This window comes from Notamacropus eugenii, chromosome 1 (assembly GCF_028372415.1).
Source record: "Notamacropus eugenii isolate mMacEug1 chromosome 1, mMacEug1.pri_v2, whole genome shotgun sequence".
In the NCBI taxonomy this organism is placed as follows: domain Eukaryota; kingdom Metazoa; phylum Chordata; class Mammalia; order Diprotodontia; family Macropodidae; genus Notamacropus; species Notamacropus eugenii.
The window spans coordinates 374,071,313-374,646,839 of NC_092872.1; the positions used below are offsets into that span (position 1 = coordinate 374,071,313).

The following is a 575,527-nucleotide window of genomic DNA, read 5'->3' on the forward strand; positions in this document are numbered from 1 at the left end:
AGAACCAATCAGCAACTTCATTCAACAGAATAAGAATAATGAGACAACCTACCAAATCTTATGGGATACTGCAAAAGCAGTTCTTAGGAGAAACTTTATATCTTTGAATGCCTACATGAATAAAATAGAGAAAGAGAAGATCAATAAATTGGGCATGCAGTTGAAAAAGCTTGAAAAATAATTGAAAATTCTCAAGTAAATAACAAATTGGAAATATCAAAAACTAAAGGAGAGATTAATAAAATTGAAATGACTATTGAAATTGAAATAAAATTGAAATGACTATTGAAATAAAATTGAGATGACTATTGAACTAATAAATAAAACTAAGATGTTGGTTTTATGAAAAAGCCAATAAAATTGATATATATTTGGTCAATTTGATTAAAAAAAGAAAGAAGAAAACTAAATTACCAATTTCAAAAATGAAAAGGGTGAAGAGGAAATTAAACAATAATTAGAAATTACTATATCCAACTGTATGCTCATAAATTCGACAATCTAAATGAGATGGACGATTACTTTAAAAAACACAAATTGCCCAGATTAACAGAATAGGAAGTTGAATAATTAAACAACCCAGTCTCAGAAAGAGAAATTGAACAAACCGTCAATGAACTCCCTAGGAAAAAATCTCCAGGACCAGATGGATTTATAAGTGAATTCCATCAAACATTTAAAGAAGAATTAATTCCAATACTACATAGATGATCTGGGGAAATTGCAGAAAAAGGAGTCTTACCAAATCCTTTTTATGATTCAAATATGGTTTTGATATCTAAACCAGGGAGAGACAAAACAGAGAAAGAAAAATAGGGACCAATTTTTCTAGTGAATGTAGATGCCAAAATTTTAAATAAGATTTTAGCAAACAGAATACAGCAACCTATCATGAGAATAATACATTAGAATCAGGTAGGATTCATACCAGGAATGTAGGGCTGGTTCAATGTTAGGAAAACTATTAGCATTATTGGCCATATCAACAACAAAACTAACAGAAACAACATGATTATCTCAATAGATGCAGAAAAAGCTTTTTACAAAATACAACACCCACTGTAGAGCATAGGAATAAAGAGAACTTTCCATAAAACAATAAGTAGTATCTCCCTAAAACCTTCAACAAGCATTATTGCAATGGAAATAAGCTAGATGCATTTCTACTAAGATCAAGGGTGGAGAAGGATGTCCATTATCATCATTATTATTCAATATGGTACTAGAAATGTTATCTGTAGCAATAAGAGAAGCAAAAGAAATTGAAAGAATTGGAATAGACAAAGAAGAAACTAAGTTATCACTCTTTGCAGATGATTTGATGATATACTTAGAGAATCCCAGAGATTCCAGTGAAAAATTACTTGAAATAATACACAACTTTGGCAAAGTTGCAGGTTACAAAAAAAAACCCACACAAATCATCTGCATTTCTATATATTACTAACAAAGCCCAGCAGTAAGAGATAGAAAGAGAAATCCATTTAAAACTAGGATAGACACTATAAAATATTTGGGAGTCTACCTGCCAAAACAAATCCAGGGACAATTTGAACACAATTTGCAAGAAACTATTTGCACAAATAAAGTCAGGTCTAGGTAAGTGGGAAAACATCAGTTGTTTGGGGTAGGCCAAGCCATTATAATAAAAATGACAATTCTACCTAAATTAATTTGCTTATTTAGTGCCATACCAATCAAATTATCTGATAATTATTTTCTAGAGGTGGAAAACATAATATCAAAATTTATCTGGAAGAACAAAAGGTTCAGAATATCAAGGGAACTAATGAAAAGAAATGCTAGGGAGGGTGACCTACCTCTATAGGATCTCAAATTACATTATAAACCTGCAATTATCAAAACCACTTGGTACTGGCTAAGAAACAGAAGGGTACACAAGTGGAATAAGCTTGGTGCTCAAGACACAGCAGGCAATGAACACAGCAATCTGTTGTTTGATTAAACCCAAAGACCCCAGCTTCTGGGATAAGACCTCACTGAGTGACAAAAATTGCTGAGCACTGGATAACAATGTGGCAGAAACTAGGCATACACCAATGCCTGACACAATACACAAGAATAAACTCCAAATGGGTGCATGATCTAGGTATAAAGATTGATACTATAAACAGTGTATTTAACAGATTTATGGAGAAGAGAAGAATTTTTGACTAAAGAAGAGATAGAAAGCATGAAGTGCAAGAACGATAATTTTGATTACTTTAAACTGAAAAGTTTTTGCACAACCAAATCCAAAGCAACCAAGATTCCAGAAAACTAGAGAAGAATTTTTGCAACTAGTGTCTCTGATAAAGGCCTAATTTCTAAAATATGTAGAGAACTGAGTCAAATGTACACTAATAGAAATCATTCCCCAATTGACAAATGGTCAGAGGATATGAACAGGCAGTTTTCAGAGGAAGAAATTAAAGATATCTATAGTCATATTAAAAAATGCTGTAAATCACTACTGATTAGAGAGATGCCAATCAAAACAACTCTGAGATACCACATCAAACCTATCAGATTGGCTAGCATGACAGAACAGGAAGATGATAAACACTGGAGAAGATGTGGGAGAGTTGGAACACTAATTCATTGCTGGTGGAGCTGTGAGTTGATGCAAGCATTCTGGAGAGCAATTTGAAACTATGCCCAAAGGGCTAGAAAAATGTACATACCCTTTGACACAACAATACTGCTTCTAGGACTGTATCCCCAAGATATCATAATAATGGGAAAGAGTACCCCATATACAAAAATATTTATAGCAGCTCTCTTTGTGGTGACCAAAAACTGGAAATCAAGGGGATGTCCATCAGTTGGGGAATGGTTGAATAAATTATGGTATATGAATTGAATGGAATACTATTGCACTATGAGAAATGATGAACAGGAAGACTTCACAGAGGCCTGAAGAGACTTATATGAACTGATGCTGAGTGAAAGGAGCAGAACCAGTAGAACTTTGTACACAGCAACAACCGCAGTGTGCGAGTTTTTCTGGGAGGCTTAGAACTTCATTACAATGCAAGGACTTAAAAAGTTCCCAGTGGTCTTTTAAGGCAAAATGCCTTCCACATCCAGAGAAAGAACAGTGGAATTCAATTGCAGATTCTAGCAGATCATTTTCTTTTGTATTACGTTTTGATTTGTTATGTGACTTCTCCCATTCATTTAAATTCTTCTAAACAACATGACTATGATGAAAAGGTATTTAATAGGAATGTATGTGTAGAACATATATAAAATTGTATGTGTCTCTTGGAGGAAGGGGAGGAGATGGGGGAAGGAGGGGGAGGGAGGGAAAGAAAAGATCTAGGTTATATGGTAGTGATTGTGGAACACTGAAAATAGATAAATAAATAATTTTTTAAAAGACAGACCAAATCAAATGGCAAAAGTAGTTCACAAAGCCAATAAGGGGATGAATGCCTTAAAAAGGAGAATTGGTCAAGTGGAAAAGGAGATCCAAAAGCTCACTGAAGTTAAAAAGCTCTTCAAAATTAGAATGAAGCAAATAGAAGCTAATGACTTTAGGAGAAATCAAGAAATTATCAAACAGAACCAAAATAATAAAAAAAAAATAGAAAGCATGAAAACTCTCAGGGGAAAAACCACTGACCTGGAAAATAGATGAAGGAGAGATAATTTTGAAATTATTGGACTACCTGAAAATCATTATTAAAAATAAAGCTTAAAAATCATCTTTCAAGAAATTATCAAGAAATACTGCCTAGATATTTTAAAATTAGTGGGTAAAACAGAAATTGAAAGATTCTGCCAATCACCTCTGGAAAGAGATCCCAAAAGCAAAACTCCTGGGAATATTGTAGTCAAATTTCAGAGTTCTCAGGTCAAGCAAAAATATTGCAAGCAGGCAGAAAGAATTCGAGTATTGTCAAAATGTCATTAGAATATTAAAAGATCTAGTGGCTTCTACATTAAGGAATAGAAGGACTTAGAATATGTTATTTTATTGATTAGAGGAGCTAGGATTAAAACCAAGAATCACCTACTCAGCAAAAATGAGTATCATACTTTAGGGAGAAAAGTGGACATTAAATGAAATAGAGGACTTTCAAGCACTCTTCATGAAAAGACAAGAGCTGAATAGAAAATTTGACTTTCAAATACAAGAATCAAGAGAAGCATGAAAAGATTGACAGGAGAGAGAAATCATAAGGGATTTATTAAGGTGGAAATGTTTGCATTCCTACATGGAAATATGATATTCATAACTCATGAGACCTTTCTCAGTATTAGGGTAGTTTGAAGAAAGAAAGGAAGGAAGGAAGGAAGGAAGGAAGGAAGGAAGGAAGGATGGAAGGAAGGAAGGAAGGAAGGAAGGAAGGAAGGAAGGAAGGAAGGAAGGAAGAAAGAAAGACAGGAAGAAAGAAAGACAGGAAGAAAGAAAGAAAGAGACAAAGAAAGAAAGAAAGAGAGAGAGAGAGAGAAAGACAGAAAGAAAGAAGAGAAGAAAGAAAGAAAGAGAAAGAGAGAGACAAAGAAAGAAAGAGAGAGAGAGAGAGAAAGAAAGAAAGAAGGAAAGGAAGGAAGAAAGAAAGAAAGAAAGAAAGAAAGAAAGAAAGAAAGAAAGAAAGAAAGAAAGAAGGAAGGAAGGAAGGAAGGAAGGAAGGAAGGAAGGAAGGAAGGAAGGAAGGAAGGAAGGAAGGAAGGAAGGAAGGAAGGAAGGAAAGAAAGAAAGAAAGAAAAAGAAAGAAAGAAAGAAAGAAAGGAAGAGACAGACAGACAGACAGACAGACAGATAGATAGATGATAGATAGATATATAGATAGATAGATAGATAGATAGATAGATAGATAGATAGATAGATAGATAGATGGCACAAGATGAGTTGGACATGAAGGGATAATGTAAAAAAAGATTAAGGATGAGAGAGGAATATGTTGGGAGAAAGAAAAAGGGAGAGATAGACTGGGTCAAATTGTTTCACATAAAAAAGGCAAGAAAAAGATTTCACACACAAAAAAATTTGAGGGGTGAGAGAGGAATATACTGGGAGGAAAAAGGCAGAAATGGAATAGGGCAAATTATCACTCATAAAGGAGACAAGAAAAATCTATTTCAGTGGAGAAGAAAAGAGAGGAGGTGAGAGAGAAAAGGGAAGCTTAATCTCTTCACATTTAGCTTCAGGAAGGAATGACATACTCACTCAGTTTCGTATGAAAATATATCTTCCACTACAGAAGGATAAGAGAGAAGAGGACAAGTAAGGTGAAGGAGATGATAGAAGGGAGGGCAAATAGGAGAAGGGAGTAATCAGAAGTAAATACTTTTGAGGAGGGACAAGGTCAAAAGAGAGAATAGAATAAATGGGGGACAGGAGAGGTTGGAGGGAAATACAGTTACTCTTATGCAACATGACTATTATGGAAATCTTTTGCAAAACTACACATATACACCCTATATTGAATTGCTAGCCTTCTCAGTGGAGATGGGTGGGGAGGGAGGAAAGGAGAAAAATGGGAATTCAAATTATTAGGAATGAATTTTGAGAATTATTTTTGCATACAACTGGAAATAATAAATACAGGTAATGGGATATAGAAATCTATCTTGCCCTACAAGAAAAGAGAGAGGAAGGATATAAGGGAAGGGAGCGGTGTGATAGAAGGGAGGGCATATTGAGGGAAGGGGTAATCAGAACACAAGGCTTTATGGGGAGAGGAGAGATGGGGAAAAAATTTGGAACTCAAAATTTTGTGGAAATGTATGTTGAAAACTAAAAATAAATAATTTAACATTTAAAAAATGAAAAAAGAAAAAGATTTCACAATGGAGGTGAAGATGGGGCAGGAGAGAGGGAATAAATGAAGCTTACTCTCATAGTATTTGTCTTAAGGAGGGAACAGCATACACATTCAATAGGCTATCCTACTGTACATGAAAGTAAAGGGGAAGGAGATGGGGGGGTGATAAAAGGGACAGTAGATTAGAAGAAACGTTAGTCAGAAACAAACACATTTGTAAAGGGACAGGGTCAAAGGTGAAAATAGAATAATTCAGGTGGGATAGGATGGAGGGAAATATAGTCTTTCCAACATGACAAATATGGAAGTGTTCTGTATAACTACACACATAAAACCTTAATTGAATTGCTTGCCTTCTTAAAGAGGTTTGGGGCGGGGCGGAAGAAGAGAGAGAATTTGAAACTCAATGTTTTAAAAACAAAAATAAAAAATTGTTTTTATATGAAAAAAGAAAATAAAATAACCTCTTTTTTGTAGCAAGGGAAGATGAATTTATTTATTTATTTTAAAGATTTATTTATTTTTAGATTATGGCATTCATTTCCACAAAATTTTGAGTTACAGTTTTCCTCCCCATCTCTCCTCTCCCTCCACCCCATAACACCTTGCATTCTGAGCACCCCTTCCCTCACTGTGTCCTCTCTTCTATCACACTCCACTTATCCCCATCTTCTCTCTTTTCTTGAAGGGGAAGACAGATTTCTATACCCCATTATCTGTATTTCTTATTTCCCAGTTATATGGAATAACAATTCTCAACATTCTTTCTAATACTTTGAATTCCAGCTTCTCTCCCTTCCTCCCTCCTCACCCACTCCCACTGAGAAGGCAAGCAATGCAATACTGACTATACATGTGTCCCTTTGCAAAAGACTTCCATAATAGTCATGTTGTATAAGACTAACAACATTTCCCTCCATCCTACCCTGTTCCCCCTTTATTTTATTCTCTCATTTGACCTTGTCCCTTCCTCAAAGTGTTTACTTCTAGTTAGTCCTTTCTCCCATTTGCCCTCCTTTTTATCATCCCCCTCATCCCACTTGTCCCCTTCCCTACTTTACTGTAGCGTAAGATAGATTTTCATACAAAAGTTAGTGAGCATGTTATTCCCTCCTTAAGCCATATGTGAAGAAAGCAAGCTTCACTTTTCCCCTCTCACCTCTTCCCTTTTCTCCTCCATTGAAAAGGATTTTTCTTATCTTTTTTATGAGTGATCATTTGCCCCATCTCTTTTCTCCCTTTCTCCACCAAATATTTTCCTCTCTCATCCCTTAATTTTATTTTTTTATAGATATCATCCCTTCTGATTCAACTCAACCTGTACTCTCTGTCTGTATATGTGTATGTGTATGTATGTGTGTGTATAATTCTTCCACATATCCAAATACTGAGAAATGTCTCAAGAGTTACAAATATTATCTTTCCATGTACCAATGTAATCAGTTCAGCTTTAGAAAGTCCTTTATGATTTCTCTTTACTGTTTACCTTTTCATACTTCATTTGACTCTTGTGTTTGAAAGTCAAATTTTCCCTTCACTTCTGGTGTTTTCATCAAAAATGCTTGAAGGTCCTCCATATACATCACTGAATGACCATTTTTTAAAATTGAAGTATTATACTCAGTTTTGCTGGGTAAGTGATTCTTGGTTTTAATCCTAGTTCCTTCTACTTCTGGAATATCCTATTCCAAGCCCTTTGATCCCTTAATGTAGAAACTGCCAGATTCTGTGTTATCTTGATTGTATTTCCACAATACTCGAATTATTTCTTTCTAGCTGCTTGCAATATTTTCTCCTTGACCTGAGAACTCTGAAATTTGGCCACAATATTTCTAGGAGTTTTCCTTTTGGGATCTCTTTCTGGAAGTGATTGGTGGATTCTACCAACATCTATTTTACCCTTTGGGTCTAGAATATCAGGACAGTTTTCCTTGCCAATTTCTTGAAAGATGATATCTAGGCTTTTTATTTGATCGTGGCTATCAGATAGTCTACTTATTTTTAAATTGTCTCTTCTGCATCTATTTCTAAGTCAGTTGTTTATCCAATGATATTTTTTTTTCATTACTTTGGTTTTGTTTCATAATTTCTTAATTCTTCATAAAGTCATTAGCTTCCATATGCTTCATCCTAATATTTAAGGAGTTGTTTTCTTCACTGAGTTTCTGGATCTCCTTTTCCATCTGGCCAAGTCTGCTTTCTAAGGCATTCTTTTCATTGGCTTTTTGTATCTCTTTTGTCATTGGGATAGTCTACTTTTTAATTGTTATTTTCTTCATCATTTTTTGAGAACTCTTTAGCAAGCAGTTGAGTTGGTTTTCATGATTTTCTTGCATCACTCTCATTTCTCTTCTCATTTTTCCTATACTTCTCTTACTTGATTTTCAAAATCCTTTTTGAGCTCTTCCATGACCTGAGAACAATTCATATTTTTCTTGGAGGCTTTGGATGTAGGAGCTTTGGTTTTGTTGTCCTCTTCTGTTTGTATACTTTGGTCTTCCTTGTCACCAAAGTAATTTTCTATAGTCTGCTTGTTTTCCTGGGTTTTGCTCATTTCCCCAGCCATTTATTTGACTTTTGAACACTTTGTCAATGTAGTTCTCTGCTTTTAGTCTTGTCAACTGGTCAATACCCCCACAATCTGTGAGCCTAGATCTCCAGAAACATCTGCTGCTGCCATCCTTGATGATGCTGTGGCTGCCCCAGTTTTCCCTACCCCTTCCACCTTCCTGGGATTGGGGCTGGACCATTCTACTCTCTCACACAGTTATGACAGGGTTTTCTTCTGACCTTGCAATTTTTCCTCAGCATTTTGAGGTTGTGAAGTCTGGAAATCACCACAAGTGCCAGAGATTCAATCCCCAGAGGTCTGCTCACGTCCATTCTGTGCCAGCATGGCCCATACTGGAATGTGCTCTGCTCCTAGCATGGCATGATAGACACTTTGCATTGACCTTCTAGATTGTCTTCTACTGGAGATTTGCTTCACACCATCATTCTGTAGGTTTTGCAACTCCAGAATTTGATTAGATTCATTCTTACAGGTATTTGACTGAGCTTGGTGGTAGAGCCCTAGCAAGTACCTGCTTCTACTATGGTTCTACTCTACTACTTCTTGGTTCTGCCCCCCCATTCAGTATTTTTGTGTCTCTTTTGCCAAGCTATTAAGTGCCTTTTTATAATTTTCTTCCTTTGCCTTTTTTTTTATCAATTTTTTCCTCTATCACTCTTATCTGTTTTGAAATTGTTTTTGAATTTGCACTCTTTTAGGAATTTTGCTTGGGCTTGTTTTCAACTCTCCAGGCTTTGCATAAAGCTGTTTTCACTTTGTCGTCTTCTGAGTTTGTGTCTTGATCTTCCCTGTCACCACAGTAGCTTTTTATGATCAGATTCTTTTTTGTTTCTTCATTTTTGAAATTTATTTCTTGATTGGAAAATCTCTTTCTGGTATTGAAGTTTGATGTGGTGAGAGATACTGTCTCAACCTTCAGGCTTTTTAGCAGTGATGTTTTCCGGGAGTTTGAAAGCTTTTAGTGCTTCCAAGTTTATGTGATCTGGGGAGTGGTATCGTCACTGCTCTCCATGTCCATACTGTAGTCTTTACCCAGGAAGTGTCCCATATCCAGTCTCTGGCTTGAGAACTTCTGAAGCTGGCATTGCATCTGTCACTCTCAGTGCCATCTTTGCTGCTTCATCCATGTGGTCAGCCTCCTCCTCCTTGTTACAGATCTCTCTTTCTGACTTCCTATACTGTCTTGGATTAGAAAAAATGTCTCACTCTTACATTTTCTTATCTCTACCCCTCCAGAATTCAATTTCAGCCATTATTTTAAAGTTGCTAGAAGGGGAATGTTGAGAAAACTTCTTTCTCTATTCTATCATCTTGGCTCCACCACCCCTACCTCCCCAAATCCTTTCTTTGAATTTTGATGATGAACTGAAGATTCTCCTGAATGTGTAAATAAAGATGTAAATGTAAGAAATAAAGATTTCTTTTCTGTCTTAACTCTCAATCAAAAGTTAAACAAATGTTGGTTATCGTATTTGTATTTGATCAGAGAAAGTCTAAGGAAGCTCAAAATCTTTAGAAGAGTAATAGGTAATAGCTATGTTAAATTCAAGTCTCTAACAATATGCTAAATGACTCCTTTGAGAAATGTATATTGATCATGAACATTTTGTATTACCCAAAATAGAGATTGTCTCCCCAATCAAAAATTATAGTACTAAAAATATTACCAAAAGTAAAATATAGAGGTGTAGAATTTATCTATGCAGAGAACTTAGTCTTTATATTAATAGTCAATGCACTACTCATAGATGGATTTTAGAACTTCCTAGGTGATACTACAATTCAACCTCAAAAATAAAATTCCTGACAAAAGTTAAGAGAAGTTTTCAAAAGTGGTGCATGCTGGCACACAGAAACCATTGGCTTATTTCATCACTTTGCAGTATGAGCACCTGGAATCTGCCTGGAGAGGTTTGTCTAAATGTAATCAGACCCAAGAACACCATGGTGATGATGACATAAATTGAAGCTGTGTCAGCATGAGCTGTGAAACAATATATAATCACCAGTTCAAAATGGGCATTCATGTTGTCTGAATGCTGCAAATGTGCAAGTCACTGAATTTTTAGTCTTGAAAAGTCCTGTAGAAACATTAATGTAGAAGTTAAGGGACTTGGATCTTTTGAAGTTCTATGTAAATGTACTATCTGCTTAGAGCTTTAGTTATGAAATCTGGCACCTGGAATTCTGAGATGTGGCCACTCTTTTTCATGGTTAAGGTAGATTAGAACCAAGAGTTCAGAGATTTGTGGAGGCCAGCATGTTCTAAGGGGATAGTGTTTAGTGTGAAAAAAAGTATCTTTTCTCAAATGTCCCCAAGGGCTGCCTAAGAGAAAGGTATTAGGGACACAGTCTACTCAAACTGGTAAGAAGTTATGACTAAGAGACAGAGCCATTAACAGTACTGGGGGGTCAGGAAAAAGGTAGTGCGGGAGGATTAGGACATAAAATGCATCGAGGAAGCTCCTTGTGTGGTAACTAATTCTGGGAAGGGATAGGGCTAACAGAAGAGAATCGTATCTCCTGGGATGTTGTCATTTGTGTTATTCCCCTACCAGCCCCAAAATACCACTTCATTTTTCTATTTCTCCCAATATTTACAGACTCTGTTTACTGCAATTATTATGTTTAGTTCTTGAAACATTATATGTCCATATTCTTAATGTGAAACACAAAAATTTGAATAAGACCAACTATCTAATTTTTGTGAGCTTTAAAAAAAGATGACAAAGTAAATAAGATATCTATTTTTCACAAGGCCTATAACCTATGTAAATGTGGATAAAAAGATGTGAAATGCTAAGCTTTGGGGATTTTTGTGACTACAATGTTTCACAAAATGATAGCTAATGACTTTTTTGGGTAGAATCACAGAGTATTTATTAGAGTTGGAAGGGAACTTAAATATAAGCTAGTTCAAAATCAGCATTTACGGGTGAAAAATGGAGATACTGAAGTAGAGACCCTTTTCTATTCCAAAGAATAACATTAAATGGTCACCTACTGAAAGGGAATTCGTAGAAGATCTTTAAAAAGACTTTAAAAATCCAATGAGAGAGATAGAGGAAAAACTAAAAAAAACAAAGAATAATCAAAGAAAAACAAAAACATCATGAAAGAAAAGTCAAGCAATTAAAAAAGGAGATCCAGAATGTTAAGGAAAAAATTACACCTTGAAATTGAGAATTCAGAAAGGTAATGCCAGAGAAATTATAAGAGGTCAAGAAATAATTAAACAAAATATAAATGCTGAAAAATCTAAGAGAAAGTGAAACATCTTATAAGAAAAACAATAGATTGGAAAATAGATCAAGAAGAGAAAACAAGAATAATCAGAGTAACTAAAAGCTATGACCAGGAAAGGGATCTTGATAACACTAATGCAAGAAATAACTAAAGAAAATTATCTTGAAGTATTAGAATGTGGGGGGGAGGGATAGAAATAGAAAAATATCTATCAATCACCACTTCAAAGAGACCTATGAAGAAAACTCATAGAAATATTATAACCAATTTCTAAAACCCCAAGTTCAGGGATGAAATATTAAAAGCAACAAGAATAAAACAATTTAATTATGATGAGGCCACAATTAGAATCACACAAGACTTAGCAGTGGAAGCATTAAATGATCGCAGGTCTTTGAACACTATATATCAAAGAGCAAAAGAGCTGGTTCTCTGGCCAAAAATATCACTTGCAGCAAAGTTAAGCATATTCCTGAATGAATAAAATAATGAACTTATGATCAACAGGCAGACTTTCAAGACTTTGATGAAAAAAATCAAACCTGGACTTAATATATTTGGCATGCAAAAGTCAAGAGAAATATAAAGTACATACCAAAGACTGATTACAAGGAATTCAATAAGGACAATAAGATGTTTTATATATGTAAATGCAAAACATATGTTTAAAATTCTTATTTATGATTGGGTAGCCCATAAGAAAGATTGACATAAACCTAAATATGATATGGATTTAAGAAGTAAAACCATTTAGGAACAGCGAAAAAGAATAATTATTTTATACAAATGAGGTTCAAGAGGAAGAATCAATACAGAGAAATCAGATGGGGGAGAAGGACTGGTAGTTCTTGTAACCTGTGTTCATCAGAAATGGGTTTAAGCCCTCTTAATATATGTACCTAGTATATGTACCTAGAAGAGTATAAAAGTCTTCTAAATTCAGAAGAAATAAAATGATAATGGGATAAAGGACAAGGGAGGAATCTTTAGAGGGCTGAGTGAAGGAATAGTGTTCAGATCAATGGGAATGGGAGGATAAGGGAGTTATCCTTGGGGGAGTAGGCAATAGGAGAGCAAGGTAATGGGCAGAAGTAAAGTGGAGGAGGCAAGAAGGATAGGAAACCAGAGATATGAACAGACATAAAAACAAGCATCAGGAGTAGAATGTGTTTGGGAAAGTATGTATGTATGTATGTATGTGTGTGTGTATGTGTATTGTTAGTGTATTTTTGCCTAATTTGAAGATTTATCACCAATTAATAGACCCATATGACCTGCTTAAATCGCATGGAAGGCTAAGTCACATGTAGTGAGTTGAGTTTGCTGAACAGGTAGAACAAGAAAGGTGGAGCAGAGCTGGGAGGAAGTTGGTAAGAACAGCTAAGGTGGAGGAGAGAGAGGACACAGGTAGGCACATATAGTTTTGTGAGTGTTTCTTTGTGGGAAGATCTCACCAGGGGAGGGGTAAGGCTTGGGAATGGCACTGTCCCTGCAGTGCTAATGTGTACTGATGTCTTGGTTACTATGATGGATTTGACTTTCTGGTGTTGGGATTTGGCTTAATGATGTTTCAAAAATGTTTTTTCTTCTCCATCTATATGGAGAGTCTGTTATACTTTGTGATTCAGAAATACACCAGCATATTCATATTTGCCATCAATCCTGTAAATATTGCCTTGGTGATACTGCACACACACACACACACATACAAAGGCATATGTCTATGTGTATGTATATATATGTGTGTGTGTAGGTATATGTATGTATAAAATGTACTTGTGTGTATATGTGTATATATGTTTGTATATATATATATGTGTGTGTGTGTGTATACATATATCTATAGTTATAGAGAAATATATTCACATTTAATTTTAGCCTTCTAGGGGGGAGAGAAAAAAAAAGGTAAAATAGTGAACAGTAGAGAACAAAAGAAAGCTTACAAGGAAGCAAAGAAAAGATGGACAGTTCTCAGCATAATGAGGAGTATTAATCATACAGGTTTTCTTGAAATAAAAATTTATTGTTATATATTTTGAATCATCTCTTATGTTCCACTATACACATGACATGCTTTTTACCCTCCTTTCTTACTTTGTATTTAAGTTTATGATATGTTTTTTGTTTCTTTTCTCTATTCACTGTTTCTGTTCTGGTGTTTAAGTATAAAATATTTTTTTTAAAAAAAAGGCTTGAGCTCAAATCTCACCTCAGGTACTTACTAGATTTTGGCCTTGGAAAAGTCACTTAATTGCTGTCTGCTTCAGTTTCCTCATCTGTAAAACACAGATGAAAATAGCACCTACTTCCTAGGGTTATTGAGAAGATGAAATAATATTTATAAAGGACTTTGCAAACTTCCAAGTACTATATAAGTTTTAGTCATAATTATATATATGCATATGTGATTGTATACATAAGTATAATTATACTTATGGAGATTTAGTCATGCAGACTGCAAACAAATGTAGAACTCTGAATTGAGCTCTAGTTTACATAGGCATATTAAAGACAAGTGATGGAGCAAGAACACAGCTGGTATTTTCCAGCTGTTTAATAAAAGGGACAGATGGGCCAAGTCCATCTGTCCCCTTTATATTACATCTTTCCATTATTCAAGAAGTCTTAATGTGATACTAAAAGGGATGTTAACAATGGTTTGTTCAGCTCCAGTGAAGGCAAGAATTCAATTAATACATATGACAAAATATTCAAGAATTGATGTCTGTGTAGTGTAAAAGGGATGGGATAACTGATGTATTACATTCTATTTCTAGGAGGAAATGAAGTAATGGTCAGATATACATAGCTATAGAAAATCTTATCCACAATAATGATAATGGCAGATTCTATTTTTAGCCCATGTTATGGTAATATAATGCTTAAAATCCACTATTTTGTTTGATCCTAACAACAAACCCATGAATATTGTAGTTAACATTGCCCCAATTTTATAAATGAGGGAACTAAGGTTCATAAAATTTAAAGAAGGTATTGGTAAGCCTGATCTCCATCAGGAAGAGAATATTAAAATATTGAGAGAACATATGCTGATTGGTTAAAGGTATTGAGAACATTTGGCTTGTTCAAGAGAAAACTTAGGACATGATAGCTGTCTCCAAATATTTTAAGGACCATTATTTTCTATTTGGGTTCTGGGGCAAGAGCTAAAAGAAGTGGTTTCCAGTTATAAAGAAGCAATTTTGGCTTGAGGTAAGAAGAGCTACCCACAATTAGAACTGTCCCAATGTGAAATATACTTCATTAGGAAATATCAGGTTGCCCCTTACTTAGAAACCTTCAAGCAAAGATTTGATTTGTTATTAGGATTTGTAGAAAAGATTCTTCAGATATGGGTTGAACTTCATAGCTTCAAAGATCCATTCTAACTTTGATGATGTTAAATCACTACAGAGTAACTTATTCAAGGCCATATGACTAGTAAATTTCAGGGTCAAAACTCTAATTCAATTCTAGAAATCCCTAGTTTCTTTATTCTGTACTAGGTTCCCCTTGGGATGATGGTTTCTCGACCATAAGTCTTAACATTGTTCTGATTCTCTCCAGTCAATTGTTGGGTAACTGGTACTATTGCAGTTATATTTACAATCTGTATGTCATTTATTTCAACTGGCAAAAACAAATCTGCATAAAACCCACCTTGGTTCAGAAGAAATTAGAAATCTTGATATTTTCGAGCACTACTACCTTTATGGTTCAATGATGCATCAGAGAAAGGAGAGGACCTTGAAAAATATAGACATCATTCCTAGAATTGAAAATTCATCCTATGTCACAAAGAAGTAGAATGACCAATGAAAGATCACTTTAAGTTTTATCTTAATCCAGATTTTCTTAGCACGTGTAGAAGTATTTTAAAGGAAAAGTTTCTGTCTTGAAGGGTTTGGTTTTAAATTTGATTTTCTATGGGATTTTAGTTGCATCAAAATTGATTGATTTTTTCAATCATTCATTCCTTAATGAAAATGTTTGGAAACACAGATTTTCCCCTAAAGAATTATTTGTCGATATCCCATAAATGTTGGCGTATTGACTCATTGTTGACATTATCTTTACTATATATACTATAGTATATGACAAAGAATCTGCATTGTGCAGAGAGGAATCGTAGACAACAAACCAGTATTTGTAAATATATATATATTCCTAATGCCTTATCATCCAAATTCATAAAATTAATTTAAAAATCTAATTTCAAAATTCACAAACATCTGAGCTGCAAGAAGAAAGCAACATGATAATAATGGGAGGTTTCAATATCTCTTTCTCAGTTTCTGGATAAGACTAACAGAAAGATGAACATAAGGGAAAATATGGAACTGATCAAATTCCTTAAGAAACTAAAGTTACAAGACTTATGGTATTTCCTAAGCAGTATAGCAAAAAGAATATATATGTATTTTTTTTGGTACCACAGGGAACTCTTACATCTGAACATACACTAGGACACAGATGTTTCAACAAATTTTAGAAGACAGATATAGTTAACAAATCCTTTACAGACCATAAGGCAATTGAAATAGTAATTAGTTCATGGAGCACAAGCAAAAGATAGAGATCCAAATGGAGACTTAACAATGAAATTTTAAATAATAATGAGTCAAAGAGCAAATCATAAAAAATAATTAGCCACTATGTAAAAGGAAATATAATGATGAAACCGTATACCAAAATTATTGGAATACAGCTAAAGCAACATTTTTTTCCACAGAGGAAAATTGTGTCCTTCCAAATATACATTAACAAAACAAAAAAGAGGGGACTAATGATCTAAACATACATTTTGAATTGCAAAGTCAAAAATAACAAATTTAAATAACAACTAGAAAAAATACTAAAAATTGAGAGTAAATAGATGAATTGGAGATAAAAACTGAAACAAATAACGAATAAAACTAAAAACTCGTTCCTTGAAAAGACTGACAAAATTGATAAACCTTTAGTTAATCTGATTTTAAAGGAACGAAAAAATCAAATCAGTAAAATAGTAAATGTGCCAGGTGAAATTACAGTAAAAGCAAAAGAAATAAAACAATCAGAACATATTATATCCTAATCAAATTGGGATTAATTCTTTAAATTTTGGAGTCAAGGGCCAAAATACAAATACAGAATAGAGAAAAGAAAAAAATATATCACAAACTTAAATGTTGGACTGTAAATACAAAGCAAGAAAGGAAAAAAAACATGTCGTGTGCATAGCAGAACATAAGAGAGGATTCAAAATATGTAACTATAAATTCTGATTTCAAGAAAGCCTGTATGATGAATAATACACAGTGTCGAGAATTGTCCATCCTTTCTTTGCTTCCTTCTGAATTTTCTTTTGTTCTCTGCTGTGCACTTTTTTTTACTTTGCTCTTTTTTGTTCCTTCCCCCCACTACCCCAGAAGGCTACAATAGACTTTAGCCATGTTTCTTTGTAGTCATAGATATATACATACACATATACACATATATGTATATTAATATCTTTAGAAATATAAAATACTCAAACTATCAGAAGACTGGACAGAGATATTCAGTAACTAAGAGATTTTAAATAACTCAATCTCAAAATAAGAAACAAACTTGGCTGTAAAGGGAACTACCAAAGAAAAGAAAAACTTTGTTTCTGATAAATTCATAAGAAAACTCTATCAAACTTTTTTAAGAACTCTCAATACCCATATTCCACAAATCATCTCAAATATTGAGAAAAGATGCACTTTTACAAGAATTCTTTCATTGAACTAATACAGAACTAATAACTAAACTGGGGAAATATAAAACATAGAAAAAAATCTAGAAGTCAAAGCATTAAAGAACATTGACCCAAAAATTATAAATAAAATTCTATCAAAATGACTACAGTGATTTATCTAAGAAATCACTTGTTATGACCAGGTGGGATTTATACAGCAATAAAAAAGATAGTTCAAAACTAAGACAAAAATCAACATAATTAACTAAATAAAAACCACAATAACTAAGTCCACATGTTCATCTCAGTAGATGCAGACAAAGCCTTTGAAAAATATAGTACTTGGGGGCAGAGCCAAAATGGAAGAGTAGAAGGATGGACCTGTAGAAGATCCCCTCCCATAGCCCATAAAATGGCTTTAAAAAATGACTCTAAAAAAATTCTAGAGCAGCAGAAGCCACAAAATGACAGAGTGAAAGATTTCCAGCCAAAGACAGTCTGAAAGGCTGACAGGAAAGGTCTCTTACACCAGATGTGAAGCAGAGCACAGCCCAGCTTTGGTCCCATGGCATGGCAGGGACAGTATCAGAGCAAACTTCAGGATGCCACCAGCTGTAACAGCAAATCCCAGATTGCTCAACCACAAAAACCAAAGATAGCTTCAAAGGTCAGTGAGAAATCTCTTTCATCTGGGTGAAAAGGGAACGTGGTCTGGCCCAGCCAACAGAAGCCACAGCAGCAGAAGAATCAATTTTGGAGCCCTTGGATTAAGGACTCTGGGGGAATTAAGCAACTGATCTGGATCTCAGTCTTGAGTGGCAGTCCTGGGGTGAGGAGGAGCACTGGCGGGTGGAGCTGGTGGAGGTTCTGGACAGAGAATTCTACTCACAGATCCTGGGCAGAAGATTATTTGTGGGAAATGTACACAGAGCAGCCTAGGAAGCTCAAAGAGTACATGCAGTGCAACCCAGGAAGCACAGAGCACACCCAGCACAGGCCAGGAAGTGTGGAGTGCAGCCCTACATGGCAGGGACAGGACCCTGAACAGACTTCAGGGAGCCACTGGTAGCAGCAGTTCCCAGATTGCTCAACCCACAAACACAAGAGCTTCAAAAGTCAGTGGGAGGGCTCCTCCATCCAGGACAGGGGAAGGCAGTCTGGACCCCCAACCCCTGCAGCAGCCACTGCAGCAGCAGCTTCCATTTTTGGAGCTCTCCACCTAGAGCCCCTGGGGAAACTGAGCAGCTCATCTGGATCTCAACCCTGAGTGGCAGCCCTGGGAGACTTCTGCCTAAAGCCCCTGGGGAAATTAAGCAGTTGATCTGAAGCTTGACCCTGAGCTAGGCCCTGACAAAGAATTAAAAAGTCGAGTAACTGACTGGGAAAATGCCCCCAAAAAGGAAAAAGAATAAGACAATAGAAGGTTACTTTCTTGGTGGGCAGGTACTTTCATCCATCCTTTTGGATGAGGAGGAACAATTTAGGTCTTCAGAAGAAGACCTAAAAGTCAAGGCTTCTGCATGAAAAACCTAAAAAATAAATATGCAATGGCCTCAGGCCATGGAAGAGCTCAAAAAGAATTTTGAAAATCAAGTAAGAGAGGTAGAGGAAAAATTGGGAAGAGAAATTAGAGCTATGCAAAAAAACCAGGAAAACCAAGTCAACAGCTTGCTAAAGGAGGTCCAAAAAATGCTGAAGAAATGAACACCCTAAAAGATATACTAAATCAAATGGCAAAAGATATCCAAAAGCAAATGAGGAGAAGAATGTTTTAAAGAGCAGAATCAGCAAAATGGAAAAAGAGGTTTAAAAGTTCACTGAAGAAAATAATTCTTTAAAAATTAGAATGGAACAGATGGAAACTAAAGACTTTGTGAGAAACTAAGAAATTACAAAGTAAAACCAAATAAATGAAAAAACAGAAGACAATGTCAAATATCTAATTGGAAAAACAACATACCTGGAAAACAGATCCAGGAGAGACAGTTTAAAAACTATGGGACTACCTGAAAGCCATGACCAAAAAATGAGCCTAGACATCATCTTTCATGAAATTATCAAGGAAAACTGCCCTGAGATTCTAGAACCAGAGGGTAAAATAAATATTGAAAGAATCCACTGATCACCTCCTTTAACAGATCCAAAAAGAGAAACTCCTAGGAATATTGTAGCCAAATTCCAGAGTTCCCAAGTCAAGGAAAAATATTCCAAGCAGCTAGAAAGAAACAATTTGAGTATTGTGGAAATACAATCAGGATAACACAAGATCTAGCAGCTTCTATATTAAGGGATCAAAGGGCTTAGAATATGATATTCCAGAAGCCAAAGGTACTAGAATTAAAACCAAGAATCACCTACCCAACAAAACTGAGTATAATACTTTAGGAGAAGAAAATTTTGATCATTCAATGAAATAGAGGACTTTCAAACACCCTTGATGAAAAGACCAGAGTCGAATAGAATATTTGACTTTCAAACACAAGAATCAAGAGAAGCATAAAATGGTAAAAAAAAACTCTCTAGTAGAAAAAAAATACAAAAAACACTGGGAAATCTGGAAAGCAGTCTGGAAAAAATTAAATATAGACTAACACCTTAAATCAAAATTTACAATGCATTTTAAATAAATAAGTGATCTTATTATTTAAAAAAACATAATATAAAAATTAAGGGTAAAATAAATAATATATGAAAACATATTTCCACATTTGCCATGTTGTGAAAGAAAACAGAAACAAAATAAAATAATGAAAATAAAAATTTTAAAATGTTTTCCTCAGTCTGCTTCCAGAGTTCATTACTTTTCTCTCTCTGGAGGTGAATAACATTTTTCATCAAGGGTTCTTTGGAATTTTCTTGGATCACTATATTGATAAGAGTAGCAACAAGAAAGGTATGATATGCAATGCTAATACACTAAAATCTAGAGATGATTTATGCCTTTTCTCATTTGCTCCTGTGATTTCAGAGTTGTAGAGAACTGATAGTAAGTGAGCTCCCCCTACTAATTCCGAACGGCTACTCTTTTGAAACTTATGGTTGTAAATAGCTACCTGGGGTTCTCATATGATAAGTGACATTCCCCAATAGACAAATGCTCAAAAGACATGAACAATTTTCAAAAGAATAAATGTAAATCATATGAAAAAATAGCCCAAATCAATAATAGTAAAAAATAAATACAAATTCAAATAATCCAGGTAGTTTGCTTCAGAATTTTAGTGGTGGTAAAGTTGAGAAAAGATAAAATTAATCAATCTTGTATAGGCTTTGGGAAAATATACACATTCATCCACTATTGATGAAGCTTTCTTGATTTATCTCTTTTAGAAAACAATTTGGAGGAGGCAGAGCCAAGATGGTACAGTGCTCAAACTCTCTCCCCCAAAGCACTTAAAATATCTGTAAAAAAAATGACTCCAAAAAATTCTAGAGCAGCAGAAGTCATAAAATGGCAGAGTGAAACAAATTTTTAACACAAGTCAACCTAGAAAGCCTACAGGAAGGTTCTATTGTATCAGTCTCAGAGCAGAATACAGCCCAGAGTAGACCACGGCCAGCACAGATGGAGCTGCAGCAAGCTTCAGGTCACCGAATCATGGACAGCTGCTACGGTTTCCAGATTCCTCCAAATGCCAAATACACTTCAAAAGTCAATGAGAAAGCTGTCTCACTTGGGTAAGAGGGGAACATAATCCAGCCCCAGGGCAGGAACAGCCACTGCCATACCAGGAGATGCTTCTGGAGCTGCCAGCCTACAGAAGATGGGAAAATTGAGTGGCTGATCTGGGTCTCAGTCCTGAATGTCATTTCCAGGAGGAGGAGGAGTGCTGGCATGATGGAACAGGTGGCGTCTGTGGAGAGACAATCCTACTTGCAGCTCCAAGGCAGAAAAGAGTGTTTGTGGTTGCTCACAGACCAGAGCGCAGGCCAGGAGAAGAGTAAACACCTCTCCCTTGATTATTTCACTTTGATGGAATTGAGAACTTACAGGTGCCTGGAGGTATTTCAGGGAAGAACTGCACAAACTCTCTGAAGCCTGGGGCACTATACGCTCCACTTGATAGAGGGTTCAAAAGTAAAGTAATTGGCTGGGGAAACGTCCAAAAAAGAGGAAAAAATAAGACAGTAAGAGGTTACTTTCTTGGTGAAAAGGTATTTTTTCCATCCTTTCAGATGAGTAAGATAAAAAGCATACAGTTGAAAGAAGATGAAAGCATACAGTAAGGTCAAGGCTCCTAAATCCAAAGTCTCAAAAAAATATGCAAATGTCTTAGGCCATGGGATTTTGAAAATCAAGTAAGATGGTTGGAGAAAAATTTGGGAAGAGAAATGAGAGCAATGCAAGAAAATCATGAAAAATGAGTGAAGAGCTTTCTAAAGGAAACCCAAAAACAAATGCTGAAGAAAATAACACCTTTAAAAACAGACTAACCCAAATGGCAAAACAGGTCCAAAAAGCCAATAAGTAGAAAAATGCCTTAAAAAGAAGAATAGGTGAAATGGAAAAAGAGGTCCAAGAGCTCACTCATGAAAATAATATTTTAAAAATTATAATGGACCAGATGGAAACTAATGACCCTATGAGAAATCAAGAAATTATAAAACAAAACCAAAAGAATGGAAAAATAGTAGACAATGTGATATATATCATTGGGAAAACAATTGACCTGGAAAATAGATCCAGGTGAGATAATTTAAAATTATTGGTCTACATGAAAACCATGATCAAAAAAAGAGCTTCAACATCATCTTTTGAGAAATTATCAAGGAAAACTGCCCTGATATTCTGGAACCAGAGAGTGAAATAGAAATCTACTGATCACTTCCTGCAAGAGATACCAAAATGAAAACTAGGAATATTGTAGTAAAATTCAGAGTTCCCAGGAAAAAGAGAAAATATTAAAGGCAGTCAGAAAGAAACAGTTCAAGTACTGTGGAAATAGAATCAAGGTAACATAGAATTTAGAAGCTTCTACACTAAGAGATTGGAGGACTTGGAATATATTCCAGAGGTCATTAGAATTAAAACCAAGAATCACCTACCCAACAAAACTGAGTATAATACTTCAGGGGAAAAAATTGAATTTCAATGAAATAGAGGACTTCCAAGTATTCTTGTTAAAAAGACTAGAATTGCATAGAATATTTGACTTTCAAATACAAGAATCAAGAGGAACATGCAAAGGTAAACAGGAAAGGGAAGTAATAAGGAATTCATTAAAGATGAACTGTTTAAATTTCTACACAGAAATATGACATCTGAACCTCATGAGACTTTTCTCAGTATTAGGGTAGTTAGGGGGAATACACATACATACACACATGTACACACATATACATATACATATGTGGGTAAGGGTGTGTATATGTATGTATGTATGTGTGCATTATATATGTGTATGTATATGTACATATGTTTATATCTATATGTGTAAATATATACATACACACATTATATACACATATGTTCGCATGTATGTATATACTCATATAGACAGAGGGCACAGGGTGAACTTAATATGAAAGAGGAATACCTAAAAAATCAAATGTACTGTTGAGTGGAATGTACTAGGTGTAAGAGAAAGGGAGAGGTAGAGATGTAGCAAATCATGTAGCATAAAAAATGCAAGAAAGAGCTTTTACAATGGAGAGGAAAGGCAGGGATATGAAAGGGAATAAATCAGCCTTCGTCTCATGGGATTTAGCATAAAGTGGGAACTACACATACTCAGCTGGGTATAGAAATCTATTTTACCCTGCAAGAAGGCAGGGGGTAAGGGGATAGGAGAGGGAAGAAAATAGAAAGAACTACAAATTGGGGAAAGGCATAATCAGAAGCAAACACCATTGTGGGGGAACAGATCAATATAAAGAATGGAATAAATAGGGGGCAGGGCAAGACAGAGGGAAAAGTGGTTAGTCTTTCACAACATAACTGTTATGAAAGTGTTTTGAATGGCTGCACATATGTGATCTATATTGAATTGCTTGTTTTCTCAATGATAGTGGTTTGGGAGGGAGAAGGGGAGACAATATGAAACTCAAAGCTTTAAAAATGAATGTTAAAAACTGTTATTGCCAGCAACTGGGAAATAAGATATACAGGCAGTGGAGTATAGAAATCTATTTTACCCTAAAGGATAATAGAGGGGAGGAGGGTGGGAGAAGGCCGTGATAGAAGGGAGGACAGACTGGCAGAAAGGGTGAATGGGGAGCATGCTCTCCTGAGATGGGGTGACGGGAGAGATGGGGAGAAAATTTGGAATTCAAATTCTTGTGGAAGTGAATGATGACAACTGAAAAATAAATAAGTGGTATATTAGAATAAAAAAAAGAAAACAATTTAGAAGCATCAATTAAGCAATAAGCATTTTAAAGCATCGATTATATGTTAAACACTGACCTAGGCAAAAAGGATATTAAAGATACAAAGACAAATATTAAACAGTCTCTGCTCTCAAGGAACTTACTTTCTGTCAAGACAAACATATACATATATAAATGCATACAAAATATACAAAGTTAATTGGGCTATGGAACAAGAGCAAGTAGAATTATCAGAAAAGGCCTCCTTTGCAAGATGGCACTTGAGTTAAATTTTAAAGGATGATAGATGAGATTTATACATAAGGAGGAAGTACATCCCAGTTGTGGGGGACACCTTTCAAAAGCATGGAGAGAAGAGATGTAATGTCACGTTAAAGGAACACTAAGAGGACCATTTTGACTGAATCATAGCATTTGTGAATACCAGTAGTATGTGAAAAGCCTGGAAAGGTAATTTGGAAACAGATTATAAAGAACTTTAAATGACATACAGAGGAATTTATTGAGAAGTGTGATGTCAGAATTATGCTTTAAGAAAATAATTTGGCAGCTTTATGGAAGCTCAGTTGGAGAGAGATTTGAGGATGGTAAATCAATTAATAGAATGATAGAATCATAGATTCCAAATTACAAGGACCATAAAGGGCATTTATTTTCCCCCCTTCATTTTACACAGAAGAATATGAGCCCCAAAGGCTTATTGACTTTTTGAAGTTCATAAAAGGTAATAATTGACAGAAATTGTATTTGAAAAGACAAATCCTCTGACTCCACAACTCTTATCTCCTTTCTTCAGTGTACTATGCTACCTCTAAATCCAGAAGTATTAGAAATATTCTAAGGAAAAGGTAATGAAGCCCTGAACTAAAATGGCTACTGTCTGCGTTAGTGGAGAGAAATAACTGGACACAGGAGGTATTGTGGGTATAGAACTGACCACATTTAGCAATTGATTTGGATATCTTGGATGAGAAAAAATGAAGAAGTGAGAATGAATTCACTGTTGTGACTCTTGAAGGCTATGCAATCATTCCTTCAGCAGAAATAGGAAAGTTGGGGAAAGAGAAAGATTGAGGGAAAGATGGGTTCTGTTCTATATATTTTGAATGTGAGATGACTATGGGATATTAATTTTGGAATGTCAAAAAAATGGGAGGATCTCAGAAAGAGCTAAGTTTAAATACAGATATTTGTACAGATATAATAATTGAAGCCAGGAAACTGATGAAATCACCAAGAAAGAAGAGAACTCTTCAAAGACAGAAACTTTGAATGGACTCACAGTCGCCAAGTGGATAGAGAAGGATAGTGGAGGACGTGGATATTAATCCAGTAAAGGAATCAGGGTGACTAGATAAGTAGAAGTACCTAAAGACATAAGAACAATGAAAATTCAAAGGAAGAGAGTATACAAAATGAAATGGTGAGAAATAGTTTGGTATTTTAAAGGGATTAAAAAGGATACAAGAGATTTGAGGGAGGGAAGCCTTCCTCAGAGGTCAAGAAGGATGATTATTGAAGAAATCATGCAAGGAAATTTAATAAGCTGTTCATATCCTTTGATTCAGTGGTCTCATTATTGAGAATATGTTCCAAGGATGTCAGAGATACTAATAAAAGCTCAAGGAGATTGCTATCAGTAGAAATATTCACACTTATGAATGCATACAGGCCAATATAATCCAAACTGAATAGTGCTTTTTGATTTTCCACAGAACTAGGACAAATGGATACCTGTTCATTGGAGAAGAACTGAATAAACTCTTATAAATGGATATTTATAAATATAATTTGGATAAATATAATTGGAAATTACAAATATGAGGAATTCAAGAAATATGGGAAGATCTGTGTGACTTGATGCAGAACCAAAATAAAACCAAAAGAAAAATATACACAATCATTTAAATGAAAAGATCATTAAAATGAAATTCCAAACTGAGTATCTGGAACACAAATAATTGCCCCATGAACTGATGAAGAAAAATACCTCCTTCCAGAAAGTTTCTAGTTCAGAGTGTTGGTGTCAGGGTTGCAACTCTGGGTGTTTTTGCTCAATTATTCTCTCTTCCAAGGGAAAGTTCAATTTTTCAAGGAATGTAGTAATTATGAAAAGAAAGAAGTCAATAAAGAAATTAAGGAAAATGTCTATAACGTCTATTTTATCAAGGAATTCATTCAGGAGATTAAAAGTTTCAAAGAATCTAAATATAAACCATCAACAATTATTTACTGAATGATTTCTATGTGCAAGTATTTTTATTAGGCAGGGCAAGATTGTTTTTATTTCTGAATAAGGATTATGCAATTTCTCTTGATAGTAAAAAAAAATGGAAGAAATAGTCCTTTCCTTTAAAATATTGCAATCAACTGATGATAAGGTAAAAAGTCATAAAAGTTTGTAATTATATGTAATTTTGCTATAAAATTATTTTATGTTAAATTTAATATAAAATTAAATATAAGTGCTATAATTTCATTTGGATAAATTAATTTTGATACATGGTACTATATTGATCTCATGAATCTTAATTAAGAAATGTGCTATCATGGCTAAAGCTCATCAAAAGTGGACATATAAGCAAGCTTACTTCTTTAAAGTTACACATGTCTGAGATTAAGTATATCACTTTCCATGCTTCTCCCTCAAATCAGACTCCCAGATAAAGCTGAAAAATGCTAAAATAGCATACAAAACTTAGAGTTCTGTAGAACTCAATATTCCAATTACTCCATAACCTTATTAGTCCCAATGCCTATTCCTCTAGTACAGAGTTTAAACTATTTATACCTTTCTATCCAATTTAAGATTATCATTTCTTTGGTGGACACACACACTGTCAGATGCACACAGACACACTGAGACCTCCTCTGAGATTTTTTGTTTGTTTGTTTTTTTATGGTTAATGGTACAACACTGACATTTGTTATCTTCTACTCTTGATACTTAATTGAGCCACCTCTTTTTCTGGTCATATTCTAGATGATGTCACTTCAAATCTCAAGGCCTCAGCATCTTCATCTATAAAAGCAGAAGTCTGGGCTACCTCAAAGGACATTTCCAGCTCTAAAATCAATGACTTTGTTTATGACACACAAACCATTCATGGCTACGTGTTCATTTAACATTTCCATCAAGTTGCCTCTATGAAGCTATGAAAATGACTCTCAGAATTATATATGCTGCAATAGTCTCTCCCCTAAGATTCAGTTCTAAATTGATGGATGCATATACACACACAAATATATATGTAAATATATGTATGAATGTCTATGTACACATATTGATATCTAAATGTATATCTATCTATAATAAGTGTCCTCATCATATAATTTGAACATAATCACCTGGCTAATACATGTCAGAAAGAATACTTGCACCCAGGTCTTCCTTACCTCAACGCCAGTCCTCTGTGATGCCATTCTGCTTTTGTGTACTTATACTACCAATGGCATAATTGTAACTGAATAATAGAAATTCTGGAGAAATTATCAAATTGGCACTCATGAGATTATATTCCTAAAGGTGTTTTAAGTTCTGAAACAGTTACTATCTCTCTGTAACATGTACAGATGTATTTTAAAATAAATGTGGACATAATCTTTCCAGTACTCATACATGTTAAACATTTGAATTTTATTGTTGAAGTGAATATATGAAATTTGTATCTGATATATAAAATCACTAGCTAAATAAATGTCATGCTGTTAGTCAAACAAATTTATTTTGAAAAGGGAAAGCATGATTCATATTAATTTTTTGTAACTTTTACAGGTGCTCTCCAATAAATAAACATCTAATACATGTTAATCAGCTAAAGCAAATGTAACAAATTTCACCAGCAAATAAATCTAAAACCTGTAAGGATAAATTATTTTTATTATGCTCAGTGAGTAACTTGTACATATAGTTGCATCTAACATAAATCAATACATCATTAAAATCAGGAATATGCACAGAATAAACTTCCACATATGACTGATTGTTTTTATAATGGTCTTTTGGCTGGAGTCCTCTTCCTTCTTAATTTAGAGCACAGCCATATTAATGAGAGGTAGAGAAAGTCGTCTAGAGAGAGATTCATTTTTAGGGACCTTTTGCTATATATGACTAGAAAAATCTTGGAACCAGGAATGAGGCAACTAGAGTACAAGTCCACATTATTTCCTACTGAACAAGTTACACTCTACTTTTCACATTATTATATCACAGAATATCAGAGTTAGAAGAGATCATAGAGTTCATGTAGTTCAATCTTCCACTTGAATATGTTCAGTAAAGATGAACTCACTACCTCTCAAGACAATACATTCACTTTTTGACAGATCTTTTAAGTTTTCCCCTTCTATCTGGCTAAAAATGTTTGTCTGTAATTTCCAAACATTGATTAGATCTTTTTTATTATCTTTTCTATGTTCAAAATTTTTGTCATTCTTATCTTTGTGTCACATGAAAATGATCTAATGAATGTATATCAATATACCTTCATCCAAGTCATTAAAAAAAAAGTTGATCAACAAAAGATCAAGGATAGATCCCTGAGGTATTTTGTTAGAGACCTCCATTCAAGTTCTCATCAATACATTAATGAAAATTTTGGGGGTCTGATCATTCAGTCAGTTTGAAATTCATCTACATTGAAAGGCCAGATAAACTGTGGCTGCTATAAAATATTACATAGTGTGTAATTTGTTGCTTCTAGAATCTTTTCATATTATGTAGGTAAGGATGTACTTGCTTCCTAAAGTTTGGCAACTATTAAATGCTATCTTTCCTCATTCTGAAGAATATGAGTGAATAGATTTTACTGGCTATTGAGTATGTGCATGAATAGTATATATATATATATATATATATATGTATATATATGTGTAATATATATATTAATAACTGTTTCTTTTTCTACATGTTAGGATTTTTCTGTTTTGAAAATTTATTCCCCCTCCTTTATGGAATCTGAACTAGCATTCATACGGGATTAATAATTCATTGTAATTCTTCCCAAGGAGAAAAGCCTTAAGGACCTCCATGAAGTAACTGATTCTCACTCTTAAGAGAACTTTCAGAAATCGTCCACATAGCACTTACCAGGTGATTTAAGAAGAATAGCTCCCTGGGAAGATTCATGCACATATCAATTGGCTACTATCCAGTTAAATGTTCATTATTTCCCTTTCTTTTTTTCTTTTGCTACTAAACCATCTAGGAATATCCTCTCCTCTTTCACTAATTAGAGCTATATAAATAAGTATTTTTCTGGTTGCAAATGAGTCTATAGCATGTTTCATCATAGATGAGGTCCTCTACATCTCCCTAATTAGTTGACCTTGAGTAAATCAGAAAATATTCTAATCTCATACTCTTATTCTTCTTAACCAATTACCATACTCAAAGATAATACCTTATTCTCTATCAATAACCACCAAAGAATCCCTGAAAAGTAAGGAACATAGATCCAACATGAGACTTTTTTTCTATATAAAAAGGGAAAACTGGAAAACCATCTTTATGGATGCTACACAAGCACTCCAATCTGGGAAACTGCACCCACATCACTGTAATCTGAATACACATTTAGAAACTCACAGCATATAACTCTTGTCTCTAGACAACCATAAAGAATATCTTTGAATAAATCTCTTTTGAAATGCAATTTGTATGTGTTAAATATACTCCTTTTCCCCTTTTCCTAGTACAGAATGGATCATCACATAATTATTCATTTGGAAAGACACATGCCACCAAATGAAGGAATTAAAATGAGTAGAAAAACTTTACTTTGATGAAGACTGACATTTACATAGAGCTTTAAGAAGTAAAAATGTTTGACACATATTAACTCATCCTATTTTCATAACTACTCTGGGAGGTAAGTGCTCTTATTAATTTGCAGATGGGGAAACTGAAAAAGAAACTGATCAAGTAAGTGACTTGATCAGGATGACACAGTTTTTTAATACCTGAGATTGGTTTTAAATTCAGATTTTCCTGATCCCAGTGCTCCTTCTACTGTTACCACCTGGCTGTGATCAACCACCACCTTCCTCATCTTTACACTCCTTAGACTTAGAGAGCCCTCATTCCAGTTGTATGCACAAGTGGTTCCAATTCAACCTCACTACACAAACATCTGGTTCACATCTCTTCAGCTTGTTCACAAGGAAAATAAGAAAGATTTTTGTCAAATGTTTTGCTGAAGTGTAAGTATATCAATAGCATTCACCTACTCTACCATTCACATGAGGAAGGGAGGGGGAAATAGAGGGAACAAGCACTATGCTAAGCTCTTTATTAGTATGTCTTATTTGATCCTCACAAGAACCCTAGAAGAAGGTGTTGTTATTATGTCCATTTTACAGTCAAGGAAGGTGAGGCAAATAGAGGTCAAGTGACTTGCTCAGGGTCGCACATCTGGTAAGTGTCTGAGACTATTTTTGACCTCAATCTTTCCTGACTCCACGCCTACCATATTACTGTGCCACCACGCAGCCAGAGTAGGATAGAGTTCATTGCCAGACAGTGTGAAGACTCTACTACCCTCTCTCTCTCTCTTTCTTCCCCCAAAATGAGAACATTTGCTTATTTACATTTGTGGCATCTCTTCTGTTCTCTACAGTTTTTCAAAGATCATTAACAGTAACTTAACAGAATATTTTTGAAAATTTTGTCACATTGGAAAAGAACGCTTGTTTTTGGAGTCAGGTCTAGCTTTAAGTCCAGCTTTTATCACTGACTTCCCATGTCATCTTGGTCAAGTCACAACTCTAGGTCTCAGTTTCCTCATCCTTACTTTGATTTCTAAGGCCCTTAGCAATTAATTATCTATGGTTCTATATAGTTTATCCAGGTCTAGGGGACATTGAAGAATCTAAATACAATCTTATTTTTGCATGTATTTTACACACACACACACACCCCTCTGTAAGTTCCTTAAAGGCAGGGACTATGCTTTATTCATATTTATATCCCCTCCCCACTCTCAACCTCCAACATTTATTTCAGGAGTCAATAAAAGTCTGATGACATTTTTGAATGACATCAGCTGAATGACCCAGAGGCAAAGGAATCATTGGAGGAGAGAATTAGGACAAAATCTAATTACCTAGGAAAATGCTGAATTCTACAGACACATTCAACAATATGGGCTCAATCTTAGTGATGTTTCCATTTAGCACATAACGTTATCATCAACCTACTCTATTAAGACCATACACTAATTCATGCTTTTTGAGTAGCAAAATTAATCAAATCAACGTTCTGTTCTTTCAGTGACTGACCATTTTGTAGGAAGTAGGCTGCTAACAAATGAGAGTGCCATTATTACTCTGTAAGGCTTACCTAATGTTTTTATGTAGCTCTGGAAATGCTGACCATTGCAGATATAATTCCTAGCTACTCTTAAATACCCAGGGGAGCTGACAATTTTACCACTTATTTGTTGAAACTGTCCTTTCTCACGTTATTCATTGTCCAGGTAGTGTTCGTAGGAGTAGAGGGGAAAAAAAGAGGGGAATTTCTACGTAAAAGAAAAATACTCCTCAAATAGCTTGTTGCACCAGTTTCTACATGGACAACCTAAGTAGCAATCAATTCACAAGAAAAAATGTTATTTGGACTATGTTAAATCAGAATTTGTGCTTATGTTGTGGCTTTCAGGCTATAGTAAACTTCATATCACCTTTGAAAGAAAGGACTTGCTAAGCAAATTAATAATACCGGTGAGACACAGGGGACAAGGAGAGAGCACAAAACCACAAAAACCATATTCCTATACATACATATGTCATGTACAATATGTATATGCATGAATGTATATATGTATACACACATATTTTAAGGGTTGTGTGGAAGTATCATGTAATGGGAGAGGAGAAGGAATGGGACTGGGCAGTAGAAGAGCCTAATTTTCATTCCTAACGTTGTCAGTGATTTGCTAGTTGACCCCATGAAAATCACTTCACCTAAATGAGTCTTTTTTTCATCAGAAAAATAAGAAAATAGTAATTGAAGGTCTATAAGGGAGGAATGAAGTAGAAAGGACAATAATTGGAAAAAAATGAACTGCATCTAAATATTGAATTTGCTCTATACCACCTATGTTTTCTTATTACTTATTATTGATATGACGTTTTACATACCTTCCCTAGGCATCAGTTTCATCACCTATTAAATGAGAAAGGTAATAAAAGACCTACAAAATCTCTTCTACCTCTAAAGAATGTTGTGATCTGATGATCTTATGAGTTCTGGACCATACTACAATTTCAAAACAAAGAAAATGAAGTTGATACTACAAATCACAAGTATATTTTATCAAAATCTTTCAAAAGAGCCCTGAATGCCCTTTTCATGGTTGATTATTCTGCCTTGTATTAATTTGCTAAAATTGCTCTTCTTAAAAAAATATTCAGAAGATGCTTTAGATTTTTCACTAATTCAGTATGTCTTCCTCTTCTTACATCTAAATTAGAGGCTTGTTGGGTTTCTTGTTTGTTTGTTTGTTTTCTCTGTGCCACTTATTGTATTGGTTATACCAGGAGAGTCCAATCATGAGTTAGTTTGAAAACAAAAACACAAAAATCAGGCACTCTGCAGCTGTTAATAATCTACTGCCTCTGATGCCAAGATGGTGGAGTAAGTAAGGAACTCTCTGCACCCCTCCCAAATTGCCCTCTAAATAACTTTTAAAAGTATCTCATAACCAATTTAGTAGTGTAGAAGCAACTGACCAGCAGAAGAGGCAAGGTATGCCTCACTGGGGTGGGAGGAAAGCCTGATAAACAAGCCCCTACACATCAGGGGGCCTGAGACCTGGGGCAAGACACTAGCAAGGCCCCAACCCCAGTACAAGCAATCAGGGAGACCCTCCCTCCAACACAAGTCAGTAGTTAGGCCCTGATGCCCAGTAAAAGCCAACAGCAAAGCCCCAGGACCAGGCACAAGAAGCTTAGGAAAATGAAGGAATAGAGTCCAATTCTCACATAAAAGTACAGGTACAAAATAAACAGAAAAATGACCAAAAATATTTTAAAAAGAACTTGTCTATACAAAGTTACTATGGTGAGAGGGAGGATCAAAGCACAAACTTAAGAGGACAACAGTGTCAAAATGGCTACATGAGAAATCACAAAGAAAATATACATTGATCTTAGGCCCAAAAAGAACTCCTAGAAGACTAAAGAAAAATAAAAAAGCAAATTAGAGAATCAGAAGAAAAATTGGGAAAAGAAATGAGAGTAATGCAAGAGAATCATAAAGAAGAGTTAATAGTTGGTAAAAGAAACATAACAAAATGGAAAAAGACAAAAATTAACCAAAGAAAATAATACCATAAAAATCGAATTGATCCAATGAAAAAGTAGGTACAAAAACTCACTGAAGAAAAAATTCTTTAAAAATTAGAATTGGGCAAATTGAGACTAATAACTCCATGAGACATAAAGATACAATAAAATAAATTAATTTTAAAATAGAAAAAAACGTGAAATTGCTCATTGGAAAAACAACTGACTTGGAAAATAGATCCAGGAGAGATAATTTAAGAAACATTGGACTACTTGAAAGCCATGATCAAAAAAAGAGCCTAGATATCATCTTTCAAGAAATTATCAAGCTGTATGAATGTAATGGAATACTACTGTTCTGTAAGCAATGATGAGCAGGAAGATTACAGAAAAAATTGGAAAAATTTACATGAAATGATGCTGAGTGAAGTGAGCAGAACCAGAACATTGTGGATATATCAATTAATTGTGGGATGACCAACTTTAATAGACTCAACCTTTCTCAGCAATACATTGCTCTAAGAAAATTGCAAAAACTTCAGAGAAAGAACTGTGGAGTCTGAATGCAGATCAACACATAGTATTGTCTTTTGGGGGGTTATTTTTTCTTTCTCATGGTTTTTCCCTTTTGTTCTGATTCTCCTTTCACAACATGACTAATGTGGAAATGTGTTTAATATGATCGCATATGCATAGCCTATAGAAAATTGTATGCTGTTTTGGGGAAGGGGGAAGAGAAAGAAGGGGGAAAATTTGAAACACACAATCTTACAAAAATGAATGTTAAAAACAAAATATAAATAAACCTTTTTAAAAAAATCAGAAACCATGGCTTCTTTAAATTCTTAGAGCACTGTGCTCTGAGAATAGTAGCTGTATAATAAATATTTGCAGAATCAAATTTTTAAAATATTGTATATATTGGTGGTTTTGTCATTTTAAAAGCCATCATGCTGGTTTAAGAAGAAACAATAGCAATATTCTCATGTTAGACACCCAAGAGTTTAATCTTCTTGCTCGCCTTTTAATGCACTCCATGTTTAAGGTCCTACCATCTCACAGCTAAGCAGAAATCAATATATTGGCATCTCGGTAGAAATGGAACAATCTACAAGTTAAGCTCCTCACAGAAGAAAAGCCTGAAGTGTGTCTTTTTCAATTTTTAAAAATTATTTATTAATTTAACCTTTTTCTTATTTTGAGTTTCAGATTTACTTTTTACAGTCCCTCTCACACCCACTGAGAATAAAAAATATTATAACCATTATATATGTGGTCATGCAAAACATACTTCCTTATTTGCCATCTTACATAAAAAGCAAGCAAGGAAAAAATAAAGAGAAAAACTATTATGCTTTAATTTGCTCCCAGAGTTCCTCTGTTCTTTCTCTGGATGTAAATATCATTTTTCACTATGACTTCTTCAAAATTGTCTTGCATTATTGTATTAGCAAACAAAGTTGTCTTTCACAGTTGATCATCATTATAATATTGCTGTTACAATGTATAGCGTTCTCCTGGTTCTGCTCAGTTCTCTTTGCATCAACTCGTATGAGTTTTCCCAGGTTTTTCTAAAACCATTGTGTTTGTTATTTTTTATAGTAGTATTCTATCACAATGATATAACACAAGTTGTTCAGTCATTCCCCATTTGGCTTTCCCTCAATTTTCAAATCTTTGCCAACACAAAAGGAACTGGTATAAACAGTTTTGCATAAATATGACTTTTTCTTTTTTCTTTGATCTCTTTGGGATAGAGATGTAGTATTGGTATTGCTGAATCAAAGATTATGCATAGCTTTTTTTTGCCCTTTGGGCATAGTTGCAAATTGTTCTCCAGAATGGCTGGACAATTTACAACTCCACCAACAGTGCATTAGTGTTGCTATTCTTCCACATCATCTCTAATATCTGTTCCTTTCCTTTTCTGTCTTTTTAGTCAAACTGGAGGATGTAAAAAAGTACTCCATAGATTTTTAATCTGTGTTTCTCTAGCTGATAGTGATTTAGAGCATTTTCATATAATTATTGATAGCTTTGATGTCTTCTTCTGGAAACTGCTATTCATATTCTTTAACCATTTACCAGGTGGTGAATGGTTTTTATTTTTATAATTCTGAATCATCTCCTTATATATTTAAAAAATGAGATTTTTATTAGAGAAACTTGCTAAAATACTCCCCTCTCCAGTTTCCTATTTCCTTCGAGTTTTGACTGAATTAATTTTATTTGAACATTTTTTTTTTGAAAATGTTTTATGATTTTATCAGTTTTCATGTTGGGATCTCTTTCAAGAGGTGATTGGTGGATTCCTTCAATTTTTAACTAATCCTCTGATTCTAAGATATCAAAGCAGCTTTTCTTGATAATTTCTTGAAATTAGAAATTTAGATTTTATATATCTATATCTATATTTTATATATATATATACACACACATATACATATACATACATGAATATATATTTATATGTACATACATATGTATGCATATATATGTATATATGTTATATATATGCATATTATTTCTGGTAGTTCAGGAATTCTTCAACATATTCAATCTATTTTCCATATCAGCTGTTCTTCTGATAAGACATTCCAAATTTCTATTTTTTCCATTATTTTTACTTTGTTTTATTGAAGACTTTGGCTTTGTTGTTGTTTTGTTTTGTTTTGTTTTATTTGTTGCTATCTCAAGGAATCATTAGTTTTCAATTGCCTAGTTTAATTTTTAAGCAATTATTTTCTTTGTTGTGCTTTCATGCCTCTTTTTCTTTTTCTCCAATTCTGCTTCTTAAGGAATTATTTTCATCAGTGGCATTTTGTGCATCCTTTATCATTTAGCTAATCTCCTTTTGAGCTTTTTTTCCCAGTATTTTTGTTCCTCTTTTACTAAGCTTTTAAATTTCTCTTCATAATTTTCTTTCATCTCTCCCTTTTTTTCCCCAATTTTCCATCTAACACTCTTATTTGATTTTTGAAATCATGGTTTTTGTTCTTTGTTTAGTTCTTCAAGGAGTTTTTTTTGGGGGGGGGGTCTTGTTTCCATTTGACACTTTTCTTTGAGGCTTTGCTTGTAACTGTTTTCATGTCATTATCTCCTTTTAATTTGTTGATTTTTCCAGTAATTATAGTATATTTTTTATGGTCCAGTTTTTTGTTGGTTTTGTTGCTGTTTTCTCATTTTTGTGGCTTATTTATTGACTTTAAACTTTATTTTAAAGTTGGAATCTGTTCACCTTCTTAGGGTGAGGGGATAGGGGTGATCAGGAATTGTCCCAGTCTGCAGGCTTTTTGACCTGTTGCTTTCACAGCTCATTCTAGGGGATTTGAGATTTTTTGGTGCTCCCAAGGTGGTATGATCCATACAGAGGTGCAGTCATTGTTCTTTTTGTCCTTGCTCTGATCTTTACATGGAAGAGGTCCCTGTTCCCTTTTATTCATAAGTGCGAGCTCTCCTCCATGCCCTGAAAATGCATGCATATTTCTCCATTGTGAATGCAAGCACTTCTCCGTGCCTTAAAACTGCACCCCCAGAATTGGAGTTGCCAAAGAATGCTTGGTCCCATGCACAGTATCAAGACATGAGTCCCTTTTTTTCTCACCAATTGTCCAATTTCCTGACCATCTCTAAGCTTAGAGTCCCTGATATGCTGCTGCTGCTGTCCTGTCCTTTTCCATTAAGGGGGCCAGCCTCCAAAGCTCAAGTCCCCTGTAGAACCACCACTGTAGAGTAAGAGGACAAGAGTTATCATATAGATTGAATTCTGGGTGCTACATTGAATTCTGTGTAGCAGGATATCTCAGGCAAAGAGAAGCAAAGCTTAACCTTCTTAAAGAGACAGAACAAAACAGGGTCCTCTCAATGATCTCCTGGATGACCCTTACCCAGAAAAGTGGTTTCTCAGGTCAGGGGACACATTTTCTCTCTATGATAGCTTCCATTGCTGTACCTAGAAGAGCCCCTTGGTGGTACATGATGCAATTACCTCCAACAGCAACACTCTCAGGGTTTTGTGGCAATAAATGTGTCTGCTGAACTCTACTCCCCTGTTTAGAAAAATACAAACTAACAATAAATAATTTTTAAAAACATAGGAGCAATGTTCCTCTAGTCTATTCTATAATGAAAAGGAAAATGTTTCCTGATAATGCATAGGTAGTTGAAAGATGAATTATCTCTCCATACTCAATCAAGATTTTGCTTACCTTGATCTTTAATGCCATTTTGCAAAGGAAATATTAAAAGGGAAAATTAGGGTAGGGTATCTGACATTGGGCTAAATATGACAGTGTGATTGGGAAGACATAGAGGCAGCAAAGTGTTGGTGGAAGGAGAACTAGATTTGGCATTACAGGACCTGGATTCATATAATGATGAAATTAGTCATTGAAATAAGAACCATGTGCTAAGTGCTTACATTGTGCTGTGTGTGTGTTCATCCTTCATTGCCCAAAGAAGACCATGCTCTCAGAGAAATGATGATATGACTTGCATTTGACTTTGTTTTGAGTGAGGGAGAGCTGTGCAGGTCACCAGCCTCACTTCTCCTCCAGAGCCATCTGAATCCAGTGACCAGATATTCATCAGGATGACTGGAGATGAAACAGGATGAGGCAACTAGGGTTAAGTGATGTCCAAGGTCACACAGCTAGTGAGTGTCAAGTGTCTGAGCTGAGATTTGAACTCAGGTCCTCCTGACTCCTGCACTGGTGCTCTATCCACTGCACCACCTAGGTGCCCCTTATATTATGCTAATATTGTGCTGAGTAATGAAGGCATAAAGATGAAAATAAAACAGGCCCTATCTTTGAGAAGCCAACATGATAATAAAAAGTTGTGTAAAAATGACATACAAATGAGATGGAAAGGAATCTTAAATGAGAAAGTCTCTATCAAGTTTGTGGTGCAGGAAAGGCCTCCATTGAAAAGTAGCACTTGACCTGAGTCATAAAAAAAAACAAGAGATGGTTTCAAGAAGAAATGAGGAAAGAGAGTACTCCAGAAGGAGAACAGTCATTGCAAAAGCACAGAGATGTTGCCTAGGCTGCTATGTTCAAGATACATCAAGCAAATCAATACACTGGCTAGTGAATGTTGTGAAGAGAATTAAAAGTGTATGAAGACTAGAAAGGAACAAAGTCATAAGGTCCTAAATGCCAAGAAAGTTTATATTTAATACACATTTATATAATGCTTTATATTTGATCCTTTATCTTTATTATTGCCCCTGGGAAATAATGAGTAGGGATGGGCAATGATGTAGTAAGATCTACACTTCTGAAAAATCACTTTAGCAACAATATAAAGAATATATTTGAATGGGGAGAGAAGAGTTGAAGAGGTGGGGGATAATGAGGGCCTTAACTATAAGGGAGAGAGAGAGAGAGAGAGAGAGAGAGAGAGAGAGAGAGAGAGAGAGAGAGAGAGAGAGAGAGAGAGAGAGAGAGATAGGCTACGGAAAAAAGAAATGGTGAGATTTAGCAACTGACTGAATATGTAGGGTGAGAGCAGGTAGTCTAACATGACACCAAAATTACAAACCTGGATGACTGAGAGATTGGTGACTTTGCTATTTAATAATTATGTGACATTGAACAAATCGACCATTCTGAGTCTCAGATTTTTATTTTATCTGTAAAATGAGGGGGTTGAACCAAAAGTTCTCCAAGTTCTCTTCCACGTCCTTGGTGTTTTGGGATTGTGAAGTCTGGAAACTGCCACAGGTGCCCGAAATTCTGTCCCCCAAGGCCTCCTCAAGTCCAGTCTGTGCCAGCATGGCCTATGCTGAACTGTGCTCTGCTCCTAGAATGTTGGGATAGATGTTTCCCCTCAACCTTCCAGCCTGTGTTGGGCTGGAGATTTGCTTGACCCCATTATTCTGTGGGTTCTGCAGCTCCAAAATTTATTTAGAGTTAATTTTTTAGATATTTGGCTAGGTTTGGGGGGAGAGTTGTAGCAAGTCCCTGCTTTTAGTCTGCTGTCTTGGCCTCAAGCATTCTTTAAGTTCAGGTGGCAAAGGTTTATTGTGATACTGATTTGGTGGTCTGAGCTCCTTAAGGAGCTTGCACTTCCTAAGGAACTTGCAACTTAACAGGAGTGATGCCACAGATTACATAGGAACATTAGTGGATTTTCTACTAGACATGACCATTAGGTGATAACTTACAGCCTTGGTCACTGGTGTCAGTCACTACTGGAAATCAGGGGAAAGCGTTTCTCAGGATGTGTATTTTTGGCTTATTCATCTGTAGCAAGATAGCTTTGGGAGTTGAAGTGTATAGCTTGACCTCTGGATCATATGCAATAACTTTGAGAATCAATACATGATAATTCTGTGGTTATAAAATATTCCTGTTTTTACAAGAGAATTTCTTCAGAGGTCAGCTTGTTCTTGTGATATAGAAAGATAGTTTGTTTTACTAGTGCCCACTCACGAGTAATTTTTGGGAAAGGTAGTTTGTCTTACTGGAGCCCACTCATGAGTTACTGCTAAGTACAGTGTCCTTGGGCTGGAGAGAAAATGATAAGGGATAATGCTTTGAAGCTAGGGAGAAGCGTGATTTTTAAAACTGGGGTCCAAGTACAAGCACCCAAGCACCCCTTAAGTAGGAGGTGTTTTGTTTTATAATTTCTTGATTTTTCATGTAGTCATTAATTTCCATCTAATCTTTAAGAAATTATTTTCTTCAGTGAGCTTTTGGACCTCCTTTTCCATCTGGCCAGTTCTGCTTTTTAAGGCTTTCTTCTCTTCATTGGCTTTCTGGGTCTCTTTTTCCATTTGATTTAGTCTATTTTTAAGGTGTTATTTTCTTCAGTATTTTGGGGGTCACCTTTAGTTGGGGAGGGGAGGGAGGCTGAGAGATAGTGAGGAATACAGGATGACTGCTAGGTTGCCAATATGAAGGACTAAGAAAATGTCATTGCCCTCTACAGTTCCTGGGGAACAATGGGAACAGTTTAAAGGAAAAGACAATGAACTTCACTTTGAATTACTGAAGTTAAGATATCTACTAGACATATCTGAGATGTCTGAAAGGCAGTTGGAGTTGCTAAATTGGAAGTCAACATTTAGCAGCAGGATCCTAGATTTGAGAATCAACAGCATAAAGATGGTAATTAAATCCATGGGAGTTGATGAGATCATCAAGTGAAATAGTATGGAAGGAGAAGAGAAATGGCCCCAGGACAAAACCTTGAAAGACACATGCCTAGGGTTAGAGGATGTGGTCTGGATGAAGATCCAGAAAAGGGAGAGAACTAGCCAGAGAACTTGCTCTTTCCCACCCCTCACACACAAACACAGAGGTCTGCAAGTTGTTGCTTTGCCCCTCTCTTTCTTTCCATTTCTGAAATGCAAATCATACTCCTGTCTCTTTCTGCTACTTTTCCCAAGAAGTTAGTCAGTCATACTGAATTCACATTTTGAAATCAACCATCATCTAAAACAGTACATTAAGAAAGACAGGCAACTTTGTAAAACTGAGCCAAGGGTATCCTCAACAAAATCCCAAGCCCGACAACATTCCTGTCTTTCAAAGTTATAATCCAAGAAGGGATAACCAATTGAACTAAGTCAAGATAGGGACTCATAGGTGGTAGGACACATAGGTGTGTGACCAGGGCTACAGTCTTGTAGTAAAGGTGCCTCATTGCTGAACTCAAGCCATATTAGTCTAGCATACCATCGTCATACACAATCATTATTAAATTATAGGAATGCCATCTCAAAGTCTCTATAATAAGCACAATATACTGATAAGAACAGGACAGTATGGACAAACAAAGGCCACAGAAAACCCAAACACCTAATTTTTAGATTGTTTTAAGCTCCCAGATCAAATTTTGTTCCCAAGGAAGTTTGGGTTTTGTTTTGTTTTATTTTTTTTTAGGTCACAACACTTGATCTTGCTTTCAGCCAAATTGTTCTAATGAGAGCCTTGTTTGCCACCCATCCCCCATCTTAGGTGGAGTGGAAAAAATATGGAGGGTGGATCAAGGAGGATGGGCTTTCAGTCTGATTTGCCATTTAATAGCTGTGGGATCTTGGCCCAGCTGCTTGCACTTCTGATCATAATGGAAGGACTTTGCTATCAGACTCACTGTGTTTCTTTGAGGAAAGTGTTTTGTAAAATATCATGTTTCTATATAAGTCAGCTGCAAAAGCCCTATTTTCACCCTTTTGTGACCCTCTTCCTTCCTAATAATTCTCTGCTCTGACTTTCTCCTTTCCATGGATTTTCTTGAAAAACTTTAGTCAACTCCACTCTCATACTCTGCCTCCCTCACACATCAATGGATTCCTTGTGCATTACAAGTATATCTCACTTTATGCAACAGATATGCTCCAGAAAAATCAACTGATTTTCTTGTGGTTTAATAATATTTGAAAGAAATCAAAAGTAGCTCAGTACATTGAAAAGAGTCATGGTTCTAGAATCAATAGCCCTGAACTGATATTATTATTCTCTCATTTAGTACCTATTTGATCTTAGGCAAATAATTAATTTCTCTGTGTCTCAGTTTCCTCATGGGTGAAGTGAGAATAGACTAAAGGACTTGTAAGATCCCTTCTACCTCTAAATATATAAACCTCAGATGCTTGGTTTTCAAAAATCATTCTATAGTGAATCCTTTTGGAAAACAGAGCTATTTAGTATTGGTGATGACTACCCCCTTCATTTTACTGCATTATATTTTAGATTTTTCATTCATTGGCTTTTAATGACTGAAGAAACAACTATTTACCATATAAACACTGTTCAAAAATGTCCTTGCATATTTTCTATAAGTATGTAGAATAAAATTATAGTGGATTTTCCCCCCATTCCAATAAGAGAAGTCCTTTGAGGACACTTACGCTTTTTATGACTCCTTTGGTACTTCATAGTGTCTAATACATACATGTATATATGCCCATATATAAATGCTTATTTTTTCAGCTTGATGTTCACTACTCTTTATTTTTTTATTTTTTTAACTTTTTTATTTGTTTTCAGTGTTTTACAATCACTTCCATATAACTTAGATTTTTTTCCTTCCTTCACCATCCTTACCCCTTCCTTCCCTCCTCCCTCCCCAACTCTGCATATAATTTTATATAGGTTCTACACATACATTCCTACTAAATACATTTTCATCTTAGTCATGTTGCATAGAAGAAATAAAATGAATGGGAGAAATCATAAAACAAACCAAAATGTAATACAAAAGAAAATGATCTGCTACATTCTGCGATTGAATTCCAAACTTTTTTCTATGGATGGGGAAGACATTTTGCCTTAAGAGACCACTGGAAATATTTTAAGTCCTTGCATTGCAATGAAGTTCTGAGTCTACCAGAAAAAAAATCCTCGCACACTATGATTGTTGCTGCGTATAAGGTTCTCCTGGTTCTGCTCCTTTCACTCAGCATCAGTTCATATAAGTCTTTCCAGGCCTCTCTGAAGTGTTGCTGCTCATGATTTCTTGCAGCACAATAATATTCCATCACATTCATATATGACAATTTATTTAGCCATTCCCCAATTGATATCCATCCCCTTGATTTCCAGTTTTTGTCCACCATAAAGAGTGATGCTATAAATATTTGTGTACATATGGAACCTTTTCCTGTTTTTATGATCTCTTGGAGATACAGTCCTAGAAGCAGTATTGCTGGATCAAAGGGTATGCACATTTTTCTAGCGGACATAATTCCAAATTGCTCTCCAGAATGACTGGATCACCTCGGAACTCCACCAACAATGAATTAGTGTTCCAACTCTCCCATATCTTCTCCAACACTTATCATCATCCTGTTTCAACATGTGAGCCAATCTGATAGGTGTGATGTGATATCTCAGAGTTGTTTTGATTTGCATCGCTCTAATCAATAGTGATTTAGAGCATTTTTTCATATGACTATAGATAGCTTTGATTTTTTCCTCTGAAAACTGCCTGTTCATATCCTTTGACCTTCTATCAATTGGGTAATGACTTATATTCTTATACATTTGACTCAGTTCTCTATATATTTTAGAAATGAGGCCTTTATCATAGACAGTAGTTGCAAAAATTCTTTCCCAGTTTTCTCGTTCCCTCCTGTTCTTGGTTGCATTGGATTTGTTTGTGCAAAAACTTTTCAATTTAATGTAATCAAAATTACCAATTTTGCACATCATAATGTTTTATATCTCTTGTTTTGTCAAAAATTCTTCTCTTCTCCACAAATCTGATAAATACACTATTCCTTGCTCCACTAATTTGTTTATAATATCAGTATTTATACCTAGATCATGTACCCATTTGGACTTTATTCTTGTGTATAGTGTCAAGCATTGGTCTATGTCTAGTTTCTGTCATATTGTTATCCAGTTTTCTCAGCAATTTTTGTCGAACAGTGAATTCTTATCCTAGAAGCTGAGGTCCATGGGTTTATTGAACAGTAGATTGCTATATTCATTGACTACTGTGTCTTGAGTACCCAACTTACTCCACTGGTCTACCCTTCTGTTTCTTAGTCAGTACCAAGTGGTTTTGATAATTGCTGCTTTATAATCCAATTTGAGATCTGGTAGAGGCAGGTTACCTTCCCTAGCATTTTTTTTCATTAATTCCCTTGATATTCTGGACCTTTTGTTCTTCCAGATGAATTTTGATATTACTTTTTCTAGCTCTAGAAAAAAATTATTTCATAATTTGGTATGGTATTGAATAAGTAAGTTAATTTAGGTAGAATTGTCATTTTTATTATATTAGCTCAGCTCACTCACAAGTAACTGATGCTTTTCCACTTACTTAGATCTGACTTTATTTGTGTGAAAAGTGTTTTGTAATTGTGTTCATATGGTCCTTGGGTTTGTTTGGGCACATAAACTCTCAAATATTTTATAGTGTCTACCCTAGTTTGAAATGGGATTTCTCTTTCTATCTCTTGCTGTTGGGCTTTGTTAGTAATGTATAGAAATGCAGAAGGTTTATGTGGGTTTATTTTGTAACCTGAAACTTTGCCAAAATTGTTTATTATTTCACTTAGTTTTTTACTTGATTCTCTGGGATTATCTAAGTATATCATCATATCACCTGCAAAGAGTAATAACTTAGTTTCTTCTTTGCCTATTCTAATTCCTTCAATTTCTTTTTCTTCTCTTATTGCTACAGCTAACATTTCTAGTACAATATTGAATAACAGTGGTGAAAATGGGCATTCTTGTTTCACCCTGATCTTATTTGAAATGCATCTAGCTTATCCCCATTGCATATAATGCTTGCTGAAGGTTTTAGGTAGATACTGCTTATCATTTTCTGGAAAGTTCCATTTATTCCTATGTTATTCAGTGTTTTCAATAGGAATAGGTGTTGTATTTTGTAAAAAGCTTTTTCTACATCTATTGAGATAATCATGAGGTTTCTGTTAGTTTTGTTGTTGATATGATAAATAATGTTAATAGTTTTCCTAATATTGAACCATCCCTGCTTTCCTAGTATAAATTCTATCTGATCATAATGTATTATTCTCATGATTCATTGCTGTATTCTCTTTACTGAACTCTTATTTAAAAATTTTGCATCTATATTCATTAGAGAAATTGGTCTATAATATTCTTTCTCTGTTTTGTCTCTTCCTGGTTTAGGTATCAAAACCATATTTGTATCATGAAAAGAATTTGGTAGGACTCCCTCTTCTCCAATTTTCCCAAATAGTCTATATAGTATTGGAATTTATTGTTCTTTAAATATTTGATAGAATTCACTTATGAATCCATATGACCCTAGAGATTTTTTCCTGAGGAGTTCATCAATGGCTTGTTCAATTTCTTTTCCCCAGATGGGATTTTTAAAGTATTCAACTTCATCCTCTGTTATTTTGGGCAATTTGTACCTTGTAAAATAATGATCCATGTTATTTAGATTGTTGAATTTATGGGCATACAGTTGGGCAAAGTAATTTCTTATTATTGCTTTAATTTCCTCCTCATTGGAGGTGAGTTCACCCTTTTCATGTTTGGTATTGGTAATTTGGTTTTCTTTTCCCTTTTTATTCAAATTGACCAAAGGTATTTCAGTTTTATTGGCTTTTTCATAAAATCAATTATTCATTTTATTTATTAGTTCAACAGTTTTCTTAATTTCAGTTTTGTAAATCTCTCCTTTGGTTTTCAGTATTTCTAATTTAGTATTTATTGTAGATTTTCCCTTTGTTCTTTTTCAGGTTTTTTCAGCTGCAAGCCCAATTTATTGATCTCCTCTTTCTCCATTTTATTCCTGTATGTACTCAAAAATATAAAACTTCCCCTGAGAACTGCTTTTGCAGTATCCCATAAAATTTGGCAGGTTGTCTCATTATTGTCATTCTCTTAAATGAAGTTGTTGATTGTTTCTATAATTTGTTGTTTAACCCACTCATTCTTCATGATTATATTGTTTAGTTTCCATTAATTTTTGGTTTATGTTTCCATGGCCTTTGATTACATATGTTTTATTACATTATGATCTGAGAACGATGTTATGACTATCTCTGCCTTTTTGCACGGGATTGTGAGGTTTCTAGGGCCTAGGACATGGTCGATATTTGTATATGTGCCACGTACCACTGAGAAAAAGGTATACTCTCTTCTATCCCCATTCAATTTTCTCCAGAGATCTATCATATCTATATTATATAAGGTTTATTCACCTCCTTTACTTCTTTCTTGTTTATTTTGAAGTTAGATTTATCAAGTTCTGAGAGAGAGAGATTCTTTCTCTCTTCCCCTCATATTGCTTATAGAGGTAGTTGTATTTCTCTACCTTACTGAGTTTATTGTACCCTCCTTGAATCCAATCAGATGAGAGTACCTCTCAGATAAAACTCATCTCCCTCCCCTCTTTTCCTCTACTATAATATATTTTTGTGCCTCTTCTTGGGATGGGTTTATTTTTATTTTTGCCTCCTCCTTTCCACATTTCCCATTACAATCCCTTCACACCCTTAAATCACATTTTTTATCATCACATCATTTAATTTATACCCACACCTTCTATCTCTGTAAATCCCTTTTGCATTTCATAATAAATATACAATCCTCAAGATTAACAGGTATTGTCTTCCCTTATAGGTATGTAAACAATTTGCCCATATTGTGTAATAAGTTTTTTTTTCCCCTGTTTACCTTTTTATGCCTCTCTTGAGACTTGCATTTGAAGATCAAATTTTCTGTTAAGTTCTGGCCTTTTCATCAGGAAGGTCTGGAAATCCCTTACTTCACTGAATGTCCATCTCCTTGCCTGAAATATTATGCTCAAATTTGCTGTGTAATTAATCCTTGGTTGTAGTCTCAGCTCATTTGCCTTACAGAATATCATATTCCAATTCCTTCAGCCTTTTAATATAGAAGCTACAAGGTCCTGTGTGATCCTGACTGTAGCTCCTTGATATTTGAATGGTTTCTTTCTGGCTGTCTGTAGTATTTTTTCCTTTACTTGATCTGGAATTTGGCAACGATATCCCTTGGTGATTTTAGTTTGGGATCCCTTTCAGGAAGTGAACGGTGGATTCTTTCAATGATTATTTTGCCCTCTGGATCTAGGACTTCTGGGCAATTTTCTTTGATGGTTTCTTGGATGATATTGCCCAGGCTCTTTTTTTCATCATGGCTTTCTGGTAGACCAATAATCCTTAGATTTTTGTCTCCTGGATCTCTTTTCCAGGGCAGTTGTTTTTCCAATTATATATTTTACATGGTCTTCTCTCTTTTCATTTCTTAGATTCTGTTTGATTCTTGATGTCTCATAGATTCATTAGCTTCTACTTGCCCAATTCTATTTTTTATCAAATTGTTTTCTTCAGTTAACTTTCATACCTCCTTTTTCATCTGTCCAATTGTTCCTTTTAAGCAGTTATTTTCACTAGTTAGGTTTTATATTTCCTTTTCCATTTGCCCAATTTTCCTTTTTAAGGAACTGTTCTCTTCAGTGAATCCTTTCTTCATTTTTTAAAATCATTGGTCAGTTATTCTTCTGTTTCTCTAATTTGGGTTTTATAATCCTTCCACAGCTCTTCCAGGAAGGGTCTTTGTTATTTGGATCAGTTCATATTCCCTTCTGAAGTTTCAGATGGGAGTAAAATCTCAATACTGACCTCTCTGGTATTTGTATTTTGGTCCTTGTCCTCATAGAAAGATTTTATGGTCTTTTCTTTTCTGCTTTGCTTTTTACTCATGATAATAACCCTTTTTCTGACTTTTAAGTTAGATGTCTGCATCTGTGGCACAGGGAGCTCTATCCAACAATTCTTGTGCCTAAAACTTGAGGCTTTTTGTGTTATGGCCTCTGGTTCTTTCAGCTAGAAATTAAATGTGCAGCTTCCCTGGTGCTGAGCTGGCTAGTGTTTGAAAGCAGCAGCTGGTTAGGTCTTTTTGTGTTTCCCTGCAGTTACCCTGGAGGTAGTTTGTTAAATATGGAGGAAGAATGGTCTGGACATAGGAGGCTCCTCTGCTGAGCTAGAGCATAGGCAATCTCAGCTTTCTGCTCTGTTTTCTTCCTGATTCCACTTACAGGCTGAGACACACCTGCAGTCCTGGTGTTGGCATTTGCTAGATTCACCCACTCTGGGGTTCAGGATCTTCACCAGTTTTGTTGAAGTGGGACTGTCTAGGACAGCTCTGATCCTGCACTGGTCACCTTTGGTCACAGCAAGAGGAACCCTCCTTAGCAATCTTTCTATCTGAGAGTCTGTTTACCCCTCTGCTGCTCCCACTGTTCTAAAGATTTTCTCTAGAGAAACAATCTCTGAGCTGGTCACGGTCAACAAGGAGAGGGAGATAACAGTTAGCAATCACGCTGCCATCTTGGCCCCCGAAACCAGATATAATTAGTGCTTATTTTTTGGCCCACTTTATTTCTTTAGAAATCCAAAATTTGGGGAACATACATTAGTTTTTTTTTAATTTTTTCCAATTATATATAAAGATAATTTTAACATTTTTTATACATATTTTTATAAAATTTTAGTTCCAAATTTTCTCTCTCTTTTCCCTCTTCCTTCCATAAGACAGTAAGTAATTTCATTATTATGTTTGTACAATCATACTAAACATATTTCCATATTAGTCATACTGTGAAAGGAGAAACAATTTTCAAAAAAAATTACAGTTTGCAAAAGGAAAAAGCACAAATTAAGGATAATTTTGATGTGCATTCAGACTCCATCAGTTCTTAATTTGGATATGGATAGCATTTTTCAGCATGAGTCTTTTGGAATGTCTTGGATCAGTGTATTGCTAAGAAGCACTAAGTCAATTATAGTTGACCATCATACCATGTTGCTGTTACCGTGTACACTGTTCTCCTTCTTCTACTCACTTAACTTTGCATCAGTTCATGTAAGTCATTCCAAGTGTTTCTGAAATCCACCTGTTCATCAGTTCTTATAGCACAAAAGAATTACATTTGGAAATGAACATGATGTTAAAAAATGCATTGATAAAATGTCTTTTAATAAAAAACATAAAAGAGAAAGTAATGCACATATTGAATTCAAATTCCAAAAATAACAATATTTTCTCTAAGAGCCAACAAGGAATTCTATCACAGAATCTTACAATTGGATGATTACAAAGTTTCAATCTGTTTCCTTCTAATGCTAAAACCATGATCCTGATTGCAGTATTTGTTTTAGCCAGTGAAAATCTCTAATTAAAAAAATTTCTTTTAAAACGATCCTGAAAAACTACCCATACTATATGAAAATTAACCTATGTAAGTAACAATATTTATTCATGTATATAAAGCATATACAAAGAAAACAAGCAAAAGGAATCAGCAATCCAAACAAAAGCTGGCCAGTATGGCCTCATAAATATAACTGTGATTACAAAAATGTAAAGTAATTCCAGAAGGAGGGGGTAGAGCTCTAACTTTGATTAACTTCAAAATATCTAAGCAATAGGCACATCAAGTGGGCTTCACTATAGCTTGATGATCACCCTCCACACTCCCCTGCCCTGCCCCCAGTATCCATTTTGAATTTCTTGTTATATAAGGTAAGGGCATTTTAAGATACTGATTATAAAACAATAAATTTCTTATCTAATAAAAGTAGCAGGAGAATGGTGGTATGGATAGTCATAAACCCATCTATATTTGACTTTGCAATACAATATGTAATTAGGAAGTGAGTAAATTTACCATTTTAGTTATATTTGGCTTAGGTGAATATTAAAATATGTTTTGGTCACTGCTTGGGACAAGAAAGGAAGTATGCTCAAAGAGTGCTAAGACTCAGGAAGACACAGGCCCAAATTTTAAATTGTTATAGATAATCCACAGACTATATCATCCACATAAGGATAATGGAGATTTGACTAAACTAAGAAGGACTATACGTGTTTTTGTTCTTGTTCTCTAAAAGCCTGGCAGGGCTTTAGAAGTTATAGTCAATAAAGCTCAATGCATTTATTCAACTTTAAAATGCAGGTTCCTCATGTTCCATTTTTGCTCTTAACACTGAGTATTGTTTTCCTGCATTTACTGAAACACTTAGGTAATAAATACCAAAGCATTGGTTGGGAAAATTCAGAGGGGAACATTCTTCCAGATAAAGAGAGATGTTCAAAAGAAAGGCTACAACATTAAAGAGATCTTGTAATGGTTCTGAAATGCATGAAACAATGTCATACCCAACAGGAATATATTTCCAAGTTTTTCTCTTGAGAATCATACGTATAAAACAAAAATGCTTAATTTGGGTTATTGTTTATTTAAAAAGAATTACTTGTTCAAAAAGAGCAGGGGAAAAAGGACAAAGAGAAGAGGCAATTATTTGAGCCATGTTTTGTGAGAAAAGAGGCTGAATTTAAAGTTTAATGGAAACCTAGGCCGTGAGGAATTGGCAAAAATCCTGATAGTCATTCACTTGGCAAAAAAAAATAATTAAAAGAAACGAAATTCAGTGCTCATGGAATTGTGGAGAACCAGATATTGCACATTTACTTAGTGATAGTAGGATTATATACCAATGGAAAACTTTTGATAAGCAATGTGTCGATAAAAAATAAAATTTACAGATACAGATATAACTATTAATCCAGTAACTCTGTTTAGAATATACATTGTTTTAGAAAAGGAATAAACAAACAAAAAACCTCATTTGTGCAAAGACATTCACAGCAGCATTACTTCTAATTGGAAAGAAAACTAGAAACAACCTAAGGATTCAGCAGTAGAAGAATTGTTAAGTAAATTTCAATACTTTAAAGTAATGTAATGTTTTTGAAGATTAGACCTATGATTTCATTAGTATAAAGACCTGCCAGTGCTGACACTCCCTCTATCAATGCAATTCATACGTTTGTTGTAGGACTTTCAGGGTTGCTTAATAGAGTATAATAATGCATTTAAAATCTGTAAGCAGAAGAACCATGAAGTATTGAATGAGTCCCTTCTAACACTGCCACTTGTCTAGTGCAGGTCCTCATCACTTCATGCTTGTATTATTGCAATAGTCTGGTGGTGGGTCTGCCTGCCTCAAAACATCTCCTCACTTCAACCCATCCTCCATTCATCCACTAAAGTGATTTTTGTACAGTACAGGTCTGATCAGGTCACATGCACCTCTGCTCCATAAACTCCAGTGGCTTCCTATTGCTTCCAAGATCAAATACAAATTACTCTTTTTGGCATTTAAAGTCCTTCATAACCTAGATTCCTCCTACTTTTCCAGTCTCCTTTACCTTACTGCTTGACAAGTACTCTTTGATCCAGTGACACTGGCCTTCTGGCTTTTCCACAAACAAGACACTCCAGGCTATCAGTTCTAGACATATTTTCTAACTGTCCCCCATACCTGGAATGCCCTCCTTCTTTTCTTTTACCTATTGACTACCACAGCTTCCTTTCAGTTCTAACTAAAATCTCATCTTTAGCTGAATACCTGCCCCAGATCCTCTTAATTCTAGTGCTTCTCCTCATGCTGATTGTTTCCTATTTATTCAATATAGTGTTGGCTTTATGCACATTTGTTTGCCTTTTGTCTTCTTCATTTGATTGTAATAATGTTCTTGTGGGCAGGGACAATGTTTTGCCTTTTCTCATATCCCCACGGCTCATTACAGTACCTGAGATGCTTAATAAATGTTTATCAGTTGATTAATTAATTGAATTTGGGTTCAGAAAAATCTGAACTCAAGACTCACCTCTTCTACAACTCATGTGAACATGAGCAACCTCATTTTCTATATCTGCAAAATGAGAATAGCACTTGAAGTTGTAGCTGAAAAGGTTGTTAAGAGGATCAAGTGGGATAATGGAGATAAAGTGCTTTTCAAACTCTAACATGCTTTAGAAAAGGAGCCAGCCATTCCTTCTGCCACTCACAAAGCAGACATGTCAGCCTAGCTGAAGCAACAAGATGTCATTAGGGACAGATTGGAGCTGCCATATACCAGGAAAAACATATCCAACTAACACTACCAAATCCCCTTAAACTCAGATGAAGACCACTTAAGACACTGAACTCAAGAACCTGAGGAAGAGGTGGTATCATAGATTCTCATAATTTTTAAGCCATCATCCAGGGAAAGAACACATGAGGAATATATGATGTGGCAACTATTTCTGCAGGTATTGTAGCTCCCACCATCTCAGCAACCAAAGCCACTGATGCCCAGAAAAGATATTTCTAATCCAAGTAATTGGCATTGTGAAATGTGTCAACACCCTAACTGACTATGATTTTATCAAAAGAAATAGCATCTAAAAGATATTACTACTTGCTTTGCCACTGCATCCTAAGGACCATGGAATCTTTTTATCCGTCTTGCTGCTTAAACATCTTTGATGTATTGCCTCTTCCTATTAGAGTGTGATTTGAACTTCTTGAGAGAAAGGATTTTCTTCCTTTTCCATTTGCATCTCCAGCATTTGGCAAAATACTTTGCAAATCATAAGTGCTTAATAATTACTTTTTCATTCATTCATATTCACTGGTTATTATTATGAAAAATGACAAAGTGAAAATGTAGATACAGAAGAACAGAATGCATATTAAGTATAATTATAGAAGACAAAAGTAAATGTGATTGAATGGTCCAGCTGTAAATTTTCATTCCAGATGAAAATTTAAAGACAATAACTGAAAAGTTGGTAGATATTAAAATTCACTTATATGTATGTAAATAGTTCCAAATAAAGTTTTATTGGGTTTATTCCTATTCAAAATAGTTTAGAAAAAAATCAATTTTTAAAAATTAATAATAAGCAAAGTGATTTCTCATAAGCCATGGAGTTTCTATTAAGGGAGTTATGAAAATAACTCCAGAAATTTTAACTTTTAGAAGATTATAAGAAACTCAATTGGATTCATTCTTTGATCAATGTTCCAATAAATTTTGTTATGATGAAAATTTCTTTTAAAAACATTTCCTGAGCTCCTCTGCATATAAGTATATATATATAATATATATGTATGTATGTATGTATGTATGTATGTATGTATATTAGAGCAGTATTAATATATAACAAAAATATTTGGACAGTTCTGTGAAGTTTATGATATATTCCAATATATACTTTGAAAAAGCAATAGAGAAAACAAATTTATTTTATCGATCATCATTTTATGATTAATTGTCCCTCTTAAATAAGAAACTTGATTCTCTAGAAAATTAATCAACCATGAAACATTTTCCCCAAATAACAAGTTATTTCCCTGAGAAGGTAATTCAAAGTTTTTCCCTTGACATTTTTGTTTGGCACAATGATACAAAGATATAAGAGAAGAATCATATTCACAGTTAAACTGAATAAAACACCTAAAACTGAGATGTCCCTACATATCTGAACCTTTTGGCCACAATATTCTGCAGAGGAAAGTATGATTCTCTGTTGGCTTGGTCACATTTCGTTTCTTAGCCCTTCTGACTTCCAACAATGACCAGAGTTATCTAGGATGAAGGACAATAGGACTATTAAAAACTAGCAGAGGTAGGGATTCCAAATGTAGCAGTAAATGTGCACTTGGGGTAGACACATTAATAAGAATTCACATGAAACACACAACTCATTGTTTAGGTTTAAACTATTAAACCGGTATAAATCATACAACAGTAAGCAACACCACCTATAGAGGTGCAAAGGGAAGGAAACATTTACTGAAGCATGCCACCAAGATCTCAATGTTACCTTAAGTGAGTCTTCACTCAAAATTGTTTGTTCTCTAACAGGGAATTCTAATGTAACAAGTTCCTATATGGTGGAATAGAGCACAAGTGGGATTTAGATTTATAAACTCAATATGTTACTCAAATTTGTGAAATCTGGATTTCTATTGTCGCTTTTCATCTTTACTCTTATTCTCCTAGAATATACTCACATCAGAAAAGATCATAGTCCAGTTTTCATTAGGATATAAATCCAATCCATTTCCCCTGAATAATATTTGTTCCTTGCAACTGTGCCTTCCAGGTAGTTCATTCCAGAAAAGAGAAGGGAAAACTCTGTAAAGTAAATGTTTTCCTCATTTCAATGATAAGCTCACAGGAATTAGAGGGAAAATGGAACATTAGTAATCATCTAACTCACAGATGAGAAAATTGAGGCCTAAAGAGGAAAGAATTACTTCTTGAAGGTCACAAGTACTAATGAACCAAGCTGGGATTTGAACTTATGACCTCCAACTCCAGAACTAGTGCTCTTTCCATTAAAACTTTCCCTAGAGTCCCCCCCAAAGACCAGAAACATCATGTCTTATTCCTGACTATTTCTATTTTCTGTCACAATGTTATTTGAAATTTATAATAAACATACTCCACTGATGCCTGTCCTAAAGGAAAGGTTAAGTGGAAATGTTCCTCTAAACCAAATATCCCTTCACTTCACTAGGAATCTTTTAAAACTAGACACCAATATGTCCTGTATTTACAGAATAGTGATTTTCTGAAATGATTTCTTTCCATAGATTTAGTGACAGTGCTGGGGACACATAGTTTAGATTGTCACAATCTTCCAATGGTTAAAAAAAAGCTAATAAATTGAGAGTGATTTTAATAAACTTTTGTATTGTAGGAATAAAAAATATTGAATGAATGTATTCTTTCACGATTCCTTGAAAAAGCTGGAAAACAGTTAAGCACATGGTGTTAACATGATAAAATTATGCTGGTATTATTATTTTCAGAACTGGGAATCTTTTATGCAAAATATTACTTTCAGGAAGAGATCTATCTGCCTGCATGGAACTTGGCTTATTCAAAGGTTGTTGGTTTTGATGTTTCCAAGTGCTCAATAGACTTCCAAACACAAACACTAATTTAAGTAAAATTAGCCAAACTGGAGTAATAAGGAAATCAACATACCATTGCAGAGAGACTAGAGTTCCTTGGAATTAGATCCTGTGAAGATGAGAAAATTTAGAAAGACATTTTGAAGAGGTATGTTGGCCTTGGTCACACCATAGCAAGTGCCTGGGTCAGAGCAAGGCTGTCATTGTGTTCTCCCTGCTGAAAACCTTGGACAGTCTCCCATTACCCAACAGATAAAGCCTAAATTACTCAACCCCTTGAAGCCCCTCTACAATCTGATCCAAATCTTTCCCATTCTGTTTCTTGATACTTCTATATATAAACCCCTCGTTTCAGGTGAAATTCTCCATGATCACTTGAAACTATTTGTAGCTACCTTTTTGGTCACATCATTCCCTATGCCTAGAATGCCTTCTAAAATGTCTTGCCATACCACTTCTCATAACATATCCTTCAATGCCCAACTCAAGTATTTCTTCCTTCATGAAGCCTTCCTTGGCTACTGTATCTCACATATTTAAAAGAATTATTTTCTAAAAGTGGCTACAATGAATAAATTAATATTTACTGCTCTATGCTACATGCAAATAAGTTAATTCCCTAAACCTGTGGGGACTTTGAGTGGAAACAAAAAAAATATGATACAGATAAACAACCTCCCCCCCCCCCCCCCCCAGTAATTACCCTTAGTCCAAATGAATTTGACCAGGTGTTAAAATTTTCACTGGTGCCTGTGACTACTCAGACACTTATATCTAGCTAAAATCTAGCTGGAGGCCTTACTAATTTTATCTTGACAGTGTTAAAGTAATAGAGAAACATTTTAGATGTCCCTGTGTCATTGCTCATTCTTTCCTTGTGACCATTTTATCTTATTTTCCAATCATACAATTCCTTGGTGATAGCTTTTCTTCTATTTTCTGCTATTCTTCTCAGTTCCTACTTGGTTATATGCTACATCTAACTTACACCCACTATATATCTCCTCTTTCTTTTCTCTTTGACCTCAAGCTGCTTGGAATTAAATTAGAGAGATAAGGCATGAGTACACAGGGAAAGCTATACAAACATACTGCAAAGATTTGTGATTTCATCAGTGTGAATCAACATATTTTGCAATTCTTTGAATCATTAGTAGGTAACTTTTTCAAAAACAGTTGCGCAAACAGTACTTTACCCAGTGGCCAGTCTCTATATGCTGAGCTTTTCTGAATTTAGGATTTTTCTACCACAGATATGTTAAGTATGGGCCTCATGCTGACAGGTTGTTTGGTTTGTAGGAGTTAGTAGCTCCTTTTTACACTAGCATAGACTTTGAGTATCTAAAACCACCCACTAAGATAGAGTATCTGCAGTGGAGGAAATGGCCTGCTACTAACAGGCCTAAGAGTGAATTAACATGGCCAGGGTCAACACTTCCAATATGCAATAGTGAATCTACACACACCTGGTTTTGAGAAGGAAAAAGCACTTCATTTATCTTTGCACTGCTTTCAGTGTGAATGGGGCCTGAGTAGATCAGGCTATATTTTGTGACATTCACAATGTGGGGAATGGTGAAGTGTTCTTGCCTATAACCTGACTTTCTCTATCTCCAAAGAATTTTGTTAAGGAACAGAATCACAAAGTAAAAGGGAGAAGGGTATAACAGAATCATTACCATATTCCTCACCATATACAAATGAAAATAGTCTTCCGCAGACACATGCTTGTGAAGATGAGCTTCAGGCCTTTTTTGCTTCTCCCCTGCCACCCAGAAAAGCCATGCCAAAGGCAAAGAATGGCTTAGGCTTTAGCAGAGTCGTAACTAGCAATCATCACACATGGGACAAATACTACACAGTATTCCCTAGAGTCATTGGCACAAAAGATACCTTCAAACAAATTTTAAGAAGTAAATTCAGTCAGTATAAAAAAGGCAAAATACCAAGTAGACAGACTCTGAACCTTGGGATACAAAGTCCTATGCAGGAAGAAATAATAGAACACAGCCCCATTGAAGCAAGGGTAGAGATAAAACACCATGAGGCTTCGAACATGAAAGCCAAGAGGAGTAGGGGTAGGGGCAGTTCACATGAGATAGAATTGGTGGTGATAAAAGTACGCTGTCTGCTAGTTCTGTATTGTAACTAACTATTCTTAGCATTTGTCTGTCATTAGATCTGTGCTTGGAGCCTTTCCATTTTAGTGGACATGCTAGGGCTCAGATTCCACTGCAATATTCTTTATGCTGTAAGATTCTTGAGAAATGAGGTTTCTCTTACATTTCTTTGTATGCATAGCACTTAACATAGGATCTGACACATAGTAGGTACTTAATAAACATTTATTGACTGACTGATATAAACTCAAGTTCAACTCCACCTCCTGATGAGATATTAAAGAAGGGATTTCGTGGGTGGTATAACATTGCAAGCAGAGCTGAAACTAGCATGACCTGACTTCTGATGCTGACTTCTTAGTGGCTGTGATTTCTCACTGCTGGGAAAGTTTTCATTCATATCCCCCATGCCCTCCCAGAGTTATCTATTCAATCAGTTCACTACTTTGCTCCATCAGGCTGCCACTTTTCATCCTTCAGGAGCTCCTAATCATTATGTTCTTCTTCCATGATGTCCTTCCATTATATCTTTCATTCAGGATCAAGGTGAAGAATACAGGACTCCCATCAAGTCTTCTATAAAACTACCTGGCCTTGAAACTTGGTGAGATGTGGTGTCAGAGATCATTGCAGGATGACCTTGGGGAGCAGAATGCAAAATAGTTAATTTTTATACCTCAATAGTAAATTCAGCACTAGCCCTCCCCAAGTCACTTTTCATCTCCCTTGTCTATCCGCTTCTTCTACTATGCCCTCTTTTTTCCTTTTATTGTGATGCACTGGAGAGAAGGAATGAAGTAAGGAGACAAGCATCTAAGACATGTCAGTCACTGTGCTAAGTGTTGTACAAATATTATTTTATTTGACACTTACAGTACTGAGAGATAAGTATTATTATTATCCTCATTTTAGAGTTAGGATAACTGAGACAGAAGTTAAGTGACAGAGCTAGTAAGTGTCTGAATCTGAATCTGAAATCAAGTTTTCCTGACTCTAGGCCCATTACTCTGCCCACTACACTATCATCCACTCCTTTAAAAGAGAAAAGGTGGTTTGCAATAACTTAGGTCACTTCCTCACCCCTTAGGGCAACTGAATTTGCTGCAGGTTGATGGAATTGCTAAGTAAAGTTCTGACTACTCAAATACTCAAATGGCAAGAACTGAGGAATTTCCCCTAGCTATCCTCCTAGCTGCTAGACAGAGCAGATAGAAAGAGATTGCTGGATTTAGAAAAAAATGACATAAATTCAAGTGTATCTTTGTTCTGATATTTCCTACTTATATTTCTCATGTAGGTCACTTCCTTCTGCATCTCATCTTCTTCATCTATAAAATGACTGTGTTGAGCTACTAACCTGCAAAACCTTCTTCAGATCTGAATCTATCTAAACCTCTGTCACATTTCTTCCATCTCCTGGAACTCACTGAAATGTAACTTTCCTCTTGGCATCCTCTCAAAGGCTAGTTGTTTTGTCTTTAACATCCCTGACATAGTGAGCAAGGAAGAAGAGTTGGCACATTTCTGCCCCACTGCCACTCTGAAAACCTCCCTTTGTCATTGTAATTCAGCAAGCACCTTTCCTTTCTTAATGTTCACTCCATCTTACAGTTCATTTCCCTCCTTCTTCACCAGTCTCAGTGCCAGGCCCATAGTCTTCTCTGTCAAAACTTCTCCCACTCATCCCGTGCTTTGAATACCATAGCATTCTAGATCCTCAATTCTTACATTCAGTTTACCTCAGCCACACACAGTCATGGTCATAAGATCACTCCCCTCATGCAATCTCATCCCTCAGATCAACTAAATTTGCTCCAGATTGAAATTTCTAATTATAGATCTGAGTACTCAAATACTCAAATGGATTTAAGTTGACACTAATTCAGGAGTTCACCAACAATAGAAATAATAAGAGATCTTTTCTTGTCATTCCCATGCAATTTTTATGAATGACCTGCCAGTAGTGTCCACAAGGGAATCCACCTAACATGCTGGAATTCTCTCTCATCTTCTCCTGACACAGTAGGAATTTTGGTTAAGCATTCTAGTTGCCTACCTGTCATCTATTATTTTTGTCAAGTGGCCAGTCCATCTTCTTTTTCTATTGTATTACTCCTATTACATTTTTTATTCCTATTCTTTAGAGTTCTTCATTGGTTATATATCACATCCTAGTCACATTAGTCATGTACTGCTTCATTGCCACAGTAGTACACTTCTTATTCTTCAGAAATAGTTATTTTCCATGTCTGAACCATATAAAAACAATAACTGGTAGACTACTATTAACCTTTTAAAAATGGTCCTTTATTTTCTTTGAAATCTTGGAGTCCATAAAGAAATTCTGCAATTTCACAATTCAATTTAGTCCATTTTCCTTCTCCTAAAAAATTCTAGGTCTTTCCCATTATCTAATTTTACTGTGTATCACAGCTACACATATTGATGAGCAAATTCTTTAGGGTATTCATCCAAATGCATGCTGACATCTGGCAATAGATATGCTTTGTCCGCATTGTCTTTTCTATGTGGATGGATAGGTGAGACTTGTTTTAGTGATTCCAGTTGTCTGCAGTACTCTGGGGCTTGATGATGTCAATTAATGCTATCCACAAACTGAATCATCTATAAAACCTTACTAATGTCTCTAAATAGAAAAACAATTATGAAAATAGTTCACAAGACAATTCAAGAAATCATTAATTTTGAGCTGGAGAGGATGGTAGAGCCCCTTCACTTTCCATTTAAGGATACTTGGACCCAGAATTACCTGAAATTACCTAGGTAGTAAATAACAGAGAAGTGATTTGAAACCATATCTTCTGACTCCAGACCCATTGATCTTTCTATTGCACTGCATTTGATAATCAAAATAAAGACAACTTGCCAAATAAATGGTTCAGCTAGTAAGTGCAATGCTTTTAGAGAAGGAAGACATCATTGTGGCTTAGCATGGTCAGGTAAGACTTCATAAAGAAAGAAGGACATTAGCTGAATGTGGATTGAGGAAAAGAAATCACAGGATTTGAGAATTAGAAGGGACCATGATGGCTATCTGACCCAATCCATATCCCAAAAGAAGTCCTATTCCAACCAAAGTTGTGATCCAGTCTCTTCTGGAAGACTTCCAATTAATGAAAGGAGGAGATTATTTTCTGTGTAAAAGTTAAGCTTCCCAATTTACATAGCTAAGTCCTCTAAGTTACTGAGGACCTCTCTAACTACCAATAACTTATGATGTCATGCCCCCTTCTAGATAATTATCTTTCTAAGACCCAAATATCTCTCTAGTCTTCCTGTTGAAATCTAAGTTGCAGAAAGAAAATTGCCTCATAAAACGATATGAAACTTTCCCAGTGACAACATATTATTATAACCTATCACGCTTTGTTACTTAAGCCCAATAAATATTATTCTGATGCCTATTCTGTTCCGGATCCTTTTATTTGAGGCTGTCAGCACATTTCATGCATATTAATTAAGCATCACAACAGTTCATATTGAATATAGAATTAGCTTCATTTTTAAATGGATAAAATGAGCTCCAAAAAGTTAACAATTGACTTTTCTAGTCATATTGTGAATTGGTAATTTGACTAGAAATAGAGGGGTTGAACATTCTCTTGCCTTAAAATAGCCTTAAAATAGACTCAACTGATTAAGATTACTATTCCTCCCTGAGCCACAAGCCCACATTTGTCAGGAAACAACATTTTAGCATCTCTCCAGCTCTTCCTGAATTTCTCAGCCTTTCAACACATTAATAAATATTAGTTGGTGGTGGTATCTACAAGCACTATCTATACTGTCTCAATCTAATGCTCAATTTTAAATAGAATGAATAAGTAAATTCTATTCTATAATTACCTTCCAAAACTCTCTGGGGATATGGACAATGGACTCTTGAATTTCCAAAATCCATTTTTTCTAGCTGTGAAGCTCAAAACCCTCTTTCCTTTTTTTCTCACAGAGTTTTGTCCATTTCAGATAGAGGGATTATATTTATTTCTTCTCTACACACAATTCAAGTAATGTTTGCACTGTTGCCAAGAGAAATAAATTACAATGTTAAGCTGCAAATCTGTAAGTTTAAGGTTCACTTTCCTTCGACATTATTTAAAAAGAAAAATAAATGTATTCCAGCTAAGCAAAGATGCCAAGTCCTGGATCTTCTTCCTACTATTAAATTCAGCAACTTGTTTGTGGAAAGCATAGAGGAGACTTGATGCTTCTCTTCAGGGAGAGAATAAGATTTTGAATCTGAGGGGATGGGCCACTCACGTTAGTGAGTGGTCTGAAGGTAGGGATCTCCATTTTCTTTTCTGAAAAATATTTTTAATTATGTCATGAGATGACCATTTTGTTGTGTGTGGGGCAATTGGGGTACATAGAGTTTGGTTTTAGAATTTTGTTTGAAAGTGTGAGGTTTTAATTTTCTTCATTAAATTACAAAGTTCAGTTATTTCTCAGGAATAAAGAGCAATATTTTTTTCTTCAACAATTCAACAACTTTCAACACATTTTGTCACCAAATTATAAAGAAATATCTTTTTAATATTTATTGTTCACAATGTACAAATTTTGGGTCAAATATTCTTTATCTGACACATCTGATTTTTTTAAAATGCTGTTTGTCATCTAAGAAATTAAACAGATTTGGTAACAATGTTTTCCATGTTTGTGACCCAAGGTTTGCAACAGGATTCAAAATGCAAAAGGTAGAGATAATGAGATAGAGAATATACAAATGTTGGCAAGAGAGAGAGAAGGCCCTCTCATTAAAGAATCAAGCCATCAGCTTGAGGATAAATCAGAGTAAGTCAAGGATAAAACTATAAATAGTCAATCAACAAGCATTTGTCAAACCCATACTCGGTCGAAATGACTATTCTAAGCTGTAAGGAAACAAAAGCAAGCATGTAGGTCCTCACTGCATCCACGCCCTCAAGAGTTTACATTATCTCTAGGAAGGTAACCAGGCTATTAACTATTAATATCCCTTGTAAAGACAGTGGAAGTTCTATTTCTTCCTAACTCGAGAAGAGAGAAAGTTAACAGAAGAAAATTGGAGGATAAGATTTCTTCTAGTACAGAGGAAGTTTTGAGAATCTCTTGGAAGAAAAAATAAGAAGAGACAGAGATGGGAAAGGGGAAAAAGTAGAGAAGGGAGAGATGGTAAAGTGAGTCCCCTAAAACATGAAGGAGTTGTTACTACAGGGATTAATGGTAGCATCATCTGTGATTTAATTTTTCAAACTCTAAACATCTGCTGGAGACCATGAGAGGTGGCCTCTAACATGTGAAATGCAAAGTAACATGGAAGGTATTTTGTTATTATTTTGTTTGGTTTTGTTCTTTGGTTTTTATTGTGAGCACTTGCTTTTTTATCTAGACTCTTGATTAAAAAAATATGAAGAACTGGAAGCTCTTTTTGCAACTGGCCTCTTCTAATTGTGTCCTTTTTAAATAAATGATGTTAAAGATTGAATTTGATGGATCTAATCACAATTTCCATAAACACCTGTGGTTAATCCTGTCCTTATGTTTTCTACTGTCTCTTTATTCCCATTATGGGTACATGGGAAAGCTCTGGGAGTCATATAGGAGAGAGTAATCTTTTCTTGCAGAAGATTGGGTTTCATCACTCTCCTTCACACAAATGTACACATACACACATGCCCCGACACATAATTAGAAAGTTTTTGCTCTCTTACAGGGGAATAATAACAAAATTTTCAGACTTATTCTCTCAAGGACAGAACTCAGAACTGGTATGAACTGGTGTTTTTCTTTTTTCAAAATCTGCCTCATTAGACATGAACCTAATGGTGACTTAGGCTTATATAAATATATAAAATATAAATAAAAGAAATGAAAGACAATTTGGGGGAAAGTATCTTTATGGGGGCAAATCGTTTGAAGGCGTCCCTGGAGTATAACCTAGTATAACTTCATAGAGGTAGACGTGAAGTCAAAATACTTTCTGCTTATAAAGGATGGCCAGTGAAGGCAAAGGCACAGAGGGGCAGAAAATAGTGTTTGAGGTTCATTGGGAAAGTCATTTTTGCAGGAAGGAAGGAAGGAAATAAGTATTTATCAAACCCCTACTATGTGCCAGGTATTGTGTCAAGTACTTTAGAAATGTTATCTCATTAATTCTATTTTCCATCAGCAGCTCTACTTGTACTGGACTCCATGGAAAAGAGACCACATGGTGCCCCAAGCTCCTCTCATTCTCTGTGAGCCAATAGTGTATTGTCTTCATTCAATTGTAAGCTCCTTTGTCTCTCTTCATCATATTTGTATCACCAGGTACTTGAGGATGTACCTGACACATCTTAGACATTGAATAAATGTTTATTGAATTGAATTGATTTTCAAAGCAAATCCAGGAAGTAGCCGATATTATTTCTTTCATTTGACAGTTGAGGAAAATGGGAGAAAGAGAGGTTAAATGACATGCTATGCATCCCATAAATGTCTGAAGCCTGATTTGAAACCAGGTCTTCCTAGTTCCTGGACACATACTCTATCCACCTCAGCAAAAGTGTCATTTACTCCTCAGGTCACACATTCTTGAGCAAAACCAAATTAGGTTAAATTGTAATTGGAAAAGATTTAAGAAAATCAATACAAATGAAATATAGATAACATTACTTACTCAGTACAGGGCCTATGGAGATTCTATGGATTACATACACAGGAGGGCTTGCTATCACAGTTCTTTGATCTGTTTTTCTAAAAGGAAAGCAACTTTTGAGGAGTCAACAATCACTTCAGAGAAAATACAAATAGAGAAACAAAGACCAACCAACAGACAAGGTTTCCAACTGTCTGATAGATCAACAAGTAGATAACTGTCTGATCACACACACATAGTTACCAGAGAGAGAAGCACCAACATTTGGGTTTTCAAAGGGATTGGGAAGGGGGGACCCCTTACCAACTGCCCAGAGTCTTCTGGCCCAAATAAACATTTTCAATGAGTAAGCTCCAAAGTTAAACCTCACCTCAGAGTATTTATACATTTTTCAGAGCCAGAAGGCATCATAACACTTGAGAACCAGTGCCTCATTAACAAAATTCATGGGCACAGTGATCACTCCTTGATAAACCATTTCAACAGATGGGCTAAACCAGTTGAGAGTAACAGACAGGATTCAGGTGATTTAGGGAATGTCTACCCCAAGCATGTGAAGATTTGCTCCAGCAGAATGAGAGAGATGAGAATATTTTTTTCCAACAGCCATGAAGAAGACTGAAGTAGGAGGTGTGGAGTGTTTAGAGTTTGGCCAGACACCAAAGATGAGAAGGTGATTCACTGCATCCAGAGCCATCATCAGTTGCCTTGACTTTTTTCTTGATACTGGGCTTCCATGACTCTGGAAGAGAGAGTGAGACTGATGACTTCACATAATCCTTCCTCGTATAAATCCTATTTATTACTATTACATTATTTTATTACTTTGTGATTCAATAACTTTATAACAATTACAATAATTTTTATCATTTTATTATTTTACTACTTAACTATGTTATTATTCTACTATGTTACATTTTAGTATCTTACTACTTTACCTACTCTGAAGTCTTGTATTACCAGGTTAGTGATGAAGCAGCAGGTATGGATATACTGGGAATGGTAGTCACAACCATGCACATAGGTGACCCTGACCATAGGATCATCTTCTCATTGACCTAAAGCAGCAATGGAATTTGGCAACCCCTTCAGTGTCTGAGCATCCTTCTTAAAGACAGTACTGCTTAATGACCATAACTGCTGGTATTAGAAAGGGGATGGAAAACCTACCCAAAATTGTCTACTTCACCTAACCCTGACCTACTTACGAGAGTAGATGGGGATCCAACCCTGCATATAAACACAAAAAAAGAACAAAAATTTTTAAAGATGATTCCACTCACCATTGGTACATGGAATATGTTCATGTTTATAGACAACAAGAAATCCGGTACACCTAAAAGACAAACAGCCCTTGTTGCAAGAGAACTCAGCAAATATCACATACAATTAGCAGCCCTTAGTGGAATGACTGGCAAATGAAGGCCAGCTTAGCAAAGTTTGAGTGGTTGCGTGTTTTCTCTGGAGTAGACACAGTGATCAAGAGTTTTGTAAAGCTAGTGTAGATTTTACAGTCAAATCTAGTCAACAAACTTGTAGTTGGAGTGAATGACAGACTAATGACAATGTAATTGCCCCTTGTAGGGAAGTGTCATGACACCATCCTCATGATATGCATATGCTGACACCATGACAAATCCTGTTGAGAAAATCAAAGAAAATTAAATCAAAGAAAAGAATCAAAGAAGAAAAGTTTTATCAAGACCTGGAGATTCTTAAGATCAATGTGCCAAAAGAGAACAAACTTGTAATTCTGGGTGTCTTTAACATCAGAATAGACACACACTATCAGACAAGGCAGAGACTTTGGGAAGAATGGAGTTGGAAACAGCAAAGCAATGGTCACTTACTATTGTAGACCTGTAAGTCTTATTACCTTCTCTTCACCAACATTGTCTTCCATTTACCCAAATGCAACAAAGCTTCATGGATGCACCTTCACAGTGAATATTGGCATTTAATAGACTGTGTTATTTTAAGGAGAGGAGACAATCAGGGATGTGAGAGTGACTAAGGCAATATGAGATGCAGAGTGCTGGAGAAATGCAGAAGCAGAATAGAGATCCATATTCAACATTCATCAATCTAACCTAGGCCCTTATTACTATCAGTTATGAGTTTCTGTGAAAGATCATAGTGAAACTGGGTTTCCCAGGGAATTTTGTCAATATTTTATGCCAGTTTTATGATGGTATGCTTGTGTGGGTTCTGGATAATGGATAATATTCTTATGCTTTCTCAGTCACCAACTGAGTGAAGCAAGTCTGTGTGCTTGCTCCCAATTTTTTAGCATGCTTTCAGTGATGTTTTCAGATGCCTTCAGTGAGGATGAAAATGTCTTTGAGGTCAATTATAGCACTGACAGTAAATTATTTAACTTGAAAAGTCTACAAGCCAAACATAAAGTGGAAGGAGAGTTGCTGTGTGACTTTTTGTTCTCAGATGATACAGCTTCTGTAAACTTAGATGCAAGAAAATATGGATCAATTCTCCACCACTTGTGCTTATTTTGGCCTAATAAGACTACAAAAACAGAAGTTCTGCACCAGCCAGCACTGCACCACCCATATGTGGAACAATTAGTTACAGCAAATAGAGAACTTTTGAACATTATAGATAACTTCACTAACTTTGGCAGCACACTTTCCATGGACGTACATACAGATGATGAGATCTATGCATACATTGCCAGAATTAGCTCAGTATAAGGGAGGTTCCAAAGGAATGTGTGAGAAAGAAGAGGTATTAGGCTACCTGAGAAACTGAAAGTCTATAGGGCTGCTGTGTTGACCTCTTTGATGTATGCCTAAGAGACGTAGATAGTCTATCAGTCATACTAGGAAAGTGAACTACTTACATTTGAATTGTCTGAGGAAGATTCTGAAAATCACTTGGCAAGATAAGGTACCGTGGTCCTTTCTCAAGCTGAACTTCCAAGCATTCAAACTCTACTGCAGAGTGTAACTCTGATGTGCTGGCCACATTGCTTAAAGATCAAACACACATTTACCTAAAAGATTATTTTATGGTGAGTTTACACAAGGCAGGCACTCACATGGAGGTCAAAAAAAGCAATACAATGACACTTTCAAGGTCTCTCTGAAGACCATCGGTATTGATTGTGAGACATAGTAGATACTGGTACAGGATCACCCAGTATGATACACCTGCATCAAAAAAAAGTTCTAAACTCTTTGAGCAAAGTAGAATTGTTGTAGCTCAAAAGAACTTTGAGATGTGCAAATTTAGAGAAATTTCCCTTCCAAATGGTCATATGGACTATTTGTGCCTGACTTGTGTAGAGCCTTCCCCAGCTTGTACTGGCATGATCAGTCACAACCAGACACCCTGCACATTGACTTTGATGTCATGATGTCATTTTGGTCCTCTTCAAGAACAAAAGACAAGAGATCAGACCAGTGTGGCAAGTGCAGACCAGTGCAGAGCAGAAAGAACAGAACCCAGAAGAGGACTCAGGGCACCACTGGCAGAAGTTCCCAGATTTCTCCACCCACAAATGCGACAGACAGTTTCAGATGTCAGTGGGAGGGCTCTTTCAACTAGAATATGGGAGTTCTATCTGGACTTCAAGCAGCAGGCACTGCAGCAGCAGTTGCCATTTTTGGAACTCTCCACCTAGAGCCCTTGAGGGGAATTGAGCCACTAATCTGATTCTCAGCCCTGAGATCCACCCAGGAGTGAGGAGAAGCACTGTCAGTGGAGCTGGTGGAGGCTCTTGAGAGGGCAGATTCTGGGCAGAAAAGTTTTTGGTTGCTCCCAGACCAGCATACAGGTCAGGGGAGGAAGAAATACCTCTTCCTTGATTGTGCCATCTTGGAGGAACTGAGAACTTACAGGTCCCCAGAACATACCCTCCTCTAGACAAAGATCTCAAAAGTCAAGTAACTGACCGGGAAAATGCTCAAAAAAGGGAGAAAAAATTAAGACTATAGAAGGTTTTCTTGGTGAAAAGGCATTTTCTTTCAGATGAGGAAGAACAAAGCATAACATCAGAAGAAGGCAAGGATTCTGTGTCCAAAACCTCCAAATAAATATGCAATGATCTCAGACCATGGAAGAGTTCAAAAAGGATTTTGAAAACCAAGTAAGAGAGGTGGAGGAAAAATTGGGAAGAGAAATGAGAGAGATGGAAGAAAATCATGAAAAACAAGTCAACAGCTTGCTAAAGGTGACCCAAAAAATGCTGAAGAAAATAACACCTTTAAAAAAAAGGCTAAATCAATTGGTGAAAGAAGTGCTAAAAACCAATGAGGAGAAGGTTGCTTTAAAAAACAGAATTAGCCAAATGAAAAAGAAGGTTCAAAAGGTCACTGAAGAAAATAGTTCTTTAAAAATAGTATGGAAGCTAATGACTTCATGAGAAACCAAGAAATTACAAAACAAAACCAAAAGAATGAAAAAAAAGAAGATGATGTGAAATATCTCATTGGAAATACAACTGACTTGGAAAATAAATCCAGGAGAGAAAATTTAAAAATTGTAGGACTACCTGAAAAGCCATGATCAAAAACAGAGCCTAGACAGCATCTTTCATGAAATTATCGAGGAAAACTGCTCTGATATTCTAGAACCAGAGGGCAAAATAAATATTGAAGAATCCACAGATAACCTCCTGAAAGAGATCTGAGAAGAGAATCTTCTAGGAATACTGTAGCCAAATTTCAGACTTCCCAAGTCAAGGAGAAAATATTGCAAGCAGACAGAAAGAAACAGTTTGAAAACTGTGGAAATACAATCAGGATAACATAGGATCTGGCAGCTTCTACATTAAGGGATTGAAGGGCTGGCAATATGATATTCCAGAAGTCAAAGGAACTGGGATTAAAACCATGAATCACCTACCCAGCAAAACTGAGTATAATGCTTCTGGGAAAAAATGGTCATTCAATGCAATAGAGAACTTTGAAGAATTCTTGATCAAAAGACCAGAACTGAATAGAAAATTTGACTTTCAAACACAAGAAGCATGGAAATGTAAAGAGGAAAGAGAAAACATAAAGGACGTTCTAAAGTTGGACTGTTTACATTCCTACATGAAAGAATAATATTTGTAACTCTTGAGACTTTTCTCAGTATTTGAGTAGTTAGAGGGATTATACACACACAAACACACATACACACAGACACACAGAACACAGGGTGAGTTGAATAAGAAGGGATGATACCTAAAAAAATAAAATAAAATTGAGGGGCGAGAGAGGAATATATTGGGAGGAGAAAGGGAGAAATGCAATGGGGTAAATTATCACTCATCAAGGAGGCTAATAATAAAAGAAATACAAAAATAAAAAATAATAAAAGCTTCTTCAATGGAGAAGAAAAGGGAGGATGTGAGAGGGAAAAGGGAAGGTTACTCTCTTCATATTTGGCTTGAGGGAATAACATGCTCAGTCAGTTTGGTATGAAAATATATCTTGCACTACAGAAGGGTAGGGGAGAAGGGGACAAGTGGGGTGAAGGGGATGATAGAAGACAGGGCCAATGGGAGAAAGGAGTAATCAGAAGCAAACACTTTTAGGGAAGGACAAGGTCAAAAGAGAGAACAGAATAAATGAGAAGCAGGATGGGATGGAGGGAAATATAGTTAGTCTTATACAACATGACCATTATGGAAGTCTTTTGCAAAACTACGTATATACAGCCCATATTGAATTGCCTGCCTTCTAAGTGGGAATGGGTGGGAAGAGAGGAAGGGGGAGAAGTTGGAATTCAAAGTATTTGGAATGAATGCTGAGAATTGATTTTGCATACAACTGCAAAATAAGAAATACCGGTAATGGAGTATAGAAACCTATCTTGCCCTACAAGAAAAGAGAGAAGAAGGGGATGAGGGAAGGGAGGGGTGTAATAGAAGGGAGGGCATATTGAGGGAAGGGGTAATCAGAATGCAAGACATTACGGGGTGAGGGAGGGAGAGATGGGGAGAAAATTTGGAACTCAAAATTTTGTGGAGATGAATGTTGAAAACTAAAAATAAATGAACATTAAAAAAAATAAAACAGCACATTATGCATGTAAAAAAAAAAAGAACAAAAGACAAACAATCTGCTTATGAGTCTGCCTTCCTCAACTCTCTCCTGACTTCAATTCATTCTTCATTCAGCCACTCAGGCAATTTTACCAAAGCACAGGTCCAAACATATCATCCTGCCTCCTCTCTGCCTTTCATAAACTCCACTGACTTCCTCTTACCTCCAGGATCAAATACAAAATGCTCTGTTTGGCAATCAAAGCCTTTCATAACCTAGTCCCTTCCTACCTTTCCAATCTTTTTTTACCCTTTCCATGTACCCTTTGATCCAGTAACACTTGCCTCCTGATTGTTCTTCCAAAATATATTCCATCTCTTAGTTTCAGTCATTTTTTTCTGTTTGACCCCTATGCCTAGAATGCTCTCTCTCTTCCTTTCTGCCTATTTACTTCCCTGGCTTACATTAAGTCCCAATTAAATTCTCATCTTCTACAAGATTTCCCTGATTCTTCTTAATTCTAGTGTCTTCCTCCTGTTAATTATTTCCTTTTTATCCTATATACATAGCTTGATTTATGTGTGTGTGTTTGTGTATTTGTGTATATATTTACTAATTGTTTCCCCAATTAGATTGTAAGATCCCTGAATGCAAGGATCATCCTTTGACTCTTTTTGTATCCCTAGCACTTAGCATAGTGCCTGACACCTAGTAAATGTTGATTGATCGTTGGTTGATTTGAAGGGTTATCATTAGAAAGAATAGGTAGCCTTGTTCTGCTTGGCTCTTTTAGACCTGGGAGTGGAGGGTAGAAGTTGCAACAAGACAGACTTTGGTTTTATGTAAGCCAAAAAAATTCCTAAGAATTAAATTGTCTTCAATTGGAATATGTCTCTTGAGAAACAGAGCATTCCTCCTCATGAGAAATCTTCAGATAGAGCCTGGGTTACCAATTATGAAAGTTATTTTAATAAGGGTTCCCATCCAGTTGTGCGTTGGACTATATACAATCTGACGCCCTGCTGCCTTTGAAATCCTGTAATTCTATGATCTTCCAAGTGCCAAAATCTATCAAATCATCCATGGAGTCAACTTTATTCAGCCACAACAATGCACCCAAAATACAAAATTGTAGAATATTAGAGCTAGAAGGAACCTCAGAGACAAAGGAATTTAGTGCTTTCATCTTATAGAGTGACCTGCAAAACAAGAAAGCTGAGATCCAAAGAAATGACTTATCCAAAGTCACAGTATCCATTCTTTCTAATGATAACCCTTCAAATTAAGTGATTTGATTAAAACATAAGATTCTACTTTCTCAGGATACTTCATCTTGTTCTACAAAACCACTATGGAGAATTTTATTATTTTTGTGCCTTTCAGCTAATTTATTTCACTAATTGCTTTTTTGCTTTGCTTTGGGTTTTCTTTATGTGCCCAGACTGGAGGTGGAGTGAACACTCACAAAGTTCAATCTTACAGTTGATTAGCATACAAGCTTTTATGTTGTTTCCTACATGGGCTGGTTTACCTCTGTCCCTAGTCCTTTCAGGGGCCCCAGCTTTCAGAGATTTACCATATTGGTGCTAAACTTAGTGATGATACCCAGTTAGCTTTAGCCCTACTATATGTAGTTCAGAACTCTGAAACATGTATGATACATGTCTCAACCTTTTTCACTGCAAAGATTACAGGCATATATGACTATCCTGAATTGTTTTCTTAAGTAAATGTAAAACTGATGTTATATTTCTAGGATATGCATTTTCATTACAACTAGCCCTAGATGTTTTTCAAATAGGTATGTGTTCTTTTTGTCCCTCTCCCCAGCCTCTCTTCCCCCTTACCAACATCCTTCTCCTCCAATATTCTTACTGTTGTTAACCATTCACTTAATGAGGGATATAGTAGAACTGGGCAGCAAAAGTCCACATTTTCATTTTTTTCAAATTAATGTAATTATTCCAATCTCATAAAACAGCTTCAAATTAACAGTAAGACTTAGGGAGGCTTTCTGTCCAGCAGCAGATATTTCTGAAGATCTATATCTCTATTCCATGTCAATTTGTGTCCAAAGAATGTGTACAAAACAACAGTGAACAGAGACAAAAAAATTTCTTTACATATTCCAGTGTCTCCATTTCCCCTTTCTTACCCACTCCAGGCTTCTTTTTGTCCAGGAGTTATCTGATTCTTTGTCTATATTAACTTGTGCTCCTATCAAACTCTTTCTGCCATTCTGCAATGCAGAATGACAGAATGATGTCACTGGCTCCAACACACTCCTGCTGCCTCTCACAGTGTCTTCTCACTGACCTCCCTATGGTGACACTGTATTGAGCTCTCATGTCTGACTTCTTAGGTCAGGGTCTCTCATCTCTCTGGCCTTGTGGCTCAGAGAAACTGCTTCTCAGAATTGTGACCCTGGAATCTTGTCCCATCAGTGCTCCTGCATCTGCCAGTATCTTTGCTATCCAGGAAAAAAGACACATGTGTAACTCTCAGATGTCATGCACTACTGGATAGCATCATCTGGGAATAACCTATAGGCTCTTTATAAACTGGGCTTTTCCTCTCCATCAGGAAATTACACATAACTTGCTATTATTTCCTAGGTTCTCTGTTAACCTCCCTTCTGAATACATAATTGCTTATGATCTTCTATATTGCTTGGAAATATAGTCAACTCTCAATTTTCTGTGACTGCATCATCCATCGTAACTCAAGACTATTCTTTCTATTTTGTACAGCACGGTCCCAAATCTCCCAAAATATAACTGTTCTGGGGAAAAATCAAAGCCTAATATAGGGTCACTGTTTATATGTGTGGATGAAACTAAATGTTCCCTAGTGTCTCTAAATGTAAAAGAGAAATAGAAACTTCATCGATTTCTTGTACTTACCCATCACCTAGAAGAAACATTATGGCATAGTAGATAAACTATTGGATTGACACTGGTAAGACCTAGATTTGAATGCCACTTTAGACAATTATTAGCTGGACAATTCTTTAAACTCTATCAAACTTTGATTATTCATCTGTAAAAGAGTAGTAATAGTACCTACCTCACAGGGTTGTTGTGAGGATTGAATGAGAAAATGCATATAAAGTATTTTGTAAAATGTTGATTCACTTTATAAATGTCAGTTACTATTATTTGTTCATACTCTTAACTACGCCTATGAGATGTTTCCCTCTCCCTCATGGCTTTCCATTGTGTCCCTACCTATCCTTTAAAGCTACCTCAAATGCTCTCTCCTCCCTTAAATCCTCTTTAATGCCTACCTCAGCATACTCAAGCAATAGTGAACTTGATGGATAATGAACTGGTCCCAGAAATTAGTAGAATAGATTTAATCATAATTAGGAAATGAAATATAGGACAACATTGTCAGATACATAGACTTTGGGTCTCACAATACCCATGAGTCAGACTAAATTGTAACTAGAAAATACCAAAATTAATAAAAATACAACAAAACATAGATAATATATTTTAAAATTAAATCAATATCTAACCTACAGAGATCCTTATGGGAAATTAGTGGCCCTCATTTCTACATGGGTCTAACATCATTGGAGTGGTGGCATCAATGACTGTAAGCTGTTTCCTGCTACAGGCCCTTTTTTCCACAGTGTTAGCTCATCCTAGGGAAACTTAAAGTAAGTATATCATTTACAGACTTCAGAAGATCAATTTGCAGCATGCCCTCTCTGTGATTTCCTTACCTGACAGCAATAAGTTTCATATTCAAACTATTTCCTGAATCTGAAGCTTAAGTGTTGGAGTTACTCCCAAGTGTCCCATGCAAACCAGCAGATATAGTTACCAGAGATTGAGTATCTACTCTTTTTATGAGGATTCTGGAGACACCATATAAAGGTTCAGCCTGTCTTTCTAATTCTGTATCTCATATACACCAACAGGAAGGAAGTCCCAACTGATTGTCAATATAGATCAATTAATCTACTAGGAATAATTATCTTTTACAAAGGGCTATTCCTAAATTGATACAATAACTATTGATAGAAATAGTGTGCATTCTCCAAAGAGTCTGGAATACACTTTACCACAAAGACATACAGAGTGCAGGGGAAAATGAACTGAAGATTAGAATACATATATGGTAAAAATATAAGTCACAAATCCTGGTTGCTAGAAGTACTTTTCTCCTTTTCTGGAATCCTCTTAAGTATAGAATTGATTTCTGTCATGTGTCTTAAGGAGGCTGGAAGCTGCCTTTCATCTGTCTAGTTTGTCTTTAAAGGAGGACTACAGAATTTGCAACTGATCTGCAGACCCCTAAAAATGTAGGGTTGCCACTGTGCACTCTTCTTCTCTGAATTGTGACCTGTGGCAAAAAACAATTGTCTGTCTCTAATCTAACATATTTGCAGCACAAAGAAGTTTGGCCTATTTTAATCTTGGTCCCTACCTACCACCAAGTTGAGCAGATCTGCTTTATACCTTGATATAGATTTCACTGCTAGCCACTGCTTTTCCAGGGAGACTACTAAGCCAAAATTTTCCAGAACATTTCAAAGTTTGCAGAGTCTTTTGTTGGTAAAGGGTTGGAAAAGAGATAGAACTTCTTCTGCTGCTCCCTACTACAGCTCTCTACCAATGGATTTGATTGGACCTCCTCTCTCTTCTATGTTGCCCACTCACTGAAATGCTCAGGTTTCCAACTGACTTGCTATTTTATATAAAACCCACATGTTGTGGTCGTCTCTTAAGCCAATCCCAACACACTTCCTGTGTAGCATCACTATTTCATCTATGGTTTTCACTTCTTTAAAACTGATCAGACTTCTTGAGCCTATTCTAGAATCATTGACAAATTGACTTACTAAATAGAGGTGTTCCCACTTGATTAAGATAGTTGCTTTAAGTGGAGTAGGTTAATTGAATGATTGATACAAATGACTTCTCCTATGTCTTCTCTTTCCTATCTATTATATATATATATGTATATACCAGAGTTCTTCAGAGGGATAGGGGCTATAGCTCATGTTTTATGGCTTCTAATTCAGGGCTTTTTATCTTTCACTACATTACAGCTACTACTTTCAAAATAATAAAGTGATATAAGCCCAGATCTCAATTGTCTGCCTTGTTTGAAAGCTACTGATGGTGGAACAAAGAGCATTTCTCCAATGTAAAGAGACCTGGGTGGTTATAAGAGCAGAAAGGGAAAGAAAGACTAGTTACCATCTCAGCTCTGACTTTCTCTGCCATCTATCTTCTCTCTATTCTCAAAGACACAAAAAGTGGAATCAAGATATTGTGAGAAGAGACCTTTTCCCCAGGGTTATAACTGATATAATTGACTTCCATTCTCCTATTTCCTTGAAGTATGTTCCTATAGATTGGAAACCAAGTGCAAAGGGGATGGAGAACTGGGCCTGGAGTTAGAAAAAACTGAATTCAAATCTGGCCTCAGATGCTTACTAGCTGTGTGACCCTGGGCAAGTCACTTATCCCTATTTGTCTCATTTTCCTCATCCATAAAATAAGCTACAGAAGGAAATGGTAAACTTATCTTTGCCAAGCAGACGCAAAATGGGGTCAAGAAGATTCAGCCACAAGACAATGGAGTGAGAGCAACTACTCACCTAAACTCTTAGACGAACTCCTCCAGCTATCTCTAAAAAGAGAATATGGATGGATTTTGGAGGGGCAGAATCCAATAGAAGACAGACTGTGGCACATTCACAGCCCAGGACAGACTGGAAGGTCAACGGGAAGGATATTTTGTGGGAGAACGGAGGAGTGCACAATGCACAGGCTGTACCAGTGCTGTTCCTGCCACTATAGGGATGAGAAAGAAGCCCTGGGCAGTCTGAGGCAGTGTGAAATCTTGGTCATATCAGCTCAGGACAGAAGTCCAGCAGAACCAAGCAAGTGACAGCTGTGGAGCCCCAGGTATCTGCAGCGACTGCTCCTGAGACTATCAGTCCGCAGATTAAATGTCAGTAAATCAACTACTTGAACTTCTGGAAGCCAAGATGGCAGAGAGATTGGTAAATGCTCTCCCCCTCCCTTTGTTGACCTTGAAAGACCCGTAAAATATTTCCCCAGGAAAATTTCTGAAACAATGGAAACAGCTGAAGGGGTAAACAGTCTCTTAGCATGTGAGGTTAGGAAAATTGCTAAGGAGGGCCCTTCTTGCTGTGGCTGAAGGGGACCAATGCAGAACAGGAACTGCCCCAGACAGTCCCACCTCAGGACACTGGGAGGAGACCTTGAGCCCCAGGGGGGGTGGAGCCTTGCAACCACTAACACCAGCATCCCAGGCATAACTCAGCATCACAGGGGAAGCAAGAAGACACTAGAGCAGACCAGATCACCAACCACTGAGCTTGCCTATACTCCAGCTCAGCAGACGAGATCTGCTGTAGCCAGACCATAGCTCCCCCACATTTAACACAGCTAACTCCAGGGCAGCTCTGGAGAAACCCAGAAAGACTTCGCCTGGCCTCTGCTTTCTCTCACCAGCCTGTTCAGCACCAGGTAGGATGCAGTATTTTAGCTTCTAGCTGAAATAAACAGAGGCTACAACACACAAAGCATCATGTTCAAAACACAAGAACTATGGGACACAGCCCCTTGTGCCCCAAAAGCAGAGATCTGCTTTAAAAGTCAGGAAAACAGTGATCATCATGAATAAGAAGCAAAGCAGTAAAGAAAAGACCATAGAATCTCTCTATGGGGACAAAGACCAAAATATAAATACCAAAAAGGTCAGCATTGAGGCTGTACTTCCATCTGAAACTTCAGAAGGGAATATGAACCGGTTGCAAGCCCAAAGAGCATTCTTGGAAGAACTGAAGGATTTTAAAAATTAAGTTAGAGAAACAGAAGAAAAACTGACCAATTATTTTAAAAATATGAAACAGGAAATCACAGAACACTTTAAAAGAAAAATTGGTGCTTCTACCTTCTTTCCATTGTTCAGTCAGGCAGAGACAGAGATGTTTCTGGAAGAGCCATGGCAATGGTCACCCAAGGAGAACTCCAAGTGCAGTTTAAACTTGGATGAGTTGGAGATGGAGGTACTGGGAAAGTCACATTTGTAAAATGTCACTTGACAGGTGAATTTGAGAAGAAGTGTGTAGCCACCCTGGGTGTTGAGATCCATCCTCTCATGTTCCATACTAACAGAGGTCTGATTAAATTCAATGTATAGGATACAGCTGGCCAAGAGAAATTTGGTGGTCTGAGAGATGGTTATTACATCCAAGCTCCAATATAACATCAAGAGATACTTACAAGAATGTACCTAATTGGCATTGAAATCTGGTATGAGTATGTGAAAATATCCCTATAGTGTTGTGTGGCAACAAAGTGAATATTAAGGGCAGAAAAGTCAAAGCAAAATCAACTGTGTGTCATAAGAAGAAAAATCTACAGTACTATGACATCTTAGCCAAAAGTAACTACAACTTTGAGAAACCCTTCCTTTGGCTTGCTAGAAAACTTATTAGAGATCTTAATTTGGAGTTTATTGCCATGCCTGCGCTTGCACCTCCAGAGGCTGTCATGGATCCAGCACTGGCTGTACACAGAACAAGCAGGAGTTAGAGATTGCTCAGACAACTGCGCTCCCTGATGAAGATGATGACCTGTAAGAGAATGAAGTCCAGCATGACAGATTTAGTTTTATAGCCAACTGTCCTGTGATGTCAGTGGTGCAGCATGATTGCCACTTAATTATATAGCTGAGCAGAACATGGGCTTAATCTTTGGGATGCTGAAGGAAATGAATGAGCTTCAGAGTGAATGTGGCAGTTCAAAAAATATATGTCATATTTTGGACCTGCATATTTAAATGTTTTGAATCACAATTACATCCACTTGAGTTTCAAATATAAGGTAGCTGCAGTCCCATCACAGTATTCAGTGGTGAATATGCTTGTTACTGTCATTTCCATTCCTTTTACATTTAGATTATAATAAAGTTGTATTTCAAATAAAAAAGAAAAAAAAATTGGACACATGGAAAAGGAATTACAAAACCTAACTCAGAAAATTGGACAAATGGAAAAGGAAGTACAAAAACTAACTGGAGAAAATAACTCCTTAAAAGAAACAGTTGGTCAGATGGAAAAGGAGATGCAAAAGTTAATGGAAGAAAACAATCTCATAAAAATTAGAATCGGGCAAGTAGAAGCTAATGAACCTATGAGACATCAAGAAATAGTCAAACAGAATCTAAAGAATGAAAAGATAGAAGAAAATGTAAAATACCTAGATGGAAAAAAACTGATCTGGAGAATATATCCAGGAGAGAAAATCTAAGAATGATTGGTCTACCAGAAAGACATAATTAAAATTGAGCTTGGACAATATCTTCCAAGAAATCATCAAGGAAAACAGCCCAGATCTGCTAGATCCAGAGGGCAAAATAGTCACAAAAGAATCCACCATTCACCTCCTGAAAGGGATCCCAAACTGAAAACACCAAGGAACATCATTGCCAAATTCCAGAACTATCAAGTAAAGGAGAAAATGCAGGCAGCCAGAAAGAAACCATTCAAATATCAAGGAGCTACAGTAAGGATCACACAAGACCTTGCAGCTTCTACATTAATAGACTGAAGCTATTGAAATATCATATTCTGTAAGGCAAAGGAGCTGGGATCACAACCAATTACCCAGCTAAGTTGAGCATAATATTTCAGGAAAGAAGATAGACATTCAATGAAATAAGGGATATGCAGATGAAATTTCCTGACGAAAAGGCTAGAACTCAATAGCAAATGTGATCTTCAAACACACATCCCAAGAGAGACATAAAAAGGTAAACAGGGGGGAAAAAACTTGTTATTCAATATGGGCAATTTGTTTACATCCCTTTAAGGGAAGATGATACTTGCTAGTCTTGAGAATTGTATATCTATCATGATATATAAAAAGGATATACATAGACAGAGGGAGGGGTACAAAGTAAATTATATGTTAAAAATGTGATTTAAAGGTGCAAAGAGACTGTAACAGGAGATGTGAAAGGGAGGAGGCATAAAAATGGTAAACTATATCACAGGAAGAGTCACAAAAATATATTACAGTAGAGGGAAAGAGAGGAGGGAGATGAGCATTATTTGAAATTTACTCTCATCTGATTTGTTTCAAGGAGGGAACAAAAAACTCAGTTAAGTATAGAAATCTAAATAGCTCTATAGGCAGGAGGAGGGGAAGAGGGAAAGAAAATGGAGGGGAGGCTAAAAGGGAGAGAACAAGTAGTAAGGGAAAGGGGGAGTAAAAGGGAGGGGAGGCTGAAAGAAAGAAGGCCAGACTGAGGGAGGCAGTGACCAAAAATTTAAACTCTATTGTGGAGGGGAAGGGAAAGGGGAAAATTAAAAGCACAAAAGAGGGGAAAGAGGATGGAGGGAAAGACACAGATAGTAATCATAACTGTGAATGTGAATGGGATGAGCTCTCCCATAAAATGGAGATGGATTGCAGATTGGTTTAAAAACCATAATCCAGCAATATGTTGCTTACCAGAAACACATTTGAAACAGAGAGATACACACAGGGTAAAGGTAAAAGGTTGGAGCAGAAAATACTGTGCGTCAGCTGACGTAAAAATAACAGGGGTAGTAATCTTAATCTCAGACAAAGCAAAATCGCAAATAGATCTAATCAAAAGAGATAAAGAAAGAAACTATGCCTGGCTAAAAGGCACCATAGACAACAAAGCGATATCATTTTTAAACATCTATGCTCCAAGTGGTACAGTATCTAAATACTTAGAGGAGAAATGAAGGAAGAAATACACAGAAAAACTATACTAGTGGGGAACCTCAAACTCTCCCTCTCTGAACATGAAAAATCTAATCTCAAAATAAACAAGAAAGAAGGTAAGGATGTGAATAAAACTCTGGATAAGGTAGATATGATAGATTTTGAAGAAAATTGAAAGGGGATAGAAAGGAATATACATTTTTCTGAGCGTTACATGGTCCATATACAAAAATTGACCATGTACTAGGGCATAAGAACCTCACAAACCAGTGCAGAAAGGCAAGGATAATGAATGCATCCTTCTCAGATCATAATGCAATAAAAATTTTGTGTAATAAAAGGCCATGAAAAGATAGACTAATAATTAATTGGAAAATAAATAATCTAATCCTAAGGAAGGAGTGGGTTAAAAAACAAATCATAGAAACAATCAACAACTACATTCAAATGAATGAAAAATAAAGAGACAAGCTACCAAATCTTATAGGATACTGCAAAAGCAGCTCTTAGGGGAAGTTTTATGTCTTTGAATAGCTACAAATAAAATAGAGAAAGAGGAGATCAATGAATTGAGCATGAAGATGAAAAAGCTAGAAAAGTAACAAATTGAAAATTCCCAAGTAAATACCAAATTAGAAGTACTGAAAAACCAAAGAAGAGTTTAATAAAATTGAAATTAAGTAAACTATTGAATTAATAAATAAAACTAAGAGCTGGTTTTATGAAAAAAATCAATAAAATTGATAAACCTTTGGTCTATTTGAATAAAAGAAAAGAAAGAAAAAAATTGCCAAAATCAAAAATGAAAAGGGTGAACTCACCTCCAATGAGGAGGAAATTAAAACAATGATTAGAAATTACTTTGCCCAATTGCATGTCCATAAATTTGACAATCTAAATGAGATGGATGATTATTTAAAAAAAAAATTGCCCAGATTTAACAGAAGAGGAAGTTGAATACTTAAACAACCCCATCTCAGAAAAAGAAATTGAACAAGCCATCAATGAACTCCTCAGGAAAAAATCTCCAGGACCAGATGGATTCACAAGTGAATTCTATTAAACATGTAAAGAACAGTTAATTCCAAAACTATATAGACCATTTGGGAAAATTGGTGAAGAAAGAGTCCTACCAAATTCTTTTTTATGATACAAATATGTTTCTGATACCTAAACCAGGAAGAGTCAAAACAGAGAAAAAAAATTATAGACCAATTTCTCTAATGAATATAGATGCAAAAATTTTAAATAAGATATTAGCAAAAAAGAATACAGCAACTTATCACAAGAATAATACGTTATGATCAGGTAAGATGCATACCAGGAATATAGGGCTGGCTCAGTATTAGGAAAACTGTTAGCATTATTAATCATATCAACAACAAAACTAACAGAAACCACATGATTATCTCAATAGATGCAGAAAAGGCTTTTGACAAAATGCAACACCCGTTCCTATTGAAAACACTGGAGAGAATAGGAATAAATGGAACTTTCCATAAAATAATGAGTATCTACCTAAAACCTTCAGCAAGCATTGTGTGCAATGGGGATAAGCTAGATGCGTTTCCAATAAGATCAGGGGTGAAACAAAGATGTCCATTATTACCACTACTATTCAATATGACACTAGCTGCAGCAATAAAAGAAGAAAAAGAAATTGAAGGAATTAGAACAGGCAAAGACAAAACTAAGTTATCACTCTTTGCAGATGATCTGATGTTATACTCAGAGAATCCCAGAGAATCAAGGAAAAAGCTACTTGAAATAATAAACAACTTTGGCAAAATTGCAGGCTCCAAAATAAACCAACAAAAATCATCTGCATTTCTATATATTACCAACAAAGCCCAACAGGAAGAGATAAAAAGAGAAATCACATTTAAAGTTAAGATAGACCCTATAAAATATCTGGGAGTCTACATGCCAAAACAAACCAAAGGACTATATGAACACAATTAAAAAATACTTTTCACACAAATAAAGCCAGATCTAAGTAAGCGGGAAAACATCAGTTGCTCCTGGGTAGGCTGAGCCAATATAATAAAAATGACAATTCTACCTAAATTAATTTACTTATTCAGTGCCATGCCAATCAAACTATTGGATAATTATTTTCTAGAGCTAGAAAAAATAATACCAAATTCATCTGGAAGAACAAAAGTTCCAGAATATCAAGGGAACTAATGAAATAACATGCTAGGGAAGGTGGCCTAGCCCTACCAGATCTCAAATTGCATTATGAAGCAGCCATTGTCAAAACCACTTGGTACTGGCTAACAAACAGAGGGGTAGACCAGCAGAATTGGTTAGGTGCTCAAGACACAGAAGTCAAAGAATGTAGTAATCTACTGTTTGATAAACCCAAGGATACCAGTTTCTAGGATAAGGACTCACTGTCTGACAAAAATTGCTGGGAAAACTGGATGAGTGTGGTGGAAACTGGGCATAGATCAACGCATGACACCATACACAAGAATAACGTTCAAATGGGTACATGATCTAGGTATAAAGACTAATACTATAAACATATTAGTGGAGCAAGGAATAGTGTTTGTCACATTTATGGAGAATGGAGAAATTTTTGACTCATCAAGAGATAGAAAACAGTATAAAGTACAAACTGGATAATTTTGATTACATTAATTTGAAAAGGTTTTGCACAAACAAACCCAATTCAACCATGATTAGGAGGGAACCAGAAAACTGGGAAAGAATATTTGCAACTAGTGTCTGTGATAAAGGCCTTATTTCTAAAATATATAGAGAAGTGAGTGAAATGTATATGAATACAAGTCATTCCACAATTGATAAATGGTCAAAAGATATGAACAGGCAGTTTTCAGATGAAGAATTTAAAGCTGTCTATAGCCATATAAAAAAATACTCTCACGATTGATTAGAGAGATGTAAATCAAAACAACCCTGAGGTACCATATCACACCTATCAGACTGGTTAACTTGACAAAGCAGGAAGATGATAAATGTTGAAGAAGATGGTGGGAGTTGCAACATTAATTCATTGTTGGTGGAGGTGTAAGCTGATCCAACCATTCTGGAGAGCAATTTGGAACTACACCCAAGGGCTACAAAAATGTGTGTACCCTTTGACCTAGCAATACTGCTTCTAGGACTGTATCCCAAAGAGATCATAAAAATTGGAAAGGGTCCCACATGTATAAAAATATTTATAGTGGCTCTCCTTGCGGTGGCCAAGAACTAGAAATCAAGGGGATGTCCACCAATTGGGGAATGGCTGAATAAACTGTGGTGCATGAATGTAATGGAATACTATTGTGCTATGAGAAATGATGAACAGGATGACTTCAGAAAGGCCTGGAAGGACTTGTATGAACCAATGCTGAGTGAAAGCAGCAGAACCAGAAGAACTTTGTATACAGCAACAACCACAGTGTGCAAGGAATTTTTTGGTAGACTTGGTACCTCATTGCAATGCAAGGACTGAAAAAATTTCCAGTGGACTCGAGACAAAATAACTTCCGTATCCAGAGAAAAAACTATGGACTTCGATCACATAATGAAGCAGACCATTTTCTTTCATATTATGTTTTGTTTTTGTTTTGTTTTATGATTTCTCCCAATCATTTTAGTTCTTCTATGAAACATGACTAAGATCAAAATGTATTTAATAAGAATGTATTGTAGAACTTATATAAAATTGAATGTTGTCTCAGGGTAGGAGTGGGGTTTGGGGCGGGGAATGAGGAAGAAGGAGGAGAAAAAAACTCAAATATATGGAAATGATTGTAGAACATTGAAAACAAATAAAATAATTTAATTTAAATAAAAGAAAAAAAAATTCAACCACAATTGAAATGACTAAACAACACATAGATAAAGGTAGCAATAATTAAGGCCAGAGCCAGTTTAACAGCTATTTGGGAAAGAAATATATGTATTGAACACTTTTAAGCTGAATCTGCATTATTAACATTTTTTCCATTATCTTCTTAAGTCTAGACAAACAACAAAACAATAAATAAAGCCTTGATTTGTAGCATTTACCATTTTCTAAGATGCAAGTGATCAAGCTGAAAATTTAAGAATTAGATCTCCTGATTAGAATGTGTTGGCTTTAGCATGCTCCTGGTCAGGGCCTAAAATGGATTGGGTAAAATGTTTTTAAAACTCTATTGATCTCTGCTAGTTTTTTGTGTTTGTCCTTAATTCTCTAAGAGGACCATAATATCAAGATGATGACATGACTTGCAGCTGACTTTTATTTGAGTGAGGGAGGTCACCAACCCCACCTTCTTCTCCTAAGCCATCTGGGTTCAGTGGTCAGATGTTCATCAGGACATCTGGAGATGACCCAGGATGTAATGTGAGACCCTGGCCCTTTCAGGCTTAGGTCTTACCACAATCTTACTTTGAGTGAGATATACCCATTCAAAGAATAGACTTCTTTAACTAACTTAAAGGATAGCCCCTTTAATTAAAAAAAGAAATCAAACTGGGAGGGGAAGACCCTCAGGGTTCCTGGGTAAAAGAGAAACAATTACTATTTAGTTATTGTATTTTCCAATGACTACATATGCAAAACAGCTTTGTGTCTGGACTCAGAGGAGCCCAGTTCAAATCCCAATTCTGCCAATTGCTGTATGGATTGCTTTAGGTTAAGTACTTCAATTCTTTAAGTGCAGTAATTGCTTTTTTCTTTCTTTATATCCCTGGTACTATGCACAGTACCAGGTACATAGGCACTTAACAAATGTCTTCACTGATTGATTGAAACTTAATTTCATTATCTATAAAATGAGGCAACTAGACTCAGCAGCAACATGGCATAGGGGCTGTGGATTTGGTGTCAGTAGCTGTGTGAACCTAGGCAAGTCCCTTAACTCTGCCTCATTTTTCTCCTCTATGAAATGAACTGGAGAAGGAAATGGCAAACCACTCCAATACCTTTGTCAAGAAAACCCCAAATGGGGTCACAAAGTATTGGACACAACTGACATGACTGAATAACAACAACAACAACAACAAAAAAAAAACAAAAACAGCACCATAGGTTCAGATCCTGCCTCAAAAACTAACCAGCTGTGTGATCCTTTGCAAGTCACTTATTCTCTCAGAGCCTCAGTATCTCATCTGTAAAATAAAGAAATTAATTCTACATAGGTAATCCTGATTTTATGACTTGAGGACTTCTGGATCCCCTTCCAATTCCAAATCAAGGCTCCAGATAATTCATGTTGCCCACTTTAGTGATTGCAGGGTTATTTCCTAAACTCTGTGCTTGAGTTTCTTGGTATTCATAAAATTACTTTTTCTTTTCAGTTTAAGCATAGCTTATAATTTGTTTGCACAAACAGAAGAGACCATACATTGTTCAGTAGATGAATGGGGGTAAAATCTCATTTTGTGCTCAATTTAGAAGTTGAGATTTTTATCTGCATTGCTAAAGACTTGTTCTTTTTACTAGGGAGAGTATAGGCAGCACAGCAGAAATATGAGAGTCTTTACTACTGAGTAAATGATAATTTTCTGAAGGGATACTTTGCATCAAAAAAGAAAATAATGAGTTCATTGAATTTATCGACCCAGCAACATCTGGGAAAAATTCTCTCATGCTCTTCAACAGCTTCTAAGGTGAGCACTTCCTATATAACACTCAGTGATCTCGCAATAGGCACTGAATAAGAGGTTAAAAAATGGGCAACCTTAGATTGCAAGCAAACACAATTTGTAATAAGACTACTGAAAATGATAAAGCAGTTCATGCCAGTAAACACTAATTTGCATATGCTACCTATATCATCAGTTTCTTTGGCAAATAGTGAATGAAGATGTAACCCAATGGAGAGTATACAGTATTTATTAGTAGAGAAAAATGCTAGTCCTTAATACAAAGTGTCTCAACTAGCAAACCTTTAGTCAAGCCTAAGACAATGCTAGGTTTCTAGAAATGGTTACCATTGGTTTTATGCACAATTATATTTTTTCCTATTCTACTGTGTTATGGAAATGCTTATTTTATTTCTTGAATTCAGAATAAAATAAATAAAATTAAGAAAAAAGATAATGCTAGGTTTCCAAACAAGTAATATAGATATCATGAAAGGCAAAATAGACACTTTCTTTCATATAAAATGAAAACACTTCTCAGCAAACAAAAACAGTGTAGAAGAATAAAAAGGTTTTGAGTTAGAAAAAAACAGCTCAGTACCATAAATCACCGAGAAATGTACAATGTTTGAGATATATAAGGAGTGGACATAAAAATATAAGACCATTGTGGATCATAAGAGCACTCTACCAAAAGACAAATGGACAATGGAATCCCAGAGATTCAAGTAAAAAATTACTTGAATTAATAAACAACTTTGGCAAAGTTGCAGGGTACAAAATAAACCCACACAAATCTTCTGCATTCCTATATATTAGCAACAAAGTCCAACAGCAAGAGATAGAAAGAGAAATCCCATTTAAAGTTAGGGTAGACAGTATAAAATACTTAGGAGTCTACCTGCCAAAACAAACCCAGGGACTATATGAACACAATTACAAGACACTTTTTGCACAAATAAAGTCAGATTTAAGTAAGTGGAAAAACATTAGTTGCTCATGGGTAGGCCGTGCTAATATAATAAAAATGACAATTCTACCCAAATTAATATACTTATTTAGTGCCATACTAATTAAACTATCAGACAATTACTTTCTAGAGCTGGATAAAATAATATCAAAATTCATTTGGAAAAACAAAAGGTCCAGAATATCAAAGGGACTAATGAAAAGAAATGCTTGGGAAGGTGGCCTAGCGCTACCAGACCTCAAACTGTACTATAAAGCAGCAATTATCAAAACCACTTGGTATTGGCTAAGAAACAGAGAGGTAGACAAGTGGAATAGACTTGGCACTCAAGATGCAGTAGGCAAGGAATATAGCAACCTTCTGTTTGATAAACCCAAAGACCCCAGCTTCTGGGATAAGAACTCATTGTTTGACAAAAATTGCTGGGAAAACTGAATAACAGTGTGGCGGAAATTAGGTATAGACCCATACCTGACACCATACACAAGAATAAAGTCCAAATGGGTACATGATTTAGGTATAAAGATTGATACCATGAATAAACTGGAGAAGCAAGGAATAGTGTATTTATCAGATCTATGGAGAAGGGAAGAATTCTTTACTAAAGGAGAGATAGAATGCATTATGAAATGCAAAATGGATAACTTTGATTACATTAAACTGAGAAGTTTTTGCACAACCAAACCCAATGCAACCAAAATTCGGAGGGATGTAGTAAATTGGGAAAAAATTTTTACAGCTAAGCTCGGGGATAAAGGCCTCATTTCTAGAATATATAGAGAACTGATCCAAATGTATAATCATACAAGTCATTCCCCAATTGATAAATGGTCAAAGGATATGAACAGGCAATTTTCAGAGGAAGAAATTAAAGCTATCTATAATCATATGAAAAAATGCTCTAAATCACTATTGGTTAGAGAGATGCAAATCAAAACAACTCTGAGGTACCACATCACACCTATAAGATTGGCAAACATGACAGAACAAGAAAATGATAAATGCTGGAGAGGATGTGGGAGAGTTGGAACACTAATTCATTGTTGGTGGAGCTGTGAGCGCATCCAACCATTCTGGAGAGCAATTTGGAACTATGCCCAAAGGGCTACAAAAATGTGCATACCCTTTGACCCAGCAATATCGCTACTAGGACTATATCCCCAAGAGATCATAAAAATGGGAAAGGGTCCCACATGTACAAAAATATTTATAGCAGCACTCTATGTAGTTGCCAAAAACTGGAAGTCAAGGGGATGTCCATCAATTGGGGAATGGCTGAATAAATTATGGTATATGAATGTAATGGAGTACTATTGTGCCATAAGAAATGATGAACAAGAAGACTTCAGAGAGGCCTGGAAGGACTTATATGACCTGATGCTGAGTGAAAGGAGCAGAACCAGGAGAACTTTATGCACAGCAACAACCACAGTGTGTGAGAGTTTTTTCTGGTAGACTTAGATTTTTGTAATAACACAAGAACTTCTGAAAAAAAAAAAATCCCAATGGTGGACCTCAAGGCAAAATGCCTTCCACACTCAGAGAGAGAAATATGGAAGTCACTCACATAATGTAGCAGATCATGTTTGTGTATGTGTATCTGTTTGTGTATCATGTTCTGATTTGTTATACGGATTCTTTCATTTATCTTAGTCTGACTACATAGCATGACTATAGTGAAAATATACTCAATAGGAAAGTATATGTAGAATCTATACAGAATTGTATGCAGTCGTGGGGAGGGAGGGAGGTAGTGGGGGGTGGGTGGGGAGGGATAAAATCGCAATTGTATGGCAGTGATTGTTAAACATTAAAAAAATAAAAAAAAATAAAATAAAAAATAAAAAAAAAAGACAAATGGACAATGAATAAGAAAAAAACTTTCATAAAGAACTACAAATTATGAATTATCATAGAAAAACATGCTCCCAAATGTGATATAATACATAATAATAGGAAAAATAGAAATTATCAAACTCTGGGGTTCACCTCATTCTTTGCAAATAGAGAAAAAGTAGACATAAATGAGTACGAACACAGCTAAAGGAAGACAAGCATACTGATAAATTGTTGGTAGATTTGTATACTTACCCAACAATTCCAGATTTTAGTTTAATAGAAATATGTAAGGAAAAAATGATTAATATATACATGCCCCTTGACCAAGTAATTCCATTTTTGGATATAGATCCCAAAGAAGTAAAAAAAAAAAATAATTAAACCAGATAGAAAGGTCCAATATTTGCCAAAATATTTCTAGTAGCTCTTTTTTTTATGCTAGAAAAGAATTGGAAACACAGTGGCTGTCCATAACAAAATAACTCAACAACAATGATAATAATGACCATAAAGTGATATTCAAATGTAATTGAATATTATCGGTACACATTAAGTAATGACAAATAGAAGGAATTGAGAAAAAACATAGAATGATTTTCATTAACTGATGTATAGTGAAATAAACAGAACTAGAACAAATTATGAAGAAAATTAGCCCAACAATATCACTGATCACTGAAAGGAAGGCAAGAAAGATGGCTGCCTGAACACAATGCATACCACCTATTATCCATATACCTAATTCAGCAAAACTCAGAATCTTCTCCAGCTTATTGCCTTTCTGTTATCTCCAATCTCTCACTAATCTTCAATGTCTCCCTATCGATTACCTACTTCCCTGCTTTCTTCACTCCTTTCTATATTCCCCCCCATCCTTAAAAAAGTCCATTCCCACTGGGTTCCATCCTGTATCTCTACTTCCCTCATGCCTAAATGCCTTGAAAACAATATCCCTAAATTGATGCCTATACTACCTATTTTATTATTGTTTAAATCTTTTACCATCTGACTTCAAACTCTATCAACTGACTGAAACTATTCTCTCCAAAATTATAAATGATCTCTTAACTACTTATTATATAACTGGCACTTCAGCAGAGTCTATAAGATCACAAGATTTCTATCCCTGTCTTTGAGATACCTACAATGTAGCTGGCACTATGAAATGTGAATTGGTAATTAATTTATGGTATTATGCAATGGGGCAGACAGTTCCAGTTCCATAGGTACTTGCTGGGAAAGACCATGATGGCAGCAGAGAGTAAGATTTCAATCACACTTTAATAAGGCACTGAGGGAGCAAGGCCAAACGGCAAAGAAAGTATAGAGACAATCAGTGAAAGAAGGAGTATAGAAACAGATGACTTGGAATTAGGCATAATGAAGGCAGGCACTGTGGGGAACAGAATGAGGAGGGGAAAGTCATAGAATCACTCATATAACCATGGATCAACTGGTAACATAAATGCAGAAGGAGATTAATCATTATTTTAATACGTTCTCTGGTCCACTAATATGTCATTTCATTTTATGTCCAGCATGAACCTTTGGACTAATCTGAGTTAGGATTTGCCCAGAAAATAAGACTACAGAAGCTATGGAAATAAAAATAACATAATTTATGAATAAGTGTTTATCATTTCTCACTAGGGCAACTGAAGTCAATTCAAGCTTTGAACAAAGTTTGAAGAGAAGAGGGAGGGTTTCAATTGGTATCTACTGTTTAAGTCAGAAAGCATGCATCTCATGGCTACCTTATTAGACTATATAAGTCTCTGACTACATCACTGAAGTATCTAAAAAAAGTTGGAGAAAGAAAAACAAGTGGTGGTTTACCATAATGATGAGTATTGCTAGGGTCCTTGATAAATGTCTCCTTCCCATTCCTGCCTGTGGATATGGTCCAATGAGTTCCATCTATTTTCAGCTGTTTGAAAAATCTCCTTTCTCATTAGTCTCTTTTGTGCATGTCCCACATTTCCAAAGAGACTATATTTAATGTAAGAAACCTTTAAAATGGAAAGTGTAAAACCTGCTGAAGGGAAGGATGAAGCTCAGAGAATCATTTACATTTCTGTCACTTTCTTAAAGATATCAAGATCTACAAAATGCAATATGTAAAATTCTGCTTACTAAAGATAAGTATGTATTTCAACCTCTTCCTCTGTCTTAGGTAATTAGAAAGCAGTCTTAAAAATCATATCTTTCAAATAAAAATAGCTAGACTCTTCATTCTCACTTTTTTCCAAAGTATTATTTGACTCCTGCCCTTCCACCATTGCTTTCCTCCCCAATCCCCATCTGGGTTAGTCGACCAGACGAGTTCCATCTTGCCAGTTTGACAAGAAATAAGAATTGTAGTTCTACCATGAAATTAGACCTTCTGAAATAGTGGATTTAATGTACCTGACATGTGCCACTGTGATAGCAGTGAATATATCTACAAAAATACTAATGACTGATTCTTTCTAGGATTCTGACATTTGGGGAATGTGAAATTCTGATCCTGATAAGACTCAGTGTAATACTGAGTAAACAAGGGCTTTTCAATACTTAAATTTTTAATTGTGCCCATAGAGGGGATTTTATTGCTGAAAGGGACTTCTGAAAATGAAAATCCTTCTGTCAATATAGAGCAGCAACTTTTCTGCAATTTATATTCTTGGAAAGGAGGGGCTAAGTAACTTGCCCAGAGTGCCATCATAAGCAAACATGTAGAGGGATAGGACTTGAACACAGGTCTTACTAAGTCTAAGAGCAGTTTGCTTTGCACTATGACTCACTCTCTCTTTTTTCTATATGAATGTGCATATTGGTCCACCAGAATATAGGGAGTAAAGGGTTGGTGTTCAATCATTTCAGCACATCTGACTCTTTGTTGCCCCATTTGGGGATTTCTTGGGAAAGACAATAGAGTGGTTTACTATTTCCTTCTAAATGACAGTAAAAATGAGTAGGTTTTTGTTGTGAAAACTAAGCAATAACTAACTTTTTGCTGATTTTTTTTCAAATGGTTAACTCTTCCTTTGGATGTTCTCCAAATTCTGAATGCCTTCTCCTACCTCCACATGTTAAATTTCTACAGACTATAATTTTTTGTTCTTGAAAATTCACTCCTTTCTTATTTTTGATCTTCAGAATTATACTCTTCCTTCAAGGATCAACTTGGCTGTCAGCATCTCACTGAATCCTTTCCTGAATCCCACCATTTATTTGTAATTGTCCTCTCCTAAAGTTTTCCTAAAATATTTTGTCTGAATTTCTGTTTTAATTTTTGGCACACTCTACCTTGTACTATGTTTATCTGTATATATTATATATTACACTCCTCAGCAGCATATAAGCATCTTGAGGACAAAGACTGTTATCTTCATTTTTGTACCTCCAGTGCCATGCACAATGTAGCTGCCTCTTGAACATAGCAGGTGCCAAATATATTTGCTGGATTGAATTCAAGAGAATCAGTAAATATAACTATAGCTTCCAAGAACTGGCTCAACATAATCAGGATGAAGAAATGTGCTTTCTGCCTAAAATATGCTGTTCATATGTCAGAGACCCTCTAAACATTACCCACTAAACTATTCCATGTTTCTCACCATCTATGCAACTTTTCACTCTCCGATTAGAAGATGAGTGTACTTATTCTGACCTCAGAGTTACACCAAGCCAAACACAGAACTCTAGAAAATGCCTCATTCCATCCAGCCACCCACAAGGACCATACAGCTTTAACAACACAGACATATAATTGTACTTATCCCTCATTCCCATTACTTTTCACCTCTTGCTCAGGGAACATTAATAAAATTAATATTACTATTGCTCCAAGAAATGGCATAAAAACCAACCATCCTATAGCCTTCTTACAAGCCCTCTAACTGTTTAGTCCAGTTCGTAGACCTCATCCTTGCACATATACCAATAAGTAGATTTCAGGAATTGTACAAATTTGGATGGGGAAAAAAATACATCTCTATTTTCACTAACCTCTCTTCCCCTCCTGTTTTGTTTTGTTTTGTTTTGTTTTGAATTAAAAAGTACCATTCCTTGAATAACTACTTAAAGAAACCTATTCATTGAATGGGTGTGTCTCACTCAAAGTGAGAATCTGATTAAGACCCTAGTCTAAAACAGCCAGGGTCCCACACTGCATCCTGGGTCATCTCCAGTGGTCCTGATGAATATCAGGCCACTGGACTCAGATTGTTCTGAAGGAGAAAAGTGAGGCTGGTGATCTAGCACAGCCCTCCCTCACTCAAATCAAAGTCAACTGCAAGTCATGTCATCATCTGATGTCATGGTCCTCTTCAAGAATATAGGACAAACACCCAACAACCTCTAAATGAAATTTAGTATTTCCTTCAACTATTTAAAAAATGTTACCTGGAAAATGAGTCCAAATTAAACAATAACAACAATATAAAATCAAACAATTTTGAAAAAAGTTTTAAAAAAAATGTGATCCATACTGACAACTCTTGATTATAGAGAACTGATGATGAAACATGTTGTCCATGACCGAGCTGATAAATTTAGGGTTCAGATATACATATGTATAGATATATACACATATTTATAAAGCCACTGAGACAATTTATTTTGTCTTTCTATAAAAAGAGAAAAAAAGGCGTCCATAGGTTTGATCAGACTGTCAAAGGTGAATTGTAAAAGTTAATCCCCAGCTTAGAACAAATCTCCTCTTCCTTATCACCAATGTCTGATATGCATGGCATCTCCAAAACAAGGATTCTTAGCTGGAATCTGTAAAGTTTTTGTTTTTTTTTCAATATATATCATTAAGTGAATTTCAATATAATTTGTTTCCTCTGTAATCCCATGAACTGTATTTTATACATCTAAAATATTATTTGGAGAGGGTCTCCGTAGGCTTCATCAAATTACCAAAAGGGTCCACAAAACAAAAATGGTGCTAGAAGAAATGTTTCTTGATTGAATTAATTAATTAATTAAAAAAACATTTATTAAGTGCTTATTATGTGCCAAATACTCTGCTAGGTGTTGGGGAAACAAATTTAAAAGTAAGACCATCCCTGCCTTTAAGGAACTTACATTCATTTTAAAATATATTTATATAGTTTATTTTCATGTCTCCTACCTTGCATCTTTCTACCTACTCCTCCCAGACAGCCAGGAAGAATTATCCCCTATAATAAAGATTATTTTTTTTAAAACATGAAGAAAAGAAAAAAGTTAAATTGATTATTATAGCAAACAAATCTGACATGATATGCAATGTTACACAACCATGGATCCCAACTTCTACAAAAGAACATGCGAAGTTGTGTCAATATTCAGCTTTGGGGTTTTTTATGGATTTGTATATTCCATTTACATTGTGATAATTATGCCTATTTCCTGACTCTATTTCACTGACATGAATTCATGTCTTTCTGTTCTTCTCTATATGCAACATGCTCATCATTTCTTACAGCATAATAATATCCATTTCATTTATATTCCAAAACTTAGACTTTTCTCAACTGATGGCCATCTACTTTATTTCCAAGCCTTTACTATCCCAATCTGTATTACACCTTTTTTTGTATGTCTAGTAATGAAATCTCCAGGTCAGAGGATATGGACATTTTTAGTCACTTTATGTTCATAATTTGAAATTGCTTTTCAAAACTGTTGTGCCATTTCACATAATGCATTATTGGAGTGCCTAACTCTCAAAAACCCCTCCAATGTTAAATATCCCTGTTTTTCATCTTCTTTAGCAATTTGTTGAGGGTAAGGTGAAAGCTGGGTTGTTCCACTTTTAATATTAGTAAATTTGAGCCTCCTTTCATATGGTTTTTAATCACTTCCAATTCTTTGAAGAATTGTTTATGCATATCCTTTGACCACATTTCTATTGGAGAATGACTTTTATTCTTATATAATTTTTGCCTGTCTATATATCTTAATTACCAAACCCATGTCAAAGATATTTGATTCGAATTTTTTTATTTGACTTTCTTATTCTGTATATGTCAATTTTGTTTATGCAAAAGCCTTTCAGCTGCATGCAATTGAAAATATTTGTTTTACATTTTGTAATTGTCTCTGTCCCTGATTTGGTTAGGAATGTATTCATTACTGTTACAAGATTGGGCCTGATCATCTTCACACAAATATGACAATCTCACCTTAATGAAGGTTGCAGCTTATGGAATCTATGAATGGAAATCCTGTTAGAAGACTAGGCCTTATGATTTTGAGGACATAATGACAGTCTCTTCTTAAGAGAGGCTATAAGCTTATAGAATACACTCAGGGAAAAACACTAACAATAATATTTTTCAAAGGTGGGTACATCTGAGTCCCTCAAATAATATTTAATATACCACAAACATATATTTCTCCCTAATATACAACTGACCCCCCAAAATAATAGTTTGTCTATCATCAGTTTTTTCTTCTTCTTCCTGATAACAAACCCCAAAATAACATTTTGCCCTAAATCCTATTATGCAATTTGGCCAGCTCCAGAAAGGCCATCCAAAACAATAGTATAAGAGCTCCACACTCAGAAGGGTACTTTGGAGTACACCTTCCCCTCCAACAGGAACACACCTTCTTGCTGAGACACCTCCTTCCCCAATACATAAGTTATACTCCATGTTAATATAAATTCCTGAGTTGTATGTAAGGCCCCCTTTTCCTCACTTTTCTTCCCCATTGTCCCCATTGCTTGCTATATAGCATTTCAGTGAACTAATTCCCATTGTTTTACATGTTATTCTCAGCACTTACACTCAATAAGAATGTTTTCCCTGACATTTCTGAGTGACCCACGGACCTCTCCTTAGACTCAAACTGGTTACCTGGACAAGAACTTAACAGCCACATCTCTCCTAGGGGAGTAGGGGATTATGAGCCTGGTTGTAGAAAGTAAGGATAAATAGGGGAACCCTATATCCTCTTAGGAGGGATTTATTTGTTCCTGAACAATGTAGCAAATCACTCATAACTGTGAGAAGTATATGACTGACTTCTCTTCTACTTATTTTACAATACGATATGATATTTAAAATTTAGGTCACAATTCCTTTTTGAACTTATCTGCCACACTGCTTTTCAATCTTCTGGAAGCTCTCATCAAATAAGAAATTCTTCACTAAATTATGTTTTCATGTTTATTCAACACTGGGTTATTGACTTGTATTACATTTGACTCTTCCATATATAGTTGGTTCCACTAATCTATTTTCCTATTCTTTAAGCAATATGGAATGATTTTGTTGACTGCTACCTCTTGCATACCATATAGTGGTACCACATAGCAGTCTATTGCTATGTCTTGATTTGATTGCTTTGTCAGGAATGAATGAAATACATGTCATTGAGCAGGGCAAATGGTATGTGACCAAAAGAGCTGTGCTGATTTGTTCCAGTTTCATGACTTTCGTTTATACCTTCACTGTCCCTTAAAATGGCACTCTAGGCAAGTACCTGGACTACCTTATAGATGCTATTGCTCCCTAGCCTACTGACATTTCTCAGCAATATGTTGATATTACATTTCACTGTGTTCTGAAAAGAGTACTTAGGTTGATGAGCAATTCTTTTTCATGAAATTGAATTGGGTTTCTTTCTTAATTCTCAATATAATTTTTAATATTGCCAAGAAATATATTCAGAGAATATTCAGATAATCTTGTCTTTCCTTGGGCATCCCTGGCATTATCTTCCTCACATAGGGCTTCAGAAAGGTTAAATAAACAAACCCAGAGTAAGACCCCAGGAGTTAATGAAAGCAAAGGACCTATCATCTATTTCTCTCCTTTATGTTCCTTACTAAACTCATAACTAAATTAGAGTTCTTGGTGTTTGTAAGTAACAATGGATCTGTGCACTCAAGGAAAAATACTGACACTAACATTTTTTGAAGATTGGTATGTCTGAGAATGATTTGGAGCACACCCTTCCTTCCAAGCAGATTATCTCATACTACTAGAGCATAATTTCACCTCTAGCAGGAGCATACCTTCTTATACATGAGATTGTTTGGGTTTCAAGAAGGTACTTTTGCTGTACACCTGAAATTTGGGGTGTCTTTAAACCTAGAAATTATTGGATAAAAATTAAGGAAATGCAATTTCGTTACTAGCTTCTCTCCTACAGTTTCTTCCAAAGCTCCCTTGTTTCTATTTCCTTTATGTCATGTTTCCCATGCTAAATTCTCGTGCTTATATTTATTCTTCAGTATTATTTCAATTCATGCCCTAGGGACATCCTTTAACTTGCACTCACATATTGGGTCCCTATGTTCAAGGTGCTCTGTGATTTCACAGCCATAAAGCAATAACTTAATAATTCCCACAAATTTGGTTACCTTTATTGGTCAGCTAGAATACACAATTAGCTGAAAACAAAGGCATTTATTAAAATGGCATTGCAAAAAACAAAACATGGGCCATACTCCCCTGTAAATACATTCAGCATCAATAAGGAGAGTGTACAGAGTTTGCATACAGAGTCATGTGTGGCCAAGGTATATACCTATAAGGAGGGACAATTTACACTTATGATGTTGTAAAGCCTCTCAATTCCCATTGCAATGTCCTAAATTCCTCCTCACTGGGCACTGCTGGGTTCCCTGGATCTGCTTTCTGCTGGGAGAATTTCTCCATTAGATTAACATGGCTTGCTTTCTAAAAGATATACTCAAATTGTTGATTTTAGTCTTCTCTACCTCCAGCTTTTGACAGCTAAAATCATTGATAAGATCACTTCTAGGGTCTTTCAAGAAAAACTATAAACTCTACTCCTAGGGTAGGGTAGGAAGCCTCAATAGTTCTTTTTCCCATTACTTCAGGGGCTAAAGTCTGTCATTTCCTGAACAGGAGGATCCTGACTCCAGGCATCAAGCTCTTTTTCCCCTCACTGACTTCCATCAATCAAGAACATGGGAGATCTGGAGGCAATGTCATTAAAATCTTCTTTCAGGTTATGTGCAAGTACATTTCCTATGGAGTTATACGCTTCTACTGAAAGATACCATTGATGATGAAGGGAGGGAAGAAAGCAAAATACCCTGCCCTGCCCCCAACCTTGCTCCTCTGTGAATGGTGGAAGTCTTCAAGAGCTAAGAGTATTGGTTCACGAAAGCAGAGTTTTATCCATCTATTTAAATCACAACTCAGAACTGATTAAGTTCTCCACCAATTCTCCAGTCAGTTTCCTCATTTTAAAAGTCTTGATCTCTCTCATTTGGTCATTTGCATAAATGGGGTAGAAAGAAACCAAAATAAGCCATGTCCTGTGCCAAGTCCATTGTTTCTGTTGATTCTTAACAGTTTCTTGACTCTTTCCACTGAAAATTACCCTCTCTAAAGCTAATATTCTCACAAATTGTGAATAGAATACTCAAAATTCAACATGATTTCTTTTATCAAGTCAATTGAGGGAATTCATTTGATCTAGAGTCCTCCCTACTATATTAGTATTCCCAGATATGCTATTCCTGTGGTGACATGTGTCCTTACCTGCCAGTGATAGTCAAAGTAGAGTACAAGATATTAGATTAGAAAATAGAGAAGCATCACCAGTTCAGGAACTTCTCAGGTTGATTAGACTGAGATTTATTTCCTCAAGCAGAATCATAAAATGCTAGGACTGGAGGGAATCTTGGAGGTGATCTTTAAGGAACTGTTTCTGTTTGGTTTCTTTCATGAGAGGTACTACAAGATCACATGTTATTTCTGACTCATGCAGAAAGCTTACCTTTTGTGGACCAGAGGATCAGTTATTGAAAACATTGCACAAGAAAACCCTCTATAACATAGTTCATACATCCATCTTCTAGGGCTTACCTGAAGAACTCTGGCAAGTAGGTCCTTCCTTGGTTCTTTTATTTGAAAGGTTAGTAGGATTATGAAATTGAAAAGAAAAAGTACCAGGGCTTAAGATACCTAGGTCCTAGTTCTAATTCTGCTACTAACTGTGTGACCATTAACTGGTTAAAGAACTTGTCTGGAACTCAGTTAACTCTTGTACAGTGAAGGGAAGTGGTGAACTAGCTGGCATCTAATGTACCATTCATATCTAAAATTTTGATAAATTCAAAAGAGGAAACATCATATGTTACCTTGCTATATCCTTCCAACTGGCTAGCAATATTCACGATATTCACCTGTCTTTCATCATTTGGCTCAAATAGCTATCAACAACACAGGTCCATTGTATCATATGCTACTGACCCAAAAGGTCAGAGCCACCACATCCCATTACGCAAAGGGCAGGGTATTACAGTGAGTCTAATTGACCTCTTGTGATTCAATCACTGAGAAATGGATTGTCTCAACCCATAGTCAATACAGTTTGTTCATTAAGACACCTAAAAATAAGACTGTTGTCTGGCAGGTTATTTTGGCTGACTTAGTAATAGCCAACTGCAATCAAACAAGGTGTCAAACTGATGGATGTTCAATAATTGACTGTTGTAATTAGTGTGGAGTGGAGGTAGGGAGCAGGAAACACATCTGGAAGGTTCATAAAACTAACACTCTACAAAAATCCAAAGTGGGATCTGTGATGAGTGAATCAATGAATGTCATCCTCTGTTGAGTCAGGGTCATGACTGAGGTGACCATGTGAAGTTCATTTTGTCACTATTTGGTGAATGTCATGGAAAAGAATAACTACCACATTGGCCCTGAAATAAGCCTGCACTGTTTTTGAAAGGGCAAGACAAGCAATTTTTTGCATATTAATGATTTCAGTGACTAGTATTAACTCATGATCAGTGCTATAGGATGACTTAGGTATTCATGCCATTCTGAAAGATGCTTTCAGGAGTCACTATTTCCTTCATAGTATGTACCATACTCTCCCTTGGCTTAGGAGTATAGTGCAGTGGGAAAAGGTATCGGATCTGGAATTGATAAGATCAGGATTCTAATTCTGTTTCCGTATTACCCATGTTAAGGAAACTTAGGGTGAAGAGGACTCATTTTACATATGAATATTCAAGACAAAGTCTACCCAGATTTTTGTTCAGGTAATGACCATAATGACTGAATAACAATCAGAAAATGACTTTTGGAAAGACCACTTCTACCCTAGCCTCATAAAAAGATGAGGACAGAAGTAATGATTATGAGGAAGAAAAGGAAGAAGACAATACTGAGGATGAGGAGGAGGAAGAGGAGAACACGTCAGTAGATCTCTAGTCTCATTGCCATTGGTACTTCATCCATTCCTTCTCATATTTACCAAATAGTGTTTATCTATTTCTACAAATCCTTCATAGATAACCTACTCAACACACTGGAAAAGAAGCACATGCTTTAAATACAGAAATAATTCTCCAATGTTTCTGATAAATTATACTTGATTGGGACAGAAGATAAAAGTCACAATTGAGACCAATTTAGTTTTTTTTTAGCAACTGGAGCTAATTCCTTTGCACACAGTTGTTAGAAAGAAATGCATTCCCACACTGTAAACTTAAATAGTAGAATGACAGAGGGCATACACAGGCTGAGTTGTCTCCCAGGTTCATATGCTAGTTTATTTACACTTCCACCTGATCTCCTCCTAGTAAAACAAAAAATCCAAATGATTTTTAAATCCAAGAAATAATGCTTCTTCATCTACAATTAGCATTCAGAAATTTTATTGGAGAAGGAAGAGGAGTAGGTGCTCCCACTGGTGACTTTAAGTACTATGCACTCCACCCATCCAATAATCAACCGCAAGATATTTTTTAATAAAGAGGGATAGGTACATTTAAGCTCACATTTCTGCTAATATTTATTCAATTTCTGTCTGTGTAAAAGGTCATTTTAAATCCTACTCACCTAATACACAGGTTCAGAAATGGCAAGGTCTAGTCTAATGTTACCTCACTTAGGGTGAGGTAACACCCATTCATTGAATAGGCCTATTTAAGAGGTAGCCAGGATATGGCCCCTTTAATGAGCCTAAAGGGGCCAAGGTTTCCCAGTGCATCCTGGGTCATCTCCAATGATCCTGAGGAATATCAGGTCACTGGATTCAGATGACTCTGGAGGAGAAGTGAGGCTGGTGACCTTGCATAGCCCTCCCTCACTCAAAACAAAGTCAAATGCAAGTCATGTCATCATTTCTCTGATGGCATGGTCTTCTTTGGCTATGAAAGGCAAACACAATGATTTGACTGATTAGTATTAACTCATGATAAGTACTATAGGATGATTTAGGCATGTATGCCATTTTGGGAGTCCAATAATTTTCTGACCACCCTCCAATCCATAAATAAGACAGGCTCTTTGCATGGGTCAGAACTGACAGCTTATCTTATAGTATCTCCATTGAAGGAAAAGATAAAAGAAACTGTTCTACAGGTGCACTGTGTTGTGGAGTATCTGTACTGCTATTGGATAGTTCCTAAATACCCTGGGGGGAGGGGGTGGAAGATTCTGTTTAGAAATGGCCTGGGTCTGCCCTTTCTCACTTTCCATTATCAGGACCTTTCTCTTGGTGTCCTCTTCCTGGACCAAAATTGTCATGTCATAGTCACTGCTTGTTCATCTAGAACAGACTGGAAAACAAAGCAGCCTTATGATGTGGAAATCAAAAGTAAGCATTGAAGGTAGTCTTACTTTAAGTAAGCCTGCTCTCAGTATCATTTCCTTTGTTAATGCCACACATGAAAAATGTGTTCTAGGAAACCTTTTAAGACAGGAAAAAACCATGATTACATTAAAAAGTCTTCTGTTACCATGTCCATGGGTTGAGGATGCCATGTAATACAGTTGAAAGGATGCTAGAGTTTGGAGTCAAATCCTTATTCTATTACATACGACCCATGTGGTTATAGTCAAATCACTTAACATTCTTGGGACACAGTTTCCTCTTCTATAAAAGAAGAGGATGAATTAAATCACCTGCAAGATTCTTTTCAGATTTAAATCCATGATTCTATGTTTGTTTTTCTCTGCTAAAATATCTCCTTCTCCTGATTCCTTTTTTTCTTTTGTATTAACAATACCACAGTTCTCTAAGCTATCCTTCAAACCTTGATTCAGTTATAACCTCATTGGAGATGACTCCTAAATCTACATATTTAGTCCTTGTATCCAGTCACAAACTGCCTATTACTTGCTTAATCATTCCACCTGGGTGCCTCATCAGTATTTTAAACTCAACATATCATAAATGGAATTCATCTTTTTCCTTAAAACTCTGCCTTCTCCTAATTTGATTTTTAAGGCACCACCCTCTTTCCAGTCACCCAGTTTCAAAACTACAAAGTTATGAAAAACTTCACACTTTTACTAACTGCCCTTATATTCAATAGCCAATTCTATCTCCTTAACATTATTTACATGAATTGTTTTCTCTTTACTCACATCACACTGTACCTTCCCTGTCTCCTTAAATGGTCTCCCTTTTTCCATTCTTTATCCTCACCAATTTATCCTCCACTTTCTGCCAAAATAATCATTCTAAAATATAGCTTTGATCTGCTTAAAAACCTGTGGTAGCTACCCATTACTTCTGGAATATGATATAAACTCTCTTATTTGGTACTTAAACCTTTCACACTCTGGCTCTAATATACCTTCTGGGACTGATGTTACATGACTCTCTCTTAATCTACTTTCCAGCTAAATTATTCTACTCATTGTCATCTGAACTTGACAATGCTTCTTCCACCTCCAGGCTTTTAGTAAAAGCTATTGCCCTTTTCCTTATAATTAAGTTTCCCTCCTCACACCTGCCTCTTAGAATCTCTAGAGTTTTGCTTTCTTTAAGTCTCAGTGATGGTACTACCTGAGAACCATTCTGATCTCCACAGTTGTTAGTACTCTCTCCTTTCTGAAATTATCAATTAATAAGCATTCATTAATGACCTGCTATATGACAAGTACTGTGCTAGACACTGAAGAAACAAAGGCAAAAATGAAACATAACCTCTAAGATATCAAACTTAAAAAAAGAGTTGAATGATGGCAAATGAAGAAGGAAATTAGAAGCTATGGGTTTATGGAAAAAGATAATGAGATGTTGAGTTGAAGATGCTAATGGGGCCATGCAAATAAAACTGTTCATATTATTTTATATACCTCATATTTGCTTATTTTGTTTGTGTTTTATCTCTCAGTTAAAGAAAGGAACTGTTTTATTTTATTCCTTGTAGATATAGAACTTAACATTATGCCTTAGTAAATGGTCACTAAATTTATCTAAAACAGAATTATGCTTAATTCATATTCAACTCTGCATGTCTCTAGCTCCATCTCTCAGTCTTTGTCTCCTTGTCCCTGTCTATCACTGTTTCCCTCTCTGTCTGCATCTGTGTGTCTGTCTCTCACTGTGTGTGTGTGTGCGTGTGTGTGTGTGTGTGTGTTGTCACATAGAAGGGAGATTAAGTTTTGTTATTCTTGATTTCAGAGAGTCAAGAGATCAGTGAGAATGGGTAGAGAAACAGGTTTCAACTTGGTAAAAAAGTAACTTTCCCAAAATTTATAACTGTACAAAGATGGACACTTCCTCATGAGGCAGAGGTTTAATCCTTCAATAAAACAAATACTATACAGCAATTTGTTAAGAATGTTGAAGAGATTCTTGGTTAAATATATTTTGGACAAGATGTTCTTTTAGGTCCCTTCTATTTCTGATATTCTGTGTCTGCATGCAAGAGAAAACAATTCACGTAAATCTACTGCATCATGAGGAAGTGTCCATCTTTGTGCAGTTGTAATTTTGGGGAATGTTGTTCTTTTATCAAGCTGAAATCTATTTTTCTACTTATACTCACTTACTTATTGGCCCTTTGACGTCAAGAATAACAAAGTGAATCCCCCTTCTGTGTTTCAACACCACAAGACACTAAAATCAAAGCTATCTCTTCATCTAAATGCAACCTGCTCCTTTCATTGAATCATTATATGAGATGTTTTACAGTCTTCTTATCATCCTCTTTACTCTTCTGTGGATATATGCCAACTTGTCAATATTATTTCTAAAATATGATGTCTAGAACTCAATTTATTACTCTAGATATAATCTGACCAAAGTAGAATGTAATAGAAATCTCATCTCCCTTGTTCTACACTTGCAGGGTTAATGGAACATAAGATCCTCATTGTCCATTAATAGGCTTATGTGACCACGTGTTCCTTTTTCCCTTGGAACATGGACCATGTTCCCAGGTCTGATAGTTCACAGGTATTCTGATCACAGATGTCTTGCTGCTTTGAGCTCTGACCAAGTTCACAGCTGTGACACGTCCTGATTTACAAATAGCCCATTAAGTGATTCAGGGGATTTATATTACCTTGGAGGAACAACTTGCCTTTCATACTTTTTGGTACTAGGCCACAGGGGTTGTGATGCCCTCTGACTCTGAGCCTATTAGTTGAAAACTATATAAATTGGGAGATTGGTATTTACTTTGAGGATCACCCGTGGGAAGAATGCTACTTTGTGATTTGGCCAGATGAGACTCTGGGTAGCCATTATTAAGGCTGTGTGGACCCAGATGTTGGTGCTTCCTGGTCTGGTGATTATGTATCTATTGCTTTGTTTAGACCGTTGGAGCCCTGCCTATTGGATTCCTTCTTGGATACTCACTTCTCTCTACTTATCTTTCTCATTGTTTAATTAAGGTATGATTATTAACCTCTTTGAAGCTGTCTTTCCTTTAGAGAAGCAAATCAAAAACTTGTGTTAGCAGGCCTATGGTGTGCTAGTCTTATTGGTTTTATACCTCCATAGCAGCTGTTAGTAGCATTCCTGATACAATACTATGTCTCCTTCAATACTACCTGGGATCACATGAACTTTTCTGATTACCATGTTGAGTCATTTATGATTACCATGTTAACTTAGGTTGATTCATTTTTAGTTTGTTGACTGCCAACCCTGAAGATTTTTCACAAGAGCTGTGGACTCTGCAAACTGTCCCTATCTTTTGATTATTTTTTCTCAAGTATTGGACTTTATATTTATGAAGTTTTATCATAAAGAATTGATTCATTTCATTCTTCCAACTTCTGAAATATTTTGGGGCTCTGTCATCCACTGTATTAATTAATTATTCTCTTCAGCTTTCATCTAAATCATTGATTTTAAAAAAACTATGAATTGAATAAAAACAAGGAGAAATCTCTCTAGATTCTCTATCTCACATGTGTTATATCGTCTCCTCATTTACCATCACTAATTCAGGACATCATTATTTCAATCATTATTATTGCCCTGGTTACTATCATTTTATTTGGTTCATGGTTAATATTTGAAATGTTAGAAATACAAAAACTTATAGGGGTATGGAAGTAGGTGCTATATGTACTATAAAGAAACAATCAAGGGCATGTATTAAAAGAAAGAGATTGTCCATTCAATAGAGTGAGGAACAAGTGGACCACACTGTACTAGTACCCAGAGAATGTTAAAAAAAAAAAAAACAGGACAAAGGCTTTCAGTCAGTTGACAAGCACTTAAGTTCCTGCTATGAGCCAGGCACTGTTTTAAGCACTCAAGGTATAAAAAGAGGCAAAAGACAGACCCTGTTTTCACAGAAGTTACACATTAATGGGAGGAGACAACAAATATGTACAAACTATACACAGCATAGATAGGGAATATTTAACAGGGAGAGGATACTAAAATTAAGAGGGGTTGGTTGAGAAAGGCTTCCTATAGAATATCTTATTTTAGTTGGCACTTAAAGGAAGCCAGGGAAGGTAGAGATAAGAAGGAAGACCATTACAGGCATGGGGATCAACCAGAGAAAATACCCAGAACTGAGAGATGGAGAATTTTGTTCGTGTAACAGCAAGAGGCCAGTTTCACTGAATCAAAAAGTGTATCACAGGCAGTAAGGTGTAAGACTGGAAAGTTGGGAAGGGGATAGATTTTATGAAGGACTTTGAATGACAAAAAGAGTGTTTTGTAATTGATTCTAGAGGTAATAGGGAGTTACTGGTGTTTACTTAGTGGGAGGAGAGTGGGAGAAAGGGAATTGACAAGGTGGGACCTGAGCTTTAGAAAAATCAATTTAGGGACTAAATGGAGAATGGATTGGAGTGAGAAGAGACTTAAGGCAGGCAGATTCCCCAGCAAGCTATCACAATAATCCAGGAATAACATGATCAGGACCTATCAAAGGAGAGAAGGAAATGTATCTGAGAGATATTGCAAGGTTGAAACCTACAGGTGCTGACAAAAGATTGGATATGGGGGAGTGGGAGGGGTGAAAGAAAATGACAAGTTGAGAATGACATCTAGATTGTGAGCCTGAGGGACTGGGAAGATAGTTTTGTACTTGACTGCATAACTCTAGCATATTGGGTAGATGTCTTCTGAGGAATTTATGAAAGAACAGAGAAGAATCACACAAGATGAGAAGTCTTGAATAAGATGGAATCTGCATAAGAAGTAGTGTCATTGAAGTGCTTATTATCATTTCATTACTTTTGTTGTCATCTAAACTGAAAACTGATTAAGCTTTTTCTTGGCTCTTGTTATGATAAATTAACCCTCTTTATCATTTTCACCCACTCATTTACCACTGGGAAGGGAGCAAGCATTTATTAAGCACCTACTATGTGTGCAAAGTTCTCTGCAAATATTATTTCATTTAATTATCACAGCAACCTTGGGAGGCCGATGCTATTATGATTGCCTTATTAATGCTCTCATTTCAAAACATAAATGTCATGCAACTATTCTCTGGAAATACATGTAATTTGAATGACAAATACAAAATTACACATATGTGGGAAGAGATTGTCAAGCTAGAACATAGAAAGTAATGATTCATTTCAGAAAATAAAATCTGCAAAGGAACATCAGGGAACTTGTTTTCAGCTACAGTTAACTTAATGAAATGGTTCTCTAAGTGGATGTTTATTGGAAATCTGTGTTTGGAAGGCAGAAAATAAATCTCATTTTTAAGTTATGCTTTTTGTCTCTCTGCACTTAGAGGACCATTTTATTCAAAGTTGAGCACCAAATATAAATAAGGATTTTTGAACTGCTTTTAAATTTCTGGCATCTGTTAAGTCAGGAAGAAGTCTGACTTAGAAAAAGCCTAGACCAGGATAGAACAAATGCCAACAACAGGGAATCTTTTATTTATGTTGTACAACAAAGTTATGTAACCAGGCAGGTTGTTCATCTTCATTCTTTATGATGAGTCTACCAGGCAATATCGTTCGACACTTGGGTAGTCTACAGCCCATTAGATGGTACTGCATTATTTATATGTTAAGTTGATTTGAGAGCAAATTAATTATGTATGTTCAACTAAAACCTATCACAGCATCCAGTAAGCTGTCATTATGTAAGTCCCCTACCCCCTTTTTCCTTTGGCCCTTTCTCACTAGGTGCCAGGATTCAAGTCAATAATCCAACGTGCAATGGACAAGAGATCTATTTTTATTCTACCTTCACAGCTCCCATCAGGAAAGTACTGGATGAATAATTTCAGATACTTAGGTAAAAGATTTATCTGAAAAACAGTTACTTGAGAAAAGCATGGTACAATGGGAAGATAGCCTGAATAGAAACCAGAAGGACTACATTTAGACGTTGAGCTCTGCCACCTACTACCTTGGTGGCTTTGGGCAAAGTTGCTAACACCTCCAGACCTCATATTCCTCACCCATAATGTGAGAGGATTGGACTACATGACCTCTAAGGTTCCTTCCAGCTACAGATCTATAAGCAAAGAACTTCTTAAATACTACTATCAATGGATCCATGATCTTGTCGGTGCACATATTTCTTGCACTGGTGCCTAGGGTCACTTATTCATCATTTTATCTTCATCTGTTTCTTTCACACCAACCCGCAGAAGACTTTCCTTTAGTTCTTATGTTCCATGGGTAACAAGAGGCAGCTTGGAATAAAGGAGAGAGGGCTGACTTTGGAGTCAGGAAGACTAGAGAGTAAGTTGAACCTCAAACATACATAAATTTGTGGGATCATAGACAAGTCATATGACTTCTCAGTTCCCCTACCCACGGCCTAGCTCCCAGGAACTATAGAAGATTATAAGTTACAAAGGAGTCGCAGAGTCACTTCATTAAAGGGAGTTTCCACAAAAGGAGTTGCCTACACTGATGAAATAATTTCTGGAGAAAGAAAATAAAAGAGTAAACTAGAAAATAAGCAGCATTCAGGATGGTCATCTGTTATTTCTCACTCATATGACTAGACCACCATCTTTTCCAGTCAAATATATACTTGACAGTTTCTTTAAAAAAAAAAATTGTCTCACACCATTAGCAATATGCTACAGTTTACTTACATATTGATTTCTTTTTTACTTTGATTGTCATTTGGGTCACCTAAGATTGTGATTATTTTTTGAGAGCAAAAGAAGTAATCTATGATTTATAGCCATATAGAATCACCAATGAAACATGTGTTGGAAAAAAATGAAATTTTATGACAACAAAAATCATGAGATGACATTTTAACATAATCCAGAAACTGATTTTATCTACAATTATGCATTAAAACTTAAAGAACAAATATTAGAGAATGTTCACCTTGAAGAATCAGTAGCAAATAAATGAATAGTGTTTCTATATAACTTTCTCTCATCAAAGCTTGGTATTTTCAGATTAAGTACAAGTGTCTGCTTTGATTATAGCAATCAATAAGAGAAGAATATATTGGATTTCATAAGTCTTTTGCACCAAGAAGCAACATACAGTTTGCGATGCTAAAGGTATATAATTCCAACATGTTTCAGAGTTACTGTTGCAAATGTGGATAAAATTAACCACTGGCAACCTCCTCCCAAGGAAGCTCCAAGTACATGAAATATACTTGGCCCATTTCTTGTCTAGCTCCCTTTCTCAAGAAGTCAATTTAAACTAGGTAGATGATATCTCAAATCCCAACAGAGTTCCATGATATAGGACTGGAAATAGATCAAAATCTGGTATCTATCTTGGAGGATGATTAGCCAGTTGAAGGCCATAAGAAGTCCTGAAAATTGGGAAAGGAGTGGGCAGGGAGTGAGTCAATAAGCATTTATTAAGCACCTATTATAGGCTAAGCACTAGAGATACAAAGAAAGGCAAAAAATAGTTCCAGTTCACAAACAGCCCACAGTTTAATGGGGGAGACAACCTGAAAACGGTGTACAAAAAAGATACATCTAATATATATGTATATATATATATATGTGTGTGTGTGTGTATGTATGTGTGTATATATACAGAGAGAGAGGGGGGCGGGGCTAGGACAAATAATATAGCCCACAAACTAATAGGTCTGAAAATGCTTAGATGAAGAAGCAGTACCAGTATTTTTTCTCAAAAACATTCCAGTTGTCCAAAACAAAAGCTAATTTTTGAGCCTTTTGTTCAAACTGGGCCTATATCAGCTTCAAAGTGGTTTATAACTTAGATTGTTTCTGCATGCCTAAATTGTTTATTTGTTTGTTTTAAACAAGTTGAACCTTTAAAACCCCACCCTTTTCATTGTTTTCTAAGAAATGTGTAAAGTCTTGTAGATCTGGAAAAAGAATTCTGAAATCCACTTTCTTCAAAAAGTGATAACAATTTGTCTTTAAAGAAAAGGCATTGGGGGCGGAGACAAGATGGCGGAGTGAAAGCAACGACTCACCTAAGCTCCTGGAAAAACTCCTCTGGATATCTCTGGGGGGAGAGTCTGACCAGACTTTGGAGGTGTAAAATCCAGTGGGTGACGGACTTTGACGGATTCGGAGCCCAGGCTGGACTGGAGGGTCCACGGGAGGGATCTGTTCCGCGGGGGTAAGACCCCGGCGCACAGCGTAGCGTGGTCGGCGCGGCAGGGCGGAGGGGACCAGAGGAGCCCGAGAGTGGCGGGCGAGACCAGCGGAGCAGGAGATAAGCCAGGCCGAGCCGGTGAGAGCCGCTGAGTGCCAGACATCACCGCAGCAGCCCTTGAAATATTCAGCCTGAAGACGGACTTCGGTGGGTCATTACTTGAACTTCCAGGAACTGGGATGGCAGAGTGATCAGTAAGTGCTCTCTCCTCCCCCCTGATGACCGTGAGGGAACCATAAAATTCTTCCCCAGATTAATCCTGGATCAGCGGGAACAGCAGAAGGGGGCGGGTGGTCTCATAACACCAGAGGCTGGAAAAGTGGCAAAGGGGGATTCTTCCTACTGTGGCGCAGGTGATCTGGAGGGACAGACAACCCAGGGCAGAGAAAATTCGCACTGAGACCCAGGCAAGCCTCAGAGCCAGGAGACGAGCCCCAGGAGGGGCGGGAACACGAGTTAGCTTCTAGGCGTGCCCCAGCCCTCCAGGGGAAAAGGGAAGACAATAGGGAAGCTGGGATTACCATCCCCTGACCTTGCCTTTGCCTCAAGTCAGCTGAGGAGATAGCCTGAGACCAGACCACACCTCCCACACACCTAACAAGCTAACCCCAGGGTTGATCGGGGAAACAAAAAACAAAAGCCTGCTTTTAGCCCAGACACACATCAGCTCAACTTAAAGATCTGTACCTTCTGACTGAAAGAACCAAAAGCTACAACACTCAGCCAACATCATGAATCGGAAAAAGCAGACGAAAAGTGAAAAAACCATAGAATCTTTCTATGGGGATAAGGACCAAAACACAAACACCAAAGAGGTTAGGGCTGAGACTGTACTTCCATCTGAAACCTCAGATGGGACTATGAATTTCTCGCAAGCACAACTAGATTACTTGGAACGTCTGAAGAAGGATATAAAAGAAAAACTGGCCAATGATTTTAAAACTATAAAAAAAGAATTCACTGATGAGAACATCACCCTGAAAAAGAAAATTGAAGAAATGGAAAAGGAAGTTCAAAATTTAACTGGAGAGAATAATTCCCTAAAAGGAAGAGCTAATCAAATGGAAAAGGAAACCCAAAACCTAATTGGGAAAATTGATCAGATGGAAAAGGAAACCCAAAACCTAACTGGGAAAATTGGTCGATTGGAAAAAGAAGTACAAAAATTAAATGGAGAAAATAGCTCCCTAAAGGGAAAAATTGGTCAGATGGAAAAGGAGATGGAAAAGCTAACTGAAGAAAACACTATGATGAAGATTAGAATTGGGCAAGTAGAAACTAATGACTCAATGAGACAACAAGAATCAGTCAAACAAAATCTAAAGAATGAAAAGATAGAAGAAAATGTAAAATATTTAATTGGAAAAACAACTGACCTGGAAAATAGATGCAGGAGAGAAAATCTAAGAATTATTGGCCTGCCAGAAACCCATGATGAAGAAAAGAGTCTGGACAATATCTTCCAGGAAATCATCAAGGAAAACTGTCCAGAAGTACTAGACTCAGAGGGCAAAATAGTCATCAAAAGAATCCACCGTTCCCCTCCGGAAAGGGATCCCAAACTCAAAACCCCAAGAAATATAGTTGCCAAATTCTAGAGCTATCAAGTGAAGGAGAAAATACTACAAGCAGCCAGAAAGAAACAATTCAAATATCAAGGACACACAGTCAGGATCACACAGGACCTTGCAGCTTCTACATTAAAAGATCGAAAGAATTGGAACCCAATATTCCATAAGGCAAAGGAGTTGGGACTTCAGCCAAGGATCAACTACCCAGCAAAGTTCAGCATAACATTTCAGGCAAGGAGAAAGTTATTCAATGAAATAAGGGATTTCCAGAGCTTCCTGACCAAAACACCAGAACTCAATAGACAATTTGATCTTCAAATGCAGGTCTCCAGAGAATCATAAAAAGGTAAACAGAGGGGAAAAAACAAAAACAAAAACTTGCAACTCAATTAGGGCAATCTGTTTACCTCCCTATAAGGGAAGATGATACCTGTTAATCTTGAGAACTGTGCAGCTATTATGATAAAAGGGATATATGTAGAGGGAACGGGCATAAAGTAAATGATGTCATGTCAAAAATATGATTTAAGTATGAGAAGGGAATGTAATAGGAGGTGTGGAAAGGGGGAAGCAGAAAATGGCAAATTATATCACAGGAAGTAGTACAAAACTATAGTAGAGGGAAGGAGGGGAGGGAGATGAGCATTGTTTGAGAGGTACTCTCATCTGATTTGTTCAAAGGAGGGAACAATAATCTTAAGTAGATAAGCCTAACTAGCTCTATAGGTAGTAGGAGGGGAAGGGGGAAGAAAGGGGAGGGTGGCTAAAAGGGAGGAAAGAAGCAATAAGAGTAAAGGGAACTAAAAGGGAGGGGGGTCAAAAGAAGGAGGGGAAGGCTGCAGGAGGAGGGGGAGAAAAGTGAATACTATTGAGGAGGGGAAGGGAGACGGGAGAGCTAAAAGCACAAATGGTGGGAAAGAGGTTGGAGGGAAATACACAGATTGTAATCATAACTGTGAATGTGAATGGAATGAACTCTCCCATAAAACGGAGACGGATAGCAAAATGGATTAAAAGCCATAATCCAACAATATGCTGCTTACAAGAAACACATTTGAAACGGGGGGATACACATAGGATAAAGGTCAAAGGATGGAGCAGAATATATTGTGCTTCAGCTCATGTAAGAAAGGCAGGAGTAGAAATCCTAATCTCAGACAAAGCAAAAGCAGAAATAGATCTAATCAAAAGGGATAAGGATGGAAACTATATCCTGGTAAAAGGCACCATAGACAATGAAGCAATATCATTACTAAACATGTATGCTCCAAGTGGTATAGCATCCAGATTCTTAGAGGAGAGGTTGGGGGAGTTGAAGGAAGAAATTGATAGCAAAACTATACTAGTGGGGGACCTCAACCTCCCCCTCTCTGAACTCGATAAATCCAACCTCAAAATAAACAAGAAAGAGGTTAAGGAGGTAAATAAAACTCTGGATAAGGTAGATATGATAGATCTTTGGAGAAAATTAAATGGGAATAGAAAGGAATATACTTTTTTCTCAGCGGTACATGTAACATTTACAAAAATTGACCATGTACTAGGACATAAAAATCTCACAATCCAGTGCAGAAAGGTAGAGATAATCAATGCATCCTTTACAGATCATAATGCATTAAAAATTACATGTAATAAAAGGCCATGGAAAGAGAAACCAAAAATCAATTGGAAACTAAATAATCTAATTCTAAAGAAGGGTTGGGTTAAAGAAGAAATCATAGAAACAATCAACAATTTCATTCGAGAGAATGACAATAGTGAGACAACATACCAAAACTTATGGGATACTGCAAAAGCAGTTATTAGGGGAAGTTTTATATCTCTGAATGCTTACATAAATAAAATAGAGAAAGAGGAGATCAATGACTTAGGCTTGCAGTTGAAAAAGCTAGAAAAAGAACAAATTGAAAATCCCCAAGTAAATACCAAATTAGAAATACTGAAAACCAAAGGAGAGATTAATAAAATTGAAATAAAGAAAACTATTGAATTAATAAATAAAACCAATAGTTGGTTTTATGAAAAAACTAATAAAATTGATAAACCTTTGGTCAATCTGATTAAAAAAAAGAAAGAAGAAAACCAAATTACTAATATTAAAAATGAAAGGGGTGAACTCACCTCCAATGAGGAGGAAATTAAAACAATAATTAGAAACTACTTTGCCCAACTTTATGCCCACAAATTCGATAATCTAAATGAGATGGATGAATATTTTACAAAATACAAATTGCCCAGATTAACAGAAGACGAAGTTGAATACTTAAACAACCCCATCTCAGAAAAAGAAATTGAACAAGCCATCAATGAACTCCCTAGGAAAAAATCTCCAGGGCCAGATGGATTCACAAGTGAATTCTATCAAACATTTAAAGAACAGTTAATTCCAATACTACATACACTATTCTTGAAAATTGGGGAAGAAGGAGTCCTCCCAAATTCTTTCTATGATACAAATATGGTTTTGATACCCAAACCAGGAAGAGACAAAACAGAGAAAGAAAATTATAGACCAATTTCCCTAATGAATATAGATGCAAAAATTTTAAATAAGATTCTAGCAAAATGAATACAGCATCTTATCACGAGATTAATACATTATGATCAGGTAGGATTCATACCAGGACTACAGGGCTGGTTCAATATTAGGAAAACTATTAGCATTATCGATCACATCAACAACAAAGCTAACAAAAACCACATGATTATCTCAATAGATGCAGAAAAAGCTTTTGACAAAATACAACATCCATTCCTACTAAAAACATTGGAGAATGTAGGAATAAAGGGAACTTTCCATAAAATAATAAGCAGTATCTATCTAAAACCTTCAGCAAGCATTATATGCAATGGGGATAAGCTAGATGCATTCCCAATAAGATCAGGGGTGAAACAAGGCTGTCCATTATCACCACTATTATTTAATATGGTACTAGAAATGTTAGCTGTAGCAATTAGACAAGATAAAGATATCCAAGGAATTAAAATAGCCAAAGAAGAAACTAAGTTATCACTCTTTGCAGATGATATGATGATTTACCTAGAGAATCCCAGAGATTCAAGTAAAAAATTACTAGAATTAATAAACAACTTTGGCAAAGTTGCAGGGTACAAAATAAACCCACACAAATCTTCTGCATTCCTATATATTAGCAACAAAGTCCAACAGCAAGAGATAGAAAGAGAAATCCCATTTAAAGTTAAGGTAGACAGTATAAAATACTTAGGAGTCTACCTGCCAAAACAAACCCAGGGATTATATGAACACAATTACAAGACACTTTTTGCACAAATAAAGTCAGATTTAAGTAAGTGGAAAAACATTAGTTGCTCATGGGTAGGCCGGGCTAATATAATAAAAATGACAATTCTACCCAAATTAATATACCTATTTAGTGCCATACCAATTAAACTATCGGACAATTACTTTCTAGAGCTGGACAAAATAATATCAAAATTCATTTGGAAAAACAAAAGGTCCAGAATATCAAAGGGACTAATGAAAAGAAATGCTTGGGAAGGTGGCCTAGTGCTACCAGACCTCAAACTGTACTATAAAGCAGCAATTATCAAAACCACTTGGTATTGGCTAAGAAACAGAGAGGTAGACAAGTGGAATAGACTTGGCACTCAAGATGCAGTAGGCAAGGAATATAGCAACCTTCTGTTTGATAAACCCAAGGACCCCAGCTTCTGGGATAAGAACTCATTGTTTGACAAAAATTGCTGGGAAAACTGGATAACAGTGTGGCGGAAATTAGGCATAGACCCATACCTGACACCATACACAAGAATAAAGTCCAAATGGGTACATGATTTAGGTATAAAGATTGATACCATGAATAAACTGGAGAAGCAAGGAATAGTGTATTTATCAGATCTATGGAGAAGGGAAGAATTCTTTACTAAAGGAGAGATAGAATGCATTATGAAATGCAAAATGGATAACTTTGATTACATTAAACTGAGAAGTTTTTGCACAACCAAACCCAATGCAACCAAAATCCGGAGGGATGTAGTAAATTGGGAAAGAATTTTTACAGCTAAGCTCGGGGATAAAGGCCTCATTTCTAGAATATATAGAGAACTGATCCAAATGTATAATCATACAAGTCATTCCCCAATTGATAAATGGTCAAAGGATATGAACAGGCAATTTTCAGAGGAAGAAATTAAAGCTATCTATAATCATATGAAAAAATGCTCTAAATCACTATTGATTAGAGAGATGCAAATCAAAACAACTCTGAGGTACCACATCACACCTATAAGATTGGCAAACATGACAGAACAAGAAAATGATAAATGCTGGAGAGGATGTGGGAAAGTTGGAACACTAATTCATTGTTGGTGGAGCTGCGAGCGCATCCAACCATTCTGGAGAGCAATTTGGAACTATGCCCAAAGGGCTACAAAAATGTGCATACCCTTTGACCCAGCAATATCGCTACTAGGACTATATCCCCAAGAGATCATAAAAATGGGAAAGGGTCCCACATGTACAAAAATATTTATAGCAGCACTCTATGTAGTTGCCAAAAACTGGAAGTCAAGGGGATGTCCATCAATTGGGGAATGGCTGAATAAATTATGGTATATGAATGTAATGGAGTACTATTGTGCCATAAGAAATGATGAACAAGAAGACTTCAGAGAGGCCTGGAAGGACTTATATGACCTGATGCTGAGTGAAAGGAGCAGAACCAGGAGAACTTTATGCACAGCAACAACCACAGTGTGTGAGAGTTTTTTCTGGTAGACTTAGATTTGTGTAATAACACAAGAACTTCTTACCAAAAAAAAAAAAAATCCCAATGGAGGATCTCAAGGCAAAATGCCTGCCACACTCAGAGAGAGAAATATGGAAGTCACTCACATATTGTAGCAGATCATGTTTGTGTATGTGTATGTGTTTGTGTATCATGTTCTGATTTGTTATACGATTTCTTTCATTTATCTTAGTCTGACTACATAGCATGACTATAGTGAAAATATACTCAGTAGGAAAGTATTTGTAGAATCTATACAGAATTGTATGCAGTCGTGGGGAGGGAGGTGGGGAGTGCGGGGTAGGTGGGGCGGATAAAATCACAATTGTATGGCAGTGATTGTTAAACATTACAAAATAAAAAAAAAATAAAAAAAATAAAAAAAAAAAAGTCATTAAAGCTTTCTCCCAGACAAAATGATTATAGATAGTTAAGGAAGGAAACTTCCAGCACTCAAGTCTTACTATTTTGTTTGCCAGTTTCCAAGGTTACCACGCATAAGAGGAGAACCTTCTATGCTATGAATGGTAGAGCTAATACTCCACTGGTAGGGCTACAATCAAGAAGACATGATTAAATGTGTACCTGAAAGATATCTGGAAATTAATCCATTCCATAGGTCTCCAGATGAGGCACAAGGGATCCCAAACTGAATTTCGTGTTACTACTCTTAATTCCATTCAGAAAAGTCTAGTTGTTTGTTAACTTTCTAGCCTTCTAGGTGTATAGTATTGGTGTGACTTATGTCATTCAATACAGTATTCCTATGCTTTGAACGTCTGGACATTTCTTTTAGCTTAAATATATAAAGTGAATGGGGTTACATTTCCAGGATTGCGCTTTTTTTTTTTTTTTTTTTTAATTAAATTTATTTATTTAACTTTTAACATTCATTTTCACAAAATTTTGGGTTACAAATTTTCTCCCCTTTTATCCCCTCCCCCCCCAAACACCAAGCATTCTAATTGCCCCTATGACCAATCTGCTCTCTCTTCTATCATCTCTCTCTGCCCTTGTCTCCATCTTCTCTTTTGTCCTGTAGGGGCAGATAGCTTTCTATACCCCTTTACCTGTTTTTCTTATTTCCTAGTGGCAAGCACATTACTCGACAGTTGATCCTAACACTTTGAGTTCCAACTTCTCTTCCTCCCTCCCTCCCCACCCCTTCCCTTTGGAAGGCAAGCAATTCAATATAGGCCATATCTGTGTAGTTTTGCAAATGACTTCCATAATAGTTGTGTTGTATAGGACTAACTATATTTCCCTCCATCCTATCCTGTCCCCCATTACTTCTATTCTCTTTTGATCCTATCCCTCCCCATGAGTGTCGACCTCGAATTGCACTCTCCTCCTCATGCCCTGCCTTCTATCATCCCCCCGACCCTGCTTGTCCCCTTATCCCCCACTTTCCTGTATTGTAAGATAGGTTTTCCTACCAAAATGAGTGTGCACTTTATTCTTTTCTTTAGTGGAATGTGATGAGAGTAGACTTCATGTTTTTCTCTCACCTCCCCTCTTTATCCCTCCACTAATGAGTCTTTTGAGTGCCTCTTTTATGAGAGATAATTTGCCCCATTCAATTTCTCCCTTTCTCTTCCCAATATATTTCTCTCTCACTGCTTGATTTCATTTTGTTTTAAAGATATGATCCCAACCTATTCAATTCACTCTGTGCACTCTGTCTCTATGTATGTGAGCGTGTGTGCATGTGTAATCCCACCCAGTACCCAGATACTGAAATGTTTCAAGAGTTACAAATATTGTCTTTCCATGTAGGAATGTAAACAGTTCAGCTTTAGTAAGTCCCTTATGACTTCACTTTGCTGTTCACCTTTTCATGGTTCTCTTCATTCTTGTGTTTGAAAGTCAAATTTTCTTTTCAGCTCTGGTCTTTTCATCAAGAATACTTGAAAATCCTCTATTTCATTGAAAGACCATTTTTTCCCCTGAAGTATTATAGTCAGTTTTGCTGGGTAGGTGATTCTTGGTTTTAGTCCTAGTTCCTTTGACTTCTGGAATATACTGCTCCATGCCCTTCGATCCCTTAATGTAGAGGCTGCTAGATCTTGTGTTATCCTGATTGTATTTCCACAATACTTGAATTGTTTCTTTCTAGCTGCCTGCAGTATTTTCTCCTTGACCTGGGAACTCTGGAATTTGGCCACAATGTTCCTAGGAGTTTCTCTTTTTGGATCTCTTTCAGGCGGTGTTCTGTGGATTCCTTGAATATTTATTTTGCCCTCTGGTTCTAGAATCTCAGGGCAGTTTTCCTTAATAATTTCATGAAGGATGATGTCTAGGCTCTTCTTTTGATCATGGCTTTCAGGTAGTCCCATAATTTTTAAATTGTCTCTCCTGGATCTATTTTCCAGGTCTGTTGTTTTTCCAATGAGATATTTCACATTATCTTCCATTTTTCCATTCTTCTCTCTTTGTTCTGTGATTTCTTGGTTTTGCATAAAGTCATTAGCCTCCATCTGTGCCATTCTAATTTTGAGAGAACTGTTTTCTTCAGTGAGCTTTTGAATCTCCTTTTCCATTTGGCTAATTCTGCTTTTGAAAGCATTCTTCTCCTCATTGGCTTTTTGAACCTCTTTTGCCAATTGAGTTAGGCTAGTTTTTAAGGTGGTAATTTCTTCAACATTTTTTTGGGTCTCCCTTAGCAGGGAGCTGATCTGCTGTTCATGCTTTGACTTCATGTCTCTCATTTCTCTTCCCAGCTTTTCCTCTACCTCTCTAACTTGATTTTCAAAATTCTTTTTGAGCTCTTCCATGGCCTGAGCCCATTGGGTGGGCTGGGACACAGAAGCCTTGATTTCTGTGTCTTTGCCTGATGGTAAGCATTGTTCTTTCTCATCAGAAAGGAAGGGAGGAAATGCCTGTTCGCCAAGAAAGTAACCTTCTATAGTCTTATTTCTTTTCCCTTTTCTGGGCATTTTCCCAGCCAGTGACTTGACCTCTGAATATTTTCCTCACACCCACCTCACCTCCTGATCCTCCCAGCCCGTGTTTGTGGTCTGAGATTCAAATGCTGCTTCCAGCCTCAGGGCTTTTGGCGGGGGCAGGGCTGCTATTCAGTATGAGATTATGATCTGGTGCTGAGATCGGGGCAGGGCCACCTCTCAGGCTCAGTTCCCTCAGGGGGTTTATGCGCAGACCTTCCGCAATGGATTCAGGCTCCCGCCCGCTTGGGGAGCCCCTGTCTGCAGCCGCCTCTCAGCTTCTACCTCCCGGGGGGGGGCCTGAATTATGGGGGCACCCCACTCCCCTCTCGACCCGCCAAAGAGACTCTCTCACCCACCCCTGTCACCTGTGGGTGGAGGGACTTGTGCGGCCGCTGGAGATCCCATCCCTGAAGCCTGCTCGGATCTGTTTCTCTCGGTGCCGCAGCCGTGGCCGCAGCAGGTCTCGGCTGAGCTTTGTGTCTGCAGCGCGACGGACCTTTTGCGAGAGGTTTGCAGATCCCTCTGTGGGTGGAGGGACCCGTGTGGCCGCTGGAGATCCTGTCTGTGAAGCCTGCTCGGATCTTTTCCTCTCGGTGCCGTGGCCGCGGCAGGGCTGCGCTCAGCTCCCAGTCCCGGCGCCCAGTCCGCAGCGCGAAGGACCTCCCGGCGAGAGGTTTGCAGGTCTCTCTGGAACAGAAATCTCCCTCGCTCCAATATTCCGTGGCCTCTGGGTGCGGAATTCGCCGTGAGTTACTTCCCTGTAGCCATTCTATGGGTTGTGGGTTCCGATTGCGCTTTTTTTTTTTTTTTTTAGAGAACTGCCTTTATTCTTCTAGCAACTGGAAAAAATTAACTGATGCAGAAAAAAGTTTAGTCACCTGGAGAGGAAGGAGAAGTTCCAAGGGGGACTTTGGCCACCAATAAAGAGAATAGGCAGCAAGCTCCCCGGGGAGATTAAGGGGAGTCACCACTGCAAGAGTAAGAAATACAGAAACATTGTATAGACCAAGCTGCTGCAACTTGAGTTCAGACCTGGCATTGCCTTGGAGTAGAACCAATTGCCCATCCACTGACTCCAGCTACAGGAGACATGGGTGGACACATTGTGCAACAAAGGGACTTCTAATGGCTGTCATTCACTGGAGAAAATGACAAAAAGGAATTTCAAATGTTTCTCCATCTGACTTTATGTTCAAATGTACTTTCTTAAAAACAAAAAAACAACAAAACAACAAAACCCAAAGAAACCTTCTGTAAAGATAACAAATATCAGTACTAGGAAATGCAATCAGACAAAAAATACTACATCTAAGCTGGGGTAGACATATTTATTTTTTGGTAACATACATTAAGTGGCACTAATTACACAGTAACTCTAGGTAACTAACATGAAACCACAGAACTGTAGCTTTGCCACAACTGTATGGGAACTTGCCCTATCTGGCTGGGTCCCATTTTCAAACAATTGAATAATACCCCAGAGCTATACCAATGAAAGCCTTATAAGAGGTCCTTCTCTGAAATGACTTTGTATTTATTCCCCCGAGGGTCCTGAAGCTGACAGCAACAGGATATGTTAGGTATAAAAGTAGTTAAAGCCCAATTCACAAAAGCATTACCTTTTCTTTTTCTAGAAAGAAGTAAGAAGTTACGAATTCCCTTGAATTAGTGCCAGATGTGCTGGTTGGGAGAATAAAGAAGATTATTAAGAATAATGTCAGAGGGACCCTGGTGTGCATAGATGTGTTGGACACAGACTGTCATTAAACAATCGTGGTTGGCTTCTAAATACTGGTAGCGAGATGATTTCTGATTTGTAAATCTCTTAAAGTAAATTACAGATAAATGAAAAAGGCCAGTAATCATACACTAAGATTAATAAACAGCACTTCAAAAATGAACCGAGTGAGGGCTTGGGCTTTCCACGGTGCTTACAAGACAAGGCACCCGGATGTTTTCTTTCCACGTCTGGCTTGCAAAGCCGATCTTGTGGCCATTTCAAAAACCTCCCTCACACCATCTTTGGTCTTTGCTGAACACTCCATGTAACCAAATGCACCAATCCGATTTGCCATATCTCTGCCTTCTTCAGGTTTCACTGGCTCCTGCTTTATCTTGGCAAGCTCTCGTCTCGTGCGCTCATCATTTAGAAGATCCTTCTTGTTCCCAACCAGGATAATGGGCACACTGGGACAGAAATGCTTCACCTCCAGGGTCCACTTCTCTGGGATGTTTTCTAAACTATCAGGGCTATCGAAAGAAAAACATATAAGCATAACATCGGTATCTGGGTAGGAAAGAGGTCTAAGGCAATCGTAATCTGAGACACCAGCTGTGTCCCACAAAGCCAGCTCCACCTGTTTTCCATCCATTTCGATACCTGCTACATAATTTCCAAACACTGTGGGCACAGCCTGAGGGAACTGGTCTTTGCTAAATACAATCAGCAAGCATGTCTTCCCACATCCAGCATCACCAACTATCACCAACTTTTTCCTGATGGCTGCCATAGCTCACAGGAAAGCTGTGAGAAATACGATTTGTACAGCAGTTAGATTCTGTAAAGCACCTTGAACTTCTCAGAGGAAGGGCACACAGGCGGTTCTTCAGTCCGCCTGTGCCGGGTAAGCTGCTCCGCGAGCCGCGCGTTCTAAGACTCAGGCAGTTTCTACACAAGAAACCGGCAGCGCACGGGGGACCTAGAGCGCGGGCAGGCGTTAGCCGTGGCGGTTGGAGAGCGGGTCGCGACGTGTACGCTCCCGGGCTCAGGACGGGTTCGAGCCATGGCTGGCTGCGGCCACGCTCTCAGAGCCTGGCCAGGGTTGTGCGTTTCCATTAAGGATGCGCATTGTTCATTCCTGTAAGCTGAATCTTTGAACGTTCAGTTATTATCCATATATTACATAATCCATTAAATCCTTTCATAATTTTTTTATGGTTGCAACAGCAGATTTTATTACTCTTCCCTCCTTCTAGATCATTCATCAAAAACTGCAATTTCTGTATGCATTCCAAGAAAAAAAATGGTGATATAAATTTCGAACATCAACTGAAAATGATTCATAATCATTTTCTTATTTGTACCTCCAGGCATAGAAGAAGATAAAATATCCTTCAGATTCACAGATAGATAGATAGATAGATAGATAGATAGATAGATAGATAGATAGATAGATAGATAGATAGATAAATAAATATTAATATAGACACAGACAGATATATATCTATATATCTGTAGATAGATATATAGATATATATTCCAGCTAAAATGCTGTTATCCTTTTTCTTCACAAGGAAATCCCAGAGTTAAGAATACATGGCTCCAGATGACATAGTGAGGAATGAATTGTAAAGTTGTTGTGTTCCTCTTTCATTGCAGAGGAAGACCATGCCATTGGAGAAGTGATGATATGACTTGCACTTGACTTTATTTTGAGTGAGGAAAAGCTGTGCAAGGTCACCAGCCTCACTTTTCCTCCAGAGCCATCTGAATCTAGTGACCTGATACTTCTCAGGATGACTGGAGATGTCCCAGGATACACTAAGAGACCTTGACCTCTTTAGGCCAAGGTCTATGCAAGTACAGTGAGGTAACACTCATTCATTTAATAGGCCCCTTTAAGAATTATCCAGGGGAGGGCCCCTTTAATGAGGCAAGGAAGAGAAAGACCTCAGGCTGGGAGAGAAAGAGCAACAGTTACTATTGATAACCCCTCTGAAGGCAGGAGGATCCAGAAGAGAGCCTTTAGAAGGGGGGGGGAGGGGGGAGCAGGGGCCCTATGGTGTCTGACCTTCAGAGTGCAGTAGGCTGAAGGGGAAGGGAAAGGGAAAAGGAAAGAAAAAGGGAAAGGGAAGGGAAGGGAAGGGAAGGGAAGGGAAGGAAAGGGAAGGGAAGGGAAGGGAAGGGAAGGGAAGGGAAGGGAAGGGAAGGGAAGGGAAGGGAAGAGAGACTACCCAGGAAAACCCAAGTCATCTGGGCATCTTTTGGCCAAGCAAATTTACCTTCCTTTGGAGAGAAGAAGGAAGGGGAGGGGGAGACAGGTTACAGATCATATCTTAATTATCCTTGTATTTCCCCCATCTCCTAGCACAGTACTTCCTACACTGTAGATGCTTAATAAATGATTGTTGAGTGAAAATGAACGGATGACAATGATTCAGTGCACAATTATGTAGAAGGGGCCAGGGGAGTGGTCTACTCCCTTTCCCCTGCCCCCATCAAAAAAAAAAAAAAACCTTTTAAATAGAGACTTTTTTTCATTTTTATCCTTATATTTCCAGCACCTGAACTTCATATAATAAGTATTAAATAAAATTTTGTCAAACTAAAATGAATTAATGAAAGGGAAAAGGAAGGAAAATAAATACTTATATAGCATTTATGTGTCAGGTACTATACCAATTGGCTTACAACTATTATCTCATTTGATCCTCACAACAACCCTGGGAACTAAGTGCTATTATTATCCCCACTTGGGCAGACAGAGGTTAAGTGAGTTTTCCAGGGTGAATGGCTAGTAAATGTCTGAGTCCTAATTTGAGCTCAGGTTTTCCTGACTCCAGGCCCAGCCCTCTATTCAGTGTGCTACCAGCTTCCTCAAGGAATTACTCACCTCATTACTATTACTACTGCAAATACCTACATGGGGGGGAGGGGGAGGAATTGTCAGAAAAACAGCTATTCCATTCTACATGATTTCTTAGGCGCTAATCACACTATTAAAACAAGCAATTGAAAAGTAATTCATCCAGTAAGATATTTAGTCTATCCTATGTCCAACAATGATAATTTTTCTTTGAATTAGATGTTCCTAAACCATGTAAAAATTACTCATGTAATTTATCCCTTTAATATTTTCTATCGAGTTTAAACAGACTACAACAGAAGATATAAATCAATGTTCTGTTACATTTATCAAGACTAATAGAGAAAATCATGAGAATTTAGAGAAAAGACTATTAAGGAGTATGAGGAGGTCAACAATAGCAAAAGCTAGAAGGATCAACATTAAGAAAAGACTTAGATTAATGATTAAGAAAGCATTGGTAATTTTAAGGAAAGCAGTTTCTTTGATGTCAGAAGCCAGATTGCAGTGAGTTAAAAAAAAGTCCAGAAGCCAAGATGGTGGAGTGATCAGTAATTGCTCTCTCTCTCCCTTTGTTGATCTTGATGAACTCAGAGGATATCTCCCCCGGAAAATCCCTGGAATAGTGGGATCAGCAGAAAGGGTAAACAGTCTCTTAGCCCATGAGGCTAAGAAAATTGCTGAGGAGGGTCTCTCTTGCTGTGGCTGAAGGGGACTACTAGTGCAGGACCAGAGCTGTACCAGACAGCCCCACCTCAACAAACCAGGAGAAGATCCTGAGTCCCAGAGGGGTGAAGTACACATCTGCCAACACTTAGACCCCAGGCGTGTCTTAGCACACCAGGGAAATCCAGAAGACACTAGTTCAGAGAGGCTCACAAACCACTGTGCTTGCCTATGCCCTAGCTCAGCAGAAGAGACCTCCTCTGTCTAGACCACCCCTCCCCCAGACTTACTGAGCTAGCTTGAGGGTAACTGAGGGGAAACACAAAAGGACCTCACCCGGCCTCTGCTTTACAACACCAGCCAGCTCAGCACCAGGTAAGCTGCAGCATTTTAGCTTCTCTTTGAAAGAACCAGAGGCCACAACACAAAAAGCCTTAGGTTTTAGGCACAAGAATGGTAGGACAGTGTCCCCTGTGCCCCAGATGCAGAGATCTACTTTAAAAGCCAGGAAAAGGGTAATTATCATGAGTAAGTAGCAAAGCAGAAAAAAAAAAAAAGACCATAGAATCTTTCTATGGGGACAAGGACCAAAACACAAATACCAAAGAGGTCAGCATTGAGACTGTACTCCCATCTGAAACTTCAGAAGGGAACATGAACTAGTCTAAAGCACAAAGAGCCTTCTTGGAAAAGTTCAGGAAAGATTTTAAAAGCCAAATTACAGAAATAGAAGAAAAACTGACCAATGACTTTAAAACATGAAAAAAGAAATCACAGAAAAATTCAAAAGGACAATTAGACAAATGGAAAAGGAAGTACAGAATCTAACTGGAGAAAATAACTCCTTAAAAGGAACAGATAGACAGATGGAAAAGGAGATACAAAAGTTAACTGAAGAAAACAATTTGATAAAAATTAGAATCAAGCAAGTAGAAGCTAATGAATCTATGAGACATCAAAAATCAATCAAACAGAATTTAAGAATGAAAAGGTAGAAGAAAATGGAAAATATCTAATTGGAAAAACAACTGACCTGAAAAATTTATCCAGGAGAGAAAAATCTAAGGATTATTGGTCTACCTGAAATCCATGATGAAAAAAGAGCCTGGACAATATCATCCAAGAAATCATCAAGGAAAACTGCCCAGAAGTCCTAGATCCAGAGGACAAAATAGTCATCGAAAGAATCCACTGCTCACCTCCTGAAAGGGATCTCAAACTAAAAACACCAAGGAACATCGTTGCCAAATTCCAGAACTGTCAAGTGAAGGAAAAAATACAGTAGGCCACCAGAAAGAAACAATTCAAATATCTAGGAACTACAATCAAGATCACACAGGACCTTGTAGCTTCTACATTAAAAGATCGAAGGAACTGGAATACAATATTCCATAAGACAAAGGATCTGAGGCTATAACCAAGGATTAATTACCCAGCAAAGCTGACCATAATATTTCAGGCAAGGAGATGGACATTCAGTGAAATAAGGGATTTCCAGACCTTCCTGATGAAAAAGTCAGAACTCAATAGAAAATCTGATCTTCAAATGCAGGTCTCAAGAGAGGCATAAAAAGGTAAACAAGGGGAAAGAAACCTAGTTACCCAGTAGGGGCAAATTGTTTACATCCCTATAAGGGAAGATGATACTTGTTAATCTTTAGAATTGTATATTTATTATGATATATGAAAGGGATATATGTAGATAGAAGGAGGAATATAAAGTAAAGGATGTCATGATAAAAATGTGATTTAAGAATGGGAAGGGATTGTAATGGGAGATGTGAAAAGGAGGAGTCAGAAAAAAGGTAAATTACATCACAGGAAGAGGCACAAAATCATTAGAGGGAAAGAGGGGAGGGAGATAAGCATTATTTGAGAGGTCCTCTGATCTGGTTGGATTCAAGGAGGGAACAACAAACTCAGTTAAGTATAGAAATACAACTAGCTCTATAGGCAGTAGGAGGGGAAGGTAGAAAGAAAAGGGAGGGGAGGCTGGGAGGGAAGAAGTAGTAAGGGAAAAGGGGATTAAAAGGGAGGGGCCTGAAAGAAGGGAGGGAAGACTGAGGAAGGACATGATCAAAAATTAAAGACTGATAGCATATCTAGCTATTGTTTTTGACTCACTTAACTTTCATAAGAGTTGAATTCATTGGATATTAGGTGCTTTGTTTTTATGAATACATATTGAGCATTTTTAAGCATTCAAATGACCAGTGGCATAGCATGTGGTGGTTATGAGAATAAATTACAAATGAAGACTTGTACAGTAGACATGGTACAAAGCACTGATGCCAAAGTCAAACAGAAAGGATCCCTGCTGTTGCATATTGACTTAGACAGCCACAAACAGACATCATCTACCCTATCATGTACTTTTAATAATTTTGTTGAATATTTTTATAATTACAATCTAATCTGTTTTGGGCTATGTGTTTGTGGCCCCCTAGTGAATTCCTCTAGATTGTAAAGAGTTTCATCAGAGGAATGTAGAATTAATTTTAAAAAAAGAAACAATTCTAGTGATGTAGTGAGAGTGACAGTTTGGAGAGCTTTCCATATTGCAGGTCTTGCTCATAGGCAGTGTAGGCATGCTCTTCATGGGATAGGTGCACCAAATTGGTGTCTAAGAGCTCAAAGGGACATACTCAGAGCCTCAGATTTGAGCTCAATCCATATGATTTCCTATGTGACCTTTGGAAAATCATGATTTGATGAGTTAGAATAAATGATGTCTAAGGCCTTTTCGGCTATAATCTGATCATGTACTGTGCTAGGGGCTTGCAAGAGATACAAAGATGAATTAGACATTGTCCTATTAACAAGGGACATACAGTGCACATATGGTGCACATATGTATGGGTTTTTATTTGGACAGGATGTTGGATGAGCACAGGACTCTGCCAACATGAATCAGCACCAACTCTGCAACTTTTAGTCCTAAAGGTCTTCTTGTGGCACAGAGAGGTTGAATGACTTAACCAGGATCACATACCCAATGAATGTCAGGTAGGACTTGAACTCAGACCTTCCTGACTCTAAAGCTAACTCATTATGTAGTAGGCTACACCATCTCTTTTAAGAGCGTACAGACAAGGGGAGGAGCCAAGATGGCGGAGTAGAAAGATACACATATGCTAGCTCCTAACCCACAGCTCATAAAGTACCTGTAAAGAAGAACTCCCAACAAATTCTGGAGCAGCAGAAGCCATAGAACAATGGAGTGGAGGAGATTTCTGTTCCAGAGAGAACTGAAAACCTGACATGAATGGTCTGTCGCGCACAGGACACAGAGCAGAGCCCAGTCCTGCCTTGGCCATGCAGCAATGAGAGGAGCAGATCCGAGCAGGTTTCAGGTACAGAATCTCCAGCAGCAGCACAGGTCCCTCCACCCACAGGCGCAAAACGTCAGTGAGAGGGTCTTTTCAGCTTGCCGAGAGGGGTGCAAGGTGTCTCCATAACTCAGGCCCCCTCGGGAGGCAGCAGCGGGAGCAAGAAGCACACAGGGGCTCCCAAAGCAGGCAGGAGACCAGATCCATTGTTAAAGGTCTCTGCATAAACCCCCTGAGGGAACTGAGCCCCTTGTGGAGGCCCTGCCCCCACCTGAGCACCTGAACTTAATCTCACACTGAATAGCAGCCCTGCCCCCACCAAAGCCCTAAGGCTGGGAAGCAGCATTTGAATCTCAGCCTCCAAGCACTAGCTGGGCAGATCTGGAGGTGAGATGGGTGTGGAGAAGAAACTCAGAAGTCAAGTCACTAGCTGGGAAAATGCCCAGAAAAGGGAAAAAAAGTAAGACCATAGAAGGTTACTTTCTTGGTGAATAGATATCTCCTCCCATCCTTTCCGATGAGGAAGAACAATGCTTACCCTCAGGGAAAGACATAGAAGTCAAGACTTCTGTATCCCAAACATCCAAAAGAAATATTTAATGGGCTCAGGCCATGGAAGAGCTCAAAAAGGATTTTGAAAATCAAGTTAGAGAGGTGGAGGAAAAAGTGGGAAGAGAAATGAGAGAGATGCAAGAAAAGTATGAAAAGCAGGTCAACACCTTGCTAAAGAAGACCCAAAAAAATGCTGAAGAAAATAACACCTTGAAAATAGTCTAATTCAATTGGCAAAAGAGGTTCAAAAAGCCAATGAGGAGAAGAATGCTTTCAAAAGCAGAATTAGCCAAATGGAAAAGGAGGTTCAAAAGCTCACTTAAGAAAATAGTTCTTTCAAAATTAGAATGGAACAGATGGAGGCCAATGACTTTATGAGAAACCAAGAAATCACAAGACAAAACCAAAAGAATGAAAAAATGGAAGATAATGTGAAATATCTCATTGGAAAAACAACTGACCTAGGAAATAGATCCAGGAGAGACAATTTAAAAATTATGGGACTACCTGAAAGCCATGATCAAAAAAAGAGCCTAGATGAAATTGTCAAGGAAAACTGCCCTGATATTCTGGAACCAGAGGGCAAAATAAGTATTCAAGGAATCCACCAATCACTGCCTGAAAGAGATCTAAAAAGAGAAACTCCTAGGAACATTGTGGCCAAATTCCAGAGTTCCCTGGTCAAGGAGAAAATATTGCAAGCAGCTAGAAAGAAACAATTCAAGTACTGTGGAAATACAATCAGGATAACACAAGATCTAGCAGCTTCTACATTAAGGGATCAAAAGGTGTGGAATATGATATTCCAGAAGTCAAAGGAACTAGGGCTAAAACCAAGAATCACCTACCCAGCAAAACTGAGTATAATACTTCAGGGGAAAAAATGGTCTTTCAATGAAATTGAGGACTTTCAAGTGTTCTTGATGAAAAGACCGGAGCTGAAAAGAAAATTTGACTTTCAAACAGAAGAATGAAGAGAAACATAAAAAGGTAAACAGCAAAGAGAAGTCATAAGGGACTTATAAAGTTGAACTGTTTACATTCCTACATGGAAAGACAGTATTTGTAATTCTTGAAACTTTTCAGTATCTGGGTAGTTGGTGGGATTACACATACACACATACACACACACACACACACACACACACACAGAGTGCACAGAGTGAATTGAAGAGGATGGGATCATATCTTAAAAAAATGAAATTAAGCAGTGAGAGAGAAATATATTGGGAGGAGAAAGGGAGAAATGGAGTGGGGCAAAGTATCTCTCATAAAAGAGGCAAGCAAAAGACTTTTTAGTGGAGAGGAAAAGAGGGGAGGTGAGAGAAAAACATGAAGTTTACTCTCATCACGTTCAGCTAAAGGAAGGAATAAAGTGCACACTCATTTTGGTATGAAAACTTATCTTACAATATAGGAAAGAGGGGGAGAAAGGGATAAGCAGGGTGGAGTGGATGAGGGAAGGGAGGGAAATGGGAGGAGGGAGCCATCTGAATTCAGCACTCTTGGGGAGGGACAGGATCAAAAGAGAGAATAGAAGCAATGTGGGGCAGGATAGGATGGAGGGAAATATAGTTAGTCATACCCAACACAACTATCATAGAAGTCATTTGCAAAATTACACAGATATGGCCTATATTGAATTGCTTGCCTTCCCAAAGGGAATAGGTGGGGAGGGAGGGATGAAGAGAAGTTGGAACTCAAAGTTTTAGGAACAACTGTCAAGTACTGTTCTTGCTACTAGGAAATAAGAAATACAGGTAATGGGGTATAGAAAGTTATCTGGCCCTACAGGACAAAAGAGAAGATGGGGACAAGGGAAGGGAGGGATGACAGAAGAGAGGGCAGATTGGTGATGGGGCAATTAGAATGCTTGGTGTTTTGGGGTGGGGGGAGGGGACAAATGGGGAGAAAATTTGGAACCCAAAACTTTGTGAAAATGAATGTTAAAAGTTAAATAATTTTTTTTTAAAAGAGTGTACAGACAAGGGCTGTAGTGTATATATGAAATGTGTACATATTTATTAATAAAACATGTCTTATATATGAAAATAATTGCCATATTTTTCTCTTTGATTTCAAAATGTATTTTTTGGATTATCCATAATATATACTACTTAATTGTGAATCTGTAGAGATATACTATATTTTCATCTACCTGAATATTATACTGGTTTATTGCTTGGATTTTGTCATCTTCATGATGACTTCATGTTTGTTCTTGTTAGGAGCACCTGTCTTAGATGAAAAATCACTCAAGGGTAGACATAATATCTTTATCTACATACACCAATTATTTCAACCAGTTTGACAATTCTGTCAAACAAATCAAGTTTTTCTTAAGAAATATATCCTTGGTTCATTTAATAAATTTTTTTTAAGGGCTTGGAATGTGTAAGATATGCTAGGTATGGAAGGAGATAACAGGTAACTATAGCATAATCCTTGACTTTAAAGAGCTTAGTAAATGCTAAGGAGTATAAGATAGGTATCCACATGAGTATTCTATGGAGTACAAGATTATAAGTGCTATGAAAAAAGATGTAAAGTCCTATGAGAATTCAGAGGAAGGACAGATTACTTCTAACTGGGAGGATTCAGGGAGGGATTATAAATACTTTCTGGTAATGATAAAGACAATGATGATAATATCCATTGCCTCCCTTCACCAGGGTATTGAAGATGAACTCAAAACAGCATGAGACATTAGGATGCAATTTCTCTTTATTCCGAGAGAATTTTCTGCATGCCTAAAGAATCACTCCACCCATTGAGCAATCTCATTTCTTTAAAAGCAAAGAGTAAACAATTCACATTGAGCACCTACCTTTAGAGCTTCTGTGTATTAACTTTCTGCCTCTGGGAGAAGACAGTAAAAACATAACCTTTATCTGAATGTTGACTGATCATTTGAATTGGTGTGCACAAGTATTCTTAAACAGGAACCATAGAGTAATAAAGGTGCTATGGAAAAAAATTCTCACTATATGAATTTTGGTCAGAATACATTCTGACCAAGGTAGGGACATAGAAATTTAACTACATAAGGAAATACTGTACTTAGCAGTAATCAAGTTGACTCAAGTCGTTCCTTTCCACCCTTAGGGAGATCCACATCTCAGTGTTTCAATTGTCTTGCTATAGAATATGCTAAAGGCTTTGAGACCTTCTCAGCAGTTACCATGCGACATTTTGAATGTACACATATGATATCAGAGATGTAATAAACTTTAGTCAACACTTCTTGATGTTTCAGTGAAAATTATATTTGCTTATTGACTGAATTTTGGAATTTCAGAAGATGTGGACTCATAACTAGTATGGATGTCAGTTGATAGATAGGCTGAAGGAGGCTTAGTGACTAGTTGTCTCAGCCTAGAAATAGATCTGACAGCTACAAGTAGCAAAATGATGTATGAATTCATTGTCAAGATCATTATCCAAGTGATAGAGGTCTGCTGAAATATCTTGGAGTTCAGGAAATACACTAGAGAGCATATTTAAAGGAAGAATACCCCTTACCAACTTGAAAACTTACCAGACAATCTGCCCACGTACAAAATATCTGAAGAGTAATGTGAGGGTCCTGCAAAAGCAATGGATGAATGAGTGAATGAGTGAATGAATGAATGAACGAATGAGTGAGTGAATGAGTTCAAGCACTGAAACCACCTATTGCTGTTGGGAAATTGGTTAGACTATCTGACAAGCTAAATAGACTTTGAGAAGAGTTCAGTTACCTGTTATGGAGAGACTACTAGAAGTAGAAAACAGCTCAGAATATGATGACATTGGAAATAGGTGTTGGTACCTGCCAGGAATGAAGTGAATTCAAGCAAGTACATCCCAACACTACGGAGACCTCTGAACAAAGAGAAAAGGCTGAATAAACCCAGAGGTAGCTCATGTTCAGTCTAATACTCTTCTTTTGTGGAAGGTCCTAGAGAAAAGAGGGTAGACATAGAAATGTGTACCAGCCAGCTTGAGCTATCTCCAAGTTCAAGATTGTGATGGCAAGCCAGCTGATGTGGAAATTAGGAAACAGAAAGAGTAAGTCATTTCACTCTATCTATACAACTATGATCAGAGGTGGGATTTGACCCCAGGCCTCTCTAATTCCAAGTTCTACACTCTTTCTCTTAAACTCTGCTTCCTCTGAAGTGATATTTAAGAACCTAAAAACGTTATTCTACCACCTGTACACATTTTGCATATAGACGCAGGAATGCAATTCTATATCTAGTTCTATATATATGAGATTCCATCTCTTATGCAGTATCAAAACATTAGGAGTCCCACGTATTATGTCCACATTCTTAACCTCCTCCTCCTCTTTTAACAGGCAGCTTCTGTGGTTTTGGTATTGTTTGCAAATACTGCACAATGTTTGAACATCATTCTGTAATTATCAATGTATTTGCCACTTGGGTAAATAATTTGTTTACTTAGAATAAATTCAAACCTAATTGGAGTTTTACTGGTACAACTTTCATTCCCCTCTGCAAGGATTTCCTACCAACGACGAAGAATCTGATTCACCTGATGACACAGGGACACTGGGTAGAGGTGGAGAATGAGATATGCACTTTTGATCATAGTGAATCCGAGGATTTGTGTTTTCTTGTGTGTATTTCTTTTGGGCAGCTGGGCAACGGTGGGTCTGAAATCAGAGACTGTCCTCTGTGAGTTCAAATCTAGCCTCAGATGCTGACTCTGGGTCAGCAACTTAACCCTGTTTTCCTCAGTGCTTCATCTATAAAATGAGCTGGAAAAGCAAATGGAAAAACCACTCCATTGTCTTTGCCAAGAAGACTCTAATGCGATCATTAAATCATCGGACATGAATGAAAAAAAAACACATGACAACATATATTTGTTGCTAGGGTTTGGTTTTTATCTTAGTTTTGAAATGGAGAGATGATCTAAGAAAGTAAACATAAATGATTTCAGTTTAAAAAAATGAAGTGAATGGCCTATTCAGAAAAAAGAAGGGTGGATAATATCAACTAAAACTATCTACAGAGAAGACCAATCACAGACAAAGCTTTTGCAAAAAGGTTTTCTGAGGAAGCTCTATTTATCAACATTTTTCTTCCATGGAATTAGTGTCATGGGTGGATTTGGATTGAGAGTCTAAAGATTTGGATGTGAATTCTGATTTTGCTACTCAGTACTTACAGGATCTTAAGCAAAGTACATAAGCTTTCAGGTCCTTGTTTCCTCATCTGTAAAATGAAGTTGTTACATTAAATAGCAGGAAAATAAGGGAAGAACTGTGTAATGCTTTAAGATATTTAGCACACTTTCCTTTCAACAACACTGTATCATAATCTTCATTTTTACACACAGGGAACCTGAGGGATAGGGAGATAGAGTGACTTACCTATATTAAGCATAGGCATCTAGAGCCAAACGGGTCCACTGATTCCAAATCTAATGTTATTTCTACTGTATCTGGGGCCTTATGATAGTGGAAAAAATATAGGTTCAGAAGTCAAAAGACTTACATAAAAAATACTATTTCTGACATTTGCTACCTGTTTAAGCTTAGGCATGTCAATTAACTTCTCTAGGCCTCAGTTTCCTCATATGAAAAATGAAGGATTGGATTAGATGAACTTTTGATTCCCTTCTGGCTGTCAATCTATGATCCTGCTACTTTTCTCAGAATAGCTTCAATATACACAAACATATGTGTAACATACTCAACATAGGTATGTGTATAACACATATTCTTTCACAAAACATTTTACACATATTATCTCTTCTTCTGCACAGCAATTTTATGAAGAAGGTAGTATAAACATCTTAACCCCATTTTACAGATGAGTTAAAAGTCTTTTCTCAGAACTTTTAGGATCAGATACTATGACTATGAAATTTCAACACCAAGTCAAAGAAGTATGTTTAGCGTCAATCACCAACAAATCACCAAAGCTGACTTTTGTTGGAAATCAGACCACTTCCTAAATGGCCCCTTTCCAGACCTTCTCTTCCTCTCCCTTTCCTTCTCTTCCAGGATATATCTATTCCTCCAACAAAATCCATAAAAAAAAAAAAAACTACTACAGATCTCAATGGAGAATATTCTATGAGGCCACACATCTTTCTAATGGAAATCATAAGAGAACACTGTCTGGATTTATCAATATTAAATTAACTGAATTCCATCTGTTTTGCAGATGATAGTACCTAATGGGAATAAGTCTTATATTGTTCCAACATTATGCCCCATTTCCACTCACATTTCCACTAACATTCTAAAGTTTTATTCCAGATCAAGTAAATCAATTCAAACTAGCCAACTCAGGTGCAATTCACTTCTCTTCTGTCTTGGTGTTTCATGGTCTGGTCTTTGGAATGGATTTGGAACATTTGAGGTAGCATGGTATATGGGAAAAACCACTTGATCCGAAGCCAGATGACTTACCTCCAATTCTTTACTGATTATTCCATACCGATCAGATCACTTAACTTCTGTGACCCACAGCTTCTTTGAAAATAATAACACTTTCACCATTGTGTAGAGGAAAATTTTTTGCCATATTGTAAAATGGTATAGAAATGGGGGCTATTTCTATAGGTTTTTAGGGTTTAGTGACATGGTCCTTTGAACACAAGAAAGTAATAAAACTATTTTAGTCAATGTCAAATGGGAAAGGGCAAAGACAGAGAAATGTGGTATTCTTAATGGAACATAAGCACCACGAAGGCAAGAACTTTCCTGGTTTTTTTCATAGTATCTCCAGCACTTAGTTTATGTTGGTACTTAATGAATTATCATTAATTGATTAATTGATTGACTGAAATTAGAATAATTTTATAACACAATACTATAGCTCCCCAGAATAATGATGACCTGCAGGGGACTAGGGGGAGAGGAGTGATACAGGAGAGAGTAAAGAATTAGGTACAATCACCAAGGACATAAGATCACAGATTTAGAGATCTTCTAGGACATCTAGATTTAGAGACAAATCAACCAAGTGTCTGAGAAAGACAGTGAGTTGCTTTATATCACAAAACATCAAAAACCAGTTTTCCTTCCACCAACCCCTGCTGATTTGGCTGCCAACATAAACAAGTTTGGAGGTCATGGAATAGAGTGAATAGCAAGTCAACCTCAGAATCAGGAAGAATTTGATGCAAATTTGTTTTTGACTTATATAAGCTATGTAACCTGGGACAAATCTTCAGTGACTCCCAGCAATTTTCTAAGGCTATAAATTGCAGAACAGTTGAAAATCTGCATTGGTAGGGAAAGGTTCCTCAGAAAGAACTGTCCACAGGTCACCTAATCTCTCTCTTCTTTAGTTTCCTTATCTATTAAATGGGAATAATAACAACACCTACCTCCCAAGGTTCTTGTAAGGATAAAATGATAAAATATTTGTAAAGTGCTTCAAAAACTTTAATAAAGTGCTATACGAATGCTCGCTATCATACATCATCATCACCTCATCATCACCATTATTCCTATTTTAGGAATCTATAGTACAGTAATTTCAAAAGCTGGGTATGCACGTCATTTGGAGTGTGCAAGATGATATTTGGGGAAAGTGAAGCAAATATAATTTTTATTTACTTTTATCTAAAATGATACTAAAAATACTAATATGTAATATACAGGTTTACAATAGGGCCCTCTCTCAGTTCATGTGTCATACAGTCATCTCTCATGTAGCCTATTCAAGGTTTCTGTTGAGAAGACTGAGATTTTTAGAATGAAAGTGACTTCTGAGTAGCTCCCTCACATACTATAATTGGCATGTATGTGGTTAAGTGTTTTTAAGAGTTAGGTTGGAAAGTGGTAAGATTGCCACTTGTATTGCTAGTATGAAATGTTCACCAGCAAGTCTACAAGGTGAAAACAGATATGACAAGTAAGATCCTCCCAAAAGCAGAAGTTATAAAAAATACTTTTGAAAATATGAATTCCTTTGTTGTTTAGTCACTCAGTAGTGTCCAACTTTTCATGACCCCAATGTCCATCCTGTCCATGAGGTATGCCCTTTCCTTCTCGAGAAGATTAAAGCAAACAGAAGTTAAGTGACCATATCACCAGAACAATTATCATAGCATTGGTGGTGACTATGAATATGCCAGCATAGTTCTCAGTAACAAAGTATAACAGATTCTCCATACAGAAGGCAGAAGAAAAACATTTATTTAGATACCAGTAAACCAAACCCCAGAACCAGAAAACAAAATACATCATAGCAACCAAGAAGTCAATCTAGCCTATCACCACAGTGGGAAAAGCCATCCCCAAGCCTCCCCACTCTGGGTTGGGACCTTCTCACAAATAAACAAACACTCAGGAGCATAAGTTGTGACTGCCTGCCTGTGTCTTTCTCAACTCTGACTAGCCTGATCTTTTAGCTCTGCTCCACCCTTTCTGTTCCACTTTTCAGCAAACTCCTCCCACCACTTGTGACTTAGGCTTCCATGTGATCCAAGCAGGTCACATGGACCTATTAATGAATGAGAAAGATTTTTCCATTTCCATTACCATTACAATGACTTGCTCAGGGTCACACAGATGTTAAATGTCTGAGGTCATATTTGAATTCAGGTCTTCCTGACTCCAGTTCCTGCATTCTATCCACTGAGTCACCTAGCTACCTCCTATGAATGTCTTTACATTCTTTTTAATGATGTATCTAAATATATGCAATGTCTTGAGATGATAGTTGATGGGATGAATAAATCATCACAGTTATCAAAACAGTATTTGTTGCTGAAAAACCAAATATGGCATCAATAAAATCTCTCCTACCTTATAGTTTTAAAAGTTGTAAATGAAATTTTCTAACCCCTGTTTAAAAATCTCCCTGAAATGTGTTTGTTTATTAACCCTTATAATGAAAAATAAAAATACAATACCTTTTGAAGATTTTGCCAGAATAACTGATTGACAGCAGAGAAGATAGAAATATGCTATCTTAATCTCAACATAATTGACAAATGGGATTGAAAAAAGAATGTCGTTACTTAGCAAGCTAAGCTATTTAGATCTACACATCTTGTATAGTATCTTTTCCACCTATGACAACCATTAAAACAAAGTATTAAAATAAATTCAATTTGGAACCTGACCAAGTATTTTTTAGAAATAGGCCAATATTTCCAAAAAGTATGAAACATATTCAATCATGTGGCTCTTCATTACTTATAATAATAATTTATTTAGGGCAAGAAAGATATTAGTACCATTAATTACACTTAATTTAAAATCACTGAAAACATGGAGATGGTTGCTATTACTTCCTTCATGCTTGTGTGTATTTTAATACAGAAGTAATATATTAGTACAGCATGTCATGTATATAATTTAGAAATGAATATACAGAGACAGCTAAGTGGTAAGTTATTGAACAAGTGACTTAACTTGATTGCCAATAAAGAAAGAAAGAAAAAAGAAAGGAAGGAAGGAAGGAAGGAAGGAAGGAAGGAAGGAAGGAAGGAAGGAAGGAAGGAAGGAAGGAAGAAAGGATAAAAAAGAAAACAGGTACATATAGTGGGTTACATGCTCAAAATTTTTTACTTCAGGGGTTTTGGTGGGATTTTTTTTTTTGTTTATTTGTTGTTACTGCTGAGGATGCTCATGAAAAAATATAGAAAACACTGTTGTACATAGTCAGTAGGAGCTCAGCTTAAATCCTGACTCAAACACTTAATAACTATGTGACTGAGCAATGTATTTAACCTTTCTGGGCCTCAGTTTCCTTCTTTGCAAAATAAAATAATAACTGAACCTCTCTCACAGGACTATTGCAGGGATTAAATGAGATAATATATGTAAAGCATTTTGCAAATCTTAAAGTGTTGCCTAAATGCAAGCTACTACCATTAAATCCAGGAAAGCAGAGTTCCAAACCTATATTAATAATAACTGAGTGAGTCATTGCTATGGTGAAGCAATTTTATAATAGGATTTGTAATGCACACAGAAACTGAAAATAATGTTATTTTCTATCCTCAAAATTTTAAATGTTACACTCCTTAGAATGAGTCTTTAACCAAATCATCTTCCCCTTTTCACAGATCCACATCCTATCACCTCAACTTAAGAAAGCATGCAATCGTTCCATCCCTTTCTTCTATCCTGAATTCTCTTCCCCATTTCTGCTGATTATATAAATGTGAGACTGTAAACAGAAAATTGCTCCAATTGACTTACTTGTGATGCTACTGAGACATTCTAATCCATTTCCTGAGGATGAATTGGGTTGTCACCATTGGGGAGAGGGGTGTGTGGTGGCATAACTAGGAGCACAGAGGAGGAAAAGGAAGAAACTTATTAGAAAAGAAATACTTGGGATGCCCATGAGTCAAGTAGAGAATGATCTTGATGAGATCAGATGATTGGGAAGTATTTCAAATCCTTTTCCTAGAAACAAGTACAAATCCAGGTGCTAGCTCAAGTTGAAAAGGAAGGGACACAAGAAAAGGGGAAGCAGCATTAAACATTTGGGCAGGCCCAAGATATAGGAATATTTGGGGTAAAAGAGATATAGTTCTGCGTCAATAATTATTGACCCATTAGTCATCAAAGACCTTTTTATAGTACAAGAAATATATCTTAAAAGGGTGTGCAGACAATAGTTCCTATGATGGATATTTTTAAATCAATAAATCAGTAAATATTGATTAAGAATCTTCAATATGAGAGGTACTGTGCTAAACACTGGGGACACAGACTGGTGAAAGAGGCCCTACCCTTAGAGAGCTAGCATTCCAATATAGGAAACAACAGACACAAATATAGGCATATTATACATGGTATTCCCTTCAGCTATTAAAGAAAATGGAAACATGCCAAAGATCAACTCATGGAAAATGCACAGAGTTGGCCTTTCTTACTTCTAGTTTAAAACATGTTTCCTTCAGAATTTGGGCTCCTTGAAAACAATGCACTCTGTGACTATTGATTCAGGTAAGCATGAAGAGGGAAGACTCTTGAAGAATTGGCAGCTAGTTGATATCCAAAGTCCACATGAGTGTGAAAGGGCACTTGATGTTATTTTATGCTGTTTTCATTTTGAAAAGGTGAGTCAATTCCCTGTCAGGGGCTTTTGAGGTTTCCCAGGGCTTCTTCCTTTAATAGGGAAAGGATGCTACTTTTGTCCTTGCACAAGGAAATATTCAAAACTGGTAGTTCTTAAAAAGCACACTTCAATGTCAGAGATATTGCAAGAGCCATTGATGTGGGTAAGTCAAATGTGTCAGGGACCTTTCAAGTCCAAAGTGATACAGGATCAATTGCGTTAAAGTCAAAGGAAGTGGGATAAAAAAAAAACAACTCCAAGAAATGACAAACTATTGCTACTATGAAGCATAATTAAGGCTGAAAAACACACAAAGATATTCAGAAGGACCTTTCAGCTATGGAGGTTGTTTACTGATTCTTCTACAGTGTGGTGAAGGCTTCAAAATAGGAAGAACAGCAATAAGTTAGAAATTATTGTTGTGGGGAGGGAAAGACTTGCCATAGTCAAAACAATACAAAAATGTTCATACTGAAGATTGGGAAAAGGTCGTTTTTACCAGCAAAACTTTTTTTTTTCAATTCAAGGCTATATACCTCCACTGTAGTTTAGAAGAAGTCCAAGCAGGCCTTTAAGATTTGATTTACTTCACCAGAAAATAAAACATCCAACTCCCGAGAAAATGATTTGGGGATTTTTTTTACTTCAAGTAGATATCTTAAACCCCTTAAGGGAATGATAAACTCTTCTACATATAACTACATAGGAAGAAAGATAATTTATCTGGAATCTCAGAGATTTCCAAACGGAGACAATATTGAAAAATGACTTTATGTTCTCATGCCACAAGTCACAAAAGCTTAGCAAGTTTACTGAAGAGATGTAGTGAAACATGTTTCAGTGGCCTGGGAACTCACTTTATTTAAATCCTATTCATAACTTATGGATTATAATCAAAGCTAGACATTGAAAGAGGACTTTGCAGCAGAGGAACACTCAATAATTGATGCGACAAAAGTATGGCTTCATAATTAATGTGCTGAAATCTTGCGAACCTAATACCAAATCATGAAAAACAAATGTTTTCAGAAAAAACAGGCCGTGTTGTTTACTAAGAATATTCTTAAAAGATAAAAAGTTGTTTATAGTAGTATAGTAGCAGCAGCAGTTGTAATAGTGTAGTAATATTAGCAATGTAGCAGCAGCAGCAGCAGAAGTAGTAGTAGTAGTAGTAGTAGTAGTAGTAGTAGTAATAGTAGTAGTAGTAGTAATAGTAGTAGTAGTAGTAGTAGTAATAGTAGTAGTAGTAGTAGTAATAGTAGTAGTAGTAGTAGTAATAGTAGTAGTAGTAGTAGTAGTAGTAGTAGTAGTAGTGGTAGTAGTAGTAGTAGTAGTAGTGGTAGTAGTAGTAGTAGTAGTAGTGGTAGTAGTAGTAGTAGTAGTAGTAGTAGTAGTAATAGAAGAAGAACAAGAATACGAAGTAATCTATATGGCCACTGGCAATGTAGCTTTCCTCAGCTATTTTAAAAGCTAACAGGTTTCCTAGAAATGATATTACTTGTAGTCAGGATTATCTGATTCCAAAATCTGTCTCTATCTCTTAAACTTTTTACCTGTATGACTCTGGACAAGTCAATTAACTTTTCTGAGCCTCAGGTTTTTTTTCATCTGTAAAACTGAGATAATAATAACATCTAACTCAGAGGGTTACTTTAAGAATGAAAGGAGACAAAGTATAAAAGACATTTTGTGAACCATAAAGTACTACGTATAACATACATGACTAATTATTTTTCATTATTTTAGCACTCTAAGCTAAACAGTAAATGAGGGATATGATCCATTCAAAATCAGAATCAGAGTTAAAGGAACTTCCCCCAAGCCATAACTGAAAATTATAACATACCCAACTAGTGGTCATTCAGCTTCTACTTAAAGACTTCCAAAGAGTGAGACATTTAGATAATCATTGAGACTATTTTTTTCTTGACAGGAACACTAAATTTGAATCTTCACATCTTCCACTCATCTTTATTGGTTCTGCATCCTAAGGTCAAACATAACAAGCCAAATTCCCCTGTTATCAATTCCTATCCCCACGCCCCTCCATTCTCCTACTCTTCTCATCTGCAGGTGAAGCATCCTCAACCCTTCATCATTTTGGTTGTCCTTCTTTGCATGCTCTACATCTTATACCCTTTTTAAACTTTGGAGTTCAGAAATAAAGACAGTATTTCAAATTTAATCTCACCAGAGCAAAACATGGAAGGACTACCAACCACATCCTTATTCCTAGATGCTGTACCTTTCTTAATGCAACCCGTGGATCACATTAGCTCTTTGACTAACTCAGTTTCCAATTAGGTAGATACAATTTATCTCAGTTCAATCAAATGCCTCCTATGTGTCTAGCACTGCACTGGGCTCTCTGAGAAACACAGGAGTTCATTATGTAGTTTTTAATCTCAAATAGCTCCCACTTTAAATGAGGAAGGAGAATTAAAACATGTCACATACCTAGTAAGCAAGAAGAGGCAACAGTAGTAGAACTTCTTCTAAATATTATTGTATAAACAGAGGGGAAGAATCACTCTTGGTTTAAATAAATTCATCTCTGAACATTTACTCTTCATTAAATATACATAAACACATTTCAAGGAAAGGATGTGTTCCTATGCATACTTGCATTATTCAACATGGCAAGAGGGAAGGAGAGGGGAGGCCAGTATACCATTTAGCCCTTGGTTTACTCCTGATTCCCTTAATCATGGACAGCACCAATGAACTGTGATGAATGTTCTACTTCCAAATGAGCAATTTCGTCAAATCCTCACTAGCATCTGTGCTACAAATAACCCTTTGTCTTCTGCACAGTCAGATGCCACCAGTGATTGCAGGGCAGCATGAGTGAGCATTTGCAGAACTTGAGCAAGAAGGTGGGGAAGTTTGGAGTGTTATTCTTTTACAACTGTTTGCATAGGCTACAGAGAAGGTAGAATGCCCAAAGGATAGGAATGTATAACTTGGCTCTCACCTTGACTTCCTGAATAGCAGAAGAAAACAAATCACTCAGGCTTGTTTTTTGAACTAAGGACAAATGCGTCCATTGACCCTTGTTCAATCAATTAAGTACCAGCATAGCGACAGAATTTAAATAAAGTTCCATAGCCCTTACATGAGCTTACACAGAATAAATGATGGTGATAGTGGTAGTGGTGATGATGATGATGATGATAACAATGATGACGATGATGATGAAGATTAGGAAAGTGAACTGCTTGTAGTAGATTAGACTTTGATACTGATCAAGGAGAGATAACAGGATTCAACTATTTGCTTCTATTTTCTCTGTCAAAGTGAATCATATCTACATTGGAAAGAAAATAAAACTAACTTACAAGAAATTGAGACCCAAGTTAAGTAGGAGAAACAATAATAGGGTACCCAGTTGCCCTTGATGAGTTCTTGGCATCAGACCCAGATCAAAGGGTAAAGAAAGTCATGGTAGATATCACCAACAAGACTATGACAATGAACTTTGAAAGATACTGGGGAACAGGAGGGGTCCTGTAGGACTGTGTGGGACAAATGCTTCAAACTCTACAATAAGGAAAAGAACTGATTCTGCAAAATATAGCCAAATGAATTTGACTGCTATCTCTAGAAAAGCTCTAGAATGCCTCTTTAAAGGTATATTAAGTAAACATCTAGAAAAGGAAGTAAAGAGATAACATGAATGGCTTCATCAAAGAGAAAAACATCATGCTGACCTTGCCTTATTTCCATTCACAACAGTATCACTAAAGGAGCATATCAGGGACATATTGTTACAAGTGTTGTACCTAGATGTTAGTAAAGTGCTTGATAGTCTCTCAAGTTAATGTGGTGTAATAGTAATTAAAAATAGAAAGATCTTTCTCATTAATTAATAGGCCCATATGATCTGTTTAAATTATCTGGAAGCCTGGGTAACACGTGGTGAGAGGAGCTTGCTAAAGAGACAGAACAGGAAGGATGAAGCAGAAACTGTAGGAAGTGAGTAAGGTCAGATCAGAGAGGACAGAAGGCAGGTCAATTGGCATAGAATGACAGATGGCAGTAAAAAGGCCCTGGCTGAGGGAGGGGAGGTTTGAGAATGGCTTTGTCCCCTGCTGTGATCATGTTTATTAAATTCTTGTTCACCATGACAGATTTTGCTTTCTGGTTCTGGAATTTGGCTTTCTGGTGTTAAAACAAATGTTTTTCTTCTGCCTTCTGTATGGAGAGTCTTTTATACTTGGCAATCAAGAACTATGCAGGCATACTCATAGGCACCACCAGTGCTGTGAATATTGCCTTGGCGATACATTTGACATCATGAACAGGATCCCAGGGTATAAAATCTCCATTGGGAGGCAGAAAGAATTTAGAGGAAGACATTAATATCCCAGGATGGGAGAATTTATCATATTCCACACTAGCAAGGGAATGGGCTAAAAGTACTGGACCCTGTGAAAACTGAGAAGAGAGATTACAGGAGTGAGAACTTGTAGATTTGGAAAGGTGTTTTCAAGGAATAACAATAAAACCAGGGAAGGAGCTGGCAGAGGTAAGTAGGAGAGGCTGGGTTTTACTAACAGCTTACTGTATTATGTGTAGAAATAGAGATGAGCTGTTTAAGGAAAAAAATTCAGATGGAAAAAGAGTACAACAGCAGTCTGAGGGGGTCTCAAGTGGAAGGAAAGACTGTTCATTTAGCTGAGAAGAAGCTGAAGGCTAACAAAAGAACTGTGCATCTGACTTTTGTGCAGATCCAGCCTAGTTGCTATAGTAACAAAGGAAGTGAAATAATTTTAGAGGAAAAAGTTTCTCAGTCAAAAGAACACCCAAAAGTGAGGCAGAAACAGAAGAACCCAGGAGGTAACTCAGCATTTAAGGAAATAACTGAGGAATTTATTCAGCAGGAGGTCACAGAAATTTTGAGCAAATTCACCCAAAGGATGGGAGACTCATTAATATCTTGGATGATGAGAATCAGTGATGATGGAGCTGGAGGAATAGCTATTGATTGTGTAGACTGAAATTTATAGTTATTAGACAGAACCCTTTTGTACAACAAACTTTTAGAGATTACAACATGCAAGGAGGTAACAATACAACTAATATATTAGCTTTGGCTGCAGAAGGCTGCAGTAGGCAGAATCCTAATGACTCTACATGGCCTAGTAGAGACAGACCCTGGTATCCATTTCAGAACTGTATAAGAAAGTTAAAGAAGAGGTAATGAAGATTACCATAATGATAAGAAATGCAGATGCATACTATGATACCCCATTGCAGTGGCCATAGGAATATCATAGTGAAGACGGCTCCTCCTACCTCTCAGCAGTTGATTTTGACTCTAATAATTGGGGAAACAGGGCACCCTCTTTCAGAAACGCTGGACAAGATTTCACAGTTAGGTGACTTAGGAGACTAGGGAAAAGACAACATTGCTTGAGAGAGAAGAGTAAATAACCAACAAATTCAAAATCAGAATAAATTGACAGGAAGAGAATTATTTACTGCTCTATTTAGATCAGGGGTAGATTTTAGAAGGATAGATGATATTCCAACTAATGAACTATAAAGAATGTAGCAAGAAAAGGAACTTGAAACAGAGAAGTATGAACTGCCCCTACAGATCCTACTGAACTCTTGTATCTAAGTTTGTTACTCCTTCAGGAAAAATAGGAAGTTGGCCAAGCCCCAGCTCAGATTGAAGAAATGCATAGATGGGACTATAGACCCCATTTCAATTTGACCATATATTGGAAAAATGGATCAAGTACTGTAACTAGTGCATTAATATATACTGGAATGGAGGCCTTCCTTATATATGGAAGCCCTGATAAGTTTAAACATGGAACTCCTATCACAATCACAGGATTGGGAAGAGCTGAAATATCATTCAGACAAGTTAATCTAACAATTAAAATTGGATAATTACCCAAGAAATAATGTTCCATGGTAATTGTACCCATTCTTGAATACATAATTGGAAGAGATATATTGAGAGGTATGACTTTAAATTCACCTGAGGGGAGATACCAGTTTGCAGTAAGAATGATAAGAATTAATACAGTTTTAGTGGGTAAAATAAAAGTGGATCCAATCACTTTACCTGAACCTTCTGAAGTGATTACTTTAAAGCAGTATTGTGTGCCAGGTGGACAGGATGAGATTGCCAATACTATAAAGGAATATGTTGAAGCAGGAGTGTTAGTTCCTACAACCACTTGATGGAATAATCCTGTCTGGCCAGTATGAAAGTGAGATGGGACACAGAAGATGACAGAGGATTAAAGACAATTGAATAAAATCACTCCTCTCTTGTATGTTGCTGTTCCAGATACCATTACTTTAGTAGAAAAGATTCAGAAATATGATGGGACTTGGTACACAATTGTTGATTTAGCCAATGCTTTCTTTACTATCCCAATAGATTTGAAGTAGTGGGACCAATTTGCTTTCACTTGGAAGGGCCGACAATATACTTTTACTCATTTGTCCCAAGGATATCTGTATAGCCCCACTATTTGTCATAGAATTGTGGCTGAATATTTGGATGAATTACAGCTGCCTGGTGCATAGTTTATTCAATACATAGATGATATTATGATACAGGGTAAAACTGTAGAAGAAGTGGAGAAGAGTTTGACACTTTTAATTGAGCATATGAAAAGCAAAGAGTGGGAGATTAACCGTGCAAAGATTCAAAGGCCAATTCAAAAGGGGAAAGTTTTTGGGCATACAATGGAATCAGGAGCTGCGAGATATTCTCCCACAAGCCTGACAAAGGATTCAGAATTTTCTTATCCCCACTAATAAGAAAGAAACTTAAAAGTTTATAGGATTATTTGGATATTGGAGACATCACATACCACATCTAGGACAAATTTTGAAACCTTTACATAAAATTACAAGGAAAAAAATATGAATTTGACTGGGGACTTGAGCAGAACCAAGCTTTTGATGAAGCTAAGGTGGCTATTCAATTGGTGCTAGAATTATGGCCTATTCAGTTACGGCCCAATGAAATTACAAGTGACTGTATGGGATGAATACACAAACTGGAGTTTATGGCAAAAACAACAAAGCCTAAATGTACCCTTAGGATTGTGGTCTAGGAATCTCCTTTCATTTGGAATTCAATACACCCTTTTGAAAAGCAGTTGTTAGCGGCATATTGGGCTTTGGTAGAGACTGAACAACTGACTTTAGGCTCTGAGGTAATACTAAGGCCTGGAATCCCAATTATGGCCTGGGTAATGAGTAGTCCAGCTTCTCATAGAATTGGACATGCACAGGAAGCTAGCATAATTAAATGGAAATGGTATATTCAAAATAGATCTGAAACTGGCAAAAGTGGACTTTCTGCTTTACATGAATCTATAGCAAACATGGATACTGAGGGAAATGGTACACCCTCTGAACCAAAGCAACAGTTCCTACAGTCCTTGGTAAAATGAAATGAGGGGTTTGATGCATTAACTGAAGAACAAAAGAGACATGCATGGTTTACTGATGGGGCAGCAAAATATTTGGGCCACACAAGACATTGGAAAGCAGTAGCCTATAACCCATGTACTAGGTGGACTTTGGAAAGCATTGGGATAGGTGGAAGTAGTCAATATGCTCAACTTATGGCAGTACACCAAGCTATCAAAACAGAACAAAGTGGATGGTGTCATATATTCACTGATTCATGGGCAATAGCTAATGGGTTAACTACACTTGAAAAATCAAAATTGGGAAATTCATGACAAACAAGTCTGAGGCAAAGAATTATGAGAAGATATACGGGACATGTCTTTGATTACTAATTTGTCAGTTTTTCATGTAGATGCTCACATGGCCTTCACCATTCCAGAACATGAGTACAATGCACATGTTGATCGATTAGCAAAGATTGTTACTCAATAGACACCAACTGATGGTCCAGTACTAGCAAAATGGGTCTATCAAACAACTGGCCATTTAGAGGTCCAGACCACACACCACTGGGCACAAGACTGAGGTATTAGTATCTCTCATTCATTATTAAAATAAGTAGCTGAAGAGTGTTATATATGTCATTTGGAAAGTGAACAAACTGTTCCTCAGATTAGTAACTGGAGAGATAGCAAGGGGGAAAGTATCAGTCCAAATCTGACGAAGAAACTATATTGAACCCCTACCCCAAGATAAGGTATGCAAATTTATATGTACTCATGTTGACACCTATTCAGGTATACTAGTGGCTTGTCCCTATAATATGTGACCCAGAAAAACACCTTTAAAACTTTAGATGTCATAAATCTATATTTTGGAACCCTAATACAGATTCAAAGTGACAATATATTGACAAGCATCTTGGTTAATTGAAAGAATGAATGGATTATTTACAGAATAGTTAAGAAAATTAGTTCTAATAGTTCTTATCAAGATTGTAAAGATAATTTGTTCATTGCCTTATGGAATTTGAATAATAGACCATAGGGAGGGAGCACACCTCTAGCCAGAATGATGACCCCAAATCTGCAAATTAGAAAACAACAAACACAAATGTTGAGTATTGGACTGTGAGGTCAGTTGTTCCAGCACCGTATCCAGGCACACCTAGTTTGGCAGGATACGATTTACATCGTTTAGAGGACTTTTGGTTGGATAGGAAAGAAATAAGCACAATCTCTCCTGGAACATGTATGAGAATCCCAAAAGATATTACCTAACTCAGGATTAGCAGCTAGGGGAATACATGTATTGACTACAGTGATAGATTCTAAGTGTCAAGGAGGAATTATTGTAACATTCCAAAATTTAGGATCAACCAATACGGTTTTGTAAAAATGATAGAATAGTTCAAGTGATTATTATTCTTGTGAAACAAGACCACTTGTGAAAACTTACCCTCCTTCTAAAATAACTAACAGAGGGACTAAAGGATTGGATTCTACTGATAGAATAAAATTGGGAGCTGAAGTATGAGTAAAATGGAAGCCAGACAACATTCCAAAGGCTGCAAAAATTTTAGCACATATGAAAGATAATACTGTAACTGTTGTTTATTCAGGAGAGGATGGTTACCAAATTGTACCCTTAACTCATATATTCTACTGTGAATGAGGCTGTGATAGCAGATTTATGGACTCCAGAACCACAGCTGACCCTATATCTACCCTGCTTCTGGTTGTTGTTTCCTTGTTTTGTTTGCTTGTTTTTTGCCTTTTCATCTGTTAAACTTGTTTGCTAGATTTATTTGCTATAGGCTTAGTACCTTCCACCTGCACATGCCTGATCACTTAAGCCAGATGTCACCTCCTATCCATGATGGTGATGTGTCTTCTTTGGACCTGAAGTTGACCAAACTCCAGATGCTAGGTAAAGAAAGGAGCGATCTCTCAAATGGGACCTGTTGGGGCAGGGACAGCTCTGCATCCTAACTCAGCAGAAAGTAGTTGTGGAAGAAGAGACATTCGCTCCTTGCCCCAAGATTTTGGGCCCCATTTATTTAGGAGGAATGATGGGGTGCTTGTAATACAGTTGCCCCAACGACTTATATAATGAATATGAAAGATCTTGGGTCCGAATGTAATAGTAATTTAAAATAGAAAGATCTTTCTCATTAATTAGCAGGCCCATATGATCTACTTAAATCACCTGGAAGCCTGGGTCACATGTAGTAGGAGGAGCTTGTTGAAGAGGCAAAATAAGAAGAGTGGAGTAGAACCTGGAGTAAGTGAGTGAGTGAGGTCAGGTCAGAGAGGACAGAATGCAGGCCAACTGACATAGGCCAACTAACACAGAGTGACAATTGATAGTTGAGAATGCCCTGGCTGGGGGAGAGGAGGTTTGAGGATGGCTTTGCCCTCTGCTGTGATCATGTTTATTAACTTCTTGGTCACCATGATGTATTTTGCTTTCCAGTTCTGGAATTTGGCTTTCTGGTGCTTAAATCCATGTTTTTCTTCTGCCTTCTATACGAAGAGTCTTCCATATTTTGTGACTGAGATCTACGCTGGCATATTCATAGTCACTATCAGTGCTGTGAATATTGCCTTGGTGATACATGTGATGAGGCCATTACACTCTGTGAAACATGTTCAAAGTTGCAATTTCTGGTTCCCATAACCACATGGATGCTTGGGAGTCTATTCCCAGTCATATGACAACCTTAGTGATAAAAGAATTTTGTATTTTAGTATGATATGGTAAACATCAATATGATGAGGTCCCTTGCTCCTCTCCCAATCCCATGACACTGTCAGGATGATGTGTGTTTGGTCTTTTGGATTCTTTTTGGCTGTTATACCGTTGTGTTTTTCATTCATGTCTGACTCTTTGAGACCCCATTTGTGGTTTGGCAAACCAGTCTAGTACCCTTGTCAAGAAAACCCCAAATGGTGTCACAAAGAGTTGGACACAACTGAAATGATTCAACAACAATAACTCTTGTGTGACAAATAGTTTTCACTTTGCAAATAGTTTTGATTTTGCTTTTATCCTTTCTAAAGAGAGTACATAATGAATAGAGCCCACCTCAGTCCCCATACAGAGCATGGACTTAATTAGGTGAGCTTAAGCCTGGACTATTGATGACCAGAAACAGGCCACAAGGCATCTTCCTGGACACCAGAACCAGGAATGGGAACTCAGACCATGCTGGGAGGGGAGGGGAGAATGACTCTCTCTATGCTCATAATATAGAAACCATGGATAAACATGATCTAAATGACAACATAATTAGCAAGATTCAGAAATCCCTAAATGACTGGATCATTGAGTGATAATCACTAATGGGTCAATGTAGATATAGAACAAAGTCTCTAATGGAGTGTCCCAGAAATCTATACTTTGTACTGTGCTTTTAATATTTTTTATGAATGACTTGGATCAAGGTATACATGGTGTGTTTATCCAATTAACAAGCAAGTCACTAAGAGAGATTCTGGATTAAGATCACATTCCAAAAACAATTCAGCAGACTAGAATGTTTGGCCAAAAAAAAATGAGGAAATTTAATAGAGAGAAATATAAAGTCTTAGACATAGATTCAGAAGACCAATTTCATAAAAAGAAGATATTAGTTAATCTATGTATTAGTTAATCTGTTAGGCTTGATGAACTACAAACTCAATATTTGTCAAATGTGTGATGTAAAATTAAAAAAAATAACCACAAATTAATATGAACTTTAGCTACTTTAGGACTAAGGAGGTGATAGTTCTACTGTACTCAACTGTTATGTTAAGTTTGGGGCACCATGTTTTTAGGACACCAGTAATCTCAAAAGTATTCATAGTAGAACAATCAGGTCATTAAAGGGTCTTGAGGCCATTATTCCTTATGAGAAACTGGGGATGTTTATCTAGAATAAGTTGGGGTGGCAAGAACATTATTGCTTCCTTTTTTTCTACCTTCCAAGTAGAAGGTACAAGGAAGTATATTCTCTACAACAGTGGTTGAGACAAACTCAAATAGATATGGGCACCATCAATCCATACCTATGGATCTTTGTGGGCCATCAGTTGACTTAATTATAGAATTTAATATGCAAATATGTTTTATTGTATTTTTATTTATTTTCATAAGTTTTTTCCAATTACATTTTTAATCTGGTCCAGGTCACACTTGGAAAGTTGTGAGTAGCATGCAGCTACTGGTCAAGTATTTGATGCCTCTGTTCTATAGTTCTTTGTCAAAATATTTGAAGAGATGTTATATAGAAGGGAATGAGTTCTGTCCTTCTTGTTCCTACAGGGCAGAACTAAGAGTAATATCTCAAGGTTATAAAGAGACAAATTCAGTCTATTATAAGGGAAATCTTCCCTAACAAATAAAATGACTTAAAAATAGAATGGGGTAATATGGAAGGTGATGATGTCCCTCTCACTGGAAATCCCACAAAACCTGGAGCACTTGGTAGGCACATTAAAGAGGGGATCCTTGTTCAGATAGATGCTAGATTTAATTGCCTCTGAAGTCCTTTCAGCTTCTGTAATTTTATGGATATATGAATAGATCTAGAAAGGACCTAGAGAACTCATGTACCTTTCGATTGCTGGGGTTCCCTCCCCAAATTTGTTCCTACTCTAGCAGCTTATGTCCCCTGACACAAAGTTCCAGAGGGTAAGGCTATTAGGATACACTGCCTTTAACAAAATGAGCAGTCAACTCTTAACTGAGACATTTACTTAAAAGAAACAACAGTGAGAACGGTAATAAAAAAATATTTTATGTATAAACCTGGGGCTCCCTCTTCCCAAACACACATGGTTTATATAAGGAGAAGGCACACAGATTTCAAATACCATAATAATAAGGGACACATGAAGGGAATACCATATGTAAAGGAAGGGAGAGGGAGAGAATAAGCATTTATCAAGTGCCCATTATATGTCAGGTACTATGCTAAACCCTTTAAAAATATTATCTAATTTGATCCTCACCACAATTCCTCATATGTATATATATATATTGAATTCTTGGTATGGCTCTAACCCACCCATATGGGCAATGTAACTTATAGATTTGGTACCTGAGGGTACCCAAATTCTCCTTTTATCTTCTTAGGCTTGCTCACTTATCCAAACTTTCTTTCATGTCAACAAGTCTAGAGATTGTACTCAGAGAGCAATTGTCCATGACCCCAGCCACTTACCAGCTAATACTCTCAGTTTCCCAGGAGCAACCCTGACATGAGGTGGGGGGTTCACTATTACTATTCCACTCTCTAGTTTCTGAACTCCTACAAGTATGCTTCCAATTTATAAAAAATCAGATAATACATAGATAGACAGAAAAACAAATAACAAGGGGAACAAAGTATTACTTAGGCACTTACTTTGTGCCAAAACGTACTAAACACTGGGTGGTATAAAAGCAAGAAAACAAGACACTACTTTCAAGAAGCTAACATCCTAACTGGAAAAGGTAAAATCTAAAGGGGAACTGGAGAGTGGTTGGGGTGGGAAGCAAGTAGGGGAAGAGCCTAGTGTGAAGGTACAGCCGGTTAAGAGGTGAGGTAATAAATGAGAACAGAGAGACTGGGTCTTCTCACAAATACGGAGCTTCCAAGCAGTGACTTACCAATCATTGAATCATGGCTAAAGATAGCATAAAATATTTACTAATAATTTACATAAGGAAAAGCAAAAATAATCATAAATGTTTTCATCAGAAAGGGAAAAAACAGAATTATCATAACATTTATTCAACAGAAGGCAAGAGCAGGATTTATCAGCCCATAAACCTGGATCCCACTTTCCTGGTAATGCACGGAGTGGTTGTAGGAGAAAGTAGACACAAACTTTCAGAAACCTAACAGGGAAGTATGTGAGTAAGAAACCCATGTGCCTGAGGCAACTTACAACTCTAAACATGATGTCATGGATCTCTTTGGAAAACAGTTGGCACCACTTGGCACCATCATCTGGGCAAAGCTGCTTTTCTGCTATATGCATCCCTTCTGTTTCTCAGGGCTCATTGCCTTGGCAAAGTCAGGGACTTCTGCTACTCTCAGGCTAGTGAAGTAGTGATAAACTTTTATCATAAAGCTATCCTTGGCAGTATAGTCTTTCAGCAACAAGCAGCTACCTTAATTTTAAGAAATTCCAAGCTCCTCAAATCTATTATGGGGTTCAAAAGAGCTTCTTCCTCCCAAGCTATAGATAGCAATTAGGTCATGCAAACGTTCCCCAGCTGGCTTTTTAAAAGCAGGGTGTTCTCTTTTTTTTCTGATCAGTTTTCAACATAGCCAAGCCTCTTTTCACAGAAAAGTAGCTGCAAAGTTTGTTGTTTTGTTTTATTTCTTTTTTACCTTCTCTCTGCCTCTCAAATCAGTGGTTGGTAGAAGGCAACATGGGCACCCCTGAGAGGTGTCCCCTATCTCAAGTTGAAGTTGTCACTAGATAGCAATAAGCCTAGTCAGCTCTCCACACAGCTGACTATTAGCTTTTGGTGAGCTCTCACAGATGGCTCATTCCCTGTCAGTTGGCTCAATTCTGCGTTCTAAAAGCAGCTCCTTCTCTTGTTTCCTGTGCCTTCTGTCCCCAACTCCTCCTACACTCAATTTTCTCTTCTACTTCTATCTTCATCTAGTCATCTCCTTCCTCTTCTCCTCTTTCTCTTCTAATATTTCAAATTAATGTCTCTTCACAGTGACACTTATCTAACTTATGTGAAACTCAACAGTTCTAACTCTGTTAAGATACAATAACATAATATTCCATAGTTCCCAGAGAATTATTTGATTTATAATTTTTGTCATATCCTTCAGAACCATAAAGACAGTCAGATGAAAATGAGATTAAGGGTCCCAATGTCATGCAGCCATCATTACCTTAGTCATTTGTTCTGCCTTCACAAAGGTCCTATCGTTACACTCTCAGAATTGTCTGGGTCTCTCCTTATCATTCTTTATAAGACACTTTTTTCCTTTCCAAGATGATTTTATCAGTTTTTCTTACACAAATGTTCTTTTTCTTTTTCCTTCTTTAGGCAACCAAAATGTTCACATTGGAATGAGATAATGCCTGATGGAGCCAACATGCCCTTAGAACTCTTCCTTTGGTTCTATTTAATGTGCTTGTCCTTTATCTGTTGTAATATATTCTTGCTACATGACCTACCCAATGCCTTTTCTTGTCATAGTTATATGTAAGAAATTGATAGTCTTTTATTCCAGTTCTTATGTGCAAGTCATTGATAGTTATATATACCACATCCACTTTCTGAGTCACTTGCAATCTTGACTCTGAGATAATGATGTTTCATGGTCCACAGCCATACAGCAACACTGGGAGATTATTGGCATTAAAAAGATGGTCCTGTTTGCTATGGCCATTGAAAAAACACTGAATTTTTAAAAAATATTTTTATTTGTTTTATTCAGTCATGATCTTCCTTATCCCCCTCCTACCACCCACCCACCAACCCACAATTGAGAAAACAAGAAAAATAAAGCCCATTACAAATATTTATATTCAATCAAAGAAACTTTCTTCATTGGCCATTTAAACAAAGTGTCTCATTCCATTTTCTAAGTCCTTCACTTCTCTATCAGGAGGTGAATAGCATGTTCCTTTATTAATCCTCTATATTCCATCTGGTCATTATACTGATAATAGTCATTTATATACTATAACATGTTCATCCATTCCTCCGTTTATGGACATGCACTCAAATTCTCATTCTTTGTCACCTCTGAAAGACCTATAGTTTTATACATCCTCAGAATTTATTTTGCCTAGGATTAATCCCTCCCTTAATCCATGCTGCCTCTTATTCCCCCTTCCCATTTCTCCTCTTTTCCTCTTATTTCTCTGTAAAGTGAAATGTATTTCTGTAGCCAAATGCCTTTGTGTGTGTTCCTTCTTGTAACTGATTCAAATGAGAGTGAGGTTCATCAGCTACCCACTTTCACCCCTCCTCCTTGCCTATATAGATGTCTCCTTGTGCACCCCTGATTATGTAATATAATTTTATCTAATCTTCCCTTCCCTCCCTCAGCCTCAGTGTCTTCTTATCCCCCTATCATTTCATTCTTTTGTTAAGATCATCATGACATACCAAAATAACTCCTAGTATTTTTCCAATTGGACTTCTTCTATGTACTCCTATGATGACAGAATTGAGAAGGGACATAAGTATTATGTTCCCATATTTAAATATAAGCAATTATCCTTAGGGGAGCTGGGAGCCACAGTAGATAGAGCACCAGACCTGGAGTCAGGAAGACTTGAGTTCAAATTTGGCCTCAGAGACTTACTAGCTGTGTGACCCTGGGCAAGTCACTTAACTTCTATGACGTGGTTTCCTCCTCTGCACTCCAGTATCTTTGCCAAGAAAACCTCAAATTTGTCATGAAGAGTCAAACATGACTGAACAATAGTTCATACTTTCACGGTCTTCTTGTTGTTTACTGTTTAATGATTCTCTTCATTGCGGTGTTTGAACTTCAAAGTTTCTTTGTAGTTCTGGTCTTTTCCTCAGGAATGCTGGGAAGTCATCTATTTCATTAAAGGACAATTTTCTACCTTGTAGTGTAGTATAGATTTTCTGGGTAAATTATTCTTGTTTGTAAGCCAATATCCTTTGCCTTCTGGAATATTGTATTCCAAGTTTTCCACTCCTTTATGCTGGTGGTTGCTAAACTGTGTGTGATCTTAACTGTGACAACTCAATATGTGAATTCCTTTTTTCTTGTATTTTGCAGTATTTTTACTTCGAACTGTGAGTTCTGGATTTTAACTATGACTTACCTGGGAATTTTGATTTGGGAGTTTCTTTTAGGATGTGACCAGTGGATTCTTTCTATTTCTTCTGGGCAGTTTTCTTTTAAGATTTCTTGAAGTAGCATGGTTAAGCTAATTTTTCATCATGGAGTTCAGATAGTCCAAAGATTCTTAACTGTTTTTCTTCTCAGTTTTTTCCCGGTCAGTTGCAGTTGCTATAGGATACTTTGAATTTTCTTCCATTGTTCAGTCACTTGATCTGGTTTAATATTTCTTATCTCCTGATAGAATCACTGACTTCCAACAGGTCTATTCCAATTTTCAGAAAATTTACAGCTTTCACATCTTGTGCCAAACTGTTAATTCTCTTTCCAATTATTTCTTCCATAGTTTTCATTTCTTTTCTGTTTTTCTTCAGTGCTCTCATCCCATTTATAAAAAAGACTTTAACTCTTTTTTTAAGTTCTTGCCTCATCATTTCCAAGAATTCTAATTGATTTGGTGCTCAAGCTATGTTTTTCTCTGAAAAACATTGCTTATAGACTTTTGGAGTCATTATCTCTTTCTGGTTTTGTAGCTTGATCATCCTTCTCACTATAAAAGTCCATTATGTTGAGGTTCTTTTTGTTTACCCATTCTTCCAGCCTACTTCTTAGCTTTGGAATTGATATTAGAGTTGAGATCTGCCATTCTTTGGAGGAAAAGTCTGGATTTATCCTGTTGCTTCTTTCTTGGCATATTGAATGTTATGTTATTCTGGGATCTCAGGGACATTCTGGTGACCTATAACTTTTCTGTGCTGCCAAAATGGTCTGTCAGAACAATTTCTGTTTGCTCCCCCACTGGTCTGAGCTCTGCAGGTTCCTGACCTGAGTTTATATCCCTGAAAGAGCAGACTGATTCCTGACTTGCCCCCATCAATCAACTGGAAAGAAAACTGGTTCAGAGCAACAGAACTGTAACCTCCGTTTTGTTCTGAAATTCCTGACTTGTTGATTCCTCTGCAGTCTGGGTTACATGATGGAAGTGAGACCCTGATCTGAGCTTAGGGTCTGAGCTACATCACTGCTGCTGTCTTTGAACTTTCTCCTTTCTCAGTACACAGTCCAGGACCTCCCAATCCTGGAACACCACTCTCTTTTCCATTCTCTGGATCTGAGAACAGTAACTGGGTAATCGGTGTCAAAGTTGTCGTTTTTTCACCTGCTCCTTTTAAAGTGCTCAGCTATGGGCATGAAGGGGTACCAGTAGAAGTCTGAGATATTCACTTGCCCTGGTGCATAGCCTCTCCTAGGCATTGGAGTTGTCTGCTCACAGTATGCACTTGACCCAATCTTGTCCCTTCTTTCTACAGACCTCCCTTCTATCTCCCTCTGTCAAGGTAGGCAGGACAATGGATTCACTGTGACTTTTTCTGTATTTCCCCCACCAAGATTCAGTTTGGTGCATTTTGTAAATCTCTTTGGAGTATTTTCTGGATAAAAGGTTCCCATACGGCTTCCTAATCCTCTGCCATTTTGTCTATTCCCCTCCTGAATTATTATCAAATACTATCCAGGTTGATTTTTATATTCCTCAAACTTGTCTTTCTTTATGGTCCAGAATAATCCATTTTTTATATCTGCATTGAAGAAGCAAGCTTTTAAAAGCAATATTCAACAATGTACAACATTTTTTACCATTTATATAGAGCTTATTATGTGCCAAGTACTTTGTTAACTAATTTATAGATATTATGTCATCGATTCTTGCAACAATACTTAGAGATACATGTGATTATCCCCATTTTAAAGATGAAGAAAATGAGATAAATAGAGGTTAAATGACTTGCCAATTGTCACACAGCTAGAAGTTGTCAGAGGTCATATTTGAGCTCAAGTCTTCCTGACTCCAGGCCTGGGATTCTATCCACTGAGTCCTTGAGCTATCCCATATGGCACATCTTTTCCTTCTCATATGTAACTGAAATATATAGAGAATATAAAATTTCATTTTTTCTTATATATTGTTCATTGATTATGAAAAAGCATTTGATTTGGTAGAACAAAATACCACCTTACAACCTCTTTTCTAGCATGATATCCTTCAGCCATATATCAAGCCCTATCGGAATTGCTTGGAAGATGTCACAAAAGAAATAATACTCTTCAACCACTTTCTGAAAATAAACACCAGCAAAGGCCTAAAATAGAAAGACTTATCCTGACCAAAGGTATTTATTACCATGATAAGAGGTTCACTTCATATTCAAGACCAAAAAGGCATCTCCTGCGGATGGTGAGGTCCTTCAAATATCCATTGTTGAGGATAGCATGATACGTATATCAATTCTCAGACCAATGCAGAACTTTCTGGAAGAAATCTATCATGAATCAATGGAGTTTAGCCTGCCCAGCTATACCAAAAAGACCAACTAGATGAAGAATATCAATTGGTCAGAATTCATTTTGCATACAGGTGGATACTGTATAAAGTTTTTTCTAATTTATTTGTTTATTTGTTTCCAATTTTCATCAGTCACTTCATATGTTCTAAGTTTTCTCCTCCTCCCTCCCCAAGATGGTATAAAATCTTATATGGGCTCTATACATACATTCTTATTAAGCACATTCTCATATTGGTCATGTTGCATAGAGGAATTAAAATGAATGAGAGAAAGCATGAGTAAAACCAAACAAAACCAAACATAACAAAAGAGAAAATAATCAGCTTCATTCTGTTTTCTGATTCCATAGTTCTTTCTCTGGAGGTGGATGGAATTTTTCTCATGACTCCTTTGGAAATGTTTTAGGTCCTTGCATTGCTGTGAAGGGCTAAGCCTGTCAGACACAGTCATCACACACTGTGACTGTTACTGTATGTAATGTTCTCCTGGTTCTGTTCATTTCACACAGCATCACTTCATGTAAGTTCAGGTATTTCTGAAGTTTGCCTGTTCATCATTTCTTATAGCACAATAATATTCCATTACATTCATATACCACAACTTCTTTAGCCATTTCCCACTTGAGAGACATTCCCTCAATTTCCAGTTCTTGGCCACCACAAAAAGAGTTGCTATAAATAGTTTTATACATGTGCGTCCTTTTCCCATTTTTACAATCTCTTTGGTATACAATCCTAAAAACGGTTCACTGGGTCAAAGGATATGCACATTTTTTATAACCCTTTGGGCATAGTTCAAAATTGTTCTCCAGAATGGTTGGATCAGCTCCCTGCTCCATTAACAATGAATTAGTGTTCCAACTCTCCCACATTTCTCCAACATTTATCATTTTCCTGTTTTGTCATGTTGACCAATCTGATAAGTGTGATGTGGTACCTCAGAGCTGTTTTGATTTGCGTCTTTCTAATCAATAATGATTTAGAGAATTTTGTCATATGACTATAAATATCTTTAATTTCTTCTTCTGAAAACTGCCTGTTCATATCCTTTGACCATTTATCAATTGGGGAAGCACTTGTATTCTTGTAAATTTGAATCAGTTCTCTATATATTTTAGAAATGAGGCCTTATCACAGACACTAGTTGTAAAAACTCTTTCCCAGTTTTCTGATTCCCTCCTAATCTTGGTTGCATTGGCTTTGCTTACACAAAAAATTTTTAATTTAATCAGAATTATCCATTTTGTATTTCATAATGTTCTCTATCTCTTTATAAAGTTTTAATGTGTGTCTGTCTGGACATAGACAGTCTGTCCAGAACAGACAGTACAGATGGAAAATGAGCTGGGTCCAGAAGTTAAAAAAGAACAGACTACATAGTTTTGGGAAAATCTAAGAGTTCCTTTCCTGTTCCCCAAGTTTCCCATGAAAGTAGAGGTCCATCTTTTAAATATTGCCAGTGATGTTATATGATGCCACAAGACACTAAGACAAGGAACACACACTCCTATCTCCACAGATCTAAAGGATCATACATAAATAAGAAAATGAAGAGATATGTGGAGGTAAGCAGGTTATGACACAAAACCAAGAAGGAACACCATGAAAGAACAAGAGTTAAGAACATCATCAAAAATTTGTATTATAGAATGCAGGCTGATCAAGTGAAGGCTGATGAGTATGCTCCACTGGTACTTTCAAAATGTCAGGGAAATACAGAAAGTACTCCAAGATGCTGAAAAGACTCCCTCAGGTGAACATCTGGGAGAACGTAGTTAAGAGTAAAATGGAAAGAGTATGTAATGAATAAGTTGCAAAAAGCATATCTGGGAGAATCTCTCAAATTGAATAGATCCCTGATCCATTTTATTCAATTCTTCCTCCATTATTGGAAGTGCAAGTTGATTCTATGATGATGATGATGATGATGATGATGATGATGATGATGATGATGATGATGACTACAGTGTTGTTCCACAATCAAAAAGCAATAAAAAAAAGTTTCAAAATTATAATCTTGCTTCCAAAAAACTAATAGAAGATACATTCTTCTCACTTCTTTGTAAAGGTGGAGGGTTCAACAAGTGTACAAAATTGCAAATAATGTCAGATTTTTCAATGTTTTAATTAGTCTTGATGATTTTTTTTCTTTTTTTCTTCTTTTTAAATTTCTTATTATAGGGGATAGGTTTTGGAGTGAGGAGAGACAAGATGAAATCTAGGTGTCATAAAAACAAAATATTTCATTTAAAATATATTGTAAAAGAAAAACAATGTTGAAAATAGTACAAACTCTATCTTAAAATAGAGATACTTTAATGTCTTTTTTGTCAATGTTTATTTTTTCAGTTACTTTTTGTCTCTCATTACTATGACTAATGTGTCTAAAAATACGCTAAGTAGTAATGTTTAAAGTAGACTTGTTCTTGTTTTAATGGTGGTTTCTATTTCTTTATTACATACTAAACTATGTCTTCTTTCATACAAACACTTTTTTTATGATGCTAAGCCAAACTCCATTTATTCTTGTGATTGGTAATGTTTTCAGCATGCATTAATGCTGTGCTTATTTAAAAATTTGAGTATATCTATTATGTACTTGAATGTTGATATAATCTTATGAGATTTTCATTATTTGATTGTGATCATTTTTAGATATTAAATCACCATATCATTCCTAGCAAAAATTTACTTGACAATAATCTATAACTTTCTTAATATTGTCTATTTACCAGAATTGCTTTAAAATTTTGCACTAGTATTTATGAATCATATTGTCCTGCAAGTCTTTTTTTTTTTGTCTTTTCCTCAAGTTTTAACCTTAATGGTTCTCAGTAAAATGAAGGAAAGGGGACATCTAGATAAATTCTGTTGTCCTTTTCACTTCTGTATCTATGATATTATGATCCTAAAATTGGGAAGATCAAGACTACATTTACTTCATAAAAGGAATTAGGTAGAGTGCCATCTTTATTCTTAAAAACAACTTGAACAATTTAGAGATTATCTGTTCTTTAAAAGTTTGACAGAATTCATTTTAAAATCCATATTGTTCTAATGCCAGAGACATGGACATTGAAGGAGTTTTTCAAATACTACAGAGCCAAGACAAACATGAAATATCTATTCAAAGTCTCAGTAAATGTCTCATGACTTTTAGCAAGCCAGGATAAGGCTTGGGTTCATCTCTTTCTCAGTGTTTATCTCCTCTAAGAAGTATTAGAGTAGTTGTAGAGAGCATCTACCACAGTGCATACTAGCCTAGTATGGGACCTAGGAAATCCCCGATTGGACATGTAGCTTATGGAAAGAAATACAAAGCAGAAGAAACAAACAAGAGCCTGCTCTGGCTTAGGCTGGACTAGCAACACAGTCTCCAGTTTCTATATGTAAGAAACTACTGTAAGTGCTGATTTTATGGTTAAGGGGAATGACAACCCATTTATTCCTCTTACCTCACTTCCCCCAGGAATTCAAAAAGAAAGGAAGACAGAAACAGTCAGAGACAGAAAAAATGGAGGTAAAGAAAGAGAGACAGAGAGAGAGAGAGAGAGAGATCCACATCACATATTCTGGACACAAAGGATGAAGAGAGGAAGAGTAGAATCTTTTAGCCTTTAAAGTACGTTAAGTGAATGACTCTTCCTTGATCAGATGTCAGTCAGTTCTCTTTTAAGAAATCCTCCTCTCCTGGCTACTCCCACAGAGATCAAAGAATTGCTATGGAATTGCTAAGTGTCTTCAGCACTTTTATTATTGGAAGTGGTCAGGAACTCAACATATGCTCCATTGTATGGCCCCACATGTCCACCATGATGAACATGCGCCATGAGTGTGTCCTACTGCACACAAAAATGTAAGTGTTTTACAAACCTTAAAGTACTAATTCGGTGTCAGCTATCATAATTGTTTACCATTTGAAAATCTTCTTTTGAATGCTCCCTGTTCATAGCAAATTTGGTCAAAACTGGTGGAACTGAGTAGCTCATTACTATAGCAAAGGAAGTCTGGGTTTATAAGCTAAGGAAGGCAAGTTCAAGATTCTAGTTTGTTGATGAAACGAAGAAGTGTAATAAATTTGGATAAAATAACTTGGAATTCATTCTTGAATAACTAAATTTGACCCTTAACAGATGAAAATATTGCACATTTAAGCTCTAACCCAATCTCAAAGTTCATCAGAGAAACAAGCATATGGCTATACAGAATAAATAGAATGTATAATGCCAAAAAAACCTGTTTAATAATAAAGGAAGGAGAATACCAATATTAATTAGGCTTTATTCATATTTATTCCTATCCCATTTCATTTCATCCATGGTATAAGAAGAGTTAGACCATAAGGTTCATTTTGTGTCCATTGATATGTGTTGGGAGAGATTTGTTATATCAAATAAGAGAGAAAACAGAAATTAATGTCTTGAAGAAGAGATCTAAGAGAAAAGAAAAATCCTTTCCTTACTCAATATGGCAGTGCTGACTACAGAGTGAAAAAAAAAAAAACATGGAATATATTGTGGGGAAATAGAATATTCTAGGACACTTAGATAGTCTGAATATCGCTCTAGCTGCTTTGGTCACCATGAAATGAAGATAAAGCATTTCTCTAGTCTTCATTTCACATATATTACCTAGTAATCCTTGCTGGTTTTTGTTTTGGCTTCTCTGATTAATTGAACTGTGTGCATTATATGTGTGTGCAAATATATATGTGTGTGTGTGTGTGTGTGTGTGTGTAGTTTTACTAATATATTAACAAGAAAAAGCACAATATTCATAACAAAAGAGAGGCTGTACTTTTAGCAGTGTGTCCTGGGCATTAGTACCTATCCCCTTTGCTGGCATTTATTTTCTTTAGAGATAGGTCAAAGCCAATCTTTCTTAATGGGTCTACTCAATCTGCAATGGGAAAAAAATGTTGCTGCACTCAACTCAAGAACAGGAAAAAGAGACTGAAAGTAAACTCTAATTCTTTTTTTCTTAGTTCTCAATAATTAACTGCATTTCTATTAATGAGCATAACTCTTCATACACTTAAGTGGATAACAACAACAATGTTAGTCAATAGATAATTCTAAATAGCCCTAGCAATGAATAGAAATCCCCTCAAATCTCCCTGGAGTACTTGTCTGTAATGGCATGCCCTATGACCTTCATTCTAATATATCTTATATTACAATTGTTTACATGCTGTAGTGAATGAAGGAATGAGTAAGGCTTTGTGAAATGCTAACTCGGTAAATCATTGTCTCTGGAGACACAAAAAGCAAAAGCAAACAGGCCTTGATTTTATGGAACTCATATTCTAACATGGGGAAGCAGTAGAAATAGGGAGATTTCAGTGTCAAGGAAGAAGGAAAGGGCCATTGCTCATTGGGGTGCAAGTGGTAATGCAGGTGGTAATGCATCTTTTGTTATTTCTTTTGATATAATCCTATCTATTTCTGATAATAAACCATTTGACAGCACCAAGGACTTTGGTGGCAAGAACTTTTGGGGGAGGATCTGTAGCAGCTGTTGATACCGAGGAGGCAGGAATACAGAACCTATAGTTCATGTTTCCTCAGTAGTTAATCCTCCAAATGGTGGCTTTGGACCAGGCTAGAAGCTGAACCAATGGTCTATTTCTTGGTTTCTCAGGGTTATCTGGCCCCCTAAATTAGAATTTTCTGAGAGGCAATAATAAGTACGTGTATATACATACATATATACATGTGTATAGATATCTACACAGATATACAGAGAACACATGTGGATGTATTTAAGGGAAAGCAAAGTGCCTTGAAAAAAATAAGCATTAATAACTGTTGAAATGAGATAAATATGAAAGATATTAAAGTGAATTGAATTATGAAGAAGGATATGATATTATAAGAATAAGAACTAGGATTTGGCACAAATGATTTCATCAAGGAAACTCATGATAAAATTAATTTGCCAGTGAGTGGGGACCACTCATGCAAGTAGAGTGACCAGTCCATTGAATGTGCAAATAAGAGCACTGACAGAAATTTTCAGTGGCTTAAGCAACTCCTCTCAATTTCCTTCTAGAAACATCTGTCATTAAATACAAATGTCTGGCTGAGACCACAATTAGTGGTTCATTTTACATTCAGAAATATCATGTACAAGCCCTAAGTGAGAAAAGTGTTTGATATGTCCTGTATTGTTTGCCTGATATATTACTAGCAGAAGTTATGGCATCTGAAAATAACTGATAAATTATCTAGATTTATTAATTAATTAATAAGAAAAACAGAATAGAAAAACCCAAGGGCCACTAGGTAAAATATGTGAAATTAAGCACGGAGAAATACTTCATCTTCATTTCATGGTCCCTAAAGTAACTGGAGCTAAATGCAGACTATTGAGCTGGCTTAGATATTCTATTTCCCCCTACATATTCCATATTTTATTTTTCACTCTCTGACATACTAGGTGTGAAAATTATTTCTTTCCTTTATATCTGCAAGATACTCATTTCTGCCTTTTTCTCTTTTTTAGGTTTAGCAAACCTGTATCAATATATAGCCAAAGGTCACAAAATGAACTCAGTGATCTGACTCTGCACACTGTGGATAAACTGAGATGGAATAGGACGTAACAGAGCTAAGACCTGATTAAGTTTGGTGTTCTCCTTGCCTTTACTCTTAAATGGGATTTTTTAACCTCACATTCTATTTATTTTGTATCCTAAGTTCCTTTGTCTTTGACTAACTTTTCAAATTATCTTGAAGCTTGGACATATAGAATTTTCATGCATTAAAACAATTAATTTAGCTATTCTAAAATGGATTCCACTTATTGCCTTTTTCCATTTCATCAAGAAACTGGAAACCTGCACTTCTCTTGCTTTCACTGGCCCCTATGAGACCTTTTCCACTTGATAAGGACTGCCAGAACATGAGCTCCCCTGGCCTAGATTCTTATAACTCCAGAATGCCTCCACACATAATCAAGCGTTAGAGACTGATTTATTAAGAGCCTAGAAACTAAGTGGGAAAAGGGGTGAGGTGGGATAGACAACAAGATGATAGTTCCTATGTAAAGAGGCTTGAAAAATTTTGATATATATTGTTTTTATGTCACCTTCATTTTCAAATAGATCCTTTTCCTCACCTACCTAAAGAGACATAATCTGTACCAAAGAGTGAAAAACAGAGGGGGAGAGTGTTTCACCCAACCAACCAATACATCAAATAAGTCTGATAAGGTATGCAATGTTCTGTACCTACATCATCCCACATTTCTGCAAATGAGGAGAAAATTGCATTTTCTCATCTCCACTTTAAGACCAAGCTTGGTAGTGATAATTACACAGCATTTAGTTTTTATTTTTATTGTTGTAGTTGCTGATCTTTCCAAAAAGATCCAAATTTAAGAGTTAGACTTTGATCTACTGCAAATAAGGGTACTTATATATATATATATATATATATATATTTTACTAAAGATTACTGGATGGGGAAATAGCATCTTTACCAAACAGACTGGGTTGATTCCACTTGTATTTAGGTTTCCATAGTCATTTCTTATTAAAGAGGGCCTCTTGTCAAACTACCAATCCCATTTGGTTTACTGCTTCATTATGAATTCTCACGAATGTAAATGATGTTTCATTTAGTTCTTTTCCCCTCATTTACCACAAATCCCTTCTAACTTTTGCAGAATTTAGTGACAGAATGTGTATTGATCTCACTTTTGAAAGATCATTTTGCCAGAGACCAAATTGGGCCTGTCTTAATTCTCCCACTTTCCCCTAATCTTTGGGGATCCATAAAACAGCAGAGAGTAATGGAATAGAATATCTTCTTTGACACAAATGAATCAACGGAAAAGTATTCATTAAGTTCTTAGTAAGTGCTAGAAACTTTAATACATGCTGAAGTTACAAACACAAAAGTGATATAAACCATCTAGGTACTTAACATTCTAATGAGGGGATCCAGCATTTATAGAGAATAGTTGCTGGGGAAATTTTAGTTTATTAAAGTGAATCCAAACTTCACAGGACAAATCCATTTGTCCTGTGAAGTTTGGATTCAATAAAAGGGCCTCGCTTGAAAACTTAGAGGGCCATATGTGACCTTGAGGTCATAGGTTCTCTACCTCTGATTTAGACCCTGGAGAGGAACTGTGAGTAGATCCATAGGGCAGTCAATTGTCAGGTGTTTTCTAATAACAATGGTAGCATTGACCTGATTAGTATTTGTTTAAAAGGAACACCCTATGGAAAAGGAAGAAGAATATACTTGTCAGTGGGGCAGATGGCAAAATACCTGCCCTGAGTAGGCCCTGGCTTCCTGATAGGTGGAGGGATGGGATGATAAAAAATCAGACTCTAAAGAGAAACTTCTTCAGCTGCAGAGCTGTGGATGTTACTCTCCAGTACTTTAAAATCTAGAAATAGTCTATAAAATTAATTTTGAAATCATAGAAATTAGGGTTGATAAAGAACAACTTTTTACAAAAAAAGAAAGCTGACACATTCAATGATCAATACAGTTCAATTAAAAAATACACACCACTCTCCAGTTTTAAGCTATTGAAATACTACTCATCCATCAAAGTGTAGCCCAAATTTCATCTTTTTCATAAAGGCTTGCCTAACCCCCCAAACTGGCAATGATTATTTCCTTCTTCTGAATTTCCTTAGCCTTTTATTGATGCTTTATGGTGCTTACTACATTCTATCTTGCAGTATAATTATATATGCACATGTCTTACCTACCCTGCTAACTCGTATGATTTTTTTTCATGTCAGGGACTGTTGTTTATTCATTTTAAAAATTCTGTCCTGGTCCTTTGCAATTGATTTTGTAGATTTAGAGAAGCAAAACAATTAATGATACTAAAAACACCAGGCCTTTATTGGGAATATAGTTTAACTTAGCCAAGGGAAGTGCTTAATTTGGAATACTTGATGGAAATTAAAAAGATAGATAAGACAATTTACAAATATTTTTAAGCACGTTATGTACCAGAATTGAGGAATTCTAAAGAAGGCAAAAATATGGCCCTTACCCTCAAGGAGCTCACAATATAATGAAGGGGACAATATATGAAGTGTTGGATACATAGAGTATAAGTAAGAGTTAATCTCAGAGAAAAGTCACTAGGAGTAGGGGTGAAAGGGACTAGGATTAGACTCCTGAAAAAATAGGGATTTGAACTGAGTCTTGAAGGAAATCAGGAGCAGAGGGGAAAAGGGAAAGCATTCTAGTCATGAGAAACAACCAATGGAAAATGAAGGTAAGATCAATTCTCAATTCCAAGAGCAAGGGTAATTTTGCTGGATAAGAGTATATAGAGAGGGGTAAAGTACAAGAATATTAGAAAGTGTGAAGGGTACAGTTTTTGAAGGTTTTAAAAGCCAAAAGATTTTGATTCTGAAGATAATAGGAAGTCCTGGAGTTTATTGAGTAGAGAATGTGACATCATCAGGACTATCAAATGAGGAGTCAAGTCATTAAGGTTGTGAACTTGAGTAATAGGGAAAACCATGGTTTGTTTGAAAATACAAAAGATTATTCAGAAGAGAGGAAGGATTGAGAGAAAAGACAATTATTTCTGTTTTGGACATGCTGGATTTGAAATGTGCTTTAAAAACATGACTTTGGCAGTCTAATGGAGCATGAATTGCAGTAAAGAGAGACCTGAGGTAGAAAAACCAATCAGAAAGTTATGTTGTCTCTGCTTCCTCATCTTATAATATATATGCATCTTTTTACATCATCTCCTTTTTCACATAAAGAGGTGGCCCTTCTCCTTGCTAAGGAAAACTCATTCCTTAATCCCTTAAATTCATTTCAATACAAATTCTCTAGTAAATTGCCCCCTCTATCACTCCTGCTCTCATTAATCTCTATGTCCTTATCTACTGGTTGCTTCACTGCTGTTTACAAATGTGCCCATGTCTTCTTCATCTTTTAAAATGAAACTTTCATATGATCTCTCTATCCCTGCTAGCTACTATCCTATATCTCTTTTCCATTCTCCTTGAGAAAGTAAAATGTACCAGGTGCCTCTACTTCTCTATAGTTTAAAAAAAAACTAAATTCTAGTTTTCAACATTCATTTCCATAATGTCTCGAGTTTCAAATTTTCTCCCTTTCTCTCTCCTCCTTCTTCCCCAAGATGGCATACAATCTGATATAGGCTCTATTGATGCATTCATATTAAACATATTTTCACATTATTCATTATACAAAGAAAAATTAGAACTAATGGGAGGAAGCATAAGAAAGAAGAAAAGTCACTTTTTCACAAAAAAAAAAGTCACAAAAGAAAAGGAGAGCAAATAGTATGCTTCCATCTTCATTCAGACTACAAAGTTCTTTCTCTGGATGTGGACAATATTTTTCATCATGAGTCTTTTAGTTGTTTTCCATCCTTACATTGCTGAGAAGAGCTAAGTCTATCAAAGCCAATCATCACACAATATGGCTGTTACTGTTTTGATGTTCTGCTGATTCTGCTCGTTTCACTCAGCATTAGTTCATATAAGTCATTTCAGTTTTTTCTGAAATCTGTCTGCTCTTCATTTCTTATAGCACAATAGTATTCATTGTATTCATATACCACAGCTTATTCAGCCACTCCCCAATTGATGGGCATCCTCTCAGTTTCCAATTTTGACATCACAAAAGAGTTGCTATAAATATTTTTGTACATCTGGGTCTTTTTATGATCTCTTTGGGATACAGCCTTAGAAGTGATATTGCTGAGTCAAAGGGTATGCACAGTTCTGTAACCCTTTGAGCATAATTCCAAATTGCTCTCCAAAATGGTTGGATCAGTTCACAATGCCACCAACAATGCACTAGTGTTCCAATTTTCCCACATCTTCTCCAGCATTTATCATTTTCCTTTGTTGTCATGTTAGCCAATCTGATAGGTGTGATCTCTCTTTATGTTTTAAGTCTTCTGCAGTTTGTCTTTTGACCTCATCATTCAAATAAAACTGCTCTCTCCAAAACTACCATGGATTCACAAATCTAATGGTTTTTTTCTCAATTTTTTATCCATCATCACCTATCTACGACCTTTGACACTGCTGGTAACCTTTTCTCTTCTTCTCGATGTGCTCTCTTAGTTCTCTTTCCATCTACCTGGCCAGTTCTTTTCAGTCTTCTATCTTGGATCTTCACTGAGGTCATGCTCATTAACTGTAAGTGTCTCCCAACCATCTATCCTGATCCCTCTTCTCATCTCCATCTCTTTTTCATGATCTTTTCAATTCCTGTGGCTTCAGTTATTATCTTTAAACAATGATTCTTAGATTTATTTATCCATCTTTAGTCTCTCTTTAGAGTTCTGATCTAATATCACCAATTTCCTCTTGGTCCTCCTGACCTGAATATTCTGTATACATTTCAAATTCAACATGTCCAAAGTGGAAATCATCTTTCCTCTCAAATTCTCTTCTCTTCTGAGTACCACTTTTACTGTCAAAGTACCACTATTTTTCCAGGTACCTAAGCTCACAACCTCACTGACTTGCCTCCTAACTTCAGTTCACCTCACATATCCAATGTATTTTCAAGTTCTATGATTTCTACTTTCATACCATCTCTTTTACAAGTCTTATTACCTCCACATCTTCTCTTCCATGCCTAGAGAGAATGATCAAAAATTATGATCAGGCAAAGGAATTTCATTGTTAATGAATATGAAAGTGGAACACTTGGGGCTGCTGACAAGATCAACATCATTTCCATATGTAACTGAGGAGGAATGGAGGATTAGAAAATGAGATTGAGTACATTATGGAAATGGAAAGTTAGAGTATGTTGGGCAGTATCAATATGCATGTTGTTTCCTTAGTACGAGGGCAGAAATTGGGGTGAAGAGAAAGATGCCCTTTCTTCCTTCTTTAACTTATAATCTATGCTCTAGTAATGGTCTAATTGTACACATCTGATCAATAAATACCTATCCATCAGTATTAAGTTGTTTCCCATGCATCAAATTATAATCAATTTCATTTTTTTTCACATCATTTGGAATTCATCATATTCACTTCTTTCTCATTCTTTTCTGGAAGAAAGCATTCATGGCATTTAGATCTGAGACCTTTTTCATTCTTGATTGTTGACCTACGTTTTTCATCATTATCACCTTTACCCCACTTTTGCATTAAAGTCACCAAGTATCAGAATATGTGTTGATTTACTCTAAAGAAATTCACATTATCTCTTTATCTTTTCATATTCTATAGTGTGTTGATTCATGAGCCACAATGGTTTTCTTGGCAATCTTTCTGAAAGATGAGTACTATGAATTCTAAAATATGAGAAAACTAACAAGATCAATGAATAGTACCACTTTTACTGATTCCATTGAAAGAGTAAAATATGACATCCATGTATGTCTGTCCATTTACTTATGTAAACTCATTTCTATATGGTCATGTGACTAGGGATCTAAGAAATATAGCATTTTTAATAAAGAAATAGGCTTTTTTAGTAGATAGGGTCTCAAAAGCTATTTTTGACTGGCAAATCCACACTAACCATACCTTTAAACCAACACAATAATCAATACCACCTAGAGGGAACTTTAAAGAACTTATTATATCCCCAGGACTCCCCTAGAGAAGAGTGGAATATATCACCATTATGTCCAGTAGGAAATTTCTTCAAGTCAAGTTGTTTCGATGAATATGATCAAGGTAGAAGTGGGGAGACCAATCATCTTTGTTCCTCTGCATAATGCTTGTGAGGTAAGTGCTATTATTATTCCCATTTAACAGGTGAAGAAACTAAAGCAGACAGAGATTAGGTGAATTGTTCAGGGTCACATAACTAGTAAGTGTCTAAGGCTGGATTTAAACTCAGCTCTTCCTGATTCCAGGTCCAGATCTCTATCTACTATGCCACCCAGCTGTTACAAAGGTTCCCAAAATGGGTAATACCACCCCCTGTGAGGCACTGGAATGATCCAGGGGGCTGGTAGTAGCCTTGGAGCAACTGGGAGGCGTTGAATAAAAATAAAGGGGTAGTGAAAGCATAAGGAAAGAGAAGAAGAAAATTTTGAAAAACTGTTCACATACATTTCTTCTGTTGTATAACAGTTAAAGTCATAGTGCTTAGATTATTTTTCAAATAAACACACAAAATACAAGTTATAACCAATTAGTGGTCAAGTCTGCCAACAGGTCTTAACAAGCAAGTATTGACCAGCAAGCATGTCGCACATTGTCAGGAAATCCAGCATGCATGTAATATGTGCAGAAATATGTGCACATAATGACTTGTTTATAATACGATACTATATTCCATATAGTATACAGTTACATGATGAAACATAGCATCATCAAATTTCAAAGCAGGAAAAATCCATGAATTTGCAATAAATTATTAATTTAAGATGTCATCTAAAAATTATTTTCCATATTTTTTGAAGTGATGTGAATTTTAAAAAAAATTAAAGGGTTAAAGAAAGTAGATTTCCAGGGGATCTCTGAGTATTTTTTTCAAGGGGTCAGTAGGCCAAATAAGTTTGAGAACATCTGTATTAGTCACTACTAATAATGCGATTAAATTTGAAATCAGGTTACAATTCAGAAATGCAATTGCATTCATCTTGCAGGCATGGAAGGGATGATCTCTATATCATCAGACGGAATGCCTACATTTGTAAGAACACAGTTCCACCTAAATATCCTTGAGTAAAGGAGATATCAGAAAACCTTAGTTTCCATTAGAAAGATGCTAAAAATTTTGTGCCTCTGGCCAAGGCCCCTGGAGTCCTCAGTGCTAGCCTAAGAAAGTTATTAGTATTTTGGCAAGGTGCTCACAAGGAAGAGAGTGTCAATTATTCTCTACAATCTTAAACCCTGCATCAAATGATTTGGAGTTGTATTAAGCTTTAAAACAGCTTCAGTGATTAAATTTGTGAAAGTTTCACTAGCTCTCATTCTCACAATTAACAAGCATGTTGTTCAGGATATAACTTTGGACTCCTGAACTGAGCTCCACTTTGGATGGTGAGTTTCTGAGCAGGGACCTGGTATCAGAATAAAAAGTATCCTATCTTTTTTTCCAGAGAAGTGCTTTATGTTCATTACTGTAGCAAATGTGTATGAAATATACTCCCCACCTTTTCATCAATAGTGTTTTCATCACACCAAAAGTCAATTTAATGAGCTCAGTTCATTAACTTGGTACCTATAACTACTTCCTCTTCCTAAAGTATACATCATTCATTTTAACCATTCAGATGTTTAAAAGGTTCTTTTGTGTGCAGTCCCAGTTATTTATGAATAAAATATATTTTATTTTACTATTTCATTGACTCTGGTTATATGCTGGAGATACAATGTCTCATTACATTATCACTCAGAAAGTAGTCATTCTGAGAATTTATGAAGCTACTTGTACTCTGCATTTCCCTGCTGCAGATGACATGCATCAAAACCAAACTAGACACATGGCTCAACAAAACAGTTAAATTGCAGAAGTTTAGGTAAAGCAAAGGCCCAGAGCATTGGAACATTATTTTAAGCTAGAGCAATGCCAACCAGAAAACAGACATTTTGTATAGGAAATTCTTGAAATGCTTACTCCACTGTTTCATCATGGTTTAGAGGTGACTTTTATCTCTCAAAGGCTATGTGAGTGAAGTCCAAGATCTGGCAGACTCCACCAAAATGTAAAAGGCCTTGAGTGTTAGAATGATGACAGACTACATGATAATCATTTCAGAAAAGATCGATTTAGTTGAGAGATGTTTTCAGTCATATCGCAACTCCCAAAAATCAGCTTAAAACATGGCAGATATGTTTCAGATATGTGTTAACAGAGGAAGTGTGCATACTAAAGAAAGTAAGAATTCTACAAGGATTGAAATAATATGTAATTCAAATTATCTACAGATTTTGTGTTCACATTCAAATGGGCTTGTATCTAGTTGACTTTGAATCCAAAGCCAACACAACCATTGTAACCAAATCAGAAATGGTGTTTCATATTATATGCTAAAGAAACAGTCTTTGAAAAAGTTTGGTTCAAAGTTTTACCCAACATACATGGAGAACAATGAGATATCATACCGTAGGAAAACTGTGACCTGCTGAATCCATTAGAAAATATATGGACTGGAAAGAGAGACAAGAAGTAAGAATGGAGTGATTTCTTGCATTCTGTCTTTGGTTTCAAATCTGTGCCTACGTAAGGAATTAAAGATAATAATTTCAAATGGTTTTATGTTGTTTTAGCAAAAAAAAAGTTATAATTATTAGATATTAGCTATAACTTGTCAGTGACAACCAAAAGCATTCTAAAATGGAATTTAGTGTATGTATACAGACAGAGCTTAAAAACTGTTTTGCTCCACCACTGGACTTTGATGACTCTGAAAGAGGGAGTAAGGGTGACTACTCTGCACCAGTCTGTCACACTCAATCCAATTCACACACAAGTCAAGACATCATCTGTGATGTCACTGGTCTTCATTGAAAATGGAGTATGAACAACAGAAACTTAGGAATTATTCATAAATATCCCTTGATGAATATAGCTTCTGTATGGAATAATCCTTTCCCCTGTAAGAACATTTCAGTAAAATTATTTGATGCACTGAGTGATTTTTTCTGATTCTTTGCTTCTAAACTCTTCCTCTCCTCATCCCAGCTCACACAGTTCTGAAATCTGCCTTTTCATTCTTTCTCTCTTCTCTTTCAGTTCATACCATAGATTCTCTCTGCAAGTTATCTAAGTTTATGATTAGTAATCAAAATCTCATTTTCTTTCTATAACCAAATGAATTATATTCTTCTCATGATTACCCCACAGTTCTGATGTCCATATCTTTCTACTTTGCTAGAGCTTGTTACATTCAAAACTTAGCATCTCAGTCTGAAAATAATTATTTCTCAGAATAACTATAACTTAGAATTCTTAGCAGACTTAACTCAGGAACAAAACCAGATCTTGTGTTATATCTGTTTTTGAAGATATGAATTTTCAAGTGATTTTGTGTGATTCTTTCTCTCATTGAAATAACAGAATTGATTTCCCCTTTTTATCTGCTGTTATTTATGAGATAAAATTTATATTTCATAATTATTCCATGTCTCAGAAAGATGTTTTAGGACCATGTTCTGAAACAACTCATTCTCCATATTTTTAAGAAACATGTCATCTTTCCTGATAATCTAGAATGTTTTGAGGTATCCCTTGAGCACCTTTAATCTCTGTTCTAGGACAAATACTCAGCTTACCATGCACATAAATAACATCCATTTTTCTATGACAAGAACACAAAACATAGTTTGCTCTTTTCAGGTCACTGAAAATTTCTTACTGCTCTCCATGATCTTTGAAAGTGAAATATTCACTTCTTCTTTTGTTCATACTAGCAATGCTTCTAGCCAACTTCCTTGAAGAATCCTTTTCTCTTTTCCTTCCTCCAAAGACTGGTAGATTGCAAAGGAGAGGGAGGGGTGAGAACTGAACCATTAGAAGCTAGTTTGAATTCATCAAGCTTTCACAATTTTCCCCTTGGTAAAACTAAACCTTTCAAAGCCTATAATTTGCCAAGTTCCTTTTTTTTGCAAATGGAAAATACAAAACTACTTCTCTGCTGAGAATAACTCTCTGAGTACATGAGCTGATTTGTGCTGCTCTACCTTCCTCATGTAAATAAATTAAAAGAAAGAAATACAATTTTAAAAGAATTGGCCCATATAATAAAAGAAATGACACACAAGCTAATAATTTGGTTGGGTGGCTAGTCATGTTGCTGCTTCTGATTTAACCTTCCTAAATATGAAAAATAGACTCTGACTTACTTAGATGGATTTTTTTGTTTGTAAACAATTGGTTTTTTGGTGTGGGGTAAATCAGGAAGACATATTTATTCTAATTTCTTTCAGCTTGTCCTAAATAATTCTGATTGAAGTGGAAAAGGTTATGGATCACCCTACTTATATTCCTGCAGTGTTTTGGAATGGGTCAACACTACATTGAAACAAAAATATTGCTCAGAATAATATTAACTATAATCATTTTTCTCAATCTTCTTCAGTTGATTTTTAAAGTACTTTGCCACAGACATTTCATTAACAATATAATCTCATAAAACAATTTTCCCTGTTTTTTCAGGGAGGAAATTTGGACAGAAAATTGGTAAAGCCATTGTAACTAAAATTGAATTAGGGATTCAGCTTTTTAGAACTGAAATTCTGTTATTAGGAGTACCTACCTCACAGTGTTGTGAAGACGATCAAATGAAATAATGTGTAAAATATTTTGCAAAACTGAAACCACTTTACAAGTGTTTGTTATTGCTGTTGTTGTTGTTTCATCTAGCTATTTAAACTACTTAAATCTAAAACAATAAGATTTCTACTACTTTGTAAGTTCTGTAAGTGTGGGAGACTATCTCTTGTACTTTTTTTTCTCTCATATCTCCTAACAGATTATTTTGCATACAGTAAGTACTGCTGTAGAAAGAACAATGATTTTGCTTTTTTTAATTAGAAAAATGGAGGTCTAGTCCTACTCCTCATGTGTACTATTTTGGCAGGTCATTTACATAATCTCTGCCTCAGTTGTCTCATCTATAAAATGAGGCTTTTATTGACAAATTCACAAAGTGGCCAAGACTGTTATTGACTTGCCCAAAGTCATACAATCTGCCTTCCTTGGTACCTATTGGAACTATATGATGAATTCCTAATGGCGGTGTAGAGACTATGTTATGGGATTTCAAGAATATGGTTAGTCTTGAATCAGGATCTCCTGAGAATGATGGTGTCCCAATTAGGATGTGTAGAAGCTAACCAATGTCACTTCTACCAGTAGGTATCTCATCATCCATAATTAAGTCTATAAACTTCATTATCATTTTTCATGAATGATAATTTCATTTATAAAACATGAATTAAACAACTTGACCTGATTCTCACTCACAGTTAGTGGTATAGTGGAAATAATGGGAACTATAGGGGGAGATGACCATACTCTCATAGAGTTTGTTAAAGAAAAAAAGAAACCAAAGCAAAGTCTAACATGCACCCTAATTGTTAGGAGAAAAAGTTTCAAAGGGAAAATTTAAGGGTAGGTGGGATCCTGTGAACTATAATTATTCAGGGAACTGAAGCCAAAGGATAGGAGAATCGAGTATGAAATTCTGAAGACGCAAAAGGAAACAGTAACAATGAGGAGAAAGGTAGGAGCTGTTTGAAAAGATCAATATACATGTTAGGCACCAAGCAGCTTAGATTTTTAAAAGACTCACAGAAGTTAGAAGCAAATGTAGTAACAGAAGATAAATATATGGATATGTCATGGTCCCATAAAACTAGTGTCAAAAGTACTAAAACTCAGAATAAGCTAAGTCTGGAAAGAGACAGGTAGGCAGTAAAAATTGTTTTGTTTGATTTTGGTTTTGGGAAAGAAGAAACATCAAAGACGGAATGATAGGACCACTGTTTGGGGTAGAGGATAGAATAATAACTGTCAAGAGAAAGCAGAACTAATCAATTCTTAATTTGCTTCTGTTTTCTCCACCAAGGAGAATAACCTTTGCATTATTCACTCAAATCATTCAAATTCACTCAAAATCAAAAATCTTGAGCATCTACTGCTGTGTTTAGTTTTACAAAGCCATAGGATACGTTGGATGAAATAATCAACTTTTAATCAAACAGCAAAGCAAATTATGTAACAAAAGAAAATCCTAAATGAATACATGAAAAATACTTTACTATAGATAAGCACACTGCTGGCAGGGGAAGGCACACTCACAGATATAAAACATGACATGCATATAGGGCAATCACATAGGGACATAAGTATTCAGAAAAGACTTGTAGCTGAAGCATGAATCTGAGACTGATGAAACAATGATATTCTCTAGTGATGTCATCATAGCGAACATTACAGCTTTGACCCCCATTACACATTGCATCATCACTCTTCTCTTCCTGTAGTCATTGAGCTCATTTCTGCTACCATCCACTAAGACTTAGTAGTTAACAAAAATTTCCCTGGCAAAAGAGACTTAAAGTTATTTTAGAATTTAGAGTATGATAGTGGTTTTTGAAGGGTGTGCTGCAAATTTCCCTAGATATGCTGTGCAATTTTGAATGCAATGATATTGCAGATTTAAAGGAAGGGAGATGTGCTTTAGCCCTCAGCTTAGTTGATGTAGTGAAACCACAGATTATGAAGGTATTAAACTGATGATAAAAATAGAAGCTACACTCCATGATCACATTACAATTTGGGAACAATTTATGATTGAATCAGAAGGCAACAATATAATTGACTGAGCAAGCAAAATATCCAAATCCCTGGATGCTTTAAATAAACTAAGCAGGAGAGTGTGCAGATTTGGGGATATTTTGTGGAGAACAAACCATGGAGAAGGTGAAAGTAAAGGGAATTTATTTCTGTTCCTCAGCCCCACTCTTTATGTATCTAGCAGCAACTTGCCCAGAAGTTTGAAAGTTTATCAGTTCTGATGCAAAATTTGTAATTTTGATTATAGTAAATTCAAAAGGGTTTTACAAATAAAATAAAAGAAGTCAAGATTAGAAGTAAAACAGAAAATTAGGAGGAAATTTTATAGACAATTGCTCAGACAAAGGTCTCATATTTCAAATATACAAAGAACTTTGTCAAAGTTATAAGAACACAAGCCATTCCCCAGTTAGTAATTGATCAAAAGATATGAAGAGGCAGTTTTTGGATGAACATATATATGTGTTTGTATACACATACACATACATACATATACACACATACATTCATAAGAAAGATGGTCAGAAGAATTATTGATTAGAGAAATGCAAATTAAAACAACTTTAAGATATTTCACACCTATCCGATTGGTTAAAATGATGGAATGGGAAAATGATAAATGGAGGGGATGTGGAAAAATTGGTACACTAATACACTGTTGGTAGAATTGTGAACTGTTTCAACCATTTTGGAGAACAATCTAGAATCATATCAAAGAAGTCATAAAACTGTGATCCTTTGACCCAGAAATACCACTATTAGATCTCTTTCCCAAAAGTGATCAGGGAAAAAGAAAAAGAACCACCTATACATTCTAAAACATTTATATCAGCTCTCTTTGGGGTGGGTGGCAAGGAATGGAAATTGAGGGAATACCCACCAGCTGGGGAATGACTAAATGAGCTGTGGTAGATGATTGTGAAAGAACACTAACATGTTGTAAGAAACAATGAGAAAGTTGATTCTAGAAAAATATGGAAAGACTTGCATGAATAAATGAAGTGAAATAAATACAACCAAGAGAACGTGGTATATAGTAATAGCAATATCATTTGAAGGATATCTGTGAATGACTAAACTATTCTAAGTATTTTAAATATTCAAATCAACTACAAAGGACCTATGAAGGAAGATACTATCCATCTCCAGAGGAAGAATTGATAAATAGAAATGTGCATTATATGGTTCTACACACACACACACACACACACATACGTCAAATGGTAGCCTTCTCTAAAGGAGGGTGGGAAAAGAAGTAGACAGTTTGGAAATGTAACAAATGTAACAAAAAATAAATTAAATCTAAAAAGAAAGAAAGAACAGGAGAAAATTTTTAACAATTAGAAAAGGACTAGAGTAGAAACCTGGTTTATGAATTTAATTCATTCCAAAATTCTTTTTGTCATACAATTTGTTCATATCACAAAGTGAATTTTCCCATAGGAGATAATGTAAAGTTGGATTATCAGTACCACATTCTCAAAAATATTCATATGAAATAATTATTTATAATTTTAAGTAAGATTTTTGTCCCTAATGTGCCCAAAATACAATAGCCAGGATTAGTACACAATATAAACTGATATAAAATAAATTAACTTGCACTTTACCTTTAAGAAGAGTCGTGGCTAGTGTGAGGGAGATGAGAGGAAGGAAGAAGAGGAAGGCTTATTGCTTGGAAGGAGAATCTCCTTCTATGTGAACATTGGGGATTTCAGTCTCAGGAGTGTTCTCTCTTATGCTACTTTTACCAAACGTAAGACTAACACTACTGTCTTCACTTATTTTTCATTTTTTAGAATCACTTTCATGTTTTGAATCACTGATTTTTTTCCTTACGTTGGCTTCTGACTATGAATCTAACAACACTAGTGTTTTAGTGTTTCTTTAGGGGGGTGGAACTTTTAAAAGATAACCGCTTTGATTTAGAATTGTACTTCTAAGAAGTGATTAAAGCAAAAAGAAAACATCATTGCCATAGTTGAATGCCATCCCTTTGTGAGCTGTTCAAATCCGAAATGATGTTGTACTGTGATTTTTTTGTTCATCCTGCAAGACAAATTTTGTGAAAAAATTTTCCTCATCCAGCAAAGCATATGTAAACCAGGTTATTTGTAAACCGAGGGTCTACTGTATATAACTATAAGGTATAAACCAGGTCACTTGTAAATTGAGGTTCTACTGTACATGACTATAAGGCATTATGATGTTAAAAAAAGATGTATCAGTTCAAGAGATATTAAGGTGCATTTGAGGGACAGACATAGCTACCCCAGCTAGACACAGATACATAAAGGCAGTCAGTCAAGCTTCATCAAGAAAGGGAATGTCTGGCTATAGAGGAGAACCAGCTATTGACTCAAGAGAGAGTTAGCCCTGGCAATCAAGGGTAGAGCAGATGTTCTGAATCTAATTAAACAACTTTCCCAGGAGAGAGGTAGCTAGATGAGGGGAACCAGATGAGGACTCTGGGTGAGCATAATGAGAAAATTGACTTCTAAACCTATAACATCAATAGTCATCAGTTACCACATGTAGATCCTATACCTAATGCCTCACTATCTTTATATTACAAATTTGATATCACTTTTCCCATGGACACTGTGTATTTGAAAGAGAATGAGCCCATAGTTTTAACAACTGGTGGAATATTTTGTAGCTACTGTTTTTCTTTGCTATCTTTTCAAAGCCCTTCTCCAGTTCCTCACAAAGGCATGAAAGTATTCATTGATTCTTGAAGGCTATGCCAGTGAAAAACAAGCTTTGGAAGTTTCTGCCATGCTAGAAAGGTTAAAGTATGGCTCCATAGACAGTTTCTTTTCTGAGGACTACCTTTGCTAATCATGAAAAGATACATCACCAGTAAAGTTATCATGTGGCAATGAAACATTTGGACAACGTTAAATCTGTGAAACAAAGAATTTTTTTATGTGTATGGAACAGGTGCCAATATGTATTAGTAGAACACATTTCCTCACTGGAGGATCACAGGTCTGATGTGAAAAAGTAAAATTCCCAGTACCTAATTTATTTCCATGGACAAGGGCTCAACAACTGTTTCTTTAATTTGTTGTATTTCGTCCATACAGCTCTTCTGAATGTTCATCTCCCCATCACAACCTACTTGCTAGACACTTCCATTTGTACACACCATTGACATCTGAAACTCAAGATGCCAATAAGCCCAGGCACTATCTAAGTTCCAGGAATTCAATGATAAAAGTGAAACAGTCCCTGCCTTCAAGGAGCTTACATTCTTCCATAATATAAGGACATAGCAAATAAATTCAAAGTATTTTGGAGAGGAGGTACAAATAACTAGGAGATAAGAAAAAAACGTAAACACTTACTAATTGATCTTCCTGTTTCAGATTTCTCAATTTTTTACCACACCCTTATCACAAAATTGATATTTCTACATCAAACACCTGACTAAATCACTCCTTTAACTAAATATTGCCAGCAGGATCGATGATGAAATATAAAAACTACACCCTTTTATTTACAACCCTTTATAATTTGGGTTCCACTTCTTTTTCCATACTTCCCTTCCTAGCCCAACAATATTATTCCCTTTTACTTACCCTGTGCTTCACCCAGACTAGTCTACTGATATTTCTCCTAACTCACCCTTCTATCTCTTATTTCTCTACTTGATTATTCATGTTTGGAGTGTACTCCTTTCTCATCTATATCTCCTAGAATCTTGAGGGTTTTTTCTTTTTTTTTAAATTAATTTATTTTTAGTTTTCAACATTCATTTCCACAAGATTTTGAGTTCCAAATTTTCTCCCCATCTCTCCCCTCCTCCGCACCCAATATGGCAAGAATTCTGATTATCCCTTCCCCAGTCTGCCCCCACCCTTTTTTTCATACCCCCCCCCCACCTTCCCTTTTCCTTTCTTGTAGGGCAATACAGATTTCTCTACCCCACTGCTTATACATCTTATTACCTAGCTGCATATAAAAACAATGTTTAACATTTGTTTTGAAAACTTTGATTTCCAAATTCTCTTCCTTCTTCCCTCCCCACCCACCTTCATTGAGAAGGCAAGCAATTCAATATAGGTTATACATGTATAGTTATGCAAAAACCTTCTATAATAGTCGTGTTGTGAAAAACTAACTATATTTCTTTCCATCCTATCCCACTTCTACTTATTCTATTTTCACCTTTGACCTTCTCCCTTTTCAAAAGTGGTTGCTTCTGACTATCCCCTTCTCCAACCTGCCCTCCCTCCTATCATCCCTACCCCTGTTATTCCCTTCCCCCTTACTTTCCTGTAGGGTAAGATATCTAATTTAGTGTGTATGTTATTCCCTCCTTAAACTAAATCCAATGAGAGTAAGGTTCGATCATTTCCTTTCACCTACTCCCTCTTTCCCTCCATTGTGAAACTTTTTTGTTACCTCTTTTATGTGAGATAATATACTCCAGTCTATCATATTCTCCTACTCCCAATATAAAGCTCTCTCATCCCTTTATTTTATTTTTTCGATATCATCCCAGTACATTCCACTCACCCTGTGCCATCTATCTATCTATCTACCAATCTATCTATCTATCTATCTATCTATCTATCTATCTATCTATCTATCTATCACTCCACATTTTCTCTAACTATCCTAATAATAAGCAAGGTCTCCTGAGTTATCATCATTGATATCATTATATGATATCAAATATCATCTTTCCATGTAGGAGTGTTAGCAGTTTAACTTTAAGAAGTCCTTCAAGATTTCTCATTCCTGTTTACCTTTCCATGCTTCTCTTGATTCTTGTATCTGAAAGTCAAATTTTCTATTCAACTCTGGTATTTTTCATCAAGAATGCTTGAAAATCCTCTATTTTATTGAAATTCAATTTTCTCCCTGAAGTATTATACTAGTTTTGCTGGGTAAGTGATTCTTGGTTTTAATCCTGCCTCCTCTGACCTCCAGAATATCATATTCCAAATCCTTCTATCCCTTAGAATAGAGGCTGCTAGATCTTGTGTTATCCTGATTGGATTTCCAAAGTATTTGAATTGTTTATTTCTGGCTGCTTGCAATACTTTTTCCTTCACGTGGGAACTCTAGAATTTGGCTACAATATTTCTAGGAATTTTCCTTTTGAGATCTCTTTCAGGGGGTGATCATTGGATTCTTTCAATTTCCAATTTAACCTCTGGTTCTAGAATTTCTAGTCAGTTTTCCTTGATAATTACTTGAAAGGTGATGTCTAGGGTCTTTTTTTTGTCATGGCTTTCAGATAGTTCAATAATTTTTAAATTATTTCTCCTGAATTTATTTTCCACATCAGTAGTTTTTCCAGTTAGATATTTCAAATTGTCTTCTATTTTTTTATTCTTTTGGTTCTGTTTTAAAATCTCTTGATTTCTCATAAAGCCCTTAGCTTTCATTTGCTCCATTCTAATTCTGAAAAAATTATTTTCTTCAGTGAGCTTTTGGACTTCCTTTTCTGTTTCATCAATTCTGCTTTTTAAGGCACTCTTCTCCCCATTAGCTTTTTGGACCTCTTTTACTATTTGGGTTAATCTATTTTTAAGATGCTATTTTCTTCAGCATTTTGGGGGTCTCCTTTAACAAGTTACTGACTCATTTTTCATGATTTTCTTGCTTTCCTCTCATTTCTCTTCTCAATTTTCCCTCTACTTCTCTTACTTGACTTTCAAAATCATTTTTGAGCTCTTTCATAGCCTGAGACCAATTCATATTTTTCTTGGAGGCTTTTGATATAGGAGCTCTGACTTTGTGGTCTTCTTCTTGTATGTTTTGATCTTCTTTGTCACCAAAGTAAGATTCTGTAGTCTGAGATTTTTTGTTATGTTTGTTCATGTTCTCAGTCAACTACTTGACTTTCTAACTCTTTGCCAATACTTGATTCTAATTCTTTGCCAAAGTAGAATTCTGTTCCAGTGGGGATGGGGGTAGTATACTGTCCCAGGCTTTATTGATTTTTTTTATCAGCCACTCCATCCCCCACCATCAGGGGCCCAGAAGCTCTGGAAGCACCACTACTGCTTCTACTGCTGTCACTGTCCATGGCTGCTGGTGCCGCTACTTCCTCCTCTGCCCCATGGCTGGGGCCAGACTCCAGCCAGACCAGGTCCCACTGTTTTCCCACTGATATTCTATGCTGTCTTTGCTGTTGGTGGGTTGAGAAGTCTAGAAACTACCACAGCTGTCAGTGATTCAGTTTTCTGAGGCCTTCTCTGACCCTGTCTGTGCTGCCATGGCCCATGCTAGATTGTGCTCTGCTCCCAGCCCAGAGCAACAGACATTTTCTGTTTACCTTCTAGCCTGCCTTATGCTGGAGATTTGTTTCACTCTGTCATTTTGTGTGTTCTGCCCCTCTAGAATTTGTTTAGAGTCATTTTTGCAAGTATTTAGAGGGCTTTTTGGGGGAAAACTCAAACACTTCCCTGCATCTACATCTTGGTTCCACCCAACAACAAAGACATTTTTTTTTGTATTTTCTCCAGAACTCTGTGGCCCTTCTGTGTCTGAAATAATGTTACCATGGTGGTGAAAAATGGGACAGTGGGTGCTGAAATCCACAGGTTTTAATCCATCAATAAATCTTTTATTTAACTATTGGCATGATAAATCAAAGATCATTCTCTAAATATCAAAAATCAAAAAATTAAAAACCTTAACATTGTTGCTATAAATGAGATTTAAAAAAAAAGAAAGAAGCTTTTGCTAAATAGAAGAATGGCTTACAAGTATTCCTTGGAAAGGAAAAGACAAGAGTTAGCAGAGTAGGTTTTATCATATATCCCAAAGCTTCAAGAACTGTTATTTAGAGGGATATATGGTTATTATATAATGTAGCCCTAATGAAAAGTGTTTTCAAAAAAAAATGAAAATATCCTAGTTCATTTACCAACATTGTTTGCTGAGGAAATAACTGTTAAAGTTCTACGAAGAACTTGTTAAGACCCTCCTAATCTAATCATCATGCATTCTGTTGCTGGGTTACTTCTAAGCAAGGGTGGCAAAAGGCATGGATGATGAGAAATATAGGGAAAATAATGCTTTAGTAGGAAGACTAGAGAGAGACCAAAGACAAGGAAATAATAAAGAAGTCTAATGCCTTTAAATCATGAGCAATTTTTTAATAGATAAGAACTGGTAGGCAACAAACTTGACAAGCACCAAATAACATCACAAAAAATTAAAATGACTACATTTTTAAAGATAGGAAAAGAGTTATAGTGGACTTGGAAGTTATCCTTGAATCAGCTTTCTGTGCAACAATTTTTGTCTCATCAGAGTTAAGATCAGAATTAGTAAAAATGCAGTAAAAATTAAGAAAGTAAAAATGATAAGATATGACATAAGATAAAGAAGATTTAAGTTTGAATTATATAAACAAGCTATTGAAAATAAAAAATGGGAAATGGACAACAGAAATGATATTACCTGCTATAAAAATTTCATCTAGAAGTTAAACCAATGTAAATTAATCACTACAAAAAGGACCTTATTCAGAAAACATTTGTCTTATTTGTCAAATAGAAAGAGAAACTGCCAAAAAGAAGACAGGGTAAGAATGTAAAGTCAGGAGAGACCAGCAAAGATGTTAGAGCAGAGAAAGCAATGCAGCCTAGCTTTCCCTTATAACTAACCTAATAAAATTTACAGAGGAAAAGGTAAGAGTGGACAGGGGAAAAATTCAAGGGAGAAAAAAATTTCATATATATATATATATATATACATACATATATATACATATATACACACATATATATATGCACACACACACATACATACATAAATCTACACACATATATGTGTATAAACATAGGTATATGTAATTATGTCTATGTATATTATGTATATGTATGCACACACACACACACAGACACACACACACACACGCACATACTAAGTCCCTTTTTTTAAGCCCAGGTCAATATAGGGAGTCAGAGGTCAACAGGTAGAGGAGATAGAGTATCTCTAGGAAAATATTAAAAACAACACTTCCAGTTCTAGGAGTATGTTGCATGAGACTGATTCTCCCTCCAAAGTTACCAATGTTATCTTAATTGCCAAATCTAGTGATCTTGTTCTCGATCTTCATCTTTTTTTTTCCCTTCCTACAGACTTTGGCATGGTTAATTACCCTCTTTTTCTTGTTATTCTGTTCTCTCTAGGTTTTCATGATACTATTCTTTTGACTGTTGAACTACCTATCTGATCATTTCTCAGTTTCCTTTGCTGGAACTTCATCCAGATCACATAGCTTAACCGTAGGTGTCCTCTAATTCTCTATTCTTTCTTCTCCATCTGTACTATTTTCCTTGATGATCTCATTAGTCCTCAGGAATTCAATTTTCTTCTTTTGAAGATAATTATCAGATATATTTATATGTTGATACACTCTCTTCTTAACTCCAGGCTCATATTTCCAATTGAGTTTTGGCATATGTCACAGCAAATGTACCTTAGATATTTAAAGACATGTCCAAAACTAAACTCATTAGTCTTTTACCTAAACTCTCTCCTCATCTTAACTTTCTGTTACCATCTGCCTACTCATCCAGGATCACAACCTACTTGTCATTTTGACATTGTACTTTCAATTTGTCTCACCTCTCATATTCAATCACTTTCTAAGTCCTATAAAATCTACTTTCATAACATCTTCTATTATAAAAGGGAACCCCCTTCTCTCCTCTGACACACTGACCACCCTGGTGTAAGTCCTCATCAGTTCACACCTAAACTTTTGAAATATCCTTCTTGTTGGGCTCCTTTCCTCAAATTTCTCCCTGTTCCAGTTTATCCATCACTCAGTTATCAAGGCACTTCATTTCCTTTAAAAATAAAATTTGTTTATTTTTTAGTTGTCAACATTCACTTCCACAAGAATTTGAATTCAAAACTTTCTTCCCATCTCTCCCCACTCCCTACCCAAGGACAGTGTGCACCCCACCCACTTCTTCCTCCAGTCTGTCCTCCCTTCTATTGCCCACCCTTTTTCCATTCCCCTTCCCCTCTATTTTCCTATAGGACAAAATAGATTTCTATTTTCCTTTGCTGCACGTCTCAATTTCCAGTTGCATGCTAAAATAATTTTTAGCATTCATTATTAATCTTTGAGTTCCATATTCTCTACCTCCCTCTCCATCCATCCTAATTAATATAACAAGCAAGTCAATGTAGGTCATATATGTATAACAATGCAAAGCACTTTCATAATAGTTATGTTATAAAAGACTAAGCACATTACCCTCTGTCCTATCCTGCCCTCCATTTATTCCATTCTTCCCTTGACCTGTCCTCCCACAAGAGTGTTTGCTTCTGATTATCCCTTTCCCCAATTTGCTCTCCCCTCTATTATCTTCCCTCTCCTATCCCCTTCCTCCTTGCCTTCCTGCAAAGTAAAATAGATTTTCATATTCAATAGAGTGTGTGTTATTCCCTCCTTAAGCCAAATGCCACAAGAGTAAGGTTCAGGGCAGTTTTACTCGGTAATGTCTTGGAAGATGATGTCTAGGTTTGTTTTTGTTTTTGTTTTTTTTTTATCATGGTTTTCATGTAGACCGATAATTTTTAAATTATCTCTCCTGGATCTCTTTTCCAGGTCAGTTGTTTTTCCAATGAGATATTTCACATTGTCTTCTGTTTTTTTTTTTTTCATTCTTTTGGCTTTGTTTTAGAATTTCTTGATTTCTCATAAAGTCATTAGCTTCCATCTGCTCCATTCTAATTTTTAAAGGACTATTTTCTTCAGTGAGCTTTTGAACCTCCTTTTCCATTTGACTAATTATGTTTTTTTAAAGCATTCTTCTTCTCATTGGCTTTTTGGACTTCTTTTGTCATTTGGATTAGTATAATTTTAAAGATGTTATTTTCTTCAACATTTTTTGTAGTTTCCTTTAGCAAGCTGTTGACTTGCTTTTCATGATTTTCTTGCATCACTCTCATTTCTATTCCCAATTTTTTCTCCCCCTTTCTTACTTAATTTTCAAAATCCTTTTTGAGCTCTTCCATGACCTGAGACCACTGCATATATTTTTGGAGGCTTTGGATGTAGAAGCCTTGATTTTTATGCCTTCCTCTGATGGTATGCTTTATTTTTCCTTATCTGAAAGGATGGAAGAAAATACCTTTACACCAAGAAAGTAACCTTCTATAGTCATATTTCCCCATTTTTTGGACATTTTCCCAGTTAGTTACTTGACTTTTGAATCTTTGATCAAGTGGAGGGTATACTCTAGGGACCTTTAAGTTGTCAGTTCTTCCAAGCTGACACAATCAAGGGAGAGGAATTTATCCTCCAGAGCCTCCACCAATTCCACCATGCCATTTCTCTTCCTCACCCCAGGACCACCACCCAGGACTGAGATGCAAATTGTCTGCTCAATTCCCCCAAGGTCTTTTGACCAAGGGATCCAAAAGTGGGCCCTGCTGCTTCAGTGGTTACTGCTGCTCTGGAGCCAAGGCTTGGGCCAGACCATGCTCCCTTCTCACTCAGGTGAAAGAGTTTTCTCACTGACCTTTGAAGCTGTCTTTGGTCTTTATAGGCTGAGAAATCCGGGAACTGCAACTGTCACTTGTGATTCCACACCCTGAAACTTGATCCAGTCCTGTCCCTGCCACGTGGCCTAGGCTGGGCTGTGCTCTCTTCCAAACTCAATGTGATAGACCTTCCCTATCGTTCTTCCAGGGTGTCTTGAGCTGGAAATCTCTTTCACTCTGTCATTTTGTGGTTTCTGCTGCTCTAGAATTTGTTTAGAGTCATTTTTACAGGTATTTTATGGGCCATGGTAGGGAGAGCTAGAGCAAGTCAATCTTTGTATTGCATCATCTTGGCTCCACAACCCTGAAGGCACTTCTTAAAGCACAGTCTGATCATCCTCCCTTCCCCAGTTCAATGAAGTTCACTGGTTCCCAATTACTTCCAGAATAAAATATAAAACTGTTAGGCTTTTAAAGTTTTTAATAACTTAGAATGGGATATTATTGTGCTCTAAGAAATGATGAAACAGATAGTTTCAGAGAAACACAGTTTGACTTATATGAGATGATAAAGAATATAATGAGCAGAATCAGGAATATATATATATATATACACACACACAAGAGTTACAGCATTAAAAAGGCAAATAACATTGAATGACTTAATTCTAACAAATGCAATGGTCAGTCATGATTCCAGAGGACTGAAGATAAAGGACACTTGGGCCCTAATATCAGAGTCCTAGGAATGTTTACATTAGAAAAAGAAATGAAACTAAAAGATAAAAATAGAAAAACAACCAGTTTGGGTCAAATAGACAGCTGAGATATGTGCTGGAGATGATACAATAGGGAAAGGATTAATGGAGTGAGTTATAAAGTATCTAAAGGAAAAAAAAAGATTTCAAAGACATGAGAAAGTTATCTGATGTTATGGATGCCAAAAGAAAAGGTGGCCAAAAAAAACTCCAACTCACCAATAACTACCAACCTATATACCTATTCTCATGCATAGACACACACTTATGTATGTGTATATATATATATATATATATATATATATTTATATATTTATATAACAGCTATGTGTGTATACATATATAAATAAATTAATGGGGTGTGTGTATACAATACAAAACATTTATGAGGGTCATCTATATCCTATGTGAGCCCATGATATTAGTAGTGGAAAACAAGGAGATTTTCACAAATGATGTTCAATGAGCCACTTAGGTTTCTCCTCATTATTGAAATATATAGAAAATATAAGCTCCTATTTTGCTTATTGTTTGTTGTTTACAAGAGAATAGGACAAAATGCCATTTTATAGGATCTTTTACAATAAAGTGTCTCTTATTCATAATTCAAAATCATCCAAAAATCCTTGGAAGATGAAATAGAGACAAGCCTAATTCAATAACACTATGATAATAAATATTAAGTGAAAAATAAAGCAGGGAGACAGATATCTGACAGTATGATGCAAGTATGATGGAAGAGGTCAAGCATAAGACCCTATGTCTAGGAAGGATTCCTAGTAAATAATGAGGTCCTCCAGATATTCCTGTTTCTGTTTGATTTTATGTTGATTGCATAAAACTCCTAGATGTTGCAGAATCTCCTGGAAGAGATCTTCAATAATCCAAATAAATTTCCTTTCTCTATTCACACAGGAAAGACTAAACATAGAAAGAATATTTGCTAGCTAGATTTCAAAATGCAACTAAATGGATATCCTATACAGTTTGTCCAATAATGTGTATATCTGCAATATACAATACAGATAGATGAACTGATCCAGAGAGGAAAAGAAAGAAGACAATAGGTTAGATTAGTTTTAGGAAATTGCAAAGCATTTTTTTTACTGAACTCAAGCTTCTCATAAGAGCAAAGTTTCATCCTTTCAAGCCTAGCATTTTATCATATTGCTCCATGGAAACAAGACCTAGAATACCACTATTTCTGAAGTACTAAAGATCTCACAGAGTGAAAAAAGGCACATGGTAGCTATGATGAGGCTATAACACATAAACAATGAGAAATTATAAAGAATAGAAATCACAATATCACCAAAAACTTATGTGACAGAAATAAATGGACTGATAATTCCTCAAATATTAGAGATAGCATTGACAGTGGATGCTTGGCTTGATTCACCAGTATCTTCACAAAGTCAGGAGAAACTGAGAAAGGTATCTAGTACTTTTGGTGAATTGTTGATAAATTTTTGATAAATATGGATGAGAGTAGGACAAGATCAACAGGTGTGGATTGGTAATTATATGCACCACTGAAGGGATTTCCCAAATTTGTGATATCACAAACACCTTTGGAGATCTTTGTATATATCTTTAGTAAAAAAAAAAAATGCATCTTTTGTGTGATCTTAATAGAAAGAATAGAAGTTGGGGTTAATGTACTATGGTTTTAGAAGTGCAGACCCATTAAGATGACCCTAAAGCATTAAACAGTTATTCCCCTCTCTAGGGTTCTAGTCCACAAATGTGAGTTCAAGTTGAAGGAATACCTAAGAGGGGGTTTGACTGACTCTAGTCTAATCTTTTCTACATAAAGAGGAGAGAATTGAGACCCAGAAAAAATTAAAGTGTCAATAGTTGTACAACTCCTTATTGGCACATCACTTGTTTAATCTTGTACAATATAATAAACCATCCTCTACTCCCAAAAGTTCACAATACTTGAGTTTAGCTAGCACTATATTCAAGAACTCTTTGGCCTTAGCACAAAAATTACTTGAGTATAGAGAAGAGAAACAAGGATAAAGTCTTATCACAGGCATGTTTCTCATATCTAAAGCAGATCTAGAGATCTTGGAAAGCCACAGAGACAAAAAAAATCCTATTTTGCAGATGAGGAAACTGAGTCCCAGAGAGTGCAAATAACTTGGCCACAGTCATACATGTAATGACAACGAAAAAAGGAAGAAAATGTAAACTACCTCATGGAAAAACAAATGACCTGGAAATAGATCCAGGAGAGACAATATTAGAATTATTGGATGACCTGACAGTCATAATCCAAAAGAGAACCCGGACGTCATCTCTTAAGAAATTATCAAAGAAAACCATACTGATGTCCTAGAACCAGAGAGTAAAATGGGCATTGAAAGAATCCATTAATCATCTTAGGAAAGAGATCCCAAAATAAAAACTCCAATGAACATTACAGCCAAATTTCAGGACTAGTGGGTCAAAGAAAAAATCCTACAAATGGTCACAAAGTAACAATTCAAATATCAGAGAGTCCCAATCAGGATTACACAGGAATTGGCAGTTTCAATATTAAAAAATCAAAGGTCATGGAGCATGATATTACAGAAGGCAAAGAAGCTAGGACTATCAGCAAGAATCACTTACCCAGCAAAATTAAGTATGATATATCAAGGGGGGAAATGGTCATTCAATGAAATAGAAGAATAGGAATCCATTTCTCTACAAGAGAAGATGATACTTTTAATTCTTAAAAATTCTGTCACTAACAGTACAACTAGAGGGAGCATGCAGAGGGTATGGGCATAATGTGAATTGCAGGGAATGACATGAAAAATTTAAGGATGAGAAAGAAGAGTACAGTGGGTAGAGGATTACAAAGGGAGAGGTAGAATGGGGTAAAGTATTTCACATGAAGCAACACAAAAAAATCTATTAGAGGAGAAAATGGGAGGGTAGGCAATGAGCATCACTGGCAATAAGCAACGTAACTCTCATCAGTATTGGATCAGAAAAGGGAAAAATACAAAATTCAAATGAATATAGAAATCTACCTGACCCAACAAGGAATTAGGAAGGGTAAAGATCAAGGGGCAGGGAGGAATGGCAGAAGGGGTGGCAGATCAGAGGAGGTAGTAGACAGGAGCTAAACCCTTGTGAAGAAGAAAAGGGTAAAAGGAGAGAGAGGACAAACAGGAGGAAGAATAGGATAGAGGAAAATTCACACTTTTTAATCATAGTTGTGAATGTGAATGAAATGAATTCTGTCATAAAACAGAAGTGGATAGCAGAGTGGATCAAAAAACAAAATCTTACAATATGTTACTTACAAGAAACACACTTGAAGCAGAGACACATACACAGAATAAAGGTAAGGGGCTGGAGCAAAATCTGTTGTGCCTCAATTGAAGTATAAAAGAAAAACAGGTTTAGCAATCCTAATCTCAAACAAAGTAAAAGCAAAAATAGACCTAATTAAAAGAGATAAGGAAGGAAACTACATCTTGCTAGAAGATATTATATACAATGCAGCAATATCAGTTCTAAACATATATATATACCAAGTGGTATAGCATCCAAATTCTTAAATGAGGGGCAGGAAGAAATAGACAGCAAAACTATACTAGTGTGAAGCTCAATTGTCCCCTCTCAGAAATCCATAAGTCCAACCTAAAAATAAACAAGAAAGAAACTAAGGAGGTAAATAGAGTATTAGATAAATTTAGCTTCCTTAGTGGCATCTCATGCCTGTTCAGGTAGTATCATTGGTGAAAATAAAGAAGACTCTGACCTGGCTACTTCTTGAATTGGGCTATGGCATGGAAATAGTTAAGACAATCTAGTTTTGTTGCCACTCACATCCTCCCTAGTTCCAGTCCTCCAGTCCTATCCAGAACCATTGTCAAGGCACCCATCCACTCTGGTGCATTCATAATTTTGGAATGTGTGTGGAATTTTCTGTGCACATGGGATTATAAGAGCATAAATATAGATATGGACATGACCTTTGAGGTCATCAAGCCCAGTCCCCTGGTGTTACTGATGAAAAATTTCAGGGATTTGCCCAAGGTCATATAGGCATTAAATGGCAGTGCTAGAATTCAGAACCAGATTGTCTGACTCCAAGTCCAGAACTCTTTCACTGCATTATGCTGTCCCAAAGCATCAGGCATTACAGTTATGTGCATTTGATTATTATCCCCCCTTCCACTTTGTTGTTGTTCAGCCGTTTCAGTCATGTCCAGCTCTTTGTGATCCCATTCAGGTTTTTCTTGGCAAAGATACTGAAGGGGTTTGTCATTTCCTTCTCTTTTTTTCCAGGTGAGGAAACTGAGGAGAACGGGTTAAGTGACGCATCCAGGATCCCACAGTCAGTATCTGAGGCCAAATTTGAGCCCAAGTCTTCCTTACTCCAAATCTGGCACTCTATCTGCTGCATCACTTCTCTGTCCCACTATAGGGGAGTTTCTCCATTATAAATTCCTTAAGGGTACCTTATTTAAATTTTGCATCTCTCATAGACACTGTATATATTCTTCACACATTAAGTCCTTAATAAATATGTTGTATGTTATGTTACATTAAATTTCAATTAGAAGCACATATGTTTGAGGAGAAAACATCAATAACCATGGTTACCCAGAATCTTCATGTACAAGGTCTCAGGTACACACACTGAAAGAGCAGCAAGAGGCTATAGAGTCTGAGGTCTTTCCTTCCTGGTCCAAAGGATTTCATTCTTACAGAATGCTTTTTCTAAGCTATACAAAATAATATCTGTGGGTAAGTGACCAAAATATCAAATGTAAAAAGCAAAGAAATTTAAAGTGTATAGTACCTACCAAAGCTAGGAAGGCATTTTGATGTTCCATTTATTTCCAGCCTTAAAGGAGTCCAAGTTATCTATTTTGCTCAGCAGCTGTTCTGAAAGTAATAGGTCACAGGGTCCAATTCTCCTGAAGCTGCTGGGACACCAGCTAATTTGGGAACTTTTTTTCTTTCCTGTCGTGACTCTCTCTCTCCTTTAAGTAGTAATTTGAAAAAAAGAAAGTTAATTTTAGGGATCTGTCTAGTTCATGAAAAGAAAACTATTTTTTAGAAATGAAACCCTGCAAAGTCAAAATTGCCTTTCCCCCCCTCCCCCAGGCAACAACGAGCAGGTTTCTTACTGTCACTGCCTTGGTTGGATGAAAGCCAAAAGTGGTTTATTTCTGAGGCACAATTTCACAGAGGAGGAAAAGTTCTCATGGAGGGTAATTGCATCTGCTTATTAAGAGTCAGTCTCCTCTAGCTGAGAGCTAGAAAGGCCATCTCAGGATGAAACCTATAGTTCAATGGAAAATGTAACTGAGACAAATATTCAGATAATCTAGGGTTGTGGATGTAAACAATTAAAGAAATAGTATTTTATCCTATTCCAGGTCTCAAAATTGCCTATCTGCCCTGATTAAATTACCTGGTTAACCACTCAGTTCTCAGGTTTACCTTCCCAGTAAATGGGTGCTATGGAATCCAATTCTTCAATAGTCCAAGGGAGTGGAGTATTACAGAAAATATTCAGAAAGATGCTTATGTTACATCTTAATGCTCATAAAGATACAAACACATGTACATGCCTACCTTTGCTATAACAAGAAGGAAAGGACACGAAGAAGCACTTACATAGCAACTACGATGTGCCCAGCACTGTGCTAAGTATTTATCAATATTATTTCATTTGACCCTCACAACAACAACCATAGGAGGTAGGTGGTTTTATTATTTTACAAATAAGGAAACTGAGACAAACAGAGGTTAAGTGACTTTAGAGTCACATAGCTATTAAGTATCTGAGGCCAGATTTAAATTCAGATTTTCCTAATTCCAGGCCCATTTGGCCAATATCACCAGAAATCTGTGGTATTGTATTCAGTACTTTTGGTATTTTATTCATTTTTACACACCAAATTGAAGTAAGGATGTTAGAGCAGGGCCAGAGAATCTTAGGGGTACAATAGTTTCTTTCAAGTACTAAAAAACTGTTTGGTAGGGAAAAAAAAGAATAAGCTTATTCTATTTGGCCCCAGAGGGCAGAATTAGGAGTGATGGGTGGAACTCGCAAAGAAACAACTTTAAGTTTGATCTTAAGAGAAGTTTTCTAGCAATTAGAGCTGTTCAAAGGTGAAATATTTTCCTTGCCAGGTGTGGGTTTTCTTTCTCTAGAGGCCTAAAAAAAAAGAAGCTAAATGACCAAACAACTGTTGAGTATTGTTGTTGCAACTGGGAAATAAGAAATACAGGTAATGGAGTATAGAAAGTTATCTTGCCCTACAGAACAAAAGAGAAGATGGGCATAAGGGAAGGGAGGGATGTTAGAAGGGAGGGCAGATTGGTGATAGGGGCAATTAGAATGATTGAAGTTTTGGGGTGGGGGGAGGGAAATGGGGAGAAAATTTGGAACCCCAAATTTTGTGGAAATGAATGTTGAAAACTTAAATAAATAAATTTAAATTTAAAAAATTCTAAAGAAAAAAATTAACAACAACAAAAAAGAATCTAAATGATCACATGCCTATGTCATAAATGGAGATCTCTTGGGGGGGCAGAGTTTGGGTTGGATGAAATGGATACTGACGTCCAAATTCTGTGAAATCAGAAGCACAGCTTCCTCAATTTTCCGTATGCTTTGTAAGGATAGGACAAGCCACCAATATTTCATTTCCCCCCTACTAAGCATCTAATGAAGAGAAAAGTGATTTTAAACTAAGTTCAGAGTGACAGTGAATCTATAGTAAGTTATCCAGCTTAAAAGACTTCATGGCCATCCCAGACTATTTATCATTTTTGCACACTGATGATTTCAGCAAATAAACAAATTACCAAGCACCAAAAAGGGCTTTTGAAAAATACATTAAGGTAATTTGCAAATAATTGCAGTATGCTGGGCTATTATGACTTTGACTTTTGAAGTATGAAATCTCCCTGAGGTAATGATGATAATCATGTTGAAAACAGTTACTACCCTTTAATTTTCTAAGACAAAACAAGAGGTCTTTGGCAATTCTGGACAGGGTCATTCTAATTGAACATCTGATGGAAGAGCAATTAACAGGAAAAGCAAAGAGGTTGTAATGGCCAGTCTGGCTCTTTGCCCCTGCAGTCCACCAGTTCCCACTGCTGGAGCTATATGACCCCTAACCACAGGCTTAGCAGCATCCCAGACACTGGGACCCCTTTAGTCACCTGGTAGGGATATTAGAAAGAGGCATCCATAGACCAGGTGGCTAAGCAACAAGCCAATGTCAGTGTTGGTTTTGCTCTAACCTTGCATGCTGGTTTTACTGGCTGAGTCATTCCTTTGCCCATTCTAATCAAATCTCATTCCTCATGTCCTGGTCACTTGGGTACCCTATATCTCAGACCTATTGCAGGCTAGAATCCTAACTCTGAAACACAATTCCTATTTGTGGGCCCCCACTCCCTGGTGCCAAACTTCCTTGACAGTGACTTCCTGACTATCTAGATACCCATATCCTGCCTACTCCTAGATTCTGTAGACACTGATGGTCCTGAAATCCATATAAAGTCTGCCCCCAGAATTCCCCCAATGCCTTGCCTTCAGGTTAGACTCAAAGTCATAAATCATTAAAACTGGAAGAGATACAGAGATTCGCTTATCAGTTGTCTCAGATTGGAATTATGTATTTGCTTTAAGCTTAAATCACCATCCTATTGCTCTAAATATTTTATTTGTTCTATGGTTTATCAGTATCTTATATTTCTATGTGTTACTTCTTTTTTTAAATAGATAATACTTTTTTCCCCAATTACATGTAAAAATAGTTTTCAACATTTATTTTTATAAGATATTGAATTCCAATTTTTTCCCTTCCTCACATTCTCCCTCTCCAAGACAGCAAGCAATCTAATATATGTTATGCATGGGCATTCATGTTAAATATATTTCCACTTTAGTCCTGCTTTGAAAGAAAGGAACAGAACAAAAGGGAAAAGTCATTAAAAAAAAGTGAAATTCTTTGGATATGGATAGTATTTTCCATCACTGATGTACTGGAATTGTCTTGGCTCATTGCATTGCTGGGAATAGCGAAGTCAATCATAATTAATCAGTTATGCAAGTTAGTTCTGATAAAATATCTCCTTTCATAGTGGAACCTTCCTGATCAAATAAAAGCAATAAGCATAGATCTACACAACTTGTATACTTCTATGAGGCACAGATAGGTTAGACTAAAGACAGACTGAAGATGATTCATTGGCACAGGTTGCTTTATAGTTTAGACTAAAGACAGACTGACTGTGATCGCTTCTCATGGGTCATGTGACAAACAGGATACTGAGAAGTGGCAACTCTATATTTTTCATAAGGTGACCCCTAGCAGACCATGGGCCACATGTTGTGCAGGACAGAAGAAGCACAATCTTAACTGACCCACATACTCCGACAGTGTATGAAACATCTATGACTCCTAGTCTCCCATCTCACTTCCTACAGCGGAGATATAATTGTATTTCCCAATTTGTTATCTATAAGTGAGAATGGACATTACAGTTAATGAAAGTTTGGGGTATTTTTAAGGTTTTTTTATGTCTACATTACTGTAGTCACTACATAATTCTCCTTCCCCATAGTCTGCATTGTTCTTGCCACTTTTCCCTAAATTCTTTCTTCTTTCATACATTGAATAACATTCTATTATATTCATAGAGCACAATTTGTCTACCTACTTCCTATTCAGTAGATACCCACTTTTATGCGGGGTTTCTTTTTGGGGGGTTGTCTTTATTTTCCTATCACAAAATGCTAATACATTTGCACTACTACTGACACTCTCCACAAATGTTGTTAATGTGATTACATATTTTTCTGAAAAAAAAAAGAGTTTATAATACGATTTGGAGGTTTGAGATTCCTAACATAAACTACTGCCTCTCTTCATTACACAAATAAAGCAACTAAGGCCCAAAGGAGGTGAAATGTCTAAGATCCCTTAGGTAGTTTGGAAGAGAGATAATACTGGAACCCATTTCTTCTATTCCTAATTTTTCCTTTATCTCAAGTTGCAACTTACTCCTGTTGTTCTTGGCTGACACCTTCCTTAAGCAACTGCCCATTAGGTACAGTGTGTATAAGGGTGGGGGGTATCTATCTAACTACCCAGTCCCATGTATCTTCTAAGTCCTAGTACTGAAAGAAATTATAGTTCTTTTCAAGTCAAATTCATTCATTTCTAATTACCATTAGAAATGATCTAATCACAATTACCATGCATGACTAGTTCTTTGAGAGGAAGAAGAAGAAGAAGAAGAAGAAGAAGAAGAAGAAGAAGAAGAAGAAGAAGACGAAGAAGAAGAAGAAGAAGAAGAAGAAGAAGAAGAAGAAGAAGAGGAAGAGGAAGGGGAAGGGGAAGGGGAAAGGGAAGGGGAAGGGGAAGGAGAAGGAGAAGGAGAAGAAGAATCCAGACATTTCTACCATGGAGTATACTGTGATTAGTACATGTAAGTACTTTACAATTATGCAGATTATCCAGGTCGACCCTTTAATTTTACAGAGAAAAAAACTAAGACCTAAGGAATTTAAATGATCTGTCCAAAGTCACAAGGGTAGTAGCAGTAAATGCAGGATTCAAACCTCAAACTGCTGATTCCAAATATAATGCCATTTCTACTTCATCTTTCTGTCTATCATATCACACCATATCACATCATATCATATGTTTATCACATCAATAGTTTGACAAATGAATGGGTTTTGTCACAAAGTTATAAGGACATCATCAGTGTAAGTGTTCAATCAAAGGAATACCACTTGTCACGGGTATAGCAGAGGGCCCAGATCTTGAGCTACTCATAAATCTGTATATCGTAGCCTAGAATTCATTATCTGCATGATTTTTCTCATGTGTAGAGTTAAGTCAAACTCCTCTCATTTTTATAGAGATCATTTCAGAGGCTCTGATATGTTGCAGAGTTCGATGCAATAAGCTCAAAGGCCTCTGAAAGTAGGAACATCTGGAAGACTTCATCTTCTGAAAGAATATCTCTACCATTTGGAAAAATATCTATGGTATAATGTAAATTACTTAAGGGGAGGATCCACTCACTTTGACTTCTGTAGCCCCAGCATATATCATAGTTCCTGGAATGAAATGAGAGTTTGAGAAGTGCTTATTGACCTATTTAAGAGACACTTTGAAGGCACAATGAGCTTGGCCCAGAACTGAATAACAGAAGGAGAGTGAGCAAAATTGAAGGTAGGAAATTGTGCATCATTTTCAATGACCCCAACCATGCTCTTCTCTGAAACAAAAAACCATGTTTGTAACACCAAGATTCTCTGATGTTAGATGGCAATGAATCATGTAATATCATAATTTCTAAGGAAAAAAGATTTGTGGACCTCATAGAGGAAGATAGAAAGATACCCACTGGACATAAATTGACTAAAGCATATTACCAACAAGGAATTGCACTCAAAAACCCTGTAAAAGATATCTTCAAAGAGATATACTACCAGAAAAAGAACTAGGTTGGTAAGGTAATAAGACTGAGAGATAGGAAACGGACAGTGTAATATGCTACCCTGAAACCTACATAATGCCAAAAGACCCAGGCAAGGACATTCATCAAGTCTGGTGGACTCTCCTGTACAGGATTTGTAGGAGGACTCAGATAACTGAGTTGCACATGTCGAAGTGTGAGTGTGTTGCATTCTGTACTATCTGAAGGTGCATGGACATCAGTAAGAAAACAGATCAGTGTAAAGAACTGAGGTACCGAAATCTGAAAGACGTTTCCTATGTGGGTTGGTAATTGGTGGGAGGTCATACAACTAAGTGACAAGATTTGAACAAACGTTCTCTAACTCTAGAGTCAGTACACTTTTCCCTGCCCTACCCCCACTAAAAGATCAAAAGACTATACAGTAATTCATTAATATGTCCTCCTTCCCGTCATACTAAATTTATGCACTTAAAATTTCAGTCAGAGAGATTTGGAATAGGTCTATCCTTAATGCTCTACTTCTATGTGAATGAATGAAAAAAAAAATTTGTGCTAAGTGCTAGGCTTACAAATAGAAAAGAGAAAGCCCATATTCTCAAGAATCTCACAATCTAACCGTGAAAAATAATATATATATATATATTATGTATATATATACATATACATATATATATATATATACATACGCACATGAGGGTTCAATTTCAATAAAGATGTTAGTATCTGAAGATCTTAACAGTACAAAACCCAAGTAGATTTCAAAGCCTAGGAGTCCTTAAGATGTTTCAGGGTAATAGCCCCCACAGAAAACAACACATAGAAAGCAAAAGACCATTTATCATTGGCAGTGAGTTTAAGAGACTGAGTGAAGCTGGGATTTTGAGTTCTTTCAATAATGATGAGGTTAAGGTTGGGATTGTCAGTGTTTGATTAAGAACAAAAATATAATAAAGGTGTCAAAGACAGAAAGATTGTTATTAAGCTCTGGGACAGCCTACAGAAAAAGTGTTCTCACTTGGTGTCAGCTCCATTTGAGAGCCCTCTAGGTACCCCCAGATAAAGTCTGGGACTCCAAGGAGCAGAAGAAAGGCAAGAGAATTTCCATATGGCGTCTGTTCTTATTCACCTAGAAGGATTCTTAAAGTCAAAGGAAAGGCATGCAGTAATTACATCATGGTATGGTGGGATAGGTACAGAAATTAGAGTCAGGAAACTCAGTTTGCTAACCTATAAAATGAAGAATGTATACTAACTTTTGTACTACCTACCTCAAATGATGTTGTGAGGAAAACAAATTTTAAACCTTAGGGCATTAAAATTATTGTTATTATTGTAAAGTGATTTAATAATATGGCAAGGACCATATCCAATATGTCTCCTCTACCCTCTAACATAGTCTAGAAGAATGTTTGGTGCCCAAGTGCTCAATGCCTATTGATTGATTGGCTGAGCAGTCTTAAAAGGAGATCCTAGAGATCTCCCATATGCCAACTCACTTTAGGACTACAAAGTTTATTGGGTTTTTTTGGTATTTTTCCTTGAAAAATTAGCACTTTATTTTGCTATCGATGCTAAGATGAGATAAAATTCTTTTGCTGATGCTGTCTAATTCAGAATTTATCATGAACAAGAAAGACATCTCTCTCATCCCAGTATCATCTATAAATAAACTACCAACTGTAAAAATGAAGTGTTTTGAGAAAAGATGCATTAATGTAATCTGAAAATAATTACTGAAAACAGGGCTGTTACAGCTTTGACTTCAGAAATATGAATGACTTTAGGACTGATGAAGCAACAAACTGCTATTTCAAAGGGATATTAAAATGGCATTGAAAAAAAGAGCACTACAATAAAAGATAGACTTGAGTTCTGTATTCTAGGGTCCAGTGTACCAATTATAAGCCATGTGACCTTGGCCAAGACAATTCATCTATTGGGTCTCATTTTGCCTCAGGGGACAGCATGGCATAATAGGAAAAAATCAGGATTGGAATTCAAATCCCAACTCAGTCCTATACTATCTTTGTGATCTTTGGGAAATTTCTTAAAATCTCTCGGTCTTAGCTTCCCCAGATGTGAAATGAGATTTGACTAGATGACTCCGAAGTTCCCTTCCAGCTCTAAATCCATGGTCCCATGATCTTATGCAAATGAGAATTCAATACAACAAACATCTATTAGGGGAGTATGCCATGCTGAACACTATGTTAGGTGATGGGGGTGACCTCCTCATAGAGCTTATAGTACAGAAGATGGGTTAAATATATACATAGAATATTAGAGCTAGACATCATTCAGGCCAACTCCCTCCTTGTAGAGACGAAAAGCAGGAAGATGATAGTTCTAACATACAGCCATGCTGCATCTACTTGGACCATTGCCCCTACCTTTTCTCCACTGGCACCTTGGACTCTTCCTATTTTCCCTCTCCTTTTATAGGCCAACTTGTGCTTTATCTTCTCAGGGCCCAGGGCTCTACAACATTTTCTCACTGTTTGAGATATGCTACTACACTAGTAACTCTCCCCACCTGTACCTCTCTGTTTCTGTGTCTGTGTCTGTCTCTCTGTCTGTCTTTCTCTCTCTCCATTTCCCACTTTGTCACATACACACACACACACACACACACACACACACACACACACACACACACTCTTCCTAGTTCACCTCTGTGGGCTGTCTTTCTACATTAGAATATAAGCTCCTTGAGTGTAGTGATTGCCTTGCTTGCTTGTGTTTGTATATTAAGCACTTAATATAATACCTGGCACATAGTAAGTGTTTAAGTGTTTAATAAATGCTCAGTGTATCTATCTAGATGAGAAAACTAAGATCTAGGGAAATAAAAACTATGATGTCCACAGCATTACATGATAAAATACAGAACAAAATATCACACTGTCGTTTAAAGAGGAAAGCTTTTGAAAAAGGAAGGAGCACAGAAGCCTGAATGAAAGGGGTGGAAGCCCTTAACTGAGCCTTAAGGGATATCCAGGTAAAAATGCAACAGGTAAAAAAGAGGGAGAGAGGACATAGAGGCCTTCCTAAATAAAAATACAAAAGTAGCAAAACACAGTGTATATTTGAGAGTTATTGGTTGGAGTGTATAGGGGAATAATAAAGCCAAAAAAAAAAAAAAGATATGAAGCTAGGAGTCTAGAATGGATAATCTCCTCATGCCCATTTGGTTCAATGATTTACATTTCTCCTAGAGCTAAACGTAAAAATTCAGGACAGAAATTTGTCTACAGAAAGAGAGTTTACTCCAGAATTTCACAACAGATTAATGATCTCAATCTAATATTTTTGTTCTTTTTTTGAGACAGAGTCCATCTTGTTAGAAATGAAGTATACCCTCATAGTCATCTCTGGCTGGTATGAAAAGTTTTCTCTTGGTATTTTTCTGCCCTGGACATATTTTCACTTCCTTAGGCAGTGTGATGGCCTTCCATCCTCAAGAACTCACAAGATCAGTGCCAAACTTGGAGCTCTGCAGCCCTACTGCAGCTCAAAACTCCACAACTCCCAGAAGCTCCCCCAATCTCAGTCTTCACTGGTAACAGTCTTCACTTGCAGACCTGTGCCACCACACTCAGTTCAATTTAATACTTGCTTACCTGCTCAAAAGAGTATATCTAGAGCTACAGCATTTTAAAACTGGAAGGAATCATAAGGTTCATATGACTGGATTTTATAAGGAGGCTCCATTAGAATGAAGGATGTATGAGAGGTGGTATAGTGTACTGGATAAAGAGCCAGCCTTGAAATCAAGAAGATATGGGTTCAAGGCCCTTCTGACACATGAGTGCTGAGTGGTACTAGGCAAATCACTAAGCCTCTCTGTGCTCAGCACTAGAGATATCAAATACTAGCCAGTGACAACAGTCTACAACGAAGCCTAAACTAAAGTGTAATTTGGAAATATTTAACAAAAGAAAAAATATATAATATAACACAGATAATAAAATATGAAGTTTTCTAAGTAAATATACAGCCAGCAAAAGTCATTATGTATTATCTAGTAGGCCCCATTTTTATTTGATTTTGATACCACTGATATAGGCAACTCTCTAAGAGAATATCAGAGAACCGCAACTAGCATTTGTATTTAGAATTCCCTTCTCAGTGAATTCCCTATCCCAGTGAAATCATAGATCTGGTCCATATCCTTCATGTTTGAGGACTGGAAGGCATTGTGAGATCATCTGATTAAACCTTAGAAATAGAGTCAGATGAGCAAAGGGGAATCCCAGTTTATCAATCACATCATCTCTATTTGTTAGCTTAATTTGATGGAAATCTTACCACATCCTTTCCACTGCTCTTAGCCTTGGTGAATATAGTGCTTATGTTCTAAATGCAGTAGTGAATATAACATAAAGCTGTCAGACAAATGTCTTCCATTGAAGAAGACTTTTCAGCTAGTAATCAAAAAGAACAAGACTGAGAGTAATTATAACACATTGGTTCATAAATGAAGGGACCTCACTCCCTGGCTCTTTCTACTCTGTCATATTGACAGTGAATTATATGGTTCTGTAGAATAAGGATGTAAGGTTTCCAGTTTGAAGCAAACAATTGGCAGCAGAGATATAGGCAAATATCGGATATTTCTCAGGCTTCCCTTTGTCCATATGAAGAATGAATTCTTACATACTTTATAAGCAAATAGAGGAAGAGAAGAACTTGAGCTTTGGAACCAAGAGGATCTAAAGGACTAGCAGATGGGAAGAGGAGCACTCCAGGCTTAGAGGAAACCCTCCAAAACCTGGCTTAAAATATCCATTCAAAGTCAAACTAGCCAAACACAGATCTGCCTGCCCTCCTTAAGTGAGCAGATACTAATATAACTGTATTTCCTCATTTTTATGCTTTTCTAAATAGAGCGTTCACTCCAGTACTAGTGACCAACTGGCTAATTAAAGGGAAGTATGCTGTTTTAGTATAAATCTTTTCTATTTTCTAGGCTAGAGGATCATTTAGAACTAATACCAAGGAGGCCATCAGCAAGTTTCTAGAAAGGGTTGCAGCTGAAGTAGTCAAGGAGAATTCCAGAAAAAGCAATTCATGTTATAATGCTCAGTGTCCAGGAGACATAAACCCTTGTTGTTACTGTTGTGTCATTTCAAGTGTATATGGCTCTCCATGATCCCATTCAGGGTTTTCTTGGCAAAGATACTGCAATGGTTTGCCATTTCCTTCTCCAGTTCATTTAACACGTGAGAAAATGAGGCAAACAGGGTTAAGTGACTTGCCAAAGGTCACACAGCTAGTAAGTGTCTGAGATCAGAAAGGAACTCATGAAGATGAGCCTTTCTAATTCTAAGTCCAGTGCTCTCTCTGCTGTGCCACCTACCTGACATAAACCCTAAGACTGCTCAAAAGAAGAAATAATGTGAGTCAGAGTCAATATGGAAAGGAAAACAATCAATATCTGTTAAACATGATTGTGACTAGGAAAAGACTTATCCATAACCATCATACATTGAGTGAATTATTAATTATTGTAAAGAATTACATAATGATTCTGTATACTTGATTCTTCTGGGAGCTTATTAATATGTATTAGCCTCATTTTCTTTGACTGTGAAATGGGATAATAAAAACACCTAGCTCAGAGTTGTTGTAAGGTTCAAATGGGCACGTTGTAGCACTTAGCACAGAGCAGGCACTTAACAAAGACGTGTTTGTCTTTCAACTTAGTGACTACAAGAGGTGCTTAATAAAGATTTATTTGATTTTTTTCAAACAAGCAAGGTTTATTTATACATATTTCTGTTTAGAAGTGCTTTAAACAAAACAAGTAATTTGGCCAAAAGAAAATTTGTCAGTCATATTGTTCATCTGTTTAAGAGACCTGAAATGGCAAAAGTACCCACAGATACTTGATAATATTGTTTTTTATTCCTTCAACATGATTAGTCCAATCTGTAACCAAACTCCTTTCTAAGAAGGGGTTATAATTCACCCCACCAACTGATCAACACATACGTTTTGAAATCAGTCTCAAATGACAGTCCCTTGCAACTATTTCAGATATTGGTGACCTTTTGTCATATCGGTTATCAAAAAATACAGAGGGGTAATCATTTAAGGAGTCTTTGAAATTTGTGAAATTTCTTGATTTAAGACAATCTATCTAAGTATTTCAAGTATTTCTTTTCTTCCATTTTTTTTTACTCATTTGAATCATGATGGTCAGTCTGATCATGCATATATTATACAGAGTAGGATATTTTCCGTGGTGTTTGATACTGACATATAGCCACTCCATTGCAAATCTATCAGAATGCCTGTTCATTTTTTTTAGATTCTAACCTTTTCGATAAAATATGTTGGCACCTACAGGTATGTCTTTGGATCAATATTATCTCAAATATAGCAAAACTAAGAATGTGCCTTCCCTCCAACACACCACTTGTTACTTGTACTAAATCAATTCAGTCCAGTTTAATTTAACTAATATTGACTAAGAATCACGATGACACTGCAATAGATATTATAATCTATGATCTGCTTTTTACCCAGATCAGACTTGTTCATGGACTACAGGGAATCAGACGAAACTGAAGGAACAATTTCTATTCATTTCCCCTAGCTGAGGTAGACTAGTGCATGGGAAGGGGAGGAGGAGAGTTGCTGTGATAATCACATCTCTCCATTTGAGTATTAGCACAAAATTATGTTCCTAGAGGGATAATTACATTACTTAAGGAGAGAAGTGACTTATGTAGTAAATCCCAGAGGATCAAAAGTATTTCCTTTTTTTTTCAAACTTAGGGAATAGAAAAAGCAAAGAAGTCATTGCCAATAAGATTGCACATTGTAATATAAAAGGTAAGTCATTAAAAAAAGCTACAATCCAAAGATACCAGGCACCATGTCAGTGTCATGAAAAAGTAATCTCATTACTCTTCTAGGAGTAGGGGGAATGAGTGCTAGACTCAAGAGTCAGGAAGACCTGAGTTTGAATCCTGCCTGCTTCAGACATTTTACTTCTCTTAGTCTCAGTATCACATCAGAAAAGTATCACCAAATGGTGATAAAAATGGTGAGGATGCAATGAGATTATGGTTTGCAAAGCACTCAGCAAACCTTAAAGTGATATATTAGACCACTAGTTGGTATAGTAGATGGAGTATTGGAAGCAGAGTCAGAAGGACTGAGTCCAAACTTTGTCTCAGACACTTACTAGATATATGACTCTGGATACTTCACTTAAACTCCTCATATGTAAAATGGGGATGATAATAGCACCTACCTCCCAGGATTGTTATGAGGATCAAATGAGAGAATATTTGTAAAGTGCTTTGCAAATCTTAAAGATTTATATAAATTCTAGCTATTATTATAAATGCAAACTAAATAAATAAAAAAAACCATAGCTATCTGATGAAATTATGGGTTTCTTAACACCTTTGTGATGAAATAGACTGCATGTAAGATTTGGAACACTCATCTCTGAAGGTACTACTAATATTCTGTGGATTATTTATCACTTCTCCCCAGGTCTCCTACCTAAGCAAATGTTCTCTTGCTGATGCCAAAGTGACCTTCCAGGGATGGGGGTGGGGGCTAAGGGAAGGGAAGCAGAGGGAAGGTGAATTTAGCATTCAGAAGCTGAGCATAAGAAATCTGCATTCAAACTCAACACAGATTTGTAGCAAGAGTCCACCATAGCCTCCACAAGTGTCTTAACGTATACCTTATCTCAGTTTCAAAACATGCCTAGTTGGAAAGCATCCTGAGAACCCAGAGGACAGAACCTCACAGGTGAAAAGAAAGTCTAAGTGACAATCATAAAGAAGTTTGCAAAATCCCCAGTTTTTCTTGAGTCCTATTGCCTTTCCTAAAGTAACTCTGTTGTTTCTGCACAACCTCAGAGAATGACTCCATATTTGTAGTGTTATATACAGTTGTCCCTTCTACCACATGACTTTTCTCATGGCCATTTTGATATAACATGGACTGGCATAAGAGATTAAATGGGATTTGGAAGGGGAGTTTTGCAGAAGTTGCAGCCAATACATGAAGACCAGCAGATGACACAAAATCTAAGACCAAATACTTAACTCAAATTTTATAATATGGTACTGTAAACACCCCATACAAGAAAAAGAAAAATTCTGAGTTCTTCTCAGTACTAAGGAAGGGCCAAAAAATTTATGCAGATTTTCCATATTGTGGGATTGCTATGCCCCTAGCCCCCACAATATAGAAGGGATAACTATAAAGAGAAAAAAACCAAACACTGGAGCTACCACATGGGGAATGTAGTAAGATATAACTTTTGTGAGCACCAGTATTCTCTGTATGGTGGGATTGACAAGTTAGACTTGCTTACCTCACAGTATTATATAAAGGAATTTCTAAGTCTCTTTACTTTAACCAGTAGATGTTGAAGTAAAAGCAGCAACTGATCTTCATACTTATAATCATCAAAAGGATTTTGAAATGTAGTGATCAAATGTCTCATGAAATAATGTATCTTATTGCTTTGAGTGCAATATGAAATCAAACCCTTTACTTATCTCTCCAAGAAGAATCTAGATTTATTTGCCATTTCTTTTTGACGTCTGGCTCCTTTTATCATGAGACAATTGATACTCTTTAATTCCTCTTGAAGTTTGTTGATCATTGGACAAAGATCTTAGAGTTTGGGTAACATAAGTTAAATTTACATTTATAGAAAATGTTGTTCTTATCACCCTCTGGCTAGCTTCCTCCTTCTCATCACAATCATCATTTTTATTTTTTTTCCTTTCATTGATGTAAATAGTCAAAGAAGTCTTCACTTACTAATCAGCTTCCTGGCAATGAATATTTCTGTACTGAATTAGATTTCTTCTCAGATAGGAAACAAAGTTTCTTTCTGGGGCTGAACTCAAAGCCTTTCTTTCACAGTAGAAATAGCTAAGGCATATATTCCAGTCTTATGATTTTCAAGGTCCCAGAGCTATCTCTAACGAACAGGGTAGTCTTGGATTCAGACTTTGTGAATGCACTTTCCATATAATAGGCATTTAATAAATGATTGTTGTTTGCAAAGTGCAATGAAAAAAATTACTGTTTCTGGAGCCAGAGGGTCTGGGTTCAAATCCCATCTCAGATACTTACTAAACTGTGTGACCTTATGCAAATCACTTAACTCAATGAGCCTCAGTTTTCTCATCTGTAAAATGAAGGACTTGGATGAGAGGGTGGTTCAACTCCCTTTCAGTTCAAGATGCATGGTCCTGTGATCTTGTCTCTGAGTTGAATCAACATCATATATGTGAAAGTGCTTCAAAAGTTTCAAAGTATGACTGAAGTCAGCTGGCAAGCATTGTTTTTATTCTTAGCTCTCCTCCTCAGAAACGGAAGAGGAAACAACAACTTGAGTCCTGGGAAAGAGCTTTATGGAGCTGTTTGCAAGAGAACTGATTCACTCTACTTTGGGGTTGCTTTTTCAGTCTGTTTCTCGATTTACTTCTGGTTGCACACTTCAGAAATGTACTATCCTCTATTTATCCATTTACCATCAATCTATCTCTCATATGCTTACCTCTCATCATTATATCTTTCATCTATTTATCTGTTCCTCTCTCGAGAAAAAGCTCCCCTCTTCTGAACTTCTCTATCACTGTTGAAGACAGCACCAACCTCTCAGTAACAGGCTCTCAAACTAAGCATCCTCATTTCCTCACTCTCACTTACCCCCATAAACAATCTCTTGCCAAAATCTGTCTATTCTACCTTTGAAATAACTCTCACATCCCTTCCTTTTCTTCTTTGGCATAGCCAAAGTCAGAGTGAAAGATGTCATCACTTCATGCCTAGAATATTGCAATAGTTTTCTAGTTGGTCTGCCAGCTTCAAGTTTCTTCCCACTTCCACCTATCCTTCACTTAGCTGCCAAAGTGACCTTCCTAATGTGTAGGTGACCATGTCACCTACATACCCTACTCAACAAACTCCAGTGACTCCTCTATTAGTTCCAGGATCAAATACAAAATTCTTGTTTGACTTTTAAAGGCTTTCACAACCTAGCTCCTTCCAAACTTCCTTAGACTTAATTATGTTCCACATATTCTATGATCTTAGTTGGCTTCAGTTTCTGTTTCTCCAACAATATGCTTCATTTCTCAACTCTCTGCATTTTCACTTGCTAGTCCCCCCATGTCTCTCCATCCTCACTTCCACCTCCTGGATTCCTTGGCTTCCTTCAAGTATCACCTCAAGTCTTATTTCCTACATGATGTCTTCACCCGTTCCCCTCAAAGCTAGTGCCTTCCTTCTTAGCTTACCCCTCATGCATCCTGTATATCTTGTAAATAAATAGTGCTTTCATTTTGTCTCCTGAACTAGGACATGAGCTTCTTGCAAGAATGGACTTCTCTGTATTTTCCTTTTATCTCCAGGGCTTAGCACAATGTCTGGTACATGTACATAGTAAATACTTAATAAACGGTTCTTACTGCTTACTAATACATATTTTTATTGATTTCCTCTATAGAATGTGAAGTTCTTGAAAGCAAGAACTGTTTCTTTTTTTACTTCATCTTTACTTCAATACTAGCACAATGCCTGGTACAAGATACAATGAGACTTAAAGGAAGCCAGGAAACAAAGATGTAGAGGGGAAGAATTTTTGAACATATGGGATAGCCAGTGAAAATACCTAGAGTCAGGAGAAAAGATAACATGCTCGTGGAGCAGCAAAGAGTCCAGTTTTACTGTATTTCAGAGTTTTTAGAGGGGAGTAAAGTGTAAGAAAAGAAGACACTTAATAAAAACGTCTTGAATCGCTTTGTTTTGGTTCCTGTTGAATGGCGAATATTATTTGGCAACTGATCCGTTTCTCCAAGTCAGCAGTGAAACTAAATAAACTAAACTATTCTTACTACTATTACTTTTACTTTGCATGGCAATATTCTGACTGAAGTTTCATGCCAAGATGTATTTTCTACAAAACAGAGGGTTGCCCTCTGGACAGTTACTTTATTTAATGGTTTTCTAAAGATCTGTTACCTAATCCTCCTTCTTACCATAATCCCTTTCTAAAAAAAAGTTATTCTATGGGTTGCAACTGAATAAGGATAAAATGGTGGGAGATGCTGTTTTTACCCCAAGTTGCAGGTACGAGGGAGAATGGATGAATAGGATGAGTTATATGATACTTGCTAGAACATTGCGTCATTCTGGAGCTTTTCATTATACTACACCAAGAGCAAATCAGCTGCAGCAATTAAATGATCACACATTGCTTGCACTGTTCATTTGGGCTGTTCAAATGATTGAATAAGTCCATACTTTAGTTGGCCTTAACAACGAAGTGTAGCTTCATGGTGCTATTAAGGCCCCCAACAAAATTGATGATGGGCTGAAAATTGGTTCAGTGACTAGTCCCACTAGCTGGTTTGTAATGAGCCTTTTTATTAAAGTTAGTGTTTAATATACATGATTTATAATCACTGGGTAATTTATTTTCAGATAGGCTACTTAGTAGGAATGTTTTGCAGTTTGTTACAGCAATAAAATCTAATTATATTTTCCTTTCTTTCATTTTTTGCAAAAACAAATTCCTCTACAACTGATTGAAGAAGTATACCCCAGTGTAAGCAGGTGGAATTTTTAAAATGTTTCTGGAATAATGAAAAGGAGTTGGAATAAAGGACAAATCACAAATAACATACTAGCTTCTGAGAAAATGTTCCCCAAGTCACTGTGGTCATAAACTGTTTTAAATAGGTATATATATATGCATATGTGTGTGTCCTAATGCACTATTATTTTTTCATTCTATATATCTGTGCATAAAAGTTTGTACATATAGACTCATACTCTGAGACTAGATATTGCTGAGAGTGTGCTAAATTGCCTTGGTAAAGGTAGTTTTATCACCAAGAGTTCATTATACTAATGAAATCACAAGCCTGGACCCACTTCCTCTCTTAGCACCAAAAAAAGTCTGTAAACTCACATGTGCATGTGCATGCATATATATTACAAACAGAGAGACCAAATATTTAATCTGTAAAATGAAAAGTAAGGGGCATGGACTAAATAACCTTATCATCTTTAAGGTTTGAAATGCTATTGTAAAATTTCTATAATAGTGAGATGATGATAATGATGGTATCACTGAACATGTTTCTTGCTTTACCAGCATGTCATGGAATTCTAAGTGGAGCATTATTAATCATATTCCTTTCTTCTCCCTGCTTATGTAGCCAGCACGTACAACATTATGTTCCCAGAAAACAAGGAACAGAATAAAATTGTTTTGTCTTGAATTAAAGGTTTAGATGATAATGATAAGAGATAATAACAGGTAGGAGGGGAAAAGAAGAAAAAGAGGGGAAGATAAGAAAGAAAAAACAAGAGAAAGAGAACAGTGATGACTCAGCAGTGCTTTTTGGTTTATAGTGAATTTTCTTTACAAACCTATAAGACAGTTAAATATTTCTTTTACTTGTCACTCACATGAATATACTTATAACTTATTTTGCAATTAAACTATATTAACATTAAAATCTGGTTTGGGGAGCCAAAGTGGCAAAGAGAAACCAGAAAGTTGCCTGAGTTCTCCCAAGTTCCTTCAGAAACAGTGTTAAATCAATCCCCTTAGTCACAGCATAAATCAACAGATGAGGGCCGTTGGTCCTGACGCAGTAGGCCAGTGGCATAGCAAGCCAACTCTAGGTCTACAATCGCAGAACAGAAAGCATATTGTAACCAGATAGAGAGAGAGACAGACAGAGAGAGAGAGAGAGAGAGAGAGAGAGAGAGAGAGAGAGAGAGAGAGAGAGAGAGAGAGAAAGCGTAAAGTAGTCATTAAAGAATTCACTTTCAGTAAGAGATTGCAAATGAAAACTCCAAGGAATATTGTAGCCAAATTCTAGAATTATCAGGTAGAGACGAAAGTATTATGAGCAGCCAGAAAGAAACAATTCAAATATCAAGGAGTCACAGTCAGGATTACATAGAACTTAGCAGCTTCTATATTAAAGTATCAGAGGGCTAGGCATATGATATTCCAGAAGACAAAGGAGCTTGGCTTACAACCAAGAATCAATGATCCAGCAAAACTGAGCATAATCCTTTTTTTTTTTTTTTTGGATATTCTACGAAATAGGGGACTTTCAAATTTTTCTGATGAAAACACAAGAGCTGAACAGAAAATTTCATCTTCAAATACAAGACTCAAGAGCAGCATAAAAAAGGTAAACAGGAAAGAAAAACATCTAATTCAATAAGACTTAAATTGTTTTCCCTCAGAAAATAATACTTATAACTCTTGAAAACTGCAAATCTATTAGGGCATTTAGAAGTATATATAGATAGAGGGTATGGCTATAAGTTGACTTTGATGTGATGATATTAAAAAAAATCAAGGGGTAAAAAAGGGATTGTACTAGGAAAAGAGGAAAAGGAGAAGCAGAATGGGGTAGAGTAACTCACATGAAGAGGCAGAAAAGACCTATTCTGGTAGAGGGAAAGAAGGAAGGGAGATGAACACTGTTTGAACCTTACTCCCCCTCGATTTGGCTTGAAGAGGGAATAACATACACATTCATATGAGTATACATATTTATCTTAGTCTTTAGGGAAGTAATACAGGAAAGGAAGAAGGGAAGACATATCAGGAGAGGTGGTGGTCAGAAGCAAAACTGTGGCGAGGAAAGACAGGATGAAAGGAGAGAGAAATAGAGAAAAAGAGAAATGCATATAGAGAGAGAGTGGTCACACAGTGACCTGAATATGAAGGGAGGATGAAAAATAAAATTCAGTATTGAGAGGAATGTACTGGGAAAAAGAAAAAGGAAGAAGAAGAATATAATGAATTATCACACACAAAAAGAGGAAAGAAAAAGCTTGTACAATGGAGGGGAAGAGGGGGAGGTGAGAGGGAATAAGTGAACCTTAGTCTCATTGGATTTGGCTTAAGGAGGGAATAACACACATTCAATTAGGTATGAAAATCTATCTTGCCCTGCAAGAAGGCAGGGGACAAGGGGATAGAAGAAGGAGGATAATAGAAGGGACAGCATATTGGGGGAAGCAAAATTGGGGGGGGGGGGCATGTCAAGGGAAAGAATGGAATAAATGGAGGGCAGAACAGTCTTTCACAACATGATTATTATCAAAACATTTTGCATGACTACACATATATATGACCTATATGGAATTGCTTGCTTCCTCAATGAGGATGGATGGGGAGGGAAGAAAGGAGGGAATGTGGAGCTCAAAGCTTTAAAAATTAATGCTATAAATTGTTTTGGATGCAATGGGAAAATAAGTTGTACAAGTAATGGAGTACAAAAATCTATCTTGTCCTACAAGAAAATAGAGAGAAGGGGGAGGGGAGAAGGAGGGCAGATTGGGGAAAGGGATGGTTGGGGTGCACACTATTCTGGGGTGAGGAGAGGGGAGAGACAGGGAGAAAATTTGTAATTCAAAATCTTATGGAAGTGGATGTTGAAAACTGAAAATAAATTATATGAAAATTACATTGCTTATACGAAACACATTTGAAACACAGAGATACACACAGAGCAAAGGTAAAAGTTTGGAGCAGAATCTATTGTGTTTCAGCTGAAGTAAAAATAACATAAAATAAAATAAAATAAACAGGGATGGCGATCCTGATCTCAGACAAAGCAAAAGTAAAACTGAATCTAATTAAAAGATAAAGAAGGAAACTACAACTTGCTAAAAGTTACCATAAACGAAGAAGTAATATCAATACTAAACATATAAGCACCAAGTTGGGATAACATCCAAATTTTAAGAGGAAAAGTTAAATGAAGATATAGAAAGCAAAACTATACTAGTGGGGGACTTCAAACTCCCTCTCTCAGAACTAGATAAATCTAACCACAAAATAAACAAGAAAGAAGTTAAGGAGGAGAATAGAACTTTAGAAAAAATAGATTTGATAGATCGCTGGAGAAAACAGTCAAAACACCAATTTCCCTAGTGAGTACTGATGCAAAAATTTTAAATAAAATGTGAGTAAAGAGATTACAGCAATTTATCATGAGAATAATACACTGACCAAGTGGGATTTATACCAGGAATGCAGAGGCTGGTTCAGTATTAGGAAAACTATATACACATGAGTGACCATATCAATAACAAAACTCATATGATTATTTCATCAGATGGAGAAAAAGACTTTGACAAAAAAGGCACTCATTCTTATTAAGAACACTAGAGACCATAGGAATAAATTTAGTTTTTCTTAAAATGATAGTAGTATCTATCTAAAGCAATCAGCAAGCATTATAAATAATGAAGGTAAGCTAGATGTTTTCCCAGTAAGACCAGGAGTGGAATAAGGATGCCCATTATCACCACTATTATTCAACATTTTACTAGAAATGTTAGTTTTAGCAATAAAAGAAAAAAAAGAAAGGGAAGGAATTAGAATAGGGAATGAGGTAATAAAACTATCACTCTTTGAAGATGATATGATGGTATACTTATAAATATCCTAGATTCAACTAAAACACCACTTTAAATAATTAACAACTTCGGTAAAGTTGCAGGATATAAATAAATCCATATAAATCATTGGCATTTCTATATAATACTAACAAAGTCCAGCATCAAGAGACAAAGAAATACCATTTAAAACAACTACAGACAATATAAAATATTTGGGAGTCAACATGCCAAAACAAGCACAGGAACTATAAGAACAATTACAAAACACTTCACACACAATAATATCAGATCTAAATACTTGGAAAAAATAACAGTTGCTCATGGGTAGCCTGACCTAACATAATAAAATGACATTTCTACATAATTTAATTTACTTACTTAGTGCCAGACCAATTAAACTGCCAACAAGTTATTTTATAGAGCTAGAAAGAATTACAACAAAATCCATCTGAAAGAATAAAAAACCAAGAATATCAAGGGAACTAATGAAAAGAAATGCATGGGAAAGTGACCTAGCCATACAAGATCTAAAACTACATTATAAAGAGGTGATCATCTATTTAGTACTGGCTAAGAAACAGAGTGGTGGATCAGTGGAATAATTTAGGTACAAAAGACACAGTAGTTAATATCTATATTAATCCACTGTTTACTAAACATAAAAACTCCAGCTTCTGGGATAACAACTCACTATTGACTAATATGATAGAATATGAAAATGATAAATGTTGGAGAAGATATGGGAAATTTGGAACACTAATGCATTGCTGCTGGAATTTTGAAATGACCCAAACAGTCTAGAGAGCAATTTTGAATTATTCCCAAAGGGCAAACAAATTTGCATACCCTTTGATCCAGTAATATCACTACTAGGTCTGTACCCCAAAAGGATCATAAGAATGGAAAAGGACTCATATGCATAAAAATATTTGTAACAGCTTTTTCTGTGTTGACAAAGAATTGGAAATTGAGGAGATGCCCATTAATTGGGTAAGGGCTAAACAAGTTGTGATATATGAGTTAATGGAATACTCTTGTGCTATAAGAAATGCTGAGCAGGTAGATTTCAGAAAAATCTGGAAAGATTTACATGAACTGCTGTTAAGTGAAGTGAACAGAACCAGGAAGAACCCTGTACACAGTAACAGCTACATTATGTGATGACCAACCTTGATAGACTTAGCTCTTTTCCATAATACAGTGATCTAAGACTATTCTAAAATACTCATGATAGAAAATGCTAACCACATCCAGAGATAACTATGGAGGCTGAATACAGATTAAAGCATACTATTTTCACATTTTTGCTTTTTTCTTTCCAGTGGCTTTTCTCTTTTGTTCTGATTCTTCTTTCACAACATGAGTAATGTGGAAATATGTTTAATGTGATCATACATGTATAACCTATATCAGATTGTTTGCTGTTTTGGGGAGGGGGGAGGGTTGGGAGAAAGGGAGGAAGAAAAAAATTGAAACTTCCATAAAAGTGAATGTTGAAAACTTTGTTTACCTATAATTGGAAAAAATAAAATACTATTAAGTGGGGAAAGGTTGTTTTGATTATTATGGCACATTTGGAAATGGGGATGGTTGCAAGTAATTTGGCTGTCAAAAATATTTATTGGTACATGTTTGAGTATATACCTAGACTTAATATAAATATCAATAATGACAACAAAAGCAATAATAATAGCTAATATATACTGTATAGCAATTTTTAAAATAAATTTTTTATAACTAAATTTTTTTCCTTGTATCCCTTCTTCTTCCTCCTCACAGTCATCCAACATTATTATATGGGTGTATTCACATTACAAAAAAGACAAAGAAGAGAACACTCAGGAAAACATCAATAACCTCCTCCTCCCCCAAAAATGTAATAATGTATGTAATGTTCCAGTGTAGATATAACACCTCTGTGGAGGAGTAAAAGAAGGTGTTTTTTCATATCTCTTTTGTAAGGTCATATTTGTTAGCATAATTTTACAACATTCTTTCTCTTTATGTTTCTCACCAGAAATTCTCTCAGGACATTTCCTCCTTCCCTCCCCTTCTCCCTAAAATATCATCCAAGATAAAAATTATATTTATATGCTTCAAATTATATTTTAAATAAAATTATTATACCATGCCCCTTAAGGAAAAAGAAGAGGAAAAACAGACAAAAACTTGCCAAACCAATCAGCACTTCAAAAGTCTGAAAACATATTCAATGTACCATGCCAACCACTGCAAAATGATGTGGTTAGGATATCTTCTTATATCTCTTCCTTGGAATCATGCTTGTTCTTTTCATTTTACAACATTCACAAGAGAGACAGACAGACAGACACTGAGACACTGAGACAGAGAGGGAGAGAGACAGATGGAAAGAAAGACAGAGACAGAGTCCAAGGTAGAGCACCCTGCCTGGAGTCAGGAAGGCTCCTCTTCCTGAGTTCAAATCTGGACTCAGACTTAGCTTTGTTACCTTGGCCAAGTAGATTAACCCTGTTTACCTTAATAGCTTCATCTGTAAAACAAGCAAGAGAAGGAAATAGCAAACCACTCCAGTATCTCTGCCAAGAAACTCACCAATGGAGTCAGGAAGAGTTTGACACTACTGAAAAATGACTTAACATATATGTGTTCATTGCATTTACATGTTATATATTCCATTGCTCTCATTTCAGTCTGCTACAGATCATGTATATCTTCCCACACTTCCCTGAATTCATCATATTCATCATTTCTTAGAACACAGTAACTTTTCATTATATGCAAATGCCACAATTTGCTTAGTCATTACCCAATCAATGGGCAACTACTTTGCTTCCAGTTCTTTACTAATATGACAAGTATTGCTATAAGTATGTTGTTATATATGAAGACTTTCTTCTTATTGATGGCTTCTCTGGATCCTCTGAATCAAAAGATATAGACATTTTAGGCATTAAATTTGCACAATTCCAAATTGCTTCCCCAGAAGTTTGTGATAATGCACAGCTCTACCAAAACTGTATTAATGTGCCTATTTTCCTGCAATCCCTCTAACATTGACTATTCCTTTATTTTTGTGTTGTCAATTTGCTTGATGTGAGGTAAAATCTCAGCCTTGTTTTGATGCCTTTCTCTTATCACTGATGATCTGGGACCTTCTTTTATATTATTATTATTAGTTTGCAATGCTTTTGAAAACTTTGTTGTATATAGCAATTTAAAGTTTGCCAAGCACTTTCTTCACAACAACCCTGTGAAATAGATAATATAATATGTCTGGTCCCATTTTATAGATGATCAACTGAGGTTCAAATATTAAATGACTTGTGAAGGGTCAGAAAGGTGGAGAGTTTCAGTGTTCTTCTTACTACATCATGTGGCTGCTCCATAAAACACATTTTGTTTATGTGTAAGTTACATTCTTAATATTTCTTTCTTTGTTACTGTACTTTATCTGGGGTTTTAATCTCCAAGAGAGCAATTTTTCTATGCCTTTTACAGAATATACTATTAATTTTTACCTACAATATTTATATACTAATGAAAATGCTGTTGGTCAATGGAACTTCGAGAACTCAAGCTTTTTTTTTGGCATGTCATGATTTACAAGTCCTAATGCTGGGCTGTAAGCACTTAATAAGAAGGGAGGATACATAGAAAAGAATATATACTTTGATTAGAGAGTGGATTGTTTATCTTCACATTTCACATAAATATCTCTTTAACAGAAAGTTCATTTCAAAGATAAGAGGAAGATCCTGTTCAGTGTGGGGCAGGGGGAGGAGAGAGAAACAATAACCTTTCTCAAATCCTAAGCTAAAAAGAATGGATAATAGAGAAGGGATAAAAAGATCATGGGATGTTTTCCTAGATTATAGCAAATATCTATGATGACCTTTTAAGTCCTAGCTGTGTTTCCAAATATTTCCATCAGCTCATTCATAAAAAGAGTCTAAAAATAGAAGCTTACATTTCAGTTACATTAATGATTTCCTGGCACTATGTTCTAGTCTACCTCCTAGCTCTAAGTCTTAAAAAATAATTTGTTAAATGAATTTCCCATGGGTGAAGATTCAAAATTGATAGGGTGGAGCCCAACTAACAAAGTTATTCAATCTAATCACAATCTAAAAAGAGAAATGTCAACACCTGCCCATCAAGAATGGACAGATACCATGCCTGATAACAATACTCCTGACTAATTCATTGAACAACTGTCAGTTTTTGTTCCAGATGGCAATGAAGCTACACTGACTTGGACCAATGTTGAACCTCTGGTTGCATCCCATCCCTCTATGGTGGACTCATTAACAACAATTATGATCTTTGATTAAACCTCTGTTTGACAAATGGAAGTGTCTAGCCTAGGCATAACTTCACAGTTAGTATAATAATCAGGGATAAAGTTTGACAGAAATAGGATTTTCTCCCTCCTGGCAAAAAAAAAAGTATCATAATGCAGCTCAATCCATGCCACGTAATCTTTCATGGAAACTTATTAGAAATGAACCACAATTGAACCTCATTCATTTTTCTATACTCTCAAATGTAGTAGGTACTTTAATAACAAGCCTAAGAGAAACAAAATTGGTTATCTAGTACACAATGTTTAGAATTCCCCAAGAAACTGAACACTAGATGTTTGAGAAATAAACTATGAAGTGGGTTCTTGAATTTTTCTTGCTATTAGAAGGGGCAGGGTTATTTGGTAAGAAATCAGGTGGTATTAATCTTGTATTATTCCAAGTTTTTCAAGTACATTTAAAGCATTGCAAACAAAATAAAATCTATCTGGTCATATACGAAAAATATAAGAATAGAGGGAAACCAAAAATACATACATATTCATTTTTGTAATCTATCAATATCACGTCAGCAACAGATATTACTACTTAGATAATAACAATAGCTATAAATAAACATATATTCTGACTGAGTCCAATAGTTTTACACTTAAGCACTATGCACCTCTGATTTCATCAATGTGATCATTTCTTTTGGTAATAAACATGACAACCTTTTTCTAAGTTATGTTCTCAGAGAGGGGCCTAAGGTTCCTAGAGGTCAAAGGATTTGTTTATGGTCATACAACCAATAGGTTTCAAAGCAAGGATGTGAACTAAAGTCTTCTTCACTCCAAATTCAGCACTTTATCCATTAAACCACCCTGACTTATTGAAAATTCAAAATTAAAGTTATAAGGAAACAAGAATTTATTGAGCATCTAGAATGTGCCAGACACTATGCTAAGTGATTATGTAAATACTATCTCATCTAATCCTCACAACAACCCTGGGAGACAGATGTTATTATTTTCATTTTACAGATGAGGAAACTTAAGCAGATGGAGATTAAGTGACTTTCTCCTGTTTGCACAGTCTGAAGTCAGATTTGAACTCAGGTCTACCTAATTCCAGGTCCAGTGCCCTATCCACTGTATCATCAAGCTCTCTGCCTCATTGAAAATGGCACACGTTTCCCACACCATGCCTGTGCTCACTTAGATTTCCTTTCCCTTTGCCCCTCTATGCTGCCTATTCCCATTCTACAATTATTTCTAGGTCCAACCTCCAAATGCCTCTAATCTTTGAACTGCTTTTGACACAAAATCACATGCAACTTTGTACTTTAATGATATGTTTTCTGTTTTTTTGCTTCCCCTACGAGATCAAAAGTTCCTTGAAGTCAGAGGATGTTATCACATTTCTTTTATAACTCTCCCAGTGTCTCACAGGGCTTTCAGCATACGGTGTACTCAATTAATTTCTGTTCCATGTATTTTTAATGTACAATAGAAAGGTGATGACTGATTTAGGTAAGACTATTGGACAAAGCAGGGAAATTATTACATTCAATTGCACAATGCACAATTACATGTCTATTGTGAAGAGAATTTCTGTGAGTGTTTCAAATTGACTGTGCCAATTGTAGAATATGGTTGTAATTGTGAAAAGGAAAAGCAGTGACATTTTGGTTTGCTTTGCTCTAAAACTATGTTAAGTGCTTTCTGAATGAAATCAGATAATACTACAACAAGAGAAAGAACAGCAAAATAAAACTACAAGCAAATAATGTGATTTGCATAACACTTTCCAATAATGTTGATTTAGCCTCATTCATTGCCTACTAAAATCAATCAGCAGAGCTGATGAAAGCCAAGAAGCCAGAGCTGCAGATACAGTTTTGCAAGATTGCAGGTTTACCTCCATATGAATTAATGATATTCACACAAAGTAAAATTCTGTTCTATAGTCAAAACCTGACATAAAACCTTACAAGAAATCTGCATCACCAACAAAAATGGAAGGAAGGAAGGAAGGAAGGAAGGAAGGAAGGAAGGAAGGAAGGAAGGAAGGAAGGAAGGAAGGAAGGAAAAGAGGAAAGGAGAGGAGGGAGGGAGAGAGGGAAGGAAGATATATGGATAGCTCAATGTATCCATCACCATTCCAAGATATAAGATCTCAAGGGGTATGTCTTCTCTAGCCAGAACAGCTGGGTTAATGTCATTAGCCAGAGGCTGAAACTTAACTAAAACTTACAAATACTCACACTACTAAAGGCAGAAAACCATGGATCCCCAAATAAATATACTATCATATAGATTAGGAAAAAGTTTCTACAAATTGTTGATTTATCCTAATATTACAGTGACTGTCTTCATAGTCTATAGTAGGTTTGTTTATCTGAAGAAAATGCCACCATATAGCAGTTGTTACAATAAAGCAAAAATGAAAAGTAGGTAAACTATACAGTCAAATTTGGGTTAATTGCCAGGATGGTGGCAGAATATGGTACCCTTGTAGATAATTTTTAAAATGCTCCTGAACTTAAAGATTTGTTTTGATCAGTCTTTAATAACAATGATTTCACAGGGCAAAAAAAAAATGGAGCTCTTCAGATTTATGAATAAATGAACAAAATATATACCCCAAAAAACACATTGCTCTAAATTTAATGTTTCCTTTAAAATAGCATTCTCTTTGCATATTACACTCAAAAATAGTAGCATTCTGAAGGGGAGTATATTTTTCTGATAATATTTTGCTAGTTACTACACCACCACTGAACAGTTTCAAGTGTCTATATATGCCTCTGTTTCAAATGCAACAGAGAATGGAAACGTTTAAACCTTCAGTAGTCTATTATTTTGAGAAACTCAGTCTTATTTGACTGATTATATGGTACTGCTACATTTACAAATAAATTATTCTTGGCTACATAAAACTTTGTACAACAAATTCTGCCAAGATTAAATGACTTTGAAACAGATATAAATAATAGAAAAGTCACTATTGCTTCATAAGATCTACGTTTAAGTTAATGGGATATCAAAAGAAAATAAGAGCTTGATATGAATACTAAATGTAAAGAAAACTAGAAGCAAAAGCAATTGGTTTGAAATGTACATGCATGGAATTATTTCGTCAATAACCAAATTGAAATTCGTTCTCTTTTCAGAAGCATTTTACTGAAATTCCAGAATTTCAGTGATCATTTGGTTGCATGTATGGTATCTATGGAATGTACAGATGCCATTTTTCTGGCTTTAAGATAAATATTGAGCTCATCTCATTTCAAACAAATTCACCTTTCTGTGACCTTCATTTTGATAATTTAGGCCCCAGTGGACAATTGGATCCAATGTAGAACCATCAATTTGATGTATTTCTGTCATTGTAATAGCTAAGCACTGAACAATGAATTGGATGACCAGATGGCTGGACTAGAGATTCAGCAGTTGATGAGAGGGAGGTAGCAATCACAAAAGTACCTCATCTAACTGAGGCATTTTACTGCAGTTAGTATAATTCTGTATTTTCAGCCAATACTTAAATGCCAGGGATTACATGTCATGGTATTTGATAAAGTCTGATAAATCAGATAAAGAACTGCATACCTCATAAAATCATCAAATCACAAAGAGTTGAGAAGTTGAGAAGGACCTTGGTCAGCATCTTACCTATACAAGAATTCCCCTAGCATCCTATCTGACAGTTATCTAGCTGTGATCTCAGCTCCAGTTTCAATATTGTCTCCAGCAGTACAACTCACTATACCTCCTCCCATATACTTCTTATCCATGTTTTCCTACAAATCCTAACCAGCATGACACAAGCTGTTGTTTATGTTATTGTGATCACTGCAGTGCTGGGGCTTTCCAACTGCTATCAATAAAGGAAATAAAGGAAAATAAATTTTCAAAATCAGAGCTGAAGAGTCTGAAGGGATCTTAAAGTCAAAGTCCAACCCTGTCATTGGAGAAATTGAAATACATAGAGGTAAAGACTTGTCCAGTTTCACATAGCCAATATTTGATGTAATATTTGAACTCAGGTTTTCCTGATTCCAAGGCCAATGCTCTAGCCATTGCCACCCAGTTGTACTCAACAGAGCTTCACATTTAGAGAGTAAATGCTGAGTTTCATGTTGTTTTTCCAAACAGAAATTTTCATAAACAACAATTTCACTGAAAATTGCTAAGATAAATTATCAGTGTGTCTAACTTATGTTATGATAAAATGGAACCATAGAAGAACTTGACAAATGTGGGGAACATGCAGGTTTTCTATTTACTGATCATTTCTATGCAATGCTTTTTATCTTAGAGAACCTTTATTCCACACAGTGGTCATTTGCATTATAAAACTTTGTCTTCTCATTCATTTTTGCTTTTGAAGAAAGAAGGCAGATGTCATAACATGGAAATCAACTAGAACAAGAGGTACTAATTTTTAGTTAAAATCAATTTTAACTAACCAAAAAAACTGCCAGAAAAAAATTTCCCCAAAGCTATTAAATTGATATTCTGACCATGACATCACCATCCTTCTACTGAATAAATTTCACAGTTCAACTATTACCTCCAAGAGAAAATCTAAAAGATTATTTTTCTATTTCAGATAGATTATCATTTCAGAACCTGCACCCTCTTATTATTCCAGTTTTCTTGCACTTGACTTCTTGTACCTTCCATGTACATGTATGATTCTAGTGAAACTAGCCTTCTTACTCAACCTCAAACAAGACAGGTATTTTCACTGTCTCTTATACCTGGAATGCTCTTCTTCCTCACCTCTGCTTTTTGGCTTCCCTTCAAGTCTCAGCTAAATCTCATCTTTCGCAAGAAATTCTTCTCTATCCTCTGCAATATTAGGGCCTTTGAGGCTATCTCTATTTTGAGACTATAATGATATGAAACTACATCCAATTGCATAAGTATGTATCATATATGGATGTATATGAGTATAGATATGCAAGTTATTTTTTATTGTCTTTTATTATTTCTATTTAGGGTGCCAGGGCAATTTCAGTTTGTTAGGAGGTTATTGAGATGACTGCAACTGATTGTATGGGAAGTGAAAACTTACATAATGCCTTAAATATTCCTCATATAAGAAACCATTTTAAAAGGCAGCAGGGCAGGGGAGGAAGGGGGAAAGGAGAGAGAGCAGGGATTCAAGAATTCTCAAGTAATTTGGCCTGCCTTATTTGAGAAAGGGATTCTTCTCACACTGACTTAGCATATGAATCTCTCCCTTCCATCAGCTCATTTATGAAATTTCTAAATGCAGTTTAATTCATAATCTGACAATTTACTTATAGAGTCTGTTTAATTAAGTCTGTTTCTTTAGGAGATGTATGAGATTATGAATCCTTTTTTTAAATTGAATTATTTCATTTGTTTTCAGTGTTCAACAATCACTTCCATAAATCTTAGATTTTTTTTTGCTCCCTCCTCCTTATTCCTCCCTCCTTCTCCACTCCCTTCCTAAGATGGTATACAATCTTACATAGGTTTGACATGTACATTCCCATTAAGTGCAGATTGCATAGAAGAATTAAAATGAATGAGGAAAACCATAAAACAAAATAAAACATACCATAATACAAAATAAAATTGTTTGTTTCTGTCTGCGATCCAATTCCATAGTTCTTTCTCTAGATGTGGAAGGTGTTTGGCCTCAAGAGTCCATTGGAAATTTTTTAAGTCCATGCATTTCAATGAAATACTAAGTCTACCAGAAGAATTCCTTGCACACTGTGGTTGTTTCTGTGTACAAAGTTCGCCTGGTTCTGCTCCTTTCATTCAGCATCAGTTCACAGTCTTTCCAAGGCTTCTCTGAAATCTTCCTTTTCATTGTTTCTCATAGTACAATAGTATTCCATTACATTCATATACCACAACTTGTTCAGCCATTCCCCAATCAATGGGTATCCCCTTGATTTCCAGTTTTTGGCCACCACAAAGAGAGCTGCTATAAATATTTTTGTACACATCGGACCCTTTCCCATTTCTATGATCTCTTTAGGACAGAGTCCCAGGAGCAATATTGCTGGGTCAAAAGGAATGTACATTTTGGCAGCCCTTTGCACATAGTTCCAAATTGCTCTCCAGAATGGTTGGATCAGCATCCAGCTTCACCAACAATGAATTAGTGTTCCATCTCTCCCACAGTTTCACCAACATTTATCATCTTCCTGTTTTGTCATATTAGACAATCTGAAAGGTGTGATGTGGTACCTCAGAGTTGTTTTGATTTGTATCTCTCTAATCAGTAGTGATTTTAGAGCATTTTTCAATATGATTATAGATAACTTTAATTTCTTCCTCTGAACACTGCCTGTTCATATTCTTTGACCATTTATCAATTGGGGAATGACTTGTATTCTTGTACTTTTGACTCAGTTCTCTATATATAATAGAAATGAGGTCTTTATCACAGTTACTAGTTGCGAAAATTCTTTCCCAGTTTTCTGGTTCCCTCCTAATCTATGCTGCATTGGGTTTGTTGGTGCAAAAACTTTTCAGTTTAATGTAGTCAAAATTCTCCATTTTGTGCTTCATAATGTTCTCTCTCTCGTTGGGTCATAAATTTCTCTATTTTCCATAAATCTGACAAATATTCCTTGATCCCCTAATTTATTTATAGTATCAATCTTTATACCTAGATCATGTATCCATTTGGACTTTATTCTTGTGTATGGTGTCAGATATTGGTCTATGCCCAGTTTCTGCCACACTGTTATCCAGTTTTCCTAGCAATTTTGGTCAAACAGTGAGGTCTTATCCCAGAAGCTGAGGTCCTTGGGTTTATCAAACAGTTGAGTACTTAATCTGTTCCACTGGTCTACCCTCTGTTTCTTAGCCAGTGCCAAGTGGTTTTGATGATTGCTGCTTTATATTACAATTTGAGATCTGGTAGGGCTAGGCCACATTCCCTAGCATTTCTTTTCATTAGTTCCCTTGATATGCTGAAACTTTTGTTCTTCCAGATGACTTTTGATATTACTTTTTCACTTTGATTAGTAAATAATTTGATTAGTAATTAGTAAATAATAGTAATTAGTAAATAATTTGATAAGTAAATTAATTTAGGTAGAATTGTCATTTTTATTATATTAGCTCAGCCTACCCATGAGCAACAGATGTTTTTTCACTTACTTAGATCTCACTTTATTTGTGCAAAAAGTGTTTTGTAATTGTTTTCACATAGTCCCTGGGTTTGTCTTGACAGGTAAATTCCCAGATATTTTATAGTGTCTACTGTTGTTTTAAATGAGATTTTTCTTTCTGTCTCTTGGTGTTGGGGAGATTATGATTCTATTTAACTAAAATTGATCATCTTTTAGGACATTGAATGAAAGATGGGATTATGAATGATTTGTGTTCATTTGTTTGTTTGTTTTTACTTTTAAAGCCTAAAAGAATGCACAAGATTTTACATATAAAGCACTTACTTCTCTGTCTCTCTGAAATACTTCTATCTGTAAGAAGTCTTGTTAGTAATTGAGGATTAAGGGTTACTTTTTTAACCCTCTGAACCTGTGCTTATACATAAAATCTTTCTAGAATTTCGGTGTTATAGCAGAACTATTTCAGAAGCAGTTACTTAATATCACATGAACTCAAAAAAAAGCACATTTCTCATACACACACATATATATATGTATGTATAGATATGTGTGTGCATATTTACATCCATACATATATGTGTGTATATATACACACATAGATATATGCATATATATATGGTTATACACATATAAATATATGCATATATAAAAGCAATTTAAATAGAAAGATCTTTCTCATTCATTAATAAGCTCATGTCACCTGCTTAAATCACTTGGAAGCCTAAGTCACATGTGGTAGGAGGAGCTTGCTGAACAGGCAAAACAAGAAGAGTGGAGTAAAACCAGGAGGAAGTAAGTGAGCAAGATCACGACAAAGGAGAGAGGACACAGGCAGGCAGGCAGGCAAGCAGAGCAAAGCTTACATTTGTGAGTGTTTGCTTGTGAGAAGGTCTCAGCAGAGCAGGGTGGGGGAGGGGGTCAATGACTTGGGAATGGCTTTGCTCCCTGTGGTGATTATTAACTTCCTGATCACCATGACAGATTTAGCTTTCTGTTTCTGGAATTTGGTTATCTGGTGTCTAAATAAATGTTTTTTTTTCTGCTTTCCATATGGAGAATCTTTTATACTTTGAAATTGAGAACTATGCCAGCATATTCATAGACACCACCAGTGCTGTAAATATTGCCATAGTGATATATTTGGTGTCAGGAACAGGATCACAGAGTAAAAAATCTCTATTTGGAGGCAGAAAGAATTTAGAGGAAGAAACTAGTAGCCTAGATTGAGATGATTTAACTTATTCTTCCCTTGCTAGGGAATGGGCAAAATGTGAAAACTGGGAAACCATGTTACAAGATGGGGATCCTGGAGACTTGGAAAGGTATTTGCAAGGAATTCTAATTAGCCCAGGGAATGAGCCAGTTGGGGTAAGTAGGAGAGACTGAATTTTATTAACAGGCTATTATATTGTGTGTAAAAACAAGAACAAGCCACTTAAGGAAAAAATTCAGATAGAAAAAGAATTTGCTAGTTTGCATGGGAATTCTTAGCCTTTGGGTTCTCCTTTAAAACAGCAGGCTGAGGGGTCTCAGAAGGAAGAAAACATGGTTCATTTAGCCCAGAAGAAGCTGAAGACTGACAAAAGAAATGTGCATATGATCTTTGTACAGAGCCAGCCTAGTTTCCACCCTGATGTAAGGAAGTCAGAGTAAGGAAATGAAATAACGTTAGAGAGAGAAGTTTCTCAGGTAGAAGCATGCCCAATAGTGAGGCAGAAACAAGAGAAACAAGGAGGTAACACAGTGTTTAGGGAAATAATTGAGAATTTTACTCAGCAAGAGGTCACAGATACTTTGAGTCAGTTCACCCAAAGGATAGGAGTATCTTTAATATCTTGGATGGTGAGAATCAGTGATGAAGGGGCTGGAGGAGTATTTATAGATAGCATGGATTGCTTGAAATTTATAGGTATCAGAATACTTTTGTATAAAAACTTTTGGAGATTACAATATGTAAGGAGGTGACAATGCAATTAATCTGTTAGCTTTGACTGCAGAATGCTTCCATAGGCAGTATCCTAATGACTCTATGTGGCCTGGTGGAGACAGATCACGGAATTCACTTAGGGACTGTATAAAAAAGTTAAAGGAGGAGGTAATGAAGACTGCCATAATGATAGGAAATGTAGATGCATACTATGAGACTCCCTTTGCAATTCACCATAGGAATATAATAGTGAAGACAGCTCCTCCTACTTACAAGCACTTAATTTTCACTAATAATTGGGGAAATAGGGCACCCTCTTTCAGAGGTGCTGGACAAGGTTTCATAGTTAAGTGATCCAGGGGACTAGAGAAAAGACAAAATTCCTAGAGAGAGAAGAGTAAATAGCCAGCAGATTCAAAATCAGAATAAATTGACAAGGAAAGAATTGTTTACTGCTCTGTTGAGAGCAAGGGTAGATTTTGAAAGCATAGATGGTATTCCAACTAATGTATACAGAATGTACCAAGAAAAGGGACTTGATATTAGGCAAAATAGAGAAAGAAGAACTGCTTCTATGGATCCTTTTTAACCCTTGTATCCAAGTTTGTCACACCTTTAGGGAGAATAGAAAGTTGGCCAAGTCTCAGCTCAGATTAAGGAACTATACAGATGGGATTATAGACCCCATATCAATTTGACCATATAGTGGAAAAACAGATCAAATACTATAATTAGAACATTAATAGATACTGGGGTGGAGGCTTCCTTTTTATATGGAAACCCTGATAAGTTTAAGCTGGTGACTCCTATCACCATCACAGGGGCTGAAATATCAGCCAGATAAGTCAAACTAATGAGGACAATTGGGCAATTAGCTAAGGTAATTGGACCCATTCCTAAATACATCATTTGAATAGACATATTGAGAAGCATGACTTTAAATTTACCTGAGGGGAGATACCAGTTTACAATAAGGAAGACAGAAATTAATAACTTTGATGGGCATAATAAAAATTAATCCAATCACTTTACCTGAACCTTCTGAAGTGAATACTTTAAACCTGCATCTTGTGCTGAGTGTGAAAGATGAAATTACCACTACGATAAGGGACTATGTTGAGGCAGGAGTGTTATTACAATGACTCAAGGGAATAATCCTGTCTGGCCAGTAAGAAAATCAGATGGGACATGGAAGATGACATTGGATTATAGACAATTGAATAAGGTCATTCCTCTCATGTTAGCTGCTGTTCCAGATATCATCACCTTAAGAGAAAAGATCTGAAATATGATGGGATTTAGTATGTAGCTATTGATTTACCTAATGCTTTCTTTACTATCCCAATAGATTCAAAGTAATGGATCAATTTGCTTTCACTAGGCAAAGCCGACAATATACTTTTACATGCTTGCCACATGGATATCTGCATAGTCCCATTATTTGTCATAGAATTATGGCTGAACATTTGGATGAATTAGAACTACCTGGTGTACAGCTTACCCACTACATAGATGATATTATGATACAGGGAAATACTGTAAAAGTGGAAAAGAGTTTGACACTTTTACTAGAGCATATGTAAAGCATAGGGTGGGAGATTAACCCTGCAAAGATTCAAGGGCCATCTCAAACTGTAAAATGTTGGGGTATGTAATGGAATCAGGGGCTGCAAAAGATTCTCCCACAAGCCCAACAAAAGATTCAGGATTTTCCTGTCTTCACCAATAAGAAAGAGGTCCCAAAGTTTATAGGATTATTTGGATATTAGAGACATCACATACCACATCTAGGACAAATTTGGAAACCCTTATATAAAATTATTAGGAAAAAATATGAATTTGATTGGGGACTTGAGCATAACAAAGCTTTTGAAGAAGCAAAGGTATGCAAAGGTATACAGTTGACCTCAGATTTATGGCCTATGCAAAGTGGCCCAGTGGAATTACAAGTGATTGTACAGGATGAATATGTAAAGTGGAGTTTATGACAAAAACAGCAAAGCCACTGTTAGGATTCTGGAAACTCCCTTCATCTGGAGCTCAATATATCCCTTTTGAAAACTAGTTGTTACCTGCATATTAGGCTTTGCTAGAGACTGAACAGATGACTTTAGGCCATGAGGAAATATTAAGACCTGGAATCCTACTTATGACTGGGTAACGAGTACCCCAACTTCTCATAGAATTGGACATGCACAGGAAGCTAGCATAATTAAATGGAAATGGTATATTCAAAATAGATCTAAAACAGGCAAAAGTGAAATTTTTGTTTTACATGAATCAATAGCAAATGTAGATGATGAGGGAAATGATACACTCTCTGAACCAAAGCAGCAGGTGTTACAGTCCTTGGTAAAATGGAATGAGGGATATGATGGATTTGAAGAGCAAAAAGGACATACAGAGTTTACTGATGGGACAGCAAAATATTTGAGTTACAAAAGACATTGGAAAGCAGAAGCCTATTACCCATGTATTGGGAGGACTTTGGAAACCACTGGGATACATGGAAGTAGTCAACATGCTGAACTTATGGCAGTACACCAATCTATCAAAACAGAACAAGGCGGACAGTGTCATATATTCTTTGATTTATGGGAGATAGTTAATGTATTAGCTACATGGATGCCCATGTGGAAAAATCAAAATTGAGAAATTCAAGGCAAACAAGTCTGGGACAAAGATTTATGGGAAAATATATGAGACATGTCTTTGGTTAATAATTTGTAAGTTTTTCATGTAGATGCTCAAGTGACCCTCACTGCACCAGAATGTGAGTACAATTCACATTCTAATCAACTAGCAAAGTTTGCTACTCAACATATTGTTCCTGTTCTGACACCAACTGATGATCCAGTACTAGCAAAATGGATCCACCGAACAGCCAGTCATTTAGGGGTCCAGGCTACATGCCAGTGGGCACAAGACCAAGGTATTAGTATTTCTCATTCATTGTTAAAACTAGTAGCAGAAAAATGTTATATATGCCAGTTGGAAAAAGGATGAATTGTTCCTCGGGTAGTAACTGGAGAGACAGTAAGGGGAAAAGTACCAGCCTAAATTTGGCAAATAGATTATATTGGACCACTACCCCAAGATAAAGTGGTATTTTATGTACTTGTGTTGCCACCTATTTAGGTAAACTAGTGGCTTGTCCCTATAAGAAAGCAACCCAGAAAAACACCTGTAAAATTTTAGATTTTTTTATGTCTATATTATGGAACGTCAATGCAGATTCAAAGTGACAATGGGTCACATTTCAAAGGTAATGAAATGAAGAGATATTGTGTATTAAACAACAAAGAATGGATATATCATATTCCATATTATCCACAAGCATCTGGGTTAGTTGAAATAATGAATGGATTATCGAAAGAACAGTTAAGAAAATTAAGTTCTAATAATTCTTAACATTTGAAACATAATTTGTTTACTGCTTTACATAATTTCAATAATAGACCATTGGGAGGAAGTACACCTCTAGCCATAATGATGACCCCATATCTACAAATTAGAAAACAACAAACACATAAGATACCAAATGCTAACTATTGAACTGTGAGACCAGATATCCCACCCTCATATGCAGGGAGAATTGATTTGACAGGATATGATTTACATTGTTTACAAGACTTTTGATTGGGTAGGAAATAAATGAAAACAATGTCTACTGGAATACGTATGAGAATCCCTAAGAATCATTTTGGAGGTTTATTACCTAAATCAAGATTAGCAGCTCGAGGAATACATGTATTGACTGGAGTGATAGATTCTAATGATCAAGGAGAAATTATTGTGACATTCCAAAATTTAGGTGATGAGCCCATACAATTTTGTAAAGATGATAGAATACTTCAAATGATTATTATTCGTTGTGAAACAATACAACTTGTGAAAATTGACTTTCCTTCTTAAATAACTAGCAGAGGAACTGAAGGATTGGGTTCTACTGATAGAATAAAATTGGGAGCTAAAGGATGGGTAAAATAGAAGCCAGATGACATTCAAAGGCTGTAGAATTTCTAGCACATGGGAAAGATAATACCATAACTGTTGTTTATTCAGGAGAGGATGATCACCAACTCTTCCAACTCTTAACTCATATATTCTATGAATGAGGCTATGATAATGGGTTCATGGACTCCAGAAGCACTACTGACCCTATATCTACCCTGCTTCTGGTTATTGTTTACTTCTTTCTTTTTGGCTTTTTGTCTGTTAAACTTGATTGCTAGATTTACTTGCTACAGGCTTAGTACCCTCCACCTGCGGTGCTTGATCACGTAAGTCAGATGTCACCCCCTATCCATGACTGTGCTGTGTCATCTCTGGACCTGAAGTCTACCAAACTCCAGATGCGAGCTAAAGAACTGATCTCTCAAATGGGACCTCTTGGGGTAAGGAAAGTTCTATGTCCAATTTCCGCAGGAAGTTGCTATGGAAGAAGAAACCTTTGCCGCTTACCCCAAGATTTTCGGCTCCATTTTTTCAAGGGGAGAATGATGGGGTGGTGCTTGTGCTCAAGCCCCACCCTAACATATTGTTTTAAGTGCTCATTTTTGTGTGATCCCAGTTATACTGTTGTAAAGTTCTATTGGCACTAGTTGCCTAAGATATTGGTTTATTTTCTGTTATCCCTGTTACAATTCTGCTGACACCCATTGCCCCACCAACTTATTTAATGAATAAGAAAAATCTTGGGGCAGAATGCAATAGCAATTTAAATGGAAAGATCTTTCTCATTCCTTAATAGGTCCATGTGACTTGCTTAAATCCCTTGAAAGCCTAAGTCACATGTGGTAGGAAGAGCTTGTTGAACAGGCAAAATAGGAAGGGTAGAACAGAACCAGGGGGAAGTGAGGGAGGGAGGTCAGGACAGAGGAGAGAGGACCAAGGCAGGCAGGCAGATACAACAAGGCTCATGCTCATGAATGTTTGCTTGTGTGAAGTTCCCAGCAGAAAGAGGAAAGCTGGGGAATGGTTTTACCCTCTGTGGTGATCATGTTTCTTAGCTTCTTGGTCACCATGACAGATTTAGCTTTCTGGTTCTGGGATTTGGCTTTCTGGAATTTAAATAAATGTTTTTTCTTCTGCCTTCTATATGGAGAGTCTTTTATACTTCATGACTGAGAACTATGCCAGCATATTCATAGTCACAACCAGTGTTGTGAATATTGCCTTGGTGGTACAGAATAGAAGTGTGCGTCTTATTTGTACATATTGGTTTACAAGTAGTTTCTCCCATAAAACTATGATCTCCTTGATACCAGGGAATGGTTTTACTGTTCTCGATAGTCTTCATACTTATCACAGTGCCTGGTATATAATAGGTCTTTAATAACTACTTATTGACTTGATTTGATTCATCTTACACAGATTTGTGGGAAGTTATTAAATTTATACACACAAATTTCATAAAATTAGGATTAACAAAGATCAGATATTGACGCAATCATTTAAATTTGTTGTGACAACTCAAGATAAACATTCATAAAAGGCCAGCATTCCATCTCTATCATTCACCAAGGTGGAGGACACAAACTATACTTACTATCATATGCATGATTTATCTATGGAAATTTAGAGAAACAACTATGGTATATGTGGAAAGAACACTGAATTTGGAATAAGAACATTTGGGTTCAAATTCCATTTCTGTCCCTTACAAATCGTTTGACATTGGGCAATTGGCTTAATTTTTATGTTCTTTGGTTTTTCCATATGTATAACTATAGAGCATTTTCTGTCTGTGTTCATCCTTCATTTTCAAAGAAGACCATGACATCAGAGAAATGATGACATAACTTGCACTTGACTTTTTTTGATTGAGGAAGAGCTGTGCAAGGTCACTAGCCTCACTTCACCTCCTGGGCTATCTGGATCCAGAGACCAGACATTCATTAAGATGACTGGAGAAGGCCCAGGATGCACTGGGAGACCTTGGCCTATTCAGGTACTCATTTAGAATGAGGCAATGCCCATTCAGTGAATAGGCCTCTTTAAGAAGTAAACAGGAAATGGGCCATTTAATGAGCAAAAGAAAGAGAAAAAAAAAAAAAACAAGTAAATGGAGTTGTGAGGGAAAGAGCAACAGTCAGTATTGATAATCATTCTGAAACCAGGAGTGTCTTGAAAAGAGCCCTCAACTGGAGTTTGAGCAGGGACCCTATTATTATTCAATGTATGGGCTTCAGAGTGCACTGAGTTTAAGGTTTTAGGAGATGAAGGAAGGAAGGAAGGAAGGAAGGAGGGAGGGAGGGAGGGAGGGAAGGAGGAAGGGAGGGAAGGAAGGAATGAGGGAGGGAGGGAGGAAGGAAGGAATCTGGTCTGTAAACCCCAAATTAACATAGGTGTCCTCTGGCCATCCAAATTTATCTTCGTTTGCAGGGAGAAGGTGGGGGCGGGGGGGGGGGGGAGGGGCGGCCATCAGAAGGGAGTGGATGAAATCAGTTACCCAGCCGGGCAGCTCAGTCTATTCACAGGTCTGTGTTTTTTTTTTTTTTTTCACACTTCAGTAGTATATTTATTGGTTCATAGGTTCATATAACAAGCCTTTTAATCATGTACTTTGATGCTGTGGCCAGAGTTGAATTCAACAGAAAAATTCTATCCATCAAGATGGCTAATTACTAAGTAGGCACAGCGATTCATATCATGTTGAGTTTCCTCAGAATATTACAGGTCTTTCAGGTCTTTTTGGATGTCCCACAAGGTATCTGCACTCTTCTTGAGTTGAACTACCTCATCATCTTTCAGCTTCTGGTTGATGACGCTGGTCAGTCCTCGGGCATTCAGAATGCATGGAAGGCTAAGGAAGACTTCATTCTCGATGCCATACATCCCCTTCACCATAGTGGATACAGGATGAATCTTGGAGAGATTTTTTAACATGGTCTCAATTAGATCAGCAACGCTTAGTCCAATAGCCCAGTTAGTGTATGCTTTGAGTTTGATCACCTCGTAGGCACTTTCAATCACCAGCTTATGAACCTCCTTCCAGTTTTCACTGTCATTGTCAGTTCCCATTTCTGGATTCAGGTCTTGGAGGGAAACACCTGCCACATTCACTCCACTCCATACAGCCACACTTGAGTCTCCATGCTCTCCAAGGATCCAGCCATGGCAGCTGCTTGGATGGATGCCAAGTTTTTCAGACATAAGATAGCGGAATCTAGCAGAATCCAGATTGCATCCACTCCCAATCACCCGGTGCTTTGGCAGGCCACTCAGTTTCCAGGTGACATATGTAAGGATATCCACTGGGTTGGAAACTACAATTATGATACAGTCTGGGCTATACTTTACAATCTGGGGGATAATAAACTTGAAGACATTCACATTCCTTTGTACCAGATTGAGGCGACTCTCTCCCTCTTGCTGGCGGACTCCAGCAGTGACTACAACAATCTTGGAACCAGCAGTGACAGAGTAATCTTTATCAGCCACAATTTTAGGAGTTTGAAGAAACAAGCTCCCATGCTGTAGATCCATCATTTCTCCTTTGAGTTTGTCTTCCAAAACATCAACAAGGGCAAGTTCATCAGCAAGACTCTTTGCAAGTATGCTGATAGCACAGGCCATACCAACTTTTCCAAAGCCCACAACAGTAATCTTATTGTTTGGGGCTGCTGCCTCCTCTTCTGCAACTGGAACAATCAGTTTTTCTTTAAGAGTAGCCATTTTGTTCTGCCTAAAGAGTAGGTGACTGCCTGGGATGAAGTTTGTCCCGAAGAGAGAAGAGAAGCAGCTACGTCTTCCTCCAGCCGTGCCCTAGCTACCAGGTCTGTGTTTTATGAACTACAAAGCACTCTCTAAATGTCAATAATTATCGTAGGTACATGCTAGGTAGTACCCACGGACAAAAACAAAACAACAGGGGAATGAATAATAACTTGATTAGTTTAATTAGCATAGATAACACTTCTTTATATCATGTCCAGAATAAGTTTTTAATGAATTGAATATTTTATTTCTAAATTATCTAGACTATATATATATATATATATATATATATATATATATATATATATATATATTCTGTTTATTTCACATATGCAGATAGCTTAAATTAGCTGGGGGGGAGAGGTCATAGGGAAGTATTTTTGCTATTATATTAATGAAATGCATAGATCATTATTATTTGACTCAAATTTTGCATTGTTTTGCACACCCAAATTCCTCTCTGAGCTCATTCTTATTCCTAAAAAGTAACTTGGGCACAAATAATCAGAATGGTGCCCATTAGACACTGTTAACTCTGTTTGCTCATCTGCAGTTGTGATTTGCGCACATATTAACATGCTCAAAACACAGCCAGTTGTTTGCTGCATAGTATTCTGTCACCTAGAAGGATGCAAGGGTTGGGGCAGGATAGGAGAACTGGAAGAATCACTTATTCTACAAACATGCAATTCATCAAATCCCCCAAAGGAGCTAAATGACAGCAGGGAATAATGGAGAACTTCAGGCTGTCACCTTAGATTATTGAGGGGGGTTGACAGATCCTGGTTGGAGGTTCACTGCTTTAAGTCACACAAAGTGATATTATAGAATAAGAGATTATTCCATCACTTTAATATCAGCTATTTTCTCATCTCTTCTGTTTTTCATGGGTGTTATACTGTTGACACACTCTGTACTATTCCAACTGAAATTGTCTGTCTTCTCCTGAAATAAAACTCATTTCATTCTTTTTTTCCTCCCAAGAGAAATCCTTGTTTGATGATGTCAGCCTTTTGGTAAGTTCTACATCAAAGCAAATAAGAAAATGTACTTCAGCACAGTTGAATAGGGTACACCTACAGCTGCCACCGTTCATGATAGACACTATAAATATCATGGGAGGTAAGTCACAGCTGCTTACTATCCAAGCTCTACATTCTATCCCCCCTAAGGAAAAGGATTCAGAGATATCAGGTTCACTATAGCAGGCAGGCCTACACAGAGGAAATGGGGAGGCTTTTGAGGGTCATTGCCAGTTAAATTTGTCGAATCAAAGCATTGTGTCTATAAAGGACAGAGCAGGACAACCAATCCTCATCAGTATCCCTTACCCTATATATCTAATCAGTTGACAAATTTTATCATTTTTGCCTCAACAGTATCTCTCATATCTGGTCCCCTACTTTTCCAACCATACTATACATTACTCCCATTCGTGCTCTTTATAGTAAAGCCCAACTGCCTTCTGAGTTCTTCCTTACAAAATTTATCCTAGGATTCCACATCTTTGTCCTGTCTGTACTCCATGTGAAGAAATAGCCTTACCTTTCATCTCTGCTCATGCCATTTCTACATGAAATCTTTTCTGATATTTCTCCCCTACTACTAATGCCCTCTTCCTTGAAAAAGTTGTCTTGCATACATTTTGCATACATGTGCATACATAATACACATACCTTGTAAAGTATAAAATAATTTCAAGAGACAAAATTTTGACATAATTTACACTCAATTTTATCAATCATGGCTAGCAAGCGATTGACAAAAAGACTTCCTTATCCTCTTGATCATCAAAGATGGTTACTTCTTGAGGTTTATATGCCCATGAATGAGAGGTGTTCTAACAGATAGCAATCAACTCTGATTGGCTAACAATTAATAAGAGTTGGGCTTTACAAAGAGAAGTGATCTCACTGCAATTAGGGGCTGAGACCTATATCATGTCACTCTTGGACACAGAAAGACTACCCCTATATCCAGACTTCCCCTGGCCTTGGGCAATCTAGACAAGGAATCTATATCCTCCACCCAAGCCTTAACTAGTTGAGTGGAACAGCAATACCCAGAATGAGGAGAATTTTAATCCTATCTGTCATCAACCCTGTCCTTAAGAAGGATTGGATAGGGAAACAGGAAGGGGAAAAAAGCTGAGTTCTCCCTGTAATGTTAATAGGATTAAAGATCTTCCCCAAGCATTAATAGGTCTCACCTGGAGGGCATTAAGAGAAGCTTGCTGAGGGGAAGGTTGCTTGTAGGCAGACTTTCATGCCTTTTGCTAATTTCTAATTAGGCACTTAGTCACAAGGGTTGTGATGCCCTCTGGCTCTGAGAAGGGTATATATACTCTGAAGTAAGGTTTTGCTTTGGTGACTCACTTATGAGAAGTACCTTGTGATTCCCTGGTTGAGACTCTGAGTAACCATATCCCAAAAGCTCAAATGTAAAGACTCTCTCAATCCACAGATATATATAAAATAAATTTGCTTTGATTCAGGCAGTAAAGCAACAGTTCTGTTGGTCTTTACTTCTCTGCTTATATTTTCTTTGTATTTTCTCTGAAGTTCAGAGTGCTGACTTTTCCCCTGTCTATATAATTAAAAAAGATTGTTGCTCCCTTAAATAGCTATCTTTCCTAGTAAAGCATATCTAAGGACCTATGCTAGCAGCCATTCTGGATATACCAGTGTGGTTGCTGTTACACTTTCCAATTTTAATAATTGGTCATTAATATGAGAGAGAAATAATGATTTCTCTCAATATATACACATATTATGTGATATTACATGCAATATTATGTACATGTACATAATATACAATATTATATACATATATTGGGGGGGCGCATCTTCAGTCATCCTGTTGTGCATCTGGCCACTGGACCCAGATGGCTCCAGAGGAGAAAGTGAGGCTGGTGACTTTGCACAGCCTTCTCTCACTTAAATTCAATTCACTTGCATGTCATGGCATCACTTCCATGTTGTCATGGTCATCTGTGAGAAAAAAGAAAAAATAACAGCGACATATACAATACACACATACACATGCATACACATATACATGTATATATACATGTGTACTATTATATAGATAAGTTTATACATGTGTGTGTATGAAACATTGTCTCTGACGGTAGAATACAATGTAAGCTTCCTGAGGGCAATGACTTATTTTTTTAAACTTTGTATCCTAAATAGCACCACAGTAGCAGGCATATTATAGATGTTTATTAAATTATTATGGACCACTCAATTGATTGCATCAGAAAATGAGATAGAATATAGAATACAGAATGTTCAGGGTTAAGATTTGTTTTATAGAATCAAAAGACCTTGGGATTTTAGAGTTAAACAGTATCCTAAAGGTTCAATCCCATCCTTTTCCACATAAAGAAACTGAAGTTATGTGATTCCAAGGGCAAATAAGTAGAACATGGTTGCATTGTGATTTAGATGTATGTGTTCTGACTACATTCAATGCTTATTGCAGCTCTGTCTCTAATAGTGTCTTCTTTCCTTATTAGATAAGACACTGTGAGGAGAGACACATTCTCTCCAAACTTTATCTCTCCCAGTACCTAGTCCAAAGCTCTGAACAGAGCAGATGCTTAATAAATATTGGCTGAATGGGTGAGTAAATTGATTCATTCCTTCAATAAACATTTTAAACTCTTATCATATGCCAAGTATAGTGTTTGGCAAGGGACATGGAAAACGGAAATGAAGTTTTTCCTGCCCTCAAGGGCAGGAACTATTGTGGTGAACAAGTATACAGAAAATTATGTACAAAATATATACAAAGCAGATATGAAGTTATTTGTTGCGTAGGGGAAACTAGAAATTGGCAGGGATCAGGACAGTTTTCCTATAGGAGTTGTCACTTGAACTGATCTTTGAAAGATCTTAGGGATCCTAAGAAGCTGGAAATGGGTATATTCCAACCATGAGGTCAACCTGTGCAAAGGCATGAAGATGGAAAATAAAATGTTCCATATGAAGAACAGCAAAGGGAGAAAGTACAGTACATAAAGAGTACTGTATGCAGTAAATCTGAAAGGGTAAACTGGATCCAGTTTGTGAAGGGCTTTAAAAGCCAAATAGAATGGTGCATATTTTATGCCAGAGGTAAGAGGGAATCACTGAAACTTCTTGAGCAGAACAGCAGCAAGGTCAGAGTAATATTTGTGGAATTTCTGTTTGGAAAGTCACTAAACTTTACATACCCTATAAGTCAGGGAAAACTCTCCTGGGAATGTATTAATTAAGAGTCAGTCTTGGAAGATCTGTGTTCATTTCTTACCTATGACACACACTGACTTTGAAACCCTAGAAAAGTCTCTTAATTTCTCAGGTCTCCAGACAACAAAGGCTGTAAGTGTCAGAGCGGATGTGAATCTATATTGGTAAAGGAATATTCCTCACCAGGAGTTCCCTTCACCAGTGGTATCAAACTCATACAGAAAAGGGGGTTACTAATTAAACCATACATAAGTATCCCCATAGTATATTCATTGACTTAAAAAACCACATATTAACATCATCCATATTCTATTATATTTTCATTAATTTTATTAAATATTTTACAATTACATTTTAATCTTGTTCCCATAACTGCCCTACATGATCAAATACAGGTCTAAGATCAAAAAGAAAAAAAGCACTACTAAGCATAAAGGAGGATAAAGATAGGGGAAAAGCCCAATATATACAAAATTATTTCCTGTAGAATTTTGTGTAATAGTAAAGAGATGAAAAAGAGTGGGTGTTCATCAATCATAGACTGTCTGAATGAATTCTTGTAATATTAACATAATGGAACATCATAAGAAATAGTGAACATGAAAAATTCACAGACAATTGGGAAGATATATAAACTGACAATGAGCAAAGTAAGCAGGACCAGAACAATTATGTGATGATAATGTAAAAGAAAAACACATCTACTTATGTGACAATAGGCAAGACACTTATCCTCCCTGGACCCTAGTTTCTTCATTTGTAAAAGAAATACATTAGACTAAATGGCCTCTGAGGTTCCTTCGAACTCTAATTTTCTCATAAAAAAGACTAGAATACATCAGAACTCAGATGAATTCAGTTATTAATCATATCTTTCAAAGACTGATGATGGAGCATAGATAAAAAAAATAGTAATATTTTTAAAGCCCAGGAAAATCAATTTGTCAGTTGTGCAAAAGTTGGATTTGAGAGGGAAGTTAGTGGAGGCAGGGAGTTTGTTATTTCCTTCTCTGAATCATTTTACAGGTGAGTAACAGGAGGCTACTGCAATAATCCATGTAAATGATGACAAAGGTCTGAAAAAAAAGGTAGTGACTGTGTGAGTGGAGAGAAGGGGACAGAAGGGAGATACAGAAGATATTAAAGCTTACAAGTGCACTAAGACTTTGGGACATCTTGTATTTGGACACAGAATTGACAAGACTTGACAATTAGATGTAAGTGGGGAAGAAGAAGGAAGAGGTTGTGACTGTAAACCTGGGTGACTAAAAGTATGGTGGAAACCTCAACAGAAAATGGGAAATGAGAATAAGGGGAAAACTTGGGAAGAAAGAGCATAAGTTGTACTTTTAACATGCTGAGCATGAAATATATGTGGGATGTCTGTTTTATGATGTCTAATACACAATTAGTGATAACAGACTATAATTCCAGAGAGGGACACTAGAGAATGAATAAATCTGTTAGGAATTCAGACTTTTGAGTCTAGTTGCTTAGGGTTACAAACTTGACCATTCTCCTGACAATAAGGAACAATCTGTCCTTAAAGAGTCATTTTAAGCTCTGTCAGCCCTTATTCCTCTATAGAAATCAGTCCTTTATACCAGCCAGAGAGTCTCCGCTGTCAATATATAAAAACAAAAAGTCACATTCTATAACTTGGTTAAGGATTCATCCAAGGTAGTAAGTCAGGTTTGATGAGGAGCGGCCATTTTCTTCTTAGCTTTGGAACTCTCATCCTTTCCAAAGACTAGTATCTGAGTTCCAAGGCATCAGCTTTATCACTTTCCTTTGTCCAATGCATTCTTCTATTAAAATCTACTTCCACTATTTGTTTAAACTAACCCCAAGCCTTCCTGAAGACTCAAACAGCTATCTTGTGTATGATCAAAGCAAAGTTGGCTTGAAATACTCTATATTCTTTTTCTCATGTCACATTCTTGCACCATAATCTGTTTGACTATTTCAAACAGTCATTCAATTATGATGTAAATTAGTCAAATTTGTTAGAATCACACTGCCAACAACATAAATGATAGTGGTTATGCAAGCAGTCAACCCTATTAAGGAAGTGATTCCCTTGCCAGTTAGCAATTCTAGAAACAGTCAGCAAGTGTCTGATAGAACGTTGTAGTAGGCTGAATTTTACTGCATGAAATAGAAACACGACTATGAGACTGTTAACAATGAGGAATGCTGTCATAAATAGAGCACTAGATGTTAAGTCAGGAAGAGCAGGGCTCATATCCTGCTTAGACACTTACTATGCGTCCCAAGTCAGGTCATTTAACCTCTGTGAGTCCCACTTTCTTCATCTATAAAATTGGGATAATAATAATAATAATAATAATGATAATAATAGTGCCTGGTATGAGTATAATGTATGAGATAATGAGATAATGCATGTAAAGTGCTTTATGAACCTTGAAGTGTTATACATTAGCTATCAATCTGATCAATGTGCAATGGCCAACATGTGAACTTTTGGGGAAATTCCTAGCTCAGTGTTCAGTCATTTCAGTTGTGTATGACTCTTCATAATCCCATTTGGAGTTTTCTTGGCATATTATTCTTCTTGTTTAGTTGTACCTGACTAGTTTTGACCTCATTTGGGGTCTTCTTAGCAAAGTATCTTCTTGGCAAAGATACTGGAGTAGTTTGTCATTTCGTTCTCCAGCTCGTTTTACAGATGAGTAACTGAAGCAAATAGGGTTAAGTAACTTGTTCAGGGTCACATAGTTATGCAAATATGTAAAAATATTATCTTGTAAATTGAAAATATAACATTTTAACAATGACCATAAAGATATAGACACATAAGCATTACTGAAAAGTAGAGAATGCAATGAAAAGATGAATGAACTCATAATCAAAAGCCTTGGATGTGGATCCCAATTCTAGCTTACTAGCTGTGTAACCCTGTACAAGTCAGACAGTTAGGCAGAAGCAGTGGATAAAGTGCTGGAACTGAAGTAAAAAAGACCTAAGTTTGAATCCAGTCATAAACACTTTTTGGTTTTTGTCACCCTGGGCAAGTCACTTAATTGCTCTCTGTCTCAGTTTCCATATCTGTCAAATGGAGAAAATAATAGCATCTATCTCCCAGGGTTGTTCTGAGGATCAAATGAGATAACATTTGTAAAACATTTTGCAAACCTTTGAGTGCTAAACTAATGCTCGCTATTATCACTAGTTAGTGGTTTCAGTTCCATGGGCCTCAGTTTCTTTGTCTCTAAGCTTTCAGGGAGGGGAGAGATCATGAAAGTTGAGCTAGACAAATTCTAACATTCGCAATACAATCTTCTTTTCCACTACTATAACCCTGCTAGGAGATTGTCACTTACCAGAACCATTAAGGAAGAGTCTTCTCATCATGACGTGGACATGCCAGATCCATCCACACTGACTTCCTTTTTCTTAATCTGTTCCTTTTGTCTATACACTCTTTTTTCCCTTAAGGAATCTCCCTCCCCATTATTCATTCAGGGTCAATCTCCAGTCCTCCCATGATCCTTCCAGTTCACCATGTTCTTTACCATATCACTTATAAATCATATTCTGTAAATGTATGTAAATCATTTTGAAAGATTTAAAGCATAAGTGGGTTGTTATTGTTGATGTTGATGTTTCTATTATTATTATTATTATTATTATTATTATTATTATTACCGAGAGGCAGCATGATTAGAGAGAGGAGTCAGAAAAATCTGGATTCAATCTTGCCTCTGACACATACCAGCTGTGTGATCATAGCCAAGTACCTTAACCCTTTAGTAACCATAGGCAACTAAGTTACAGAGAAGCTACTGCTGTGCTTTTAGAAAGAGATTCTTCACTGGCAGTTTCCCCTGGAACTGAAATAACAGATCTTGATTCTCTTCCCCATCTCCTCCAAAAATAATATTCTTATTATTTGCTATTACTTGATGCATATTAATTTTAATAAGGATATCCCTGATATAACACTTTCAAGTACTTTGCTAGGGTTTTACTCAATTGACTTTTACCCTATGAGGTAAGTGACTATTATTAAACTCATTTTACAAATAAAAAAAAAAATCAAACTTGAAAGAGGTTAGATGGTCATTGGGCTAATAACTGTCTGAGGAAGGAGCTGAGCCAAGGTCTTCTTGAATCTAAGTTGTACACATTGTTAATATGCCATCATGTTTAGATTGTTGGCATGTCTCCTTAGCTTTTAAGTTTCTTATAAGCAGGAGCCAGGTCTCATGCTTTTTTACAGTATCTTTCATAGCTCTTAATATACTACTAGCTAGGTAAAGGTACTTAACTAATACTAGGTGATTTATTGATTAGAGCACAGAACTAGTAGAAAAAGTGGCATATAATCAGAAAAATATATATAAACACTATCTCTTAGCAGGACTCTTGAGTGATCTAACTTAACTGCCTCCACATACCTAGAATGATAATGAGGCAGCCCATAAAATTATTGCTAGGCTGTAAACACCTTTACTCAGTTCTGTGCCCACCTGAAACCCAAACGTCAATACCAGTTAATGTCTGCGGCTGTTTGTGCTCTCTGGCGTATTTGTACTAAAGGGATAAAGTAATGCATTAAAATTCAAATTCCACTCCCAGTGACTGCTTTGTATTTAGGCAGTGTCTTTCTTCCAAGGAGCTCAAATGAGTGGTAACAACTCTATTTAACATGAAATACAGTGTACGTCTCAAACAGTGTAAGTGAATTAAAATTAAGACTCATGGGAGTAATTCCAAAAACCTCTCTTTGTGGAATGACATACAAACTGGAAAAGGAGGATAAATTCTTTGGAGATAAAGCTCAGGAAGTTCATTTAGGTTCTGAAATTAAAATTCCCATTGGACTAGAAACCAACTTGATATGACATGAGAGTTACATGCTTTTCCACCTTGGTAACCTTCATCTGTTTAACTGAGAAAGCCAGAAACTTCTCTTGTGCTGGAATGGCAAATCTTTTGTTAGTACGCTGGAGGAAGTCAATAATTAATTGGATAGAAGGGTGACTTGTGTTGTTGATACTGTCATCCAATATCTTTGGCAAAACTCATTGTGCACTTACTTATGAAGTCATTCCTAGAATGGAAGCTAATAGCCTCTAAGTTAATTCATAGTTCCCCAATTCCAGGGCTGTAGGCCATAAAATTGAGAGGTACCTGAGAGGGTAACTTCCCAAGTTCCTTTCTGGCTTTGTGAGCAGAGTCTAACCAAGATATCAACTGTAGACTAAAGACTTGTTATACAAAATTCTGGTCAGCAGGGTGACATTTCAGGCATTTTCACAATCTAGTTGGGGAGGTGGTCTAATTTGCTAGAGAATCCCTCATAATGTCAACATAGGTTTTCATAAGAACTATACAAATCACAGGTCAAGGTCTCCAACTGCTTCCTGGGCCATCTCTAGTCATCCTTATCTATATCTAGCCACTGGACCCAAATGGTTCCAGAAGAAGTGAGGCTGGTGATTTTGCATAGCTCTCCCTCCCTCACTTAAATACAATTCACTTGGAAGTCACGGCAGCACCTTCCTAATCTCATAGTCCTCTTAGAGAATGAAAAATAAACAACCACATATCACAGGGATTCTCCTGATATTGCATTACAAGGCAGGACTCTGACTAAATTCCAAAATCATCTGACCCATTAGGAAGACATGAGTAAGAGGAAAGGTGTGGAATAAAAGGCCCTTGGCTTAGGAAGAAAGAACAAGTAGAAATAAAACCATGAGCTCCAAAAGTAAGTTAGAGGAGGATGATCTGTTGCAAAAAGTCAACACAGTCTGGGACCTGAGAGTCAGTCAGTCAATAAGTATTTAGTAAGTGCTGTCTATGTGCCAGGAACTGGGCTTAAACACTAGATATATTGTCACTGTCATCAAAGAGCTCTTATTCATTAGGGGAGATATTGTATAAATAACTAGGCAGATGAAAGATATCAATATTTGATCCTGGAGGTAAGAGGAAGATTGCAATTTATCTGGGGGAATAGAGAGGTTGGTTGATGGAGTCCAACCTACACTTCAGGAAAATCATTTTGTCAGCTGAGTGGAAGATGCGAAAAGGAAGGAAATAAACAGGCACTGTGCTAAGCACTTTACAAATGTTCTTTCAATTGGTACTCACAATAGATACTAGTGTTATCCCCATTTTTCTGCTGAGAAAACTGAGGCAAACAAAAGTCAAATGACTTGCCCAGGATAAAAGAGCTAGTAAGTGTCAGAAGTCAAATTTAAACTCAGGTTTTCCTGGCTTCAGGTCTTGCATTTTATCCATTGTGCTACCCAGTTACCTTGCAGATTTATTGGAGTGGAGAGAGAGATAAAGTGGAGAGACCAGTTAGATGGCTTTGCAATAATCTAGGTGAGAGGAGATAAGAGACTGTAATTAGGTGACATGAAAAATGTAGCAAATAAGGGAACACCCCCAAACACCTAGTAGCAAAACAAAAAAAAAACCCACAAAATAAAAGAATTTAGATTTGGAAGGAAGTTCAATGGACACCTGGTCCAAATTGTACCTCCACAGCAATCCCCATTGTAACATCCCTAAGAAGTTTGTGAAGACCTCCAGTGAGGAGGGAATTCACCATCTCATAATTCAGCCCATTCTGCTTATGGGGAGTTCCAGTTATAAGGGAGTTGTTACTGATACCAGTCCTAGATTTGCCTCTTTGCATTTCTATCCATTGCTCCTGGTTCTTTGCTTTGTCACCTCACAGAAGAAATTTATCCCTCCTTCTCCACTTCAGCCCTGTTAATACCTGTGGAAAGTTATCATGTAATTCCTGAGGGCTTGATCCTTTGTGTGTGAAGGTCAATCCCAAACACCTCACGATCTCTTCCTCACTCTGAGGCATAGGAGACAACTGCTCACAGAGGGCAAAATAATTGCTGTTATAGGCGTCATAGCCATATTACACAGTTTAGTTGACACATCCATTTGGTGGGGATCCTGGAACGCTATTTTGGATGCTGTATTTAGTTTTAAATTCAGGGTTCCAATTCTGTTTCCATATTCAAACTTTACTTTTGCCCGTGTTCTTCTACCCAGTGTGGATTCCAAGACAACAACTTAGATTTGCTTATTTAAATTCTATATTTTTATGTCTTTCCATTTTGACCTCAACCTTCACTTACCAAACTGAGGCCATGCAACTAGACACTACCCTCTCTTTGGGAATGAAGCCTTCAAAGATACCCTCTGGAATATTTTATTTGATTCTTTGTTTTCAAAATTCCTTTTTTTAAAAATCTTGCATTTCAAATTCTCTCCCTCCTTCCCACCCCTCCCTTACCAAATGAAAATGCTAAAATATTGTATCAATTATACATGTGAAATCATGCAAAATATACTTCCATATTAGCCATATCACAAAAAAAGCAACAGAAAAGAAAGAAAAAAAGTGAGAAAATTGTACTTCAATTTGTATTCCGAGTAAATCAGTTTTCTCTCCGGAGGTGAATAGCATTTTTTCATCATAAATACTTTGGAATTGTCTTAGATCACTATCTTGATTAGAGTAGCCAAATCTGTCATAGTTGATCATCATTACAACATTGCTGTTACTGTACACAGTGATTGCCTGGTTCTCACATCATTTTGCAATATTTCATATATGTCTTGTCATTTTTTTCTGAATCCATCCCCTTAGTCGTTTTTAATAGTATAATAGTACTCCGACATAATCATTTGCCACAACTTCTTCAGTCATTTCCCAATTGATGAACATCCTGTCAATTTCCAGTTTTTTGCCAACACAAAAGAGTTGCTATAGATATTTTTGTACATATTGGTGATTTTCATTTTTCTTTGGTCCCTTTGGATTACAGACCAAGTAGTAGTATTGCTAGAACAAACAGTATGTTTAGTTTTATAACCCTTGAGAATAGCTCCTCATTGTTCTCCTGCAAAGCTGACCTAGTTCATTAATTAGTGTACCCATTTTCTCTCATCTTCTCCAACACATCATTTCTGATAGGTTTAATATAAACCTCACAGTTGTTCTAATTTGTCTTTCTCTAATCAATAGTAATTTAGAGCATTTTAAAAAAATATGACCATAGATAACTTTGATTGCTTCTTCTGAAAACTGCCTTTTTGTATCCTATGACTATCAGTTGGGAAATGACTCTTATTTAATAAATTTTTCTCAATTTTCCACATATTTGAGAAATGAGGTGTTTGTCAGAGGAACTTGCTATACAATTTATTGGTATTACTTCATTGTCTTTGGTAACTTTTAACAAAATGTAGCCTTCTTTATTATCTCTTTCAATCAGGTCTATTTTTTATTTTCTTTTGCCTGAGATCATGATTGTCACTTACCCCTGCCCTCCTGACTTCATCTGAAGCATCATAGACCCTGCTCAAACCCCTTATTTTAACTTTGTGTCTGTGTTTCTGTTTCAAGTGTATTTCTTGTATACAATCTATTGTTGGATTCTGGTTTCCAATAAGTTATTCTTCCTGCTTCCTTCCTGTGGGTTAGCTCATCAAACTCAATTTCATAGTCATCATCACTGACTGCATTTTCCTTTATGCCATTTCCCTCTTTTTATATTTTTCTCTCTCTTTTTATCCTGTCTCTTCCAAAAGTCTGCCTTGTTTCCAACCACTGTTTCCCCCAGTCCTTTCTACTTCTTATCATTCCTCCCCATATTTGTTATCACTTTCCCCTCCTATGCCATTATTTAATGAGAGAGTTTTCTATATACAATTGAGTATGTCTATATGATGACGAGAGTTAGGTCCAAGCATTGTTTACCACTACTACTCCCTCCACATTTCCCCTCCTTTACAAAAACTCTTGTTTGTGTGACCTTCTATGTGAGATAATTTGCCCAATTCTATTTCTTCTTTCCTTCTTCCAGTATATCCCTTTCTCATCCCTACATTCTTCATTTAGAGATCATCACAACATAACCGATGCTATGCCTTCTCTCTATACAGACTACTGCTAACATCTCTAACAATGACAAAATTCTTAGTAGTTACATCTATTATCTTTCCCTATAGGAATGTAAACAGTTTTAATCTACTGAATCCCTTTCACTTTCACTTTTATGTTTACCTTTTTATGCTTCCCTTGAGCCTTCTCTTTGAATGTCAAATTTTCTATTCAGCTCTGGTCTTTTCATCTGGGATGGTTGAAAGTCCTCTATTTCATTTATTACCTATTTTCCCCCTAGATTATACTGAGTTTTGCTGGGCAGGTGACTTTTGCTTGTAAGCCTAGATTCTTTATTCTCTGGGAAATCATATTCCTAACTCTCCAATATTTTTATGTGGAAGCTGCTAAATCTTGTGTGATCCTGACTGTGGCTACATTATAATGTGGCTACATTGTATTTCTTTCTGACTGTTTGCAATATTTTCCCCTTGACCTAGGAGCCCTGGAATTTGACTATAATATTCTTAGAAATATTCATTTTTGGATCTCTTGCAGGATGTAATTGGTGGATTCTTTGAATTTCTGTTTTACCCTCTGTAGCTAAGATACTGCGCAGTCTTCCTTTATAATTTCTTAAAATATGATTTCTAGGCTCCTTTCATGATAATGGCTTTCAGGTACTCTAATAATTCTTAAATTTCTTCTCTATTTCCTATGTCAGTTGTTTTTCTTTTTCTTTTTTTTTGTGGGGGAGAAGGGAGGAAGACAGGCAATTGGGGTTAACTGACTTGCCCAAGGTCACATAGCTAGTTAGTGTCAAGTATCTGTGGCAGGATTTAAACTCAGGTCCTCCTGACTCCAGGGCCAGTGTCACCTAGCTGCCCCACAGGTCAGTTGTTTTTCCATGAAAATAATTCACATATTCTACTTTTTTTCATTTTTTGGATTTTGTTTTGTTGCTTCTTGAAGTCTGATGGAAACATTAGTGTCCCTTTGATGCATTCTAATTTTGGGGGAATTACTTTCTTCAGTGAATTTTATACCTTCTTTTCCACTTGGTTTATTCAGTTTAAAAAAAAATAAAAGGATTTTTCTTCTTGTAGTTCTTTTACTATGAGGCCAATTCTCTTTTTTAAGGTATTATTTTCTTCATTACTTTTGTGTCTCTTTTACCAAGTTGTTAGTTCTCTTCTCATAATTTTCTTGTGTCACTCTCATTTCTATCCCATTTTTTCTCTATCATTCTTATCTCTTTCTTTAACTCTTCCATTAATTCTTTCTGAACTTGGATCCAATTTACATTTTTCTTTGATGTGTTCCTTATAGATATTTTCATATTGTTGTCTTCTAAGTTTATATCTTGGTCTTCTCTGTCTCTGCAGTAGGTTTTTACGGTTAAATTCTTTTTTGTTGCTGTTGTCTATCCATTTTTCCCTCCTATTTCTTGACTTTGATCTTTATGTTAAAGTTGGGCTCTAATAACGTGGGATGGGAAAGCACTGTGCCAAACCTGAGGCTTTTTGGTGCTGCTGTTTTCAGAGTTAGTTCTGGGGGTCTTTAAGTTTTCAGTTCTTCCAAGCTGGTACGATTCTGGGAGAGGTGAGGTCACTACTTTACTGGTAGGAACCTTGGTATTTGCCCAGGAAGGGTCTATGCTTCGTGTAGCCAAAAGTATCAATTATCAAAGCATACAACCAGAGGAAGATCAAAGCATGCAGCTGGAGCAAGATAGCAAGGTCAAGGCTCCTACATCCAAAGTATCCAAGAAAAATAGGAAATAATCTCAAGCCATGAAAGAATTCAAAAAGGGTTTTGAAAATCAAGTAAGAGAAGTAGAAGAAAAATTGGTAGAAGAAATGAGAATGATTCAAAAATATCATGAAAAACAAGTCAACAGGTTGCTAAAGGATACCCCCAAAATGCCAAAGGAAATAACACCTTTAAAAATAGACTAACTCAAGTGTCAAAAGAGGAAAAAAAGTCAATGAGGGAAGAATGCCTTAAAAGCAGATTTAGCCAAGAGGAAAAGGAGCTCCAAAGGCTCAATGAAGAAAATAACTCCTTAAAATTTAGAAGGAAGCAAATAGAAATTAATGATGATGAGAAATCAAGAAATTATATAACAAAACCAAAAGAATGAAAAACTAGAAGACAATGTGAAATATCTCATTGGAAAAACCACTGACCTTAAAAATAGATCCAGGAGAGATAATTTTAAAATTATTGGCCAACCTAAAAACCATGATAAAAAAGAACCTAGACTTCATCTTTTAAGAAATTATCAATGAATACTGACCTGATACCCTAAAACAGTGGATAAAATAGAAATGGAAAGAGTCTATTGATCACTTCCTGAAAAAATCCCAAAAGGAAAACTTCTAGGAATATTGTAGCCAAATTCCAGAGTTCACAGGTCAAAGAGAAAATATTACAAACAGCAAGAAAGGAACAATTCAAGTATTAGGGAAACAAAATCAGGATGGCACAGAATTTAGCAGCTTCTACAGTAAGGGATCAGAGGGCTTAGAATATGATATTCCAGAGGTCAAAGGAGGTAGGATTAAAACCAAGAATCACCTACTCAGCAAAACTGAGCATAACACTAAAGAAGAAAAAATGTAATTTCAATGAAATAGAGGACTTCCAAACATTGTTGTTGAAAAGACCAGAGCTGACTAGAAAATTTGACTTCTAAATACAAGAATCAAAAGAAACATGAAAATGTAAACAGAAAGAGAAGTCATAAGGGACTCAATAAAGTTGAACAGTTTATGTTCCTACATGGAAAGATGGTATTTGTATCTCAAGAGACCTTGCTTGGTATTAGAGGAGATGGAGGAAATATAGACAGACCTATATTGAATTGTTTGTTTTCTCATTAAGGGTAGGTGGCAAAGGAGGAAGGAAGAGAATGTGGAACTCAAAGTTTTAAAAAATGAATGTTAAAAATTGTTTTTCATGCAACTAGGAAATAAGTTGCACAGGCAATGGGATATAGAAATCCATATTTTTATATGGGACTGGAGAAAGGGGGTGATAGAAGGGAGGACAGATTAGGGAAAGGGGTCATTGTGTTGCATGCTGTCCTGGTTTGGAATTCAAAATCTTGTTGAAGTGAATGTTGAAAACTGAAAATAAATAAATTATATTTTTAAAAACTAATGTTAAAGGCCTTTGTTTCATATAATTAAGAAAAATAAAATTAAAATTAAATGTAAAAAGAAAAATGGTGGTGCATTTAGAAGGCAGTAAAACGCTAGAAAAAATCATTGTTAGTTCACAATTTCTTGTATGTGTTGCATCTATTTCATTAATTTAATTTCTTTTTGAATCAGTAAATGGGAGATTAAATATATGGTCTATAGGTCTTAATGTCATTGTGTCTTAAATATAAAATTACATTTATTTTTCAGTTACCAAATCTTTAGTGATTTTTTTCCCTCATAGAGAGAAAGCTTGACTTTAAAAGCATACAAAGCAAATGTTCCAGAATAAGATTTATAACTATTCAATAATAATTATAACAACAAGAAAGAAAACAAGAATTTACTAAATGTACATGATGTGCAAGGGACTGGGATAAAAGCTTTACATATACTATGTCATTTAGTTCTCACAACAATTTTGGAAAAGAGGTGTTATTATGGTCCCCATTTCACAATGAAGGAAACTGAAAGAGACAAAGGTTAAGTTGCATTCCCCAGGTCATGCAACTAGTAAGTGTCCCAGGCAGGATTTTAATTGAGATCATGCTCATTCCAGACCCAACACTCTATCCACCGTGCCACCTACACACTTTTAGGCAATAAACATTTGCTTTCAATAAATCTATCAAAGGTCAGCCTGCATCCCAACATTTTCATTCAAATACCTATATATATGTAGACATACATAATATCACTTTGTCTACCTTCATGTTATTCAAAAAAACATTGAAATTCAGCAGACAATAATATTTCTCTATAAATTCATCATACATGAAGAAAAGACATGAGAAAATTAAACAACAGTAACAAAACCTGCTCACAATTCCAAAGGGTTGTAAAGTTTGCAGAGTTCATGTCTTTGAGAAATGCTATAGATGGTTAAGACAAATACCGTTATTCCCCCATTTTACACTGAGAAAAGTAATTTTAAAAGCCCAGCAGCACTCCCGAAAGATGACAAGAGTGGGTCAGACTTTGTCTCTCCAGATTTCCTCCACAAATAAAAAATCTCCACAAAACCAACATAGGGCCACAAAAGTAAAACAGTTGTCCTCCTAGGACATCTCAAGAGGAACTCAGAGAAGATTCCAGGGGCTGAGGTTTGTCTGAGTGAAGTGTAAATACCTCCAGACTGACTCCACTGAATCAACATAGTCCCTAAAGGAAGCAGAAATTTCACCCCAAATTTCACATCATTCAAGGGCTTAAGTAAACATGGCCTCAAGGAACTTTCACCTCACAGATTTTCAGCAAAAGAACAGCAGCCACTAAGTGGGGGAAGACTGAAGGATCCACCCCTATTTGTGGAAGTCAGGGCTAGCAGTGCTGACCACACATAATTCCAGGCTATGACGTGGGATAGGAGAAATGTGAACAAGTCCAACAAGAGCAGTACTTCAGGAAGTAAGAACATTTTGGGAACAGCATGGTTGGGATTGAGAGGAGTAAGAGACGAAGGTGTCTCTGAGGTTGAGCTCTCAGATAAAATTCAGAAAACAAGGATAAGAAAAACTTGAGGCCTAGAGCAACATTACGTACAACTCAGGATTAAAATATGATAATAATAATATTAAGCTGCTAAAATAAAATAAGACAAATTAAAAATAAAAAACGAGTAAGCAGAGGAAAAAGAACCTGACCACTGAAAGCTACTTTTGTGTATAAGAAGATCTGAATTCAAATTCAGGGAAAGATAATAAGTTTAAAAAAAAGGTCACTCTGACCCTAAAAAGTAACATCACAAGGTCATAAGATCAAAAAGAAATCTTGAAGAAACTTTAAAGGAAATTCAAAAAGCAAAGAAGAGAAAAAACAAGGAAAAATTAGGGGGAAAGGCATTTCAATGAAATTATGAAAAGATAGTTAACCAATTGGAAAGAGAGATATAAAATCTAAAGGAACAAAATAAAAAGGAATTAAAAAATCAAACAAGAAAGAATGAGGGGAAACTGGGGGAAAAAAATCAAAGAAAATTATGAAAAGGAAGTTAGCCAATTAGAAACAGGAGAAAATCGTAAAGAAGGAAATAAGTCCTTTAAAACTAGAATTGGGCAAGTGGAATTAACTGATATTCTAAGATACCAAGATATAATAAAACTAGAAAAAATAGAAGAGAATCTGAAACATCTCATCAGAAAAGTAACTGATCTGGAGAACAGATTGAGGAAAGAAAATATAAGAATTGTTAGACTACCTGGCAACTGATAACAAAAAGAAACTGAATACAATATTACAAGAAATTATTAAAGAAAATTGCCTGGAGTTCTATACCTAGAAGATAAATTAGAAATTATAGAAAGAATTCACAAATCACCACTTGAAATATCCTAGAAAGAAAATTTACAGGAATGTCAAAGACAACTTTCAAAATTCCCAGGTTAAAGAAAAATTTATCCCATTCAACCTCTCCCATTCCCCTTCTCCCAATATATTCATCTCTCACTCATTAATTTTGTTTTTTTAGATATCATCCCTTCATACTGAACTCACATTTGTGCCCTCTGTCTATATATGCTCCTTCTATCTGTCCTAATAATTAAAAAGTTCTTGTGAGTTACAAGTATCATCGCATATAGGAAAGTAAACAGTTTAGCCCTATTAAGTCTCTAATGATTTCCCTTTCCAGTTTATCTATCTGTGTTTCTCTTGAGTCGTGTATTGGAAAGGCAAATTTCTATTCAGCTCTGGTGCTTTCATCAAGAAAATCCACTGTTCCATTGAATGTCTATTTTTCCCCCTGAAGGATTAAACACAGTTTTGCTGGGTAGGGGATACTTGGTTGTAATCCTAGCTCCTTTTTTATGGAATATCATATGCCAAGCCCTCTGAATCTTTGATATAGAAACTGCTAACTTTTTTTTCTTTTATGACTGTGGCTCCAACATACTTGAGTTGTATTTTTCTGGCTGCTTAAAATATTCTCTCCTTAATCTGGGAGCCCTGGAATTTGGCTATTATATTCCTGAGAATTTTCATTTGAGGATTTCTTTTAGATGGTGATTGGTGGATTACTTAAAATTTAATTTTATCTTCCAGTTTGAGAACATCAGGATGGTTTTCTTTGATAATTTCTTGAAAAATGATATCCAAGCATTGATCATGCTTTTCAGAAACAACAATAATTCTGAAAATTTCCTCAATCTGGATTGATTTTCCAGGTCTATTGTTTTTCCAATGAGATATTTCACATTGGTTTTTATTTTTTTGTTCTTCTGGTTTTATTTTATTGTTTCTTGATTTCTCGTAAAATCATTAGCTTCCATTTGCTCAAATCTAGTTTTTTTACAATTATTTTCTTCAGGGAGCTTTTGTATCTCATTTTCCATTTGGCCAATTCTGGCTTTTAAGACATTCTTTTACTCATTGACATTTTGTATCTCTTTTACTATTTGACATAGTCTGTTTTTAAAGTGTTATGTTCTTCAGTATTTTTTGTCCCCTTTACTAACCTATTGACTCTTTTATCATTATTTTCTTGCATCAGTCTCATTTTCTTTCCCAATTTTTCCTATCCTTCTATTACTGGATTTTCAAAATCCTTTTTGAGTTCTTCCATGACCTGAGATCAATTCATATTTTTCATGGAGGCTTTAGATGTAGGAGCTTTGACTTTGTTATCTTCTTTTGAGTGTATGTTTTGATGTCTCTTGTCACCATAGTAACTTTCTATAGTTAGAATTTTTTTCTGCTGTTTGCTCATTTTTCCGGCCTATTTCTTGACTTTTAACTCTCAGTTAAAGAAAGTAGGGCAGGGGCCTGAGTCAAGATGGTGGAGTAGAAAGACAGTCCTACTCTAGCTCTACTCCCATAGCCCATAAAATATCAGTAAAAAAATGACTCTAAACAAATTCTAGGGCAGCAGAAGCCACAAAACATCAGAGTGAAAGAGATTTCCAACTCAAGGCAGACTAGAAGGCTGACAGGAAAGGCCTATCACACCAGGCTCTGAGCAGAGTGCAGCCCAGCTTTGCCAGTGCAGCATGGACATGACTAGAGCAGGCTTCAGGATGTGGAATCACAGGTAGCAGCTGCAGTTCTCAGATTTTGCAACACAAAATGCCAAAGAGCTTCAAAAGTCAGTGAGAAAGTTCTTTCATCTGGGTAATAAGAGAGCAAGGTCCAACCTCAGCCCCGACACCATGGCAGCAATAACCACTGGGGCAGCACAGCCCTTAGCCTAAAGACCCTGGGAGAATCAAGCACCAATCTGAATCTCAGCCCTGAGTGGTGGCTCTGGGGTGAGGAAGAATACTGGCATGGTGGAGCTGGTGGAGGCTCTGGAGAGGGAGATCCTGAGAAGAAAAACTTCTGGTTACTTCCAAACCAGAATGCAGGCCAGGAGAGGAGTAAACACCTCTCCCTTGATTGTACCACCTTGGAGGAACTGAGAACTTGCAGGTCCCTAAAGTATATCCTCCACTTGACAAAGGACTCAAAAGTCAAGTAACAGGCTGGGAAAATGACCTAAAAAAATGGGAAAAAATAATACTATAGAAGGTTACCTTCTTGGTGAACAAGTATTTTCTTCTATCCTTTCAGATGAGGAATAACAAAGCATATTGTCAGAGGAAGACATTAAAGCATCCAAAATCTCCAAAAAAAATATACAATGGTCCCAGGTCATGGAAGAGTTCAAAAATGATTTTGAAAATCAAGTAAGAGAGGTGGGGGAAAATTGGAAAGAGAAATGAGAGCAATGCAAGAAAATTATGAAAAGTGAGTAAACTCCTTGCTAAAGCAGACCCAAGAATGCTGGAGAAAATAAGTCTATTAAAAATAGACTTTGAAAATAGACTATTTAAAAATAGAGTAACCCAAATGGTAAAAGAGGTCCAAAAAGCCAATGAGGAAAAATATGCTTTAAAAAACAGAATTAGTCAAATGGAAAAGGAAAGTCAAAAGCTCACTGAAGAAAGTAGTTCTTTAAAAATTAGAATGAAGAGTTGGAAGCTAATGAATTTATGACAAATAAAGATATTACAAAACAAAACCAAAAGAATGAAAAAATAGAAGACAATGTGAAATATCTCACTGGAAAAACAACTGACCTGGAAAATAGATACAGGAGAGACAATTTAAAAATTATGCAACTACTTGAAAACCATGACAAAAAGAGCCTAGACATCATCTTTCATGACATTTTCAAGGAAAATAGCCCTTATATTCTAGAACCAGAGGACAAAATAAATGTTGAGAGAATCCACTGATCACCTCCTGAAAGACATCCAAAAAGAAAAGCTCCTAAGAATACTGTAACCAAATTACAGAGTTCCCAGGTCAAGGAGAAAATATTTCAAGAAGTCAGAAAGAAACAATTCGAGTGTTGTGGAAATACAATCAGGATAATACAAGATTGAGCAGCTTCTATGTTAAGGGACTGAAGAGCTTATAATATGATATTCCAGAAGTCAAAGGAACTAGGATTAAAATCAAGAATCACCTACCCAGCAAAACTGAGTATAATACTTCAGGAGATTTTATTGGGGTCACTGGTCTGTGTATCAAACCTCCCTTCTATAGGTTAGCACTTTAATCCCCATCCACAGACAAGTACACACACACACACACACACACACACACACACACACACATTTTTATGACAACTTTGTGCTTCATCTGATTTAGTTTAGCTAAGCACTGAACTTCTCACCAATAATAACTTCAGAGTTATGTAACACTCTCATGTAAGATGAATGCTGCAGAGCAGCATGAATATGAGGTGGAACATTATACCAGCAGATTCTGGCCTCAGTTTAATGAGTACATTATGAAAAATATAATTATTAATTAAGGTGCAATATGGTGCTACAGGAGAATTATGAGAAGTAGCCAGTATGATAAGTAGCCATCTGGAGAACTTTGGTTTTCAGAGCCATAACCCAATTGTAACCTCTTGATGGAGTCTGTCCTTGGAAAAGCTATAATGGTGAAAATGCCAAGAAAGTATCCTAGGGGCATGGAAATAAAAGCAAATACTATCTAGTCAGTGGGCTAGGACTGACTGCCAGAGAAAGGCTCACTTTAACAGAATGACATGATGGGTAATCCTATGTACTGTATATTTCTGTGAACCAGATGAAAAAATGTTGAAGCATGTGTCAAAGTACTCACCAGATGAATCACAGTTCTTAAACTATTCCACACATCTAATGATCCTGGTGGCTCTCTTTCACTAATTAAGATTTCCATTCATCTGAGCTCAAAGAGCTCAAAGGGGAAAGGTCTTGGGTATCTATGGGGACATAGAGCTGCTAGATAATTGCAGTTGTGGAGAGACTGGGTAGGTGGGCACCATTATCATTAGCACTGAATTTTTCATCCTTTGTTGTGGAAACCTGATGTCAGAGTGAATAGAACTCTATTCCTCAAGTCAGGAAGACTGGAGTTCAAATTCAGCCTCAAGTACATGACCTAGACAAGTCACTTAACTTCTGTTTGCTCCAGTTTCTTAAACTCTAAAATGGGATAATAATAACACCTACTTCTCATAGTTGTTTTGAGAACCAATGAATAATATTTGTAAAACATTAAGCACAGTGCATGGCATGTTAGAAATTTAATAAATGCTTAATTCCTTACTTTCTTCTCTTTCCCCCACTTAAGAAGTCATCAAAACAATAATTAGCATGCATATAATGCTTTAATATTCGCAAAGTATTTTAAAAACTAACTATACTCATATAACAATGCTCTAAATTACTATTGATAGAAAAATGCAAATTAAAGCAACTCTGAGGCATCAACTCACATTTATCACATTGGCTAGAAAAAGAAAGTGACAGAAGTTGGAGGGGGTGTAGAAAAATTGGGACACTAATGTACTATTGGTGAAGTTGCAAACCAATCCAAACATTCGAGGGAACATTTAGAACTATGGCCAAAGGGCTACAAAGCTGTGCATACCCTTGGATACACAAATAACTCTACTAGGTCTGTATCCCAAAGAGACAAAAGATAAAGGAAAAGGACTTACATGTACAAAATATTTATAGCAGCTCACTTTGTGAAGGCAGAGCATGAGAAATTAAGGAAGTGTTCAACAGTTGGGAAATGGCTGAATATGTTGTAGTACATGATTGTGGTAGAATTCTTTTACAAAATGACAAGCAGTATTCTTTTACAAAACCTTAGGAAGACTTATATCAACTGACATATAGTGAGCAGAATCAAATATTGTGCAGTGATCAACTGTGAATGATTTAGCTATTTTGTTCAATAAAATGATCCAAGACAATTCTGAATGATTTAAAATGAAAATAAAAAATCTACCTCTGGATAAAAAATTGATGGAGCCTAAATGCATATAGAAACATTATTTTTTTCACTTTCTTTGTTTTTCTTGCTTCTTTTGACACGTGACGAATATGGAATTAGTTTTGCATGATTTCACATGTATAATTTATATCACATTTCTTACCTTCAGCATGAGAGGAGGAGGAATGGAAAGGAGGAAGAGAACTTGGTAAATGTTTTCAAATTAATATTAAAAATAAATATATTAGAGGGAGAACTAAGATGGCTCTCCAAAATTTCCCTGCAAACAATATTAAAATAATGACTCAAAACTCATTCTGGCATAGGAAGATCAGCAGTTTTCTAACCCAAGAAAACTGACAGGTTCAGTAGGAAAGGTATGTGTTATTGGGGAGAGAATGGAATGCAGTCTAGCACAGGCCATCCCAAGGCAGCCAGCAGTGAGGACCTACAATGTGGTACAAGCCAGCAGCAATTGCATTACAGGATTGCATTAGGCAACCAATACTGGACAATGCCCAGTGCATGTCCTCATTAAATCTTGTGCACAAATTAATTAGCAGAAGCTCTCAGGCCAAAGGCAGCAAGGTGGGGGGAGGGTGTGTCAGACAACTTGTCAGAAAGAAATTAATCCTTTGTTGGCACTTGGTTCAATACTCTGTTTAATTGCCTATATGTGATTCTGAGTTGAAATCCCAGGGCAAGGAGGACTACCAGGAGTAGGAGCCTGGTCAGAGTTTCAGGTTGAAAAAAGTATTTGTAAGTGCTCACAAGCCAAAGTACAATTCAGGAGATCATTGACCATACCTCTCCTTAGATCATGCCATCTTTGAAAAACTGAAACATCTCAGAATAGGTTATGAATGCAGCAGCACAAAAGTAAAAGTGCCTCAGTCACTTACCGAACAGAGCCCTATTTTAATATAAAGTGAAAAATCAAAAAAGTGGACTGGAAAAATCAGGAAGAAGAGAAAGAAGAACAAGAGGAAGAAAAAGAAGAGGAAGAAAAAGAGGAGCAAGAAGAAGAAGAACAAGAAAAAGTCAGCTGGTCATAGAAAGTTACTTTTGTGATAGGGTAGATCAAAACACAAACTCAGAAGAAGACAATGAGATCAAAGAATCTACATATAAACCCTCAAAGAAAAATCAAATGAGAGACGTAGAAGAAAAATAGAGAAAAGAAATGAACGTGATGCAAGAAAGGGTCAACAGGTTGGTAAGGATGTACAAAAATAATACTGAAGAAAATAACACCTTAAGAAACAGAATAAGCCAAATGTTAAGAGAAACACAGAAATCAACTGAAGAAAATTCCTTAGCAAGTAGAATTGGTCATATGAAAAAAGAGGTACAAAAATACACTCAAGGAAAGAATTCCTTAAAAATTACAATTGGTTCGACAAAAATTGGTGGGAAAACTGGATAACAGTGTCGTGGAAACTAGGCATAGACCCATGCCTGACACCATACACAAGAATAAAGTCCAAATGGTTACACAATCTAGGTATAAAGATTGATACCATGGACATACTGGAGGAGCAAGGAATAGTGTATTTACCAGATTTATGGAGAGGGGAAGAATTTTTGACTAAAGAAGAGATAGAATTATGAAGTGCAAGATGGATAGTTCTGATCATATTAAACTGAATAGTTTTTGCTGAATCAAACCCAATGCAACCAAAATTTGGAGGGATGTAGTATATTGGGAAAGAATTTTTACAGCTAATCTCAGGGATAAAGGCCTCATTTCTAGAATACATAGAGAAATGAGTCAAATGTACTACAATACAAGTCATTCCCCAATTGATAAATGGTGAAAGGATATGAACAGGCAATTTTCAGGGAAAGAAATTAAAGCTATCTATAATCATATGAAAAAATGCTCTAAATCACTTTTGATTAGAAAGATGCAAATCAAAACAACTCTGAGGTACCACATCACACCTATTAGATTGGCAAACATGACAGAACAGAAAAATGATAAATGTGGGAGAGGATGTGGGAGAGTTGGAACACTAATTCATTGTTGGTGGAGCTGTGAGCTCATCTAGCCATTCTGGAGAGTCGTTTGGAACTATGCCCAAAGGGCTACAAAAATGTACATAACCTTTGACCCAGTAATACCACTTCAAAAACTGTATCCCCAAGAGATCATAAAAATTGGAAAGGGTCCCACATGTACAAAAATATTTATAGCAGCACTCTTTGTAGTGGTCAAAAACTGGAAATCAAGGGGATGCCCATTAATTGGGAAATGGCTGAATAAATTATGGTATATGAATGTAATGGAGTACTATTGCGCTATAAAAAATGATGAACTAGAAGACTTCAGAGAGGCCTGAAAAGACTTATATGATCTGATGCTGAGTGAAAGGATCAGAACCAGGAGAACTTTGTGCACAGAGTGCACAGTGTGCGAGAGTTTTTTCTGGTAGACTTGGATCTTCATAGCAATGCAAGGACATAAAAAAAAAAAAATTCCCAATGGTCTTCTAAGGCAAAGTGCCTTCCACATCCAGAGAAAGAACTATGGAATTCAATCCCAGAATGTAGCAGATCATTTTAGTGTGTGTGTGTGTTTTATGTTTTGGTTTGTTATATGATTTCTCCCATTTATTTTAGTTCTTCTACACAGCATGACTATAGTGAAAATGTATTCAATAGGAATGTATTTGTAGATCCTATATAGAATTGCATGCCATCATGGGGTGGGAGGGTGTGGTGGGGGGGGTACGTAGGGGGAAAAAAAATCTAAATTTTATGGTAGTGATTGTGAATATTAAAAATAAATAAAATGAATTTTAAAAAATAAAAGAAAATAAAAAAAGAAAACATTACAATTGGACAAGTAGAAACTAATGACTCTGTGTGACATCAAGAAACAATAAAACAAATTCAAATGCACTGAAAAATAGAAAAAAAAATTAACTATCTCACTGGAAAAACTACTGACCTGGAAAAAGATATGAGTGATAATTTAAGAATAAAATCCATTATAAAAAAGAGCCCATGCCTCATATTTTAAGAAATCATAGTTCCAGGAGCCAAGATGGTGGGGTAAGAAATGTCACTCTCACTCTCCTTTTTTAACCCTGAAAAACCCGGAAAATGTCACTCCAGGAAAAATTCTGGAACAATGAAGCCAACAGAAAGACAGGGTGCAGCAGGTTTGCAGCTTGTGAGACTAAGGGGATTAACGAGAAAGATACCTCTTGCTGTGGCTGAAGGGGACCAGTATAGAATGGGAGGCATTCCAGCAAACCAGTCACAGTTCCCACCTCAGCAAACCAGCAGGAGATCCTGAGTCCCAGATTGGTGAAGCAGGCAAATCCCAATACCAGGACTCCTCATGTGCCTTGACACGGATGGGGAATCAGCAGACACTAGTGAGAAGCACCACTTTTGCAGTGGATGAGTGTCCAACATTACCTGAGTCATATTCTAGTATAGCCCCTGGAGAGGAGGTGCTCTCCATGACAAGACAACCCCCACTCCCACACCTCACCCAGTGAACTTCAGTGTAATCAGGGGGAAATGCAGTAAAACCCACCTGGCATCAGCACACACCAGCCATTACCACCACTAGCTTGAGCTCAACATCAGATAAGATACAGCCTCTACAGCCTCCAGGTGCCAGAACCTGAGGCCCCAGTACAGAAAGCCAATAACCAGGCCCCTAGCCACCAGGACAAGAAGTATGGGACAGTGGCCCCTGTGACTCAGAAGCAGAGATCAACTTTAAAAGCCAGGAAAAAGACAAATATCATGAGCAAGAAGCAACACAGAAATCAAAGACTGTAGAATCTTATGGGGACAGGGAAGATCAAAACACAGATTCAGAAGAGTATGGCATTGTCACGATACCCACATTTGGAACCTCAAAGGGGAAAATGGACAGGTCTCAAGCCCCCCAAAAAAAAGCCTTCTTGGAAGAGCTCAAGAAGGATTTTTTATTACCAACATTCACTTCCACAAGATTTTGAGTTCCAAATTTTCTCTCCATCTCTCCCCTTCCCTGCCACCCCAAGAGGGCATGCATTCTGATTTTCCCTTCCCCCAATCTGCCCTTGCTTCTATCACACACACCTCGAATTTCTCTTGTCCCCTTTCCATCAATTTTCTTGAGTGGCAAGTTAGATTTCTATGCCCTGCTGCCTGTGTGTCTTATTTCCCAGTTGTATGTAAAAACAATTTTTAACATTCATTTTTAAAACTTTAAGTTCCACATTTTCTCCCTTTTTCCCTTCCCACCCATACCCATTGAGAAGGCAAGGAATTCAATAGGTTATGCATGTGTAGTCATGCAAAACATTTCCATAATAGTCATGTTGTAAGAGATTTACTGTATTTCCCTCCATCCTATCCTACCCTCCATTGATTCTATTCTTTCCTTTGACCCTATCCCTCCTCACATGTGTTTCCTTCTGAATAACCCCTCCTCCCATTTGTCCTCTCTTCTATCATCCTCCCCAACACCTGCTTATCCCCTTCCCCATACTTTACTGCAGAGTAAGATAGATTTTCATACCCAATTGAGTGTGTATGTTATTCCCTCCTTAAGGCAAATCCAATGAGTGTAAGGTTCACTCATTCTCTTTCACCTCCCCAATCTTCCCTTCCCTTGTAAAAAGCTTTTTCTTGTCTATTTTATGTGAGATAATTCACCCCATTTTACTTCTTGCTTTTTTCCTTCTCCCAAAGTGTTCCTCCCTCTTAATATTATTTTTAAATATCATCCTTCCATATTCAACTCACCCTGTGAGCTCTGTGTATACATACATACATGAATATACACATGCATATACATTACATATATATGTATACATACATACATATATACATACATATATTCACTTAGCTACAAATATCATCTTTCCATGTAGGAACGAAAACAGTAAAACTTTAATAAGTCCCTTATTATTTCTCTTTCCTATTTACTTTTTTGTGCTTGTATTGATTCTTCTATTTGAAAGTCAAATTTCCTCTTCAGCTCAGGTCTTTGCATCAAGAATGCTTGAAAGTCCTCTATTTCATTGAATGACCATTTTTCCCCTGAGCTACTATGCTCAGTTTTGCTGGATACATGATTATTGATTTTGATCCTATCTCTTTGACCTCTGGAATATCATATTCCAAGCACTCTGATCCTTTAATGTCGAAGCTGCTAAATCTTGTGTCATCCTGATTGTGTTTCCATAATACTTGAATTGTTCTTTCTGGCCACTTGCAATATTTTCTACTTTATCTGAGAATTATGGAGTTTGGATACAATATTCCTAGGAATTGTTCTTTTGGGATCTCCTTCAGGAGTCAATCGGTGGATTTTTTCAATTTTTATTTTCCCTTCTGGTTCTACAATATCGGGCAGTTGTCCTTGATAATTTCTTGAAAGATGATGTCTAGATGATGGTCATGACTTTCGGGTAGTCCCATAATTTTTAAATTATCTCTGCTGGATCTATTCTCCAGGTCAGTTGTTTTTCCAATGAGATATTTCACTTTGTCTGCTATTTTTTCACTCTTTTTGTTTTGTTTTATCATTTCTTGATTTCTCATAAAGTCATTAGCTTCCATTTGCTGCCTTCTAATATATAAGGAATTATTTTCTTCAGTGAACTTTTGGAACTCCTTTTCCATTTGGCCAATTCTGCCTTTGGAATTCTTTTGCCATTTGGGTTAGTGTATTTTTAAGGTATTATTTTCTTCAGAATATTTTGGAGTCTCCTTTAGCAAGCATTGACTTGTTTTTCATGATCTTCTTGCATCAGTCACATTTTTCTTCCCAATTTTTCCTCATCTTTTCTTACTTTATTTTCTTTTTTTGACCACCACCTGCCTCAGTCTTCCTTCCTTCCTTTTCTTTCCCCTTTCCCTTCCTACTACCTGTAGTGCGAGTTGGATTTCTATACTTAACTAAGAACATTAATGCCTCATTGAACCAAATCTAATTAGAGTAAAGCTCAAACATTGCTTGTCTCCCTCCCTTCTTTCCCTCTACTATGCTTTTATGCTTCTTTATGTGATGTAATTTACCCTTTTTTACCTCCTCCTTTCCCCTTCTTCCTGTACCCCTTAATTAGATTTTTCATCATCACATTAGTTAATTTATATCCACACCCTCTATCTATGTATATTCTTTTTAAATGTAATAAATATACAATTTTGAAGACTGACAAGTATCATCCTCCCATATACGGATGAAAAGTTTACTCACATTGAAAAGTAAGGTTTTTTTCTTCTTTTCTCCTTATCTTCCTTTTTTTGCCTCTCTTGAGTATTGTATTTGAAGATCAAATTTTCTATTGAGCTCTAGCCTTTCCATCAGAAAGGTCTGGAAATCTCCCATTTCATTGAATGTCCATTTCCTTGCCTGAAAGATTATGATCAATTTTGCTGGGTAGTCATTCCTTGGATATAGAACAAGCTCCTTTGCCTTACAGAATATCATATTCCAATCCCTCCAATCTTTATATAGAGGCTGCAAGGTCCTTACTGTAGTTCCCCAATATCTGAATTGTTTCTTTCTAGCTTCTCACAGTATTATCTCCTTGATCTAATAATTCTATTATTTGGCAACAATATTCCTTCAGGTTTTCAATTTGATATCTCTTTCAGGAGGTGATTGGTGGATTCTTTTGATGACTATTTTGCCTTCTAAATCTAGGATCTCAAGGCAGTTTTCCAATAATTTCTTGGAAGATACTGTCTTAAATTTTTTTTCATCATAGCTTTCCAGTAGATCAATAATTCTTACATTTTTTCTCCTACATCTATTTTCCAGGTCAGTTGCTTTTTCCAATGAGTTATTTTCCATTTTCTTCTATTTTTTTCATTTTTTAGGTTTTGTTTAACTGATTTTTAATGCCTCATAGAATCATTAGTTTCTACTTGTCCAATTCTAATTTTTAATGAATTGCTTTCTTCACTTAGATTTTTGTACTTCCTTTTCTAATGAGTTATTTTCTCCAGTTAGGTTTTGTATCTCCTTATCCATTTGGCCAATTTTACTTTATAAGGAGCTGAGCGTATTTTTTAATTCATTTGTCAGTTTTTCTTCTATCTCTTTAATTTGGCTTTTAAAATCCTTTTTGAACTCTTCCAAGAATCCTCTTTGCTCTTGAGACCAGTTCATATTCCCTTCTGAGGTTTCAGATGTATGTATAGTCTCAATGTTGTCCTCTTTTGAATTCTTATTTTGTTCTTCCCTGACCCCATAATAAGATTCTATGGTCTTTGGTTTTCTTATTTGCTTCTTGCTCATAGTGACTGCCTTTTTTCTGGCTTTTAAAGTGAATTTCTGATTCTGGGGCACAAGAGGCTCTGTCCCACATTTCTTGTGTTGGGAGGTAGGGTCTTGCTTACTGACTTTGTGTTCTGTGGCCTCTGGTTCTTTCAACAAGAAGCTATATAATACTGCAGCTGATCTGGTGCTGAGCTGGCTGGTGTGTGCCAAGGCCCAGGTCAGGTGAAGTCTGAATTTCCCAGGGGTTACACATAAGCTCTTGTCATGAGGTGTAGGGGAGGAGTAGTCTGACTTCTGGAGGTTTCCTCTTCCTCTGGGCTGTGCTTCTCTGTTATTCAGCTCTGCTGGACTCCCATCCAGTGCTGATTTGTTTGGGAATCTGAACTACTGCTGAAGATTCAGCCTGCTTAGGGTTCTCTTCCCGCCCTACTATGGCCCTCTCTGCACTAGTGGCTCTGCATGCTCTGCACTCCCCCAGACTGGTGTAACAGATAATTCCCATCCATCCTTCACAGTGAATATTTATAAAAAGACATAAATTGCCTAGATTAACAGAAAAAGACATAAAACCTAAATAACCCTTAGAAAAAAATTGAACAAGCCACAATTTTTCCCTAAGAAAAAAATTACCAGGACCAGATGTATTCACAAGTAAATTCTATCAAGTGTTTAAAGATTTGTGTGTGTGTGTGTGTGTGTGTGTGTGTGTGTGTGTGTGTGCTACTTGGAAAACAAAGCAAAGAAGGAATTCTGCTGTATTCCTTGTATTATCCAAATATGGTGCTGGTACCTAAGCCAGGAAGAGCCAAAACAGAGAAAGGAAACTGCAGAACAATTTCCCTAATGAATGCTAATGAAAAATGTTTAAATAAAATAAGAAGAGAGTTATAGCAATCTATCGCAAGGATCACACATGAAGACCAGGTAGGATTTACACCAGGAATGCAGAACTACTTCAATATTAGAAAAACTATCAGCATAATTGACCATATCAAAACAAAACCAATGGAAATCATATGGTTATCTCAACATAATACTCATTAGTATTAAAAACACTATAGAGCATAGTAAAAATAAATGGAGCTTACCTTAAAATGAAAAATAATATTTATCTAAAACCATTATCAAGCATTACCTTTAATGGAGGAAAGCTAGAAACCTTCCCAATAAGATCAGTGATGAATCAAAGATCCCAATTACCACCACTATTATTCACCACTGTACTAGAAATAAACAACAATAAAATAAGAAAAAGAATTGAAGGAATTAGAGTAGGCAATGAAGAAACAAAACTGTCTCTCCTTGCAGATGATATGATGGTATATTTAGAGTGAAGCAGAGAAACAATGAAAAAACAAGTTGAAATAATTAATAACATCAGTAAAGATGCAGGATATAAAATGAACACACATAAGCCATCAGCATTTCCATATATTGCCAAAAAAAATCTACCAGCAAGAGAAAGAGAAATTCTATTTAAAATAACTGTAGATAATATCAAATACTTGAAAATCTACCTGCCAAGACAAATCCAGGAACTGTATGAGTACAATTACAAAGCACTTTTTACACAAATTAAAGTCACATCTAAAAAAATTGAAAAAAGTATTAATTTCTCATGGGTAGTTTGAGCCAATATAATATAAATGACAATTCTACCTAAAATAATTTTCTTTCTTGGTGACATATTAATCAACTTACTGAAAAAAATTATAGAGCAAGAAAAAATAATAGCAAAATTCACATGGAAGAAAGGTCAAGAATATAAAAGGAATTAATGAAAAAAGTGAAAGAAAGTTGTCTACCCATATCAGATCTCAAAAAAGAAAAAACTGAAAATAGAATGGCAGATCAATGGAATAGATTAGGTAATCAATAAACAGTAGTAAATCATCATAATAATATAGTGTTTGATAAACCCAAAGACACAAGCTTTTGAAATAGAAACTCACTATTTGATAAATCCTACTGGGAGAACAAGAAAATAGTGTGGCAGAAGTTATGTTCAATGTGGCACAATGGATAGAACACTGGGCTTCAAGTTAGGGATATGTGAGTTCAAATTCAGCCTCAGACATTTGTTAGTTCTGTGACCATGGGCAAGTCACTTAAACCTATTTACTTTAGTTTTTCATCAGTAAAATGAGCTGGAGAAAGAAATGGCAAACCACTACAGCAATTTTACTAAGAAAACCCCCAAAAGGAGTCATAAAGGGTCAAAAATGATTAGAAAATTACTAAAAAACAACAAATATATAGACCACTCTCTCACACAATACCTATATAAGGTCAAAATAGGTACATGATTTAGACATATAGGGCGGTATCATAAGCAAATCAGGAAAATATGGAAGCATATAGCTGTCAAATCTATGGACGGGGGTGATTTTATGATCAAACAAGTGATAGAGAGTATTACAAAATATAAAATGTATGATTTTGATTATATTAAATTAAAAAGATTCTACACAAACTAAACCAATGCAGCCAAAGTTAGAAAGAAAGGAGAAAGCTAGGGAAATGCCCATGAGTAAAAACTCATTTCTCACATACATAGAAATTGAGTCAAATTTATAAGAACATAAGTAATTTCTCAATTAATAAATGATCAAAATATGTGAAAAAATAGTTTTCAAAGAAATCAAAGTTATCTTTAGTCTTATGGAAAAAATGCTCTAAATCACTATTGATTAAGGAAATTCACATAAAAACAACTCTGAGGTACCACTCACACTTATCAGATTGTTTAATATGACAGAATGTTAGCAGAGATGTGGGAAGATTGAGAAACTAAAGCGTTATTGATGGAGTTATGATCTAATCTAATCATTCTGGAGAGCAATTTGGAGCTATGCCCAAAGGACTATAAAACTATAAAACAATGCATACCCTTTGACTCAGCAGTAACACCAATAGAGATGGGAAAAAAAGATACACTTGTACAAAAATATTCATAGCAACTCTTTTTGTGGAAGCAAAGAATTGGAAATGAAGGGGATGCCCATCAACTGGGGAATGGCTCAACAAGTTGTGGTATGTAATTGTAATGAAATACAATTGTTCTACAAGAAATGATGAGCAGGATGCTTTCAGAAAAAATCTCAAAAGATTTACAAGAACTGATGAAAAGTGAAGTGAGCAGAACAAGGAGAACATTGTACACTGAGATAGTAATATCATATGATGATCAACTATTACTAACGTAGTTGTTCTTCATAATACAGTGATTCATGATGAAAAATGAAAGAGAAAGAGCTGATAGAGTCTGAATGCAGATGCAAGTATACTGTTTTTCTCTGTCATTATTTTTATGCACTTGTTTTTGTCTGTGTTTTCTTTCACAAGACTAATATGGAAATGTTTTTCATAGTTGTATATGTAAAACCTATATCAAAATGTTACTGTCACAATGCCCGGGGGCATTGGGGGAGGGAGGGAGAGAACTTGCAACTCAATTTTTTTTAAATGAATGTTAAGATTTGATTTTACTTGTAATTGGAAATATAAAATATTATTCAAAAATAAATGAAGAGAAAACAAGTGTTGTCTCATTTCATTCTCCCAATTTCCCTGAGCCAATGGTGTTAGTATTATTCCTGTTTTGCAGAAGCCGAAACAGGGTGAGAGATTAAATGATTTCCCAGGGTCACGTAGTTAGGAAGTATCTGAGAAAGGATTCAAATTCAGATCTGTTTGACACCAAGACCAGTGCTCTATCCACTCACTGTACAACCTCTTTTCCTATAGGTTGTCTATCCCTTCCCATCTCCTAACAACTAGTCTATGCTTACAACTCAGAAAAATCAGCCTAAGGGAAGGAGGATAGTTCCAACAGTACTATATCACTCTCAGATTCAATAAACACCATTGTCTTCTTGTTACTGTATCTCTAATATCAAATAGAAATACTTTTGCTTCACATCTAAAGTTTTTTTTAATCTGGATCCAGTATACCTTTCCAGTCTTATTATCTATTATTTTGTTTTACACACTCTATGGGCCAGCCTTCATGGTTCTCATGCAGAACACTATCTCCCATCTTTGTGCCTTTTTGCAAGCATATCTCCTATGTCCAGAATCCATTCCCTCCTTATCTCTACCTCTGAAAATCTAGTTTCTTTCAAAGTTCAGCTTAAACATCATTTTCTACATATGAACTTTTTTGATCTACCCATCTGCAGATTTCTGCCCACCAAACTACCTTATTTTTATTTTACATACATTATGTATGTACTTATATATTTAGATGTTGTTGCTTTCAAAAAAATAAGATCCATGAGGGAAGGGACTACTTTACTTCTGTCTCTCTGTTTTCAGCACCTATCACAGTGCTTGGCACATAGTAGGTCCTTAATAAATACATTCTTGCTGATTGATTAATTTATAAATAATCCAAGTATTATCACTATTTTACAGATATGGAGACTAATACTCAAATAAATTAATTCACTTGCCTTCAGTCATGTACTTAATAAGCGATGCATCTGAGTCCTGAAGTTAGGTCTCTTGGTCTATACTGCCTCTTCAAATGAGCCACTACAGTATTCTATGTTCTCAGCTTCTTTGGTTCTCAGATGAGGGAACCAGAATCAAGAGTCTCAATTGAAATAATCTTAAAATAAAAAAAATTTCATCTATGTAGAAATTGCCAAAAATAGGCAATAAAAGAAATTTTGTGCTGTTTGATGTCAAGAAAAATTTGTTTCATATTGTTCATAGAGGGCACATGGAGGTAAAATGGCAAAAGAGCTTTACCAGTAATCTGGGCAAAGATAAAAGCACTGAGAATGGTGAATAGGTGAATAGAAGTCATCATCTAAATATTGCATTTACCATGTGGTGTTGGTGGATCTGCAGGTTTTCTGACTTCACATCTGTTTTACAATACCTCTGTGGGCAGCTGTAACAGGAAGACACTCTTGTTTAGGAGCTGGCTAGCCATCTGTGGGCCGTTCATTAGGGATGTGCAAAGCACATTATGGACATTAGAATATGAAGAAAAGTAGTGGAAAGTGAAGAGAACAAGGCCCTGTGAACACATGCACACTTGTATGAGTTTTAGGAAATCAGTAATCATTGTTTTGGTAGCTAAAACCAGTGCAATGGATGCTAAAAAATTTGCAGTGGGGATGATTATGAAACATCAACACCCTTTCCTAATGTGTCTTTAGAGGAGGATGTGTCTTTAGAGGAGGATGCTACATTAATATCTTCTTAGGGTAATGTGAGCCAGAAGAAGGTATGGTCAGGTCTAATTCATTATTCTAAATTTAGGCTCTGTTGGGTAGTATTAATATTAAGAGAAAAGTTGGCCAGCAACTTCAATTATTTTTACTCTGGTATAAATGAATTCAACTTACATCAAGTTATGTCAAAATGAGACCACAAGGATTCGTGATTCACTGGCTGATAGAGGGAATGTGTGTCTACTAACAATTCTAAAGTATTTTCCCAAAGGTGGTAAGTGACTCAGCATGGAATCATAGGATGTTAAATTACAAAGAACAGAAGAAATCGCCAAGTTCAATGCTCTGTTTAGTGTTGGAATTCTTGACATATGGGCATCTATCTTTTGCTTCAGTATTTCCAGTGACAGAAATTACATACAATGGAAGGCAGGTTGGCAAAAAATGTTGCTGTTGTTGTTGTTTGTCTTTCATTCTGGAGGACAACCATGATGTCAGGGAGATGATGACATGACAAGCAAGTTAATTGGATTTAAGTGAGGTAGGGCTGTGCAAAGTCATCAGCCTCACTTTCTTCTCCAGAGCCATGTGGGTCCAGTGGTAAGATATGAATCAGGACAAGTGAAGATGGTCCAGGATGCACTGGGAGGACCTTGGCCTTTTCAAGCTACGATCTCTAATAGATCTCAGTTTGACTGAGGCAACACCCCAGTTCAATGATTAAGGGTTAATAAGAATTGAGGCCAAGGGAGTAGAACCAAGATGGTGGAGTAGAAGGATAAACCTGCTCATGCTTCTCCCCCATAACCCATAAAATACCTGCAAAAAATGACTCTAAACAAATTCTAGAGCAAGAGAAGTCACAAAATGAAGGAGTTAAAAGAGACTTCCAGACCAAGGAAGCCAGAAGGCTGACAGGAAAGGTCTATAGCACTGGGCTTAGTGCAAAGCACAGCCCATCTTTGACTGCACAGAACAAACAGGACTGGAGCAGGCTTCAGGGCACAGAATTATGGGCAGCAGCTGCGGTTCCCCGATTTGTCATCCCACAAATGCCAAAGTCAGCTTCAAAGGTCATATGAGAAAGCTCTTTCACATGGATAAGAAGGGAGCAGGGTCCAGCCCTATCCCAGATCCAGGGCAAAGGCAGCCCTCAGTCTAAAGACCCTGGGGTAATCAAGCAATTGATCTGAATCTCATTCCTGTGTTGCAGCCCTGGGTTGAGGAAGAGGGTTGGCATGATGGAGCTGGTTGAGGCCCTGGAGAGGGAATTCTACTCACAGATAGCAGGCAGAAAGGCTTGTGGTTGCTTCCAGACCAGAGCACAGGTCAGTAAACTCCTCTCCCCTGATTGTGCCACCTTGGAGGAACTGAGAACTTACAGGTCCCTAAAGTATACCCTCCACTGGACAAAGGACTCAAAAGTCAAGTAACAGGCTGGGGAAGAGCCCAAAAAAGGGGAAAAAATAACACTATAGAAAGTTACATTCTTGGTGAAAAAGATATTTTTCTCCATCCTTTTGGATAATGAAGAACTAGGCATAACATCAAAGGAAGACATAAAAATCAAGGATTTTGCATCCAAACCTCTAAAAAAATACATAATCATCTCAGGCCATAGAACAACTTGAAAAAGATTTTGAAAATAAAGTAAGAAAGGTGGAGGAAAAATTCAATAGTCTGCTAAAAGAGACCCAAAAATGCTGAAGAAAATAACATCATTAAAAATAGACTAACCCAAATGGCAAAAGAGTTCCAAAAAGGCAATGAAGAGAAGAATGGTTTAAAAAGCAGAACTAACCAAATGAAATAGGAGGTTCAAAAGCTCACTGAACAAAATAGTTCTTTAAAATTAGAATGAAGCAGCTGGAAGCCAATGACTTTATGAGAAATCAAGAAATTATAAAACAAAACCAAAATAATGAAAAAATAGAAAATAATGTGAAATATCTCATTGTAAAAGCAAGTGAGCTGGAAAATAGATACAGGAGAAACAATCTAAAAATTGTGTGACTGCTTGAAAGCCATGATCAAAAAAGAGCTTAGATATCATCTTTCATGAAATTATCAGGGAAAACTACCCTGATATTCTAGAACCAGAGAGTAAAATAAATATTAAAAGAGCCCACAGATAACCCCTGAAAGAGATCTGAAAAGAAAAACTTCTAGGAATACTGTAGCCAAATTCCAGAGCTCCCAGGTCAAGGAGAAAATATTGCAAGCAGCCAGAAAGAAACAATTCGAGTATTGTGGAAATACAGTGAGGATAACAAAAGATCTAGCAGCTTCTACATTAAAGGATCAAAGGGCTTGGAATATGACATTCCAGAAGTCAAAGGAACTAGGACTAAAACCAAGAATAACCTACTCAGAAAATCTGAGTATGATACTTTAGGGGGAATATGCTTACTCAGTGAAATAGAGGACTTTCAAGCATTCTTGATGAAAAGACCAGAGCTGAATAGCAAATTTACTTTCAAACACAAGAGTCAAGGGAAGTGTGAAAAGGTAAACAGAAAAGAGAAATCATAAAGGACTTACTAAAGTTGAACCGTTTACATTCCTATGTGGAAAGATAATATTTGTAACTCTTGAAACTTTTCTCAGTATGTGGGTAGTTGGAGGGATTTTATACATATATATAGACAGAGGGCACAGGATGAGTTGAATAGGAAGGGATGATATCTAAAAATATAAAACTAAGGGTTGAGAGAAGAATATATTAGGAGAAGAAAGGGAGAAATTGAATGGGGCAAATAATCTCTCATAAAAGACGTAAGAAAAAACCTTTTCAAAGGAGGGGGAAAGGGGGAAGGTGAGAAGGAAAAAGAGAAGCTTACTCTCATCACATTTGGCTTAGGGAGGGAATAACATGCATACTCAATTTGGTATAAAAATTAATCTTACACTAAAAATAGGGAAGAGGGGGAGAAAGGTGTGTGTGGGAGATGATAGAAGGGAGAGAAAATTGGAGGAAGGAATAATTAGAAGTAAACACTTTTGGAGAGGGATGAGGTCAGAAGAGAGAATAGAAAAATGTGGGGCAGGATAGAATGGAGGGAAATATAGTTAGTCTTTCACAACATGGCTATTATGGAAGTCTTTTGCATAACTGCACATGTGTAGCCTATATTGAATTGCTTGCCTTCACAGAGGGAATGAATGGGAATGGAGGAAGGGAAAGAAGTTGGAAGTCAAAGTTTTAAGAACAATTGTTGAGAACTGTTTTTGCATGCAACTAGGAAATAAGAAATACAGGTAATGAGGTATTGAAATCCATCTTGCCCTGTAAGAAAAGAGAGAAGATGGGAATAAGATAAAGGAGAGGTGTTATATAAGGGAGAGCAGACTGGAAGAGGTGTAACAGCATCTTGGGGTGGGGGAGGGGAGAGATGGGGAGAAAATTTGGAACTCAAAATTTTGTGGAAATGATTCCACTAAAAGTATAAGTTAATAAATAATTTTTTTTTAAAAAAGAATTTAGCCCAAGAATGGCTTCTTTACCTAGTCAAAAATATTTTTTTAAATCAGTAGGAATACCAGTACCTACAGAGAAAGTGTCCATAGCAAATCTGATGAAAAGGTGCCATGATTCAAAGAAAGGAACAAAACAAACATTTATTACACACTAAGTAATTGCCAGGCATTGTGGTAAGTGCTTTCCAAATATCTTCTCATTCAGCTCTTGAAACAACCCTGTAGGTAGGTATAAGTATTAACCACATTTTACAGATGAAGAAACTGAGGCAGTCAGAAGTTAAGTGACTTGATCAGGATTACATAGCTGGTAAGTATCTAGGGCCAGATTGGAATTCACATCTTCCTGATTCTAGGAAATCTTTTGGTAAAAAAATTCCTTTCATGAGTGCAGGTCAGCACTTTCACTAATATTTGTAAGCTTAAAAAGCAGCCAAGAGAACTGAGTGGTTAAGTGAATTACCTGACTCTTGAATCCAGTTCTTTCTGGTTCTGAGTATGCTAATATGCAAGAGAAATGACTCTGAAATCAGAAAGACCTGGGTTCTCTACTGCTAATTTTATTCCTACTCTGTAGCTACTCTATATGCGATCTAGTTTAGCAGAAATATATGTGTATACATAAATATTTTCTTCCTTTCTTCTTTTCCATTCTTTTTCATTTTAAAGCTCTTTAAATAAATTTGCAAGTTTATAAGCAAATACTTATCTTTTAATCAGTCCTTTACCAATTCATTCCATTCCTGGCCAAGATTCAATCATTTCTTTATTTTAAACCATGTTACAGAAATCCAAATTGCATTTTCAGATACTATCTTCTTAATCAACTATTGACTTCCCAAATCAGCCTTTCTCTTCTGAAGCCCTTGACTTCAGTCAACAGCAGTGAGGAAAACAATACATGTTCCCAAAGAGTTCTATTTCTTGCTCAAGATATCAGAAATCTTAGTCTGATTTTCTAGATATCTTCTGGTAGTATCCTTTGTATCCAGTTGAATAAGGAGAAAGGGATAGTAGCCATTCAGTTAGATTCTATCATATCTCAGAATATGTTTCAGGATTGCAGCAGATCTTTTTATCAGATCCTTGAATTAAAAAGAAAAGCTAGAAAAAAACTTAAAATTTCATCTTATTTATCACCCCACCTATAGGTAAAATGATAATAGCTAGTCTCCTTGAAAAATTATCTCCACTTAGTTTTAATAACTGAGAGTTTCCAAACTAATGCTAAGAAATAGTCTAGGGTCTAAAGTCTAACAATACTCATGTTCATGCTGGTTATCTAACTGGATAGCTAGGAAGACATCTTCTAAATTCAAATCTGACCTCAGATTCTTGCTAGTTGTACATCCTTGAGCAAGTCACTTAAACATATTTAACTCATTTGTAAAATAAGCTAGAGAAGTAAATGGCAAGCCATTGCAGTAAACAGCAAACTATTCCAGTATCTTTGCCAGGAAAACTCCAAATAGAGTCACAGAAAAGTTGACCATGACTGGAAAAAACTGAACATTAACGATCTAACTTAAAATTTACCTTTTATAATTTAATTTCTTAATGTTCTGTATCTGATGGAGGCATGAATTTGTTCCCAGCCTCCAACTGCTAAACACTGACAAAATAATGAGGGAAACAAAATGTATTCTCTACACTGGGGATATAGGAGCTACTTCCTTTCTTTCTCCATCTGAGCCCATGGGTTTAAGGACCTCATGGTCTCTTCCCTATTTGCACTGTTTCTGAATCACTCACTGACTTTAAGGAAATCGTAAGACTTGAGTTTAAATCCCCATTTGGCTACTTACTACCTATGTGACCTTGGGCAAGGATTTAACATCTATGGGTCTCAGTTTCTTAATATGTAAAATGAAGGAATTACACTTGATGACTTAAAAGATCCTTTCCAGCATTAAAACTATGATTCTAAGATCTTGCATTCCTATGATGCTGTATCAATGCCTGATAAAAATTTAATGCATTATCCCTTCCCAAGAAGATTTGCATTTCTAAAGAAATAAAGATTTAAGAAAAAGGGGTGAAGCAGCTTTGATTTTTAGAATTTCACACATGGATTTTGAAGAATACATGGACTTTGTCACTCCCTCTGTGTAAACAAGGTCCTGGTCTCAAAGACACTAAGAGAAGTCAGAGAAAAATGGAAAGAGAAATAGAAATAGAAAGTTGGGGGGGGGGTGGAGACAGATCCAAAGAGAGATCAAAAACTCCTTCTTCCTCTATCCTTACTAACATACAATGGGGTCAAGAGAAGTAGCAGTGCTTTAAATTGAGAAGAGGGTATAATTCTCTTCTCATCCTTTTCTAGCCCATCTTTATGGGGGAATATTCCCCTATCTCCATTTGAAATGTTAATTCTTTCTTGTTGCTGTTGGCAGAAACATATATCTTATGTCACTTTGATAAAGTTGTGCATTTAGTGTTCCTTCAGTTAAGCAGGAGAAAAAAAAACCCTAACATTTTGAAAATGAGGCACTTCAAACAGTAGAAGGAACATGACGTTGAATGACTAATTCAAAGGTAGTAGGTTACTTAGAGGAATATACATCATCCTCCAACCTCCTGAAAATAACAGACATTTTTCATACTTTGCATGGGCATATACCTTCAGCTCTGTACTCTCCTACCTTCTTGTTTATAACTTTGAGCATACTTGATGTGTAGTTTCTAGGGCACAGAAAAAAGTCAAGCTAGTCCTATTCCTTGTTGGACAGAAAAAAAGGCTATTCCAGTGGAATAGCATAAAAGTATGGACTCAAGGGGGAGAGGGAGTACCATAGTGGAAAGTACACTGAACTGGAAAGCAGATTAGTTTTTAGCTTCAGCTCTTTTACCAACACACTGTCAATATAGATAAGTCACTTTAGATTTCTGGGCCTCATTTTTCTCCTCTTTAGAATGAGACAATCAGATCAGATGAAACTTTTGTCCTCTAAAAATGATATTTTTAGCATGACAGGTAAAAAATGATTAAGAACAATTATATAGAATTATTTGGAAATGATCGGATTCATGTTGACTCTAAGCTTACTTGTTTTTTATGCTGTTAGATTGGTTTGTCATGTATATTTAGAGCAACTGAGAATCCTTATACTACGTATTCCCTATTTTTTCAATATCAAGTCTGTTAATTAGAGTGCCATGTCCCTAGCAAAGTATTGACTAAAGTAAAGCTAGTAAGGAGAGATAAAAAAGAGAAGGGAAAGAAAGTATTTAAAGAGCATATAAAACAAAAACTGCTACTTGTACTTATGCTTTTCTTCTCAATACACACAATCCACAGGGAGAGGATTCTGGGAAGATGGCAGAGTACATCAGAAAATTTCAAACTCTCAAAATTTTCCTTCACAAAAGGGATAAAATAGTGTCTCTGGGTGAACACAGAGTCATGTAAACAAAGAAGAGAAGGGGCAGAAAAGAGATCCTCTTGGGATAATCAGAGAAGACCTGAAGAAAAATCCTAGGACTAGATTTCTTCCCTGTGAAGAGTAAACACCTTCCTGCTAGTGTCCACTTTCAAGCTACTTAAACAACAAGCATTGTGCCCTGGGGTTAGCTGGGTTGGGAAGTTGCCTTGCTCAGGCCCAGGACAACGATGGGAGTTGGGCATCTGATCTGGGGAAGATATACATAACTTCTACCGACAAGAAACGCCAAACCTAGCTGTGCGGCAGAAAGTGGTGGGGGTGAGGAGGACACATGCCCTATGAGTACAGAAGCAGTGGGGCAGGGCACTGCTGCCTGTAGGTACATACAGGAAGGTGGAGGTCTTGGTTTGATTTCAAGGTCAGAGGGAAGAACTGAAGACTCAGAGGCCAGACGCACCATCTCCCATGCTCCAGGACTAGAGGTGATTATAAAAACTAAATTATTACAAAAAAACTACATAGGCAAAGGTGAAAGAATGCAACCATAGGGAGCTACTATGGGAATAGGGAAGACTGGGGTTGAACTTCAGAAGAGAATACTGCAGCAAAAAAACTGTCTTCTAGCCCAAAGAGTAATGTCAAATGGTCACCTGCTCAAAAAGAATTCATTGAAGAACTTTTCAAAAAAACTTTAAAAATCAAATGAGAGAGATTGAGAAAAAAACTAAAAATAAAAATAAGAATAATACAAGAAAAACAAGAAGACTATGACAAAAAAGTCAACCAATTAGTAAAGGAGATCCAGAAACTTAAGGGAATGAATGACTTCATGAAAACTCACAGAAATATTTTAGTTAAATTCTGAACCCTCAAATCAAAGACAAAATACTATGATCAACAAGAAAGAAACAATTTACCAATGATGGTACCACAATTAGAATCACACAAGACCTAGCTTTGGCAACCCTAAAAGATCACAGATCTTGGAACACCATATATCAAAGAGTAAGAGAACTGGGATTCCGGTAAAAAATATCATACCCAGCAAAGCTAAGCATAATTTTGAATGAAAAAAAATGGACATTTGGTCAGTTGTCAGAGTTTCAGGACTGTGTCAAAAGAAACCCTAAACTCAATAGAAGATTTGATATACAAGAGCCTAGAGAAATATAAGGTACATGCCAATTACCAGTTACAAGGGACTAAATAAGGACAGAATGTTTACCTTTTATGTATGGAAAATGTAAAACCTATATCTAAGGATTTTACTAGCAATTAGGTTGCTTTTAAGAAAGACTAGAGTAGATCTGAGTATGATAAGAGTTTAAAAAGTAAAACCATTCAAGAACAACTAAAAGAATAATAATCTTATACAAATGAGTTTCAAAAGGAAGAACCAATCCAGAGGAATTAGAAGGAGGAGATGATGTGTTAGTTCTGGAAATCTACTTCATCTGGAATGAGTTTAAGAGGTGGAAACACGTATACATTTAGATGCATAAAAATTTTCTAAATTTAAAAAAACTAAAACTTTAAGGGGATAGGGAGGGAGAGGAGGAATAGGTTAAAAGGAAGTATAGAAAAGTGTTTACATTTAGGGGAATGAGATGATAAGGGAGGGAGCTTTAGATCAAAGGGGGATGGAATAGGTCAAAGGAGTATACAAAAGGGAGTTTAGATTTAGGGGAATGGAAAGGTAAGGGAGGGACTGCTGGAGTAGCGGTAGGTTAAGTAATAGGAGGGCAAGGTAGCAGTAGAAGTAAAGTAGAGGAGTTAGAAGAGATAAGAAAAAAGAGATATGCACAAACATAAAAACAAGATTAGGAGCAGAATTTCTTACGGAAAGTATGCATTTAAATATGTATGTATTTCTGTATACATGTTTGCATACGTATGTATGTATACATGTGTGTATACAGTAATATCTACATATAAATATATCCATGCTCAATTGTAGCCTTGTGGTTGTGGGTAGGGGAGAAGAAGTGATAAAAAAGAACAAAGAAGTGCACAGCACAGAACAAAAGAAAACCTACAAGGAAGCAAAGAAAAAATGGACAGCTTTCAACTTAATGGATAGTATTTAATATATAGGCTTTCTTGAAATTATATTATTGCTGCATATTTTTAATCCTCTCCTATGTTCTGCTGTGCACATGACATGTTTTTTCTTTTCCTATTTTGTATAAGTTAATACTGTTTCTTTTCTTATGTATTTAAGTTTTAGTATTTGCCTAAATTTTTTTTTAAATTAAAAATGCACACACACACACATACACACACACACACACACACACACTATTCTGGGACAGTGCACTCCTGCTTTTCTATACATATATCTAAATTCTACTCAACTTACACTTTTTATGTGAAGCCACTCTTCTCTGTTATATAGAATCCTAAAGTTTAATGGGACCTCAGAGGACATCTAGGACAGCCCGTACCTAAATAAGAATCCTTTCTACAATTATTTGAACAGTTGATCAGCTACTTCATTAAAAACCTCTACTGATTAGCCACTTACAACTTGCAATGTAGCCTGTTCCATCTTTAGGTAAGTCTATTTATTACTAAACTTAAGCTAACACTGACCCTAAATCAACTTCTCTGTAACTTCCATTTGTTACTCTTGATTATGCCTTCCATAGATAAGCAGGAAAAGTCTAGTCTTTCTTCTCTATGAAAGTCCTTCAAATATAAGGAAGACTATTTCTATTTCTTCTCTTCAACAACCTAAGCTTCCTGAGATCCAACTTATCCTCATCTAGTGTAGCCTCCAGTCTCTTCACCACCTCCATTACTCTTTTTTTCTATATACACTTCAGCTTGTCAATGTCCTTCCACCAATCTGGATCTCAGTACTGAAAAAAGAACTCCATATGTGATCTGAATGAGGCGGACCATAGAACTATAACCAAATCTTCCTCTGGAAACTGCCTCTCTTGGGGCAGCATAACATCCTGAAGTTAACCTGTTAGGCTTGCAAAGTCAAACTAGTGAGCAATGTTGCTCTTACAATGCATTAGAACCTGCAATTTTTTTTTATACACCCCTTTCATCCTGGACTTGTGCAGCTAATTTTTGAACCTACATGGAAATGTTTACATCTATTCTCCCTTATATTTCACCTATCTCTGCTGTTTCTCTTCTCTGAACTTCTATGGAACTTAGAATGTCTAACACACAATCCCTTCCAACTTAGTTATAGACAACCTCATATTATTTTGTAAGGGCTTTTTTTGTGTTTGTTTTATCAGCCCTAGACTCCAAGCTCCTAAAGGTCAATGCTTAATTCTTCCATTTCTTCAGAATGCCCCACAACAGCTGGCATAATGCTATATAAATGTGAAATTTGATTAAGACGTATATATTGGCTTTTCTTTCCTGATGATGGAAAAATTGCTGAAGGAAAAGGAATAACCTTAGTGCTAAAGGGCAATATTGCTGGCAATAGAGAAAGGAAGATGATATCAACCCCACCCACAACCCTTAGGTGCCAATTGGCTCAAAAGTTAGGTAAAGAAAACAAATAGAATGGGATCTTACTTAGCCTACACTAAAGATATCAAATACCCCTCCCCAGATGATCAAGGGTCACTGGAAACAGATTAAAATATAATTGGGGAATTTTTAACAAAATAAATAAAAATATAATAGAATATAGACAATGTTACTATGTGGTTTTCTAAGTAAATATATGATCTGCAGGCATCATTATGTATGATTTAGTGGCCCCACTTTCTATCTGAGTTTGTGTAATAGCAATTTAATTGGAAAGATCTTTCTCATTCATTATTAGGCCCATGTGACCTGCTTAAAGCCTAAGACACATGTGGTGAGAGGAGTTTGCTGAAAAGGTGGTATAGGAAGGATGGAGCAGAACCAGAAGGAAGTGAGTGCTGTAGGGGCAAAGAAGAGAGTTAGGCAGACAAGCAGGGCAAGGTTCCGCAATGTTTGCTTGTGAGAAGGCCCTGGCCTAGCGGTTAAGGCTTGGGAATGGCTTTGCCCCTGGCAGTGATCATATTTATTAACTTCTTAGTTACCGTGATGAATTTTGCTTTCTGGTTCTGGGTTTTGGCTTTCTGGTGTCCAAATAAATGTTTGTCTTCTGCCTTCTTGTGAAGAGTCTGTTATGCTTTGCTATTGAGAACTACGTCGGCATATTCATAGTCACCACCAGTGCTATGAATATTGCTTTGGCTATACAGTTTGACATCACTGTCCTATACCATGCCACTCCCACATGAGCAGAGACCTGGCTCAGAAGGAGAAGGATATACATAGTGCAAGTGATCCTTGAGAAGCATAACTAGAATCTTTCATATAAGTACAGACTATTTTGTGTGATAAGGGATAATGATGAAAGTCAATTTAGAAGATAATGAAAAAGTAATACTTTGATATTCTGCATCTTTGGAACAATATATTTTCTCTTTAGAGGAAAGGATCAGCATAGAAAACAACACAGCCATCTTAAGTAGTGCATCTTTTCCAAAAAAAACAAATTAGTCCTTGAAGGAATAGCATACCTAAGCACCAAGAGAAACATAATAATAAAACTACAGTCAGTTCTCAACATTTACTCTTTTAGCTTTTAGTAATTCAAGTATTCATGTGATTTTATTGGTGATCTCATTTTCATTTTCATAGCTATGCACAGAATCCTGTCTTCTCTGGCTGCCCATGCTGCCAGGCCAAGCCATCCAGATGAGAGTTCCATGCTCAGACTCAGCTGGGCACTCAACCTGAGGTATGTGTTTTTAATCTGGAACAGTTCAACCACAGAACCAAAAGGGAGATTAGGAGCAGCAAGTTCCCTCTTTCCTTTTTTACCTTGGGGGTTCTTTTGACTTCACTATTCCTGCCCCTTCTCTTTCTGTCCAGGGTTGCTTCTCCTCTCCCATTATTTTATAGGATAGTTCATGGCTACTGTGTAAAGTGCGTATTAGCAGAATCAATGTTTTGTTATAATGAATTCTATGTAGAAAAATGTATTTTGTAGAAGATTACAGTTTGTGGTAGGTGTAGGAACCTTATATTTCCCACAGAGTCAATGAATCAACACATGTTTTTTGCTTTGTTTTGGGTTTTTACTTTCCCATCATTTTTTCCCTAAATTTGTTAGTTCATTTGCTTTCAGTTTTCAACAATCACTTCAATAAGTTCCAAATTTTCTCCCCCTCCATAAACTCTCCCTCCCTGAGATGGTATGCAATCTTCTATGGATTCTACACATACATTCCAATTAAATACATTTCCACATTAGTCATGTTCATGTTGCAAAAAAAGAATTATAATGGATGGGAGAGAAAAATGAGAAAAACAAAGAGGGAAATAGCCTGCATTCTGCATTCTGACTTCATAATTCTTTCTCTGGATGTGGATGATATTTTGCATGGAGTCCTTTGGAAATGTTTTAGATTCTTGCATTGCTGTGAAGGGCTAAGTCTATGAAAAACAGTCCTCACACAGTGTGGCTTTTACTGTATACAGTGTTCTCTTGGCTCTGTTCTCTTCACTCAGCATCAGTTCATGAGTCTTTCCAGGTTTTATTGAAGTCCTCCTGTTTCATATAGCACAATAGCATTCCATTACATTCATATACCACAACTTGTTCAGTCATTCCCCAATTGATGGTCATCCCCTCAATTTCTAATTCTTGGCCACCACATACAGAGCTACTATAAATAGTTTTGTACATGTACATGCACATTTTCCCATTTTTTGATCTCTTTGGGATAAAATCCTAGAAGAGGTATTGCTAAGTCAAAGGGTATGCACATTTTTATATCCCTTTGGGCATAGTTTCAAACTGCTCTGCAGAATGACTGGATCAGCTCATAGCTCCACCAACAATGAATTAGTGTTCCAACTCTCCCATATCTTCTCCAACATTTATCATTTTCCAGTTTTGTCATGTTAACCAGTCTGAAAGTTGTGATGTGGTACCTCAGAGTTGTTTTGATTTGCATCTCTCCAATCAGTGATTTAGAGTATTTTTTCATATGACTAAAGATAGCTTTAATTTCTTCCTCTGAAGACTGCCTGTTCATATCCTTTGACCATTTCTCAATTAGGAAGGACTTGTATTTACAAGAGTAAATTTGACTCAGTTCTCTATATATTTCAGAAATAAGGCCTTTGTCACAGACTCTAATTGTAAAAGTTCTTTCCCAGTTTTCTTCTTCCCTCCTCATCTTGGTTGTGTTGGCTTTGTTTGAGAAAAAACTTTTTAATTTAATGCAACCAAAGTTATCCATTTTGCATTTCATAATATTCTCTATCTCTTGTTTGGTCATAAATTCCTCCATCCTCCATATCTAACAAATAAACTATTCCTTGCTCCCCTTGTTTGTTTATAGTACCAACCATTATACCTAGATTGTGTACCCATTTGGACTTCATTCTGGTGTACAGTGTCAGGTATTGGTCCCACAATTTTCTAGGAATGTTACACCCACAAACCACCCACCCCATTGTTTGTATCCTGATTGTAGGCACCAGTAGCCCTATTTTTCAAAGGATTTAAACATGAATAATGTCATCTATGTCTGTTTTGGTACAGAAATGTCTATATATCTCTGTGATAATTTAAGTACAATACATCTGATACCATTCTTGATAGCAAATTGTTACTTGTGTCTCATTTCAGCTGCCGATGAAACACTTCCCTCTACTTGGTAAAGAGTTCCTTTCTTATAAGTGACATAGAGAAAGAAAAGCCATGAAAAAGTACCATTCATTTACAAGACATTTCCCATCTGATAAATTGGCAAAGGATATGAATAGGCAGTTTTCAGAGGAAGAAATTAAAGCTATCTATAGTCATATGAAAAAAATACTCTGAATCACTATTGACTAGGGAAACGCACATCAAAACTGCTTTGAAGTACCACATCACACCTATCAGATTGGTTAACATGGCAAAAGAAGAAAATGGTAAATATTGGAGACAATGTGGGAAAACTTGGAGACTAATACACTGTTTGTGGAATTGTGAACTGATCTAACCATTCTGGAGAGCAATTTGGAACTGTCCCCAAGGGGTATAAAAATGTCCATACACTTTGACTCAGCAATACCACTTCTAGGTCTGTATCCCAAAGAGATTATAAAAATGGGGAAAAGATCTACATGTGCAAAAATATTTTTAGCAGCTCTTTTTGTGGTGGTCAAGAATTGGAAACTGAAGGGATGCCCATCATTTGGGGAATAACTGAATAAGCTGTAAAACATGAATGTAATGAAATACTACTGTGCTATAGAAAATGATGAGTAGGCAGACTTCAGAAAAACCTGGAAAGAGTTAAATGAACTGATGTTGAGTGAAGTGAGCAGAAACAGAACATTGTACACAGTAACAGTCACAATGTGCGATGACTAACTTTGAAGGACTTATCTCTTCTTAGTAATGCAAGGATCCAAGACAACTCCAAAGTTCTCATGATGGAAAATACTGTCCATATCTAGAAAAATGACTATGGAGTCTGAATCTCTTTTTTATTTATTTGTTTCTTCTTTCTCATGGTTTCTCCCATTACTTCTAATTCTTCTTTACAACATGACTAATCTGAAAATAGGGTTAATATGAATGTATATGTAGAGCCTAAATTACACACCATCTTGGGGTGGGGCAGCAGAGAGACAGGGAGAAAATGTGGAACTCAAAGCTTTAGGGAAGTGAATGTCAGAAACTAAAAATAAAAAAATAAATAAGTACCATTCATCTGAGGTTTAGATTTGCTCAGTAAATGGCCATTTATTTTCTTCTTCTCATACCCAGTGAACTTTTAGTCTCTCATGCATTGAAATATAGAAGTCATTTTAAGGAACTTAATGGAGAAGCAAATAAAGTGAGACAAGAACTTAAGGAAGGGCAGAAAGAAAAGAAATACTGAGGGAAAGAAGATATACTACATTGTCAAATCCTCCATAATTTCAGAAAGTTTCAAGGACAAGTCCCTACAACCCAAGAGGGCAATTTTCACCCAATTCAAATAAGTCTTTAAGATGACAAGAATTTAAAAATATGAAAGAATATAGAAAAACTAATTACCTTGAGCACATACACCACACATGGGTATTTTGTCTGGCATATTAATGGCAGAATGCTACCTAAATGTAATGGTCATCTATACCCTGGAAAGCCAAGCTGAATTTCCTTGCTGAAAGTCCAAATGAAACAAGGATGACATGGAAATCATGTTTAACAAACTATCAGAGAAATGACTGTGATGAGATGAACAAAGGGAATCTTATAGGAATGTGTATTTTAAGGGGAAAATACTCATTTATTCCTTAATAGGCAAAGTAATGGATTTGGAGCCAGGTACCTGTCATTTCTGCTGAATTAAGCCTGGCTCAGGTCATTCCTGGTCTGGGTCCTGGTATCTCAGCTAAATTATGCCCTCTGCTATCTGCCACCTCATGAGACACTATGTGAGATCAGGAAAGTTTCCTCTCTCGGCCTTGGTTTCCCCATCTATTTAGTGAGAAAGTGGGACTAGATGACCCCTAAGGGACTAAATCTCTATTTCTATGATTACTGAAGCCAATGTTGAAAGGCAGTCTTCTGAAGGGATAGCAGACCACTCTGTAGAAAGTTGATGACAATGTCCAAAATGATTAGTGTAGCTTTTGTTCTTGTTGTTGATATTTTTATGACTGAGAACAGACAGTGTATCTGTCTCCCTTTTTATATAAATGTTTGGCATGGCAGAAAGATCATGTCAACCCAAGAAAATCTGTTATGGGCATATAGAAATATAAGGTCCTTGAAGACAGGGAATCTTTCATTTCTGTTTAATGGGGGACTGGCACATATTAAGAGCACCTCTGATACTATTCTCACATGGAAGAGTCTGGGTAGCCTGCTTTTTATAGAATTGGGATGGCAGGTAAGGGAGTGTCTTAGAGAGCCTTTGGGGCACATAGACATATTCTGTAACCAGCCTGTTAAACACAAGGTGGATAGCAGCTTCTTTGATTGGGTATAATTGTGAAACCTGAACTGGAATCTACTTAAAAGACCTTAACCATCCTTGACCTTTTTCTCCCTCTTAACCAGATCTTTCTCTCATTTTGATTTTTCTTTGCTGGTATCTGGTGAGATACAGTGTTGTAAGGAGAGAGGTATTGGACCCTTTGAAGCTAGCACATGACCCTAAGTACAGCATTCTAATTTTTTTTTTTTTGCTCTTCTCAGTGCATAGTTTTTTTTATTTTAAGTGAAATAAATTAATCTAGAGGCTCTGACCTTGTGAATGTCGAAAGCTAGGAGAGCAACCCTTTGTAGTCTGGGTCTCTAAGAGTCTAGAAGTTAAATCCTTTTTGGGTCTTGCAGCTAATTCACCATCAATGCCATAAAGAGCAACAAAGTGACCTTCAGGACCCAGCCCAGAAATAACCTGAGCCAGGCCTCATCCAGCAGAAATGTCTCATATAAAATATGAATTTGGTGTGACCATGCTACGCAGAAACTGCTAATTCTGAGCCCACTCTCTCCAAAGACCAAGGCACGATAGGAGAGACAATGCCTCTGAGATATCCAAAGAAATGCTATTACTTTTGTCTTTGCTATATATTCAAAGTAAACATCACTTCATAAAAGCTAATTGATGTTAACTTATTAAATGTAGTTGTAGGTGCTAGTTAGTCACTAACTGTGAAGGGAACACAGTCATTAGGGGCTCAAACAGATATAATTAGAGCAGAGAAGTCTTAACCCCACAGAGTACAGCCATTTGGCTCTAGATAGCAAGCCCAGCCAGTATTTGTTTAATTTGCACTCCCAACACTAGAGCAGTAGAAACATAGCTGGCGTCAGAGTCAAGAAGACCTAGGTTGAAGTCTTAATTTGATCTACTGACTGTATGACCCTGGTCAAATTGTCTAACCTCCCAGTGTCCTAAGCAACTCTAGAGAATTACTGAATAAACAAAGAGGATAAATTACTAAACATTGACTATGTGCCCTTTATAAGAGTTGGAGATATAACACTGACCTCAAGTAGCTTACATTCTAATAGAAGTATACGTAGGAGAGTGGTGGTCAAGTCAAAATATTTTGGGCACAAAAGTCCAAGGAAATTATGATTGTTATCACAGGATAACAACAATAATAATGATAATAAAGATGTTCTTTTAAGAGAAGTTTGCTTTAATTACAATTCTCAGATCAAATTGGAAAGAAGGTTGGGTAAGGATTGGCAAAGAAATGGCCAGGATATGCCTATAAAAAGACTATATGAGCTACAAAGAAAATGACAGTCTGTAATGGAAAAGGGGAATTCCTTGTTGGAAGTGATAGTGTTTAATATAAAATTTTGGAATAATCTCTTTGTTCTCTCTGAAGCAAACTCAGAGGATGCCTCTTCCTATGTCAGCAAAAGCCAGCCAAGGCTGACTCTGCATTCCTTGGGAGACCTTTGACCTGGGACGCTGTCTTGAGTGATGGGACTTTCCTTTGTGTCTTGTTATCTATAGACACATGCTATGTTATGGCATATTGATGGTAAAGAAAATATAGACATCTTGGGTCGTAGTTTCTATTGAACTTTGTTTACCCTTTCCTATGTCAGTTATCTGTTTAGGGCAGGAAGCCTGCCACTCACTAGTGGTGGGATTTCCTTCCTTATCACCAAGACATATGTTTACCCAGCCTGGAGTCCCGGGGCTTGACTGACGTTGCTTTGTTGGTTGTCCTGTCTTGCTGAATTTGTGATTTGCTTGATTAGGAGTTTCCTTCTCACGGCAAAATGTATATAAGCCAAAAGATTTCTGCACTGGGTAGCCAGAACATTTCTGGCTCCATAATGCATTATGTTACCATTTTCTTTAATAGGGAATTGATTAATTAATTAATTAAATCATAAAATGTATGCATTTAGCCTGTTGCCTTTTCTTTAACCAAGTTTTCAGGTCAACAGAAGTTACCTATATCATTAAAATGATAGGTATGGTTTAAAAAAGTCCAGAACTTAACAAACAGCAACTGATAATAAATCATTATTGAATTGAACTGGTGATTTGCAACCATTATTTGAATGATGGGTAGATTGATTGCACTACAAAAAGAATGGTATTAGATCAAGCAATTGACTAAACATCTGTCACATCTCCAACATTGCAGTAGACACCACAAGGGACACAAAAAGTGTAATAAAGGATTCTTGTCCTCAAGAAGGCTGTCACTTAGTAAAAGAAACAAACAAAATAGATGTGAGATAACAAGAGACCAACACAAGGTTTAATGGATCCGTCAGTCACTCAATGGACACATTAAATGCCTACTATGTGCCAGGCACTGTGCTAAACACTAGGAGATACAAATGCAAATAAAAACAAAGATAATCCCAGTCCTCAAGGAATTACCAATCAAATGGGTCAAAAGTGAGGAAGGCTTAAACCCAAATCCTTCCTCTTATACATCCTAGTTCATTAAAAATGAGCAAGTCATTCTAAATTCCCAACCAGGCATTTCTCTTAAAACTGGGTCACCTGATCTATATGGAGGGCATTTCCTTACCAAGAATTTCCGTCACTAGAGAACTTTCAGGTCCAGACACTCCACCCCAGCAAACAAACAATTTGACTGGGCAATTAAGTGTACTACAGACAACAAGTGCCATAAAAGTTCAAAGTATGAGCTAGGTGAGATGGGCAAAGCCTTTCAGAAAATTAGACCTGGATAGACAGAAAGAAAGAGGGTAGGTATTATATGTGAGGAAACTACAAAAGGAAAGGTTTTATGCCTGGAAAATAATATGAAGCAATTTAAATAAAAGGATGATATAAAATTTGAAATGCAAATCAAATTCATTTCTCATAACAGAAAGTTTTACAATAAATGAATAGATAGATGGATAATGGATGAATTAAAAAAAATTTATTAAACTCTATGTGCAAAGCACTGAGACTACAAATAGAAAAATAACTTAATCCCTGCTCTTCAGGAGTTCACCTTATAATAGAATTTTCTGCTTCAGGGCTGATGGAAGGATTCTATAGTGGTCAAAGTATGGTAGAAAAACAAGTAGTGGTCAAACAATTAAATACCTTTGAGGATTCTTAGACTATGGAGTCAAGCTTTCCTTTTCTTGAAAAAAATTGAAAAGTTTCACTTATACATGTTAATTGGTTGCTAGTTTACTCACAGGAAATTTGAACAATTCTGGGGTGGATCCAGATATTGTAAGTGTGAATCAAGGGCTGAGTCTCCTTCTTTAGAGAAGGCTACCTTTTGCTTTCCCAGTTGTATACACTTAACAGCTCTCATCTTATTCCCAATATTAATTAGGTAATAACATTTTAAAAAGAGAACTCTTCGTTCCAGCTCTGGTCCACATTTCTCCCACCAGTCCAAAAACAGATATCAAATGCACCTAAAAGCCAAATTATTGGTATTTTTTTGCCTCTGGCAACAAACATTTCCATCCTTTTTCCTTCTCTCTTCTAAATATACTGATTATTTTCCTTACTCTAGTACACAACAAAACAGCCCAGTGGGAGCAGAGGAGGCCTGGCCCAGATCAGCCAGAGCTGGCAGATGAGAAGGGAAAAAATAAAATAAAATCCATCTTTAAAATATTCTTGTTGTTTGCCTTCAGGGGATTTTTCCTCTCCTCGTGTCTCTAAGCAATGCACATCTCAAACATCTTTGCTTTTGAAAACAGAAATAAGTTCTCCCTCCAGATCAATACAGGAATAACTGATGTTTCCTTCTAACATTAAATTTTCATTTTGGTGAAGAATGAGCAAGGAACAGGGGCAAAGAGGTTTCCCTGAATAGAGCTGACTGTTTGCCATATATTGAAAGGCAAGATGCCCAGGTGGACTTGGGGATCTACTTCTTAGTGCTCTGTGAAATATCTAAGACAAAGACTGGCTTAAAGAGGCCTTGGAAAATAATCATATTTTGTTCTCATGTATGAAATAAAAAGGGCACATGTCCAAAGGAAAGATTACAGAGTAGGAGCAGGGAACTGGGACTGGAATGGCAAGACTTTAAACTCCCTGTGGACTTGATCTCCTTGAAGTCTTTCCTACTTTTCTCTATCCACAACCCCCTATTCAAAGTAGCCTCACAAAGTCCACACATCTAAGAGGTTCACAAAGGGAAATAGTTCGCTTACCTTTGAGATTTCCTCTCAGCTTTCATCACTCCACAACTAAATTTGCATGTATGCAAACCATAATTGTGCTAGGGAGAAAGTTGTTGTGACCTATTTTAAAATCTATTTAAATGTGCCCCCATGAACACTTACAAGTCACTTTACAAAAACAATTCTGTTTCCTGTTTAAAAAATTTAATTGTTCTTGGTGTTAATAACAATTGTGTTTCTGGGAAAGAACTTGCCAGGTACAAAGCATTTCCAGCAACATGTTCTTATTAAAAAATTCTGTCTGCTGTTTTGAACACCTTCAAAACCAATGAATGTCATAGATGATGAAGCTGATATGCATCTTTGGATAAAGAATTTAACTCTCTCCTTTTCTTCATAGTTATGATAAGATTTCCTGTAACTTTTATCTCTTGGTCATCTTGGTCATCTAAATGCAAATCTCTTGGGTTTTTTTTTTTCTTCCTCAAAACAATTCTCTCTGAAGTTTAGGTATTAAATTTTTTTTTTTTTTAATGTGAGGGGTGGCAGAGCCAAGATGGCAGAATAAAAACATGGACTTCCTTGAGCTCTCCTCAAACCCCTCTAAATACCTATAAAATTGACTCTAAACAAATTCTAGAGCAGTAGAACCCACAAAATGAGTGAAACAATTTTCCAGTCCAAGAAACCTGGAAGATCAACAAGAAAGGTCTGTTGCACCAGTCTGAGAGAAGAGCACAGTCCAGTGTGGGCCAAGCCACGACAGAGGGGACCAGAGCAATCCTCAGGGAACCGAATCATTCACAGTTTTGGCAGTTCCCACACTTCTCAATCCACCAATGCCAAAGACAACTTAGAAGGTCAGTAGGAAAAGTCTTTCAGACCTGGGTGAGAGAGGAGTGAGGTCTGGCCCCACTCCTATGGTAGTAGCAGAGGTAGAGGTGGCAGCGGTACCTGCTTCCAGACGTTTTGGCCAGCAGACAGTGAGGGGACTGCAGGGATCTCTTTTCTGGTGCTGAGGAAGGATTCTCTTGCTTAGTCCATGCTTCAATCTGGATGTATCATCCAGGCAATATTCATGGCACCAAGGGCAACTATGAATATGCCAGTATAGTTTGGAATATCAAAGTGTAACAGACTCTCCATATGGAAGACAGAAGAAAAACATTTATTCAGACACAAGAAAGCCAAATCCATCATAGTAGCCAAGAGGTTAATACAAATTATCACTGCAGGGGACAAAGCCATTCCCAAGCTTCACTCTTCCCCCGACCAGGACCTTCTCACAAACAAACACACATGAGCCTAGCTGTGTCTGCTTGCCTGTGTTCACTCTTTCCCTCCACCATAACTGCTCCCAATAAGTTCTCAGTTCTGCTCCAAACTTTCCACTCATTCAGCAAGCTCTTCCCACCACATGTGACTTAGGTTTCCATGTGATTTAAACAGGTCACATTGGTCTATTAATGAATGAATTGGCCTATTAATGACCATTATACTGGGTCACAGTCCTGGGTGTCAGTCCTGTGGCAAGGAGGTATGATAGCATGATAGAGCTTGTGGAAATGGTGGAGAAAGAATCCTCCTCACAATTCCAAGGTAGAAAATAGTGCTTGAAGTCACTCACAGACCAGAACACAGACCAGGAGAGGAGTAAACACCTCTTCTCTGATCATACCATCTTGGAAAAGCTAAAAATTTGCAGGTCCCTAGAAGTATTACTGGAAATTGCTGCACAATACCCCTGCAGCTTGGGACAGTACACCACTCTCCTACACTGGAAGAAGAAAACTGCCCTGACAAAGGGCTAAAAATTCAAGCAATTGGCTGGGGAAATGAATAAACAAGAGGAAAAAAATCAGACTATAGAATCTTACTTTGGTTACAAGAAAGACCAAAACATGCAACCAAAGGAGGACAAAATTTAAATTGGTCTCAGGACAGGGAAGAACTCAAAAAGGATTTTGAAAATCAAGTAAGAGAAGTGGAGGAAAAGTTGAGAAGGATATGAGAACAATGCAAGAAAATTATGAAAAATGAGTCAACAGCTTACTAAAGGAGACCCAAAAAATGCTGAAGAAAATAGCATCTTAAAAAATAGACTAACCCAAATGGAAAATAGGTCCAAAAAGCCAATGAGGAGAAGAGTGTCTTGAAAAGAAGAATTGGTCAAATGGAAAATGAGGTCCAAAAGCTCACTGAAGAAAATAATTCCTTAAAAAATTAAAATGAAGCAAAAGGAAGTCAATGACTTTATGAGAAATCAACCAATTATAAAAGAAAACCAAAAGAATGAAAAATAGAAGACAATGTGAAATATTTCACTAGACGAACAAATGACCTGGAGAATAGATTCAGGAGAGATAATTTTAAAATTACTAGACTACCTGAAACCAATGGTCAAAAAAAGAGCCTAGACATCATCTTTCAAGAAATCATCAAGGAAAACTGCCCTGGTTTTCTAGAACTACAGAGGAAAATAGATATTCAAAGAATCCACCAATCAACTCCTGAAAGACATCCCAAAAGGAAAACTCCTAGGAAGTTGTAGCTCAATTCCAGAGTTCCCAAGTCAAGGAGAAAATATTGCAAGCAACCAGAAAGAAATAATTCAAGAATTGTGGAAATGCAATCAGAATAACACAAGATTTAATAACTTCTATATTAAGGGATCAGAGGGCTTAGAATATATATTGCAGAGGTTAAAGGAGCTAGGATTTAAAACCAAGAATCACTTACCCAGCAAAAGTGAGTATAATCCTTCAGGGGGAAAATGGATATTCAATGGAATAAAGGATGTTCAAGCATTCTTGATGAAAAAATCAGAGCAGAATAGAAAATTTGACTTTCAAACACAAGAATCAAGAAACATGTAAAGGTAAACATAAAAGAGAAATCTTAAGGGATTTATTAAAGATGAACTATTTACATTTCTATATGGAAAGATGTTATTTATAACTCATGAGACCTTTCTCTGTATTAGGGTAGTTGGAGGGAATATATGTGTGTATACCTATATAGACAGAGGACACATGGTGAGTTGAATATGAAGGGATGATATCTAAAAAATAAAATACAGGCATGAAAGAAGAATGTACTGGGATAGGGGAAAGGGAGACATAGAATGGGATAAATTATTTCACATAAAAGAGACAAGAAGAAGATTTTACAATGGAAGGGAAGGAGAGTTGAAAGGGCATGAGTGAACCTTATTCTCATCAGATTTGGCTTAAGGAGAGAATAACATAGATGCTGAATTGCTTATGAAAATCTCTCTTACCCTACAGGAAAGTAGGGGAAAGGAGATAAGAGGGGGTGGTTTGATAGAAGTGAGGGAATATGGAAGTAGAGGGTAATCAGAAGCAAACACTTGTGAGGAGGGACAGGGCCAAAGGATCAATGTGGGGGGGGCAGGATAGAATGAAGGGAAATATAGTTAATCTTTCACAACATGACTATTATGGTAGTGTTGTGCATGACTTTATATGTATAATTATATGGAATTTCTTGCCTTCTCAATGAAGGTGGATGGGGAGGGAGGAAGGGAGAGAACTCAAAGTATTAAAAATGAATGCTAAAAATTGTTTTTACATGCAACTGGGAAATAAGATATACAGTCAATGAGGTATAGAAATTTATCTTGCCCTACAGGAAAATAGAAGGAAATGGAATAAGAGAAGGGGCAGAGTGATAGGAGGGTAGATTGGGAGAAGAGGTAATCCAAATGCACGCTGTCTTGGAGTGGGGAGAGGGAAAAGATGGTGAGAAAATTTGGAACTCAAAATCTTGTGGAATTGAATGTTGAAAATAAAAAATAAATTAATTCATGAAAAGGAAAAAAATATTACATCAACTTTAAAATTTTTCACTCCCAACTTCAAGGAGCTGTTATTTTGGCAGTGGATATATGTCAGAACCACTTAGTCACTTCCTAAAATATTTGTTAATAATCAACATTCATGTATAGCACCTTAAGACTTGTAATCTCATTTGATGTTCACAAGAATTTTTGATGTAGTTGCTATTATTGTCTCCATTTTACAGAAGAGGAAACTGAGGGTGAGAGAAGTCAATTGACTTGCCTGGATTCAAAACAGCTAGCAAACGTCTAACATAGGATTTTAATTAGGAAGTTATTGACATCAAGTCTAACACTCTATTTATGGCACCACCTTACTGCCTCAAAACTTACTGTGGCAAAAAAAAAAAATTTAATTAAAAATTCTTTAAATAACTGAAGGAATATTCTATTTCATTGTTGGGTTCTGCCAATATAACCGAAATGATAATGCTACCAAGTTAATTTACAACTTTAATGTTATCACATTCAAATTTTCAAAGTGATACTTTAGATAGCTGAACAAAGTAACAGATTGTATTGAAAAAAATAAAAGGTTTAGTATATCAAGGAAAACAATAAAAGAGATAGGAATGAAGGTGAAGTAGTACTTGCAAAACTCAAGCTGTACTATAAAGCAGCAGTCATCAAAACCACATGTCTCCTCTGAATTCTACAATAATCAAGGTTCACAGAAGAAGTCCAGTTACACAAGGCTTGGGAGTAGTTCTATTATGCCTTGATGATCTTAAGAAAAGAATGGAAATGGAAGAAAAGAGGAATATACTGGAGGTGGGAAGTTTGGCAAAGTAAAGGAAAAGGAAGATTAGGAGAAATGTTACATAATCAGGATGCACCTATAGATACCTACCCAAACAAGGGAGAGATGCAGAAAGAATTGGATGACACTTGAATTTCTATTTGAGCTCATCATGAAAATGAAGAATCAATTTCTCTCTCTCTCTCCTCTCTCTCTCTCTCTCTCTCTCTCTCTCTCTCTCTCTCTCTCTCTCTCTCTCTCTCTCTCTCTCTCTCACACACACACACACACACACACACACACACACACAAAGAGAAATACATTTCACTCAGTATGGAAACACTATGGAAGTAATAGAGAGGATAAGTTAAGGGAAGGATTAGTATTAAGTAAAACAAACTCTAAGAATGTGAAAATTATTTATAATTTTTTGAAGTGGCAAAGGATGAGAATCTGAAGTGCAACCATAAATTAAGGAATGTATAAAAAATGATAATATATAAATGCTATTGTGTTAAACTCTTATCAACATAAAAATAATTCAGGATTCCAGATTACCGATGAGAAAATCTGTTAACTGCCTCCTGATAGGGAAGTGAAGGTCTCAGACTGTAGAATGAGGCAAAAAAATGGAAAAAAAAAAAAAAAGCAATGTGGAAATATGTTTTGATTGAATTCTATGTGTTTGTAATGAATTTTTCTTTTTCTGTTTCAGTGGGGAGGGGAGTTGAATGGAGGGTGAGGAAACTGATATTGGTTAATTAAAACAATTTTTAAAATGGAAAACATTTAAAATTATGCAACTAAAGTGATTAAAATTTTCATACTATTTGACCCAGAGAGTTCACTACTGGTTGATTGTTGTCCTTCATTCAAAGGGGGCTAAAATGACATCATCATGATACAGTGAAATTTCAGTGTGTCCCACTGTGGCTGGTCACACCAATATGAGCTCCGAATGCTCTACCACAGGTTGGGTACAGATAATCCATGTGAACATTTGGATATCCCAAATTTGTGCATCCTGCATTTACTTTGTACTGTCTCAATTCTACTTTGCTCAAAGAGCAGAGCACCCTTCATGATGTGGGCACACCATGCTGAGTGGTCCTGTGCCAGTGTCTCCCTTGCTGCATAGTCAAATCCAGAGTTCTTATGAGATACTTTGAGGGTGTCCTTATAACATTTCTTCTGGCCATTATGTGATTGCCTGCCCCATATGAGTTCTCCATAAAATAGTCTTTTTGGCAAGCATACATTTTCTTTATAGAGATGGACAATGGGGGCATCCTTGAGCTCCTGGGTGATAACCCCCTCTTGCTATATAACCTGGAAAATTTCAGTCAATTTTTGTATGAGCAATGGTCCACCTACCTTGTAAATCTCAACTGGAATAGAATTAGCACCAGGTGCTTTGCGCATGAAAACAGCCTAATGGCCCTCAAAACCTTTTCTTCAGTTGGAAGTTCAGCTAAGGAGGGATTGACTTCAACCTGAGGTAAACAGTCAATAGTCTCACCATCGATTGATGATGGTCTATTGAGAACACTATGGAAATGTTCAGCCCATCTCTCTAGGATCACGTTCTTATCACTAATCAATGTAGCTCCATCAGCACTGAGTAGTTGTGATGCACCATAGGTTATTGGTCCATAAATAGCTTTCAGGGAATCATAAAAGCACTTTGGATTGCTACTGTCAGCATAAAACTGAATTTCATCTGCCTTCTTACTGAGCCAGGAATCCTGCATCTCTCTAAGTTTTGCTTCTGTTTTGCTTTTGATGGAATTAAATGCTGCCTTCTTAGAGGTGGATGAGCTATCCTGCTGGCAAATCCTGTAAAATTTTCATTTTTCGTATAGCAGCTTATGAATTTCCCCATCATTTTCATCAAACCAGTCTTGGTGTTTGTGAGAGTTCTGATGCAGATGAGCAAAGGCAATGCTGTACACCAGATCTCTGAAAGCTGCCCACTCCTTTTCTGCTCTACTGTTGCCAACTGTGTTTTGGCTCAATTTTCCCTCCAAGTCAGCAACAAACTGTTCTTGCTCAGAGAAGAGGTCTAATTTGTTGACATTAATTCTTCTGGTAGCCATTTTGCCTTGGGGGTGGTGCCTTAGATGAATGCGAATATTTAGCTTGGAAAGGATAAGCCTATGATCAGTCCAGCACTCTGCACCACACATTGGCTTTGTCATCCTCACATCCTGTCTGTCTCTTCTCCTTACAATCACATAGTCTATTAGATGCCAATGTTTGATGCGAGGATATATCCATGAAGTTTTATTGCATTTAGGTAAATGGAAAACAGTGTTGGTGATGAGAAGGTCATGTGATGCACAAGTCTTCAGCAGTAAATGACCATTTCTGTTGCTGTTTCCAATTCCATTACTCTGTAGGACTCCCAACCAAGTCTGGTAGTCTGAGCCTACTCTAGCATTAAAATCACCCAGAATTATAAGCTTGCCACCTTTTGGCACATTGAGGATAGTGGTCTCTAGGTCTTCATAAAATTTTTCTTTTCATCAGAGTTTGTCATGGTGGGAGCATAGGCACTGACCGTGGTGACATGGCGTTTTCCTGCGAGTGGCAATCACATCATCATGAGCCTGTCATTCACTCCTTTTGGCAGGCATACCAGCTTGCTGATTAGATTAGTTTTGGTTGCAAAATCCATGCCAGCTTCACAGCTCTCCCTTTTACTGCTTCTACTCCCGAAAAAGGTGTATCCAGCTCCAGCTTCAATAAGCTGGCCTTCATTTGCCAACCTTGTTTAGCTCAGGGCTGCTATTTGGATGTGATACCTGTTGAGTTCTCTTGCAACAAGAACAGTTCTTCTTTCAGGTCTACTGAATTTTGTGCTGTCTGTTAGTGTGAGCACATTCCATGTGCTGATGGTGAGTGGAATCATCTCTGCAGATGTTTTCATATATTTTGTATGTTTTCTTGCTTTTTTATGGCATAGAGGAATTCCCCACCTGCGGTGGTAATCAGGCCAGAGTTGGGTAAGCAGATAATTTTTAGGGCACCTTTTCTTGCCCTCTTCCTCACACCAGGAGGTGAGCAGTGCAATCCTTAAAAGGCTGTTCAGAAACCTAGGGTCTGCCAAGTTCCACTGCTGCTTCCAGTGAGAAATGGCCCTATGGCCTGGGCTGCCTGTCTGCAGGGTTGTGACTACAGCTCCCAATGTATCTGCACCTGCTGCTTCATCACTTGCCTGTATCCACAGGACTATGAGGTGTGATAGTGAAATGATATGGGTAATGTCTTTTGATTCATGTGCAAATTGGATTTAAACGAGGCAGAGTTGCACAAAGTCATTAGCCTCACTCTCTCCTCCAGAGTCATCATAGTCCAGTGTCAGGACAGAGTCAAGACTGCTGGTGGTGGCTCAGGATGCAGTAGATGACTTTGCCATCTTCAGTCTCTAATTAAACTCAAAGCATTCCACATCACCTGCTTCATCTGCCTTCATGACTGTTGGAACCAATTGTTCTCATCTACCCAATCCCTCAGAAGAAGTCTTCACATGCTTGGGGTAGACACCCCCCAACTCACCAATGAGTTTGAGAACCCTTGGTTCCCTTCAACCTGGTTTGACCCATCTGCCAAAATGGTTTACCAGGGTGTGGCCCCAGCTTATGCTGCAGCTTCTTGGAGCCACAGGTGAGAGTTAGGTGGAACAGATGGAAACCAAAGATGGAAAGAGCCCTGAAAAGGGTTCAACAGCCATCACACCAAAGGTACTGCTCTTCCCTGGACACATCCTACACCCCCATGGAAAACATTTAAAATTTTGCAGCTAAAGTGATTGAAATGTTCAAACCATTTGACCCAGACAGTTCACTACTAGGTTTTATCTCCAAGAAAGCTACTGGTAAAAAGAAAATGTTTACAAATATCAAAATATTTATAGCAGAACTTTTTGTAATGTCAAAGAATTAGAATCAAAATAAATTCCTATCAATTGGGGAATGACTAAATAAATTACAGGAAATGAATGTAATGGAATATTACTATGCCATAAGAAATTATGAAGTATGGAAAGATCTACATGAACTGATGCAGTGTAAAGTAAGAAGACCCAAGAAAGCAATATGCATAAAAATTATAATAATACAAACAAAAAGAACAATCACAGAAAAAAAGGAAACTCATTATTTGAAAAGAAAGATTTGAGAAAACATCCCCAATTCACCCCTTTGCCGAAATAAGAAGCCCATTACTTTAGGAGATAGCACATATTTGCAAACTTTTTAAATGCATGAATCAGTTTTGTTTACTTTTTCTCTTCTCTACCTTTTTTGGCTTTAAAAATATGAATTGTTACAAGGTGTAGTTTTTAGGAAGGGAAGAAAGGGAAAGATACTGGGGAAGGTTTTGTCAATATAAACAAAATAAAATTATTTCTAAAAGAATTATTATGACTAGAAATTTCTTACCTTGTGGTCAACCTCAAGGTGAGCCTCTCAGAATTAGCTAAGTTTGTACCCAGATGACAGGCCTATGGTCATTGAAGAGGTTCATACTTAAAGCCTTTCTATCTGGTTATCTTCTTCCAGAGTATATCTCCTCTTGAGAACATAGAATCATAGACATAATATATAGAGGTATTAAAGAAAGACATTAGAGAAAGAACCTTAACATATCACATGGAATATGTGGGAAGATGATCAATGTTCAAAGAACAATATGAACTGGACAAGAAAAAACATCCCTTAACAGCACTCAAAAGAAGTCTTCACTAGATATTAATCAATTCCTAATATGATCATTTTTATCATCGTTGGAACTTTGATAAATGGATAATAACTCACACTAAAATTATGGCACCTTAATATTACAAAAACCTTAGATGTCATCTAGATTCCAGTTATGTCAACACAAATAGAAATGGGTCCCTGAGGTCACATAATGATTAAGAAAAACACAAATTAGCACTATCTCTGTTGTATTGTATCTTTATTTTGTTAAACATTTATGAATATGTTTTCATCTTTTTTGGGCCATATTGGGATATTAGATGCAAGTTTGATATTTCTGACTAAACAAACCAGTTACTCAATACAAGAATCCTTCCTAAAACACCCCTAATTTACAATCATTTAGGCTTTGCTTGAATATTTACAGTGACAGGTGAATAAAGTTCTCAAAGGAATAAAAAGCTATTACCAACCACATGAAATAATGCTCCAAATCATTAATAATTCAATTAAAATGCAAATAAATAAACCCTGAAATTTTACCCAACACCCCAAAACTGGACAAATAAGACAAAAAGGATACTTAATGTGGGGATGGGGTGGAAAAACAGACATACTGATACATCATTGGTGGTGCAGTGAATTGGTTCAACCATTCCAGAAAGTATCTTACTATTATATAAATAAAGTGACTAAATTATCCACACAATTTTTTCACTGATAGATGTATGTGTCTGTGTGGGAGAACGGGAAAGGGGGAGATATCCAGGAGATCAACGATTTTTTTTTAAGTTTTACTTAAAACAAAATACAGCAGAACTTTAATTCTTAGGAAATATTTTCTCTTTCATCAAGAATAAGTCACTATCTGTACCTTCCACCCATTACTCCTTGTTCTGCTCTGTGTTATTAATGTATTTTTGCATAATGGATAGATCTTTCCCATCCATTAATAGGTCTATGTGACCTGCTTGAGTCACATGGAAGTCTGAGTCACATGAGTCTGTAGTGGGAGGAGCTTGCCGAAATGGTGGAACAGGAAGAGTGGAGGACAGCTGAGAGGAAATTGGACACAGCAGTTAGAGTTGAGAGAAAGAGAGGAAGCAGGCAGTCAGCTTTAAGTCTTCATTTGTGGGATGGCTCTAGCAGGGGGAAGACTTGGGGATGGTGGTTCCCCCTGAATTATTGTGTACAGATTCTTTTGTTGCTATGGTGGATTTAGCTTTCTGGTATTGGGATTCAGCTTTCTGGTGTTTAAATACATGTTTTGGTTCTGTCTTCCATGTGGAGAGTTTGCTTTATTTTACAATTCAGAATTATGCCAGCATATTCATAGCTTCAGTATGCTCTGTGAATATCGCTTGGCACTATATGCCTTCTAGAGTCAAACAAAACAGGTGTATTCCCTTGAATTCACATGACAGTTCATCAAATGCTTGAAATCAGCTATCATCTCATCCCGTCTTTTTCAGATTAAATTTCCAGATTCCTCCATTTCCTTTAACCAATTTTCATACAGCATAATGGCACTTTACACTATCTTGATAACACTCTTTCATCTCTCAGCATGGGGCAGCTTGGTGGTGCAGTGGATAGAGCACCAGTGCAGGAGTCAGGAGGATCTGAGTTCAAATCTTACCTCAGACACTTGACATTCACTAGCTGTTTGACCTTGAACAAGTCACTGAACCCCAATTGCCTCATCCTGGGTCATCTCCAGTCATCCTGATGAACATCGGGTCACTGCAAGTCATGCCATCATTTCTCTGATGGCATGATCTTCTTCTGCAACAAAGGATGAATACACACACATCTCTCAGCTTACCAATGTTCTTCCTAAAATTTGCTGTCCGTAATCTACCATATTATATTTTCATATCATGCCTATAATCTACTTCTTAAATACTCACTGACTTCTTATTTCAGTACAAGGGATCTGTTTTATATCCTCCACATCCATATCGCTTTCATTTCTACCTCCATAGATCTCTGAAAAAATACTCTCTATTCTTCTTCCCCACTTTATTTTCTAGGTTTTTTTTTTTAATATGTCTTCTTAATATATAGTGCAACTCATTTTTCCTTCCCCTTTCACCTGTCTTCCTCCTTCTCAGTAAGATAAAAACTCTTCCATAACCATATTTCAGTAATAAGTGTCATACCATCAGGTTTCAATGAAACTTAGGAGATCAAATTTGTCCACTGTCATTAGAATATCTAGTTTCCTTTGTTCATCATGCATTTGTGCATAGACATTTGTGGCTTAGTCTTCTTCCACTGAGAACTCTCCAACTTTTTCGTGTCTTTTAAGATATATCACCCAAAACTGAACACAATACTCCAGATTCTTTCTGACCAATGCAGACGACAGTGGGGTCATTAGCTTCCTTTATCTGGAAAGTATGCTTCTATTAATCAAGCTTGGATCTTTGTCTTATCTTTCTCTCAAACTATTTTATTTCTTTTTTTAAAATAATCTTCCATCTGTTTAACCATTTCGTAAAATCAAAGAATAAAAACATATACAAAGCCATAAAATCCAAACTAGTTTCAGTTTTCTAAAGATAAATCATATTTATGTATATATATATATATATATACATACATATGTATATGTGTGTATATGCGTATGTGAGTTGTGGGAGGGATTGTATGCATGTATATATACGTGTGCACATAAAATTTAACAAAATGGTAGCAATTATGCTCTTATACTACTCCCAGGCAACTACTTCTAATACTTTTAGATTGAATTCCCTCTGCCTCTTAGGGATAGATTATTTTTTCTTTCTTTTTTTATTCTCAGTTTCTAGCCTGCTGTACCCTGACTATGTCTCATAGTGAAGAAAGAATTCTAAGAGCAAAGGCCAGGAAACAGATTCACATTAAATTTCAGGATCAGCACAATCATTCAGCCTCACTTTGAGGCCCTCTTATACTGTTGGTGGTCCACACTGTCTGCAGAAAAGAAACACTTAAAGTTGCTAAAATTCTTTGGGGGAAACATATTATCTTTGGGGAAGCATATAACTAAATACAAATTCAATCAGTCAAAAAGACCCCTTAGTGGTCTGTAATGCAGAATGCTAGAGAAAACAATGCTTTTGAAAAGCAAATTCTTCTTTCTCAGCTGCCTTGGTTTATTTTCACATCTATTGCTCAAAATGTATCTTTATGATTCTTGGCATTCTTTGAGGGCTGGACTTTTTTTTCAATTATCTTTTACTTAATTTGAAGCCTCACAGCCGTGTACAAATTTTCCACTTTAAATTGTACAGTGATTTCAATTTCTGTCCCTTCTTTTTAGTTGTTGTGGCTTAACAAACCAATGATTATTTATAAAATCCCTGCGGGAAGACACAGTAGAGATTGAAGTTAGAATGACTTTCCATATAAGTCATGACTCAAATAACATGTAACATCCTGAAGAATTTTTTAGAAACAAATTCAAGCTGTTTGAAGGAACATGGAATGGAGAGAATGAAGCATTTACAAGTAACTTGGACTTGAGCAAAAAGTCAATGCACCTAGGTTCTAGAAATTCAAAGCTATCTATTGACTAATTACCATGAATTGGAAGTTTAGGAACGTATATCTATTACACGTGTGTATCTGTATATTTTTTAGAAAGAAAAATTGGCAAAAATTAAGGATGTCAGAATGTTTTCCACACTCTGCTTCACAAACAATAAATGTGATGTGATAAGAATTTGCAAAATGAAGGCCAATCTGCCCAGGGCTTGTGTTTTGAAGCTGGAAGCATGACAATCCATTTAAGGAGTTATCTTTCTGCTTGCCAAGATAAACACTTTCTAAGTATGCCATATAAATCTCTAAACCCAGGAAGAAAATAACCCCAAACTTTGTGTTTATTTGGCACCAATTAAAGTTCAAAGTGGAGGATTTACAATTCCCATCTAAGCAGACCATCTGCAATTTGCAGTCACACATAAATAATCAGGTTGACTGCTATAAAAGGACAAGAAGGGTCATCTTCATGTGTTTACATGGGAGGGAAAAAACAAATCTCTCCACCAAGGGTTCCACAAATACTTTCTTTACTAGAAGGTATTATGCTTCAGATAGTTCCTATGTCTAGCCACAAGACAAAACTTTGACTCATTCCAACCAATTAAAAGTAGAGCTTTATCTTCTAGAGAGGTGAACTTCACTACTTGCCAAACACGAGAAGAGTCATTAAGTGGCTTCTTAGTTGCTTTCCAATCCAAGGATCCCCTGAAATTTGCACATTGAAACACTAAGATACAGTCTGATGTCATTGTCTAATTGTTTCTACATTTCATTGATACTTCAAAGGAAGACAGAAATACATATAACAGAATGAATTAAAGGAAAATATTTTCTGAGCATTGGTGAAATAGTCTTTATAAAAGGAAAAAACTCCTTTCAAGCATTCAAATGGCAAAATGAATTAGCTGTTCCCAGGAAAAAGCACTCGGATAACATGTTTTATCCAGGATTCCTGCTATTTTTTTTTACTTTTATTACTCATATTTTAATATTTAAATACAAAATGAACCCTTAACCTAGGCAGAAGGGTAATATGAATAGAAGGGGATATGGTTACCTACCTAAGAAAACCACAGATCTCCCAATCCCATTTGATTCCATTTGTATTCTGAGCAATGATCAGCATAGCTCACTTTAAAAAATATCCATTAGTTCTAATGTTGATGTCTAGAAAGACTGAATTGGAGAACATACTTGAGAAGGCATTTAAAATAACTTCAATTATTTGCTGATTTGGTCAACTAAGCATTTCATATGAAAGTTGGATGCATTTTCTTGTGACTTGATTTACATTTGCATGGAATATAATCCTGCTTCTGAAAAAAGTAGTTGCAAAACTAAGTGTGTCTTCATCAGTCACTTATCTAAGTAATATCTACTCAAAGTTTTGAGGAAAACAGTTACTCTGGCTCAGGGTTCTTAAACAATAGAAGCCCACTTGGATGTAAAAAGCTATAGGATATTAGAGAAATTGGAGAATACAGTATATTTTAGTTTTTTGTGAATAAATGAAGAGTTTTTATTGTAATAAAGTCAGTCAGTTAACATGCATTTATTAAGCTCCTACTACTTGCCAGGCAGCGATATAAGTACTGGAGATCCAAAAGAGAGCAAAATAAATTTCCTTCTCTCAAGAATATCACAGTCTAATGGGGAGAAGAAAACATGCAAACACTCATCTATAAACAAGATATATACAGGATACATAAGAGATAATCAATAGAGGGAAGACCCTGACACTAAGAAGGAACAGGAAAGCCTTGTAGAAAGTGGGATTTTAGGAAGAACTGATGTGCACAGGTAGTTAGAGTCAATAACAGACTGAAAGGTAAGCTTTCCTGAAAAAAGATGACATATGATCTCAGAGAATAAAAGGAATGATATGATGAGTCAGATCCAATTTTATAGAGTAGCCAAACCCAAAGTACTAATCAGGAAGCAGGAAAAGAGAATGTAGCAGCTGTCCAAAGGGAAAAAAGGCAGCACAGAGTCAGCAAGAACACATGATGAAGAAAAGCAAGAAGCACATGCTAAACAACCATTTATTTCCCAGAACTTTCCTTACTAAAGCATTCATCTCTGGTGGCAGCACTCTTGACACAACTTTTCTTTTTTGTCATACCAGTGTTGCTATGTGCCTGGACAATTAGGTGTTGCTATTGCCCCAAGGATGTGTGCCCTCTCTAAAGTATCTGATTACCTCAGGGTCTGGGTCATACAATTCTCTGCTTCTTTTGACACAAAAACCCTGCTTCTGGGCTTCAGCACACTAAGCACAAGAGCCCAGGGGAACAGCAAACCATAGACTGCTTAGTAGAGCTAGAAGAGACTTTAGAACTCATTTGTTCCAAACACCTCATTTTACAGATGAGAAAGCCAAGGAGCAGAGGAATGATGTGATTGCTCAAGGTCAGGATGCTTACAAAGCAGCGTGCTCATCCAAAGCATTATGGGGTCTGACAAGAGGAGACAAGTGTCTTTGACAGTCTCACTTCCTCCAGCTTGGCAATACCTGCATTGAACACAGGGACAGAGCGGGGAAAATGGATATTGGTACACACTCTATCCTCCCAATTCATTTATTCAATTAATAGGCTTTTTTTAAATGCCTACTCTGTACCAGAGAGAGTGATAACTACTGGAGATACAGAGACAAAAATGGAACATCCCCCTGACCTCAAGTTTCAGTTCAGGGGGCAAGAGAATGAGGATGATGAGAGGAGAATACTATATGTTTACATGTAAGTGAACAAAAAAAGTAATAAAAAACAAAATAATTAAGGGAACAAATTTGGGGAGGGGGAAGATAGTGACAGGAAGACGAATTGAGTGCTTATAACACAGAGAACTTGTAATTGAATGAATTTTTCCAAGTCAAATGATATTAAGCTGCTAATCACATTAACTAATGTAGCTTGAACCTTAAATGATCTAACAAAGAAAGAGACAACAGAACATTTAAAAAGAGATTAAAAACATACTTACACATACACACACACGCACACACACACACACACACGCACACATGAATTCACCTAAAATAATGCTTAAAAGATCATATTGTCACATTTTCAGGCCACAATAGTTGACAACAAAATATTTTCAGGAGGCAACTAGATGGCAAAATGAATTGAGTGCTGGGCCTGAAGTCAGGAAAACCCAAGTTCAAATCTGGGCACAGACACTTACTAGCTGTGTGACCCTGGGCAAGTCACTTAAACCTGTTTGCCTCATTTTCCCCATCTGTAAAATAAGCTAGAGAAGGAAATTGAAAAACATTCCAATATCCTTGCCAAGAAAACTCCAAATGGGGTCACAAGAAATCAGACATGACTGAAATGACTGAACAACAACAAATGTATTCATATCTTTTCTTCTTAACTGGTGTCTCTCACCAGTCTATCCTCTGACTCTACCATGCCTAGCAAGATTCTGCTTCTCAGAGGGAAATGACATTTTACCTACACTAAACAAAAAAAATAAATCTAGATTTAAAAATGAAAGGAACTTCAATGGCATCTTATTCAACACATTTCCATTTACAGATGGGGTAACTAAGGTACAGAGAGGTTAAGCTAGTAGTGCAGTGGTTAGAGTACGCTAGACCCGGAATCAGGAAGATCTAACTTTAAATAAGACCTCAGAAACTCACTAGCTTTGTGACCCTGGGTAATTCATTTAACCTCTGTCTGCCTCAGTTTCTTCACCTGCAAAAATAGGGAAAATAATAGCATCAACTTACCACAGTTGTTTTGAGGATCAAATGAGATTGCCTGGCACATAGTAGTAAAGTAATAAAGGGGCTTCCTTTTTTCTTAAGTCAACTGTCCTCAGTAAGTGAAAGAAGTGAAATTTGAATGCAGGTCCTCTAGGAGTTTGTGATCTTGCTGTACTATGCTATCTTTCTTGCTTTACAAGAAACATGTGATATTCACTCCCATCACATTTTTCTCTAAGTTTTCAAAAATATTCCAAAGATTAAAGGGCAGTAATCACAAAACCACTTCAAGGTGTGAGAGCTTTCATTCCCATATGAGGCTGTTAGAGAAATGAAGTCTGGTATCTTCACCTGAATATATAGGAGAAAATTGGTTGAAAAGGCAGGCAATGCAAATCTCTGTTTGTGGAAAACAGCACATTTTACCTCTGAAATCGTTTCCTTTCCCAGAGAGTCATTTAGAGTCTCCTTCCCATCTTCCCATCCCCCAATCAAGAATTGAAAGTGTTTTAAAATCTAAAAACTGAGACAAATATCGGATTTATTTCTGGGAAGACATTATATTTCCAAGTCTTTAAAAAAATATACAAACAAAAGAAAGTAAAACAAAATAGATTTGAATTTTCTTTTTCCAATGGTCCAGAGTAGCATATGATGTAATTGGGCTAGGCTTTCTGGTTCAAAGGTCATTGAAAGGAGTTCATGAAATCTATATTGGACAGCAGTAAAATGTTCTTTTCAAAACAGTGATACACAGCATATGAATATTATTTCTTTATTTTCCCCAAATGAATCTGTCCTCATTCTTAATGTCAGGAATCTGGCATAAAGAAAAAGAAAAAGGGAAGAAAACAAACGTGGAATATATTATCAAGGATAACTTTCCTTGATGTTCTGCCAGACACCAAGAAAGTCCAGTTGTAGAAAGCTCAATGAACCTTACTGTTATGCAGTTCTCAAACACTCAAGGAATCTCACTAGCAAACTCACTTACTCCTAAACAGTCCTAAACAGGATTAGATGCCCCTACTTTCCCAAGAAGTATGTTACTGTGTCAATGGATATTTGTTATCTGCAGCAGGGAACCTAAGCTTGAATCCTGGGGCCTTGGATTCTTGATAGTGAATGTTCACCACTACCATTGCTTGCTCTTTTGTTATTTTCATGACTTCCCACTCTTCCTCATGCTTCTATATACACAAACGCACCTGTTCTCTCTTGCTACGGTGACGGCATAGCACTCCGAGAGGAGCAAGTCTTATGCCTGGCCAGCAGGCTGCTTGTCCTCCTGTGGAGCTTGCGAGTAAAAGAATGAGGCGGGAGAGTGGGTCATGAAGCAACTCTGATTTATTCAAGCAAGCATTCTGATTATATAGTCTCTGCCAGCCAGCCCAATGAACCATGGTAACACACACAAACAAACTTGAAACTATAGTAATGAACACAAGCTGGAACTATAGTAACAAACACAAACCAGGAGTGGGGCCATTCCTTCCAGTGCCATCTTGTTCACCCTTCCCTGCACCAGACTCAGTTTACCTGATGTCCGTCAGTGTGGCGTCCCAGATGGTGTGCTGGTCAGTGCCCCTTATACTCTCTCTCTCTCTCTCTCTCTCTCTCTCTGTCACACACACACACACACACACACATACACACACATTCCTTCTACCTCTAGTTCTGAAAACAGTAATAAAATCAAGATTATTATTCCTAGAAAAACCGTGTCAGTCTTGTCCTTTAGTTCCACTCTCTATCCCTGTAACTTACCTCTTACTAGCCACCATATCCCCATGTTTTACCTTCACTTATTAGAATATAAGATCTTTGAAAGTAAGGGACTGTCTCACTCTTTCTATTTGTATCTACAACGCTTAACAGTGTTTGACCCATAGTAAGCACATAGTAAATGCACTTTCATTCATTCATTCATATCCTGACTGAACTATCAGGAATTTAGAAAGTGAAAAATAAAATCCATTACAAGCACCTAGTATGATGACTAGCTCATAGTAGGTACCTCATAAATGCTTGTTTATTGATTGGGAGATAAGGGAAAGTAGGGAAAATAATTTATTAATCACCTATTATGTGCCAGAAACTATCCTAAGTACTTTACCAGTGTTGTATCATTTGATCCTCACAACAGTGTGAGGTATTTGCTCTTATTATCCCCATTTTACAGTTGATAAATCTGAAGCAGACAGAAATTAAATGATGTGCCCAGCCTCACACAGCTAGTAAAAGTCCCAGGCCAAATTTGATTTCAGGTCTTTCTTACACCAAGTCCAGCACTCTATCCACTAAGCCATCTCATTAAAAACCAAAGACAAGCTTCCATCTGGCTTTGCTACTGAGAAGCAATAAGAAACCAACTTCTACTCTGAATTTGATCAAGCATACTTTTATCAGTGACTTGCAGCCTCCTCAGAGAATGCCACAAAGTCTTTTATATTGTGGCCATTGCCTTGGGAAATAATATTTGAGGGAATTGGTCTTCAACACATACTTCTTTGGAGCTGTTCTTGCCTCCCTTGAACCTAAACTCCACTAACGGATTCTAATTCAGCTACCTTTATTTTAATTCAAATCAGTTCAGGTAGCATTGAGGTATAGATTGAGGATATATGGCAACTACACTTTTCCTCCCCACAAAATGCTGCATCCTGAGTGCAGCCTGAACTAGATTAAAATGTAACTGGGAAATATTAAACAAAAAAAATGAAAATGCAATTAAACATAGACAATAGTACATTTTGAAACTAAGTTAATATGCAGCCTTTCTGTAGAGATTAGTGGCCCCCATTTCTATTTAAGTTTGATACCACTGGCTATAAACTGAGTTCTGTACTAAATTTGAAGTTAGAAAATAGGAATGTGGATCATGTCGCTAAAATAGTTAGTCGAGTTACTTATTCTCTCGAAATCTCAGTTTCCTCAACCGTAAAGTAAGATAATAATAATAGCCATAATACCAACTTTGTATATAAATGTGTCATCACAATTCATTTAGTCCATAAAAATTTATTAAATTCCTACTTTGTTGCAGGCACCCTGCTCAGTAATTTAGTGTCTTCTTTGTGCAGAATACATATCTAGAAACTAGATAAATAAATAATGAAAAAATGACACAATCTCAGCCCCCCAGAAGATTAAACTTTAAAATAATACGTATACAATTAAGTGTGATACATGGTTAAATTATTATAAGAGCAAAGAAGGCATCTAAACAACATATTCTTCTCTTATATATATAAAATTAATTTATTTGTTTTCACTTTTCAGCAATCATTTCCATAAGTTTTAAATTTTCTTCCCCTCTCTCCATGATGACATTCAATCTTATATGGATTCTACACAAACATTCTTATTAAACACATTTTTACGCTAGTTGTGTCTCACAGAAGAATTAAAACAAATGGGAGAAATCATGAGAAAAAAACAAAACATAACACAACAAAAGGGAAAATAGTCTGCTTCATTCTGCATTCCAGCTCAATAGTTCTTTCTCTGGATGTGGATTAAACAACATATCTTAAACATGGAAGAGATAGTGATAATCTGTAGCATATAATCCACTGTCTCTTAAATAATTAAATGAATCTGTGATACCATTAATTTTGAAGGTCCCTTCTCCAATGCAGACTGTAACCCATCCATGCCAGCCCAGCCACATGACCATCAAAAGTTCACCACATGGGATTTACCTAATATGTTGGAGGTCATCTTCATTGTTTCCTAACAATCATGAGAATATCACTGGAAGACCCGGGACATCCATCTGTGAATTTTCTCTCGATATATGATCAATTCGTCCTCTCTATTCTACAATTATTTAATGGGTGTTGGAATGGGTTTTGTATTTTTCCAAGCTTTTTTTTGCATTTCATTATGATATGGTCAATTGTGCAGATAGTTTTCTTAATATTGAACTAGTCTTGCATTCATGGTGTAAATCCTTCCTGGTCATAGCATAAGATCTTTGTGATAATTGTTGTAATTTCCCTACTAGTATTTTATTTTAATTATTTTTGCTTTGATATTTATTAAGGAAATTAGTTCGTAGTTTTCTTTTTCTGATTTTCTCTCCCTGGTTTAGTATCAAAACTATATTTGTATCATAAGAAAGAATTTGGTAGGATTCTTTCTTAGCCTATTTATTCAAAAATTTTATATAGCATTGGAGCAAATTGCTTCTTTAATGTTGTGTTGGTTGATTGGTTGTTGTCCTTTGTTTTCAAAGAGGACCAAAATGACACCATGACAAAGTCAAGCTTCAGTGTGTCCATCTGTGGCTGATCAGATCAATATGAGTTCAGAATGCTCTAACATAGATTGAGCCCAAACAGTCCATGTGACCCATTTGGGATGGCTGCTTTAAATTTTCACATTCTGCATTTCCTTAGAGCTGTTTCAATTCTACTTTGCTCATGAAGTACAGTTCTTTTTCTGATGTGGGCACACCATACTGAGCAGTACTGTGCCAGTGTCACCCATGTCACACAATCAATTCCAAAGTTCCTGAGAGAGACCTTGAGAGTTTCTTTGTATTGCTTCTTCAGACCACCATGTGATCATTTGCCCTGTGTAAGTACTCCATAAAATAGTCTTTTTGGCAAGCATATGTTTTGCATTCAAACAACATGGCCAGTCCTTCAGAGCTACGCTTTCTAAAGCACAGTTTGAGTGTTTGGCAGTCAAGTTCAAGTAAGGACTTCAGTATACAGTACCTTATCCTGCCAGATGCTATTCAGAATGTTCCTAGAGAATTCAAATGGGAAAAATTCAGTCTCCTGGCCTGGCACTGGTAGACTGTCCAGGTTTCACAAGCATACAACAATGAAATCAACACAATGAGCTCTGCAGACTATTATACCTATCTCAAAGTCCTGTGGTAACAGGCAAGTGACGAAGCAGCAGGTACAGAAATGTTTGGTGGAAATCCCTTGTAAATCCATCTAGTCTTGGGGATTTATCCTTAGGAAGTTCATGGATGGTTTGTGCATTTTCTTTTTCTAAGAGAGTTATTTAACTATTCCATTTGCTTTTCTGCTAATCTATGCAATATGTTTTTGTAAATATTCATCCATTTTACTCAGATTTTCAGTTTTATTAGCATATATTTTTGTAAAATAACACTTAATGATTATTTAGTCTTCATTGGTGGTACATTCATCCTTTTCATTTTTAATACTACTAATTTGGTTTTCTTTTTTTAATCAAATTGACCATTGGTTTAATCAATTTTATTGTTTTGTTTTTCATAAAATTGGCTATTGGTTTTATTTATTAGCTCAATTTTTTAACTTTCAATTTTGGTAATGTTTCCTTTGATTTTAATATTTCTATTTTGGTAAAAGTTGGGGATTTTTAATTATTCTTTCTCTAGTTTTTTTTTTAGTTCCATGCCCAATTAATTGATTTGTTCTTCCTCTCTTTTATTTATGTACACATTTTGAAGCATAAATTTCTTCCTGATTATTGCTTTGGCTGCATTCCACAAATTTTGGTTTATTGTTTCATTCTCTTTAATGACATTATTGATTCTATGCTTTGTTCCTATGGTTTACTCATTCTTTAGGATTAGTTGTTTAGTTTCCAGTCAGTTTTTAGTCAGTGCTTGCAGAGTCCTTTTTTGATGTTTTTTTTTTTTATTGCATTGTGGTTGGAAAAGAGAGTACTTAATGATTCTGCTTTTCTCCATTTGATTGTGAGATATTTGTACTCTACATGGTTAATTTTTGTGAAGGCTGAGAAACATTTATATTCTTTTCTGTAATCATTCAGTTTTCTTTTTTTTTTATCTATTATCAGTTTTCAACATTCACTTCCACAAAACTTTGAATTTCAAATTTTCTTACCATCTCCCCTCTACCACCACCCCAGGACAGCTTGTATTCTGCTTTCCTTTTCCTCCAATCCAGCCTCCCTTCTATTACAACCCTCTCACTTATCCTCTCCTCTTCTATTTTCCTATAAGATAAGATAGATTTCTATATCCCATTGCCTATATGTCTAATTTCCTAGTAGCATGTAAAAACAATTTTTAGCATTCATTTTTAACACTTTGAGTTCCACATTCTCTCCCTTCCCCCTCCCATCTACCCTCATTGAGAAAGCAACCAGTTCAATATAGCTTATTCATGTATAGTCACAAAAAACACTTCCGTAAGTCATGTTGTGAAAGATTATATTTCCCTCTATCCTATTCCACCCTCCATGTATTCTAATCTCAACTTTGACCTATCCCTCTACAAAAGTGTTTGCTTCCAATTACCCATTCCCCCAATCTGCCATCCCTTCTATTATCCCCCTTATTATTCCCCCTCTTATTCCCTTCCCCCTACTCTCCAGTAGGGTAAGATAAATTTCTATACCCAATTGAGTGTGCATGTCATTCCCTCTTGAAGCCAGATCCGATGAAAGGAAGGCTCACTTATTCCCTCTCATCTTCCCTTTCTTCACCTCTTTTGTAAAAGTTCTTTCTTGCCTCTTTTATGTGAGAGGATTTAATACATTATGTCTCTCCCTTTCTCCTAGTACATTCCTCTCAACACTTAATTTTCTTTTTTAAATATCATCCCATGTTCACCTCATCTTGAGCTTTCTCTCCATATATATGTGTATATATATATACATATATATATGTGCATGTGTGTGTGTTTATGTGTGCATTTTTGTGTGTATATCTATAGACACACACATACATTTGCACATATACATATTTATATATTTCTCCAACTATCCTAATATTGAGAAAGGTCTCATGAGCTACAAATATCATCTTTCCAGTAGGAATATAAACAGTTCAACTTTAATAAGTCCCTTATGGTTTCTCTTTCTGGTTTACCTTTTCATTCTTTGCTTGATTTTTTAAGTCAAATTTTCTACTCAGCTCTGGTTTTTTCTGTAAGAATGTTTGAAAGTCCTCTATTTCATTGAAGTTCCATTTTCCCCTAAAGTATTATACTTAGTTTTGCTGGGCAGGTGATTCTTGGTTTTAGTCCTAGTTCCTTTGACTTCTGGAATATTATATTCCAAGCCCTCTAGTCCCTTAGTGTAGAAGCTGTTAAAGCTTGTGTTATCCTGATTGTGTTTCCACAATACTTGAATTGTTTCTTTCTGGTTGCTTGTAAAATTTTCTCCCTGACTTGTGAACTCTGGAATTTGGCTACAATATTCCTAGGAGTTTTCCTTTTAGGATCATTTTCAGGAGATGATCAGTAAATTCTTTCCATTTCTATTTTATCCTCTGGTTCTAGAATATCAGAGCAGTATTTCTTCATAATTTCTTGAAAGCTGATGCCTAGGCTCTTTTTTTGATCATGGCTTTCAGATAGTCAAACAATTTTTAAATTATCTCTCCTGTATCCATTTTCCAGGTCAGGTGTTTTTCCAATGAGATACTTCAAATTGTCTTCTTTTTTTTTTCATTCTTTTGGTTTTGTTTTATAATTCTTGATTTCTCATAAAGTCATTTGCTTCCATTTGTGCCATTCTAATTTTGAAGGAATTATTTTCTTCAGTGAGCTTTTGGACTTCTTTTTCCATTTGGCCGATTCTGCTTTTTATGGCATTCTTCTCATTGGTTTTTGGGACCTCTTTTGCCATTTGGATTAGTCTAACTTTAAAGGTATTATTTTCTTCAGCATTTTTTTTTTTTTGGATTTCCTCTAGCAAGCTCTTGACGCATTTTTCATGATTTTCTTGCATTACTCTCATTTTGCTTCCCAGTTATGGGACCCTGGGCAAGTCACTTAACCCTATTTGCCTCAGTTTCCTCTTCTATAAAATGAGCCATAGAAGGAAATGATAAATCACTCCAATATCTTTTGCCAAGAAAACCCTAAATAGGGTCACAAAACATCAGACATGACTGAAATGACCAAGTAGTAACAAAATATGACAGTTGGTTCAGTCCAATGGGAATATTTAATGCAAATTTGAATAAAGAGACAATATAATCATTTTTTTGCTCAGATCACATCTGTACTATGTTTCCATTCATCCTCTCTCTATCTTTGGTTTAATATTTTCAGAGTCCTCCCAATCATAGCTAAGGTTGTACATTGTATACCTTATCTCATTGAATCCTCACTATAGCTCTGTTGAAGTAAGGGTTACAGGTAGGAGCATACACATTTTAAGATGAAGAAATTAAACAATAAGTGTAACAGCTGATACTTTAGTTTCTACTTAAGAAAATTACTTGATTTTCAAAATCATTTCTGAGCTCCTCCATGGCCTAAGGCCAATTCATATTTTTCTTGGAGGCTCTGAATGCAGGAGCTTTGACTTTGTTGTCTTCATTTGATTGTATATTTTGATCTTCCTCATCATGAATGATGTAAGAAAATACCCACACCAAGAAAGTAAGAATCTATAGTCTGCTTCTTTTTCCCCATTTGCTCAATTTCCTAGGCAATTACTTGGCTTTTGAGCTGGGTAGGGCTCCAGAAGCACCTTGCAGCAGCTGTCACCACCCTGAGGCTGGGGCTGAGGCTTTGGCTAGAGTCAGGACTGGGGCTGGGGCCAGGGTCGGGGTTGGGGCTGGGTCTGGGGCTGGACCATGCTCCCCTCTCAGTCAGGTGAGAGCCCCTTCCCACTGACTTTTGAGGCTGTCTTTAGCATTTGTGGGTTGAGAAGTATGAAAGCTACAGCAGTTGCCAGCAATTCATTCCCCTTAGGCCTGCTCCAGCTCTGTTTGTATTGGTGCAACCCATTTCACTCTCTGCTCCACCCCCAGCCCAGTGCAATAGACCCTTCCTTTCTATCTTTCTGATTGTTTTGGGTTAGAAAATTGATTAATACTGCTCATCCTTTTTAATTAGGCCGGTTTGTGCTTTTGCTTTGTCTGAGGTCATGATCCTGCCACTCTACATCAACTATAGCATGATAGATTATAGTCCAGTCCCTTTTCTAAACTCTGTGTGTCTGTTTCAAGTGTGTTTTTTGTAAACAATTTATTGTTGGATTCCATTTTCTAATCCATTCTGATACCCACTTCTGTTTAATAGATGAGTTCATCTCATTCACATTTGCAATTATTAATCACTGCACATTCCTTCCATCATATTATCTTCTTTTTATCCTTCTTTCTCTCATTTTATCCTGTCTCTTCTCTAAAGTCCATTTGACTTCAAATCACTGCCTTCTTTCATCCACCCTCCATCTTACCACCACTACCCCTTGACTTATTCTCTTCATGTTATACTTCCCTTGTAGGAAAGATAGATTTTAACACAATTTCAGTTCAAGAACCAATTTTGAACCAGTTTTCAAGCTGCTCTACTTCCCCTCCACTCTAAAAGCTCTTCCTCATATGCCTCTTTTATGTGAGATGGCATTCCCCATTCTTTCTTCCTTTTCCCCTTTCTCCCAGGGCATCTGTCTTTCTTTCCTATTCACTTTTTTCATACCATCCCAACACAATCAACTCAATTCCATACCTTTTCTTCTATGTAGAATCCTTCTAATAGTTCTAATAATGATAAAGTTCTTAGAAGTTACATGTAACATCTTCACATATAGTTTAACCTTATTGAATCCCTTATTATTTCTCCTCAATGTTTACCTTTTTATGTTTCTTTTGAGTCTTACATTTGAAAGGCAAATCTTTTATCCAGCTCTGGTCTTTTTATAAGAATTCCTGAAAGTTCTCTAAGTAAATATCCCTTTTCCCCTTAAGGATTATAGGTAGCTTTGCTTGTAGATTGTTCTTGATTGTAATCCCAACTCTTTCACCTTCCAGAATATCATATTCCATGTGGAAGCTGCTAAATCTTATATTTTCCCTGCTCTGCCTCCATGGTACTTGAATGGTTTCTTTTTGACTGCTTAAAGTATATCCTTAAGAAATAAGTCAAATTTACAATAATCATACCCCAATTAATAAATGGATAAAGAATATGAACAGGCAGTTTTTAAAGGAAGAAATTAAAACCGTCTGTAGTAATATGAAAAAAATGCTCTAAATCAGTACTGATTAGAGAGAAACAAATCAAAACAGCTCTGAGGCACCACATTACACCTATCAAATTGGCTAATATGACAAAACAGGAAAGTAATAAATGTTGGAGATGTGGGAAAGTTGGAACACTAATTATTGGTGGAGTTAGGAACTGATCCAACCATTCTAGAGAGCAATTTTCAACTATGCATAAATGACTTTAAAAGTGTGCATACCCTTTGACCTAGCAATACTGCTTCTAGGGCTATATTCTAAAGATATCATAAAAACGGGAAAAGAATCCACATGTACAAAAATTTTCGTGGCAACTCTTTTTGCAGTGGCCAAGAACTGGAAATTGGGGGATACCCATCAATTGGAGGATGACTGAAAAGATTGTGATATATGAATGTAATGGAATACCCTTGTGTTATAAGCAATGATAAACCCAAGGCCTTCAGGAAAACCTGGAAAGACATCTATGAACTGGTGCTGAGTGAAGTGAGCAGAACTAGGAGAACATTGTACATAGTAATAGCCAAAGTGTGTGATGATTGATTTTGATAGACTTAACCTTTATCAACAATGCTTGGACCTAAAACAACCCCAAAGGACTCATGATGGAAAATGCCATCCACATCCAGAGAAAGAACTATGGAGTCCAACTATGCAGGTGGATCAGCAGAGTGAAGTAGATTATTTTCTGCTTTGTTTTCTTTGTCATGATTTCTCCCATTTATTGTAATTCTATCATACTACACGACTAATGTGAAAATATGTTTAATAGGAATATATATGTGGAGACTATATCAAATTACATGTCATTTGGGGGGGAGGGAGGGGAAGAAAATTTAAAACTTATGGAAGTAAATGTTGAAAACTGAATATAAATAAATTAATAAAAATAAAAAATAATGTACCATAAAAAATAAAGTATTTTCTCTCCCCAGGCGTCCTCGTGCAAGAGACATAGTTTTTAAACCCTGTGTGGCAATCCCTGAAGCACCGCCGAGATGCCCAGGGAAGACAGGGCTACCTGGAAGTCCAATTACTTCCTGAAGATCATCCAACTTTTGGATGATTATCCAAAATGCTTCATTGTGGGAGCAGACAATGTGGGCTCCAAGAAGATGCAGAAGATCCGGATGTCCCTCCATGGTAAGGCCGTTGTATTGATGGGAAAGAACACCATGATGCGCAAAGCCATTCGTGGTCAGCTGGAGAACAACCCTGCCCTGGAGAAGCTGCTGCCTCATATTCGGGGGAATGTGGGCTTTGTGTTCACCAAGGAGGATCTGACTGAGATTAGGGATATGCTTCTGGCCAATAAGGTGCCAGCTGCTGCCCGTGCTGGTGCCATTGCCTCATGTGATGTCACTGTGCCCACCCAGAACACTGGTCTGGGTCCCGAGAAGACTTCCTTCTTCCAGGCTCTGGGTATCACCACCAAGATTTCCAGGGGCACCATTGAAATCTGGAGTGATGTGCAGCTCATTAAGACTGGAGACAAAGTGGGTGCCAGTGAGGCCACTTTGTTGAATATGCTGAACATTTCCCCATTCTCCTTTGGGCTGATCATTCAGCAAGTGTTTGACAATGGCAGCATCTACAACCCTGAAGTGCTGGACATCACGGAGGAGACTTTGCACCTTCGGTTCTTAGAGGGTGTCCGTAATGTTGCCAGTGTCTGTCTGCAGATTGGCTACCCAACTGTTGCATCAGTACCCCACTCAATTATCAATGGGTACAAGCGAGTCTTGGCTGTAGCTGTGGAGACGGAGTACACCTTCCCACTTGCTGAAAAGGTGAAGGCCTTCCTGGCCGACCCCTCCACATTTGCAGTGGCCGCCCCTGTGGCAGCTGTTCCAGCTGCTGCTGCACAGGCTACTGCCGCTCCAGCCAAGGTGGAAGCCAAGGAAGAGTCAGAAGAGTCTGATGAAGATATGGGATTTGGTCTGTTTGATTAGCCCACGGGAAACAACTATTTCAGCCAGTTTATTTGTGAAACAAAGAAATAAAAATGCTCATTTATCTCAAAAAAAAAATAAAATAAAATAAAATAAAGTATTTTCTCTTTGACCTGGAAGTTCTGGAATTTAGCTGTAGTATTCCTGGGAGTTTTCAGTTTTGGATCTCTTTCAGATCATGCTCAGTGGATTCTTTCCATTTTGATTTTAATGTCTGGATCATCAACACAGTTTTCCTTAATAATTGTGTGAAATATGATGTCAAGGTTCATTCTTTGATCACAACTTTCAGGTAGTCTAATAATTCTTAAATTAGTTTGCCTCAATCTCTTTTCCAGGTCAATTATTTTTCCGATGAGATACTTCAAACTGTCTTCTTTTTTCATTCTTTTGATTTTATTTTATTATTTCTTGATGTCCCATGAAGCTTCAACTTGCCCAATTCTAATTTTTAAGGAATTTTTTTCTTCAATGAGCTTTTGTACCTCTTTTCCCATTTGACCAGTTCTGCTTTTCAAGGTTTTACTTTCATTAATGAAGTTTTGTACCTTTTTTCATTTGACTATTTCTGCTTTTTTTAAGTATAATTTTCTTCAGTATGTTTTGTGCCTCTTTTACCAAGCTAGTTGCCTTTTCACAATTTTCTCCCTTTGCTCTCATTTCTTTGCCTAACTTTTCCTCGGCTACTCAGAATTTGAAAATTATTTTTAACTATTCCTGGAATTCTTATTGAGTTTGTGTCCAATTTGTATTTTTTTTTTCTGAGATTTTGCTTGTCGCTGTTTTGACTTTATTGCCTTATTCTGAATTTGTCTTGATCTTCCCTGTCACCATAGTAGTTTTATGGTCCAATCCTTTGTTATTGTTGTTTGCTCATTTTTTTACCTTATTTCTTGCTTTTGAACTTTATGTTAAAGTTGGGTTCTGTTCCTGAATTGGGAGTGGGAGGAATAGGAAGAGGTACCATCAAACTTAAGACTTTTGTTTTGAACTGTTGTTTTCAGAGTTAGTTATGGTAGTTTAGAAATTTTTGAGGCAACTAAGGTAGTGTAAACTGAAGAGGTGTGGTTACTTCCCTCTTGCTATGAACTCTTGTCCTTAGCCAGGATGGGTCACTGATCCCTTGGGATTTCAACTGATTACTATTCCTGAGGGTCTTGTACCTTTGGGGTCACAAGGGATACTGTTCTTCAGAGTCTCTAAACCATTGTGACAGAAAGCAATACTGCTCCTCAGTGCTCCTGCTCCCTCTTGAATGAATGTGTTCTTCTCCACCCTTAAACTATGATCCAGAAGTGGGCAAAAACAGTGGATTTGTCAAATAGTATCTTATTCTGCATCTATTGCTAGTCCATAAGCCCCTTGTAGTCTCTTTCTGACCAATTGCCAGGTCCCTTTATGATCTTTGGTTTGAGTGCTCCTTAAGCTGTGGCTGCTTCTATCACCACCACTTAGTCCCAGGACTAATACTCTATCCATGTGAGCTCTGGAATATTCTCTATCTCCATGTCACTCATTTCTCTCTCTCCTAAGTTGTTTTGGGCTGGGAAAATATCTCATTCTTATCTTTGGTTGATTCTGCCACTGTAAAATATGTCAAGGCATTGTTTTAAAGTTGTTTGGAGGGAAATGTTGGGAGAGCTAGACTGAGTGCTTTCTCTCTTTTGCCATCTTCTCTCCATCTAGAGAAATCCTCTCAGTTTACATTTTTTCCTTATTTTTCAAAGTTGTGCAACTTCAGATCCTTTACCAAAGTCCTCCTTGGAAGTGAAACTGAATTCTCCAGGACTGTACCAATAGAAAGCACATTCTTCCTAACAAACTGGAAAGGCTTTGAGGCTAGACCTAGAAATAAAATGCATGCCAATCAAATAAGAATTAATCTTGAGTAGTTATAGTCTCATTACCAGAAGTTTGCCATGGAGTGATCAATTTTTTTTTCAACTTTATTGAGGATCCCAAGTACATTAAAATATAATGAAGAAATATTTTTAAGAATTCTCCCTCATTTGGTGATCTTATCAATCCTTGTATAATTTCAACTACCATCTCTTATGATTGTATTTCCCAGATTAATATAGCTAGTCCAAACTTTTTTCCTGAGCTGCTGTCTTGTATCCCCAACTACCTTTGAAGATCTTGAATTGAATTTCTCTTACGTACCTCAAACTCAATATACCCAGGATAAAATTCAATATCCTCCCCTCAAAACCTTCCCACTTTCCAATTTCTCTATTTCTTGGTTTCAGTAATACTTAACTTTCAAAGTTTTCCTCTTACCTCTCTAATCACTCCTCAGTTTTTTTCTACCCCTTCTCTTCTTACTTAAATGCTGCTTGCTCAAATAGTACTGGAAGTCAAACAATCTAGCTGATCTGGTCCACTACAAATTTCCATCTACTAATCCCAGATTCATTCTTGATGCAATAAGACCATCTTTCTACTCCTACTTTCCTCATTCCCTATCCCACTCTTGACAACAGCTATTCAAACCTCACATAGCACTTTCTCCTTTCACTTTGACAGGTAAGAATGTTGTTTCATACTTTACTAAGGAATAAAATACCATTCACTCACTATGAATTCTCCCCCTTCTTACAATCCTTTGACATCATCCAACATTCTTTCTCCTCCTTCACTCCATTCTCTGATATAGAGTTGCCTCTTTATATCATGAAAGCCCACCTCTGTACATGGCATAGTGGGGAAAATCCTTTGGAGTTTAAAGCTACAACTTTAAATCCCACCATGGCCATAACTTACTGTCTGTACAACAATAATCAAGTTTTCTACCCTCCTTTGGCTGCAGTTTCCTCACTTGTAAAATTAAGTAACTGGAGTAAATGGTGTCTAAGGTTACCTTCTCACTGCAAATTACTGGTCCTATTTTATATTATAGAACTCTTAGATCACTCTTCCAATCCTCTCTCTCAATTAATAAACTGAGTCCCTAGGTCTCAGTTATATCTCTCAAGAATCTAGAGATACCCTCAAAGGGTTTTGGGTCATCTTCCTCTAGCATTATCACCCACCAATCCATACTTAGTGTTCCTCCAAATATCAGTTATCAGGGACTATTAGTATATGTCCAATATCATCTAACTAATTGATATTTCTTCAATATCATTGATAATACATCATTATCAATTAGCTTTAACATACTTATTTGTTAAGAAGATATAGTGAGACCCAAAGTATAAAACCTCCCAAACCAGGAGTCCACTGTCCTCTACAATTTCAGTCCCTGGAGAATGTAGACTCAAAATAGAGTAATGACTAAAAATATTCTCACTACCACCAAATTCAATTCTAGATCTGGTTACTCATCCGACTTAACAGGACAGAAGAAAAAACAACGCTATGAGTTGATAGCCATGTGACAACCTGGGTTAGTGAGGGGGTAAGCCCAAAGTTCACAACATTCTTTCCTGCTTATTTAACAGCAACTGAAAGGGGAATTTCATCTTCTTGCCTTTTATATTATATATATATACACATATGCATAAATACATATATGTGCATATGTACATATACATAGAATACATATATACGTGTGTGTGTACATGTGTGCTTATATATACATATAAATGTGTGTGTGTATACACTTAGTTCTGGTTCAGTGACAAATTCAAAGGCTTGTCATTACCATATATTAAACTGACAAAAAACACTAAATACCAGAGCATGATCTGAATAGAGAAACATATGTGCTTTAAAGTATATGCTTTGAAGTAGTTTTACCAAGCCTCCAGGAGAATATGCAGTAAGCAGAGAAAACTGTGCATGTTGGAAGAATGAAGTCTCTCTTTGGCCGGACTCCCATTACACTATTACCCTATAATTCTGTAATCCATCCCCTCCTGCTTTCCCCAAAAATCTTTTTCTCTAATCTTTATTCTCTCCCTATCTACTGACTCCTTCCTTTCCCCCTAAAAATGTGCTCCTTTCCTTTCCTGAAAAAATAAAACATAAACAAGACCGTTAGACCTTACCATCACTTCTGACTCTCATCTTATACTTCTCCTCCCTTTCTCAGCTGGATAGCTAGGAAAATCTATCTGTCCCTTTACTTTTTCTTGTGCTCTCTTCTCACTTCTTTCCCTTCTGTCTTCTAGTTATCAACAATTTCTTAATTATCAATACAATTTGTTTTCACAATCTTTATACTTCTAGACCTATCCATAGCATTTGAGTCTGTTGATAACCATCTTACTCTGTATACTATCTTCTCTGCAATTTCTTGAAATTTTCTCTTGATTTTGAGGATATAAAAAATGCTATTGTGTAGAGGAGCAAGGTGGCAGAAGGCCAGCAACATGGATATGAAAATCTCTAAGGACGGCAGCAAGGAAGGGAGTGAAAGAGGGTTAACTATGTGCTAGGTATCAAAGCTATGATTAAGGTATGTGTCCAGGGAATTGACAGGTTACAGTGACAAGTATTAGAACAGGACAGTAAAATGAAATGAGCATCAAAGGGACGATGATGTTGAATATGATGGTGATAGAGTAAGTGCCTGCTAGTATAAGTGGGGGAAAAAATAGCATTATGGTAACCTTTAGGTTCTATGAGATAGGGGAGTAATACACAAAAACTGATAAAAAACCTGATTTGCTCCACATCGTACTGCCTTGGGGTAAGTTGGTGGTGCAATGGATAGAGTATTCAGCCAGAAGTCAGAAGACTTAACTTCCTAATTTCAAACCCAGCCTCAGATACTTCTTAGCTGTGTGACCCTAGGAAAGTCACTTAACCCTGCTTTACTCAGTTCCTCATCTATAAAATGAGCTACAGAAAGAAATGGCAAAGCTCTCCAGTATATTTGCCAAGAAAACCATTAATGGGGTCACAAAGAGTCAGACATGACTGAAACAACAAACAACAACATACTGTCTCACTCTCTTTCCAAAAGCCAATGTGCTCACATGACATGGAATTCCTCAAATCAGGATGAAAGATGGTTCTGTTAAGTCAGTAATTATTCACCATTTAACATACTTGTTGATAGTTTAACATATTACCCTTCCTACTAGTGAGTAGGAATCCAAAGGAATATGTCTCAAATGGTTAAAAGCTGGGGTTGAGGTGAAGGAAAGAAAGGAAGCGCCACTTTTAGTGACTCAAGATCTTTCCATAACCCCTCAAATCATACTCATGTGGGTGAACATCTGTACACATTTGAGCATTTGCCATGTTTCTGACTCTGTAAAATTAAACTTAATCTATTGGGTAGTTTGAGTAGGACCTGATAAATCTTTTAGAGTAATACTAGTAATACCTTGATTTAAATTTTTAATAAGATATGATTTTCAACTATCAAATAATTTGGCTTATAGATCTTTTCACCTTAGCATTTTCAAACTGGCTGAGAAAAGTGCTATTTTCAGTCTTCCCTTCTATTGCTCAGCTTTCTCCTGTTAATGGGCTTAAACTAATTAGAGTAAATTAATTTCTCAGAATAATACCAATTACTAGGGACTTGCACACAAATGCTTTATTCTTGAGGAAGTAAGTTTCCTGGAGGTTGAGAAGCAATTACATCTTCTCAATGATCTATATAAGGGAAGCCGACAGGCTCCATATCAATTATGTTTTATTTATTTGTTTCAGAAACTTTTAATGAATTTAAGGGAAAACAGTATGACTCTATAAAGAGTGATTACCTTCTTTGAACTGTATATCCAGAATGGTCACAAGTGGCTCATTAAGCTTGCCTTACGGCATTTGTTATATTGAAAAAACATCGGGTGAACTGTGCAGAACAACATTTATTATTTATTTATAAACATTTTTCTATATCATTTCTTCAATAATATTTGGTTAGCATTAGCCTCTAATAGTGTTTGTGAAAAGCATGCTCTGGACTCAGTAAATAGTTGATATAGGAAAAAGACTGAGGGAAGCACAATGGTCTTGGAAAAGTCGCAGGACTGAGTTTTTAACCTCAGTCCATAGTACTCCCTGCCCAATAAGAATGCTGTTCCTCTGAACTGTGCCTTCAAGAGTAGCATCTTTTGATGATTATACAAACAGGTTAGTCAGCTAAGTCTATTTGACCCATGTCCTAAGTTTGATTAAAAGAAAGAATTAGCTCTTCAGGTTTTTTTTTTGTTTTTCAATTCAGTGGTCATTTTCTTTTCATCTCAATCAGTTTTGTCTTTGATTCACAAAATAAGCTTTTTTGTGCTTTTCCTATAATTGTTGATTTTCTAGGTTTTGACTGCATGCAAAGTTCCTTACTTTTCTCTTTTTACATATTTTCAGAGATTTTAAAAATTAATTTGTTCAATGTTTATTGGTATCTCAAATTTTTTCTCATCATTCTTTTTTAAATACTCATTTGTTGTTTCTTCACTTTGTTCTTTAACTTGCTGACTATTTAGGATGATATTGCATGATCTCCATGCAGAAATGAATTTTTTCATGTTTCCTTTTTTTATTACTGTTTCCATTATACTACTGACTATAAAGGATGTGTTTAATAATTCTGCCCTTCTACATTTAGTACTGTTTTCTTCATGCTCAACTTTTTAAGATTAACTTTTTTTTAAGTACCATATGATGTTGAAAAACATGTATACTGTTTAAAATTCCCATCCATAGATCAATACTTGTCTTTTGAATCTGTGTTTTGATAATCTACTGGAAAATGTTTCATATTTAGATGAGTTCAACTACCAGCTACAAAACAGAAATGTTAAAGTCACCTACAATTGTTTTCTTTCTTTTAATATCTTTTAAACATTTCAATTAACTCTTCATTTAAAGGCCTTGATCCAATGTGGAATATATATAGATACGTAGATATAAATATATAAACTAATATTGTTCTTTTTCCATCATAATATAGCTTCACTATTTTTCTTGACATCATTAATATTTACTGTTGTCTAAATCTGGATTTTTATTTCTGTTTCACAGCCATTTCCATATCAAGTGACTGCTCAGGCTCTTCCCCACCCTACTTTCTAGCTTCCCTTTTGGTATTGTCTTCCCCCATTAGAATGTAAAAATTCTGTGAGCAGAAATTGTCTTGCTTGCTTTATTTGTGTACCAGTTCTTAGTGCAGTGCCTGTCACATAGAAAATGCTTAAAATATTTTATCACACATTATTATTTATAAGAGCACGTAAGTATTGATTTAACTTCTTAGTCCTTTCTTGTTACGTGTGCCTGTTTACCTTCATGTTTCTTTAGTTTATTGAATTTCTGTATGCAATACTTGAATTTGGATTCTTCTAAACAATTCACATTCTTTTCTTTGTTAAACACGGTGGTTAGGATGTTGGACTGTGACATGCCATATGAACATAAGCTGATTCTTTAAATGCACTGAAAGACTTTAATTGTGAAGTTGGATGAACTTATGTGTTCACTTACATGTTCACTTCAGTGGCATTTTAAGTGCTCATTATGGGTCAGGCGCTGTGCTAAGAACTAGGGATATAAAGAAAGGCAAAAACACATTCGCAACTGTCTATGGCTTCAGATTCTAATGAGACAGATTGCAGGCAAATAACTATGAACTAATGAGCAATATACAGAATAGACGTAAGATCATCTCAAAAAGCAACCTCTAAGAACAGAAGGACCAATAAAGACCTTATGCATAAGGTGACATTTGAACTGATATTGAAGGAGACCAGTAAGTAGAGGTAAGGAGTGAAAGCATTCCAAATGTGGATCATTGTTTTTCATCCTTCATTCACAAAGAGGACCAATGGCATCAGAAGGGTGATGTCCACCTTGCAAGTGAATTGGATTTAAGTGAGGAAGAGCTGAGCAAAGTCATCAGTCTTACTCTATCCTCCAGAGTCATGGAGTCCAGTGGCAAGACAAATGTTGAGATAACTTGTGATGGTTTAGGATGCAATGGATGACCTTGGCCTTTTAAATCTAAAGTCTTTCCCAGTCTCAATTTTCCTGAGGCAAAGCCCATTCAGTGATTAAAGACTAGGTAAGAATTGAAAGAAAAGATGACCTAGTTTGCCATCACAAAAGAATCTGTCTAGGAGGGGAATGTAGAGGAGAGCCTTTGAAAAGGAACTCAGGACTGCAGTGTCATGTACAAGAAACAGCATGAAGGCAGGTGTTGCAATGCCATAAAGTGCATAAAGTAGAGTAAAATATGAGACTGGATAGAAGTAGCATGTTTGTAAAGGGCATTAAATGCTAAATAAAATATTTTACATTTTATCCTGGGGTAATAGGGGATCAGTGGAGTTTATTGAGTAGACTGGTGACAGTTGGACCTGCACTTTAGTTAAGATCACATTGTTGGCTGACTGGAAGATAAATCGGAGTGGTGAGAGACTTGATACAGGATATTGATAACAAGAAGGAAATCAAAATATTCCAGGTGTGAGGTGATGAGAGTCTGAACCACAGTGGTAGTTGTGTGATAAGACAGAAGGAGACATATTCAAGATATGTGAAGGTAGAAAACAACAAGATTCATAATAAGTGAAATGCATGGGAAGGGAGGGGGCGAGGCATAAGAGAGGAATTAAGAAGGACACTGGGTTTGTGATCCTGGACAAGTAAGGAAATTTAAGTAACTTCATAATAGGGAAATTGAAAAGAGGGAAGGATTTGAGGGGAAAGATAATGAGTTTTATTTGGGTCATGTCAAGTTTGATATGCCTAAAAAAAATCCAATTTAAGATGTTCAAAGGTAGTTTACGATACAAGACAAAAGTTCAGGAATAAGGTTAGAGTTGGATTTATTAATCTGGGACTCATCTATCAGAACTGATAAGATTTCCAGGTGAGAGAGAACTCATTTTTAAAAAATATTTTGTTCATTGCATTTTGACATATTTTAAATTTAATATTTTAATATATATATTTAATATAATACATGATGCTATGTATTTTATTTTGTGCATAAAAAATTATTCAGAGAAGGAATCCATGGACTATATCAGATTGTCAAAGGGAGCTATGAAGCGCAAAAACTAGTTAAGAATTGCTGGTACAAAATGAGAGAGAATAAAGAAGGACCAGGGAAAAGAAGGGTCACCTCTTCATGAGAATCAAAGATGAAACAAGAAATGTTTGGAGAAGAATCAAATTGATGTAATATCAGGAGGAAGGAAGAAGAGGAATTTTTTGGTAAACGACTAAAGTTGCTTGTTTATTTTTGGTTTTTTTGTTTGTTTGTTTGTTTTTTTAGAGAAGGCAATCTTTAGCTGAGAGTGTAAGGGAAAGAATATAATAGGAGGTCAGACAAAGGATGAAAAGAGTAGTCACTACGATAAGTGGGGGACAAAAGAAATTAGGGAAGTGTAAAAACATTATCGTATGACAATTAGAGACCAAATGAGGTTACATGATGTAAATTTGTAATGGATACAGAAACCAGTTTTATTAATTTCTCCACTTTGGTTCAGATAAACATGAGTAGGAATGAAGATGTATTTTGGGAATAATCCAAGTTTGAGATTTATAAGGCATGATCAGTGTTCCAACAAAGGGAAAGTGATTCAAATACAAAGAAGAGTAGAGTTGAGCTTACTCACCAAAAGACCAGACTAGGAAAAGAAAGAGCTCACAACCTTTGTGGGGGACAGAGAACCATGGAAGAACTGAGGTGTAGAGGGATTAGAAGTCAAAATGAAGATGAAAATTAGTGTTAGGGGGTCATAAGACAGAGGGAAAGATGGAGTGATGAGTGATAAAAGGTTACAATGAAATAATGGAATTTCAGACTTCATGAACATTACTAGGGGGTGGTGACAAGATCAGCTCTCTGAGTGTAGTTGAAGTATGGGAAATCAGTAGATTGAGAAATTGAGAAATTGGTGGAGGAAGGTTGAGAGTCAGGAGACTTCAGGAGACTAAGATGAAGGCAAGAGTTAAGGAAACACTGTGAGCCAAGCACTGAACTCAGTGAGGACAGAAAAAAATATCTTAGGGTTGATATATAATAGTCATCAGAACCTAGATTGGGTGATAAATTTGAATAGTGTGGACCTCAAAGGAGAAAATATATTACCAATTGTAACATATCTAAGTGGAATGACTTCAGAGCTATTGAAAATGTGCTTTTTTCTCCACACTTGTGTCCATGCACATGCACATGGACATGCAGGGCAGCTAGGTGGTACAGTAGATAGAGCACCAGTGTAGGAGTCAGGAGGACCTCAGTTCAAATCTCATCTCATCTCACTCACTAGCTGTGTGACCTTGGGCAAGTCACTTAACCCCAATTGCCTCATCCTGGGTCATCTCCAGTCATTCTGATGAATATCTGGTCACTGGATTCAGATGGCTCTGGAGGAAAAGTAAGGCTGGTGACCTGCACAGCCCTCCCTCACTCAAAACAAAGTTAAGTGCAAGTCATGTCATCATTTCTCTGATGGCGTGGTCTACGAAGGATGAACACGCACAGATGTGCAAACACAAACACACACATACAATTTACCTTCCCACTAATACCTTAAGTCTTTCAAGCATATAATTATAGAATTTTAAGTGAAAAAGATATCCTGGAACAATCTCTTCATTTGACAAATGGATGCTATTTGACAATTCCATTGCCTATCCCCACTTCCAGGTCACAATTCCAGGGCAGAAAGGAACATTTTCCATTTCATGGGAACAGGGGCCCTAAGTAGAATTAAATGCTTACGAATGCAAAAGAACAGAACCCTTCCTGGGTAAGGACTAGAGCACACACCAACAGAGCATTGACCATAACTCTATCAAGACAACATTGCCTTGGAAGCACCAAACACTTCAAAAACCCCAGAACTAGCTCTGAAAACAGTAGTGCAAAAATATTTGAAGCTGGAGACAGTGCTTCTGCCCTGATTCAACCCTGAGAACATGTAACATCTTTAATGGAATTTGAAAGTCAAGAAATAAGCCAGGGAAATGATCAAACAACAAAAAAAAACTGACAGAAAAATCTACTATGGTGACATATCAAGGTGAAGATCAAGACACAAACTTAGAAGAAGAATACAGTGTAAAATAGATACAAGCAAAGCTTCAAAGGAAGATGTGAATCTTTTTGTGTTAACAAAGAAATGGACATTGAGTGGGTTCTCATCAGTTGAGGAATAGTTGAACAAGTTGTGGTATATGATTGTGATGGAACAATATTGCGCCATAAGAAATGACAAGCAGGATGATTTCAGAAACACCTGGGAAGATTTAAATGATCTAATGAGACGTGGAATGAGAAGAACCAGGAGAACATTCTTCACAGCACCATTATAATGATGACTGACTGAAAAATTTAGCTACTCTGATTAATACAATGATCCAAGATAATTCCAAAGGATATGTAAAGAAAAATACTATACACCTCCAGAGAGGGAGAATTGATCAACTCTGAATGCAGATTGAAGCATTTTTTTTTTTTTGCAACATGGCTAATATGGTAGTATGTTTTGCATGATTTCCCATGTAAAATTGCTATCATATTGCTTGTTATCTCAATGCGTAAGAGAGGGGTAGTAGAGGAAAGAATTTAGAGCTCAAATTTTCAATAAAGGTTAAAAACAAGTAAATGAAAATTTAAGCAAAAAAAGTGAGTCTTTTCTAATCAAATTGACTTTTTTTCCAAGTAAATCAACTATGAAGGGAAAAAAATCAAATCAAGAACACATCATTCATTTTTGAGCTACAGACCATATATGTGAATTCTCAAAAATGTATGAATATTTTATTTTTCTTACAATAATCTAGGCAATTAATCAGAAAATCTTGTTACCTAAAGTAACATCCTATTATCTTAACCACTAGCAACCACAGTCCTGATCAGTGCCTTTCATAGCATATTTAGAAGTGTATATTGTATATATTACCATGGCCTGTGTGCAATAAATTTGGCATTTTAGATGCCAACAAATGGCTTGAAAATTGGCCCCTTGAGAGTAATAGCCCAGCAGCATTTACATGTAATTATTCTGCCCAAGAATTTAATTTTGTTAGGCAGAAAAGTTATGCTGAGTGAAAGGACCCTAAACAGTTACCCCTAATGTTTAGGAAATAGATATTAGCATGGACTCTCAATTCCATGCCATTCTTTCCAATACATAAAGAGAATTCCCCATGGCTAAGTGTATTTCTGCCACAAATTTAGATAATGTTTCACTCTGTGTGGCACTAATTACTCTGCAAATGTTACAAGTATGTAAGTCATTGGTCCCCAAGCTGTCATTTTTGGAAATTCAAATTACCTTTTTCCTGAATCTTATAACCTTACAAATCCTTTTTGTGAACATGGCTATCTCTTCTTTGAAGTTTTTTTTTTTTTCCAATATTGGAAAACTGACCTTTAGCTCTATTCCCTAGAATCTTCTAGTTGGGATAACCAAGTCAACTTACTCCTTTAACAGATCAAGAAACTGAGACACCCCCCCATATGTACAAAACAGCTCACATAGATAGAAGGAGAATTGGCCCTAAAAATTAATTTTAAGTCCAGTGGTCCTCCACTCAAACAAAATTCTTCAACATGAATACTCTTTAGACTGATATACATGATCGTGGATTATCCCCGACTAGAAAACCAGGCAAATACCCAATACAATTCCAAATCCTGGGGGAAAACTCCAAGAGGTAGATATCATCTCATCTGCTATGATCCCTGGAATATGGGAGGGAGAAAGTAGAGTCATTAGGGTTGAGTGGCATTGCTACTTCTAGGAAAAAGCAAAAAATTCCACCCTCAAAACCTAAATTAATTCTGTAGCAATGCTTCCTCCTAACTTGTCTCTCTGACTTGTTAACTCAATTGGTTGGCACATATGCTAAAGATTTACATTCAATCCCTGTTTAATCCCTTCCCCCATCTGTAAGCCACATTTGCATGACTTTTTAAAAATAAAAATTGAGACGCCCCTCAAGCTATGGTGCCACATGAGTTCCTCTTTGGTCATACAAGGTTAGGTTCATTTGACCAAATTTTATTCCCCCTTGTTTCAGTGGCAGGTTGCATATGTTTTGGCTCATTCAATTAGTTTCATTCAGGTCATGGACACAGGCTCTATAACCCTGACACTGGTAGGCCACATATTCCAACACATGCCTGGCTTTGATCACAAAAAATGAGGAAATACTGTAAAACTCAAATTGTGGCCCTGACTGATGCTGGTTCAGTTATCATTTCATGTATACATATAGGTATACATATGTATATGTATGTGACAAGCTATAAGTTTCCAAGTGAATGAAAGAAAAAGCCTTGACCCCTTCCTTATGCATTTAAACTTCTGAACCCATACATTTACAAAGCTTTTTGAGTATAGAAATTGAGACTCCTGTTTGGCTACAGTGATGGGTAACTTCCTCTTTGACCAGATCAGGTCATGTACATTTGACCAAACTTGATTTTCCTCTCATTTCAGTTGTGGGTAGTGTATTTTTGCCTTGTTCTGCCCCCTGCTGGATGGGTCAGGTGCATATTTCTCTAAGGGCTCATTTACATGCACCTAAAAATAAAAATGAAATGCAAACACAATGTTCCTTGTCAGACAGAGGCAGCACTGAGAGAACAGTTTAAAAAGCTGATTCTAAGCAAAGGAACATGGAAACCTAATACTCCCCAAATAGCTATTTAAATACAGTCATCAATCAAAAGCCCATGTCTTCTTATGTCTTCATTACATGGAGAAACCTACTGAAAAATTCTCAAGCTCATATTAGAGAACACACACAATATTACCTTATGAATTATTCGCTGATATTTCAAGATTAAACAGATATAGTAGAGTCCTAAAAATTAGCAATATTGTCAATGCAAAGATAGCAACTGAAGTTATCTCCCTAAAGGAGGATAATTTCAGCTATCCCAAAATAGCTCTCAGGAAAAAAAGGTGGTAATTGCTCTTTACTCTGTCCTGATCAGACTATAGTTGAAGTATTTATTATACTCAGTTCTGAGTACCAGTTTAACAAGAGTGTTAATAAGCTAGAGTGCATCTAGATCAAGATAGTCAGGAAAGACCATCAAGACCATGATCCCATATACAGATATTTTAAAAAGCATCTGCCTTCTTGAAACCCCACCACCACCATCACCCTTGGGAATTTCTTTCTGTCTGTTTGTGATTCATTTCCCCTTGTCTCCATATTCAAAGATTGGGATTTCTCCTGAGGGAGAGAGACTGCTATAAGTGATTGTTCCAGAATCCTAGGAATAACAATTGTGGGTTATTACTGCTACTGACACTGTAGTTCAAGAGGCCCTATCAGTATATATCCCATTAATAAATCAGTCACCAAAATTTAACCTTACATTTGCTGAGAATGTAAAGAAAATACATAAGATAAATATATTATTCTACTCATAGACCTTAATCACACTTTTCCCATGAATGCATATAGTTCCTACGGAGACAGTCTATGCACATTTAAAGTCCTTAGATAGTAAGGCACACATATTTGCAGGGAAAAGATGCAGCAAGACAAATTATAGTTCTAGAATAATAAATTTTGATGCCTTCTTTTTGTCTTGGACAAGCACATGGAAGCTCTTTAAGGTGTACGAAGAAATGCTTTCACTGTTACATTGAGCAATTTCAAGTTTTTCTGGACTCATACTACCCTGAGCATAACATCTTAGCTGACTGAGTTGATGAACTAGTACTACTTCTCTTATTTTCTGCTTTTAAGCTGTTTCTTGGTTCACTTGGGCTTATTCCTTCACAGACACTATAGGATTCATCCCAATCACCTTCAGATTTAGCTGATGCCTTCAACTGTAGTAGCATGAAGATGTAAAAGGCATATGCCGTTATAAAATGTCTTGCAGAAGCCTGTGTAACTGTGGTACTTTGGGGAGGTTTTCCCCCCTCTCGACAAGTAAGAAATAACAATGCAGAGAAGTATCTATAATCCTATGATTGTCTTTTCCCTTCTTTTCTCTTCTTTTCACAAAATATGACAGAAGAGAGAACAGTATCTCCTCACTCCGCAGTCATAGGTGGTTGTAGAATGAAAACTTCAGTCTCTCTTTGGCCAACCAAATCTGACAAGAAGAGAGAGTATTACAGCCTTTCTTTCACCTAGCTCTTAAGTCTGTTCTTTTACCAATCTTCCTATTCTATCAATTGGGTCCTCCCTGTGAGAAACCTCATCTTCTTTTATGGCTAATAACTATATTCTGATGTTCTATCACTAAGTCATAATAAAGCAAACTACTGTTGTCCTATTTTCATAAAACTGTTCGGTAGACACATTTCCTGAGTTATTAATCTCAGTTTTCCAATTTTTCATGTATAAATGAACCTTTGAAGCACAAAACATCAAAATAGACTTTGTCATGTACTCATTGCAGAATTCTAATCTGTCTTATGTAAATGAGAAGCTATTGTCTCAGAACAATGAGGTAAACTTATTTCAACCACGAATTTCAAAGAACACTAATGTGAACAATTGATAAACTGCTGTCTCGGAGCACTGAAACAGATATATGTCCCAGATAAATGAATTGTCAAGGATCAACCATCTTACAGAATAACAACAAACAGCTACATTTGCATAGTGTTTTAGATTTTATAAAACTCTTTACAGATATCTCATTTTTCTTCACAACAAACCTGGAAACTATATTATTATCCTCTATTATACAGATGAGGAAACTGAAACTGACAGATGTCAAGTAGTTTATCTAGGCTCAAATGAGTTATTTTCTCAGGTTTCACTGATTTCACATCTAGTATTCCATCTATTGCATCACCAAGCTGCTTCATGAAATTAGGGATACTTGGAAGAAAAAAAGGACTCAAGAGACATAACAATTAGATTCAAGAATTTGAAAGACTGCTCTGTGGAAGAGGAGTTAGACTTTTCCTGTATAAAATCATGGTATAGAAGTCAGGGCAACTGATCAAAGTTGAAAATAGGTAAACGTAATCTTGAAGTGAGGAAAAATAAAAACTTTCTAACAAGGGGAGCTACCTAAAAGTGAAATGGAATGATCCCCCTCATTAAAAGCTTTCAAGCAGAGGATGGAAATCCACTTTTTGGATATGTAGTAGAGAATATTCCTTTCAGATATGAGTTTAACTATATGGATGATGCCATGCCTTACACTACTCAATTTCTCTGGTTCTATTAAGACGTTTCTAAAAGTTATTATAGTAAATTCACTGACTAGGCCCTTTACAATATAGGGGTGTTCTCTACCATCCTCAATAATAATGAACATGTATCAAGAAACCACTGTTTACTGTGTGATACAATATGGGGAGTTTTAAGAATAATAAGACAGGTTCTGACAATAAAGTCCCCAAATAACTAAGTGATAAGTTGATTGTATTGTGGGTACAAAGCTCAAGACAAGAGAAGCATTGGCAGGGACACAATTAATTACCTACCACATATAAAATATCATAGTAGGTTCTAGACATATAGATGTGGATACTGTATAAATTGCTTTCAAGAAGAAACTGGAGATGGGGCACATATAGACATGCAAATAATTATGGTACATAGAAACTTGATTAACATAATGAACATTCCATATATAGTAGAAAGAAAACTTGATTTGGGGTCTGAAACTTGAGTTTGAATTCCGTTTCTTCTGATTCCTACCTGTGCTGTCCTGAGCAAGTCACAAACTCTCTGAGCCTCAGGATTTTCATCTGTAAAATGAAAATGTTGTTCAAAACAAAAAAACACCTCTAACTCCCTTCCAACTTTAAATCTATGATACTACCATCCTAAGTGCCTCCGTCACTCAAAGCCTTCTTTGATTCTTTTAGTATTTATTGATATCTAATCCCTCTGAATTCCCAGAGAATTTATGGTGTATATCAAATAATTTGGCACTGAATCACAGGCATACACACGCACGCGCACACACACACACACACACACACACACACGCACATACAAACACACATAATTTTATTTCATATGCATGATCTATGTTTCCTTAACTTAGTTATATCTTCCTTGAGAGCATAGACCTCCTTCTTTTTTGTCCACAAACTCCATAATACCAAGTTTAACATCAAGAACCTGACAGAAGAGCAATAAATGCTAGTTGGCTAGTGGAATCCTATTTTTTCAGCATATATGGGGAAAATATGGCTCAATGAAATTTTTAGGCCCAATAGTTTGATTAAAAGAAATTGTATTCTAAGATTCTGAGCATTCACTTGACAGCTGCCTACATAATATTGCCTTCATTATCATTTAGTCAGTAACAGAACATTGGACAGCTCCCAAGAGACATACAAAAAGAAACTTCCTACTTTAAAACTAAGAAAAACCCCAATACATGGAGTTGGGAAGATACTTCAGTAGAAAGAGCAGCTGGTCTCAAGACAACTTAAACTGGAAAAGAAGTAGCTCTTGGGAGAATATCATTCAAATCCTACTTTCTAAAGTTATCATATGACTTCTGACAACCTCACCAATATCACTTAATGCTTGATTTATTTCTTAAGTTCAAAATAAAATAAATAAAAGTTTTATAAAAAGAAAGAAAGAAAGAAGCAGCCCAGGATATAGTGAAAAGACTTCAGTTTGGAATTAGAGGATCTGGATTTGAATTTTGGCTTAGCTCCTATCTAGCTGTGTGACCTTGGGTAATCCATTTAACTTGTCTGGGCTTAAGTTATTTTTCAATGAAAAAAAAAAAAACAAAGGGATTAAATTGGATGACCTCTCAGGTTTTTTCCAGTTCTAAATCTATGATTCTGCAATCCCATTTTAATATTGAATATTGATACATATTTTTATAGTGGAATAGTCAGTTCTCTTTTCTTATAACCTGTTTCTTATCAAATCAAAAATGAAATCACTATGCAGAAAAATGTTCATTTCCTAAGAAGTACAACATAAACAAAAGATCTCTGTGATTACTTCAGGGCAGTTTAAATCCACCTCTTTCCACAGTGATTCTCAATGGGAAGAAAATGCACTCTCCAATTTCTGGTGACTACAACCCCAAAGATGCTACTATGAATGAAGCTTTATTTGTACAGTATCTTCTATGCAAAGAAAGGCTTTAAAGGGTTACTGAATTTCAAACACTTTTCAAAGTAAGCAGGAACATGTTAGCATAAAACACTCTAAATGTAAGCAAAGAAATAATATTTCTGGCAGGAGAAATATATGCTCATATGAGATAATAAGTTGCTGTGTAGGGGGTTCTAGATCAGTTATGTCCCTCCTCAGAGTGAAATTCTAAACTGGGGGGCAGAGTCAAGATGGGAGTAGAGATAGCAAACCAAGAAAAATCTTCCAACATTACCCTACAAAAGAAATTTAAAATAATGCCTTAAATCAAATTCTACTATGCCAGAGCCAAGAAAAGATGAGATATCTTTTCAACTCAAGACAACTTAGTAGGTTGACAAGAAAAGCCTATGATACCAGTGACCTAGAAACACACTGGTCCTTGAAGATAGCCAACACAGTGGCAGCTTCTGGAGCATCTCAACTCAGAGATGATAAGGGAATAAGACAACTGACTGGGAAAATATTACAAGAGACACTTTGCAGGCACTGGGTGCAGGGCTTGTATTGGTTTGGCAACTCTATTCCTCATACACAATTCTGGGTCAAAGTTCTAGGACAGAAAGCTTGGGGTGTCACAAGGGAGGAGGGACCCTGGTCACAATTCTAAGGTAGAGAGGAGTACTAGTGCTTGTGGCTGCAGAATACTATCAAACCTGGTTACAGTCCCAGGACTGAGAGGAGTGTTAATACTTGCAGCTTCAGGGAAACAGGGTCCCTTCCTGAGTAAAAACCCAGAGTGCAGACGAGAAGACCAATAACTACACCACTCCCTAGATCACACCATCCTGGAAGCACCAAAAACTTGCAGACTCCCAGAAATAGCTCTGAAAAGAGCAGTACAAAAATACCAGAGGCTTGGGACAATGCCACTCTAGGTAAGCAGAGTCTAATTTTGCATAAAGTTCAAAATCAAGAAATAGGCTGGAAAAGTGAGTAAGCAACAAAAAAGCACTTGACCATAAAAAGCTATTACAATGGTAAAGAAGACTGAGACACAAACTCAGAGGACAACAACATGAAACTACTATAAGCAAAGCTGCCCAAAACAATGTTAATTAAACACAAATCCAACAAAAATTCCTGAAATGTTAAAACAATGATAAAAGTGGTAGAGGAAAAATTGGGAAAGAAATGAGAGTGATGCAAGACAATTATGAAAAGAGAATTAACCACTTGGTAAAAGAAGCACAAAAAATATTGAAGAAAATAACACCTTAAAGAAAAGACTAACCTAAGTGGCAAAGGAGATCTGAAAAGCCAATGAGGAGAAGAATGCCTTAAAAAGCAGAATTAATCAAATGGAAAAGGAAGTCCAAAAGCTCACTGAAGAAAATAATTCCTTCGAAATTATATGGAAAAAAATGGAAGCTAACAACTCTATGAGAAATAAAAAAATTATAAAATAAAACCAAAAGAATGGAAAAATAGAAGACAGTGTGAAATATCTCATTGGAAAAGACAAGTGACTTGGAGAATAGATTCCAAGAGAGATAATTTAAAAATTATTGTGCTACCTAAAGCCATGATTTAAAAAAAGAGAGAGCCTAGAAGTAAAGCAGAGGAGTCAGGATGGAAAAGAAATAGGAGATAAACACAAATATAAAATAAAGATGAATTTATTAGGAGAAAAAGTGGCAGGAGGAAGCATAATTTCAGACAAAAATAGATTTAACTGGAAGAGGAAAATAGGGAAATTACACCATATGTGAATCATATTAATCAATATAGTTGTAGATTATTTAAAATAAATAGCATTAGGTTGGAATATTGCTGTGAAATAGGAAAAGTGAGTTGGTGGACTTAAAAAAAATAGGGAAGGACTTGGACCTCTGAAGGAAGATGCTATCCAATCTCAGAGAAACAAAGGACAAAAAAGTATAGTATGGTCTTACATAGATGCATATGAATGTATGTATCTATATAGAAGTATGATTATAGATATCTAAGTATATGTATGTATATGTATGTGTCTATGTATATATGTGTGTATATATGTAAATGTTTGTATGTAGGTGTATATATCTGTTTATGTATGTACATATGTGTATATGTGTCTGTGTCGATACACACACACAAATATGTCTGTCCTTAATTGTAGCTTTCTGGGAGGTTAGAACAAAATAAAAAGTGCAGAGCAGAGAACAAAAGAAAATTTACAAGGAAGCAAAGAAAACGTGGACAGCTTAGAACATAATGTGTAGTATTTATTATAAAGGCTTTTGTGAAGTGGAAATTCATTGTTGTATAATTTGAATCCTCTCTTATGTTTTGCGGTGCCCATAACAATGCATTTTTATTTTCTTATTTTCTATTTAAGTTTTAGTGTTTAAATTTTGAATGTTTCTTTCTCTTTTCTTTCTAGATATTTAAACTTAAATTAATTTTTGAAAACTATCAAGAAAAATTGCCTGGTATCCTACAACCAGAGGGCAAAATAAAAATGGAAAAAGAGATCACAAAATGAAAATTCCCAGGGATACTATAGTCAAATTCCAGAGTTCCTAGATCAAAGAGAAAATGTTGCAAGCAGTCAGAAAGAAATTTAAGCATCATGGAGCCATAGTCAGGATCACACAAGATTTAGCAGTTTCTACATTAAAGAATCAGAGGGTTTAGAATACGATATTCCAGGAGTACAAGGATCTAGGATTACAACAAGGATCACCTAACCAGCAAAACTGAATATAATCCTTCTTGGAAAAAAAAAAAACATTTCATGAAATAGAGAACTTTCAAGTATTCCTGATAAAAAGACCAGAGCTGAAGAGAAAATCTGACATTTAAACAAAAAACTCAGGAGGACAGAAAAAGGTGAACAAGAAAGAGAAATCATAAGGGATTTAATAAGCTTAAACTGCTTATATTCCTACAGGGAAAGATGATAAATGTCACTCCTAGGGCAGCTATAAGGAATCCATATAAAGAAAGGGCATAAGTATGAGTCAATTATGTTGCGATGATCTATAAAAAAAATGTGGGAGAAAGAGAGATGCACAGGGAGAAGTGGGAAGAAAAAGAAAGAATGAGTAAAATTGTCCCATAAACAAAAGAGGTACACATGAAATAACTTTTTCAGTGGAGGGGGAAATAGAGTGATGGGGAATGCTTGAGCCTCATTATCACTGAAATTAGTTCAAAGGAGGAAGAATATATATACATATATATATATATGCTCAGTTGCATATAAAAATTTGTCTTACCTAATAAGGATGAAGGAGGGGAAGGGAATATGAAAAGGGAGAGAGGACAATAGTGAAGGTGAATAAAGGAAGGCAGTAGTCAGAAGCAAAGCAGACATTAGAAGAGCAACTGAACAAGAGAGAGAGAAAGAGAAATAGAGAGGGAGAATGAATAAGAGAAAACAGATAAACAGATGGAGGGAAATACACAGCTCATAATCATAAATGTGAATGTGAATGGGATGAACTCACTTATAAAACAGAAGAGGATAGAAGAATATATTAGAAACCAGAATCTAATATGTTATTTACAAGTGATACACTCAAAACAGAAAGAAATACAGTTAAAATAATCGACCGGAAGAAAATCTGTCATGCTTCAGCAGAAGCTAAAAAAAAGGCAAGGGTAGCAATCATGTTTTCAAACAAAGCAAAAGCAAAAATAGATCTAATTAAAAGATATAATAAAAGAAACTGTATTTTGATAAAAGATACCACAGGCAATGAAATAATGTTAAAAAATTTTATAGCAAGTTTCTCTCATAAAGGTCTTTTTTCTCAAATATATACTGAGAGCAAAACACTCAAATTTATTTAAAAAAATAAGAACCCCTTCACAATTGATATATGGTCAAAGGACATAAATAAGCTGTTTTCAGAAGATCTCTATAGGCATATAAAAATGCTCTAAATCAATATTGATTAGAAAAATGCTCATTAAAACAACTCAGCGCTATCAATTTATACCTATGAAAAGTAAGTGCTGGAGGGGATGTGGAAAAAAAATAGATATACTAATGAGCTATTAGTTGGTAATGGAAAGGGGAAACTTTTTAAATTGTTCCAATCTTTTTCTGGAGTAATTTAGAACCATGCCCAAAAAGACTATAAAACTGCACACCCTTTGATCCAGCAATATAACAACAAGGTCTGTATCTCAAAGACATCAAAGAAAAGTAAGAAGGACCAGAATATGCAAAAATATTCACACAAATTTTTTGTGGTGGCAAAGAATTCGAAATTGGGGGATGACGATACAAGTTGTGGTATGTGATTGTGATAGAATACTATTTCAGTATAAGAAATGATGAGCAGGATGGTTTCAGAAAAACCTGGGAAGATTCATATGAACTGATGCAAACTGAAGTGAACAGAACCAGGCTATTTTAACCAGTAAAAGAAATATTGCAATGATGATGGACCACGAATAATTTAGCTACTCTGACCAGTAGAATGATCCATGACAATTCAGAATTATTCATGATGAAAATTGCTATCCACCCTTAAAGAAAGAACTGCTGAACTCTGAGTGAAATTTGAAGTATAATTTTCTTAAAAAAAAAAAAAGAAAGAAAAGAAAGAAATTTTAAGCCATGTAAAGTTTGGCAAATTAAGCCCAAGATTATTTTGCTATTCATCATCAGGAAAGAGTATGACTTCTTATGCTACCATGAAGAGTATGCTAAATAGAGGAGAGTTCATTATATCTTGAACTCTACTAGAAGATCTAAGATTTGTAAAGGCCCTCTCTAAATGGTGTTGCTTGGGTACTGTGAGTTTTTAATAGGATAATTGTCTTGGGGGTAAACTTGGGAAGACAGTATTTTAAAAAATTTTCTACCCTTGATTTTGCTGCTCAAAGGAAAGATTAACTATTTTTCTACCATCATATTGAAAAGCAATTGATAATAATCTATATTTTCCCCTTTCCACTACCAACTAGGACCAAGCCCATGGAAATAATCAATATTCATGAATTTGTTTCTTTATATTATAAAATTTAGGCAGAAGTGACCTTAGAGATTATTGAAAAATAAAGAAAATGAAACCTGTCATGATTTAAGACATCAGAATTAGAAGGATCTTAGCTCTAAACTAGAGTAACAAAAGAGTTGAGAAGCTTTCTAATATAATTCTCTTTCTCTACAGAAGAGGAAATATGGTTGGGATACCACAAATAAAGTTTGTAATTTTGTTATCTGTAAATGAGCTCAGAAGTTAATTACCTCATCATTTTACAGATGAGGAAACTGAGGTTTGCATGGCTTAAGTCACTTGCCCAAGGCCACATAGGTAGTAATCAGAGGTAGGATTTGAAACCATGTCCTCTAACTCCATAATCATTACTCTTTTCACTGAATCATATTGACTCCCAACAACTGAGTAAATGAGCCCAGAATTGGAAGTCACAAGACAGGAATTCTGGGTAACCTGAGGTGATTCTCACAATCATTTTAGTCCTTTATCATCTCATCTGTCAAATAAGCAAAATAATACATGCCCTACCTACCTCTTTGAAAAGTATAAAATGCTTTGCAGTTCCAAGGTATTAGGAGGTGCTAGGAAACTTTAAAGGTTAATTAAAAATTGCTTGAATCAGGGCAAGAGACCCAGAAACTTTAGGAGAATGAATCGATGTGGTCCTTTATTAGATATAATCATACTCAATAGTTATTTTGTGACTGAACACATATGGACATGCTTAGACAGAAATTTCCAATTTTCCTTTAAAAAGTGTCAATAATTGATCCTACCAGTTCAGAGACAGACTTGAACAGTGAGTCAAAGCATTGCAAAAGTGCAGTCAATGAAGCGTGAATGGGAACTGTCACAGAATTGTATTTCAGTCCTGAATTGGTTCTGCAAAGGGGAACATGCCACCAGGAGCCCAGAGGGTTCTGAATACCCAGCTGTGTCCCATTACAGTTCAGAGACTATCCAACAGGTTGTGTAAAGACAAAGTGATGGAAGGCCTTCCAAGGGAAGGCAAAGCTTTCTCAGACCATAAGGATGAGCAATTAAATTCTTCTCATCTAAATTAGGAATCACCTGAGCGCTGGCATCTGGTGGGAGTTATGTAGAATTGAGTGGTTTGGCATATATTTGCATTTTAAATTTTATGAGTTTCATCTAGGTTTCTAGGAAATTGCAGCAAAATTGTCATTTTGACCCAAGCAGGTGGACATGGTCACTTTCAGTTTGTCTAATGAGTTATCGAAACCCTCAGACGCAGAAAATACTTTCACTTGAAACTTCAGGGTAAGATATGAAAAATTGTTCCCCATAAAGTCTATATTCTTCTCCTCATGAGCTTAATATTAATATATATTTCAATTAAATTCACCATAAACAATTCAAGATGAGCTGTGACAGTAAGGAGAAACATATTCTGAGAAAGTCTGAAGTAGTATTTTTATGCGGCATGTCCCCTATAAGCTCCACAATGGAAGGAATAGTATCATATCTAAATTTTGTACCCTCTACCCAACACCAAGCACTGGGTTCTATATAATATTGCCATTTGATGCATGTTTATTGAATTTATTATATTATCTGAGAAGATAAAATGTGAGCAGTTTCAAATAAGGTGACCAACAAACAATCATTATTTATCAATCACATGCCTAATAATAATTTTCAGGACATTCCAAGCAAGCATTTTAAGAAAAACTAATGAACAAGAAAACTCTTTCATTCAAATTAAAATGAAGGTGCTTCCCCAATGAGGCTGCAATAGTATTTACAAATAGGAATTCTGTCAACCTAGTCATCATAAACTCAGCCCTGGCAATGCCAATAATTATCCTTTGGAAATTTGCCCATGCTGAGATTTATCAAGCACAGATTTTGCTTCAGAATTATCCTTCACTCATCTCCTTTCTGTTTCTGTTCAAAGTCAGTTAGTTTAGTTATTACAAAACAGGGAGAGGGGAAAAGCCCTGGAAGTTTTGACATTTCACTGCTGGCCATAATTAATGTTACAAATGAGGCAAATTTAGAATAAGTAACATGTACGGAGGGAATATTCAGAATACATTCATCTTATAAAATGATAATAAAATGTGAATAAAACTACAAGTACACCAATTTAGCATGATTAATACCCTGAGAGAATTGATGGTAATTAATGCTGTTTTCCTGTATGTTGAATAAGTGATAGTTAATGAAAAATAAGTAGCTGTGACATAATTAAAATGAACAATTATGAATGTAATTTGTGGCATGTAAATAAAGTGATCAAATGAACATAAATTTAAAATTACAACACATAATTCAGTCCAAAGTGAAACCATATATGAAGTACACAGCAATTCTACAAGAGTAAACTCAAAAGAAAGTTTTTGTCTACTAAGAGAGAAGCAAAGACTTCTTACTCTGTTATTATTAGCACACAATCTAAATATAGAGTTGTCACAGAAAATCCATCATTTCTTCTTGTTGAGTTGTTTTTAAGTTGTCTGACTTTTTGTGGCTCCATTTGGGGTTCCCTTGGCAAAGACACTAGAATGATTTGCCATTTCCTTCTCCAGTTTATTTTACAGATGAGGGAATTCAGGCAAAAAGGATTAAGTGACTTGCCTAAGGTCACATAGCTAATAAGTGTCTGAGTCCAGATTTGAACTCATGAAGAGAAGTCTTCCTACCTTCAGGCCCAGCATTCTACACTCCGCACTGCTATCTCTTGGGGCCAAGTATAATAGCATTCTGGGAGATTTCTGGGAAAGTTGACAGCTGGCTCCTGGTAATGGTGGTGGTGAGGGGTTTTCTGGATAAACCAGTCATGAAAACAAGTCCAGGTTTATGCAACTAGAGGGAACAATAGCTTTCACTTATGGAGCATTTTACAAATTAACAACTGCACTGGTTTTATCTGATTTGTTCCTCATAGTATAATTTAAAAGGTAGGGCTGGTCCCATTTTGTAATTGGAGGCAGCATACAGTGGAAAGAGTATCGTTTCTGTACTTTGTGAACCTAGGTTCAAGTCCTGATTATTCCATTTACTGACCATGTGACCTAACACATTTTGCCTAATCTCAATTTTCTCATCTGTCAAATAGGGTAAATCCCCACTTTAACAGTATCACAGTTTTGATGTGGGCAGAGTGACTGGTAGATCTCACAATGCTATATAAATCAAAGCTATTATAATTACGTTACAAAGGTCAAGAAACTGAGACTTAGAGAAGCTAAGTAACTAATCAAAGGTCATGAAGCTTGGAAATGTTAGAGACAGAAATCCATTCTAGGTCTTACAACTCCAAGTGCAGTGCTTCTACGTCACAGAAATTGCCTCTCAGAGAAGGCTATGAAAAATTCAATATAATAGTCACAATTCTGACCACAGTTCTCCTTCATTCCACCCTTCCCATTTACATACTCTTTGAATATCTATCTATTCTTTGTCCTGATCAATTTATGTGATTTTTGAGGCAGAAGACCTAGCTTCTGATCCTAGTTGTTGTTTAATACTTGGATAAGTCATTAAACACTCTTGAGCTCAATTTCCTCAACTATAAAATTAAGAAGTTGAACCAATTGATCTTCAAAACAACTTCATTGCTCTAAAACTATGGTCTTATGAATGCCAATATAATGATTATTCTCTGCTTTTACCTCAACCCTTCTCCTTACCTAGAAAATAGTCACGTATTTGAAAAACTCCATTTTATATTGTTAAATTGCTTTTAATCACAAAAAATCTTAAAATATTGAAAGACTAATTGATAAATATAAAGACGATCCATAAATCTAAAGGACTAATGATAAAGAATGCTACCTTTTGTTCTGAGAGAGAGGTGACCAATGAGATATGATAACCTTTCCACTTAACTGAGAAGTTTGAGATCCTTCAAAATGAATGCTCTCAAATTTCTGTACTACACTCCTCTTGATTTGTTTTTTTTAGGGTTTTTTGCATTTTGTTATATTTTACATTTAATTTTTATTTTATTTTTCTCAAGTAAACAAAATTTCGATTTTTGTTAATTTAATTTAATTAATTTCTTTTTGTTTTGAATTGCATATTCTTTTCCTGCCTGCCTTTGAGCAATTTTATGTAAATCATACATGTGCAGTCCTACAAAAAACCTTTTCATATTAGCCATGTTGCAAAAGAAAATGCAGGAAAAAATCCAAGAAGGTAAAAAAAAAAAGTATGTTTCAGTCTGCATTCAGACTCCATTAGTTCTTTCTCTGGAGATCTGTAGGATTTCTCAATTAAAACTTCAAAAACTTCTGAATTTTCTTGGGCCATTGTATTGCTGAGAATAGCTAAGTCATTCACAGTTGATCATGTATAGTATTGGTGTTACTATGTACAATGTTCTCCTGGTTCTGCTCACTACATTTTGTATCAGTTCATGTAAGTCCTCCAAGGTTTTTTGAAAGTATCCTGCTCATCATTTCTTATAGCATAATAATATCCCATCACAATCACAGACTTGCATTGAATCATTCCCCAATTGAAGGGCATTCTCTCAATTTCCAATTCTTTGTCACCGCAGAAAGAGCAACTATCAATATTTTTTTACATATAGGTCCTTTTCCTTTTTCTTTCATCTCTTTGGGATCCAGACCTACCAGTGGTTTTTCTGGGTTAAAGGGCAGGCATAGTTTAATAGCACTTTGGGCATAATTTCACATTGCTCTCCAGAATGGTTGGACTAGTTCACAATTCCAATAATAGTGCTTTAGTATGCTAATTTTCCCACATCTCCTCCAACATTTGCTATTTTCCTTTTCTGTCATATTAGCCAGTCTGATAGGTGTGAGGTGTTATTTTAGCACTATTTTAATTTACATTTCTTTAATCAATAGTGATTTGAGCATTTTTTCATGTGACTATAGATAGCTTCGATATCTTCTACTGAAAACTGCCTGCTCATGTATTTTGACACTTATAAACTGAGAAATGATTTGTATTACTATAAATTTGTCTCAGTTCTCTATGCATTTAAGAAATGAAGTCTTCAGCAGAAAAAAATTACTGTAAAAATGTTATTCTCTGTTTTCTGCTTTCCTTACATTGATTGTAAGCAAAAACTTTTTTTTAAATTGATGCACTTAAAATTATCCACTTTATATCTCATAATGCTCTCTATTTCTTGTTTGGTCATAAATTCCTCCCTTTTCCGTAAGTGTGACAAGCAAAATATTCCAGTCTTTTCCAATTTTCTTATGATATCACTCTTTATATTTAAATCAGGTACACATTTTGACTTTTCTCTAATTTCTTTAATATCTCACTTTTCATCTCCTCCTTACCTCCAATCTTCCCTTCTTGCTAAAACTAGCCCACCTGTCTGAACTTTCTGTCTCATCTCCTAAGTGACCTTGTTTTTCCAATCTTCCCCTAGAGCTCTCTTAGTGAGATTCAAAAAAAACGCATTTATTAAGCACCTACTATGTATCTGGGCTTAAAGATACAAAGAAAAAAAGATGAAAACTGTCTCTGCCCTCAAAGAGCTAAAATTTTACAGAATGATGAATTTATTTTCACCTGAAGTTTACTTCTTTCCTGACATTTTCCCCTCATCTTGTAAATATAATTTCTATTCAATGTGTGTTTAATTGAATTTAGAATATGATCAGTTCTTCCTTATCCATAAAACAAAAAACCCTTACTCTGATCTTGCTATCCTTGAAGCTATTATCTTTTCCCTCATATCTACTTCATCAATGAATGTCTCCTCCTAAAAAATAAAGAGCCTGACCATGACCCTGCTACTGTCCCTGTAGCTGTCATCCTCTGCTCCGCTTTACCATGAAAATCCTAGAAAGAGTAGTCCACATTCACTGCCACTACTTTCTTACTACATAGTCATTCCTCAGCTCTTCACAATTCAACTTCTATCCCTAGCACTTTACAGCAACTCTCTCCAAGGTTACCAAAATGGTTGAAGATCATCTCTAGTTGTCCTGATCTATACCTTGCCATTGGACTTACGTGGCTCTGGAGGAGAAAGTGAGGCTGGTGACTTTACACATTCTTCCCTCACTTAAATCCAATTCACTTGCATATTATGGTATCACCTCCCTGATGTCTTGCTCCTCTTTGAGAACATCAACAAGAACTGTACTTTCATGGTTCTTTTATGTCTGACTACTCTATTTCTTTTGCTGTCTCCTCATCCTCCTCTCATATCTTCAATGTGAATATGTCTTAATGGTCTGCCCTTGAAAATCTTCTCTCTATATACTTTCTCCTTTCATGATTTCGCCTACTCCCATGAGTTTAGTTATCACCCTATATGAAGATAATTCCCCAATCTATACCCTCAGAGTTCTAATTTCATATTTTCAAGTGCCTACTGTAACCTCTAGAAGTATTATTGCCATTAATTTGCCTAAAACTGAACTCATCTCACTTAAAACTTCCTCTCCCACTAATTACTATTTCTATTAATGGTGCCAACATTCTCCCAATTTTGTAGCTTCATAACCTTGGAGCCACTTTGGACTCTTCCTTTTCCCTCCTCTTATATACCCAATTACTTGTTTAATTAAATTAGGACTTTAGCCTGTGAAATCTCTCTTGCATCTCTCTTTCCCTCTGATTTATTCTTATATATCTTGCTTACAAGTTGTCACCCCAGTCTGACAGTGAGCTCCTTGAGAGCAAGGACTAGTTTTTTGTCATTCTTAGAATCCCCACTACTTAACAAAGTACCTGGCACATAGAGGGTGCTTATTAAATGCATATCTACTGATTGACTGCTCTTACTACCATCCAAGTGACATTAAAAAAATGTTCAAGAGACATAGTTTCTGGGTAATTGATCATCTTATTAATTAAACTAGTGGATAATTAATAAAATGGATAATAAATAAAGTGGATAATTAATTTAAAAAACTCTTGAATACCAAAGGCCTCTCATGGAACCCACTCAATGATCACATAGGTAAGCCTTTCAAGAGTAAGTGTTCCTGAGGGAGGTAATCAACTCTGATTGGTTAACAATTAATGAGAAGTGGGCTTATTCTAATGAGGGGCTAGAGGCTCTGATCACTCAGTCTTGGACAAACAGATTTATATCTCATCCAGAATACCCCAACCTAGGGTAATCTGGACAAAAGAGATTCCACCTCTACTCAGACCTGGCTGAAAAAAAACACAATAGGCCAGATCTCACCAGACTAGACCCTCTTTTTAGACTTTTTTTCTCACTGTATAAGGCAACAATTCCACCTAGATAAGATGGTCTAGGTGGGGCAAATTTAGGGGAAGATCACAGATCTCCTTGAAAGACTGGACTTTGAAATAGCAAAAAGGAGGAAAAGCTGAATTTCCCCAATAATTGGCTATTTTCATCTCTTCTTACCTAGATGAATAAAACAGTCTTTTAACTGGTTCTTTTTGCTTCCAGTCTATCCCCCACACTGATGTTTAAGAATATTCATGTCACTTTACTTAAAAAAAAAAAAAATGAACCTCTGACTCTGGTATTACAGACCCTACACAATATGCTTCTAACTTTCTTGTCTGACTGACTCATATTCTTCCCCTTCATGTACTCTATTTCAGGCAAATTGGAAATCTGTTCCTTGTTCTTATTCTGCCATTTATTGTACCTCCATGCCTCAGTCACCTGGTTGCCCCTACTTGGAATAAATTCCACTTGCAACTTTTCAGTCTCCTAAAGCCTTTACATTCCTTCAAGACATATTTCAGTTCTCACCTCATCCACAAAGCCTTCCCTAACACCTCCTTCACTAAGGAGGAGAAGTAAAAATAAAATAAATCAGTAAATATAAATAATATATAAATATATATAAAAATATAAAAAGAGGTAAGTAAGTCTTTCCTCATATTTCTACCACCACATTGTTTAGTCCTCTACTTTGTACTTCCCTTATCTCACTTGATATACTTACCCTTTACTCCATCAGATTCCTGAAGATCTTGGACTTTGCCGCATCTATATTTTTATCTCAGTGACATACATAGGAATGGCTTAACAGACTGTTTTTGTTTCAATAAATATATTTAGCAAACCGAAAAAAATTAATATGATCGTCCTTTCCAGAGGTGGTCTCTTGGGGGGTTTCATGGGAACCCCCCTTGTGTTCCTACCTGGTTATCCACATCACTCAGGAGAAAGTTGTGCCTTAAGAACATAAAAATATATGGTATCTTTGAGGTACCCAGTGTCTTGGAACCATATGGAGATCTGACCCCAAGGTAATATATATTATCTTCAAAATAGTAAAGACTGGAAAGTTAGAATACTCCTTGCTCCCCATTGCCACTTCCAGGTTCTCCTTCTTCCTCCTTTTTAGTAACTTCTCTTTTGTGGTTCATGCTATTAATATCTACTACCTAATCAAAATCCTAACAGTTGTTGTTTACAAATCCCCAAGGTCATTCCCCTTCCTTCCTCGATAAGTTTGATACCTGACTTACAATTTTCTTTCCCCCACTCCCAACTCCTGCCCTCATAGTAAGGAACTTCAACATATAGACAGATTATCCTACAAATACCCTAACCACTCAGTTCCTCAACCTACTCATCTCCCATGAGTTACTCAACTCAGCCAAATACTGAGATGGTAATACCCTCAATATTGCCATTCCCCACAAACATTTCATATCCACATTCAAGAATTCTCAAATTCCCTTATTGGACCATAATATATTAACTTTTCACTTCTCCCTCTGCCTTTTCCAGTCCCCCGACCTTTCACTTCTCTCACAGTCATTCTCCCCTTCACTAAACACTCTCTTCTTACCATCTTGATGCCTTGGTGAACCAGATCAACTGTACATTGTTATCCTCTCTTGAATGCCTAAACCACTTATTATATCATGAATCATTTCCAACTAAGTCTCAGCCTTGGATCACTCCCACTATCCATCACGATTGTATCTATACATGTTCTGCCGAAGGAAGAAGAAAATCATGAAGGAATTCTGACAGTCTACCACAAATTTATATTACATTTCTTCAACTGGATCCTCACTGTTTCTAAGCAATCATAATACAGAGCAGCTCTTACAAATTCTTTCATCTCTCCTCATACCTTCTCCTTGCCCTACCCTCTTAGCTGAGACTTTTGCCATGTATTTTGCAGAAAAAGTAATTGAGGCCATTCACCATCAACTCTCTCTTCTCCACTCTTCCTAATCTGCTATCACTCAGAAACCTTCTACTACTTTCTCCTCCTTCACTCCTATTTCTTATGATGAAGTGGCCTTACTCCCTAAAGGCTAACTTGTTCAAGTGAACCGATTCCATCACATCTCCTCTAACAGATTGCCCCCTTTGTCATCCTCACTCTCTCACTTATTCTCTCTCTCTCTCTCTCTCTCTCTCTCTCTCTCTCTCTCTCTCTCTCTCTCTCTCTCTCTCTCTCTCTTCTTGCTCCTTTCCTATTGCCTACAAATATGCACAACTCCCTTATCCTGAAAAAAAATCATCACTTGATTCTTCCATCCCTCCTTACTATCATCCTATATCTCTTCTGTCCTTTGTAACTAAATTCTTCCTAAAAATAGATGCCTTCACTTTCTTTCCTCTCGCTCTTTTCTTAACCCCTTACAATCTAGTTTCCAACCTTATCATTCCATCAAAACTATTCCCTCCAAAGCCACTAAAGATCTCCTGATTCCCAGATCCAATTACCTTTTTGCAATCCTCATTTTCTTTGACCTCTCTGAAGTCTTTGATACTATTGATCACTCTCTTCACCTTGTTGCTCTCTTCTCTCTAAGTTTTTGAGACACTATTCTTTCCTGGTTTTCCTCCTACCTATCTGACTGCTCTTTCTGTGTATCCTTTTCTGGGTCCTCCTCCAGATCACACCATCTAATCATAGGTGTCCCTTGGGGTTCTATCCTGGATCCTCTTCTCTTCTCCCTCTATATTACTTTACTTGGTGATCCTCTATGCTTCCGTGGGTTTAACTACCATTTTTAGGCTAATGTTTCTCAAATCTACCCCTCCTGCCCCAGTCTTTCTCCTGTCCTCCAATCTCACATCTCCAACTGCCTTTCAGACACTTCAAAGTAAACGTCCAGTAGATATCTTGAACTCAATAGGTCCAAAAAACCCTCATTGTCTTTCCCTCTAAACCTTTTCCACCTCTTACCTTGTTTATTACTGTGGAGAGCAACATCATCTCCACCCCTCCACCTCCTACCCCCTGTCCCTCGGGTTTTCAACCTAGGAATCATCCTGGATTCCTCATTATCTCTTACCTTCCATATCCAAGCTGTTCCCAAAGACTATCAATTCTACCTTTGAAATACTTCTCAAGTATGCCCCCTTTTCTTGTCTGACACTGACACCACTCTAGAGTTGGCCTTCATCACCTCATACCTAGACATTGTGATAGCCTTCTGGTGGGTCTGCCTGTGTGAAGTCTCTCCCCACTCCAATCCATTCTTCCTTCAGTCACTAAAGTGATTTTCCTAAAACACGGATCTGATCATGTTACCCCCGTACTCAATAAATTTCAGTGACTTCCTATTGCATCCAGGAGAAAATATAAAATGTTATGTTTGTTATGCAAAGAGCTTCATTATATAGCCCCATTCTACCTTCCCAATCTTCTTACACTTTACTCCCTGACATGTGCTCTCCAGTTCAGTAACCCTTGCCTCCTGAATGTTCTAAGAATAAGATTCTTCATCTCTTGGTTCTGTCCTCCATAACTGAAATGTTCTCCCTCATCTACTCTATCTACTGACCACATTGACTTCTTTTAAGATTTAGTTAAAAAATTCTTTTTATTTGGAATATCCTCTAAATTCTCTTAATTCTGGTTTCTTCCCTCCTTTTCTTCCTGTTTATATTGTATATAGCTTGTTGTTGTTGTTTAGACATTTACAGCTGTGTCTGATTCTTCATGAGCCATTTTGGAGTTTTCTTAGAAAAAATACTGGAATGGGTTTCTATTTCCTTCTAAAGTTCATTTTACAGATGAGGAAACTGAGATAAATAGAATTAAGTGACTTGCCCAAGGAAAGACAACTAGCAATGTCTGAGGCCAGATTTGAACTAAGGAAAGCAAGTCTTCTTGATTCCAGGTCCAGCATTCCATCTATTGTACTACCTAGCTACCTTGTATATAGCTTGCTTTGCATGTATTTGTTTGCACATCATCTCCTATATTAAATTATAAGTTCCTTGAGGGCAAAGATGGTTTTTTGCATCTTCTCATATCCTCAGCATTTAGCACAGTACCTGGAACATAGCAGGTACATAATAAATGTTTATTGAATTATTAAATTGAAAAAATATAAAGCCATGAACTCATCATGTGAGAAACAACACATTTTCCACCATCAATGCCTCCTTGATGAATAAGATCTCAGAGTGTGTTGTTAATCATAAAAAAGTTCCTCAAAAAAACCCTAAATTAACAAATAAACATCTGAGTAGAATAAAGAAAGAGTAAAATGTTTATTATCAATAAGCCAATAGAGAATTGATTTAAAAAAATAACTTATAAGCTTGTAAGTCATGAAGGAGAAGTTCATAGTAAACCAAAAGAAAAAATCATGGAAAGAGGAAAAAGTAAATGAAATATAAAATTAATGCAAAGATGGAGGTTTTACAAGTTAAAATGACAGGATAGAAATGGAGAGAATTCTTCCTGGTAATCTGTGTGTTCATCCTTCATTTCCTAAGAAGACCATGCCATCACAGAAATAATGACATGACTTGCACTTGACTTTGTTTTGAGTGAGGGAGGGCTGTGCAGGTCACCAGCCTCACTTCTCCTCCAGAGTCATCTGAATCCAGTGACCAGATATTCATCAGGATGACTGGAGATGACCCAGGATGAGGCAATTGGGGTTAAGTGACTTGCCCAAGGTCACACAGCTAGTGAGTGTCAAGTGGCTGGAGTGAGATTTGAACTCAGGTCCTCCTGACTCCTGCACTGGTGCTCTATCCACTACACCAGCTAGCTGCCCCTCCTGGTAACCTTAACTGAGCAAGATGGGAATATAATAAAAAGATAGAGACAGTCTGACAGGCAATCATACAAACAGATACCTAGATAAATATATGAGAGGAAGAATAATTATTTAAATAAGCTCAAATAACCTGGAGTAAAGCAGGTATCTTGGAGTGAAACTTGAAGAGGCCACTGAAGAGGAATGGAGTCAAATTAATATAGTCACACCTAAGGTTAGAAATCAAATACTGATTTGAAATAATGTGTTTTGTATATTGCAAGTGCTTAAGGATTGCTTTTTCATTTTTTCACTGAAAATAGAGGACAAGTATCATGCAATATAATGAAATAGAGGAAAAAGTAAACCTAACAATTATGTAATCTTAAATTTGACAAGATTACTTTCCCCAAATGACATGAAAGACAACGGTAGAATGGATATGAAAAAAAAAATAACTCCAAAATGTCCCTTGTAACTATAAAGCTAAGATTCTGAGATCCACATTATAAGCATAAAGACACGTGCAGAAAAAAAATGAGAGATTGAAATAAAATTTAATTTTCTGTTGAAGGATTCTAAAAAAGCAAAACTGCAATCATGATTTCAAATGTGGCCATGATAAAAAGTAACATTATCAAGAGGGATAGGCAGAAAATGTATTTTATGCTCAACATTATCATATAAAATAAAACTATATAGCAGTATCTACCTAAAACTTTCAGCAAACATTATATGCAATGGAGATAAGCTAGATGCATTTCCAATAAGATCAGGGGTGAAACAAGGATGTCCATTATCACCACTACTATTCAATATGAGACTAGAAATGTTAACTGTAGCAATTAGAAAAGATAAAGAAATTGAAGGAATTAGAATAGGCAAAGAAGAAACTAAGTTATCACTCCTTGCAGATGATATGATGATATACTTAGAGAATCCCAGAGATTCAAGTAAAAAACTACTTGAAATAATAAACAACTTTGGCAAAGTTGCAGGTTGCAAAATAAACTCACACAAATCTTCTGCATTTCTATATATTACTAACAAAGTCCAACAGCAAGAGACAGAAAAAGAAATCTCATTTAAAGCTAGGGTAGATACTATAAAATATTTGAGAGTCTTCCTGCCAAAACAAATCCAGGGACTGTATGAACACAGTTTTAAGATACCTTCCACACAAATAAAGTCAGATCTAAATAAGTACAAAAATATCAGTTGCTTGTGGGTAGGCTGAGCCAATATAATAAAAATGACAATTCTACCCAAATTAATTTACTTATTTAGTGCCACACCAATCAAACAATCAGATAATTATCTTCCAGAGCTGGAAAAAATAATATCAAAATTCATCTGGAAGAACACGAGGTCCAGAATATCAAGCGAACTAATAAAAAGAAATGCTAGGGAAGGTGGCCTAGCTCTACCAGATGTCAAATAAAGCAGCAATTATCAAAACCACTTGGTAGTGGCTAAGAAACAGAAGGGTAGACCAGTGGAATATTCTGGGTACTCAAGACACAGAAGTCAATGAATATAGCAATCTGCTGTTTGATAAACCGAAGGACTCAAGCTTCTGGAATAAAAACTCACTGTTTGACAAAAATTTCCGGGAAAACTGGATAACAGTGTGGCAGAAACTAGGCAAAGATCAATGCCAAACACCATACATAAGACTAAATTCCAAATGGGTACATGATCTAGGTATAAAGATTGATACTACAAACAAAGTAGTGAAGCAAGGAATAGTGTATTTATCAGATTTATGGAGAAGGTAAGCATTTTTGACTAAACAATATATAGAAGGCATTATGAAGTGCAAACTGGAGAATTTTGACTACATTAAACTGAAAAGTTTTTGCACAACCAAACCCAATGCAATCAAGATTAGGAGGGAAGCAGAAAACTGGGAAAGAATTTTTGCAACTAGTGTCTCTGATAAAGGCCTCATCTCTAAAATATATGGAGAACTAAGTCAAATATACAAGAATACAAGTCATTCCCCAATTGATAAATGATCAAAGGGTATGAACAGGCAGTTTTCAGATGAAGAAATTAAAGATATCTATAGTCATATGATAAAATCCTCTAAATCACTACTGATTAGAGAGATACAAATCAAAATAATTCTGAGATACCAAATCACACATATCAGATTGGCTAACATGACAAAACAGGAAGATGATAAATGTTGGAGAAGATGAGGGAGATTTGGAACACTAATTCATTGTTGGTGGAGCTGTGAGCTGATTCAACTATTCTGGAGAGCAATTTGGAACTATTTCCAAAGGGTTACAAAAATGTGCATATCCTTTGACCCAGCAGTAGTACTTCTAGAACTATATCCCCAAGAAATCATAAAAATGGGAAAGGGTCTCACATGTACAAAAATATTTATAGCAGCATTCTTTGTGGTGACCAAAAACTGGATATCAAGGGGATGCCCATCAACTGGGGAATGGCTGAACAAATTCTGGTATATAAATGTAATGAAATACTATTGTGCCATAAGAAATGATGAACAGGAAGACTTCAGCAAGGCCTGGAAAGACTAATATGATCTGATGCTGAATGAAAGGAGTAGAAATTTGCACACAACAACCACCACAAAATGTAAGGACTTAAAAAATTCCCAGTGGTCTTTTAAAGTAAAATGCCTTCCACAGCCAGAGAAAGAACTATGGAATTCAACTGCAGAATGTAGCAGATCTTTTTCTTTTGTGTTACATTTTGGTTTGTTGTATGATTTTTCCCCTTCATTTTAATTCTTCTGTGCAACATGACTATGGGGGAGGAGAAGGGAGGGGGGAAAATCTAAGTTATATGGTAGTGATTGTAGAACACTGAAAATAAATTTAAAAAATAAACAAATAATCATTTTCTCTGCCAACAAGAAAGAAAAGAAAACTATAATATTAAATTTATCTCTTAAGTGGCATGTATATAAATACATGAAAAGGTAGAAATATTGTAGAGATCCTTTATAGACCACAATACAATAAAAATCAATGTTAAGAAGGCAAACAAAGTAACATAACTAAATGAAAACTACATCATGAATGAGGGAGTCATAGAACAATCACAGTGCTAACTGATAACTCTATAACAGAATGATGATAAATAAGAAAACATCAAAATTTAGAGACCAGAAAAGCTAAAGCAATTTTCAGATGAAAATTATTTCTTAAAACATTTTAGAGAAATATTAAAGAGTGATAATTAACTAAGCATGCAGTTTTTAAAGCATACAAAATAAAGAAATCAATAACAAACCAACAAAAGCACAAAAGGAGAAATTGAGAGGAAAATTGATAAAATCTGAAGCGAAAACATTGTAAATAAAATCAAGAAGTGCAAAAAAAAATTGATAAATGAAAAGCATAGAAAAGACTTAATCCCTTCTCTTAATGGGTTTATAACCTAGTAGTAAATAACCTAACACACATACATAGGTGGTAACATAACATTACATGATATTATATTAGATTGCTAACCAAATTAATGTTATGTTAGGTCTAAGTGTACAAGATATGATTTCCTGGTTGGGGTGGTAATTGGGTTGAGCTTTAATATGATAGGCAAAGACAAAGAGAAAAGATGTTCCACATATAAGATTAAGAAGAAAGTATGAGAATGGAGCATATGTTTAAAGTACAGAGAGTTGTTTTAGTCATACTAGAGAATGCATCAAGAGGAATAACATAAGACAGAAAACCCAAGGAATTAGGACAACAAAAGTTATTGCCTGACACTTCAGAAGAAGGGAATTTATTTTCCCCAGACCCAATCAATCTAGTTCCTTGGTTTTAAAGAGTTTAATTTTTCAGGTACCCTCTCCAGTGCCTCTCCTTTCACTACAAGGTATTAAGGGAAATATGAAGGCTTCAGAACCCTTTTGAGGATTACTATTGTGTTCAACTTATTGTTGCATGCCTGTGAAACCTGGATAGTATACCAGGGTTATGATAGGAAATTGAATTGCTTCCATTTGAATTGTCTTAGGAAGAGTCTGAAGTTCATCTGGCAAGATACCAGACACTAAGGTCCTTCCTTTCTCAAGCTAAACTGGCAAGTATTCAAGCTTTACTTCAAAGAGTGCAACTCCAATGGGATGGCCATGATGGTTGAGTGCTAAACATACATTTACCTAAAAGACTATTTTACAGAGAACTCATACAAGCAAGCACTCAGATGGAAGTCAGAAGAAACGATTCAAAGACACTATCAAGGGTTCTCTGAGGAATTTTAGAACCACTTGTGAGACATTTAATACACTGACACAAACTATCCAGCATGCCCCACATCAAAAAAGGTACTATGCTCTATGAGGAAAGAAGGATTTCAGTAGCTCAAAAGAAACACAAAAGGTGTAAATTTAGAGACATTTCCATTCCAAATGGTCATAAGGACTATTTGTGCCCAACCCGTGGTAGAGCCTTCTGAACTCATATTGATCTGATTATCCATAGTCAGATACATTGTACATTGACCCTGACATAGTGATGCCATTTTGGTCTTCTTCAGCTACAAAGGACAACAACCAACCAATCTTACCTAACATTGCACAGTAGAATGTATGTTCAATTTGAATAAGCATCCATGTTCAAATCTAAACTTGAATTCGTCAACAGAAAATAGCACCTGTATGACTTTGAACAAGTCACTGAATGTCTTTTGGCTGAAATGAGGAGGTTGGACTAGATAACCTATAGGGACTCTTCCTGTTCTAATGCATGATTTTATGAACCATTTATAACTAGGTCATGTCATGTCACCACATTACTATTGTGTGGAATCTTTCTTGGATCAGATCCCATTGCATATAGCAGAAGCACTCCAGTTCCATAGTCACACTCATATTCTTTTTATTTCTCTTGCACAGCATTCTCATCATTCTCCATTATTGCACACTGTTCTCAGCCTCCAAGTGATATTCCCATCAGAAGGCACTCACCACAAATTTGAGGCTTCCATCAACACTCTTTCAAGCACCACTTATACAATTTTGTCTCTAATATTCTTCATTTGACTAATATTAATTCACAAATAGATGCTATGAAAGTACAAGCCACTTCCCTGCACATAGGATGCTTCACCAGATCTGGGACCTATTTTCATCTAACTTCTCCCCTTTGAGGTGATCAGTATCTCAAGTTCCTAACACTAGCAAATGGGATCCTAATGATATAATGTATAAAAAGTATTTGGTGAACCTTAAAATGATATTGTGTCAGGCACTGTTATTGTCATTATCATCATCTATAGTATAAAAATTAACTTCTATGTTCATTTTATTCAGGGCTCATCACAGAGATATGGACCCATACATATTTTACAAAATATTGCTATGTGATGATTGTCTACAACATAGTTGAATTCAATAAATATTCCTAAAGTACTGCCTACTGAAACTCCTTTGCTTTCTTCATAATCCAGTGAATGTTGGCAACTTAGCCTCTCTAGTTCTTCAGCCACTTCAAAAACCAGCCTGTTCTTCTGATAATTCTCAGTTCATATACTGCTGAAGCCTAGCTTACAGAATCTTAAATATAATCTTTTTGGCAAGTGAAATGAGTGCAAATGTTGAGCAATTTGATCATTCTCTGGAATTGCTCTTCTTTAGGACAGGGACATAAACTGATCTTTTCCAATACAGTGGCCACTGTTGAGTTTTTCAAATGTGTTGGCATATGGAGTACAGCACTTTAATAGTATCATCTTCTAGGGTTTTGAATAGCTTGGTTTGAATTCCACCACCTCCACTAGTCTTAGTGCTAACAATACTTCCTAGGGCTCACTTGGCTTCATTCTCCAGGATATCTGGCACTAGATCTGCTTCTTTGACCACACTAAAATCTTTGACTGTGGATCACAAGAAAATGTGACAAGTTCTCAAAGAGATGGGAGTGCCAGATCATCATATCTGTTTCCGTATATGGGCCAAGGATCAATAGCTAACACCAAACATGGAAAAATTGATTGGTTAAAGATTGAAAAAGGAGTATGACAAGGTTGCATATTGTTGACTTATTTAACTTATATGCAGAGTACACTATATGAAATGCCAGATTGAACAAATCAAAAGCTAGAATCAAAGTTGTTGTGGAAAATTTCAACTATCTCAGATATTTAAACAATACTACTCTAATGGCAGAAAGTAAAGAAGAATCAAGAATCTCTCAGTAAAGGTGAAAGAGAAGAGTACAAAAGCTGGCTTGAGGGTTAACATCAAAAACACTAAGATGTTGTCAATCAAGCCCATTACTTCCTGACCAGAAAAAAAGGAGGCAGTGCCAGATTTTATATTTTTGGGCTCAAAGATCACTGGAGATGGTGAGTATGACCATGAAATTAAAAGACACTTGCTTTTTGGAAGGAACGCCATGGCAAGTCTGGACAGTATATTAAAAAACAGCTACATCATCTTGTCAAAAAAGGTAGATATAGTCAAAACTATGGTGTTTCTTTATGGCTGTGAGAGTTAGAATGTAAGGAAAGCTGAGTGCTTTGAAATTACACTTTTTAATTGTAGTGCTGGAAAAGATTTTTGAGAGTCTTTTAGATAGCAAGGACATCAAATCAGTCAATACTTAAAGAAATTAACTCAGACTCATCAGAATGTCAAATACTGAAGCTAAGGCTTAAATATTTTGACCACATAATGAGAAGACAAGACTCATTGGGAAAGATAGAAGGCAAAAGAAAAAAAGGGACAACAAAGGATGAAATGAATAAATCATGTCATGGAAGCAATGAACATGAGCTTATACAGACTTTGGGAGAAGATAGAGAAGAATAGAAGGGTTGGACATGCATGGAGTCAGGAAGAGTCAGACATGGAAGAACTACTGGATGATAACACTATCTACTGAGTACAAGACTGTGTTAGGCAATGGGAATACAAAAATGAAATACCCATCCCTCATAGAGTTAATGGTCTAATGTACAGGGAATAGAGTATGATATTATATGTATATATGTATGAAAGAAGGTGCAATATTAGAAGGGCAGAGTAAAGATTTAAGCACAATCTTACATAAAATATGAAGAAGGATAATTTGCTTTCCCCTGGGCAGGTGAGGATGGTCAAAGAAGTCTTAATGGAAGAGGGCCACTGAGTTGAGACTTAAAGCAAGGGAAGAATTTCATCAGATAAAAGTGGGGTGGAGCAACTCCACTCAAAAGCAGTGGAGAGTGTGGACAAAAGGATAGACCTAAAAAAGAACAGAATGGGAAGAGAAGAGTGAGATTAGCCTAGGTTTGCTGTCATTTATGCAAAAAGAAGTATTATGAGATAAAAAATGGAATTATGATAGATTTGAGCCAGTACATGGAAAACTAGATCATAAAGTTATATTTTATTAATACTAGATGAACCAGGCATGTCAATTGACTGAAAAATCATTTTAAATACAAATAATTATAAGAAGATAAAATTTTAAATTGAAATAAACCTTTTTATCCTATTATCTCTATTTTCTTTGCCTTATGGATTTAAAAAAAATCACTCTGTCAATTGACTTAGCCTGGTCTTTTGAAGTGTTTTTAAAATCTAGTCTTCTGTTAAGTAGGCAATAATGAGTCACTTCAGGTTTTAGGGATAAAGAAAAAATCAAGTAAGAAAACAAGCATGTATTAAATATCAACTATGTGCACTTTACATGCATCTAACAAGCAGATCTAATTCAGTGCATGCCCTGAAATCAGAATTATGTATATGAAGGACTAGAGATATGACAACAAATATGCAATTGCGGATGCCCTCAAAGAACTTAATCAGGGATCAGCATAATTATTCAAGAAACAACATGGATGGAGAATGGATTGAAGAGGAAATACACCAGAGATAAGAAGACTACTTCAGAGGCTACTTTGATAGTATAGAGGAAAAAAGAGGTAAATTATTGGATTAATATGTAGCTGTGTGAGTGAAAAGACTCAACTATTATCTAATGCTAAAAATATCCACTAAAATTATACTTTTGTGTGTTTCTAGTGCACAGATAGCTGAATTCCCAATGCACAAGTCATTATGACATCACATTCCAGTACTGTGCCATGAAAGGCAGTCTGATATTAGATTCACAGTGGCTTCCCATATCATTAAAAGCAAACAGGTAGAGAGGGCCAAGAACCATGGAAGAAAGTTTATAATTCCTCGTTTGTATCCTTTAATATCTTATTACTGCTGCATGTATCATGTAGGAAACAGAGGAGTACAAGAAAGGGAATTGAAGTTTGGTGAAAATATTACTTATCTTAAGAGAAAAATGTTACTTTTTTCTTTGCCAGAGTGCAAGATCAATTTTATGAACAACAGATGTGAATATCCAGATGGATAATTATACTTATGCTTAATGAGTCTACCCATGCAACCTAGTCTCAGGCTCTAAAGACAGCAAAAACTGACTAAGAAATAGAAGCAAAGACCAGGCATGGGATTATATGTGATATGTAGAAACTGAGCCACCTAACCTCATCTGACAAGTAGTCAATTCCCTGAGCTTCAACCTGATGTTTTGTCTGTGGGGATTGTAACCTCTGGCTTGATCAAAGAAGCTAATTATTGATAAAACCTGTTAGAAGGGATTAGAACTGACAGCTTAATTCTCTACTTAGTTCTGACAACACTGATGTTTAGAAATTTCACCAAGTACTGTCAAAAAGACTTCAAGTACATAAAATGAGGCCTTTCAGGCTATAGAATGAAGACAAGAAGACCCTTTAATGTGTAATGTGAGTCTATTCATAGAGATAAAAATCTATGGGTGAGGAGTTGAGACGCGAGCATCAAGACCAGTGGACCACAAGTATAGCAAATTATAACACCCAGGACAACTGGTGACCATGTATATATCTTCTCTTTTTTTCTTGTTTTTCCTCTTTTTCTCTCTTCTCCTCCTCTATGCCTCACTTTCATGTCTCCTTTTACCACTTTTTGACATCTCACTTATTTTCTTCACTTATTTTCCTTCCAGAATCTAAACTGCTCCCATTGGAGTTACTCAAAACCAGACCTGCACAACTTGAAAATAGGTACAGGCCAAAATTAAAATAGGCTAAACTTCTTCAGGCCACAGATAGGTTTTTAGCAGCTCACTTTCCAAGTCAAGGTAAGTATACACAGACTGTTGGTTGCCATGTGTCACAATACAAAGAGGAGAGAGTACACAGTTTGGTGAGCAGTAAGTGACTTACAGGCCATATGTTGTGCAGGCCTGATCAAGACTATGAATACTGCAGATCTTTGACAAAGAGGTGGGTGTGGTACAGTGAAAAAATAGCTGAACTTACATCAAAGTTCAAATCCAGGTTTGCTAACATTGTGACCATACTCTAAGTTTTCTCATCTGTTAAATAAGTCTATTGTGCTAAGTAGCACAATATATAGAGAGTTGTACCTGGAGTCTAAAAGACCTAAGTTCAAATCCAGCCTCAGACACATACTAGTTGTGCTACCTTGGCAAATTAGTTATGCCCTATCCTCCTCAGTTTCCCCATTTGTAAAATGGGAATAACAATAGCACCTACCTACCTGTTGTGAGAATAAAATGAAATTCCACTTGTAAAGTGTTTTGCAAACCTAAAAGTGCTATATAAATGATAGCTTTTTACATTTATTGCCTATCTCATAGGACTATTAAAAGAAACAAAAGATATTAAGAGAAAACATATTATGATTGAACACATGGAAGCTAATATGGCAGAAGGCGGTGCAATGGATAAAACACTGTGCCTTAAGTCAAGAAGATGTGAATTCAGATCTAGCCTTAGATACTTCTTAGCTGTGTGACCTTGGACAAATCACGTCACCTCTGTTTGCTTCAATTTTCTCATCTATAAAACAGAGATAGAGCCAAAATGGCAAAGTAGAGAAGCACTCAGTCAAACTCTCCCAAATTTCCCTCAAGACAACTGTAAAATAATGCCTCAAATTGAATTCTGAAAAAGTATAACCAACAAAGGGTCAGGTGAAACAAATGCTATAGCCCAAAATGATTTAGGAGGTTGGCAGGAAAGGTCTGTGGCTGTTGGAACATGCAGCTGCAGTTTCAGCAGCAGGCCATGGAAGCCGCTGCATTGGTGGCAGAATCAGCCTCAGGAGCTCTCAACCAATCAACCTGCAAGTTGACCAACAGGAGATTCAAAGGTGCTGAGTTCAAGACATTGTGGCATTACCTATACATAGTTCTAGAAAATAATCCCAGGGCCAAAAGGAGCAATACCACTTATGGCCATAGAAGAGTACCTGGGTGTGGATTCAGGGCAGAGAAGAGTGCTTGTGGTCACTCACATAGGAGTAGAGACCCTGGTCTCAATTCCAAGACAGAAGGGAGCACTAGAACTTGTTGCTTCAGGAGAGCTATGAACTCGGTCATAATACCAGGGTTAGGAATGGCAATGGCAGTGCTGGTGGCTACATGAGAACAAGGTTCTCTTCAGGGTAAAAATCAGAACATAGGCCAAGAGAATTGTGACCACACCTCCTCTTACATCATACCATCTTGGAAGTAACTAAAACCAACAGGTCCCTAAAAATAACTATGAAAGCAGCAGTAAAAAAAAAGAGGGGAGTCTAAAAATTTCATCAGTGTCCCCTCTACCCTGAAAGCTGAGCCCAATTTTAACATAAAGATCAAAAATTAAGAAATTGTCTGGGAAAAATGAGCAGACACCAAAAAAAGAACCTGACCATAGGAAGTTACTATAGTGACAGGCAAGATCAATACGCAAACATAGACAACAAAGTTGAAACATCTATATACAAAGCATCAAAGAAAAAATGTGAATTGGTAACAAGCCCAAAAAGAATTCCTAGAAAAGTTCAAAAAGGCTTTTAAAAATCAGATAAAAGATATAGAGGGGGAAATGGGAAAAGAAAGGAAAGTGATGCAAGAAAATTATGGAAAAAGAGACACAAAAAATACCAACAAAAATAACAATTTGAAAAGCAGAGTTGGGGGACAGAGTCAAGATGGTAGAGTAACAGCACACACTTTCTAGAATACTGTCCCCAAGTCCAGCCAAATACCTGTAAAAAAATGGTTCTAAACAAATTATGGAGCTGCAGAACCCACAGAATGACAGAGTAAAGCAAATTTTCAGTCCAAGACTGCCTGGAAGGTTGCTGGGAAGTGTCCATCATGCCACACTGCGGGGAGGGGGCAGTCCAGCATGATCTACACAGAGGGCATCTGAGCAGCCCTTGGGGGGACCGAATCTTTGTCACCTGTGGCATTTTCCAGACTTCACGACCCCAAAATGCAGAGGACAAATTGGAAGGTAAGTAAAAAAAGTTTTTGGGACCAGTGTGGGAGAGTGGAGTGGTCTGATCCCAGCACCAGGGCAGCAGAGCTAGAAGCAGGGAAAGGAAACCACAACAGCCACAGTAGGCAGGTGCAGAGGCACAGACTGTTACTGGAGCTCTAGGCCCACCAATTGAAGGGGGATTGTGCAGCTGACAGTGCACACCCTCCCCACTGGAAGCAGAGGACTACTTTGACAAAGAGCTCAAAAATCAAGTAAATGACTGGGGAAATAAGCAATAACCAGAAAAAGAATCAGACTATAGAATCTTACTTTGGTGGCAAGAAAGGCCAAAACATGCAAACAGAAGACAACAAAGTCACAGGTCTTCCATCTAAAGCATCCAAGAAGAATATGAATTTGTCTCAGGCCAAGGAAGAGATCAAAAAGGATTTTGAAAATCAAGTAAGAGAAGTAGAGCAAAAGCTGGAAAGAGAAATGAGAGTGATGCAACAAAAAATGAGTCAATTGATTGCTAAAGGAGACCCAAAAAATGCTGAAGAAAATAACACTGTAAAAAATAGACTAACCCAAATGACAAAAGAGATCCAAAAAGCCACTGAAGAGAAGAATGCCCTAAAAAGCAGAACTGACCAAATGGAAAAGGAGGTCCAAAATCTCACTGAAGAAAATAATTCCTTAAAGATTAAAGTGGAACAGATGGAAGCTAATGACTTTCTGAAAAATCAAGAAATTATAAAACAAAACCAAAGGAATGAAAAAATAGCAGACAATGTGAAATATTTCACTGGAAAAACAACTGACCTGGAAAATAGATACAGGAGAGACAATTTTAAAATTATGGGACTACCTGAAAGCCATCAAAAAAAGAGCCTAGACATCATCTTTCATGAAATTATCAAGGAAAACTGCCCTGATATTCTAGAACCAGAGGGTAAAATAAATATTGAAAGAATCCACCAATCACCTCCTGAAAAAGATTCAAAAAGAAAGACTTCTAGGAATATTGTAGCAAAATTCCAGAGTTCCCAGGTCAAGGAGAAAATATTTCAAACAGCCAGAAAGAAACAATTCCAGTATTGTACAAATACAATTGGGATAACACAAGATCTAGCAGCTTCTACATTAAGGGATAGAAGGACTTGGAAAATGATATTCCAGAAGTCAAAGGAACTAGGATTAAAACCAAGAATCACCTACCCAGCAAAACTGAGTATAATACTTCAGGGGAAAAAATGGTCATTCAATGAAATAGAGGACTTTCAAGCATTCTTGATGAAAAGACCAGAGCTGAATAGAAAAATTTGACTTTCAAACACAACAATCAAGCGATGCATGGAAAGGTGAAGGAAACTGGAGACAGCTATGACTTTGAGTGCTTCAAAGTTTCAGCAAGTGAACTATAGAGTCTAGGAGCTAGGTTCATGTTAGTATTTGCTGAAAACAAGTTGGGGAGGAGCAAGACTCAAAGAAACTATCTTATCTACTTGAGCGGTAGCAGAGCAGCAGATCTATACTATCATCCATCTGCATTTGGAAGTAAACTTGGTGGGGTGTATCTAAGAAATTAAGTTTGAGTCCTTCTCCTTGGAGACCAAGATTGTTCAGGAGGGAATGTTTCCCTCCAGTCTTTGGCAGTATGAGTGAGGGGTAAATATCTGTACTTTTGGTCTCACTTTTGTTTTATATAAATATATTTACAAGTTCTAGAAAAAAAGAGTTGACCAAATGGAAAAAAAATGTTGAAAAATTCACTGAAGAAAACATCTCCTTATGAATTAGAATTAGAGGAGTGGAAGCTAATGTCTCCATGAGACATCAAGAAACAATAAAACAAAATAATGAAAAATGGAAGAAAAAGTGAAATAGCTTATTGAGAAACAACTGACCTGAAAAATAGATCCAGAAGGGATAACTTAAGAATTACCTGAGGGCTGTGATGAAAAAAAGGCCCTGAACATCATATTTCAAGAAATTATCAAGGAAAATTATCCTGATATCCTAGAAATGAACAGGAGGGGATGGAAAGGGAAAGAATACAGCAATCATCTCATAAAAGTGATTCAAAAATGAAAACTCCCAAGAATATTATAGCCAAATTCCAGAGTTTCCAAGTCAAGGAGAAAAATACTGCAAACAGCCAGAAAGAAAAAATTCAAATATCATGGAGTCACAGTCAGCATAACCCAAAATTTAGCAGCTTCCACATTAAAGAATCATAGGATTTGGAATATGATATTCTGAAATGCAGAAGAGTTAGGTTTACAACAAAGAAGAGCCTATTTAGCAAAACTGATGTAATCCATTGGTGGGGAGGGAAGATAGAAATGGAGATTTAATGACAAAGATAATGTTCAGGTATTCATGATGAAAAGACCAGAGCTAAATAGAAAATTTGACTTTCAAATAAAAGACTCAAGAAAAGCATAAAAAGCTAGTAGGGAAGACAAATCATAAGGGAGTCAATAACGTTAAAATATTCATATCCCCATATGGGAATATAATAACCATAACTCTTTACTAGAACAATCGTAAGGAGTACACATAAACAGAAGGTGAGGGAGTGAGTTGACTATGATAGAATGATTTCAAAAAATAAAATAAAGGGGTAAAAGGGGGGATGCACTGAAAGAAAACAGACTGGAGAGGAAGAATGGGGAAAATTATTTCACATAAAAGAGGCATGAAAGGAAGAACTTTTACAATGGAGAGGAAGATGAGGGTGGTGAGCAACATTTGAATCTTACTTTCATCAGAATTGGCTCAAAGACGGAATGACATACACACTTAGTTGGGAACAGAAATCTATCTTATCCTACAGGGAAGTAATAGGGGGAAAGGATAAGAGAAGGTGAGGAGGTCAGATTAAAGGAGATGGTGGTCAAAAACTAAACAGGCTTGTGAAGAGGGACAGGGTAAAAAGAAGGAGAAAGAAGAACAAATAAGAAGAATTAGGATGGAGAGAAATACACAGTTAATATTCATAACTGTGAGTGGAAATGGTAATAACTCACCATGAAACAGAAACAGACCAGAATGTGACAGTACATTGTTTACAAGAAACCTACTTGAAACAAAGAAGTTCACAAAGAAAGGACGGGAGCAGAGTCTATTTTGCTTCAGCTGTGGTTTTAAGAAAAAGCATTGGTAGCAATCATGTTCTCATACAAATCAAAACAAATATAGACCTAATTTAAAGGGATAAGTGGAAGCTATTTTGCTCAAATGCACCATAGATAATAAAGTAATATCAATACTAAATATATATGCATCCAATGGAATACCATTCAAATATCTAAAGTAAAATTTATGTTATGGGAGAAAATAGTAAACCTATACTAGCACGGCACCTTGTAACTTTCCCCTATCAGAATTAGATAAATCTAACCATAAAGTGAACAAGAAAGAAATTAAGGAGATCACTAGAATTTTAGAAATTACATGGGAAAGAACTCTGGAGAAAATTGAAAGGGAATAGAAAGGAATATACCTTTATCTCACCTCTAAGTGGCACCCTCACAAAAATTGAGCATATATTAGGGCATTAAAATTTCACAACCAAATAAAAAAAAGCAGAAATATTAAATGCATTTTTTCAGACCATAATAAAAAATTATATTCAAAAAAAAGACTGTAGAAAATATATTAAAAAGTAATTGGAAACTAAATAATCTAATCCTAAAGAATGAGTGAGTCAAAGAACAAATCATAGAAACAATCAATAATTTCACTAAAGAGGATAACTGCCAAGCCTAGAGGCCTGTATTGGGCTACCCGAGTCTTTCTTACCTGTCCCAGGTCTTCGGTTGGCCAAACCGGATAAACGTATGAGAGAAAGGACGTTCCAGAGTCAAACAGGGGTTGAGCTTTATTTCAGGGTCTAGTTTACAAGTGCAGGGGTGTCTTCCTTAGGAGGAAGAGGGGGAGATTTCCTAAGGAGGCTAAGCTTAAGGGATTGGAAGTAGAAGTACAAGCGGGGAGAGAGGGGGAGGGGAGAGAGGAAAGAAAAGAAGCGGAGCCCTACTTTTCTCTTTGGCTCCACACGTGCTAAGAGAGAGCTTTCTGGCTTCCTCAATCCTACTTAATCTTCAGCCACACAGTTTGCATCTCAATACCGTGCTGTTAGGTAACTAGGTGTGCTCCAATCCGGGACAATCTCGAGGGCAGGGAGACTCCACCCATCACGTATCTCCCGGGGAGAGGCGGAAATACCCGAGCTAGCCGAGCTAGCTCGGTCTGACCTTCTCGAACCCCCACTGTTCATGGAGGGCCTCGTAAGACTCTAAGATTTAGAAGTTCCACTTTTACCCGCCCGAGACCGTCCACACGGAATTGAGCTTCCAATCCCAACAGATAACAACAATGAAACAACATACCAAAATTTATGGGATGCAGCCAATGTAATACTTAGAGGAAATTTTGCATCTCTAAATACTTTCATTAATAAAATAGAAAAGGAGCTGAACAATGAATTGCACATGAAACTACAAAAAGAACAAATTAAAAATCCCAAATTAAACACCAAATTGTAAATTTTGAAAATCAAGGGTGAGATTAATAAAATTGAAAGTAAGAAAATCTTTGAACCAATAAATAAAACTAGGTAGTGGTTTTATGGAGGGGGGGAAGAATAAGCTATTGATTAAACTCATTTTTTTAAAGTTCTTTTGCCAAATTATATATATATATATATATATATATATATATATATATATATATATATATATATATATATATATATATATATGTATATGTATACATATATATAAAATGAAAAGGGTGAATTCACCACTAATGAAGATGAAATTAGAAATTATTTTGCTCAATTACATTCCAGTAAATGTAACAATAAAACAAGAAGGATGAATGGTTAAAACATGCAAATCGGCCAGATTAACAGAAGAGGAAATAGAATACTTAAATAATTCTACCTTAGTAAAAAGAAATCAAAATATAAATGAGCTTCCTAAGAAAAAATCCCTAAGAACAAGATAGATTCACAAATGAATTCCATGAAACATTGGAAAGATAATTAATTCTAATACTATACAAACTATTTAGAAAAATAGGTAAAAAAAGAGTTCCACCAAATTCCCTTTACAACACAGATATGATGCTTATATCTAAACCAGGAAAAGCAAAAACAGAGAATGAAAACTATAGAGCAATTTCCCTAATTAATATTAATACAAAATTTTAAATAAAGTACTAGCAGAGAAATTACAGTACTATATCACAAATTTGTCACTGTGACTAGATAGAAATTATACCAGGATTACAGAGCTGGTTCAATATTAGGAAAACTACTTCTGTCTGTCACATGACTAATATGATAATATGTTTCACATGACTGCATACATATAATCTATATCAAATTGCTTGCTTTCTCATTGAGGGTAGAGAATATTTGGAATGCATGATTTTTTTTAAATGAATGCTAAAATTCTTTCTGCATTTAATTGGGGAAAATAAAATATTAAATAAACATATTTTAAAATAAAAATAATACTAGGAAACTATCAGAATGGATTTTTTCTTAAGTCGTATCTATCTAAAACCATCAATAAGCATTATCTGTAATGAAGATAATCTAGAAGCTTTTCAAGTAAGATCAGGGATGAAGCAGGAATGCCAATTACCACTACTATGCAATATTCTTCTAGGAATCATAACTAGAGCAATAAGAAAAGAAAAAAGACATTGAAAGAATTAAAATAGACAATAAAAAAACAAGACTGTCACTAGATGTTGGTATACTTAGAGAATTCTAGAGAATTAACTTTAAAAAATTAAAAACTTTAGCAAAGTTGCAATATATAAAATAATCCTACATAAATCATCAGCATTTCTATGTATATTACCAACAAAGTCCAGCAGGAAGAGATAGGTAGAGAAGTTCCATTTGAAATAATTGTAGACAATATAAAATACTTGAGATTCTGAGAAATTTTTATTGCCTATGGGTAGGTAAAACAATTTAATATAAAAGATAATTATGCCTAAATTAATTTACATATTCAGTGCCATACTAAATTACTGAATCACCAAATTACCAAAAAAAAATTATAGCTAGAAAAAATAGAAAAAAATCTGGAAGAATAAAAAGTTAAGAATATTAAGGGAATCAGTGAAAAAATTGTGAAGGAAGGTGGTCTAGCAGTACTAGATATCAAAATGTATTACAAAGTGCTAATCTTCAAAACAATCTGGTACTGGCTGAAAAATAGACTGGTAAATCAGCAGAATAGATTAGGTACACAATACACAACAGTCAATGACTGTAGTAATATAGTATCTGAAATATGCCCACATGATCTCACACCTGGACAATTGCAATAGCATACTGGTTGGTCCCCTGCCACAAATCTCCCTCCAATCTAATCCATCTTCTATTCAGCTGCCAAAATGATCTTTTGCAGATAAAGTTGTCAATAGCAGAACAACTTGACACTAAAAGCAGAAAGTTTTGGAACCGATGTGGGTTTATCAAGTTCACCAGCAAGGGTGATCCCCCAACATGGGCAGAAGGAACAAAAGGACTTCTTATTGCTTCAGCAGAAAAAGAAAGGTGCTACAAGCAGTCCTGGGGCTCCAATACCAACAGGGCCAGGGATACACAAAACGACATTGCTTTAATCTACCTATATTTACTAATGTACAGATCTGACCATGTACCTCTTATTCAATAAACTTCATAGGCTCTCTATTACTTCTAGGGAGAAATATATTCATTATCTTCTGTCTGACTTTTAAAGCCTTTCATAACCTAGTCCAGGGGTGGGGAACCTGTGGCCATGAGGCCACAGGTGGAAATCTAAGTGTATCCTTTTGACTGAATCCAAACTTCACAGAAAGGATCTGTTTTGATTCAGTCAAAGGGCCACAATTGAGGACCTAGAGGGCCACATGTGACCTCGAGGCCACTGGTTCCCCACCTCTGACCTAGTCCCTTCAAACCTTTCTGGTCATATTAAACCTCACTCCCCTCCACCTACTGTGGCTTTCTTAGAACAGGCCACTTAATGTGGCTGAGAATTAGTGACCTGGCTTCCTTTCTGTTCCTCCAACATGAGAGTCTGTCTCCTAACACTGGGTGTATTCATTAACTATCTCTTAGGCTCCAAATTTTCTCCCACTTCATCACTGCCTCCATCTTTTCATGGCTTCCTTTCAGTCTCAGCTAAAACTCCACCTTCTGTAAGAAAGCCTTGGCTAGTCTTCTTCAATCTTATCACTTTCCTTCTAAGAATACTTCCAATTTATCATGCACACACACACACACACACACACACACACACACACACACACACACACATATTGTTGATACACAGTTATTTGCATGCTTTATTCCCCATTAGCCTGTGAGGTCCTTAAGAGGAAGGACTTTTTTTTTGCCTTCCTTTGTATCTCCACCATTTAATACAGTTCCTGGCTCATAGTAGATCCTTAATAAATGTTTGTTGGTTTTACTTAATAATAGAAATTTTCTAGTAAAGAGAGGATATTCATTCTACTGATTTAGACCAATAATTACTCTGCAATTTACAATGGTAGAGAGCTGCCTAGAATGTAGAGTGGTTAAGTGTCAGAAGCAGGATTTGAACTCAGCTCTGTCTACAATGTCATTTCTCTGTCCATAACTATATTGGATCTGATCTTGCACATAGTGGGTGCTTATTTATTATTTCATATTTTTATATTATATTATGTATTATAGTGGCTATTTATTCTATTGAGTTAGCTATTAAATCGTCATAATTATCTACTGACAGGATGAACCTAAATGCTATTGGATAATTATTTTAGCTTTCATTTTATTCATTATAAAGTTATTTTTCTCTAATATGAAAGCATATTTAAATATTTCGTTAAAATAAAGAATACTTTAATTCTACATTTGTGTGTGTGTGTGTGTGTGTGTGTGTGTGTGTGTGTGTGTGTGTGCCTCTAAGGCAGTTCTATGGCATGGTGGATAGAATGCTGAATCTGGAGTTAGGAAGACCTGATTTCAAATCCAACCTCAGATACTTACTAGCTGTGTGACCCTGAGGGAGTCACTTAACCCTATTTTCTCAGTTTCCTCATCTGTCAAACAAACTGGAGAAGGAAATGTCAAACCACTCATATCTTTGCAAGAGAATTCTAAATAAAGATTCAGACATGACTGAAACAAATGAACAACAACAAAGACTATAAGTTACAGAGAACTGTATTTGTAGAAGTTTCCTCAAAATAACAGGTTCAATCTCAAAGCCTATTTGAGTATCAGCTCAAAGAAAACCATTCCTAATATAGTTCAATAGATTCACCATTTCAGTTCTTTTCACCATTGGCAAAGTAATTTTCCTAAAGCATAAGTTGGCCTGTGTCAGCCCCTTTCTCAGTAAACCCCAGGAGTTCTCTATTGCCTCTAAGATCAATTGTCAAGTCCTTTGTTTAGCATTTAAAGTCCTTCACAAACTGACTCCTTCTTACCTTTCCAATCTTATATTGTACTATGCTCTATGCTCTTTACCATTAAGCAGTACTGACCTATATGCTGTTCCTTGTAGATAAAATTTTCTTTATCTCCTGTCTTCATACCTTTGCAATGGTCCTGCCCCATGCTTGGAATGTTCTCCCTCTCATCTTCCAAGCTTAGTTAGAATACCCAGATTCTTTTCAGACTTAGTTCAAGTGTCACCTCCTTCAGAAGTCTTCATATCTCCCTAGCTGTTCGTGCCATCCCCTATAAGGTCACCTACATCACCTCAATATTCCTCTTGCATGTTGTGATTTTTACATGTGGTTTCCTCCAGTAGAATGTGAGCTCCTTGATGGTAGAGACCAATTTTTGCTTAGCAGAATGCTTGACTTAAGTAAGTACTTAATAAATGATAGTTAATTGCTTGTTGACTGTGATGGGTACTACCTCCATGAACACAAATTTCAACCTATCCAGACATTGTCATCTAGGGAAATTCTTGTCCATTTTTTTCCTATAGATCATCTACAAAGAACTAACTCAACCCAGACTTTCTACTGGTTCTACTAACATTTTGTGAGTACTGGTTAGCATTCATCATCATTCTCATCATCAAATAGCTATTGTTTATGTACCATTTTTGATGCTTACAACAACCCTGAGAGGTAGGTGCTATTATTATCCTTATTTTACAGGAAAGGAAATTGAGTCAAGCAGAGGAAAACTTTGCCAAGGTCATACAACTGATAAGTTATTGAACCTTGGTCTGAAGTCAGGCTTTCCTAACTCCAGATGTATCATTCTATTCACTTAGCCACATATCTGTTATTCAATCTATTAATATTATTCCTTACTTTCGTGATATAACTGGTCCATTTTATTTTCTAATTTTACTTTTCCTGAATGACAGGTCTTATATTACTTATGCTTAATCAATGTTAGTATACTACCATCTCTATGTGACAACAATTCTTTCTATTGACATTTGGGCCACTCAAACTGACTTTGTAGGCTTAAGAGTTTCATGAAATACAATAATACAACATCATTTGGAGTACATTGCTTTCACAAAGGTATTTTGTTTTTGGTTTTGTTTTGTTTTTGATGGAGGGCAACTTGGAATCATTTGAAACATTATACAACTTTCAGGTAAAATCCAACATGCTGTTCCTCCTATGAAGTTCTAGGACCAATTCAATGTTCATTTGCAATATCTCTCCCAGACATATGTGGTATTCATACACTAAGAGTGTCTATCTGACAGCTTATAGCATCAACAATAGGCATTTTTCATCCACTTGGTTTTCACATGTGGATGCTTAGGATATTCCATTTTTATTAACTATGAATTTCATTTAGAAGGCTCCGCAATGTTCTCAGGCTTGAAACAATTGACATAAAAAGATTTGGAGGATATTCTCATCTCTCTGGAATCTGTCTTCCATTTGGATTTCAAGCAGGATATTTACAATAACAATGAAGAACATTTTTGGCCATAAAATATGTTCCAGTTTAATGTTTGCCACTAATAATTAGGTAATTGAATGGAATGCCTTGAAAATTTCTTCAACACAATCCATTTTGAAATTACAATTTATAATAATTTCAGTCCCTAAATATTCATGAAGCACCTACTATGTACCAGACATTGTGGTAAATACTGGAGAATGCAAAGAAAGGAAAAAAAGATAATCCCAGCTCTCAAGAATCTCACAGTCTAAGCGAGGAGAGAAGGTATAAATCACTAAGTAGAAACAAGTTTTATGGATGACTGGAAATAGTCAAAAGAGGGAAGGTACTAGAATTAAAGGAGAATACAAGAGACAACATTCCAGTCAAACTGAGCAAGAGTTTTGAGCTTAAATAATAGTCTCAGAATAATAGTAAGTTAAAATGTCACTGCATCCTAGAGAATTGTTTTCGTAAAATGAATTAATCTCTTTGATAACTCTTAAGGCTTCTCCTTTCCACCTAGTCATAGGTGAATACAAAAGATATTTCCATTAACTGAAGCAATCAAAGACTTCTTTCTTCTAATAATCCAATTAGTACTTTTACCAGGTCAAGGCAGAGATTAAGAATAAATATATCGGTGAAGAAGCTTCTACCCTTAGACATTCATCACCCAAATTCTGTCCTCAGGGAGATGAATTTCTCATTGAATTTCCATCTAGTTTTCCCATAGTAGTTAGAACTTTGGTAAGAGATGAGAAGTTTTAGTGCAGAACATTGTTTTGGAATTGATAGCTAAAGAAATACTATGATTAGATTGGCATATGGATTTCTCATCTAAAGATTAAGGTTAAAATACTATTCTAATATTTTGTACTATGTAGCCTAAAGAGTGGACGGGAAAATTTTCAGAATTTTTGAACACAGAAACCTTAAATATGTATGAGAATACATATGTTAGATGAGAATCTTTAAGACTGCTTTATCAAGTTGAAGGTGTGTGTGCCTGTCTATGCATATATAATATTACATGTATTATGTGTATTATGTATAATAGCATATGTATATGCATGTGTATAAAAACAAATGTATATATAATGTGATATAATTGTGTGTGAATATATGTGTGTGTGTATGTATAGTATATATACATATATAAGTATACATAATGGGACATAATGCGTGTATAATCACCAAAAACTAAATATGGGAGGATATTGCATATTCTCTACCCTTTAGTCGTCTGGGTAATGGTAAAGATAAATTCTGCTGTAGAAAAACCTGATTACTCTTTTCCCATTTTTTTATCATATAGCTTCAGTAGCTGATAGCTTACATTTATATATGAATTTAAGATTTGCAAAGTGCTTTACCTCCAATATCTCATTTAATCCTCCACTGACCCTGTGAGGCAAATACTACCAGTATTACTATCTCCATTTAGCTCCTGAGGAAATTGATGATCAGAAAGGTTAAGTAACTTGCTCATGGTGCCACTTTCAGTAAATGTCAAAAGTAAGACTTGAAATCAGTTCTCTGCTGCTTCCTTGCTCAATATTCTTTTCACTGCATCACAACTGGTATATCAGCCATTCTCATAAAGACTAAATAAAAATGAGAAAATGTGCAGGAAAGGAAGTATGGCAGTAGGTATATTGCTCTTGATTTTTTTTCTCATTCTTTTGGCACTCTTTAATCCTTTCTGAAATATTTTGTAAAGCAATCTCTCAATGCTTATAAAACTGTGACACCTCAAGCAGAGATCTCCTCCATGCACAGTTGAGCTTCTCAACTTTATCTTGGTAGGTGGCATTTCTGATTGTTAATATAACATATCTTGGATTGAGGTGCTATAATCCAAATGTGGTAGATTTGCCGTCATTAGTGATAAAAATGGAATATAAGAATGATGACAAATCTGTTATATTTTCTGCCTGTCTGTTGTCCTCCTGCCAGGTTTATCTACAAATTCTCTTGGAATGATATGGCTTGGTTTGATCTCATGCCAAATTTTCTTCCAACTTCTTTTCACTTCCAATGCTTTTTGCTGTCTTATGAGGCAACACTGTTCTTCATCTTCTGCCAGTACTGCAGGTATTGCTGTTCACTGTCAAATTTCTTTGCTTGCCCTAGGAGATCAAATGTTAACTGAGGTGGTTTCTGGAACCTTTTGCAGTAACTGACTTGCATAAATTCAACTTTCAATGGAAACAATGATTATAAAGATCTATATCTTTCCTTTTCATACATTTCTCATTTTTAATAGGTCAAGTTGAAGTTTTCAGAATTAAAACACATAGGGGGCGGAGCCAAGATGGCAGAGTAGAAAGACGCAAACACACATAGCTCCGAGCCCACGACCCATACAACAATAAAGTAATTCACGGCGAATTCTGGAGCAGTGAGGCCACAGAATGGTGGAGCGAAGGAGATTTCTGTTCCAGAGGGACCTGCAAACCTCTCGCAAAAGGTCGGTCGTGCTGCAGATGCAGAGCCCAGCCCAGACCTGCCGCGGCCGTGGCACAGAGAGGAACAGATCCGAGCAGGCTTCAGGGACGGGATCTCCAGCGGCCGCACAAGTCTCTCCACCCACAGGTGACGGGGGTCGGTGAGAGAGTCTCTTTGGTGGGTCGAGAGGGGAGTGGGGGGCCCCCATAACTCAGGCCCCCTCGGGAGGCAGAAGCTGAGAGGCAGCTGCAGACCAGGGCTCCCCAAGCAGGCAGGAGCCTGGATCCATTGTTGAAGGTCTGTGCATAAACCCCCTGAGGGAACTGAGCCTGAGAGGCAGCCCTGCCCTGACCTGAGCACCTAAACTTAATCTCACACTGAACAGCAGCCCTGCCCCCGCCAAAAGCCCTGAGGCTGGAATCAGCATTTGAATCTCAGACCCCAAACGCTGGCTGGGAGGATCAGGAGGCGAGGTGGGTGTGAGGAGAATATTCAGAGGTCAAGTCACCGGCTGGGAAAATGCCCAGAAAAGGGAAAAGAAATAAGACTATAGAAGGTTACTTTCTTGGTGTACAGGCATTTCCTCCCTGCCTTTCTGATGAGGAAGAACAATGCTTACCATCAGGCAAAGACACAGAAATCAAGGCTTCTGTGTCCCAGCCCACCCAATGGGCTCAGGCCATGGAAGAGCTCAAAAAGAATTTTGAAAATCAAGTTAGAAAGGTGGAGGAAAATCTGGGAAGAGAAATGAGAGACATGAAGTCAAAGCATGAATAGCAGGTCAGCACCCTGCTAAAGGAGACCCAAAAAAATGTTGAAGAAAATAACACCTTGAAAAATAGGCTAACTCAATTGGCAAAAGAGGTTCAAGAAGCCAATGAGGAGAAGAATGCTTTCAAAAGCAGAATTAGCCAGATGGAAAAGGAGATTCAAAAGCTCACTGAAGAAAATAGTTCTTTCAAAATTAGAATGGCACAGATGGAGGCTAAGGACGTTATGAGAAACCAAGAAATCACAAAACAAAACCAAAAGAATGGAAAAATGGAAGATAATGTGAAATATCTCATTGGAAAAACAACTGACCTGGAAAATAGATCCATGAGAGACAATTTAAAAATTATGGGACTACCTGAAAGCCATGATCAAAAAAGAGCCTAGACATCATCTTTCATGAAATTATCAAGGAAAACTGCCCTGAGATTCTAGAACCAGAGGGCAAAATAAATATTCAAGGAATCCACAGAACACCACCTGAAAGAGATCCAAAAAGAGAAACTCCTAGGAACATTGTGGCCAAATTCCAGAGTTCCCAGGTCAAGGAGAAAATATTGCAAGCAGCTAGAAAGAAACAATTCAAGTATTGTGGAAATACAATCAGGATAACACAAGATCTGGCAGCCTCTACATTAAGGGATCGAAGGGCATGGAATAGGATATTCCAGAAGTCAAAGGAACTAGGACTAAAACCAAGAATCACCTACCCAGCAAAACTGAGTATAATACTTCAGGGGAAAAAATGGTCTTTCAATGAAATAGAGGATTTTCAAGCATTCTTGATGAAAAGACCAGAGCTGAAAAGAAAATTTGATTTTCAAACACAAGAATGAAGAGAACCAGGAAAAGGTGAACAGCAAAGAGAAGTCATAAGGAACTTACTAAAGCTGAACTGTTTACATTCCTACATGGAAAGACAATATTTGTAACTCTTGAAACTTTTCAGTATCTGGGTACTGGGTGGGATTACAGACACACACATGCACACACGCACACATACATAGAGACAGAGTGCACAGAGTGAATTGAAGAGGATGGGATCATATCTTAAAAAAAAAATGAAATCAAGCAGTGAGAGAGAAATATATTGGGAGGAGAAAGGGAGAAATTGAATGGGGCAAATTATCTCTCATAAAAGAGGCAAGCAAAAGACTCATTAGTGGAGGGATAAAGAGGGGAGGTGAGAGAAAAACATGAAGTCTACTCTCACCACATTCCACTAAAGGAAAGAATAAAATGCACACTCATTTTGGTATGAAAACCTATCTTACAATACAGGAAAGTGGGGGATAAGGGGATAAGCAGGGTGCGGGGGATGATAGAAGGGAGGGCATGGGGAGGAGTGTGCAATTTGAGGTCGACACTCATGGGGGGGGATAGGATCAAAAGAGAATATAAGCAATGGGGGACAGGATAGGATGGAGGGAAATATAGTTAGTCTTATACAACACAACTATTATGGAAGTCATTTGCAAAACTACACAGATTTGGCCTATATTGAATTGCTTGCCTTCCAAAGGGAAGGGGTGGAGAGGGAGGGAGGTAAAGAAGTTGGAACTCAAAGTGTTAGGATCAACTGTCGAGTAATGTTCTTGCCACTAGGAAATAAGAAATACAGGTAAAGGGGTATAGAAAGTTATCTGGCCCTACAGGACAAAAGAGAAGATGGAGACAAGGGCAGAGAGGGATGATAGAAGAGAGAGCAGATTGGTCACAGGGGCAATTAGAATGCTTGGTGTTTGGGGGGGGAGGGGATAAAAGGGGAGAAAATTTGTAACCCAAAATTTTGTGAAAATGAATGTTAAAAGTTAAATAAATAAATTTAATAAATAAATAAATTTTAAAAAAAAGAATTAAAACACATAACTTCTTTAGCCCTTCTTCTAATCTGATGTTGATTTTGACCTTTGTTCTATCTAGACAATGGTCTAACTATACAGAGACAACTGATTCTCACATAATTTCTACATCAGGAACTGATCCATTAGTAACTTCCTACATATTAAAATAAAGTCTTTCATTTTTGTGACACTGTTAGTATTTGTCATGTTCAACACCTTCCAAAATACTTCTTAAAGAAAGTATTCAAGATGTATAAGTTAGGATTTTGAGTAGTCTTTAAGTTTCTTCTATTTCATAAATCTGTACCATATTTTATCAGCATACCTTTTGCCATTTTTCCCAAGCCCACTTTGACATTAAGATCAAAGCACATAGCTTTGCCTTCATATAATTTTTCCACGTACTCATTATTCACAACAAATGTAGGTACATAAACAGAAATTATTTTCAGTTTTGTTTGCAATTAGGGTCCTGTCCTTTGATTTTTCCCTTAGGAACTCATTAAGTGTTTCTTATTGGAGGCAAAGCCTCCAGATGACAGAGAGAAATCAGGAAGTTGCCTCAGTTTCTCTCCTCAGTTTCTCTCAGAAGCAACATTAAATAAGACCTCTAAACAGATTCTGGAGTGACAGAACCCACGAAAAGATGGAGTGAAAACTTTCCAGCTTAAGATAACTTGGAAGATTATATCTCTCTCACTTGGGTAAAGGGGGAGTACAACTCAACATAAACAATGTCTGAGTAAACCAGCAGGAGGCTCTTAGTCACAGCACAGATTGGAAACTAAAGCTTCTCAGTCCTGGCACAGAATCATGTTGTGAGACTTCCAGCACCAGTGCAGAAGGAAAATTGCCAGCTCCAGAACCTCATCACAAAAGGTGTGACTAGGCCAGGCCATCCCAGTGTAGTAGGCAAGCAAAAGAACCTGAGACCCTGGCATGAAAAGCCAGTGAGCAGACTCCTGGCTTCTAGCACAAGAAACTTGAGACAGTGCCCTCTGTGCCTGAGGAGCAGAGCTCTGACCATAGAAAACTACTATGGAGACAGAGAAGATCAAAACACAAATTCAGAAGAGAACAACAATGTCAAAAGGCCTACATGTGAAGCCTCAGAGTGGAATATGAACTGGACTCCAGTCGAAAAAGTTCTTTTGAAAGAGCTCAAAAAAGGATCTTATTATTACTATTATTAATTTATTTGTGTTCAGTTTTCTGCAATCACTTTCATAAGTCTTAGATTTTCTTCCCCTCCTTCCTTGAGATGGCATGCACTTGTATATGGGTTCTATACATATGTTCTTATTAAATATATTTTCACATTAGTCATGTTGCATAGAAGAATTAAAATGAATGGGAAGAACCATGAGAAAAACTCAAACAAAACAAAATATAACACAAGGAAAAACATTCTGCTTCATTCTGCGTTCCTATTCCATAGTTCTTTGGATGTGATGGCATTTTGCCTCAAGAGTCCTTTGGGAATGTTTTAGGTCTTTGCATTGTGTGAAGGACTAAGTCTACCAAAAAAATTCCTAGCACACTGTCGTTGTTCCTGTATACAATGATCTCCTGGTTCTGCTTCTTTCACTCAGCATCAGTTCATATAAGTCCTTCCAAGCCTCTCTGAAGTCTTCTTGTTCATCATTTCTTATAGCACATTAGTATTCCATTACATTCATATACCACAATTTATTCAGCCATTCCCCAGTTGATGGACATTCCCTTGATTTCCAGTTCTTGTCCACCACAAATAGAGCTGCTATAAATATTTTTGTACATGTGAGACCCTTTCCCATTTTTATCATCTTCTTGGGATACAGTCCTAGAAGCAATATTGCTGCATCAAATGGTATGAATATTTTTGTAGCCCTTTGGATGTAGCTCCAAATTGCTCTCCCAAAATGGTTGGATTAGCTCACAGCTCCATCAACAACGAATTAGTGTTCCAATTCTCCTACATCTTCTCCAAAATTTATCATCATTTTGTTTTGTCATGTTAGCCAATCTGAGAAGTGTGATGTGGTACCTCATAGTTGTTTTGATTTGCATCTCTCTAATCACTAGTGATTTAGAGCATTTTTGTATGATTATAGATAGCTTTAATTTCTTCCTCTGAAAACTGTCTATTCACATCCTTTGACCATTTATCGGTTGGGAAGAAAGGATTTTTAAAATCAAGTAAAAGAGGTAGAAGAAAAAATGAGAAAAAATGAGAGTCATGAAAGAGAATTATGAAAAAAAGAGTCAACAACTTGGAAAAAGGAGCAAAAAAAAAAATTGACTGAAGAAAATAACTCCTTAAAAAATAGAATTGGGTAATTGGAAGCTAATGACTATATGAGACATCAAGAGTAAGTCAAACACAACCAACAAACTTCTTAAAATGAAGAAAATGTAAAATACTTCATTGGAAAAATGACTGATGTGGAAAAATAGATTCAGGAGAGATATTAAGAATTATTGGATGTCCTCAAAGGCATGATCAAAAAGGAGCCTGGAAAGCATCTTCCAAGAAATTATCAAGGAAAACTCTCCTGATATTCTAGAATCAAAGGGAAAATTTGTCATTGAAAAAGATCTATGTATTACCTCCTGAAAGAGATCTCAAAATGAAAATGCCTAAAAGACTATTGTAGTCAAATTTCAGAATTATCAGGTCAAGCAGAAAACATAGCAAAGGGACAAAAAGAAACAATTCAAATATCAAAGAGCCACAGTCAGGATTATATAGGATTTAGCAGCTTCTATGTTAAAGGATCAGAGGACTTGGAATATGATATTCTGGAAGGCAAAGGAGCTTTGATTAAAACCAAGAATCAACTACTCAACAAAATTGTGCATAATCTTTCAGGGGGAAAGATGGACATTCAATGAAATAGGGGACTTTCAAACTTTCTTGATGAAAAGACCAGAGCTGAAGAGAAAATTTGATCTTCAATACAAGATTAAGAAGAAGCATGAAAAGCTAAACAGGAATGAAAAGAAGAACATGTTATTCAATAAGATTAAACTGCTTACATCCCTGTACAGCACTATGATACTTGTAACTCTTTAGAACTGTATCTCTATTAGGTTAGTTAGAAAGAGTATACATAGAGAGAGGGCATGGGTATGAGTTGACTTTTATATGCTGATATAAAAAATTAAGGGAGGACTGTACTGGGAGAAGAGAAAAGAGAGAGACAAAATAGGATAAATGAAATGACATGAAGAGATGGAAAAGATCTATTACAATAGAAGGAAAGAAGGGAGGGGTTGAGCATTGTTTAAACTTTACTCTCATCAGATTTGGCTCAAAGAGAATAGCATACACACTCAGTTGCACATAGAAATTTATTTTACCCTATAGGGAAGTAGGGCTGGAAAGGAGAAAGTAAAGGAAAGAGTGGGGTGATAGAAGGGAGGACAGAAGTAGGAGGAGAAAATAGAAAAGGGGGGGACTAACAGTGGCACAACCAAATTGTGCATACCCTTTGATCCAGCAATACCATTACAAGACCTGTACCCCAAGAAGATCATAAAAAAGAAAAAGGACGCACATGTACAAAAATATTTATAGCAGGTCTTTTTATGTGGCAAAGAGTTGGAAATTATGTGGATGCCCATCAGTTGAGGAATGTCAGCTGTGGTATATGAATGTAATGAATATTATTGTTCATAAGAAATGATGAGCAAGCAGATTTCAGAAAAACTTGGAAAGACTTACATTAACTAATGCTGAGTGAAGTGAGTAGAACAAGGAGAACATTATACACAGTAACAGTATACACAGTTCAGTGATCAGCTATGAGTTACTTAACTTTTCTCAGCAATATGATGATCCAAGACAGTTCCAAAAGGCTCATGAAGGAAAATGCCATCCATATCAAGAGAAAGAACTATGAAGTCTGAATACAGAGTGAAGCATACTAGTTTTGCTGTTTTTATTTTTTTGTTGTTTTTTTCTTTCTTATTGTTTTTCCTTTTTGTTTTGGTTCTTCTTTCACAGCATGACTAATGTAGAAGTGTTTAACATGATTGTACATGTATAATCTATGTTAGATTGCTTGATATCTTCGGGAGGGGGAAGGGAAAGGAGGGTAGGACAAATATTTGGAATTCAAAATCTTACAAAAATGAATGCTAAAAACTATCTTTACATGTAACTGGAAAAAAATAAAATACTACTAAGTGCAAAAAATGATAAAAATTAACAGTGGAAAAAAAGTATTTCTTATGGCCTTGGGTTATACAATGAAATGAATTCCAGCAAAAACATGACTGCCTCTCCCAAGACAGCAATTCTTAAACCATGGGTCACAAGTGGAAAAAAGTTTAACCACTGTCCTAGAAGACCTAGGAGCTGCAATTTGCTTTTGTCTTCTGCTTATAGTTAGTATTGGAATGTCAGTGGTTTGTAGTTTGATTCTACCACAAAGTACTCTTCTGGTATCTCTTTGTGGCATTAAAGTAAACTAGGGTTCTCAAAGGTAAAGCCAGTAAACTGGCTTTGATTCAGCTTGGTTCAGATCAGCTTGTTAAAAAAAAAAAAAAAAAAAAAAAAAAAAAACTTCAGAAATATATTCAACACAAAGTTATCTAATGACCAACATGCAAGGACAAAGAGATTCTTCACTAATAGATTACCGACCATGGGATGAATTCTCAGACCATGGGATGAATTCTCCGACCTTGGCAACCCTTGAAACAAATCCTATGGGTCTCCTATCTGCTTCTACAATGAAGATCATGGAGTTACAGAAACTAGATTTAAGAATCATTAGCTAATCTGCTGACACTAAATATGAGATCCTTGTACAATTACCATCAAATTAGCATACTATTGGAAGAACTGAACCATGTTATTAGCATCAATAAACTCACACTATTAAGCAGTAAAATCTATACTCATTTTACTATGTATGCCTTGTTCCATATTAGAAAAATGTTTGTGGGGATTAGAGAGATTGGTTGAAACTGGTTATTTAACAGAGGTTCCCTCTCCCCATAGCTGTTCAGTTAGGAAAAAATGAAAGGCAAGCATCATCATGTCAGAGTCCTCTGAACCTCACCAATTTTGCTTGCCTTAGTAGTTTTTATAGAAACCCATGCCCGGGATTAATGAGAAGACATGTATGCTTTTTAAATTCTGCACATAATTACTGATTGAATCCCAAGAGTTTTTTCTTTCAAAATATGTTTATAGTGCTTATATTTTGTTGCTAAAGATGTATCTCCTCTTACCCAACATTCGCTCATTTGCTCAATCATTGTCTACTTATTATGTGCCAAGCACTTATATGGTAGGATCTTAATAAATGTTTATTGATTGATTAAGTAACAGAGAGGGAGATGTTTTCCTACTTTCTAGGCATTTATGGAAAGAATCATGAACTTGTAATGCCAGATATTGAGTTTAAATCTTACCCTTGCCGCTTACTACCTATGTAATTTAAATTATTTAAATGAGTCTCCCTTTCTTCATCTGTAAAACAAGGCTGGACTTCATGATCTTTACAAAACCTTCTAATGATGGACCTAGGATCTTATAAGTCTATGAGAAAGAAGTGTAAAAAATAATTATAATACACTTGAGAGAGCACCAGTGGATTGCCTAACAAGGGCTATCTCAGTTCAGGAAAGGAAGATATCAAAAAATGACATGACTCAGTAGGTACCAAATTAGAAAAGATTGGGAATTGAACCATTCTATCAATGAGGCAATCTTATCAAGCAAGCAAACACTTAAAAGCAACCACCATGTGCTGGTCACTCAGCTGAGCTCTGAGGATGCAAAGATCAAAAATTGGACAATCCTTGCCAACCTCATCAGAATGTAAAGAGGAGCATCTGTATCTGCAATAAAATACCAAGGCTTGTAAGAATACTAAGGAATACTCCCTTCTCAATAAACCCATCTCTTAGAGCCTGAATGGTCTAAGGTTCATAGCCTGATTAGAAACTGACCCTTGGTAAAAATAATTCTCATTGTCTCTTCACTCCTACTTAAAATTATCTGTAAATCTGTTGCTTCAGTAATTCACCAAGGATGTGATATGAAATTTTCTAGTTGTGTCATAAAATTTTGGATGTTATTGAAAATTCAATAAAATTTACAAGTAAATTCGCTTAATATAAATTTTATTTACTCAACATATGTAGTATGGGAAAGGGGGAGAAATAAGTATTTACATAGCACCTATTATGTGCAAGGAAGTGTGTGGTGTTTTTACAAATACAAATTTACAAATTTAATTTTCATAACACCCATCCCTCCTAGGCATTAATTCTCAAGGGAGGGGGTGAGGAAAGCAGTTCCTTGTCAAAAAAATGACATAAACTTTACGGAAATGTGGTAAACTATGGGAAATATTTCAGACCTTAGTCAAAATGATAGTCACTTGGTAGACCATGAAATGTTCAAACCTGTAGAACAGACTTGTTCCAGTGCTTGTTCAATCTGCAATTACTGCTCTATGAAGTGGCAGGTGAGCTGATGGCTTTCCTGGAGGCAGCCTAATTATCTCATTTAGCAGGTGCTGCTCATATGTGCTCCCCTTAGCTAGTGGAACTTTTAGAGAACTTACATGGCCACTCAGCTTTTAAAGACTGTTTCCCAAACCCAATGGTGACATTGATATGCAGTGTAGTCTTAATGTGCTTGTGTTCAATCACACTGTCTCCTTTGTCAAACAATTGGTTCATATTTGTCAAAGAATCACATCTGGCAAATGATATATTTCAAATTTGAGACAATGTCAGAGTAAAAGAAGAAAAAAATACATTTTCACTCCTTTTGACTTTGTTATATTCTGTCTTTCTCCTATCCTACATCACTGTTGTGTCCCAGCCCAATTTAGGTGGAGAGGAGGTGTATCCTGGGGATTATGCCAAGTGATTATCAACTAAGAGAGAATCCATGAACCTGCAAGAATAGTGGAGGGGGGTCCCTCACAATGGTACATTCCAGGGGTACTACAAGCAGCTGATAGACCAATTCAATATGTATTTATTGAAACATTTCTTCTTTGTCCATCTGGTTGCACTTATATTAGACTTCTTTAGCTTGTCTGACTATATTCATTATGGATTTCTTTGACTTCTTCATCATGGCCCAAGTAAACTTATCATTGGTGTAACCTAGCCATCCTGCTCCCTCCCTCCCCCATTGCCTAAATGCCCAGGAGAATATGTTTCACTACTCTCTCACCCTCAGGTTTCTCAAGTGCCTTTAAGGGGAGTTGTTGGTATCTAGGCTCTCTGCAAATGGCTCTAGCTCCTACTGATGGAGTTCCACCAAGTGTAGGGAGGGTGCCCTACACCCTAGTTCCACTAAGCCAATAACAATGAAGTAATGCAAAGGAATTTTTGCTTCAGGAATATAATAACAAATGAGCAGAAATATTCCTCCAGCTTATAGGAGGTATGGTTCCCCCTCCTAAACTTGAACCTCCTCAGTCTCTGGGAAGAGAAAGATGATTGGGTTCATGGTTTTGCTCAGTTCCTGCGGGCTTTGGTCCTGGATCATGGAGCTTCTTTGTACTTCCCTGCCAGTCTGTTTGGTTGCACTATCCTGACTTAGATCCTGGCTCTAGGATCACCATGACTTGAATTTCCTGTTAAGTGGAGATTCAGGCCTTCCCCTGAAACAGTTCAGGGGATGGCATCTCAGCTGTGAGTGGACTGTGACATTCACCTTCTGGAAGCAACAGGAAGGAACACAAGCCAGAAAGACTTATTTCATGGGATCTTACATGATTTTGATTACTCTCCTAGAACCTGGAGTTTTGGATTATGAAGCATCTAAGGAAAGACCTATATAATGTAATGCAAAGTAAAATCAGCAAAACCAGGTTTGTAGCCACAATGATCACAACTATATTTTTAAAAGAAAGTAAAAAGGAAGGAAAACAGATCCAGTGGTAATCAAATTTTGGCAGGCCTAGAAAGGGACACAGGACAAAAACATATTCTTTCTTTGTCGTTAATTTTATTTGGTTCTATCTGGTTAAATGCTAAGCATTTAAGAAGATCATGGCCCTCCAACCCCAAAAAGTCCAGCTGAATCCCTGGCTAGTGGTCCAGGTGAATAGTCGAACGTACCTTGGAACTATCTAGTTAAACATTGTAATGGCAAGTAAAATAAGATCTTTTGCTGTTTTAGTTTTATTAAAAGTAAATTGAATTGAATAATGTGATTAAGGAAGATCTTTCCTATCCATTGATGGGCCTGTCCATTGTGGGAAGTTTGATTAGGGGAGTTGTTTTATAGGAGGGTCCCAAGTACCTTTTGTTTTTTCTATTAAGACACTGGGTTAGAGAGTTATGCCCTCTGGCTCTAAAAAGTGTGTATACTCTGAGGGGGAGGTTTTACTTTGGGACTTACTGACTAGAAGTGTTTCTTTGGCCAGAAAGACTCTGGGAAGCTGCTAAGGAGTCTCCTAGCTAAAACCCAGAAGTTGATGCTTCCCTCTTTGGTAACTGTGTATATATGTAATGGTCAGACATTTTGGAAGCATGTCTGTTGACTTTTGATTTCTCTGAAATTTTGATTTTCTCTGATACCTGTGCTTGATTAAAGTGATTGTTAAACCCTGGAAAGTTGCTTTCCTTTTATGAATGCAGATATAGGAAGCTGTGGTAGTGATGGGGTGCTTGGGTGTTTGTGCTTGGGCCCAAATTCTAAAATCATGTTTCTCTTTAAAAGTCAGATTTCTCCCTAGCCTCAAAATACTATCGCAGGCAGTTTCTCCCCCAGCCCAAGGACACAGCCTGCCCCAGCAACAACTGTTATCTCCTTTCCTGATACAGCAGCCAGCTGCACCTATAGAACTTATTAGTCTGAACCAGCTGTGTACTGACTGAGCAGGCTGTGTGCTGGGTCATAACGACACTTGCTACTCACTGACCAATCACATGTATCCTAGACTTAGACATATGTATACTGCCTTGCATTTATCTTGTCTAACAAGACATTGATGAGAGGAACCTGGGTATTTCTCAATCAGCCCTGACCATTGGTTGACTTAGTGATGCTTCAGGCCTAAAATCACACCTCCATGTAGCTGCCCCCCCACCCTATTTGGGCTATTTCTTGATGACTCTGGGTAAAATACCTGCCCAGTGGATACCGAAAGTACACATTCCTTTAAGAACTGACCATTCCTTAACCACTCCCTAATCCCATCCCAAAACACCTCATCAGCATTTTTGGCACATACTTCACTATAGAATTTCCTACATAAACTTTACCTGTACCCCTCTAAGGTTGCAGGTTCCCTAAGAACTCTTGCCTGCTGAAAAGTGAAATAAATCTTTACCTTGACCTCAACAATACTTGAGTTGGTGAATTCATTCCAGGCTACCTGCCCTTGTACTCTGGTCTTTGTGGGGATCTCACCCTCCCTTCCAGCCCTTATCAGTAGCAGATCTCTGTGTGCATGTTGGGGTGCTTACTGATACACACATAGAGTTTAAATGTTTCCAAATTCTCTGGTAACATGCACCCTGACATAGTCCTTAGCATGGGGAAGAAAATAATATCTTCAAGGACTATGCTGTCAAAACTGGGAAATACTAGGAATGGGTTGATGACCCTGATCCAATCAAGTGGAAGGAGCAACTGGAACATAAGTCAGTCATTGAAAGAGAGCTGATCTACAATACTGGAGAACTAAATAAGGCATGTTTCATGGGAACTAAGGATCCTTCCACTTCTAGGGGCTCCCTTCAGGCCACACTACTTCAGGACTACAGTTGCCCACACTGTAGTCACCCATGTTGGCTGGCCCCATAGAAGAGCCAAAGATGTTCGGGCTGTTCACGAAAGGGAAGGCATTCTGATTAGGCACTAAAAATAAGGGTCAGGCATTCAATCTGATGAACAATGGCACCAAGGAAGAACCCATGAACCTGGGGAAGAGATATGAAGTCTGTTATATCCTGTAGCCCCAGGGCTCAAATAAACCACAGTCCATAACATTTGCTCCTAGGATGAGAAGGATAATGAACTCAGTGAGAAAGAATAAGATGGGAAGTGGGAAGAGCTAGATCAGTTGCAACCCCATGTGCCTAATCAGAATGCCTTCCCTTTAGTGAACATCCTGAACATCTTTGGCTCTCGTATGGGGCCAGCCAACATGGGTGACTACAGTGTGGGCAACTGCAACCCTGAAGTAGTGTGACTTGAAGGGAGCCCCTAGAAGTGGAAGGATCCTTAGTTCCCATGAAACATGCCTTATTTAGTTCTCCAGTATTGTAGATCAGCTCTCTTTCAATGACTGACCTATATGTTAAATTCTAGTACCAAAGGTGACCTCCAAGGTTGTTAACTATTATGGTGATCTGGGGTCCATACTTTTTGACTCTGTCAGGGAGTAGGTGAAGTTCCCTGGATCAGATCAAATCAGAAATGGAAAGTAGATTTTTTTTTTTAACCAGCAGATTATTGAATGTCATGAACAGGACTTCCAAGACTGATCTTGGAAGTCAGCAGCCACACCGATTGTCAGATTGTGCCAATATATCCAGAGAAAGAACTAATAAATAGAAAAATGTATGTAATAGCTTTATACACACCCATGTATATGTACATGTGTGAATATATATATATGAATATGTATGTATGTATATATATATGAATATGTGTGTATATATGTGTGTATGTAATGATTGACATCTCAGGCTGGGTGAAGAGGAGAAAAAAAGAAAAAAGAAATTTACAAGATAACTTTATTATATATTATATATACAAATTATATACAATATATAAACATTTATTTTAAAGTTTATACATAATAGATTTGCAACCTTGTGTGCAATCATCTTTTTTATTATACTCTGTTATGGAAATACTTCCTTTACTCCATAAATTAGAAATAAATAAATCTGAAAAAGAAATATAGTAGTCTGGACCATCTCCCCCTTCTTGTAGCCCCCAACTTGAGTAGCAAAAGGAAGTCATATTATTCTGCTTAGAAGCCTTTCTCAACAAACTCTTTGCCCACCAGAAAGGGCAAAAAGAAAAGTAACCACTTTTTTGTGCTTTGGGGAAGAATGGCCTAATAGGAAACCCCAAGAGAGGAAACTCATTGTGGTTCAGGTTATTTCGTGGTCATGATCTGTGAGATGTTTTTCTGGCTATTTCACATGGTTCACTAATGAAGGCTGTATCCACCCACAAATCTTTACCCAGGATATTAAATATAGCATTGTCAAATCCCTAAAATGTCTATACTACCTCCTCCAGACCCAGGAAATCTGGTCTCCCAAAAGCTCTTTTCCCCAAAATTAATATAACACATGGCTACTTCACTGTTCTTGGCTGCTGTGGCCTTCCTTCCTTTTTCTAAGTATTATATCTATGGGGCTTTTTATTGCTCATTTTTATAAACTAGCTTCTAACTCTACCCTCCTCTCCATACAAATATTAATAGTTTCTGAATGTCTCCCACTCTGCTTAGCTTTGTAAAAAGAAAATTGATTTTAATTTATATCAAAGATTAGATTGTATAAAGTTCCTATTTTTAATTATTGAAAATCTCATTGTACTTATCCATAGTAGTACAATATAAGGGAAAAAATATAGAATGGGAGTCAGAAAACCTGACTTCTACGGTGAGTTCAAGTTGTTGATTTGCCGTATGACTTGGACCATGGCACTTCTCTAGTCATCTATGGACAATGAGAAAATCAGTTCCAATGATCTCTATCACCTCTTGATCTCAAACATTCTATGACTCAATGACCCACTGCAAACTCTAGTAAAAATATCTCAGAACAGAATGCCCTCCCAGGATTTCCCTCTCCTACCTCCTAGTAGTTTAGAAAGAACACCACTTTGGATGTCAATGAACCTATGTGTGAATCCTGGCTCAGCCACTTACAGCCTGTGTATAGCACCTAGGGCAAATTCTTTAATCTCTCTGGTCCTCAATTTCCTCACTTAAAAAGTGAAGGCTAATATACTACATGCCCTCTAAGGTTCCTTCTAACTCTAACCTCTTTCTGTACCTTGCTTTGTTCTTGGCCCACCAAAATGGCCTATCTTTCTTTAAATTTCCCACTAGTGCTAAATGCTGTTTAGGAAAAAAAAAAAAAGGTTTTATGAAGCACTTATTACATCAGCAAATCAACTATACCTCAGCACTCTGTAAACAGTGAAAGTTCAAACATCAGGTGTCTAATGCTGCAATCTCCCATTCTGGCCCTTTACAACCCTGCTGTTGGGCAGGAGTATGTTGGATCCAGCTCATACTGGCTCCTAAGACAAGTGTTAAATTTCCAGTGTGAGCATTTAGACCTTTTAGAAGTCAGCAAACAATAAATCAAGGCTTGATTTATTGTTTTGATGATTGTCTATTCTTAACAAAGTGATTACCAAAAGGTTAATGATACAGATCAGTTTTAATTTTGTGTATCCCAGGGAGAGCTGCTTGTTAAGCATTTCCCAGCATACCTCTGCCACCATGCCTGAAGCAAATGAACCCCATTCCCATCACACCTTTCACTCAGAAAATTAACAGTGAGTGGAGTCTTATGGCATAGCTACTATTGCTACTGAGAAGCCTGTGAAAATTTGTCTTATGGTTCAAACTCTCCCTCCTCTCAGCCGAATACCAATGATTCAGTCATGGCCTGTCAAGGTGAAAATTCCCTTCCCATACTACTTCCTCATTACTTCAACTCCTTCCTTGTTAGTCCTATCAAAACTTGAGTCCCTATCTTGCTCAGCCTTCTCCTTCTATTGTATATTTCCATTGTGTCATTAACAAATAGCCAGTCAAACAGAACTCCTGTCATCCTTCTGCTTTTGTCTTCACCCAACTCTGTCTCCAACTCTGTGGCCAGCTTGGACAGCCTCAGATGTACCTTACTTTAGGACTCCTGACACACCAGGCCCAAAGGAAGAATAGAGATGTTTCTTAATTCTTAATGTCACTTTCTGATTTTTCTTTTGTCACCATCACTCAAGCCACCTCTCTCTTCATTTCAGTTTCCTTCACTCCATCCAGGTCTTAGTGGCATTCATCTATTGGCCTTGTTCCTTACACAGAGTGCTCAGTTCTTGGGTCATACTCTTCCTTTCCACCTCAGACACCAATGCCTTCATGCTTGGAGAAAACAATTTACATGTTGATATCTCCTCAAATGCTTTTGCTTCCCTATTCATCAATCTTCTATACTTTCATAATCAGCACATTTGTTCCACCTCAGTCACACATAGAGAGGAGCCATATATTTGATTTCATTATCACTTGCCTCTAAATCTTCCACCTCTGTGATTCAGAACTTGGAGATTCCTCTAAGACCACAGCCTTCTCTCATCCCATATCTCCTTGTGTCTCATCACTTTTAAACCTATTTTGCAATTGTCATTGAGAACTCCATTATTTTATTCCTTACTTTTTTCCTATGCCTTCACTTCTGACCTATTCATATTCTCCTCCTTTCAAAATTGACTCTCAGTTAACCCATGAATCCCTAGCACACAAGTGCCATTCATTCATTTCCAAACTCCAACCCTAATTTATTTACATTAACCACCTTCTTCGCTCCTGCTCATACACAGCTGAGCAGTAGTGGAGAATGGCATACAATTGTGTTTACTAGTCCATTCTCCACTGGAGTTCCAGTTAAACATCATCACCATTTACATATCCTACAGACATCTCAAACTCAATATTTCCAAAATAGCTCAGTAGCACTCTACAGAGAACTCAAATCTGACCTCAAATCCCTCATCTATGTAACCCTAGGCAATTCACTTAATCTCTCCCTACCTTGATTTCCTCAGCTCTCAAAAAAGAGTAATAATAATGCCTACCTCCCAAGGTTGTTATGAGGATTGAATGAGATAATTTTTGAAAAGTACTTAGCCCACACACCAAAGGCACTTAATAAATACTTATTTCCTTCCATTTTTTCCTTCATGGCTTTTCTCTCAAACCCACTCCTCATCCTAATTTACCTAATTTTTTGAGTATACCACTATCCTTCCAGTAACCCAAATTCTCATCTCAGAATCTTCCTCAACTCATCACTCACTAACACCCTTAACCAATCAGTTCTTAAATCTTCTCCTAGAATCACATCACTTGAGAATCTGAAGGCACTCCAGAGGTGTTGAGGTCTTGAAGTAGACCTATAGTTTGGGTGTGGTATATGAGCAATGATCCTACAAAGGAGACTAAAAAGGAGGGATCAGACAGGTAAAAGGAGAGCCAGAGAACATAGCAATGAAAGTACAGAGAGAGGCAAGAATAGTCAAGGAGGGGAGGAAGGGTAGTTAATAATGTGAAATGCTGCTGAAGAGACAAAAAGGATGATGTCAAAGGGAATTCTATCAGATTCTTAAGAAAACATTGGTAACAATGCCAAAACTTTTTTTTTTTTGCTTTCTCTGGGAAGAATAAGTCACAAGGGACACTGAGTTTGGGAGGAACCATGTAGGACTCTGGAAGAACATGAGAATTTCATGGGAATGTCAGAATACTGCCCAGATAGCAACTCTGAATTCAGTTGCTTCTAAGGACAACTATGTATGATTTCAGAGGTTTCTACATGTACTTATGATCTCCTGTGCATCTTTTACATTTGAACATTCTCTATAGGATAAAATTAAGACTATAATCCATCCAATATGCATTCATTACTTTGGTTGCTTATATATAGATCCCTTTTATGCATTTCTATGGGAATCTAGATATGAATTAAATTGTAATTTTCCCAGAGTAAACTCTGAGTGGGGGCAACAAGGCAAGAAGGAAATGAGTCCTTTAGGAAATAAAATCCAATTTGTGTGAGCCTAGAATTTTCAGGGGACCTTGGGCTATAGGTTATAGTGTTTTATGCCTAAAATTATGCTTAACCATAAGCACTGCTTTCTACATATTCAGTTTTTAAGGTAATTTAAAATAGATTATTTTAAAGTTTCCCAAATTGTCTACTGATTGTTTCAGCATTTTCGTTGTATTTATTAGAATTCTGGAAAACATCTTAAAGTGGAAAATGCTTCATATCTCGTATTATTACATAAACTTAGATATATTAGAACTGAAGTCCAAAATCTGGATCATAAAAAGAAGAGTTTGGTCATACATTTCAAGTAGGTGAATGAGACCTACCTGACCCCAGTTAGTAAGCAAAACCTTTCTATTTTGTATTTGAAAATTTTAATATTAGCCAGACCTCTTTGGTTAAAGTTAACATTAACTAGAATTTGACTTTAAAAAAGGACAATCACTATGATCCACAGTGCTCATCCATGATTAATAACACTACTAATTCATTAGTACATTAATATATGGACAATGTTCAGATGGCACTTTTTCCATCTGGAATATTTATGGCTATAAAAAACTAATTTTCTCTTATCACTTCCTGTAGGTGAGAGCTGAAAGCTATCTTTAAACAGCAGATGCTCTTGGTCTTTAAGTCATTACATGGCTTCATCATAGCTTCTATTACTTACAGTCTCCTACTAGTTAAGAGATGGAAATAAATATATTCATGAAGATCCGTTATTCATTCCATTCACATCTTGGTGGGAATAGAATACCCTAAAGCTCTCCAAATGTGCAGCCACAGAACATATTTTAAATGTAGGTGATTACAACAGGAATTGATGGCAAAGTAGGCAAGGAGGAGATGTCAGGTAAAGGGAGAACAGAGAATGAGGCTGGGAGAATAAATTATTGCTAATCAGAGAGCATGAAGTTCAAAACAATTCAGCAAAATGGGGGGGGGGGTGTTAATAGTCAAAGAGAACATATTTCTTGATTTAGATTTCTGCCTTCATTTTAATCTAGATGAGACAGGGAAGGTAGGAAATGGTGTGATGTAAAGTATGCCCAGCTACTGCACTATTTCCAAATGAATGCGGGAAGAACAATTTGCCACACCAGCCTGGGAGGGAAGAAAATCAGAGGCTACTTCCTACATTAATTGCTAGAACTGAGATTTCCCTCCTGGAGCCTCTCTGACAAAGCTGCTGATCCTCTGCACCTGTCCCCTTGGCATTAGAGTGTCAGATTTGCTGATGTAGCCCTCCTACTGGGCATAAATTTCTCTCATGCAGTATACTATTCCCCACAAATTGACCCCAAGGAGAATTCTTCCATATTTTCCTGATACTTTGATTTTCAAATGTGATTTATGAATCAGTTCTCTGGGAAACATTATATCCTTTTTTAATTTTCTCAAGTTGTTACAGTATACCAAGTTGAATAACTTTGAATGTGGTGTGATTCCTAAAATGATAGGTAGGTACATGATAGTCCCACAATCCTTTAAGAAAAATTCAGATTACGCAAAGACATGGTAACAAAGTGGGTTCCCATCTATCAAGGGATGTTTGAACAAATTATGGTACATGAATATTGAATAACCTTTGTTATAGAAATAACAAATATAAGAAATTCAGAGAAACATGGGGAGTTCATAAGAACCAATGTCTAACCCCTACAATCTTCACTCTTTGATTTCCCTGATCTAGAGCTGGCCAGAACCTATCCAGAATAGGTAGTCTGTAAGATCCACCATCCCTGGAGTCACCTCCGCTCCCTCTTGACTCCTCCCATGACTCTGGATCACAAAGAACCAATATGGACTACCTGACTGTTCACATGGCTTAGATGAGATGTGAGTCACCAACTCTTTTTCTTCCAGAGGAAGATGGAGGACCACCAAGAAATATCATTGGCCTAAAACTAGCTCTTGAGATGCCCCAAAATTTAGCATCTGCCCAGCCTCTATTCCCTCCAACCCCCCAACCAAATAAGGACCCCTAGACTTTGCCATCTGCCTTGCAACTGAATTTTTGTTATGTGTTGTCTCCCCCACTGAAGCTCAGTTCCTTGATATGAGGGACCATCTGACTTCTTTTCTTATCTCTAGTACTTAAACAGTGGTTGGCATATAATGTGTGCATAATAAGTACTTGTTTCATTCTTTCAAATAGAAAGAACCAAGAGAAAAATATATACAACTATAATAATATAAGCAAAAATAACAATGAAACAAAGTCAAACACTATGTATTTATAATGGCCAGTAGAGTCCCAGATGATAAAGAAATGTACCTCTCTCATTTCATTGGAGAACTAGGGAATTATAAGTATGGGATGCTGCATACACTATCACACATTGTGGTAATAGTAGAAGTTCATCAGTCTTTATTGACTAATAAAATGAGAAAAACATTGGATCCAAACTCAGAAAACTTGGATTCAACGCTACTGAATACCTGCATCATCTTGGGGTAGATATTTTCCCTCTCTATGCCTCATTTTTCTCATCCATAAAATAATGGGGAGGGAGAAGAAATTATAAACAGCCTTATAGTGAGAAATGTTATTAAAACCACAATCTAAATCAAGGGTTCTAAATGTGAGACACAGTGCTTGGCACACGATAAACCAAGAAGATCTAGGTGTCTCGGAATCCAGGCTGGGTGTTGGCAGCCAGTCCAACAACAAAACACTGAGGAGCAATTGTTCCAGAATGCTACAATATTATCATATTCTCCTGTCAGCAGCGAGGAGAATATCATCATAATACAGTATCACACCATCATATAATTGTGTAGAAGATAAAGTGCTGGACCTGGAATCAGGAAAACATTAGTTTAAAATGTGATCTCAGACACTTACTAGTTACTAGTTACCTGGAAAAGTCACTTAATTTTTGCCTGCCTCTGTTTCCTACTTTGTAAAACAAGGCTAATAATAGTTACTACATCCCAGGGTTTTTATAAAAAATAAATTTTTATCTTGCCAGCATTAAAGTGCTATATAAATGGAGAGAAACAAGACTGTGTGCTTGCTCCCATGCTTTTTTAGCATGAAGTTTTCAGTCAATGATGAAAGCCTTCAGTGAGAATGAACACAGCATCAAGGTCAGCTACCACACTGATGGTAAATTCTTCAACTTGAAAAAACTATAAGCCAAGACCAAAGTGGAAAGAGTGTCTGTGCGTGATTTTCTATTTGCAGATGATTGTGCACTCAATTCAGTCTCTGAAGCTGAGATACAACAACATATGAATAGATTCTCTGCTGGTTGTGCTAATTTTGACCTAACAATTAACACTAAGAAAACACAAGTGCTCCATCAGCCACCACTACATCATCCATATGTGGAATCATCAGTTACAGCAAATGGAGACGTTTTGAATGCTGTGAATAAGTTCACTTACCTTGGCAGTGTACTTTCCAGGGATGTACACATTGATAATGAGGTCGATGCATTGCCAGAGCCAGCTCAGTGTTTGGGAGGCTCCAAAAGAAAGTGTAGGAGAAAAGAGGTATTAGACTGACTACCAAACTGAAGATCTACAGAGCTATTGTGCTGACCTCATTATTGTATGCCTGTGAAACATGGACAGTCTACCAGTGCCATGCCAGGAAACTGAATCACTTCCATTTGAATTGTCTTAGGAAGAATCACCTGGCAGGATAAGATACCAAACAATGAGGTTGTTTCTTGAACTAAACTGCCAAGCATTCAAACTCTATTGCAGAGGCACAACTCTGATAAGCTGACCAGGTTGTTCAAACGCAAAACTAACACTTGCCAGAAAGGTTATTTTATGGAGAACTCACACAGGGCAAGCGTTCTCATGGTGATCACAAGAAGTGATACAACGACCTTCTCAAGGTCTCTCTCAGTAACTCTGGAATTGATTGTGTGACATGGGAGACACTGACACAGTGTGGTGTGTCTACATCAGAAAAGGTGCCGTGCTCTAGGAACAAAGCAGAATTGAAGCAACTCAAAAGAAATGTGAGATTGGCAAATATAGAGAATCCATCCCAAATGTTCACATTGAGTATTTATGCCCAACCTGTGGTAGAACATTCTGAGCTCATATTGGTCTAATTAGCCACAGCTGGACACACTACAACTTCACTAGCATATTGATGTCATTTTAGTCCACTTTGAGAACGAAGGACAACAACCAAGCCTCCTAAACTTATTCTTCATGAACTCCAATCCTTCCACTTTCCCAGCTCATTAAACCTCCTCTAACTATACCCTCCTCCCTTCCTACTTCAAGCAGCTCCCTATTCCAGTCCATTCTCCACTCACATGCCAAGATGATTTTTCTAAAGCATAGGTATGACTGTATCACCTACCTGCTCAAGATGCCCCAGTGACTGCCTACTACCAGCAGGATCAAATAAAAGTCCTTCCATTTGACAACTTTGTCCCTTCCTACATTTCCATCTTTCTTGTGCACCCTACTCCTCTTCTGGAACTCTATGATCCAGATACCCTGGCCCACTTGCCCTTCCTTGAACGCAACTCTCCATCTCCTGGCTCCATGACTTTACATTGACTCCTTCATACCTAGAATTCTCTGCTACCTAACCTCTACTTCATGGTTTCCCTGACCTCCTTGAAGAATCAGCTCAAATTGCTGATCCAGCCATTCCGGAGAGCAATTTGGAACTATGCCCAAAGGGCAACAAAAATGTGCATACCCTTTGACCCAGTAATATCACTTCTGGAACTCTATCCAAAGAGATCATCGAAAGGGTCCCACATGTACAAAAATATTTATAGCAGCTCTCTTTGTGGTGGACAAAAACTGGAAATCAAGGGGATACCCATCAATTGGGGAATGGTTGAACAAGTTGTGGTATATGAATGTAATGGAATACTATTGTGCTATGAGAAACGATGAACAGGAAGACTTCAGAGTAGCCTGGAAAGCCTCATATGAACTGATACTGAGTGAAAGGAGCAGAACCAGGAGAAGTTTGTACACAACAATAACCATAGTGTGTGAGGCATTTTTCTGGTAGACTTAGTACTTCATTGCAATGCAAAGACTTAAAAAATTTCTAATGGATTCTTAAGGCAAAATGCCTTCCACATCCAGAGAAAGAACTATGAAATTGGATCACAGATAGAAGCAGACTATTTTCTTTTGTATTATGTTTTGATTTGTTTTATGGTTTCTCCCATTAATTTTAATTCTTCTAAGCAACATGTATTTAGTAGGAATGTATGTATAGAACCTATATAAGATTGTATGCCATCTCAAGGAGGGAGTGGGGATGGAGGGGGGAATGAGGTGGAGGGAGAGGAAAAAAATCTAAGATATATGGAAGTCATTGTAGAACATTGAAAATGAATAAAATCATTTAATTAAAAAAAAGAATTAGCTAAAATCTCACCCACTGTAAGAGACTTTTCCTAATTCCCCCCACTAATAAAGTCTAGACTTTTTAGAGTGTTTTCATAAACTATATGTGTATACACATTACATACATACACATATGAATACAATGTATACACCTGGATATTTGTATACTGTCTCCCCAATAGAATGTGCATTTCTGGAGAGTAGGAATTGATGGGGGGGAGGGGAGGCGGGGAGGGTGTTTGGTTTTGTTTTCTTTGGTTTTAATTCTTTACACCCCCAGCACTAGAACAGTGCTTGGCATCAGTAAGGAATGAGGAAATGCTTGTTGACCATCTCAATCTTTTAACGAATCAATTCAAATGTATACTATCCTCCACTTTCAGATGCCTTGTTCCTTGTCAAACCCAACCCTGGATTACTCTCACTATTCAACTCTTTCATTCCTATTTCAGTACTGCAAAACAGGGCTAGAAAAAGTCATCCAACCATAACTAGGTTCAGTACAAATTTCAGTTACCTAATCTTACCTAGAACTTCACTTCAACATGGTAATCCTTTTACTCTTCCCTACGTAATTCACTCTCTCTTTCCCCACATCAGCTGTCACAAAACTTTTCTTACCTCCTCTAGTTTTCCACACTCCTCCTCCCTCTCTCCTTCTGTCAGCTAAGGACCTTAACAAATATTTTTACTGAAAATTAAAATCATTTGCTATAAGCCTCCTCTTCTCCTCCTCCAGCTCCTCTCTCCCCACTTATTTCTCAACTCCTTGTTATTTGGCTCCCACCTCATTATTCAAATGAAACTGCTCTCTCCAAAGTTATCAGTAATCTCTTAATTGCTGAAGTTAATGTTCTTTTCTCAGTCTTTGTCCTTCTTTACCTCTCTGAAGTATTTGACATTGTTAACTACCCTCTCCTCGTGTATATTCTTTTTTTTTTCTTTTTATGCTACTGTTCTATTGGTTCTCCCTCCATATGTCTTACCACTCCTCAATCTCCTTTGCTTTATCATTGTCCATTTTCTCCCTCTAATTTTAAGTGTATTCTAACTCTCCGTTCTGGGTCTTTTTAATTTCTATCTATGTAATAGTCTCTCTCAGTGGCCTTACCAGCAGCTATAGTTCTGATTATCATTTTTATATAGATTACTCCCACAACTTGGACATAATCCTAGACTCCTTACTATCTTTCACCCCACATATTCAATCCACTACCAAATCTTTCTGTTTCTCTCCTCACTAAATCAGCTTCTATGGTATTTTAGGCATTTATCAGCTCTTGCCTATACAATTTTGAAAGCTTCTAAATTGATCTGCCTGTCTCAACTCTTTTCCCACTCTAACTCATCCTTCACTCAACCACCCAATTAATTTTCCTGAAGTACAGGTCCTTCTTAAATACCATGCCACTTCCCCAATTTAGTAAACACCAGTGACTCCATGTTAATTCTAAGATCAAACATTAGCTCCTTTGCATTTAAAGCTCTTCACATTATGGGTTCTTCCTATCTTCCTCTTCATGCATGCTATGATTCCTCTTACGTGATTCTAGATCTTTCAGTGCTGTGCCTTTTCAATAGCTATCTTTCAATAGCTATGGTATATACTCCCACCTAGGGAGTTAGGCCACCATCTGCATAAGACCTTTTCTTATTCCCCCAGGTGATGATCTTCCAGCCACCTCCACCCAACCAAAAATATGTTGGATTCATTTTGTATATACCTATATACATGCATGTTTTCTTTCTATCTAGAGTGTAAGCTCCTTGAACACACGGAGTGCTTTGCTTCTGGTTTGTTACTTGTTGGGTTTTTTTTTCTTTTAAATCCCAAGTACTTAAATGTTGTATCTAATAGTAATTAAGTACTTTTGAACTATCAATCGATTTCTCCTTATAATTCTCTTCTTTAGGCTAAACACCCCTAGTTCCTTCAACCAATCCTTATATAACATGAACTCAAGGCTCTTGACCTTCATGACTCCCTTCATCTGGATGACTTCCAGCTTATCAAAACCTTTGATAAACTGAGACATCCAGAATAAATGGAATATACCAGGTTTGATCTAATCAGTTCAGAATATAGTGGTATCTATCATCTCTATTTTCATGGAAGCTAAGCTTCTTTCATTTCAATGTTGAGAGCAGGAGTGGTAGAGAAAGAGGATTGTTAGTGAATATGACATATATAAAGATAAGTAAAATCACACATATGAAATGATAGGAAGAAAAGAGATGTTTGCCAGGGGCATTGTGGTGGTACACAGTTGGCCCCAGAATACGTGGCCAGACAGTGAGATTATTTGTATGCTGAGTCCTACTATCGTCCACATTTGAAGAATAATTAGTGAAGTCTAACAGGTGCCATATCTTCATGACATAGTTCTGAGTTCTCAACAATTTCCACATGGTAAAGGGGGATGTTAGGAAAAAGATGGAAAGCAGACACAGAAGAATATCTGACCTTGGAAAATACTCAAAAGAAGTGGTTGTGAGTAGGCCCACAATACAAGTTTGGCAGATTGGCTCCTCAAAAGCTAGAAAGAACCTTAAGATCAATTCTGTTGTATTAAAAATAAGGAAGCAGAGGTTATTACTTCCCAAGTGCCTAGCATAGTTGTTGTGAACATAGTAGTCACTTAATAAATGCTTGTTGAAGTAAATTGAACTGAATTGAACTTAATGTTCTGAAATCCTACAGAAAGTCAATGATAAAACTATGGTTCCAAAAACACTTCTTTTCCTATGACACACTTCTAGGCAATCCACTTCAGGTGGTTTGCCCTCTGAAAATAGAAAGATGATATGACAAAGTGGCAGCAGACATAGTTACCAACTAATGGATATCAGCAATAAAAAAGGCTGTGTTCTCAGCTTCAAGATAAACAGCTATTACAGCATTTAAAACACATGCTATATTTACTTTCTAGCATTTTAATTATAAAATCGATGAAGTGTTAATGATTTAAACATTAGCAGGGCTCACTGGGAATTCCAAAACTCCTCTTTTTGTGGCATAAATTTATAGGTTTCTCAATTTGCCCAATCTGTCAGAACAATTTCCATTAGTAAATATAAATGTTTAATGAAAAGGAAAACTGGCATGAGCAACTTCACTGAAGTATCTAATGACTTACTGGAAGCTAGAAAATATATTAGTTAATTATCTCATTAACTATTTTCATAGTAAACAACCATCTCCAAAATTATCAATAGGTCTTCTCTAGATTTGGGGGCCGTATCAATGATCTAAATCGTGTTTCCTTCCAAAAATAACAATCTTTTTTTTTACTGTCTCCAAACTCTTGCTATTTGTTTCTAATTCTAGTTCATGATATTTCCTGGTTATCTAAGAGTTAGCCACAATATACTCAAAATCAGGGGAAAGGAGTCATTGAAATAATTATTTTTATTATGTAGCTCTTTATAGCCAAAAAATGATTCATTTTCTCTGAAAACTAACATTCTCTCAAATTTCTTTACTTCTTCCCTTTCTTCCTTACTTCTTCCCTCTTTTTTCCTTCTTTTCCTTTATTTTTGCCCTTTTTCCTCCCTCTCTTCTCTTTTCTTTCTTTCTATTCTTTGTTTCCCATTTCTCCTTCTATTCTCACAATTGTTCTCTCTACTTCCTTTCCTACTCTTGACGAGTTGATGTCTGGTACACCAGATATTTTTCATCAAAACAGTTTTTATACTTATCTAGTATAAATGTGGTCTCAGTCTTATAATCTGGCTATATCTACACACAAGAACCATTTTGACTAACTGGATAAACTTGATCAGACAATAGCAAATGATATTATTATTTTGAGAAACAGAGAAAATCGAGGTCAAGTGATCCCGAGAAGGTGTATAATTACTAAAGATAGATTTTACCTACTTCATGGCTTTCCTTAGTGACAACCAATCCCAGAGAAGAGGGAAAGACAATATAGTCCACAAATGTCAAAAATGTTGCATTTAATTTTGAAATGCAGTAAGAGATCCAATGTTCAGACAAAAGCATGAGGACAAATTTATGTTCCTGGATACACACAGATAATTGCATGTATAGGGAGAAAATAACTAAATAATTCTTAAGGTAATTATTCTTATGCTAATGGATTGAACATTTCTCAAGAATAATAGCTTGTATTTCTTTTATATCTCCCATGTATGGTCAAACACATTCTATATATGCTTATAGATAAATATTTCCTCCCCCAACAGGATGCAAGTTTCTTGAGAACAGGTCCAGTTCTTTCTTTTGTATCTATAATGACTAACAGAGTGCCTGGTACATGGAAGGAACTTAATCCAAACTTGAGGGGTTTATTCCCTAGCACAGTACCTCAAAAATGCAAGCTACTCAGTAAATTCTTGTTGATATATATTAAAAAGTTGACTAACTCAACCCATATTCTTTGAATTCAATAAAGAGTTCTAGTTATCACCTTCATTTGCTATGTTTTAAAATGTACCTTCATATCTTTTTACTGAGCCCTATTAAGATAATTATACCTAAGACAATTTTTGGAGTAAACATGCATATGTGCAGTATGAGTTGGCATGTGACATCAGCCACAAATTGTCCTTGGCTGTCAACCATAGATTGAATAGAGGCCACCCCAAACAGCCTTGGCTTCTTCCCTCACTATCTGTCATCCTGTCAGATTCTTGGCACTTCCAAGATCCCAAAACTCAAATGGTATTCTTAACCACTACAGTCTATCCACCCACACTGCTAGCCACATGCTTATCTGCTATCAAAGGGTCCTCAACACCAGAGGATCATTGGGATAGAAAATGACAAGGAATCAAAGTCTCTCTATCTCTCTCCAGGATCTGACTCAGGGACACAAGGTATGAATTCATCTTCACAGCCTGATCAAATATTGTACAGTCATTATCCTGGAGAGATAATATGATCATCCAGATAGATACAAATTCCACCTATATGTTCTGTGATGATTGCCACTGAGATCTTAAACAATAATTTTCTTCAAACTAAGAAAGTTAACATCAATCTATCTATACATATATCTACATATATATCCATTCATCCAACAGAAATATTTTTCTTTGCCAAATTCCTGTCTGCCCTCTACACACCTTAATATCTCACTGGGATAACATATGATAGAAAAAGGGTAAGTTAATTCCCAGTCTCTGTAAGAACATCCTGCATTTTGTTTTATCTGAATAATTTGGATTGGTTTTCTGTTTTCACAAACAGAAGCAATAAACCAAATAATTAAACTACTAGGGACACAGAATCAAATGAAAAAAGAAAAGCATTATGGAGCCTAATAATTCATATATTTCTCATGAACCTTTTCTCAGTTGATCTGAGGTGGGGGAACAGATGATTCAAGAATTGGGGCCAGTATCTCTCAGAGTCCATCCCCTCTTATTTCCAGATAATAAAAACTTTAGAAACAACAGAAAATACCTTCCATTTTATGGTTTAAAAACTCCAACTGTGCCTTGGTGACTTTCTTTTAGAGCTTTGTTAAGCCAAGAATGCTTCAGGCCCTTTTTTGGAGCTCATATACATATGAGGTAGTACCTGAGTTTGATAAATATCCCACTAAGGAAGAAAAGGACCAAATGAGAACTCTTGCTAATTTGCATGATTTAAGTTGGAAAGACCATCTGAAAATAATTGGATCCTTAACTTGTCTTTCTTCCCCCCAAGAGGTTCTAAATTACAGTATATCAGTAGTCCACCTGTATGAACTTGTCACCCTTTCTCAATGTCTCTGGCAACCAGAGCCTAATACAAAGGAGATGTCCCAAGATCTCAGAACAAGAATCACTATTTCTTAAAATGTAATTTTTCTCTGCTATGAGTTAGAAAACAAGTTGAGAAAAATAAAGTGTTGGTTTACCATTGAGAAGCAGGCAGAAAAATCTAGTCAGTCAGTCAGTAAAGATTTATTAGCATCTTACTATGTGCCGGGCACTGTTCTAAGTACTGAGGATACAAAGAAAGGCAGACAGCCCTTATCCTCAAGAAGCTCTCATCGCAAAAGGGGAGGAAATATGAACACAGTTTTGTTTGTGCAAGATAAAGACAGAGTATATGGCAGATAATCCCAGAGGGACAGCACCAGCTGTGGGGAGAGGGAGATAAAGGTCAGGAAACTTTTGCTTTCTGCAATCAATCTCTCAACAATCATCTATTAAATACCGTACAATATGCCAGGCATTGTAATAAGTTCTGGGGGTGTTAGACCTTAGAAGTTGGAGGGGGGGAGGGCAGGGAGATCAGGAAAGATTTCGTGTAGAAGATGATACTTGAACTGAGTCTTAAAGAAAAAGAGATTCTCAGAGATTGCACTGAGGAGGAAATACATTCCAGACATGGGGAAAAGTCAGTGAGTAGAAAGACACAGAAACTGGAGTTAGTGTCTTGTATGAGTAATGATAAGTAACCTAGTTCCGGTGTGCAGAGCATGTGGAAAGAAATAATGGACAAGCCAACTGGAAAGGAAAAAAAAAACCTAAGCAGCTGTTAAAAGATGCAAATATCAGAGGGATTTAAGGCTGACACTAGATGCAATTGAAAGTCACTGGGGTATATTGAATCCTAGGAGGGTGACATGGTCAGATCTTCACTTCAGGAAATTTACTTCAGTAGTTCTGTGAAGAATGGACAAAAGTGAGGAGAAATATAGAGTAAGAATACTATGGAGGAGATGATTCCGATAGCTCAAGTGAGACAGGATGAGGGGTTATGCTATGGTGGTGATTTATGGAAAGTGTGGTGAGAAGGCAACTTATATGAAAGATGTTGGGAGAAATTACAAGAAAAAGCAATTCATTGGATATGTAGAATGAATGACAGTAAGGAATGAAGGATAACATTTAGGCTGTAAGCCTGGGAGACTGACAAATGATTATGGCCTAGACAAGAATGAAGAAGTACAGAAGATAAGATCTGGGGGAAAGAGAATGAGTTCTGTTTTGGACATGTCGAATTTGAGATGTCTATGGGACACTCAAGTTAAAATGTCCAATAAGTAATTTATTATGAAGAACGAGAGCTCAGAACTGAGACTACAACTACAACTAGATATACAGATCTAAAATTCATCTGCACATTGATGGGAAAGAGAAGAAGATACCCAAGACAGAGAATTGTGATAACTGGACAGTTAGTGGACATGGTATAGCTGATGGGTGAGTGGAGTCCAAGAAGGAATAGTTACCCAAGTAAGAGAAGAAGCAAAACAGAGCAGTATCATGAAATAGCAGAGGAAAGAGAATATAAAGGATGAGAGAGTGGTCAACAGTAGCAGATACTGCAGGGAGTTCAAGAAGAATGAGGACTGAAAATAAGCCATTAAGTTTGGCTATTTATTTACCTTTGCAGGAAAAAAATGAGCTTTGGCTCTAGTCAAAATACTGCTTCAAAAGTCAGAAACCACATTCCTAGAAAATCTGCATAATAAAATAAAGTATATGGGCTAGTGGGTAGAGGGCATTGGCCTTGTCTACTTCATCCATATTTTACCGTAGTCCCTAGCTTCATTGCACGCCAATTCAAAAATCTCTTGGGAGGGAAACGAGTCTCAGTTCCCCAGCTTCCACATAGCCTTGATGCTGTGGGGCACAGGAGAGAGATACAATAGAGATAAGTCACAAAAACAAAATTTAGGGATACAGACTCATAATCAAGGATTTAATGGGAATTACAAGGAATTTAATCATAAATCAGTAGTCAACTGGGACCAAGGATCTTAATTTGGCAGTAAAGACAGTCAAAAAAATAGGTTTATCTTAATTTGTGGACACTCTCTTAGTTTTTTTAGTACCTTAGATAGATATGATAACTCCTCACTTTAGCGATATTCTAAGAGTATCAGTCTGCCTTCATCAGGGAACAGATTTCTACTGATCCCAATGCACAAAATAGGAACAGATAGTATCAGAAAGAATATCAGTGTCTAAAAGATCATCAAAGATGTCCAACAGGGACTAGCTGATGTACAACACTGAGCAGAGATGACATGAAGCAGAGATGACATGAAGATGACATAAGCAGAGGGCTTAGATGCAACATTCAGTAAAGAGTAATCTAACAAAAATGTCAGTTTTGTAGAGTTGTAGATGTGAGTCACCCTGGCTATATATTTTCCCTACTGGTATTTGTCCCTTTGTATATATCTAATATATGTTTGCAACGGGTCACATGGATTCCTTCATGAATTTTCCTGGCCTTATCTGTTCCCTACACACATGCTCTACATGCATTTTCTCTAATCACATGTGTTCTCTGTTTTTGTTCTTCCTCATTAATGTTATGGTAACCAACTACGGGAGAATGTACTCCATGGGCATGGGATGAACCTTTTTATTCCTTTTCTTTACTATGCTATTTACTTAAATTTCTTTTATTTCAAATGAATATACCTTCTGGTTGTCTGAGTAAAAGTTAACTCACTGTTGGGGATCATGAAGTATGATTTTAAATGTATTCTAACCCAAAGAATACCTTGAACCTGGGGTTCTACATGTGAAGGGAAGTCTCAGATGCTACATTATTAAAGTTTTACAAGTCACTATTAAACCTTAAGAGCTGCAAACATTGCAGACTAGCATTCCAACAAATAAGACACAAATTGTGCATAATCTACTGTTTCTATAATATCTTTTGATCTATTGTCCCTTGTGCAATGTCCTATGATCCTAATTGAAAAGTTAATTATGAAAAAGTACAGAAGGGATCTTATCAACTGATTTACTGCAGTCTACTGAATGACTGTCAACTGTTGTGCTAAGATCCCTAGCCACCATGCCTGCATATCCCAAAATAATAATATGTATGTTTCTATAAGGGTATCCTCATTCTCTAGGAGAATTTATATTTTTTTAATGTGAACAAAATGGAATCAACAGCAGCTAATTGAACATGAAAATAAAAGCATGGCATAGTTGTATAAAAATCATGTAAGGGGGGGGTAATGTAAGTAAGAAAAACTAAAGAGAGCAAAAAGGAAGATTTAGGTATATTAGGAGAAAGAGGAGAATCAGTGGCATAACAGTACCTCTTCTTGGGGTGAATGGGACAGTTACCAACAACAGAGCAGGCATAGCTGCTCAATTCCTTGCGTGCTTGTTTCCTCTGACAAGGAAAATGACCTTTGTCCTGGGAATGACAAAAGAAAGATAGCTTGGGAGGTGATACCCAAGATACATAAGAAAACAAATAGTTGCCTTTTATTATTTCCAATCACCTGGTCCAGATGAGCTACATCCACAAGTATTGAAAGAACTAGCAGAAGGGATTACCTAGCCATTGGCAATGGTATCTGAAAGAGCACAGGAAATGGAAGCAGTATCCCAAGATTAGAAAAGAGCAAATACTTCAACATTAGGAAAAAAGTAAGAGAACAGATTCTGTAGATTATAGGCCATTTAACTTGACTTTGAATATAAGTAAAAATCTAGAATGGATCAGGGAAGGAGTGACTAAAAAGACCAAATGTGACTTCATCAAGTTGGACATGCCAGACACATACCCTTTCTTGATTTTCTTACAAAAATGATAGATGGAGGGGAAACTGTAAGTATGTCACTTACCTAGATTTTAGCAAAGCACTAAAACATATCATACTATTCTTGGGGAGATGAAAAGAAGTGAGTTGAATAATAATACAATTACATGGATTTAAAAGTGGTTGAATGACTGGCCTCAGATCTGTTGTTAATAGTTCAAGTTCAATGTCAGCTTGGCAGGAGGTCTCCAGACAAGTGCTCCAAGCACATATGATGAGCCTGTGCTGTTTGGCATTTTTATCAATGACTTAGATAAAGGAGTAAAGGGCAGACTCATAAAATTTTCATATGACACTAAGCTGAGAGGGATAGCTCCGTAGAGAGGCCAACATATCTTGACTGGCTAGAGAATTAGACTGAGCTTAATTAGATGAATTTTAGGAACAAATGCCTTACACTAAGATACAAAATGTCTTACATGCAGGCTAAAAAAATATATAAGAAAAACATGGTAGGCTGACAGTTTTTCTTCTCTAAAAGGTTTTAGTGGACTGCAAACACAAAACTATATGTTGTCAATACTGTGATGTGCCAGAAAAAAAAAAAATTCTGATTGGACATTGGAATAAATTAAGAGAGACATTTGTAATGGACCTATATCAAATTCCAGAGATAGATGGTTCCAGTGCACTCTGCCCTGCTCCGATCACTTCTAGAACATTTAGTTCTGAGCAACACTGTCCAAAATGGATATTAATATTCTGGAGAATATCCAAAGGAGTACAACGAAGATGGTAAAAGGCCTTGAGTCCATCTCAAATGATGATTGGTATTTTAGTATTTACCTGAAGAAGAGAAGTCTCAGGAGGACATGACAGCCATCTTCAAGTATGTGAATATCTGTTGCGTAAAAGAGGAAATAGACTTGAATTATTTGATCAGCAACAGTAGGAGTGGATGGAATTTTTTTTTTTTAAAAGGCAAATAAATACTGAGTTTATTTCAGGGGGGAAGCTTCTAGCAATCAGAGAGGTGCTTCCTTGGGAAGTATAAACTGAACACAAAGGCTGCTAAAGTAGTTCTTCCAACTTTCAAATTTTGTAATTCAGTGCTTTTAAAAAGCTTACATTTTCATCTGGTCATAAAATTTTTTTATATAGAAATTTCAGTTTGATGTTGTCTAGGCCTATATACATACATACATACATACATACACACATATATATATATGTAGTGTGTGTGTATGTAAAGGTGGAGAACAATAAACACTTTGACTAGGTGAGCACTGCACAAGTATCCGTCTAATGGATCTATTTCCAATAATCTATTTGGAAACATGAGATATTAATAATCTACAAACAAGTTATAAGAAATGGTATTTATGTAACATATTACAATAAGTAGCTCATTTTAAGTGAAGGAAGTAATATAATAGCCACTAAGTTAAACTTGCTTCTCTCCTCTTTGGCTTGTTGTTTTTATTTTGTTGTTGTTGTGGCTGTGGCTGTTGTTGACTAATTCAGTTGCTCAGTCGTGTCTGACTCTTTGTGACTCTGTTGAACATAGTACACCAAGCCCTTCTATCAACCACTATCTCCTGAAGTCTGTCCAAGCTCCTTTTTGTTGCTCCATGACACTATCTATCCATCTCATCCTCTGCTGTCCCCTTTTCCTTTTGCCTTTAATCTTTCCCAAAACAGCGTCTTTTCTACTGAGTCTTGTCCTCTCATCAACTTCAGTATTTGACATTCCAGTGAATACTCTGAATTAATTTCTTCAAGTATTAAGTGATTTGATGTCCTTTCTGTCCAAGGGATTCTCAAAAGTCTTCTCCAGTACCATAATTCAAAAGCATCAGTTTTGTCATGCTCAGCTTTCCTTATAGACCAGCTCTCCCAGCCATAAATTGCCACTGGAAAAACCATAGCTTTGGCTATAAGGAGCTTAGAAGACAAGGTGATGTCTCTTGCTTTTTAATATGCTGTCCAGATTTGCCACAGCATTCCTTCCAAGGAGCAAGTGTCTTTTCATTCTATGGTTATAGTCATTGTCTGCAGTAGTCTTGGAGCTCGAAAATGTCACACTCCTTCCATTTCTTCCTGCTTCTATTTGCAGGAAGTGATGGAACCAGTTGCCAAGATCTTAGTTTTTGTGATGTTAAGCTTCAAGACAACTTTTACGCTCTCCTCTTTCACCCTCATCAGAAACTTCTTAATTCATCTTCATTTTCTGCCATCTGTGTGGTATCATTTCCATATCTGAGAATGTTGATATTTCTTCTGGTAACCTTAATTTCAGCTTTTAATTCCTTCAGGCTGGCATTTACCATGATGTACTCTGCATATAAGTTAAATAAGGTGACAATACACAGCCTTATCATAATCCATTTCCAATCTTAAACCAATCAGTTGTTCTATGTTTGGTTCTAACTGTTGCTTATTGGCTTGTATAGAAGTTCCTCAGAAACAAGGAAGATGACTTATTATTCCCATATCTTTAGGCCACACTTCGTTGTAATCTGCACAGAGGATTTAGTGTAATTAATGAAGCAGGATAGATGTTTTTCTAGAATTTCCTTGCAAATTCATTGACTGTTGGCTTCCCAGGGCCCATTTGACTTCATTCTCCAAGATGCCTGGCTGTAAATCAATGACTACACCATTAGGGTTATCAGGGATGTTGAGATCTTTTTTATGTATTTCTGTATATTCTTGGCACTTTTTCTTAATCTCTTAATTTCTTAATCTCTTCTATTTCTGTGAAGTCCCTATCATTTCTTTTCTTTTAGTATGCCCATTTTTGCATGAAACATTCCCGTGATGCCTCTACTTTTCTTGAAGAAATCTCTTATACTTCCCACTCTGTTTTTTCCTATCTCTTTGCATCATTCACATAAGGAAACTTTCTTCTCTCTCCTTCTCTGAAATTCAGCTGAGGATATCTTTCCCTTTCTCCTTTATCTGTTGCTTCCTTTATTTCCTCAGCTATTTGTAAAGCCTCATCAGACAGCCATTTTTACTTCCTTACTCTTCTTTTTCTTTGGAATGCTTTTTGTTACTATTTCCCATACAATATTGTTAATCTCTGTCCCTAGTTTTCTAGGCACTCCATCTACCAGATCTACTATCTTAAATCTATTTATCCTTTCTCTTTCATATTCATAAGGGATGTTATATAGGTCATACTTACACAGTCTGGTGATTTTTCCTCAAGTTAGATCTGAATTTTGCGATGAGACACTCGTGATGTAAGCCAGAGTCAGTTCTAGATCTTGTTTTAACTGACTATATAGAGCTTCTCTATTTTGTGCTACGAAGTATATCATCATTCTGATTTCAATATTTGCCATCTGGTGATGTCTATGTGTAGAGTCCCCTTTTGGGGAGTTTATTTTAGATGAAAAATTCTGAGTTCAGTCACAATTACTTTAAGCAATTCAAAGAGATTTACAGACCCTGTTCACACACAGTTCCAATATTTGATTAAATAGAAAGATAAACCAAATGGAGTAGAGTCAGTCCAGGGGTGTGCAGGAGCCAGCTATCAGACCAGTTGTTAATTTTTTAATATAAGCATTTATACCCAAGATATCAGCAAATGATGCAAGTCAGGGCTTTATTTATTATTTTGTTGATTATCTAGACTTAAGAAAATGATAGGAAAAATGTTAATAAGGCAGATTAAACTTAAAAGTGTGCTGTGTGGTTTTGGAGAGCTGGTTGTTAAATATTTTTCAACACACTCATATTAACCACACACATATTTATATAGTTCTTTGGAGTTTCAAAAGCACTAGCTCTATTTTATCTCATTTGATTCTCACATTGTCCTTGTGAAGCATCCCATTATATTTGAGGAAAATGAGATGTAGTGAGATTAAAAAGTTGCCAGTGCCACTCTAGTAAAATGCTAGAAGCAGATTTGTACCCATAGATCTCCTGATGCCAGTTTCAGCGCTATTTCCATTCTATTATTTTTGTCTCACATACCATATTACCTACTCCTAGACTAGAGTATTATGACCATCAAGTTTCCCCATCACATAGTAGACTGAAAAGTGTGGAGGATTCAACATTCTAGTTTTAACAGCATAGAAAAAACATAGACTCTCCTTCACCAAGGTGTTTCCCATTCATATGTGAAGACAGGCAAAATCACGCAAGATTCTAAGTCAAAGAAATAATTTTAGTTTAATAATTCTCTGATTATAGATAACAAGTTAGGTTCAAAACAAGAACCATATGCTCACTAAAAGGATTTACCTTTGTCATGGAGGATGTTAGATTCAGAGCCCAGATAAAGAAAGATTTCTGATAGATGATGAGATTCTCCAAATCAAACTGCTATTTGCACAAGATAGTGTACTAATCGCATTAATTCTCCTTAATGAAATCTTTGAGCACTCAAAAGAAATTGGATGAACATGCCAGAAACAGCAATTTTAAAATGTTTATTGTCCAACAAGAATCTCAGATTTAGAACTGGAAGGAATCTTATGGATCCTATAGTCCTATCTCTTCATTTTCGAGATAATGGCACTGTGGCCCAGGGAAGTTAAACATCTACCTGTATAAAACTATCCAAGTAGTAGCCATCAGAGTAAAACACATATGGGAAGGAAGTCTTGAGTACCATCAGGACTCACTGAGCACTCATTAATATTTATCAGTATTCACTGAATCTGTCACTACATCTGTCTTGGACACATCCTACATTGAATAGGAGAAAGAAAGCAGATAGTCCTGCCTGTGGGAAATTATGCACCACTTTCCATAATCCTAAATTGATTCTTAACTTGAAAATTCAACTTTTTAATGTGAATATTCTTTTACTGAACTCATATGGATACAAATCAGAAGATATTATAATCTCCAAAGAATCACAATTACAAGTGACCTCAAAGAGTATTTTAGAGACAGATGGGAAAAAGTATTTTATCAGTCATTCAAGAAGCATTTCTCAATGTGCTACACAGTAAGTTAAACACTGGTGATACAAAAAAAAAGTAAAAAAACATGGTCCTTCCCTCAAGGAGCTCAAGTTCTATTGCTGGAGATAACATACAAATTACTACAAACAAGATGTAGGGCAGCTAGGTGACCCAGTAGAGAAAATATTAAGCCTGGAGAAAGAAATGGCAAACTGTGTCAGTATCTTTGAAACCCCAAATGGGTTTCCCAAATGGAGTCACAAAGAGTCAGACATGGCTGAAAAATGACTGAACAACAATACTTAAAAGAGAGAGAGAGACAGACAGAGAGACAGAGAGAAACATAGAGTGACAGAGAGAGAGAGCTATATTTGCATATAGATACAGATTCTGCTGGATTTGAGAGCCAGAAAGGGAATAATTGCTCAGTCTCACAGAAAGCCAAGCATTTGAAGTAAATTGGACTATGTCTTCCAAGTCAGTATTCTATGATAATGCCTGGTAATCACCAGGTTACCTGGTAATTGACTTCAGGAGTTATAGTAAAAGGGGAAATATGAAATGGTTGAGGGGAAAGGGGTTACTTGACTTTGCCTTCAAAATTGCATAAGGATTAGGTATACATAAAGTAAATGGAATACAATCTCTGGGGGAAAGCAAGAAAAAAGGAGAGAGAAAGCCAAAAAGATCTGGTTTTTTTTTTAAGACAAGATTTGAGTTGTTTTGAAGGTAGCCAGAAAAACTAAAAAGAAATGAGTAAGGAAAACATTCCACATATGGCAAAAAAGCAGCACATGGACATGAGGTGATGAATATGAGAAAAACTAAGTAGACTAGCATATTGTTGTTGTTCAATCATGTCCCAACTCTTCGTGACCTCATTTTGGGGTTTTCTTAGCAAAGACACTGGAGTAGTTTGCCGTTTTCTTCTCCAGCTCATTTTTACGGAAGTGGAAACTGAAGCAAATGGGGTTAAGTGATTTGCCCAGGTCACATAGCTGGTAAGTGTCTGAAGTCACATTTGCACTCAGGAAGATGAGTCTTCCTGATTCCAAACCCAGTGCTCTACCCACTGGGCTACCTAGCTGTCCCTAGGGCAACATAACTGGTTTATATAGTATGTGGAGGAGAATAAAGAATAAGAAGACTGGAAAGGTAAGAAGGGGCCAAGTCATGAAAGGCTTTAAATACCATAAATTTTTCTATTTGATCTTGGAAGTAACAGGGAGTCACCAGAACTTGTTTAGTAAAAAGGATGCTAAGGTCAGACCTGCACTTTAAGAAAATCACTTTGATAACTGATGATTAGATGGATTGGACTAGGAAATTAGATAGACTAGTCCATGAAAGTGTTGATGAGAGTTTGTACTAGGGTGGTGCCTAGTGGATGAAGGGAAGGCACTTTGTAGGAAAGGGTTGTGAAGGTAGAAAGAGTAACATTGACAACAGGTTGAAACATATTGCTTACCAGGAGCACATGCAATGACATGACATATATGAACCAATAAATGTGATTAGAAAAGGAGGTGGTCAGTCATATAGCAAGAGTGAGATAACATACAGTTCTCACTTTACAAGCAGACTGTTCTGCAGACCTCTATGTAAAGCAATTTAATGTAAATTTATCCATAAACATGGTGAAAGGAGGGGGAAAGGAAAGGGGCCTGTCCCTAGCTGGCACACAGTTCAATGACATGTAGGTGCTCAGAACAGAGAAGTGAGCAGAAGAGGAAAATTAAGGGACCCAGGTCAGTCATGTGTGGACGAATGGAAAAGAAGAGCACATGGGGCAAGCTCATGGTAGCTAGACATGGACACAGGCACCCACAAGCACAGACAGACAGAAGATAGACATTTGGTGGGGTTAGACACGTAGGCAGGTGAGCAGAGCCAGGAAAAGGTTTCCTCTTTGGGTACTAGAGGTCTCAAGCCAATCCCTAGTCTGGTAGTAGTGGTAGTCTCTCTGCTTGTCTTTGTTCTGCTTCCAAGCTTTCACATAAAGAGATTTTTTAACGCTATGGGGTGTTTTGGGGGATGGGGGGCACAGAGCCAAGATGAGGGACAGAAGTGGGGAGGGGAGAGAGAGAGTGACAGAGAGACAGAGAGACAGAGAGAGACAGAGAGAGTGACAGAGAGAGAGAGAGTGACAGAGAGAGATTTACAGAAAGAGAGAGAGAGAAGGAAGAGGGAAGGAGAGGGGGAGAGAGAGAGAGAGAGAGAGAGAGAGGGAGAGAGAGAGGGAGAGAGAGAACCTAGTACTGTACAGTAAAGGCAACACAGGTGGGCTGTTTTTTTGTGAAATACAGATTTCTTTCAGAATTCTTTACATAAACTCTAATTTTTGTAGAGAAATTTATGTAAAGTCACAACTGTATAAAGGATTAGAGTGTTATGCTGGTATGCACAAAATGTTTAAAGGCTTGAAGGAAGCTTTTAAGCACCTTGATAGATACTCTGTGAGATCTGAAGGAAGACATGAATGAGATTCTTAAAGAGTAATGAAGATATGGATGGCTTTATTGCGATCTATTTTGCTGGAAAGAGCCAGCTCTTGCTTTGATATCCCAAATTTATTGAAGTGGAGAAAATGGTAATTATGATATGATTAGGTCTTGCATAAATGACCAAATTATTAACATTCAATATTTTTAAAAGCAAATAGAAAATTGAATAAGTCATTTACTATAGACTTAATAGGGCATTTAATCTTTGACAATGGCATAAACATGTGATTTATATGTTGAATATGACCAATATATCAATGTATTTATAGGTTTATCTCCATTATGTTCATTATATTACTGCTACATCTTGATTAATGCTATCTCTTCCTATAGATTGTGAACCCTGAGAAGGCAGGAACCTACAAATCCCCAAAATATTCAGTACGGTGACCTATATTAGTTTGTATAATGGGCACTCAATTGAATTCAATAAACATTTATTGTCTCTGCAAGACATTCATATTGATTAGTGACGAATGATTGCCATCACACATTTTCTCTTACACTAAAAGTCCTTTAGCTCTCATTACTCATGTATTCATAGATGTGTCCCTTTCTACTGAAACCGAGAGCCAGCAAGGGAATACTTACTCAGTCTCATAGAAAGCCATGCACTAAAAGTAAACTGACTGTGCCTTTCATGTCAGTACTCCAAGATAAAGCCTAATAATCACCATGTCACCTGGCAACTAACTGCAAGAGGAATGGTAAAAGGGGAAATATGAAATGTCTAGAGAGGAGTAAGATTCATTAATCCATTTTGCCTTCAGAATTGTGTTTTAGACCCAGATTATGGTCATTTGCTAGTTTTCAGTATGAAAAATATAAATATAATGCATATATATATGTGTGTGTGTGTGTGTGTACACATATGCCAATAAATCAATATGTACATTACACATGTGTATTCCACATCTATTAAATGCTAATTTCTTTAAATAATTCATTAATGTTTCAATGACATCAAAAGCTATTCAATGATCCAATTTTAACAAACTAGATATTAATTTATACCTAAGAGATTTATTTAAATTTTCAAATTGTTTATCCCTGTGCTTTCCTAAGTTCTATGGATCCTTTTCTTCTGGATCTTTTTTCTTCTAATTTTACTTAAAAATGTTGTTAAAAATAAGGAAAATCATCTCCATCAAATAACCAAGTGAAAAAGAAATAGAATGTTTCTTTGTGTGTGTGTGTATGTATGAGTTTAAATAAAACCTCATCTGCTGGGTTTAAAAGTCAGCAGTTATCCAGTGTAGAGGTGGGGTGGGGTGGATAATTTAGAACAAAAATTTCATTCACTTTGATTTTTTTTAATTCCACATTTAGACTCTTCTTAGATTTTGAATTTCTGAAGATTGTTTCATTCAAAATGCAGCTTTTCCTTCCTACCTGTATAACAGCATGCAAACACATCCACACAAATATGCATGCACACACATGCACACACACACATACACACACACACACACACACACACACACACACACAGGAACCACCTGCTCATTTCAGAAAGCCCTAGCATATATTTCTTTACTTTCTATTCAAGGTCTCCTGACTGTAAGCCAGACCTTGCAAAAAACAAAATGGCTTCTAGGGAAAAGAACGAAATTGAATGATTGACAATAGCCAATGAGTGGGAATCACATTCATCCCTCAGCACCGGAAAAAGTGGAAAAACTACATGGAAGAAAGCATTAGAAAATCGGAGGAAAACAAATGAATCTATTCTGATTTTGCTTTTTGAGTATTGCTCCTCTCTTTAGATTATGTCTATGAGGAATAAGCTGGTTGGTGAAGAAAATACGTATGCAGTTGGATAAATGGGTCACTTTACAAACACTTCCTTGAGTCTCTTTTTTAAGAGACTAGCACCTGTGGAGGCCAAGAATATTAATAGTTAGCCATTACATAGCACCTACTATGTGTCAGTCATTATGTAGGCACTTTGCAAACATTATCTCATTTGATCCTCGCAACAACCCCAAGAGGTAGGTACTATTATTATACCCATTGTAAAGATATAAGGAACTAAAGCAAACAGAGGTTAAGTGACTTGCCCAAGGTCACACGGATAGTAAATGTCTGAAAATAAATTTGAACCCAAATCTTCCAGATTTCAGGTTCAATAATCTCTCCACTATGCCATCTAGCTACCTGCATGGCATGTAACCAATTTCATAGTCACAGCCATATGAACAGCATGTAATGTGACCAGTTTCAACTTTAACTGTAACGTCAGCATTAATTTTCTAACTGGTTCATAGTGGAAGGATAACAGCTTATTTATAACCTAAAGATAACAGGAGATAACCAAGAAAAAATAGTTAAATTTGTGGTATTCCATAGAGTTCCCATGTGCACTACCTAAATGGCCTTGGGCAAGTCCTTTGACCTCTTTGGGTTTCATTTTTCCTATTGATGGAATGAGTATACTGACTTAGATGGCCCTCAAGGTCTATTCGAGCCCTAGTTCTAGTCTTTTATCATATGTACCTTTAGATTTTGCTTATTAGAATGTTTGTTAGCAAACTAGAAGGTTAAGTATAATACGGGAATTAAAATTCTGATCCATTGATGCCCTAAGACAAACATTTACAATAAAAAAGATAGGTGGGACCAAGAGAATTATAAAAATGGTATTTTTCTTGGGATATAAAAATTAATGCTTATTTTTTAAGCAGTCTAGTGAAGAGGACTAAGTTCCTGGTAAGGAAGATTTGGGTTCAAATTTTGGCAAGTTTTATGTGCTTCAGTTTCCTAGGACTTATCTACTAAGGCATGGGCCCCATTATGACTTGCACTGACAAAGAGAATTCCTCATAATAAAATCCTTCCAGTCATCCACTCACAATCTATGAGGGATCCTTTCCCTCATACCTCATATCCAATCAGTTGCCACATCTTATCTATTCAATACCCACAATATATCTCACATACACCCCTTCCACTGACACTGCTCCCACCCTAGTTTAGGGTTGTGTGATCCGTGGTCTGGTCTACTGCAAATAACCTCCAAAATGATGCCCTGAATCCAGTCTCTCCCCACCCCAATCCATTTTCTACCCAGATATCAAACTGATATTCTACACAGGTCTGACTGTCATTCCAATGCTCATAAAGATTTGGTATATTCCTATTGCTTCTAAGGCAAAATACAAACTTCTTTAGATTTCAAAGTCCTTTATGATCTGGCTACAGCCTCTCTTTTCCTTGCCTTTTTCTCACACATACCATCTTTCAACCTAATGAGATGGCTTGCTGTTTTATTTACACGACATTCTATCTCTTGCCCCTCTTACACCCATCTTTGCATAGACTGTCTTCCATGCCTGGAATACACTCCCTCCTCCTGCCTGTCTCATGGAAATCCTCAAAGTTCTATTCAAGCTCCACCTCCTACAGGAAACCTATTCTATTCCTCCCAGCCCCTTGTGCCATCCTCACCCCTGCACCTGAAAAATACTCTACATGTACTTTTTATTTTGCACTTACTTATCTATGTACGAGTAGTATCCCACCACTCAACTCCAGTTTACAATGTAAAATGGAGGGCAGGTTTGGTATTTTTCTTTTTCATTTGTCCTATCTTTATATCCCCAACCTCCAACACAAAGTCTGGCAAATAAAAGGCATATTGAATGGAATAGAATTCAGTCAAGTTTCCTTCAAATATAAATGTATTAAATCCTCAGGAAAATAAAGATTCATGGGAGATTAGATATAAAAGAGGCTCTAGAAAGAGCTAATCCCTCCATTTGATCAGTGAAGAAATGTCATAGAGAGGCGGCTAGGTAATGTAGTAATAGAAAACCAGCCCTGGAGTCATGAGGACCTGAGTTCAAATCTGTCCTTAGACACTTGATACTTACTAGCTGTATGACTCTGGGCAAGTCATTTAACCTCCATTGTTTCACCAAAAAATGAAAGAAATCACAGAGAAGTAACTACCAAAAGTCAAACAGTGAATTAATGTGACCCCCTAGAATTTCAGTCTCATAATTACCAATCTAATATGTTTTCTACTACATTCTACTAATATTATAAAATGTATGCACTAAAGAGCCATTATTAGGATAGGCATTTTGAATTGTCTTTCAAGTCATGGAAGTAGTTTGTGTTGAACCATGCACATTTCCTGCAATTAAAAGAATAGACGGGGGGGAATCTTTAACTATGAAACAGAGCAATGTTAGCTGGTGTGTGTGTGGAAATTGAAGCTCTGGCCTTGTTCTTAACAAGCATTCAAATCAATTCAACAAACATTTCATCAATATCATGCTACATGTTCTAGGATGTACTTTTAATAAAGCATAAATTATGCGAGGGCTGGAAATGTATTTGTATTTCCCTTGCCTTGTATCAGGAGGGAGAGCCTAATAAGAGAGGGGGACATAAGGAGTCACATACTCCTCTCTCTTCTTATATGATTCAGCTCACCCTCCATCCAAACCCCACCATGTGTCAGACACAGTGGTCCCTGTCAATGTCCCTTTCCTCTTTGAATGGAGACTGATTCCTCCCTATTTTAATTCACCTGGAGGGAATTCAGAGGTTCCCACTCTACTCCAATCATCAGGCAAACTTCCTCTGCCCAGTGTTTGTGAGCCAGGCCCTGATAAGCCTTATGTATACACTCAAAGCTGCTCACACCACTTTGATGAGTCACCAAATATAATACTATAGTACTGATAAGAAAGACCACCAGACCTTTCCATCTGCCCTGCCTGTGTGCCCTTCTGAACCTGGACATTGACATCAGACTTAACAAAGTACCCTGGGCCTTGTCATTCAGTCTTCAACTGTACCCTCCTTTATGTATTTTCTCCCTGAATTAGACTACGAACTTATTGAGAATAGAGACTGCTCCATTTTTATACTTGCATCTTCAGTGTCTAGCGTAGTGCAGGCACTTAGCAAATACTTTTTTATCATTCATTCATTCAGCATAAGGAGCATTAATAATATTTAGTGAATGAATTAGGTACTGTATTCTGTAGTCCCAGTAGCTTAGCAAATTGGTCCAGAGAACTGATATTCACTAAAGAAGTCAGGAGGACAAAAAAAAGACATAATTTTAGACCTAGAAGGAATCTTAGAAACCATCTAGTCCAATCTTTTTCTTTTTATAAATAAGGAAACTGAGGATTAGATTGAGTAACTGACAATCAAAGTCACACAGGTAGTAAGTGACAACCAGGATTCAAACCCAGATCCTGATCTCAAGCCCAGTACTGTTCAGTGCACCACGCTGCTTCTAAGAGATGAAACAGAAGCAAAGACAGAGACAGAGAGAGGATCCCAGCAAAGGAAACTAATTACATGATGTATGAGGAATTCTATTGAATAAATGCATATTCAATTCAGCTGATGAATTTTAATAAATATTGGTCAAATAGATGGAAAAAATAGAACCAGAGAAATTATAAAGATCCCAGACTTGCCTTTGCATGCTTCTTGCCCACACAAATACTATTATTTTGAGTGAAAGGGGCACATGGGGCACATGTTTTAAAACTATAATCTATATTGCTGTGATGCTTGGTTTCTCAACTGGATTTCCAAAAGAAGCAAGCATCCAAACTAAAGGCAAGGAATTTAACTTTGTTTTATATGTTAGAAACATTTCAATTATAAAGGAAGGCAGAATATATTTTTAAAAATACATTCTGGGAAAGTGGTGACAATTTACATTACTTTTTAAAGACAGGCTTGATCTGTTCTGAAGACCATATCTGAGGTGGTCCAGATTTTCCTATTTCATTTTAAGAAATATTTATAGAAATACACATATATAAGATTTGTTTTTGTTTTGGTAGGGCAGCTACATATCCATCTCTGTGCCAGGCTTCAGGAAATAGACTAAAGAAAAATAGTAGGTAGTCTCTGCCCTCAGTGAGCTTGTGATCTCACTGGAATGATAAAGCATATGCCAAAGAACAATTAGAAAACCAAAAAAGGAACAACTAGAAAGAAGGAAGTGAAAGTTCAGAGAGGATGATCATGGAAATTCCCCAACTCTCAAAAGAGAAGTCTGGTTTGTTTAAGATAAAATGGTCTACCTGGTGAAATCACAAAAGCTTCAGCATCCTAGTTATTTCAAACAAGATGAGACCAAATGAAAAATTTGTTACTGGAGGCAATCATGCACTGGAAAGACAGGCTCGTTGGATCAGTGCTTCCCACGGTGGATTTCTCTGATGCTCTGATAAACTGAGCAGTGTGTTTGGAAAGGAGGCTTTTAGTGCTGCTTTTGTCTAAACAGTCCTGCACAAAAATAGATGCTATTGTGAATACAATCACCAGAGGATTGTCAGGCAAGTGTTTCGTGAGCAGCAGCCCACAGATATTGGGATTTTATTGGGTTCCAGGTGGGCAGAGCCACCTGATTAGCAGCCAGTCTCCAGGGAGACAGAAATTGCTAGGAGCCATTGACCTAGATGCCTGAAGAAGCACACTGTGCTAAGAGTGAGACCGCATTTAATCCCTCCCCTGCTAGGAACATTGAAAGCCACTGGCATGACAGATGGCTGAAACATTCTAGATTTTATTTGCATCTGTAGATTTTGTATTAATGGAAAGAAATGTTGGGACTTTCTAGCCGAATGATACAGCACACATCTGGATGGAACACCAAAGCAGCTGGGCATATATCAAAATTGTCACTGATGTTAGAGAACTATGTAGGATAGTCATTGTCTCTAAATGAGGCTCCTGGGGCATTTATTCCTTTGCCCACAGAAAGTCTTCCCAAATCACCCTGGGCATGAGGTCATTCTCCGATTGTGTATCCATGTATAATCAATTCAGATGTCTTGAATCAAAACAGATGCTCCTTTGCTGACAGTTTCCTGATGAAATCCTAAAATGTCCAAGTTGGAAAGGACCTTGGTGATCAGCTCATTTTCTCTGTTCTGTTTTACAGATGAGGAAATGGGATATTTGAATTGTTGTGGCAGCACTCTTGATTTCTAACCTATGACGCTTCTTGGCAGGCTTCATCAGGAAAGGGTATTAGAAGCCATACATTCTAACACCATTGTTCTACAGATGACGAAACTAAGGCCCAGACAGCATAAATGATTTTCCAAAGATTCTCAAGCAGCAGACTACAGAGTCAGGATTGAATCACAGAACTCCTGACTCCTTGTGCTCTAAACCTTTTGCTAGTCCCCAGGAAGCTAGGTAGTACAGTGGTTAGAGCACTGGCCCTGTAATCAGGAAAGCTCAAATTCAAATCTAATCTCAGATACTTATCTTTAAGACCTTGGGCAAGTCACTTAAACTGTCTGCCTCAGTTTCCCCAACTGTAAAATGAAGATTATAATAGAACCTAACCTCCCCAGGGAATTTGTGAAAATCAAATGAGATAATATTTCTAAAGGTACTTTGAACAGTATCTAACACATAAGTGGGTCTTTAATAATTGTTTATCTCTTTCCTTCCTTCTTTCTGCCATACCGTAACATAAATAAAATCATCCTAGAGCCTGAGCATCTCCCTTTATGGAAAAGATGTTAACTCTTTCAGATCACCAATGTACTTTAGTTTGCTCTCTGTGATCCAGGACATAGATTACCTGCCACTAATCCACCTATTTATCCCTACCTTTTGTACCCATTTGAGATTCCTTCCTAGTCTATCACTCAGTAGGTACTCAGAGATAGCTGAACAAATTTGAATATTCACTTAAATTGAGTTGAATTAGGAAGCCAAATACATCACTAAGATTTTACACCATGTGGTCAAAAGGCAAATTGAATTTAAGGTTTAGAGATTCTGTGCTTAGGGAATTGTCAGAGCCATTCTTCTCACCACTGCCTCAGTTTCCCCAAAAGTAATTACCTTCTATATACTCTGTATGTCCTAATGTATGTAAATAATAAACATGTGGTAGGACAACAAAAGGAAATGGGCCTGTCAAGTGTAATGAGAATAAGGGATAGCCTAAGGACATGCTGTAGGTCCCCTGCTACCCACCCAATGCCAAGAGGTCTAGAGGAAAATCCCTCACCCACTGAGTAGATATCAACGTAGAATTTATGGAAAGACACAGATGAAACTAGTATAAAATGACCCTACGTGATGGGTCACAATCTCCTACATTCAAGAGACAGTTAGCAAAGTAATAAAAAAATGGGGGGGAGGGGTCTATGTTGTCCTGATGGATAATTCATTTTCCCCTAACTTTGCACTCACCTCTTGTCATAGCTCCATTTATCAATGCAACCTATTGCTTATTCCTGAATATTATTCTCTCCTCATTTCTACTTCTCAGAATCATAGTCTCCCTTAAAATCTCAGCCCAATGAGTACTTCTTCATGGAGCCTTCTTAATCATTCCAGTTGCTGGTACTCTGTTCCTCCTCAAATTACTGTGTATTCCATGGACTTGTATAAATGCTGTGTCCCTCCAGGAGAATATAGGCTTCAAAGCACAAGAATGATTCCATTTTTGCCTTTATGTTTCCATTGAAAGAACTGGAAGAATTTAAAAGCCATCTCAGCTCCCAAACATTCAAGCTTTTGGACAAGAAGAAAAATATAGCAGCCATGGTTTATATGCTAACTAAACAGCAGTTTGTCATATAAATTCATTTATAAAATCTTATGCAGAATGAAGTCTCATGTCACAAAACAGAAAGAAGGAGGGAAGAGGAAAATAAGCATACCTTGTATGTTCTAGAGATTTTGGTGACACCAGTAACTAACAACCAATTAGCCTACTTGCCCCTCTCAGAAAAAAACTTTGTGAAGATAATTTGTATATCTATTGAAGACACTTTTGATGTATATTTGAGGAGGGATTTTTAAAAATGAAAGTCTGAGATTATTACAGAGTAAATGAAATCTACAACCATTCAAAAGAATTTGGCCTAACTATCCACAAGGAAAGCTGAAAGCCTTTCTGACCTCACTGTCTCATAGTCTACCTGACATGAAAAGATTTGGGGCTCAATTAAATGAACCTGCCTAGCCATGGCAGATCCATTTATTTCTTCTACTCAATTTATGCATTTTAAGTGTAACAAGCAAGCTCCCTGTCATGTAACCTCCACCTCTGTCCTGTCTAGACTCAGAAAGCAAATTATAATTATTTGAAAAGGAGAAAAAAGCTATTAGTGTTCAGAAACAACAGACTGCTCGAGCCTCTGGCTTTGCTCACAACTCTTATAAGCAAAACTGTATTTTTTTTTCCTAGGCCCACATATGAAAAAGAGTAGATCATAGGCAAAGGTATGCTGATCCAGCCTCAACCAGATCATAAAATGATTGTTAAATTTTAAATGTGAGCAATTACACCTCAGAAACTGGCAGACACTACAGATTAGGGCCTGATTTATTGTTTTGTTTAATTTCTAGGTTTAAGAAAGTGATGTAGAAAAATGTAAATAAGTCAGAGAAAACGTAAAAGTTCATTTTTCCCCCCAACCCTGCTCTGGCTGTTAAGCATTTGCTAGCATACCTCTGAATAAGAATAACAAATTTAAAGCTGAAAACCATATAGTATAATTCCCTCCTTTCATTGATAAGGAAACTGAGGCTCAGAGACATAAAGTGACTTGTTTAAAGTCAAAAATGTAGTAAGCAAGAGAACCAAGATTTGAATCCAGATCTTCTGATTTCATATCCAGAACTCTTTCTACCACAAAATTCTACCTCTCAAGAGCAAATGAAGATGACAGAGATAATAAACTATGATACCAAAATAGGGTTGTAACCATACTGTACATTTGAAAGCAGTTTTCCACCCCATGTTCACCAGGCTTCTCCTTGAATTGCTCTTCTCTGACTTCTGGCAAGATAGAGTCTAAACAATGTTGGAGAACTCAGTAGCGTAGTGATGTCATAATTCCACCTCATACTGCTGCAGGGGATCTTATTCTTGGATCGTGCACCCAGTGGAGGAAACATGGAGGGCTACCCATTCAGCTTCCTCTGGTGAGCCAATATACTATATCACTGGTTGGTTGAGCATCTGGCCAATAATAGCATAGTTTAGTCACTTCCTGGTCGTCTACTCCCTCTCAGGAATTCAATCTCCTCTCCCTCCTACCAGAACTTTAAACTCTACATCATGGTCTCCCAGCTTTGATAAGTGAATCTTCACTTATCATGCAAAAACCATGCCTCTACTTGGACTCTATCCTCTCTCCTTTACAACACCTCTTTATGAGTTTTCTTCTTCATGAGAATGCAATCTTCTTGAAAGCAAAGATTACTTGAGTTTTTATTTTTGTGTCTCCAGAGTTTATCACAGTGGCTACCACATAACAAGGGTATAATAAACTCTTACCTATCAATACGTCCATCTCTGTCTAGTTCTATTTGTCACAGTGTTTGAAACTATAACAAAGATGAAAAACAACACTGGCTTACCTGATGCTAATTAATGGCTTAATCAGCCAGTGGTTGGAAAAAGGAAGAATGTGCCACAACCACAAACTGTTTATATAGTATATAGCTTATATAGAGACATCACGGCATTGTGGATGGAAGGATTCAAGATGGCTCAGTCTGATGCATATCACTTCAGTGACTATTGGTAAAAACGTCAAAAAAAAAAACAAACTTGACCTCTTAGTGCCCCCAGACAATTCCCTTAGATTGGAAATCACGACCTCCATGTTCCAAAATGTTTATAGCAGCTCTCTTTGTGGTGGCAAAGAACAAGAAATTGCAGGGATGCCTATTAATTGTGGAATGAATGAACAAGCTGTAAATATGATTGTGATGGAATACTACTATGCTATAAGAAGTGATGAGCTCAATGAGTTTAGAAAAACATAGAAAGACATGCATAAAACAATAAAGGGTGAAATGAGCAGAACAGAGAGAACATTGTACACAGTAACAGCAGTATTGAGAACTGAGTGAAAGTTATTTTGATTATTATGAATACCTAAATTAACTGTAAAGACATATGAAGAAAGATATGGTAGCCATATATAGGTTGGGGGGAGGGAAGAAAAAAGAAATTTACATGATAATTTTGTTGCATATCTGAAAGGAATAGCAAGTTGTACATAGTAGATTTGCAGTTTCATGGGCAATCATCTTTTTTTATTGTACTATGTTATGGAAATGCTTATTTTATTCCATAAATTAAAAATAAAATTTTAAAAAATAAGTTGTTCATCTACTTTAGTGAAGGAATTTTCTCCAATAGGATATTCTTACCAAAAAAAAAAAAAGTCACAGGTTCAGACAATAATTAAACGAATGAATAAAGTGAGATAAAATAAGATTAATTTCCCACCTACAGCTTTCAGCCAAAGTGTCCAAATAGTTGGGGTTTTTTTCTAAATTTATTTGTTTTCAGTTTTCAACAATCACTTCCATAAGTTCCAAATTTTCTCCCCCTCCACTATTAAACACATTTTCACATTATCATGTTGCATAGAGGAATTAAAATGAATGGGAGCGAATCTATGGTGAAACTTTCTATGTCCAGACCCTGGGGACCAAGTTACCCTGCATGGCTCCATGGGGCGAACATCAGTGCCTAGATAATGGTCCATCCCTGACCCCACACAACATGACCCCCAGCACCAGAGGAGGCCCAGGGTGGATATTCCTCAGTATGAACCAGTAGCTGAGCTAGGCATTGGTGCCTATAGGATGGTGTACAAGGCCCATGACCCACACAGCAGCTACTTCATGGCACTCAAGACTGTGAAAGTCCCAACAGGAGAATGAAGTGGAGGGGATCTGCCTGTTAGCACTGTCCAGGAGGTGGCCCTCGTTAGGAGGTTGGGAGCTTGTGAGCATCCCAATGTTGTCCAACTGATGGATGTCCATGCCACTGTCTGAACTGACCGAGAGACCAAGATGATCTTAGTGTTTGAACGTGGTATGGACCAAGACTTGAGGATGTACCTGGACAAGGCCTCTCCACCAGGGCTGCCCTTGGAGACCATTAAGGACCTAATGAGACAGTTCTTAAGAGGCCTAGACTTTCTTCATACCAACTGCATTGTCCACCATGATCTGAAGCCAGAAAACATACTTATGACTTGTAGTAGAACCATCAACTTGGCTGACTTTGACTTAGTCCACATCTACAGCTGCCAGATAGCACTCTGGTACAGGGCTCCTAAGGAGCTCTTACAATCAGCATATGCAACACATGTAGACATGTGGATTACTGGCTGCATCTTCACAGAGATGTTCTGTAGGAAGTCTTTCTTCTGTGGAAACTCTAAAGGTGACCAGTTAAACAAAATAGTTGACCTGTTTGGGCTCCCAGAGAAAGATGATTGGCCTAATGTTTCCCTGCCCTGTGGAGCCTTTTGTAATCCTCAGCCTTTACAATCTGTTGTGCCTGAGCTGGAGGGACCTAGAGTACAACTGCTACTGGAAATACTGACCTTTAGCCCCCACAAACAAATTTCTGCCTTCCAAGCTTCACACTTATCTACAGACAGCTGGGGAAGGGAACCTAGAATGACCACTTCAGGGATTGTATCCAGGACTAATACAAAAGAAGAACTGTCATTTCCCCTCCCCATGGACACTAGGATCACACCTACTGCCACTGGGATGTATGGCATCACAAGGCAGGAGGGAGATCATACCCTTCCCAATTCCTTAGCCATTTTACACAGACTCTTTTAATGTTCTAATGACAGTCCCCTACCACCAACACCCTCTGTGAGACACAAATCTGTCCCACCCTAACCCCTAGATTTGGGGTGGGGAGGGGGTTTTTACAAAAAATAATGGGAGAAATCATAAGAAAACAAAACCATACATAACAAAAGAGAAAATAGTCTGTTTCATTATTTATTCAGACTCCATAGCTCTTTCTGTGGATGTGAATGGCACTTTGCATCATGATTCCATTGGAAACAGTTTAGGTCCTTACATTGTTGTGAAGGGCTTAGTCTATCAAAAGCAGACCTCACACACTGCGGCTCTTACTGTGTACAATGTTCTCCTGGTCCTGCTCACTGCACTCAGTATCATTTCATATAAGCCTTTCCAGGTTTTTCTGAAGTCCTCCTATTCATCATTTCTTATATCACAATAGTATTCCATTAAATTCATATGCCATAACTTGTTCAGTCATTCCCCAATTGATGGGCATCCCCTCTATTTCCAATTCTTAGTCACTACAAAAAAAGCTGCTATAAATATTTCTGTACGTGTGGAACCTTTACCCATTTTTGTGATCTCTTTGGGATACAGCCCTAGACACAGTATTGCTGGTCAAAGGGTATGCATATTTTTATAAAGTTGGACAAAGTTTCAAATTGCTATCCAGAATGGTTGGATCAGCTCACAGATTCACCAACAATGAATTCGTGTTCCAACTCTCCTACATCTTCTCCAACACTTATCATCTTCTTGTTTTGTAATGAAAGCCATTCTGATAGGTATGATGTGGTACCTCAGAGCTGTTTTGATTTGCATTTCTCTAATCAAAGGTGATTTAAGCTTTCTTTATATGATGAAATATACTTTTAATTTCTTTCTCTGAAAACTGCCTGTTCATTTCAGTTGAAGATTTATCAATTGGTGAAGGACTCGTATTCTTGTAAATTTGACTCTCAGTTCTGTATATATTTTAGAAGTGAAGCCTTTAGGGAAGAACCAAGGTGGTGGAGTAGAAAGATGCACCTACTCTGCTCTTCCCCCACGGTCCATAAAAAACCTGTAAAAAATGACTCTAAAGAAATTCTAGAGCAGCAGAAGCCACAAAATGACAGAGTGAAAGAGATTTCAAGTCCAAGGTAGCCTGGAAGGTGGAAAATAAAGGTCTGTTGCACGGGGCACAGAGCAGAGCACAGCCCATGGAACCCAGCCCAGGCTTGGTCCTGCTGCACTGACAGGAGCAAGACCAGAGCAGGGCTCAGGGACGGAAACCCTGTCAGCAACTGCAGTTCCCAGATCCCTCAACCCACAAACACCAAAGACAGCTTTAAAGGTCAGTGAGAAAGTCTTTCACTTGGGTGAGAAAGGAGCAGGGTACTCCCCTAGCCCTGGCCCTAGGCAGTAGCAGCACAAACAGCATCAATTGTTAGAGCCCTCAACCTAAAAGTCCTTGGGGAATTGAGCAACTGATCTGAGTCTCAGCCCTGAGTGACAGACCTGGAGTGAGGAAGAGGGTTGCTGTGGTGGAGCTAGTGGAGGCTCTGGAAAGGGAATTCTACTTGCAGATCCTGGACAAAAAAGCTTTGGTAGCTCTCAGACCAAAGCACAGACCAGAAAAGGAGTAAATTCCTCTCCTTTGATTGGGCCACCTTGTAGGAACTGAGAACTTACGGGTCCCCAGAATATACCCTCCTCTTGACAAAGGACTCAAAAGTCAAATAATTGGTTGGGAAAATGCCCCAAAAAGGGGGGGAGGAGAGGCTTTAGAAGGTTACTTTCTTGGTGAACAGATATTTTCTTTCATCCTTTCAGATGAGGAAGAACAATGCTTACCAACTGAGGAAGACATAAAAGTCAAGGTTTCTGCATCCAAAATCTCCAAAACGATTATGCAATGATTTCAGGCCATGGATGAACTCAAAAAGGCTTTTGAAAATCAAGTAAGAGAGGTGGAGGAAAAATTGGGGAGAGAAATGAGAGCGATGCAAGAAAATCATGAAAAGTGAGTCAACAGCTTGCTAAAGGAGATGCAACAAAATGCTGAAGAAAATAACACCTTTTAAAATAGACTAACTCAAATGGCAAAAGAGGCCCAAAAAGCCAATGAGGAGAAGAATGCTTTAAAAAGCAAAATTAGCCAAATGGAAAAGGACGTTCAAAAGCTCGCTGAAGGAAATAATTCTTTAAAAATTAGAATGGAACAGATGGAAGCTAATGGTTTTATGAGAAACCAAGAAATTACAAAATAAACCCAAAAGAATGAAAAAATAGAAGACAATGTAAAATATCTCACTGGAAAAACAACTGGCTTAGAAAGTAGATCCAGGAGAGACAATTTAAAAATTATGGGACTATCTAAAAGCCATGATGAGAAAAAGAGCGTAGACATCATCTTCCATGAAATTATCAAGGAAAACTGCCCTGATATTATAGAACCACAAGGTAAAATAAATATTGAAAGAATTCACTGGTCACCTCCTGAAAGAGATCCAAAAAATAAAATAACTCCTAGGAATATTGTAGCCAAATTCAAGAGTTCCCAGGTCAAATAGAAAATATTGCAAGCAGCCAGAAGAAAAAAAATTCGAGTATTGTAGAAATACAATCTGGATAACACAATATCTAGTAGATTCTACATTAAGGAATCAAAGGGCTTGGAATGTCATATTCCAGAAACCAAAGGAATTTGAATTAAAACCAATAATCACCTACTTAGCAAAACTGAGTATAATACTTCAGGGGAAAAAATGATCATTCAATGAAATAGCGAACTTCCAAGCATTCTTGATGAAAAGACCAGAGCTGAAAAGAAAATTTGACTTTCAAACACAAGAATCAAGAGAAGCATGAAAAGGTAAACAAGAAAGAGAAATCATAAGGGACTTACTAATGTTGAACTGCTTACATTCCTACATGGAAAGACAATATTAATTACTCTTGAAATTTTTCTCAGTATTTGGGTAGTTGGAGGGATTATATATATATATATAAACTCACCAGGTGAGATGAATAGGAAGGGATGATATCTAAAAACACAATATTAAGGTGTGAGAAAGGAATATATTTGGAGGAGAAAGGGAAAAATAGAATGGGACAAATCATCCTCATGAAAGAGGCAAGAAAAAGCTTTTTCAATGGAGAAGAAAAGGGGGAGCTAAGAGAGAAAAAGTGAAGCTTACTCTCATCACATTTGACTTAAGAAAGGAATAATATGCACACTCAATTTGGCATGAAAATCTATCTTATGCTACAGGAAAGTAAGGGAGAAGGGGATAAGTGGGGTGGGGGGATGATAGAAGGGAGGGCAATGGGAGGAGGGAGCAATAAAAAATAATCACTTTAGGGGAGGGACAAGGTTTAAAGACAGAATAGAATAAATAGGGGGCAGGATAAGATGGAGGGAAGTATAATTAGTCTTTCACAACATGACTATTATGGAAGTCTTTAGCAAAACTACACATATATAGCCTATATTGAATTGCTTGCCTTCTCAGTGGCGATGGGTGGGGAAGGAGGAAGGGAGAAAAGTTGGAATTCAAAGTTTAAGGAGTGAATGTTGAGAATTGTTTTTGCAACTGGGAAATTAGAAGTACAGGTAATGGGGTATAGAAATCTATCTTGTCCTACAAGAAAAGAGAGAAGAATGGCATCAGGGAAGGGAAGGGTGTGATAGAAGGGAGAACAGATTGGGGGAAGGGGTAATTGGAATGCATAGTGTTTTGGGGTGGGTGAGGGGAGAGATGGGGAGAAAATTTGGAAATCAAAATCTTGTGGAAATGAATGTTGAAAACTAAAAATAGGTAGATGGATAGATGAATAGATAGATAGATAGATAGATAGATAAAAAAGAAAAAGAAAAAATAAATGAGGACTTTATCACAGACACTAGTTGTAAAAAAAAATTTTTCCAGTTTACTGCTTCCCTCCTAATCTTGGTTGCATTGATTTTGTTTGTCCAAAAACTTTTCAATTTAATGTAATCAGCATTATTCATTTTGTATTTCATAATGTTCTCTATCTGTTCTTTGGTCATAAATTCCTCCATTCCCCATAAATCTGACAAACTATTCTTTGCTCCCCTAATTTGTCTATAGTATCAGCCTTTATATCTAGATCTTATACCCATTTGGACTTTATTATGGCACACAGCATCAGGCATGGATCTATGCCCAGTTCTCGCAACACTATTTTCCAGTTTTCCCAGCAGCTTTTGTCATACAGTGAGTTCTTATCTCAGAAGCTGGGGTCCCTGGGTTTATCAAACGGTGGACTGCTATAGTCAATGACTACTGTGTCTTGTGTACCTAACCTATTCTCCTGATCTATCTCTTTATTTCTTAGCCAGATCCAAGCAGTTTTGATGATTGCTGCTTTATAATACAATTTAAGATCTGGTATGGCTAGACCACCTTTCCTAGCATTTCTTCTCTTTAATTCCCATGATATTCTGGACACTTTGTTCTTCCAGATGAATTTTAATACTATTTTTTTCTAGCTCTACAAAATAACTTTTTGGTAGTTTGATTGGTGTGGCACTGAATAAGGAAACACATTTAGGTAGAATTGTCATTTTTATTATATTACCTAGGTCTAACCATGAATAATTGATATTTTTTCCAATTATTTAGATCTGCCTTTAATTGTGCAAAAAGTGTTTTGTAATTGTGTTCATATAGTCCCTGGGTTTGTTTTGGCAGGTAGACTCCCAAATATTTTATAATGTCTACAGGAACTTTAAATGGAATCCAAATAGCTGTTGTTCAAATCTTGTTTGCAAAGGGCAGTCCACTGAATAGCTGATAAGGAGACAGAGAGCTAGACCTGACGAATGGTCAATCTAGATTATTGCTTTAAGCACTGCTGTAGTAACTGCCACCTGGGCATGAGGAGGGAGTCACTGAAACGTTAGATGAATCTTCTATTACCCTCCCGCAAAAAAAATACATACATACAACCAGTCAGTTGGTCCACAAGTACTCTCCCTCCATCCCTGTGTATTATCATCTTTTTGTGATTTTTTTTACACACATGAGTAGTGGACAGGATGGAGGAGGAAACACACTGTGAGTGACTCTGCCTCATGCCTCCTTAAGGATGACTTTACTGGGACATTGACTTCATGGTCTTTCTTACCTTGAATCCCTCAGAGACATTTGAATTAGTAGAATATAGGCCACTGCTGACACACTAAAAAGTCCAAGTTGGAGTTGCCCCACTGCATTTCCCCAGTGACCTGTTTACAGCTATTCAGTCACTTTTCTTTATGATAGGCCCCAATTACCTCATGTTGTCCCTCAGGTATAAATAGATGGTCTGTAAATTAATCCTAAACTATGTGGTGATTTTTTTTTTCATCAAACTCTAATAAAATGTTGTATTTGCAACATGGAGCTGGATTGATTCCTGGCTTTGCTTTAACAAGTGTGTTTTATGACTCTTCTCCTGTACTGCCTCATATTTACAGAGACCCCCATCTCCCCAAAGTACAAGGCACTTAACTGATTCTCCAATTAATTCTCCTTGCTTCCCTGTGAAGGAAAGGTTAGGCACCATTAATTCCACATTGGTAGACTGGAAAACTGAGGTGTGGAGAAGCATGAAAACTAACTATGGTTGCCCATCAAAGCTAGCTCTCTCATTTTTTAGGAGGCTGGTCTGGCAATCTACTAATTTCTCACGCTTATGCTTCATTGTGTTGTGATAACCATGGGTTTATAGCACCAAGCATTTAGAACTAGAATGTACTTTAGAGATCATCTAGTTCAACTTCCTCATTCTATCAATGAGGTAACTGAGGCCCAGAGAGATAAGCTGACTTGACAGAGGTAAATGCCAGAGCCAGGATTTGAATTAATGACCTTTGACTCCAAGTTCAATGTTCTTGCAACTGTGAAATGTTTTTGGAAGTAATGTTGGCAAAATGTAAACACTGACTGGTCTTACCAAACTAGAAAGGCTTCAAAGACTGTACTGGCAATGAATTGTGTGTCCAAAAGGACAACCTAGTTAATTCTGGAGAGTTATTTAAAGAGAAGATTAGACTCTAAGTGCTAGACTTTCAGTGGATTATCACAACTCATATTTGTTTACTCGTGTACATGTTTTAACCATACGCATGCTTCCAATTTGTGAGCAGGGTGTGCCTCAGAATACCAATACATCTTGAAACCAGAATTATCATTATTCTTAAAGGAATACTCTTCTCATGGTTTCTATTCATATAACCTATAATCATGTCCCCCAGTAGAATGTCAGCTCCTGGAGGGCAGGAAATGTTGACTTTTTGTCTTTCTATTCCCAGTACCCAGCACAGCACAGAATATTGTAGTTACTTAATAGATATTTATTGAATTGAATTATACTCAGGAAAATGAAACTGTCTTCCAGTGGGAGGAAAGGCCCCAACCTTTATCAAAGGAGAGATCATTGACATGAATAAAATCATAGGCTACAGTGGATAGAGCACTGACCCTGGAATCAAGAAGACCTGGGTTCAAATCAAGCCTGAGACACTTACTAACTGTGACACAGGGCAAGTAACTTAACCTCTGTTTTTCTCAGTTTCTTTATCTCTAAAATGGGATAATAGTAGCATCTACCTCCCAGGGTTTCCAGGAAGATCAAATGAGATAATAATTGTAAAGTACTAAGAACAGTGCCTGGCACATAATAAACCTCATATAACTGTTAGCTATTATTATCATTATGATCAAATATTGAAGTAAATTCTGGCAAATATATGATTACCTGAAGTTGTTTAAATGCATCTAAACAACCCTCATGATAATATTCTGACTCAGGATTCTTAATAATCAGCATTCAGAAAACACTTATTAAGCATTGTTATATACACTATCCTAAACAACAAGCTTACAATTTGTCATCAGAAGCACTATTGCACTTATAGTTCCACTCAGAGGCCTCTTAATAATCTAACTTATTAGGGAAAATCAGAAATTTGACAGACCTTAACTTGCCACTGCTGCTGCCACCACCACCACCACCATTGCTGTTAGTGATAGCAATGGTGGGCAACAACTCCAGAGAGCATGGCAGGCAGGACTGGACAGAGCCAAGATCAGGATAGTAAGGAAATGAGATGCTTGAGTCAAGATACAGAAATTCTCCCTTAGATTATATTTTATATATATATTAATCTCTCCATTTGTCAACCTTGAAGTCAATGAGGGCAAGCTATGATGTGAATTAATATGTTTGGTAAGACCTAAGGATGTCAAGGTCATAGTCTTGATCTCCAGATACATAGAGTCAAGCCAAGAAGCTTTCATGAAGTGCTTTTTATGTGTCAGACATTTTTCTAAAGTGCTAGGAATACACATATAAGAAGGAAGAAAACCAAACTCTGCCTTCAAGGAGTTTGTATTCAATTGGGAGAACATAACACATAAAAGATAAAAATCAGGAGGAGATGGGGAGGAGAAAGGTGAAAGGTCAAAGTAAAGGTTATCAGGCAGAAACAAGGTAAACAAAGTCCAGAGTGTCAGGAGTGGAACCTGCAGAAGAATGATATGGCTGACCTAGGTACTTTCCTTAAAATGGGCATTGTACAAGGAACCAGCTAATTCTGAGACTGGAATGAGGAATAGTGAATGCTGCTGGTGTGAGAAAGGCAGGAGTAGAGTGAACATCCAGGGTGAAGAGGATTCTTTCGAATGGTACAGAAAGCCTATGCAGACAGAAGTGGAAGAGCCTAGAGAGGAATAAAGGTAGAACCAAGATTCATTCTGTTCAAATATCCCTATTATAACCAATCACTATGCAGTTGATCACAATGGCATCTTGAAAATAACTGTAAATGAATCGATCTCTTTAGATTAAAAAACAACTCATAGGCCACATCTCATAGATGATAGATCAGCACATTTTCTTTGTATAAGAACAGCATGTCATTTTTACATATTGTTATTGGGACATCCTTAAAGTTGGCACAGAGGAAATGTAGGGTAAGATGCTGGTGTAAAAGACTAAAAACAGGTCACTGAACCACTTCTAGTTTCTCCATTTAGCCATTCTGACTTATTCATCTCTAAAGTATGACTAACAATAGAAGTATACTTCTGTGGATATTAAAATATTCTACCATCATTTCGTTAAAGTGTGAACATGTCCTTCCACTAGGTTTACCTAGTGAACAAAGCACTTGGAGAGAACACAATGGTTGTCTTCATTTCTTTGAATGGCTTTCATATGGAAGAAGGGCAGAGCTAAGAACAGTGAGCAACAAAGAGGGAGAATTAGACATTACGTAAAGAAAATATTCTTAACCATTAAATCTATCCAAAAGCAGAATGGGTTGCCACCCAGAACAGCATGACTGGGAAGGAAAAGCAGCTCAGTGGCGCCATATTGCTCAGAACACTGGGCCTAGAGTCAGGAAGACTCCCCTTCCTAAGTTCAAATATGGTCTCATACACTTAATATCTGTGTGACCCTGGGCGAGTCACTTAACCCTATTTGCCTCAGTTTCCTTATCTGTAAAATGAACTAGGAAAGGAAATCACAAACTATTCCATTATCTTCATGAGAAAACCCCAAAGAGGTCACAAACAGTCAGATACAACTGAAATGACTAAACAACAGAAAGGATGGAAAAGGGCCTTGAGGTTATATAATATGAAGAGTAGAGGAGGGGAATAAGCATTTATATAGCAAATATTATGATCCAGGCATTGTACTATGCACTTTTTACAAATATAATCTCTTTATAACCACAAAGTCTCTGAGAGATAGATGCTATTATAATCCCTGTTTTATAGCTAAGAAAACAGAAAAACAGATTTTTAAGTGATTTGCCCAGGGTCACACAGCTAGTCAGTATCTGAGGTTGGATTTGAACCCAGATCTTCCTGACTCTAACACTATCTCTAAGGGTGAGCATTGATTAAAGCAATTGTAGAAGGGGGAAATATGTTATGGAAGGAGGCATTTTCAAGTATTTAAAGGATAGTCATTGTTCTAATTGGCCCTAAAGGGCAGAACCAGAAGAAAAGGGTATAATTGTCAGAGACAAGCATGCCTAATCTAAGAAGGAAAAAATTCCAAATTAGAAATGTTCTGAAGAGGCATTGGCTGCCTCAAAAAGCAGTGGAGTTTTCATTACTCATTGACTTCCAGAGAAGTCTGGATGACCACTTATTGGGGAACATCATAGAGGGATTCCTGTTAAAATACAAGCTGGACTGGACGGTCTCTACAATCCCTTCCATCTATGAGATTCTGTATTCTGGTCTGGTATTCTCAGTAAAATTTCTCATTCATTCTCTCACCATCATGTAGAGGTGACCCAAGGTTCTAAAAGGGATATGTCAGTTTTTTACAAACCCTGCCAGATTCTGCCAAGCTGGAAAAGCTGTTAGTTTTCTTCACTGCCATGGATTATCTGTCATCAAAAAGCCTAAGTGCAGAGATGCTCATCTTAAGAAAGTTGACCCTCTGATGATAAATTTGCTGGACCATGATGCCTCAAGAAAGATTAAAATGCAAAATAGCCTTCAATCTTATGTAGTGTCCTTCTTTTTTAGTCATAGGAGCAGAGTGATGGAAAAGGTAATAGCAGATATTAAGAATTGTGCAATTCTTAGACCATCTATAAACATTAGCTGTTAGAAACAGAGGAAGGCCTCCCAAGTACATTAGTTGGAACAAAGGAGTGAGAAGAGAAAGATACAGAAAGGAAAGGAGGGAGGGAGGGAGAGAGAGAATGAGAGAGAGAATTTGTTGAATGCTTAATACTTACTAGGCACTGGGCTAAGCAGTAGGGATACAAATAAAAGCAAGCAAGATAGGTCCTGACCTCAAGGAGTTTATATTCTAATTAGAGAAGTTAGCACTCAAAAAAAGAAAATATGAACAAGAATTCCATAGATTAAGGAGGCATGAATGAGTTGCACTACTGTAGGGAATTCCCATATTGATGATATAAACCATTCACCTAATTATCTGTAGCAAATGTGTACTAGCTAACCACCCAAGTTAATGTACTGTGTTCTCCCTCAGAGTTCTAGGAGTAACCTAAGGGATTGGTGTATCTGTCTGTACTGCTATTAGCTTAAAAATCCACTAATTGTGTTCATACAAATTCACACACACACACACACACACACACACACACACACTCAGTTAGCCACAAGTGACTATAATGGCAGTTCTATTTAACCATATAATGTAAATTAGTTTTCACAAAAGAATATTTACTTCAAAAATATGATAATAAAAATATATTTATCCTCAAAATATTGAAGATGTGGTCTTTCCCATCCTATATCGGTCATTTGGGGGTAAGCAACTGTGATGGCAAGCAAAATAGGATCTTTGGCTGTTTTCGTTTTAGTATAATCATGTGCCTCTTATTGAATCTTGCCTTTATCAATCAAGAGTCTTTACCAGGAGTACAGAAACAAGAGTTTCTTTAACTAGAAACAGTTACACATATTCATATTGTTAATGTTATTAAAGATCTTCCCCATTCATTAATGGGCCTGCCTATTAAAGGGAGTTTGATTAGAGAAGATTTGTTGGAAGGTCCATACCTTTTGTTAATGAGGCACTGATTCTCAAGGATTGGGATGCCCTCTGGATTTACAAGAGGCAGAAATACTCCGAGGGTGTGGTGTTTGTTTGGCCAGAAGAGGACTCTGGGAAGCTGCCAAGGACAGCCCCTCACCTTTAAAAATCCAGGTGTCAGTCCTTCCCTCTCTAGTAACTACGGTCAGACAGTTAGACCTGTCTGTTGAATTCAGGGAGAGGAAATCATATCTGTTGATCTTTGATTTCTCTGTATTTTCTTTGAAGTTCAGAGTGCTGACTCTCCTGAACTAGATGAATGTTATATGTGCTTGGTTAAAGGAATGCTACATGAGTTTGATTAAAGTGATAATTAACCCCTCAAAAGTTGCCTTTCCTTTTATGAACGCATATCTAAGAACCTGTGATAGAAAGCCCCCTTGTGTATGTTGGGGTGCTTACTGTTACAGGAGCTTGAACTTAACACATGCTCTACATAACATTGGTCCCATCAAGTTCACCTCCAATTGTGACATGGCTGCCAGATGAGTCTTGTCCCACTGGATTGGATCTCAAAAGTTCCTGCCCAATCTTCAGAATATTGATTCTAGACTGGCTGCAAAACCCTGCATAGACTGAAATCTTGGACTTCTGGACTTTCCAGATTCCAGGATACATGGATGCCTGGGTGCCAGGACACACATGCCCTCCTGTCCTTTGGAAATTCACAGCATAAAAGGACAAATGTTGAGACACACAAAGAAACAAGGACCACTTTCACAGGGTCACTTGTCAGCCTTAGGGGAAGAGGATCCAAGGCTTCTCCCCTTACAGCATGTCTTTTACCAGACATCATCAGCAAAGAAATCTCCAAAATGATCAGAGTTCCAACCAAGAGAAAGAAAAATGGTGTCTCTGCTTCCTTTCTCTTTTCCTCCTCTCTTCTAGATTCTGACTTCATCACTCAACTGATACTGCTCCTTTGAAAGTTCCCAGTGATCCACAAATCACCAAATCTATTGAACTTTTCTCAATCTTCATGCTTTTTGACATCTCAGAAGCCTTTGACACTGCTGATCTCTCCTTTCTCCTTGTTGCACTCTTCTCCCTAGGTGTCCATGATACTACTGTATTCTGCTTCTCCTCCCCCTCTTTATCAGTCTCCTTTACTGAATTTTTATCCAGGACATAATCAATAGCTATGGGTGCTATTGGACTCTATCCTAGTCTTTCTTCTCCTATACTATTTCACTTGGTGACTTCATCTGCAACCATGGATTCCATTATCATCTCTATGTTGATGATTCTCATGTCTCCTTAACCAGCCCTAACATCTCTCCTAACTTCCAGATGTTCATCTCCAACTGTCAAGTGGACATCTCAAACTGGAGTCTCATAGACATCTTAAATTCAACATGTCTAAAATATAACTCATTACCTTTTCCACCAAACTGCCCCTCATTTTTAACTTTCCTATTACTATAAATCGTCCCAGTCACCCTGGCTCACAAACTAAGTATTCTCAACTCCTCACTCTTTATCTTACCCCCATTTCCAATCTTTTCTCAAATCCTGTTGTTTCTACCTTCATAATATCTCTCCCAACTACCTCCTTCTTTCCTTTGATACTACAACTATCCTGGTACAGGTCCTCCTCATCTCATGCCAAGAGATTATACCCTACTGATAGGTTTCCTTGCCTCAAATCTCTCTCTTCTGTCCAGTCCATCCTCCATTCAGCTGTTAAATAAATCTTCCTAAAGCTAGGTCTGACCTTGTGTGTATGTGTCTCTGTGTGTCTCTCTCTCTGTTTCTCTCTTTCTCTCTCTGTCTCTCTCTGTCTCTCTGTCTCTCTGTCTCTCTGTCTCTCTCTGTCTCTCTCTCTCTCTCTCTCTCTCTCTCTCTCTCTCACACACACACACACATACACACACACACACACACACATACACAATCATTAAAATAAATTCAATTGGCTCACTATTACCTCCAATGTCAAATAAAAAATTCTTTTTGGTGTTTAAAGCCCTTTATAACCTGGCTTGTTCCTACCTTTCCAATCTTTTTACAACTTATGCCCCTCCATACAAAATGGAATCTAGTGACACTAGCCTCTTTGCTGTTCTGTACACATGAAACTTCCATCTCACTATTGTGTATTTTCACTGGCTGTCCTTTGTGCCCAGAAGACTCTCCATCTTCATCTCTACTTCCCGACTTCTCTGGCTTCCTTCAAGCCCCAGCTAAAATCCCACTTTCTACAAGGAAGCCTCTCCTGATACCCCTTATTACTAATGCCTTCTCTCTGTTGATTATCTCCAACTTATCCTGCATGTGTTTTGTTTGTATAAAGTTGATTTCATGTTGCCTCTCCTCCATTAGACTGAGCTCCTTGATAGTGAAGACTCTTACTTTCTTTGTTTCTCTAGCCCTTAAGACAGTGCCTGGTATATAGGAGGTGCGTGAAAAATATTTGGTGTCTAGTGACAACTAAGACTTTTTTGAGATATTCTCCATCTGCAAGTTTGCAACTGTAGCCAAAGGCTGTTGTCTACCACATGGTCAGGTGAACTGAACCAACTACAAAATGTCTCCTGATACTCCAAAGTCTTGTTGTCTCTTCCATTACACGTTATCACAACTCTCTCTGAAGCCAGCCCTTCCATATGGGGAGTAGTATCAGTGGTACTCTGTACATGTATCAATCCCTCATTATATCTCTAAGCAAGTTAACAATGTTATCACTTGCAATGTTATGTCAATCACTTCCTTAGCAGAATAATTTACATTAATGTTCCTTGTGGGCAAGGACTCACTAGGAGATCTTTGGTTTCCTTGTCATCCCTCTGCATCAACTAGAACTACACTCTAATTTCAGGTGAAACAATAAAGGTGGTAGACTGGTCATTTACCTTTCTATCTACTCCATGAACTCGATAGTTCTCACCTGGAGGAAACATTCACTTTCTCTCTCTCTCTCTCTGTCTCTCTCTGTTTCTCTCTCTCTCTGTCTCTCTGTCTGTTTGTCTGTCTCTCTCTCTCTCTGTCTGTCTGTCTGTTTGTCTGTCTCTCTCTCTCTCTCTGTCTCTCTCTCTCTCTTTCTCTCTCTCTGTCTCTCTCTCTTTCTTTCTCTCTCTCTGTCTCTCTCTCTTTCTCTCTCTCTCTGTCTATCTGTCTGTCTCTCTCTTCCTACCTCCCTCCCTTCCCTCCCCCCCTCTCTCCCTCTCCCTCTCCATCTCCTTCTCTCTCTCGTGCCCTGGAAGAATATTGTCAGGATTTTCTTGTCCATGTCATTGCTTTTTAATAGTATCAAACAACTTTGACTTCTTTTTCTCATTATCCTAGTCACTGAGGGGTCCTTGGATTGACTTGAAGCAAGATAGCACAGATGAGTCTGTGTTTGGAGCCTAGTCTTTTTTTAAGCATTGCTGGCTGTGATTCTATGCCTTGGACACATGCTTGATAGCTTTCCAACAGTCATTTGATGTAGAAAGAAGGAAAAAAGAATATAGCCAACCTGCAGCTAAAAATAATTCCAGAGGGCTGGAGGCAAAGCTGAGGTGATGGAGGCCAGCTCTTGAAACAGTTGATAAACCTGTAGCCTTCTGCCATTCAATTTCATGTACTTTCTTTTCGTTCTTTCTACCCTTTTGCCCCTCCCTTTAGTATTCTCCCATTTCAGGGAATTCAGGAATGGGAGAGCCATGTATATTAAACTAATAAATCTCTAGATGCTTTTCTAATCATCAATCTAGTGCTCAGAATTGCTATTCAGCAACACAGTCCTAATTTCTTGATAGCCTAGTGGGTTAGAGAATTCATCCCTTCTTTCAGCCTGCGGGAACCTATCCTGGAGCTTAGCTGCTTTGTTCAGGTTTGGTAAGATGAGATGACTTCCTTCATTTCCAGGACTGGTACAATGGAGAAGGCACTAAATGTGGAGTCTGCAAACCTGACTCTGCTCCCTACTGTCTCATACAACCTTGACCACTTCACTTAACCTCTCTCAGCCTGAGTTTTCTCATTCGGAAAATGAGGGATTTGGAATGAAATATCTTTGAGGTGCCTCCCTTTTCCAGGGATTAGGGGCAGAAAATGAGTGCATGTATGTGTATGTGTATCACACACACATATGTACATATATATATACACATACATTTATTTATATATGCATATTTATCTTGTGATCCTACATACAGAGACAAGTTGGTCATGGATGCACTGAAATAGGGGGAACAAGACTGAATAATAATGTAGCTGGCATTTCTATCATAGTTTGCAAAATGCCTCACTGCAAGAAATATCATCCTCACTTTACAGACGAGGAAACTGAGTGTTAGAGTAAGAAAGCACCCAAAGGCATAAACTTTTTAATAAACTAATTATTCAAGAAATACTTATTAAACACCTACTATCTGGCACTGTGTGTGGTGCTGGGAACATAAAGACAAAAATGCAAAAGCCCTTTATATCATGGAGCTTACAGTCAATAGGAAGAAGAGGAAACGTACATATCTGCAAAATATATGCAAGAGAAATACAAAGTAATAGAGAAAGAAGGAAGGAAAACTAGCAGCTGGGGAAATTCGGGGCGATGATAGAAAAGGTGATACTTGAACTGACCTTTGAAGGAGAGAAGGAAAAGCTCAAGCTTCTAGGCACAGGGCCATGTAGAGCCCATACCAAGATGAAAGATTAAGTACCATGTGTCAGGAACAGCGAGAAGGCCCATTTAGCTGGACTGCAGATTCTGTAAAGGGGAATAACATGTAGTAAGGTTGGAACGGTATGTTGGTGCCAGGTTGTAAATGGCTTTAAATGCCAAACAGAGAATTTTATGTTGGAGAGATAATAGATGCATGTAAACAGGGACCCAATTAATAATCTTTGGAGCAGAGAGTCAAATCCAAGCATTCTGACAGCAAGACCAAAGTCCTCTGCTTTACACCATGCTACCCCAGCAATTGAGCGAAAGTTGTAAACAGAGAGCAAACAAACAATATCTATGGGATAGAGATGCTAGACATTTGAAGACAATTTCAACCTCAGAAATACTTGATTCAAAGCCAAATCTATATATTTAGACTAAGCTTAACTATTTCTGACAGCTAATATATCATGTGTCATTTTCCTGTGGATAAGGGAAACCCTCTCATCTGCAGTATGGAATTATGGTTAAGTTCACTAACTACTTAAAAGAAATTGCTAGATAGAATCTAAAAAGGATCAAAGAACTTGTATGTTAGGAAAACCTTAACAAGTCTCTGTTTCTCTTGTTTTGAATATTTCATCATCTTCTACCTGCTTTGTTCTTCCCTTATGGAAAATTAACCTGTCAATACTGTAAATTCAGGTTCCAACTCTGTGATCACCTGGAAGAACAAAAACCCATACTGTCAAATCTAAGAACTCTTATCTTTTCACTCAGTGGGATGTGACTGAATAATACTGCACTATTGGTTATTTAGTAACTTTGCACTCATGTCTTACTTTGTGACCTTTTGGGAGATTTTCTTAGCAAAGATATTTGCTTGCCATTTCCTTCTCCACTTCATTTTACAGATGAGAAACCTGATGCAAACAGGGTTAAGTGACTTGCCCAGGGTCACACAGATATTAAGTGTATGAGACCAGATTTGAACTTAGAAAGAAGAGTCTTCCTGACCCCAGGCTCGGCACTCTATTGTACCACCTAGTTGTCCCACAGTACTGTAAGAATAGGAATAATTAGAGAAACAAGGGAAGACTCAAAGTAACTGATTCAAAAATGAAATAAACAGAACTTCAATAACAACAACTTGCAAACTGACAAGTAATGGAAATGGAAAGAAAAAAATTAAAATGAATGCTATATTATTGTTATGACTAAAACTAGCCTTGAGAAAGAGTTGAGAAATTCACCTCACTTCCTTCTCTACTGAGTTGGGGGACTTTGGAAGTAGAATAATAAATATACTATCCAACAGTTGATAAGTTGCTTAATTTTGTTAAACTACTTTTCTCTTTCTCTTGTTATTATTTGTTACAAAGAATCGTTCACTAGGTAGTGGAGGGAGAAGAGGTATATTGAAAAATTAAGATGATGTGAAAATAAAATATATCAATAAAAATGCATAAAAGTAAGTGCAATAGGTGTTGCATTCATAAAGGGGCATCATAATTAATTTTCATATATGATAGAAGGCATTGCCTTCTCAAGATTATATTTCTCTACACAACTCCTATCATCTCCAGGTTCTGGGAGTGAGAGAAAAAATTAAGCAAATTTAAAAGAGTAACTAGTCTCCAGGAATCCTAAGCAAAAGGAGGGGAATACTCCAGTGAAGAAACAAATTTTCAGAACTACAAAGGACCTTAAAGGTCATCTAATTCAACCTATAGAACCTACTATCTAATTTCCAAGGTAATTCTAATGTGACAGTTGAAGATCTTCAGTAACGGGAAACTGCATTTCAACAGTTCATTCCACTATAATCCTTGTAGTAGAAAGGACTTGAAAAGGAAGGGAAGGAAGGGCATGGACAAATTGAAAAATAAAAGTTTAGCTCTTCAGATAGCAGAGCATAATACTTACTTATTATATAGCATATCCTCCTATAAAAGAGCTTTTCTTTGATTTCTCCCCTTCCTGGATCATTTTATGATCATTGTGTATTCTACATAATGAATTGTTTTATAAACTGATGTGTTATTGCCCCAACTAAACAATAAGTAGCTTGAGTACAGGAACAATGACATACTTCTGATTTTCTCACCAATATTAACACAATGTTTTTTACCAGGATAACTTGAAATTTTTTTTCACAGAATCTATACTCACATCCAGTACTCTCATTAACTCAAGCTCTTGTGTTGTTACTGCTCATCCTTCATTCTCATAGAGAACCAATATCATCCTGAGGGTGATGTCTTGACTTGTGTATGAATTGAATGGAAGTAAGGCAGAACTGTGCAAAGTCATCAGTCTCATTTTCTCCTCCAGAGTCATCAGACTCCAATGGCAAAACAAAGGTCAAGATGACTAGTGATGATCTAAGATGTCTCAAGATATTTTAAAGCAATGGATAATAAGATACTTGGTATACTGAAACATGCTAAATGAAAAGATAATTTTACCTGAGAGAGGGAGAGAAATATTGCATGAGAATTAATCAATGTGTGAACCTCTTTGGGACATTTCCAACTCAGTACAAACATGCAAACCTATCGTTAACTTAGTACAAATATAAGAATCGATCAAAAATGACAGGTAAATCTTAAAGGGCAAATGAATAATATTTTTAAGCAGTAAGCACAAAGCTTGGCATATAGTAGGTGCTTAATAAATATTTATTCCCCTCCCCTTCATCAAAAGTAACCAGAAATATATAGCATATAGGCATTCCTGCAAATAGGAAGGAAATGGATAGGCTCTCCTAGACGGATAGGGTCTATTCTGACACCAAACTGTGAAGGCTTCTGTATTACCAAGGCAATATTCAAAGCACTGGTGGTGACTATGAATATGCCAGAGTAGTTCTCAATTGCAAAGCATAAAAGATTATCCACAGAGAAGGCAGAAGAAATACATTTATTTAGACACTAGAAAGCCAAATTCCAGAACCAGAAAGCAAAATCTGTCATAGTGACCAAGAAATTAATAAACATGATCACCAAAGGGGGCAAAGCCATTCCCAAGCTTCCCCACTCTTCCAGGGCCTTCTCACAAGCTAACACTCACAAGTCTGAGCCTTGATGGGCCTGCCTGCCTACATCTTCTCTTCTCTGTCCCAACTGTGCTCACTCACTTCCTCCTGGTTCTGCTCCACCCTTTCTGTTCCTCATGCTCAGCTAGTTCCTCACACTGCATGTGTCTTGGGCCTCAAGGTGATTCAAGCAGGTCACATGGGCCTATTGATGAATGAGAAAGATCTTTCCATTTAAATTGTTATTACAGCTTCCCAGCTCCAAATCATAGCTTTTAAAATTCCCAGTTTCCTTCAAGCCTGAAAGGCTGAACTGAAGTATCACCTTCTAATTAAGGTGTACTGTGATCATGTCAGTTTCTTATGCTACACACACACACACACACACACACACACACACACACACACACACACACACACACACACACCTTAGAATTATTTTATTTTGTTCAAATCTGTATTTTTTTAGCCTATTAAGCTTCTGATGTGAAAAACTTACCATATAGTAGGTGCAGATCAACAGTAATTCTTCAAAGTATAGTCTTAGAAAGTTGTCTAGGTCACTAAACATTAAGTGACTTGACCATGATCAATCAATCAGTCAACCAGTAAACAGTTATTAAGCATGTACTGTGTTTCAGACATTGTGCTACACACTCGAGATACAAAAAGAGCAAAAGAGAAGTCCCTGATCTCAAAGGGTTAGCTTACAATCTGATAGTCACACATCCACTATCTATCAGAAAGAGTTTTGAACACAGGTTTTCTAGTCACTGCCTCCACTTTCTTCTCTTTGAATTTACTTTGTTATTTTGAACTTACTCTTCTGTGTACATGTTGTTCCCCTTCTTCCCTCTCCAGTCAAATAATTTGCTAACCCTTGTGTGCAGGAACCATCTCACTTTTGTCTTTGTACAGCAAGTGCCTGGAATGCAGCACTTAATAAATGCTTGATGAATCAATTAGCAAAATGTATTTGGGAGGGAAATAGTGAGAGTGTATGAGAAAAAAGAGACAGAGAAAGCTCAGTCATAGGAGTTGACTTAGTGGCCAATGCTTCCAGTCTGATCATATTATCCAATTATCTTCTCTCTTGATAGAACTAGTTGCAAAGTACCTACTCAGGTTTGGTTACAACATCATACCTTTTGCATTATAAATTCTATGCCAACTCTGAAGGATGATCTTCCATGATGAATGTCACTTCTGAATGGAGAATCAGTGATCTTAACAATAGATACCCTTATAGATGATGCCGTGGATAGAATATTGGACTTGGAGTCAAGAAGATCTGAATTCAATACTTACTGACTGTCAATGGCTGGCTCTAGGCAAGTAACTAATCTCTTTCAGCTTCAATTTCTTCTGTAAAATGAGTGAGGTTGGACTAGATAACTTCTAAAGAACCTTCTAGCCTCAGTTTCCTCATCGTTAAAGTTAGGAGGTTGGACATAATGACCTCTGTAGTTCTATCCAGCTCTAAATCTATAATCTTATGGACTCTTGTTTGACTGGTCCTTTGATCACCTTCTGCATGGTGCTCTTTCAACTCCAGAATAGGGGCTAGTTGCTCTCTATGTGCATACATTTGGGTCCTCTTGCCTTATCTATCCTTTTTCTGTGACTCATCATGTTTATCTGACTCTTTACCATATTGTCCTAACTTTCTACGTTTCTTGAATATTCTACCTCCCTAGTCAATGTTTTCTTTCTAATTTCCTCTACCTGCTGCTACCCACAATCAGACACAATCATACCATAAAAAAGCTCTAAATCCCTCCTAATAAATCTCAAAATAATTCAGATGTTTCACCTCACACCATCAAATTGACAAAGACCAACACAATCAAGGTTGAAGGAGCCATGGAAAAATAGAGACAAACCAAAGCCCAAAATATTGTTGGAGTTGTGAATTGACTTAACTGTTCTGGGATCCAATGTAGAATTATGCAACAACATCATTAAACTTCACACCCTTTTACCTACTACTGGGCATGTATCCCCAAGAAGGTCAACCATAGGAACAATGTTGTTTTATAGCGGGGGCAGCTAGGTGATAGGGTGGATGGAGCATGGGGTCTGGAATCAGGAATACTTTAGTTCAAATCTGTACTCTGACACTCACTAGCTATGTGCTTTTGGGCAAGTCACTGAACCTCTGTTTGCCTGTTACATCAATTGTAAAAAAAGAGATACTAATAGAATCTACCTCATCAGGTTGTTGTGAGGGTCAAATGGATATTTGTAAAGTGTTTAGCACACAGCATCTGACACGTAGTAGGTACAACATACGTGTTGACTATTACCATACATAGAAAGATTCTCATAGCACCACTCTGTGTGGTAGATAAAAGGGAAAAAACACCAGAGATTAAATAGATCTTCAACAATTGGCAAGTGGCTAAATTTGCTATGATACATGCATGTGACAAAATAGTATTACCCCACAATAAACAACAAATATCAGAAATTCAGGAACACGAGGAAAAACTTTTTTTAGATTATTTTTTTTTTATTTTTCATTTTTAATACAGTTCATATCACATAAAACAATTCCAACTTTTGGTTAGGTGATACTTCTTTTAAAGCATTTACAATATAGACCACAAATGAATTTTTTTTTTAGCTTTAGCCAACTGAGACACCAATACTAACTATATACGCTAACTTCACAAGGCCTTGACCTAATTGTCTCCACACTATTACTAAGAATTGAAGGACCCTAAATTATTGTTGTTGACCTAAAGTTCTAAGCCAAATAGCTTAATTTTAAACTTAATCTCAGATGTTCCCCTACCAACAATCTATAATTTAATAGATCTGGTATTAAGTTTACAAACCTTTTGACTACAGGAAGGGTATTATTAGGAAGTATTATTTTGACTATTACCACTAAGAGTAGGGACATTGCAGGGAAACAACATCTCCCCACCTTCATGTCAATTCCAGGCAGGAGTAGATTGTCAACTTGCATTCAGTCAGGCTTAAAGTCTGCCAGGTGTCAGTGGGGAAACTGAGTCAGGAGAATCCTCAGCCCAGGCTGAATAGTCACTCTCCCACCCTTCCCATGTGATCACCTTTTTGCAATTCATACCAGCATCTCACAAGCTTACTGGCATCATGGATTGGAGGCTCAAATTGCCTTTCTTGTTATCCATACCTGGAGTTAGACTCAGAAGAACAGTCAGTTAATAGTCCCACAGAATATTAAAATAGCAAGTTCCAATAACCGGGTTTCAGATATGACTAGAATTTCACAGTGGCTAAGGAACATCTTTTGAGGCAAGTCTTAAGTGGCTTACATGCCTTTCTACACATGTTCTAGTTCCTGATTAAATAGCAATCATGAAATCAAATTTACCATTAAAACCTTAACTTTTCCATCAATGCCAAATTTTACCTGAATCCACCTCCCTCTAGGAAACTTCAACAAAAAATTATTTTCCCCAAACTAAAGATGTCTCTGATTTATTTCTCAGTAATTAATTCAGTCAATTGTTTTTACTAATTGCTTTTATGTCACTTTGTAACATGTCCAATTTTTCTCTCCATCTCTCCCTTCCCCCCACCCCCTAATACTTTGCATTCTGATTACCCCTTCCCTCAATGTACCCTCCCTTCTATCACACCCCTCCCTTCCTTTATCCCCATCTTCTCTCTTTTCTTGTAGGGCAAGATAAATTTCTATACCCCATTACCTGTGTTTCTTATTTCCTGGTTACATGCAATAATAATTATCAACATTCATTTTCTAATACTTTGAATTCCAACTTTTCTCCCTCCCTCCCTCCTCAACCCCACTGAGAAGGCAAGCAATTCCATACAGACTAAATATGTGTCGTTTTGGAAAGACTTCCATAATAATCATGTTATATAATACTAACTAAATTGTCCTCTATCCTACCTTATCCCCCCTTATTTTTTTATTCTCTCATTTGACCTTGTCCCTTCCCAAAAGTATTTCTTTCTAGTTACCCTTTTCTCCCATTTGTCTTCCCTTCTGTCATTCCCCTCACCCCACTTGTTGACTCTTCCCCTACTTTCCTGTAGTGTAAGATAGATTTTCATACCAAACTCAATGAGCATGTTATTCCCTCCTTAAGCCTTACATGAAGAGATTAAGCTTCATTTCTCCCCTCTCACCTCCTTTTTCTCCTCCATTTAAAAAAGATTTTTCTTATCTCTTATATGAGTGATAGTCTGCCCCATTCCATTTCTCCCTTTCTCCTCCCAATATTTTCCTCTCTCACACCTTAATTTTATTTTTTTATGGATATCATCTCTTCTGATTCAACTCAGCCTGTACTCTCTGTCTATATGTGTGTGCGTGTGTGTGTGTGTGTGTGTGTGTGTGTGTGTGTGTATAATTCTTCTACCTACCCAAATACTGAGAAAAGTCTCAAGAGTTACAAATATTATCTTTCCATGTAGGAATATAAACAGTTCAGCTTTAGTCATTCCTTTATGATTTTTCTTTCCGGTTTACCTTTTCATGCTTCTCTTGATTCTTGTGTTTGAAAGTCAAATTTTGTCTTTAGTTCTGGTCTTTTCATCATGAGTGCTTGAAAGTCCTCTATATCATTGAATGATCATTTATTCCCTTGAAGTATTATACTCAGTTTTGCTGGGTAGGTGATTCTTGGTTTTAATCCCAGTTCCTTTGGAGTATCATATTCCAAGCCCTTCTGTCCCTTAATGTTGTAGCTACCAGATCCTGTGTTATCCTGATTGTATTTCCACAGTACTCTAATTGTTTCTTTCTAGCTGCTTGTAGTATTTTCTCCTTGATCTGGGAACTATGAAATATATTCTTAGGAGTTTCTCTCTTCAAGTTTCTTTCAGGAAGTGATCAGTGGATTCTTTCAATATTAATTTTGCCCTCTGATTCTAGAACATTAGGATAGTTTTCCTTGATAATTTCATGGAAGATAATATCTAGGCTCTTTTTTTGATCATGGCTTTCAGGTAGTCTCACAATTTTTTAAATTGTCTCTCCTGGATCTATTTTCCAGGTCAGTTGTTTTTCCAATGAGATGTTTCACATTATCTTCTATTTTTTTCAAACTTTTGGTTTTATTTTTTAACTGTTTGGTTTCTCCCATAGTCATTAGCTTCCCTGAAATCAGTTCTCTCTTTTAAAGAATTATTTTGTTCAGTGAGCTTTTGAACTTTCTCCTCCATTTGGCTAATCCTGCTTTTTAAAGCTTCCTTCTCCTCATTGGCTTTTTGGACCTCTTTTTCCAATTGAGTTAGCCTCTTTTTAAAGGTGTTATTTTCCTCAGCATTTTTTTTGGTTCTCCTTTAGCAAGCTGCTAACTAGCTTTTCAAGCTCTTCTATTGCCTGAGCCCAGTTTACATGCACTTTGTAGGCAAGGGCCTTGACTTCTTCTGACAGTGTGCCTTGTTCTTCCTTATCTGAAAGGATGGGAGGAGACACCTGTTCACCAAGAAAGTAACCTTCTATGGTTTAATTTTTGTTCCTTTTTTGGGCATTTTTCCAGCCAGTTACTTGACTTCTGAATCCCTTGTCAAGAGGAGGATTCTATTGCCCCTCCTCTCCCCAGTACCGTGTTCAAGGCTGAGATCTGACTCAGCTGCTCAATTCCCTGGGGCTTTGGATGGGAGCAGGATTGTCACTGAGGGCTGAGGTTCAGATCAGCTGCTCCCTACTGCAAGAGGCTTTAAGCTGAGTTGCCTGGACAATGGACCAGGCTGCTTCCCAGTCACCATAGCTGCCTGCAACCTTCTACTGCTGCTGCCACGGCTTGGGGCTATTGCTGGAGGAACCCTGTTCCCCTCTTACCCAGCTGGGAAAGCCCTCCTACACTGACCTTTGGAGCTTTCTTTGTTGCTTGTGGGTTGAGGGATCTGGGACTCTCCTTGCTGGGAACTCTGCCCTGTAGGTCTGTTCAGGTCTTGATCCTCCCAGTGCCGCATGGCCAGGGTTGGATTCTGCTCTGCTTGGCATCCCATGAGATAGACCTTTCCTATCTGCCTTCCAGGTTACCTTTAGCTAGAAAACTCTTTCACTCTGTTGTTCTGTGGCTTCTGCTGCTCTAGAATTTGTTGAAAGTCATTTTTTATAGGTATTTTGTGGGCTGTGGTGGAAGTGCTATATGTGTCTTTCTATTCCGCCATCTTAGCTCCACCCCCCAGAAGGAAAAACTTTTAAGTGTATGCAAAACCAAGAAAATAGCTAAAACAACATACTTAATGAGTATATTATATTAAATGGTTAACTTATTTAAATTTAATTAGCTAATTAAATAATATCTTTTTTAAATGTAGTTAAACTCAGATTCAATCTAGTGACTCATTTTAATCCCAAAGAGCAGATAATGAAACACATTTCTCTCCTCTTGATAGAGAGGTGGGAGACTGTGGGTGATGAAAGTAGCTTATGCTTTCAGATTCATTTTGTCAAGTTTTTTTTTTTTTAACTCTTTGTTAGAAGCATGCAGTGGGGGAAGGATTCATTTACACATGATTATTACATAAAAAAGAATGTTAATAAAATGCTGTTAAATAAATGATATAAGAGGAAAGAATCAAATGGATAGGCTGCCTTTTATGGTAGTGAATTCTCTGGCACTGAAAATGTTTAAGCAGAAGCTGTACTAACATTTGTCAGGCTGTTAATCTTACAAAACCTGAAGACGCAGTTTGCATACCAGTCTGTAATAGTTAATTATCTCTGTAGCTATGAAAGAGTGTCAAGATGTTGTCTTGATGCTCAGGATAGAAACACGACTGTTGGCATGGTAGTGTAGGATGTGATTCCTGGGTAAGGTTGTGAGAAGTGGGGAGCCACTATTGAATAAATGAAGTAGAAAAGATGTATAAAAGAGTATTGAATGTGGATCAGTTATTGGGTACATACAGAGTAGATACAGAATATGGGATGGGAATGTTAGTCAAGAAGTATGTATGAGTGTAGACATTCAGGGCCCATCCTGCATTCCAAACGAGTGAAGAATAGTCACGTGTAAATAAAGAATTCATTTCTAGGGACTAACCAAGACAGGTTTTCCTTTCCTGAGTTGGTCATGGTCTATGCTTCTAGCTCCTAGTACTGGTCCCTACATAACAATCTCAGTAATTAGAAACCTGTAGCAACAACACCCTAAAAGATCTGCATATCTGCATGGCATAGTTCTGAATGCCATATGGTTAAAGAGAATGCTGTGAAGAAGTCAACAGACCCTGAGCATGGGTGTGAGTGTAATTAGTAGTGAATATGACACACTGATGAATATATATGAGTGGATCTTTGTCAAAGGATATCAGGAAGGCAGTCTAGTGCAAAAGAAATAGTACATGAAATCATCTGATTATTATTAAGATACTTAGATCTAAGAAGCACCTTTTAAGTTTGATGCAAAAAAGAAAATTTAGGATAAATTAAACATTAAAGACTGCCATTCAAGGGAGTGTGATTCAAGGGAGACAACATGGTAGAAGGTAGAATGAAGGCTTCATTGGGTGTCAGAAAACCTGTGTTTGATAAAAGGTTCTACCTTTTACATTTTGTGTCTATGCCTTAGTTCACCAGTGTAAAATGATGGAATTGAACTTGATAGCTTCTGAGGTTCCCTTCAGCACCAATTCTAGGACCCTAGGACCCTATGTTCCCTTCCATCTCTAAATGCAAGACCCTATGACCTCTGCTAACTAATGTAATATACTCCAAGGAGCTGAGCAGATTGAAAATGCAAATAATTCAAGAAGTACTTAAATAAGTTCATGGATAGATGTACAATAGGTAATTAAGGTTGTCTAGGAATATTTGGGGGCACATACCTAATATTTTGAGGATCATGTTAAAGATGACAGTCATACTTTCCCACAAACCATTCCTTGGTATCACTGTAAGAGATAAAATTCTGGGAAGAATGGAATATGGTCCTGTCCCATCATAATAAGTCTAATATTTTGTCATGTTCCTAAAACTATTTGCTTGGTCAGTGTTTATTTTGCCCTTAGTTGCTTCTAAAACTATTCATTTCCTTCTAATTGAAAAGTCCAATTCTGACTGCCACATTATTGTTTCAAATTCCACTTTATAAACCAACTTAAGTATTTTAGTCACATGCTGTCAGGATAAATGTATAAAGTAAGAGCATCTTTAGCCTAGATCTGTTAAATCTTGAGTAACATTCTTAGAATTTTTAAAAGTTCTTAATTCCCGGTATTCTTAATTATCGACTCTGATATGTGAAGACTATGTGTGGAGATTAATAATGATGTGGAGGATGTGGAGACTAACAGACCATTAAAATTAATTAAATATGCCCAACCATTTCATGATTAATTTATTTCACATTTTTAAAATAATAAAATAAAACTGAAATCAATGGATTAACCTCTGACCTGATGCATTAGTCTAAAATTATCATTGAAACATATCAAGTAAAATGATTGTATAACTAATTAAGATACGTATTCAGTTTCCAAACCATGCTCAAGAGTTTTGTCATTTTAAACACAGAATCACCAAATTGAGAAAGGATTTGGGTCTTGGTGGTTATCAATCAGTAGTTTTTCCAGTCAATCTGAGCACCTGATAAGAACTTCAAATGACTCATCTGTTAAAGCCATACATTTATATGTGACTTTGGGGAGGAAATATCTAAAATGGAAAAATATTCCCCAACAACAAAGACCATATTATCTTATTTCATTGAATTGTCTTTGTTATTGTTCTTGTAATGGATGAGGCAATCTCAAATGGTCGTTAATAATCAGATCCTTGACTTCATTGTGGGCTCTGTGAAGGTATGTGTGCAAACTTCTATCTAAAGAACCTAGAGTACTTCTGAAGAAACTGCTGCTAAATCAGAAGTGATTGAGTGGTAACCATGAGGGAATTTGTACAGTCATTTTTTTAAGAATAGGAAACTAAAAGAACCATGAGATCATATGGCTAACTGTCCCACCCAGTGAATCAATATTGAAGCTTTTTAGACACAGGTTTTCTCCTTCCCATCCACCCACCCCTTCTACCCTACTGTAATATCTCAATTACAATTTATCCATGATGTATTCCAAAATTTTCTATTTATTAACAATTCTTAACTTTTTTGATTGGCATGCTCTTTGGGTATATGCCCACGTTTAAAGCAATTGCTTCTAAGTATCAGGCACAATAAATTCTAGAGGGCTCCCATAATTAAACCGCAAGGTTTAATTAGCTTATGTGTTTTGATATTCCATGATAAAAGGAAAGATTTCAATGCTTTCACTGGTAAGAACAGAGTTTAATTCATAGGAGTTAAAAATGAGTCAATGTAGGCCATAGGAAAAGGAAAAATGGTCTCTTCTGAGACATTTGTAATTTTTTATGTGTGATGTGTTTCAATGTTTCAACCATTTATTTATAATTAGGCACAGTAAGGGATTAAAATGAATTCTATCATGTAATATTTCCATAACACTTAGGTAATGGATCTGCACAGTCCTTTACAAGCACTTGGCAGTTATGTGTCCTGAAATCTTTGCATGATCAGCAGCAGAATTGGAGGACCTGCCTCTTACTGCTTCACTGGAGATTCTGCTTCTGTGGCAGAGCAGTCAGTCAACCTTCTGGGGGTACAATTTTATAGACCCTTGAAGCTTAATGCAGAATTCATTCACCAAGTGTTGTCCAGGTGGCCCCAGAGAGGTAATAATTCACTTAAAGTACAGTTCATTCCCTATAATCAAAATAGGGTCAAAAGATTATAGATTTATGTAAGTTGGAAAGAACCTTAGAAGTCAGTCATCTAGTCCAACCACTCCCTTTTTCCAGTGAGGAAACTGAACACTCAAGAGGCTAATTTCTCATGTAGTCATGTGTAGTTGGTAAAAAAGATAGAATTTGAACCCTGGTTCTCTCATTTCAGCATTCTTTCAACTGTTTCACTCAATCTAAAATGAAGAAGTTCAAGACTTAACTTTGAGAGAAATGACTATTAAATAATCAATTATTGGAGAGATCCAGGGTTATTTCCTTTTTAAGGAAATCTGTCCTTGATCAAAAGTTTACCCACCTAGACCATCTTGTCTTAGTGAGTTGTTGCCCCACACAACTAAAGAACCCTTACAAAGGATTTAATCTAAGGTGAATTTCAGCCCATTGTGCCCTACTTAGACTTGGGGAAAAAGGGGGTAGATCTTGCTTAGATTGTCCAACGTTGGAGGACAGTCTGGAAGTAAATGACATAGTCAAAGTCATATCACTTAGTCTCTCATTAGAATAAGTCTGCCTATCACTTAATATTCATTCTCTCATTACTTTTTAATCAATCAGAGTTGATTGCTATCCTCAGGAACACCCACTTTTCTAAGGGCATATAAACATTGAGTAGGTACCATTGGGGTCTTTGGCATTCAAGAATTCCACTGACCCTTTTTATCAATTATCTACTACATGGTTAATAAAATGATTAATTACCCAGAAACTATGTCTCTTGAATTTTTTTATACAACATACATTTTATCTCTGACTTTTATCACTAGAAAGTCACCTGGCTAATAAAAAAATGGCACTGAATTCAAATCTAGTCTCCTCAATTTTACAGGTAGAGAAATTTTACCATGGTTGCATAGTTAATATTAAAAGTATTATAATATCCATGTTGTATAAGAGAAAACAGGCTATGACAGATGAAGTTACTTGCCCCTGGTCACCCAAATAGTGTTAGATTTTGCATTGGAAACTAGATATCTCCTAACTCTAAGTTTTTGCATTTTCAGGAGGCATCTGGCTTACAGTCCAAAATCGAATACTTTTCAGCTGACCATGGGCAAATAACTTCATCTCTCACAGCCTGTTTTCTCTCATGAGAATACTTATATTATTTTCATTATAATGCTTGTATTACTATCTATGTAACAATAAGAAAAGCATCCTCCTTGGGCCTCAATTTCCTCATCTGAAAATTGAAATCTTGTAAAATTTACAGTACAATATACCTATGATTGATTAGGCAAATCATTTAAGCCATTGTACATTTGTTTCCTCCCCTTTTAAATGAGAGGAGATAACAAAAATTCCCTCTAAGATGCCTTCTAGCTGTATGCAATAATCTTATGATACTCTGAAAAGATATGCCCAATGTCCCTATAAATTAGGTTAATCAGAGGTATAAGCCTCATTTGATAGAGATGAAGCTAAAAATGACACCTTGTCTTAGACCACAAGCAGATAAAGGATTTAAACTGAATTTTCTTGTCCCCTGCCCTGGGTGGCCTAGCTTTGATTCATGGAGCAGGAATGACCAAAGTGGAAAAAGAGCTACCTCTCCCAGAATTCATGTTCCCAGAGAATAAACACTCATTGAGAGAACAAGTATTCCAAATTCTGAATTTGTGTTCATTAAACAAATTGATTGTGTCCAGGAAACCAAGGGAAATCAGACATAAGATAAAGTAGTGATGGAAGTTTCCATAACAACTCATGTGTACAAGAAGGTAAGGATGAGTCAATGTATCATAGAGCTGAATGCACCTGGGAAAGAGATGTGCCTAAAACAAACTTAGCTGATAGATGCATGGAGGTATAGTGGAAAGACTGCTGGGCCTGGAGTCAGGAAGACCTGATTTCAAATCCACCTTTAGACACTTACTAGCTGTATGATCCTGAGCAAGTCTCTTAACCTTGTTTGCCTCAGTTGCCTCATCTGCAAAATGAACTGGAAAGAGAAATGCAAATCATCCTATTATTTTCAGCAATAAAATCCCAAATGGAGTCAGGAAAAATTAGACGCAACTTAAAAACACTCAACAATAAGAAATGAGTCCCTAAGCATGAAATCACTGACAGGGAGTCAGTACTAGCTTTAAATTCCAGCTCTGGATGAGAGTTAGAGGGTCATTACAACATTACAGACAAGAGGTGATGAGGGCTTGATAACTCTGGGTGAAGAGAAGGGGACATATGCAAAGGATGATATAGAGATAGAAATGACAAGAGTTGGCAATTGATTCCACTTGTGAGTGAGATTTGACATTGAGTATGACAAAGAAGTTGGGAATTTGGGTGACTGGAAGGATGGCAATCCTCTTAACAATATTTGGAAGAGGGTGAGTTTGGGAGGAAAGGTAATTAGGATTAGGACCAAGATTCCTTAATTCCCAATCTTATTGTCAATCCAAATTACGTTTCTCTTTGGATCCACCACAGCACTTACAAACTTACTTTTTGACGCCAAAGTTTTCCTATGTTTAAAAGACACCTGTGATCATAGAACCATAGTGTAGTCCTTTACAATTCAGTGGGAAGTGAGATTCTGACTGAGGAAGAAGGCTGTTCCTTCAATGCAACTATCTCTTCCCTGTCATCAGCTCCAAGAAGGAAGATGTCATACTTGTAGGAGTTCCACCCTTTGTCATTTCTATTTTACATTTCTCTAGGGCTTGGCACAAGGCAAAAAGAATTTTAATTCATTCACTCATCTGAAACAATCCTAGAATATATGAAGAAAGAAAAATCAGAAGTCTGTTCTGTTCTGCAGCCTACCAGTAAATTCTAAAGGCATGCCCTTGTACAAGAGTCCCAAAAAGAAAACAAATTTTCCCCAAATCTTTTCATGCTTTAAATGAATTTCTCATCAGTAGCTATTCATCTTCCAAGTTTTAATATTTAAGTATGTAAAAAAATACTCATGAAAAGAAATAATAACTTGAGAATAAAAAAAAGTAATATCCACTCTCCCATAGCCCCACCACACAATGTATCTTTCTGGATGCTTCCCTAAAATCTCCTGTTTTACACAAGAAGACACAGGAGCAAAAAGGTCTTGTGCTAGGATTAATTGGATTCATGCAGAAGTTTCCATTTGCTCCTAAGACTTAACAAATTAATTTGGCACATAATGAAATATGGCGAAACAAATCCAGAATGGATATTGCAAATACTGCCTACTTCAATTACTATCAAAATGCACATACAGAAAAAATATAAAAATCAGAACACATAATTGCAGACTTAATTACAGCTCTGTGCTAACCAGATGTAATCATACTGGATTTGTCAGAGCACTTAAACCAATTCTGAAGTCTCTAAACTAGTTGTGAAAGAAGTGGGAAAGAGGTGGGAATATTGAATTATAGCCAGGCTTGTTCAGACTAGGCTGAGTCATTCATTCCAATTTAACTTGATCTGTTAATCCTAACCAATGAGTGGTGAGGCTAGTATATTTAGAACCCCAGTACTCAAGGGTCTTTTAGAATAAAGGCAGTAAATTAGACAAATGGAGAATCTGTTGCATTCTATTCTGCTCTAGATATATAAATTTGATTTGCATTTAGCAGAAGGTAATGGGATCATTAAATTTCATAATCATAAAATATGATAAATTATAAGGTAATCTAAAAAACCCATTCACTTCTACCTTTTCCCTACTCAAACCTTTAACAAGCAATAACTGACGATTAGAGAGCACTTTGAATTTTGCTAAGGATTTTATGTAGATTCCCTCATTTGAGCCCCATGACAACCCTGTGACGTAGGACTTGCAGATATTATTAACCTCGATTTGAATATAAGGAAACTTGCAGCTCAGGGAGTTTAAGCTACTTGCCCAAAGGCACCTCCTGGTGTCAAAGGTGAGATATGAACACAGGGCTTCCTGAGTCTAGGTCCACCATGATGGACCTGCTCTCCAGAGCAATAAGTCTGGAACCAAGCTGCTCATTAGGATCCCAGATTTACATTTATAACATATTATTGCTCAAAACACTTGGATAGCTAATGTCTCATCTCTTTTTCATGTACAGTCTTATAATGCAGATAGGGAAATGGTTTACGTCCCTTTTCAGGGATCAATTCAATACCATGTAAATGGTAACTGATAAGTTGGGAATAGAAGTAAAATATCCTGGGCCATGTAACAGTAAGCACCCTGACATTCACAGGGGGGCCTGCTATCACAGGTTCTTAGATCTGCTTTTTTAAAAGGAAAGGCAACTTTTGAGGGGTTAACAATCTCCTTTAATCAAGCACATATGTCATTCGCCAATAGAGAAAAATACAAGAAGAGAAATAAAGACCAACAAATAGGCTTCCAACTGTCTGACCATCACATACATATATAGTTACCAGAGAGGGAAGCACCAACATTTGGGTTTTCAAAGCCAGGGGGCTGCTTCTCGGCTTCCCAGAGTCTCATCTGGCACAAAAATCTTTTTTCCAAAAACTAAGCCCTAAATTAAAACCTCACCCTCAGAGTATTTATACACCTTTTAGAGACAGAGGGTGTCATAACCCCTGAGAATCAGTGCCTCATTAGAAAATTAACAAAAAGTGTGAGCCTTCCTACAAAGCTTCCCAGGCCCATTAATGGATGGGGAAGATCTTTCCTAATCACGTTATTCAATCAGAGGCATTTCATGCTAAAACAAAAATAGCATAAGATCCTACTTTGCTTGCCTGTACAGGCCCTCATCCAATTCACTCTTCCAGGGTATATATGTATATGTGTGTGTGGGTATATGTATATGTATATATGTATATGTGTGAGTATGTATATATATAGATACATATATGTATCTATATATACACATATATAGATACATATATACATATGTGTGTTGTATGTATATGCATGTGTGTATATGAATATACATGAGTGTGCATGTACGTGTGTGTGTGCATGTGCATGTGTGTGTGTGTGTGTGTATTCTGGATAAGGGGGGGAAGATCTAGGCAAAAGAAAGTAGGTTACATAAGATGTGAGGTGTTTTTCTTTATCAAAGTATGTGTACATGCCATGATATATATGTCCCCCTACCCCCACCCTAACTTTGGGAAAAGGTCCCTTTCGACTCTCCGTTCTGGGCTTGTCTCATAATTTGCAATGTCTAGATGTAGCTCATCATAAAGGAGTTGGTCACTTTTTTGGATTACAAGATGGCATTAATAAATACGGCTTAAGTTTCAAGCCCCAGTTCCTCTCCCCATAACAGACCTCACATTAATCAACTAATTAAAGGAATGTTAAGCAGATTGGAATAAGATATTTCTCAGTTAGTCAACATGGTCTGGAATGCTGCGTCTTCAGTCTTCGACTACATTCTGTCAGAGATGCCAATTCTCTGAAGAACATTTCCCTTTCCTTGTTCATATATTTCTTAACAAAAGATTGTTTCCCTCTTCCTAAAACCAGAAAGCTGTTATGATTGGTTGATGGTGTCTGGCTCCTCCATGAAAGATAAATGCTCTGAATTACAACCTGAAAACTAAAGAAAAGGTTGTCGTTTTTGTGAACAAAAGAAAGCATTTTATTGAATTCTAAAAGTCACTAAGTAGCAAGGTCTGAAAGAACAACTCACAGTAGTGAAAGAACTTATGGATGGGGTTATTGAACCACTTTCAATGATCTTTTAAAAATGAACAAGGAGAAGGGTACTTATAGAGATTAAACCAATGTAAACCAAGTTTTCAAAAAAAGTAAAGTGAAAAGGTTCTTCAAAAAATAGACCTCTGATCTGTATCCCAAAGAAATCATAAAAAAGAGAAAAGGACCCACATGGACAAACATATCTATAGCAGCTCTTTTTGTGGTGGCAAAGAATAGGAAAATGAGGAGATACCCACCAACTTTGGAATGACTGATCAAGTTGTGGTACATGAACACAATGAAATACTATTGTTCCATAAGAAATAATTAGCAGGCAGATTTCAGGAAAACTTGAAAAGATTTACATGAGCCAGTGCTGAATGTAATGAGCAGAACCAGGACAGCATTGTACACAGCAACAGCAACACTGTGAAATGACCAACTTTGATAGACTTAGCTCTTCCCAGCAATGCAATGATCTAAGACACTCCAAAACACTCATGATGGAAAATGCTATCTACATCCAGAGGAAAGACTATGGAGTCTTAAATGCAGATTAAAGAACACTATTTTCTCTTTTTTTGATGTTTTTTCTTTCTCATTATTCTCCTCTTTTGTTGTGATACTTCTTTCACAACATAACTAATGTGGAAATATGTTTAACATGATTGTGCATGTATAACCTATATCAGACTGCAGGCTGTCTTGGGGAGGGGAAAAATTTAGAACTCAAAATCTCATAAAAATGAATGTCAAAAACTAAAAATAAATAAATAAAAATTTAAAAATAGGCATATGAGCTTGATTTCAATTCCTGGAAATGTTCTAGAATGTCTAGGGTTTTTTTAATCTTATTAAATATTTTATTTTTCCCAATTACATGCAAAAACAAGTTTAACATTCTTTTTGAAAAGGTTGTCCATATGCAAAGAATTTGCCTGCTGTGAAAAACACAGTTGTGGGACCACAGGATTTCCCAGGTAGTGTCAGGAAGTTAGCCTGGACTAGCTTCCACTGTCCACTGCTTCCCTGGTATCATGCCTTTAGGGAGATCCACCTAATATGCCCCTTAATGCAACTATGGGGATCACAGGACTGCCAGACAAGGTCAGGGAGTCAGTCTGGGATGAGCTGCTACTGCTCATTGCTTTCCTTCCCAGAGTTCCCTCTGGAAAATCCATGTGATAGACCCATTCTCAGTGAAAGAATTCAGAGACAGAATGGGCAGAGGAAATTTTTACAGTTCTCGGGAAGAAGCAGGTGTTTTGCTAGGAACACCTACACTGATACAGATGAAGGAATAAGGTTACACAGTACTAACCTTCCTGTTAGAGTTAGAGTTAGTTCAAATTCCTCAAATTTCTCATTTTATTTCCCTACATTCCCTCTTCGTGCAGATTACGTAGGCTTGGTAGTGAGGATACTTGTGACAGGGGCATGCTCTCTAGGTCAAGCTGTTTGCAACATCCCCACCCTTCTCCTTTCCCCCGAGGCAAGGTGCTACTCAACCATCATCCCTGGAAAACAGGTTATGCATGCTTATGTTATCACAAGCTCCCATCGATATAAGACTTTTACTATTTTTCAAGGACATTTATGGAAGCAAAACGAGCAAAAGCAATATCTCTTCTTGTACCTGCCATATCAAGAACATTCCCACAAAGCATTCTGTTCACTCCTTAAAGAATGTGGATGCTTCATGTGCGCTCCTCCATGGTGGGTACGTGGCACGTTGAGAATAGAGTGCTAAGTGAACAGTCTTAAATTCAAAGAACTAGTGGTGAGGCATGCTCTCTCCTTTCAGCACAAAGGCAGTGGATTACCGATGCAGAATAAGGGATATATTGACAACTAAGGCCAAAGTGTCAGCTTGTTTCATTTAATTATACTTTTTGAGGGGGGAGCTGAAAGGCAATGATGCCATATTGAGGAAGGCACCCTGAATTTGGAATCCCAGCTCTAACTCTTATTTACTGATTCTGCCTCTATTGTTGTTATTGATCCTTCATTCTCCAAGAGGACCAATGACATTAAGAGGGTGACGCCTTCACTTGCAAGTGAATTGAATCTGAGTGGGGCACAGCTGTACAAAGTCACAAGCTTCATTCTCTCCTCCCAGGGCATCAAAGTCCAGTGGTAAGACAAAAGTCAAGACCTCTGTTAATGACTCAATGTGCAATGAGTGACTTTGGCCTATCTAAATTAAGGTCTTTCTCAGATCTGTTTGTTTGAGGCCACATCCTTTCAGTAAGTAAAGCCTGGGTAAGAGCAGAGGCAAAAGATGGCTCAATTTACCATCACAGAGATATCAGTCTTGGAGGGGGAGATCCACAGAGTTTCTGGCCAGAAGACAAATGACCCAGTTCTGAACTCAGAATCTGAGTTTAAACAATTCAAAGAGATTCTGGCAGTCTTGTGGCTGACTGATAATCCTCTCTATCATAATCTAAGTGGTCATCCACCATTTGCATAAAAGAAAGACCTCTAACAAGGAGAAGTCACCATTTCCTGATGATTAATTTTTCACCAATGATAATTGCTTGGCCACTGTAGTTTACATCAAGACTGTATCTGTTTCTCTCTGACTTTCTGTCCTTTGTTCCTGGTTCTGCTCTCTAGGATCAAGCAAAACAAGGCCTCTTCCATACGGCAACTTTTCAAGTGATTTCCTTTGAATGCCATAAATATATTATGCCAGAAATCTTTATGAAATAGCATATAATGTGCAAACTTGTCCAATGCCACAGAAATGTAAGTCTTGTGTCCCTTGAGTGATTTCTAGGGCTATTTATAGTGCTATCATGTTCTTGAAATACGATATTTTCTGTCTGTCTTGCTATTTAAGCATAGTGTTCAAATGCTTGTACTTAAATTTTCAACAATTTAATTTGTACTGCACTTAAACTTTTTCAACCACAAACTTTTAGCTGATATCTTGCTGCCTTATAAACCTGCCTTAGTAGAGGGAATTTCTTTACCTGTGAATTCCCTATATCAATAAAATGACAGGTTTAGTCACTATCTGAATAACTTGTTTAAATAGTTCAGAGTAAAGTTGTTTCAAGTAAATGTTATATCTTTTTACGCCTACCCACCTATCTACAACAAAACATTTATGAGTTTAATCTATATGATTCCATGCAGAACCTGGGTTAAAGAGAGATTCTCTGTGGAAGCTTATATTCTAATGGCAGGAGACCACATGAAAAGTTTTCTCTTCTCCAGGCTAATCATGCCAAGTACTTTCATCTAATCTTCATATGGTACAATCTCAAGGTCTTCACCATTCTAATTGACTTTCTCTGTAGTCTCCAATTTGGAATATTATCCCTGTTCACCTTGGCCTCCAGGTTTCCCTAGTTTCTTTCAAGTCTCAGCTAACTTCCAACCTTCTGAAAGAAGTTTTTCCAAATTCCCTTTGAATGCTAATACCCTTCCTCTGAGATTACCAATGTGCACTTACTTATTACTTATATACATAGTTGTTAAAATGTGAGTTCCTTAAGACCCAGAACTGTTTCATATCTTTCTTCATATCCCAAGACTCAGCACAGTGACTGGTACACAGTAAACACTTCATGTCTGATTGACTGAAATTGTGCTTCCTATTTATTGATTAGGAAACAGCATTTGATTTGGCAAAACAAAATGCTGCCTTCAAGGATCTTTTATCAAAAAAAAAAAAGCATCTCCCATATCAAAAATATTCAAGATTCCTTGGAACATATAAAAACAGCAATAATCCTGATTAATGACCCCCTGTAGATGATGCTCATAAATATTTTATAGCAGATAGGCAGGCAGACATAAAAAAGATGTAACACACTTGAAACAACTTTACCCTGAACTATTTAAACAAGTTATTCTGATAGGGACCAAACCTGCCATTTTATTGATATAGAATATAAATTCATTCATAAAATCTTATGAAGAAGGAGAATGGATAATTTGGGGCCATAATGTCTCATAAAGTAAAGAGAAACAGTGGAGAATAAAACTAGTTTAAAAAAAAATTGTCACAACGTGGCAAATCAGTAAAGTAATCCCAGGGTCATTACAGGGTGAAAAGAAGAAAACTACAAACAAAAAATGGAAAAGATTTGCAAAAATCAAAAAGACATTTTTTTCCCTATCAATGACATTTAATCCCAGAGGTGCTAATAGAGGGGGTAGAAATAACACTAAAGACAACAAATATGGGAAAAGCATTCAGATTGAGTCAAGTGCATATGGACAGAAAAGGCCCATTCAATAGGCAATACAACTGTGAGAACACTGAGGAAACAATTTATTGGTATCTGAAAATGAGGATAAAAAGGTATGGAAAAAAAATCTATGACCTGTCAAATCCCCAAAACTGGAGCCTGTTCTAAGAAAGAAACAAATGAAATTAGGGTGCATTTGTCCACATTTTAATTTCCCTCACAAGCTGGTGACATGTATAGCATGGGAGTTACAGTTCAGAACTAAGCCTCCTTAAAGGGATGAGGCCAGAATTGACTCAACATGGGATTTGGGGGGATAGGGTTATATGCCGTTTGAAGAATAGGTGTTTCCAAAGGGTGCCAATCAACTCTGATTGGTCAACACACTGGGAGGTGGACTATATTAAATATAAAATGAGGTCTTGAGTACTTGGCTTAGGTCACTTAATCTTGACACAATACCCTTTCAACAGGGGCCATACCCCTCATCATCTTATCTTCAGAGGAAATACTTGCTCTATCAAACAAGCTCCCCATCACACACCACTCCCAGTCTTGGGCTATCTAGGCAGAAGAATCTATCTCCACCAAAACCTGAGCAGATTAAATCAATTCAGGCCTGGGTTGGAGTTTGATCAGCATAAAAGGATTCAATGCAAACTCATCATCAGTAATATCCTTCTAAAAAAAAGACTGAATCTGTAAGGGGGGAGGGAATAGGAGGAAACTGAGTCTCCAAAACATTGATTATTAAGATTTAAAATCATTTTTCACAGACTTTAACACCAAAAAACATGACCATGTGAGCACCATAATCTCCTGAAAGGCTCTCACTTTCTTTTTCTTAATATATATTTATTTTTCAGCTCTCAACATTCACTTCCACAAGAATTTGAATTCAAAATTTCCCCCCCATCTCTTCCTACCCCCCCACTCCAGGACAGCATGCACCCCATCCACCCTTCCTCCAGTCTGTCCTCCCTTCTATTACCCCCACTTCTTCCACCCTCCTCCTCTCTATTTTCCTATAGGGCAAAATGGATTTCTATACTCCATTGCCTGTATATCTTATTTTCCAGTTGCATGGTAAAACAATTTTTAATATTCATTATTAAAGCTTTGAGTTTCATATTCTCTCCCTTCCTCTCTCCCCACTCACCCTCATTGAAAAAATAAGCACTTCAACATAGGCCATACATGTGTAACAATGCAAAACACTTCCACAATAGTTATGTTGTGAAAGACTGACCACATTTCCCTCTGTCCTGTCCTGCCATCCATTTATCCTATGCCTTCCCTTGACCTATCCTTCCACAACAATCTTTACTTCTTATTCTCCCTTTTCCCAGTTTTCTGTCCCTTATATTATCTTTCCTTTCCTATCCTCTTCCCCCTTGCCTTCCTGCAGGGTATAATAGATTTCCATATCCAATTGAGAGTGTGTTATTTCCTCCTTAAGTTAAATTCCATGAGAGTGAGACTCACTTATTTCCTTTCATCTCCCCATACTTCCCCTCCGTTGTAAAAGCTCTTTCTTGCCTCTTTTATGTGAGATGATTTGTTACATTCTACCTCACCCTTTCTCTTGTCCCTACTACATTCCACTAAACAGTAAATTTTATTTTGTAGGTATTCTCCCTTCATATTCAGCTCACCTTATGCCCTCTGTCTATATATATATATATGTATATATATATATATACATATATACACATATATATGTACACACACATACACCTATGTACTTATACATATCTACACATATCACATATATTACATATAATATACCCATATATACATACCCATACATATGTGTATGTGTGTGTATGTGTATTTCCCTCAAACTACCCTAATATTGAAAAAGGTCTCATGAGTTACAAATAACATGTTTACATGTAGGAATGCAAACAGTTCAATTTTAAGGCATTCCTTAAGGCTTCTCTTTCCTGTTTACCTTTTCATGTTTCTCTTGATTATTGTATTTCAAAGACACATTTTCTATTCAACTCTGGTCTTTTCAACAGGAATTCTTGGAAGTCCTCTATGTCATTGAAATTCCATTTTTTCCCCTGAAGTATTATATTCAGTCTTGTTGGGTAGGTGATTCTTGGTTTTAATCCTATCTCCTTTAACCTCTAGAATTCTAAACACTTTGATCCTTTAGTGTAGAAGCTGCTAAATCCTATGTTATCCTGATTGTATTTCCACAGTACTTGAATTGTTTCTTTCTGGCTGTTTGTAATATTTTCTCCTTGACCCAGGAACTCTGGAATTTTGCTTCAATATTCCTAAGAGTTTTCCTTTGGGGATCTCTTTCAGGAGGTGATCAGTAAATTCTTTCCATTTCCATTTTACCCTCTGGTTCTAGAACATCAGGGCAGTTTTCCTTGATAATTTCTTGGAATAATGATGTTTAAGCTCTTTTTTTGATAATGGTTTTCAGGTAGACCAATAATTTTTAAATTATCTCTCCTGGATCTATTTTCCAGGTCAGTTGTTTTTCTAATGATATATTTCACATTGTCTTTTATTTTTTTTCATTCTTTTGGTTTTGTTTTATAATTTCTTGGTTTCCCATAAAGTCATTAGCTTCCATCTGTTCCATTCTAATTTTTAAAGAACTACTTTCTTCAGCGAGCTTTTGAATCTCTTTTTTCATTTGGCCAATTCTGCTTTTTAAAACATTCTTCTCCTCATTGACTCTTTGGCCCTCTTTTGCCATTTGGGTTACTCTATTATTAAAGGTATTATTTTCTTCAGCATTTCTTTGGGTCTCCTTTAACAAGCTGTTGACTTACTTTTCATGATTTTCTTTCATTGCTGTCATTTATTTCTCTTCTCAATTTTTCCTCCACCTCTCTTACTTGATTTTCAAAATCATTTTTGAGCTCTTCCATGGCCTGAGACCATTGCACATCTTTTGTAAGCTTTGAATGTAGAAGCCTTTACCTTACTCTCTTCCTCTGATGCCATGCTTTGTTCTTCCTCATCCAAAAGGATGGAAGAATATACATTTTCACCAAGAAAGTAACTTTGTAAAGTCTTATGTTTTTCACCTTTTGGGGCATTTTCCCGGAATTGACTTTTGAGTCCTTTGTCAAGTGGTATACTACCCAAGGTTTCAGAGGTTTTGTGCAACTAATCACTGAGATATCTCTAGGGACCTATACATTCTCAGTTCCTTCAAGGTGGCAAAGTCAAGGGAGAGTTTACTCCTCTCCTGTACTGCACTCTGGTCTGTGAGCAACCACAAGTACTCTTCTCTGCCCTGGAACTGCAAGTAGGATTCCCCCTCCAGAGTCACCACCAGTTCTTCCATACCAGCACTCCTCCTCATCCCAGGACCTCCACTCAGGACTGAGACCCAGAGCAGATGTTCGATTCCCCTAAGGTCTTTTAGGCTGAAGGCTCTAAAAGTGGAGACTGCTGCCAAGTGGTTACTACCATCCTAGGGCCAGGGCTAGGGCCGGACCATGCTCCCCTCTCACCCAGGTGAAATATCTTTCTTACTGACATTTGAAGCTGTCTTTGGCATTTGTAGGTTAAGAAATCTGGGAACCACAGCAGCTTCCAGTGATTTCATGCCCTGAAGCCTACTCCAATCCTATTTGGGCTGATTGACCCACACTCTGAGCCTGGTGCAATAGACCTTTCCTGTCAGCCTTCTAGGCTGCCTTGGGCTGGAAATGTTCCACTCTGTCATTTTGTGGCTCCTACTGCTCTAGAATTTGTTTAGAGTCATTTTTTACAGTTATTTTATACCCTATGGGAGGAGAACTGGAGCAGGTCTGTCCTTCTACTCCACCATCTTGGCTCCACCCTCAAAAGGCTCTCACTTTCAAAAAAATATCATTTTAATGTTGTGTTTTGTGCTTTGATATCCCTGAGGTCAGGGGTAAATATTTGAGCACTCCTATAATATCAGATTAACTATTCTATAATAGCTAGCAAAATAGCTAGAATTTATATAGGGCTCTAAGGATTACAAAGCCCAAATTCCTCCTGGGTCATTGTTTGGGTCCTGATGGTTTCAGAGTAAATGTGAATAGAAATTGTTTCTGTTTTGGTCAGAAACCCTAGGGTTTTCCCCTCCCAGATTGATTTTTTTAACTAGATAAAGAGGTCATTCTCTGTCTCACTTCTTTCCTAGCTTTAATCACCAAATAGGCACTGCCTCGGTCAAACTGAGACCTGGGATACACCTTAACTTAAAAAGGCCAAAGCTTCCTACTGCATCTCCAGTTGTCCTAATGTATATGTGGCCAGTGGACCCAGATGGCTCCAGAGGAGAAAGTGAGGCTAGTGGCTTTGCACAGCCCTCCTTCACTTAAATCCTATTCACTTGCATGTCATGGCATCACCTCCCTAAAGTCATGTTTCTCTTGGAGACCATCAACAAATATTAACTCACTTCATTCTCATACAGTCACCCTGGAAGGGAGGTACTATTATTATCATCTCCATTTTACAAAAGAGTTAGTTAAAGCAGATTGCAATTAAGTGACTTGCCCAGAGTCACACAGCTGATAAGTGTCTGTGGCTGAATTTCAATTAAATCTTCCAGGTTCCAGGCCTAATCTCTATTTTCTTGAACACTTCAATGCAGCTTTAGGGCATTTAATATTGCTTGGTATAACTGAATTCTTTGTGAAACAACCTTTAATGGAAGCCCAATATAATACTACAGAAATGTAAATACCATGCAAATAAAAAAATCTCAGGACTTCGTTTAGAGTGTATCTGCATGCTTTATTTCTGCATGCTGGATTTCTATAGTACTTACTAAATTTCAGGCACTTTGTAAATATTATCTTATCAGATTCTCTCTTCAACCCAGGGAGGTAGGTTCTATTATTATCTTCATTCTATAGTTGAGGAAACTGATCATCTGTGGCTGAGTGACTTGTCCAAGGTCATACATCTAGTGTCTGAGACTAGATTTGAATTTGAGTCTTCCTCAGACTAGGGTCAATTCTCTATCCGCTGTGCCATGGGCAATACTAATGGTGCTTGAGGTTTATAAAGTGTGAAGGGAAGCCTAGCACCTCTAGTTTGAGTACTTCCTGAGCCCTTTTCAGAACTGCTCATCCACATTTGGTCTCTACATTGCACTCAACTCTCATCTCTGATTCCAAGAAGCTGTAGCATTCCTGGAGGCCTCATCCTGGTATACTGTGTCTCTGAAATCAATATAAACTATGTAAAGGCTAACTGACAAACCTCTAAACCATTGGTGAGTTAGGGAGGTGTCTATCTCAAACATGTTAAGACATCTCCCAATGCAATGGGTGGATGAGAGCAATTTATTCCAATGGCCATGTAGGCAGCTGAAGTAGGCATTGTAGAGCGCTTTGAGCTTGATCAAAGACACCAAGGTCATTCACTATATTCCAGGTCATTTCCAACTTTTCTGACTTTGGTATTACCACTGTACTTCCATGATTTTACAGGTGAGAGTAAGGTTGATGACTTTGTGCAATTCTGCCTCATTTAAATCCAATGCATGCACAAGTCATCACCCCATGATGTCATTGGGCCTCTTCAAAAAATGGACAAACAATATCTACATGCTTGAATTGAACCTTGTCCTTTCTGATTTCCCTTCTAACAATAGATTTCAGTTGATCTTACATAATTTATAATATTTCATTTTTCCCTGAAAACTTTTTCAACAATAATTATTTTAATTAAATGGGGAAAAAATGTTCCCCAAAGTACAGACTTCCTCTACTCATTAGCAAATAATACCATTCACTGTTTAATTTTCTGGTTAATTTCAAAGCAAAGAAGTCCCATGGGGTAAAGAAACTGAACAGAAGATGCAATGTTATGTATAATTTCATATGTACAATCTTTTTGCAGTTGTTGTTTGTCCTAAGATCTCAAGAGAAAATTACACACTATGTATGCACCAAATGATTTCATTCATTTATCATCCTTAATTCATTAACTAATTCACTGAACAAACAGTTAATGAGCATATCCTCTCTGAAAGAAGCTATATTAGGTGCCAAGGGGGATCCACCTCAGATGCTTACTAGCTATATGGCCCAGGGCAGCTCAAACAACCTCTCTGGGCCTCAGCTTCATCAACAATAAAATGAGGAGACTAGATTTAATGGTATTTAAGGACCTATCCAGGTATAATCTATAATGATCCTATGATCAGAAATAAATCAGATATAGTCCTTCTCTCTACTCTGGTAAGGAAGGTGTGAAACATACACAAATAACTCTACTATAAAATTGAATGTGGCAAATATATAAGAGATGGAAATCTTTTCTGTCAGAGAAAACTTTATTTACCTTTTCACTTCACTCTTGGGTCATTTCCTTAGCAGCTGCTAAGGACCCTGATCCAGAAACCAGCCCCTGAAGAATTTAACCCTTTAATGTCTGAAATGCTCTTCCCTCTCTCCTCCTTACGATGATTAGTGGTTATCACAATCAATCTCTATATCTTGGTTTGGGCTCCAGACATATTTCCCATCCCCACTCAGTCATTTCTTCACCAGCTGCCATACCATCATGTGTGTAGCTTCTTCTACACCTGTTGCCTTTTCATGTATGGAATCTTAATCAGTTAAAATCTGTCCCCAAGGGCTCCAATCACCTTGCCTGTAATTTCCAAAATCAAAATGTGCCTCCCTGGCCACTACTCCCCTATATGTGTTAGTTCCCCCTGTTAGAATGTGGATTCTTCGAGAAAAAGGATTGTCTTTGTTTTTCTAGGTTTTTTTTTTCCCTAGCACTCAGCACACAGTAAATGCTTAACAAACGCTTTTTAAAATTCATTCATTTCCCTCTCCTTGCCTTGATTTTAAAATATCATATTCTAGAACCTAAGAATAAACTGAGAAAAGTTCACAACTTTATATCTGCTCAATATTTAAAGGTTTGAGATGCCTTGTGAAAGTCCAGAGCCTTACTGTTTCCATAACAACCAATTCCCCTGAAACCTTTTTAAGAAAACAAGGCAATAGAATGACCCCCTTGTTTTAACGTTTAATAAAGCTTTGTTAGATATGCAGAGAAAAAAAAATGTAAAGTTTATATTGACCTTGTTTCTATGTTGTATGGCTCATTGAGTAAAACAAAGTTGTCGGTTTTTTTTCAAAAGGAAGACGGATGAAGAGACCTGTGGCCCTCTCCATTGATCTGTATAGGGAGCAGACAAGGTGCAGCTCAACATTAAGAAATGGGATTGAGAATGGCTGATGCATCCTTTATCACTGCAATTTCCACAAGGTTATAAAAGTCATGCTTGGATAAAATCATGAAAGTGCTAAAGCAATGATCTAAGAAATGAATGCAAATAAGCCTTCTCCATCCTAAATTACGAGCAGGGAAATGGAAATAGACACACGACTACAGGTTCTGAAAAGAAGGATATGGTTTTGCCAGATCTGCGTACAACAAGACAGCAAATCATTTGATGGACATTTCACTTTCAGTCCCCACTGTAGCTGCTGAGAAATCTATTCCTTCAGTGGGTAGGGAAATGGGCTGTACTGGGGCCTGGGAGAAATGGTTGATTCTCAATGTATTTTACAAATATTTACTAAAGAGGTCCTATACCCCCCCATCACTCTTTCTATGAATTATCCTTGATAATTTTCAAGACAGAAAAAGAGTTGAGATTTGGGCTCTGTGTCTTTAAAAGATCAGATGGGTAGGAGAGTGAATATGATGCCCCTTTCTCTTGGTATCCATAGGGATCAGAATGCTTTAGCTCTGGTCGAGTCAATTAACTTGGGCCCAGACTTTTAAAAACAGTGGCAAAACTTGTGCTTTAATACTCACATGAAAATAAGTACATAATCATGTTTCCAAGGCTTCAAAAATAACAATATGGCCCCAAAGGCATATAAAAAGAAATTTAACACACTTTGCTTCTCTTTTAACACACTTTCCTCTTTTTTTCCCAGGTCCTTCCAGTTTAGTATTCATAAGCTGCTTTATTGCTGGCCTAGTAAAGAGAAGGAAGTGGAAATAACTAAAAAGGAGAAGAGGTGACAAGTAAAGGGACGAAATGCCATTTGGGGGATGATAGGGGTGCTAATGATTTCTTAAACAGCCATTTTATCTTGTTAGGATCACATATCTTAATTTCTTGACCACCCTCAAGGGAATGCAGACTTTTCAGCTGAAAATAGAGTTAAATATGTTACTTGCATTATTTTGTTCCATGAATTTAAAATGGTTTTGTCCTCACAGTACCCAAAAACCATGAAAAGGGGAATAATTTAGAGCAGCAATCATTTTTGTCTAGCCAAATCTAAACAAATCTGACTGATTCTTTTTCATGGCTTCTCTGTGGTTTGTCATCAAGAAGGCCTTTGACTAAAAATAGAAAGCCATTCAATTGTAGGTTTTAGTTTCAAGGGTACTTAAAAGCCATCACATCCAACCCACTCATTTTGCAGATGGGGAAACTGAAAAACAGAGTGGTTAAGTAAGTTGCCCAGGGTCATCCAACAGGAGAGTACCTAAAGCAGGACCTGAATATCAATGTCCTCTTGACACCAAGGCCAGTGCCTGATCTTCTACACCAGCTAGTTACTAATGATATTTGTCTGCATGTTCCCAACCTCCCTTTCCCATGTTCTTTTCTATGTCGTAGTTTTATAGGCATAATACAATAAAAATCATTGTTACAGACTTGTGAAGCTAGAAGAAACCTTCAAAGTCATCTACTCTTAACCCTCTCATTTTGCAAATGAAAAGTCAGAGACTCAGTGACTTACCCAAGTGATTTGTCCAAGGTCACACAACTAATTAGTGATGAAACTATATCTCTTGATTTTCTGTCCATTCCACTTTTTACTACATTACCACAGTTCTCATTCCCTTTCATCCTTCTCTTCCTACCAAAATCAACTGTCAGGAAATAAAATTAAGTCATTGTCTTTCTACCTCTGGTGTCCTTTGTGTTTTAAGTCTTAACATTTCATTGGATGAAATGAGTGTTTTAATCTGTAATGAGAGCTTGATGATTGTCCCTATGCAAGGGCTTTGTCCAAAAGCACACGTCTAATTGATGGTAGAACCAGACCTATAGACAATTGTCAAAGAGATTTCAGGAATCAGTAATCAAATAGGAGTGATATTTCATGAGAAGATAGGTAGTGGAGAAGGGGCAGCAATCCTTCAAGATATCCCTGAGATCATAACATGTAGGTGGCCACCTAGTTCAACAATGATAAAACTATCTCTGCCTGGAGTGCCAGCTAATCATGGAATCCTTAATCAGTCAATAACCACAAATCACTGCACTAAGCACCAAGTGGAGACACTGTAGTATTAACTCATCATTTGCAGAAAGCAATATGGTTACAGAATTGTACCATTTACTCGAAGAACCATCCATGCAATTCTTTAACTCTATCACTCAAAGGGATACTGGTATTGAATGAGTTAATCAAGCCCTTGAATTGAGGAAGAAATTACATATTTTATAAACTAATGATTTTTTTTTTTACATTTACTTGTAATGAGTGAAATAAAGTAGAATTAAAAAATTCATTAATTCAGACCCCTACTAATGTGAAAACTATAATCTACCTTTTAAGAGATAGGGACTGTGATTTTATTAGCATAGAGAACTCTCAAATGAGAAAAACCCTTCCACCAATACAGGTTGGCACCTTTTGGAGCACTGAGTAGATCAGTGTTTTGCCTGAGGTCCCATGGGCAATATGTAGCAGGTGGTACAAAGGTTAGAGCTTGAGACTTGGGATCATGACCATGTGAGTTCAAATTCTGCCTCAGACATGAGCTGTAAGACCCGAAGTGGATCATTTAAACTCTCTCAGACTTATCTCTAAAATAATTAGGGCTAGACTGGTTTATTTGATTCTTATGAAGGAAGTGATAAGACCATAAGTCTAAAGCTGGAAGGGATCTTAGAGATTATCTAGTCCCATCGCCTCCTTTATAGTTGAGGAAACTGAGCCTCATAGAAATTGAGTGCCTTGTACAACATCATATAGGTAGTATTTGTCAGAGAAAGATGTTGAATGTAGGTCCTCTAACTACAAATTCAGTGCTGTTTCCATTGTAGTAGACTTACCCATCTAATCTCAAGAAAGTCATTTAGTCTCCTAGTTCCCTAGTTTTCTCATCTGTAAGAATATTAAACTATATGACCTCTAAGGTCTTTCCTGGGGTAATTAGGTGGCTCAATGGATAAAGCACCAGGCATGGAGTAAGGAAGACTCAACTTTCTGGTTCAAATCCAGACTCAGACATTTACTAGCTGTGTGACCCTGAGCAAGTCATTTAACTCTGTTTACCTCAGTTTCCTCGTCTGTAAAATGAGCTGAAGAAGGACATAGCAAAAAACTCCAGTATCTGTGCCCAGAAAACCCCAACTGACATCATGAAGGATCATATATGACTGAAAGGACTAAACAATAGGGTCTCTCCCAAGTCTAGAGGACCTTACAGTATAAGCCTACATTTATTTTATTTTCTTTTTTAAGTCAACAGATCAGATTTTTCATTTATTCAGATTGGCTTTCTGTCCAATCAGTCCAAATCAATACAGATTTCATTCAAAAGGCAGAAATCTACAGCACAGCTTCAAAATTCTTAACAAAGCAGCTAAAGAGTATTTGTAACCACAGAAAAAGGCAAATGGTTGAGTAGATTACCCCAGTGATTCTCATTAATAGTTTTTTTTTTTAATTTGGGAAAATTTAGGTATTGCATTATTCCTGTTTTCAGTTAGTGTTGGTTGTAATTGATGAAGCTTCTTGGAGAGACGTGAAAAGGTTCTTGTCTACATGAAGAGACTAATCTATGATCATATGTATTTAAAGAAAGAAGAGCTTTGAAATTAACCAATCTTGATGTGAGTTTGATGTGAGTCATGGTAAGGTGGTATGATGAATTAATCAAATGTTTGAAGTCCTTGGTAAATAAAGGCTTTATAAAAAGGTATATACATAATTAACAGGAAGTCTCAGTATATAGCTGAGTATATATGACAGTGCCACCACAAGCCACTTTGGCCAATTGGATCCAATCTCTCCAGCATGCCAAACAGATAACCTTTTGGAATCAGAGAATCTAAAACCCAGAAAGGAAGAGAAGGAACTCATATACATAATGTGCAAAGAAGCTATGCACAGAGCAAGTCGTGCATTTAGAGTTAGAAGTCAGTACTGTGTCTAGCGATGACAAGCAGCATAACTCTTCTAAATATAAATAGACACCTAATGCTATCACCCTTGATATCATCCTTCACCTCCCTGGGGCAGTACTGCAGAACGTTAGTTAATGTATTCATTCTAAGGCATTTGCTCAGTGCTCCCGACCAAAAGAGAAATTAATGAGAAATGTAGCTTTGTCATGAAGTTCCCCCACCATATTCATTTGGTCATTATCTCTCCTTTTCTCTTTCCCACACCCCCAAAAAGCTCCCACACTTTTCCCTAATTTGAATATTTCTGTCAAGGGGATTCATATTCCTTCAGTTACCTTGGTTTGCAACCTCAAGTTCATCTTCAACTTTTATTTTTTAAAATAATACCTTATTTTTCCTCACTTACATTTTAAAACAATTTTTAACATTTGTGTTCTTTGAATTTTGCACTCCAAATTCTGTCCCTCCCTTTCTCCTGTCCCTCTTCTCTGAGATAGTAATCAATTAATATATACATATATGTATACATATATATATGTATATATATATCAGTAAACATTAACTAAGTACTTTCTACATGCCAGGTACTATGCTCGGCACTGGGGATAAAAAGAAAATATTGAAACAATCTCTGCCTTCTGGCATTTTACTTTCTAGTGGGGAAAGTAATATGTACATACATAAATCTATATAAAATAAATATAAGTTTAACTACAAGGTTGTTTGGGGTGGAAGGGTAGTATTTCCTGCTGAGGGGATAAAGAAGGGCTTCATATAGAATGTGGAACTTGAGAAAGAAAATAAGAATTTCAAAACACAGAAGTAAGGAACAGGGAGGGAAGCATGTTCCAGACATGAGGGAAGGGCAGTGCAAAGTGACAGAAACAGGGGATGGCATGTCATATAAAAAGTGGAGCCAAGATAGCAGAGAAAAGGCAGAGACTCACCTGAGTTCTCCCCAAATCCCCTCCAAACACTTTTAAATAATGCCATAAGCAATTCCTGGAGTATCAGAACCCATGAAAGGACAGGGTGAAATAATTTTCCAGACAAAGATAACTTAGAAGACTACCAGGGAAGGTCTGTCTCACCTGGGTAAGTATACAACACAGGTTGCACCAGCAGAGACCCAGCTTCAGCAAACCAGGAACAGACCTTGAGAGCCACTGAATCCACAGCAGCAGCAACTGCTAACAGAACTCTCAGCCCACAGATGGCAAAAGGGTCAAACAACTGGACAGAAGGAAATTACAGAGGTCTCTTTGCTGGCATTGAGGGCAGGACTCAGTGGCACTGCCCATACTCAGATTTGGGTCATAGTTCCAGGAGGCAGTCCCAGGGCAAGGAGTGCTAACACAACAGAGCTTTCAGGCCACAATGGAGCATGGACCCTGGTCACAGTTCCAAGACAGAAAAGAGTGCGTGTTGTCACTCATAGAACAGATCGTAGACCAGGACACTTGTAAACACCTCTCCTTAGATACTACCACCTTGGAAGAACTGAAAACTTACAGGAACCTAGAAGTATCTCTGAAAACAGATGCACAAAGACCCTGAAGGTTAGGACAGTGACCACTTCACTTGGGAAGCAGAGTTCCACTTTAACAAAGAGTCAAAAGTCAAGAAATAGACTGGTAAAATGAGAAAACAACAGAAAAAAATTCTGATGACAGAAAGTTACTCCTGTAACAAGGAAAATCAAAACTCAGAAGAAGACAACAAAGTCAAAGCTCCTACATCTAAAGCCTCTAAGAAAAATAGGAATTGGTCTCAGGCCATGGAAGGGCTCAAAAAGGATTTTGAAAATCAAGTAAGAGACATATAGGAAAATTTGGGAAGAGAAATGAGAGTGATGCAAGAAAACCGTTAAAAAAGAGTAAACAGCTTGGCAAAGAAAACACACACACACACACAAAAGAAAGAAAATAATACCTTAAAAAAAAAAAGACTAGGCCAAATGGTAAAAAAAAAAAAAAAAAAAAAAAAAAAAGAGGTAAAAAAATAATGAGGAGAAGAATGCCTTGAAAAGCAGAAATAGCCAAATGGAAAAGAATGTACAAAAGTTCAGTGAAGAAAGGGATTCCTTAAAAATTAGAATAGAACAAATGGAAGATGATGACTTTATGAGAAATCAAGAAATAATAAAACAAAACCAAAAGAATGAAAAAATAGAAGACAATGTGAAATATCTCACTGAAAAAAATAATTGCTCTGGAAAATAGATCCAGGAGAGATAATTTAATAATTATTGGACTACTTGAAAGTCATGATTTTAAAAAAAGAGTATAGACATCATCTTTTTAGAAATTATCAAGGAGGAGTATCTTTATGTTCTGGAAACATAAGGAAAATAGAAATTGAAAGAATCCACCAATCACCTCTTGACAGTGATCCCAAAATGAAACCTCTCAGGAATATCAGGAAAATTCCAGAGCTTCCAGGTCAAGGAGAAAATATTGTAAACAGCCAGAAAGAAACAAGTCAAGTAGTGTGGAGCCACAGTCAGAATAACACAAGATTTAACAGCCTATACATTAAAGAATCAGAAGGCTTGATATAAGATATTCCAGAGGGCAAAGGAGCTAGAATTACAACCAAGAATCACCTACCCAGAAAAAATGAGTATAGTCCTTCAGCAGAAGAAAATAGAAATTCAGGGAAGTAGAGGACTTTCAAGCATTGTTGATGAAAACACTAGAGTTAAATAGAAAAGTTGACTTTCGAATACAAGATTCAAAGGAAGCACAAAAAGGTAAAGAGGAAAGAGAAACCGTAAGAGACATAAGGTTAAATTGTTTACATTCCTATATGGGAAGATGATACTTGTAACTCATAAGAACTTTCTTTTTATTAGGGCAGTTGGAAGGAATATATATAAACAGAGGCTAGGAGTTTGGATTGAATATGAAGGGATGACATTTAAAAAAATAAAATTAAGGAATGAGAGAGGAAGGCACTGGGAGAAAAGGAAAGGGAAAGGTAGAATAGGGTTAACTATCTCATATCAGAGGTAAGAAAAATCTTTTACAGTGGAGGGGAAGATGGAGTATGTGAGGGGAAGTAAGAGAACTTTACTCTCATTGGAACCGGCTCAAAGAAGGAATAACATACACACTAAATTAGGTATAGAAATGTATCCTAACCTACTGGAAAGTAGGAGGGGAAGGGGATAACAAAAGGGTGGAGGAATAGAAGGGAGGGCAGATTGGGGGAATGTGGTAGCCAGAAGCAAAACACTTTTGAGGAGGGATGAGGTAAAAGGAGAGAGAGAGAACAAAATAAACAGAGGGGGAAATAGGATGGAGGGAAATATAGTTACCAATCATAACTAAAAACAATCTGGAGTATGGTTCTTGATAAAGGCTTTATGTATCAAATATATAAAGAACTGAGTCCTAATTGATAAATGATCAAAACATATGAACAGTTTTCAGATGAAGTAATTAAAATTATCTGTAGTCATATAAAAGAAAATGCTCTGAATCACCATTGATTAGAGAAATACAAATTAAAACAATCCTGAGGGGCTACCTCATACCTATTAGATTGGCTAATAGGACAGAAAAGTAGTGACAAATATTGGAAGGGATATGGGAAAATTGAGATATTAATGCAATGTTGGTAGAATTGTGAACTGATTCAACCATCACGTAGAGCAATTTGGAACTATGCCCAAAGGCTTGTAAAACCATGCATACCCTTTGACCTAGCAATACCACTACACTGCTAGGTCTGTATCCCAAAAGAGATTTTAAAAAATCGGAAAAGTACCCATATGTACCATTAAAAAAAAGTACAATAAAAAGACTAGTTTGATTGTACCACAGAATGAATGAAGAGAAATAATGTCTAATAATATGGGAAAAGAAAGTTGGGTAGTTTTTTTCAGATATGAAATGAGTAGTTTGATTCCTCCACACTCACAAAAATAAGGTTAAGGAATGATGAATCATAGAATGATTGTAATCAATTGAGAAGCTAATATTAAAGCTTCCTTTGAATATTTCCAACAGTTTAGCAGTCCTGTTTCTCTAATTTATCTTCTCCACATAGAGTGCCAAGTAGGTTCTCCCTTTCTCTTTCCCCCTCTTTCACTTTCTTCCTCTCTCTCTGTCTCTCTGTCTCTCTGTCTCTCTCTCTGTCTCTCTCTCTGTGTCTCTCTCTTTTTCTCTCTCACTCCCTCTCTCCTTCCCTCCATCCCTCACTTCTCTCTCTGCCTCTGTCTATCTCTGAGTCCCTCACTTTCTCTATCTGTTTCTCTGTCTCTGCGTCTCTGTGAATGATTTTAAATGCCAAAGGAGTTTGTTCTTGTTCCAATAGGTAATAGGGAGCCAAAGAAGTTTATTCAATAAGAAATGATAGGATTGTGCCTGCACTTTAGGAAAACCACTTTGGCAACTACTCAGAGAATCCTTGGAATGGGATAAAACTCAAGGAAGGGAGACAATTTGAAAGTAAACTTTAGGAAGCAAATCCTTTAGGCCCCCCTCTAACATCTAATTGCTTATCTAGTCCTGTCAATTCTGTTTCTATATCGACCCCTTATCTCTATTCCTATAGTCCCTCCTCCCAGTTGAGGCTTTCAATACCCTATCCTAGACCACTACAACAATCTCCAAATTGATATCTATGTATCTATCATGTCTCTCCCCTCCAATTCATTTACATAGCTGCCACTTTGACCATGTTACTTTCCAGCTCAAGTAGCTCTTTGTTACCTCTCTAGGACAAAAACAAACCACTCTGTTATTTAAATCCTTTCATAATTTGGTTCCAACCTAATCTTTCCAGAGATAGGACCAGTGATTTCATTAGTATAGGGAACTCTTTTTCCTTTTTTTTCTGATTGATTAGCCAAGTCTGACTCTTTGTGACACTTGGGTTTTTCTTGGCAAAGATGCTGAAGAGATTTGCCCTTTCCTTGTACAGATCATTTTACAGATGAGGAAGTTGAGGCAAACACAGTTAAGTGACTTGCCCAGGGTCACACAACTAGTAAATGCTTGGATTTGAACTCAGACCTTCCTGACTCCAGGGAACTCTGAGGTGAGGAAAGTCCCTCTACTGAGTCAGCACTTTGGGGCATCAAACAGTTTATTGAATCACACAAGGTCCAGGGGTATGATGGTAAAAGTTTAACAACCCATATCAGAAAAAATGTAGTCACAATATGCTGTTATATTAAATCTATATTATCATTTCCCCATTAATTTCTTAAAACTGAAAATCAACAAAACAACAAATCAAGCTCTGATTTATAGAGCTGGTTCATTTCCAAGGTGTAAATGGTCTCACCAAAAATTCAGCAATTAACTCTCTCCAACCAGTTTGAACTGGATAGATTCCACTTCTGCCAGGGTTACATAACCAGTAGGTATGAGGTGACATAGTGAATACAGCATGAGACTTGCCATCAGGAAGACTCTGTTCAAACCCAGACAGTGCCTCTTTGACCTTGGGCAAGTCATTTATCTTCTTTCAGCCTCAGTTTCCTCATATATAAAATGATGACAAGAGCAGCATCTACTCAACAGATAATAAAGTGCTACTTCAGTGCCAGCTCTTAGCTGTCAGAAGCAGAATTTAAACTAGTCTTCCTGGCTTTGAGACCACCTATTTGCTGTGCCTTACTGCTCCTTGGTATTCCCAGGCAATCTCCCATCCAAGTATTAACCAGGTCTGACCTTGTTTAGTTTCTGACATCAAATGAGATCAGGCATATTTAGGTGGTATGAATGTAGATTATCTTTCCAGACTGATTAGAATCACTTCTCACCTAATGCAAATGGACCAATCAGCAGACCTCTCCCTCCCCATGAAGTTCAATGCAGCTCCATCTCCTCGGAATTCTGGGATGGGGGGAAGGACGGCAGGGGCTCAGTAGCTTCTGTACCCTAAGTAGAGGACCCTTGGCATACCTCTGGCATGGGGCAGCACTGCTGTCATCCCAGCCATCAGCCTGCAGGGGAGCCGAATTTGCCTAATGTGAATTTAGATAAAACAAAAACTGCCTATACATCTTACTCTCCCCATTTGATCCACATTTTAGATGAATGGACCTATTACTTCTATTCTCCTAACATTCTATATCCATCTCCTGTGTCTTTGCATAGTCAGTCCCCATTCCTAGTATGTATCATTCTCTTTAGAGTCTCTTTAGAGACTTTTTACATTCCTTCTAGGATCAGCTCATAGGCCACTCCCTACTACATGTTTGTGATTTCTGTTCCCCTCTCCCACCTTGTTGTTAGTGTTTCCCTCTACCGGGTCACAAATTTACCATGTATTCAATTTGTATATATATTTCCTTCAGATGTATTTGTGTACTATTTTTCTCCAAGTAGAATGCAAATTCCTCAAGGGTAGAAACTATTTCATTTTTGTCTTGTGTCCCCGTAGGTTATGTGCATGGTGCATATTAGGCACTCAAGAAATGCTTGTGGAATTGAATTGATTAGGACTTAATCAAATTATATGTAAATTTATTAATTAAATAGATATTGTTTAAGTACTTATAAAAAACTTCATTGGAAGGAATATTACCATGAGATCACAGATTAACTTGAGTATTTGAGATTTTGGAAAGTGCTCATTCACTCAACAGACATTGAACAGCTATAGTGCATAAAGAACTTTAGTAGGCAATAGGGAAGCCACAAAGTTTTGATGAGACAGAGTCAGTGATCACACGGAATTTGCAGTCTGGTAGTAGGACAAGAAAACAACACACATAAATATAATAGGTTTATAATACCATGGATAGAGGGCTTAGGAATGAAGGAGAATAAGGATTAGATTCATTGGGGTACTGCTTTTAATTTTAAAAAAATAGAAAATCAAAAATGGAAGGGAAAATAGCAAAGAAATCTGTTGAATTGTACTCTAATTCTTGCCCTCATCACCTGTTAAACTTAATTATCTAAAATAAAAAGAAAATGGAGACTGAGCACTGATGATTTAATTGGCAAAGCTGGCATTTACATATCAAAGCAAATCATCTGACTCCTCAGATATCAGAGACAAGGAGTGATGTACAGAGCTGATTTTTATAACAGAAGAGAGGAATAAAGAAAATTACAGAAACTTGTTTAGTATATTGTTATTGTTTGTCCTTTATATTTGAAGAGGACCTATGACCCCACAAGTGGTCTTGACTTGAGTGTCAATTGGATTTAAGAGAGGCAGAGGTCTAAAAAACCATCAGCCTCACTCTCTTATAGTCATTGAAGTCCAGTAGTAAGACAAAAGTCAAGATGACTGGCAATGGGCTGGGATGCAGTGGATGACCTTGACATCTTCAAGGTCCAACCAAACTCTAAATGTTCCACAGTGCTTGCTTCAGCCACCCTTCATAGACATTGGAACAAACTGTTCTCCTCCATCCATTTCACTGGGGAAAATCTTCACATCTTGGAGTAGATATCTCCCTAACTCACCAACCAGTTTGAGGCCTGTCAGTTACCATCAGTTTGATTTAGCCTGTCTGCCCAGTCATTTTACCAGTGTGTGGCCACTGTGCATACTACAGTTTCTTAGAATCACAAGTGAGAATTGGATGACTCAGGTGGATACCAAAGGTTGGAGAGCTTCAGCAGCCCTCTCACCAGAGGTGCTAGTCTTTCTGTACATCTCATACTTAGGGTATTATAATATATACCTAATTGATTACCTTTCTTTCAAGGATGATCCTGCACAAAGGTACCAAATTGTTATTACTAAAACATAGATCTAATTGGGTCATTCTTCTATTTGGGGGGAGGGGGAAGCTTTCAATGACTCCCCATTGCCTTCAGGAAAAAACAAATCAAATCCACAGCCTGTCTTATAAATCTCTCTACAACCTGACACCTTACTAGTCTAATTTCATAGCAACAAACCTACTTTTGTTTCAGTTAAACTGTCCTGCTAGCTGTTCCCAGCATAGAGTGTCCCATCTCCTGCCTGAATGCCTTTGCACAAACAGTGCCTGCTACTTGGAGTGCACTCCCTCCCCACCTCATTCCTCATGAAATCTCTAACTTCCTTCAAAGCACAGCTCAAGCCCTACCCCTGAAATAATGTCCTTCTCACTCTCCCCACTCATTGCCACCCTTTCTTGCTTGGAATTACTCTGCATGCCCTTATCATCCTACATGCTATATCTCACCAATAAAAAGCAAGTTCTTCAAGAACAAATAGGGGTTTGTTGAGTAGAATTGAATATCAGAAATTGGAAAGTGAGAAATGATTGGTCTACTGAATAACACCTTAACTTTGGCATGCAAAATTATATAGAGGACCTCATACTTATTATTTGTGACTTTATTTGCTTTTCTCTGAATCTCCTGTAAAACATTGTACCCTCACTAGTTGCTTCAGTCAAATTGTGCTTTCCTGCCTTCATATCTTTGCTTGTGTTATTTCCACTGCCTAGAAAGGCCTCTCCCCATATCCCTTTGTCAAAAATCGACCCAAGACTTTCAAGACCATATCAAAAAACACTTCCTTTCTGAAGCTTCCCCTGAATTCTCTGATTGAACCTTTAACTCTTTTTAGTGACAGTACCAGTACTGTTTTCTTTTAAATACCTCTATCAAGGCACTTGTCATCTCTCTTGTATTGTAATTAGTTGAGGCCTTGCCACATACCCTGACTGAATTGTAAGGTATGAGAAGGCAGGATCTAGAACTTACTCAGCCCTGTATCCTTTAAGGAGGCCAACTTGGTTCTTTGAACATAGCAGGCATTTCAGAAATATTTACTGAAGTGAAGTGAAATGAACTAAATTGAATTGAGTTGGAGAAGATCTTTGCATTAGGCAACATGTAAGATTTCTTAAAGCTCTGACATTCTATAGTTATATGATCTTGCTTCCCTCCTAGAGGAGGCCACAGATCTGGAGATTTGGATTCACAGTTGGGTGATTCAGCTAAATTCTTTTCTTTTTATCCTGGCCTGTGAGTTACCTGCACCATCTCATTGAGCTCAGGCAGTGGAAAAATGTTTGTATTCTTGGGTATTTAAATCGAAATTTAAAAGGCTGGCACATGCTGGTAAATATGTCAGACTGCAAAAGCATGAAACAACACAAGATTTACCATTCTGCATTTTATAACTGGGGCTGATTCTAAGTCAGTTGTGGCCAGGTTGACTTTATTGTACTATAATTCTCAATTCAACAATTTGCATTTTCTTTTAGGCTGAGTAACTCTTTCTGGTGTTTATTACTTTACAGTTGCTGCAGGGGTAATGTGATACACAGATGGCTTTCAGGAGGGGAGTCTTTCGAGTGGGTATTTTCCTTGATTACTATGCCTTCTCTCTGCACTGATTATAGTAAGAACAAAGATCCTAGCATGTCAAATGGAGAGGTTTTCTGGACCTTGGAAATGGAAAGAATATTTTACTTGGCACAGAAACAGTCTACAGTTGTGCTCTGGTGAGAAACAACAACAGACTTGTCCCTCTAATTTATTCAGACAAATTTTTACAAGCAATCATGAAACCAACTCAGTATGACACATCAGAGAGAGAAGAACAACTCAGAACCAGCCGCAATAAGGATATACTGATTTTACTGATAAAGTTCCATCTATTTATTATACTATTTCAAATAAGGGCATAATGCTTGCCATACCTGCTTCACCTCCAGTTTTCTTTAGTAACTTCAAGTATATTTCTTGGAGAACCCAGGTGGCAAAAGAAATAAATGAGTGAAATCAACCACTGATATTCACCTAGAAAATACCATTATTCTGGGTTAAAAGCAAGTCTCAATCTATTAAAAAAAAATGAATACTGTGGCACATAGACTAAGGAAAACTGAGAGATGTACAGGAAAAGAATGAGCTGTCCTGAGAGAGTAATGAGCTACCCTTGACTGGAGGTCTTTGACAAGTGTCTGGGTGACTACATGTCAGGTGCTATAGAGGCATCTAGCTGGGACAGAAGATAGAGGGCTAGACTTGGAGTTAGTAAGACACAAGGTCAAAGCCAACCTTAATCACTAATTAGCCTTGTGACCTTGAGCAAGTCACTTGACCTCTTTCTGCCTCAGTTTTTTCATCTGTAAAACAGAGGAGATAATAGTATCTACCTCCAAGGGTTGAGGTAAGGATAAAATGAGACAAGATTTGTAAAGCATTCTGCAAACCTTAAGGTGCTATAAACATGCTAGGGGAGGGAGAGAGGGAATAAGCATTTATTGAATGCCTATTATATTATAGGCACTGTGCAAAGTATTCTAAAAATATTATGGTAATAGCTAATACTACTATTATTAGAAGAAATTCTCATTTTGGTGTGGGTAAAAGTAGGTGACATTTCTGAGTTGTATTAATTAAAAGTGATGTAATTAAAAATTGTCACAGAATCACAGAAATTTAGTTTTGTAAATGATTCTGATACTATATTGTTCTCATACAAAGAATCCCCTCTACATCCCCCTTGAAAGGTGGTCATTTAGCCTTTGCATGAAGACCTCCAAATATGGAATCCATCACCTCCTAAAGTAACCTATTGAATTTTTGACAGCTCTAATTGCTATGAAGTTTTCTCTTAATTAAGCCTAAAATTGCACACTTTGTAACTTTTACCCACAGTGTCTAGTTTTGCCTTCTGGGGCCAAGCAAAAAGAACTATCATATGCTTTCTGTGTCCTTTTCTCCAAATTAATCATTCCCAGTTCTTTCAACTTTATATGGCATAATCTGAAGTCACTTTAGCATCCTAGTTTTCTTCCTCTGGCCATACTTCCTAAGATGAAATTCAATAGTATAAATGAATGAATGAATTGATGAGTGGATGGATGAATGGATAACTAAGTAAATGAATGAAAGAATGAGTGAATCACAAGCTTGAGATGGGACTAAATGGCTTATTTGCTGACAAAGATGTGGGGGGAAAAGAGGAAAGGAAGGAAGGAAGGAAGGAAGGAAGGAAGGAAGGAAGGAAGGAAGGAAGGAAGGAAGGAAGGAAGGAGGGAGGGAGGAGGGAAGGAAGGAAGGAAGGAAGGAAGGAAGGAAGGAAGGAAGGAAGGAAGGAAGGAAGGAAGGAAGGAAGGAAGACAGAAGCAAAAAAGGAGTGAGGGAGGGAGGAAAGGAAGGTACGATAGATAGATAGATAGATAGATAGATAGATAGATAGATAGATAGATAGATAGATAAATAGATAGATAAAATGGAAAATTTTGGACCATGTGATCTTTAAGTTCCCTTCTAACTACAAATCTCATGAATTTATGTGGTCTCATTGGAGACTGAACCATCATTGCCTGTAGGAAAAGTGGAAAGAGATCGTGAAGGTAAAGGATGTGAATTCGAGTAGAATAAAAGGTATAGATTGATCATTGAATCAGAAATGCTAGGAACTGGATAAGGTGACATTGTTATGATGTTTCTTTGAGTGAGAATATATTTTCCCCTTTTTAATGCTTTGATTATTATATCTGAAGAACATAAGGTTATGGTTATTGAAACATGCCAAGGAAATGATCATTTCACACCCTTTAAATATGGCAAATTAGCAAAGAAAAATGATGCAGTTCTGAATGTGCCCTTTGACTGCACGTATACAAGGATGAAATTATAAGTCCATGCTTATGAGGAACAAATTTTGTTTCTCAGGGGCTACATATTTTTTCTTTCATTTGGATTGGTTGATTCTCCAGGTTTACATTTTTCTCAGGGCTCCTCTAAAAGACATACCTTATTATTTCAAGCCAAGGTATTCATTAGATATTATCAGTTACAATACTTAAAAATGTTGATTTATAGAATGTAAATAGAAGTTTTTTGAAAACTCTTTTAAAACATGGTTTTAGAGGAAATCAGTGAAATGATCAGTGGAATGGAGGGGACAATTTAGTTCAGCTCTCTCCCACAAATACACCAACAAAGATCTAGGCAGAGCATCAGACTGAGAAGTGATCAAGAAATTCAAAAAGAAACTACAGTGGGTCATTTTTTCAGGACAAGATTGTGAATTCAGCCTCCACAGACAATTGACAATCTCATTAACTGTAGAAGAAAATGGACCTTTAGCTCTATTTGTCCGCCTCTGTATCTAATAGTTGATTTAGCCCAAAGCCTCAAAACATTGCTGTACTGGTTCATAGATTCAGACCTCTAGTGTTGACCAGGGGTGAAATGATTCAATCTCAAATTCAATCACTTTCACTCCATGTTAGTATTATAGATTTAATCCACAGGCAAATGACAAGGGCAAGGCTGCAGATCTGGAGAAATATCTCCAAAATTCTTCCAATTTAAAGACAGCAGAAGGGGCCACAATTTTCTACTGGAATCCCGCTCAATGGCAAAAAGTCATTTTTGTGCCTAGATCCAACACAGATCAAACCAGGAGAACAATAATAAGACCATGTCTTAGATCAGGCTGCTTAGGTGAGGAACCTGCGGCCTCAAGGCCACATGTGGTCTTCTGGCTCCTTGAAGGAGTGCAAGTTTTACAGAACAAATCCCTTTACTAAGGGGATTTGCTCTGTAAAGTTTGGATTCAGTCAAAGGGACACGCATGAGCACCTAGAGGGCTACATTTGGCCGTGAGACTGGAGGTTCCCCATGACTGGCTTAGAGCATACTAAATGTATGTAGTTCCTTGGTCTAAAACACTTCTGAGTTCCTTAAAGGACACAACATTCAATACTTGGAAAACACAATGACAGAACCCCAGATAATACAATCTAGAACCATACAATGCTTCAACATCCTCTCTAGAAGTACTCCGTTTAGCCCTAATACGCAGTTTCAGTTTGGAAATAAGGCTGAAAGAACAAATATACAACAATAAAAATAGACTCCTATGGTAAGGAAAAACTGCTATTGTAGGATGAACTGAAGCATATTGGATTTTGTCCCAACTCCTTATTTTAACACTTTGTGTGTGTTTATTGAAAACAACATAATATTGGATTCTATTTTCTTATACATTCTGCTATCCTCTTTATTTTATGGTTAAGTCCGTCCTACTCACATTAATAGTTACAAACATTAACTGAGCATATTACACCACCCTATTCTCGTACTTCTTATCTTTTCTACTAGCAACCTCTTTATAGTGGTAAGAAGGGAATGTGCTCAGCATCAGTATCCTATGCTTGATTAAATCTGCTTTGCCTCTTTTGCTCCTTTTCTCTTTCCCTTTCCCAGGCCCCAATAACAGATTAGAAGAGATAAACAGGGAGACTAGATAATGTTGAAATGGACCATAGATGATGGATTAATATAAAAGCTTTATATATAAGCACAATAGCATCTAAATATTTAAAGGAAAAGCTAAATGTTTTAGGGAAAAACAAACGGCAAAACCATAATAACAGAAGACTTCAATGTATCCCTTTCAGACTGAGATAATTTTTTAAATGCAATAATGAAACCAAGGACATCAATAGAAACTTAAAAGTTATATATTATGCTAGATCTCAGATAATTACTGAATAGGAATAGAAAGGATTTTCTACCAAAAAGGGCAGAAATATTAATTATACTTTACTGAACAAGAGTCAAGAAAAATTATATTTAATAAAGGTCCATTGAAGAAAGAATTTAATTAGTTATAAATTAAATAACCCAATTCTAAGAAATTGGTGGATCAAAGTACAAAACAATATCTGAAAATTTGGGAAATCCAGTCAAATCAATCTTTAAGGGAAATTTTATATCTCAACACTTTCATCAACAAAAGAAAAAATAAAACAAACTGGGCATGCAATTTAATAAGCTAGAAAAAGAAAAAAATTCAAACCCAATCAAATATTAAAATAAAAATACTAAAAGTAAAATAAGGGATAAATAAAAAATTTAAAACACTGAATAAGTAAGGTGAACTAATTTTTTTAAGTAGGCGTCATTTGTCAATTATATTTTTAAGAGGAAAACCAAGTTGCCAGCAACAAAAATGAAAAAGGAGAATTCATAATAAATGATGAAGTAAAGGATATTATTAGAAACTATTTGACAAAATATACATTAATAAAACAATTCAAATAAAATTGCTGGATATTTTAAAATTACAAATATCAAGAACAAAATATAGAGAGAGAACAAAACAAACAGAACAAAAATCTAGAGAGAACAGTAACTCAATCTCAGAAAAGTAATTGAATAAGCCGTAAACAATCAGCTAAACCAGAACCCTCCAGGACCAAAGAATTTGCATGTGAATACTACCAAACATTCAAAGAAAAAAATCATTCTAATCTGATATAAACTGCTTACAAAGATAGGAAAAGAAATGGCCCTACCAAATTCCCTCAATGACACAAATATTGTCTCGATACCTAAACAAAAGAAAGTCAATGCACAGAAAGAAATCTATATTCAGATATTCCTAATGAATACAGACATAAGAATTAATGGCATGTTAACAAAGAGCCTACATAACATTTCAAAAAGATGACATGTTGTGACCAGGTTAAATTTATACCAGGAATCCAAGATTATTTCAATATTAGGCAAACTATTAACGTATTAAATCATTGTAATAACAAGAACAATAAAAATCAGAGTGCTATATCAATAGGTGTAAAGTCTCTGGCATGTTCAGGACTCATTCCTGGATTTTTTTGTTAAAGAATACAAGAAAACATAGTAATAGATGGCAAAAAAGAAAATAAAATAAATAATAAAAATAAATAATAAAATTGCTAAACTATAGCAATCAAAAATCAAGAGTAAACATTATATTCAATGAGAATAAACTAGACGCCTTTCTAATAAGATCAAGAATAAAACCAGAATGTCCATTATGATAATTACTTTTTTATATAATGCTAGAAATGCTTGCTGTAACAATAAGGCAAAAAAATTTCTTTGAAAAAATAAGCACAGGAGAAGATAAAATGGAAATGTGGCTTTCGAAAATAATGATAATGTAGTTAGAAAATCCTAGAGAAACAACTCGAAATTACTTAAAACAATAATATCTTCAAAGTTGTAGAATGTAAAATAAATTAATCATTCACCTCTCTAGATATTATCAGCAAAACCCAGTAGGAAGAAATAAAAAAGAGAAATTCCACTTAAAATAACTATGGAATTTAGACAGTACTTAGAAATCTACCTACAAAGACATACAAAAGAACTGTTAATACAATTGTAAAACACTTTATGTAAATACAGAATGAAATAATTTGAGAGCTATTTATTGCTCATGAATAAGCTGAGCCAAAATAACACAAATGACAATACCAATTAAATTAATTCACTGACTCATTGTCACACCAATCAAATTCTTTTTTATCTCCATTCTGCTCATTTTATTTATTTTTTAAATTTATTTACTTTTATTTTTCAACATTAATTTCCACAAGATTTTGAGTTCCAAATTTTCTCCCCATGTCTCCCTTCCCCTCATCCCAAGACACTGAGCATTCTGATTACCCCTTCCCCCAAACTGCCCTCCCTTCTATCACAACCCTCCTTTCCCTTATCTCCATCTCTTCTATTTTCTTGTAGGCCAAGATAGATTTCCATACCCCATTACCAGTATTTCTTATTTCCCAGTTGTATGTATAAACAATTTTTGACATTCATTTTTAAAACTTTGAGATCCAATTTTTCTCCCTTCCTCCCTCCCTACCCATCCCCACTGAGAAGGCAAGCAATTCCATATAGGTTACACATGTGTAGTTATGCAAAAGACTTCCATAAAAGTCATGTTGTGAAAGACTAACTGTATTTCCCTCCATCTTATCCTGCCCCCCCATTTATTCTATTCTCTTTTGACTTTGTCCCTCTCCAAAAATGTTCACTTTTAATTACCCCTCCTCTCATTTGCTCTCCCTTCTATCATCCCCCCACACCCTATTTATACCCTTCTCCACTACTTTCCTGCAGTGTAAGATAGGTTTTCATATCAAATTGAGGGTGTATGTTATTCCATCCTTAAGCTAAATGTGATGAGAGTAAGCTTCACTTTTTGCCTCTTACCTCCTCCCTTTTCCCTCTATTGAAAAAGGTTTTTCTTGTCTTTTTTATGAAAGATAATTTGCCCCATTCCATTTCTCCCTTTCTCCTCCCAATATATTCCTCTCTCCCCCCTTAATTTTATTTTTTAGAAATCATCCCTTCCTATTCAACTCACCCTGTGCCCTCTGTCTATATGTATATAATCCCTCCAACTATCCAAATACTTAGAAAAGTCTCAAGAGTTACAAATATTATCTTTCCATGTAGGAATATAAACAGTTCTACATTAGTAAGTCCATTACGATATCTCTTTTCTGTTTACATTTTCATGCTTCTCTTGATTTTTTTTTTCTGTTTTCTATTCAGTTCTGGTCTTTTCACCAAGAACGCTTGAAAGTCCTTTATTTAACTGAATGCAGATTTTTTTTTCCCTGAAATATTATACTTAGTTTTGCTGGGTAGGTGATTCTTGGTTTTAATCCTAGCTCATTTGACTTCTGAAATATCATATTTCAAGCCCTTTAGAATGTAGAAGCTGCTAGATCTTGTGTTTCTACACTAATTAGAATTTCCACACAAATCAAATTGTTTCCTTCTGGCTATTGGCAATATTTTCTCCTTGACCCGGGAACTCTGGAATTTGGCTACAATATTCCTAGGAGCTTTTCTTTTTGGGTCTCTTTCAGGAGGTGATTGGTGGAGTCTTTCAATATTTATTTTACTCTCTGGTTCTAGACTATCAGGGCAGTTTTCCTCGATAATTTCATGAAAGATGATGTCTAGGCTCTTTTTTTGATTATAACTTTCAGGTAGTGCCATAATTTTTAAATTCTCTCTCCTGGATCTATTTTTCAGGTCAGTTGTTTTTCCAATGAGATATTTCACGTTGCCTGCTATTTTTTCATTCCTCTGGTTTTGTTTTATAATTTCTTGATTTTTCATAAAGTCATTAGCTTCCATCTGCTCCATTCTAATCTTTAAGGAATGATTTTCTTCACTGAGCTTTTGCATCTCCTTTTCCACTTGGCCAATTCTGGTTTTCAGGGCATTCTTCTCCTCACTGGCTTTTTGAATCTCTTTTGCCATTTGGGATAGTTTATTTTTTAAAGCATTATTTTCTTCAGCATTTTTTAGGTCTCCTTTAGCAAGTAGTTGACTCATTTTTCATGATTTTCTTGTGTCACTCTCATTTCTCTTCCCGGTTTTTGCTTTATTTCTCTTACTTGATTTTAAAATTCCTTTTTGAGCTCTTCCATGACCTGAGATCAATTCATATTTTTTTTAGAGGCTTTTAGATGGAGGAGCTTTGACTTTGTTTTCTTCTGTTTGCATGCTTTGGTCTTCCTTGTCACCAAAGTAAGATTCTACAATCTGATTCATTTTTTGGGCTTTTGCTCATTTCCCCAACCATTTACTTGACTTTTGAACTCTTTGTCAAGGTAGTTCTCTGCTTCCAGTGGGGATGTGAGGTGTACTGTCAACCACTCATTTCCCCCCACAATCTGTGGACCTGGAGCTCTAGAAACAGTGACTGCAGCTGCCTCTGTTGCTGTTGTGGCTGCCATGGGTTCCTCCACCCCATCCTCCCTCTGCCACCCTGGGGCTGGGGCCAGGCTACTCCAATCTCCTGAACTGGTCCCACAGGCTTTTTCCACTGGCCAGTGTTTGGGGATCATGAAGTCTGAAACTACCACAGGTGTGAGAGATCCAGTACCTCTAAGACCTGCTCAGGAACCCTCTGTGCACTTGTAGCCCATACTGAACTGTGCTCTGCTCTCAGCATTGTGTGCTAGACACTTCCCAGCAACCTTCCAGACTTTCTTGGGCTGGAGATTTGCTTCACTCCATCATTCTGTGAATTCTACAGCTCCTGAATTTGTTTAGAGCCATTTTTTATAGGTATGTGACTGGGCTTGGGGGGAACACTCTAGAAAGTCCTTGCTATTACTCCACCGTCTTGGCTCTGCCCCCCCCCAACCAATTCTTAGAAGATTACTTTATAAAGATGGGGGGAAAATTATAATGGCATGCATTTGGAGCAAGAAAAGGCCAGGAATTTCCAGGAAAAAAATAAAAAATAGCCAAAAGGAAAAAAAGCAATATACTAAATATACTAGATATAATGAGATATACTAAATCTCAAACTGTACTACAAAGTAGTAATCATTAAAATTAATTTTTGCTGGTTAAAAATTGAGGTTATTCAGTATAAGAGATTAGGTATATCACTTAGAGAAACAAACAAAACTAGTAGACTTTTGTTCAGCAAATTCAAAAACCCCCAGAAGAGAAGAAATGACAAAATACTCTAGTATCTTTGCCAAGAAAACCCCAAATAGGGTCACAAAACATCAGATGTGACTGACACAAGTGAACAACAACAAAATATGCAAGTATATATGTATGAGCTAATATGTTTGTATATGAGCTGATAACATAGCACCTCCTTTTAAATATATATGTAAAATAATACTTCTATTTGTCATTTCTTTCTCTGGATGCAGATAGTATCTTTCTTCTTATGTCCTTTATAGTTAATTTGAATATTCATAATAGTCAAAATGATGTATCTTCTCAAATTCATTCTTAAAACAATATTTCCATTACTATAGACAATGTTCTCTTGGTTCTCCTCATTTTACTCTTCATTATTTTGTGCACGTCTTTTCATGTTTTTCTAAGATCATTGAGTTCATCATTTCTTATAACACAGCAGTATTCTTTCACAATCATAAGCTACAATTTGTTCAGCCATCAGATACAGTTCATATTTTGCTTGGTTTTATAGAACTATTTTTTGTCTTTTTTAGATTCTGAATAGCTTTTATAAAGAATGTGATCCTTCTCTAACGCTATCACTTCAAGCTCCACTATTAATGCCAGTTTGTTAGGTATCATCAATATCTTTTATTAGCACCCCAACATCATTACTCTAGAGGAGAGTGTGAGGTTGATGACTGCACACAGTTCTGCTTCACTTAAATCCAATTCACTTGCAAGTTAAGATATCACCTTCCTGAAGCGATTGATCCTCTTCAAGAATGAAGAACTAACAACCATCTGTGAGTAGTAGCAGCTACCCCCTGGGGATCCAACTGCTCTTTCCTCCTTCTCCTCCTGCTCCTTTTCTCTGCCCACATGGCAAGTTACACCCTTACATGTGGTTGCTCCATCGAAAGGAATATACATTTTAAATAGTTATCCTCTATTGGTTGTTGGAGTTTGGAGGCTAGATGTTTTTCTTCTTCCCTATTTAATCTATCATTGGTTTGCTGTTGTTGTTTTTCTAAACTAGTACAATTAACTCTCCTGTCATGTAGTTTTTACTCATGATTTGTTGAAATATAGCTCTAGAAAACCAGACTTTGATGAAGCCCATTCTGATTCAAATGAAGCTATTTGACTATGCCTTTAAACCCAAATCACTCTGACTCTCATTAATTGACCAATAATAGACCCCAGCCCAAGTCTCTCTGGTTCATTGTTTGGGTTTTGATGGCTCAGAGTGAAGATAAATAGCAATTTTTTCTGTTGTCACCAGAACTCTGAGGGTCTTCCCCTCCCAGACTGATTCATCTGTAAAGACAAATTAAGCCATCTTTTGCTTCAGTTCTGGGTTGGTTGATTATTGTCCTTGGTTCTTGAAGAGGACCAAAATGACATCACTATGCTAGAGTCAAATTTTAACGTGTGTGACTGTGGCTGATCAAACCAATGCCAGCTCGGAATGCTCTACCACTGGGTACAAAAAGTCCATGTGAACATTTGGGGTGGCTGCTCTAAATTTGAGCATCCCACATTTCCTTTGAGCTGTTTCACTTCTGCTTTGCTCATAGAGCACAGCACCTTCTCTGAGGTGGCTATACCATACTGAGCAGTCCTGTGCCAGTATCTCCCATGTCATACAGTCAGTTCCAAAGTTCTTGAGAGAGGCTTTGAGAGCGCCCTTGTATTGCTTCTTCTGACCACCATGTGAGCACTTGTCCTGTGTGAGTTCTCCATAAAATAATCTTTTTGGCAAGCATATATTTTGCATTCAAACAATGTGGCTATTCCATCAGAGTTGTGCTCCCTGAAGCAGTGTTTGAATGCTTGGCAATCTAGTTCGAGTAAGAACCTCAGAGTCTGGTACTTTATCCTGCCAGGTGATCTCCAAAATCCTCCTAAGACAATTCAAATGAAAGTGATTCAGTTTCCTGGCATGGCACTGGTAAACTGTCCAGGTTTCACAAGCATACAACAATGAGGTCAGCACAAAGCTCTGTCGATCTTCAGTTTGGTAGTCAGTCTAAGACCTCTTTTCTCTCTATCTTTCCTTTGGAACCTTCCACGCACTGAGCTAGCTCTGGCAATGTATGCATTAACCTTATTATCAATGTGTGCATCCTTGGAAAGTACGCTACCAAGATAAGTAAACTTATCTACAGCATTCAAAACTTCTCCATTTTTAATTCTCAATTCCTGCTTGGCCTTTAACTACTAAACACCTCAGACAAACCTGAGACCTGGGAAAGACCTTAGCTTAGAAAGTCCAAGGTCTCCCACTGCTTCTGGTTCCACCACTAGTCATTTGGACCTATGTCTTGCCACTGAACTCCAGTGACTCTGGAGGAGAAAGTGAGGCTAATTACTCTGCACAATTCTGCCTCACTTAAATCCAATTCACTTACAAGTCAAGACGTAATCCTGCTGAAGTCATTGATCCTTCTCTGAACCTAAGGACAAATGGCAACAACAACACCAGCATCTTTTAACCAATAAAATCATTTAGGTTTTACAAAAGGGATATTTGTTGACAAGATATGGCAAGAAAAGAAATTATAAACCATTCCCTACCCCACCATCCTATACACACTCTCCCTTAAATTACCTTTTTTCTTGGGGAAAGTGTATTCAGACTTAAAGTGGTTGCCACAAAACATTCACTTCACCAAATTAACTTTGTCTAGCCAAATTAAGTTATGTCTAATGACATAGCCACTAGACAAGTCACTCCCTACAGGTAACAGTGGCTTCTCAGCAGAGCTGGTCCTGACTTGAGGACTGCACTGGTGCTTCATCCAGTTCATCTGGCAGCAAACTTTAAAGAGATTCCTTTCACTGGACCTCTGCTCTTCCAGCCTTTTAAAACTCACAAGGTCATAGCTATCCCCAATACTCCTTTACCTAAAAGAAAAAAGAACATGTTCAAAGAAGCAAAGAACAGAAGTGCCACATATTCAAAGGCCACATATTGGCCTAGAAGGGAAGAGCACAAGACCTCTCCCTGTATTAAAGTTGCTAATATGTATCCCCTCAGTCACAGTCAGGAAAGAGACACTTGAGTTGCTCTCCTCACTCCAGCACATAATCTAAGCCTTTTGAATGCATTCTTAGCTCAACATTGAAAGAGTCCTTTCTTCATCACAAACTAAATGGAAGAAAGAGTCATGACATACATGTGCATACCTCCAAATACATATGGGGAATTGCATCATCAAGCATTCTACATACTCATAAGGACTAACTTCTCATTAGCCAGTCTCTGTTATATTTGTAACAGAGAAAGTCTCCTGGGTAGGAGGAAGAGAGAGGAATGCATTCAAAAATAAATACATTTTTAAAAGGTATCAATATTTTTAAATCAAAAGAAATACATATCTTTCTAGATAGTGATTATTAGAGGGGTAAATACTGTAAAAATCGAATAATGGGGTTTTGCAAATCCATTAAGGCAAGACTTACTGAGCTAGAGTCCTTATCCCCTTGACAATAACTTTCTTTCCAAATTGATTTACCTTCAAAGCAGGTCAGATAGGTTATCAATGAAACTTTATCTGAAAATACCTCAAAGATCCTCAGAGAAAAAAAAAAATACACAGACAATGTAATGAGAACTGATGCAATTTCAATTCACCCATACACAATTCTAAGCAAAAACTCAACAGTTCAAGTCTATCCTCTGGCTTACATCCCTGCTTCCTCCTGAATAATGTTCCACTGGAAAAATACTTGGTTTTTCTTCTAGTAACTGAGTGTCAGCAGGGCATATGCTTGGAGCTGTTTTGTGCAAAAGTTGTGATAGATTTCTACTGTTACCTCCACACTCTCTCATCTACTCCCTCCTGTGAGCCATGACCCACAAATACAAAAAAGATAGATGTCTCACTGCTCAGAAGCACAGCATCTGGCCACAAGAAAGAGGAAAGCTGACTAGCCCACAGAGATAAAGCCTTCAACCTCCATAGCACCTCAATACTCTAGCCAAAGTCACTGCTAAAAGGTAAACCTATAGGTATTAACCTCATCACTGTGAAGAAATGGAGGGAGAACCTGGGACACTCCACAACTCAGAAAAAGACTATCCTAGATTAAAGGTACCCTATAGTTCTAGATAGTTCTAAATGCACTCAAAACTATGACTTGCAAGCTGTCACCAAAGTGCTGACATCTTCTAGTCATCCAGAGAATGCAGTTAGTTCAAAGTAATGATATTTAATGAAATAGTATAAAAAAAAGTAGTGATAATATATTTCCCCAAAAAAGTCTGGAGACATAGCCTTCCAGAAATATAAAAAAAAAAAGAGGTGATTGTGGAGGAGAAGAAAGAGGAAGAGGTAAAGAAGAACAAAAACAAGAAGAAAAAGGAGGAGAAAAAGAGGAGGAAGAGAAGATGATGATGATGATGATGACCTTACATCTCAATACTTTTATTCAGTTACAAAAGCAATCTATTTATCCATGAACTCAACAGTCCACATAAATTATATAAGTGTAATAACAGGATTGCAACCCCTCCCAAGACCATTCCTATCTGAACTCCATCAAATATAAGCTAAAAAAGGAGAATAACATTAATAATGAGAGTAAGAATAGCAGTGGCATTTCTGCAGTACTTAAAGCACAATACTTATATTTTCTCATTGACTGGATACATATATAGAACATGCATTAATAGAAATATACTTTAGGAACTCCGGGCCGGGGTTCAAGTTACGGAGGATATGCATCCAGTGGACATATGTGGCTGGGTCATATTCATGAAGTATCTCATAAGTAAGGAACACATGACTAAAGATCACACAGAGAGATGTAAATTATACCTCTGGCACTGCACAGCTCTTGGTACTTTCTCCCACTGTTCCCTCTGGACTTGCTTCCAACTGGTTTCCTGTAATGTTCATTCATGGACAAGAGAGGATTCCCTGTCAGATGCGTTTTTGACATAGTCTCTGCCAGGAAAATGGCTGTGGTGGACATTTCTCACTTCTTGTCACGCATGTCTACTGCTTATCTGGGCCCCACTGGTGCCATGGTCACTGTTATTCTCTGCCATGTGTAGATCCACTGGGCATAAGCTTGTAAAGTTTTTCTCCCCTTCGAGCTCCTGGTTTCATCTGGAGTCTTCAACTATTTTTCTACCTTTCCACATAAGCAGAAGAATGGGTTGTTATTTTTTTTTTTTTAGCTTAAAGCCTAAGGCTTAAACTATAGTTCTTTCAGAAAGGCAGAAACCTAACTCACCAAATGGAAAAGGAGAAAATCCTTAACAGTGATTCCTTGTATAAAGAAGATCTTTCTGTTCTTGGAGCCTTAGCTGAAATCACCATTTCCTTTCCAAAAGGAGATACAACACCCCAGTCACCAAGAGTTTTAAAACACAGATCAGTCCCAGCTAGCTAGTACCTGGAGGCTTGAAACTATTTTTTAACCTCTAATTTGTACTCACGAAAAGCAATATTTCTGTCAGAAATCTCACTCGAAGGGTTAAAAATTCCCTGTAGCTCCCTACTTGATGACTGATTGCTAAATTTTGCCAGGTCAGAATTAGAGACTTTAGAGACTATCCTCTTAACAAACTGGAAAGGTTTCTTTGTTTAATGGGGAAGGAGATAAAGTCATTGCCCCTCTACTTAGCTGTATTTCTTCTTTAAACAAGTTTTCTTTTGTAAAATATCTTGTGAGAAAATCCTGTCTCTTTCCATTCTTCCTTTGCATATCTCTGTTTGTTTGTTCTTTATTCCCAATACTACCCAGACTATTACAATATAGTGGGAGGTGGGTGAGGAGAAGGGGAGAAGAGAGAAATAGAGGGAAGGAGGGCGAGAATAATAAGAAATAGTGAACTATATTTTCCCTTTTTGATATGAGTAATGTTATTTTAGAAAAATCATCTCCTTCAGTGTAAATGACCTGTTTTATTTTTCATTACTTCAATTCTTAAGCAAGCACACGCAAGAGTTGCCCTGTCTCAGATCCCAGAAAATAGACTTGTGTATTAGGAAGTATCTGTCCTCTTTCCTTAAACACAACGAATTGTCCCTCAGGCCAGTGTCTGATTAGCTGTGAATTCATCATGACCCTGGGTTTTCAGTGCACTATAAATACCTGTGGGAAATGCCTTGTATTCAGAAGACCATTTGCCCTAGAGAAACACCCTCTATTTGGGACAACTGTTCCTTCTCCTTGCCTTAGATTGTAAGAAGGGACAAAATTAAGCCTTTTGATTGACTTGTAGTCTAAATTGTAAGCAGTAAGCTTTGTTCCACAACAGCAATTACTCCCTAATAACTCTTCTTATTTTCACTAACTGCCTCTCTAACCCATCCTTCCTGTAAGTGCTACCCAGATCTTTCTTCTGCGTAGATCTGACTTTGTCAATTCTCTAATAAAAAAAACTTCGTGTCCCATTATCTATTGAATAATAATGTTTAAACTCCTTTGCCTGACATCAGTGCCTCACTCCACAGAGTAAAACAAACCTATTTTTTTCCAGCTTTGTCTCAGATTACCTCTCTCCATTCATTCTATCCTAGTCATTCTCTGACATGTCAATACATACATTACCCTGCCTCTGGACATTCCCTTACTGAGCTCATATTAACTTCTGAAATCCACCTCAAATATCACCTCCTCTAAGAAACCTTCCCTTATCTCATATGTGTGAAACGAACTTTATTTTGCATGTCCCCCAAATGCATTTTGGATCATAGATCTAAGCCAAGGTTCTCATTTTAAAAATGAGTAAATGGAGGACCAGAAAATTTATGCCCAAGAATATATAATAATACGTATTATAGTTATCTGTGATCGTGTGTTTTACCCCACTAGATTATAAGCTTCATAAGCTCCAAGACCTTTCTTACTAAACTTTATATTGCCATCAGACCCTAGCACGGTTCTCTAAATACAATAAATGCTAAATAAATCTTTTTGATTGAATGTGTGAATGAACTAATGTGCATGTTAGTAAATCAAGCAATAGAAGGCCATGTGTTTTGTTGACAGGATCATGAATCTCAAAGTCAATATTTTTTTCATGTGTAACTGGACTTTTACACAGAATCAGTCTATTTTATCAGAATGAAGGAGGAAATGGGTCTCTGTATTTTTCCTAGTCTCTTCAATGGGATGATTGGTCTCTTACCAATCATCTGACTGACAAGCATATGTACATGGATTTTGCTCTTATTAACTAAATGTCTCCTTAGGGAAGTCTAAAATCCTTCAGAGATAACTAGTGGTTATAGTTGATAATTCAGGAGATGGATTTTGCTCTAAGAGATGCTAAGGGCAAAAAACAGCTCAAACTACACTGTTACTCAGAAATCCTCCAACCTCTATCAGAGCTAACTCAAAATTCTTTAATACTTTCATTTTGGAACTTTTAATTAAATGTTCTAGGGTTTAGCTGGTAAGAATGGCACTTCATCTAGAATTATGCAGTTTTCTACTATTTGGTCTGCCTTAGAGGAACAAGAACACAAGAAAAGATCTTTAGAATCTTAAAGAATATTCCTTAGTTACCCTGCATTAGTTGACTTTAGAAGAGGTCACAGACATACCATGGAGTCAAAGACTGGGGTAGCATATGACTAAAACATGACAGACGTTTGGATTCTGAATATCCCATATATTCCTAGCCTAGGGAGAAAACACAGTATAATACAATCCAAAGCTTTTTCCAGAACTTAACTTTTAAGGTGATTTAAGGTCATCTTTTAAGGTATTGTCAGTACTTTACATAAAACTTCAAAAACCCTTGAGCTGAAATAAAATTTTAGGGACTCAAAATCTTTGTTGCCCTGGCCTTCAGCATAAAGAGTAGCTGTAGCTCTCATGAAGATCGTATAACCACTGTAATGTCAAAATATTAACTTAGTACTCTGCATATTCGTGTCTTAGAAAAGGAAGTTTAAAAATTTTTTTATACATAGGAGGAGAATTGTATTGTGAACTCACATAAGGTTCTCATAATCATAACCTCCTTCCACTAGAGCATGTAAGACTAATAATCTGTTGTTCGGTCATTTCCATCATTTCCAACTCTTTGTGACCTTATTTGAGTCTTTCTTAGCAAAGATACTGGAATGGTTTGCCATTTCCTTTTCCAGTTCATTTGACAGATGAGGAACTGAGGCAAACAGGGTTAAGTGACTTATCCAGGGTCACACAGCTAGTGAGTGTCTGAGGCCAGATTTGAACTCAGGAAAATGGGTCTTCCTGACTCCAACACTATTCCTTGTCTTACAAATGGGATGAGAAGACAAAGAATATATCAAGAATGATGCATAGTTAAAAAATGAATGAAGGTAATAAAATTCTGGAACAAGAAATGAAGGAGATTTGGGAAGGTATGGTCCAGTTGTGAATGCAACATTCTAAGAAAGAATATCCCAACAATATTCCATTGTCTTCTCTAGAGACCGCTTTCTTTCCTGAGGCAACCCATTTCTCCATAATTTTATTAGCAAATACCTAGTCTACCCACAAGCCTTTGCAGTCACAACAAGTTCTCTAGAAGTACAACAAATAATACAGGTATAAAGTCCTGAATCCATAGTAACTTCCTCCAAAGACACTTAAAGTCTCCACCCGCCTCTTGACCAATGATAAAAATAGGTCTGAAATCTTTAGAAGTCATTCACAAGGTACTTGTGGAGCCCCTACCATTTGTAAAGAACCATGGGGAGATAGGGAAAGAGTAAAAGCACAATTCTCACTCCCAAGTAGCCTCACAGTCTTATTGAAATATGTCAATCAATCAACAAGCACTGATTAAACTGTTACTAGGTACCAGTCCATCACTGTGCTATGTGTTAATCATACAAATGCAAAAATAAGATCAATCCTTCCCTCAAGTAATTTACATTTTACTGGAGCAATACAATATGCTGACTGAATACAACATGAATGAGATGATCTCTTCTTGATATTAAAGGAACTCTTAGTTCACTTGTACCTGAGATGTATTGACTATTTTAAATAATTGTCAACAAGTAAAGATCATTTTCCAAAATGATCAACATTGTAATACAATCCATCATTCACATTTTTAAAGGTTGGTTTTGGAATTTGTCCCTTCCCTATCTCTTCAAATTAACTATACCGGTGGTGTTAAGAATTAATAGACCAAGCATTTATGAAGTGCCTACTATGTGCTAAGTGCTTTACAAATATTATCTTATTTAATCCTCACAACAACCCTGGCAGGTAGATGACATTATTAGCCCCATTTTACAATGAAGGAAATTGAGGCAGACAGAGGTCAAATGATGTGCCCAGGGTCACAAATCTAGTAAGTGTCCGAGGCAGTCTTTGAACAAGCAGTCTTCCTGACTCCATTCTTGATACTCTACCTCTTTTTGCAGCATTGTGAGATAATTAAATTGAATCAATTTGACAACAATAATGTTTAATTTTTATTGACCTTTATACAAATAGCTTCAGAGAATGGTTTTATGGAGTAGTACCACACTACTCCAATACATTTATTTTACAATGCACAGTATTTAGCTAAATCTATTTTTTTTGGTGGGGAAAAGGGATAGAGTTAGTGACTTAATTATAAAATTAATCTTCAGTATTGGCTATTTATTTAGAAGTGCTTTTCATTTCATAGAAAAATGTAGGTATGTAGCTTGGACATATATCAAAAGTGCAATCCATCAATATAATATGAAATTAGTACTGTCAAATATGTTAATATACAGATATCATATACAGACATCAAATTTCACTTATTAAAGTAAATTTAGATTTTTTCACTGTATTGAGATTCAAGTACTAAAACAAAGTGATTGAAGTTTGTAATGTTTAAAAACATTAGAAAGTTTTATTTAGGTAATTAAGTGACTTGCAAAAGGTCACACACCTAGAAAGCACTTGGGGCAGGTTTGAGCCAAGGTCTTCCTGACTCCATCCACTATGCCATCTAGTGATAACCTGCTTCTTTATAAAACTTTAAAGTTTGCAAATTATTTTGTAAACATTTATCTAATTGAATCTCATAGCAGCAAAGAGTAAGAGGGACAAAGCGGGATGATAAAAAGAAGCAGTGTTTCTGAGGAAAGAGATCCTAAACTCAAAACCTGCCTGTGATGCTTGATGGCCTTAGGCAAATCAAAAGGTCCCTGGGATTCAGTTTTCTCGCTATAAAATGAAGAGGTCCTACTTTAGACCTCCCAGTCCCTCAGGCTCATAAACTAGAAGTCATCCAAGATTCCTCACTATCTCTCACCTCCCCTTCCCTTCCACTTCCATATCCAAGCCATGGCCAAGACCTGCCAATTTCCTTTTTGCAACATCTTTCAAATGCATGTCCTTCTTTCTTCTGATACTGCTACCACTTTACGGCAGGCTCTCATCACCTCATGCCTGGAATGATGCAAAAAGGCTGCTGGTGCGTCTGCCTACCTCAAATCTCTCCCCACTTCACTCCATTTTCCATTCAGCCACTAAAGTGATTTCCCTGAAATGAAGTACCAAACACGTGACCCCTACCACACAAATTCAATAAAATCCAGTGACTTCTTATTGCCTTCAGAAGCAAATACAAATGTTACGTTTGGCACTCAAAGTCCTTCATATCCTAGCTCCCTACTAACTTTCCTTCTTACTCTTTGCCTCCTGACGCATATTCAATTCAGTGACATTGGTCTCCTGGCTTGTTCCACAGACGACGATCCAGGTATTTTTTCTGGCTGTCCCTCACAGCTGAAACACTCTCCCTCTTCTGCTCTGACATCTGAACGCCCTGGCTTCCTTCAAGTCCCAAAGAAAATTCCACCTTCTAAAGTAAGCTGTCCCTAACTCCTCTTAATTCCAGCACTTTTCCTCTTTTAAGTATTTCCTATTTATCCTCTGTATAGCTTGCTATTTGTATATACTTATTTACATATTGTCTCTCGCATTACATTGAGGGCAAGGACTATCTCTTGACTCTTTCTGTATCATCAGTGCTAGCACAGTGTGTGGCACATAGTATAAGCATTTAATAAATGTTTATCAATTGATATCTCTATGATCCCTGAGGTAGACAGTTGGGCTATTATTATCCCATTTTACAGAGAACTCAGAGAAGTTAAATAAATGGCTCACCCACAATAGCATCACTTGAAAGTGTCAGATGCAGGATTTGAACCCAGTTCTTCCTGGTTCCAAAATAATCCCAGTTCACTAAAACTATGACTTCATGTTATACAAGAAAAATACTACCAGGTATTTGAAGACATAATCAACTGTAATGATACTGGTTCAACACTTCTCAGGGTTGGTCCAAAACAGTTCAAGGCTTTCTTGGTACTCAAGTTGTACTCTTATTTACAACAAATTTTGGAAGTAACTGTTAACAGAAGGAAGATACCTCTGACCTTCATCACCTAAGGAAAGAGAGAACACAGCTGTCTCCCATTCCATCTCAATTTCCATGACATTGCATTACTCATTTAGGAAACATGAAAAGATGGTTTGATTTTATATTTCCAAAACATTCTAAAAAATACCAGACACTTGGTGATATATAAGATGATTGAAATTCCATGGCTGCTGGTGTTTAAGTTAATGGAAATAGAAGCTATCAACTTCCAAGTTATGAATAAAGTACAACACAGAAACAGACTACATTCTCTGGGCTTTGTCTTTCTATGCTTTATTCTTGCATGGTTTTTTGACTCATCATTTCTATGCGTAAACTTGTGGCCATAAAAGAATACAAGCATTCAACAATAAAAGAGGAAGTTAGAATAGAAACTTAAACCAAGAAATATGAAATAAATTCTTTCTGCAACTGCTTCCTAGTGTTTTCACGACCATAACTAGTGCAGGACAACTGAAGCTATACCCCAAGGCACTAAAATTTAGGGGGCACTGACAACACATATTTCAGCATTACAGCTCCAACTAAGCTTTGTACCTGATAGCAATACTGATTCATAAGGTGAAATAATGCATGTGAACAGCTTTGACAGCCATAAAGACATGTAAATGTCAGCTATTACAATTATTACTTTGTGGGGCACATAAATGAGTCTAGATCTATAGTTTCCTTAGTATAGAGAACTCTCAAAGAGGAAAGTTCTTACAGTTATGCAGACTATATACAACTTAAAGTATTAGAGAATTGTCTGGGACACAAAGAGTTAAAGTCACTAGCTCAGGGTCAGAATGTCTGTATATGTAACAGGCAAACCTTGGCATGGACACTGGTTCATCTGACACCAAAGTCTATTGCCTCTGATATCATCCTCATTGCTAACACTGTATCATCATCATCATCATCATCATCATCATCATCATCATCATCACTCTGTTCTCATCTTTTTATTTTACCGAGATATACGAGATACTGTATTATGTAATTCTCTTCTTTTTTTTGATGGAGTTCAAATAGAAATAAGCCTGAGATAAGATTATATTTTGCTATCATTCTTTTACATTTAATGTCTTATTGACAATATAATAAGTGGATACAATAATTGTTTCTTGTAGCTGAGAAAAGTATTGGGGGACAGAGTCAAGATGATGGAGTAGAAAGACATACTTGCTGTAACTCTTCCCCCACAGCCCATAAAATACCGATAAAAATGATTCTAAACAAATTCTAGAGCAGCAGAAGCCATAAACCAACAGAGTGAAAGAGATTTCCAGCCCTAGGCAGCCTGGTAGGCCAAGAGGAAAGGTCTATCTCACAGAGTGCAAAGCAGAGCACAGGCCATGGAGCCCAGCCCAGCCTTGACCCCATGGCACCAGCAAGAACAGAACTGGAGTAGGTCTAGGGGTAGAATCCCTGGCAGCAGCTGCAGTTCCCAGATCCCTCAACACACAAATGTCAAAGACAGCTTCAAAGGTCAGTGAGAAAGCTTTTTCAACTGGGTGAGAAGGGAGCAGGGTCCTCCTCTAGCCCTGGCCTCCAGTGGTGGCAGCAGCAGCATCCACTTAGGTTAAGAGCCCTCAGTCTAAAGACCCTGGGGTAATTGAGCAGGTGATCTGAGTCTCAACCCTAAGTGGCAGTCCTGGAGTGAGGAAGAGCACTGGCTGGTGTGGTGGAGCTAGTGGAGGCACTGGAAAGGGAATTCTACTTGCGGATCCTGGGCAGAAATCTTTGGCAGCTCCTAGGCCAGAGTGCAGGCCAGGAGAGGAGCAAACTCCTCTTCCTCGATTGTGTCACTTTGGAGAAATTGAGAATTTACAGGTCCCCAGAGTAAACCCCCTTTTGACAAAAGATTCAAAATTCAAGTAACTGGCTGGGAAAATGTCCAATAAAAGAAGAAATAAGACTACAGAAGGATGCTTTCTTTGTGAACAGGTATTTTCTTCCATCCTTTCAGATGAGTAACAACAATGTTTACAATCAGAGGAAGACATAAAAGTCAAAGTTTCTGCATCCAAAAGCTCCAAACTAAATATGGAATGGTCTCAGGCCATGGAAAAACTCAAAAAAGATTTTTAAAATCAAGTAAGAGAAGTGAAGGAAAAATTGGGAAGAGAAATGAGAGTGATGAAAGAAAATCATGAAAAGTGAGTTAACAGCTTCCTAAAGGAGACCCAAAAAAATGCTGAAGAAAATAACACCTTTAAAAATAGACTAACTCAATTGGCAAAAGAGGTCCAAAAAGCCAATAAGGAGAAAAATGCTTTAAAAAGCAGAATTAGCCAAATGGAAAAGGAAGTCCAAAAGTTCACTGAAGAAAACAGTTCTTTAAAAATTAAAATGGAGCAGATGGAAGCTAATGACTTTATGAGAGATCAAAGAGATAAAGAAAACCCAAAAGAATAAAAATAGTAGAAGATAATGTGAAATATCTCATTGGAAAAACAAATGACCTGGAAAATAGATCCAGGAGAGACAATTTAAAAATTATGGGACTACCTGAAAGCCATGATGAAAAAAAGAGCCTAGACATCATCTTTCATGAAATTATCAAGGAAAACCGTCCTGATATTCTAGAACCAGAGGGTAAAATAAATATTGAAAGAATCCCCAGATCACCTCCTGAAAGAGATTCAAAAAAGAGAAACTCCTAGGAATATTATAGCCAAATTCCAGAGATCCCAGGTCAAGGAGAAAATATTGCAAGCAGCTAGAAAGAAACAATTTGAGTATTCTGAAAATACCATCAGGATAACACAAGATCTATCAGCTTCTACATTAAGGAATCGAAGAGCTTGGAATATGATATTCCAGGAGTCAAAGGAACTAGGATTAAAACAGAGAATCACTTACCTAGCAAAACTGAGTATACTACTTCGGGGGAAAAAATGGTCATTCAATGAAATAGCAAACCTTCCAGCATTCTTGATGAAAAGACCAGAACTGAAGAGAAAATTTGACTTTCAAACACAAGAATCAAGAGAAGCATGAAAAAGATAAACAGAAAAGAGAAATCATAAGGGACTATGTTGAACTGTTTACATTCCTAAATGGAAAGATAATATTTGTAACTCTTGAAACTTTTCTCAGTTTTTGGGTAATTGGAGGGATTATACACACACACACACACACACACACACATAGATATAGACATAGATATCTAAAGATATGTATAGACAGAGAGCACAAGATGAGCTGAATAGGAAGGGATGATATCTAAAAAAATAAAATTAAGGGGTGAGAAAGGAATATATTGGAAGGAGAAAGGGAGAAATGGAATTGGGCAAATTATCTCTCATAAAAGAGGCAAGTAAAAGCTTTTTCAATGGAGGGGGAAAGGGAGGGGTGAGAGGGAAAAAGTGAAGCTTACTCTCATCACATTTGGCTTAAGGAGGGAATAATATGCACCCTCAATTTTGTATGAAAATCTATCTTACACTACAGGAAAGTAGAGGAGAAGGGGATAAGTAGGGAAGGGGGATGATAGAAGGGAGGGCAAATGGGAGGAGGAAGCAATTAGAAGTAAACACTTTTGGGGAGAAACAAGGTCAAAAGAGAGAATAGAATAAATGGTGGGGCACAATAGGATGGAGGGATATGTAGTTAGTCTTACATAACATGACTATTATGGAAGTCATTTGCAAAACTACACATATATAGCCTATATTGAATTGTTTGCCTTCTCAGTGGGGATAGGGAGGGAGGGAGGAGGGAAGAGAAGTTGGAACTCACATTTTTAGGAACAAATGTTGAGAATTGTTTTTGCATACAACTGGGAAATAAGAAATACAGGTAATGGGATATAGAAATTTATCCTGCCCTACGAGACAAGAGAGAAGATGGGGATAAGGGAAGAGAGGGGTTTGATAGAAGGGAGGTCAGATTGGGGAAAGGGGTAGTCAGAACACATGGTGTTTAGGGGTGGGGGCAGGGGAGAGATGGGGAGAACATTTGGAACTCAAAATTTTGTGGAAATGAATGTTGAAAACTAAAAATAAATAAATAAACATTTAAAAAATTTAATAAAGAAGAAAAGTGTTAGGATGCAAGTTCATCCTGAATAGACTCAATGGAAACAATTTTGGACAGCACTGACAGCAGGTAGGAGTAGAGGGATAATATGTTCTTTAAGTAGTTTCCATATGGTTTCATTTCTCCTGCTAGGCTTCTCTATTTTAATAGCTTTTGCTCCACATAGTTCAGAGATTTTTAGTATCCATCCCAGTGACTTCAACTAGCAATGTTTTTTTCTTAAATTTGTGTGGATCAATGTTAAATCTGGGCAATTAGAGGCAACAGTTGTCTAGGATAATGCTTGAGTTCTAATAGGTTCTTTGTTGAATTGTCAAGTATATTTTGGTGCTATTAGTTTCTGAAGGATAGCAATATTCTGGAGTATGATCCTGACTGCTTCTTCACATCCTTCTATGTATTCAGTACCAATGGAATTTTTGCAACCAGTAGCACCATGTAGCGGTTTCTACTATTCCCTTGTATAAACTTGATTGATTACTAGGTCTAACTCCCTTAAGGATAGCTTTTCTGTAATCCAGTACCAATGATAATCCTTAATCACTAACATAAACTTGCCATTCCTATAGATAAGTCCACATGACTCTGCTGCTCTTATTAAATTATTCTTTTGCTAACATATTCACATAGTTGTTGCTCTATTGTCAGTCTTCATTCTTACTCTATAAAGTGATGCCTTTGCTTCTGAAGTATTTCTACAAGTTCCTAACCTGCTCATCATGGTCTAAGAATGCCTGTCAATCCTCTCCCTCCTTTAAAAAAATTAATCATTTAATCATTTTAACCTTTTCTTTTTCAATTTTGAGTTCCAAATTCTCTTCCTCTCTCTTTCTTTTCCACTAATGAGAAGACAAGTGATATGCTATCAATTAAACGTGAAATCGTGCAACACGTATTTCCATATTAGTCATATTTCAAAAAAGAAAGAAAAATGAAAAAAGTGAGAAAATACATACTTCAATTTGCACTCAGAGTTCATCAGTTCTTTGGAGGAGGATAGCATTTCTTTCATCATGAGTCCTTTGGAATTATCTTGGATCATTGTATTGATCAAAGTAGCCAAATCTTTCATAGTTGGTCATTATTATAACATTACTATGCACAATGATCTTCTGGTTCTTTTCCCTTCTCTCTGCCTCAATTCATATAGGTATTGCCATATTTTTCTGAAACCAGCCCCTCATCATTTCCACAGCACAGTAATGCTCCATCACAATCATATGCCACAATTTGTTCATGCATTCCCCAGCTGATGAGCATTCCCTTAGTTTCAATTTTTTGCCACCACAAAAAGAGGTACTGAAAATATTTGTACATATATGTCCTTTTCATTTTTCTTTGATCTCTTTAGGATGCAGAACTAGTAGTAGTATTGCTGGGTCAAAGGATATGCACAGTTTCATAGCCCTTTGGATGTAGTTACAAATTGTTCTCCAAAAAGATTAACCAGTTCACTACCCCACCAACAATTCCTTAATGTACCTATTTTTCCTTCATCCTGTCCAGAATTTATCATTTCTGACAGGTGTGACATGGTACCTCAGAGTTGTTTAGTTTGTCTTTCTCTTATCAATAGTGGTTTAGAACATTTGCTTCTTCTTCTGAAAACTGCCTGTTTATATCCTTTGACCATTTATCAACTGGGGAATCATTCTTATTTTTATAAATTTGACTTGGTTCTATATTCACTATAGATTTGAGAAATGAGACTTTTATCAAAGAAACTTACTGTAAAAATTGTTTATATTACTTCATTGTCTGCAGCACCTTTCTAGCAAAATGAGGTTTTCCTGGTTTTTTTTTTAATTAGGTCTCTTTTTGCTTTTGCTTTGTCTGAGATCATGGTTGCTACCACTGCCCTTCTTTAGTTCAGCTGAAGCATATTATATTCTGCTCTAGTCCTTGGTTTTAGTTGTGTGTGTGTCATTGTAAGTGTCTCTCTCTTATAAATAACATATTTTGGCATTCTGTTTTTTAATCCATTCTGCTATCTGCTCCATTTTATGAGTAAGCTCATCCCATTCACATTTACAATTATGGTTCCTGTGTATTTTCCTCCACCCCATTTTCTTGTTTCTTCTTCTCTATCTTTTTATCTTGTCCCTCCTCAAAAGTCTATTTTGCTTCTAACCACTGCTTCCTTTAATCTGTTATCCCTTTTATAGAGTCCCCCTTTTGTCTCTTACCTCTCCTATTTCCCTATTAGGTAAGTTACATTTCTATACACAACTAAGTGTGTATATATATTCTTCCCTCTTTGAATCAGTCCTGATGATAGTGAGGTTTAAGTGTTACCTGTCATTCCCCTCCCCCATTTTCTCCTCTATTGTAAAAGTTCTTTTTTCATGTTGCTTTTGTGAGAAAATTATTCCTATTCTAGCTCTCCCATCCCCCTTTTCCAAACGTGTTCCTCTTTCTCACACATCCCTTTTTATTAGAACCTTCCAACGTAATCAACTTACATGCATGCCCTCTATGTAAATTTCTTTTAACTGCCCCAATGATAATAAAGTTCTTCAGAGTTGTCAGTAGTATTTTCTCATACTCTTCCTCCCTTTTGACAAGGAAATGTTCATCTTTCCATATGTGCCTCAAGCTATTGAGTTCTATGTTTTGCTAATAACATGTGAGTTTTTATTTCTATACTTTCTAAATACTTGGTCATCTCTTTGTCCCTCCCAAAAGTATATGTTAAGATTGATATTACAGAGGTTTTCATTGATTTAAATGTGTTCCTCCTAGTAAGCTTGAACTGTGGGATGTCATTAAGTCTTTTGATGTGCAAAGCCACAGCTTTTTGACTGATAGTTTACTGTTCATTGTTTTGCCTGGTAAAGGCCAAGGTATCCATTGTATCACCTCTGTCCAATAGTTCAATTTCACTTTCAGGTTTCATTTCATAGCCTTCATTCACATTAAGAATTTTCACTAATCAAGTCCAAATAAAACACTGATATCACTGGAGAAAATTCCCATGACATGAAGAACTTATTTAATGTGATTTTTGGTACTGCCTTATAATTTGATATCATCGTTATATATCAAGTGATCAAAATAATGGTTTAGTATGGCTCTTCCCTTAACTTGAAAGTCATATTCAGTTCTATTCAGGAGGGATGATAATGACCTTCAGAACTAGGCAGAATGAGCATAAAGTATCCTCTTTTTCAAAAAAATACATTTTACATTAATTATTTTTTGGTAGTAAGTTTTTAAAGAGAATCATTTTCCACATGAATATTAACTGCTCTGTTATTCTCAAAATACTTTGGTCTAGTTCATATATTTATAGTATGACTATTGCATAAATGCAAAACTGAGTCAAAAGTTTTTCAATAATCACTGAATATGGTAGAAATGATATGGAACTTTCAGGAGGGTTGTTAGATAATTACCAAATAAATAATGAATTGCCTTTACATCTCTGGAACTTTCCAGAAACTATTTTTGCTCCTCAGCCAATATAACATTCTCTTTATAGATTTTTTGAATTTATATAAGCTGTGAAAGTTTTTTTTTAATTACATAAACACTAAATTGACCTATATTTGGAGGATTCACTGGTGCTCACATCTTTTGGTGATAAATATTTGATGCCTTCTCTTTAAAAAAAAAAAGTGGGATTGGTTCAGCATCTGAGAGAAAGTTGGTAAAGTACTTTGCTAGTTTTTCATACACAACTATGAAGTGAAGTGTTTGAATCATTAATTATGGATTTTATCTGGCCTCACTGCAGAGAGGATAGTTTTAGTGACCTCTCTTTTCATAGTTGTCATTCATTACATTAATGGGTACATAAGCTATTTCATGTTTGAATCAGCTTACATTTTCCTTGTTTAGAACCACTTGTGAGTGTATAAAGGATGAGAAATTTTCCACATTCTCTTTCTTCAAGAAATTTCTCTTTTTTCTGATTTCTTTACTTTTTAAACTTCTATGATAAAGCCTTGGTAGTATATTAAATTTTTTGTTTTGCTTTTGTGTATTCCTTATACAGTTTGACATTTTAGCTTTTGCTTTCAGTTGTTGGTTGAGGGTAACTAGAACCTCTGATTATTATTGCTTTCTGGAGTCTATTCTGTTGCCTTTAATTGAGTGATCTGGAATTCTTTGTCTTCTATTACATTCATTTCTTCAATCATATCTTTATACACACTTGTGGTTAGCTCACTTTAGTGGTCAGTGTAATATGAGCCAAAGCACTTTAAGCCAATGGAGTATTGGTAGTTCTGATTTGTTCCAATGTATATCATCTTCTTGTTGTTATCACAACATACTTTTTCTGTTTCAAACTGATTGTCAAAATGGTTCTGAGTTGTTGGTATTGTTGTACTTGTGGTTATTACTAGGCAGACTTTATAATATTGGCACATAGAATCTTCTAGTGGCAAACTCTGGCCCATCCCTACCTTGCTCCCTTTCCCTTCTCTAAAACATATACAGTATTTGCTTCAGGGGTCTCTGTCTTCTCCTCATCTCCTCACAGGGTAGTGTCTTGGAAGCACCTATTTCATTCCTTCATTTAATTTGTCTAAAAATTCAACTTTTGGGCTTATTTCATGCTGGTACTCCCCAGGTGTGCATTGAAAAGCTTGCCCAAGTTGTGCCAAAATGGTTAATATTGTCTCAGTGTCTTGGTACAATTTTGCTTTGGTATGTAGTCTCTCACCTATGGGGGGGGGAGGGGAGAGGGAAGGAGGGAGAGAGGGAGAAGGGAGGGAGAGAGACAGAGACAGAGACAGAGAGAGACAGAGAGAATCATACACTGCTCCATACCAACCAGGGAAGCTCATTAGACCACCTGTGCTTACGAGCCCCTGAAAAATAGTTCCTAAGGCACATGGGAAGAAATCCATCTGTTTGATGTTTAATAAGTCTCCATTTCCTCTCCTATAAAATATGAATATTAATACTTGCACTCCCTACCTTATAGGTTCATTGTAAGGAAAGTGCTTTATAAGCCTTAACGCTGCATCTTTTAAAAATATCCAAAGCAGAATTTCAAAGGCAAACTTTATTTCAGCAACAAATGCTTCCAAATGACTGCATTTGTTTCCACTGCCACTGTGAAACAGATGTTTGTGTCCAGAGCTGTGAAACCACCAAAGATTGGCCAACAGCCCCTAAGCTCCAACTACTGCTCATATACTCCTTGCAAGCATGTCTATGTCTCAGGAGCTGTCATAGGACTTCTGCAGTATCCTGGGAAAACATTTGCTTGAACATTTGTGCAGTTAGGATAGCCAAGTGTTTCCAAAAACATTTACATCGCAAGATATGGCTGGCAGTTAAGATATGCTCGTGCATGTTTCTGGAAAGGACACTCAGCTGCCCACAGTGCTCCTTTTGCCAGTTTGGATGACATGTATATAAGCCATTTGCCCTTCTGGTGATTTGCATTGTTATTGTTTTGACACTGTACCATTGAATTAATATTGACATTGGCACTGTTTCCTGCATTAAGCCCAGCATCTTCACTGCCAGCTTGAATATTTGAATATTATATTTTAGTCCAACTCAATTTTAAAACTCAAAAGCTGAGTTGAAGAAGAACTGTTTAACTACTCTTCTATATCAAAAAATGGCTAAATCAGGAGTATAGAAACTTTCAAGCTTGAAAAGTATTTCTGCCAGAGTTTTGTTTCGGTTTGCTTTTTTCAGGTGGAAAGAGCACTTAGAATCAAAAGTTCTGTGTTCAGTTCCCACCGCTGGAGCTAAATAGCTGTGGGACCTTGGCCAAGTCACTTCCTGTGACAATTTCCTCTTCTATAAGTCATAGATAATAACACACTACCTATCTCATGGGATCGTTCTGAGAAAATCCCTTTCTAAACCTTAAAGTATTCTAGAAATAAACTGAAACTCATCTCTAAAATGGGGAGAATGCCAACCTCATAAAGTTATTATACAGAAAGCAGTGTGTAAAATCTTAAAGTACTATAGAATTAGAGGTGTTGCTATTATTGCTGGCTAAGTTATACATCATATAAAAACAACCCTAAAATAGCTAAATGTGAATTATAGTTATTATTACAATTTTCACTGCACCTTTAATTTCATTAATATAGGGAGCCAGTGTAAGAAAACTCCCTCTCCTAATACAAATTGATACCCATTCTACAGCTTTTATTTTTAGAAAGCTGCCTGGGGCACTACGAGTTTAAGGGATTTGCCCAGGGTCACAGAGTTAGCATGTGTCAGAGGCAGAAAAATCAGAACTTAAATCCAGGTTTTGGTGAATCACTAATCACTATACCATCTTGTCACTTGTCACTATTCTTTTTTTAGTAGCAGAGTAAATAAAGTACAGATCAAAGATCCATGGGACTTTGATTTTATTCCTAGTTCTGCCTCTAACTAGCTTATGTGACCTTGAAGGCTTCACCTCTGGAAGCCTCAAGTTTCTCACCTATAAAATGAGAGTTGGATTATATGATCTATAAGGTCCCTTTCAGTTTTAACATTCCATGAGTTAAATTTCCCAGCACCTGAAGCAATCAAAATCATCTCTGTGTGCGGAAGTATTGCAGGACACTACAATAGAGAGATGATTGTCCAGTAGTCATAATGCCTCTCCTTCTATAAACCTTTCTAAATTATGACTGTAAAACATGATTCCATTGACAGGACTGAGATCATAAAACACCTGAAATTATGAAATCATCAAGCGTTATAGTTGAAATGGACCTTGGAAATCATATTTTAGAAGCCTTCAGGTGGAAATGATCCCATGGTGCTATGAAAAGGCAAGAAAATACTATACCTCCATCTTGCAATGTGAACTATACCTCTCTTCTCCCAGCTCTATGGTCCCAAACATTGAAAGCAAAAAAGATGGCACTAATTATGACTTACCCAGGCACACATGACTAATAAGTGTCTGATATAGGATTCAAATTCAACTCTTCCTGACTCCAGGTCTAGCACCCTTTCTGTGGTCGTGGAAGAAAGAAAGGAGAGTGAGAGATACAAAGAGAAAGAGAGAGAGAGAGAGAAGGAATGATTAGATGGTTAAAAGGAGAACCAGGAAATGTCAGTGCCACAGAAGCCAAAGGAAGAGATAGTATAAAAAAGGAGAATGTGGCCAGCACTGTCAAATATTACAGAAAGGACAAGCAGGGATGATGACTGATAAAAGACCACTGGGTGTACAACTGGAAAGTCATTGGTGACCTTGGAGACTGTAGTATTGATAGAATAGGAGGAATTGAAGGCATATTATAGTAGTTTGATGAATGAGCAGATAGCGAAGAAGTAGAGTCAGGGAGTACAGGTGACTTCGAAAATGCTAGTGGCAAAAGAAAAAATGCAAATCTACTTTAATAGTTAGAGAACATAGAAAGACCATGGGAAGATTTTTAACAGGACTAGAGGAATCTGAGCATATTTTCAAACCAAGGGGAAGGAACCAATAAAAAAGCACAAACAAAAGACATAAGGTGCAAGGGGAGTGGACAATGATGATTGAAGGAACAAGTTCCCAGAAAAGATAAAAACGGATGGAGGAACATCCCAACCTAAATTATCTGAGTTTATTCTGTAGTCCTATTCCAATGCCTCATCATGGCGTAGAGGTGACCCTGGGTTCTCAAAAGCTGTGCTGAGAGCATGAAAGCTCTAGTCAGTGCTACCATGATGAAAAGGCTCATACTACAAACTCAGCAAAAGACTGAGTCTACTTTACATGAGCTACTCCAACTAAGAAATAGAGACTCAACACCAGAAGGCTAGTCATTCAGTGATGAAATATTTGGCAATTGCAATGAAAAAAGAGAAATATAAAATTACCCTCAGTTCTTTATAACCCACTTTCACTTTTGAAGTGATGGTAGTAGAATGGTAGAAAAAGGAGCACAGAGGGCTCAGAATCATAGTTTTATACCATCTATAAACTTGAGCTTACCTATATTGGAACTCTAAATGTGAACTCTTTGTCCAATGATCAATGTGTGGACATACCATAGGAGAAACTAAACATTCTCATTTCAAAAAAAAATCAGACAACAAGAAGAAACTACAGCTAAATAGAAGGAAAACTCATCTTCTCCTTGAAAAAGCAAATAAACGTTTTGGTAGAATTAGTTCTATCATGTGCCCAGATGAAAAAAGAAACATTTTGATGTGGTTATCTCATTTTACAATACTCATGATAAGTATCTGATAAAATATTATCATGAAATTTAATTGTAATTTATGTGCTGAAATTATTGAATGGAATAAAGATGTAAAGAAATTCCATAAACAACATGATAAGGTCCTCAAATTAATTCAATATATATTTTGATACATAGTGCCTTAAAAACAAAGATAGAAGAAGACAGCAAAAGAAATTTTTTGAAAAATACAAGTCATGAATAAGAAATGAGAGAGATCAAACTCTAATAAACTTCACAGAAGCTTCACACTTACATATCATGAATGTTTTATTCAATAAAAGAATAAGAAAGTAGTGAACATAGCAAGCATCAATTATCACAAAAACAAATCAAACTCATCATATTTATCAAATAGGAAATTGCTTTTTACTGACATGAGTGTTCTTTCTGAAAACCATCAGTATACAATCTATAGTCATATCATAGACTTAGAAGAAAGATTTTTAAAAGATAGAAGAGAAAATAAAAATTAGGGGTAAATATGGCATACAATTAAAATAAATCAAATGTGGCATTTAGACAAGTTATTAATGACTAAAATAGGGTATAGATGGAAGAAATGACATTGATATCAATTATAATAATTTCACCATAAGAATTTAATTTATATCAATTGCCAAACAAAGGGATCAAAAGAGGCTAAAAAACATTTGAGTCAGCAAACATTTGACAAACTTAGCAAATGAAATGACATGGCAATCATGGGCAACACCAGCTTAAAATAAAAATTCATTTGAAAAAATTTAGATAGGATGGAAAAGATTCTGAGTCATGTCATCTAATAAAATGTGTGTTCATCCTTTGTTGCCAAAGAAGACCATGCCATCAGAGAAATAATGACATGGCTTGCACTTGACTTTGTTTTGAGTGAGGGAGGGCTGTGCAGGTCACCAGCCTCACTTCTCCTCCAGAACCATCTGAATCCAGTGACCAGATATTCACCAGGATGATTACAGATGACCTAGGATGAGGCAATTGGAATTAAGTGACTTGCCTAAGGTCACACAGCTAGTGAGTATCAAGTGTCTGAGGTGAGATTTGAACTCAGATCCTCCTGACTCCTCACTGGTGCTCTATCCACTGCACCACCTAGCTGCCCCTGTTGAACTGAGAAAATAAAGATCAATTGAGGATCTGTATATCATAATATTGATAATAAGCATATTTAGGAAAAATGAAGGAATGATATAGGTAGCAAAGGAGAAGACTATCATCAGAGAGGAGTATTTGAGAATTCTTCTGGATCTTAAGAGTAGAACATTTGTGGTTGATGGAGAGGTCTGTGGTATGATGAATTCTATGGTTGAGATAAAGGGGACAAGGAAGGGCCATAGGATTTGAGAGGATGGATGAATAAATGGTTGTAGAAGACCTATCCAATTGAATATTGAAAGAACTGAGTATCATGTTTTGAGTTGAGAGGAAGATTGTGAGGTAGAGATTAAAGTCATTAATGAAGCTGGAAAAGTATCTTTAGGACTAATGTCTGACCATTTCAAGGATGGGGATAGGTTGATACAGCTGGAGACTATGAACTTTTGAATAGAAAGGGATATTGAATGAAGAGAGTCAAATAACAGTCTAGAAATACCAGTGTTCAGTACCCTGGACAAAGGTCATGGGAAAGTAGAGGAGTTTCAGTACTTGCAAAAGAATACAAAGTTGTATAACAAAAAGTAGTGATGGTGGAAAAATTTTTTAAAGAGGTGAATAAAGAGTTAAATAACATTATTTGTGGACATGTGGTATATGTTCTGGTTCTTTTTAAGGGGCAACATTAGAGACACTCAAAGAGATTCTCTCTCCTCTGGAAGGGAAGAAGGGAGCTGAAGGGGGAAAAGAGAAAGGTCACTCAGCACCAAATCTGGAGTCGGAGGATCTGGATTCCAGTCCCACCTTTAGTACGTATTACCTGTGTGGCCTTGGACAAATCATCTCACTGGGTCTCAGTTGCCTCATGTGTACAATAAAGATTCCTCAAGTTCCATCAAGCTCACTACCAATTTCACCAAAATAAAGTGACAAAAACAGCATTAACAAGAGCAGATATGTCCCATATGTAATACATTTAATTAATAATTATAGATTTGTATATAACTAATTTTATAATTAATTGATAATTATGTATAAATTATACCTGAATATTAAATATATAATATTTAATAACTATGTAATGTTTGGTTGAACATATTTTATTTTTATGTGTAATATTATTTTTATTATGCTAATATTGATTATGTTTTATTATGTATAATATTAATATACATGTAATTAATATTATGGATCTAGACCCTGAAAGAACCTAAAGACATATGTATATACACATATGTACATATATACATTTTCTTTAGTGTGTGTGTGTGTGTGTGTGTGTGTGTGTGTGTGTGTGTGTTGAGAAAAGCATGGAAGAATCATTGGTGGGACTACTACTATTAAAGGACATGAAGGCTTTTGCAAGCAAAATTCCCCAGTACCACAGCATGGTGGATAGAGAGTTGATTTTGGAGGCAGGAATTGCTGAGTTCAAATTCAACCTCTGACACATTCTGGCTATGTAATCATGGGTAAATCATATAACCTCTTACTGGCCCAGGCAGTTCTTTTTGCCTCGAGGAGTTTATATATCAGAAATTCCCCACACTGAAGAACTTTTAGTTATGGGCCCAAATTCCAAAATAAGGCATTTCTAATTGACTAAATGAAATAGAGAATGATAGCACTGTACTATTTATTTTTGTTGATTATTTTAAAAAATCATGGAATTAAAATTTAGTATCACACGGAGAGCAGTAGAGAGATGTGTATTAGGTATAATCAGCCTACAACACATGAAAAAGAATTCTAGAAAGCTAAAGCAAAGGATGTCATCAAATAAATGATCAAAAAGAAGATATATTGGTCTCAAGCCAAGAGTGAGGATAGAGAGCTGCGTACTCCCCTAGTATCTTCACATTGTAAGAGAAAGTAAGGAACCTCCCCACCCCTGGGATGTTAGGTGTAATCCCTGAGGTGAATTTAAAGGAGAATATGTATAAATCACACAGGATGGTAAGGCATGAATCCATTATGATCTGTATCACTGAAGGGTATGACAACAGCAATGAGATCTTAGTTCCATTTGTATATTCTTGAATATTTTCCTTCATTTGATTTCATAGCCCTCAAACTTCCTCTTATGTACTCATATTTTGATTTATATTATATTTCTACTCTACTATTCCTCTATTAAATTATACACCAGGTAGGGGACAAGAATGGTTTTATCAGTGTGTTTCTTTCCTTCACTCCCACCTCCACTATACTTTGCACTGTACATTGTTGATAGACATTCATAGAATGCGAACCAGATTGTCCTAGGACACTACAGGAAGCATTCTCATTGGTCATTCCCATTTCTTTCAGGCCAAGGGTCAATAGTGTACCTGTATATCCAGCCCACACTCTACCTATGGCATCATACATGGTAGGTTCATATTTATTAAATAAATAAATGTAGATGAGATAGGAGAAGAGATATGTGGACTATAGAGTTCAAGGCAGGAACCCTAACTTCAGCTCCAAAACTACATTGATTGGAAACCTTCAGTCAAGTTTATTTGTTTGTTTTTAATGCAAAGAATATGTTAGAGGAGAAAACAGAAATGGAGCAAGGGTATGGCACTCCACACAAATTCCCATGTGCAAATAATTGGGCATGGAGAAAAGATTAAAATCACTATGAAAAAAGGAATAATGCTTCCTTTTGGTTCCTCTACCTCAAGTACTGGATTTCTACCAATGTACCTATTCCAGTTTTGTAAATAAGTCCCTTATGTTGCCAAGTCCAGTTTTTTCCTGGCTAAAGACCATCATAGAAATTCCAAATTGAACATGTCCATTGTATTTTTGCCAGTGATTAAGACTCAACTCTGCACCAAGTCTCTTGAGACTTTTCTTAATGAGCAACTAATATTCCACATTATTTAGCATGCTTAATGAGTAGAACTAAATGACCTGCATTTCAGAAGGTAGATCAACAAAGCAACTAATTCTATTACAAGCAGCTGCTAAAAATAGGAATGCAAGGGTGTACAGAAATAAGATAGCTGAAAAAGAGCCCTTCCAAAGTTAATCTGTTAACTAGGATGGTCAGACCAAACATGTCCCTGATCTGTCTTCATCTGACTCTGTTGATTTGTATTTGTAGGATTTTGGCAGAAGAAAAAGAAGGAGGAGGAGAAGGAGAAGATGAAGTCAAAATCATTTTATTAAGCATTTATTAAATGTAAAACATTAAGCAGTGTGGATACAAACATAAAAGTTCAAATAATCCTTGCTCTCAAGGAGCTCACAATTTAATGGGAGGAAACATATCTGGGAGTCTTCAGTCTGTCAGATTAAAAAGGTCTTAGAGTGCAAAGCAAAGCAAGAGGTAACATTGCTATTTGCATTAATAAAATAATAACAATTGCTGATCTTGAACCATTTGACAGTGACAATTCCTTTGATAGTGAGAACTTTCTTTTCTGGGTCTTAGATAGCTGTGGCTACTGGGGCTGAGATGGGGAGAATTTTATTACCTCCAAGCCCAGTTGCCAGATCACAGAAAGATAGGTCCAGTGGAAGAAGGGGGAGAAGGGGAGGAAGAAAAGGAGGAAGAAGAAAAGGAAGAGATAGAGAAAGAAAAGGAGGAGGAAGAGGCAACAAAACCAGCAGCAAGTATTGGTAACTCAATTCTATAGGTGGTTTCCCACAGTTCATCCCAGCAAATGAAAGCTGATGTGAAAACTTGAATCTCTTCTTTTAAACCAACAAACTAATTAAATCTGCAGTCATGTCAGATGGATTTGTTTCAATGGGCTATTGCAGGACTGGCATGATAATAAAGCTCTTATATGATTTACCATCCAGAACCATAAGAAGATAATAACATGAAAATAAATGTATTACAGGCCTCTTTTTTCTTCCAGTTGTTTTTTTTTTTTTTAAGTCAGCAGATTTCTCAAGGGAAAGAAGGCTGTTTGCTCTCATTGTGTTTTGGTAACACTCTCTGCACACTGACCTGGCTCATAAATAATTATGAAGCCTCGGGAACTTGGACTTTTTGTCGCAGCCAGCTGGTTTTATTTATGAATAACTTGGGCAGCCAATCACCACCTGCATCCTAATTCCAGTAGCAAGTCAGTAAAGTCATGTGGACTAGGGACTCCTTTCTCCTCCCCCAAGGCTAAGCCCCCAGTCCACAGCCCACAAGGCATTGCTGCCATTGTGAAACTACACTGTCTTTTTCTTTTCCTTTCTTTTCTTTTTTCTTCCATTTATTTCCTCCTGGAGTGTGTTTGTTTGTTTATATTTCTTCTTTGTTCACTTTCAACTTGGAATTTGATGGAAGACTGCAAAGACTTCGAAGACCATCTCTGATATCATCAATCAGGCCTGAAACAACATCCCTATCTGTCAAATCAAAGAGTATGATTTAAAATATAGATTTTCAAAAGAAAGCAAAGGACATACGAGGGACAGGAACTAATCACTTTTTAAAGTAAAATACAAAAACTGGAGACAGAGGAGTATATCTCAGAAATTCAATTCAACTCAATTCTGTGAGCACATATTAAAGGGAAAGCAAGGAAATTCCCACCAGCTCATTGCTGCACTAGTAATTGAGGACTTAGTGGATATTACACTGATCTTAGTGCAGTGGTTTGGTAGATCAGTTTTCTCTAAGGCACAAGGATCTGCAAGATGATGATACTAAAATCAATTTATTCTAAATGCAGCTTGGCCAAGAAGGTCCTGGATCTAGTTATCCTTGTTTTATTGACAACTAATAAACTGCTGGGACTCTAACATTTGGTATCTATATTCTCTAGTATACTCTGTAGGGACCCAACTGGCCAGTTCCAGTTGAGCAACACAGCTCCCTTCTTCCCTCCTTCCTTCCTTCTTTCCTTCCTTCTTTCTTTCCTTCCTTCCTTCCTTTCTTCTTTCTTTTTTTCTTCTTTTCTCCTCCCTTCCTCCTCACCCTCCCTCTTTTACCTCTGTCCACATATGGAATCATAACCTTAACTGCAGATGCTCTGCCCAAAGGAATATAAATTTTGATAGCTGAAACCTTGTAAAATATCTTAAAGTTTATGGATTAGATCTCTTTCTTGAGGACCATGCCTTAAAACCAAATCACTCTGGCTCTCATTGATTAGCCAATAATAGATCCCAACCCAAGCCTCACTTGATCATTGTTTCAGTCCAGATGTTTCAGAGTGAGTGTAAATAGCAATGATTTCTCTTTTGACCAAAAACCCTGAGGGTCTTCCCCTACCAAATAGATTTTTTTTTTTCACTAGGTAAAAGAGCCCATTCTCTTCCCCATTTCTTATCTAACCTTTATCATTGAATGGGTGTTGCTTCAATCAAATGGAAACTTGGAAAAGATCTTAGCCTAAGAAGGCCATGATTTCCCACTGCATCCAGGGCCATCTTCAGTTGTCCGGATTTACATCTTGCCACTGGACCCAGATATCTCCAGAGGAGAGAATGAGGCTGGTAATTTTGCCCAGCCCTCCCTTACTTAAATCCAATTCACTAGCAAATAATGGTGTCATGGTCCTCTGCAAAAACAAAGGACAATTTGCCACTTCTAGAAGAAGATAGAAGATTTTTTGTGTCTCCTGTACGACACTTTTTAGCTCAGATGCCGCTTTCCTCAATAAGGTGATCATTTCCATTTAAATCTACTCTCCCTCCCAAACTCTTCTAAGGATTTTATTTAAATGAATAGGTAGAGATAAATATGTGAATGTCTCATGTACCATAAAGGTAAATTGATTGTCTTACTGGCCTCTTCTTTTGCACCTGAGATATTCAGGCCTTAAATCCTTTCTGGGACGAGGAATGTCTATTTTGATTCAAAGGTTTTTTTGTTTCAGTATCTCTATCATTTAGGTTTTTCAGGTCTTAAGATTTGCTCAGACCTCAGAAGGCAACCCCTCTTACACTCACATAACTTCATGAGGTAGGAAGTTTGTTGTTCGGTTGTTGGTCAGTCATCTTTCAGTAGTGTCCAACTCATCACGACCCCATTTGGGGTTTTCTTGACAAAGATGCTGGAGTGGTTTGCCATTTCCTTCTCTAGCTCATTTTATAGATGAAGAACTGAAGCAAACAGGGTTAAGTGACTATTCCAAGGTCACACAGCTAGCAAGTGTTTAAGTCCACAGTAGAAATATAATAATCCCCATTTTACAGAGGAAAAAAAATGAAATCAAGGGAGGTGAAGCAATTTGGTATATGCTGATGATCACCCACCTAATAGATCCCCAGATCTCTTGCCTCCAAATCAAAATTAGTTAAAGAAAAGAAGACAAGGAAACATGGTGGGAAAGAGGAAAAAACAAAAGAGAGTGAAAAAGAGTAAAGTCCAAGAAGAGGAAGAAGTGAGCAGGGTGAGGAAAAGTCTATTCAATAAACATTTGTTAAACACCCACTATGGGCAAAGTCCTGTGCCAGGCACTTAGAATACAAAGACTAAACTGAAGCAGTATCTGTCCTTCTTGTAGCTTACAAGCTACTGAAAAGGAATCATACATGGAACAATATGCATTCATTGAAACCCTGGTGTCCATATTTGCAATTTTTCCATGAATTTCCTAGAATGTTTTTGGTTGCATTTGGGCCATGGAAACAGACAATCTGGAGTCCTGATTATTTAAACCAACAATTCTCCAAGTGTGGTCCTTAGATACCAGAAATCCGTACTTGAGAGTTCTCATTTGCCTATTAAAACTCCCCTATTTTCAAACTACATGTATGTATGAGACTGGATTTTCTTCATATGCTTCAACCAAAACAGCATATCCTAAGAGATTGAATGCAAAAGCAAATATAAAAATACAGTTGTCTTCTATTAAGCCAGACATTATAAATATTTATAAAAATATGTAAAATAATGCCATTCTATTTTTAAGTATAATTATATTCTTTAAAATATGTTATTTATATTAGCATATAATGATATTACTATTTTCATGCTCAAATGAATTAATAAATGTTTTAAAACTTATTATTTTAAATTTCTAGTAGGGCAAATATCAATAGATATAAACTACATACATAAAAACTCTTTGAAGTCCTCCATGATTTTTAACAGTGGTATTGAGAGCAAAAGGTCTGAGAGCCACCAATCTAAACTGCCAGTGATGATGCCCAGATCTAGTATTTTTGCTTAGCCTGCTATTAGAGTCTTTTTGTTTGTTTGTTTTTTCTCCCAAACCATGAACTGCTTTCTTCTTCCCAGTATGATAATATTCACATGTTCTCTTTTGCTGAAAGTATGCTACCTGGGTATCATTGATCTGTTGCTTAGGTAATGGAAAGAAAAATATGTTGATAGTTAAGACAGCCCTAAATAATGCCACTATTTTTCTTAATTCCAGTTTTAGTCTAAATAGCACTATCCTGAATGATCAGCTTTTCAAGGGATGATCAAAGTCTGTGAAAAACTCATCCTTGCTGCCCAAATTGCATGTGACTTCACAGTAGCAGAAAGTCAATTTCATAATTTACAATAAGAAATTATGTTTCCCAAAAGAGAAATCTACTAAGGCAGAGCACTAGTCTAGCCTCTCACCAGTATATTGATGTTCAGAGAAAGCTTCACTTGCAAATTTAGCCATCTGCATTGTGATGGATGGAAGATGGAAGGTTGTGGATTCAGCTATAGAACTGCAAGGTGACTGAAAGTAATGCTGCAACAGGAAGTGAGAGGAGTACTGTTGCAGCTGGCACATGTTTGTCTCCTGCTGCTGTTGATGTTAGATTTATGGCATTCAGAGAGGACTCATAATACAGCCTCTGGGGCATTTTATAAGAGTCCTGTTTTAGTACCAGGTATTTTAGGGACAGACAGAGACATAATCATTCAAAAAACATTTATTGAGTCAGTGGGGAAAAAAAAGAGAGAAAGGGAGGGAAAGAATGAAGGAAAGAATGAAGGAACGAATGAATGAACGAATGAACATAGTCCTCATGGATCATGATGCAGAATTCTTGTAAAAAGCAGATAAAACCAGAGGTTCTACGACCCTGGGGAACATTCCTGGGTTCCTTCTTCCTATACTGCCTCAACCATGGAAATCACTGAAAGTTTCCACAATAGCCACTAATCTCACTGCAAACAATCAATAAACATATGCTGACCATCTACTATGTGGTAGTCACTGTGCTAAATGCTGGACAGACTACCCTGTGTTTATCATACATATCTTGTACTTTTTCACCAGGAGACAGAAAGTCTAAAACAAGGTATAGAACATCTTATCCCCAACAGAGCCTCATGCTGTGGTTGGGAGTGATAAAAAGAGACTCCAACTTAAAGGAGTTTCTGCCTTAGGAAAGGGCTAGATCTATTATTTCAGTGGAAACTGTAGTCTATTATAGTGTAGGTTATATGGGAATAATGTTTTTGGTTTTGTTACTTTTTGTTTAATCCAATAAAACCACTTGCTAATATAATTATTATACACAGACATCAGATTGACAGTTGTAAAGGGTGTGGTAAGCAGGTGGGAGAGAACCAAAACATATGTCTTGTTGTTTTGGAGTTTTCTCGGCAAAGGTATTGGAGTGGTTTTCCATTTCCTTCTCCAGCTCATTTTACAGATGAGGAAACTGAGACAAAGAGGGTTAAGTGACGGGTCCAGGGTCACACAGGCTAGTAAGTGTCTGAGACTGGATTTAAACTTAGGAAGATGACGCTTCTTGGCTCTGGGCCTGCCACTCTATCGACTGCGCCACCTAGCTGTCGATAATAAACTTCAAAATGATAAAATAAAATAAAGAACAGCTAAAGTGAATTGGATGACTTACAATTCACAGACACTTGGATCCTGCTCATAACTTAAAGAGAAACAGGTTGGATACACTCACTGTGCCATCTAGTGGTTACCCAAGAAACCAAATTAAGCTCAGAAAGGTGCTACATTAGTACATGCAAAGTAAGCGTCTGTAGAGAGAAACTCATATGGGTGGATCCCTGTTCCAGACAATGCTGGAATGCACTGCCCTAAATCTTTTTCAAAATCCCCTTTTCAATACACCAATCCCTTCTTTCATTTCTTCTGATTAGAGATTGCATCAACAACCATTTTAAAAAAATGTATCTAATTATTTTAGAGCTTCCCTCTTTTGATACCTGACAAATTCAAATTAAAATCACAAAATATTAACACTTGACTACACCTTTAAAGGGCAGCTAGATGGGTGCAGTGGATAAACTGCCAGGCCTGGAGTCAGTGCTCACCTTTCTGAGTTCAAATCTGGCCTCACAACACTCACCAGCTGCGTGACCCTAGGCAAGTCATTTAACCCTGTTTACTTCAATTCTTCATCTGTAAAATGAGCTGGGGAGGGAAAGGGCAAACCACTACAGTATCATCGGCAAGAGAACCCCAAATGGGGTCATGGATAGTTGGACACGACTGAAGTGAGTGAACAACACACCTTTAAAATCAGCATGTATAATTTCTTTATTGGATAAATGATGAAACTACAGTTCACAGAGTGATAACTCCTCATGTATTTTTGTTGTTGTTAATGATTTATATGTGCTATTAGATCTTTAGACCCAGAAGTCATCTTAGAGAAGTCATCTTCTCCAAAACCCTTGATCAATATATGAGGAAACTGAGGTTCAGGGAGAGTTTGTGACTTCGATGTTAAAGAGAAGGTAAGGGGCAGGGTTTGAATTTTAACACAGCTCCTCCAACTATAAATCTAGCAACCTTTCATTGCACAACACTACTTCTGCATCACCAACACCTCCCCCAAAGGCTGCCAGTTGTTCTAGACTGCACAAGAAAGCCTAGGTGGTCTTCTCAATCCAATACCATGGTTCTTTCCATTACATAATGCAATCTCTCACTGAAATTTGATCACACCTAAGGATTGTGATAGCTTCCCCACTCCACCTAATGAAAAAGCCCCATGGAAGCTGAAGTCCCCTGAGTCACCTGGTCAAAACAAGCCCAGCAGCAATACCTGAAATACCCTTGGCTGACTGAGTTTGAATATCAACTAGCCACCAACTCCCACTGTATCTCTCCCAAATATTCCTCATCTCCTCTGTCACATGCGTGCACACATACACACACACACACACACACATACACACACACACTCACATTGCAGCATGAATCAGCACCAGTGCTCAAGTCCAGGGTCCTTGCTCCCACCCTGCAAGGCATGGTCCTGCTCAACCCAAAAAAGAACCCCATAAAAACTCACTAGATTTTACTGATTTTGGTAAACCTGCTGTTTCTCTTGTCCCTAACTGCCCTTCTATTACACTTCCCATCAATAGCTCTGGGTTACTTTGCTTTCTCTCTGATACATCTGTCTTGTATTCCAAGCTTCCTTGAACTGTACTTTAGAATCCCAAATCATACTTAATCTATATTAAAACATCACTGCCACATACCTAGATGAGGCACAGACTTCATAATTCCCACTGTAGTGCCTATTCCACCACAAGTTAAAATTACAGTAGATAAATATTTGCTGAATATCTACTAGATATAAGATGCTATACACCCTGCTGCTGCATCCTGTCAAAAAGGGCCACCTTCCCTGCCACAGCCAGTACACACACATACACAGAGTAAATGATAAAAATAACTCACTTTCATGGACCTTTAAGATTTATAAAGCATTTCTCTAACAACAGTGCAACGAAGTATGCAGTATATTATCATTCTCATTTTACAAATGAAAAAAACTGAGGCTCATTCATGTTCCCACAGCCAGAAACTGTCAGAGCCAGGATTCTAAACTCAAGAATGATGCTCATTCTGTTGGAAACAATAACAATAACTGACATTGGCATAGGGCTTTAACAAATTTGTAAAGCACACTACATATACAATCTCATTTGATACTCACAACCATATGAAATGAGTAGCACAAGTATTTTATCTCCTTTCATAGATGGGGGTACTGAGGCTCAGAAAAGTTAAATGATGTGCTCACTAGCCACAATTATTAAATATGACAGGTAGGATTCAAACTCAGGGTCCTCGTAACTCTGACCAAGGCTAATATTCTATCTCTTATGTCATTCTGCCTCTCCCATAAAACTACATTGGACTGTTGCTTAAATAACTTGTTTGCATCATCAAGATGACACATAAGAACAGAGGTCAGAGCTTTTTCTGTCTAGCCTAGTATATCTGAATGGCAGAAAATTTATTCTCTGTAGATCTAGCTCCAATATTATTAAACCACTGGTTCTCCTATATTTGATAGATTTAGTTTTTAATGGAAGGGCTTAGTTTGTGGAATAACTCTTGCTTTCCTCAGTTTCCTCCTCCCCTTTCCAGAGCTCTATAGTTCTAATTTATTTTGGATCTATATGGCATTGTAAGAGGGAACAGTCTGTAGAAAGATGGTAGAGAATCTTCTTCCCATGGAGATCTCTTCTACAGCCCCAGCTCCAAAGGTACCTGGTTCACTGCAGAGACTTCCCCCACTTTACTGACATAATAGCTTCAGAACAATATTCAGCAGCTTCTTCCCTCCTTCCTACAGTACTGTACCTGAAATCTGATCACTTTCACAGTACTGTAGTTATAAGGTGGAATGTCAGAGCTGAAGGAGACCTAAGAGTATTTCAAACCTGAAAGAAACCTTACAACACAGGATGTCAGGGCTGAAAATGGACCTTAGAACCCAGATGTTTAAAGATGTAAGGGAATTCAAAATTTCAAAGGTCAGTGAGAAAAGGGAGCTTAGAACATTGAAGGGCAAAAATGAAAGGCGCTTCAGAACAAAGAATGTTAAGGGACCAAAGAACATAGAATGTCAGAACTAGAAAAAAACTTTAGAATATTGAATGTTGGAGATGCAAAGGTCCTTGTCAAAATTACTGGTTTTATACTCCGCATTTGACAAAGGAGAATACTGAAATGCAAAGAGGGTAAGTGACTTTCCCAAGATCACACAGTGATTGAGTGACAAAGGCAAGACAAAAACCCACATGCAGGGGAGGGGCCACAGGGGAGGGCAACGTAAATTAGGAGATCCCAGGCACTGGAAGTGATGGGGTTCAGATTCTGGGAACTTCCTTGACCTCCCCTGGAATCTCTTCACTTAACCTGGCTTTTCATACTCAAATTGAGCTCTCCTTGTATCTCCCCACAGAACCTGGCTTTTCATACTCCAATCTGTGACCATTGTCTGTTACCTCTTGATTGCCCCACCTGCTTCCTAACTAGGTACCCCCTAGTCTGATATCTCCTGATAGCCTCCAGCTGTTTCCAGCCTTTGACCCTCCTTGGATTCCCTCCTTGGACTTCTCCTCAAGACCCTTCCTAAACCTGTCCTCCCATCACCCTGGACTACCAGACCACCCCCCAGATCCCTCCTATACTCTTTTCTGTATATAAGTTCCATCTTGCCTCCAGGAAGGCGCTCAGATTCAATCCAGGTCAGAATCTGTCTAGCTGGGATTCTATCTGTCCCGCTTGTGAATGCAAGCATCACAAATGCTCCTTAAGAGCCAATCCAGTTTGGCGAATCTTTAATAAACTTTGTTTTCTTTGGCTTTAAGAAGGTTTGAGTCAAATTCATTTGTGCATGACCTGGACTGTCGGTATTTTGGGGTCTTCGATCACACCTCAACCTCGTCAGAAGAAAGCAAAGGACAAAAAGTATCATTGGAGTTTGGAACACTGCCCATTGGAAAGCTGGGGAAAGGAGCCCCCGATTCCCTTGTGCTCCAAAGCCAATAATTAGCAGCCTTCTCTACTGACCACAGGGACTGTGCAAAAGAGTAGGCAATTCACATACAACCCCCTTGCTGCCCACACAGCACATGTGCACCCCACAACATTAACTTTCGCGTGAAAAATGTGCGAAACGTTTGAAATGACAGCTTGATGAAGCTACTGGTGGTGGGAGTGTAAGGAAAGTAAAATTCAAGCCTCTCATGCTGAGCTTTTTAGGCAGCCCCAGATATGTTTCTCTTTCTTCATTTCTGGGGGTTAAAGGTAAATGTGACTGACATCACAGAATTAAAACAGGCCGTTGTGGTGAGTGATGTGTGAAAAGTAAAACCTTTGTCTATGGGAGTGTGAAAATAGAGAGAAAATGGAGAGGTCGAAGCAACGCCTGCTGGGGAAGGTTGTTTGAGGTGAATGAGGGAGCTCAGAGAACCGCAGATTTAGATCTGAAAGGAACAAATGAAATCATTAGGCCACTCATTCGATTTTACAGATAAGGAGGCTGAGGCACAGAAGTGACTTGTACGAAGTCACAAAGCTGGCTAAGTGGCAAAGCCAAGATTTGAACCACCACATCTCTAATTCCCTTCTCTGGCTCTCAGTTTTCTCATGAGTAAAACAAAGGGTTTAAATAGAGAATTCCCTAATGCTCCTTCCAACAGAATTAGCCATGACATATCCAAGGCTACATAGGTGACAAGGAGCAGAATCAAAATTTGAACCCAGGCCCTCTATATTCTAATCCAGGGTACTTTTTAGTATACTAGATTGTCTCTTGACAAAATTATTAACATAATGATAGAAATTGTTAATACTAAATGTACTATGAATTGCCACCTCTTTAAATGTCTCTTGTAATGTCAGAATTTCAGTAATATCCTTGTATTCCTACTCTTGAGATATTTAAGCCTTGATTAAGTTGAGCTGAACCATACCTTAAATCCTTTGCACAGGGTACTTGCTCTATCAACCCCCTTGAATTCTCCTTTAATCTTCCCTCTAGAACCCATGTTCACCTGAGGCTATAAACCTTTCATAATCTCTGTGCCCAATTCTCTATTACCCTTAACCTAGCCCACCCCTGTGTAGTGTGTTATCTTAGATTGCCTCCAGCTTCTTCCAACCCGTGATCCTATCTAATCCCCATTCTCTTGGTTCCTGGCCTTGGATTTCTAGTCACCCCAGCCTATAGGCCGCTCCCATCAAGATCTTCCCCAGACCTATCCTTCAATCACTTCAGACTACTTGGCCAATCCTAGACCTCTCCCACAATCTTTCTATATATAAAATCTATCTTGTTTCCATGAAGATTCTCAGATTCAATCTGGCCTACTTGTCAATACAAATGACATATATGCTCACATTCCTTAAGAGTCTACCCAATATGGCAGATCTTTAATAAACTTTGTTTTTCTTTGATTGAAAGAAGGCTTGGGTGGAATTCATTCAGGCAGGACCAGGGTGTGGTTCTTTTGGGATCTCAGCACTCCTAAAACTCAACACCTCCATGCAGAGATTTTGGCTTATGGGAAAACCTGGCTGAAGCTGGATCTAAGCCTTTCATGTCCTTGGTCCTTTCCAGTAGGATTCATGGCATGGAGAGCAAAACAGCCAGAATGAAGTGGTTTTCCTTGTCCAGATTTCCAAGGGCCACTGGAATCTGGTGATCGGGCCTTGCCACTACTTCTACTGTCTCCTCCCCCTTTCATCTTAAAAGTATAAAAACCTGTCCATGGGTCTCTTTGGTTGGAAAAGTCAGTGGGCACATCCCAGGGCAGCAGATTTGCTGCCTGTTATCTCAATTAAAGATGCTTTGTTCTTTAACTCAAGCCTTTGATTTATTTTAGGAACTGACACTATAAAATCCAGTTACTGTTTTAAGAGAGTAGTGCTGCTCATGTCCAAATCTAGAATGCCTTCATTTCATAGTCCCATTACATATTGGTGCACAAGTCCTAGGAGACCAACCCTTAGGAGAAGATGTGATGAGAAAACTGGACTAGAACCCTAGATTTGGGGCTGGAAGGGACCTCAGAGTTTATCTAGTTCAACCCCTTCAATTGACAAATGAGAAAACTGAGAACTAGAGAGGTAAAGTGATGTGCCCAAGGTCTCATAGGCAGTAAATAGTAGAACTGTAATTGAACCCAGGTTCTCTGAACTCCAAATGCAGCCATCTTTCCTCTGCCTCTACCTCTATATCCCACTATCTCTGAAGGGAGGGAATAGGAATTAGTCAGTTAACTAACTAGCTACATAACTGTTAGTTACAGTTATGGTATTGACACTAAATCAGTTGCGTGACCTTGAGCAAGGGAGTCAACCTCTGTCCATCTCAAAGGCCTCAGCTGTAAAATAAAGAAAATAATATCTTCCCTATCTCAAAAGGGTGTTGTGACAAATAAAACACAATCCAATATTTCCCAGCTGTGCGACATTGAAATAGTAATTTCATGTCTCTGAGCCTTAGTTTCCCCATCCAGTAAATGGGTGTAATCATTTGAATTACTTAACTTACCAAATTGTTGTGAGGAATGTGTGTATTCACCCTTCATTGCCAAAGAAGACCATGCCATCAGAGAAATGATGACATGACTTGCATTTGACTTGTTTTGAGTGAGGGAGGGCTGTGCAGGTCACCAGCCTCACTTCTCTTCCAGAGCCATCTGAATCCAGTAACCAGATATTCATCAGGATGACTGGATGACCCTGGATGAGGCAATAGGGGTTAAGTGACTTGCCCAAGGTCACACAGCTAGTGAGTGTCAAGTGTCTGAGGTAAGATTTGAACTCAGGTCCTCCTGACTCCTGCACTGGTGCTCTATCCACTGTACCACTTAGCTGCCCTTGTGAGGAATACTCTTTGTAAGGTATAAAATGTCATAGAAATGTAATTTCATTGTTATTGTTATGCAGTATATAAAAGAATACCGTGAAAAGTAGAACTCACTTTACAAATGTAAGGATTTAGGGCATCGTAGCATAGCAGATATGGTATAGAACCTAGAATCAAGAAGACCTAGATTCAAATCCACATTCCCTAAATTATATATAGACTCAAACCAGCCTCAAACATTTATGATGTGAAGGTTGGAAAGTCCCTAAACCTCCTTGAGGCTCAGGCAATTCCCTAAGGCTGTTCCTAGGTTAAGGTGGGTGGAGGAAATCCTAGCACAGAAGAAATTCCAAGTCCTTGAAATAAGTGATTAGAGTGAGTTCAGAGAATGGAATGCTGCTTCATCTCCATGTGAAAGGCTAGGATTTGGGCAAGGTCAGAGCTAGACAGTGACCTTTTCCCTTGACCCTAGCTTTTGTGCTTCCTAAGATTCATTTGCATGTCAGAGGCAACTGGATCCTCAAGACTATTACAAAAGGGACAGAGAACTCAGTGAGATTATTGTAGCAGAGCTCCCCAGAAATACGCCTGATAATTTAGGACCAATTAAGCATTGAATTACATAAACGTTCTAGCCCTAAAGTAAAGGGAGAGGAAGGGTGTTGTTATTAAAGACTCAGGCCTCACTGACCAGAAAATACAATGCAAAAAAATAAAATTAATCCTGAAGGTATTTGTAGTTGGGCGTGGCTTTGTTCTGTGTTCCAAAAAGCTTGCGGTCTAGGGTAAAGAAACTTTCTATCACTGAAAAAACAGACTGACCATTAGTTATGGGGTGAGAAAATAAAGCAAGAAAGTTTTTTTCATTCTTCCCCCTTAAGAATCTCACTGTTTCTCCACCCCTTGACCCCCATTGAAAGTGTTAGGGCTTCTTTTTTCTAAAAGACTATACCAGAGAAAGTTTCAGGGCTTTAAACCAAAAGAGCCCTAGTGAGCCTACCTCATGCTGCTTTGAGCGAGGTTAAGGGAGGATTGCTGGCAAATGCTTAACAACTGGTTGGAGGGAGGGGGGAGGCCAGCAGAGCAATTGGATGTCATGATGATGAGGTTCCAGGTGCTGGGGGGCCCCAAAATACTGACACACTGGGCCCTGTTGGAATGAATTCAACACTAACCTTCTTAAAGCCAAAGAAGAACAAAGCTTATTAAAGATTCAACATATTGGGTTGACTCTTAAGGAGCCTAAGCATTTGTAACGCTGTGGGGACAGATAGAATTTCAGCTAGACAGAATGAGGTATATTGAATCTGAGCGTCTTCATGGAGGTGAGATGGAACTTAAATACAGAAAAAAGATTGAGGGAGGGATCTGGAGGTGGTCTGGTAACCTAGTGGTGATGGGAGGAGGGATTTAGGGAGAATCTTGAGAAGTCCAAGGAGGACCTCAATGGGACTAGAGTGACTGGTCAAGGGTTGGAAACAGCTGAAGGCAATCCAGAGATATCAGATGGGGGGGGGGGGGGGTTGGAAGAGAAGCAGGTGGGGCAACCCAGAGGTAATAGACAATGGAAGATCAGGCAAGGCCAAGGGCAACAGATTTGAGTATGAAAGACCAGGTTAAGTGGGGAGATACAAGGGGAGTTCAGGGAGGTTCCTGGAGTCTGGACCCCATCATTCCCTCCTCAAATAGATGGGACCCAATTTCTTTTGGGGTAAAAGGTGAAGGTCTCAGCTTCTGAAACTGCTTCCTGCCGGCAAGGGGCGTAGAGCTTTCCCTGCCTCGAAGGGTCCTATTCAAGCCTTACATAGCCTGAGTTGTGGGTGGGATGGCTCAGATCCCTACATAAATCAATTACTCAGAAGCCTCTCAAAGTGATGACAGAAAGAGATTTATTCGATTCTCGAGAAGCCGGGCTAACCTGTAGGAGTAGGAAAGACAAAGACAAAGAAAAGGCAGTGATTTATATAGACTCTAACGCAAGTCCCTCCCCCCCACTGACCATTATTCTCATTAGCTGAGAATATGATCTTACATTCTAGACACGAAATCTAACCAATCCCTTTTGAAATGAAGACATTGAAGAATTAGGTAAACTTTATCCAATCATTGAGACCCTAATGTACTACACAGTTTTATATCCTTATATGGAATTATTCTGTTCTAAAAATATAGTAACCTTGAGCCTCTCAGTCTTACCTCACCCCTGGGAGAAGAACTACAATCTGAGAAGTCTTCACTAAACCTATCCCACTCAGTTGTCATCTGGACATTGATGGCTTGCACTCTGGAAAAGACAAACCTGGCAAGGAGTTTAGGCAAACAAGGACCAAACAGGCACAAAAGGAGTATAAAGAAAAGACAATTTCCCTGGCATAAAAGACAATTTTTCTTTAGAGAATTAAAGATGACTATGGTAAGGTCAAAACGTAGAAGGGCATATTTGATAGGGGAGTTTTTTGCTGTCAGATATTCCCTTTCTTTCCAGATTGCTCCATGGGCATATAGAACAAGAAAAACATATTTTGAGTAAATAAAAACATCAACTGGCCTGGGGTCAGATCCTGAGGAATGGGTAAGACTCCCAAAGCCTGTCCTCTCCTTCCATCAACATACAGAGTGAAAGGTTTTTCTAGATCAGGCTTAGTTTTCAAAATCTCAAAAGTTTTACCCTGGTCTGAGTCAGGGCCTTGAGTAGTCATAAAGGGGGTTAGCAATAAAACCAAAATCAGGAATCCAGAGTCTACAAAATCCTGCCCTGCATTTTTCCTTTTTGGCAACAATATAACTCTAATTGTAAATGAGTATTACATTGTAAGGTCCCAAAAACGAGCCATACTTTGCGGTCCTCCAGGCTATGCTGAGGCCAAACTGTGTAGCAAAAGAACACCAACCTTTTTTTTTGAAGTTCTTTGGGGAAGCTGAATTTCTTCCAATTTTGTAAAAGAAAACCCAAAGGCACATTTAGAGGAATTGAAGAGGATTGATCCATTACAGGCATAGGGCTGGAAGTCCCTCCCTCTATAAAGGAGAGTGCAAGAGTAAGCCTTGAAAAAATACAAGACAAAAAAGGTATTTCCCTAATTCCCTAGCATGGAGGGAATTCAGAGAGTTGAGCACACACTTCCTGATAAGGCATCTGTCCTCTATGCTTTGGAATGTGTGCCCAGGTCCAGGGCCTCAAACATAGCCACTGGACCATCAGGCTGAGTACGACAGCCTTCTGGCTGCCTGACATACTGGGACCTGAGGTGCGGTCTGAAAACCCCTTCCACGGTGCTTGGAGAGCGAGACAGGGAGAGAGGGAGCCTTACATACCTTCCAGCCTTGGCAGAAGAACTTCAGATTAGCAGTTCTTCCCAGACAGGGAGCCACATGCTGAGATTTAGGGGTGCTGGGGGACCCTGAAATACTGACACACTAGGTGCTGTTCGAATGAATTTGATACAAACCTTCTTAAAGCCAAAGAAAAACAAACTTTATTAAAGATTTGCCATTTTGGGTTGACTCTTAAGGAGCCTAAGCATTTGTAATGCTTGTATTCACAAGCACAATAGTGAAATGGTATGGGTGACGTCTTTTGATTTGGTCGTAAATTAGATTGAAATGAGGCAGAGTTGCACGAAGTTGTCAGCCTCACTCTCTCCTCCAGAGTCATCATAGTCCAGTGGCAGGACAGAGTCAAGACAGCTGGCAATGGCTCAGGATGCCGTGGATGACCTTGGCTTCTTTGTTGTCTAACCAAGCTCTAAGCGCTCCACATTGCCTGCTTCATCTGCCTTCATGGCTGTTGGAATAAATTGTTCTCATCTGCCCATTTCACCAGAGGAAGTCTTCACATGCTTGGAGTAGACACCCCTCTAACTCACCAATGGGTCTGAGAACCCTTGGTTACCCTCTACCTGGTTTGGTCTGTCTGCCAACCGATTTACCAAGGTGTGGCCACTACTCATACTACTGCTCCTTGGAGCCACAGGTGAGAGTTAGGTGGAACAGGTGGACACCAAAGGTGGAAAGAGCCCTGAAAACGGCTCGGCAGCCATCACACCAAAGGTACTGAAAGGTACTGGTTCTCCCTGAACAAACCCTACACCCTTCCCACCACCACCACCTTCTCCCCACCCCCTTCCCTCCCCCCCCCACCCCCGCCATTGTAAATACAAGCATTACAAATGAAATTCAGTTTTAGGCTGATACTAACAATCCAAAGTGCTTTTATGATTCCCTGAAAGCTATTTATGGATCAAAAACCTATGATGCATCACAACTACTCAGTGCTGATGGAGCCACATTCATTAGTGATAAGGACATGATCCTAGAGAGATGGGCTGAACACTTCTACAGTGTTCTCAACAGACCATCATCAATCAATGCTGAGACCATTGACTGTTTACCTCAGGTTGAAGTCCATCTCTCCTTAGCTGAACTTTGAACTGAAGAAGAGGTTTCGAGGGCCATTAGGCTCCTTTCATGTGGCAAAGCACCTGGTGCTGGTTCTACTCCAGCTGAGATTTAAAAGGCTTGGGGACCATTGTTCTTACAAAAGCTGACTGAAATTTTCCAGGTTATATGGCAAGAGGAGGTTATCCCCTTAGGAATTCAAGGATGCCTCCATTGTCCATCTCTATAAAGGTAAATGGAATAGATTGTCCTGCGATAATTACAGGGAGATCTCTCTCTTAGTCATTGCTGGTAAAATTCTTCCTAGAGTCCTCCCTAATAGGTTGATCCTTCACCTGGAAGATGGTCATATACCTGAGAGCCAGTGTGGCTTCAGAAAGGGCCAGGGAATAGTGGATATGATGTTTGCTGACCAACAACTCCAGGAGAAATGCTAGGAGCAGAACAGAGGTCTGTACACAATGTTTGTAGATCTGACCAAGGCCTTTGACACTGTTAGTTGTGAGGGGTTATGAAAAATTATGTCAAAATTTGGTTACCCAGAGAAGTTCATCAATATCCACATCAATTTCATGATGGCATGTTTACCCAGGGTTCTGGATAATGGACAATGATCTCATGCCTTCCCAGTCACCAATGGAGTGAAACAGGGCTGTGTGTTTGCTACTATGCTTTTTAGCATGATGTTTTCAGTCATGTTGACAAATACTTTCAATGAGGATGAAAATGGCAGCAAGGTCAACTGCTGTACTGATGGTAAGTTCCTCAATTTGAAAAGGCTGCAAGCAAAGACCAAAGTGGAGGGAGTGTTGGTGCATGATTTTCTGTTTGCAGATGATTGTGCACTCAGTGCAGCCTCTGAAGCTGAGATACAACAAAGTATGGATCAATTCTCTGCTGCCTGTGCTAATTTTGGCCTAATAATTAACACCAAGAAAACACAGGTGCTCCATCAGCCACCACTACACCATCCATACATGGAACCATCCGTTATAACAAATGGAGAAGTTTCAAATGCTGTGGATAAGTTCACGTACCTAGTGTACTTTCCAGGGATGTACACATTGACAATGAGATTGAAGCACACATTGCCAGAGCTTGCTCAGTGTTTGGGAGGTTCTGAAGAAACTTTTGGGAAAGAAGAGATATTAGACTGACTTCCAAACTGAAGGTCTACAGAGCCATTGTGCTGAACTCATTGTTATATACTTGTGAAACATGGACAGTCTACCAGCACCATGCCAGGAAACTGAATTGCTTCCACTTAAACTGTCTTAGGAAGATTCTGAGGATCATCTGGCAGGATAAGGTACCAGACACTGAAGTCCTTGCTTGAGCTGAATTGCCAGGCATTCAAACTATGCTTCAGAGAGCGTAACTCCTGTGGGCTGGCCACGTTGTTCAAATGCAAAATGTATGCTTGCCAAAAAGACTATTTCATGGAGAACTTGCATGAGGCAGGTGATCACATGGTGGCCAGAGGAAATGATACAAGGACACTCTCAAGGTCTCTCTCAAGAACTTTGGATTTGACTGTGCAGCATGGGAGACACTGGCACAGGACCACTCAGCATGGCGTGCCTACATCAGAAAAGGTGCTGTGCTCTTTGAGCAAAGCAGAATTGAGACAGCACAAAGTAAACATAGGATGCGCAAATTTGGGGTATCCACCCCAAATATTCACACTGACTATCTGTGCTCAACCTGTGGTAGAGCATCCCAAGCTCATATTGGTCTGATCATCCACATTCAGACACATTGAAATTTCACTTTATCATAGCGATGTCATCTTGGTCCTCCTTGAAGAGGAAGGAAAACAACAATAACATTCACAAGCTGGCAAGATAGAATCTCAGCGAGACAGAGTCTGAGCTGGATTGAATCTGAGCGCCTTCATGGAGGCGAGAAGGAACTTAAATACAGAAAAAGACTGAGAAGGGAGCTGGAGGTGGTCTGGTAGTCTAGGGTGATGGGAGGAGGGATTTAAGGAGGACCTTGAGGAGAAGTCCAAGGAGGACCTCAATGGGACTGGGGTGACTGGTCAAGGGTTGGAAACAACTAGAGGCAATCCAGAGATATCAGACAGTGGGGGGGTTGGGAGAGAAGCAGGTGGGGCAAACCACAGGTAACAAACAATGGAAGGCCAGGCAAGGCCCAGGGCAACAGATTTGAACATAAAAGGCCAGATTAAGTGGGAAGATTCCGGAGGATCTGGCTACAAATTTGAGTATGAAAGGCCAGGTTAAGTAGGGAGATTCAAGAGGAGTTCAGGGAGGTTCCCAGAGTCTATCACTGACACACTCTTAAATTAAGTATGCATTATTAACATGTTCTGTATAGCTTTCTTAAGTCTAGACAATCAATAAAACAAATCAAAGCCCAATGTAGTATTTTCCAATTTCAGAGGTAGAAATCCTTACAATGAAAATTTAACAATTAACTGTAGAGTGCCAGTTACATCTAGCTCCAAGCACAAAACTGATGTTGAACCCAGAAGTTAGTGCAACCCCAGTCCCAAGGATGAGACTCTTTCCTAATTAGTACAGATTAATGCCCTAAGCTGTGGGAGCACAGGCAGAGTTGGTGAGAAGAGTTGTTTGGGTTTCTTCATGAGATACACAAATAGAGACTGGCAGCTTCTCTCATGTCAGCTTCTTCTTTCCTTCAGCAACTTGAAATGGAGTTGGCATCATCCACATGCTCTCAAAGTTGAAAGTCAGAAGGTGGTATTTGTCTTTTGTTTTCAAAGAGGACCATGACATCAGGGAAATGATGGTATGACTTGCAATTGACCTTGATTTGAGTGATGGAGGGCTGTGCAAGGTCACCAGCCTCTCTTTCTTCTCCAGAGTCATCTGGATCCAGTGATCAGATATTCATTAGGGTGACTGAAGATGGCCCAGGATGCAGTGGGAGACCCTGGCCCATTTAGGCTAAGGCATTTTCAGGTACTCACTTAAGAGTGAAATAATGCCCATTCAGTGAATAGTCCTCTTTAAGAAGTAGTCAAGGGATGACCCATTTAATTAGAAAAAGAAAATCAAGCTGGGAGGGCAAGGACCTCAGGGTTGCTGTTCCAAACAGAAACAGTTACCACTGAGGATTGCCCTAAGCCAGGAGGGTCCAAAAAAACAGCCATTAAGTAGAGCTTGGGCAGGAACCTATTGTGGTCCAATCTATGGCCTCAGAGTGAAGTGGGTTTAAGGTTTTAGGAACCTGTGAGTAGACCAAGCTGCCTGAATGGGGACCCAGCTAGCCCATCATCCTCTCCCTCTCCCTGTCTCTCTCCGTTTCTTTCTCCTCTCCAAAGAAAGATTTTGGTGGCCAGAATTTGCCCAGTTTTCTTTGGTTTTACTGGCTGGATTTCTTTCTTTTCTTTCTTTCTTTCTTTCTTTCTTTCTTTCTTTCTTTCTTTCTTTCTTTCTTTTTCTTTCCTTCCTTCCTTCCTTCCTTCCTTCCTTCCTTCTTTCTTTCTTTCCTTCCTTATTTTCTCCCTTCCTTCTTTCCTAAAACCTTAAACCCAGTTCACTCTCAAGTCCATAGATTGGACCACAGTTGGTCTCTGCCCAAGCTCCACTTAATGGCTGTTTTTTGTACCCTCCTGGCTTAGAGTGAATCTCAAGGTAACTGTTTCTCTTTGGAACAGCAACCCTGAGGACCTTCCTCTCCCAGCTTGATTTTTTTCTTTTTCTAATTAAATGGGCCACCCTTGACTACTTCTTAAAGAGGCCTATTCACTTAATGTCAGAAACATCCAAAAGGAATACAGAAGTAGAATGGTCCTGAGGAGACCCAAAGACTGGAAGAGACTGAAGAGCTCCCCTCTCTCTCTCATCCTCACAGACTCTGCCCTGCTCCTCCTACAAGAACAGGCCACTGATCTCCACCAATGAGGAGACAGTCTCATACCAATAAGCTTTGGGAAATGTGGCTACACTGAAACAGGGAGAGGTTCTATAAGCAAATACCCAGCTGAGAGACTCTTGGCAGTAACTAAAAATAACGACAGAACCAACAAAGCAAACCTGAGCAGCAACTATATACCTTGGATGGACAGATACTGCATAACAATGGAAAGTAGACCTACATCCCCAGAAGACATCTGCAGTTCTGCAGTCATGGCTATAAGCTACCTACCCACTCTTTCCAGACACCCTTGCCCCATGTATTCTCTACTTCAGAAACATCAAACTCATAGCTGCAAATCCCCTGGTACTGGCCAAACCAAATTAAAATATATTTGGGAAATGTTTGACAAAATTAATAAAAACACAATTCAACATAGAAAATGTTCATCTGTGGTATTCTAAGTTAGTATGCTACTGGCAAAGATATGTTTTTATTTGAGTATGACAACACTGCTCCATTATTGACTTCCTATGTTTGTCCATTCTTCCATGTAATTTTCAGGACAGTATGCCCCAGGTTTATAGGGGAAAGATTTTGTTAACAATTTTTAACTATATTTTAATGCTTTTCTTACTATTTTATTTCATTAAATAATTTTGATTTGAATTAATCAGGTCCTAGTCTGGATGACTGTTAAAGGTAACCATTTTGGACAGGAGGGGAGTTGTCAATGCAGATCAACAGAGTACATTGAATCTGGTAATCTTATCTGAATGAACTAATATGCAAATTCAAGTAAGGGCAATGAGAAGAAGGTATCTCAGGCTCCACATATGTTTCACACAAACTATATATGTGTAATGTATATGATATATAATACATATGTGTGTATATATAAATGTGTGTATATTTATCTATAGAAATAAATATATACTGATTTAGAATTTGGCATTTGCCTGGCCTGAAAAAAAAAAGAAAAAATCCCACACAAAGTAACATATTCTATTTACAATATTTAAGACCCCAACTCTTTTCCCTCCTTGATGCCTAAAGATAGTAAAAAAAAAAAAAAAAAAAAGTAATGGTACTTTCTATACTATTGGTAAGAAAGAATTCTTCTACTTGGTTGCTAATTTATCTCTGGTTAATTTATGTTTTGTCATCCAGCAGGTTTATTCCTTTAGGTCAGGACAATAATTGCTCAATTGTATTTTCTGCCCCATCAAGGCTTAAGGACATTGCTAAGCCATGGTGAAAAAAGTAGACACTGGCTTTATTGAATATGTAATTTAGGGAATGTGATCTCTGTCTTTAAAATCAGAATAAATACAATGGAGACTGACAATGGGCTTAAGAGAGATGTGCTACTGGGTCACTTGAAGCTTTCATCATTTAAACCTAAAGAAATTAGACAGTCATTGGGAAAAGAGAGTCAGCTTTGTATAGCATGTTCTTCATCACTGGAGAATTCTCCAGACTACATATCAGGGAGATTGTAGAAAGGACTCCTGCTCAAGTACGCATTGGGTTTGATGATCTCTAACTTTCTATGCAACCCTGATATTCTGTGAAAGAGACCTGAACCCTGAGCTGAGGGTCAGGAGATTTGGGTTCAAAGCTTCACTCTGCCACTTTCTAACATGGCCTCAGTTCTCAGCTCTGAGAAGTGTGGACATCAAACTAGATGACTTCAAAGGTCTTTTCCAGCTCTAATAGTCTCTCATTCTAGGATCATGTGCCTTGGCAAATGGGGGAGGTACTGAACCAATTCTCTTATAGCTCTATAGAAAATAATGGACCAGGTTCACATGGTTATTCTTAATCTTCAGAATTTTACAAGAATGAAAAGTGGGAAAATTGTTATTATGTTGGTAAGCTATTAACCCCTTGGAGATGGTAAGATAATTTAGCAAATAAATGTATTTTCAAAACAGGAGAATTTTCCCTTGTCCCCAGTAAAATCAAATGCAATGAATTGTCAAGGAAAAGATTTGGTATGGGTTAGGATCACACAGAATCCAGCAATGCCTTCAAATCAATTCCATACAAATAAGATCCATGACCTGACTTTATGTGAATTGCCTTAATAATTCATGGTAGTATCATAGTATATTAGATAGATAGCCGACTTCAGAGTCCTGAAGACCTGAGTTGTTTGGCCTCTAACACAGACTGATTATGACTATGGTCAAGTCACTTAACCTCTAAAACAGCTCTCTAAGACTATAGGTTGCAGAACACTTAATGAAATGTTTTGGAAGAGGAAGTTTCCTCCCAAGTGATCTCCTATATCAATAAAATCACTGGTTTGAATTACACACACACACACACACACACACACACACACACACACACACACACACACACACAGCATGAAGGGGTGAAAGGGAAAGAAGTTTGCTTGTGGAATCCAGCTTGACTGAATGCTATAGGACACTGCCTAAAGGCTAGGGTATGAAACTTCAGCAAGTCCTATCTCATGTCTAAGGGTATAAAGTATGATGATGGAATTCCTGGCTTAAGAGAAACAGAGAGATACTCTTCCATGCCTTTAGACAAGTGAACAATTATTTATTTCATAGATGTTTGAAAACCTTCATTCACCTTCATATCCCCCCAAATAATCTTCCAACCTCTCTTATCCCCTTTACAAACTCCTAGAAAAGTCATCTACAAGTTTCTTCCTCTACTACTTCTCATTTCTCAGCCCTTTGAAACATAGCCTAGAAATGAGAAAGGGGGTGCAGGGAGTGGTGGGTAACTTGTTCTTTCTCATCCTTACGGCACCAAGGAAAAAGGGTATACAAACATGGAAGAAAAGGTAGGAGAGCAGGCATCATCAAGACAATCCCCACCCTTCTCTGAACTGGAAAAAGTGGGGAGGGGAAAGAGAGAAAGAGAAGGAGACAGACAGAGACAGAAAGAAATAGGGAATTGTGATTATCATGCAGGCACTTCCTCCACAAGTGCAGATTGTAACACATCAGCAACTTCTCATCCAATGTGACTTTTGTCTCTAGCTTCCTATAAAAGTTGTACAGGGAATCCACTGAGAATGCTGGACAACATCCTCAAAGTCTTGATGTTGCGTAGACACCAACATGGCACACAAATGTTTGATTTTTTTCCCCCAGTTCTTGCCGCATGATTTGCCCTAACTTGGTTTTCTAGACAACTCATTTAGACAGTAACTATGTAATTCTCAACTTCATTTCACTGGATCTTTATTTCATTAGATCTTGAAGCCTAGAGCTTGTTGGAAGGTCATGGACCCATTAGCCGCTGGTCAGCTTGGTTGATTTAGAGAAAACATGGAGTCTAAGACAAATATTCAATTTCTGGATGAAGAAAGTAAATTTCATAGAATCACAGATATAGAACTGGAAGTGAACTTAGAAGTCATCTAGTTCAACCCTCCCCAATTTTACAAATGAAAAAACTGAGGGGGGTGGGGCAGGAGGATTAAATTATTTATCCCAGTTCAGACAAGTGTTAGAGGCAGGATGTGAACCCGGCATCCTATCTTCAGTCAAAGATATGGCAACAAGTTACACCCCTTGTCCTGGCTAGGTATATATTCTGATATCCCTAAGGGGCATAAGACACTATGGATGGATGATCTGGTCCACCACATTCTGGCGGTCAACAACAATTTACTTGGAAGAGATAACTGGACTCTACGCCAGGTAGCCATCTCTGAAAGCAGCCACCCAGACTTGGCAGTTTTAATGCTAATCCAAACTGGAGACCAGAGGCGCTGCCTCCGACCCTCCTGGCCGCAAGGGGGCGCTGGCGCCTCTGTGGCCGCAGGAAGCAGTGGTGGCACTTCCGTTTCCGGTGCATTCCATCTCCTAGGGCCCCATCTGCCGGGCTCAGCATCATTTGCAGGCCTCCACGTTAGTCAGAAACTTTAAACCGGCTAAGAAAAGAAAATACAGGCCATGTTTCAAAGCCCCGTTTTACAGGCGCTTCATCCATTCGCAAGGTTACTCCGAAGGAAGCGCAGTGTAGTTCTTGAACTGTCTCCTAATGGTGTCCTGTTCCTTGGAAGAGACAGTCAGAAGGAACAAATCCGGTCCCGATCTTGTCTTCGGCCGCAGATGAGATGCGGCTGTCGGGAAGGTGAGACGTGCCAGAAGGTGACGTCATCCAAGGACAACGTGGCGCAGAATGGCAGTTTGAGGGATCCGACTTAGCAGTATGGGCAAAAGGGGGCTTGAGACCCTGTGGAAGGGAAAATAGCCCGGTGAATATGTGGATAAAAACAAGGTGAGCCCACAAGCCACGGCCCTGAGAGCTGATAACAGCGCATTTCTGAGTGACTACGTAAGAGAGAAGGAGCGAGGTGGATGACCCGTTCAAGGTCAGCGTTGGGGCATCCTCATCTTGAAGTCACGTATAATCTTTGACGTTTCCTTTGACAAGAATTAAAATATACTTTTATATATATATAAAATGAAACTGAAGATTATCTTCTAAGAATTATTTGTTCTGTCGCTACAAAACAAACAGCAAGGATTGGGTTGGGTAAGCTCTCAAACCCATGTTCTAGCCATGATCTCTCTCTACCATATCCCATAGGGAATTGGAGTTCATAAGATAATATAGAGATCAAAATGTTCATAGATCCAGTTTAATTTAACAAGTATTTATTGAACACCTACTATGCACAAAACAAATTCCCTGAGGGTATAAAAAATTAAAAAAAAAAACAATTGACAGAACTGTGTGCCCCCATCAATAGGGAAAATAAATAGAATACTGGAAAAATGAATAAAATTTCAAAAAAACCTGGGAAGTACAAACTGACACAAAGTAAAGTGAGTGGAACCAGAAGAACAATTACTACCGTGACAATGATTTTGTTAATTTTTTTTTAAAAAAAGACTTTGAGAGATAAGAATTCTGACCAAAACAATGACCAACTATGTCTCCAGACGATGTTTCAGAGAGCAAATTTCCCACCTTCTGACAGAGATGTGATGGACCTAAGGTATGGAAAGAGATATAAAATTTTGGACATGGTCACAATGAAGATTTGTTTAACTATGCGTATTTGTTACAAGGTTTTTTCTTTCCCTGTTTTTAATTTGAGGGCAGTGGAGAGAGGCAGATGACAAAAACTATGCCAAGGAAAAAAAAGGCCACTCAAAAAAAATTTTAATGTGCAGGAGATAACAAGAGGAAGTCCAAAAGGAACCACAGATAAGCAGGACAGTTTTGAAAGTGATAGGAGGAATTCATTTCATAATTCATGTATTTGGAAAAGTAAGCAATGTAGATTAGAAACTCATAATTTCATATACTATCTACTTTTTATGCTTTGTTTTATATGGAAATATCTTTTTGAAAGTCTGTTAAGTTCAGTTTTGTTATTTTTAAATTTTTTATTTTATTTTTATTAATAAAATTATAATAAATTATATATTATATATAACATAATATAATAATAAATAATAAAATATTATTATGTTTTTTAAAATAATGGGAACCTCTTTTCTTCTTTTATTTCTGCAAGTTACACCCTGTCCTCCACAGTCCAGCTCATGGTTCACCTACTCATGATGCTTTTCCCTATCACTATATCCCATAATATATTCTTCTTCCTCTACATTATTGTAGTACTTATTGTGTATAGATCTCATTTTGGTATGTAATCATATATTGCCTTGTTTTGTCATCTAACCATTTGTTTGTAGGTAATCATCCTAACAAACCTACAAGCTTCTTAAATGTTAGTTCCTATCACAGCATTAGGTAGACAGACAGACAGACAGATAAATAGATACTCACACATATATAAAGTCCTTGAAGTCAGAGACCCTTTCTTTTTGTCTTGACGGAACCCAAATACCTAGCACAGAGTCTGTAATGTAGCTATGCTTAAGAAATGCTTGCTGATTTTAATTGAATGATGAGGGAGGGGAAGCTAAAAGAGTTCCTTATCACTTGGTACAAAATTATCATTTTTATGGTGATCTCATGGCTCAATAGATGATGAAGTGGTTAATTCCATCCAATATGTAAGTCAACATTTAGGATGAAAACCCCTAATGAAGAGATACATTAATTATTCTGCCAGCATAGGTCAGAACACTTAACCAACCTGAGTAGCTGTAAGGTCATCCTAGAGCAATCGTCCTATGATTTTATATTAACCTAAAGAAAAAAGCAAAGCTGGGTACCTCACCTGTGTTCACTACAAGATAAACAGAGACTCGGTCACCCAGGAGGTAGTCAAGGAAAACGTTGTTCCTCTAATTGCTATTCCAAACAGCAAATGCTGCTTGGGAGAGCCTGGATTTCTCAGTTTTGTCTGATATCATCTATTAGCCATTTTTTACATTCAATTTTGAGAAAGGAATGCAAGAGACACTTTTGGCATGCTATACTGAAGAAACACAAAACAGAATGGCAAATGAATGCTTCTGAGCCACTATGCTTATCTTAGTTTCCACACCGTTTTTCACGCTTTTCCTCCAACCTACCAATACCCCAGCTCCTGCCCATCCCCTGCTATCTATACAAGTCATAATTATCCTCCATCGTGCAGCTCGTGTTCCTCCTCCTCTATGACATTTTTCCTGGACACTCCATCCCAATGCTCTCTCCTCTCACTGAATTCCTACAGTATAACATTTGTTGCCTCTGTGTCACATTTTGGTCTGTAAACATATACTCACTTGCTTTGACATTTGAGCATTTGCTTGGGTGTGTATTGTCTTCCTAAAAATCCTGCAAGATGAATAAATGAAAATGAATGAAAAAATAACTGAAAAAGTATTTATTTCATGCTTACTCTAAGCAAAACACTATGCTACATGCTGGGAGTACAAATGAAAAAGTAAGACAGTCCCTGCTTGCCAGGCCTAGAGGCCTGTGTGGGCTACCCGAGTCTTCTTACCTCACCTCTGAGGTCTTCGGCTGGCCAAAACCGGATGCTCATATGAGAGAAAGAACGTTCCAGAGTCGAACAAGGGTTGAGCTTTATTTCACGGTCTAGTTACAAGTGCAGGGGGGTCTTCCTTAGGAGGAAGAGGGGGAGATTTCCTAAGGAGGCTAAGATCTTAAGGGATTGGAAGTAGAAGTACAAGCGGGGAGAGAGGGGGAGGGGAGAGAGGAAAGAAGAGAAGCGGAGCCTACTGTCCTCTTGGCTCCTCACGTGCTAAGAGAGCTTTCAGGCTTCCTCAATCCTACTTAACCTTCAGCCGCATAGTTTACATCTCAATACCGTGCTGTTAGATAACAATAGTGTGCCCAGATCTGGGACGACCTCGAGGGCAGGGAGACTCCACCCATTACGTATCTCCCGGGGAGAGGCGGAAATACCCAAGCTAGCCGAGCTAGCTCAGTCTGACCTTCTCGAATCCCCGCTGTTCATGGAGGGCCTCGTAAGACTCTAAGATTTAGAAGTCCCACTTTTACCCTCCCGAGACCGTCCACACGGATTTGAACTTCCAATCCCAACACCTGCTCTCAAGAAATTCACATTTTAATGGGACAAATAATATATTTAGGAGTGTAGAGTAAGAAGTCAAAGGAAAGATCCAGAGGTCTTTAGGGTGCAGTGGCAAAGAGGAAGGCAAAACCTTTTCTTTCATGTCTTCTCCACTCGTCAAATTATATTTGTGTCTGATATTGGGACAACCTCCTTATCATAAGGAAAGGAAATGATGTCTTTTTCTACTTCTCTATTGTCAAGGGTATTTACTGCCAAAATACTGGGTATATAATATAGCATATTAACATAATAATCATAGAGTATTGAAGCTGTAAAAGACTTTAGAGTCAGATGTCTATTTTTTTCAATGTTATTAGTTTGTGTATGAGGAAACTGAGGTTTAGAGAGGTTAAATGAATTGCCAAAAGCCACATAAATTTATTTCTGCCAGAGCCTGGAATAAAACCAGGGGCAGAGTAAAGGGATGCCTCAGATGCCTCCTTTGTTGAACAAACACAGTTTTCCCGAATGATTAGGCTCGTTTGAAGGATATGTCACATTTGATTTCTTTTTTTAGATCCTTTGCTTTTTAGAATATACTATTTCATTCCCTTTTGTGATTTCTCTTCCTTCTAGTTTTAAATTGTTCCCTTTTTATTTCTCTGCTTGTGTGCTTGGCTTTTTTTTTTCTTGCGATGTCAAGCTTTTTGTAAAAGCTTGTGTCCCTCCTTTTTCTTACTAGATAGACTGTCAAGACTGATTAAAGGCTATCTCGGTTTTATCAATTTGGGGGGAGGGTTTGTAGGGTTAATTGGCCAATGACTTTTCCTTGAGTACCCTCTTAGGGGACAAGACTATACCCAGTTGGCTTTCAATCCCCTCTCTGTTAGCCCCAGCACCCAGTCATCCTTGCTGGCACCCTGCCTGATTCGTTCCTCTGCTATTCTCCTTTGGCTTCATGGTTGGATAGATTCAGTATCTACGCTTTCGTGTAGACTAGGAGGAAACTGTAGGAGTGTTATGGCAGACCCACTGTGGCCTTAGAGGGTGCTTACCCTATTGTCAGTCTCCAATCAGGAGACCAAATATTTTCTTCTGGTCTGATGCCTCGTTTGTTCTTTTTTTCCTTCATATAGATAGGCAGTATAAGAATCTGTTGCTTCTTAAAGAATGGGAGAAGGGAAGTGGCATTAATAAAGAGTAAATGCAACAATGGGGTATCACAACCCTAGAATCAAATCTTATATAAATGTCTGAGTTCTTATTTGTACTTCTACCTCTACACAAAGAGGCTAGTAAAGAAGGGGAAATGAGAATTTAGGAGCCAGGGAGGACAAGTTGGGAGGATTAACGTGGTAAGGAACTAATCTGTCAATTTACTGGTGACACAGAACCCAGCTCTCTAGAGCAAAATCAAGCATCCTTTTTCCTTCGCAAATTTTTGTTGAATTAACATTAATTATCCCTTGGAGTTACCAGTAAAAATAAAAATTATATATGGAGAAAATATGAGAATAGAATACTTGGTCTAGTTCTATGAATAGAAAAGCTTTCATGAGAGAGAGAGATTAAGTAAGGAAATTCATACAATCGTACTGTACAATGAGGGTGATCATTTATTCCAAGGAAATAGTGAAACCCACAACTCAGTTCTGTGAGAGGTATAACAAGATCATGAATGCCTGGTGAGGTCCTCCATTAACTTCTAGGAGTAAAGGGCAACATGAGGCAATGAAAGTGAAGAAAAGAATTGAAAAATGAGGAATAATTGGGTAGTATATGTCAATTCAAATTAGTTACCAAAGAACAATTCTACATCTTCTACACTTGAGCTGTTTAAATGAAAGATCATAGAGGTTAAATGAATTGCCCAAAGCCACAGAGTTTGTTAATGCCAAAGCTAATAATAGAGACAGATTTGAATATGTGTGTGTATGTATGTATGCATGCATGTATATATGTATTGTGTATATAGGTGTGTATGTATGCATGAAATAGAGTAATATAACAATACTGTTTTACATAGAATAATATAACAATATTTTTGAAGAATAATTTCAGCTCATGTTTATCTTGGACTTTTGATTTTACAAGGTGGTTTCCTCACAAATACAAAAAACCTTGGGAGGTAGATAGTACAAAATGATTATTTTTATCCTTCATAACTGAGGAAACAAAAGCTGAGAGAAGTAAAATTATTTGCCCAGGACCACACAGCAGTAATGTGCTAGAGACAGGTTTATAACCAGGTCTCTTGACTCCATGTTCTTAACTATCTCAGGTCTCTCTATATGCATAATTTTTTCCTGCACAAACTCAAAGGCTTTCACTAAAGTTGCTGTTATCATGGTGTACAGTCCTTAGTTCTCAAAAAGCTATGTATTGGAATATAAGCTCTGATAGGTTCTCTTGAGCTGTAAAGTCTAACTTTGACCTCAATAACAGACAGAGCCTCAGGATCCAGTGTACTCTGAAGCCCATGGATTGAATAGGGAAGGGTCCCTGCCCAACCTCCACTCAATGACTGGTTTTGGACCCTCCTAACTTAGAGTGAATGTCAATAGTAGCAGTTTCTCTTTGAAATAACAACCCTAAACCTCCTGCCCCTCCCAGAGTGATTTATCTATTTATTTTTCTTTTCTATTAAAGGGGCCATCCCCCTGACTACCTTTTAAAGAGGCTTATTCACCGAATGGGCATTACCTCACTTTAAGTGAGTACCTGAAAAGGCCTTAGCCTAAAAGGTCAAGGTTTCCCATTGCATCCTGGGCTATCTCCAGTCATTCTGATGAATATCTGATCACTGGACCCAGATGGCTCAGGAGGAGAAACTGAGGCTGGTGACCTTGCACAGTCTTCCTTCACTCAAAACAAAGTGCAAGTCATGTCATCATTTCTCTGATAAGTAAGTAAACTTGGATGACAGATATATCCCTGCTTTTCTCCATAGTGATATCATTTTGATAATAATAGGAACTGGACTTGGACTTGTTATTTCACCAGTATAAGGAATTCCCTATTGAGAAAACTCCCTACACCAAGTGGTGACCCTGAGCAAATCACTTAGCTGATTACTGTCTCCAGGAGGCAATTTCAACTCATAAATTGCCAACTAGCTGTGACTCTTCATTGGTAGAAGGCTTTTCCTCACTAGGACTAGCCTATACCAATTAAATTACAGATCTAATAAGTACACACACACACACACACACACACACACACACACACACACATAGAAATACATGGTTAAAGCAGGAATTCTTAACATCATGTCCATGAAATTTTTTTTACTTAGTATTTTAATAATTGTATTTCCATAAAAATCTGTTTCTTTTGTGATATTATGTGTTTATTTTACACATTTAAAACTATTATTCTGAAAAGGGGACCATAAGCTTCACCAGATTCCAAAGGGGTGCATGACACACGCAAAAAATTTAAGAACTGGTATACTAAAGAATCTTTAGATTGAAAAACAGAAACAGTCTCTAAAAAATATGTCTTCTGAAAAAGAAAATGACAAAATTTAAACCTGAAATTTTAGAAGGAAAATTAATTGATCAGAATCAAAAGACAAAATTGTAAGACCATACAGGAAAAAAAAAGGAAGGAAGGAAGGAAGGAAGGAAGGAAGGAAGGAAGGAAGGAAGGAAGGAAGGAAGGAAGGAAGGAAGGAAGGAAGAAAATGAGAGGGGAGGGAAAGAAGAAGAAAAATTATAAATCTTGAAAAAATATAATTTGTAAAATGAATATCAAATTATACCTCAGGAAATTGCACAGCTCAGAAATACTGCCTTTTCTATTTGGCCAACTCTATTTCCTAAGGAGGTGTTTTATTCAGTGAATTTTTGTACATCTTTTTTTCCATTTGGCCATTCTGCTTTTTAAAGGTTTCTTATGTTCAGTGGATTTTTGTGCCTCTTTTACCATTTGACCTATCCTGTTTTTAAGGTGTTATTTTCTTCTTGCATCACTCTCATCTCTTTCCCTAATTTTTTCTGTAGCTCTTTGTTGTTCTTTTTTTTATCCTTTTTGAGCTCTTTCATGGGTTCTGAGACCAATTCATAGTTTTCTTTGAGGCTCTTCATGTAGCCATTTAAACATTGTTGTCCTCTTCTAAGTTTGTGTTTTGTTCTTCCCTATCACCATAGTAACTTTCTATAATTCTTGTGGGTTTTTTATTGTCTGGTCATTTTTTCAGTCTATTCCTTGACTCTTAACTTTATATTAAAGTTAGGCTCTGCTCCTGGGGTGGAGGGGCTACTGTCCAAAGCTGCAGATTTTTTTTCTGTTGTTTTCAGAGGTACCTCTGGGAATCTGTAAGTTTTAGGTCTTCCAAGATGGTATGATCTAAGGAGAGGTGTTCACTGTTCTGGCCTGTACTCTTCTCTGTGAGGTTTTCTACCCTGGAACTCTGAGCAGGGTTCCCACTCCCCTGTAGCTGGGAGTTTTAGAGTGCTAGTGCTCCTTCTCATCCTGGAACTGTGATCTGGAACCAATGCAATAGAATCCTATGCCCAGAGTCAGCAAAGGGTCCCTAGTAATCATTTTTTGATCATTTGTCAAACCTCCTTACCATCTGTGGGTTGAGGGCTCCAGAAGTTGCTGCCACAGATTCAGTTGCCCCTAAAACCTGCTGCTGACTTTAGGGAGGTTATTTCAGATTAACAGTTGAGTTCAATGGCAATCACTCTAAAATCCCAATTAAGAAAATAGTAACACTTAGCAGAGAGTGAGCTCTCCATCTAACTTAATAGTTATATCCAATCTACTGCTAGTTAATCCTTGGTTTCTGGTTAAGCCCTTTGTGGCTGAAGTAATATGCAGTTTACTGTACAATCAAATAACAGGTCATATTATAGTGCCTGGAAATAGACATCGGGGATAAAAATGGGAAAAGAACCAAAATTTGGTCAGGTTTTTCACCTGCTCAAGTCTTCTGCTCTAAGATGTTTATAATGCTATTATCTCCCTTCCCTGCTGCAGCTCTGTCCTATGTTGTTCCTCTCGAATATTCTGAAAAATTTTAGTCACTCCAGCCTCTCTTCTTCTTAAACCTGATTCTTATGCAACATCACTACAGTATAAATGATTTTACCAAGTTTAGTCTTAAGATTCTGAAATTGATTGAGCATCTTATCATTACTTTAAGTGGAGTTGCATTGAATAAATCAATACCTCTACCTTTACTAATGAAAAAAAGGTCAAACTTTGTTTTCTTGTGGCTAGATTGAGAAAAGGTCATGAGTGTGGGGTCAGAAAGTCTTTTTTCTTTGAGAAACAATGAGAAAGCAAAGAACATCAATGAGCTAAAGAAGAAAAGGAATGAAAGGTTTAACTGTAAATCAAAAGGAGAGTAGGGGGGAATTAATATGGGAATCATTCTCTCTTTAGTAAATCAGCATCACTAAGATTGGTTTAATGCAGAGGAATTCCTCTAAGAGGGAAGAAGAGAGGATTGGGTAAGTTGATCCATGGAAAAACTGGTCAGGACTCAAAAGAACAGGCATAAGGGATGTTTTCAATTTCTCTCCTAATGCTTGGGTTAATGCACTAATAATAAGACACTGAGGAGCAAATCACAGAGGGAAGAGTGGAAGTTGGGTCCTATTAGCAGAAAGAGAATATTGTATTTCACTGCATAATCATCCAAGATTTTGTCAAAATCTTTTTTGCAGAAAAGTTAGGTGTGACCATTATGTGAATCTTTTAAAAACTGCTGGTATTGCTTAAAAATCATTTATTACTAAACCATATCACTGGCAGACAAACTGAACAATTTAGTTAGTGCAGGATGATGCAAGTCTTACCATGTCACCTGACTTACTCATGGCAGCTTTGCCTACCCACCCACACCCCTTGCACCTACGGCTCTTCGCTGAGTTGAATATGACAGTACCATTTGCTCTACAGTGCTCTAAACAAACCACACAAGCCAGCTTTTGGAAATGTGCTCACAATGCGCTGCACTAAGAATTCTAGGCTCACAGATCCCAATAAGCAAGAGCTGAATGTGTGTCCATATGCCATTGATGAATATGTTGCTGCTCTGTTTACCTTTTAAGTGGCACGATAAGCAGAATTATGCCATGCAACAATTATGCAATGAAAAGTTATAAACCATTTTTGGACTGAAAAAGCAAGGTGCCACAATTATGCAGTGGCAAAAATTATTTGGTAAAATACAGTACTCAGTAAAATAATGCAAGAAATAATTAAAGAAAATTGTCCTGAAGTGTTAAAACAAGAGGGGAAAGGAAAAATGGAAAAAATTCACTGATCACCACCTGAAAAAGATCTACCAAGAAAAACCTACAGGAATATCATAGTCAAATTCCAAAACCTTCAGCTCAAGGGGGAAATATTATAAGAAACAAGAAAAAAAAACAATTTAAAGATGATGGTACCACAGTAGAATCACACAAGATCTAGCAGCAGTAGCATAAAAGACCACAGGTCTTGGAACATTATGTATAGAAAAGTAAAGGAATTGGAGTTATAGCCAAAAGTATATCCAGCAAAGTTAAGCATAATCCTGAATGAAAAGTAATGGATATTTAATGAATTGTCAGACTTTCAGAGTTTTGTTAGGGAAAAAAAACTTGAACTTAATAGAAAATTTGGCATATAAGATACAAGAGAAATATAAGGTAGATATCAAAGATTAATTGCAAAGGACTCAATAGGGACAGACTGTTTACTTTTTATATGAGGGAAATGTATGATGTATGTTTAAGATTGTTATTAGTAATTGGGTAATTTGAAAGAAAGATTGGGGTAGACCTGAGTATGATATGATTCTAAAAAGTAAAACCATTTAGGAAAAGATAAAAAGAGTAACTAACTATCTTATGCAAGTGAAGTACAAAAAGAAGAAATAACACAAAAAAATCAAATGGGGGCAGAGGGCTACTCCTTGTAGAAGCCTACTTTCAGGGGAAGTGGGTTTAAGAGGGAACAATACATATATATTTAGAAGGGTATAAAAGTCTTCTAAATTCAGAAAGAAATAAATGGCTAAGGGAATAGGGAGGGGGGAGAGAATAAGGGAGGAATTTTTAGAGGAGAAGATGAGGGAATAGGATAAGGAACAGGAGGATAAGGAAGGGATCCTTGGGGGAGAAGGAATAGGTTTAGTAATAGAAGGGCAAGGTGGCAGGTAGAAATGAAGTAGAAGAACCAAGAAAGATAGGAAATAAGAGATACACACAAACATAAAATAAAAATTAGGGGTAGAATTTATTAGGGGAATAAAAGGAGGCATAATAATCATGATCTCAGACAAAGTTAAAGTTAAAATAGATTTAATCTAAAGAGAAAAATAGGAAATTACACTATATGTCAGCCATATTAGTCAATATTGTTTTAAACTATTTAAAATAACTAGACAGTATAAGGTTGGAATGTTGATGTGGTGTAGGAAATTATGAGTTAGTGGACTTAGAAAAATATAGAAAGACTCAGACTTATGAAAGAAGAGGTTATCTATCCTTAGTGAAACAGAAGATGAATAAGTACAATATGGTCTCATAGAGATGCATCATATATGAATATGATTGTAAATATCTAAGGAGATGCATTTGTATGTATATATCTGTGTATTTGTGTATATTTCCATATGTCTATATGTATGTAAATATGTATATGCATATGAGTGTATATGCACATATATATGTACATGTATGTTTAATTGTAGCCTAAGGTGGATGGAGAAGGAGGAAAAAAAGAACAAAGTAAAAAATGCACAGCAGAGAACAAAGGAAAACTCACAAGGAAGCAAAGAAAAATAGATCTCTGAATGCAGTGTACAGTATTTATTATATAGGCTTTCTTGAAATAGAAACATATTGTTGTGTATTTTGAATCCTCTCTTACATTCTACTGTGCACATGGCAATGTTTTTTTTCTCATTTTGAATTCAAGCTTTAATATTTAAGTTTGTATGTTTCTTTTTCTTTTCTTACTTTGTATTTAAGTTTTAGTATTTGTTTAAAATAAAAAAAAATTTAAAAAGAACATTCATGAAACATTACAAAGAAACATCAAAAATGTAGAAGGGAGTAAGACAGGTATCAAATAACAAATTCTTTTGGGAGGAGTGAAGACTTCATACTTCAAGATATCTTTTCATGATATAAAAAGCATAATACTACTAAGACAGAAAGAGGGATATACTATCAGATATAGTCACTATATTGAATGCTTTTCTTTAATTAATTTTCTTTCTTAAAAAAGGAGGATTTAGTCTCGAGGAGAAGGAATGGAGGTCTCATTCCCATCCCCTACAGAAACGATTGTGATATAATGCCAAAAGACATTTATAAAATATTTGTTTTGGAGACACCAAAGGGGGAAGAAAACCTAGGGGTTTTACAGGACTGAAAGTCCAACATGAGTCAATAGTATGATATGGCTTGCTAAAACCTCATCTGATTCTAGGCTACATTTGAGACACAGTGTCCAGACCTGGGGAGATAGCAATCCAATTTTACTCTATCCTGCTCAGATCCCATATGGTATACTGTGTTCAATTCCAGGTGCCACATTTAGAGAAGAATATTAATAAGCTAGGGATGTCCAGAGGAAAGGAGTCAGGATATTAAGAAGACTAGATATCATGCCATGTGAGCATTAATTGAAACAACTGGGGAAGTTTAATCTGGAAAAGGGAAAAATTAGCTGGAAGCATGATACTGTAGCTTTCATCAAGTATTTGGAAGACTAGAAGGTGGAAAAAGAATTAAAATTGCCTTGTTCACACAAAAACTGAATCAATAGAAAGGAAACAACAGTTAGATTCCAGCTTGATTTAAGGAAAAATTTCGAAGCAATTATGCAAAAGTGGAATGGGCAACCTGATGGGAAAAGGAAAGCAAGTGTTTCCTAGATGGTTGTTTTCAAGCAAAGGATAGGTAAGAATCTGCTAGATACATTATAGAAGAGATTCTTATTTAGTATAGGTTGGAAGAGATGCTCTCCGAGGTCCCTTCAAACTCAGAGATTCTGAGTGGTACTACATGTGATTTCTCTTTTGTGTATCTCTGATGGACATGCCATTTCATGCATCAGCAGTTGTTAGGAGTATCTCTGGGCCCATGCTGAATTATATCAGCTGCCTTCTACTCAGAAATTTTCAGTAAAAAACTGCTAACAAAGCATATGCATATGTATAGATACACATGTAGTCATAAAATTCAGGTCTAATTTTGTAGCATATACTAAAAACCCATTTTTAACAGAACTGAACTACATCATTGTAATATCTACAGAGATATAAAGAGTAGCATTTGGTTCTTCTTTAGAATTTTGTAAATACATGTTTTATAACTATTTTTATTAGGATCTTATTAAATTATTCTTTGAAAGGTCCATCACACAGACTTTAAAAACAATCTAATCATCTGTTTCTTGCACAATTCTTGCCTGGTTGTCAAATGTCTTTTCTTTTTATTTTCTTGATAACCTGGTAATCAAATCAAATTCTCCTGTGAGTTTCTGCTTTTAAATCTCAAAAGATCATGAGAACAAATCACCAAGAGGTCTGGGAGTTGAATCCATAATAGGTTGTACAGCCAGCCCAGCACTGAAGCCTCAAGGAGCAAGGACTGGTTTTGAAAACCCAATCATGCTTTAGCTGACGAAAAAGTTAATCCAGCAGCAATGACCATTTAGATGCAAACATGGTAGGATAAATGTAATGTAGCAACTTCATTAAGTCTGAGCCTACTGCCCCCAGAGACAAAAATAGTGTTGAGGCATTCCACTAAAGGAAGGAATAAAATGCACACTCATTTTGGTATGAAAACCTGTCTTACAATACAGGAAGGTGGGGGACAAGGGGATAAACAGGGTGGGGGGGAATGATGGAAGGGAGGGCATGGGGAGGAGGGTACAATTTGAGGTCGACACTCACAGGGAGGGACAGGATCAAAAGAGAGAATAGAAGTAATTGGAAGCAGGATAGGATGGAGGGAAATACAGTTAGTCTTATACAACACGACTATTATGGAAGTCATTTGCAAAACTACACAGATTTGGCCTATATTGAATTGCTTGCCTTCCAAAGGGAGGGGGAGGGAAGGGAGGGAGGAAAAGAAGTTGGAACTCAAAGATTTAGGAATAACTGTCAAGTACTGTTCTTGCCGCTAGGAAATAAGAAATACAGGTATAGGGGTATAGAAAGTTAACTGGCCCAACAGGACAGAGGAGAGGATGGAGACAAGGGCAGAGAGGAATGATGGAGGAGAGAGCGGAGTGGTGATGGGGGCAATTGGAATGCTCGGTGTTTTGGGGTGGGGGGAGGGGACAAGGGGGGAGAAAATTTGGAGCCCAAAAATTCTGTGAAAATGAATGTTAAAAGTGAAATAAATAAATTAATTAATAAAAAAAAATAGTGTTGAGGGGGTTGTTTCCCCTGCTCCTTCCATATTTGGAGAGAATGGTTACACTTCTATTCTATATGTGTGTATGTATATATGTATACATATATATGTATATGTATATATGTGAGTGTGTGTGTTGTGTGTGTGTGTGTATACATATATATGAAGCATCAATCTGCAAAGGTTAATTGGTATTAATTGGCTAAACAGAACTGGAGCTCTGGTAACTTAGAGCAGTCCATTCTAAAATGGGGACATGAGGTGATAACATTAGAGAAACCCCTCAGGGCTATCCCTAGAATAATGAAAGAGAGATATAGCTAGCTTCATTCTGGAAATGTGAGACTTGAGTACTCTTTACACAAATAAATTGGCTAAAATATCTATACTCTTTGGCCCATGTATGCTGGGCATATATGCTAAGAAAGTCATTGACAACAAGAAACAATACGTACAAACCAAAACATTTATAGCGGCACTTTTTGTGGTAGCAAAGTAAGTTCCTGTCAACTGAATAAATGGCTAAAATAAATTGTGGGACATAAATATAATGGAATATTACTATGCTGTAAGAAACAACAAATAGGATAAACACATATAAGCATGGACAGACTTACAAGAACAAGGTATAATAAGCACAGCCAAGCAAAAAATATACACAAAGGCTGTAATAGTGTAAATGGAAAGCACAAACACAAAACAAACAAAAAAATGAACATCATAAAATTACAAAGAACTCTTCTGGTCCCAGAGAAGAGATGAGAAGACACCTCCCTCCACTGCTTTGCAGAATCAGAGAAGACCATGAGTATGGAATATTGCATGCATTTTCCTATTTTTTAAATGTGTTGATTGGTGTTGCTGATTTATTTTTCTCTGCTTTTTCTTTTTAATAAATTCTTTATTTAAAACACTTTGGGAGGTAAGAAGGATGGAACACTGGGGGAACTTACACAACAAAAAACAAAATATATCAATACAGATTTATTTTTAAAAAAATTTATTTTAAAAAAAGAAATCACTCTACCTCAGTATGAAATTTCTCAAGTTTTCACAGAAAAACAAAATTGGCCAAAGATCCTTTTGGCACACTGATATGACTCTTTCACATTTTCCCAGTGAGTTCTGGTTTATACCTGAAAGAGCCATATTCCTGCAGATATATCAGTTCATTGGTGATTGTACATCCACATGCAGGTTCTGGGCTCTGGGGTTACAAATAGCTTAAGGGTTATTCTTCCTGCACCTCTTTTTTGTACCTGCCAAGAGGTATATCAATTTGCCTCACAGAAATGTCCTTTAGTCGAAGAGTCAGTGAGTGACATAGTTGAGTATTTATAGACCCTAGTCAGCTATTATTATCTCTTGTCAATTACTTGACTCTGTTGTGAATTCCCAAGGATAGCCTTCTATAACAGCTTCATTCTCTATGACTCAAAATTCCCCTGGAAATCCTTGAATTACAAAGTGAAAGGTGTGAAGCTGTGAAATGGTTTAACCATTCTGGAAAACAATTTGGAACTATTCTCAAAAGTCACTAAATTGTATATGCTCCTTGACCTAGCAATGCTGTGGCAAAACCTAATACCCCAAAAAAGATTAAAGAAGTAAGAAAAGAAGAAGAAGCCTATATCTATAAAATATTCGTAGCTGTTCCCTTTGTCATAACAAAGAATTAGAAACTAAAAGGATGTCCACCAATTAAGGGATAAGTGAGCAAATATGGCCTATAAATGTAAGGAAATATTACTGTACTGTAAGAAATTATTAAAGGGATGTTTTCAGAGAAACCTAGGAAGATTTGTATTAATTGATAACATGAAATGAGTAGAACTAGTAAGACAATTTATGGTAAGATTGCAAAAACCTTTCAAAGACAAGACTTCTGATCAATGGAATGATCAACTACAGTTCTAAAGTACTAATGAAGCAAGCATGCTACCCAGCTTTCAGGAGAGAGGGGATGGACTCAACTTATAGAATGAGACATGTTTTTCAGGTACATCCAATATGGGAATGTGTTTTCCTTGACTATATCTGTTTGTTACAAAGCTTTAATTTTTCTGTTTTCTCAGTGGAGGAGGGGGAAAGAAAGATAGAAGTGCTGGAAATAGGTATGGCAGCTTCCATTTCACCCCACCCCCAAAAGAAAGGTTATTTAAACATGTATAAAATGCATGGAAAAGAATAGAATGAAGACCAGAAGAAATGACAATTAGGACAACTATGAAAGTTACATGTTGTATTTTTATATAATTTTTTAAAAAGCAAGATCTACATAATAGAAATTTGAAATTTCATGTATAATTCATTTTCCTCCTCTACTGCATATGTGAAGATGCTCAACTTAGTTAATATTTGTTAAATTCAGAGACAGCCATGTCCATGCTAATTATGATATCAATATATCCTATTGATATATCCAGCCTTACCAAAAACCCTTCTTTAACAACTCCAGACTTTTTTAATACTCTAGGACATTACAAGCAAAGCCACCCACATCTACATTTTCAGCATCTGGAGTCCATTTTTGCTAGTTAACATTCTTCAGATTGTAATAGACCTCAGATACAGGGTTTAGATCTCTTTAACATTTGCTGAACCAACAGAGAGGAACATGAATTCATTCATTACCAACATGGGAGCCACCATTAATCACAGTGAAGGATGAAACTGACAGTAAGATTTCATCATGGCCTTCAACGTCATCACCCTTCTTAGCATCTACAACTTTGACCATAAGCCAGAGATACTCTCGATTTGCCATTTGCCCCAAATTTCGATTTAGGCAGTTGAATAACAGAATGGCTTGTCATAGAGTGGGAAGACAAGAATTAAAATACTGACTCAGACATTTATTTCATATTTGATCTTGGAAACATCATTTAGTTTTTCTGTCCCTCACCTTCTTCATCTATAAAATGGGGATAACAATAGTACCTATCTGTTTATTGAAGGTAAAATAAGATAACATTTTAAGCACTTTGCAAATTTCAAGTACTATATACATTCTAGTTATTGTTGTAGCTATTGTCAGTGCCATTCATCTTTAGTATCAGTTTGCCAATCTTCTACTCTACAGCATTGTTTCTTGGGAATCAGAGCTGAGGCAATAGATTTATTGATGTGATCAACTACTTTTGAGATCCCTTTTCCCATGTAGTAGGTACCTCTAGTCACAGCAGTTCAAAAGACACATTTTGTAGCATAGACATCAACCTCAATGGTGGGTTTCCACAACAGTCAAGGATCTCCTATGCTTGAACCTTAAAAATAAACATATTGAGTTCTTGGTCAGGACGAATGATACCAAGAGAAAGCCTTAAGGGAACTGCTTTTCACTGTAAGAGTGGAACACAGCCTAACTACCTATATTGGGAAATGCTGCCAAAACTATGCTTGAAAGTGCAGTTTGATAAAGGAGTTTAACACTGTGTCAGTCACCTAAGATAACAAAAAAGTAGCATTGTCATTCAGAAGAGCAAAGAGGACCAGAAGAGGAATCATCCCACACAGCAAGTGACTCATGGTGTAGACTATTCCTTAAAAGAAAAAAATAGAACATCAAGTCCTGTTGTCCTAAGTTGTTAGTTACCATGGCCATATGGGTTTCTCTGTTTGTGTGCCTCATCCTGTTTCTGTGTACCCATTCTTGTGATGCTATTTATTGATAAGAATTGCAACTCAAGTTTATAGATAGACTGATGTTATGCTCTGTTGTTATATTGTTGTGTTATATCATGTTATGTTTTGCTATGGTTTGTTATGTTGTGTTATACGTTGTAATGATTATTATTGGTTTTCATTCAATTAGCAAATGTTTCATGTTTAAGAGTAAATTCACTTATTTGTTTAGATGTGAAGTGCATCAATGAGAGCTAAAGAATTACAGTTGTGAGTAGGGGCTCAGCTAGGTAGTACATGATACCCTGATGCAATGTTGGGTGTGGAGTATAAATACAGACTCACATTTAGAATGGATTATAATTACATGGTTACCCCCTTGAGAAATCATCTCAATCTGTCAGAGAAGGGGAAGGGCAGGTGGCATGAGTGAACCAGCTGTAGTTCAAGGAAAGTCTAGAAAAAGTTGAGTGTACAACACCATGCTATGTGCTTCAAACATTAATACAAGGCAACTTAGATGGTTTCATCAATGCCTCCACTCCTTTTCTGGTTATAGAATTATACACCAGCCAAGGTTGCCCTCTATCCACTATCTATCTATCTACCTATCTAGTTGTGCATGTATCTATATTTCCTTGATTTCATCTCTTACACTACTTCTTGAACACAAGTCATCATTTGTAATATGCTGTGGCCAGCTTAAATATTCTACATTGTTTTATTACTCATTAGATTACCAGTTCTTTTAAGATCATGATATTCTATGATCCTTAGCCATGTACCATCACTGGAAGAATATTGGGACAAAATAGTTTTTTGTGGCATAAGCAGCTTGAGATAAATGAAAAGTGTTAAATAGTTTCTGACATGTAAATGAGACAAATGTCTTTCTTCAGGATAAATACATGTGCATGCATGTATACATCTATATATGCATGTGTACATAGATGTATGCATATATACATGTGTACATAGATGTATGCATATATACATTTATACAAAGACATGCATACATAAAAAAGTAGTGGAAGGCTTTTCTTCTTTTCTAAACTATCTGCATCTGAACTATGTGAATGGACTACCAAAAAACAAGCCAATTTATTTAGATTAGCTAATTCTTCTCTTCTATTAAACAAGCTTTAATAGTAAAAACAGTTCTACCCTATGAGACAGATAGAATAGGCATTATTATTATTATCATTTCACAGAGGAGGAGCAAGTTATGACTTGTCTAAGTTCATCATCTAGCTAATTAGTTACAAACTAGGAGTAGAACCACCATTTCCTAAATCAAAGACCAGGGTTCTTGCCACAAGACCAAATGAGCCTCTTGATGATACATTTCCCAAGTTGTCTAATACATGCCCAGAGACCTGTCAGAGTAACTTAATCAGTGGAGCAATCTATCTCCTATAATAAGAAAAAAAGAAAAATGAGACTTTATGCAGGTCAGATAGCATTCTTAGTCTTTAAGGGACAGTTTTAAAGCTGAGGATTGAGGGAAACATAGATCATAACTTGCTTTGCTACTAAAAAGCTTATGGCTTTGCTTTGGCACATTTCAATTTTCAGATTTAAATTATACAGAGGAAGAGGAATAAAAGCAAATAATATTAGAAAAAATGATGCCGATATCACCTGAGACTCAGAATTGAACTTTTGGAGTTACGTGGACCTTATCCAATCTTGGGAGCTTCTCACAAAAACCTTTCTTTGATTCATACCCTTATCCCAGGTTTCCCCTGCAAACATAAGAGTATTTGGACTCCTGTTTAGGCCACTATAAAAAATGTCCTCATTTTCTATGCAACCATTAAGGCTAAAAATATGTGAGATACAAGACCTGTTTTATTTCACTCAATGTCAAATACAAAGGACTTATACACATGCCCATAAATTGCTTTCTTCCTTTTCTAAAGGGCCTCTATTTCCCATGGATTACCTTAGGGTTGAGACTCTCCTCCAAACAGAAAACATTCAGGGACACTGAGGAAGCAATTCCTTTTCCTCTGGCAAGCCCCAATTTCTAAGGAACCTATGTGGTTAAAGCCAATTTTTTAACTACCTTGATTGAAATCTCTCTACCCTGGTAGAAGAAAGGTTGCTGGAAAATCAAATAACTCTTCCTTCTAATGAGTCCCATCTTCCCAGGGTTACAGACAATTCTCAAGCCTTATTGTAAAAACTTGGTTAGGATCCCCCAAAAAGGGAAATCCCTTGGGATTATCAGAGAGCTGAATAACCCAGTGCTTCAGGGAGCCCTATCTCCTCCTGTGAGATTGACAAAGATGACCCAAAAATGACAAATATTGGAGGAACTTTGGGGAAACAACATACTGTTGGTGAAGCTATATGTGGGTACAACCATTCTGGAAAGCATTTTCAAATTATAGATAAAAAGGTTACTAAATCATACATGTCCTTCAAACCAACTATACCTCTGCTAAGCCTATACCTCAAAGAGATGAAAAGAGAAAAAAAATCCTGTAAGTACAGCCTATACAAATCCCCAGACATATAGCACCCTGGGGTGGATCTCCACTCCCAGCCTCCCTCCTCACCTTTGCCAAAAGAAAATATTTGTGGTTGTGGGGGAAAAAAATCAACTATTTTCCTTTGACTTGCACAACCCATATAATCCACATAGTGCTGGTAAAGGGCAACATATGCATTGGCTCTACTTCCTCATGACTATGTCTTTTGTAGCACCTCAACTCTAGCTCTCATTTGATCCAAGAACTTCTCTCAGTTCAGGTTTAATCCAAAAACGCTTCTATTGTTCTGCCATTGGAACTCCAAAGCTAATGGCTCATATTCTCACAGTTGCCCAGGAAACATCACTACTCCACTGCTTCTTCCATTTGCTACCATCTCTGAGATCATACGGCTCCCAAATGAATCTTGTAGAAGCATAAGTTTTCTTTCCCAGGAGCCAAGTCCAAATTTCAGTGGGATAACTCCTCCTTTTTGTGCTGTTAGTTCTACTCACAAGGGACCAATTGCCTTGTGATCCTGAGTGGTTTTTCTATGTGTATGTATGATAAGGAGTTCTTAAAAGTAGAGAAGAAGTATAAGTTCATGGAAAAGAGTAGGGAAAGAAGTCACTTTCTGTGAAACACAAGTACGTTTCTCTTTTTGGTAAGGGAAGGGATGGGAGAGGGGAAAAGGGATAATACTTTATACTGAGAAAACTACTTGTGTCCCTGAAAAAGATGAGGTTCACTGAGGGAGAAGGTGGACCTTCTACATACCTCAAGTGTTTTACCCTACTAAAAGGAGCATCAACTCAACCAGGCAAGTCAGAATGTCTCTGAGAAGACTGGTCTTTCATGAGAGAAAAATGCTGACCTAGTGACTTTGAGTTCTTTCCCCTTTCTCCCACTCCAGGTAGCAAAAGGCCAACCAAAGAAGAGAGCAGAATTGTTTTTACTATTTATGGTCTTAGTCTTAAGTCCTTTATGCTATATTTTAAGTTCAGTGAAATGAAAGTTATCTTATATTCAATATATTGCTAGCCTGCATGCTTTCAAAAGTGCTAAGAATATTTTACTTTTACCCTTTCTGGCAAGACCTAGACATAAAAAATTCTTAAGGGCTCCAGGGGAAATCCTATATGGGGACAAAATGAGCCAAAGTATGATATAACCAGAGGAAACTTTTGGTGAGGCATAAGCAAAAAAAAAAAATTATTATTAAAAAGCATCCAAGGATAAATTAAATCCTTGTCATCAGTGTAGAAGTCAGTCAATAAACATTTATTAAGCCTCTGTTATGTACAAGGCATTGCACTAAGCATTAAGGTTACAAAAAAAGGGCAAAAAACAATCTCTGCTCCAAAATAGTCCAGTCTAATATGGAAGACAACATGCAAACAGTTAACAGATTAGAGGCAACCAAACTGAACACTTAATATTCTCTTCCAAACAACTTTAAAATAATATCTGAAACCAAATTTTGGAGCAACACAGTCAACACAAGGTCAGGATAAGACATTTTTTTGGCCCAAGAAAACTTCCGTGAGTATGAGAAGTTTGTGACATTGTAGTGAAAGCCTGTCAGAGTCCACACACACAGAGCCATCAACAGCAGCCAAAATGGTGGCACCAGTAGCTTTGGGAGCTCTCAGTCCAGAGATAATAAGAGTGATGGATAACTGGTAAGGAAGAGATAACAGCAGACCCTTTTCTGGTACTGAGTACAGCTGACATGGATTGGCAACTCTATTGCCCATACACATTTCTGGATTGCAGTTACAGGGCAAAGAGGAGGACTAGAATTTGGTCACAAAGGGAGCAGGAGTCTTGGTCACAGTTTCAAGGCAAAGAAAGCACTAGATTTACCCTTCCTGGGTAAAGACCAGAGTACATAGCAGGAGAGCAGTGATCACACCTCTCTGCAGATCACCTCACCTTAGAAGTACCAATGATTTATAGACCCCCAAGAACTAGGTCTGAAAACAGCAGCACAAAAACCTGAAGCTCCCCACCCCAAGGTGAGCAGAGCCCAACCTTGACATAACATTCAAAGTCAAGAAATAGTCTGAGGAAGTGAACAAACAACAATAACAACCAAAGAATTTAACCATAAATAGCTATTGCTGTGGCAGAGAAGACCAAGACATAAACTCAGCAGAAGACAGTAACATGGATAAGACTGCAAACAATGTCTTAAAGAAAACTGTTAATTGGACCCAAGGTCATCAAAAATCCCTGGAAGAGTTAAAGAATGAGATAAAAGTGGTAGAGGAAATTTTGGGAAAAGAAATGAAAGTAATACAAGAAAATTATGAAAAAATAATTAACAGCTTGGTAAAACAGTCACAAAAAATAATGAAGAGAAAATACCTTCAAAACAGAATTGGCCTAAAAGTTAAAAAGGCACAAAAATCTCTGAAGAAAAGGACTTCTCAAAACTAGAATTGGCCAGATGGAAAGAGAGGTACAAAATCTCATTGAAGAAAATAATTCCTTAAAAATTAGAATTGGGAAAGTGGAAGCTAATGATGCCATGAGGCACCAAGAAACAATAGTTGGTCATTTTCCTTTGTTCTCAAAGAAGACCAAAACGACATCACTAGGCTAGATCCAGCTATAGTGTGAATGACTGTGGCTGATCAGACCAATATGAGTTCAGAATGCTCTATCACAGTTTGGGCACAAATAATTCATGTGAATACTTGAGGTGGATTCTCTAAATTTGATCATCTCATGTTTGTTTTGAGCTACTTCAATTTTGCTTTGCTGATAAAGCACAGCTCCTTCTCTGATGTGAGCATGTCATGCTAGGCAGTCCTGTGCCAGTGTCTCTCATATCACATAATCAATTCCAAAGTTCTTAAGAGAGACCTTGAGGGTGTCTTTGTATCACTTTTTCTGATCATCATGTGAGCATTTACCCTGTATGAGTTCTCCATAAAATAGTCTTTCTGGCAAGTATACACTTTGCATTCAAACAATGTGGAAGGACCATCAGAGTTGCACTCTCTGCAGTAGAGCTTGAATGCTTGGTAGTTTAGCTGAAGAAAGGACTTCAGTGTCTGGCATCTTATCCTGCCAGACTATCTTCAGAATCTTCCTAAGATAATTCAAATGGAAGCAATTCAGTTTCCTAGTATGATACTAGAATATTGTACAGTTTTCATAGGCACACAACAACGGCTATGTAGACCTTTAGTTTGACTGTCAAATACCTCTTTTCTCCCATTCTTTCCTTTGGAGCCTCCCAAACCCTGAGGTAGCTCTGGCAATGCATGTGTCAACCTCATTGTGGACCCAGATGGCACAGGAGAAGAAAGTGAGGTTGATGACTTTGCACAGCCCTCCCTCACTCAAATCAAAGTCAGCTCCAAGTCATGTCATCATCTTGATGTCATGGTCCTCTTCTAGAATGAAGTGAGTGAGTAGCAGCTCCTATCTTCTCCTCTGGTATTCTAGTCAGAGGAAAGTACACTCCATGGCCAACAGCTGCCATTTTTCCTTTGGGTTTGCTGGCTATATTTCTTGCTCAAAGATCAAGCCTTAAACCCAATTCACTCTGGAGCTCATAGACTGGACAAGTCCCCAGTCACCTAGCACAGAGTGAATGTAATAACTAAATAGTAATTGTTTCTCTTTTACCCAGGAACTCTGAGGGTCTTCCCCTCCTAGTATGATTTCTTTTTTATTAAAGAGGCCATCCCTTGAACAACTTAAAGAAGCATATTCATTAAATGGGTGTATTTCACTCAAAGTAAGAATGTGATAAGACCTTAGTCTGAAAGGATCAGGGTCTCACATTGCATCCTGGGTCATCTCCAGCCATCCTGATGAATATCAGGCCACTGGACTTAGATGACTCAGGAGAAGGAAGTGAGGTTGGTGACCTTGCACACCCCTCTCTCATTCAAATCAAAGTCAGCTACAAGTCCTGTCATTATCTTGATGTCATGGTCCTCTTCGAGAATGAAGGACAATAACAACAACCTGTCAACCTCATTATCAATATGTATCTCCCTGGAAAGTATGCTGCCAAGCTAAGTGAACTTATCCATGGTATTCAAAACTTCTTCATTTGTTGTAACCAATGGTTCCACATAGGGATGGTGTGGTGCCATCTGATGGAGCACCTGTATTTTCTTGGTGTTAGTTCTATGGCCAAAATTAACACAAGCAGCAGAGAATCAATGTGTACTTTGTTACATCTCATCTTCAAAAACTGCACTGAGTGAACAATCATCTGCAAACAGAAAATCATGCACCAGCACTCCGTCCACTTTAGTCTTGGTTTGTAGTTTTTTCAAGTTGAAGAATTTACCATCAGAGTGGTAACTGACTTTGATGCTATGTTCATCCTCATTGAAGATTTTTGACAACATGGTTAAAAATATCACTAATGAACTGTTGGTGGACTATACGATGGGTCCAATCATTCTGGAGAATAATTTGGAATGAAGTTAAAAGGGATAGAAAACAGTGTATACCCTTTGACCCAGCAATACCACTACTAGATCTGAATCCCAAAGAGATCAAAGCAAAAGGAAAAAGACCTATGTGCACAGAACTACTTAAAACAGCTCATTTTGTGATGACAAAGAATTAGAAATAAAGGAGATGCTAATCAATTGGATGAACAAGTTGTGGGATATGATTGTGATGGAGTACGATTGTATGAAATGATGGGGGACCTGGGTTCAGAAAAATATGACAAGACTTATATGAACTGACGTAAAGTAAAGTGCAAAGAACTGGGAGATCATTGCACGCAGTAACAGTAATGTTGTAATGATGATCAGCTGTGAAATACTTAACTATGATGAAAAAAAATATTCTTCAGTTCCAGAGAGAGAACTAATAAACTATCAGTACAAATTGAAATATTATTTTCTCACTTTCTTCATTTTCCTTGCTTTTTGAAATATGGGCTAATATGGAAATATGTTTTGCATGATTTCAAATGTACAATGGACATCATATTGCTTGGAACTCAAAATTTAAAAAGAAAAAGATGCTAAAAATAAATAAAATGGTCTTTTTAAAAAGAGTATTAAAAAAAGTCTTTTTATTAGAAGGTTAGACTTAAAAGAAATTAGGGAAACCAGAAGGTAGAGATGAGGGGGGAAAGCATTCCAGGCAAAGGAAATAGCCAGCAACAATGCTAACTTAGGAGATAGAGTATTTTGTTGGAGGAACAGCAAGGATACTGGTGTCACTGGATTGAAGAGTGCATGATAGGAGTATAAAGTGTGTGTGTGTGTTTGTCCTTCGTTGCTGAAGAAGACCATGCTATCAGAGAAATAATGGCATCACTTGCACTTGACTGTGCAATGGAGGGCTATTCAGGTCACTAGCCTCACTTCTCCTCCAGAGCCATCTGAATCCAGTGACCAGATGTTCATCAGGATGACCAGAGATGACCCAGAATGAGGCAATTGGGGTTAAGTGACTTGCCCAAGGTCACACAGCTAATGAGTGTCAAATGTCTGAGGTGAGATTTGAATTCAGGTCCTCCTGACTCCTGCACTGGTACTCTATCCACTGCACCACCTAGCTGCCCCAGGAAGATAAGGTATAAGAAAACTAGAAATGTAGTGGTGGGGCAGGCTATGAAGAGTTTGGAATACCAGAGAATTTTATACTTCATTCTTAGAACTTCTATTCTGGGTGACAGGTTGTGCCAGATATTAGGGGGCTATCCTATTCCTGAACCTGATGTCTCTTCTCTCAGTGACTAAGTATTTGTTGGTATTCTTTGGTTCATTGAAAAGATAGATGAGAGGCACTGAATGAAAATTAGGGGCTCCATATGGCCCAAACAATACTCTATAGCAGAAAACATAAGCACATTAGTAAAGTTAACCTTGCTGAACACTCTGAGTTAGAATCTATTATTGCTCAAGGCTCACATGCTGATACGGGAATTAAATAGATGAATTTTGATCAAAGAAACCTGGAGGTTGGGTAATTCATTGCAATATTTTTATATCTTTAAGATCCCTATAATAATAATGTGATGGTTAGAATAATAAACATGTTCTAGCAACTGGGTATAACAATGTAACCCAAGAATACAATTCTCAATGTATTTTGCATAACAAACACAGTACCAAATCTTATCAGTCTTCAGAATATTTCAAACTATTATGTGTCAGGTCTCAGTTATACCAATTAAATTATCTGCATCCTTGGCCAACTCTTTGGTTGTGGGTATGTACCAGCATAATTTATTTAAATAAATAGTGGTAGGAAAAGCCATTTCTAACAGGTAAGTATTAAATATAGAAAATCTAGACTTTGGTAAGAAACTAGTTGATGAACTTATTAATTTAATGTTCTTATTTGATCTCATCAATGTTGGTACTCCCTCCAGTAATGTAGACCAACATTCTGGCCCATCCTATGTACCTCTAATCAATGTGCTCCCATAAATTACAAAAAGAGGGGTCCTTTTTCTTTTCTTTTCTTTTCTCTTTTTACCTTAAATGGATACCATTAGAACATATGGGTTGTCCCTTGGTTATCCTTTAGTTTGATTGTATAATCAATCTTTTTTCCAGGTAACCATTTCTTTGGTTTTATCACTGCCCCTAAAGAATTCCTTATTTGTATTGTGTGACACCTGGCTCATGCTCACCATGAACCTCTCCACTGACCTTTTGGTGATCTTCAATTTCAATTCTTCAGAGATTATGTTATCCATTATTCACATCCTTACAGCATTAACTCGTTCATATCAAATGATTTTCTGATAGGAACAGGAGTTACAAAACTTCTCCAAACCAGGGATATAGTTTTCCCTTGCATACACTTGGGAAGGGAAGGGAAGGGAAGGGAAGGGATTTCTAAATCAATCAGGTCATCATTTTCTACTCCACAACAACATTCCAACCCAATCACATTCTATCTAACAGATTGTCTATGAAAGTTTTTTCCCATTTTTTTATTCATGGCCGCATAGATTTTATTTGTACTAGAAAATTTTCATTTAAAATAAACAAAATTATCCATTTTACACTTTAACAATGCTTTTGTGTTGTAATATAGCTTAAGGTCTGATATTACTGAATCTGCCACCTTTACATCTTTTTTCCCTGGTTTCTTTGAAGTTCTTGACCTTTTGTTGTTCCAAATGAACTTTGTTATTATTTTTTTCTAACTCAGTAAAATAATTGGTTAGTAACTTAATTGGGATAGCATTACATAAATAGATTAGTTAGGTAAAATTGTCATGTTAAAAAATATATTGGCTTTTCCTACCCATGAACAATAAATATTACTTCAATTATTTAGATCTGACTCTGTTTTTAAAAAAGTGTTTTATATTTATGTTCATATAGTTCCTGTATCTGTTTTGGCAAGTACAATCTCAGATATTTTATTTTATTCTGTCTAGTTATTTTAAAGGGTTTAAAACAGTATTGAATAATATTATTATAGTTTCCCTATTTTTCCCTTTTGGTTAAATCTATTTTAGCTTTAACTTTATCCGAGATTATGATTACTACCCCTGCTTTTTTCACATAATAAATTCTACTCCTGGCCTTTATTATATGTTTATGTGTATCTCTCATTTTCATAGCATTTCCTCAAAACAAAATATTGTTGAATTAAAATTTTTAATCTGCTATCAGTTTCCATTTTATGGGTAAATTTATCCCATTCACATTCTAAGCTGTAATTACTT

General features: G+C 36.8%; 1 long non-coding RNA gene and 6 pseudogenes across 2 annotated transcripts; 4 read left to right on the top strand and 3 right to left on the bottom strand.

Annotated features, from left to right (window-relative positions):
• Positions 1–75,898: 75,898 nt before the first annotated feature.
• On the top strand, positions 75,899–76,538 carry LOC140525982 (GTP-binding nuclear protein Ran pseudogene; annotated as a pseudogene).
• Positions 76,539–118,423: 41,885 nt separating this feature from the next.
• On the bottom strand, positions 118,424–119,801 carry LOC140518462 (transforming protein RhoA pseudogene; annotated as a pseudogene). The gene has a single exon (XR_011971932.1). The product of XR_011971932.1 is annotated as a transforming protein RhoA pseudogene (transcript).
• A 35,317-nt stretch (positions 119,802–155,118) lies between these two features.
• LOC140518465 (uncharacterized) lies at positions 155,119–425,863 on the bottom strand. Its single transcript, XR_011971933.1, has 5 exons — positions 425,612–425,863; positions 409,291–409,345; positions 191,484–191,638; positions 191,157–191,336; positions 155,119–155,435 (listed from the first exon to the last, which is right to left on the bottom strand). It is a non-coding gene; the product is annotated as an uncharacterized lncRNA (long non-coding RNA).
• On the bottom strand, positions 232,111–233,363 carry LOC140518463 (L-lactate dehydrogenase B chain pseudogene; annotated as a pseudogene).
• LOC140518464 (large ribosomal subunit protein uL10 pseudogene) lies at positions 316,725–317,832 on the top strand (annotated as a pseudogene).
• On the top strand, positions 363,730–394,202 carry LOC140529564 (interferon regulatory factor 6-like; annotated as a pseudogene).
• A 1,430-nt stretch (positions 425,864–427,293) lies between the features above and the next one.
• On the top strand, positions 427,294–428,330 carry LOC140517741 (cyclin-dependent kinase 4-like; annotated as a pseudogene).
• The last annotated feature ends 147,197 nt before the right edge of the window (positions 428,331–575,527 follow it).